This window comes from Coloeus monedula, assembly GCF_965178545.1.
Source record: "Coloeus monedula genome assembly, chromosome: 15".
NCBI lineage: Eukaryota > Metazoa > Chordata > Aves > Passeriformes > Corvidae > Coloeus > Coloeus monedula.
The window spans coordinates 3,824,114-4,400,829 of NC_138795.1; the positions used below are offsets into that span (position 1 = coordinate 3,824,114).

At 43.5% G+C, this 576,716-nt stretch overlaps 8 protein-coding genes across 12 annotated transcripts; 6 read left to right on the plus strand and 2 right to left on the minus strand.

Moving 5' to 3' along the window:
- Nucleotides 1–8,293: 8,293 nt before the first annotated feature.
- On the minus strand, nt 8,294–13,190 carry LOC309578662 (pancreatic secretory trypsin inhibitor-like; the record flags this gene model as incomplete). The annotated part of the gene is made up of 4 exons (XM_082291426.1): nt 8,294–8,369; nt 10,973–11,085; nt 11,661–11,695; nt 13,136–13,190. The coding sequence occupies 4 exons, from the start codon at nt 13,188–13,190 to the stop codon at nt 8,294–8,296; spliced, it is 279 nt and encodes a 92-aa protein (XP_082147552.1).
- Nucleotides 13,191–71,400: 58,210 nt separating this feature from the next.
- LOC309578476 (ovoinhibitor-like) lies at nt 71,401–82,010 on the plus strand (the record flags this gene model as incomplete). The annotated part of the gene is made up of 16 exons (XM_082291146.1): nt 71,401–71,455; nt 72,232–72,251; nt 73,060–73,196; nt 73,379–73,439; nt 73,927–74,060; nt 74,502–74,559; nt 75,550–75,686; nt 76,089–76,149; nt 76,912–77,048; nt 77,496–77,556; nt 78,922–79,055; nt 79,134–79,194; nt 80,486–80,622; nt 80,971–81,031; nt 81,391–81,506; nt 81,965–82,010. 16 exons carry the CDS (start codon nt 71,401–71,403, stop codon nt 82,008–82,010), a joined length of 1,416 nt encoding a protein of 471 aa, XP_082147272.1.
- A 12,274-nt stretch (nt 82,011–94,284) lies between these two features.
- LOC309578615 (ovomucoid-like) lies at nt 94,285–99,391 on the plus strand (the record flags this gene model as incomplete). The annotated part of the gene is made up of 8 exons (XM_082291369.1): nt 94,285–94,339; nt 95,232–95,251; nt 96,035–96,171; nt 96,682–96,739; nt 97,013–97,149; nt 97,695–97,755; nt 98,751–98,860; nt 99,346–99,391. The coding sequence occupies 8 exons, from the start codon at nt 94,285–94,287 to the stop codon at nt 99,389–99,391; spliced, it is 624 nt and encodes a 207-aa protein (XP_082147495.1).
- A 9,553-nt stretch (nt 99,392–108,944) lies between these two features.
- LOC309578663 (double-headed protease inhibitor, submandibular gland-like) lies at nt 108,945–112,916 on the plus strand (the record flags this gene model as incomplete). The annotated part of the gene is made up of 8 exons (XM_082291427.1): nt 108,945–109,002; nt 109,483–109,505; nt 110,035–110,162; nt 110,418–110,463; nt 111,351–111,478; nt 111,612–111,660; nt 112,267–112,388; nt 112,871–112,916. The coding sequence occupies 8 exons, from the start codon at nt 108,945–108,947 to the stop codon at nt 112,914–112,916; spliced, it is 600 nt and encodes a 199-aa protein (XP_082147553.1).
- Nucleotides 112,917–116,247: 3,331 nt separating this feature from the next.
- Nucleotides 116,248–120,301, plus strand: LOC309578727 (serine protease inhibitor Kazal-type 6-like; the record flags this gene model as incomplete). Its single annotated transcript, XM_082291543.1, has 4 exons — nt 116,248–116,305; nt 118,384–118,415; nt 119,388–119,500; nt 120,256–120,301. 4 exons carry the CDS (start codon nt 116,248–116,250, stop codon nt 120,299–120,301), a joined length of 249 nt encoding a protein of 82 aa, XP_082147669.1.
- Nucleotides 120,302–133,442: 13,141 nt separating this feature from the next.
- Nucleotides 133,443–146,402, minus strand: UBLCP1 (ubiquitin like domain containing CTD phosphatase 1). 4 transcript variants are annotated; one of them, XM_082291383.1, is made up of 11 exons: nt 146,352–146,402; nt 143,805–143,998; nt 142,867–142,958; nt 142,370–142,455; nt 142,166–142,281; nt 140,992–141,090; nt 139,991–140,028; nt 137,780–137,878; nt 137,212–137,328; nt 135,733–135,860; nt 133,443–134,462 (listed from the first exon to the last, which is right to left on the minus strand). In XM_082291383.1, exons 2-11 carry the CDS (start codon nt 143,956–143,958, stop codon nt 134,435–134,437), a joined length of 957 nt encoding a protein of 318 aa, XP_082147509.1. In that variant the 5' UTR covers nt 143,959–143,998; nt 146,352–146,402; the 3' UTR covers nt 133,443–134,434. The 4 variants fall into 4 exon arrangements, with proteins under 4 accessions (XP_082147509.1, XP_082147508.1, XP_082147510.1 ...); XM_082291382.1 differs by having other exon boundaries at nt 146,294–146,389; XM_082291384.1 differs by lacking the exon at nt 146,352–146,402 and adding an exon at nt 145,461–145,515.
- A 7,150-nt stretch (nt 146,403–153,552) lies between these two features.
- RNF145 (ring finger protein 145) lies at nt 153,553–200,493 on the plus strand. Of its 2 annotated transcripts, none has more exons than XM_082291346.1 (11): nt 153,553–153,758; nt 162,854–163,067; nt 171,737–171,845; nt 180,840–180,931; nt 185,788–186,023; nt 189,505–189,680; nt 193,224–193,364; nt 194,427–194,609; nt 196,223–196,370; nt 197,053–197,409; nt 198,915–200,493. In XM_082291346.1, exons 2-11 carry the CDS (start codon nt 162,884–162,886, stop codon nt 199,341–199,343), a joined length of 2,055 nt encoding a protein of 684 aa, XP_082147472.1. In that variant the 5' UTR covers nt 153,553–153,758; nt 162,854–162,883; the 3' UTR covers nt 199,344–200,493. The 2 variants fall into 2 exon arrangements, with proteins under 2 accessions (XP_082147472.1, XP_082147473.1); XM_082291347.1 differs by lacking the exon at nt 153,553–153,758 and adding an exon at nt 154,267–154,345.
- A 16,309-nt stretch (nt 200,494–216,802) lies between these two features.
- EBF1 (EBF transcription factor 1) lies at nt 216,803–484,160 on the plus strand (the record flags this gene model as incomplete). The annotated part of the gene is made up of 16 exons (XM_082291500.1): nt 216,803–216,936; nt 218,295–218,451; nt 218,768–218,831; nt 219,060–219,115; nt 228,123–228,196; nt 235,013–235,081; nt 387,079–387,160; nt 394,962–395,103; nt 417,445–417,575; nt 425,241–425,367; nt 455,957–456,045; nt 474,580–474,645; nt 475,229–475,406; nt 476,867–477,046; nt 479,187–479,381; nt 483,891–484,160. 16 exons carry the CDS (start codon nt 216,803–216,805, stop codon nt 483,920–483,922), a joined length of 1,776 nt encoding a protein of 591 aa, XP_082147626.1. The 3' UTR covers nt 483,923–484,160.
- Between the last annotated feature and the right edge of the window lie 92,556 nt (nt 484,161–576,716).

Genomic DNA, 576,716 nt, shown 5'->3' on the forward strand with positions numbered 1-576,716 from the left:
GAGGAAGAGAAAATTACATTTTATGTACCTCCTGCCGCTTCCTGTTACATCTCCCCTCCTGGATTTCCAGTGGCAGGTGTTTGTGCAGGATCCCATCTCCAGGCTGGGAGTGAGTTACTCAGTGCCAGGTTTTCACAGGAATATCTCCTCTCGATGTGGGTAATGCCCAATTAGGCACATTGCCAGGCTACAAGTTTGCAATGATATTTTTAATTTTCCTCTGAGGTTCCTGTTTGGGCTCTGGCCTTATCTTTTCTGAAGCAAAACAGCTTGTGTGGCTACTCTTTGTGCCCCCATCTGATTTGTGGCTTTTTTTCTCATGGTGAAGCCAAATGTGTCCAAGGCAAGCGGGGACATGGAGTGGCACTGACCCTTCTGTGCAGAGCACACGTGTCAGGCTGGTGACCTGGAGTCAAGGGTGTGTTTGAAGGCTTCTCCAAACTCAAACCCTTCGAACAGCAGCAGCACCGAGGGAGCGTGGAAGGTGGTGCAGTGACCCTGCAGGTGTACGACAGCAGGTTTGCTGGGTTCCCTGGGGATAATATGACAAAGGTGCTGTTTTCCAGTTTCCACCTTGGTAAGGAGCTTCCTGGCCATTGTATATATGGGTCAGGGTTTTGGATGAGGACACCTTCATGGCTTTCAGAATTGCAGCCACACTGTCTCCAGCTGCGACCCTTGAAGACTCAGCTCTGGAGCTCATTTCCTTTGCCTCAATTTCAGTGGGTCATTCCAGCAGTGTTTTGCACAAGCAAGTAAGAATTATGGGCTTAAAATAGGCACTAGACCCTGAAAGTGGTGAACTGTGGCTCGTGGAGGCTGTACATACCATGCCCCAATGAACAGGAACTCGTTTGCATGGGAAAGGGCTCCTGCCGTGGGGACTGGTTACTGAGGGTGACTTTGCTCTCATGGGCCTTATTTCTGAGAGCGGCTGTTCAATTATGCAACTTTAAATATATGTTTCCTTGTCCAGATGTCCTATTTAGGCCAAAACCTTCATTTTGCCCATAAGAGAGCTGGAAAAGCCTGGACCTGCCTTTGAAGTCAATTAGCTGCCTCTAAGGCAGGATTTGTCTTCAAAAGGAGTTGGATCAGGATAGTGAGCATGTCAGAGCTGGAACCAGAAGATGTTTGTCTGCCCCAGTGCCTACAGAGGTGAAGAGAACTTTTCTTAATTGCTTTTTGGGAAGTTATTTGTAACCAGATAGTCCCTTTCCTTTGCCAAGAGCTTGGGGTTATTTGTGGCTCTGGACTAAAACGGAACAGCAAAAACAATGGTGCACTCATTATGACCAAACCAGTTTATACTTAATATTTCAGTTTTTCCTCAGAAAGACCTTGGCCTTGAACTCTGTCTTAGTTTATATGCTCTACTTGTCTCTCTCGCACTGCCAGGCAAACGGGAAAGCTCAGGCATGGTAGTGATTGTTTCTGAGCACCAAAATGAGAAGATCCCATTGAATGGGAGAAGCTGAGCTCAGGGCACGGGGGTCGTCAGTGGCCAGAGAAGGGTTGGAGGGCAGAACTCTGGTGTTCTGTCCCACACTGGTTTGATTTAAAACACTGTAGCTGAGTCTGCATGGTTCCTGGAACCTTCCAGACAGGATGAATGTGTGTGCTGTTCCCTAAAACAGCCCATCCACACTGGCAGGGCAAGACCCCCACTCCCCTCTTGCACTGTGTGGGTTCTGCTGTCAGGTGCAGGAGAGGAGCTCCTGGTGCAGATGTTTTTCTTCCCCGCTGTGTTGCCACTGGCTGGCAGCGATGCAGGTGCAGTGTCCTGAACCAGCCAGGAATGCCAGCAGAGGCCAGGAGAGTCACCACCTTGGAACTATGCACTGAACAATCCCTTTGGTTATCAAATTCCTGTGTGCTTGTGACCAGGAATGGGGTGAGGAAAGAGAGAGAACTCCTGCCCAAGTCCTGGGGCATCCAGAAACATTTCCAGCCCAGTAGCAGCTGCAGCTGTGCTGGTGCAGCTCCCTGTGGTGCCTTGCTGGGGCCGGATCCAGAGCTCTGCCATATCCACAGGTATTGGCACACTGAGCCAGGTGCTGGTGCCATCTCACTGCCATGTGCAATAACTCATTCCCTGCCTTTGGACTAGCACGTGGCCATCAGTGGAAGGGCTGTGGGATGTCTTTCTCTGCCCCAGCCATGCCTTGCCTAATGCTTTAGTCCTGCCTTGGCTCCTTCCCCACCGTGTTTTAGCCCCTGATGTGCCTGACTTGAGGGATCCTGGCTTTTGCTTTCAGGTCCTGGAGTTAAACACCATCTGCACCTGTGAGGGCATTAGTGGGGGGGACAGTGCCCCAGGGAGTGTGATAGGGCGTGTAGGGAGGCTGCTGCTTCCCTTCTCCTTATGGATAATGACTTCAGAAAACAGGGCTGACAGGGGGTCTCTGATTAATGCATCAGATCTCGGTCCATGAGAGCGATGCCACCTGCAAGCTGGACACTTGCACTGACCTAATGTCTTTGTGGCTTCAAGCCACGTTATACCATCTGCCAGCAAAGGAGAGCTTCCCAGCACCCCACCACGCAGGTGTGGGGGTGGATCACCACCTAAATCCATGCCAGGGTGTGCCAGGAAGGATCCAACCTTCTCTCAGGGGCCAGCAGCCCATTTGGGTTAAACCACACACGTGATTTTCTATTTGTGAAATCCTTTTGCTGCTAGAAAAGCGCTGAAGTTATTGGAAAAAGTCTGCAATCCAGCCCTGCTGAGCCATGCTACAACAGGTTATTGTTCTGGCATAGGTGAAGGGCAGGACCTTTGCCTGAGAGCTTTCCAGGGGCTGTGCTGCTTAGCTGGAAGGAAGCAGAACTACTCAGCATTGAGTCCACCTGCAGTGCTAATGCCGACTGCAGCGCCGGGAGGTCTCCAACAGCGTGCAGAGCGCAAGGAATCCAGCTTCATGTGCCAGCACCACACAGAGCTGGCACTTCCAGCCCCTCCTGTCCTTGCTCTAAGTGGAGTGTGCCTGATGAAAGATAAAGGCCAGAAAAGTAGTGTTGAAACATTGGCAGGGCTGCTTTGCTGTCTGCGGAACACTTTGGATGCTCCCGATTCCTGGAAGCTTACTGTCTTTTGATAGAGAGAAATACAAACTCTTACTGTCATCTGCCTTCTCTGTAACAGCTCAGAGACATTAGAAAGCAAAAGCTGAGATCTCACTTCAAATGTGCAGCTCCAGTGGTGGCTATTTGTGCCATGTCTGTGGTTATCAGGGTGGTTTCAGCTCACCACTGACAAGTGTCCACTCTCTTATTTAGCAGTGATCCTGCTCCAGCCCCACTAAGCCCTGGGAACAGCCTCTCTCTGTCGGTGCAGAGCCACTTCCAGCTCATTCCCATACATTTGCCAAGTACAGCTTTTCCCTACGTAGCCTGAGCTGTGGTTTAGATGAAAGGAAATTTGCAGTTTAAAAGCATCCTTCCATTTCAGTCAGACTTCTCCTTTGCAGAGCATTACCAGTCATTTCCCACTTGGGTGGAACCAATTGGCATTTCCTTCGGTGGCCTCAAGCTTGGCAGCGTGACCCTCTGCCACAGCGGTGCTGCTATGCTGGGCTGGCAGCTGCCTCTCCACCATGACAAAACTGTTTGCATTTGCTGGCACTGCTGACATCTCTCGTTGAGGCTGTCACAACAGCAGCAGCTGAAGTGGCTGTGTACCCATCAAGGAGAGCAGGCTCTGGATCTCTGCCCTGCCCTGGGCACAGGAACACCTCTGTCTGCATCCTTTGCCAAAGGCCAGATCTGGGAGATGGCATGTGGAAGCATCATAGCACACAGGAGCCTTTCCAGCAGCAGATGGGTTCCCATGGGGTGTCTGCAAAGGGGAGCTCTCCTTGCCAGCCCACAAAATCGGGTTTAATTCATCTCCCCCAAAACAAATCTCCTAGAATTGAACACGGCTCATGGAAAGTGCCCTCCGGCAGCTGCAGCAAATCTGAGGAAGGCTCTGCTTATTTCCAGACTGGAAAAACAAATCTGATGTTGAAAACGTGGCTAAAATAGAAGCCTTCTTAGCAGGGGAATGTTGGGGAAGGCTGCAGTGGGCAAAGGTGGTACCAAAGCTGCCTCTTCCAAACAGGCCTGAATACATGAATATTTTGCAACTACCAAAAATTCAGGCCTTCTTCTCAGCTTGGGTCTTGCATTTCACTGAAGTCCCTCAGTCCAGTTCTAAACCTGAATTCACAGTATGCTACCATGACATCATGAAGTCAAATGCCACTGGCAATGGAAATAGATATTGCCTCCCAGGTGGGAGCTTCAGGAAAGTGTTCCAGAAGGTGGAGGGGGAAGGGCCTCCCCAGCTGAATTTTCCAAGAATTTTTACTGGCAGAAAAGTCTAAGTTTAAAGAAATATGTTTTCCTGATCTGAAAATGCTCCCCTGGGCCTTCTGTCCTTAGCTGTTGTGTTTTCATCACTCTTGTGAAATTCCTGAGACTTGGCAGTACTCAGAGCTGCTTTGGAGGCACTGAGATGCAACCCTGCTTTAAAAAGTTTCCACCCAAAAAGCAAATCCTGGTGAAGGATTGCAGGAGAGATGCCCCTGGATGGCAGGAAGAGGGAGATGAAGGGAAGCACTGCCAGCTTCCAAACCACCTGCTCCTCCCGTGGATGTGCTGGTGCCCCCAGGGGAGGCAGGCTGGAAGCTGGCCAGGGCTGGGCCCTGTGGGTATATCCTGCTTTTTCTGGAGCCCTGGCTGTTGTAACCACCGAGGTTATTCTTGGAATTTCCCCTCTTTGTCATTAAAATAGTTTTTATTCCGAGCAGTGTGGCACTGGGGCAGGAATTGTGGCACTGGGGCAGGAATTGCGTTGCTTTGTGCCTCAGCTTCCTTGGGGCTATAAATGCTGAGCCCTTTGTACCATCCTCTGGGATTCTCCTCACCCACCGTGTGCTCTTGGCCTTCCCATTTTTGCCCTGGCTAAGCCCTCTGGGAGCAGCCAGAAGAGAAGGAGGAGGGAGGCAGATGGCTGAGCCCTTCCTCTCATTTGGCAAATCCTGTTTTTCCCTAGCTGCATAATTCAAAATGTGTTCAGGGCACTCCCAAACACACGGCCAGAAGCAGTGCCCTGGGAAGGGGCCTGAAGGGCTGCAGCTACTTAGACAAAGGAAACAAGGATTGAAGCCATTACTCCTGTCACTCTCCCTTTTGCCCTGTCCCTGCCAGCTCACCAGCACTGGAAACAGCATCATGGAGACACAGGGAAGCAAGCTGGTATCTGGCAGGACAGCTCCAGGCTCTGCTGGGATCAGATGGCAGAGGAGCAGCTTGGATGAAGCGTTCCCCTCCTCGGCTTCAGGGAAGAACTTTTATGGGGGCAGAAGACTGGCTTTTGAGGATGAGTCTAAACTTTGCACCTGCACCTCAGATTTGCCCTTGTTCAAGCCAAAATTATATGGACAGGAACCATTCCCTTCTGGAAACTTGCTACTGGTTGTGCCTGATGTGCCCCCGCTGTGCAGAAACACAGAGCGGCCCCTGACCTGCTGCTTCCCATAATCTCCAGGCCGATACGGACCTTGCTGTGAAACGGATGTGGCTGACATTTAGCAGGAATGCCAGCTCTCATCAGAACAGTGCCTGGGGAGACGCAGGCTGCGCTCAGCCGTGCGGCTGACGAGACCTGCTGCTTTGCAGGCTCGGTCAGCACCTCACTTCATCAAAGAAACGCTCTTGGCTAACACTGGGTGATGTTTCCCAGAAATGGCATGGGCAGGAAAGATGTTTTGCTTGGCATAAACTGGTCTCAGCACACTTTTCAGTGTTCTACTGGGTAGAAGGAACCAGCTGGGATGAGTTTGGGGCTAAGGTGGGTTTAGCCATGCCACAAAGTCCAAGAGCAGTGAATGAATGGTGTAGGATCAGTCTCCCCTCCTGCCAGCCTCACTTGCAGAGATCTCTCTGGATAAAAGCTATGCTCTGTTTCTTATGATGCAGCAGAATCAGCAATATCCCAGCTGTGGGAGGCATGCTTCCAGGATCCCCTGTGTGCAAAGATGTCAAGGCAATTCACAGTCCCAAGCCTACTTGGGACTACCACCTTTAGTGCATTAATATTACATGTGGGCAAAGTGAGTCGTTTTTCATCTCTCCCTCGACTGCAGGCACTCGCTGGCAGATCTGAGAAGAGGAGTTGTGCTTCCCCCCCTCCAGCTGCATCTGGCTGCACTTGAAATTTCAAACGAGCACTGGAGCTCTCTCAGCTGGTTCATGCGTATTTTTTTTGGTGTTTGTTTCAGCCACTTTTTCATACAGGGAACTCATCTTTTCACCCACAGTGAAGTTCAGGATTTGCTAAGGACAAAGCATTGGGTTTGCCCCAAATACAAACTGTTATTTGCTGAAGGGCTATGAATCACAGGGAACCCCATGAGGGTTCGACCCCCAACTCCAAATGCTCCATCCCAGGCTGCTTTGGGCTGACTGACGACAGCCCTTTGGCACAAGCAGGGGAGTGCCCAGCTCTCCAGGGAGCAGCTGGCAGTGCTGTGCCAGTGCCAGGCAGACACAGACACATCCCTCCAGCGCAGGGCGCACCCGCCGGGGCCACTCTCGTCCTTGCAGCCCCCTGGGCGGAGCATCCCCGCAAACAAGCCCGTGGGTCCCGGGACGCGAGGGACACGGACGTGGCGAGGCCGAGCGCCTCGGCTACCGCACCTCAGCGGCTTCCAGCCTCCCGGCAGGGCTGGCAGGAGCAGCACCGCCCGCCCGCTGCGCGCCCGCGGGGCCAGCGCCGCTCCCCGCCCGCCCGGCCGCGCAGCCCCCCCAGCTGCGCGATCCAGCTGCGCGATCCAGCTGCGGGGTCCAGCTGCGGGCTCGGCTCCGGCAGCGGCCCCGGCTGTGGCGGAGCAACAGCGGCCTCCAGTGCCGAAAGCTCCTCCCGCTCTCCATCCGCGCTCCGCGTCCTGCCCGCGCCGCGCGGAACCGCGGAACCACAGAATGGGCGGCTTGGCAGCGACCTTTAAAGGGCATCTGCTCCCATCCCCCTGCCGTGAGCAGGGACATCTTCAACCAGACCAGGTTGCTCAGAGCTCCCTCCAGCCTGAACTTGAATGTTTCCGGGGTTGGGGTATCCACAGCTTCTCTGGGCAACGAACTCCGGTGTCTCACCACCTTCACTGTAAAAAATGTCTTCCTAATATTTAACCTAACACTGCCCTCTCTCAATTTGAAGCCATCCCCCCTTGTCCTGTCACTCCAAGCCCCTGTAAAATGTCTCTCTTGGAGCCTCTTTAGGCACTGGAAGGGGCTCTAAGGTCTCCCAGGAGCTTTCTCTTCTCCAGGCTGAACATTCCCAGCTCTCATCCTGTCTCCATAGCAGAGATGATCCAGCCCTTGGAGTGTCTTCATGGCTTCCTCTGGACTTCCTCCAACAGGTCCAAGTTTTTCTTTTGTCAGGGACCCCAGAGCTGGGTGCAGCACTGCAGGAGGTTCTCAGCAGAGCAGAGGGGCCAAATCCCCTCCCTCGCCCTGCTGCCCACACTGCTTTGGATGCAACCCAGGACAAGGCTGGTTTCTGGGCTGTGAGTGCACATTGCTGGCTCGTCCAGCCTCTCATCCACCAGCACCTTCAAGTCCTTCTTGGAAAGGCATCTCCCATCCTGCCAGACCACAGCCCTCAAGCCAGGTTGTCAGTGCCAGCAGCAAAGCTCACCAAGGACAGTAGAAGGAATAAAAAGAATTTTGCCTGGAAAAATGGAGTCTTTTTGGTTTTCTGAGGCATTGGGTAGCTGTGACCTGCAGGACAAATGTGAGGCTGGTGACTCTTGGTGCGCAGGGATCATGTGATGGGGCACTGGCATATGGACAAGGCTGGAGACAGGTCAGCATGGAGATGACTTGTAGGGCTCTTTGTCCTGGCAAAGGCTCTGGAGCAAGGCCTTTAGTGTCCTGTATTTAACAAATGCAATTTCAAGCCATGAGAATGATAAAAACCTCGTATTGCTTGAATATCGGAACTTTAGGAAAGGAAAACAAAATTCTTGATGCAAAAAAAGACCCTCCTTGTTGTGCCAGAGCCTGGCTCTCCCCTTGGGCACGTCCCAGCCTTGTCCCTGGGGCTCTGTCAGTAATTTGCTCACAGCTCTTTACAGGCATCACCAGAACAAACCATACTTTTCAGGAAGGTGCTTTAAGTGTCGGGGAAAGGGGGATTGCTGTGTGTGTAAGAAATCCCAGCACAAGACATGGCGATGCTTCCATTTTATTGGGGGTTTGAGCGGGTGAGGGGACAGCTTTGTGCTCTCATCTCTGGAACGGCTGCGCCTCAGTTCAGAGAGGAGCTGGCGCGGGAAGTTTGGCACATTCCTCTGTTCTTGATGCGCACGTGGCTGCTTCTTTGCCTGGAAGAGAGGATAAAATTGCTGGGGGGCTGCCTTCAGGTCCCTGAGACACAGCAGAGCCTGGCTCAGAGGACAAAAGCAAAAATAAAAACGGAAAATACTGCTTAAATCATCATCTAAGTGTTATTCACAGCAATCAAGGCCACATATTCTTGACAGGGAGTTCAGGGTTACCATGGACATGTGTTAATTAATTCCAATGAGCTCAAGAGTGCTTTCTGACACCTCCTGGCAGGATAATTCACCTCCGTGCTGCAGGACAGCACTGAGACACCTCTAATGCCTGTCTGACTGCAGACAATAAAGGTTATGAATTTGTTTTGTAGGTTTTTAGAGACAAAAGCCTGCCACTGTGTCTCACTTGGGTTCAGCCTGCTCCCAGCCTCCCCTTCTGATTGCTTCTGCAGCAAAAGTGAGAGAAATATTAAAAAGGTACCAAGGTACCTTAAAAAACTATTTTCTTTTTTTTTTGCTCAGTAGTGGACCTGATTACTCTGAATTGTTCCATTTTCACGCGGAATCATGATGTTCTTCTCTTTGGAAAGACAGATCCATTTCTCAGGTGCGTAGGGAAATGCTGGTAAAGTGATTTGCGTTTTGCAAAAAGCGTTTTGCATGCTGGTCACAGTGAAGTGACCAAAGGTGACAGGTGAGACGCTGCTGCCGCAGGGACCTGCCAGATGCTCTCTGTAGTTATTCCCAGACTCCCTGCAGGCTTCCAGCTCTTGTCAGACCAGTTGCACACACAAAACTGCAAATGGCACTTCATCCTGCCTCTCGGCTGACTTTTCCCCATGGACCAAGGCTTTATAGATGAAGACGCCCCATTTATCTCTGCCCCAAGACATTTGGCACCAGGCAGCTTCAGAGTCCTGGTGCCCGGCCCAGATGGCCCTGGCCAGGAGACTAAATGGCTGTTCCTAACCTCAGAATTCCTTCACTTGGGAACAGAACAGGGGAGCTGCAAGGCTCGGGGCTCTGACCCACAGGAGCAGCTGCTTGGAGCTTGCACAAATGGGAATTCTAAGAGCTCTGGGAATGCAGTGCCTGTCAACACAAGGTGGGTGCAGCACCGTCTTCTCATCCATCCCATCTGTCCTCTGACTCCTGGCCGGCTCTGAACACACCACCAGCTCAGTCTTTCTCTTTTTGGTACCCCAGTTTCCCTTCTTGTGATCACTGGATTCTCCCATCCCTCCGAAGCTGCTCTCTGCGCTGGGGAGATGCAGCATCCTGGATACCACTTCGCACAGCTGACCGTGGAGCCTTTCTCGCTCACTTTACCCCGCTCTTGGTCTGTGGCCAAAGCCCTAATAATGTTGTGTCTGATGAACCTCCCACCCCCATCTGTTGCACAATGCAGGGACAGCTGGTGCTGGGCTGCTGGCTTCCAGCAGGGTCATTACCACCCTGCCAGGCCGTGCTGGGTCATTAACTGTGGTGCCTTTGCTGAGGAGAACCCACTCAGCCTCCCTCTGCCTGACTGCATCATACTCAGCCTTGAAAGGTAAACCAGCATTTGAACAGGCCAGCAGCAGAATATGTGGCAGCAGCCTGGGTTAATGAAGCAAAAAGGGGACAACCCAGCTGACAATATTTATCCAGGCTCTTTTTTTTTCCCCTGGTGATCTGGATTCTGTTCCTTGCTCCTGCAGAGTTAGCAGGGAGGCAATGCTCCTGAAAGCAGAATTTGACTCCGCAAGCCCACTCATCCAGAGACAGAAAAGCTGGACTTTGAACTTCACAAATGTCTCTGCTGGTGGCAGATGGGCCTGTGAGCCTGATCACCAAAAATCCCTGCCTACACCATGTGAAGTCAAGGGTGAAGCTCCCTTAGCCCTGCAGACTGGGACATCTGGCTCCAGATAAGACTCAATCTTCCCAACAGAGATTTTTGAACCACTTAATAGCATTGAGTTGGAAGTAATTCCTTCACTTGTCTGACACAGAGTGCTTCCAATGTATAAATATACTTTAAATTACCTAGGGCCCAAGCCATATGAAATGCATCGAGCCTTGTCAGAGACACCCTTAGCATTTGGACCTGGCTTTCTGCTAGAACAGAGCAATCTGGCACCAGCACAGATTAAATATAAAGCTCATTCTTAAAAATACCCAGAGCAAATTGTATCCTTTCATATGCAGAGAAGACAGAAAGCAGAGCTCAGCTATAAATTCCTGGGGTGAAAAAACATAGTTTTTTCCTCAGCCACCACATATCTGAGGTCATCTGGAAAAATATCCTTCAGCCCGTGTGCTAGATCTGGGCAGACTTCGAGGACTTTGCCATTTGTCTGAGATCCTGGATGCCCGCCAGCTCTCGCTGCTGCTTGGCAGCTGCAGGTACGGGGAGGTTTTGCTTGTGGGCAGCGTGTGTGCTGCGAGCCACACACAATGGGCCCATTCCTCAGCTGGAGGCCACATGCTCAGAGCAGCGGGCGCAGCATCTGTGCGGGAGGCCAGATCCGTGCCAGATGTGCTGGGCTCACTGCCCACGCTCCACCCAGCTGCATGCAAGCAGCTTTCTTTCTAGGAAATCCCAGATATGTGTAGTGGCCCTCATCTGTGTGGCATTTAGACTTGCAGCAGGTCCAGATACTCACAGGTTGTGAAGGCACAACAGGCACTCGTTGCTGTACAGGACGTCATCGGTGCCACAGATGGGGTCAAATTCCCTTGTACACCCTCTTCTTAGGTTGAAATTCTCACAAGCTGCCTGGAGACACAAAAGGGTGATTTTGAAAATGTTAAACCTGTTCTCAATTTACCAAAGGAGCTTTGTTTTCACAGAGAGGTGCACGTTTTGTCTGTCTTGATAACCCATCCTCAGAGCTCCGCTGTGAGTGCTCAGAAACACTGGGACCGTCTACCACCATGTGCCTTGGCCAGCTGAACTCCACCTGGCACTGCTGCACACCCTTAGGAGTAACAGTAGAGAGTAAATAGTGCTCCATGGGCACTGGCTGAGCATGTTCTTCCCAGTTTTTATTTTTATGCCACAGCAATACCTGTCCTCACACTTGCAAGCCAGAGACTAAGGGGATTTCTGACCTTCTTGGCAGGTAACAGCAATGTTTAGCTTTTTAGGAACTTTTTCTTCACTCTTTGGGGGAAATGCAGTGGAAACCCAGCACCATCACTGGGGTTTTGCTGTGGCACAGCTGGAGAAAGGGGGTTTCCAGGCATTTTTGGGCTGCCAGCGCACTCTACTCCACTGTATTTAGCAATGGTGTCTCCTTCTGTACAGGTTAGTGCTGTCTCACTTGTGCCACACAAAACGGGAGACTTCACCTCTGTTCCTGGAGCTGCATCCATCTTGGCGTTTCCTAGAGAAAGAGGAGAGAGATAGAGAGAGAAGACACCTTAGCACCCATCACTCGGGCTGGTTTCAAGGGGAACAGAATAAAGACAGTTTAGGCTGAAGACTGTATGTCTTCACTCAAACACCTTCGTCCCAGAAAACAATTTCTTTCCTTGGATCTCCCACATTTCTCAGCTGGACCCCTCCCTGCTGGGTCATCCTCTTTCCCCTGGCAGAAACACTGTAATGGTGCAAGGCCCTGCCAAGGCAAAATGCATTTCTAGAGACGTCACCTGCCAGCTGTCAGGGAGCAAAGGCGGCTTTTGTCATGTCTTACCACGTGTCCATGAGTAACTGAGAAACTCCTGCTGACACTGGGCAGGTGCTGGAGTAAATCCAGGGCAATTTTTCTACTGTTCCTCGGTTTGTACCGCAAGCAAGCAGAGCAAAAGGCGAGTTGCTGAAGGTCTCTACTAGAAGGAGACCCTGAGGTCTCATATCAAAGCTGGTGGGATCAAGCCATGATTTTGATGGGCTTGCCCATGGAGAAGCTGGCCCTGAGCTGGCAGCTGGGATCACATGGGTGGAACACGTGATGGGTGTGTTTTGAAAAACAACCTGAATGTTTTTTGGCAAAAGGCGGAACTGAGAAGAAGATCCTGGGTTGCTTATAAATCCAGAAGTCATCTACATGGAGGATTTATACTACATCTCTGTTAACAACCAGCATGGCCCAGGAGCAGTGAAAGGTTTTGGTGCTGAGGAGCTGGTAGCCGCACCATTTAATATTACAAGGATTTTATTTTGGACTAGCATGGGTCTAGACCCAGCAGCTGCAGCTGACTATGTGCTCAATTCACTTGAAATGAGCCCAGATTTTGTGCTCAGACAGCGCTGCAATGGCAGCCTCTGTGCGGTAAACAGGATGACAGAGGACCTGCTTCAGAAGCACCCTCCTGTTTGGAATGAGCCCACTAAAGCAGGACCTGAGGAGCAGCAACAGCTCATGTTCTCATCCCTCTGCACCATATGGGATTTTGAAAACACAGTTGGCTTAAACATTGGCTTTGGTAGTGAGAGCTGCATTTTCCCTTGCATAGATTCATTTCCTGTCTTCTTGGATTTGCTTTTTTAAAACCAGAATAGCACCTATTCACTCTGAAAGGATCACACTGTCCTAGAAATCACCAGTTACAGGACAAATCCTACCCCTGAAGAAAGAGCGTCAGCCCAGCAGGTCTCTTCATTTTTGGGAGCAGGTGCACCCTTTCAAAGCCTTTGTTTTAGGTTTGCTCACAGGCAAGCCCAGGTTTAATGCACATTGGCCATTGCAGCATTCCCTGCCCAGGGCCACAGCAAGGTCCCAGCACCAGCTGGTCTCTTCCCACACTCACCTTCCCTGTGGCAGACCCAGGAGCTTTAGCAAGGAGAGGAAATGTTGCACTAAGCAAAATGTTGGACTCACCTTGGTAGAAGCAGAGCGCCAGGGAGAGGAGCAGGAAGACACCAGCTACCTTCATGGTCAAGGTGATGCTTTATAGAGCACAGCAGAGAGAAACCGGGACACTCCTCAGTGTCTCAGAGATCCTGTCTCTGGCAGTCTGCTGGGACATTTATACCTTTCCCCATTCTTGGCATCACACCACCCAGCCAGCTCCACCCTGCAGTCCTGTGGTGACAACATTCAAAGTACAGGGACAACACCAGGTGGCAACTGGCTCATTGGTGGGCGCAAGGATGAAAGCCTCTCCCAAGCCAATGGAGGTAACAATCCTTATCTCCAGCGAGGACTGGGGCCCTGTCCCAGGTGTGGGGGACAGCTCTGGGTCTGCACTCCAAGCAGTGATAGAGCAACTTTGTACAAGGAAGCAAGATTGGAGAAATGGGCAGGACAGCAGGGGAAATACAATTAGCAGCAGGGTGGCTTTGATTAATGACCCTGCTGCTGCCACTCTCAGGGTGCAGCTGTCTGATGAAGCCACCTCTGGGTGAAGATGGCTTTGATCCACACACACCTTTCCAGATGAGATCCACAGAGCAGAGCTGGGCTGTTGCAGCTCCCCTTCCCTCCCTGGGCAGGCAGGAATGGGAGCAAGGACTGCTCCTGGAGAGCAGAGCTTGGCTGTGCCTTGGGCTCGCTCGTGGCTGCATATTCAGTGCTGCTATTTTGACTGCGCATCTCTGATTGCAGACAGCAGCCGAAATGAGCCGCTGGGTCGGACGCTGCTCCCTTCCCCTCTCCCTGCCTGCAGTTGGGAGCAAACCCTGGGGATTTCCTGCAGTTACACCACCAATGGTGCATTGCAGAGAGTGGATCAGTCCCTTGGGGATTAGAAGGATTAATTAATGTTTCTAAAGCACTTTGATATCTCAGCCATAAATCACTGGAGAAGTGCAAAGCAAATTATTACTAATGGGGGCTTATGACTCAAAGACAGATTTTTAATTAGCTGAACAGGAAAAAGTCAATGCCAAGAGCAATTCAAGGAGCTGTTTGAGAGGGAGAAATCTCAGCTGCTCCACTGTCCAAGGTATACCCCATTCCCAACGTGCCTCTGGAGGGTGCTTCCCCCTGCTGTAAACAGCTCTTGTGATTTTGTTTCAGTGGTTATGGGGAGACTCCTCCTTCTTGACTGGGTTTGCCTCTGCTCTTCCTGGGCTGACCTGCAACATGAGGCAGCAAGAACTGCACCTAGTGGCATCTGTTATTTTAGTAACTCAGAGAGTAAAGCTGGCTTTGGGTATGACCTGCTCAGCAGCTCTCAGGAGGTGGGCTGGGTGTTAGTGGACCTTTGAGCACAGACAACAATCCTTTAGCGTGCCTGGGACAGTGGTTCAGGTGGTGTTATCGCCCTCTGAGGAGCAAGGGAGGGAGGGATGATAATTTTTTATAGCTGAAAGAGGTCTGTCTCAGACCAACACTGTCCCCTGTTACTTGCCAGGTCTACAGTGTGAGTAGAACCTCTAAGTGCCAATAGGTGTTTTGGGCTCACTTCCCAAAGCTAGAAGGGGACTCAGCAAGGGCATTGGTGGTCACAGACCAGGGCAGCTGGGGAGAAGATTTTCCTCTTCCATCTAACACATGTAAATAGCGCAGTGCTGAAAAAAGTTCATCTGATTACCCATGTTTGGGATGTGACCACTCCTGGTAAAACACATTTTTCAGTTTAGAGATCCTTGCTGTAGCCAGGAAATGTGATAATTTGGATTGTCCAGCAACAGAAAAGTTTTTCCTCAGATTCCTTGGCATCCAGGCACATTTCCAAACTTGAGCTTGATGGGTAAATCCTCAGTGTTTATGCTCTGCAGGTGGCAACTGTTGGCTGCTGGGGCATTTCAAGTGTGTATAACGCCATGGTTTTCTCCTTCCTCCAGAAGTCAGAGGCATCAAAGCACAGGCAGGCTGCTGACCTTCCCCTGCCTCCTGGACACTTCTCTCTTCATCCTCTTACTGCTTAGGCTCCTGATAGCTTTGCACTGGCTGATTTTCATGTTCCCAACTGCTCCCAGAGCTGGATGAGATTAAGTACTTCGCTGCTGAAGAAGGTTGAAGAAACTCCAGATTATGCAGTGCAATGGACTGAATTTAATTATTCCGCAACAAATTGAGCCAAACCAACAGACTCAAGGGCAGTTGCCTCTGCCAAAAGAAGATTCCAGCACAGGCTGCAGCTGAACAGCAGGCACACTTGGGTTTTAATGCAGTTTCTCTGTTAGCAAATGCTCTTCCTTTCCAAGCATCTCCACTGACAGCTGTGTCTTTATGAGACGCCTTCAAAAACAGGGATTTCAGGGCTCCTCTCTCCTGATTGACAACAATTCAATATCCTTCAGGAAAATCAAACAGAAATGCTTGGGGCTCATTTGACTGGGGAGGAATGAAAAAGAGCTGCGAACTGCTACTGCACTGGGTGCTCCTGGTACCGTTGTCGTCAGTGTGGGCTTTCTCAGGATGTGTCACCTTGTCAGAGCAGCGTGTTCCTCCAAACACATCAGCTGGAGGAGTAGAGAGAAATGAGTCAGGCGGCTCTGCCAGCCGTGCTGTGTGACTTGCTGAGCCTGTCATGGAGAAATGGAGGGGACAGGCGGGTCCCAAAGCAGGTGCTGGCATGGGATGGCGTCCCCTTGGCCGCCTTGTTGGGTGGTGGCCACCACACATGGTGTAGGACACAAGATCTCTGCAGCTGCTGGTGGTGTCTTCTCCTGGCTGCTGGAAGCAGGTGGAGATGGAATTGATGCTACATGAGGAATGTGGGGAAGGGGCAGTGGGTAAGAAGGCAAGTTGAACTGCCAGGTCTGCCTCCAGGTAGACCAGCAGGAAAAGGTGATTCTCCTTCTGCAGGATGAATTTCTGCATCATCTTTTGGCCAAATCTGAGTGCTTTCAAGTTACATTCCTTTCAGCACTAAAGTGTTACAAAGGAATAAAAAATTACATTGCAGGGGAATTAAAAATCTGGAAAGCTACCTATTTCCCTGTGATGGTCCCTTCATAACAGGCTGGAGGATCACTTGCTGTAACCAGGGCTGGATATTGTTTTTTTGTGGAGACTTGATGTACAAAAAGAAAGGCACCAGTGCCCCCAGGAAACTGCAACAGAGTCACCAGTCAAAAGCATTCAAAGATTACAAACCAGACCCAGATGATCATGAGTCACAACTTAGAAGCCACAAATGGTTCTTAAGCCTCTTCCAAATAATGGCGTTTCCCAACAAGCCCATTTGGGGTGGTTCACATTTTCCAGCCTTTCCTTGAACCAGAGAGAGAACGGGCTGGAGCAGCAGCGGAGCTCCTTGTGCAGTCCCAACCCCTTTCACCAAGGAATGACTGTATGGCCAAGACCTGCACCATGACCCTGTGCTGGTGGCATCCCTGAGCCTTGGTCCCTTGGTGGAGGCTGTGGGGCTCTTCCTTGGGATTCATGAAGGGCAGGCACCAGAGGCTCCTCAGGGCTCAGGATCTCAGCAAGGCAGGTGGGAACTTTGCTCCTGCCCTGCAATGGGTGGGATGAGTGAAATTTGGAGAAAGGCTGATGCAAATGTGAAACCTAGAGGTGTCACAAAAAACAGTTCCCAAGATGCTCAAAGCTCTCTTGGGTCCAAAATGCTGCTTGTGTTGGATTTAAAAGCTAAAAATGTCTAAAGCTCTGTTACCTGCCAGGCCTGGATCTTGCAGGTGTAGCCAAGACGTTGCCCATGGTATCCAAGGTGGTTTTGAAAGGTACATGAGACAGACCAAGCCCTTTTGCATCAGCAAGGTGAGGGTGATGTGCAGTGATCAGCTGCTCCTCTGTCCAGGGAATACTGCTCAAACGCTGATTTTTCCTGCAGGAAAAAACCTCCAAAACTGTAATTTGGTTGGTAGTGATTTTTGTCTTGGATTCTTTCCCATTAACGCTGAGAAAGCTATTCTGTTGCTCTGGGTGCCTGGAAGATATTGAACATTCTGACAGTTTAGGAAAAGGGATCCTGTGAGTAGCTGCTGAGAAAGCATCACATATTTTCTCCAGCTGCAAGAGAATCTCTGGAGCCCAGGACAGCATATCAATTTGTTTTCTCTTCTGTTCTGGAAATCTTGGACTTGGGACCTCTGGTTTCTGGGGAGGGGGCTGGGCATAGCTAAAGGATAACATTAGCAAATCATCATTTCTACTTTTACTAAAGCTTCTGTTTGTTATCCTTCAGCAAGGGCAGAGTGTCCATGAGAGAGACCTTTGGAAATCTGCAGGCATCGGCAGCTTTGCCTGAGAATGGGTATTGCTGACAGCAGTGTCTAAAGACAAAGACATCACATAAATCATAGCTTGTTGGGTTGTTCAGAAGAGACTGTACCTGGATGCCAATCAAATGCTTCCTGAGGAGGATGAATGTGCTGGGGACAGGCTGTGTGTTTGTAAGGATTACTGGCTGACATTGGCTGGGGTGGAATTCCCAGCCTGGCATGGAAGTTCCCAGCCCAGCTCCTGGCCTGTTTGCCTCTGCTCTCCCACTGCTGCAGTGACACCAAACCCCATGGGCTCAGTGTGTGGAAACCTTTCCCACCTATGGCTTACTGGTGGTACATGCCTGCTGGGAACCCCTCTGGACTGTGGTCAGCTCTGGTGACCTTGGGGCTCTTCCCTTCGCAAGTGGGACCCTGGGTCAGTGCAGGGGGTGCCAGCTGCTGGCAAAGACTTTCCTCCCTTGCTTGCCTGATCTCTTGTGCCCCTCTCCTTGGCTCTCTTGCAGGATCTCCTGTTTCATCTTCCCCAACACATGGGATATAGAGGCAGTGAGAGCACATGGAGTGGATCCTCCAGGAACTGAAACACGGAGCTCTGCTTTTCTTGCTTTCCCTGGCATTACCGGAGAAAAAAAGATCATTTTTCCCACTCCTACAGAAAATGCCAAAAGCAAAGTATTCCTTCATAAAATTGCTTCTTTATTAAATCCTATCTGCCTCCCGCCTCCACATCCGACTGCCCCTGCGGCAGCCGGAGAGATCCAGGGCAGAGTGATTAAGCGCTGCGGCTGATAATTGGGCAAACATAGATTTCAATCTCCTCCAGAAAATCACTCCCCCTTTCTCCAACTCGAAGCAGCACCCTGTGCCCACTCCCTCTTTCACAGAGCTTAACAAGATGGGAAGCATATGGTCCCCATCCTTTCAGGGTCACAGACTCAGGGGGGATAATCTGGTCTAATCTGTCCTTCTGCTCAGCTCAGGCAGCTCTGTCCCTGCTCCCAAGGACCACATGTCCCTTGTCCAGGGCTGGATCTTGCTCTGAAGAGTGTGTGAGGTAACTTAAATGAGCCACTCTTGATAGGGATCCTGGATCTCTAGTGCCTGGTCCTATTTGGATGAAAGATCCTTTCTGCCTGCAGTTCTTGTCCATTGAGAAGGGAAACTGTGGCTGTCCCATCCATGGAAGTGTTCATGGCCAGGTTGGACAGGGTTTGGAGTAGCCTGGTCTAGTGGAAGGTGTCCCTGCCCATGGCAGGGGGGTGGACTGGATGGTCTTTAGGGCCCCTTCCAACTCAAACCATTCTGCGATTCTCTGACCGTTGCCTTTTCCCTCAGGTGAGTTTCAAGTGATGATATCTGAGAACTGGCTCTTTAGAAAGTTGGCTGAAGTCCAGGTGAGCTCTGGGTGCATTGTCCTGGCTGCAGAGCTGGCGTGAGGAGGTGAAGGATTGGCAGGGCATGGCGAGAAGGCAGAGCCAGAGCCCTCCTGGACCTAAACATCAAAAGAATGGCAGATGGCAGAGACAAGCTGCAGGAAGGGTTATCCCAATGGGATAGTAGGAAAAAAACATTCACCATGAGGGTGGACAGACACTGCTGCTGAACCAAAAAAGACTGTGGAGTCTTTATCCTTGCAGAGGTTCATAACGTGGCTGAACAAACCGATATTTTCCACAGAAACTGTCGGAAACCAGCAGAGAAGCAACAGCCCCTCCGTGGTCCTTGGCTAACCCAATGTCTCCAGGACTAGGAGATTTTTTTAGTAGAGGTCTGAAATGCAGGATATTTTCACTTTTTTCCCTAATTTCTTGAAAGCAATTTGTCAAAGTTTTTGTCAAGCTTTTGTAATATTTTCCATCCCTTTGTAAGCCAGTTGATCAACAAAACCAAATATACTGCAAATGACTTTCATCACAACCCCAGAAATATTTGGCATTTCTAGCTGCTCCTGTGAGTTCTGCTGGCAGCACTAATGGCTATTGATACATGATTCGCTCCCAGAACTGGCCCAGAAATAGGAAAAAGAGTATTATACTTCTGATTTCAACAAAATATATGGCTAGAGGATGCTGAAACTCTTTGGTTCATCTCACTGTGTGATTTTGGACAAATAGAGGAGATGAGGTTTTTCCAGTAGAGAGCTCTCGGCCTGCTTAGCTCCATAGGAAAAAAATGCCTATTAAAAATAATTAGAAAGGTGAGGATACGAAGAGAAAATGAATGGAAATGATGAAATAAGGCTTTAATTTCTGATAACATTTCTTCTTCTTGTGATCTATAGGGAGATTTTAAAATGACCCGTGGGCTTTTTCACAGACTGACAGAAAAGAGATTTTGGGAGGAAACAGAAAACAAGTAGCAGACATGAGCTGGAGCTGGGGATAACATTGCTGGACTCTGATTCTGAGCATAATGCTCAGCAGAGATGGGAAACACTGAGCTTGTTTCCAGAGATGGTTTTTCCTTGGAGCCGTGCTATTACAAGGTGCTGTGAGATCCACATTATTTCAGAAGTCCATTCATAAATGTGCACTTCATTCTTGGCCAGCTCTTTCCCTACCAGCATCTCGTGCTACTGCTGGTTGCTTTAGCCTCAACAAAAGTGTGCTTGTTAATCGCTGGTATCCGCTCCTCGCTTGGGAAAATCAACACTCCCTGACCCCATCTGTGCGTCAGCATGTTGTACACCTGTCCAAGTACAATCTCCCCAAAGCTGATAAATGATGGCCAAACATTGCTGATAAACTTTAGCTAACAGCTATTGACCCCTGGGTCGGGCTGAGATTAGATACAGCCCAATTAACACTTGCTCCTTCTCCTAATGACTCCTCAGGCTCAGAGGCAGAGGCTGAAGTTTTCCTGTGGCTAAAACAGGGGCACTGGGATATTTGGATGGCTGATGGCTGAGGTTTATTGTCCCCACAAAACTGCTGTGTTTTGAGTGCCAAGAGCTGCTCCCAGGACACAGATAGAGGATGTTGAGGGGAGGATGCTGGGTATAAGAGCATCAGCACCTGCAGCCCTGCCATGAAAAGCGACACTGCGGGAATTGTTGGCAGTTCTCTGTGCTTTCAGCCTCGGTCAATGGCCTTGATTAAAGAAGGAGTTTGTCTTTGATTTAGGGAGCCTTTGAACATAGTGGCTAAACATTTCTTTTCCATCAAGGGTTCCCTTTGATTTCTGCATGTAGTCAGCTCCCTACATCCCTCGGTGAGTTTTGCACTTGAATTGCTTCCCTAATAAATGGGACATTATTTTTGATGCCTTGTACATTTCCAGCCTGGCTGTGAAAGCGAGGTGCTTTGCAGTGAAGGCACTGTCTTCAGCCCATCAGGGATATGAGAAGCAGTCCCTTTGCTCTGGGAACAGAGATGAAAAAATCCCGTGCTGAACCTCCCTTTCCCCAAGCAGCTTTTAAATTGGGTTTTCTCCTTCTACATGAGGAAGTGGCTGCCAAAGCCCATGGCTGCTGCCTGCAGTATGCTTTTCCTTCTTATCCTTATTCATCCCTGCCAAGATCCTCTTTTCTTCATTCCTCCCCCTTTTCTGAGCTTCTGGAAGCCCCTGGCTCACAGTTTCAAGCCCCACTTACCAAGAAACTTGGTTTTCCAGTTTAAAAACAGCCGAGGTTCTCATGTTATGCTGTGGTTTCTGTAGGAAATACTCGGGGATGTTGCATCTTGTATTTTTCCCTCTGTGTATTTTGGAAGAAGGAATCCAGCCTGCTTCCAAGCTCAAGGCAGCCTCGCAGTGCCTGCACTTGGGGCATCTCTCTTCCAGTGCTGAGGGGTTTGCCAGGAGCAGATGGTGAGGGGTGTGCTGGAGGCAGTTGATGCTGCTGCATCTGCCTGTTTAGCTGAGGCATCCCTGAGCTTTGTGCTTTGCTGTTCCTCTGCTCAGGATGAACTGCAGGGCTGCCGGTGGCCAGGTCCTGCTCTCCCTAAGGATCCTCCAGGACTACATGGAGGGTGATCAGACACTCCTGGCAAGGGGCTGGACAGCCCTGAGTGCAGCTCCCTGTGGAGCATGGGAGGGAGGGGGCACAAGTGCCCTTGTCCCTGAGCCCAAATACCTCTCTGTGTGCTGTCACCCTTGCCGTGTCAGCCTCTTGACCAGCTGGGGCCTCAGACCCAGAGACCTGTCCCAGGTCATCTCCATCAAGGTGCCGACATCGATCAGGCACAAATGCAGCTGACACAAGTGCCTTTTACTCCAGGAACTGCAGTTCCACCTGCTGGGTCTCATTTTTGCCTTTTGCGCCCTGCTGACATTCACATCCTTTCACTGGATCTGGCATTTCGGTGATTAGGAGCAGCCTTTGTCACTGGATCCGGGCTCTGCCATTCCCAGGATCCTATAAATTCAGCTTTCAGCCATACAGAGCCCTGGGAGCCTTATGGATGTGGAACAAAGATGCATAAATGATAATTAAAACCTCTACAGAAACATTCAGTTATGGCCAGAAGCATAAGTCATAAATAATTATCACGATGGCCAGCTTTGCATTATGATGATGTATTATTATTACTAGAACTAATGTTATGAGACTGAGAAAATCAGCACTGGACTGAGGAAGTAAAACACTTGGAGGAGGTCTCTGGGCTCTTCCTGAGAACAGGGCAATGGACTAAATGACCCTATGCTTTCAGGGATATTGCTTTTATGCTGTTCCATTATATCAATATTTAAATGGGGCGTTAAAACATTGATGACACATAAGAGCTTTACTGCCTGTGCATTATTGGGATGTAGGTCTTGCTCTGTCTGGAGCTTCAGGGTTGCCCACACACGTGGACCCAAGGAGCCTGTGGTGTTTTACCACATTAATGCACTTAACATCACCTCTTTGTTTTCCCTGATGAAAAGCATGGGAAGCACTTTCAAACAAAATTGTTGTCTGACATTCCTCAGATTTCCAATGGTGAGTGTGGGGCTGGGCCCCCCTTCCCCCCAGTCAGGACCCTGGAGGGAGCCAGGAACCAGGTGACAGACCCCCTGCTCTCCTTCACAGCTGGGCTCAGCCTCATCGACACCAGGGTCTCCCAGAGAGCCCTTCCCACAGCCCCAGCACCACCGGCGAGGGTAACCTCGTGCCAGGTGTCACAGCATCTCCCTGTTATCACCCCAGTTCCCAGGAGCTGGGAGTGCATGAGGAGCTCTGCTCCTGCTTTAGCCCATTCTCTCTCTTGGGTTCAGAAGGCGGCTGGAAAATGCGAGCCACTCCAAACGAGCCTGGTAAGTGACATTATTTTGGAGAGGCTTAAGAACCATTTGTGGTTTCTAAGCTGTGATTCATGATCATCTGGGTCTGGTTTGTGATCTTTGAATGCTTTTGACTGGTGACTCTGTTGCAATTTCCCAGGGGCACTGGTGGAGCTTGTTGCTTCTTGCCACTCTCTGGACTTCAAAACACTCAAGGCTCTGACAAAAGTAAATCCTAGCTCTCTTCTGAGGGCTCAGGCAGCTTTCTGCCATGCAGACCCCACCCCGGCTGGAGAGGAATTGCAGGCACCAACCTCAGTGTGTCCCACGATCCCTTCCAATCCCATTTTCCATTTTGCTTGGTGGCTGCTGCACGCAGCATCCTCCTCTTGGGAAGAGCCCACAGCCCCCAGCTGCTGCTGCTTGGCCCCTCCATGGACAGGAGCCCCGGGTGAACCCACCCCATTTGTCCAGTACTTCACTCACAGGTGGCACAGCAGGGAGAGGGCACTGATGGGCCAGCATTGGAATTGGGAAGCTCCAGCTCCCACTGAGCCGTGTAGAGCCCCTTGCCTGGTTCTGTAGGAAATACTCAGCAAATACTCAGCCAGAGGCCCCTAGTTCCTACTTGGGGATTATGTATGGACTGGTGAATTCAGCAAGTCATGGGACCAGTGGCTGAAAGGAGCCTCTGGCACAGTGGGGGAGGCTTGTCACTCGAGGGACATGTGCTTAGGATGTGGGTCACGTTTCCACTTCTTAGAGAAGAAATTTGAATAAAAGATTCAGTGCTCCCCCCACCTCCGGAAGCTGCTAAAGGCTGTTAATGTTAAAAGCCCTCAATTAGGAAGAACACTAAGGATCTACACAGGAAGACAGAAAGCTGCTCTGTAGCTAAAATAACTTCTGTGAGGTGCTGTGATAACAGAGTGAGACCGGAGGATAAATTGCCAGAGTGACAGTGCCTTCCTGCCTTCAAGGATGGTCCCTGCTGTGGGAAGGGTCAGGGCTCTGCCAGGGAGTGGGAATATCCCAGTGTGCCGGTAACTGGGACTGATCCTCTTGGCACAACCTCCTTGCACAGCAGGGTCAGGCTGTCAGGAGCAAATCCTACAGAGAAGGCAAACTAAAGGGAACTTCAGCATCACATCCAAGTGCTCTACTCTTTCCCACACATGCTGGGAAACTGGGTTGGTTTTTTTTATACAGGCATGGAAAAAGAGACTGACTTTGGGGTGGTTCATTCAAACCCCATAACTGGTGTTCAGGGGAAGTTGAGCTCTTCCAGGTGCAAAGAGTGGCACTGAGCAGGAGCAGGCTGGAAGGGAATTGGCTCCATCTGGGCCAAATTCTGGTCAGAGGAGGTGGGGAGGAGGAGGGGAGGGCTTTCAGGAAGGAAACCAATTTTTCTCTTTGGAAATAAAAAGCTTCTGGCATCACCTGCTGCTTATCTTGTTGTAGTGACATGTAGTTTCTTTCCAGGACTAAAGAGCACAACCCTGACTCCAATAGGAGCTTAATTGCTATTAATCCTGTTAATTAAATTTGGTTCTCCTGTGCCACTTTAGCACTCTGACTGAAGGAGGGAAATTGAAAATGAGGAGACTGGGAAACGAGCTCAGCTGACCTAAGGCATGTGACTCCTCCTGATATCATAAATATGTGCCCCCTCCACACTTAGGGAGAGGCAGATAGTAGTGGGATTGCTTTGGGAAGGATTTTGGGTGCTGTGCCAGGAAGAAAGGGATCCTGGTGTAATTGGTTTTGAGGGCTCTGCAGGCTGAATGTGAGTTCTTAAATTAAGTTGATTTTCAGGTAATAATGAGGCTTGGGGTAGTAGGGGACTAAGTATACTCTCAGGGATTGCCCTGCTTTTGTAGGGCTTTATTTGAAATAATGTGTGATCTATGCTAGTTTATTGGGTTTCAAAACTGTGTGGGTGGGGGGGATGTCAACAAAGTTTATTTTTTTTCTAGATGGTCCCTATCCAGGGTGGCCCTTTCTCAGATGGCTCAGGGGCACAAGCTTTCATGTCAGAGCTGTCTGCTCCTGGGCAGGCAGGAGTTTGTTGTGTGCCAGGTTTTTGGGTAGCCCTGCTGTGCTGGTACCTGCAGGGGTTTCTGTGCTCACCAACAACTCCCCCATCAGGAGAGCCAGAGTGGGCTCTTGAGGAACAGGTCACTTTGTTCTTATTTGGGTTTGTTGTATTCTCTTTAAGGAAAGATTTTTGAGATGGGACTTTTTAGGCAGTGAGTTTCATTCCCTCCTATTTGTGTGGATTTTTTCTCTAACTTGAACTTTGTTTTGTAAACTGGTTTAAGTATCTGTCTTAGTGAATCCTTGGGACTTTCACTTCTCTTTCCATGACAAAGGTTAATGTACTCTGGGTCAAGATCTTGGTGGCCAGTTAATGGAAAAGCAAATTTAGGCTTGAAAAGGGCTTGGCAAGTAGATTTCCTGGGTTGGGGGATTCCACCTTCCAATGACTTTTAACAAAAAGAAGAGCAATTTAAAGGCTTATAAGTTTGAGAACCTGATAAAGAATCCACCCATCTGTTAAGAACCTTTTTGTGGTAAATGTTAAGGGTCTGCTGAGTCCCTGAGGGCCTAAAGTCCTGCTGAGTTTGGTGGTTTTGCTTCATATTTTGTTTCTGGTCTGAGCCAAGCTGCAAAGGTTGCCTGGAGGAGTTCAGAGGAGTTTTGTGAGGTTGTTGCATCACTGTGGGGTCAAGGTAAACCCCATAACTGTTATTTAAGGTATTTTGGGTTTGTGGGTGTGTCGTGCGATTGCAGTATACAAATGCACATCTAATCATGGTGTTTGAATAGGGTGGGGTGTTGTCCCTGCCCAGTTCCAGGGTGTTTCTAAGCAGCTTGGGCTCTTCTCCATGCCCCAAAAAGGTGGTGAGAGGTTCAGGAGTGGAAGAGACGATGTCAGTGCTCAAGAAGGATACACAAAACCAGCGTTTTCAGTTGAGGAGGAAGACAAAGCACAGTCAGAAGTTGTTTCTCGCCATATCCCAGTGCTGGTGTCTGCCTTTGCTTTCTTTCTTTGGTGAACAATATTGGCACATGGTGTTAAATCCCGTGATATGCTGAAGATCACGGATGAACAGTGGGTCATCCAGCAGCTCCGTGTCTGTCCCACCCAACCACATGGAGAGGGGGAATGGCCTGATGAGTGGGCAAAAATGTTATGCGGAAAAGTGGCTGCTTTTCGGGGTCTGGCTTGCACGGGGGCTGTAATTGATGAGCTGGGAGTTGGCTTGGGGACCCCGGTGGGAGGGATGGGACGGGGACCAGGTGACAGCAGGTGGCACTGTCTGCTGTGAGCCAGCCCCGCGCTGCCCCTGCTCCTTGGGGCTCACCTGGGGCAGCCACAGCTCTGCTTCCCGTCCCTGGGGCCCGTTTGCAGCCCGTGCTGGAGGTGCAGATGGGACACCCCCTGCGGAGGTGGGCAAATCTCCCTTTTTAAGGTGCTACTGTGACTTGAGGTCTGTGCTTAGCAATAAATTCAAGGCATGTTCTGAATACCTGTTTAAAGCAGTACACATAGTGATTCTTGATGCTAAGAAAAGCCTTCCCTCGGGATGGTACTTCTATTCCAGATCCAGCAAGGCTTCTACCCCCGCTGCCTCTAATAACTGCAGTTAGAGAATTGCATTTCATCTGCCTGAAATTCTCCTGCCACTTAAGCGAGATGATGGACTGATTTCAGCTCTTTCCAGTATTGATCTGGCATTGCAGAGCTTTGTTTAAAGGTTGCCCCTTTCCATCCAAAAGGCTTTGGGAGTCCTACGTCTTCACAGGGTTTAGCGAACAGTTTGGAACCTCGGGGTGAGTGGTAATGAGTAATTGCCAGCAGCTAGTGCTGAGCCACAGCCATTGGAAATGATGAGAAAAACGAACCGCTGCTTCCCTGCAATTGTGGGTTTTCCCTGCCACGGGGCAGCGGAGGAGCAGGAGTCCCACCCTGGGTCAGCGGTGTTGCAAAAGCAGAGAAACTTTCACTCACATGCTCTGAGGAACCCTGGGGACAGAAATTGCTGCTGAAGTGAAAGGGAGCTGGGAGCAACATCCCAGCCCTGCCTGGCCCGTCCCACGGCGTCACTCCCGCGGCTCAGGCAGTCCCTTCTCCCCAGCCAGCGGTGACATTCCTGAAAAGGTTGTAATAAGTGCAGCCATCACTGATGGTGGGCTCTGGTGTGCAACCCCTGTGCACCCCACTCTCCCTCTGCACAGCCTCCTGTCTCAGGGCTGTTGGGATCAGGGGCTTCCTTCCCCTCTCCTGAGCGTTCCTGGATGATGGGGGAGGGAGGACTGCTCATGGGCTCATGTCTTTAACAAATAAATAGGCATTTCAGGTGCTAAAACACTTTTTTTTTTTTTTTTTTTTTTTTTTTTTTTTTTTTTGCTGGTTATACCTCAGAGGTACATGATGGACCTGGTGAATGTGGGAGCTGTGCTCTTTGCTGGCAGTGTTCGAGTGAATCCTGATTGATGTAGAGGATGGCTGAGGGGGTATAGGAGAAGGTTTCATGAAGGATGTCTGGACTTCAGGTGGCTCTCTTGAAAGCTGTTTATTGCATAGGTGAAGTTACAGCATTTCAGGGAGTGGGTATCCAGAGCCAGCCCTACAGCTGCCAGCTCCAGCTGTAGGCATACCTGAAGCCACTTTCTGTTCAAGTTACAAAGCATTTTATACTTTTCTTTGCAGAGTATCTTAATACATAACAACCAATAAGCACCATACACAATACCTTTACATTTGCCTATAGCCTATCATAACTACTACCATCACCATATTATAGTCATTATTATCCAATCACAAGAGTAAGTAAGTTACAATTTAAGCTTACAGTGGAAAATTCTCAGACCTTTCTTCTTCTTGCTACATCAACATTTCTTGTTTGCTTGCCATATCTCTCTTTTTGGTAAAGACATGTTTTCTATTTACTTATGCTCTTCTTGAGACTTATTTACTTGGTGAAAAACATGTCTTTGTTTGTAGTCACATACCTTTGTCCTATTCCTAAAAATCTCCTTCCAACTCATCTCCAACCTTTGCCTTCTCAGTTACTCAGCGATCACTGTTTCAGCGAAACATCTTTCACTCTATATCAAAACTTGCTTTCATTTCTATCTCATCCCCAGTTTCTACATTCAGAGATCCTTCTGCCAAGCCTACATACCTGTGAAACTTTCTTACCAAACTTTCATCTTCCCCAACAAGGGGGAGCATCACTCCTGGTGACATGTCCCACCCTGAGCGAGCTGCCACCATGCTGGTGTGACACCTGCTGACTTCCTGCAGTTTCCCAGTTGAAGGCCAGCTCCCTTTCCAGCTCCCTGTTGGTAACAATGCCTCAGAGGTTTGTAGGGTTCCCTAAACCAAGCTTTGCCTGAGCTGGAGGAAATAAGTATGATTTAAAGTGCAGGATGAGCTGGGATGTTCCGCCCCAGTTTTCAGCAGAAGCTAAGCACTGCCAGTAGCTCATGCTATGTTCTGGCTGTCTGTCTACCTGTGGTCACATCAAAGTTTGTCCCCTTACTCTGGAACTATCCATGCTGAGCTCTGTTTTTTATTGCAAGTTGTAGGACTTTTCCTGGCTTATTAAAAACACTTACTCTGTGTGTGTGCCCCTGGCTTTCCAGCTGGTCCTGGTTGCTGTGTCAGTGGCCTCCTCAGTCTTGCTTATCTCAGATCATTTTCCTTCCAGGTCATTGACTGATGATGAACAGAAAAGGCTCAGAAAGCCAAGTTATAGGGGGCATGGAGAAAAACAAAGTTGCTTGGTTTAGGTGCTGTGATTCCTGCAGCATTTCCTGTGTCCAGGCTCACCTGTCCCTTCCTCTGATGGCCCCAGCCTGGGGCTGGGAGTCAAGTGCAGACAGCCTTGGGAGAGGCACTTAACTCTCTCCTTCTCATTGATGGGGAAACAGATAAAAATAAAGATGCTCACCTCCTTCGGAGGGCAGTGAGAGGATTAATTGGTTAATGTTTGTGAAGTGCTTTGAAGTTGAAATAGGGCAGATTGGTGCTAACCTGGATTGCAAAAGCTCTGATGTGTCATGTGGTGGTAAAAGCTGTGCTGAGGAGGCCTTGGAAGTCTTAAACTCACCATCCTTCAGGTGTCAAGCATCTCACAGGCTGATCTGGTCAAAACCAGGGATTAGGGACAATGGCAATTGCAACAGAGACCTTCCCCCCTCCCCACTAGTCCTGGCCTGGCCTGCAGCCCTACTCACAGGGATGGAGTGGTGGGGTATGGACCAGCTCTCGCTGGCAGCATTGCATCCTGCCAGGCCCTGGGACAGAGCTGTGTGGCAAGAAGGGCTGGCACGTTTTGTATGGAGTGAAATCTGGTTCCGGGTTCAGCGCTGGGGAAACCAGGGTTGAGGGGGGTTGAGCAAGACAGGCTTCTCCCGGGGAGGAGCACGAGAACCAGCGCACCCAAAGCAAGAATGTGTTTGGTGACCTGGGTCTAAGCCACGGCGGGTGGGGGCGGCTGTGCTGGAGCTGTGTTTAGCCTGGGTGTGTGTCCACCCACTGGTGGTTGCTCAACAGGCTCGAGGAGGAGGAGGAGGCCATGCTCACTTGGCTGCTTGTGGTGCCTGATGGGGGATGAGCCTGGTGAGAATTCCTAGCTGCTATGGGATGGCCCAGGGAACATTGAGCTTCCATGGGCTGGCCAATGCTCTGGGTTTGGGGCAGAACACTTCTGGGGTGTGTGTTAAGACAAGCTCTCTGCATTGTCCATGTACTGCAGGGCATCCACAGTGGAGGAAGGAGTAAAAATCCACTTTCTCTCTTCCTGGAGTAGTGGACAGAACAAGGCTTTGTCCTGCAGTATAAGCAGTGACAGAACCCATCCAGTGCTGTCCTGAATGAGACCAGACTTGAAACTTTCCTTCTGGAAGGGCAGATCACGTGCAGGCGGGTCAGCATTCACCTGCCACCTCTTGTGGACCCTGTGGTCTACCCCCCAATGGCACAAAGTTGCTGGGGGACTGCTGGGTGTAGAACTGTGCAAGTCAGGTCTCTGTCATCCCATTTCTCTGCTGTTCATGGTCCCTAGCAAGCAGACCACCTCCACACTCCTCCTGGCTTGATGCCACTCATGATTCAGGGAGAACTGGAGGTGGTGCTGGCCTCTGGGTGAGTAAGGTTGTGGTGGTAGCAAATGTAGAGGCTGAGTGAGCAGTGAGCTGTGGGTGAGCCTGGCTCCAGACCAGCAGCAGGAGCCGTGCCTGGAATGGGTTGGTCACTTGTGTGCATCCACATTGGTTTCAGCAAAGACTCTCAGAGAAAGGCATCCCCCTTCTCTGGACCTCCTGGGCCTGGCTTTCCCAAGGTTTGGGGCCAGCATGTGCTGCTGGGATGGGTGAGCTCATAAATCTCCAACGGGCACTTGGAACAAAGCAAGGGAGGAGCAGCCCCAGAGCCACCTGGCCCTGTGGCAGCCAGAGCTGAGGTGCAGCCCTGCAGTGACCTGTGGGCAGCCAGGCCCTCCTGCAGCAGCCTGGGCTTTGGCAGGCAGATCAAGGGATTTGAGTGGGAGGGGATGAACAGCCTCCTGGGGAGGAGCTGCCTGTCAGGGAAGGCTGGGGGGGCAAGGTGGAGTCTGGAGGAGGGTGCAGGTATCTTTCACTTTCATTGGCTCCTCCTGGGACTTCGAGCCAAGAGGCAGCACTGCAGGCAGCACCTGGTCCCTCCAGGGAGCCTCCTGTTGTCCCTTCCTGCCTGGAAGAGCAGGTGGGACTGCTCTGCCTGTGCTTGGTGGTTACCTGTGGCAGCTCTGCCCCGTTCCTTTTCCCTGGGAAGGACCAAACTGCTGCTGCAACCTTATCATCCAAATGCCTCCGAGTGGGGAAGAGCCTGGGGACCTGTTTTACAAGGGTCAAACAGATGTAAATAGCTTTTCTACAAAGATTTCTGCTCCATTTCCCCCATCCCAAATGCTCTAACAGCCCCTGAGGAGGTTTCTCTTTGCTTTGGTTACTGTACCCCGCTGACTGCTCGGCCCACACAGCCAGTTTTGGGCTCTCCAAGGTTTCTTGAAGAAAGCAGCCAAATGTTTGTTTTGTGGACACCCTCATAATGCATATGGGTTTTCCAAGGAGCAGCCAAAGGCAGGGGGGAGGGAGGAACCAAGAGGAACTCTTCATCTGGGTTGACTCATGCATCTTGCTTCAGCTGGGTTTATTATTCATCATGTACCCATTACTGCCTGGGGCCTGCTTAGCTCCATGCTCAAGAAAGGGGTTTTTTTCCTGCTTAAACCACATCACTGAAGTGCTGCTGAGCACTTGTTTGCTGTTGTCATAAGTGCCTTCACTCCAAAGCTCTGGGACAAAGCAGGAGATAACTAACTTCTTCCTCCTTTTCTGTGGAAAAGGGGTTTGTTCCTGGACAGCCCTACCCCACCCAACCTGAGGAAGCCTTGCTTCCAGCAGGAAAACTGTCATGCCAAGTTAAATGCCATGCAAATATGATGGTTTCATTTGTGGCTTTCTGTAACAACAGCTGCAAGCAAAGGGTGGGATGGGGAAGTTGAATTTTGCCTGCAAGTCCTCTTGTCCTGAGCATTGGTTGGATGCAGGATGATTAAAAGCAAAACTAATCTTGTTTGAAAATGAGGCTTTCCCATGGAATGAGAGCTCTGCTTCCCAGTGCTGCTTTCTTCTGTAAGTGTGCTCATTTGTGTGGGCACTGAGTTCCCTCTGTGGGCCCAGACCCACCTTCTGTGGAGGCCCATGGTGCCAGGGACAGCAGTGCTGTCCAAGGACATGCTGCCATTAGGGCAGGCCCACTAAGCCTACTTAGAGAAAATCACCAGAACCACTCCTGGGGCTTTATTTTTGGTGTTGGAAGGTCCTGTGTAAGAAAAATCCAGTGATGATGTGCTAGACCTGGGAGAGGTGGACCTTCTGAGATGATGCTCTTAGAGAGGGTGGGCGGGGGGAGAAAGGAGTTGAGGTCTCCAGGGAAGCAGTGACACCTGATCTGCTGTTGTGAAGCTGAATTATTAGAGTTCTGCTTTTTGGCCTGGGAATTCCTATTGTACTGAAAGCTTCCTGTTACAGAAATCATGACTAACAAAGAGAGATGAAACTCTCAGCTGCAGCCAGGTGAAATGGCAGTGCATTGTGAGCTCTCCCAAACCTTGAGCTGTTATCATGGAGCTCAGCAGATGAGTGTGAAAAGATGATGGGGACACTGAACTGAATCCCAGCCTCAGCTTCAGGGAAAGCAAAGAGCATCTTACCTTAACCACTGGCTTGTTTGGTGCCAAGTGGCAAATCTCTCCTTTCTCTGTACCCCAGATGATAAAAACCAGACACTGCTCCAGGTCAGCTCCTTCAGGCTATGGCAAAAGTGGTTCAGTTGGTGTAAAGCCTCGGGGAATTGATGACTGGATACCCATATGCCACATCTTTGTGTGCCCTAATGGAAGGGCAGCACTGGGGCCTCTGGATGCAGTTTGGTGGGAAGCTGAGCAGGCAGCACCTCCCCAGCCAGATGTTATTGTGGCAGGGGTGGCTTAATTCCCAAGGTAAGTCCTAAACCAGAAGGAAGACAGTGACAAAACCATGCTTTGGGGGGTGTGAGATGCTGGGCTAGGACAGAGCAGCCTGCTGACAAACGACAAGCTGCTTGTTTCTTGCCCCTGAAGTCCTTATCCCCTGCTTGCTGAGTGTGCCCTGTTGTCTACAACACAAATGACCTAGTTTGAATGGACTACTTAAATCTTTGAGCTATGCTGATGTAACAGAACATCAAAAAAAAGAGAAATCTTAGACCATGCAAAGCATCTTTTCAATTAGGTTCGCTTAATTTGTGGAGTGCTGGGGTTAAAAGTGAAAAATGAAACTCACGATAGAGAAGCCAAGTTCACGGATGTCCTGAAGTTATTCAAGTGTCTTGAGAGTTCTTTATTCAGGGCAGGAGCAAGACTTTCCCACATCCCTTTGTTTCTTTTAAGTTTTTTGTGCTTTTGAGAGCTGTCTTTAGTTTTAGCTTATTAATCCTGTTTCCTGCAGTGGTGCCACGGGGAGCCACTGCCGCTGGCGTGACGAGCTCTCGGTCTAATTTGAAACAAGATGTAACAAGGGAACACAACCCGGAGTGGGAGGCAGAGGGTGTAATGAGATCCAGGTTTGATAGCCTCTGTGTTGCACAACATGGTGTGCTTGGGCACCTTGTTTGCAAACTTGTGTCCCTTTTGTAAGTTTTGGGGAACTACATCGACCTGAAGGTCAAGATCAATACGTGGAGAGTTAAGTGTTGGTTCCAACTGTGCCTGAACTATTGATTTTAACTTTTAAAACATTCTCACAAGTGATTGAAGAGGTAGTAATTTTGGAGATGGATTGACCCGGTAGAGGTGTGGGTTTTTTTAACACAAATGTTTCAGTGGTGCTGCCTGTGGAGAAAAGTTACAAAAAAGTAAAGAACTTCAGAGAGTGCTGGTGCTGTTGAAGCAGCAACACCATATGATGCAAAACTGAGCAAGAGCAGCCAAAGTAGGGAACAACAGCTCTGGGGAAATTTAAAGGTGAGGAGGGCAATGCACTGGTTTTAATGGGAACATGGGGAGTTATTAAAGGAAGGATGAGGGATCAGCAAGGATGGAGCTCATCAGCTGCCTTTAAAATGTGGGATGTGGGAAAACTGGGGGAAATGTGCTGGCATCTATCCCAGGCTGCACTGATTTATTTTTAAATGAGGAATCTATCATTGTGAGATGTAAAGGCATACAGCAGCTGTTCTCTGTGCAGGGATGTGAAAGTCCCTGGACATCCTGGGAGCCAAGTGAAAGTGAATCTTCCCTTTCTCACTCCCTATTCCTCCAGAGTAAAAGTTGATCAGCCCCTCCCTGCCAAAAGTGAAGTGCCGAGTATTTCCCCTTGATTTATTCCTTTTGTGATTAGCTTCCCTCTGCCCTTGCAGCTTGATCTTGCAGGTTCAAAATGTCTGCAATTCCCCTGGTGCTGGGGATTTGGCATTGGGATTTGGTGACTCATGTAGTTCCTCAGCCCAAGGCAGGCAGCCAAAGGACCTTGTAAACTTGGCCTGTGTTAATCTGGGAGCCGGGGTGGCTTTGGGTTCCCCTGTTACATGAGCTTCTTTGAGCTTCTTCAACTCACAAAGCATCTAAAGGTAGAAGTGAAACTGCAGGGGGACGAGGAGGACTAAAGGATCCTTTGTTAGAAGAATTGGCACAGGGAGATGTGATGGGCTTTGGGGTCAGATCTGAGTATTTCTTCTTAACCTTGGTATAAGAGCAAGGCTGGAGCTCAGACAAAAGCAGAGTGTGTGGTTGTTGGTTGGCTGCAGAGAGAAGGGGGTTTGTGGGGAGGAGAGACCATTGCTGGCTCTGCTTTGGCTCCTGAGGGCTGATCCATCAGCAGCTCCTGTGGATGTCAGGGTTCAGCTCTCCCAGGCATCAGGCAAAGGGATTATTTCTACCACACATAAAAAGATTGCAGAGTTTGGCATCTGCTTTGAGGTTCTCACTGCCAGGCTTAGTAAAAAGGCTTAGGAGTGCTCAAACCAGAGAAATAAATCTGCTGCACCTCTTATCAAAAATAATGGACAGTAGGCTTCAAAGGAAGAGGAAAAATCTTTGTTTTGTAGCCTACTTATGTGTCTGGCCTGACAGACTCTCGCCCTTTGCACCTGTGTAAGAGTCTGTGTGGAAAATAAATAGAGCTGATATGTCTAGGAATAGATTTGGCGAGTGGGTGGGACACCTCGGATGCTGGGGAGGCTCTTCAAAGAGGAAAGGCTGTCTCCACCTGAGCTGCTGCCGAGGGGCAGGGCTGCGGCTCACCAGGATTGCACGTGGCTGCCCGAGGGGGATTTTTGTGGGGCAATCGTGGTAATTAGCAAGCACAAGTTTTTCCACGTACCAAACATTGTCGAGGGCAGTAATTCAGCCCTGCGCTTGTTATTGTAGTGAGTGTTGGGCAGGAGTGTCCTGGGAATTTGTTGCATCCCAAGTCGGGGGAGCCCATCAAAGTGTCCTCTGGTTGCTGATGTTGGCTTGCCACCCTGAAACAAAGGGCTGATGAAATAGTGTTAGCCAAGCTGGTTGCTAATGAGGGCAAAAGAACATCTGGAGTCAGGTTTTGTTTATAGCTCTTTGTTTTGTCATTGTTAGGGAGACAGAAGAGGAAGTGTCATTCATAGTATAAATCATTACATCCAAACAAAGGGCTGACATCTGGGTGTGATTTTGGATTTCATGTCCTTGGAATCTCCTGAGGTTTAAAGCCCAAAATTTTAGCCTAAGATGTTGGCAATCCACCCTGTGTTCAAAAGATTAATGTCACTTCAGGACAGGGACAAAGAGGAAGTCTAGAACTCCAGACTAGAGCTGGCATGTGCTGAGACCTGAGAGTGTTCACTTCAACTCTGAGAGCTGGCACCAGCTTGGAATAACTTGGAATAACCCGGTACCTGGGTCCATGGTTGGCTGTGGATGTTCAGGGGAACAAACAAGGCAAGCACAAAGTAGATCTTCCTGTGATAAAGTTTCATGTGGTTTAGAGACTTGTCAGCCAGAGGCGGCATCTCCATCATCATGTTTAATAGCCACTGATGGACCTGTCCGTGAATTTGTTTAATTGACTTTTGACTCTCTTGATGTGTTTGGCATCCACAACATCCTGGGGCGATGAGTTCCACAATACAATTACATCTTATGGGGAGGGGAAAAAAAACCAACTTCCCTTTGTTTGTTTAAACCTACTATATGATAATTTATTTAGTATCCCTTAATTCTAATGCTGTGAGTAATCCTGAACGGCAACTACTCTTTATTTTCTGTGGATTCCTCCTGAGTTTTGTGGACTGTCATGACCATATTCCCTCTACAGCCTGTTTTCCACCATGGGAGTTGGTGTGAGTTTAGACAAAAGCCCTTCCCATTTCTGCTCCTCTCTGTGGCCAAGAGAGGTGTTCCCTGTGCCCTGTCTACCTCTCTAAATCCCTGTTATGATGATGATGAGGAAGGCCACAGTGCCACAACTGTGCAGCTGGGCAGACCCAGTAATCATATAACAGCATGATAGAAATAATTTGTTTTATCCTCTCCATGTTTCCTAACAGTTCCTATCAGGTGCTAAACCTTCCTGATTGCTGCTCAGCAATGATGTGACATTTATTTGCGACCTTAGCCACAGAACTCCTTAATACATCCTGACAGGGATGGTTACTGTGGAGCTGTAATGTGCAGGTAGAGCATAGCAAGCTTTTCTCCTCTCTCTCTGTTTTTCAGCACTGAAGTCTGTCTGCCACTGTCTTGTCCAGCCACTGTGTCCTGAGTGACTTGGGGTTTTCTCTCAGTTGACTTGAAGCTTTGAACTCTCTCGAATCATTCAATTTGTCCCTTTGCTAATTGCCTTTTCATAGTCATTTAAAAAAGCTGAGCTGCAGAGATGCCTGTCAGGTCTCACCTCCACTGGGAGAGCTGACCTCTTATTAATGTTTCCATTTTTAACTCAAAGAAACTCTTCCTTTATGTGATGGCACCTTACATTCTCGAAACTCTTTCATTAGAAAGAGAAGTTCATCGTGTCAAGCAGTGCCATCGCTTGCCTACACTCTGGGGAACTCAGATGGACTGAGGCGGCAGGACTTGTCTCCCAAAAACCTGAGATGAGTCTTGCCCAGGCTATCACTTCTCTCTGTGTGCTTTGCTACTCTGTTCATATGAGCTTTCCTCCCTTTCCCCCCAAAGTGCACTATGGAGCTTGAGCTGGGTGACTGCACATTTCAGCACCATCAGTGCTGCTGAGGGGGGAATTTAATCCCTGACTGTGGCTCTGTGTTATCAGGATTTATCAGCTTATTGTGAATAAGTTAATTTAGCTTTTCTACTCTGCTGTTTTCTTCCTTGGAGGCTCCCTTAGCCCTGTGATCAAGGACTCTTCGATGTGTTTTGTTATTAGTGCTGTGGCTTGGAAAATTCTTCTCAGTCTTTGGAGTATTTTGGCACAGTTGCAGACTTTAGATTTTAGTCTTGGTTTTTACCTTTTCGCTATTTGGATGGTGCTTCTCCTTAGTCTCATTTTACTGTTAATTGTCTCACTTCAAGCACACTAGCTTTTATTCTGGTTTTTTTTTTTTTCCCTTAAGCAATACACGTTTACTCTAATGACTTCTTCAAATGGTCTTCCCACTCCTGGGTGTGTTTTTCCTGAAGGGCTTTTCCTTTTTAATTTTCTTTGAACAAGTGCCTGTGTGTTTAGGTAGCTCCCTCTTCAAGCTTAACTTAGAGTAGCAGGTTTGCAAGGCTGCCCTCAAGATTTGTCAGTTTTAAGGTGCAAAGAGCCCCTGGCCATACACTTGAAATCAAACCTGCTGGTTCCTGGGTGCTGCTCAGGATGTGCTGAAGAGGCTCTTGTGTCAGAGGTCATAAATTGCTGCTGGAGGGAACAGTAACTTTCCATTTTAAAAGTAGACGTGTTCCCTCCTGTCAGTGATCCCATCTGCACAGGGAGATGTCCATCTCCTGTTTGTGTTTGTCTCTGCTCATATCCATCGGAGCCTCACTCACCTCCCTTAAGCTTTTGCTGTTGTTGCCCTGTTCTGGAAGGGTGGAGGATGGAATAACTCTAATGCTGTAATGTCTGAGCATGGGACTGCAGTCCTAGGGCATTTGTTGATACAGTTATCTTGGCTGAGCTCTTTGATAAGCTCTCCTTAATGCTCAGCTCCTCCACCTGCACAGCCTACTCTCATTCTTGTTCGATTTGTACCCATTCATTACCATGTTCTGCTGCTTATCTTCCCCCCCACCAGGTTTCCAAGGTGCTGGTTATGTTAATAGCCCCATCTGAAACCAGGGCACTGCTGTTCACTCCCCTGGCCTTTCAGAGTTGCCTGGATAGAAATGCACACATGGTGTTCTGTCCTGTTCCCTCTCTGCAGCCCTGACTGGGCTGTCAGCTGGGCCTGCAGCCTGCTGTTTCCTCCCTGACTGTTTTTGGCTTCTATCCTATCCTTTTCTTCAAGGATACTAAATTTTCATGACTTCTCCACTGGAGACTGCATTTTCCCAAGCCACATGTCTTGTCAAACTGTTGGCTTTCCCACAATATTTAGTTTAAAAGACCTTCTTAATGTGCCAGTAGCGTTGGTCTGTTTCCATCTGGATTTAATATTTGTATCTTTACTGTATAGGTCCTACCTATTCAAGCCTGTCCTAAGGGTACTGCACTCTGCACCTTGGGGTGACCCTGGATTTCACTACAGGGCACTTGGGAAAGCATTTCTGAGCATTTTACTGAGCTGATCCTGGCCTTTAGCTGAACCTTGCCTTCAAGGTTGTTGTCTCCATCCTGCATTGGTGGTGACCCTATAGACCTCACCATGAGTTGTTCCCCAGCTCAGGGAAGCGAGAGGTGAGAGATCACCTCATCAGCATCCAGCACACAATCGATGTTTTGCTCTTCAGTTATCTGTTCCCATTGCACTGAATGGGATGATCATCTGGAAAAGGCCTTTGGATGCTTACTAAATAGGGAAAGACTGAGTAAATAATCCCTTGGACAGTGCCATGATCATGTGTGAATACTTAGACTTTTCTCTTTTTATATGATTTTTGCACCTTTTCAAGGGTGTTGCATTTTGAGGGGTCCCACAAATCTCCAAGGAGAAGCTGCAGGGTTGTCTTTTAGTCCTGACCAGGACTTAACTGTTTGTCCTATTGCTCAGTGGAAGGTGAATTCATGTCCTGTTACTTAGGGATTCAAAATCCTCTCCATTACATTCTCGACACAAATTCAGGATCCCTTGTGTAAGAATGTGCTGTCAGTTCTGGGTAATTCCATTAAATCATGTAGTCTAAGCATCCCACACAAGGCTGAAACATAGCCCCATGGAACGAAAGTGTTTATTTTTGTGTGTGTCTGGGATGTTGCAGTGATTTGCAGTCGTTGTTGCAGGGATTTGCATCGTTTAAGTGAGGTATTTGAGGTTTAAGTGAAATGTGGAATATAGAAAAGCTGAAGAATGAAGCAAAACATCCTAACTAACTCCCCTCAAGTCTTTGGGTTTTCTGGTAATTTTTTTTTTTTTTCTGGAACTGATAATGATCAGAAAGTGAATCTTAGCACTACTATAACCATGGTGCAGTGTATATGTGTTCACTGAGGAGAAAATAATAGAACAGACGTTGCCCAGGCTTTTTTGTAAGTATGAGAGACTTATTATTTTTTTGTTGTTCATTAAATCTCCAGGCTGAAGATATGCTAATTATCTTAGATGTCAGTCTAATCTCCAAGAGGGCATCTTCAAAAGCATGTGGGAAAAAGCTTAGGGCACATGAATATGGTATTCTTTGATTCATTATTTGATGCCATACCTTGAAAATAAAGAATAAATTCCATTTAACTCCTTGCTTTTGTAAACCTGGTGATGAGCACAGCACTTAGGGTGGGTTTTAAAGCTGCAACCATAGGATTCTTTGGAATTAGTTCTTGTTTTGCTCAGAGCAGTGGTTTGTGGGGTTTTTGTTGTTGTTGGTTTTTTTTTTTTTTTTTTTTTAACCTCCTCTTTTAGCTTGTTTATTTCTTTGGTGCTGCCCAGGGAAGGTGCAATTCCTTAAAAGATAACCCAACCAAATTTCAGGAAGTGTATTATTACACAGCTGATGGAAACTGTTTTTCTTTGTCGCTGCTCACAAACCATGGAACTGCTGTCCAGAGATTCCCAGACTCAGTTTTGGAGCAGAAAGCCACTGGGTAAAATGGTCTTGGCACAACATTCAGGCTAGACTTAAAATTTGTGGGTGACATGGGGTGCCCTGGGCAGACCCAGGTACTGTTAAATGGTCACCCCTTGTTTCCAGCCTGGCATCACTTCTGGATCCTGTTATTCCTCTGCCAGATGGAGGAGCCCATTAGCTGTGATAGGCCAATCAAACAGCTCCTAATTGATCTAGTGATGTGGTTACTGGTGATGACAAGCAGATGAACTTGATGACCCAGGAGGTCCTTTCCACTTCTGTGCTCCGTGGAGGCAGAGCAGTGCTAATGCCAGAGTGAATCACGGGTGTTTCTGTCCTGCATCTTTGGAAGCAGGCTCCGTGGCATCTCCAGCTGTGCTTGGCAAGGCAAAGTGTGACCCCTAAAGTCAGCACTCCAGCCAACAGCACATGGACCAGACATGATGAATGCAAGACAAAAATAGCATTTGGGCACTGAGTATTGTTTACTGTGTCTAATCCTTGGCCAGTGACAGGAGGACAGACCAGGACGGGCAGTGACTCAGCCAAGGATGAACCTGTGCAGTGAAGGCAGCTGGATGGTTGGACAGGCAGCAGCAGGGAGCAAGTGAATGTGCAAGAGATTTGGAAAAGAAAAGGGCTCTGCAATGCAGGAGACCAACCCTGCTACAAGCAAGGACTGAAGGAAATGAAGGGGCAATTCCTGAGGCAAAAGCTCAGTCTCTGCTCCTCAGCCCCAGGGCTCTGTCACCAGCTCAGTGCTGCAAAGGGGAGGTCTCTCTCTCTCTTTTCTCTCTCTTTTTTTTTTTTTTTTTTTTTTTTTCTTTTTTGGTTCTTGCTGTCTGTGGGGCGTGCTCACATTTGTACAGATGTGCTCACGTGCAACAGCTGGTGTGTGTCATCCTCAGCTCCCTAAAAAGCTGCAAATACAAGCTTTATGCAAATTTCCTGATTCCTATTCAGAAAGCTCAGTTCCTGCAGCTGAAATGTTGGATTTCGGCTTTATTTTCAGTTGGGAAACAAAGGGTGAATGCAATCCCATCCCTGGAAGAGACCACAGGCTGGCAGATCCCAATGGTCCACCAGGAAAGACTATTTTGTGGTTCTTGTAACATTATGGGCAAACACTTGGAATATGTTCAGCCAAAACATCAGATGTTTTGGGACAAGGTGAACATCAAAAGGGGCTGGGCACCTCTGCTGCCTGTTTGAAATTTTATGGGTTTGGCTCTTCTGCCAGGCACTGATTGGTGGTGAAAAGGGCTGGATCACGATCTAGATGTTCCTTAAAAGATTTGAAATAGCACTGATTCAGGACTTTCCTGTCCTTGTTTCAGATCTGTGATGCTGCTGCCTGCCACGTGTCACTGCTGGTAGACACATTGATTCCCACTGTGGTCATCAGTCATTTGTTAGCAGAACTCCACCATTTTCCTGGTGATCCAGCTGCCATGGGAAATGGGATGTTTATTGGGTGGATATGGGTGCACAGGCTACTGTGCTGTGGGAAATGATTTTTAAATGCAAGCAACAAGCCCCAGGTAGTTAAATGTAGCAAGGTAAACCTTGGGACTTCCCAGGGCGAGCACATTCCTGCTGCAGGGGTAAGAGCTCTGTGTCACAAGTGTCATGTTTGTGTGCAGGGGAAGCTGTCCTGGCTGGAATCTGTCATGGTGTCTTTGTGCTGCTGCCAGAAAGGGCCTGGCAAGCACTCCCTCCTGAGCACAGGGATTATTGGTTCAGCAGTGAGTGTATCAGCTGAAAACCAGGTACAAAGCTGCAGGAATTTGGTGACTGCAGACGTGTCCTCTGGAGCGTTTGACCCCAGCACAGAGGAGCAGACCCCAGGTTCATGTTTGTGTGAAACCTGGGTTTTCGTGTGCAAGTGAGGGCTGAATGGAGATGCTTTCTTTAAGTGCATTAGACCTCAAGTGATTCCCCAAAATAGTGATGCATTTCTGGTGATTTGTCTCTGCAGCATCAAGGGCTGTGCCATTATCTTTGATAAGGCTGAGCTGTTCCTTCAGCAGCCGGAGTGATGCTATTGAATGTACTGATGCTCTTTAACAAAATGCCTCCCTTTCACAAAAAAATGTGTTTAAAGCTTTTTACATCTTGTGTAAAGGAACAGCTCTCCTCTTTCCCAGGTACTGCTGCATTACCAGCGCACTGGGGAAAGGCTGTACAGTGACTGAAAAGTGATAGTTTTGGGTGCCTTGTCCAGATTCTGCAACTTTCAAATTGTAAGTAGGGTGTTTGGACCAAATGCAAGTATTTATTAGTTCTATGATCTCCCCTAAATTCGGGGGATATGGAAGGAGAAACAGAAGATCACAGAATTGTTTGGGTTGGAGGGGACTTTAAATATAATCCAGGTTCACCCCCTGCCATGGGCTGGGACACCACCCACCAGACCAGGTTGCTCCAAGTCCTGTCCAACCTGGCCTTAGAGACTTCCAGGGATGGGGCAGCCACAGCTTCTCTGGGTAACCTGTGCCAGTGTCTTGCCATGCTTACAGTGAAATTTCTTCCTAATATCCAACCTAAACCTACCCTCTTTCAGTTTAAAGCCATTCCTCCCCTGTCCTATCACTGCGTGCCCTTGTAAAAAGTCCCTCTCCAGCTTTCTTGTAGCCCTGCTTTAGGAAAATCTAATTTATGGAAATGCCATAGTTCTCATGCAAACATATTCAGCTTTCAGTTGTCGTTTTCCTGTGTGAAAAGTTGATTGTTTTCTTTGGGAGCTCTCCCTCTTGGCTGGCGGTTCCAGTCACAATCCACAGCAGCAGATGCCTCAAGTGACGACGCTGTGGTTTTCTATCACATACAGTTACTGAAATGCCTCATTCTCAGCTGCCTTCCACAGGGCAGGGAAATTCGGGATCTCATCTCGCTGTGGGCTCTTCTGGAGGACTGGCTGGAGCTTTGGGGGATGCCATGGGTGGCTCAAGGCACCTGCTACGGGTCTGGCTGTGGGATCGGGCAGAGATCAGAGTTTCACAGCGCAATTAGGAGAGCGGGGCGTGGTGATACTTTAATCTGAGAGCAACCACCACCCACACGGGGTATGTTTTTGGCCTCCTGCTGTCACTGCAGCCGTGGGTACTGGCACTTAGGCCGCCACACCCCTCGGCCAATTCCGGCACTATGGAGCCTTTGCTGCTGATAAAACATAAATAATAATTTCGCAGAGGGAAAAACACTGTTCTCGTGGCTTGCTGTTCAGGTGGGGGTGGGTGGGCATGAGGGTTGTTGGGGGGCATGGAAGGGCTCAGCCCTCACTGAGGGGGGCAGGTTGTTGGTACCACTCACTGGAGCAGCACTTAGAGGGTCCAGTGGCTGCACAGGATGGGACAGAGTTACACAAGTGCAACCCTCAGTGCTCTCCAGGCACTCCCCTCACTGTCCACAGGAAAATGATCTCAGGACAAATTTTTCTTCCTCTGTTGAAATTCTGCTGTTTCAGTAGCCTAGTGACAGTCATTGTTTTTCATTTCCATGTGTAAGTTGAATCCAGAGTCAGAAAAATTTCTTCTTTGTTCCCAAACAATAGGGCTGTGTTGTTTTGCATGATGACTCCGGCTTTTCAGCCGGTGTGTTGAGCTTTGCTTTTTGCTGTGGTCCCCGCCTGGTGCTCAGCAGAGGCTAGAGAGTACCCACAGTGAATCCTGGCAGTTGTGCAACACTACACACGAAGTAAAACTCCTTTCTAACCCCTGCAGGCGATCAGTTTACACCCTGAATGACGAGATTTTGATTACCCTTATCTAAACTACAAATACTGTTAAGGGAGGTGAAATCAGCTGGCTCTGGGAAGGACTATCACAGCACAGATCTTGGTGGCCTTTGGAGGCTCCAAGTGCTTGGCAGCTCCAGGGGATGTCATGGTGCTTTGCCATGGGAAGTCCTTTCAGTGTGCAGATGTTACTTGCTGAAGCCTTGTAGATCAAAACCCAGCTCCTGCCATCTCCAGCCTCACAATTTTCAATGAGCAAAAACCGCCCAGGAGAGTGTTGACAGTAGGAATGGCAGCTGCTTCCTCAGAGTCAGCAGGGAGAGCCTGTTGCTCTGGTGCTGGATCTCCCTGTGAATGCAGAGACCAGTTCCAGCCTCCCCAGCCCCACATGGCATCAGTTACAGCTTGGGGAGCAGCTCTGCTCTCCCAGCGAGCCTGGTTTCCCAGGGCAGCTTTATTCTTCTGTGAACAAAAGTTGTTGAGCTGCAGGGAAGCTCCTGGCTGGAAGGTGTGTCCTTTCCACAGCCAGACTGAGGGCTGGAATGAGACTGGATTGTGTGTTGAACACTCAGATGCATCTCTCCTCTGGGTTCCTCTGTCTTATATTTCACATCTAGAAGAAAAGTACATTTAAAAAAAATTCAATGCAGCTTTAAGCCAGAGCTGCAAGCACTCCTCAGCTTGATTGGAGGGAAGGAGAATTGATAATCAGTTCTCAAGGTCAGGAGAGATCAATAGGACCAGTTAGTCTGGTGTGCTGTTCAAACCAGACCCCAGACACAGCAGTGATTCCTGAACCAGGCCTGCCTGGAAGATAGCAGAGTTGTTTTGCCTCGTGGTAGGATCTCTCACACCGCAGGGATGAGCTCCAGCATAAGGCTGGGGATGAATAGACTGAATTAGGTGTGACCCAGAGGATAATGCAGCCTTCTGCATCTTAATGTATCCATCTGTGAAATGCAAATAATGATAGGGGAACCCTGCAGGGATTCATTAGTCCTTTGAAGATGGCATGTGTTACATGCTATTATTGTGATCTTCCGAAGTTGGCCTCATCCCTGCCTTTTGGACCTACACCTCTCACTGTTGCTCACTTCCTGATTTATTTCCCCCTCCTCCCTGGTACTGTCAAGCCAAATCAGCAGTGGCAAAGGGCTGTCCAGGCCAGTCAGCCACATGTCATGGTGGCTCACGGCCTGGCAAGGGTTGCAAAGGTGAGGCTCCTGCTCTGGTTCAAGCACAGGGGGCTGGAAGTTGCTGCCATGGCATTGCAGGTGTGACAAGGACACCCAGGAGCTTTCTGTGCTGGAGGATGTATGAGGAGCATGTGGTCAGTCCATAACCCAAGATGCCTATTCTGACTTTCAGATCAGAGCTAAAAAGGTGGATTTGGGTGGGAAGGGAATCCTGGTGACAAGGAAGGGTGTGACTCATGAGGCACTCACTCCAGAGGAGGTTGCAGCAGATGCTGGATTTAGGGGAAATTCTCAAATGATCTCAGTGCACAGAGGTTTGCAAAGCAATTATTCCAAAACTAAGTTTATCTGCTTTGTCTCCTTTTGGTAGAGTAAGTTAACTTGACACAGATTTTTCTTTTTTTTTTTTTTTGAGTGTGTTTTATTCTTCAGTAAGGACTTGCTGTGCTCTGGACGTGCTTCTGAAGTGCTTTTTACTGAGGCTTCGTGGATGCATAGCACTCACTGTGCACCTGACTCTCTGAGGGCGATGAAACTGGGAAATTCCTATCATTCCTGTCCTGGCCTCAAGCAATTCCTCCTCCTTGGTGAGCTGCCAGAGATGGAGCAGTGCTCCAGGATGCTGGGAGTTAACACCTGCAGCATTTTCAGGGATGCAGCCAGGAGTTGTGACCATCCAGCAGCTGGGCTGCACACCCAACACCATGCTGGGAGCTCAGCAGCCTCTGGGGAAGGATTTTTCACTGTGTCAGGCTGCTGGAGCTCTGCTTTGGGCTCAGGAAGCCTGTCCTGGCTGGAGGGAAGGGACTGTGGTGGCCTTGAGTACCTGCAGTGACAGTGGGATGTCAGGATGACCAAGACTTGTTTCCCTGGAGGTTCTGGGCAGCTCCACCTGGGGGCTGCAGCAGCTGAGGGTACAAATGGGAGCTCTGGGACATGTGGCTATTACAGCCCAGAAACTCGAACTCACTCCCATCAGTTTGGGGATCACTGGATTCTTGGCTCATCAGCACCTGGATTTTGGTCTTGGAAGGGCAGGCAGAGCTTTGTCCAGCATCATAAACCTTGTTCTTGCATGGGCAGTGTGGATGAGGTACCTCCTAAGCTCTGCTGAGATGGGTGAGACTCGTAGCTCCTCCTGCAGCAGAGTCTAGTCCAGAGTGGGTGCACAAATGAGTATCTTGGGCAGGAAACCATCCTGTGTCTCTGAAGTCCCTCTTTTTGGAATGCCTCACTCTGGACATATAAGAGGGTAGGTTTGGGTTGGATATTAGGAAGAAAGTCTTCTCTCTAAGGGTGGTGAGGCCCTGGCACAGGGTGCCCAGAGAAGCTGTGGCTGCCCCATCCTTGGAAGTGTTCAAGACCATGTTGGATGGGGCTTGAAGCAACCTGGGATAGTGGAAGGTGTCCCTGCCCATGGCTGGGGGTGGAATGAGATGGGCTTTAAAGTCCCTTCCAACCCAAACCAATCTGCAATTCTATGAACTCATGGAAGTTGAAGAGCTCTGGATTCAGCTTTGGCTGTGAAACAAAACACCATTTACTCTGTGCTTCCTTTGTTAAATATGCCACACAACTGTCTCTTCCCTTTTCCCCTAAGGATCTCTGGCTTGGAGAGGGACATAGTGGTCGGCTGGAAAAGAAAGCAGTTTCAGTGTTTTTTAGAAATTAGGTATTGAGCAGTGGTGCTGATGGGGTTCCTCAGAAGAGGAGAGATGGTGGGAGGTAAAAATTGCATCAATCACGACAGAAAAGTACATCTGTGGTGGGAATATTGGCATGTCTGTAGTTTTATGAGGGCAAACAGTGATGTGAAAGAGACTGGCACTGCTTCCAGGGAAAAAGAGGGTGAAACATGGGCTACAGATCCTTATCAGGCCTTTTTGTCCCACTGTGTGGTGGCTTTGGAGGCCTGACCCAAAGCACTGCCTTGCTCTGGGGTGACAATGGGACAACACAGCTCATGTCCTCAAGCATTTAGGGCAACTTCAGAGCTGCTTGGGCTGGAGGCTGGCATTCAAACCGTGAAGAGCTACCAAAGCACAGATGGTTTAACAAAACCCACAAACCCAAGCAACCAAAAAAAATCCCCAAGCAAGCCCTCCCTCCACCGCCTTCAAAAAAATAATCCCAAACCAAACAACACCCCCACCATCACCATCCCAACCAATTATGCTGCCAGGAGGCTTTTCCCTGGTAAAAATATCCCTAAGTGATGTTAAACCCATTAGGAAGGAGGTGATCCTGCCTGCAACACAGTGCCCTGTCACTAATGGGAAGAAAAACAACTTCCTGAGTGGACAAGGCATCTCAATTATTTTTCTGTCTGTAGATATATTTCCGTGCTGTGAAGGAATGAATTATGGAAACATCCGAAAAGGGGAGAATGGCCATAGGAAAAGGAGTGTGATGTCCATCACTAATTGGGGTATGAATCATTTGGCTGCTTATTGGACTCCCTTCCCATTCTCCTCAGGTCCCTGGGGAGGGAAAAGGTGAATGGCTGCTGTGGCTGTGTCCTGCCTGCCACAGTGCTGGCCCAGCTTGCTGGCTGTAGGATTTTTGTCCCAACCTTTTGGGTTTTCAGCTGCCTAGGGGTTCCCTAAATTTCATGTTATGCTTCTATTTTCTCCTGCATTTTCCTAGTTACTCCTTCATGATTATTTTTATCCTGATTCCTGTTTTCATAGCAGAATGTGGTGAAAAATAGACCCAGTGAGAGCTGTCCTACCAGGCACAGCATCATTATATGCTGTTTACTTTCCCCAGTCTTTTAAGTGAGACATGAACAAAAGATACCTTTGCAATATCTCTTCAGCCCTCAGCTGCTTTTCTCAGTGGCATTTTCCTCTCCAGGTGTTTGGCGTAGATTTTAAAATTAAGATTAGCTGGGTGCTGTGCTAAAAATATATTGATAAAGCATCAGGATCATCTCTCTTCCAGATCCAATCCTATGGGATATAAATTCCTATGGAAATTAATGGGCTGTCTGGATTGCAGTGCAGGATTGAGACTTCATGGTGTAGATGGATCAATATGATGAAAATCGATCAATACAGGCAATCAAGTGAGTCAGGCAAGGTTTATGCTTAATACACTCCTGCTGTCATCCCTCATTGTGCCCAGGTTTGTGTAACTCAAGCACACACAAGCAAATCCTCCGAACCATATGGTTCTGCTGGGTCCTCTCCATCCCTTCACATTTCCTGCCATTGCTGGGTTCTTTTAGGAGATTGTGGTTGTGCAGTAGAAATTAGGCTGGGAATCATTTTTATTTTTCTCCCCTCTAGAGTTTTGTTGCTGAGCATGGAGCTGGTTTTGGCATCAAGGTGTGTTTGGGACATTCTGAACTTCTCCCATGTGTTGGTGTGGGTATAAGTGGTGGACAGGGGGCTGCAGTGGTGGGAAAGTGGGAGAGATGGGGTGGTCACAGGGCCAGTGTGGGATCAGGACTTGTCTCTCCCTCTCCTTTTCCTTGTCACCCTGCACTGCCAGGCTGGGAGCTGCTCTCACCTGGCCAGTCTGACTTGATCTGGCGCCCAGTCTGCTTCCTTCAGGAACAGGGCAGTCAGCTAGCTGCCTTAAATCAGGGAATTGCTTCATTTCTCTGTAGGAATAGAACTTTTGGAGGAAAAGAAAATTTTAACAACAAACCCCTTTTTAAAAATGCACTTCCCCTTCCCAAACCCTCCCACCTCATGGCTGACTCATGGGCAGACACTTCAGTAACAAATAACATCTTTTGGTTTTGTCCTTCAGATAGGTTTCCAAGCTCTAACCACTTTTAAACTACCATACTCTTTTTTGTTGCTTTTTCTCTTCCGATTCTCCTAAGGATTTACTGACACATGCTCTGTCAGCTTAGTTTTCCTCTCTTCCTGTTGGCCTCCCCTCCAATTCCACACCCAAATACGCATACAGAAATTATCTCATGATTCAGGACAATACATGGCTCTTCAGATCTGCCATGAACCATCTGCATTGTCCTTGGGCAGTTTGCTACTGTATTGCAAACTGTCCACTGTGAACCTGCACATGATTTTGTTTGGAGTTGAAAAAGAAATGTTAGGGATGACCACACTCAAAATTAGGGCTGTACTGGCTTGGATTTGGCTCCAGTTGTGAACACAAACAACTGTTCTGATCTGAGAAACGTGTGGCAGCAATTTATTACAAGGATTTATACTGAGCTCTGCTGGCCTGTCTGGCCAGACACATATGTTATGCAGAGCTATGTTTTCTTCCTCATCTTTTCAGATGGTGCTGATCTGCCTCTCTGCACAACACAGCCTGTGCTCAAGCCCCTCATTGCTCTGGTTTGCTTGACGGACTCATTTATCCACCCCTTTCAAACCTTGCAAATGACTTTTCTCTCCAAATTCTTCTTGTTTCACTGGAGACAAGGCACACAGCTTCTTCCCACGTAAATCACATTCCAAAACTTTGATGTCATCTTTATTTTCCTCTCTCGAGACTCCTGAGAAACCCTGTGCAGGATGATTACTTTCATCTTATCTCTTATTTGGGAAAGACCAGAGCAGGGCTGCTTGGCTGGACCCTTTGGCATCAATAACAATACACCTCAAAGAGCAGCATCTGTAATGGTCTGCCAGGTCCCACCTGGGCTGAGAAAAGGTTTCCACTAATAACACTGCAACTCTTTTTTTTCTGAAGACAAAAGGGAGAAACTGGGAAAGGATGAGAATTTGGCTGTGTGGTTTTATCATTAGCATAGGTGCTATGAGAACTGTAGCATCAAACCCAAAGAATTTCAACAAAGCCTCAAACTGATGTTTTTCAACCTTTCCTGAATGTTTACTCTTTAGGTTCATACTGAGGTGCTTTAATAAAAGCAGACTGACTTCCAGAGGTCTGAGTGACCTGGCCTTCCTGTTTTCTCTTCTGCAGACAAGTTATTAGAATAAAAGCTCTTTCAGCTATTTTGTTGAGATATGGAAGGGTATTTGTGGTGTGATGGCTGGAGTCCTGCTGTCTTATGGAACCATGCTGAAGATGGCAAGAATCCCTCTGCCTGTGCGGGGGATCTGAAGTGATCTATTTATAATTTTCTTACCTTGACAAAATGCAGGGAGTGACTCAAATATGTCTCATCCTTATGGAAATTAATTGTGTTAATGGGATCATTAGAATTTAGAGTAGTGTCAACAAACCGGTTTTTGCAGCTAATGATGGTTCTTGGGCAGGTTACATCATAAGGAAGGCGGAGAACCTGGACATCTATATATATGTGATCAGCCCTGAGCCCCTTCTTTGGGTTTCATTGAGCAATGCTCTAGTAGAGTCAACGTAGGCAAACAGCTGCCACCACCCTCACCATGAAAATAGAAGGTGCCTCGGTGGTCCTTGCTCTGGCATTTTTCTGCTTCTTCTCAGGTTAGTAACTTGTGATGGTCTCCGTGCTGGAATCTGGGACTGGCAGAGGATGCAGCCTGGGAGTGCCCATAAAGACAGAGAGAGGATTAGAGAGCCCTTGTATTTTTAAGATGCATAGGGGTATAGCAGAAGACCACCAATTTTTTTGCTATACTACATGTATTGGTTTGATATAACATGTCTTGTTAACCGCTTTTTCTTTTTCGTGTGGAAATAGTGAAGTTTTATTGGTAGATAAAAGCATCTACTTTTACTAGAATTAGCAGTTTAAGAACAAACGAAAAAGCCAAACCCCCATTTTTCTAAGTGGGAGAATACCAATTTCCAGCTAGACTGAATTCTTCCATAAAAAGCCCAACTTTGAACAGAAATGTAATACAATTTTTTTGTAAATTCAGAAAAATGGTAATGTCTTGTCAACACTTGCTAAGGAAGGCATTTTCACATGGCTGCAGTAATTTGGCTACAATAGATAGACTTCAGCAGGAGCTGCGTTTGAAGCAATGGTCTTTCAATTATCTGCCTGTTTCTATTGAAAAAGAGCTAATGGAAGATTTCTTGACAGTTCCTTGCAATGCCACTGATGGTACAAAAGAGGATGAACCATATTATACCATCTTTAAGTGGCTTAGTAAAAAGAAACGGCTGTCAGCTACTCACCTGCTGACTCATTATTAATTTGATAATTTGTGTGAAGTACTGCAAATGGAATGGGCCTTGAAAAGGAATTTGTCATTTTGGACAAACAATGTGATATGGCCTAGCTCTGGTATCCCAATTTTAAGTGATGGTGAAGAATGCCAAAAATGTATGTGTGGGTTTGATGCAACTACCAAGCCAGGGGGTGTAGAATAATGGAGAAACAGCTACTGAACCATCCTTGGAACCAGGATTTTAAGCCTGAGAAAAGAAATGTAGTAAAGGAGGGCACAAAGACACAAAAAAATGGATGTTATTTTGCATTTGAATGACAAAAAGTGCAATGTTCCAGAAAGGACTGGGCATTAGAGACTGTCTATCAGTGTGAAATAATGCATTGGATTAGCTTTTATCAAGAGGTATTTGGGTGGATTAGGACACTGCATCAAGTATTTTAATTAAATGCTTTTGCTTTAAAATTTCCCTTCAAAGATTTTTTGTATGGTTTCATTGTTGGTTTTTCTGTCGCAGATGTTGCCAGTCAAGCTTCGATTAAGGCGAGTCCAACCTTTTCTATTCTGATTCTCCCTTTGTTTTGCCAACTTACACTGCTTAATGCATGCTCTGAGCAAAGTCCATTTAGATGCACTATACTTAGATATTATAATGCTTTTTCAGTGGTGGAAAAAGCAGTGAATCTCTCCATATTTAAAAACAACACTTAGGTAATACAGCAATGGCTCCAGTTGACAGTGTGTGTTTGGTGCATGATGCTCTGATCATATCCAAACAGCTCTGGGCTGGAAGTCTCATGAAATGATGTTAGAAATGGCATGAATTACATTTTTAATGATATTTTAGAATATAGCTTCTGATCCAGCAGAAACCCCTGCTTCCGATAATTCCTGAGTTTCATAATTAAAAGAATTAAGGCAAGTCCTTTGAGTCTCAGAAAATAATTTGATTCAATGACTTAGAAGTCAGTTCCATTCATGTTTTAATCAAGCAAGCTTGTCTCCTTGGTAAAGATCCTTTCGGGAAACACAGGAGCCAAAAATAACTAAACGGTTCATTGCTTCTCCCTGGTCTGCATCTCAGCTACCCAGCAGAAGATGCAAGGGGCTGCTGCAACATTGCACAATATTACTGCTCTGCTTCCTGAGAGGGTTGTGCTTTTCTGTGCTTGTCTTGCACATGAATCACTTTTCAGTCGCTCTGGCCCGTTCATTCCTCTTGCATCCCTCTGGCACTTGCAGGGCTTTATTTTCTGCTCTTGGCTAACTTTATAACGTGCAGTCGTCCTCTGTAGTGGGTAGCAATTTGCAGCTGTATGTAAATTAAATGTGTTCCCTAAATATATATTCCTTTCCCCATGATTAATGGTTCTTGCAATGGGTTTTGAACTTTCTCATTGCCTTTTCTGCTTCGGGAGCCTCGAGCAGGGCTCTGGGCGCAGCCTGTGCCACGTGTAGTGTATGGGCAGGAGGAGTGTGGTTTGTGTGAGCAAACTGGTGCTGTTGAGAGCCTGCAGCACACCCATAAAAGATTCAGTGTGAACAAACAGTTCTCAGGATCTTGCTGGGAGCCTCCACTGATTGCCCTCCTCTGTGCTTTTCAGAACGAATGCAGGAAAATTTGGTCACTTCTGCGCAGTGGGAAGTATTCCTGTCCCATCACCAAGGAGGTCTTCAGCAGCCCAAATAACAAAGGAGACCTCAACAAGTGCATGATGTGCCAAAGGCTGCTGTGAGTATCAGCTGCCTGCTGGCTCCAGTGGCAGCCCTGCCCACCCACAGCATAGGTCCTCTCCTCCCACAGCAGGGAGCCAGCTCTCAGGAGGCTCCGTGCTATAAAGTTGTTGCTCCTGGCCAACCAGACCAGTTTGTAGTTCTTCAGCAAACCTGTGAACCCAGTAGCTCTCTCCAGCTCATCACATGTTGGGGATTCACCACGGAGTGTGAGGAACAAATGCAGAGTGAAAATTTACACAGTTGAGCTTCTTGTTTCTGTGGATGGTGTTTCTTAGGATGGAGAGAGCTGCATATTAGGCAGGGAGAAAGGATGGCACAATGTCCCCAGTGCAGAGATGTTAAACACCCTGGGCATGTGTCAGGGAGCTGAGCCCTGGTGCTGATCTGCGCTGCTGCCTTGTGCAATGGGGAGGTGGGGTTGGCGGGACTGGCCTTTAATCACCCTCTATTTTGGCTTTGTGTCTGAGCACTGCACGCTGCCCTGTCACTCACACCTCCCTTTCTTGCAGGGAAAGAGACTCAAAAAACAAAGGGAGTGGTGGAGAGGCGGACAGGAAGGTGAACTCCTTGGGAAAGGTGAGGTGAAACATCTGTGCCGAAGCCAGTTTTATTGGTGATGGCATCGCGTCTGCTGCCTCTGACCCGCTGCCCAGGGCGCTTCCTCATCTGCAGCGTGGGAAAGGGCCCTGCAAGGGGAGCAGGGCAAACATGCCCAGCCTTGGGAAGAGTGTGAGGCTTTGTGCTATCCACCAGCATAAAAGAAACCAAAATTCCTGGCGGCTCCTCCCAGGCAATCACGGCACCTCCGGTGTGTGCCTGACCCCGAGCCCTGGCTGAGGAGGATGCCTGCCTGTTTATAAGGCACACCATTGGCATCTGGCAAATATTTAATAGCAAGGTTGGCGCATGTGAGCTCTGACTAGGGCAGGGTGTGGGAACAGGCTGGCTCTAATTGTCCCTTGTTTATCTTGTTGATGCACCTGGCTAGTTTCTTTTACCCACAGCTGTTTTTCTAGATAGCAGGTCTTTATGTGGAGGGAGCTGTCCTTTTAGCCTTGGGTTTTTATTCTAGATGGGAGTGAATTGGTTTCCATCAGATAATGTTGGTTGTGGTGATTGATTTATTTATTTTTTACATCTGGTTAAGCAGGGTAGCTTTCTGGCTCTTGTGTGCGTGCACAAATTAAAGGCTTTGTAAGGCATAGCTGTCCTAAGGGACATCTTTTTTTTAAGACATCTGACTTGCCAAAGTATGGTCCTGAAGGCAGGACAGTTTTACAGCATCAGGAAGAGACCTACACTGAATTTCTTTGTTAAGCCATAGATTTTCTGTCTGGCTTTTGGCAAGTAATTTTCTAGGCTTGACTTCCCCATCTGCAGAGCTAGGATAAGCTATCAAGCCATCTCCTCTACATGGTGTGAGAGGAAAAATGTCTTGCAGATCACATGGCAGATAAGGTTGTAAGTACTGCATAAATGGGCCTAAAGACTTCACGTGTTCCATGTGTTTCTTGCGCTGCAGACTTGCCCTGAAAGTTATGGGAAAACTGTTCAGAGGAAAGTAAAGGCCAGGCTGAAATGCTTAAGCAGGCTTTGCTACAAAAGCCTTTTGTGAAATAAAGTGCTTTGGTTCAATTAACATGTACCATCATGTTAAGTGGAAGGTAAAAACACCCACCTCTTACTCTCGTGTACCTGGGGATAGGAGGTGTTCAAGGATTATATTTTGTTTAGGCCTGCAGCTTCATTCTTTTACTGTGCATGGGTTTTAAATTTCTTAGCAGTACGTTCTCTCATGAGAGATGGGAAAACTGACTTTCTCATCTGAAATTCACTGAAACTGTGGATTTTATACTCAGAACAGAGCTTAGGTCCTTCGGGCAGGATCTTGCACGTGTTATCTATTAGAAATACCAACAAGGCTGCCCTGGATGCAAAAGACAGATCTGCTCATCTAAACATACAGATTTCTTTGTTTTATGCTGCATGTTTTGGTTTTCCACCGAGTTACGCCTCAAGGAAGCAAAATAACATTTGAAAAGTAATTCGTTGGGTGGATAATCCTTTGTGGATTTGTGGGAGATGCGTCTCTCCGTCAGCATATCCGTGTCAACCCATGCTTTTGGCATTTGCACAGGATGAGTGTCGGGAGTTTCGGGATCTGTTCAACAGAGGGAAACTTTCCTGCACCAGGGAGAACGACCCTGTCCGGGATGCCTCTGGGAAGAAGCACAGCAATAAGTGCATCATGTGTGCAGAGAAGTTGTGAGTAAAGGAAAGGAGCGTGGGATTGCTCGCACCAGCGCTGGGGAAACCTCTCCTCCCTGGAGCACCCTGGTATTCACTTTCTCATCTTCTTCTCTTCCAGCAAAAGGGAGAATGAGCGGAAGTTATCTAAAAACAGACAAGGAAAAGATAAGGTGAGATTAAAGTATTAGGCAGGTCAATATAGGACTTTATTGGATTTTCACCCAAGACAGAGAAAGGCAATGTTATTCTACTCAGTTGCTCTTTCTCCTCTGACTTAATTTAGAGATCCACTTTCCTTACCCTCCTTATTTCTTATTCATGCTCTTGAGTCCCTCAAGTGAACAGCTTGTGCCTGAATATTATGGTCTGCCCTGCTGACCTGTGGATCTAAGGACAGGCAAATCCTGACAAAGCAGGAAGCCAGGTGTGCTGTGCTATCCCGAATTTCGGCTCACGGGTGGAGAGGTCAATTCTGCTGAGGCTGCTAATTAGGTGGAAAAGAAAAATCTGTGAAAGGCCCTAAATCTGAGCTCTGCACAGCATAAGAGATCATTGTGTTCTGGGAGATGTCAGCCCTGCACGATCTCCGGGCCTGTGGCTCAGTTTTAGCTTTTTTTTGTTGGAAACTTTGTTCTCATGGAGCTGTGATTTGCCACCTTCTCCCTGGCACGCTGCAGCCACCATGTTGCTGTGCACTGATGCTTTGCTGGCAAAAGCAGCCCTGTAAAAGGGAAAATAGTTGCTTTCCACCAATTTCCTCTTGATTCCTGCTATGGTAGGGGATGTTGAGGCCCCCTTAAGCCTCAGTCTTGGGGATAATCCTGTTTTAGTGCTTTTTCTAATGACTTTGGCACCAAAAAATAGATGTGTAAGTGAAATTTGCTGATGGCAAAGCTGGGAGGCAGTATCAGCAGAGGAGGATCAGCAGATCACTCAAGACTAATTGGATAGTGCTGAGGCCTGGAGTAATAGAAACAAGATAAAATGTAATGGCAGTAGCAAGATCACACAGTCAGTGATTAACAAGAATTCTTACTCACTGGCTAGAAGTGACAAAGGATAAGAAAGCCCTGCATTTATTAGCGGGTCAGGGATGTGACAGGCCGTGAAAAAGGCAAATGCACGACTTGGATGTACTCAGTGAGATTTTTGCAGTGGAGGTCAGGCCTGAATAGGGCTCCAGAAATGCTGGGTCAAAGAGAAAATGTTTGAGAGAAGCTCTTAGTGGAAGGAAGATCTGTCTGCAGAGAACTGGGCCGCTGGGCTGGTCCCAGGGAATAAGGCACAGAGGGGCTGGGAGAGCTTTCCTGGGCTTGTTGGGAAGGGAAAGCATGGCCTGAGCTGTGCAGGGTTGTGAGCACACGCTGGTGGTGGGGAGAAGCAGTGAGGCTTGTGGGGAGCCCCTCTGGAGTGGATGCAACGCTTCTTTCTGGTGGGACAATGCTTCATGGCTGTTGGCACAGCAGCAGAGGCTTGTCCAGGGCCAGATCATCTCTGCTATCCCTGCCTGGCGTGGTCCTAGGGAAATGTGGGGCTTTGTACTCAGATTGGTTTTCCAGCATTGCCCTCGTGGGAAAGCTGAGGAGCTGGAGGCTGAGGTGCCCTGGATGGGATGCAGGACAACAGTGGGGAAGCCTCCCCTTGGCAGCGGGGATGAGGTGGTGTAAACTTCTGAGCAAAGCAAAGGGTAAGGCCAGTGACCTGCCAAAGGCCTTCATGCAAGCTAGCAGGACTGCACAAAATGGGCAGAAAATTGCAAGCACTAAAATCTGTTTTTAAGAAGAAAAGGGTAAGTGGAAGTCACTTCCCTGTCCTTTGTACTTGCTGATTGGAGCTGCCTATTGCAGTGTGTGAAACAGTTGAAATTAGGGGGACTGAATGTTTCCATCCATGTTACATAACAGGCTCAGGTTAACATAGTTTCTGTACAGCAGTTTTGAACAAGGAACAAATTAATCATCCACTCTCCAAACAACCTTCCTGTGCTTGTGGACTATTGAGTATGTTTGCATTGTGCTTTTATGTTTTAACTGCTGCTTCTTGATTGACACGTCCCAAAGTTTGGCTGGTTTGGAGGATCCTACGGGCTTTGTAAAGAAAATTATCTTGAGCTGCAATCTGGGAAAAGGCTGTAGCTGTGTGTTAAGGATGTTGGGAGAAAAGGGAGTGACTTCCTTACCTTATCGGTCACATCACTGGCATGCTTTGGATGGCCCAACCAGGAGAATAATAATTAGTGGGACCATACTAGAAAACTCCCAACACACGTGCTGTGCAGGCAGAAGGACCCGGAATTTTTCTGACTCACCCCTCTGTTTATATGCTAAGTGGCTGGTACTGCACATCCTCTTCTCTCACCCCCACCCAGACTCTCCTGTGATGCATTTGTGATAGTTCCATGCTTTTCTGGCAGGAAACCCCAGGTTTCTAAGGATCCGATCAATAAGGCAAGGAGGACAGAGTGCCCTAACCCTGCCCTCCTTCCACAGGATGACTGCAGCGAGTTTCGCTCCCAGTTTGAAGCTGGTGGCCGCCTGTCCTGCACGAGGGAGAACGCCCCTGTCCGGGATGCCTCTGGCAAGCAGCACACCAACAAATGTCTCATGTGTGCTGAGAAGTTGTGAGTACCCCTTCCTCTGAGCAGCGACAGCAAAGAGGGAAATCTCTGGCTGCAAAAGTGCAGCTTCTGCCTGTGAAGCTGCACCTGGGCAATGCTTGGGAGAGTCCTGACTCCCAGTGGCCCTCTAAGAGATGCTCTGGCAGTGGGGTTTCTCTTTGCGCTTCCCTGTCAGCACTAAGGGCCCAGGGGCAGGTGAGAAGCAGTGTGGAGTAGAGGAGGAGAAGCAAAGTTGACAGAGCAGCCCCTTTCCCAGGGGACTGTCAGGCATGGGCAGCTCCTGAGGAGTTTCCCACACGTGTACTTTGCCTTCCAGATGCTCTCTCTCTACTCCCATAGAGCATATGCAGAAGCAGCCCTGATATGAAAGCAGCCACCTGGATCCAGGATGTAGCATACAGTGGGAATGGTGAGGAGAAAGGGAGAAGACTTAGGGGTGGGAATTAGGAACAGGACCCCCAGGAACAGGGACTGTGGATGGGGAGGTGGTACCTAGTGGCAGGGCACTGGCTTACAGGGCAGCCCTGGGTGCTGGTGGCACTCACACTACCATAGCACTCCATTTTTTCTCCTCTTCCCTTCTTCCAGTAAAAAAGAAGCTCAAGCTCAAAGAGGGGGTGGAACTGTCCAGCGCAACAAATTGCCCCCTTCAGAGAGGACATACCAGGTGAGATGGAGCTCGGAGCCTGTGATGAACTCAGAAAGGGTCTGGTGAGAGTCTGTGGGGTCTGGATGGCCAGGGACTGCCTGTGGTCAGCCTGGGGTGATCAAGGTGCTTAGGATTCTGTGGCCAACTAATGATGGAGGAGAGGGTGGTTGGACCTGGGTGTGAGCATACAAACTGGACTCATTTGGGCCTGACGGAACAGCCCTTCTCACTTTCCCAGTGATGTGATGCTATATGAGAGACAAAGGGCAGGTTCAGACTCCCCACAATCCTCTAAGCCCTTGGATGATAACATTTGGTGGGCATGGGGTGCATCAAACCTGTTACTTTAAGAACAGCCCTGTCATTCTTTGGGTCTGGGAGGATGAGGGGGAGGGCAGGAGCTGCTTTAGCTTTGCTGCTTCTCTACTTGCCTAAAAATTGTTGTTGAGTGTGTTCTGGCCCTTTTGCAGAAGAACTGTGGTGGTTCACGGCAGGGTGTAAACGAGAGGCGTCCCTTCTCAGGCAGAGGGTGAGTTCAGCAGCACCTGGGGTGGCAGCCTGTCCCCACAGGCACTTCCAGCCCTGGCACTGGTTTCTGCCCCCTTCCATGTATGTGTATTTTTTAGGGGTGGTTAGGAGATTAATAGGAACAAGAATGGTTTGACAGCACAGGAGCAGCATGGTCTGGGATGGAGCAGTGAATGTTTGGTGCTTGCTACAGCACTTCCCACTGGCTGAGCTGATGATGGGGAAGAGACACATAGTGGGGCATGTTTCTTGTGAAGCCCTTGCTCCTTTTTGGCCTTGATGTTGAGTGTATGAAGCACCAGCGATTGCTGTGCTCAGAATCCATCTCGGGACACTTTGTCCAGCAAAACCTGTCTCCTGGCAGTGCACACGTGTGTGCCTGGCCCTGGCTCAAAGGCAGTGCCTGGTGCACCCTGTGCTTTCTGGGCACTGGTCAGGCAGGTGCTGTTTGTTTTGTAGCTGTTGGCTCTGAGCAGGACTCAGCTGCTGCTTTTTCTTGAGCACACTGAGATTTCTTGCTCTTGACTGGTACAATTCCTTCATGTCCCCCTTCCATCAAGTGCTGCCAGCAGACAAAGGGGTGCAGAGCCCTGGGGTGGTGGTGCACTCAGACTGAACACAGGGTAAAGCTGTGTCCTGCTCTTGGCTCCCTCCCTTTTAGCATGTGGCTGGGGGGGCTTCTCACCCTCTCCTATCTGGTGGGTGGGTGGATGCCATGGTGCAAACAGCCCCCCAAGAGCTGTGGGGGTTTGCAGGGAGGGTGGGTTTGCCCTCTGCTCCCCGTGTTTGGGAAGAGTTGGTGATGAACTGTATCTCTGCTCTCTCTGCCAGCCCACAAGGTCAGCGTGGCAAAAACTGCAACCAATCACCCGGCCGCAAGTCACAGAGCAGAGACACCGCTGAGGACCCGATGGTAAATCCACCTCCTGCCGGCAGAAATGAGGACCTCTCCCATGGGGTGCTCCTCTGCTGGTGCTGCACCACCCCTGCTCCTTTGCCTGCAGCTGGTCCCATTCTTGCTGTTACCCTGAAGCTTTTCACTTGGCCCCATGTCCCTGGAAGGGTTTGAATGAGTGAAAGTATCTGTAGCCTGCTGCAAGCCCCTGTATCACCTGGCACTGAAGCAGAGGGAAGGGCTTGGCTCCTTGTGGAAACCCCCCACCTGTGGGGGGGTGTGGGTCTTGAGCTCAGGTTGGAATCCTGCCCCACATGTGGCCAAAATGGGGTGAGGAGTGCTCCCCCCCCCCATGCTGAGAAGGTGCTGAGAATAAAGGCTGTGGTCAGAGCAGGGTGGTGGAGCTGACCAGGGAATGAGGATAAGTTTGGCAGAAGGAAGGAGTGCTAAAGGGGGAAACACTGAGTGGTAGATGACAACTGTGTAAGGAATAATGTAGGAGGAAGGTGGGGGTGTCTGCTCTCCCTTCTCATGAGAAGAAAATGGAATTGTTCCAACAGAGCTAAAAGTGGAAAATGTGAACTAATAAGAGAAAATAAGTTATCGTAAAAAGGGTGACTAAACTGTGGATCTCACTATCACAGGGTGTTGTCTAGAGGTAGGATGGTTAAAAAAAAATACCTGATGTTTTAATTCCTCCAGCATTTTCGTACAGTAATTTAAATAGCATTTTGGAAGAGATAGGAAACATGTTTCTATGGGTTTGGAGGGATCTTACTACCAACTGTCTTAACTCTCTCTGGAGCCTCTGCCACTGACCAGTTTTAGAAGAGGGATATTTGAGTTAAAAACCCAATAGATAGTTCAGGTACAGCAATTTTGATGCATTCCAGAGGAAGCATTAAGTGTAATAAGGCCAGTCTGCTTCAGGGCTTAGTGGTATTTACTGGTAGCACTGGAGGGGCAGTGATGCCGACGAGCCTGACAGACCAGAGGTGATTCAGGGAGCAGATCTGCTCCTCTCCTCTTTCCAGGGCCACCTGTGGGTTTTGTCACAGACAATTCCCAGAGCCAAAGGAAAGGTGGCACTGGCTGCTGGCACCTGCGATGTGCGGGGCTGCTGGTGGGGTGGCCTCCTGCCCTGGGCTGTGGTGCAGGCAGCAATGTCTGGTGCGTAGGAAGGCATCCAGCAGAGGATTGCAAAGGTCAGCATTGTCTGCTCTCACGTCACTGATGATTACCCCGGTGAGGGAGGAAGCAGCACATTATGGAAATTAGCAAGTGACGTTTAACCAGCAGGTGCTATCACAGCACGCCAGCATCACCAAAACCTCCCCCTGTGCTGCGCGGCATGAAATCCTCCTTCCCTGGGGTGCTTCCTGCCCCGTAGGGCTGTTGATAAGCCATCATTTGTGTGCTAAATGCTGCATCTCCAGGTGGAAGGGGAAGTGGAATGTTCTCTCAGTCCCATCGCACCATTTGCAGCCGTTGCAACACATTTTGTAGCACCTGGAGTGGGGTTGGGAGCCCATTAGTCACTTCTTTGTCTTTGTCTTTTTTGGGATCCCGGAGCTACGGTGGGGCTGAGGAAGGGGCTGTGCGTGCCAGGGAACAGGCTGTGCTATCCCTGACCTCTGCTGTCGGAAATCTGCTATGACCGTGCAAACACCCGCTCCGCTCTGCTCGCAGGGTGCGAGAGGCTTTTTAGGATCCCTAAAGGTTCTGTCAGTGCATCCCGGCTGTGCCACGTGTGGTTTGTAGGGAAAACTGTGCCTAAATGTTCCCGTTGCCATGCTCGAGAGGAAGCAGGAGGGCACCCCTCATTATTCATAGCTGCTCGTGTCTCTCGGCGCGGTGGGCGTCAGGAGCGCTGCGTGTCGCACCGCCCGCGGGCAGCGCCAGGCTGCTCCAGGCGTTCTTCCTCCGTTCTGGCCCATGGGTTTCATCTCAATCCCTGGAGATAAAATGGTATCGACGTACTCATATGGAAGACTAGGTATGGGTGGAAGATGATTTTTGTCTTGTGGATACACTTTGAGAGAAATAAACCTTGCCCTGGACCGTAGTGTTGGGGTGGATCAGATGAGAGGGGCATGAGGGCTCTGTATCCAAAGGTTGGCTGACTGGTCCAACAAGAGACATGATCGATCTCCAAGCCTGGCTGGAGGTGTGGTGGATGTGATACAGGACAGAGGGGCCCCATGCAAGGCTTGGTTTGTGAGCACTTTCAAGTCACATAAAGGAGGGTCTTGCCAGTGAACCGGCATCAAATGTGATTTTTTTCTCTCTTCAGCTGGACTGTGATCGAATTCTGCATGGGGTAAAGGGTGGAAGGATTTTCTGCAGCGAATCCTCACAACCAGTCTGTGGCACTGATGGGAAAACATACAAAAATGAATGTGACTTGTGTTCAGCTGCCATGTGAGTAGGCGGAGAGATTTCAGTAATACAGGGCCATCCACCATTCCCGAGTGTCTTTTGCAGAACAGTGTTTGTTTTGATACATCATGACTCACTATCAAGTGTGTCCTTGGTGCTTTGCTGTTAAGCAAACATAGATCAAAATGCCTGAGATTAATCTGATGACAGCTAATTAAGATACACAAGTTGCCAGGGTCCCCTATTCCCTCTCCACCCAATCATGAGATTATTTGGGGAGTAACAAATGCCATCGCATTGGAAGTAGCATCAAAGCATTAAGGAGCCCACAGAGGACTGTCATGCCGGCAGCTGGGAGCTGTGGCATTGCAAGTGAATAATAAGCAATGTCTTGTCCTCCCTTTGCAGGAGAGCTTCAAACTTCATCACGGTAAACTATCGAGGCGAGTGCCAAGAGCCTGCCCCTGAAGTGGTAAGCGGCAAACCACAGCTGGGCTGCCAAACATCAATCTCTCCCTTTCCCCTGGTGGAAATTCCCCGTTGGCACTGTCTCAGCTGGTGGTGACCCGATCCAGGCAGCCACAATAGGGAGTGAGGAATGAGGCGTGGCTGGCAGTCAGCAGCTGCCCGCTGTGCCCTCCAGCAGGAGCTGGGCATCCACACCGTGATCCCGCTGGCAGGTTAACAGAGTTAGCTTGTTCCTTCAACTAGCAGTGGGCTAATTAAAGGCATGCTCTGCAGCTGCTCTTCAGCCACATTGGTTGGGAGGGAAGAGAGGTATTGAAGCCCCTATTTCTATTTTGGTTTTTTTTCCTGGAGTGGAATGTTGCCAAGATGTGGAGAAAAGAAAGTGTCTCTTGGCTGTGTGTAGCATCCCACTTCACTCCAAGTGTTTGCTGAGGAGCCAGCCTGGCCCCTGCACCTGTGACAGAATCATTAGAGCCTCAGGAATGGATGCTCATGGTCCAGGTGTTTAAATACAGGTTGAGACTTGGATTTAATACATAACCTGGGCATAGTCTCCATGCTTTGCCTAGGCTGTGTGATAGGAGTGTGATGTGTCTGGGAAAACAGCTGACTTTCTTCCCGGGACTTTGATGGAGCTAGAAAGACCAGAATTGTATAAACCATAAAGGGCTTGTTCCCTAAATAAAATCCAGGGAGATGGATGGGAAATGAAGATTATTCACTAGGTGGTATACTTTCGGGAAAGGTTTTGAGCCTTGACATCTTGTGCAATCACATAGCAGATGAGTTAAATATTTCTCAGCTGTGCTTTGTCTTTCTACCAGTGGAAGCTGGACAGCCTCCAGCTCTTGGATTTGCAGCCAGTGTCTCCCAGTTTGTGACTCTGTGCACAGGATGTCCAGTGGCACGTGGGGAGGATTGTCCTCATTGACATGAACTCTTGAGAAACTGAATCTTCATCCCCAGGGAAATAGATTGGTTCCCACTCTAAACCAATACAGAATCCAAATATTGAACCTACCAAAGAGATTTCTGGGAAATTTTGGATGGGAACATTGGCTTCTGAGTGTGGATGCGGTATCTGTGTGTTTGTAGCCACAGAGTGCTGTGGGGTATGAGAGCACCATCATGCCATAGTATCATTCCATGCCTTCCTCTGCTCAGTACCAGGATACCAGCAGATCCCCAAAACACACTAAACATCCTGGCTCCTTTCCCTGTCTTCTCTAAAACAGCAGAGTGCTCTAAACTTTGCTTAAAGTTGGAGAAATTGCAGTGCAGAGAGAAATAATTTTGCCTGTGATGGTACTGGGGGCCTTTGTGCCTCAGTCTTCAGGGAGATGGAGCTGCTGTTGGCCCGTGGGTACAGGGAGATGAGGCACTATGTGAGTCTGGTAGTGACTGTGTCCAAGACAGAATGAGAATGGATACACCATGGCAACTGAAAAATAGAGAGGATTCCCACAAATCTCTGCCTGGTCTGGAATTCCTTACTGCTTCGTGTTTCACCGAGCTGTTACAGCTCTTGAGCCCTTGCAATAAGAGGGGGATGCCATTTACTGAAAGAGCGCTTGTAGCTGTGTTAAGTATTCCAAGGAGAGATGGATGCAATTAAAAGTTAAGGTGATAAGCTTTTTTTTTCTTGATGCAAGAAAAGCCAAACAAAAGCCCCCCCTCCCCCCTGCACAATGATTTATTCTTTATGTTTATTATGTCACCTGAAGAATCAGGCTGGAAATTTATGGCAGTTTATAAACAATGTACAAAGCAATGTTATTTTCGGCACTGAAATTCATACTCCCTTGCAGTATAATTAATTTTTCTCACTGCTGAAGATTCAGGCACTCAATATATGCTACTAAAACCTGGAGGAAAGCAGCTCCAGCAGTGCTTTTGGCATCAGAAATGGGTTTAGAGAGTTCCAATGTGCAGAATGTGAAATGCTTTGGAGGAAGATAAGAAATTGTTACCCAAAAATTGTAGTATTTCCTTGAGTTGTATTTTTAAATTATCCATGGAGAGTGCAGGGTTGCCTGTGAAAATGTGTGTTAAAGCTGCCTCATCCCTTTGCAGCCCAGTGCCTGCATCCACTCCTGCCTGCAAAGCTCCAGCTGGATTTCCAGGTGTTTCTGGCAGCTCTGGTGACCTGATGGCCATCAGGGAAGGATGCTTGTGGGAAGGGTTGGGAGCAGTGTCGTTTGAGAGAGATCTGACACTAAAGGGTGTATCTGGGTATGGCTGGGGTGCAAAACCTTGCTGCAGAGAGAGCCTGTCCCCACTGGCCAGTGTTGGGTCTCACCACCTTTCCTGGGAGGTCCCTGCCATAACTGAATTGCTTTGATCCTGTTCTGCTTTACTGATGACAAATATAGGTCGGCATCCTGGGTTTAGATACTTTTTTTTGGTAAGTTAACTGGCTGGTAGGTCCTGCAGGGCTATGTCACGTGGATGAATTGATTGTGGGTCTTTCCAACGCATTTGACTTTTCATGCCGCATATCTTGCAGTTCCTTTACTTGTTCAAAGGTTTTTCCCACTAATCACCTGGGCAGTAGTCACCAGCCTGCCCACCCTGGTCAATAGATCAGGGGGAAAAAAGGGTTTATCTTGTTTCTCCTTTTTTTTTTTTTTTTTTTAAACCTGTTTCTCAACAAACAGATAACTCCCAGGTTTGCAATGGGCAAGTCCCAGTTTCCTTACAATGCGCTCTGTTTTGCCACGCTACTTTTAAATGCAGTGAAAGGAGGGAAAGAAGAAAAGCAGGACCTTTCCCAGATTAGAAAATAGGTGTGGAAAGCAGCTAGCTGGAGGTTGAAATTAGTCTTGTTTTCCTCAGCTGGCAGTGCCCCAGCCTGCCTGCCCTTGTGCCAGATGCTGCTGCAGTTGTCTTACGTGGCAGTGAGCTGGCCTGAGGGGCTGTCACAGCAATACCAGGGTCACACAGCAGTGCTCAAGCTTGGGAATGGGCTTATTTTTTTGCTCTTCCTTTCCAGGAGTAGTGGAATTCAGACTGCCAGCAAACACCAGGGATCAGCTGTGACCAAAGGTACAGAGAGAGAGGCAGTGACTTAGCCCTGCTTGGCCAGCCTGTCCTTTGGGGTTGTGTTTCACAAGGGCTGGAGTGTCCCACCTTGCTCAGACAAGCGGCAGGGCTGGGACAGAGGGTTCTGCAGACTTTTCCTCTCATTGTGACCCTGGGATAGTGGGGCTGAGCCTGTGGGGACTTGCAGTAGTGGGCTCTGCCCACTCCTTTCCTCCACCTCTGTTTTTTCAGCCAAGCTGTCCCTGCAGAGCAGGGACGATGCTGGCAGAGCTGTCCCACATCCCAGCGAGGCAGGAATGGCCCAGAGCCCTTGCAGAGCATGGGAACATCACAGCTTTAAGGTTTCCCCGTGGTCCTTTCAGGTGCCTTTGCCTTCTGGGACTACAGTAATAAACAGTCTGACCTCTGTCTCTGCAGAGCAAGTAAAGGAAGAGTCGATGTCGAGCATCAGGGGAGCTGCCGAGTCCTCAGGAGTGCCAGAGCTGCCTTCATCCCCTTCTGCAGCAAACGGGGCCCGTCCTTGCTCAGGTGGAGGGCGAAAGGCTGTGGGGACTCAGTGGTGTCTTCCCAGATCTGCCCCGTGCATGTGGCTGCAGTCGCTGCCGCCTCGCTGTGTCTTAACGTGCTTCTCCAATAAAGATAACTCCTCAGCTTCATGTCACTTGTCCTCACTCAGCCTCAGGGGAGGGACACACGAGTCTCCACTCTGGCCTTGCACCACGTGCTCCTTAGGCAGTGAGCACCCTGAGGTGCATCAGATGCTGTAAATATCTGGTGAAGATGTTGGACCCAAGGGGGCAGAGTATGGTCTGGGGTTTTGTGAGGAGGGGTCAGGTTCTCTCTGGCTCATTATGGGATCTTGGGTCAATCACTTCACTTGCCCTATCAGCCCTTTTCTCCTGCCTGTAAAACAAACATTAAAACATACTTACCTACCTCAGAGGGTTGTTGGAGATTTGTTTGGTTTACATTTGGAAATCTACAGAGAAAAATTGCTTTTAAAGCACCCAGTGTCTTGAGCTGGCGCTTTAGATGATGCACTAAGTGTTCTCTTCCAGGCTTCTTATGTGAGGCACTGGGAAATCCAGACCACAGTTTGGAGTAATGCTGGGATGTAGATATGTGTTGAGTGGTCATGTTAGAAGATGCACTGAGCCCAGAAAGGTCTCTGGGCTTTGGAGGTGTGAATTTGGCCAGTATCTCTTGCTGTGAGAGGGCAGAAGCAGAGATGGCACCCTCAAGGCAGCACAGGAAGCTCAGCCATTGTAGTGGCCCGTGGACCACCGGCTGCTGGGTCACCCTCTGCCTTGGCCTGAACTTCCCTGTAGGCTCAAGTTGATGCCTGTCTCAGGAATCATGTCCTGAGAAGGAGAGAAGGGCCCTTCCTTTGGGGTTCTGGTGCTGGGGCAGATGGAGAAGTGAGAAGTTCCATGGTATGGAATGGCTTAAGCTTTTTTAGGAAAAGTGTTGTTGTTTTGAGGTGTAACTGACCTACAGATAGTTTCAGAATATAAATGAATTAGAATCATGTTCAGATAAAGCCAGGCCTCTGAGCCAAGGTTAGCCCTGTTTTTTTGGGGTCAGTGGATCTGCAGATGGGGTAGGGTTTGCAGAACAGGAGACACTGATGGTGAGTTAACAGAAATCTGCTGTGGTTTGCACGTACTTCCTGTACTTTCTTTTATAGCTGATACTTAAAGCAAATAGGTTCTTTATTTGTATAAACTTTATTGCAGGACATTTCCAGAAGACCTTGAATGAACATTTGCAGTGTTTGAGTCCATTTGAGCTGTGACCTGATCTGTAAGCAATTTTCTCTTGCAGATAAGGCTGAAGTGGCTTTCAGATTTTGACAGGATTTTACCTCATACCAATTAATTTCACTCCCACCAAAGATGTAGAATTCTTTCAATAGTTATCAAATCCTCTTTTTCTACTGCAGTTAATGAGAATTGATTTTTAAACTCTCAAAATGCTTACGCATGCATCATGTTTTATTGCAGCTGATAATAACAAAACCTGATTTTATTATGAGTAAACTCTGCCCTAAGTGGTTGTTAATAGTTTGTATGCTTATTTCTAACGTGAGCAAACACCATGATTTAGAAATAAATTATGACTGCCTCTTTCTGCATGAAAAATCCCCTCACCAAGTAAGAGTCATGTAGGGTGAGAGTCACCAGTGTGGGGCTGGTTAGCTGTTTTGGGGGATGCAGAGTTTGAGCTGAGATGAAACAAGTACACCCTCGAATGTTATTTATGCAGCCTGAGAGTGAGGAATGTCAGACAGTAAAAATGTTCTCTGATGATGTCTGCTCACTGATTCCAGCTAACATCATGTGCAGGGACATCTACATGATTTCATAAAAGCAGTGCACAATTTGTGGCTTAAAATAAATTCTTGCAAATGAAAATCAGTGCACTTGAAAGATACTATGATTTGTAGTGATTTTAAGTATTTAAGTTTTCAAATAATGACCCCTAAAACTTTCATTAACTGTGCTTGAAAAGCAATAAACTGATGAAGACTGCCCCAGTAGCCTCTTCTGTCAGTGTTTGAGCACCTTCTAAATTTCTCCTGCTGCCAGCAGAAATTATCAACCACAAAAATTGCAGCTGGTGATAAGGGATCGTTAATCAGATTCCAAGCCCATCTGCTGAGGAGGCACAGGACAGGGACTTGCTAAAGCTGCCTGTGCTGCTGTTAGCAGCAGTGCTGGCTCCATCCTGCTCCCAGCAGCCTGCCTGCTCGCTCTGCTCTTGCTTTCAACCTCCTTTTGCAGGTTATTCTGAGGGCTGGCTGGTGAGGAATGTCCCTAGTGGCACAGCAGAGCTCTGGAGGGGATGCCATATGTTGTTACTCCTGGGGAGAAGGAGGCAAAGGCTGATGAGGTGCTGGAGATTCACCATTTTTTTCTTTTATGTTTGCTCTTGGTTGCCCTTTGTGTTGCCCTTTAAAATGGTAATGAGGCCAAGCCAGTCCTCTGTGAAACTGGAAAGGTACCAGTGCTCTGGGGACGCTTCGGTTTGCTGTAAATTACACTTTATTAACGGTGTTGCTTGCCAATAACCACAGACCCCATGTGGTTCATTGCAGTTCCTGAGGTTTTGCAGAACTGGCATTATGAAGTGACCCTTTGGTCTCCAGCTTTTCAATGTGATTGGGTTTTGAGCTAAAATGCCCTCTGCAGGGACCTTAAGTGTTTCAGTATTTTTTTTTCATAGAAGGTGTCAGGAATGTATGAAACTCTTCAGAGCATACAAGTGCTGCTCTTGGTAGAGAGTGAGGACTGTTGATTCTGGCAGATACCTCAGCAGACTTTGAACTCCCTGTGGTGTTTTTCAGTCCTCTGTCCATTTGAAGCCTGGGAGCTCTGCCTGGCATCTCCCAGCTTCTCTTCAGCCACACCGAGGGAGAGCCCTGGCACGGCCCCATGGTGTCCTCTGCCCCAGGGCACCTCTTGCAGGCTGCCACAGCTGACAGTGCTGGAAATCTTGCAGTTTAGGGGCATTTGTTCCTTTAAGAACTTGGTGAATTGTGACATGGAGAGCTTGATGCTGTTTGTGCAGGGAAGCCCCTCTGGCTCTGCTGCAGAGCTCTCTTTTCTGGCTCTCCCTACATCCCTGTGATGCTCAGCCCCAACACACAATTTCTGCATAGGGGTACCTGGGGATTTCAGTGTTATTTGTCTTGATTATCACAATTTCTGCTCCGTGGCCCATCTGCTTTCACCTTGGGGATTCATGAATGGGCCTCTCTCTTTCCTCTCTTTAGGGCTTCTGTTTGGCATCTGTTAGAACATCTGTCTTTCCCTGCAAGGCTCTCCCTACTACAGGGAGCTCCCTACTACAGGGAGCTTTCTGCTCTATTCTGCTGCAAGATCTCTCCTGCTGCCCAGCTCTTCCTCTGGAACTGCAACACAAAAACTTCCAATGCTTTCCTCTGCGTGCAGGTATGAGCAGCTCCACTCAAGTCATTCACTAAAAACAAGATGCAGCTGCTTGCAAGTTAGAAATCCAGACCCTTGATGCAGAAGGTCCCAAAAGAAATACCTTAGTGCTGGGTTAATAACCACCATCCCTGTGGTGTGAGGGTGGGAAGCATAGAAAATTTCTCCATATATTTCTGAAAAACAGATGAGTTAGCTTTGTTGCCTTCTTGCCTCCAAGGGGTTGCTTCCTTTCTTGGCCTTTTTCAGTGAAATTCTGCAGAGATGGAGACAGATGATTCACAGCTGGGACCAGAGGTAACCTGGAGAGGCAGTGGAAGAAAGGGGTGGAGTGCTCATGTCCAGGGCTGCTCAGCCAGGTGGGATTTGCAGCAAAGGAAAATAAACAGGCAGACGTCAAGACAACATCACTGCAAGTGGGAATTGCACAAGCAGAAAGGTGTAAACACAACCAAAGGTCTCCCTGTCTGGCGTGGGTGGAATGTGCTGCACCTGCTTCTCTGCTCCTGAAAGGCTCTGTTCTGAGGGACAAGTTCCTGGTGGAAAAAGCTTTGCTGAACAACTCTGTGTGAAGCAGGAGGGTCACAGCATGGATCTTCATTGTGCACAGGACAGGAGCCCAAATCTGAGCTCTGTGGGCCTCGGCTGACACAGGCAACAGCAGGCATGTGCTGTAGCTGCAGTGTTTTCTAAACCCTAGTTCCTTCTCTAGATCCTTGACAGGTGTTTGCTCTCCTGTCCCTTTACTCTGTCTCCTATTTCAAACTGCTTCCCAAGTTTAATAGCTTGGTTGGAAGAGAATTACTTTGCTCTTGACAGAACATGCTGAGTGAATCCACTTTAACTGCAGATTTGGTTTGCAAATAATATCTCCTTCCCGATAGGGTTCAGGTGTCATCGCTGTGGACATTGGCAGGAATTTGCTTGACCATGACAGCTTTTACAGAGCCTGGCAATTAAGTTGTCAGGAATCATTTTCCACTGCCAGGAAGCATTAATGGATCCTGGCCTTGGCTGGAATAAGCCCTGAGAGATGGATATTGTAATCGGTGTGAGAAGGGGTCCTCGTAGCCGAGGTCTGCATCGATCCAAAGGTCTGGAGTCCTTGACACTTGGTGGAACTGAGATAAGGCAAAGGTCAGGAAACATAGGGCAGAACATCAGGGGCAAGGAATGAAAATGAGGAATATGAATAGGGAGATGATCCCTTGTGTTCCTCACGTAGCAGGAAACGTTGGCATTTGGAGAGGCTTCAGTTTTGCAGATGCACACTGCAAACTACTAATATTAGCAGAGCTCCTGGATATGAAAGCAAATATTTTTCCAGTAGGTAATCCCTAAAATTGCATTATTGTGGATTTGCTTTTCAAGTGAGAAAGATGTTGGAAATGTCCTTCTCTTAGAAAATAAAGCTGTGATGATTCAATGCAAGCTCGCTCTGTTTAAATTATGTCAAAAATAGATTGTCAAGCAAGGATTTTGATTACTAAATACAGAATTTGAAAGATTAAAAGTTAGTGAGTGATTTGGAGAATTTAGGATCCCAACAGAGAAGTCTACAATTGAGATTAATCCAAAGAATTGCCAAAAATCTCCTTACATAAAGGACAAAAAAAGCGTTCAGGGCTAATCTAAGTGCCATTACCTGAATAGTGGGCAAACGTTAAGGAGATATTTGAAGAACACTAAAGATACAAAGCATAAAGAGATAACATACACAGTGAATTTTCAGGAAGCAAACCGTGCGTGGGCTAATACCAATCTTTGCAAAGTTGGCTGACTTCCTAGGTAAAGGAAGTACAGTACATCTAGTCTGTGCAGACATTAAAGGCATTTGGCCTGCTGCCCTGGGGGTTGGTGTCACTTGTGCTTATTATGGTGGGTCAGGGCTTGGCCATGGAGGAGGTGGAAGCAGATGAGCAGAAGGTGCCATGGGAGTTATCAGTGAACAGCCAGAAAGATGGATTTTTAGGACCAAACTTAGTATTTTTGCTCCTTGCTGTATTACAGGAAAAGTTGGCATGCGGAGCAGAGCACTGCTGGGTTTTTGAAACAGAAGAAGAGCAGGTTTCCTCCTGCAGAGCACAGGGTGACCTTCTGGGCTGAAATACAGCAGTGAGGAGTACAAAATCATGCTCTGAGGCTAAATAATGGGGGATTTGGATATCAGTTGACAGCTCAGTCGAAAATTATAGATGAGGAGAAAGTCCTAATTGCATTTTGGTAGGCACAGGGGAGATGTGAGCCTACGATGTGCTGCAGCCGTGCGAGGGGCAGCCCAGGGCTGGGCAGAGTGTGCGGGAGGAGAGGGGTCCTGGCACGGTCCCCACTCCCTCGAGCCACCTGAAATCCCCTTCCTGGCACACACACTGGTATCAATCATTAGCCAGACATCCAGAGCCGGGTAAACACGTTTTTGGCTTCGAATGGTGATGACAGGCTGGGAGCATTACCTAATGAGGTGGGACCACTTGATAGCGTGGTGCGCTATATATTCCTGCTCCTCCCTGCAATCTTCCTCTCCCGCACAGAGAGCAGGCAGGCTGCACTGGAGGGGTGTTCCTGGCTGCCATGAAGCTGACAGGAGGTTTTGTGAGGGCAGCTCTTGCCCTTTGCTGCTGTTTGGGTGAGTATTTCCTGGGGTACTGCAAAGATCGATCTGGCTGAATCAGAGTTGAGTTTTCATTTCAGTAAAAGCCTTTGGGTCTTGCAACATGGAGGAGAATCTCGTTCCATGAAGAAATAGCCTTCCTGAGAGAGCACAGCAAAGAAATTAGGTTTCAAGTTTGAGGTTTCAGCAAACATCATACAACTGCTACCTTCTTGGTTTGTAGGAGCAGTTCTAGGGCAGGATAGGGGCTTGCACATGGTAATCCTGTGCATAAAGGCAAAACAAAACTGTAAGAAATGGCATCACTGCCCATGTGAGCAAGATGAATGCAAACTTTAACCTCTAGGATTGCACTGGGAGTTTACTGTGCTCTCCTGGCAGCTGAGAATGATGTACTTGGAGATGGACAGTGCTGGTGGCGATAATTATCTTGAACATGCATGTCCAAACTTTTGAAAGTCAAATATAAAAGTCTCTTAGAAGAGGTTAAAATCCAGGACTATGGAATTGAAAGTATCTGTATCGCTTACCTGTAACATTTTAGAGGTGGATAAACATATGTGCTCTCACATGTTTTATCTCCTCTCAGAAATGCAATAAAACTATTTAGTAACTTTTAGTACATCCTATGGCCATTTACTGGAATAATGTAAAACTCCATATTTTCTGAAAAAAAATGAATTGATGTTGACTAATTACCAAATTTTACTCATTCCATGAAAATATTTACGTATGTGTTCTCTGCATGTCAGTAATTAATTTTTTTTTCCGTCACAATTTTTTTCTTTCAGGTACTGCCTTTGGAGTTCAGGTGAGCTAAAGATCTATTTATTATGTTCTATTCAGGCTTCTGGTAAGGTAGAAACAGTATGTAGCTACTTGAGAAGCACATGGGTTAAATCTTGTGAAATCTTTGCTGTTAAAATAATATTTGCCAGTGCATGGTTGAATGATGTCCCCAGTTTCACAAGAAAGTAAAAGATCCCCATTTTTTGCAATATTTTTGGTTCATTAAATGAAATGAAAAAGCAAGAAGTAATTGTACACTCTTATTATATTAACTCTTAGACATAATTTAGTTACTCCCAGCCAAAGGCAGCAGTTTGCCTCCTCTTGAGGAAACCTGTCTTAGGAAGACACACTAAAAAGCATCGAACACTGTGACTCTGATAATTGCTTCCATACAGCAAGACCCAGAGAACTGTGTTCCTTGCATATATTTCTACACCTATATCACAGAGAGAAAACCAGCAGGGCCTGAGCCATGGATTTGTCTGCAGGTTCCTCCCACGCAGCTCCGAGCCTCCCGTAACTCACCAGAGTGCAGCACGATCTGCAAGGATCCACTGCGGAGCCGAGGGGCTCCCAATTACCGCCGCCTTCATTAGGCACTGTCTCACCCACAGCCATCCTGCCTCCCTGGACCCCGGCAGGAGTGCATAATCAGAAACTTCTGTAGGGAAGATTCCCTCCTCCTGACTGCCTGAGCAGATTCCCAATAATGCCTCTAATTTGCCTCCCAGCAGGAGCTGCAGGCACGGAGGTGGTGGGAGGATGCTGGGGGGGTTTCATTCAGTGAGGGAGCCAAAATCTGGGCTGATTCTGGGCTGCCTTCACAGCTTGATTGCAGCCAGTACTCCAGTGGCATTACCAAGGATGGGAGGTCTTGGGTAGCTTGCCCAAGGAACTTGCAACCTGTCTGTGGCACTGACGGCAACACGTACAGCAACGACTGTGGGATCTGCCTCCACAACGTGTGAGTATTGCTGGGAACCCCGCAGAGGCCTCAGGGCACGGGGTGCCAGGCAGGGGTGGCAGCTTTGTTCTCCAAGGGTGGCCTGGGCAGAGGAGAATGTGCCTTTGCAGCTGGGTGCCAGCACCACCAGCCTTGAGGTGATGCTGTTCCATGATCCCTGACAGAGGTCTGCTTTCTTCCAGGGAGCACAGCGCCAGCGTGGAGAAGGAACACGATGGAGAATGCGACCCAAAACCTATCGTGGTAAGACAAAGTCTGCAATGGGGACAGTTCAAACACTGTGCAGAAAGAGGACAGAATGTGCACAGCTGGTCTGCACAACCCAAAAGGAAATAAAATCTGATGATAACCAAAGCTAGGAGGATTTTTATGGGTTATCTCATACCATGTCTGTTATTTTCTACCTCAGACTTCTAGCCTCTCTAATTGGGAATAAAACACAAATAATACGTTGGCTGAAGGTTGGATCTCACCACCTGGATAGCTCCAGCAGGATCTTATGAAGGACCTCACAAAACCCAAATCACAGTCCTTCTTAACATACTATTTTTTTCCATTGGGAGAGAATTCCCACAGAATTTCTGGTGTCTACTTTTGACAGTGAAATTAGTTTGATGCTGGATTTGTCCCCAAAGTCTGAGGGAGAGTAAAAAGACTATGTAACAGTGTTATAACTTTATATCAAAAATGTGGTTTGTTTTTTTTTTCTCTATTCCTGCTATTTTTACAGGTTGATTGCAGTAATTACCGAAGAGCTGTAGTAGACGATCATGTCGTAGTAGCGTGCCCAAGGATATTTAAACCAGTCTGTGGCTCAGATAGCTTCACTTATAACAACGACTGTGGGATCTGCGCCTACAACGCGTAAGTCTTGTGCATGGAATGTCCTTCTGGACAGTCAGCAAGTTGAGGGTCTCAGAAGTGCTTCTGTAAAATACCAGTTTTAAGGCAGGTGTCCCTGTAGGTCTTCTTGCTGCTGGCTGCTTGTGGTTCTTCAGCCAGCTTGAGTTCTCTTCCCCATTTTTTTGTCTGTGCTCGTGAAGGGAATCACAAAAAGAACCAGAGCAGAGCCCAGAACAGATCAAATGTTGCTTGTAACACCTAATTACTCCTGTCACTTAATTCCCATGGGAGATGGGAATACTGTTCGTTAGCAGCTGCCATCTGCAGGGCACATTCAGAGAATTCAAGCAGTTGTAATGTCCCACAGGGAGGGTGGGACCCTACTTTGTTGTACCAGTACCTGCAGTGTCATGGGGAAAGTTATTCTCAATGCTCCCTAACCAAAGCTTTTCTTCCTTTCAGAGAACACGACACCAATGTTACCAAAATACATGAGGGGCCCTGCAAGGAATCTGTCGCTGTAAGTGCAATAGAAGTCAAAAATCCACCTCTTAGGGCTGCTAATAAAATCCTAAGGACCTTGCAGACTTCCCTAGAAAGCTGCAAGAGGTCCACAGGACAAGGTGTATGAGGGTCCCAGTCCATTATTTGCTTTTCTGCATGGTGGGGGTGGATTTGGCCTCCTCCCTGCTCCAGAGAGAAGGTCACCCCATGCTTACCACACCAAACTGAGGAAAAAGGAAGGAGGTGGATATGGGATGAGGAGCTGACTTGTGTCCCCAGGAGAAGGTGGAGGGGCACAAGATTTCTCTTGCCAACATGCTGTGCAGGTCGGCAGTTTTCTCTCTGGAGACCACAAACGTTCCCACCCTCAGCAGCAGGGATTCAAAACTCCCATGCTGGTTGTGTTCACAGATGTAGTGAGACTCATAAGAGCACTAACCATAAATATTTATAGAGCATAGTTTATTGTATCTTTGTCTGAGGCCAACAGTCTGATGCCTCAGAAAGAGAAGCTTCTGTATTTCAGCACTAAAATTCTGGATGCAGGAAGTCCTTTCTCCACCTGATAGATAACAATTCTTTCCTATCCTTTCAAATCCTGTGATGAACTACAGGGGATCTGAAGTAAGAAGTAATCACAGAGCTGGTAAAGTTTGGAGAAAACCAGCACAAACCAAATCAATATTATTCAGATTTACAGCTTTTGAAAAGTGTTTCTTACCAAATTCAAGATTTTTTTTTTTTTAAATGAGACTAGGCCCAAATTTTTGTACATGTTTTTCTGCCTGAAGGTTCCCTTCTCCTAAATAGTTCTTTTCCTTGACTCCTGGAGAAGTAGGAAAATATTCAAAAATTTCATTTCTGATTGGAAATTTTGCTTCAGTGTATCAGGCCTTTGTCCTGTTGCAGAAACATTGGAGGCTGAGGCACAGAACAAAAAGGTTTTGAATCAACTTTTCTTGCATAGCAAGGGCTCCACCAGAGCTATTTGTCCTTATTTTGCCAGGTTGACTGCACCAGGTACCGAACACAAACCACTAAAGACGGCAAAACATTGGTAGCCTGTCCAAGGGACCTGAATCCAGTTTGCGGCACAGATGGCAACACATACGACAACGAGTGCGCGATCTGTGCCCACAACGTGTGAGTGCCATACCCAGAGAGCTCCTTCTGAGTGCCCAGCCATGATGGGCACTCCTGAGACCTGTCCTGCTGCATTTCTGCTCCTGCCTGTTTCTTCAAGTCTCTTAGAAATGGGATGGTTTTGGATTTACCTTGAGTTTCTTTCTGGTGCCTTCTGTGTGCTCATGAAGAGTCATAAGGCACCTCCTTGCATGAGTCTGTGGGCTGGGCAGAGGAAGGAACAATTCAGAATATTGCTTTAAATTGCATGTTATGAGAAGATGGGATGAGCTTTTTAATGAGTAAAGTAGCCAATCTGAACACTTTCTATAGAGTCTGAAGCCATGGTTCGCTTCATTTTGCACATGACTGTGCCCAAGAGGTTAAGCATTTATTTTATTGTTTCCCTCTTCTTTGTTCCAGGGAACAAAGGACCCATGTTGGCAAAAGGCACAGTGGACAGTGCAGACAGAAGACTGCCGAGGTAAGCGTTCAACATAAGGCTTACTACTCGTAGCTGCATCAACTGAAGGGTTCCCTGAGGTGACATCTACTCTGAAAATGAGCTGGCCTCAAGCCTGGCTTTCTCCACATGTCTTTAAGTCCTGTCAGCTCCTTGTGTCGAGGATGCCTACAAATCCCACCTGTCCTGAGGCAGGTGTCCTCTGGGCCCTCCCTGCCCAAGAGCCCTGGCAAACGGGTTGGATGAGAGCTATGCACAGAGCTCTCATGATGAATTCACACCTACGGCAGTCTTTGGGGTGGGGACATATTCTGAAATGTGGAGCACACCTGAAGTTTTGATCAGAGTGTGTCAGCTGAGAAGTCCCAGAGCTGCTGTGTAGGACATGCTAACACACAAATGTGGAAGTTGTTCAGATTGGGCTTTGATCTTCCTTTGATGATGCCCTTCAAATGCAAAGTCCAAGTCCTTTCACTGCACAATTAAAAAGGGGCTATGTTTTAAATTTTTCTTCTTTTCTGACGTATCTTGTAGTTGGGATTGACCAAGGTGCTTAATCCAGGGATTTGGCACCTCACACACTGTGTAGTGCTGTGCAGCTCCCCCTGTATGTGAGAGGGTTCAGGCAGAGCTGACTCAGCCTGGTTTTGCAAGAACTGAGTCCTAGCACTGGTGTGTTGTCTCAGCATCCCAGCATTAGAGACATGGCAGGAGGTTATGATGGAATTTTTTTTGTTGGAGAACAAGATCTTCCTCGGGTTTGATGCTGCTGCTTTTTTGTAGCTCGATTGCAGTAAATTCCCGGCCAGAAAGGTGAAGGGTGGCAAAGACCTGGTCCGCTGCCCCAGGATCCTGCTCCCAGTGTGTGGCACAGATGGGTTCACTTATGACAACGACTGCAGCATCTGTGCCCACAACGTGTAAGTATTGTACACAGGACTCTCTTCTGGAGTGGCAAGCCAGGGGTAATGCTCCAGATGGCTTTTCTTTTGGTACTCACAAATCTGTGTTCCTCTTTCAACCTCCTGAAGCCCTTGTCACCTGGATTTTGTTCCCTGATGCTCTTTTTGCTCCTTGGGGGAGCTGTGGGAGAGCCAGCTCTCAGTCTGAGCGCTCTGTGAGAGCTGTGATATATGGGCAGGGGAAAGAGTGAATGGAGCTGTTATATAGCACACAGTGGGGAGACCTGATGGGTCTGTTACCACTTAGAATTCCACTTTCTAATGATGGGGAGGAGCTGGTTCATCAGGCAATCAGGTGCCTCCTTTACCATATATATTGGCTCTGGGTTTGGTTTGTTTTCTGTTGCATTTGGAGGTCCCAGGGCTCAGGTGGTGAACATGCTAACCCCAACCTCTCCCTTTCAGACAACACGGGACTGATGTTAAGAAAAGCCATGATGGAAGATGCAAGGCAGAAAGCACTCCTGTAAGTGTTCTTTTAGCTCTAAAATAAGCACCATCTACTTTCTCTGCAACCTCCAGGAAGACTCTGGCTGAGCTCAGTGCATCCAGGCATGGGGGAGAGTGATGCACAGGGTTCATGCTGATGCTTTGCTTCTCCTCAGCTGCTCACAGCTGCCAATGTGCTGTACAGGAGGGCAAGAGAAGATAGGGACAGGCTGGGCCTTGAGAAACAAAATGTCCCAGTACTGCCAATCTCTGAACAGAAATCATCAGAGGCAGCCCAAGAACCATGCAGCCCATTTTAGCACAGTAGGAGAGGAGGCAGAAGGCTGTGTCAGATATCTGTGTATTTATTCAGTGCTAGGATTTCCATTGCACTGGACAGGCAGGTTAAAAAATTCCTTGTACTCTGGTCAGCCAGGACAAATCTGCTCTCAGGTATGTGTACAGAAATAGCTTTATTATCCTGCACAGTATATGTGCTGATAATATCTTAACGCATTTATTCTGCTTATGCAGAGCAGCTCTGAAGCACCAAAAATAATTTCATGCATCCTGAGGGACTCAATATATTTTCTGTAGAAAAGGCACGTTGTTAAAATGTGGTCTTTGCTTTAATTTGTTCTTGGACCACGTGGGAAATATGGATAATAAGAGACACTGCACTGGGGAGACTGCAAAATGACAGTGAAGTGTCAGTGATGCTTGGCTAATGTAGACTGATTTCCAATAGGTGTTTGTCTATTGATCCTCAAATATTTAAACTATTAGATTCTATATATTGTAAATATTTTTGCAACAGAAGCTGGTGAAACAGTTCTTGCTGCTCTTGGATATGCTGAAACAGTCTCGGATATAGTAAACTATCTCAAGCTGCACTTAATGTCAAATATTTTCAGATTCCTCAGGCTGAGTTAGGGGATGTTTAGTTTAGACATCAGGAAAAAAAAAATCTTCTGTGAAAGTCTTGTCAGTAGTTGGAATAGTCTCACCAGAGAATTGGTGGAATCAGTATTCCTTGGAAGTGCTCAAAAGGCACGTGGATGTGGCCCTTGGGGGACATGGTTTGGTGGTGAACACGGTGGTTCTGGGTTAACAGTTGGACTCGATGATTTTAGAGGTCTTTCCCAATCTTTATGATTTTATGAATGCCTGATTTAAACTTGTATATGTTCTACTCTTGAAAATGATATTTTTTGCCAGTTGTTCCTTTCTTCCCTCTGCTAGCAGAAAATACCAAACTACAATTACATAATTAATTTCTAATGCAAGTCTAAACTTTAAAAACCCTCTGATTTTCCCCTGCCAAAGGCCTTTAAAAATCTAGAGGATCAGAGTGGGCAGACTGTAGATGGGACACAACAGCATTGCTGTTTTACCTCCCCAGGTTGACTGCAGCACGTACCTGAGCGGTACCAAAGCCGGCGAGGCCATCGGAGCCTGTCCCTTCATCCTGCGCGAGATCTGCGGGACAGACGGTGTCACCTACAGCAACGACTGTGCCCTGTGTGCCCACAACATGTGAGCCCTGCAGGTCACCCCCCTGAGAACCCCACAGAGTTATTTGTTGAGCATTTTTAACTCTGCTTCCTCTTCCAGGGAATACGGAACCCAGGTTGCCAAGAAGCACGATGGAAGGTGCATAGAAGAAGCTCACCAAGTAAGTGAAACCTGAAGGAAGAGTTTGAGGAGGTGCCAACTGCACAACCTGAGCAAATGCTGGGTGGTTTGGGTGGTGCAGCCTCCACGGGGGTCACACTTGTGCTGCCCTTCCTTCTGTGGGTGAATGCCACCCTCCCATCAGCAGGAACATTGTGCACTTCCTGCATGCACTCAGGAAAAGAAAGAGGAGAGGACAGGTGAGGATTGAGTTATGAGACAGGCAGAATAAATGGTTTAAGGCTTTGCACAGAGAATCCTTTTCCCACAGCACTCTGCAGGAACTTAGCAGAATGTTTTGGCAATATGGGCAGGGGATGCAGAGAGCCCAGGGAACCCTGTGCCTTCTCGATGCTTGTGTTTTACAAAAGGATGTTCTGCAAAGAATAGAAAGTTGCCTGTGTTTTGAATGCTGATACCTAAGGTATCAAGGGATTCAAACCCACCTCTGGTTTTGGTTTTGTGTTGTTTTTTTTTTTTGTAAATGCAATGTAACCTAATATATACCAACATGAATCTTGTAAAAATACCAGATTAACTATATTTGGCCAGCTCTAAACCATTTACTCTCACTGGGGAATAGAAGAACAAAGCCACCTCATTAGCATGTGTTTGAAAGAGTCAACATCCCGAGTCAGATATTTCATTTCTATACAAACAAACTATGAAATGTCATTCCTTTGTTTCCTGAGTACGCTCTGTGCTCAGGCTGGGTGAGATACATAAATCAGGAAAGAAGAGTTCACACTGGAGAAACTGGGAGTGCTAAAACACAAGGCCAGCTCCTCAGCTGACGTAAATCAGCTTCCACTGCTGTCAGTCCTGCTGGCAGGTTTCAGCGCTCGGAACCGTCCCATTGCAACAAAAGACCTGTCAGCACATCTCCCCTCCATTCTTGTGGGCCATGAAAAACACCTTGGTCACAGTCAGCCCCCTTGGAGGGAGTGCATAAATTGTGCCATTTTGATTTACAGATTATTTCTGAGCTGCCTTTTGTAATATCCTGGTGGGTTCAGTAAGGTATAGGGGCAGCGTGATAAATGCAGAGCTCAATGAGTAATGTCTACCTTCCAGCCTTGATTCAGTCTTCTCCAGGGAAGGCTGTGAAAGGAAATTGCTAGTTTTCCATGAAGAAAGACTTAATATATAACCGTAATTTGTCATCTGGCAGATCCTTTTAGGGTCTGGTGTAGGCAGATTTAGGCAGTGGCATAAGCAGGGGGGTAGTGTTGGGGCTCCCTTGCACGGAGTAGAGCCCATGGCACAGCTTTTGCTGTCCTTGATTTCCCCAGCTGAACTGCAGCCAGTACCCCACGTCCACGCTGAAGGATGGCAGGGAGCTGATGGCCTGCACCATGATCTACGACCCCGTGTGCGGCACCGACGGTGTCACCTACGCCAGCGAGTGCACCCTGTGTGCCCACAACCTGTAAGTGCTCGTCTTCCTCCCTGGGGGATTCAGAGTTTGGCTCTGTGGGAGCCAAGTAATCTGCAAGGGCTCTCTCTGAAACCTTGCACTGAAGGGGTTTTGTCAGTCTGCCCCCGTTTTCCTGCTCGCCTTGGTTGGTGTTTGACACGGGCGTTCAACCCCACAGAAGAGGTGCATCAACTGGGCACAGTGTCTGGTCTCTAAGGGCATGTGTGTGTCAGTGCTGGGCAGGTGGTGCTGAGCTGGGTGATCTGGAAATCTCTGTGACTCCATGGGAGTGAGGATTGCTCTTGATCTGAGGCTGCAACAGGGAAGGTTGTGGTTAATAACAATCTCTCCTCCCTCCAGGGAGCATCGGACCAACCTTGGCAAGAGAAAGAACGGACTCTGTGAAGAGGATATTACAAGAGTGAGTGGGAAGGGATGGGAATAAAGAGTGAATTTCAGTGTCTGTTATGCACATGGGGGGACTGCCTTCTGCTCTGGGCTACAAACTGGGGAATGGTGGTGTTGACACCTGAGGAGATCCCTTGGGAATTTCACACTGCTCATAAAACAGCCAACATGCATCCCACTGCTCTGTAATAAAGCAGGAAAAGACAGTGGCAGTGAGCAGGAACAGTACAAGATCACATCTGCCATCAGGAGGACACTCGGTTATGATGATGTTACAGCCAGTTTCATTTCTCAGTGGTGTGTCTTTCCTTGTGCTGGGGGGTCACAGTTTGCTCTCTGCCTGAGAGATTCGTATCTATTTCCTGTGTGCAGGCCCTTTGCAAGGATTTCAAAGAAGTCTCTCCTATCTGCACCATGGAATATATGCCCCACTGTGGCTCTGATGGCAAAACCTACAGCAACAGATGTGCTTTCTGCAACGCCTACCTGTACGTATAGGAGTGAAACCTTTCCTTTCCTGAACAATTCCCGTGCCTGCTGTGAATGCAGGGCTCTCTCATAATTCCTTTTTGTCTGACTGCTTGTGGCACATACTGGACATTTCTAGATTTTTTGCATTGTAAGGGAAAATGAGAAGTGCCCATTTCTGTGATCTGTACTTGGCTTCCTGTTTGTGAACTTTAGAAGTACTTCATTGATTTTCACCAGCACTCAATCTGTTCCACAAGCTCACAAGGGCGTGTGGAAATTACTTCACTGAACCAACTGGATTGTAGCAAATGAATGAAAACATTCATCTTTCCTTAAATGAGAATAATGAAAGGGGGTATTTGGGTTTTTGAGACTGTTCTTTATCTCCAGTCAACCCTAAGCCAACGCTCGGGCCAGTGAAATGAGGAAAGGGGCGTCAGCCACGTCTAATTCTCCTCTCTCCTTTTCTCACCAGGGAAAGCAGGACTACTCTCAACATCATGAGCTTGACTGAATGCTAAGTCTGTTCTGGACTCCAGCCCAGGAAGACAAACTCCCTTCCATGTGACTTCCCATGGGCTGACCTTCCCTAGTAACATCCCTTCAGTCTGCCTTGTTTCCTTAGCTCCTGAAACACTTGTTCAATAAACTGACTTGGCAACATTTCTCTGTCCCAATGCCACATCTCTTCCCTTTTGCCCCATCTCCTCCCTGTCATGGTACTTCAAGTAGGGGATGTCTGTTTTTCTATTGATGTTCTCCACTACCCAAAATTTCCCTGCCATGTGTCAGTGCCATCCCTGCACTGGTGAGGGCCTGGGCTCCCCTTGGAGCTCTCAGCTCCTTTCCTTAGCCCTCAGTCTTCTTATCAGTGTTAATCTTATCAAACCATGATATCTCTGTATGACCTGATCGCAGACTCCCTCTTTACAGTCAGTGCAAGGAGACATTTACCTCCAGAGCATGGCCCACCTCCTCCATGGGGAAACGCCAAGGATGTAGGTGGTGATTTACTCTCAAGGAGAGCACTTTTTTGTTTGGGTTAGAAAGGGAAATTGGCTGTCTGGGCAAGAGGTGCCCTGTCCTCATTCCCACTGCCTGTGGCAGAGACAGCAGCTGCTGCCAGGAAAGGGGATCCCAGCCTGCCTTCACTGAATTTGTCCACAATGTCAAGTACTGTTTTATGGTGTAAACTACAGGAGGGGAATCTTGAGCTCCATTCAGCCATTCAGGGTCACAGACAACAGAAGTGTCCACTCATGCAATATCTTAATTTATTAATGCAACAGAATATCTCCAGGACTCGTGGGCAGCGATCACCCCTGAGGTGAGAGCAGCCCTGGTGCATCACTGAGCTGCTTTCTAAAGTCATTCAGGAAGGAAAAAGATGCAGAGGTTCACTTGTGACCAGTTTTAACCAAATATATAACAAGCCATAGGAAAACAATTCTGCCTGAGAGTCATTTTGCCTACCTTTTTGAGGCCAAAGACTCAGGACCTGGTGGTATATTTATTGTCATTTTGGTGGTCTGCAAGGATGGCAGGGAGGCAGGGGGACCTCGGGGCTGCCCTTCATCTGTTGGCTGTACCAGTGCCACTACCTCCACACGAGGTCACCAAAGCTATTGCAAGTCTAATATTTCAGGGATTCTTCTGGGCTACAGTTAGTGCCTCCCTGGTTCAATGTCCCATTGTAGTTCACCAGAGAATAACACAATTATTTGGATCAGTTTGGAAAGTCACTCTTTGAATTGTCAGGCTAGAAGAATAGGCTGAAGGCAAATGTTCCTGACTTGGAGATATTGGGGGTATTGTACCAGGGAATGAGGCCATAGTACCTCTGTGCCATTAGTGTCCATTTTCAAGATGATTTGTAACTAACAATGGCTTATTGTGCTTTTCTTGGGTCTGTGTCCTAAAGTAAACGTCCTTTTGGTTTATATAACCTTTTTGCCACTTTCTGCTCAGGTGTTTTTGCAGAACATGCTGTTTTACTCTTGTTTAAGTGTTACTTGGTTATCCTCAGGGATAAGACCTGAATAATTTTTTTTCTTGTGGACTTTGGCAGCCTTTCACTTGGGCTGTGCTCTGACTGCTGGCTTTTGCAAGCCTTTGCAGTAAAGCTGTCAAGAGCCAACTCAATGGCATTATCTTGGCACAGCCAAAGCCTCCTGTGTGGAGCTCATTGTCTGATGACACCAAAGGCAAACAAGAATTCAAGGAAGCACGAAGTTGAGATTGTCAGAGCCATCCAGGGAAGCAGCCAAAGGGGTTAGAGGACAGAAGTTTCCATGCAGCACTCACCAGTAGGTTTCATGCAGGAGTACATAATGGAATAAATCACTGAAACTGGGCCAGGAAATGGGAAAATCCTGACATTGGAGTTTAAATATCCCCCAGGCTCAGGGGGTGTTTTATGAAGCAATATAACTATAAAAATAGGGCAGTCTTCTCAGGGACAGTGTGGTTTTCTGTCCCTTGGAGTTGTTTTTCAGCTGTTCCGTGGTACTCACTGAGTGTGTGTTACTTAGATGATTTCTTTCTGCTTTGTGTTGGAAATGGCCTCAAGTTGCATCAAGGGAGCTTTAGATCAGCTATTAGGAAAAATTTATTCGTGGAAAGGGTTGTCAAGCACTGGAGGAGGCTGCTTAGGGAAGTGGTTGAGTCACGGACCCTAGAGGGATTTAAAAGATGTGTAGATGTGGTGCCTCAGGACATGGTTCAGTGGTGGCCTTGGCAGTGGTAATGTTTGGACTTGATGATCTTAAAGGTCTTCTCCAAACGAAACCATTCTGTGATGGGGAGGCAATGATCAGGCAAAGACAAGTAGATTCAAGAGGGAAGATTGAATTTTCGTGGCTTAGGAGAGAGGTAGAACAATACCAGGTTTCAAGTGCCAATAAGAGGCTTGAAAGGTGGTTTCAAGGCACAGTGGACTGAGCTGGGTGACTACTTGGGCATAAATAGAGGAATGGCTGGAGACATGGATGGATAGAGGTTTCTGTGGTGGGAAACAGCGAGAGATCACAGAATAGTTAAAGTTGGAAGGGACCACTGAAGGTCATCTAGTCCAACCTCCTTGATCAAGAAGAGTCCCCAATCACCTTATGAGCTCAGTGCTTGCCAAACTGCAAATATCCTCAGTAGTCATCTCTGTGTAGGCGACAGTTGCTTTGGTGCTGCTCAGCCTGCTGCTCCATCCCTGCTCAGGTGCGTGATGCTGCAGAGCCCTGGGGCTTTCTTACTCACCTTGAGTTGCCTGAGCAGCTACAAAATCATCAAGTTTGCCTCAAAAACCATTCCGCAGTCATGCTATGAAAGCTTGGTTCTTAACCTGGAAAGAGGCACTGAAAGGCTCAGATGCAAGCACGGACTTAGTCCTGCTTCACTGGACTCTTATTTCTGCACTCTTGCCATGAACAGAAGAGGCCTTATATCCTCAGTCAAGGATGCAGCCAAGGGAGAAATGACTTTGCAGTGCCTGCTGTGGCTGCAACAGGAGGCATCTCAAATGTAGTGCTGAAATGCAGCTGGTGCCACTGCAGACGCTGCCTCGCAGCTCAGCCCTCGGCTCCGAGGAGCGGGGCCGGAGCTGCCAAGGCTGGACCGACTTTGACGTGTTTCACACTGATGACGATCCAGCCTCAGGATCTGTGACCTGTAAATGTACCAGAACATATCACAGAGGCAGTGTTTTAAAAATATAAATGTCCTCTCTCTTTCCTTGTTTGTCTGACTTATCTTTATAGCGTTATCAATGTTTTCTGAGCCTACAGTCATTTTTCTTGCAACACAAAGAGGGGGAAGAATGAGGCGAATCATTTAAATTTTGATTGAGAAGTGGAATGTAGAAAACAATACTTACTCTTTCCATACTGAGCTGGGAATTTTTTTTCACCTTTTATCAGCACTCACCCATCTGAAACACGAAAAATAAAAACCCACAACTTTTCCTTGAGTGTGGCTGTACCTAAACTTCATTCAAACACTATCAAAAAAATCAGTGCCTTTCAAAATTATGTCTGCTGATAATTTTCCTTGGTTTTGCTATTTTTTTAATGTACTGGATTTGTTAGTGAGGCATGTGGATGGGCTCAGACACTCTGTCACTCTCTTGAAGGATGCTGGAGAGTGACAAGGCTCATCCCACTGATTTTTAAATATTCATTTCAGAAGAATATTTAAATGATTTTTAAAGCATTTTTATAACCATATGTTCCTCAAAAAAAAAAAAAAAAATTCCAGAAATAATTATTCAAATTTATTGTATCAGTTGCACCATCCTATTTAACTGACAGTTGGCAAAGAAAATAGTTTGGGAACTTAAAAAATTTCCTTGGGCCTCTGTGTTTAAAGAAATATATAGCCCTGGTATGCACCCATTTGATCCATCAATATGTTCACACTCAGACATGTTCATTCTCTTGCTGTAATTTAATGTTTGATACAGTTTTATTTGATTCTTTGCCATGCCCTGGGCTCTGGTTGCGTGCTCTCCGCGGATCAACGAGTAGAGAGGCAAAAAGCAGAGAGCAGCAGTGGAAGGAGCCTGTCTCCAGCTGGCAGACATCCACACAGCCCAGGAGGGGTTTCCAGATTTTCACCAGCTGAGGTGAGGCCCCATGATTTTAAACATAACGTGAAACTGCGAAGAATGAGTGTTCATACAGTGTGCTGCTTCCTGCCTATTTTTCATGCGTAGAAGTAAAGCATTAATTTTGTTCAAGCCCCCTGAAGGATGAGGAATGTTTGGATGTATTGCTTTGAGCTCTTTCTTGCTGTTCCCCTTAAAGCTGGGCTGCAGCCTGTGCCCCAGGGCCATTGCTGAGGATGGCCAGTCAGGGCCCCCTGACCAAGTGCTGGAGCAGATCTGTGGCACAGATGGTTCCACTTACACCAGTGAATGTGGGATCTGTGCCTATAAAGTGTCATTCCGATGGAAAGAACATGCTTTCTGAGTGACAGTTCCCTAGCCCCTGGCCTCTCCCTGTGCTTTTCCAATTTATCCTCCTTTTCTCCCTCTCCACTTGCTATTTGTGCTTGCGGGTAAATCATGAAGATTTAGCAGAGAAAAGAAAATAGCTGAAGAAAGTATCTGGAGTGGAAATTCAAATGATGCAGCACATTCAGATGGCAGAGGTTTGTTGACTGATAGGTTTATAATAGTCAGAGACAGTAAAACCACTTCATTGTTGGTGGTTAACTCAGATGAACTCTCCTTCACTTGCATCAGTTGGGATTTTTATGTACATTCCCAGCACTTGTGTCCCTTTGGGAAAATGGTCACACTGAGTCCCTAATGGCAGACTTTCCCTTGCTCAGAGAACGTGGGGCACTCAGGGCCTTGGGAACAGCAGCCACCCCAGTGACTAAGAAGGAAGGCAAATGAAGAAGCAGCCTGAACTCCCATTGCTGTCTGTGGCAGCATCCCAACCAGTGTCAGCCCAATGCTGAGCAGGCAGTGCACGATTGGACGTAAGTGATGCATATACCTTCTGCTGATATTTTATTTGGCAGGGATTTAACACAGGCTTTCTAATATTGCTGTTCTCCACAGGCTGCATTCCAAAGTAGAAAGAGAAGGATGGCAAAATGATGCAAAATATGAGACAAGTAGCAGAAATATTTCTTTGCTATGGAAGCATTCACAAACAACCTCCACTGACAGCAGCAGGAAAGTGCAGAATAACCCATTTCAAGACCAGAAGAGGAGGCAGGAGGCACACAAAGCCTTTGCAGAGATCAGTGCATTCAGCTCTCCTGAGATAAGAATGTTTTGTCAGGTTGCAAATGGGGCAGTGCCCAAACCGGGGGACGTAGGGGTCCTGTGATCATGTATAATATAGCAGTTGTCATGCATGTATAACATAATAAGTAAATAACTGGGTTACTTTGCTACTGCAATAGTTCAAAGATGGTAGAATTCCTGCTGCCTACCTCACTTTTACTGTAAAATGGTAAAATCTTGTAATTTGGCATCGTGTTCCTTTCTGTCAGCACCAACTGTGCTTCACCCATGCCCAGATGCAAAGAATCAGCCAGTGGTCTCATTAAAGCTCAGCTCTGCAGAATAAATGAAATTGTTGCCCTTTCTTTTGATGTTAATAATGAAGATGTGTTCAGTGGTTATGATGCTAATAATCCCTCAGCTATAGAAATTCTTCCCATCCAGTCTATCCTCTCCCAGCCATGTGTTCAAGCTATAGCACCATGATATATCCTGCCTCTCGCCCTCTGCTCCCTGCTGTTCCCACCAGGAAGAGCAGGGAATTTTCATTCTCAGCCTATTGCACCTCTCTCTTGTTGCTGTTTTATTTACAAAATCATTCTTAAAAACCCAACCCTCATTCATCCCATATCCCACGCGTTCCTGGTTTTATTCCTATACAGGAAAGCACGCACCTTCGCTTGTCTTTTCCAAACATTGCTCTTCCTGTGCATTTTTGCTGGTTTGTTCGTTGATAAGGTGAGACCTGGGAGCATGTTTTGTCTGGTGCTCTGCTTGCTTCTGTTCTGCATCACCTCATCCTGTGGTGTCACGTGGAAAAAAAGGTTTGCATGGGGATGTGATACCCCAATCTTCCTTGGGGCACAGTGATGCCTGCAGGTTATGGTGGCACTCCTGGTTGCTTCCTCCAATATGGGATTTGTGCACGGGCACATACTTCTGAAATGTTTATCTAACTTAAACCCCCCTTTACAACAAGTCCTCTGCTACATGTCACTATCTGTGTATAAACTTCTTCACCCCTGGTTCCCCCAAGCTGGCAGAGCCTCAGCTTGCATGAAGCAAATCCCAGATCCAGACCCAAAGGGCTGTGGAGTTACAGACTTATGGATGATTGCAGAGCTGGTGCTGGTCCAAAAGCCCTGAGTCCAAGGCTTTGGCCATTTACCCAAGGAAATTTTTCCTTGGTTACCTACTGCTCCATGTAGAGCTCAGGAAAGTCCACTCCTTCTGGGCTCTGATCAAGAGCATGAAAGGAAACTAACTAATTTACAGCCAGACCTGCCCGAATCCCCAAATTGTGTGTTACTTACCAAGAGGAAGGAGATGTAAACATTGAAGGTTAATTACCCTCTTGTCAAGAACACTTTGTGATCTATAGACATATCTGTCAATCTTACAGAGCAGAACTGAGGGGAGTGAGCACTGGAGGCATGTCCCTATGATAAATTAATGAGACTTGGCAGCTCACTGTGAAGAGATGATCCCTGTGCTTCATGTGAGACAATAACCTGGCTCCCCAGCCAGCCTGGCCACAGATTCTGTGCTGCAGTCACATCCGGGATGGTTTTGCCTCTGTAAACAAACTCTGCAATGCAGCTGTCCAAGGATCAAACGATCTTCCTTGAGGCCTTCACTTTCCTCTGTGCTGCTCAACATGCAGCAATTGTTCATCCCAGCCACACCAGATCACTTTTCCCAGCCCTGCCTGTCAGTCAGTTAAAATATCTTACTTCTGCCTCTCAGCCTCTCTCGGCAGTGCCACTCCTTGGTGGGTCACGGAGCTGCCTGAAATCCGAGGGACACAGCCACAGTCCCCCTGCTGTGTGCTATTCTGGTGATGTGAGTGCTGCTACATGACTGGTAGTTTGAGAATGTGTTCAGCTATTCCCCTGGTTTATATAACCTCAAAGCAATTTGCTTTCATAGCTGAACATGCTTATTCGTTCTATTTTAACTGTGCGTTGAACTATAAATAATGTCTCATTGCAGATAAAAATCTATTGAATTTTACCTTTTTTTTTTCTACCTTTGGAAGATTTTTCTCCTGAGCTCAGCTCCTGAAGGAGACTTTCCCAGCCCTAGCAGTGAAGTTGTCTGACTTTGTCCTGCCGGGCAGCCATGAATGGTGTCAATCCTGGGTCAGCTGCCACTTCCCGGCAGCCAGCTCCTTGTCGTTCCTGCTTGGGCTGTGGCAAAGATGAGACGAGTGCTCAGTGATGCAGAGCTGAGATCACTGAAGTGTTAGGGAAACTGATTAAACCAATGATTTCCTGTTCCTCTGATCAGCTGCAGGTTAATACCCCTGTGTTACCTCCAGCTCACCTTCCCTGCAGTACGTTCACTTCAAAGAGCAATAACCTGGGTCAGTGTCCAGCCAAATTGTGTTGTTTGCTGCCTCCTTTTTCTGATGTTCATTGTAGCATTTTCCTGCTGTCTCATGAGTAACTCCTGCCTTCTGCAATGGAGCCCAGACCTGTTGTCCTTATCATCCAGAAACTTCTCAGAGCTGGAGCACAGCATGAGCTGGGGAGGTGAGGAGTGGAGGGGTGTCCTCAGAGCTGCTGCTGCTGCTGAGACCCACATCTGGTCCAGGCTGCAGCACAGTCAGGAAGTGGATGATGTTTTGGCAGCTGATTTTCTGTGGTGCAGATAACTTTTCTGGAGATTTGAATGCTGATGCTCCTCTAGGGAAGGGTTGTGGTGGCAAAGTGCTGGGCTCCTGCAGAAGTGAGGAGACTTTAATATCATTGAGAGCTAATAATGTCCTACAATTTGGATGGTTTAGCATGTGGGTTTGTTTTAACAAAGATTACAATCCACTCTTTCTGTTGTGCATAGTACTGGTCATCCCTTGTAAAAACATTCTGGGAGCTCTTTGTAAAGCTTACTTGTGACCCTTTAGTATAACGGCTGTAGGAAAATTCTGAGAAGACTCTCCTGGGCCATAGAGAAATATTGTGGTCTTTTTATTAATAACAACTACTTATAGGAGAGAGAATTATATAAGTACAATATAAGTAAAATAACTCAGGTTGTAAGAGCTCTCCAGAGGTCTCTGGCTCAAACCTTGCTCAAAGGAAGGCCAAAGTGAAAGGCAGGTCAGAGTGCCCAAGGCCTTTCTTTCTCAGCTGGGTTTTCAATAGCACTGAGGAAGGACATGCATGGCCTCTCTGCTTTCTGTGCTTGATCATCATCATGGCAAGGAACAACTCCTCACATTCGTACAGAATTTAATCCTTTTGCCATAACAGCTTAGAGAAGCCTCTGGCTCTCCCTTATCTCTAACCCCATCAGGAGCTGCAGATAGCAGTGTGATCCCAGCAGCCATCTATTCTCCAGGGTGAAGAAGCCCAGCTCCTCTAGGTTTCCTGGAATGCCCTGTGCCCCTGGGCAGCCTGCCTGCCTCTGTTGGACTTGCTCCTGTGTGTCAACATCTGCCCTTGTAGTGGGGCCAACACATTTAATTCATTGCATAAGTAATGTGAAACCATGTTAGCCTTCACCTGCAGGGTACAAAGTTCTGCACACGGTCTTATTAGTTCAGGAAAACACTGGCATTACCTGGATCAAGCTCTATTCAATAAGTTCATAAACACATGGATACATTTTGATACTGAGATGTTTTAGTCATATCAGTGGCTTTGTTTGCTTTATTGCTCAGTTCAAATGAGGCCTTCAGGCACCGGGTAAGAGGCAGAGCTTCCATTTGTGTTGCATTGGTTTCTCCAGGCATGTGGCTCAGTGCAAATAATTATTGGCCACACTGTGGCCAAAAGAAAGCCAGAGATGAAAACTGCAGCCTGAATTGTGTCTAGCAGGCATTTTGGAGTGATTAGAGTCATTTCATGGAAGAGCTAAAACTAATCGTTATTTCCCAGTTTAACAGCAGTTATTTGTTAATTAAAAATGTGACAAACCCCAGGAGTGTTTAGAAAAGTGTATTAAATGATTTGCCATTCATTTATCAATGTGTTATTTATGCTGAGAAGTAGCATATCTGCTAAGAAAATTTTCCAGCCTCAGTTTTGATTCTTCCAGAGAATATGAAATCGATACTGAGGAAAACCAGTAATGGGAAATGTAAAACAAGAAATTACACAAGTAAGTGAGAGAGGATGTTGTATAATGGCCAAATCCTGCCCTGGTGTCAGCACACAGACCTTATGGTGCTCAGGACTGTAACAGGCAGCACCCTGAGATGTGGCACTGCCTTTGCTTATCTGCAGATTACAAAATCATAGAATTTTTGGAGATGGAAGAGACCTTAAAAATCATTTTGGTCCAACCCCTCTGCCACAGGCAGAGACATCTTCCGCTGTGGCTTCAGGCACCGTCCAGCCAGGCCTTGGGCACTTCCAGGGATGGAGCAGCCACAGCTTCTCTGGGAAATTTGTGCCAGGACCTCACACTAAAAAATTTCTCCCTAATATTTAATCTAAACCTACCCTCCTTCTGCTTTAAGCCTTTCCATTCCCCCTTGTCCTATCACTCCAAGCTCTTGTCCAAGTCCATCTCCAGCTCTCTTGTAGGATCTCTGCCCTGCTGCTGCACACAGAGGATTTTCCTTTAGCCAAATGGTTGTTAGCCATATGCTGCATCTGAGTTTGCAGATTAAAAGACCATAATGAAGTGGATTACAGCAGATCAGTGGCAGGATTGCAGACCAAATCCTCTTTCTAACTGTTCTTCCAGAAGTAGCTAAGGACTGAGCAACCTGTCCCACAGCATGAGCTTAGCCAGCTGTGGGATTTTTCCATGCTGTTATCAGAGGCAGGATAATCTGGAGCTGTAACCCAGGGTGGGGAGGCTGTGGGTGCTGAATGGCTGGAGGCTGTGCAAGTGTCTGAAACCTGGGGATTTCTGGGTGTCACTTTTGTGGCTTGCCTGGGGGGTACCTGAGTGGCTCAGGTGTTCCCCAGTCACCATTTTATTGTTGCAGACTTGAGTCTCCCTGAAGTGTCTGTAGGTGAGAGAGAGAAGGAATGGATCTGCTGGACATCAGACAGGCATTGTGGTAGTCAGGGAAAATCTGGGTTGCCGGGGTCCAGTGCCAGACCCAGTGCTGAACCCAGCAGTTGAAGTGGAAAAGTTTTTCTCTGGTGTAACACATGCCAGACTTTGGTGAGAAGGTGCTTTCCACTCATCAGGGGAGGTTGGTCCTGCCCAAAGGACATCACTGTCTGGGGCAGGGAGCAGCATGTGGCACCAGGCAGGAGGAAACCTGTCAAAAGATGCCAGGTTGGGGCTGGGAAGGCTGGTGAGGATGGTCTGGAGAGATCTTGGCTGGAGGAGGCAGTGGCAAAGTTCATATTTAACCCAGAAAGGTGTAGCCCCCTCCAACTCTGCAGAGCCTGCACAGGCAAAAAGCAGCAGCTGTGACATGTGGGGAGCAGCTTCAGTAATTACACCTGCACATGCTCAGGGAAAAGTGTCTGGCTTCCAGAAATGCTGTTCCACAAGACACATCAGGGCAATATATCCTGAAGATGTGCCAGATCTGTCTGAAATATTCATACATGCTCCCTGTAATTTATAGAAACAATCACAGCAGCATAATTATTTCGATGCTTCTCCCTGTGAAGAATCTCATCTCTTGTAGGTAAAAATGTGACCTCCATACCCACACAGCCATGCTGTGGCCTTCTGGATGTGCCAGGAGAAGTGAGTCCATGCACTATGCAATATATCCATTCAAGGATCAAAATATACCCTTTAGACTACTGTGGTGGATCAGACAACAGCACATTTGCTTGGGGTGAATTTCGATGATTTCAGGTGAATTTCGATGATTTCTGATGAATTTCATTTGTCTAATGGTGGTGCCTTTTTTGTTAAAGGCAGCACCTGTAAAGCAGCACCTTTTGCTCTGCAGCTCCCACAGTTCTGAAGTCTACCCTAAGGACAATGCTTAGCTCCCACGACCCCCCAAAAATCCCCCAAGTATTCTTGCCCTTTTGAACCTGTGAAAGGGATGAGAAACAGGTTACAGGCAGAACCCACTCCTGCAAAATTACAGCTACTAAAAGAGCAGAGGTGCAGACCTGCTCCTAGGCAGGAGCAATTTGGGGATGGCACAAAGGCTGGTGGTGTGAGACAGACAGGGAAATGGGGACAGATTCTATATTTTAAGTATCATTTTCTAAAATATCTGCGAGAGGAAAGGACCTACTGTACTTTCAGGCATAGCTGGTGCAATGTAAATAGGTTCCCAAACCTTCAGAGTCTTTTGTTCCTCAGGCGGCTTGGCGGAACACTCTGAATCCGTGTGTTTAACTGGGACTGCGTCTGTAAATAAGTGCTCCCTGTTGCTAAGGTTCAAGTGACATTTTTAGTGGCATTTGACAGATTTTTAACCTGCTTTCAAGTCTTCTACTGAGCCCTTCTATACCCAGGCAGTGAAACTGTCAGGAAGCCTTGGCTTTAATCAAACAGGTGCTAAATACTTTTGGATTCACAGGTTAGACACAGTCCTGCCAGACCTGCCTGACAAAGCTTAACTGGTGCTGCTGGTGGCAAAGCCACACCTGACCTGTGTTTGTACCCGGAGGTGATTATCTGGGAATCTGGGGAGAAAACCCACCCAAAACCAGAAAGGAAAGCAGAGACTCAGCCTGGTCTGCAGACAGGATGGTTCTGCATCCTGCCTAAGCTGCTCCATTATGGGGAATGTTGCTCTGCAAGAGACAAATGAGGAATCAGCTGTTTACACCCCTCAGTATTTTGTGCTCCTTACATTTCCACCAGAATCCCAAAGAGGTTTCTTTTGTCCAAAATGCTGTTTGTTTGCTTTTGACCACTCAGAACTTGTGATACTTGTCTTGATCTATTAGCCAGGTGTCCAGCCAAAATCAATTGCCTAGCAGACGCAGACCATTACCTGAAAAGTCAAGACCTCCATAAATATTATCGGCCTCATTGTGCTGGTGACAGATTCTGCAGGTTGTTTTATGTTACAGTTGAACAGTTTAGACATTGCATTTGTATATATTTGCAGCCAGCCCTGCAGGGACCATCTCGTGAGCAGTGTGGGAGCAGGCAGCCTGCAGACTCCAGACACCTCCACCATGACCACAGCAGGGCTTTTGGTGCTCCTCTCCTCCGCACTTTGCTGCATCCCAGGTGAGTGACTCTCCAGGTGCCCACAGAGGCTCCGTGTCTGAGTCCTGGCTGTCTTTAAAAGGATAAGACAGAGGCTTCAAAGAGAGAAAATTGATAGTTTGTCATAAATATAAGTGACAGCAAGTGGAGTTCTGTGCTGGCAGCTCGTGCTGTTACACTTTGTAGGCTGATGTTCTAACACCATTACACTGCTTAGACTTGTACCATTACAGCAAATGGATGAACACTTGAAATAAGGCCATAAGAAGGGGGTCAGACCTCCAGTAACTAGTAAGGAAAATATTGTAAGTGCACAAGCAAATTCTTTGCAAGACCCTGGCAAATTTCCTGCAATGCTCTTTCTGCTAATGGAACAGCAAGAGATGAAAACAAGCCAGAGTCTGATGTTCTCACCACATATTCGCAACTGATGAAATTACAAAGCCAAAGACATTTTTTTCACATTTGGCTTCTTTAAAATGCATATTTCTGACAACAGGTGCTGTATGTATTTGCTTATCCTGTAGGCGACTGTTTGCATTTGTCTGTGTTGATTCAGGTGTATTTTCAGATTTGTAACAGCAGTGCTTTAGGGTCAAAACGGATATGTAAGAAGATAAGGAAGAAAAAGCTCTTTTGTTTTCGAGTAATAAGCCTACCTATCTCAGAAAATAAAAATAACAGAGCTATTCAAAAAGGTGTTTCATCACAGCCAGCAATAAGCAATGCTGATATACTTATCAACACACAGAAAAAAAACCCTTACACAGTTTATTTAGTTCAAAAAACAATCACTGGAAATCATTCATCTTGGTCCTGCACACAGGAATTTTACATCCATATTTCCAGCTTTAATTGAGGTCTTGTTATATTGGCTTTGGCTCATACTTTCTGCCTCTCTTTTCTTTTCCAGATAGTGCCTTTGGGATTGAGGTGAGTGGAAGATTTCTTTCTGTCACTTTTCTCAAGTATGTGGCCTGGTAAAGACATAACCAAAGGAATGGGAAAAACCTCCAGCCTGTAGATGCTCAGCTGTTTTTCACCTAAGTGTGCCACTCATGTAACTGTAATCAGATTCTACAGTGTGAAACACTAAATTATACTGCTCTTGGCTCTACATCTATGCTGTATGTTAATAATGTTTTAGCAGTAGTGGTACAAAGTTTTTGGATTAATTAATTTTTCAGCAACTTTAATTGGTCTAAGCTTTAAGCTGGAAATACATAAGTGGTTCTAAACTATAGCAATAGGCTGTGCTATCAGAGCCTACCTAAGGGCAACCTACTGAAAGACTAAAATACCATGAGCTGCTCCAGCTTCCACACACCAGGTGGTTAGTCTTGGTCCTCTGAAAAAAACGTGATCAGTGTATTAAAAATGAAAAAGTAAAAACAGAAGTGCACTGGAGGGGCCACAAGAATAGAAGAACTAGGGACCAATGGAGAGTCTTTATAAAATGATGCCAAGAGAGCAAGAGAGAGCCCCACTGAATTACCCCATCTGAGGGGCTGTGTGGTTAAGGCTCTCTCTTCCTCCTCCTCTTCTGCTGTGTGTGGACATCTCTGGAGGAAGGATTCACCAGTTACCAGATGGACCCACAGCAGAAGCCTGTGCTGTGGCAGTGAGAAGTGGTTGTACCTGGCCAGTGTCCCACGCAAAATGAGAGTTGTGAACGTAACAGGTCTTCTCACCCTATTGCTGTGATTCCTGTGGCAGGTGGACTGCAGTACATATCCCAACACCACAAATGAGGAGGGCAAAGAGGTGCTGGTCTGCAGCGAGGCCGTCAACCCCATCTGCGGTTCTGATGGAGTCACCTACGGCAACGAGTGCCTGCTCTGTGCCTACAACGTGTGAGTGCTGCATGGGGACTGCATGGGGACCTCAGGCAGCACAGCTCAGAGCTCCTGGCAGCACCACTGCTCACCAATCAGTGATCTGTCACATGTCACCTGTGTCAATTCCTTCAAAATGAGCTTGGGTATCACAGCACAGCGCTCAGGCAGCGCTTTAGACACCATGTCTTTCTTTTGCTTGTGTAATTTATTGAGCTTTTCTTTCAAGGATCAGCCTCCTTTCTGCTCAAGGATCAGCCAAGTGATGGCTCTGAGAGCACATCTCATCACAGCAAAAGGATGGAGATGCTCTGCTCAGAGCTGCCCAAAATGGTTCTAAAGCTTACCAGGGTTTTACATCCCTCCAGCCACTCAGCTGGTTAGAGAGGGCGGCACTACCTTCTCAAATATATACATAAAAAGGCCTGACTGAGAAAGAACCAGTTTTCCCTTGTATTGATTCTAGCACCATTCGATGTAGCAAGGTATCTTTGCTGAACTTCCTAACATTTGTCTTTGCCTCTGCAGAGAATATGGAACCAATGTCAGCAAAGACCACGATGGAGAATGCAAGGAAGCTGCTCCTGTAAGTTAAACCAAGGGCAAGACAAGGGGTGTGTCCTGCTTCTGAGTGGCCAAAGGTGCTTATTGAAATAATTCAAACCCTAAACAAGAGTACAGATGAGCTGTCAGAATCTCACACAGGTCATCTCCAAGTGAGCTGTCATCATGATTACTCACAGAAAAGCTTTTTTCCTGCTGTGGTGGTGTCCTGCATGACCAGGCAGACACACTCACCAGACCTACTCGTGTGCTGTAAGCAAGGCCTTCACCAGTGCTTTGTTTGTTCCCTCACCAGGTGGACTGCAGCAGGTACCCCAACACAACCAGTGAGGAGGGCAAAGTGGTGCTGCTCTGCAACAAAGACCTCAGCCCTGTCTGTGGGACTGACTGGGTCACCTACGACAACGAGTGCCGGCTCTGTGCCCGGAACATGTGAGTACTGAGCACAGGGACCAGGGGTCAGTGCTCCTGGAACTGCTCTTTTGAGTAGCAGGACTTCTACTGAGACCTTGTCTGTGAGGTGCTTGGACTTTGACCCTCCACTTTTCCTCCTGACTAAACCTTGTTTTCCTCTGTAATTAGAAGGAAAGCCGTGCCTTTGATCTAGACAGAGAAGTAGAGGGCTGGGTGGGGATCTCACACAGGGCAGGATGCTTCTTTCAGCTGAGTTAAAAGGGTCTGTGTGGCAGATGCTGCCATGCAGAGGACAACAGCTAACCTAAGGGACATTGACATTGTCACACAGCCTGTCTCCTCATCCATCCTGACCCCTGTCCCTCACATCTTGCTATAAACCAGTGCTCTGGCAGGCAGTGACACCACCTGAGCTGGTGCCTGGAGCCATGTGGATACAACCTAAGCTGAATGTCTCCTGTATCCCATACATGCTGAGGGATGCTCAGCATTCCTGGGTGATGGGGTTCCAGCAGAACAGGTTGCTTGTTGAGCTCCCTAATGCAGGTCTCTTCCCTTCCCAGAGAGGCTGGAAGCAGTGTTGGCAAGAAGAGTGATGGTGAATGTAAGAAGGAAATTGTTACAGTAAGTGAATTGGGTGATCAGGGGCTGGGTTTTGGTCCTGCTGCTGTCAGGGGAAGCACTGCCAGTGTCTGCAGCAGCCCCCAGACCAGCAGTGTCCTGCAGAAGTGAAGCAGCTGCTGTGCTGCAGCACAGGGCGGATTTTGCTTTCTCTACAGGTAATAAATGTTACTCATGAGAATGCCAGGAAAGGAGCAGGTGCCTGCTCAGGAAAGGCTCAGTAAAAGAGTAGCAGAAATAATCCACCAGGGCAGAAGTATGAATGAGAGCAGAGAATGGCTTTTGGGGTAAGGCCAATGGTCCATCAAGCCCGTGACAACTTGGTGCAGAGCCTGCTGTTGGCAGGGGCTGTGAGCATTGTGTGGGAGAGGGTGAGAGTAGAGAATGTAGAGAAGAGTGATTTCTACTCTTCCAGCCTCCAGCTGTTTTCAGGTGGAGGACCTCAGCTAGGTGTGATTTCTGTGTAGTCAGTAAGCCTTGAAATTGCTCAGCCTCTTCCAGCACCCAGACACATTTTTGCCCTACAATGCTCCTCCGCAAGCACAGCACCCATTGCTCCAGGAAACAGAATCTAACTCTTGCAGTATCTAGCTACATGCTGATCTTCCAGTTTTAAGACTCCAGGAGGGATACTGGACCCTTATAGAGGATCAACACTACATTTCTCCAGACACCAGTGTTTTCCCATTTAATTTCCTGGCCAGCTTAGGAACACAGAGCACGGCACCTTCACCGAGTGAACTGCTGCTGCTTGGAAATGCTGGGACTGGGTTATGATATACATCTCTTCAAACAGGAAATTATGATCTATTTTTATATTATTAAATTCTCCTGGCATAGGAGAAACTGGCACCTCAGTTTATATCAGATGTGCAAGGAAGTTAATTACTTTCAGTAAGATTGGTATCATTAGCACTGCATCTCTAGCTCAGGGTTCAAGCCCTTGTGCTACTGACTCCTTCACATCAGACTCTTTTATTTTTGTTTACTCTTTGCAGGTTGACTGCAGTGACTACCCCAAACCTGTCTGCACACTTGACTACATGCCTCTCTGTGGCTCTGACAACAAAACATACAGCAATAAGTGTAACTTCTGCAACGCAGTCGTGTATGTACAAATTTGGGTGACTTTTGTGTTATCATTTGCCTCCTGTGGGCACAAGTTTGCACAGTTGCTGCTTTTTTGTTTGCTGGACACTGTTGATTAGGGATTTGCATTTTAGGAGGGAACACCAGCCACTGTGCCATTCATTTATTTTTTTAATTAGATCATAAAAAGATCTATGGCTGCTTTGTTAGTGTGAATGGTTCAAAGATCATTTAACCTTAATGGAATTTTTCTTGCGTGTTGCAAAGGAAATGACTTTTGAAAGTCCGCTATAGTTTCACCACAGATATTTTCAATCTTAAGAATGGGTTAAATTGTTTCACTCATCTCTTAATAATCAAAGAGCAAATGGGATTATGAGTCTGCAAGTTCCTTGGCTCTGGGGCAGGATCCCATCTGACACCATCCCTAGGAGCCATCAAAAAGACAGATTATAGCAGGCAGAACTCTGAGTTTAATTCATTCTTTCCTCTCCTTGCTTTCAGGGACAGCAATGGGACTATCACTTTAAGCCATTTTGGAAGATGCTGAGTATCAGTGCCGAGAGAATTCACCACAGTATCCCCACTGGCAAATCCCAGCTAAAGATCTCACCTCAGTTCATCTCACCCTCTGGGGAACTCAGCTCACTCCTGATTTTCTTTCTCAATAAACTAAATCAGCAACATTTCCCTGTCTTCTTTCATGTGTTGTCTCATGAAACATTTTCTTGTGATTTGTTGAATGATGATGCCAGGCAGAATAGGTTACGTGCTCAAAGCTCTGGGATAGAACAAGAACAACGTCTTGCTTCCCTCCCTCTCAAAAGGCAGAAAAATTAAATACAGATGCTCAAACCCCAGAGCTGTGTGTCTTTGCACATAAATGACAGTGGCCCTGCACTAGTGCTCAAATCCTTCAAATGTTTGACATTGTAGAGAGCAGAACCGGTGACACAGGAGGGTCTCTCCTAAGGTATTCCTGGTGCATTTTCCTTGTCAGTGAGACCTGGTCACACCTTGGTGTCGGTGCCCAGAGCTGATGCCCGGCTCTGTCCTCACCTGAAGTGTTGCTCTCTCAAGGGCACTCAGCTGGCAAACCCCGTATTTCTCAAACATGTGCATTGTCCCTGTCTATTTGTCTAAGTCCTCCAACTGACTTATTACCAGATTTTTCTCATCTTGGAGTCATCCTTTAACACCTTGAAGTGTTTTTAGATAAATGCCTTCCTAGGTGTGGTGCCTACTCCTGCCTACTTGTGTTCTCTCAGTCTTCAATTACACAATGCTCTTTGCCAGCCCAAGGAGTATTTCAGCAGTGTTTCAAAATCCAAGGACAAAGCATCCTTCTGTTTCTTGAGAGTGTGACCTGTCATTGGCGTATTGTGCATGAAATTTATTTGGCTTTTGTCTTCTGTTTGAGTATTGAAATGGGGTTTTTTTTGATCCACACAAGAGAAGCATAAATAAATTGGGCTTATCCCTTCTAAAATGTAATATCTCCCACATGCATTTCTTCTGGGAATCAAAGGGAGAGGGGTGCCCATTCTCCTTGATGGAGGTTGTCCCAAAAAGCAATGCTTTGGTGGTAAAACAAAGAATTGATGTAGAGATGGGTAGATGGATGAAGCAGTGATTTCCAGATTGGGTTCAACTTTTCTAGGATCCACACTAGGGTCTCAAATCATTCTGTCATCATCATACTAAAAGTCTATTACTGCAAAGCTAATGGCTTTTAGGGGAAATAAAAATTGTAAATTTTCTTTGCATAATCCCATAAAAGATTCTCCATCCCTTGTCATTTCCAAGGACTCCTTTCAGTGTCTGGAATGCCCTCTTGCTTGCCTTCCTGGTTCATTGCTTTCCTGCTTTCACTACAACTTAGTGATGTTTTACTTGGGTGAAGCACAAAAATAAAAGGAGGGCCTTTCTGCTATGGAAGCATTTCATTCAAAGTTTTTCTCGTGAAAAAGCACTGCACAAAAATAGGCACTGATAGGTGCACACAGAGAAAACCTGACAGCAGTTTGTGCAGTCGCTCTTTTGCCTGCAGGAATTTTCCGTGGTCCTTCAGAAGGAAACTGTCACATATTTCACTTAAAATAACGACGCAGAGGGTGTATCTAACACATCTAAACTTCTTGTGACTCCCGTTGATGAAGAAACATCCTTCTTGGCTTACAGCACAGCTTACCTCTATTGAGATTGCCACGGAGACAAAAGGCTGGAAATGTTGCTGCAGGATAAGGGTGGATAAGGCAAATATGAACATGCACAAACACACCCTCCCTGTGGAGCGGGCGCACATATAAGTGTGGTTGTCACCTGAGGACAGAGTACAGGTTGTGTTTCCTGAGCAAAAGCCAAGCTCTGCTGCTCACAGCCGCTCCAGCCACCATGAAGACCACGGGGGTGTTGCTGCTGCTCTCTCTGGCCCTTTTCTGCATCTCAGGTGAGTGACTCCGCTGCCTCCTGCTCTGCCTCGGAGTAAGCACTGGCTGTCTTCAGAACCACAAAAAAACATCCTCAGACTGGAAAGAGCTTCGTTCTGCAAGGACTTATTTACTCCTAGAAAGATAGTGTTGAAAAGACTTGACATCAGAGACTATCACTTATGGGGTAATATTTTAGCAACAGAACTGAGTGGGTAAGAGCAACTGTGGGAACAGCTCTACTCTCAGCTCTAGTTTATGCATAATGAAAGAAGTGACATGTACGTGGTGTAACCCGGAGACAACCAGTATTTAACCTCTGAAATGTTGCAGAAACACAAATAATTTTACTGAATGAAAATGAACATTTCTTGTAGTCATCCCAAACTGAGGTGCAGTTTGAGAGCCTGAACTGCTGTAGAAGCTTTATAAATTCACCTCTCACTAAATACTTTTTGTATTTAAGAATAATAGTGGCAATGCATGTAAGATGCTGCCTCTGTGTACTTGTCAGCTTTATGTCCCTGTTTACCTCAATAATGCACTTCGCTTTGAGTACATGTCCTGCTCCATCTTTTGAACCATGGAAAATGTTTTTCTCTTTTTCGTTTTGCACACCTTTTTCCATTTTGTCTGTAACTCTCATTAAAAAAAAAATGCTACAGAATCAGCACACAGCATGGCACAACATTTTGCCTGAAATTCCTTTTGTCTAAGAATAATTTGCTAACACACAGGGAGTCGGAAGTTATGTATTCAGGGCTTGCATTCACAGATTTTAACAGAATCCATGAATTGCATTTGTAACGTATTTCCTTTTTTCTTCTTTTTTTTTAGTTCCAGCTACTGATGCGCTGCAGGTAAGGGAGAGATTTTTCTGTTCTCCCTCCTTTCTATCCTTAAAGCAGTTTCTGTATAAATCTTTACTAATCACATTGTGATCGAGCCTTTCGAAATCCTGAGACACCCAGCTGCCTGAGCAATATTTGCCGCAGATATTATTGGGTGAAATTGCCGTTTTCATCTGGTGATAGGTTCAACAAGTAGGGCAGTATTCAGTTCATGTCCAAGTTGTTGTCAAAGTTCCTGCAGCATCATTTACAGTGGTTACACAGGCTCTGCTTGGCTGGGGGCAATGCTCCACTGCATCCTGCCCTGTCCCTGGGCTTTTCCTCAGCATCTGCTTGTGGACAGTAAGGGGGGAGATCAAGGGGGGGTGTGGGACCTCCTAATGTCACCTTTCTCACCCAGCTTTGGTTGAGAGCTCTTTTTTTTTTTGAGTACAGGCTGCATCCGTCTACTGCAGGAACCAGAAGACACTCAGGAATTTTTGTACCATGGAGTATGTCCCACACTGTGGGTCTGATGGTGTCACTTACCCCAACAAATGCATGTTCTGCAATGCATTCCTGTACGTATGGAATAAATCTCTTCACCTACTAAGTGGTGAATTAACTTAGCTTAAACTGGCTAATCAGTCTTGGAGATTGGTTGGAGAAGTAAAGTTCTTGTATTTTGTTTAATTGTTCTCTCACTGGGGAGGTTAATTTTTTTTTATTGGGGGAGTTTTTTGGGAACTCCTTTCTTTCAGATATAAAGAGAGAACATAGCATTCTCCATTTCCCTCTTAAGTGATTTGAAGAAGATCTTTCTCCCAGCAAACAAAGTCTGTTTCCTACAGACTATTTGGTCTTTTAAATGAAGAATTTTTCTTGTCTTTGTATGTCAATAATAAAAGGAAATATGTGGAATAGAGTTTAGAGGTCCCTCCGTGGTGTAGAGGGACAGACCAACAGTAAAAGCCCAGATGTTCTATCTCTGACATACTGATTTCTTTCTCTGCAGGAGAAGCCGTGGAGGTCTTAGCTTGAGGTCCGTTAGTGCATGTTAAGTTCTCGGCAGGATTCAGCTGAGAAAGAGGATCCCTCCCTGGCAATGCTCCCCGTGGCAGATGACTTCCTAAACCCTTGGCCTGACCCTTAAAAACTTGTCAATCCTGAAACCTCTGCTTAATAAAAAAAAAGTCCCAGCATTTATGTCTTGCTTTAGTCTCATTCTGGTTTTACCTAATATGTTGGATGATTATATCACTGCAACAATCCCGGGGTGTGGGAATTAATGGGCAAATTGTAGGGAGAGGGAGAACAGTGCTATGATCTACAAAAATATCAACCCCAACCACAAAGGCAATGGGCAGCTTTTGTGGGCATCTGTCTTCATCCAGCTTTCCAAAAGAGAACCAGGGGCTGGAGGTGCATCCAGGTGCTCCTGTCCGTGTACTGCTCTGAGGGTATCTCAGACAGACACTCTCTGCCTGGGTGAGAGAAACTGCCTCCCTCCCCAGCTGCTGCTGTCAAACACCTGCAGCCTCACCCAGCGTTACTCTTTGTAGCCTGGCGGCACAAAGAGACCCAGGGCAAACCTCGACATTCCCATAATTAGAGACAGTCCCAAGATTGTTGTAATTGGGGTGCTCTGGGCGCTGTTCTGCTGTACAGAAGGGGTCTTGCTGGCACCATGAGCTGCTCATCCCTGTTTAAGTCTCCAGGGTTATCCCCAATTTCTTACACCTACAGGAGAATGTGTGAAGAAGGTCACATTCCAAGCTGCCTCTGCTTCGCAAGCAGCGTTGAAAACCAGCCTCTAGATCAGAGAAGGCCTTTTGCAATCTGCTTTGCTCTCCAAAGAAATGACACATGATGTTTTCTCTGGGCAGGTAGATCCCTGTCTGCCCACGTTGGTTCATTGCTGAGGGACATTGCAGAAAACCAGTGGGCAGCCAGTGCTAACAGAGCTGATGTCCAGGTCATGCTCACAATCACTGCCACAGCCTGTCTGGGCACCTCACCCATCACTTAGCTGCTGGTTGAAGGTAATTACGTCAACTGTCGCTTGTAGAGGATCCTTTGAGATTCTCCGGCCTCTGGAAATCTCGGCTGATGAAAGGAAGGGCTCAGAGTCATAGTGTTAATTTATAATTCATTAACAGCGAGGCGCTGCCAGTGCCGCGTGCTGTAGAGGCAGCAGTCTCACAGTCAAATAGTTAATGATCTTAAGTGACAATGTGTCACTTCCCAGAGACTGGAGAGAGCAGCTCTCTAAAAGGAGACAATTTATTTCCAAAAGACATGACTCTCTGCAACCATTTAGTGCCAAGTCCCTTCCCGGGGCTGGAACGTCCCTCCTGTGAGAGGGAGGTCTGTGTGCAGGAAGGCTTTTCAGTGTCAGTTGTGATTTCTGAGGACCAGGATAAATTGAGGCTCTGGGAGTCGGTGCTGGGGGTGTGGAGCACATTCAGGCTCCTTCTTCTCCCCCTCTGCTGAGTGTGGGAGTCGGGATAAGTGAATGCCAGATCCAGCAGTTATTTTTTTTTTTCCTGGGCAGCAGCAGAGAGGATGAGGACAGCCCTCAGGAACCACGATGCCTTGGAGACAGGCAGAGCTCCCGACTGTGCTGGAGATCCCTGTGATCCTCGGGGAGCCTCTTCCAGGGGCATGTCTCCTAAACGGGAAAATCCTGCAGGCAATTAGGGGGAAACTGTGAGTAGAAATGATAAATCCTCTGTGATGCAGAGTGAGCAGGATTGCTCAGGAGTGACCAAGGGCAGAGCAGGACCCCAGTGGAACCCCCAGCCTCCCACCCCAGCAGCTCATCCTGGATGCTCCTTAGCATGGAGAGGAGGAGAGTTCTCCTTTATGAGCACCTTGTTGGAAATAATTTTTTTTATTGCTTCTCAATAAAATCCTGCCACAACAGCACAAATCCTCTCACCATTACTAATCTAACTCTCCCTCCAGGAAATTCAAGGCAGGAAACGTTGTCTGCATGCCAAGGTATTTTATGGTACAATTCTTTAAGCAGTACCTCGGCACTTTATGTCATTATCTGATGTTTTGGATTTAGGAAATGCCATTCAATTACCCCACAACCTGATTAACACATTGCATACACTTATTTTGTTCTGCTTTATTTTATATCATTCCTTCTATTTTTGTGCATTGTTCTACTTGTTGCTGGCCAAAATATACCTCAGGCCAGTCTAGACCTTTCTGTTAATGCAGTTTCTCCCTCTGGCTTCGTTCAGCATAAATGGTTTGTTACTGCGGTCTTTCTTGATGTGGAGAAAAATAAAATTATATCTGAAAAGTGAATTAATTGCAGGTGTTTTGCGGGGCTGGCTATGTCACAGCTATTGCAGTGAGGCAGAGCTGAGATTCAGCGAGGGTTTGGGATCCTCAGCCTTATGCTATTAGCATGCAGCTCCCAGACAGTCAAATTATTCCAGACACCCTTGCCCGCGATATCATCTATGCTTAAAAGACTGGAGATATGCAGGCAGCAATCAGATAGCTGAACTACAAGGAGAAATAATAGGAGAATGGGGCTTAGAGCAGGGGCTTTGCCGGCTGTAAATTGAATTTCTGTTCTCATAGAAGATCCAGCTCTGCCCCCGTGTGCAGAGGTCTGGGAACAGCAGCTTGGCTGGAAGCTCCTGCAGTTGTTCCACATCCCCAGCGAACCGCAGAGAAACGCGGTTTGCGTCGGTTCCTCCTCCAGCACGGAGCCCCTTTGTTCTCCATCACCCTGTGACAGCAGCAGACCTGAGCAAGGACAATGACACCGCTGCTGGCATGACAACACGGCTTGCATGCGCACATCCACCTTCTTATTTAATAATAATATAATAATAAAAGAGCATCGTTGCTCTTTGTAGCCAGATGAAGCCTGTGGCAAGTTTTAAACCAATGCACGGAGCATCAATGAAGAATTTTTTAGGTTGTGGTAGGCTGTGGGCTTACTTGAGATGGGGAGTCTCAAGAGCAGAGGAAAAGCTTCCCAGGAAATTATCACTTCTATGGGAAGAAATACTGCTGGATTAGAAACTGTCTAGAATTTCCAGAGTTATTGGAAATTTACCTTAATATGAGAGGAGCCATCATATGATGACCAACATTTATCCCATTCATGTGGCCACAACCTTCCTGAATATTTGCCCTCTAAGCACCTGAAATAGAAGGAAGCATTTTATTTAGGAGTTTTATTTAATCTTTTGTATGGATCTCATATCTGTAGAAACATTTAAATAATCCCAAAGTCAATTTATTGAGCCCTCCATCATGACACTCCTGAATCTCAGAATCACGGGATAGTTTGGGTTGGAAGTGATCTGTGGAGATCACCCAGTCCAGCCCCCCTGCCAAGGCAGGGACACCGGGAGCAGGCGACACAGGAACGTGGCCAGGTGGGTTTGGAATGACTCCAGACAGGGAGACTCCATGACCTCCCTGGGCAGCTGTTCCAGGTCTCTGCAACTCTCAGTGGAAAGAAGTTTCTCCTCATGTTGAGGTGGAACTTGTGTTTTAGTTTCTGGCCACTGCTCCTTGTGCTGTCACTGGGCACCACTGAGAAGAGTCTGGCACCATCACACTCATCACAGAGGGGTTTGGGCAGGTGGGTTCACTTTGCCCTTCCCGTTCACAACAGGTGTATGACATTTCCCAAGGCTCACTGTCGTGGGAACTGTTGTTTTTCACTGCTCCTAATGCCTGTTTTCAGTCCATCTGCTTCCCTGTGATTACTCCTGTCCCATTCCCTCTGTTTCCTACTAATGGGGCTCCTTGTGCAATCCCCTGTCACACCTGTCCCAGCAGCTCTCGTGCCCTGCCCTGGATACTGCTCTTTGTCTCCCATCCCTTCTCCCAGACCCTGCAGCGAGGGTCCTTCTCTGTATCTCTTTTTCTCCCTGATGCCCCATGAAGTGGCAGGGGCTGCTGGGGGAGAAGAGCTGCTTTTGGAGCAGTCCTGGATGGCCACCAAGACTCTCAGGGGCAGCATGTGGGGCAGAGGGGATCTCCCCGTGGATCTACCTAATGACAGGGCAGGTGTTGGCCCAACATGAGAGCGATGCCGCTCCCTGGCAGACACCTGCCAGCCACAACAACAAGGAGGCTTCAGCCTGGCAGGAAACACAACAGGAGAAGCAGCACAGTTTCTGCTAATGGGGATCTCAGATCTGGAGGTGGGTTTGGAGGAGTTTGGGTCGCAGGGCTGAAGAGGAGACAGACTCTGCTCCTGGAGCCCCCCCAGCCACACGGCTGGCCAGCACCACCTCCACTGGTGGCTGGTGTGAGTTCTGAGGAAGCTTTGTTTTCAGACTTTGGCATTCCTGCCCCTGGAGATTAATCAGTATTAATGCTTCCACGACTACCGCTTCCTTTCCAAATGTGCTCACAATCAGTTCAAGGAATCTTAAAGTCAACTCACTCAGGATGCTAAGAATGCGACAGAAACAACTTTCAAAGGAACCCTTCAACTTGTGATATTTGTGAAAGAGATCCAAATAGCATTATTCATTTATTTTTCAGGAAAATGATTTCATTGATACAAACAGGCCAAATCCCACAAGCTCCATACTGTGACTACAGTTCCCTTACACTTTCAGCTACATTTTTGTGATTTATCTGCTCGTGCCAAGTGTTGAACATCTCCCAGGATAATAAGAAAACCAATTCTAATTTTCTATTTAAAACTCAGGCTGCCTTTAAGCCACATGTATGAATCAAGCTTCTTCTGAAGCACAAACAAGTTCCATCCGTCACTTCCTTCCGTGACTACCTTAAATCAAAAATTTATTATTTTATGCAATATCCCTTATTTGTTTTTCCGTACACCTGCGATAGAGTTGAGCCACTTAGCAGAGCCTAGCACATTATTTATCACTTATCTTCCCTAAAACATGACTTTCAGCTGACACTCTAAATTTAATGCCATATAATTGAGGGAGAAGGGGGAAGCCTAACAGCTCCCCTTCTGTTTGCAGTTACTGGAATTTTTTCTGGAATGCCTTTGGTATTAACAAGCCCATTTCACCTGCACAGAATACCAGTTGCTTGCCACTTATAGGAAACATTATCCCAGTACTGATTTAAGGCTACTTATTCTCGTAAGTTCTTAATCAGACTCATGCTCATTGCCAACAGATGAATAACTCTTGCTCCTACACAGAAATGTCTTATAAACTTCTGGGGTTTTTTGTAATGCTTTTCTCCTGAGATGACTTTCTGTTGGCGAGAAATCCAGTGTACCAGGAAATTAAAAGGAAGAGTGTGGAGAGATTCACTGAGGCTTCAGCATCTTTAAAGTACACTGATGCCTGCCAGACCCCAGATCTGATGTCAGTAAAAGCTTAGATTGTCCCATGCTGCTGTCCCCCAACTCTGCTGTACCATGAAATTCTCCTGGAGCCCAATTCCTGTCTAGCCCAGTTCCTCTCTAGATATGGTGAGCACAAGTCAAACACTTCCAACAAACGGGCTCTTTTTTCCCTTCCCCAACTTCCATATGCCATTTCACAACATCCACTATTGAGACAGTGCTCCTGTTTGGAAAGTACAAATCACTCATTGTACAGCAAGGCGCCTTTGTTAACAAGCTGGGTGTAGCTCACATTTTTGTTTAATTCTTCTGGGCATCTCTCTAACAAACAAGTACTCTTTGGAGCTCAACTCAGTAATCGATACAATTTTATTAGTTTACAGAGCAAATAATTACCTCCTGGTGATGACTTCACAAGGTCAAGGAGATGCATATATATACTGGGGAAGGAGAAGGCTGAGAACCATCCACCCTCCGGCAACCGACCCACACGGAGCAGCCGTTACCATCACCACCGACATGAAGATGGCCAACTGTGCTGCCCTTCTGGGGCTGGTCCTTCTCGGCTGCCTTTCTGGTAAGGCATTTTTGGGCATTTTTGTTACATTCTATGCTGGTCTAGACCTCCTGATCCTTTGCCTGCCTCTGGGCATCCTGAAGGAGAGTGCAGCCTGTTGGGGATGTGATGGTTTAGGAATACGCGGGCTCTCTTTTCAATGAACTTCACCCGTGTGCAGATAAACACATGGGATCTATGCTTTAAGCTTTTGAGCCTTAGTGGGGATTATAGTGCTGAAAAAGGATAAGATTTTGGGTCCTATTTCTTGCTTAGTGAGTCAAAATTTCTGGTTTCACAAATAAGTGATTTTTTTTTTAAATCTTGGTTTATCACTTCACATTTACTTGGAGTAGATGAAACATTTGGGAAGATAATTGCTTAAGGTGTATTTGGTCACTCTGTAGGGAAATTTATGATTCCAAAGGAATTTCAGTGAAGGACATCACACAATTTTATATTTTTATAATTATAATTTTATAATTTCTGTTTTTATTGTAGATCTTGCTGTTGCTCAAAGACGGGTGAGTAGTAGATCTTCTTTGTCATTTAGTCTTGATTTCTAAGTCTAGATGAATAATTCATACTCATATTCCAAGGAAGGCTTGAGGGAAAAAAAAAAAAGGATGAATAACAAAGAAGTGCCCCTAAGTGCACCTCTTTTCCCCAACATAAGAAAATACCTTTGTCAGAGAGAGATAATTTAGCACGGTGATGATTAAAAAGACAGTGATTAATAATGTAGAGTGCGAGTCAGCACGGCACAGAGTGCCAGCAGAAAATCTATATGACTTTTGAATATCTGCCTAAATATCTTCCCTGTCTTGATTCCCCAAGGAATGATCATTTTTGCCTGTAATTCTTGCCAAAAGTACTTTAAGCCTTAACAGCAGAGAGGTGCTTTCGTATGCAGTAAGAAACACAACATGTTTTTTCTCCGCCATGGAAGAGCCATAGAGATTCCTCAGAGCAGCCTCCCAGTGCAGCAAAAACATGATTAGGGCAAGAACACCCTTCTCTCTGTTTGGAGACATTCCGAGTCCTCTTTCCCAGGCCTCCTGCGGCGCATACCTGCTGTCTGGAAAAACCACGAACATCGCCTGTCCCCGCAACTACAACCCGGTCTGTGGCACCAATGGCCGCACCTACCCCAACGAGTGCTCCCTCTGCAAGGACTTCCTGTGAGTAGAAGGTCCCCTGATCACCACAGTGCCAGTTCAAGCAGCAGGCAGAAGCCCTTGGGGTTGTGACTAATCATGGGGCGGACTAGATTTTTCTTAAGTTTCTGTCTTCCCTAATGCCCGGGATTTTCTGTGTCAAAGCTCCAGAATCTGATTAATTACTGGGGTTTTACGGGTGGAGAGACTTAATGATTGAGATGACTACATGGCATGAAAAGATTAATCCTTGCTTTCCTTCTCCCTCTCTCCCTCTAGCCGCAACCGTGCTCTTGACAAGAAACACGACGGAAGATGTGTTAGGGTACGGTCAGAGATCGGTTCCTTCTGCTGATCTGAGCAGCGGTGGGGGATAGCCAGACACAAACCTTGCCTAGGATTCGTTCTGTACTGAATCCACTTAATTGCTAACTCTCAGAAGTGGAGTGAAAATGAAGAATTTCAGATTTGCAGGAATTTAATTTGCATTTTGTTTGAACTGCTAGAATCAGCGAGTTTTAAAATGCAAAATATCTTCTGTATAACACCAGGCTTTAGAATGGAAACTTTTGATTTCAAGAGTGTTTCGTTCAGTGTTATGAAAACACTTCTCTTTAGATTTAGACTTAGAGGCTTGTTGTAGCTAAGAAATTCCCAGAAGTTTGGATTTCAACAAAATTATAATTTTGTGACAGAAAACACTGATTCTCTCAGAATGCTCATCATGAAGTTAAGTTAAAGTTAGTATCAATATATGGAGCTACCATGAAGTGGCAAATAATGTCTATTTTTAGTTTAAAGAAACACTCTGACTGTGTGATTTCACATAATACGACAACTTCCATTTCAATACACTCAGAGTAATTGCAGGAGCAGCGAGCCGAGTGTGAACTCCATTTTTGAAAGGTGCTGGCACCTCACAGCAGAAGTTGCTGCTGCGTAAGGTATTTTAGGCAAAGATCCTTCACGGTGGCATTCAGGGGGAAAATCCCCAAGATGACAGGGATGAAGCCCACCTCAGGACAGATGTTGATGCTGTACCCACAGGCAGGATTTATCTGTTCTCCCCCAAACCCACCACGCTGTGGCTGGAAGCCCCTTTCATCTTGCAGCTCTGGGAAGAGGGGGAGATGTCTCTTGCACCACACTCCATTACATGGGGCTGATGCAAAGGGGAGCAGAGATTCAAATGCTGCTCTGTGGCTGTTTCAGGTCGACTGTACCGGTTTCCTGAGGCCTGGCAGTGGTTACAATATCCCCTGCACCATGGAGTACTCCCCCATCTGCGGCACCAACGGCATCACCTACAGGAACAAGTGCCAGTTCTGTAATGCTGTGGCGTAAGTGAAGGGCCTGGGTCAGGGGAGGCTTTCTGGATCAGTACTGCTCTTTTTGGTATTTGGAGCATAACGGGGCAGTTTGACTCACGAAGCAGCTGCACTGTGCTCATTCATTCTCATTTTCCCCCCAAAGGAGCGGCCTGGAAGTGGACCTGCAGAACTATGGACAGTGCTACACACAGGTAAAGCCAGAGATCTGCACTCTTAACTGCTGCTACATTTTGCAACACAAGTTCATGACTAAATAATAGAAACGCCTGCACTGTCCTGGTGCATTTGGCCTGGAAATAGGACTTGAGGAAAATAGTTATGCCAGGGTCAACAGGTATGGAACCAAATCCATGGCTCATGTATCTGGTCCCCTCTCTGACCTGGGAACAGCAGGCAGAGGGTGCTGAGACCTTCATTTGCTGTGAAGCTGAATGAGCAAGGGATGCAGCATCATTGATACAGGAGCACTATTAGCAGCAGTGATTCCCTAGGTGGGAGAACTTAGTGCACTGGGGCTTGTGACCACCCCCTTTCTGTCTACTTGCCTTTGCTTGCATGGCAATTTCACTACTTATAATAAAATTTATTAGATTTTTTTTTGCCTCTGCCATCTCCCTACTTCAGGCTGTTCCAGGCAAGCACATTCTCTGAGTCTGCAGAATTGCTGGAACAACAGCGCCCTGCTCCCGAAAAGTGCTTTTGTGCTTTGCCATATCACAAATATTAAATAAACATAAAGCACTTAGGTAGGAAACTACAGGGAAGAAAAGCTTTAAACCCTATTTTTGCTCCGTTAGCAAACGATTGACTGCAACCAGCAGAAGGGCAGCAACCTCATCTGCACCTCCGAGTACAACCCCATCTGCGGCTCCGACGGCAGAACTTACGGAAACAAGTGCCAGTTCTGCAACGCTGTCTCGTAAGTACAGAGCTCACTGTGTGGCCATGAGACCAGAGGAGCTGGAGCTCACATGCAGCTGTGGCAGCTGGTGTGGAAGCCCAGAGCTCCTGTTAGCTCCCATCCCTACCCCATGTTCCTCTCCCAAAGCTCACTCCTCTGCCACCCCCCAGGCGCTGCAGATCTTAAGCCTGAGTGAATCTTCTCCTCCTCCCCTTGCAATTAAAAGCAGATCCCCGCTTGCAGGCTCATAGCATTGCTGACTGCCTCCCTGTCAGGGTGATTGAAAGTGTGACCGTAGGAGGTGTCCAAAATTATGGGGTTTGTCCCAAATCTCTTCAATGTATGAAAGCATGTCACTCAGGGAATCTGAAAAGAGGTGGAACATTAAGTGGAGTACTTTATGGCTTGGAGAGCACAAGGGCACTTGGCTTACTTGGGTGAAGTTAGGCTATGAAAATGAGATCCATGTCTCTAATTTTGGTCTCCCTCTCTCTCTTCAGACGCAACGGTGGAGCTCTGTTCTTCAGGCACCTGGGTGAATGCTAAGCGCTGGAGCTGGTCCCTTCAACATGGCATTTCCCTCACAAATTCTTCAATCAAACATGCTCTTCCTTGCTCCTTCAATTGTTATGCATCAGTCTCTGCTTTGATTGATCAATAAATTAAATGCAGCCACAATCTTTGTCATGGAATGGTTTTTGATTTTGGTTTTGTTTTCCAGGCAGGGGTAATGGTCTTCAGGCTTTTGGATACTTATTTGTCAGGCAGGAGAAGTGGTGAAATAAACCACAATGAAGAGAAAAACACCAGCCCAAGCCCTCACAAGACAATGTCGTTCTGTAGCCAACCATCAGAAAATGCTATAAAATAGTGCAACTGTCCTAATTTTGAAGTCTTGCAGAGTGTAAATGGATTTGTCTTTGTCACAGCACTGGAACTTGGAGGAACTGGACCTTTTAGGGACCTTGGCCTGGGGAAGTGTGAAGGGTGGCTCTGATCATCTCTACCTGGTCACACCTGGGCAAGGGGAAGGTCTGGTGGTGCGTTATAAAAAGGAGGCTTATGGCAAAGGGAGGAGGTATCTCATAGGGAAGAAAATTAGGAACTGCTGCTTCCTTGAAGGGTGTGTCCATCGAGACTGTGCCCATCAGCAGAAAATTGCAGCAAGCTATGCAAGGCTGTAATGAGCCTAATGAGAACCTGAGGAGAAATTAGACTGGGCTCAGGCTTTCAGCTTCTTGGGGAAGAGATCTGAAAAGCTGTACTGGGGGTATTTGAGGCAGAAGTAAGGCAGAGAACCCTTCAAGAAAAGGCCTTGGGTTTTCTAACTCCAGGAAAGAAGGGCCGGAAGATATTCTGGCAGCTCAAACATGCTTCCTATCTTAGGAAAAAAGGTGTGAAGATAACATCTTTGTGGGAGCCTGAAGCATGCACTGCAGGAACAATGACATATATGACTGCTCATGATGATGTGCCATCTTTTTGGGTGAGTCAAGGAGTTAATATGCAAACAGCACAAGCAAAAAAAGTCCTAAATGCCATGGCTCACACACTCCCTTCCTCATCCTTTCTCCACCTCCCATTCTCTTGTTATGTAAAAGAACACCTGCTGCTAAGGCTGATATTTAGGACAAAATCTGTGACTTTCAAGACACTTCTTTCGGTCTTGTTTCCTGAAGTAGATAATTTCTTGACCAAGGATTTTGTAGGTGCTTCCCACCAGAAGATAAGAGGCTTGTCTTTCCCCAGCACAGAGAGTGGTGCTTTGTCATAGGAAGAGGGATGAAAATCCTTATTTTCAGGGTTTTTTTTTGGTGCTAGTACAGGTAATATAAATCACATCATACCTTTGTGCCTGCTCCTAAGAAAAGACAAATTGGAGTGTCATGAGAGTCCTCACTAGTTACCTGCTTGTGTGACTGAAAAAATAGTTATGGAACAGTAAAAGTAGCCAGTGAATGTGTTTGGCTATAATTTCTTGTTGGACAAGAGTTTTATAGAGTGGCCACAGACTAGTGGAGTTCTGGCCATAGCAGAAAATTGTCTTTGATGGCAAGGTCTTCTGGTGAGCCTCCTCTGCAGCAGTAGCTCATGCCTGAGGAGCTCAGAAGGCTTTGGAAAAGCCCAAAGAAGAGCTGCTCACCTGCAGCAAAATGGGGGGCAAATGGTGATTATGTGGCTGTGTCCCAGCTGCCTCATAAGTCTCTAGCAAGGACTCTTAGAAGATGGAAAGGTTTGTAGCATTTAAGTCTAAAGATGGCCCAGCACAGATTAAGACTGCCCAGCCACCCCTTAGGCTGCACAACAAGGTCCACATGCCCTTCTTCTATCAGGAGGATGGAATTCTCCCACCTTTGGCACCAAGTCGACTGTTCAGGTGTCATAAAGAAGTGCAAATGGGCAATAACAATAATCACCTGGTTGGTAATTTAGCCTTGCCCTCTGCTCAGCCCGTAAGGGGTTGCTCCTTGCCTGGTGTTTGGTGAGGCTGGAGCCAGCCAGTTGAGCTGCAGGAACCGAAACGTTGGGGCAGATAAGGGACTGAGGCATCGAGGCTGTGGTCGTGAGCAGTGACGTCTGAAACCAGAAAAGGCAAACAAGGAGTGCTGCGAGTGGCAGAACTGAGCGTGGCTGGGAACGGCGCTGTGGCTGACGGGTTTGATAACTAAATTACACGAGAGGCTGCGTCGTGAGATCACCCTTAATAGACAGCCCAGGATTCGCCTGTCAGTCACGGTTTCTCTGCGACTGTGTGGATTTTAAGATGTCTGGCAAGCTGCAAACTGAAATGCTTCCCCAGATGTAGAGCACCCGTAGCATTGCTCTGCTGCAGGAACTCTCTCCCTTGTTGGCTGGGGATGCTGGTAGAATCTTTTCTCTGTTGCTAGAAAAATGTATAAAAATGTGATCGTTATTTTAATTTTTTTTTTTTCCACTCCTGTGTAAAATTTGGCTGGAACTAGTTGTGTATTCCAAATTCACTGGGAGAACTAAAACCCAGATATATCTACACACATTCCTCTCTTAAGCCTTGTCTCCTTAGGAAAACATACTAAAATTCAAGCTTATTCTTGTCTGGAGAGGTGTTTGGCGAATGGTGCAGCTGAACACAAATCCTTGCACAGCCTCAGCTGGAAATAGAGCTTGGGTCTGCCAATTTCCCATCAAATTCCCTTCACTGCCACTTGCAGCGGGAGCAGAGCCCTAACATATGTTTGTGAATGTGAAGAACTGGGAAAACATTGACAGCTAGAGTTTAAATAGTTCAGGGAGGAGACTCAGCAGTCCTATCTGGGACTGTGCACACAGCGGGGAGAGCATGTCACAGCCCAGCGCTTCTCCACCCCAACTCCACAAATTTAGAACCATCCTCAAAAATAGCCAGGGAACAACGTTTAATTGGTTTCACAGACAACACATTCTCATGCTGGGATTTATTTCGTAACGTCTAGTGAGTGTCATCACGCTGCACTCAGAGCCTCGGTGCTGGCATTCAGAGAGGACCCAGAGAATGAAAATTACCAGCTTCCCTGATGAATCACTGCTTTGAAAATTCAGCCTTGTGAGAATCCTGTGACTATTAAAAAAAAAAAAAATTAATTATATTACAAGCATGTCTATCACTCATATAATTATCCCTTTCTAGGTTTGATGTGGACAGGGCAGCATTCCTTAAAGCACCATAAACCGGCCAAGACCAATAATGGCTTTAGAAATCAAGTGGAGAAGTTCTCACAATTAAGGTGGGGAATGAGGACAGCTACGGCCAGGCACATAAATACACAGAAGGGCAGCTCTGTGTGCACTCTGTGGGCTCTGGGACTGAGACAACACCTCCTGCTTCGACCTTGGCTTGGACTAAAGAGCTCCTTGCAGCATGAGGGCTACAGGTGCCTTAGTGCTTCTCAGCCTCCTGCTGCTCTCTTTCTTCCTGGGTAAGTGATCTTTTCCCTAGCCTAGAAAAGAAAAACAAACACCAAAACCTCTCCTGACAACAGATTTTGGAAAGTTTTGATCACCGGTTGACAGGCTTGAAGATAAAGCTGAGCAGGTAGAAAATATCTGCAGGACTTGCTCACTCATGTGACATATTTCCGCTCCTCGTGTGCCTCTGCAGTGGATAAAGCAGTGGAGGTGTCACTGGGAGACAGAGCGAGCAAATTTTGAGCATTTCTTCAGCAAATATACAAAAGCAGAGTGTAATTAGGAATTTTTGGTACAAATGTTCACTGGAGAGTTGTGCTGAACCAGTTAGAGAAGAAACTCACTCACCTCCGGGTCATCTGCTCTTGTTTTGATCCTGAGCATCTTGGTATTTGGTGTTTTCCTTGGAGATGTGGAGACATAATTAGATGAAAGTTTCAGCTTTCGTTGATGTTGCAGAGAAAAGCTTGAAAATTAAATTCAAATGTCCTCAAGGAGTCAGAACAAAGAGGGCAAATTAAAAGGATCCAGCAACTGTTTATCTGGAGATTTACACATCTCTGTGATGATGTGGGGAAGCTGAGTGATGATTTTTGAACCTATAGAGCATGTCAGTGTTATCACTTGCTTGAGTCCAGCTGACCCAGCTCTGCAAGGTGTGTGGCAACAATTATTGAAGAATATGTGGAACAAGAATTATTTATACTTGTTTTTCTGTGAATAATTTGAATAAAGAAGTCACTTGAGAAAATGGCAAGCTGTGCACGGAGAAGAGGTGAATTGCTTTGTACACATTATTCATTATGAAATATTCATCTGTCTCTAATTGAGTCTTAATTGGGACTGGGTTCCATCAGAAGGCTGATGCTTCCTTCCAAGGCTGGGCAGAATAGCAGCAAACTCTGTGATCTCCTTCAAAATAAACAGTTGTCAAGAGGCGTCATCACAAATTCTCTGTAGCTGCATGTAATGTTTATAAAAAATATTTAACGAGCTGTTTTGTAAATAATATGCAGATAGCCATACCAGTGCCTTCATCATTAAGGCAGCCTAGCCAAACCTGAGGACAGGGTAAATGTGCCAGCACCAGGAAAACACACCAAAGGACAACAGAAATAGCAAAAGAAGTGGGAAGGGTTGATGGATGAGGATTGAGCTGACTGAGGGTTGGGTGGGATTTCCACTGGGGAGGGATGAGTGTGGGACAAGGTCCTTCCACCTCCTGCCCAGAGCCACCTGAGCAGAACCACGGCTGGGAGTGACCACGCTGACCAGCAGGTGCAGCCTCACAAGTGCTGCGTGTTTGTCCCACACTGCTGTGACCCAGATTCTGCAAATCTGCCTTCAACCCACCCTGGAGTGCCAGGCTCCCCCTTAGACACATGACAGGGTCGCCCCGTTTCACAGCTCTGACTCAACCTACACGCCTGCCTGCCGGCTTTGCCAGGAAGAAACATGAAGAGCACGGACTGGTTAGCTCCAAGTCCAGAGCCTGTGGCTACAGAGGGGATTTTTGTGCTGGTTCTGACTGGCGCTGTCTGTTCTGCTCTCTATCACCCCATGATGTCTCTGTATCTCACCCGGGCTGAGCCTGTCCTGGGTGGGTCTCTGGGCTGTGCTGAGCATGGCTGTGAACCCAAGCGTGGGATCTCCTTCTCTGTGGTCCACTCCTGTCAGCAGCACCAGCCACTTCCATTGTTCAGAGGTGCAGGAGCCTAAAAGCCTTAAAAGCCAATATAGGTTTAAAATCTCTGGGAGCACGGTTCCACATCCGATATGGCAGCTTTCTTCCCCGGGCGTGGCTGCCTTCCAGCAGATTGGTTTATGTGTCTGAGGTGTAGTTAGCAGCTGAATGAATGATTACATGGTATTTTAGTAACATTTTTCAAAATAGGAAAATACTGAAAAGCAATTCAGATAAAGTATTTCCTGCCCCTTCTTCCCCTGCAAGGGGTGACGGAGTAGGAAAAATTTGGAGTATGTTTCAGTGTGGTTTGCATAAAGGGTTTGTGAATTTAACTCAGACTTTATCAGAAGGTAATGCTGACGTGTAAAATCTGTCTGGTTTTTATTTGTTTTTTTGTTTTAGTTCCAGATGTAGCAGGTCAAGAGATCGAAGAGGTTAGTGCTGCTGTTTCTGCTTGCTGAATCTGCATTTAATAGAATCACGGAACCATTACTGTTGGAAAAGACCTCCAAGATCATCAAGTCCGACCTTTGACTGATCACCACCTTGTCAACTAAACCATAGCACTGAGTGCCACATCCAGTCATGGCACTTCACTTTGGAGGAATGTTTTTATAACCAAAATCTTGGTGCTGGGTAAAGAGTTTTTAATGTCTGCTGGGAGCAGGTGGGTCCTTCCAAGGATTCCCAGTGCTGGGGAGTTCACTGCTACCTGGGGGTTGTTATGTGTGGCCACGTTAGCAGGTAGAGCAGGGAAACAGATTTTTGGTTAAGCAAATGCTTCCCGTGGTTAGGTCTGGGGTGCTTGCACAAGGGGTGTTTATGTGCTGCACCACTTTTGACTTGGCTTCACTTGTCCAATCTTCTCATAAAGCAAATGTGTTATTGAGTGTTCTATTCCCCCAAATTTAGTTCATCACTGGGACTTGTAGAGTGACAAAATACCTGTACACTTCCTGGGCATCATTTTTCATTCTCCAGGGAATTCCCCTATGGTTTTCCCCTCCTTCCCCTGGGAAAGCTGGAGCTCAGCAAGCGCCATGCTGAGTGCAGGGTTTCGCAACACGCTTGAAGTCATGCAGCAGGGAGGTAGCTCAGCTCCAAGTGCCTGACAGAGCATCAGTGCTGACTCTTCTCGTGCATGCCTAGGCTAATCCACTCCTGTTGTTGGGAGATCAGGACTTCTCCCAGGTGACTACAATTTCCCTCCTCAAACATGGGGCCAAAAATCCCCTGAAACGCTGCTTCTGCTCATTTTTGAGAGGGCTTTTTCTGTCAGAAAATAGGCAGTGTCAGCACTTGTTGGACGAAGCATTACGTTAATGACCTTGTGTCCAATCTGGAAAGCGAAACAAAGAATATGGGGATCCTGAAAAGTTGGGTTTTTTTTATTATTCCTTGTGCAGATTTGTAGAGAGTTCGTAAACAGAAGCGTGTACTGCACGAGGGAGTCCAACCCTCACTGCGGCACGGATGGCGTCACGTACGGGAACAAGTGTGCCTTCTGCAAGGCAGTGCTGTAAGTGACACAGGGGATTGGAATAGCAAGGTTTGCCTTCATTTTCACGGATCTAATGATGTTCTTCATGGAGGGGAGGGCCTGTATCCAGGGCTGTTTGGGCCAGCCTCTGAACCGTGCCAAGCGGAATGTTCCCTCCTTGGGGCAGAGCTGTGTGACTACGAGTTAATTTTAATTCTTTTCTGGGCGTTGCAGGCTGCTGGTTGCCATGCTGAGAGGCAGCACAGGGCCTGGGAGGCAAGTGCATCCTGCCTGTACCTTCCTCACACACTAAATTGATGCACAATTCCCACTGTGTGCCACAGGCTGCAGCTCTCACTGCCCACACTCCTGGGTACTGAGAAGTGCCTGGAGGAATGTGGGAGCTGAGCCATGCCAAGTTATTCCTGAAAAGTCTGAATGAGCTTTGTGGAACAAGACACAAGATCTCAGAGGAAGAACAGGATGTCTCTCCTTTCCCTGAGCTCTGTCACCTTTTAAAGGAGATGCAATAGGAGCCATCCCTGATGGGTGGAATGTGCTTGCAAAACATTTTTGCCTTAGCAATCCTTACATTTAGTGTGCAGCCAAGGCTGCCTTATCCTAGGGGGAATCAGAGAAGAATGAGGAGAAGAGAAAATGGCTGGAGGTTCCATGTGAGGTACCAGGGACGTACACCGTCATGAGTCAGGCCCGTTGGGATGGATGGGCTCTGTCCCACACTGCTGTGTCTGTCATTTGCTGCTTGGTCTAAGTCTGTCTCCCTCCTCTTACAGGAGAAGTGGAGGGAAAATAAGATTGAAGCACCTGGGGAAATGCTGAGTCCTCCCTGTGACCGAGCAGCAGGAGCTGAGCCGTCGTCGGCAGCGGCCACGGACACGGGAGCAGCCCGTCCTCCCTCTGCTGTCTCTGCTCAATAAAATAAAACTCAGCACGATTCCTTGGCTGGTTTCTTTTTTCTGTAATACCCAGAAAAACGCTTTGATCCAGCCGTGCTGGAGCCTGATGCATGGCTTTGCTCTCCTGTGCTGTTGCATCACCCTCCTCCTGGGAAGAAAGGCGATTCCCACGGCTCCTGTGGGCTGTGTCCTCCTGTCCCTACCAGTCACAGCTCCTCTGTCCCATCCTGCCTGGCAAATTGGCACATGCTGGGCAGCCAAAAACTGCTCCCGCTCGTGGGCTCCTGCCTGACTCTGCCCATCCCAGGGGGTGGGTGACAGCGGGAGCCTCGTTTCCCTTCCCAACCTCCATAGCCGTGTTCCTTCTCTCTCAGGGGTTATTGTGGGAGGGTGACAGGAGAGCTGATGAACAGCGTGACTGCAGATGCCTCATCTCCTTTGGAAAGCAGAGACAAGCAAGCTGAGGGTAGGGAATATTGCTCCATTTAAGCCTGCACCCAGAAGATGGCAGGTGGAGGCTGGTTTTAGGCAGAAGCTGCAAGGCTTTTTCCTTCTTCTCTCTAAGAGAACGCTTTGTCTTGAAAACTGTGAACTCACCAGCATTAGTTTCCTGCTGCCAAGTGGCTTCTCATGCTAATAAAATTATATTTAGAAGAGTGCCAGATTGTATAAATTGTCAATAATTAAAAAAAAAAAAAAATCATGGGAGCAGAAGAGCTGTGGGCTTACTCTCCCCTTCTCTAGGATAAATTCTCTCTGAATCATACACAGACCTTGATTTCCCAGGCACACGTTTGCATTTATTTACAATTTTTAATACACATAGGCTTTATTCCTTTCTTCACTTTTCACACTGCTGCCTTCTCTCTTCTTCACTCTGGCTGACAAATCCATCTTTGTGCAAACACAAGAAAAGTAATTTTACAGTCTCTCCCCTTTCACTGTGCAAAACTGTCACAGGGAAATACTTGTGGCATCCTCTTGTTAAAACATTGGTGGTAGAGCAATGGGACAGCAGCTCCTTCATGTTAAACACAACTTCAAAAGGGAGCTTTAGATTTTATCACAAGCCTCAGGGGTCAACATCTTTTGCAAGCACCTAAATGCTGAGCATCTAAACCTCTGGACCTTGTTTGGACAGAGTTTGAGTGTTTGCCTCTCCTGCCACAATCCCCACTTTGAACTCAGCTGGGGCACAATGCCTAAAAAGAGAGGCCTCAGCACACCTAATACCAGCTTCTCCTCTGGTAATCCACATAACCCAATTCTGGCAAATCCTTTGTCATTTGGTAACTTCCCAGGCAGGCAGCCAGTGGTTGAGCTGCACAGGCAAAGCTTTGTGTTGGAGCTGGTTTGGAGCTTCTCTCGGACCAGCTGCCTTTGATCCTGATGTTTTTCCCATCCCAGCCTACAGGATTCTTGCAAAATCTGCCACCTTTTATTTGAAGCAGGCCAAGCCTCTCTGTGGCCCTTGGTTGGTTTTAAATTCAGGTGTTATGTTACTAAACTCGACAGCAGGAGTCCCAGAGCACGGGTGGGATTGAAGGGAGCAAGATGCACAAGTGGTCATGAAGAACACCTTGGGAAAGTGCCTTTCCTCATCAATCCTCCAGCTTGGAGCAGGATGACCTCCACAACTTCTCCTACCTTAGTTGTCCTGTGATAATCCTGTTACATTGTGTGGCTCTGGACCAGAACCATGTTCAGAGGACAGGAGCAAAAGGACACCATTTTTAAGATGGAAAACAATATTTTAATGAGAGAAGGGCAATGAGGCATCTTTAAGCCTGAGATGGCCCTCAGTGACTCTGAAATTCTCACAGCATATTGCCGTGTCTAATCCTTTTTAATCTGGAGGCTGAGATAACACGGACAGATCACAAGAGAACAGAACTTGTTCACTGTTTAATAACCATCCTGTATTTTGCTTGTCAAAGAAAACAGCAAATAAAATCACTCCATACCTCACAGACCCGACTACTATCTCCTCCACCTGTGCCAGGGAAGTGGAGAGTGGGAGTAATATGCTTTGAGGAAATTATTTCCCTCACTTGGGGAAACTTCCCAAAATGTTGTCCCCAGGAGAGGCCAAGAGAGGCAGCGCTCCAGCAAAAGCCACTTTTGTGATCCATCCTTCCAGCTGAGCAGGCACATGGCTCCAGTGAACTGGGATGAAAGGGATGCTTTGCTGGTGCCAGGTCTGTTCACTCTTGGTTTTGGAATGCTGGATTCACCTTCCCAGTGGGGCTGATGGATCTCTGGGACAGGGCAGCAGTGGCCACAGGCTGTCCAGCCTGAGCTCCCATCTGTGTCTGGCTGCCTCTCCAGAAACACACACCAAAACAGAAGTCAAACCTTCAGCCACTGTTTTTGCTTGATTTTCTTCCTAAACCTTTTAAGTTGTGTTGGGTTTGGGTTGTTTTGTTGAGTTTTGGGTTTTTTTTGACAGCTTTGAAAGGTGAGTGAGTCATGATACATCTGAGATCTCAGATAACACGAGCATCTTCACAGCTCTTTCTCTCCCTGGGGAGGAAGGGGCAGAGGATGGAGTGGGAGCTGCCCCTTGCAGTGGAATGAGGGCCAGGTGCTCCCCACATCTCACTCAGTCCCACACCAGTTAAAAAACAATAAGGATTAAATCTGTGCATGGTCTGACTGCAAGGAAGCAATTGCTCACAGCTGAGCACCTGCCTGTGACCAAGCCATGCCCATGGCAAGGGAAGGATGTTATTTCCCTCTCACAGCTTCACTCTGTTGGTGATGCAGCTGATCCTTTACTGTGTCCAGGCTCTTGGCCCATTTAACTTGTGAGCTCAACTGCTTCCTCCTCCTCCCCCAGCACAGGCACGTGTCACTGTCGAAACTCACTTGAATCCTTTGCCCTACTTTTTTCCCTTGACATTCGCAGCATTTGACAAGGCTTTTCAAGCTGCCATGGGATGATCCAAGGGTGGTGGTGCTGACTGCAGGGTTCCCACAACCCGGCTGGGGAGGAAGCTCCGGACTTGGTTATCATTCCGGTTCACCCTCTTTTCCCCAAGGGAAGCAGGCTGGATCAGCTTGGAAGGGACTTTGGTCCAACCTCTTGCTCATGGCAGGGTTAGTGTTGAGATCTTATCAGCTTGCTCAGGGCTTCACCCAATTTAGCACTGAAAGCCCACAAAGGTGGATGTGCAACCTCCTTGGGCTGTCTGTCCCAGGGTCTGGTTGTCACTCTGGTAAAGAAATTTTCCCTTGTATCCAATTTCAACGTCTTTTCTTTCAACTGTCTCATCTCTAAACCATGTACCACCATGAAGAGTTTGAATCCATCTGCTCAGGAACTGCTTTTTAACTGGTCATTGCTCTTATGTCCCCCTGAAATCTTCTTCTCACCAGGCTCTGCCTCCTCTCACTTAGCAAATGCTCCAGCCCCCAACTCTCTTGGTGGTTTATCACTTCAATTTTCCAATGCCTTTCTTTTTTTGGGGAGGGGCCCAAAAATTAATAGTGGAGGGGATTCTGAGCCATGGGGACAGGGAGAAGGATTGTTCAGGGAGCAGGGGGCAGAGCTGTGGGAGTGTTTCAGGGCACTGAAAAGATGTAGATGGTGACATTTGCGGGGAGCAGCAGGAGGATGTCAGAGTGTATTGGGTCCCTGATGGATTAGAGAACAGCTGAGCCTGCCCTGGGGTGAAAGGGCTCCCAGATGCTGGGAATCAGCCAACAGTTCCCTCCATCCCTGTCACAGCTGAAGGGCTTAAATAGGAGCCCAGGGGAAGGATTTGTCTGTTTTCATGGACTACAGAGCAAAGAGAAGGTGAGGAGTTTGCTTAGTGGTGTGAGTGTTGGTGTTTGTCTTTTGGGAGTTGGTGGGGGTTTTGTTGGTTTATTGCTTGCTTTTGTGGGTGGGTTGTTTGGTTTTTTTCCCCCTGAAATAAACAGTGTAGTTTAGGAGCTTCTCGCAGGAGCAGCTGCAGTAATTGTGCCTGGTGTAGGTGTCTTATAAGAAACTCTAAAAACAATGGGAAAGGCTTAGAAAATGTGGAAGACAAGGATTGCCCCAATACAGAAAGGAAGATGGGGGAGGAATAAGATTTACCCCTACAGAAATGCAGGTGTCACAGGAAGAGCTGCTTGTTTCAAATCTCCAAATGAGGTGGTGCTCCAAGGCACCTCTTTGCCTTTGTCACTCACGGGGCAATGAGGGACAAGGACTTCAAGAAGGCCAGCTCCTCAGGATTCTGGAGACAGCAGGGCTTTGGCAGAGCTTCAATCAGGAGTTGAAGGATAAGGTCAAAACCGAGCTTCTGCCGGGCCAGAGGGATGCCCTTCCCCTTTTGAAGCAAAAATTGCTGAGTTAATTGAGAGTGAACAGAAATGTTGCTGTCGTGGCAGGGGCTGGCTTTCCCAAGGAATGAGGTGCCTTTCTTTGGCAGGGTGATTTTGGGGAGTCACCTGTGATAAAGCCATTACTGCCTGGGAGCTGATGTAAATGCATCCTCCGTTTCTAGACATCCCCTAAATCCTTATGCACAGTTACACCAGGCCAGCGGGGGCTCCGATTTTGTCTGATTGTGGTGATGACCCATTAGAAAGGAGGCAGGAGAGGCTGCAGAAGGTCACCTGCGCCCTTGCCCTGTCCCCGCAGGGCCGTCCCTGCCCGGGGGATGCGCCGTTCCCGGGCACTGGGCTCCCTCTGGTGACCGCCGGGAGCCGGGACCGGGCTCTGGTCCTTCTGGGTTGGCTCGTTTTGGAGAGGAGCCCTAAAGCCGTCTCTTTGTGCCGACCTTTGGGAGAAAGTCAGCCCTGCGAAAATGAGTAAAATACAATTTTAGTGTTCCTAGGGCTCTGCTCGGGCAGGATCCATCACATGCCATCAAAAAAGCTCAGGCACAGGGTGCAGTGTCCTTCATATAACGGGTAAAAGGTGATGACTTTCTTGGCCTGAGAGAACTCAGTCCCTTCTCTTCCCACAGGGCATTGCTCATCTCTCCTGCAGACCCTGGAGGAAGAAGTATGGGGCCAGAGAAACGCAGCTGGGGTGAGCTGGCTTTGTATCTCTGTGATTTGGGGAATGCTTTTTGGTTACTCTGCCAGGTGCAAATACTGAGATTTAACATCAGTGCTGGTACTCAGAGCGTGACGCATTTGCTGCACTTGTCACTGAACTCATCTGAGGCTTGGACTCTGCCTCCGTGAAAGATTTCCCCCCCCTGAGAAAGGAGACACAGCCAGCGGCTGCTCCTGTATCCAACAGCTGCGGGACGGCGCAGCCGCAGCATCCATGCAACCCCTGCACCCCAGCAGGGTCTCAGAGGACCTTCTGCTACGGAGGGGGTGCTGCTCTTTGCTGCTGTGCCTCGCCGGCATTTCCAGGTCCTGCACAATCCCTTGGAATGGTCCAGGCCTTGGCGTGGGCAGGGTGCAGTACTGCCGATGGACACTGGATGCTGCCACAGACCGGGAGCTTTCATCCCCTCTCTCCAGTGTAGTTCTGGCACCAGGCTGTGATCCGTGAAATGTTGGGTTGTTTTGTTTTCTTTTTCTCGTAAAGCCGCAGCTCCTGGGCTGCGGTCATTAGGTGAGACCTAAACTGCTACCTCCCGAAATAGATGTATATATTTGTATATGCGTTTATACAGTTTAAGCCGTTCTAATATGAGGTCAAATCATGATTCAAGAAGAAGGCTGAGAAAACTCGGGGACAGAAAAGCAAACTTGTTTGAAAAATCAGCCTAATGTTGTATGGTAGGGGGCAAACAATTCCAGTGGACCAAACCCCAGGCCCTGTTTTGTTTGCAGCTCTGATTAGTCCTGGGACACATCCTGCAAATGTTGTGCTGGCAGCTCCAGGAGTCTGGCAGATGTCAGATATAGAGACAGCTCTCTGATCCTCCTTGCCAAGCTCTGATAACATCCCTTACTCCTGCTTTCACAGGGCTCTTCTCCTCCAGCTACTCCAGTTGTGCCAGGGTGTGCTGGTCAAACACCCAGCTTTGCCCAGTCAAACCTCACCTCCCCTGGAAAGCAGCTCCACGCTGTTGAGACAGGAGGAGGACAAGGTGTAATTAGAGCTGAGCCTTAACCCCTGCCCTTAGCAAATGGATGGGCCTTGGCTGATGGTGCTTTGTTCATGAGAATGCTTTGTTCATGAGGATGAAGTGAAATGCACCTGAGCTTCCCTGCTGTGCCATGGCTTTGTTGCTGCATGGATGCTGGCAAGGTGATGGAAATATGAGAACCACACTTTCCCTGTGGGGATTAATGTTTAGAATGAGAGAATGGTCGGGTTGGGGACTGGTACAGGATCAACGGGAGGATGTCTGGGGTAAAGGAGCAGCCTCATGGTAGAGCTGTGCCAGCAAGCAGGAAAACTGGGATCTTGGGGCAGTGGGAGGCTCTTTCTGCCCTCATGGGCAGTGCTGGCCCCAAAGGGGTTTCTTGAATTTTCTGTGTCATGGGTAGGCCAAGCTGAGTGCACTCAGCACTGAGCCTGGGAATCAAAACGAGCAAAAACTTTCCTTAAGATCAGCCTGAGTGGTTCTGTGGCTGTGGCTTTTCTCCAGCAATAGAAGGTCTCTGACATGAGGTGTGGGGATGAAAGCAGAGAGAGGGTGGCTGTGGGGGGAGTGGGGTGTCCAGGGTACTCTGCTTTGGGACACAGTGTGGGTATGGAGCTCTCAGCCCAGGGGCTGGGGGGAGGCAGGAGGGCAGCACCTGCAGATTCCCTGCCAGCCTTGCCCTGTTGATGTTGAGGCACACCTGTGCTGTCTTGAGAAAATCCTGTTGTACCCGTGTCTTGTGATTTAGGAACAGGGAAGCAGCACTGATCCAGGGATTAGGAATGGTTTCGGTGAGCACACCTGCTGCTAGGTCCTTGTAGGGCTGGGGAGTGTTTGACACTGGCTGCAGGACACCCTGCCCGTGCTGTGCCTGCCAGGTGAGATCAGGTCACTCCGTGCTGTCTCCTGCCCCTGTAAAGCTGCTGCAATCCAGCCATCACCTCCTAATTGGCTCTGGCAGGAGCTTTAGCTGAAAAGCTCCTGTCTGGTTTCCTTCCAGACCTTAGAACAGTGCTTGTCCCATGCCTGTCCCAAGGCTTCTGCTCACCTTTCTGGAAAGGCAATGCAGGAGGGGGGTGTAAAATTCATCTGATTCTTGTGAAAGATGGACCAGTGCTGGAAACTGTGCCCTTGAGTCTCCATTTGCCCTGCTTACTGCCTGAATAGTCTGACAGCTTAGTAATGCTGCTGCTCTTTGGCTTGATTCAAGTTTCTTTGGAGAAAATACTGTGACTTACTTTCCTTCTCCAGTTTCTGGAATTGTGCCCTGTATTTGACTGAGTCAGGCACAGTGGATCTGTAATTACCTGTGGTGCCTACATTTCCATTAAGGGATTTTTATATGTTAATCTCACAAGATTTAGTGCTCATTTTAGGGTTTTCATCTTGCCGGCCGCCCATAACCTCTTAGTGTGAAGTGCTGGGTTAACTGCAGGGCCAGCAGAGATGCAGGCAGGCATTTCGCCCTAATGCACCCTTATCCCTGATCCCAGCACCCAGCTGAGGCTCCTGGACCAGCAGGGAACTGTGGGGCTCTTGGCATGTGCACTTCAACACACCTTTCCAAGCATCAGAGGGTGATGAATAGCTCTGCATCAGTGATCCAAGTTTAAACAGACACCGATTTTGTAGCATCTCTCAGTTTAAAACCAGACAAATTGTCATAAACTTGGTCAGGGATTGCTGGGCTGAGTAAAGGACAAGCCATGAACTCATTTATCAGTGACAACAGTGTCATCTCAGCTCCATAAAACTGAATGTTATATGATTTACTAGTTGCAGAACTAAATCTACCTAAATTGACTCAGCTGTGGTCTATCTAAAGTAATTGTTTTATCAATGGGTCGTTTGATTTTTATTTTTTTTTTTAGTGAACCAACCAAACCAATCATATTAAGGAAAAAAAATCCACTGTTGCTTACTTAAATTCTTAAAATTTAGGGCTACTTGAAAGTGGAAATGCACATACAAAACACAATATCTTGATTCTGTTTAAAGAACTCAGAAATTTCAATTATTTGCCTGCTTTCTTCTAGCTGCAGCTACTCACTAAATCCAAACCAAAGTAGCTTAACAGCTTCTGAATGTGTTTATCTCAACTAATTTACTATTTGTGGGAGTGGGGATATTGCCTAGGTGTAATTACAAACCCTCTATAGCTGAAGCTCAGAATTTCCTTCAAGTGTTAGACAACAATTATTTTGATTTTAATTTAGTACCATTTGTTATAGGAAAAGATTTTGCAACATACCTGTTCTGTCTAGTCACAGCTGTAAGGGATTAATCAGATTTTAAAAAATCCCACATCACTTTATCAATTTCATCTCTGAGGCAGTTTAATACACTTAAATTTTCCTAAAATGTGCTCATTTTGGTCCTGATTCAAGAAATATCCATCATTAGGACAGCAGAGGGACCCAAAAGTGCATCAGTTGCAGTTTAAGTGTCTGCTTGAAATTCTGCTCATGTTCCCCTACTAAACTGAGGCAGCTCTCACTGCTCACAAATGTCACACACACCCCTGTATGTCATGAAATGTGAACTGAATGTAGAAAATTGGATAAACAATCATAAGTTTTGCAAAATACAAATCTAGAGCCACCTGATCTTGCCCCAGGAACCAGGGTATCTTAGAAAGTTTTACTAGAATTTGTTAAATTTACAATATTCTTACTGTGCCACCATTTGTTTTTCTAGTATGACCCAAACTTGGGGGGAAAACACCTGAGGGATAAAGTTGGGTGTTCACCAATGGAGGTCTTGGCTTGTAGCTCATCAATCATGTACAAAGCTCCTCCAGCCCCTGAGTCATTCCCATGCCACAGCACAGTGCCTGCCATGGAGCAGAAACAGAGATTGAAAGATACAACACAGCCACACCAAGAAAGTTTTAAGAAGTGAAAGAAAAAAAATCATAGAGCATTGAAAAAACAAAGCTGGGAAGGAGGTTTCTACCTACAGTAAAACTATGAGAACATGCTCAGAAGCAGAACTCTTGAACGAGCTCAGCTTTGACACCCATTTTTTTATTCATCTGTGGATGTTTGAAACAATCTAAACAAGTTTATTGACCAGCCTGTGAACCATCATTCATGCCCAGCTGTCTGGCCCTGGGGTCTGTGCTCCGGAAGGAGCATGACAGATCCAACTCAGAATCCAGGGGTTGATCTTGCAGCAAGTAGAACAGACTGGAGATGAAAAGCCCAATCGTATCTGAAGGCTGAGAAGTTTGACTCAGGAATTTATAGTGAACTATGACTTCTTTGATGCCCTGGTCCTGAGTTTGACTTGCTTTGCTCTCAAGAGCAGCACAAATAGTGAAGAACAAGGCTCCCACTGTTGAATACCAAATGCTTTAACACCACAGATATTTTGTACTAAAAATCTGATGCAATCTCAGTGTTTCAAAACACCGAGGTCAAAGTCTTCTGGGGTGTTGCAGGGGGAGGAGGGGACATCACTCAGCAGCAGTGACTGAGCAGGCTCTGCTCCAGGTCACCCAGTCCCCTTCCACGCAGGAGCTGCAGCCAAACCTGGCCCCTGCTGTGATAAATGATAAAAGCTGCTCTTTTCTGATATATAAAACACCTTGACAAATGGTGGGGTGTGAGCAGACTGGGTGTGCAATTCCAACGAGGCAGTTTTAAGAAGAAAAAAAAAAAAAAAAAACAACAAAAACTTTCAAGGGGTGTTAATGATGCACTTTTTGCTGTGCCCAGCACCCTGGCCACAGTGCTCTGAGCATTATGCAATCTGAGAACAAGCTCCTTTTGACTTGTACACATTCTTAACAGAAAATGAATTGGTGGGAAAACTATTTGCTAGGAGAGACATAGAAATTAACGGCATGGCATTGTATGTGACTGTGTGTGGCAAGGACACAGGCCAAGCTCAGCACGGACTCCTGAGAGCTAAACGAGCAACCAAGTGCTCAAAGCAGCATCAAAGGATCTCCAGAAATGAGCAAACTTCCTAAATAAGCACAAATAATGAAGCTCGGGGCTGTATGAGAAAGCTCATCAGTATATAAATAGTTCATTTTGAAGTTCTCTGTTATAAAACACCATCAGAAAAGGGCTGATGAGTGAATAGAGGTTGAGGCCTTGTGTGATTATCAGTGATCTAAAGGAAAATGGGGGATGATGGAGATGGGCTGGGAGATACAGGTCTAAAGTGGTGTGGTGCAGCAGATAAAGCCAGGAGAGTCAAACTTGGCACTGTGAGTCCTCAGAGCCATTTTTCACTATTTTTAGGAAAACCCATCCAGAGCTGTTCACCTCCCATCACGAGGCTGTTCTTGTTGAATCTTTGAGGCTGCTCGTATCTAAATCACGTCCTCGCTCGTGCAGAGCCCATTCAAAGCACAGATGTCAGCACCAGTCCCTGGTAACAAGATATTGCCAATATTGCTCGCACAAGAAACTTGTAACGCCTGCAAGATGTCCCTTGTCTTCTCCAGGACAGAGCAGTATTTTTATCTTCTAGTCCTGTGATTCTCTTTGTCAACATTTTCTTTTCACTGAAATTTTTCTCTGTCAATCCCCCAGCCAAAGCACCTCATCAGGCACCCTCCATTGGGTGCAGCAATTGCTAATATCCACTAGGACCTGCCACAGCTGCTGCAGGGACAACAGCGCAATGTCCAAGGATTCTGCCTCTTCATCCAGCATTTCTTGTTTTAAGCAGCTTTAATGAATTGGGAAAACTGTGTACTAATTTCTTTACCCTCTGAAATACAGGTTTTGCCTTTGTCTTATTGGGAGCAAGTATTCAGCACTTCTCACATCAGTCTTAAATACATCCTGAACAGACAGAGTGGAAAATTGTCTTAAACCCTTTGGCATCCACTTGCTGTCAGTTGAATGTCAAGTCAGGAATAAAAATTGGCAACTAGCTGTAGATTTCACAGTCATGCAGCAGGATTTGTGGAGCTGAATTTGCAGTTCAGTTCCTGGCTTCAGCTGTCACTCCATGTACCTCCAGTGATGAGCATTCATGCCACAGCGAGCCATTGGAGTTGTCAGATATCCAGGGCTTACTGAAATAACTTCATTTGGAAATGGACTGTCTCTTCTGGTCTGAATAATCAGACAGAACAACATACAAAATGTTTGACGTGTACTGGGAGCCTGGGACAGTCTCTGACACATGAAAATATTTGGAATAGCTCAGACTCCATTTAATGCTTCTCCAGAGTTTTGCAGAACGGTAAATTATGAGCTCTGTAATTAAGCTGTATGCTCCCTCTCTTTAATTATGCTTTAATACCATCTCTTTTAATAGAACTAATGAAAGCCATTGATCAAATACTTCTCAGGCACCTCAATATAATCTAAAAGGAAAGTAAATGTTAGCAGGGAACAAACCTTTAAAGCTTCATGTCCATAGTTTTTCTCCAGGCTTAACTATATTTTGGAAATACAAGTAGGTCAAAACTGCCTTCCCTATTGAAGAGGAGAAACAAAAATCAGTACAGGTGTTTTCCTCTGCATTTATGAGCAATAAATAGGTTGTTTTGGGGCTAAGCAGAAACTACCCATTTATCCTTGCAGTTATTCTGGTAGTTTGGCACAGTCACATGGTAGGTATAGCCCAGAGCAGTCCTGTAGTGCAGTGAGGAGCTGCTCCATGTGACCCACTCCCATCTTCCTGAGCACCTCCAATTCTTTTATTACAGGTTATTAGACCTTCCCATTCCCTTTAGAATCCTATTCCCTTTAGCTCCTGCCTGTGGGCTTTTCCATGAAGATGCTGAACTCTTTTCTGAACCTGCTGATGCCACTTGCCTCCACAACAAACCATGGCAACAAAATCCAGATTTCTTCCTGCTGGTTTTACCATTTTTAACCCACTCTCCTACCAGTAACCCCTGATTCTTGTGCTGTGTCATTTGAACATCAGGCTTGTGCTTGCCTTATCCACAGCTTCATGACTTTAAAAATCTCAGCCATGTCTCAGCCAAATAAATCCCAGCAGCATTTTTAGAAGATAACCAAATCAAACTGCAAGACTAGTCTTCAAATAGAAAATATGGTAAGGCAAATGATATTAGTCATGAAAGACATAATAACTTGTCAGCAACAGCTCTGTGTTACCATCACATTGAGATTGCACTCAAATGTTCCAGCTCAGCTTATAAAATATTTGAGAGTGCACATCTCCTTCAGATCAGTGAGTACTCTCAAATTCTGAGACACACAAAATCCCTGCGTCACTGAAATAAAATCAAGATTGATTTTTTAAAATGTTCCTTGTATAAAGCAAAAGAATTGCTCATTCACTGTAACCTTCTGTTTGTAGGCCAACTTTGAGCAACAAAATACAGGCACATGTTTAAGTTCATTCCCTTGGTTTGGTTTTCTCTCTGCCCGGCACAAACTCCACAGCTGATTTAACTGCAATGCCTTGACTTTGTTCCACTGTCCAAAGTCAAAGGAATTCCAGTGCACCATACACCAGCCCAGCATTCCATGATTGCTGCTGCAGCTTTTCCAGGAAAGGATCACTGTTCTAAGCTCAGGGATTCTCCCTGTGCTGTCTGTACAGGAGTCAGGCAGCTCCTCGATCACAAATCAGCTCTAGGAGACAAAACTGCAGATCTTCACACTCCATACTTACCTAAACCACCAATTTTATGCATCAGTTTTCCGATTTGCTCATTTCAAAGGAAGCTGGGGTTGGCACTAAAGCACACAGAGCCCTGGACAAAGACCTGGATATTTTCTGACAGGTCACTGAGCCAGAGCCTCACGTGCTTGTCCCAGCAGCTCATTTGTGCCTGCTGTCCTGACAGCCTGACATGTGCTGTCAAGGCTCCTTTCCTGGCCAGCCTGGTGCTGCACCACTTCCCTAATCCACAGAGACACATAACCAGGCTCTGACACGAGTCACAGTCAACTCCTGACGCTAACCCAGTGTCTCTGGAATCCAAACAAACCCTCCAAAAACCCCTTAAATTAATATTATCAATGGTTCCTCTGTTATGCAAGCTAAATATTGAAGGCAGCACAGGACACAAAGTATGAAAAAAGTATTTATTATTTACACAACTGCTATAGTTCCTTAAGAACAATATATACCATTTTTTATTTGAAAGGGTCAGTCTTCTTTCAAATCCATGAACTGCATAATGCACGAGTGTTGGAAATGCCAAACAGCAGTCACATCACACTTCTATAGTGCAGGCATAAGCAGCGCAAGTAAATGATATTTTAAGAACATTATGGCTGAATATTGTATTTAAACACAGTGTTTGCACTTTGACAAGATTTAGCTAGAAGAGAACAAGGGTTTTGTTCATGCTTTGTTAGGAATGTGACTTTCCCATCTGAGGTTAAACCCTTTATCTGACATATGGGGATTTTTCAGGCAGGCTGCTTTTCACTGACCAAGTAACAGTGGGTTTCTCTCCCTCCAACTTCAATCTCTTGTTTTCCAGTAAACACTGCTTTATAGTACAAGTTCACACACTGGGGTAAACTGGCCACAGAGGTGGTACTTTCCCATCTTACTGTCTTGCACAGAGAAACACTGACATACTAATACATACCAAACTTAGACAACTTGTAATTTATAGACTTAAATAGTGGAATAGGAGAGGGAGACTGTTTCTAAAGATGGAGGGAATAGAGGACTTACACAATTCATACACTGCCAAGGTTGGCTTTTTAATCAACTTTTTTGGTCTAAATATTTTTTTTTCTAGTCTCAGAATGGTTTTGGTCTTTGATGGTTATGGTTGTACTTCAGCAGCAAAGGAGAGGAAAGTATTTTGAGAAGTAACACCAGAACTGAATGCAAGAAAAAGCAACTGACTTGTTTCTCCCACTTTGAGCTTATTGCTGTGATCTTTTAAAAAACCCACAACCAACCAACTGGAAGACCAAGTTTAGCAGTCGTTCTGGCATTGGGTCCAGTGTCCAGCACTATTATACTCTAGCACAAAAGCAAGGAAAAGTCCAATGATCTTAGTGATGTTCCCTTCAATTCAGTGCCACACAGTTTTATTAGTGTTATTGTCCTTGCTTCTTTGAAAGATACCTGAAAGAAACAAAAGTACAGTTTTTCACCAAGTAAGAGGTGGGCACAAATATACCTGGGAGCTTAAGACCAAAGTGTGACTCTGCTTTCTTTTCTCCCCAACAATCCTCCTACTGATAACCAACAATTGGAAATGCTATCAATAACACTTGTGATTTTTATTTGACTTCAACATCTTTCAATTCCATGATAGGTTATCTTGTGGTAATTCAAAGTCATGTTTTAGTTAGACTCTATCAGGCTTTTTAAACAAAAGGCAGGAAGGAAATGGAAACCTGTCTCATTCTAAGAGGATGGAAAATTACATCAGCTGGAAAAGTGGCTTTTATATCCTTTAAGATAAAAAGGTCCATTAGTAATGGCACTCCTTCAAATAAATTCAGGGCTTTAATGAACTGATCCAGCATAACCTGAAAAGAACAGCCCTGCAGCAGCTTCTCTGGAGAATGTGAGTGACTCTGAACTGCTTGTATTCTGATCTCACAGCTCTCTCAGCACCAGAGCTGGAGCAATCTGGCTACGTGGTGTGACAGTGAAGGCTTTGCAAATACTCTAAGAATCCAACCAATTTCACTGATGGTGTGAAATATCCAGTGAATCTCACTGCTTTTAAGGTTTACCATTTCACTTTCTGTTCTAATAAGAAAAATGAAATTGTATCAAGCCTGTAAGGCTCCTTTTTTAAGCACCAAAGGAGTGGCTTTCCCACAGCTTTTCTTCACATGCATCAAAGCTTCAGGCTGTTGCATAAAACCATTAAGAAGGATTTTGCTTGAGCAGTTGGAAAATTCTTGTTCATAAGACAGTAACTTGGAGCTGATGAATCCTGCAATACCACCCAACCTGGATGGTGCCTGAGAACCACACTAACACCACCCTGAAGGAACTACCAGAAAAGCTGCTTCATAACAAAGGAGTTGGGATGTGAAGCCATAACCTCACTTTGCAGGGGTGGAAAGAGAGAGATTTCCAGGGACCAGGTCCCTTCAACATTCTTTTCCTTTTAGGAGGCACAATTGCATAATGTGCAGTGCTGAATGCTGGAGAAGCGTGAAAACACAGACACGTTCTGCCAAAATCTTATCATTTTAGGGAAGCTGCCCCAACACCACAACCCTATTAAAATTCTCCTCAAACTAAAGGACCTTTATAACTGTAACTGACACCAGAGTTAATCAGTTCCATTGTTGCTGGTGTTTGTAGAGACAACCTTAAACAAAATACAGGAGTCAGGGATAGAAAGAAGCAAGAATTTTGACTTTGTTCTTACCTTTCCCAATGTTTGTGATTCAGCTCCAAAAAGTCATCTAACTTTGCTATTTCTTTGAGGTATTGGGTGAGCTTTAGAAGCTCCTTGTCTTTATCCCGATTTAAATGTGCTTTCATGAAAGGCCTTATCTATACAAAATAAATAAACTGGGTATAACCATTTGCTCACAGAAAGAAAAAATGCTTTAGATTCTATATCATTTACCACCTGACTGAAATATATTTTCAATACTACGACAAGTTATAACTTTTCACAGGTAAGAGGAAGAAAAGCCTTTCCCAGTAGTGGTCAGATCCAATCTGTCCTGTTCATGCAAACTGGACTGAGAGGTTTTTGCCTTGCACCAAGTTTCTTTTCTCATGTACTTCAGACAGAAGTTCTTCTTCCCCTCCCAGACAGACTGATAAAATGATCTGGAATGGACTGCCACATTTTCTAATATGGTTTCAGAGAGATTTTTGCAGGAGGGGTTTTCAGCTCAGCATTCTGAGTTGTGTGGCATCGTTGGAACCAGATGCTTTCTTTCAACAAAAAGCCCTTGACTACAACCAGAGCTGTTGTGAAAAGAGATGTTAGAAGAAGCAAAGCTTATCTGACAACTGCTTTAAGCTTGGAATGCATTATACCTGGGCCTTGTTTTAGTGATTCAATGCTCTTGTCTGCAGTTGTTAACAACACTTTGACAAACACTTTTCCAATCTGAGCTAGAGGGACCTCTCTGGATAATCCCCTCCCAGCAAGAGCTTTGCTATTCCTGATTCTCCCTCCAATTAAGATCATCTTGTTAGATCTCATCAGTTGCTATCCTCTTCACACCATGGATACTTTCAAAGAGATATCATCTTGGATTTCTGCATTTGAAAACATCTTTTTCTTTTTTAGAGAGATTTGTGTAAGTTCTTTTAGTACCACACAGCTCTACCATGGTATATATGTAGAAATTTATGTTGCATTCTTCTTACCCAGAACCAGCAGTAATTTTTTAACAGAGCACATGCTGGTTGACAGTTGTATAAAATGAAATATTTGCTGGTGTGCATTCAAAATGGCTCAAGTGACTAATTACTTCTCACAACAGAATATTTGTGATTATCCTGTCATACTATCATGAAGTACAGCCACTTGTTATTTCACTTATTTTTGAATATGACCACTGTGGAGATTGAACATCACATATTTCAATGGTGCCTGTCAGCAATGCCCAGCTTGATTACAGCTTGCAGGTATAACTTAAGCAGAAATAACAATTTCATTGATTTTGATAATCTCTTAAATGCTCACTTAATAGTGACACAAGGTTTATTTAATACAACTATTAAGGAAATACTAAGCCAGACAAATGGCACTGTAAATTAAAAAATGTAGTAAAATATGCATCTCTGCTAGTTAAGAATAGTCTTTATGCTACAGCAAAGAAGTAGGAGAAAGTACTACTTGAAGTATCAAGTAGCAATAAATGAAAATTCCAGCTTACATTACCTTGAGTCCATTCTGTGGGTTCATAAGGAAGTTTCGGCCAATATCATCAAACATAATAGTATTTTTTTTGCTGTAATACTCTGAAAACTTTCCCCAGATAACACCAAGAGGCTTCACCTGCAAATACAACACAATACAAGGTATCTGAGGTAAATCAGATCATATGCAGAAGATGAAAATATCATCTATAGGAACCTGAGTCTAAACTTGAATGCACACTTCTATATTCTTTTGCTTTATCATTAGCAGGTAGTTTGGCTTTAACAAAGGAAGAGATGTGAAATAATGTAACAGAAATACCCCCCACACTGAGGAAAACCTTTCTGTTGGTACCAAGTTTTCTAGCAACTGTTACCTACTGTTTGATTTGAAAGCTGTGACATCTAAACATACCACTCAAAACACTAATAGAGACTTTCAGTAGAGAAAAAAAAATCCCTGGTTCCAAGATTCTTGCAGTTTTCTTGCATGAAAACTCCAGAACAACTTTTTTTGTTGAATATTTTAAAGTGGTGTGATAAAATGCCAGCTGAATGTAGGAAAAGATAGGAGAAAACCAGGCACTTACATCTATTAGTCCTCTCCGAGGAGTGTGCACTGTTATCATGGCAGCACTGTCCAGCATGAAAGTTATCTTGTAGTTTGCATTGGTACTCACCCCAAGCTCCTGCATCACAAAGATTTATTATTACAGCTTCTAATAAGGACAGTTTTACTGCTGAACAACTGGAGCCACAATTATAGTACATTGTTTGTCACGGGATGAGCTGTGGAGGTTTACCAGAGACACGCTAAAAATAGATACCTGGGGAAATTTAGATTTGTTACACAATGAGGATCATAAAAGTGCACATAGGGATTTATTTTTAGTGTTTAGTATCAGGAACTTAGCAGCTGATGCCAGCAGAAAATCAAAACAACTTTGCAGAGAAGGCAAAATACAGAGGGGTTTTGCTCATACCTTCATGCACAGCAAGTTCTACACACTCAACTTTACAGCAATTGTGTACTGGCTGCTTTTTGCTCCTCACAGTGATGTGCACAAATCACAGCCCAATCCAAGATGGAATATCCAGGAACAGCTCACTGTCACTGTTCCCTCCTGCACATGCCCAAGACAGCAAACATTGGAGTCAATTTGGACCTTTAAGATTTGGTAACTCCTGAAATACTCTAGGGAAAACAACCTTTTTAGAAATAAAAAACTTTGTCTAGATAAGAGAGCATCATTTCCATTTCAAATCCTTTCCAAAGCTGAAAAGTACCAGTAAAATCTGCTGACATGGTACAACACAGATATTGCTGACAATTTCTGGTGTGTGAAACAGCAGCAATATGCAAAGCTACGTAACAGGGAGAAAATACTTGCAGTAGCTCTCTTGCAACTATCCAGCCACACTTAACTGATTTGCTTTTCTATAAAGAAGGGGATCTTGCAAATGAAATGCTCTACCTACCTGGGTCAGTATCCTGTTACACTGACAGAACCAGCTGTTCTAGATTGTTTGAATCCCAGGGATAAAAAGGTGGTAAACCAGAGATTAAGTTTGCTTGTCTGATACTCCCTTCTTTTTAATCCTGTTCCTGCTTTGTAGTTTAAAACAGAAACTTTAATGCCAACTATAGCTGGAATCACTGCTCCCTGACCAAAAGTGAAACTCTTGGAGGGAAGGACCCCTGGTGCCATCATCAGTTTAAGGAGAAACAGAAAGTGGCACCTAGTGGCAGGAATCTCAATGGATCAGGATCCAGGAGGAGGGCTGGAAAAGTAACCTAGAAATGCAGAAAGGTGACCAGCACAGGGGAAAGAGCCCATTTTGAACAATGGTTTTCCACAAGATTGAGTCCTAACACTTACTCTGACAACATAATATAAACATGTGACACTGCCAGAAGAATGCAATGTTTGCAAGGCTCAACACTGACTTTACTTCCACTAACTAACTTCATTTCATAGTTCTGATTAAAGGCTCTCATTTCTGAGAGGCATTTTTGTTTAGAAAAAGTTGTAGCAATTAATTATTTTGAGGAAGAGAACACTGGAAAAATGTGCTTTGCTCTGTGAAAACCTGAAAAAATTGTGCCTAATAAAAGCTTAAATTTGGAAAGGTTTTTCCTGGAACAGAAATAATCTTTGATTTATGAACATAAAGAACCCCCAAGCCACCAACCAAACACACAGCAATTCTTAGTAAGCTCATTAGATTTACAGCTAAGCCTGACTGTAAATATGTTTACCACGAGGTCAGCTGTTCAAAACTGGCTTCCTGCCTGATTCCAGTAGGGAAGAAACCAGAAAGTGAAAGAGCTCTTATGGGATGTTTAATAAGGCAGAGGAAGCAACAGAATCCCCCAGCTGCAAGAAGTAAAGATAAATATGAAAAGAGTTTCCTCTTGATAACCTACTCCAGCATGTCACATCTGTCTGTTAGTTTAAAAAAAATCACATTTAAAGACTAAAGCTCTATAATTAGAGGTAAGATGAAAGCAACTGTGCAGGGCTGCGTGACAAATCCAAGTTTCAGCAGGTACTGACTTGTGTTTAGTTCTGCTAAATTTAGCACCTACTGCTGATAGTTTGTGTGGAATTCTAAAATTAGATTTAATCTAGTTTTGTGATAAAGATAATTTAAAGTGACTATGGAAATTGAAACAACTCAGGTTATGATTCATACAACCTCCTCAGTTTCTAACCTGCTCTACAATGCTGAGCATGAGCCCAACTGCATGAAGGGTTACCCAGATCAGAAACAAATTACATGTTTTCAGAACAACTTACTTTCATTTTGGCTTCAATCCACTTCATATTAGTAGCAGCTGAAACAAAAGGGAGAAAACAGAAAGAATACTTTATCAAAATAAGTCATTGGCAGGCAAAAAAAAAAAGAAATAACCCAAGAACTTGTTCACTTAATACGTCAAATTTTTACACGAAATTTAATTTTAGAAAGATCCACCCTTGTTGCAGCTTTTAGGCCCACTGCCTTAAGGAAAGTCTTCCTTCATGGAAGACTGTTTTTGTTTGGAAAAGCTTACTTTTCAAATTAACAACTAGATGAAGCACTGCAAACAGTTAAACCATTTTCTAGATCAGCTGTTACTGAAGTACAGCCTGCAGGACCATAACAGTGGGATACACCTGGCTTGAGGAACCACACTGCCTGTGCAGGATTTCCTCCCGGAAGCAATGACAGGGATACATAAAATCTGGAAAGGACCAAGTGTCAACATTGTCTACTGATCTAAGAATATGTAGACACATTGGCTACAAAAATGACATTTGGTAATACAATTTTAATATGGTTTGAGCCTTGCACTGGCTAAAGTCTGTTCTCCAGCTGTTGGACAGGAACTGAACTATAAGGCAAAGGACCAACTACCCCTGCAGACAGGAGAGTTTGGTTCATTTGGCAGTTCACTATGCGTTGTCTGGACTGACATTATTTGTAAAAATCCCTATGAAACATTGTTCTAATGTTGATTATACAGTTCCGTTCCTTCAAGCACTTCTTTGTACAAAGTAACACTCAGTAAAGTGATGCTGAGCTTCATCCTGTGACTAGACACATTCTTGTGAGCAGTATGTGGTGCTTTTTCACATAAGAATCAGTATTTTTCTAAAATATCTCTAATAATTGTCTGAATTACAGCCAAACAGTTCTGTATTGTTTTAGATCTTGTGATTCACACTAAAAAAGCAATATAAAAACCTCCCACCAGGAGTCCCTGCTCTGGATGACAATTTAAAATAAACTCTCAGGTACTGAGTACAATACTTACACCAAATTACAATATCATAGTCCTCATATGCAGAAGTCAGGAATTCATGGAGGTATGGCCTCATCAGCTCTACCCCAGTTTCAGCACATGACCTGTGGTCTTAAAAAGAATATAAGAGAGAAGCAATTCAGTATTAAAGTATTAGCTATTAAAGTCCAGTCTGATTTTCCTTTCTATCCAGAGACCCAAGGAGTTTAATGAGGGAGGAGGCATTTTAGGATAATGAATGAATTGATATCAAGCTCCCGTTCCCATTTTAAAGGGGGAAAGACAAAGCAGAGGGAATATTTATCTGTTGGTCTTTACATGTACTTGAGGTAATGTTAGCAATAATTAAATCAGAGATCTCTGGGTATCAGTATCTTTGAAGAGTCAGGACAAATAGTTCATCTGTGCACTTAGCAAATTTGTAATTGGTCAGATAAGAAAGAGATTCCTTCAAACCCAGTCCAGTTAACTGTGTGAACATATATTAAGATGATTTCAGAGATGCACACATTCCCTGTTCCAATTCCAAAACTGCTGCCAAAATCTGCCAGCAGAAGACCTCTCCGTAAAAATTTTTAACTCAGAAATAGGCTGAACTTTGATGTCAGATTGGAAACAAATCTCATTGAAAAGGAAAGCTAAGGGAAAGGTATAAGGGAAGCTATTATTTACTGCTGACAGTCACGCTGTCATGACACACCTACAAGCCAGAAAGGTAAGTAAGAAGGAAAATCCTGGCTTTCAGAAAAAACCAGCTTGACAGAATTTTCAAGTAAAACATGTTTTTGTGAATGTTTAGTAATGATATGTAACTAAAATTTGAAGCTGTTCTCCCACGCCTCCCAAAAGTAGAGTCAATCAGGTACAGAATTGGATCATTATTTGACAGTATCTTGCCCTGCCACTGTGATGGCCAAGATACAAGTTGTCAAGGGAAAGACTATCAGGACAGAAGACTAAATTGCTGATTTTTTATGTCTTTTTGCAGCAATTAAATAGTTGCTGCACTAAAATCAACAGCATGCAATATTTTAAAATGCTTTTTAAAATGTGAGCTGAAGACAAAAAATCATATAAAGCAGAAGTTATGTTGTACAACACAGCAAAGCAAAAATCAAGAAACCTGATCTGGCAAATAAATTGAGGTCTTACACAAACAAAAACCGTAAGTTGCATAAAAACTCACCAAATAATGTGTAATCAACATCTAGCACCAGCAGCTTTTTCCCTTCTCTAGGAGGATTCAGAATCTCCACTTTGTATTCTTTAACTCTACGGGAAATTTTTAGTAGGTTTTCTTCCCTGATGTAAAAATGCAAAAAGTTTAAGTTAATTAAAATGTACACTCTGCAGTCAATAACAAACTGTTTTAATGGCTTGAACTCCTAACCTATTTTCTACTTCCACAACTTCCTCTTCAATATCAAAGTCATTGACCACATCATCGTTATCTGGAGGTGGCCCAAGGACATCTTCCTAGAAGAATAAAAATAATAAAAGATAATAAGGATCACAGAAGGAAAATAACAATGGGTATCAAGTTTCTGTTACTGCACATTACAGGGCAGGAAGACTATTTAACCAAAATTACTTCACTTTACTAGTGGAAAGAATTATTAAAGTATACTGATGATTGTTCAGATTTGAGAAGTCAGTATCACAATAATAGGTTTGTACTTCAAGTGCAGAACAAGACAGGAATTTCATGAATACATTGCTCTCAGTTCTGCAGCAAAGCTTACTCTACATAGAAAAATAAATGCAAACAGAAATCTATTGTACTATCATTTTCCAAATGATGAGTGGAATATTCAAAATTCAAAATCACAATTAGAAGACACAAAGTATTTTTTGCTGTTTAAGCTAACAAACAAGAAAATTATTTACCAAACTCTCCTCACGAGTGCCCATCATCATAATCTTAGTATTTGGTTTCAACTTGAGGGCTCCAAGCTTAACATCATCATCTGCAGGTTTGCCTATAATGAAAGCAATTTTATTTTTATTGGGCTAGAGAGATTTCAGAAAAATTTCAATACATTCCATACTTAATTGAAATAACCTCCTTGTAAAACACCAGACACCCCAAGCTGTGTTATCACCATCTTCCATATAAAGTGTCTCGGTTTTGGCTGGGATTGAGTTAATTTTATTCCTAGTAGCTGGTGCAGTGCTGTGTTTGGATTTAGTACGAGAATAACGTTGGTGGCACACCAATGGTTTAGTTGGTGCCAAGCAGTGCTTACTCTAAATCAAGGACTTTTCAGTTCCTGTGCTCTGACGGTGAGCAGGTGCACAAGGAGCTGGGGGAAGTGGGCAAAGGGATGTTCCATGCCACAGAACCTCATGGCCAGTGTGGAAACAGGGGGGAATTGGCTGGGAAACACCGACTGCTGCTCAGGGACTGGATGGGCATCGGTGAGTGGGTGGTGAGCAACTGGATTGTGGCACTGGTTTCTCTTGGGTTTTATGTCTCTCTCTCCTCTTTTCATTATTATTATTATTATAATCAGTATTATATTGTATTTTATAATCTTCCAACCATTGAACTCTTCTTATCTCAACCCATGAGGTTTACTTTTTTCCCCCCAGTTCTCCTCCCCACCAGGACTGGGCAGTGTAAACCACTAAAAAATGACCAGGTAGATATATTAATAATAAACAATATCCAGTGATGTATGAAGTGTCTGTATTCACATTCACTCCAGAGCTAGAACTGGGAGGAGGATGTCCTGTTAGTGCACACACCCTGCCTAGGATTAGGGGGTATTTGCCCTTAAATATCTCAGGCACATCCCCAGCAAACAGCAAGTAAGGACAATTACCCTTCATTTTAAGCCCAAGCAGTTTTTGACGCTCTGGTAACACTCCAGTAAGGCCTTTCAGAGACTGTTTCAGGTCCAACACTGTGTCTTCTTCTGACAGCGAGGTTATTGTGTACTCCTGTCCACCCCATTTTATTATGAGAGAGAGAGACATCCTTGAAGCATATGTTCAGTATTGCTGTCTGAAAAATATGCTGCGGGAGGCAAACACAAAGATCATGTAAGGACGAAAGATGAGAACTGCTCTTTCCAGAAGACAAACCGCAACATCTACTTAAAGCGTTCTTGATTTTTTATTATATTGGACATCAAAGAGCTGTTTGTTTCCCCTGAGCAGATGAGAAATGTGTTGAGAAAGTGCTGAAACAAAGGGAGAAAGAACAGTGTTAAAACTGGGGCTCCGAGTTCCACTTTGATGTTTTTAGCAATGTCACATTCACATCTGCTGTGTGTTCTGGGCAGGTACAGCCTGTGCACTGCACACTCGAGCAGAGCACTGCAGCACCACAAAAGCCATTGCAAAGCTCAGAAATGTCCTCTGCAATACTTATGCAACCAAACCAGCCATGGGTGCCTTTACAGATGTAATAACAAAACAGCAAATATGAAATCCCTAACATATAGAAGGCCATAAAAATAGTTCTGAGCCCAAGAGTCCATTTTTGGCAGTGGATTTCTCTAATCCCTTCCACTGTGCAATACCTGCAGTAATACAGACCCCCAGTCACATCTCACTGTAGCAATATCAAAGCAGGAATTTGAAAACAAAGCCAAAACACACACCCACACAATGAAATTACACCCTAAGAAATGCACTTTCATTGCAGTGCTGACAAAGTAACCATAATTATACTATCTTTAATTTACACAGCATCATTTATACAAATTGTATTTAACAGTTTAGTCCTACATTGAACACAGCAGAAAAACAAGATTTTTAGCTTAATGCAAAAGGAAAAACATGTTTTTTGTCTGCTAGGGCTTGGAAACAGAATCAAGGAAATAGGTATGAAAAGGCTGCTACAGACCGTCAGGAGATGCAGAGAAGGCCTCTGCACCACTGATGGTGAACTGTCCTCAAAAGACTGACATTCAAAGAGAGAGCAGATCTGTGAAAAATCTAGGGTTATCAACCTTCAAGGAATGCAGGTCTGGCAATTTAAAAAAATCTCAGAAGCCAAAACTCTGATTCTTCTTCCTCTCTACCTTTGTATTCTCACTGGTTACCCACACTCAGACAAAATACTTTCTCTTTTACACGGTAAAGGCTCTTGGGAACAAACCTGTAATTGCTCAGGCATAGCCACTAAGCTCAGAGCAGATGAGAATTAGTCTACATACAACCTCCTTGCTGAGGACACTACAAGCCTCACCCTCCACACTGTTGCCTAGGAGCCCTGAAAACAAACTGAAAACTGGTATTACTGGGAAATGAATTTTTTCCCCCCAAATATTGTCAAATCAGTTAGGGACCTTGTATGACGCGGTGAAAAAGACCCATGAAAAAGGGGTCTTAGAAGCACTAAGAAATTCTACTGAGGCTAGGGCTGCATGGTGTGGAGCACTATTGATACACAGCGTCGTTATCATAAATTATTCCTGTCCATAATTCTTCAGAGTAAGTTAGAAAGAAGAGTTTATTGCCTGTTTCCTTACCTGTACTATACACCTCAAATCGTTCTGCAAGGACATGCACACGGCAAGAACTGTAAGAAAACTTCTCCAGTCTCTGTCCAGTGCTAAATTGAAAAGATCATCCCTCCAAAGCTGAGCATTTGACCAACCCTCAGTCCTTAGAGATCTACAGCCCTGTCATGACAAATGCTATCGGAAACAAGACACTTTTATCCCATGCCAAAACGCTACAGAGTCCGAATCAAGAAAAATGGGAAAATGGTTTAGGAGCAGAAAAAGACACAGGGATTTCCAAGGGTTCTACCATCGAGGCTGGGTGCTGTGCAGAACTGACGCTCATACAGCTTCCTTTGCTTAATTACATCTTCAGAGCCTTCACAAGACCCTTGGGCCACCAAGACCCAACGGGTTGGAAGGCCACGAGTCAGAGAAAGCATTCAAGTTGTGCTGTTAAAATGCAGCATTACATCATTTTCCTTGGACGATTCAGAAGAGAGGCACCCATATCTTTAACTTCCACTAAGCAACATAAACATCAACCCCCCCTTAAAACGCCCGAAGTGCCCGATGAGCGCACGGGGCCGCACTTTCCACAGCACCGTAACAGGTGTGGGACGGGGTTTGGGGCCGGGCAGCCGCTCGCTGTCAGCACGACGGTGTGGGACGGGGGTTCTCCCCCGCCGAGGCTGCCCCGGCAGCGGCACGGCCCGACCGGGAGCGCCCGCTCGCTGCTGCGGCGGCCGCGGGGCTGCGGAGCCGCTCCCGCGCCGCGGGGACACCGGCCCGGCCGCGACACCCGCCCGCCCCCGGCGCCCAGCCCGGCCCGGCCTCCCCCCGGCCCCCGGCGCACCCACCGGGCTGTGCGGGGCCGCCGATCCGCCCCCGCCCTGGCAGCGCGGAGCGGGCGCTCACCCCGGCAGCGGGACCGGCTCCGTCCCGGCTCCGCCGCGCAGGAAGCGGAACTGGCGCGCGGCGGAAGCGGGAGGCGCCCGGATGTGCGCGGGGCCGGGCCCCGAGGGAAGCGGCGGCTCCGAGCGGGGCCCGGGCAGCGCGGAGCCGGGGCGGGGGCGTGCTGCGGGCCGTGCCCCGGGAGGGCAGAACGGGAGCTCCGCGGGGCTGCTCCCGGCGGGGTCACGCAGGAAACCGGGAGGGAACTCCACGGCACCGCGGAGCTCGCGGCCCCTCAGCGCCGGCCTGAGGCCGAGCTGCGCCGCGGCCCCGGGGAGGCCGGAGAGGCGAGTTGCACGGGCAGGTGCTGCCATGAGTGTCTCGTTTCCGCTGTCAGCTGTGAAAGCAGGTTGTTCTGGACCCAAGGGTCCCGCCTGAGGCCCCACCTGCAGAGCTGCTTCCAGCCCTGGGGTTCCAGCACAGGAAGGACGTGGAACTGCTGGAGCGAGTCCAGAGGAAGCACCAAGATGATCAGAGGGATGGAGCAGCTCTGCTGTGAGGAAAGGCGGGGAGAATTGGGATTGTTCAGCCTGGGGAAGGGAAGGTTTCAGGGTCACCTAATTGCAGCCTTCAGTACCTGAAGGGAGACCACAAGAGGGCTGGAGAGACACTCTGTACATTGGCCTAGAGTGACAGGACAAGGGGGATTGCCTTCAAGCTGAAAGAGAGGAGGTTTAGATGGGATATTAGGAAGAAATTGTTCCCTGTGAGGGTGGTGAGGTCCTGGAACAGGTTTCCCAGAGAAGCTGTGGCTGCCCTGTCCCTGGAAGTGTTCAAGGCCAGGTTGAATGGAACTCTCAGCAACCTGGTCCAGGGGAAGGTGTCTTCCCACATCTGGGGGTTTGGAAGGAAATGACCCTTAAGGGGACTTATGACCCAAACCATTCTGTGATTCTATGACTCAAAACTCTCTTTGCTCCTAAAGCTGACTCTTCCCAGGCACATTGTTGTGTCTGTTGACACTTCTCGACTACTGTTGTGATTCTTGGGAACTGCCTTCAGCTGCAGTGGTTCTGTGCTTGGGCAACAGATGTAGAAGGAAAAAATAGACTTTGCCACGAAATGGCCTTTTTTACTCAGTGGTTCCGCTTTGCAGAAATAGTTTAAAGGGAAGAACATTATTCTGTGGTAAAGTGTGGTTTCTTACATGAAATCACGTGAAGGTGACAGAGACTATGGTTGTGCTTGGTATCAGTAGAGACGGTGTTAAATTTGAGGAAGGAAGTGAAGGTTTCAGTCCTCCATTACTTTAAGTCTTGCAGTGTTGAGAGGTTAGGTAATTTTTTCCCTGTTTAATTTGGTAATAAGTAGGGAAGGGAACAAAAGAGCAGAGAGCAGAGGTAAACAACTATACACCGAGTAAAAGTGTCTTCAGAATGGCTGCTGGAACTTGCAGAAGACATTCCAACTCTAAGGGAATCTCAGTGGAGAAGGGCAGTATAAGCAAAAACTGTGTAAAAGCCTGATCTCTTTCCTGAGAGGATATTAAGTTAATGTATTTCCTGCCTGGATATGTACTTTCAGTTTGTTCTGTATTCAAGTTTTAGTGTAAAAACACCACTTTGGTTTCTAGAAGAGTGGTACAAATGGGAGACCACTGTAACGACTGTTGTTGTGAAGTTTAGTTTCTGACTGCACCTAAATCCACGTAAAACCAGTCACTCTGCTTGTACCCCAGTCACCAAGGGTTTGTTTTTTGCTTGAATGACACACAGTTGTCCTCTGCACAGAGGCAGCATGTTACAGTAGTGCTGGAAAGCTTCCAATGCTGCAACTGGTAATTAAAGTCACGCCCTGTCATGAAAATATGCACCCTCCAGACCTGCTTAAAATTCAGGCAACAAAAATGACATCTAGTGTGATCACCTCGGTAGTTGCAATTTTGTTAAAAATACTTTTTGTTCTTTTCTGGTTGGCCTATAAAAAGCTCTCTTGAAAAGGAGGGCAGTAGGGTTTTGGGTTTTGTTGGTTTTTTTCCTGCTTGAGGAGTAATATGAAAAAGTGTAAGTTTACATATAATTTCTGGTCTGATGCTGGTGTTTTGGTATCCTCAAAAGATGCTCTGACAACATTCATGTGGTGCAGATAAATACATCATTTTACTTAGCTGTGAAACACATGGTGGTGCTCAATCCTAATGTTACTAAATGCAAAGTGGCAAACGAATTTGGCTAAAACCGTATAATTACCATTCAAAGTCCAAACAGCACAGTCTTTATACTGAGGAAAGTGTTTTGTGGTGGGACTCTGGGTTTGCACTGTGGTAAATTAGCAGGGCAAGGAGGAAGGAAGAGCAGTGGGGCAATTTGAAAGCAAATGCACGTTCCCTTTCACCTTGATATGCACTGCTACATCCTGGGATGCTCCAGGGTGAAATAAAGGAAGTGGCTGCATGTCAGATTGATGCCTGCTGGCTCCCTTCCCGTGCCTCATGTTCACATCACGCATTTCTGAGCCTTTTGTGCAATATGCTCCTGTGCATAAGCACTGAAGCCCAGGAGCTCATCTCCTACGTTGTTCATGCTGCATATAAGAGAGCAAAATTCCCTCTAGCAGCTCTGGGAGATGCTGGGTAAGAGTCCTTTGAAATTATCATTTAAAGTCGAAAACCCTGTGGAAAGCTCAAAAGGTTGCTTTGAGAATTAAGAGATTAGATGACATCTCCGTGATAGAAGGAGTTGGAAAGCAAAAGGCAATGACACTGCAGGGCTGAGAGATGCTAAATATTTGTTTATTCAGTGACTTTAATGGGGGAGAGTAGGTGCAGATGTTAATGTGCTGCAGACTATGAAGGGCCCAACAGCACAGATTTCAAGGTCTTAAATGTTTGTTTTGGGGTTTTTTGTTTCCAAATTGTTTTTTGATTCAGAAAACTCACTTGAAAATGCACCAGCCTTTCTACCCCACTTCTAAACTGAATCCACATTCGGAAAAAATCTAGAACAGAGCCCATATTCTCCACTAAAAATAGAAGAATCCTTAAAATACATTTTTGTGCTGGTGTATTTTACTATTAGTCTGTTTTATGCTTTTTCCTTTCCCCTCACGCCTCTTTTTACGATTTCCTACAATACTTTATTGCTTTTTCCCAGCCCCTTTTTCTCTGTTTTACAATTTGTTCTAAGCAGGTCGTAGAAGATGTCTGAGAATGTCAAACTCTGCAGGTCTGATACCATCCAAGTATTTGCAGCCTGATAGAGCCCTGTGTTCAGCCTCTTGCCCTGCTCATCACCAGTGACTGCAGCAGAGCAGCCAGCGGGGTGTGCTGGACACTGCCATCCCTGTGCCCCAGAAATGCAGCATTTGAGTGCTCCCTGTGATTCTGAGTCACTGTGACTCCGGGCACAACTCCGAGCGCTGCATTCCCAGAGTTCAGTAATGCTTTAGGAGCTGCCAGCTCGGCTCCTGGTTGAAGTGAAGCATATTTTCAGGTTATCACTAATACAGTCTCTGTCTCAGCTGCTTTATCAGTAAAGGGGAGGTTAGAATATTATTTGTGTGGTTTCCTTACAGGAGTTTTTTCAGGATTATTTAGTGAATGTTGGCACTGCAAGATGCTATAAATACCAGAGGCTTGTTCCCGTGTACGATATGATCTTCCACCTCCTGAATGCAACTGTTATTCTTCTGCCACTATTCAGCCCAATGATTTTTATTTTATTTACTTCGATTCTTTGTATTCTAGATTATGCCCCACTGGCAAGGGATCTTGGGAAAGAACTGTGATGCTTTTGTTCACTGAACAAAACCTGATTCATCCCTGTCCTTACATCACCACACAGCTCTCCAGCTTCCCAACACAGAGATTGCTCTGGCTTTCCTTTAGGTATGTTGAAAATCACAGCAGCTGTTAAGAGAGCACATAATGCTCTCCAGCATTATGAGAGGGGAAAGATATATGTAATCATATGAGAGATTTAATTATCAGTGGTACTGCAGGAGTGGTTTTCTGAAGAGAGCAAAAACAAATAGGAAATTGAGAAACCATCTGAATTCTACAAAGAGCTCTGAAAAGCAGCAAGAATGAGAGGAAAAATGAGGAGATGATGAGAAGCTAAGTGATGGGGAGAAATTTAGGAAATAGGGTCACAGATAGTGAAAACCAGGAATTTTTGAGTTGGGATTATGGAGTGAGAGTAGTTAAATCGGAGATAAATGCACTTACTGTTGCCACTGCCCAGTAATGCTCCCAATTTCTGTTTCTGGGTATGGGTTTCTGCAGGAATTTAATTAAAGTTTATTTGTTCCTTTGTTTAGTGAATGAGATAAAATTGCAAGAAGGGAACACAAAGGCTTTGGGGGCTGGCTGCCATCAGTATTAAACACATGAGGTACCAAATTAGGTTTCACAGGCAATCTTAATTTTTGCATTATTTAACTTTTGTCTGACTTGATGCAATATAACCTATTCATTAAGACATTCCTTTGCTTTTACATATGCATGTATGAATATTTGTTGAAACTATGGTTTATAAAAAGCTTCAAATAAAACTGCCCATGTTATTGTCCACCTTATGCATGCAGTGTCCTTCCACATCAGCATATTTTGCTGCTCTTTGAGAATTCTTGTGAGGGATTTTCTTTGTAAGCAGTTTGGGGTGCTGGCGTGTGTCCATCTGCATGGACAAATCAAGCTTCCACATTATCTGAACTCTGAGAAGGTCTTTTCAAAGTTTTAATGAGATGTCACCATAGCAGTGCCCTTCAGTCCTCAGTTGCTGATCACTGAAATTCTGGAATCCAAAGGCTTTTGTTGATAATGAGAGATGAATAATCACTGAGTTCAGAATTCTCAGCCATGCAGTGTCAGATGCAGGAGAGGCTTTCAAGATTCTGGAGAAATGAAGCAGAAAGTTGAGGTGCTTTTAAAAAACCATGCCTGACAAGACAGCCGTAATGCCACATACCTGATCTCATTAGAAAACCTTTTCTTTTGTGAAGTAACACATTTTCAGAGTTAAATGCTGAGAGAGGATAGAATGAAATAAATGTGGGGTTCAGTTCCTACTGTTTGCTTGCAAACTGAAGCAAGAACTTTACAATACTTTCACGATATAATTACTTCTAAAATAATAATAATGGATATTTCCATTCCAACTCTTACAAATATGTGTTGCTCTCTACAGCTGTGAATATGTATTTGTCTCTCTCTGCTCCTTCCTGTCTTTTCTCTCCCAAGCAGCACTGCAGAGAGGTAGGACTTCGAGACCCCAACTTCAGTCAGCACTGAACCAAGCCCACAAAGAAAAGGAAAGAAGTGACTCACGATATTTTTTTCCCATGTATGGCATGAGTAGACAAGCAGCCCCTAGAAATGGAGCTGAAATTCTTACGCCTTATATGACAGCCGGTTTATATTCCCTGTGATAAGAAGTGGGGTACTGGCAAGTGTGGAACAGGGATGCAGTTGTGAGTGGGCTGAGCCAGAAAAATGGGGTGGCTGGAGACTGGTGAAGCTGTTTTCCCATATTCTCTGCAGTTTGGAGCAGTGTTTACCCCAGGTACAACAAAAGGATTAGGTGATAGTGGCATGATTAATAAACAGATACGTAACACAAGAGCTGCAAACACTTGTGATGCAGGGACCTGTTAAATGACAAAAAGAGGAAAGCAACTGCTAAGAGGAGACACTGAGCAGGTCAGAGAAGCCCTGTGCAGAAGGGGCTCTGTGAACCTCCTGAGCCTGACCAGAGCATGGAGTGCTTATGAGTAATAATCACATGGGGATGTCCTTTGCTTGGCTGGGCCTGCAGGTTTGTTCTTTTTAGAGAGAAGAATTACGGAACTTAGAAATCCTTGCATGAACTGATGGCTTCAAACTAAATATTCTTCAATTAAAAAGTCTGTTATTTTTATTTAAATTGTATTAAAATCTGAAGCTTATGAAAAATGGTCCTGGGCTGCTCCATGGTACCTGAAAAAGTTTGGGAGACTCCTGTCAGTTGTGCCATTTGATCTCCTTCCTGCTGCATTCTGGAGTGACTGGAGTTGAGAAGACTGGCCCAGTGTGAACACCAAATGCACCACCTGAGGATGGACATGTTCAAACTACCTTTTTTCTTCTGGTGTTTTGAACACTTTCAGGTACTCAAAGTAATTTTGCAAAGCACAATGCGGACAGACGCCCAAATCCCTTATTTTAATATCTCTGCTTCACAGAGTTAGACACTATGTTGAGGTATTGTTAATACCTACGTCTGTGAATGCTCCAGTTCTCATTAGAGATGGAAGGAAAAAAGCAATTATTAAGTTGGCCAGCCCAACCCTTGTGAACTACAGGATTTTCCAGTTCAGTGTATTCCCTCATTCCTCACCACAGCAAAGGTTTTTTTTTCATGTTCCAGACAATGTGGCTTTGTACTTTTTTTTAAGTACTAAGGTAAAAAACATTACTTCCTTTGTGTCATAATTTTTCCGTAGCATTTAGGAATGTGTTCTAGGGCTTGGCCATGCAACCCTTAAGACGATGAGTAAATATTGGTGAGACTTTTCATTCAAGGGCTGTGAGCTAAAAAGTATGAAACTATACTGTGCTGGGCTGCGCTGTGAGGGAGCAGCCCCTGGGTCAGGTCTCCAGCTGAAAAATGACAGTGCAGTAATACAGAGTATCTGGTGCTTTTCTGGTTGAACTCACAACGAAGGTGACTGGAAGTTCTGCAGTACAACACTGGAAAAAACAGAGTCAGCCTTAGTATTCGAAAGTAATACGGCACTTCGTGTTCCACAAGGCCACTAAGGAGTATTATTAAAATAGCAGGGCTGCCTTTTAAACATCTGCTCAGACACTACCTCAAATTTTGCTGACCGACTTTTCTGAGTCATCTTCCCGACCCGCAGCTGCCCTGGCAAGTCCGCACGTCCCGAGAGGACCCAAACCGCCGCGCTCCCATCGGAATTTAAACCCCAACCTCTGCCTTTTCGGGGCTGTGGGCGGGCGAAAGGCTCCCGGCGTTATAGACAGAGCCCGCTCCCGCCGGGGAGCGCTCTCCATCCCAATTCCTGCCGCTTTCCACCGAAAACGCTGCCCCACTCCCTCCACCCTCGCCCCGAACCTGCCCGGGGGGGGGGCGGAGGAGCCGCTCCGCGGGCGGGGCGGTGCCGCGGGCGGGGCGCGCGCATGCGCGGAGCGGGGCGGCGCGCGCGCGCAGGCAGCGGGGCCATGGCCGCCCGTCCGCGGGGCCGCGGGGTGTCGGCGGCGCCCTGAGGCGGCGCGGCGCGGCCATGGTGCCTCGAGGAGCCGCTCTGCCGCCTGGCATCGAACCGCCGCCGCCGTCGGTGTGAGAAGCGCGGAGCCTCCGCCGCGCCACCGGGGAGCAAGAGGAGGAGAAGAAGGAGGAGGAGGAGGCGGCGGCGGCGACCCCGCGGGTTCAGGTGATTCCCGCACGCGCCACCTGAGGCACACGCGCGCGTCCCCGCGGCGTCCCCCGCCCGCCGCTCCCGCGCCCCTCCGCGCCCCCGCCGCTCCAGCGCGTATCCGCGCCGGTGCCGGGGCTCCCCGGCCTTCCCTGCGCGCAGCCCCCCCGCCGCTCCTCCCCGCCCTCCGCCCCCCTTCCCCTCCCCGCGCCCCTCCTCCGCCGGCGCCGGGAGCCGCCGGGGTTACTGGAGTTCAGCGGGGCCGGGCAGGATGCGCGGGGCGGTCCGCGGCGCCGGCGGTGAGCGCGGGAGTTGCGCTGGGCAGGGAATAAGTGTCCTGTTGGGGAGCGGGGTAGCGGGGGCTCGCGGTCCGCACGGCCGGCGCCTGCCCGTGCTGGCCCCGGGGATGAGCTGCGGGCTGCTGCAGCCCTGACAGAGCCACTCTCTTGGCCGGGGGCTGCCCGTCCTGCCCGGGGTCGGGCTGTGCCCTCCGGTGCCCGCAGCCGGCTGTGCATCCCCCGGCCCGGTGCCGTCACGGCTGAGACACGGAGCGGAGCCGGGCACCTCTCCTGGAGACGGGCCCTGGAGCATATGGTCATGCTTATGTAAGGAGCAGCCTGCCCGTGGCGTGGAGAACAGGGCTCTTGCCATCTTCCCTACTTATGTCATGTCAGTCGGTTTTATGAGACCTTCTGTAGCCTTTTAAAATAAGGTTTGTGATGAGAATTTTCATTTTTCTTCTGTGCTCGGGAGTAGTTCTGTGTACCAAGTACACTTGTGACAGATGGAGCTCTTAGAGGGATTCTTACCTTCTGGTTGTGCTGCCTTTTTGGGGGTGTGTGTGTGGGACCTGGTGCATAATTAATGTGATTGGGGGAATAAAGTGAAATAAATGTGAATTTTTTTTGTGTGTAATGCATGCAAGTATCAGCAAATGAAGGAGAATATTAGAAACTATGGGCAAAATATACCAAAGAAAAGCAAGATTTGTGTAATATGTTTGACTCATAAATATTAGCCATTTGTGATCTCATTCAGAATACTTTTTTTTTTGAAATCCGTAGGTGTTGCGGTATTCATTTCTTATGCAGTTTTTAATACAAGAGTTTCTGTTAACTTGTGTTCCAGTCTTGGATACTTTTATATATATTTCGGTTAGGGTTTGTAATGTGTCCGTAGAGATAAAACTTGGGAGGAGAGGAAGGAAATAATTACTAATTACTTTTTGATCAGTCTTGTAGGTTAATGAAGATAGATTTAAATATGGAAAAAATTATTTTGTTTAGGTGGGCGCTCTAAGCTATTGCACCCCCTGACTTTGGTTTATCTGTAACCTTGGCTTTTTTTTTTTGCCGGTTATTTTAAATAGGAGGGGGGAAATGTGCATGAGAAACTGTATCTTTTTTGTTTCTAGTTATCTTTAATAACTCTGGTAATCAGCTCTGGTTTTCGAGTCATAGTATCACTAAAGGAGTTAATTAACAGCTAAACTCATTAGCATTAGGAAATGGTTGTCTTCGCGACCACCATTACATGGAAGGATCATCAAAAATCTTACAGAGCAATATAAAACTACTGCTCATCAAAAACAAGGCTTCACTTTCTTTAAGTCAGTCTTGAGGGGCTACTGATGTTCGAGCCACTCGATTCTGACGGAGACATGAACTGAGCATACTGGGGAATTCCTTCCTTTGGGAGAGGATGGGAAGAGATCGGTATCTCCGTCCGGTTCGGCAGCTGGAGCCCTTGGTGCAGATGCAGAAAGGCGCATCATGCCAGGGAGCTCTGAGCGAATGGGTGTGTCCTGGCATGCTCTGAGCCTGCTTGGTGTTCGGTGTTGCACTCGCACAAACCTTCTCCGACCTGCTTGCTAAACTTGGGTCGGTTTCCTCCTCTTCAAACAGTGCAGATGGTTCCTCTTCCCCTCTTCTGGAACCCATGTGGTGATTTACTCTTCTGAAGCCATTTTTAGCTCCAAATACACCTGGCAGTGTTTGATGTGGTTAGAGTGGACAGTTCACCATCATTTTGCTTTTTAAGTGTATATTCAAGTCCAATGCTTGGTGTGATTCAGGCATTAGTGTTTCCCATTTCCCTGCCCTCATTTCAGAGAGGCCTTGCTGCTCTGTAATTAGTCTCGTATTTGGGAGGAACACTCAGAAGTGGGTACTTCATCTTGAGGAGTTTTTCTGGAAGAATTCTTTGGTTGCGTATCTTGCGTTTGAGCATGTTTTAAAGGGAACTTTTTTGGGTATTTCCACCATGCGTTTGATATTTCTGTCAGGCGAGTCTGGTGCTGCAGGAAGCTGAGCTGCCTATTTCACAGGCCTGGAGCTTTGTTTACACGATTCAGAAAACAGATAAGGCAGCAGCAGCGATGGAAACTTTATCAGTGCTGACCTAGAGAAATCCTGAAAGTCTTATTTTCTATTTTAACTTCTTACCAGTCTGGTAACTAGTTATTGGCATTGCCGGTTCTAAACATAGGCTGTGTCTGAAATGGCTAAAAACTGTCTGAGCAACTGTGAAGGATGAGATACATTTCATACATTTTGGTCGCAGGGTTTTTTTTTTTTTTGTGAGGTTGATGGGGCATGGCAGCTTTGCCTGTGTGCCTGGTGTTCCTGTGATCCTGCTCTCTGGGGTGGGATGTCACTGCATCATCTCAGGCTCTCATTAATGCTCGGTGTGCAGGTCCTCTGGGTATTCTCTCCTCTGCAGAGGCGCTTTGGGATTGCTGCCCAGATTTTCTCAGAATGTGCTGATACAAATGTGCTTAGGCAGGCTTGTAGGTGTGGGCTTGCAAACACGGCTGTGATGGCAAAAAAAAGTGCTGAATAACTGGTTAATATACAAACCTGTCGAGAAACAGGGGAGCCAGAAAGGACCTCGGAGCAGTTCAGTTTGTTGAGTCAGTCTAGATTTTCTTCTGAAGATTTTAATTAAAGATATTATTAATTGTATTTTAATTTTAATGAATTAGCTTACTGTCTTTCAGGTGCCCAACTAAGCTGCAATCTCAAAACCAAGCAGCCCCTCTTAGTGTGACTGGATTAGAACTGATTGTGTGCAGGCAGAGCATGGATCCCATAGGAATCCACAGAAGGAAGCATTTTGCTGCATACCTGGTGGATTTGTTAACCTTTGTTAACATGTGTTAGTCCCTGAGTTCAGTTCTTTTGTCTTACCTGTTCATTATGAAAAATAAAAGCCACAGGATGTTTTACAGGCTGCCTATAAATAATATAATGCACTTGCTATATAATTGAGAGTGGGCTGAAACTGTTCATAGTGTATAAATGTACTAGAGAAATAAATCTTTAAAGAAAACTTAATCTTCACAGCTCTGTGATATGTATCTTCATTTCTTGGATTGGTTTTATTTCCCCTCATATAAAACTTGCTAGAATTAATGAAAGTTGGAAATGTAGATTTTTTTTTAAATTTTATTCAACTACCCTTCCATTGTTGCTTTTGTCCATTTTAAATATGCCTTTAATGTGAATTCATGTTCACTGAAGTCCCTGTGAACAGAGAAGAGTTTGACCTAATTTATTTTGCAGTAACATTTGCTTTTGCAAAATACGTGCTGTATTTGTTTGGGATGGTTAACCTTAGCTCTGCCACAGTTCACAACTGAATGAGTCTTGGAGGAGTCGGAATGTAGGAATTACTCAGTTTTCTAGGCAGAAATACCGGTTCTCCAGGCACACCACTGCAGCAGCTGTATAGCAATCCATACTGTTAGACCAGATGGGAAAAAGGGGAAAAAAATAAGGAGAAAAAAGATGTTGTTTGTTCTTGTTAACTGCTTACACAGCAAGATCGAGCTGTCTGTTTGCTGACTGACTCTCTCTGAACCTTTAAATTGAAGGCTAAATACTCTCTAGTTATCATTTCAAATTTCTGAACTGCTCCAGTGATCTAGAAGCACTGAGCATTACTGGGAGCAGTGACTGGCTGCCAGTGATGGTGTTGCTGTGCACGTCTGCAGTGTTCCAGGGCTTTATTCCTGCTCTTGGTATCTCGCTGGATCTGGCCTTCTCAGCAGAAATCTTTGATTGCTGTCCTTGTTAGCCAGTTTAAATTGTATGGGAGCAAGACAGTCTTTTCCTTTCCTTGTCACTGTCTGCCAGGGAAAGAGCCCTTTTGATGGATTGGTGACTCACGTACTCTGAGTTCTGGGTTTGGTTTTTTCTTCCCTACAGAAATCACACAGGGAGATTCTTTTCTCAGTGCATATTTGATCAACCTTTTCGTCCTGTTCCTTCCCTTTGCTTCTCTTTGTTCTCTCCCTCCCAAACTGATGATATAAAGATCTGAGTCTTTGAAGAATGGGATTCTTCTGTAATTAAAATTCTTTTTGCTCCCCAAATCAGGACAGGTGTAAAGAAGGGAGTGAGTTGGTATAACCCAGCTGATGGGTCTAATTTTAGTTGTTGAACTGTGACACTGAACTTTTCTATAGCTACAGATAGGAGTTGTATATTTTGTATTCTGTTTGGGTTTATTTTTAAATTTTTTTTTCCTCCTCTAAGTCTGTCTAGCAGAGTTTCCCTCACAGAAAAACAAAAGGTTTTCCTGGTGATATTTTTAGTTTCAGAATGTATTACTGAAAAATAATCTAATGTGGAAACTAAACTGCAGACCAGAATGTGCTTGTTAACGGATGTATCCAGAGTAACTAGAATTTCATAGATGTGAGGAGCAGAAGTTGAAACTGTCTCTTTTGGATTTTAGTCAATCTTGCCAAGTATTTTAGGTTGTGATGCTGTAGCAGAATGAGCATCTTGTTCACAGATGTGAGACTGAATGATGCAGGATCAAGTCTGGTTTTAAGGTTCTGATCTTGCCTGGAATTGCCTTCTCTTTCTATAGTGAATTTTGGTGGCAGTAATCTTGGAATAACTTATATTTGCAGATACTCCAGTTTATTTCTGTAACTATTAAGTAACTTTATTATTAATGCTTACCTAAATGTACAAACTCTTCTCTGTTAGTGTAATTTTGTACCTGTTTGGATAAATGGATGTAGATTTTTGTGGCCTCTTGTACTGCTTTACCAGGGCATATTTGCTGCCTGTGATGTGATAGAGTTATATTTATGTTGGTTCAGAAGCAACAGGTACATGGGTTTAAGTGGCAGAATTCACAGCTTCAGCTGAAATGGCAAAATTTTATGTTGTGGCAAAACTTCAGAAAGAAAATTCTGTGAAAGGGAAAATGTGTGTTATCTGTGAGAGGTTGCGTGCTATGTGATCACACTCAAGATGGTCTGTTCTGCTGCTGGAATGAGCTGGGACAAACTTGAAGGAGTCTTTTTGTCTCTTTTTCTTTTTTTTAATTGATTTTTGCCAACTCTGCTGTCTTCTTTAGGGCTAACCAAGCTTTTTACAAAATGGGTGTGCCAGGTGAAGGAGGGGTTTTTGAAATATAATTGTTATGGATTGTTCATTTTTATGTTCCATGAACAATCAGTTATAATGGGAATTTTTTAAAAGGTTGTTTTGGCCAAATGGCACAGCTTAAGATGTGAAATCTGAAGTTCTTGGTCTTGGCTTTTGCTGGGATTGAGTTAATTTTAGTAGCTGGTGCAGTGCTGTGTTTTGGATTTAGTACGAGAATAACGTTGGTGGCACAGCAATGGTTTAGTTGGTGCCAAGCAGTGCTTACTCTAAATCAAGGACTTTTCAGTTCCTGTGCTCTGACGGTGAGCAAGTGCACAAGGAGCTGGGGGAAGTGGGCAAAGGGATGTTCCATGCCACAGAACCTCATGGCCAGTGTGGAAACAGGGGGGAATTGGCTGGGAAACACCGACTGCTGCTCAGGGACTGGATGGGCATCGGTGAGTGGGTGGTGAGCAACTGGATTGTGGCACTGGTTTCTCTTGGGTTTTCAGTCCTCTCTTTGTCTGGTTTTTTTTTGTTGTTATCTGCCTTTCACCACTGTTATTATCATTATCAGTATTCTATCTTATTTTATTTATTAAAGTGCTCTTATTTCAACGAAAGGTTTTTACCTTTTTTTCAGTTTTCCTTTCCGTGCTACTGGGAGGGGTGATGGTGAGCGAGTGGCTGTGTGATGTTAACTCCCAGCTGGGGTTAAACCATGACAATCTTCCTGAGACTGTTCCTTTTCTTACTCTAATTTGGAACAGGGAGATGTTTGAAATCATGGGAAAAAAATTTTGAAACGCAAACAAATGGTTCCCCAGTCCATTTTTTGGCTTTGTACAACAAATGACCTATTTTTTTTTTCTAATGCCTGAGCATGCAGCAACTCTTGTCATCATCATTTATCTAAACGTTTTAATGTTGTGGTTGTTTTTTTGTTTGTTTTTACACCAATCAAAATAATGTATTGTGAGAGCTCTTTACAATATAATGAGCTTAGAGCAATGGACTTTGCTTGCCTCTATTTCGTTCTGTCAGAACTTGGCAGCCATTACAACTGAGGCTTTATTTAACACATCCGCATTTCTAGTGGAGTTAATTTTAAAGGGTTTCTTATTAGTATGGGGTGTTTTTGTCAGTCAGGGACAGAAGATGCTGTGGATTTGCTGTGGCTGCTCCTCACAGGACTTCTGTTGCGACATGATGTGCTTTTCAAAGTTAGTTTTGCTTTTGTTTTAGCAGCATTTGAAATTTAATTGTTCTCTTAGATAATCTAAATGCTGCACTTTTTAGTTTGCTATGTCTCAAGTATGTGTGTGTGAGTTTGGGAGGTAGAATTTTTCAGCTTAATTTGGATGTGCTGACTCTCAAGTTAACTTTCAGTATTAAGAGAAGTTGTCCGTGGAATTCTGCTTTTGGAGTAATTAAGGAAAGCGAAAGTTCAAGTGAAAGTTACCTTCTTGTCATACACGTTTGGTTGTTGTTGATGACTGAAAAAGGTTTGACAGTTTTGAGAATGTAATTTGGTATCAGGCACTTGTTGTCACTTTGCGTGGCTGTTTTTATGACAGAATGAAAACCTGTCAGTCCCTGCTCATCCCTATCCCCACATCCTGATCTACTTGGAGAAGGAACGTAGTGAAAAACCAGGAGGCAGCCTAACTTCAGAGTTTTAATTAAATTTATGAACTTTACAAACCCATAGATTTTTGAAAATTCTGGGACATTTAAAATATTTTGATACGAATTACTTAAGCTGGTATTTTTTGTAACTCTGAATACAATCTGTGCAACCCCTGACTTCTGTTTGTACAATACCATCCCTTTAAACTCAGGGGTTTTTTCACACAAAATGTTGAATGCTCTGATTCTGTAGTAGCTGCTTGGGTGGTAGTTTTGGTTGTTCATTCTAAATATTTGTAGTCTTCTGGCCGACCTTTTAATTTGGTTTGGGCAGCTCTGTGAAATTCTGGTGTTGTGTGGGCTGCCTGATGCGGTTGGAAGGTGCTTCCTATGTGAGGGGAACGATGTGCTCCCCTTGGGGTTTGTAGAGCTGTTGCAAGAGCTCTGTAAAAAAATGCCAGCATATACATAACTTGAAAAATCAGACTGTGGGCTAGACAATGGCAAGCAACAGCCTTGTGACCTGTGGTTTATTGAGCCACATCTCAGTTTTGATGTGTCCTGACTTCTTGAGCTGAAGTAATTTTATGTCATCGTGCCTTGAGAAGTGTGAGTGTGGCTGAAGGTGTGACATGAACAGTTTGCAGTGTCATCTAGGCCATGGCAACACAAATAAAACCTCACACAAGGCTTGTGTGTAGGTGAGAGGTCTTGGGGTTTTTTTGTTATTTGGGTTGGGTTTTTTTTCTTAATATATATTTGCATGGTTTCACTTCATGCTGGACTTCTGTGTTGGCTTGAGATATAAAACTTGCACAGCTGCAAAAACTTCTATAACTTACACAAGGACAATATGAATAAAGTCCTGTAAAACTTTATAAAATAAAGTTTTTATTTTAAGATTTAAATAAATTTTAAAATTTTAAAATAAAGTGCAGTTCAAGTGCAGGTTTTTCCATTTTTTTGCTCAGGGTGCAGTTCTTTTCAATTGTCCCCCTAATAATTGGGATTGGGAGCCTTTTCTTAAATCTGACCTCATCGGGGGGCTGATTGTGCTGCAGGTGATTTTACTTTGAGTGGCTTCTTGTGGATAAAAACTTGCTGGATCATCCCCATCTTCAACTGCAGTTCTCTAATGCAGCCTACAGTGAATCACGTTCAAGGGATGGGCAGGTGGTGAATGGTAAAACCAGCACATTTTATTTAGGAACAACTGTCAGTCTTAGCTGACAGGATGTCAAACTGATCCTTTTGTTCTTTAAAATGGTTCTGTTAATGACTTTTGAGATGCTGTTGTGGACCAGCTGTTTTTAAAAAAAAAGGGCCCTTCATTGTTATGCATCATCCGTCTTATCTGATGGCAAACTCCAAAACTGAATTACCTTCTAGTATTCAGGAGTGAGGATATGGTCTTTTGTTTGAATGATTCCTTGTGAATTACATGGAAATGAGTAGAATAGTTGTACTATTGGTCCTAATCTTCAAAACACACAGCTCTCAAATTCCATAAATAGATACATTTGTAGGGGTTAATGAAGTCTGTAAATGATTTTTTTAAAGCTCAGGTATTTGAAAATTATTTATTGCAATTTGCATTAAGGAAGTGAATCCCAAATATTTAAAGAACTGTCTTAATTGGTGATTATTTAATTTGAGAGGTGTAGAAATAGTGCTAAGCTAAATGGATGTAGTGTCTGAACTTCGTTGGTGTTTGGTTTCTAAAGCTTACAGAGTATTTGCATTCTAATGCAGATCATGTAAATGTTTGTGTAGTACCTACTACACTGGGGTCTTTCGGCTGAGATCTTGGATGCTAAATGAGTGTAAATAAGAACGGTGCACACCCTTGGACCATTTTCATGTCATTAACCTGCCCTCCCCCCATTTTACAGTGTCACCATGGAAAAACTGCTAGCAAATTGACCTTTATATAGCCAAAATAGAAGCTGTCCTGTCTGGATTTGAGTTTAACTCAGTTGATTCATTCAGTCGTTTGTGGCCACACAGGAAGCCCCATTCATATGATCACAAAGCCTAATGGCTGTTTGTACAGTGGGATTGATCTGATTACTCTTCTCTCTCTTGTGCTATTTACAGTCTGCTGCCAATTCACAGAAAGGGAAGAGAATGGCTGCAAAGGAGAAGTTGGAGGCAGTATTAAACGTGGCCCTAAGGGTCCCCAGCATCATGCTGTTGGATGTCTTGTACAGATGGGATGTCAGCTCATTCTTCCAGCAGATCCAAAGAAGTAGCCTGCACAACAACCCTCTCTTCCAGTACAAGTACTTGGCCCTTAATATGCATTATGTGGGTAAGTATGGATCTCTTCAAGAGAAAACACTACTCGACTAAATATCCTTTGGCTTGCTAAAAGAATTTTAGGAATTTGGTAATGGCATGTTAATACATTGATTCCAAAGAATAACACGATAATGCATTCATTACAGCTCTGCCTAAGGGACAGTTTATGTTAACAGCAAAGAAATCCTACCCAGGGTTTTTACTGATTGTTGTTATTCAGCCTTTACAAGTAAACCTGGTGTTTGGAAACACAATTGATGTCCTGAAGGAGGAACACAGTGACTTTGGCCCGTGTCTGACTGATGATGAAGCAGCTGTGAAATGTGGTGCAGACAAGAAGTATAGAAACTTAACATTAAACAAGAGACTAGGGAAAAGGTGGCTGGGTTTGGACTAACCATAGCACCAGAAGTTTAGTTTTCATTGCTGCACAGATTTGGCTCTTCAGTTTACACCCTTATGAACCATCTCTGTGCTGTGAGTGGATTCGAGCAGGTAACCAGTCCTTGTGTTGCAGATAAATGGACAAAATTACTAACTCAGCTCAGGCAGCTGAGGTGTGAACCTTGGCCTGCAAGTCTAGCTCTGGAATGCTAGATGTCTGTTTTTAGGAGATGAAAGGCTTGGTGTTCTGGGACCTGCTCTCCAGGTGAGAATGTGATTCATCTGCACATGGGGTAAATTAGGGATTGGATTCAGGCTGTTGAGGTTGATCTCTTGCAAGCATCTGCCTGAGCACTGCCTAGCTTGGAGAGAAAGAGCTAGCATATAATTTTCCCACTCTGTAGCATTTCTTCCTTGTAGATGCTTTTGGAAGATAAAGATGCACTGCAGTCAGCTAAAGGAAACACACTTTACTTAAGTAGTTAGAAAACTGTTTTTGATGGAGCATGTCCTGACTTTAATCCTGACTGCATAAATGTTGGCATAAGGCTTCCCTTTTTTAAATGTATTAAATGTCTGTTGTCTGGAAATCATTTACTGCACTAAAAATGAGCGCAGCTTTCTTTGTTATGGCTCCACAATACTCGTGCTGGGATAACAATGTACTTGCAGTACAAAACATTGGTGTCACAGTTCCCCTTTCCTTTGTCTGTGGGAGAGGACATGCTTGCTGCTGGTGAATGTGACACAGGATGGTGGTGGCCAGTACCTACAGCTGGCCTTCTCATGCATTTGTGTGCACACACAAAGCTTTTAGGAATGACTTTATCAGATCAGGTTCTAATGCAGAACTAACAGTTGTGGAGTAGGTTTTTGAGATGGCAGTGGGTAATTTCCAGCTGTGGCAAAGCCCCTCTTTATAGACATTTGATAATCTTGTCGGTGCTGAAGTGTGTTGGGATACACCAATAAAAAGTGCTACAGAGAGGGTGGGTATTGTTACCAAAGAATTTCCCACCTGGATGCTATTTTGGTACTAAACCAGTGGAATCTGACTTTGTGCTCCTCGTACAAGGGGTGCTTTTGTGCTGGTGCACAATCACTCAGCAGTTCTTGTACTTCTTGCTTTTATGACATTGATTGTATGCACTTTTATTTCTCCAACTCGTAGTTGCTAAGCAAGAAGAGCTTCTAAATTGTCAAACAAGTTGCTCGTTTTAAAAGATTTTCAGGCAATTTTTAGTGAGAAAACATTGCTAGTACTTTGCAAATAAAGTTGCTGTGTTTTATTTCTTTGGTTGTTGGGGGTTTTTTAAGTTGTGTCAGGGTAAAGCTGGGCTAAATCAATTTACATGCCTCCATGACATTTTATATAGATTTAGTTGCGTCACTTTACAGTTTAACATTAATTAAGATGATGTATAAAAATATATAAATTGGATTTGTAAGGAAAACAAAATCCTTTTCCACCAGTCTGTGGAGTTAAGCTTCTTTGAAGATACATAGGGGGAAATTAACTGCCAGCATATAATTTAAACAACAATTCACTGTGGATGTGTTTCAACATACTAATCTGCTTTATTTAGGAAAAAAATCCTCTGTCATATTTGCAGTTAGGAAACACTGTCAGCAAATTCAGTGGCAGCTTTGCAATATCAATCAATCACTGAATTTCTTCTACAAGACAGTATCTTGTAGTGCTATATATAGTGCTATATAAGTGCTTCCAGCAGCTGAGGAAATTGGGTGCATCTATCTTGGGCAGATGCTCAAGGAACAATTTGATTAGAGAGCCCTAAAAATTAATAAACTCTACCAGTCTTCATCTGGTGAACCGTTTCCTGGAACTAAGGACACAGTGCTGGAAATTTGCTCAGAACTGGGAGTTACCAGGAGTGTCTTTTCTGTTTAAATGTACAAGTGAAATGATGTGTGTTCCAGTGTGACTCCCGTTCCAGTTAGCAATACTGAGAGTGTAATAAAAGCTTCTGAAATGCAGTTTGTTCTTTGAAACAACTTTTCCTTTTCGTATCTTTCCATGAAACAGCCTTTATCTGCTTGAGCAAAGGAAAATACTCAATCCTGATAACCACTCAACCACAAGTTCACCTGCATGAAATTTAACTAAATAGCACAGAGCAATGCAAACAGCAGAGATAAATTTCTGGTTAGAATTGGTGAAACCTCTGTGTAGGGTAGATTAGCACTTACTGCCAGACTTCTCTGTTTTCTTCTGCACTGCAGAGGAGCTCTGAGAAAGCAGGCACTTCTTTTTATGTTCTTTTGATGAAGAAGGTGGAAAACAGTCGAAACCACGTAATTTCCTCCTGTGAAGAAGGGCAAAACAATGCTGTTTGTTCTAACTGGTAAATACTCTGAGCTAGATGGAAAGAGTCATGAGCTTAGTCTATAATCAGAGTCAGGCTTGGAATTTAAGTCACTGTCATGGGTGAGGCGCAGAATTGCACTAAATACAGGGTTTTCTTACTCAAAAGTAAAAATAGAGCAGTTTTCTATCTTAAACTATATCCTTTGTCATTACGAAAAATAAAAAGAAATTTTCAGGGGGAAAAAAAAGTATTTAAATATTTGGAATAGGTGAAAGGTGTGTCATCTTTCACAACCCTGTTTGTAATGACAGTTTCTTGAACTGTGTGGTTAATATTTTAATCTCTTGGTCATATCACTTCCTAGGTGTGAGCTGCTTGTTACGAATGCTGCTTTTATGAGGGGGGCTTGAGGGAGGAGAAACCTACTGGACTTCCTGCCCTTGTGTGCTGATTGCATGCTTTGGTCTGCCCACTTTTCTTTAAGCTCTTGTGCTTTACGTAGAAGATCTTTTATTTAGATGTCTATTTTTTTGTGTTGCCTTTTAAGAGGAAAGATACTGTACTCTGGTACAAACACAGTAAGAAATGCCAAGTGAAGCTTCAGTGTGAGAAGAAATGAGTTGGTTCGTTACAGAAACAAATTTCCTAAAATTTTGAGAAAAAGATGCATGATTTAAATGTGTAAATACAGTTAATGCATATAAAAATGAGGTCCTGCTTAGATTCAGCATCTCTGGCTCTGCAGCCCCATGTCTTCTGTCTCTCTCCTGCGAGCAGCACTTAGATAAATGGGTAGTAGAACTATTTTCTGAGTGTTACTATTTAATTTTAAACTGTAGCTATTTTTAATCAAGTGCAATTTGATGACATGGACTTGGTCTGTATTCCTTAAAATAATTATTTGTAACGTCTTCTCATTCTCTTTTTGGATAAAATGCAGTGTATGCTGCAGTTGGTAGGACACAGGAGGAGGTAGAGTGAGTGCCATGCTCAAAATCCAGCACACCCTTTTTTCATTTTCTGACTCAAGGCTACTGCTCCCTTCGTGTTGTAGGCTTTTACTAAGCAGCTTTCTCAGCATATGGATACTTTCAGGTAACTTTTCTGTATAAAGCTGGTGTCTGTTTTTGGAAACCCACATCACCACTTTTTCTTTTTAAATAAAAGGAACCACTAACCGCCTTTTTGAAAGGAGGTGCTTAAAATTTTTAATTCTGAGTACCACTCTCATGACAGAATGGCAGCTTGTCGTGATGATTTAGAAAGAGCCTCTGAATCACATGGCAGAACTAGAATCAAAAGTCCATTTTATTTGTTCAGATAATACTGCAAATCTCCGTAAAGAACTCAGTTTCTTGGATTATTTATACTTAGAGTGCCCAATCTGTTATGCATTTAAAAATTCAAGAAACAGCTGTTGATGGCAGTACCCCAGCAATGAATAAATTGTTTTGTTGGCATTATTTTCACAGAGATGTGCAGATGTTGATAACAGGATTTCTGATCTCTGTTCACAGTGGTCCTGTGCAATGACTGAATAAATACCACTTTCCTTATGTGCAAGTATGTTTAGATGTGTGCTTTCTCAGTTTTGAACTAATTTTCCAGCATTTTCTGGAGGGCCGGTATATAAAAGTATATTTTTTAAAAACTATCCACTCTTGAGATAGATGATTTAGACTTTGACAATTAATGAAATCTCTGTGTAAATTGCAGTGTGACCAGTCTGGTGATTGCTTATCCTGAGAATTAGACACACTGAAAATAAAGGTGCCAGTTGTTTCTGTAATACTTCTGCCATCTCAAATGCAGGCTTTCAGAAGCGTGTCCTGTTTTATTGATACTTGCATGTTGTGGCCAGGTACTGTCTGAATAAACTGAAATGAGGGCAGTCAAGGATTTGGCTGGAGTGACTAACTCGGAGTGCACTGATCCCTCTTTGAGGCAGGAGAGTTGGGTGTTGGGATGGAGTCTGTGGCTCATGACTTGCTGCTTCCCAGCAAGTTGCTTTGCAAGTCACAGACCCTTTACCCTTACAGGACATGGGAAAATGGAAAAGTAGGGCCCCCTAAGTTGATTTCCTGGTAGAAGCCAAGCAATTGTGCTCTTACTTTCTGGCACTCCAAGAGTTGGTGTGGCCTTATTAAGAAATGTTATGAACTCTTTGATGTGCAAAGTTCTCAGTTTTAGAGTAAACACGCAGGAAACTGTGAGTAATAATACAAAATGGACACAAGGGATCTGTAATCATGCAAATGAGCACTAAAGTGCTCCATAAAGAGGACGAGTTGTGACTTTGATCGTGTTCCAGAAGCCTCCATTGTGTGCAGTCAATAAACCTCAGACACCTGAGTCGGCAAAGAGGTAATTCTGGTGAGAGAAGCTGGGAACACCTTGGTGGTGCACAAGTGGAGAGATTGCTGAAAGGCAGTCTGTGAGCTGCTGCTCTCTGAACAATGAGCATTGCACAGCCAGAGGTTTTCATTGAGCTGAATCAGCAGGTTGTAAATGAGGTCATGAACTGGTTAATATGTGTGTTCTTGTCTAGCAGCGTTCAACTTCGCTTTTCTGCTCACTATGATTTTCACAGTTTCTTTTCTCCAGTGGGGCCTAAATCTGCACCATCTTGCCTGAGAGGCAGTAGAAGTTCTCTGTTTCCTTGTGCTCCTGAATAGGAGCTGATTGGGGGATTTGTGTATTTTTAAGGTTGGCAGAATGAGTCTTCTGTAATGCTCCTTACAGCTGGGAGCATAAAGGTGCAAGTCTCTTTCTTGGTGTTGCAGCACTAGGGCACTATGACTGTATTCAGGGAAGATTATTCTGTCTTTTCTTTATCTTTTTTGTTTGTTTATTTGTTTTTAACATATGTTAGAACCATTCCTTTACTGGGGCAGGAATTGGCCTTCCCTGAGCCTGCTGCTTGCTTTATACAGAAATGCACGTGGTGAGTCAAAAGGGACAATGCACCAAGTCCCAAGAGCAAAAATAGCATGGCCTGAATCGAGGGAGGGGAGTGCTCACTGCTGACACAGAGCTCAGAAACTCCATTTGGATGGAAGTGAGTGTTAGTTATTGTTAACCCCTGCTCAGAGGTTACCCAGTAAGATGACTGTTCCTCAAACTGTAAGTTCTTGTGTGGGGACTCTTCTCCGAAGGGATGTATGTTCTCAGCATCATGTTTTCTTCTGGCAGAGGAGGTGCAAATGAAAACAGAATGTAATGATTTAGATGAGAAAGCTACTGCGAGAAATTTCATTTCCTGGTCTTTTTTTTTTTTTTTTTTAAGTGGAATCTTATTTATACCATACACTAATTACATCATTTGTCTGCATGAGAACAAAGGGAATAGAATATTATTGCAAATATGTCTTAATTTGAGCTTATCTTCCTTTTTTTCTGCAGATGGGTTGGTAAAGAATTAAGTGGCTTTTTTTTTTTTTTTTTTATTTGGCAGAGGCTTTGTTGATAAAAATGAGGTTGGTACCACTTTGGGAATAGGGCCTCTGCAGCAAAAATGCAAATATTGCAGTATGAAGTGTGTTGAAATCTCCCTCTTACCAAGTCACAAGAGGAAATTGTAAATAAGAGTGAATGGGAACTACTTTAAATGTCTATTGCTCTCCCCCTCTTCAAAGTATAACAATTAAACCAAATGGCTGCTTCAAAGTGAACATTTACATTCCAGCCCGAACTCATGAGCAGTGGAGTTCATTGCTGAAGTTTCTGCAGTAACCTTGGCTGTCTTGTGCTGCTTCCCTGCAGTTCTGAGCATCTGTGCAGTGTGAAGGCCTGCCTGCTGGTTAGAAGGCACAGTGACAGTACTTTCTAAATCTTTTAATTTAGCCTTTTATTTTTTTTCCACTCCTTCATTGTATCCTGAAGGATCCTAAGTATTTTGATTGAAGTTGTGATCCTGTACAGAAGAAGAATGAATTTCAGTGATATCTAAAATCCTTCCATCATCTTTGTTAGAGGGTAGTTACTGCCCTCTAAAATATGTTACTTTTACAGAAATGATCCTACCATTGCTCAGGTACATCATCACGTGGCCAAGGAGCAGACTTTCTTGTGATAAAGTAAAGATGACAGAGCTTAAATACAGATGCAGTGAACAGGTATTCTAAGACTACTGATAGGGTAATAGAGGAATAAAAGACTGCATAATAAACTCCATTTAGTTCTCTACCTGAAGGTGAGTCACAGGCTAGTGAGAAGGAAAGTTTTGGAGAGATTTGACTCACGTGCTGGAATGATAAATGGTTGTGGGTTGTTTCTCAGGGAGAATTGTCCCTCAGGAAGGAATCCAGGGAAAGGGGTGAATGCAGCAGAGATGAGGTGTAAGAATGTCTGCAGAGGGTTTGAGAGCTCGAGCTGGCTCATGAGGCTGTGGTGTGGTGCAAGGTAATTGAATGTCTTCATAGAGACTGCTGAGGAGTTCCTGCCTTTGTCATTTGTGTGTTTGGTAGAAGGAAGGTGGTGAACAGAGAATAGGAATTCCATAAAATACAGGTGTTTGTGAAGAAAACTGATAGTGTAGAACATCTGATGTGCTGTGCAAGTCATTCTGTGTGAAACAGTCGCTAGAAGGAAACTGATGGAGTGCTGTATTTCAGGCCCCTTTAAAAAAGCTCACAATAAAAATGATTCTGTTCTCCAGGCTGAATAGCCCCAGCTCCCCCAGCCTGTCCTCCCGGGGGCGGTGCTCCAGCCCTCTGGTCAAAGTGATACTGCCCAGAATTACTGACACTTGATTTTAGTAAAAGAATCTATTGATTATTTTAGCCTTTTAAAAAGCACATCCTGAGACAAATGTGCAACTTGTCACATCCACTTCATAAAGATAACTGAAACATTATCTTTAATGCTAAATACATAAATGATATACTGGTATCTTAAAAAGGTAAGCAAATAGGCTTTGTCTGTCTATCATTGATCCTATCATCTGTCTTATCTGAATTGATCTCTCTCTGCTTGGCATCCTGTGGGTCTGGTGCCTTTTCTAGGAGGATCTTGCAAGATACCTTTTTGAAGACCAAACTGTTGGTAGAATTTTACAGAGGTGGCTTATTGAACATGGCAGATATTAAGCAGCCATTAAATACTTCTACACAAATACTGACTCTGAAATAGTATCTTTTTCAAATATTGGAACATGCTGTGTTCCCAAGCTGTTTAATAGTACCTGGTTGTGCCACTGCTTATGAGTGCTTAATCTAGAGTTGCATTATTAAATATATTTAAAAAGCTCAAAATATAAGTTAACTCAGCTGAAAAGACTGTGCCTCATGTTGCTGAATAGATGTATGAAACTTCAATTGTGACATGACTGGTGTGGCTGTTAGGGTCAGGATAAGTTCTTCTGTAGCATTTTGTTCTTAGCTTCAGGGGAGTTGTTGGCTGTTGCTGGGCTGTTTTCCTAAATGGATTTCAGTGCCAGGCACTTGAGCTGACCTTCAGAAAGAGCCCAAGTGCACTGCAGTGATGGAGAGAGAGCCTGGAAATAAATATTAGTAAGGGCACTGTGTACTGGGTTTTTGACCTGCAGCCTGTCTGGAAAGGAGTATGGACATGTACAGCCCAGTTATGAGGTGGACTTCAAAGTACTGCTTTATTTGGGTATCTGAGTGAGATCCTTATGAAAATAAGGATCAGTGTTCTGCTTGTTGGAGAGGCTGCTGAGCAGCCAGGCCCTGGTCTTGAAGAGTAAAGCTGGATGTGCATTGGGTCATTTTCAACAGCCTCACTAAATGCTTATGAGACATGCATTTAAATGCTGCTGGGATAAGTATCTACAAATCCTAGGCTGTGTCAGGTCCTGTCCTTGATTTATGCAACCCTGATAGCTGGAGTGTGCTTTAATATGGAGTACAGCCTATGTGTCCCCATTTTAAATTCTGAACATGCCAAGTGTTATTTTAATTTGGTGTTGGATAGTATTTTTTTAAATATCAACTTTTTGTTACAGGTTACATCTTAAGTGTTGTGCTCCTAACTTTACCAAGGCAACACCTGGTTCAGCTTTACCTGTACTTTTTGACTGCACTGCTGCTTTATGCTGGGCACCAAATTTCCAGGTAAGAATAAATGGATTAATTTTGTCAGCTTGGTTTGGAAATTAGAAAAATAACTGTTATTTTGTTAATATCTTCTGTAAGTGGTTTTGTGAATGCCTTTTTTTTTATGTCAGACACCTAAATATATCTTGCTGTTCTTTGTCTTTGGAAAAGTTTACAGAATTAAATATGCAGTCAAGTAGTTCTTTTAAGTTATTGAAAGTAGAGCAAGAATTTTGAGCTACTTGTCTGGGGAGTGTAATGTCCCCTAATCTAAGGAGAGAAAGCACTTACCACAAGACTAAATGTGGCCTCTGATGCAGTGGCTCAGCTAAAAAGCTTTCAGCACTGGGGTGTTTTACACAGCATACAGGATGTTACTTTTACTTTCCTGGCACCTTGGGTGAGAGAGCAAATAGGGATCTGGATCCAGTAAAAGCAAAGTAGTAGTGGAATTTATTCTTAAAATATATTACACAAATTTAAATGTACAATGGAAGCAGGTGTTTTGGATCTAAAATGCAGAGCGAGAGGCTGGAGAACTGAGTCAAACAAGACAAAATCAACCATCTTTGTTTGGTCCCCGCTACATCTGTTGAAAGCCATTGTAAACTTTCATACTGACACGATGTTTAATTGGAACCAAAGACACTGCCATCACATTGAAGGCTTTGTACAGGAAGTTTTGAAAACATGGATTTGAGCCTGACTTATTTTGGTGCCTGCTGATGAGAAACATTTAAAAATGTGCTTTCAATTGATTTAATGGAAGCGATAGTTTTGTTATTTCTGCATCAAAATTGTTGTTCCAGAGCATTTGCTGGAATGTCTTTCTTGATATGTTGCAGTTCAGGGGAGTGTTAATGAAGGTTTTGTGATGACTTGACATGTCGCTGTTGTGGCTGTCAGAGTTGCAGTTAGTGATTTCCTGAAAAGGATGAGTGTACAAGAGAGGAGTTATAGCCTCTTCTTGCCTCAGTAGGAAGGAAAAAAGTGTTTATTTGTCATTCCTCAGGGGAGTCCTCAGTTGTTATAGATGGAGTTTGTGGGTGTTTCTTACAGGATTAAAGGCTTATTTATTAGAAAAGGCAACCTAAACATTATTTAAGAACTTGTGTTTAAATAATAAAGCTGGTAACAAATGCCCATCAGACACAGGGCTTTGGTCCAGAACATTTACAGCTGGAGGTGGTTATGCCACTCCAGGTCTTTAAATTTTTTAAAAGAAAGGGAGATGTTATGAATTTAGTTGATACGTTGAGGTATAGCACTGTGATTGTTTTGAATACCTTGTTTGTGTTTCTATGTAATAGGAATTCTGACTTCTGGTCTTTCTGAGGTTTGAGACTTTATAGGCTTCATTGTAACATGTTCAGTACCTATTGCTTGGACTGTTAGGTGTGTTCCTAACTAAGCTTTCTCTCTTTGGTGCTCCTGGAGTGAGTTAATAAAGACTTTAATTAAGTCTTGCATCAACTAGCACAAAAAATATATTTAATTAAAAGATGTCATGGATTCAAATAGTCCAGCAGTGTTCCCAAGGTATTTTGCAAGGCAAAAAGCTGACACTTCTTAGTGAGCTTACCCATTCCCTAGACATAAGGCTGATTTGGTGTGGAAGGAAGCACAGTGCAGGGGGCTCTCAGCTGAAGCCTTTGTACAATCAGGGAATCATATGTGGGGAGTGACACTTGAATTAGCCTTACAAAAGAATTTTTGAATCCCTTTAGTTTTCATATTGAAAACAGTAAAGTGTGACAGACATATCTGTTGGCAGAGCCGTTCCTCTTTTTGCCAAAGCTATCCAGTTCCAACTGATGTTTCTATTTAGCAGCCTGATCATAACATGACATACAGTAGTCACATGTGCAAACTGTTCTTCAGTGTTTTTTGTTAGTAATTCTGCTTAGAGCTGAAAACTTCCATGGACTTGGTTGCATGCACTACCAGTTGGGATGCTATTTAAGACCGATGAAGAGGTCTTATATTGAGGCCAGTTTGGTTAGTGCAAATTATAGAACAAGACCAGAATCATCTGGCACTTGTGACTCTGCAGTGTCCTGGAAATTCTGAGCTGTTGAAAGACTTCAGCTTTCAGTGCTTTTTTTCCACCCCAGAAATAGCTTGTAGTTCATCTTCGAGTCTGGGAATAAGATCATCTGAATTTTATAGTTAAGCTCTGACTTCAGACTTGCAGGTTTATATGACCTTGACAAGTCACTTAATTTCTTAAATGTTTGTTTCCTTGCCTACAGAACTGAGAGTTACCTTAATGTGTAGAGATGGTTTAGGTGACATTTGTGAGTACTTGGAGCATCCCAGAAGATTCTACATTTGTATGTAGCATGCTAACCTGGCAATTTGGGTGGAAATAACATACCATCTGTTTATGGAAAAAAGAGAAGTTAGCTTAAAAACCCAAAATCCAATTTAATGAAATTTCTTTGCCTTACGTTTCCTGCAGCAGTCTCCAATTTCAGGAAAAATTAGTTTAATAAGTGAGTGGCACAGCAATAGGAACAGCTTGAGCTGGGTGCCTCCAGCCAGGGACCCAAAGCACACAAATCCCTGGTGTTTGTACCCTTACAGTCAATGCACCTGTCCCTCATCCACTCTTCATGTGCTTTGCACACACCCCTTGGTCCATTGGTGGGTTTTGGTCTGGGAGCTTCTTGTTCCCTGTTGGATTCTTTCTCTGTCTCCAGGTGGGTGTTGGCAGCTTTTATCTGGCTGGGTTGCAGCTTCTGCTGAGTTGTGGCCTCCTTATCTTCAGTTCACACTGGTCTCAGGGCCCCCCTTCATGTAACGGAGCAGAAGTTCAAGATATGTTTGACTTTTCTAGGTGGGACCTTGGAGCTGGTGAGAGTTTGGAGCTCGTGGCTTAAAACTCCAGCAGCTTTAGTTACTTTTGCTAAGCAAAGCCACTCAGATGGAAGAGTACAGTTAAAAGGATGCAGCGAACTAAACTTCATTTACAACAATCCTGCTTTTTTTATTAAGCATCCCTGCTGGGATGTCAGAAGGAACTCATGAAGTCTTTCAATAAGAAGGAAGGAACTCACGAAGTCTTTAAATACAACTCTTAGTCTCACATACAGTGTTATTACAAGCAACAGGCACAATGTAAACAGAGCAAACAAGGTCACCACTGCATGGATATCTGAATATAGATTCCTGTTGCTGTTGGTGACCACCCAAAGAGAGGAATTTTCCACCATCAGTGTTGTGCCTCCCTCTTCACTCTTTCCGTGACATGACACATCTCTTTTGCGCTGAATGGTGACTAGAATTTTTGTCCATTGTTTTGGACATATTCCAGCAGTTGATATGGGTCATCAGGTTTTAGTAGCTTCTTCACCAGTGCAGGATTCATTCTGATGGGGATAGGTAGTAAATTTTAGCTTAAGTATAATTGGACTGTAACCATTGATTGGACGTAATAGGAGCTGAATAATTAAAATTGCATCCCACTGTGTTTCCACAGTTAGAAGTAATGGAGTGATTATTTGTCCCTACAGTGATGTTATTTACAAACAAAAGATTACAAAGAGTTCTTACACAAACACATCCCTTTCCAACATAGGCAAGTACAGTTTCAGGGGTATCTTTGGAATGTATTTCAAGTGACAGGCATTTTGTTCAGTGTCAAAACAAATGTGTTGAGCTTTGATGGTTTTACTTTCACAAATAAATCTCTGTTGTTCTCCTACAACATGGCCATCAACATTCTGCCATTTGATATTGTTTTGTTGGGCCCATACTCAGCTCTAGTGGATAGAGAACAGTTGCATCATGAGTCAGTCCTAACACAGGGATTGGGTCTGTGGTGTATTCTGATGTGGTACATATTGTTCAGACAAAAGCTGTGGCCTTATTACTCTGGGGTTATATGGGAAATTGGCTGGTTACCACCACAGCTGGAATTCTTTCTCAAAATCAATCATATTATCCCAATTTTTTTTTTTTTTGAATTTCAATGTGTAAGATACAGCCTTCCCCTTCTCTTATGATTGTGGCTGCCGTAGATTGTATCTACAGTCATGCTTGAAATCAGCTAAAAAGCCAGTGCTGATTTCAGAAATCTGTGGGATCAACTCCTCCCTTACTGGTAGAGGGGTAGTAACTAAGCTCATTGTGCTGGGCAGTAAGACAGTGGTTGGTATTGAGTTAATTTTGTTCACAGGTCACATTAACATAGATTCTGTTTATTTGAAATCCAGATGTCCAATCACACACAGCAGCTGGAATTGAATGTTAAACAAGAGTAGCACTGGGGCAATCAACTTTGGTCTTGCTGGTTCTCTTTATTAAAGCTGGATCATGAGCTGTATCCAATAAACAACAAAAAATGTGAGCTCTTTCTTTGGGTTTTACAGAGGTTTGGTCACCCAGCCCCTAACAATCTATGTGAATTAGCTCCTCTTTAGTCTTGTTAACTTCATACCACACTGAATTGTTCATTGATTTTGTACTTAGCCATGCAGCTGTGGTCATCTGGGTTAACAGCACCAAGAGTGGTGAGTGAGCTGTCCCGCTTCATCTCTTCAGAGTATCAGTTCTTCATAGTGCCATCATTCATTAGCTGGCTGGTTACTCACCCCTCATTTGACATGAGACTGGTGTATCCAATTTTCTTTTCCTAAAACAGTAATGCATTTGTCCAGGGCTTTTATCCTCTAAGCAGTGTCATAAATAAGTGAGTCTTAATTGATTGAAAGTTCCATGTAGTGGCCAAATTTCCCGGGGCCCCCACCAGCTGTCCTAGTAATATATGGCCATTCCTCCTGGCACAAGGCCACTGTGTGCTTTTTAGATAATTGAACTGTACCATAAATCTATTCCCAATTTTGCAATACCTTGGCCAAGGGCATCCCCTTTTCTACGCCAAGTTTGTTCTGTTTTACCAGAAAGAATAAAGAAAAAGCAGCAAAAAAGACTGTCAGGGAGACCCTCCTGTGGAGTCATGAGGTTCAGAGAGCAGTGTAGGTGCAGCTGGATCCGATCTTAGTCTCAGATTTGGCCAACAGTTTGTATCCAAAGGATTATATTTCCCATTGCTATGAGGGACTCGAACCCCGTTTTTTTGTGTGGAACATGAATCCCCTTTCTCTGTGCACGTGACACTGATCAGGCTGTGCAGCCCTAAGTGAGCTGCAGTAGGGGAGGGACTCGAACCCACTGCAGGACTTCCTCCAAATCTGCTTGGGGAATTTTAACACTCACCCTTCAGTGCCTCCTGCTCCAGAGGTTACCTGGTGAACTCACCCGATGCCAACACTTTGATATCTGGAGATGACAAGTTGTGAAAGTGGTCTGAGATCCTGTCTGGTTTCCTGCAGCAGAGTTTCCAATTCCAAGAAAAATTAGTTTAATAATGGAGTGGCACAGCAATAGGAGCAGCTTGAGCTGGTTGCCTCCAGCCAGGGACCCAGAACACACAAATCCCTGGTGTTTGTACCCTTACAGTCAATGCACCATTTCTTCACACACACCCCTTGGTCCAGTGGTGGGTGGTCCAGGGTCTTCTTGTTCCCTGTTGGATTCTTTCTCTGTCTCCAGGTGGGTGATAGCTGCTTTTATCTAGGTTGCAGCTTCTGCTGTGAGCCAGAGTTCACACTGGTCTCAGGGCCCCCCTTCATGTAACGGAGCAGAAGTTCAAGATAAGTTCAGCTTTCCTAGGTGGGAGCTTGCAGCTTGTGGCTGAAGACTCCAGCAGCTTCAGCTACTCATGCTAAGGAAAACTACTCAGACAAAAGAATGCAGTTTAAAAGAATTCAGCGAACTAAATTAATTTACCACAGTCCTGCTGCTCCTGAAAGAAAGGTGGATGCTGGTTTTGTTTTACATGTAGTAGCACAAATGTTTTGCTTAAAAGGATTACATTTCTTTTACCCATTTCCAGCAAAAAGCAACTTGGGAAAATAAGTGGTGCAGTTATGCAGAACAGAAGTGATGCAATTAAACACACTCTTAATGGTAAAACTGGAGTCTACATCATTATCTTACTTCATGTTTTGCAGTTTTATTATGATTATGTCCCAAGTGTGTTGAGCCTCGCAGAGCTTAAAATGAGAAGGGAGGGAGCAGGAGACTGAATTATTTCTTACGGATAAACTTAAAATACACTTAATTTTAAGGTTGTCTGTAGACATTAGAAACCTAGGAGAGTGTGTTTGATGTTGGCAGTGGAGATTAATCAGCCAAACTAAATGTCAGCAATATGAGTCAGTTAGGTCAGATAACCACTGTGCCTTATGTGAGTCAATTAGGAAGCGTATTTTTAGTAATGGAAGAAGTTTTTGTATTTCAGTAACAAAAAAATGATCACATGTGACACTCTGTATCCCTTTACCTTTGTAGGGCAATTTAGTCATGGCTGTCCATGGGTACCTGTTAACAGGCCAGCAGTTGGATTAAATGAGGCTGGGAATGCATCTACAGGATGAGCAGCAGGCAGTCTGATCTAAGCTTTTTTCCTTAAATCCTAATTTTCCAAAGTAATGTAGTTTCAGTCATTTCATTAACTAGTAAATAATGATTCTGGCATTCTTGTTTTCTTACATTGCTGCAGTAAAGTGAACAATCCTCAAATGTGAAAGCTGCAGATTAATACAGCTTTAATTGATCAAAATTGAGTGCAGGCACTTGCTTTTTTCAGCATCTTGTATGGCACTGCAGCTGTTCGAGGCATCTTCTGATTGGTGTCTGTGCCAAAAGATCCTTGTGTTTGTACTGGTAATAAGAGAATCATTGCTTTCACTTTCCTCATTCAGACATCATATACAAATACTGTTTAAAAAATTTAGGAGATCTTAAAACATTGCTTCTTGAAGCTGGTGGGCCTAAAACTCAATTATAATTGAGAGTTACTTAGAGAATTCAGCCAAGTGCAGACCTCTGTGCAGATGACTGAATCAGACAACAGCAAGAAATGTAGCTCAAAGAAATTTGGGTCATCTCCAAGCACGTTTTGGTGTTGAAGAAGCAACTGTAAGTGCAGCTTTGTTCGTGTTTCTTAGTTAAATTGTGTAAGGTCATCTTGCTGTACTTGGTATCCTGGATGATTTTGTAACCTGTTTCCTAACAAATATAGAAGAAACTTGATGTCTTCACTGCTTTCCTTCCAGCAGCTTAGGGATAGCCAGTGTTTTCACCCAAAATTAGAGGATGGAGCATGATTTTGCTAAGAAAAAAAGCCATCTTCAGCATTTTGCAAGTGCTGTTATTTTTTTTCTTCCTCTTTTGTAACGGATGGATTATCCTGTTTGTGTTGTTGATGCTTTCAGAAAGTGCTTTCTGCTGGTCCATATGATGTAAATAAATAAAAAAAATACCCTTTGCCCCAAGGATTACAACCTTATGGATTTTGGAAGGTGGAAAAAAAGCGCTTGTGCTTAGCTATACCTGGAGAACAAGGGGAAGATTTCTGTCTAGAATTGTTGTTTTAGATATCTTTTCAGTCCTAACGTGGTTTTAATTTTAAGTTGCAGTCTAAAGAACCCATTTCAACATACCTCACATACACTATGACACTTGAAAAGCTGCTCTGAGTAGGCAGCGTTGTCGGCTATGAAGAACAGGCTTTGAGGTGTTTGTTTTAGTACTTTCAGATTTATGTCTTGAATTCCAGGGATTTTTTTGCAAGTGAAAATGGGAATATCTTTGCTTGGGGTAGCAAGCTAATCCTAGGAGCAGGGTGTATTTCCACATTTCTGGGAAGAAGTGAATGGTCCCAATAGTACTAAGTTGCATCTATTTCTACACTGAAATAAAAAGAGCAATTCTTGTATTGGCTGTGGTTTCTGGTTCTGTTTGCTATGCTTTGTCTGCATCTGTTCCCAGCAAGTTTGGTTTGCCTCACTGATAAAAATAAACACAGAATAACTGAATTGCCCCTTGAGCAAACAGACTCTGCGAGCTCCATGCAGGATCAGATCAAGTGTGTGTGTCTGGTGTTCCTGGGATGTGATGCAGGTAGATGTGAATGGCTGGACGGGATCAGCCAGAAACAAGCACAGGGTTTTTGTGCTGCTGATGCCAGAGCTGGTGGTGTCCTAACGAGGCTGCAGCTGCCCTGGAGTGGAACAGGAAGCGTCGCAGGGCATGGCAGAAACACGGGTCTGCATGTGGAAGGTCAGGAGTATTGCCTGCTGGCTGATGGCAGGGGATTAAGGAGCCGCTGCAGAATTCCTGCTGTGAAAGTGTGAAATACCTGCTCTTAGTGTGAGCTTCATATTTGAGTTCTGTTGATGTGTTAACCTACTCGAGGGCAGAGCCAATGGATGACCCTCAACAGCAGAAAACTTCATAGGGTCCGCAGGTTCTTACCTTTCACTTTGGTTGCCAGAGCCCACCCTCCCAGCCCACCTTTTCTGAGGGGAATTACAGGTCTCCAGGCTCTCTTACTGTGTCTGTCAATAGTGTTTTATCAGTTTGTGGGTATCTGGTAGGATAGAACTAAACTTTTAAATAGTGTTGGACAGAAGGGTGATGTAGCAACTCTGTTCCTGACTAGTCCATGACTATTGCTTTTCCTTCATACCTATTTTTTAATTGAATGCAAAGAACTTCTTAAGTGCAAAATACTGTAAGCATTAAATTGGAAGATCTCTGTCAAGCTCTCAAGTTTTTTTTTCACATGTTGATGGTAGGAAAAGAAATTATTGTTAGGAAGAAAAACACTTAATAAGGATACTTAAAAATGGAATGGTGCTTAAGAGGCTTTGTCAATAAGCAGTTTGAGGCCACGCTCTGAAGAACAGCTCAGATGTCCCAAAGGATTTTTACAGCTCTGCCAGTGAGTCTAATTACAGATAATTCTGCTCTCGCTTAAGTCATGCCTCAGTTAGAGCCTTCCATCAGTGCGGCTGCTGGAACAGTAGTGCTAATACTGCTTTTTGCAATTTTACTTAATTGGCTATGACATACACTGAAGTTACATATATGTGGAATGAATAAATTGCTTCTTGTCTGAATCAGATGGGTCATAATAGTTTGTGGGTTTGTGTTTTTTAGGGATTATGTGAGGAGTGAATTGGAGTCAGGCTATGAAGGACCAATGTACTTGGAGCCTCTCTCTATGAACCGTTTCATGACTGCTTTAGTAGGTAAGTGCTTTAAATAATTGAGAGGAGAGATTCTAATTCTCTTCATTGAAACCTGTGCATGTTTTACCTCTTGGTTTCAAATCTCTTTTATTACTTTAATTTGTTGTGATTCTTATTAATATGCAAGAGGCATGGGAGGATAGCTGCATCCTGCCTGGCTTTTTCTGTGCCACTGATTTACCAATACTCCATACTTGCAGCTCTGAAATATTTTCCAGGTCTGTTTGTTATGCTCTGCTTTTGTTATTCTCAGACTTGCAGTCTGATTCAGAACAACTGGAGTGCCTATAATAACCTTTATGTGGAAAGTACTGTAGAAATTTCAATAGTAACATGCATTTGTAGTGTTTTTGTCAGTTCAGGTGTTGCACACATTAATTCTTTATTGGCTTTATAGCTGAACACTGTAATTCTCTTACAAAATCTGGTGAAATACACTGGCGGGTGTATGCATGGGACTACAGGCTACTATTTTTTTACAGAGCCCTGAGGATATTTTAATTAAAGAGTTAAGGAATAACAAGTCAAACACATTTAAGTTGTTTGATTAATAGCAGAGATGACTTCCCTACCTAAAAATCCCAAATAAATCACAAAGAATTGGACTTCCCAGAGTGTTTCCTTACCCTTTGAACTCTGACTGGAAGAGAATAAATTCAGTGTTGAGGTTGCTACACCAAACCATATGTTCTCCTGAGAGGATACTAGAATACACCCACCCACCCCATGTGTATTTTAAAATGAAGCCCGAGACAAGCTTGGAAGAAAAATCTTCCTTAATTCCTTTCACTAAGGTCTATGGTTTTCATCAGATTATTGACAGATTTAGTCAGCCATGTACTGTTGGCAAAACTCAGTTGTTTTCTGCTTGCTTGCAGCTGCTACTGGCAGATAAAAATGGGTTTACTAGTTTACAGTATGTTAGGTCTGACAGCATTTACACATCTCCTGTTTGCTTGCATCCTTACTTTCAAATGTGGCATTTGTCTTTGATTTTAATATTTTTAATAGAAGTAACATTAGTAATTTTCAAGGAAATATTATTTAGGTATCACTTCTTCTCTCTTCAAGATGTCTAGATCTATTTTTCTGTCTTGTCAAATCACACCAAATTACAACTAAAGCTTTTGGCGTGTTTTTTATGAGAAAATGTTTGTAATTAGTCCTGTGAATCACTCCCAGGTGCAATGCAGGGTTCCATGGTAAAGCAGAATCCCTCAGAGAGCTTCACAAAGCAGCAGGCAGGCCTGGGCAGGAAGGGATCGAGAGGCATTGTGTCATTCAGTAACACTTAAAAACTAACCTGACAGTCAAACCCAGCATGCTGCATCCAGGTTTTGATAGGGATTAAAAACAAGTGAGAAAAAGATAATGGTTTTATCCAGTACAGTTTTGGATTGTAGCAGGTACACTAAAGTGTCCCCTTCTTGTAATTGTGTTTCAGAAATAGGTGCTTGTGACTGTACTAGCAAATATGTATGTGTTAACATACTTAATATCCCCATTCTTCATTTTCCTTATTCTCTTAAAGCCAACTTGAAAGTGTAATTTTGGTCTCGATGACAAGCAGTCATCTTTGGGGAAGACTTGTGAAAGTGGTCTGTGAGGCTTGACAGTGTTTTGTATAAATATGAAATGTTTTCTCAGATTTATTGTATACAAGGGTGTTTATTCGGTAGAGTCTCAGGAATGCACAGCACTGAGTGGTGTCATCTTCACAGCAAAATGAATGTACAGGTGCTTTGTTCCATCTTTTTCTCTCACATTCTGACAGGGTGTTGTGCTGCAGCACTGCTGACAAAGGCTCCAAAGCAGGTGCATAAGGGAATGGAATAATGGTGCTACTGGTACAGCTCTGGTTCCTAAAGTTCTGCTCAGAATTAATAGAATGATGTACAGAATCAGTTGGTTCACAAATGTAACCTTTCTTAATGCTTTTGTTCATGAATACTTTCTGAATGGGATCTCACAGTTTCTTCCCCTGCATTTAACTCAGTCTGATGTCTGTTGTCTGGGGATAATAATATGTTCCTAAGTGCTGGATGGGAAGAAATAAATGTCTTTAGAGATGGCCCCTTGGATGAGTGAGCCACTTTGGGAGCATGTCAGCTGTGAACTTTCCAAAGCTGCTGTGTGGTTTTTCAAGTGATGCTACCATGAAGACTTGCTTATTCTTATGGCACAGTAATGGGGTTCTGTATTAACTTGAGGATACCTTGTTTCTGAGTAACAGTCACTGATGTAGTAGCCAGGGAGTTTGTTAACATCAGCTTTCTAAAATTGTGAATGAAATAAAGATGCTTTGCTACTTCAAGTGGCTTGTACAGTGGCTGTGCCATGTCAGCTTTCTTGTTGAACATTTCCCATTAGCTTATGAGCTGAGAGGCTCTGGCTATCTGTCAGCAATGTATTTGTGGAGGTTTCGGGAAGGAAAAAGAATGGGCAGGAAGTTCACACAATGGATTTCTTCCTTATTGCCTCATTCCCTAGCAGAGGAACCTGGTTGGAGTGTTCCAGGCGTGTTTCAGCTGTTGCTTTCTTTAGCTGTGTCTGTCGGTTTTCAGGCCACAGCATTTCAGTTTACAGGGTGCAAACATTCACCTGGATTTGATAGTCTTAGCAGATAGCTAGAGTGTTAAAATCTATGATTTGATATGAGCTGCAGGCTACTTTCTCTGGCTATCCTGCTGTGTGATGTTGATGACTGACGCTGTACAGCCCCACCTGAGATAAATTGTGGTTTACTGCAGAGAGAGATTGGCTGTCCTGAACTAAGGTGCTGCTACCCCAGTTTAGACTGGGAAACACCATCACTCAAAGCTCCATTGTAGATATTCATGCCTTTCCTGCAGGGGTTGAGAAATGACAAAGTGCACATTTCAGGGAGGAGATTGGAGCCTCCAGAGAAAGTGCTCCATGTATTTCCTTTGATGGTGTTTACAATTCTTCCCGTGACAAGTAACTTTGGATCACTGTTTAAGTTAAAAGGGTGGGAGGGCCAGAGTTGAGCAGGGATGAGCAGCATACTCCACATGTGGCTGTTGGAGGAAAGCAGGTTCTGCTGTTTACTGAGATTGAACTCATAGAGGCTCTAATTTGTGACCAGAGAGCTCCAGAGTCATCCCAGAGAGCACTGGATTGTTTAATGTGATGCTGTCGCAGTACTTGATTTCAGTTGACGACACTCTTATTAAATGCTGAAGAACACATTGGATGCTGGTGTTTGTGTCCCTTTGTGTGTGAAGCTGAGTTGCCTTAGTTACCATGAGTTGCAGAAATCCTCGCAAGCTGCCTGCCAGGCTCCTGAATATGACAGCACAGCAGTGTGCTGGTGGTGTCTTAAATAGGGTTGTAGCAACTTGCGTGTGGGCAGAGAACAACAAAGCAGAGGGAGAATGCTTCAGAGCTGGAGTCTGCTGAACGTCTAAAGAGATGAGTAGAGTAACTTTCTCTGAGGCTCAGAAGACCCAGTATGCTGATAGTGTCTTGCTGAGAGCAAGGGTGCTTGTTCTGCAGACATCTGCTAATTCAGAAATACATCTATCAGATTGACAGTAGGAATTTAACTTGAAAGGGGACAGCGTGAAGGAGGGAGAACTTTGTATGCTTAAGTAGTAGAGATTAGAGATCGCTTTCAGCTCAGTTGCAGTTATTTTGAAAGCAGAAGTCCTTCCCTAGGTAGGGAAGCTTGGCAGAATGAAAGCAAAATCCTGGTACTGCTGTTTCTCCTCTTGCAGCTTCCCTCCCCAGCCCATCCAGAAGGGCTTACAAGGTCAGTGAGCTTATGTGAGCACATGGAGTTTGTGCTGACCTAGAGATGTTCCTGGCCTTGCTCTGGTTCCTCTGTTCTCCTAAGGCCTGATCCTGGTTTTGGGGAGAGTTACAAAGTGCAAGCAGTGTGGAGGTGGTTCCGAAACAGGGCATTAGCACTTGAATTTAATACCACGTATTGTGGTGGTCAGATATAAATTAACATAGATGATGAACAAGGGTCTGTTTTCAAATAATATGCCATGAATTCCTTCCTTACTGCAAAATGATGACTGAGGATTGTTCTTACTCAGGCAATGTGCATTTTGCCCCATTCAGTTTCCTCTGGGATCAGGGGTTCAACTTCAGTGTCTCTGATGGGAGCAGTTACACTGGAGTGGTCTTAGTGCTTTAGAAATACCACCCTCCAAATCTGTGGGTGTGTGTGGGAGACCTGCTCATGCTTGTGTCCCTACCAGCTATTAAAGAGAATTTAGTTGTTAATTATCTGTCACTTGCAAGCTTCAGTGATCATTCTGAGCAACTGCCTCAGGGCGTTATGAAATTATTGAAGTCTCAGCTGCTGACCTGGCTGTTCTCCTGTTGCTGTTCTTGGCCAGTAATTCCTCTTGACAGTGTAAATATTGTTGCTTTAAAGGCCTTTTGAGACCTCTGGTTGCTTTTTTGTGTAGGTCAGGATGAAATAGTGTAGCTGGGCTTCAGAAAAGCTGCTGTGTGTACAGATACTGATGGGATTTCAGCTGAGCTGGGGGTCGTGAGGAAAAAGAGGGCTGGCTTGTTGGGTTATCCTCTGTATGATTTATTCCCGGGGCTTTATTAATCTGATTCTGCACGTGTTTTGGGTTTACAGCTCACTAATCTGGGAAGTGAAAGCATTCACTGTGCGCACTGTGGAAAGGGTAACTTTAGTGACCCAGCAAAAGACACGGAGAGGAGCCTGGTTTCGTAACAGAGATGTCCTAGTTAGAACCGTCATAATATGCTGGATGTTGATAACGGTGTTCTGGAAAGATAACGTATTAAAATACGCTTTTTCCTGAAGGGGATAATCAGCTTGATTCTGAACTGCTGTGTCGCGTTTCCAGGGCAGCTGGTGGTGTGCACGCTCTGCTCCTGCGTCATGAAGACCAAGCAGATCTGGCTGTTCTCCGCGCACATGCTCCCTCTGCTGGCACGGCTCTGCCTCGTCCCGCTCGAGACCATCGTCATCATCAACAAATTCGCCATGATTTTCACCGGCTTGGAAGTTCTCTACTTCCTGGCGTCAAATCTGCTGGTGCCCTATAACTTGGCGAAATCTGCGTACAGAGAGCTTGTCCAGGTAAGACGGTGAAGGTAGCAATTCTGTTTTCTGAGCCTTTTGTGCAGGAAAGAAGTAAAAAAAACCACTTTAGCTGTCTTCTGTGCACCTGTGTTTGTGTGTTAACTCATCCTTTCTTAGCCAACCAAATGAGCTCCTATCCATAGCATCTTCTTTGTGTAATTTATGATAGCTTTGGATGGGTGAGCAGTTAAGACATGAGCCTGAATTATGCTGCTGGCCAGCTGAGCATGTCCACTTTGCTTGGACTTTGCTTACTCTTTCCCAAATCCAGGCTAAAAGACAAGATTGTGTCAGAATGGAATTTATTTGCAGCCTTACTGAGTGAGGAAGGTAATCCTTGTTCATTCATTGTAGTAGTTGTTTCGTTTCAAGTAATGCCTTCTGTATGAAAGTGTTTGTAAATTACAGAAGTGTTAAATTGGGAGTGATACTGAAGCTGATTTTGACTGTAATAATCACTGACTTAGTGATTTGTAACTTGCACAGTGGTTTGAAAAGTCTGTGGTATTTTCTTTAGAGAGCAACATTACTGAGACCTCAAACAAGAAGACTGATCTGATGTGTCCTTTTTCTTAATCTGATCTATGTTTAGTTGAAAAGATACTTTCTCAGTGGTACAGAAACATCACATCTCCTGGTTTTTTATATAAAATATATATGTACAAGCATCCTTCTATATTTCACTATAAAAAGATTGATTCTTGCTTGGCTTTTGATGGAACCACTGTTTTAGCTCTTGCCACTGGCTGGATTTTTTTTCAAACCAAGCCGCTGGGGTTTTTTTTGCCTTCTGCTCTTCAGTCCAGAAGCAGTCTGAAAACTAACTTGCTAAGCTCTTTAAAAACCTTCTTTAAAGCTCTTGTTTGCTGTCATATCTGTCATAGACAAACAAAAACTTGGCAGCAGGAGGTGTCTCCTGTGCCAAGGTCTCAGCCTGTCATGTTGATCATTGGTGTCTGGTTATTTATTTTGTATGTAGTTGGTCTTTAGAGCAGGATTATCCTTCTGTGTTTGTACAGCACCTAGCATGGTCTGACCCCATCCATGGAATCATAGATTTGTTTAGGTTGGAAAAGAACTCTGAGATCGTCAAGTCCAGCCACTAAAACATGACCCCTTAGTGCCACATCTATATATCTTTTAAATCCCTCCAAGGATGGTGACTCCACCACTGCCCTGGGCAGCCTCTTCCAATGCCAGACCACCCTCTCAGTGAAGAATTTTTTCCTAAAGTCCAATCAAAACTTCCCCTGGCTTGTAGATTTGACAATTAAAAACTAATTTAGGAGCTAACTGGCAAAGCTTCAATATCCTGTTTTCCAGTGAGAATAGAAATGTCATGCTTACTGTGCATGAGTGGTACATTTGGGGTAAAACAGTTGCATGTCAGTACAGCTCAAAAGCTTTGCAAAAGGCTGGAAGTAGCACTTCCACGTTCCATGTGCATGAAGGGATGCACAGTTTGGCTCTCTGAAGTCAAATTCAGATTAGATGTGGATTGGAGACCCGTATCTGTTTTATATTAGACACTTAGGTTTAAACAACTTCACCATCTTACAAATGTTTTAATTGCAAATACATTCCAGGTTTAGGGGAAAAAATAGTTTTTTCTTGCTCATTTTTTGTTTGTCAGAATTGAGTTCTAAATATTGCTGTTAACCAACTCTCCTCCTCATCTTTAGAGCTGCTTGTCTCCTCCCTGCTCCGTCCAGTATTTCAAATCTTTCCATGCCAGGCTGTATTACAGTAATCATGAGGAAGTATTCCTTGTATTCCTGGCCTTTGGACACTGATCATACTCTTTTTCCTGGCTTTTTATACAGAGGGCATAAAGGTTTTTTCCCTTGGGAATACAGAAAAAATGGCAGAAAATTTGTAATGCGGCACTGGCTGTATAAGAGTGTTGGATGCTGCTTTTCTAAATGCATGTAATAGAGTTGCAATGAATAGTTGTGAGTGGTTTTCACATTGTACTGGCAAACCCCAGGATTTTTGTATTTTAGGAACTTGCTGCTCTGTGCTTGTATTCCTGAAACAGCAGAAAAAACATTGGCTCATGGTGTGTTCATGTAAGTGGTTGCAACTCTGCTACAAATCAAGCCTAGATGGGTATTCCAGAGGAGGAGATTGCCTTTCCAGCTGGAATATTTTCCTGCTTCTGTTTCCATTGCTATAATTCTGAGCAGTTGTTGGTTTTCAGTGTTGTCCTGGTGTTTGTGAGTTTACTGCTGTTTCAGGCTGGATTTGACTGTGGGTTTGATATCAGTGTCAAAACCTAGTGAATATTGGGATGTTAAACACCAGGAGTGTTTCCTGAGACCTCTAACAGGTGGACCATGGCAGCTTTTCATGTCTGTGTGTATGTTAGACTGTGCCCAATGGTATAATTTAAAAGCAGGCTCAGAACCTTGGCTACCTGTTTGCAGCAGAAGATGCCAGAAATACCTCACGGTTATGAATCTACATTATGAGCGTACCATGACCCTTTCCCGATGTGGTGGAGCACTCTGCCAGGAGCTGCACAGGATTGCCTGCTTTGGTCCCAGGCCAGGGGAGTCTCCTGAGGGCAGGTGCACCTCCTTGACAAGTCTGTGAGCAAAGCAGGAGCTTGGCACTGTGTCCCTGCCAGCAGCATATTGCTTGTCCATCAGCCCCGGTACTGCAGCAGGTCCTGTGAGTGTCATATCCCTCATGCTTGTCAGCTTTTTTAGCATTTGCTAAGATTTCCTTGCCATGATGGCTTCTGTATCATTGTGGGAAGCAGGTGATGAGGAATTAGTAGTTATGAGTGGTTTTCTTTTGACCTAAGTCCAGCTATATGAAGTTGCAGCTTCTTGGAAATGATTAACTTAGTCTTTGCAATACAAAAGAAGTACTTCGAGCTTCAGAGTCTTCCAATAAAAGTCTTAAGCATGAATTTCAAAACACTTGGTGGATTAGGTATGTGATCCTTTTGAGGTACTTAAGCATAAAATGTGTGAGGTATTAAGATTTTCCTTAGAAACAGGTCAGCAAAGTAGATTTACTACTTTTTTTTTAACGGTGACTCATTTCAGTGTTCTAATGTGTGCAGTGGCTCGGCAGTAGCTATAGAGAAAACAACGTAAGTGTGACTTCAACTGGGTGAAGAGGGTCTGAGGGGGTTGGCATGACCTAGAGCCACGTGTCCTCACCCCTCTGGCTGTGAGTGGGCTGCAGGGAGCAGCTCCAAGCCAGGTGTTTGTAGGAAGGGACATTGAGCTGGTCTGAGAGTGCTGCTGGAGTCAGGCACTACCCCCTGCTGCCAGACAGACTCACTGCTGAACCTGAGCTCTGCCTTTGTCAAAGTAGTTTGATGTACATCCTCTCTTCCTGTGGGATGGCTGATGTCATGTGGATTATCCTTGGCTTCCTTGTGACTGTTTTGGTGACTTTCCTTTTGTTATCAAACCCCAGGTGATGTGACTCAATAACAAATTGCCTTTTTGTGTCTTCCCAGGTGGTGGAGGTGTACGGGCTCCTGGCACTGGGAATGTCTCTGTGGAACCAGCTGGTGGTCCCAGTGCTTTTCATGGTGTTTTGGCTCGTCTTATTTGCTCTTCAGATCTATTCCTATTTCAGTACACGGGACCAGCCTGCCTCCAGAGAGAGGCTTCTCTTCCTCTTCTTGACCAGGTAATTCAGGAGCCTGCAGATAGTTGGTTTTCTGTTGGAACTGTCTTCTGAAATTAGTATCTGTGCACTTTTAGAGATCAGATGTGTATATTGGCTTTATTGCACTTGGATACCAAACAAATACTTGTCCTTATTGCAGGGACCATGCATATAAACCCTGTTAAGCTTGTCCTACAAAGGCATGGATCCCATTCAGAGCAGACAACATTAATAGAACTGTGGGAGAGCTCACAAAGAAAGCAACATATTCCTCTGAGGAAGGAGTAGCCATAATTAGAGCTTTGGTCCAGAAGTTGTTTTCAGGATAAATATCGGGTTTGTATGAGACACTTCAGCTGAAGTTCAGTCCAACTGATATCTTATTCATGATTATGTTGCTTTCTGAGCCTTGGATATCTTGCTTCATCAGTTTGGTGTGGGACACATTCTTGAGTTTACCCAAGAAGCCAAAGCAGCCAACTCCCAAAGCAACTTTTTAACCCACGTGGTTAATGTGGTAGAGATGTAAAGACCAGAAAGAAACCAGATTTGTAAAAGCTTTCTAAAACATATAAAGTTGTATAGACCACAAAGTTTTATAAAGTTCAAAGGTTGTAAGGTAAAAGGATAGAGGTCTGTGTTAGTGCTGTTACTGAAAGGCAGCATTTGAGGGATTCTCCTGGCTGGAACATACGTGCCTTTTTCAGCTGTTTGTACATAAAAGGGGAGCAGGAATGCAGGGCAGAGAGGAGCTGGGGGTGCTGCAGAAGCTGGGTTAGGCAGATTAGGTAGAGTACCATAGTGGGATGGGGAAAAGAGGGGTAATGGTTGTCTAAACACAGCCAGCTAGCACATGACAGAGTCCTTAGGGATCATTAGTTCTGCTGTTTGATTAGTAACTTCTTCATCACTACAGTTTTCCAATCAGACTTTCCAGTTGCTGGGCTTCTTCTTGCTTTGCTGTGTGTATGGTGCCACTGTGTAAGCTGTCAAAATTAATTATCATTAAGGAGCTATGAAAAGGATTTTTACTGCATATAGTATTAAAATTGCTTATGGTGTCACCCTGCATTATACAGAAGCACTGGCTGTGTTACCTGCTTGTTAACTAAACCACTGGGGTCTGAAATTTTTCTTCCTGTTCATTTCTTTTGCAATTTTAGTTTTGTTACAGTAGAGTACTGCACTTAGAAGAGGTGGGAGAAGCAGCCCTTTTCCTTGAAGTTGAGTTTATTCCTACACCAAATTGCTATACTTCTCCTGTTTGTGGCAAAACAGGGACAAAGCAGTGATTCATCTTAGAAACACAAACTCTAATGGTACCACTAACAGCCTCTGACCCCTAGGAGAGAGCTGAAGTACCTTGTCAGGTCAGGTAATAACATAGTGCTTGCTGTTCAACAAAGTGGAAGAAAAAATGTGCTCTTCCATGAAAGTGAGTGAATTCTGCATCTGTGCCCTTTAAGTGAATGATTGCTTAAAACAGTGAGTCTGGAGTTCAGGTGGGGGCAATTGGGGTGTACACAACTTCCATGAGAAGGTCAGAGTGGCTGTGCTGGGTCAGACCAAATCCTGATGGAGCCTGGGATCCAGTTCCCAGCAGTGGCTGCAGGTGGGTTCCTGGAAGGACACCCACCCATTGTATGACAAACAGGATGCTTCCTAGGACTCATCCAATCCCATAGCCAACTTCTTCTGTCAGGCTGCATTAGCTGGATGTAGCTAATGAGTATTTCAGTAACCCTCAAAAAACTCTTCCATCAGTTTGTGCTTTCTGCCCTCAAACTCAAGTACACTTCTTCCATTTGGAAGATCCTGAGGCAAGGAGTTTTCACAGCTCAGCCTCTTTATAATGAAAAATCCATTTTGATTGCTTGAATCAATATAGTTTCATTCAGTGCCCCTCAGGGAGGGGAGACAGGGAAATCAAGTTTTCTTTAAAACTGAGAGTAGCCTAAGTCTGTTCTTCCCAGACTGGGAAGCTCTCGTTTGATATTTGCTGTTTAAAACTATTCTGTGCCTTTCATTTTTCTTGTTGTTCCTCTCAAAATCTTTTTCATGGGTTTGTAACTGCTGTGATTTTTGAGAAGCCATGAGGAGTTCAGCTCTTTGGGAGAATTTATAAACTTGTGCTTGACACATAAACATCATAAAGCTCCCCAGGCATCTCTTGAGCTCATGAGCTCCTCTGGGACTCCTGCACAGTAGATCAAGTTTAAGAAGAGTCCTAACATTACTCTGACAAAAAAAAGCAGAAAAACCAGGATTCTTGATTTCTGATAATTTATTTTGAAGAAAAACTTAAGAGTTCCTCAAATATCATACATAAATAACTGCTTTAAGTACTGTGCTTCTCACTATCTTGATTACCAGGAACATCCAGAAGTATTTTCCCTGGCTTGGTGAACGGGCAGAATTTGAAGGCTTACCAGAAGTACTGTAAATAGTATGTGTAAACACATCAACATTTTCTGCTGTGAATTGCTTTCAAAGGCTATTTCAGGTTTAAGTAGTCACTAAAAGAGACAAAGTAAATGTCTCTTGGATGAGCATTGTTTATTTTTGAAGCATGTGCTTCCTCGAAACTTTTGTCAGAGCACTGGACTGCTTCACTCATCACTCAGTTAATTAGCAGGACATGGTTTTGACCATGGCAATTTCTCTCTCAAGACTACTGTCCTGAGGAACAAATGAAGATTTTTTTTTTTTTTAAGTGAATGTGTCAGTGTATTACTTTGGGTTATGCATATGAATATTTCCAGATGTGTAGTGCGTGGCTGACAGCTGGTTCTTTACCTGGCATTGACAGTGCTGTGTTTCAGAACCTGAAGCACATTCTGGGGCTTGGGCTTCTCCAAATATCACAGTGCTAGGACCACTAGAAGAGCAGCCTGAACGAGGGTGATGCAGCTGTCAAATGAAGTCTGGGGTCTCAATCTCTGGGACTTCACTGCTGTAGAAAGAGAGGAAGAAACCTGCTGAAAGGGATCCTTTGCTGTCTTATTCTGCTGCTTCAGGCTCAGCCGTTCCAAAGACAGGCGATGCCCACCTGACCCTGATGGAGATGCTGACAAAAAGCCCCAGTCTCCCAACAGGCTTTATCAGTCTGATGTTGGTGTGCATTATTATGGATAGGAGGGGAACATGCCTTAGTGAATCCATCTCCTTTAACTGGATGTTTGAGGTGCTGGGTGAAATTCCAGTGGGTGACTTCAGTGCGTGGAGGCTCTGGGCTCGCCTGTGGCTCCGAGCCCCAGCGGCAGCAGGACAGTGCCACCACGTGGCCCAGCGCCGAGGGCACTGCAGGGATGTCACAGCACAGCCCTGGCTCCAAGGGGGAGCTCTGTGAACTTTCCTCTTGGAAAAAAGTAATAAAATCCATCTCATCTTTTTATTTTATTGGAGGACTTAATGGCGGTGTGGAACTTCAATATTTTCATTAAACCAGTCCGACTTTGCTTTCAAACCAACTTGCACAGCTAACAGCACAAGCGGAGAGCCCATCACATTGCTTTTAACTGATCAACCTTTTCTCTGTGTTTCTTTTCCTCTCTCTCCTGCCAGTATTGCCGAATGCTGTAGCACTCCTTACTCACTGCTGGGATTGGTCTTCACCGTCTCTTTTGTTGCTTTGGGAGTTCTGACTCTCTGCAAGTTTTACTTGCAGGGTTACCGAGCGTTCATGAACGATCCTGCTATGAACAGGTAAGTGCCTTGTTGTGCCTAGGGTCTGAAAAGAAACAGATAAAAAGGGGATTTATATGAAAATATAGGGGTGGCATTGCAGTTTTTTGACTTTTGACAGGCTTTTTGTATGCCAGTCTGTGTGTGTATTGAGAAGATTTGAGGTGAAAATACTTGTCACAGACTCCTTGGTAGATGGTTCATTTCTGCACAAATTCAGGGCTGTTACTTGGGATTTACAATTGCTTTTATTTTCATGAGTCACTGAAAAATTTTCACATGATTGCATAATATAAACAATTCATATTTTCATTTCCTCATCTCCCTTCTAATCATGTATGAAACATTACTAATCTGTGAGGTTTAAAACATAGCATTTTTGGATGGATTTGGAAGTATGGATTGCTTGTAAATTGTTATGGGAAGTAGCCATAATGCCTTTTCTCAGGCTTGTCCCAACTTGTCTGACATGAAATTGGGATCCTGACACTGCCTTTCCTGTGACTCCAGCCCGTAACTCTATAGAGAGTTGAGACCATTTGCAAAAGAATGTTTTACATTTTGGATTCCAAGATGTGGAGGCAAAAAGGGAATAAATACATTGGGGCTGCCTAAGAGTAGTCTATGTAAAAACATCTTTTGGTGAAGTGTGTACTTCATCAAATAGTTGTGCTCTGAATGGTGATCCTCAGTGGGACTGAAGTCACTCTGAGGTTCCAAGACAGAAAGAAGTGGACAGCTGTATGTGGTGTAGGTACAGGGGGAATAAACTGAAAAATGGCAAAATTGGTGATTTGCCTAAACTGGGTCCTTAAAATGCTTTGTGCTGGGTGGTGTGTGAGCTGGATGTAGCCCAAGTGCTGCTTGTCAGGAGCAAAATCTGCTGGTTCCTAAGCCCAGCACTTCAGCATTTCTGAAAACATCCCTCCCTGGTTAAAGCCTTACAGAGACAACAGTGAAACCTAAAACCAGTGACATGTGAAAGGTTGTGACAGAAGCAGACAGCTTATTTCCTGGTGTTTCTAGATGAACCAGCATTGACACAGAGATGTGATTGGTTTTTTTGACTGTGTTGATCTGCAGGGGGATGACTGAAGGAGTCACGCTCCTGATCCTGGCTGTGCAGACAGGTTTGATTGAGCTCCAAGTTGTGCATCGGGCGTTCCTGCTCAGTATTATTCTTTTCATTGTGGTGGCATCCATCCTTCAGTCCATGCTGGAAATTGCTGATCCCATTGTCTTGGCATTGGGAGCCTCAAGGGACAAGTAAGAGACTGGTTTCCTAAACTGAAAGTTACTCAATGCTCTTTTAGGAGGTGATAAACTAGTAATTGATGGCTTTTAGTGGCTTGTAAAGTTGCCTTGTTTTTTTTCTGTATGCAGATTTCTTTTCTAGTCAAAGTTCTCTAGTTTTGTGGTTCCAGTTAAGCAAATCCAGGACTATGCTGTCCCCACCCACACTCCATTGTGTGGATTTGCAGAATGTTTTTTCTTAACCTCCTCTGCAGCTGGGTGAGTTTCCCTCTAAAGCACAGCTACTGAGGGTGGGAAGTTTCTAGGAGTGACCTTGTGTTAGATATTGTGAAACCTATTTTTTTGGTGAGGCTGTGATCCCAAAATGATACGGTTTACTGGCACAAAATAAGAGGTGAAAGGTTTGCCTTAGTGTCCCACAATCCCATTGTGTGGGATTGTTCAGTTTCATTTGTGTTTTGAAGAGCTGTATTGGTGGTATGTGGTGTTCTTGTATTAATCTGTTTTTATCTTTGTCAGTTGCGTTTGTCTTTTCCCTTTCTGTAACCTGTGAGTGAAGAAATGAACAGTGAAGGTTTGTTTATGTGTAGAGTTTGTTTAGCTTAGAGGCTACTTGTAGCCAGTGTGTTCTGCCTGCAGCAAGTTAACTTCCAAGATGGAAACAAAGGGAAAAGGAGTAGAGCCAGGATAGGAGCATCTGCCCAGCTTAAACAAGCAGACTGTGGTGACAGTGAGTTTTAACCTTCTGCCAAATCTCCCAGGCACTTCCAAATCACTGAGAAACAGGGTAAATTCCATTTCAGCTCTCCCTCCCTCTCACCCACAGACACAGAACTGCAGACCTCAGAGTCATTCTGATGTTTCTTCAGCCTGTACTGAATTAATCAGTTTGTGCTGCTGTCCTGTGCCCCCAAATACTTTGACTTTTTCTGTACCTCATTTCCAGTGCTAAGTGAGGTTAAAATACAACCTGAGGAGCAAGTAGAGGTAGTATAGTAAATTACTGGAGATATTCTGAAAGCCTTCACAAATGGGTGGCTGTGAAAAGATTGATGGTGTGTTTAAGTTGGGGAGGAGATTAGGAAGAAGTAGATGATAGGAGCAGAGTAGGGACTGGCAGAGATAAATGTTCAAGTCCTGCTGCATTTCTTCTTTTGTGATCTCTGAATTGGGGAATATTCTTGTAAAGGCAGCAGGGTTAAATCTGGTGATGAAAGGAAGTAGCTTTGCCCCACATATATTAGCTGAAGATGAAGAAGAGTTGCAAGAATTATTTAATTTGGAGACCTCTGTTTGGTTAGAAAAGTGTCCAAACAGTTACACATTTAATAATTTATTTTAGTGGACTTCTGTCTGTAACAATCAGTATCTCAAGTACTTATTTTGCCCATAATTTTTGTCTTTCTATTGGAAACAGCAAAGGTGAGATGAGAGGGAGCTTTCCACAGTTGTAGGCATGCGTGCAAGCTGGGAATGAGACTGTGCCCAAGTAAAATAGAAACTCCTTTCAACAAGCTAAAGCCTTGAGCAAGCATCTAATGTACCTACATCCAGCAGTCATTCTATTCTTATTCTGACACTCAAATCTGACTTGAAAAATAAAAACCTATTGTGTTGTTTTGCAGGAGTCTGTGGAAGCACTTCCGAGCAGTCAGCCTCTGTCTGTTCTTACTCGTGTTCCCCGCGTACATGGCCTACATGATTTGTCAGTTTTTCCACATGGATTTCTGGCTGTTGATCATTATCTCCAGCAGTATTCTAACCTCTCTTCAGGTAAGGACATCAGCCCTGTGAAGCCCTGCATTAACTGTGATTCTGTTACTCTGAGGGGGAAAATACATGATGAGAAAAGGACAGGGATGAGAGAAGGGCAGAATTACAAGGGGTGATAAAAAAATCTCTTTCTTTGTCCTGTATCTGAGGCTAAAGAGCTCCTGGGTGGGCTGAGAACAGAGGTGAGTGGAAGTCTATTTCAAATTATAAAGCCAAGGCTTTATAAGGCTTTTGAGGGTGTAACTATCATAGTAAAAAGGTTTTTTCCCAGAGTACTCATTTATGTGCCATTACTTAGCTATAACCCTTTGAAAGCAATTTGATGTTCAAAACACAGTAGTGTAAGTAGAGGAAATGTTTTATACTATAAGTATTTGTTATTACTTGGGCTTTTTATTACTAAATTTCTTAAATTGCCCCTTATAATGCTCAGCACTCTTGTTTAATCAACTCAGCTCAGGAAGGTGCAGAAAGGGAAGTATTTGGGAACAAGCTTAAATGCTTTGCAAGAAAGAGCAATTTTTATTTGTCTTGAAGTTCAGCAACAATTTTACTGCTTTGGGGCTTGCCCTCTGTCCAGTTTGGGAGCGTTGTGTGGGCAGAGCTCGATGGCCGGCATTGGGTGACTCAAGCTCCAGTTCAGAACTGGAAGCTGAGCTCATGGTCTTGCACTGTGTTACAGGTGCTTGGGACACTCTTCATTTACGTTCTGTTCATGGTGGAGGAGTTCAGAAAAGAGCCAGTGGAAAACATGGATGATGTGATCTATTACGTGAACGGCACGTACCGGCTGCTGGAGTTCCTGGTGGCTCTGTGCGTGGTGGCCTATGGCGTCTCAGAAACCATCTTTGGAGAGTGGACTGTCATGGGCTCCGTCATCATCTTCATCCACTCCTACTACAACGTGTGGCTGCGGGCCCAGCTGGGCTGGAAGAGTTTCCTCCTTCGCAGAGACGCTGTGAATAAGATAAAATCTCTGCCCGTGGCCACGAAGGAGCAGCTGGAGCAGCACAATGACATCTGTGCCATCTGCTACCAGGTAGGAATGGGAGGGTTGAAGGATTGGCTTGAGTTGAAGTACCCCCAGACTGAGTTCAGTCTTCAGCTAGTAAAATAAGTGACTTGAATTATGTAATGAATAATACCGTGCTCAGTGAGTTACTGGAATTACCCAGTTTTCTGCTTTGTGCAAACTGATTTGGAGTGCTGTCACCCAGACAGTTCTTAGGAATGAAGGGCTTGGATGTGCTTAAACTGCCTTTTTTTTTTTTTTTTTTTCTCTCCAGTTACACAGCAAACTCTGTCCTTAAGCTGCTTGGACACCTCTCGTGTTTGGGTTGAGCTGGTCTCAGTACTAGCAGCAAATGTGCCCTTTCTTCATTACTGGAGGATTTTGTTAGTGAAAGACAACATGTTCTCTGTAGCTGATTTGTTATTATTCTGTAGAAGCAGCTCAGTCTCTACAGACACTGCTACTTCATGTGCAGTGTCATTTTTGTAGCAGAAACCTAATTATCAAAAGGTTAAGGGTCTTGCTAACATAAGCCAGCAGATGTAAGGACCTTAGATATTAATGCTGAAAATAATATCTTTGTCACACTTCTAGCTCCAAAGTCTCTTACTCTTGAACAGAAATGTAGTTATGTGTGACAGTGAAAGAATCACTCTAAGATTAGTAGTGTGCAGTTAAGAGTGGGATTGGATTGGCTCCAAACTTGATGCAAATTCTTTAAAGAGTAAAACTGCCAGATTGAATGACAGTGTTCAAAACACCAGACTAGTATTATGTGGCAGAGTTCACGGTGTCACTTCATTTCTGGTGGTGTTCCATGTTGTATCTGTCATTATGCTGTTTTGACTTGCACAGTTGTTTCTTGAGCCAACCAGTTCTGTGATTCTCATCCTGCAAAAGGTCATGTTTAATAATATCTTACAGACAAAGGGGTTTTGCCTCATTTTTAATGCCTGTAATAAAGAAAGCAACACCTGGCCTGTATTTGAATTGTGTGTGGATCAGAGAATCATTAAGGTTGGAAAAGACCTCCAAGATAGAGTCCAACCAGTGGCTGATCCCCATGGCACTGAGTGCCACATCCAGGCCTTCCTTGGACACCTCCAGGGATGGTGACTCCACCACCTCCCTTCCAATGCCTGACAACCTTTTCTGTGAAGAAATTCTTACTGATACCCAAGACAAACCTCCCTGCCACAGCTTGAGGCCATTTCCTCTTGTCCTGTCGCTTGTTCCTTGGGAGAAGAGACTCAGCCGCCCCCGGCTGCCCCCTCCTGTTCAGGGAGTTGTGGAGAGCCAGAAGGTCCCCCCTGAACCTCCTTTTCTCCAGGCTGAGCCCCTTTCCCATCCCCCTCAGCTGCCCCTCATATGAAACATTGTGGATGTGAAGGAAGGAACATTCTCTTCCTTGCCTGTGGACTGCTTCTGTCTCTTCCATGCCTGGTGAACCCATTAGATGTGCGAGGTGAAAGGAGAGGAATGGGGTTACAAATAATAATACCTTTCCTTTTTTTTTTGTGTGTGTCTTTCAGGATATGAAAACTGCTGTAATCACACCATGTAGCCATTTTTTTCATGCGGGTTGTCTTAAGAAATGGCTGTACGTGCAAGAAACCTGCCCTCTGTGTCACTGCCAACTGAAGAGCCCTTCACAGCTCCCAGGACTGGGACCTGAGCCAGTGCAGCAGCCAAATCCTAGTGCAGAGCAAAACACCAGGCCTGGAGATGCAGCTGAGCCTGGTGCTGAATGTGACCACAGGCCGAGTGTGAAGGCCAGCCCGAGCAGGGGCCACGATGGACACGACAGCCCCGAGGCCTCTGCCCACCCGGGGGGGTCTCACAGCATGGACAGTGACATGAGCCCCTGTGAGGCCAGCCAGGGAGCAGCCTGTGCTGCAGAACTCATTGGAGCCCCAGAGGGGTGCCCTGCTCGGGATCTGAGGGTTTGTGTCCAGCTCTGAGGCTACAGAGGATGATGCGGGAACAAACACATTTCAGAGATCCACGTTCGACTCAGAAGAAAACCAATCCTTCCACAGCTGTGAAAGAAGTGTAGCTATTAATGCTGGTCAAAATGTAATCTCCCATGCTGATTTTTATGGGCTGCTTGGTAGTGGTAACTCCAGTGAGATGTAGTAGAAATGACTCCAGAAGCTCTCTGAACTGTGGGCATAGGAAGGATGTCTGGGAATAAATAGCAGTAAAAGAGTGTTTTCAAGATGTAGGCGAGGGCTGAGAGGAGCGAGAGGTCTGTGAGAGGTTGTGGCCAGAGGGACAGGAGGCTGGCTAGGTTTTGGTCAGAGAGAGGAGTTGCATAGAGCCATGTCCCGGGGTCCTGAGGGGCGTTAGGGGCCGCGAGCTGCCGCTCTCTGACGGATGGGCAGCTTTGGTTGCTGACATTTTTTATTGGTGCGTAAGCAAAAATCAAAGATGTAACAGCAGTGATTGTACCAGGAGATGGAAGCACTCTTAATACGTCGTGTGTATGCTTTGGGTGTTCTTGGGGCAGTTGCATTTGAATTCATGTAATCTATAGTGACTCTTGACTTTTATGACGGAGTCGTCAATATTTTGATGTATATGAAACTTTTGCTAATAATGGGCACAGTGTGGGCTGCATGAAGTAAACTAAAGCTCTCATGAACACTTGGACCTCTGCAGGAGGAAAGTGGGATGAGTTTTAGGGCACGGATAGAGGCCTTGCAGGACTGTGCTGTGTAATGTTTAACCCTTGCAGCTGAATTAAAACAGTATTAAACTCTGGCGATATTTGCACTTTGGGAATGAGTACATTATCGTGTATGATCAGACTCCGCAAATGCCACTTTTAAAAGCTGTTAATAGGTTTGCACCTTTTTTTCTTTGACAAGGACATGTCCATACTTAAATTTTTACATTCATCATGGCTTCAAGTAGAACAAGGGACTGGGGTGGGGAAATAGGTGGGAGTAGGGGGCAGGCAATTTTTTTATGTGAATTTTGATATGAAGAGAAATTAGTCACTTATTTATACGATAGGCTTGACTCAAGTGTTTTTCAAAGTCGGTATTCCTAATGTGAAATGTGATACTATTTTATTTTTAGTAGTAAATTTGGATGTAGACTGACAGACATAGCTGAATGTCTTAATAAATTACATTTGAAGATTTTTACACCTGGTTATGTGATTCTTGCACTGAAATTCCATGAGTTAAGTACGTGTTAAGAGGCTCTTTCATAGTAATAGCCCTCTGTTCCCCCTGGAGATGAGTGAAACTCCCTGTGCCTGTGTTCTCCCCCATTTCCATTTCAGTGCTGTGTGTCCCAGTGGCACCTCCTGCTCTCCCCTGTTCTTGCCACCAGATCTTGGCCTATGCAGAACACAAAGGCACATTTGCTCCTGGAGGCTGCGACTGCTGCTACTGATCCCCAAACAAACCCCAAATCTCTTTCCTTCCCCCCAACAGGATGGGAACATCAGTTGCACCATCCATTGATTCTGTATCTCAATTTTGTTTTCTTGTCTATTAATCAGAAATTTGGATTTATCACGTGCTTTCACTGATCATCCCAAAACTTTTATTAACAGCTTGGTGTGTTTGGGGAGGGGGAAAAAAAGTTGAGAATATTTTTCTTGAACTCTTCTCTCCTGTCAAACCATGGTCTGGGTCCTGCTCTTGCATGCCTGCATTTCTGTGGAATTGAATCTTGCTCAAAAGGATGTTTTGTCCATGCCCAAGCTTTCAATCTACATAATTTAGGCTGTTTCCATTCTTGCCACACTTAAAACGTCTGTGGGTGAGGATTTTCTGGGCAGGACTGTTACAGAATGCTCCTTAGTATGCTGGGAAAAGGCTCTCCCTCAATTCACAGAATGTGTGTTTGCAGCATACTCTTCTAAACTCTGCTTGCTGTCCCTGGATGTGGAAAAATAATCCCGTAAATTTATGAAACAAGTGATGGGAAACTTGGGATGGGATCCCCTCACTTTCCATGGCAGGGAGCAAGTGTTACCCCAAGTGACTGGGAACAGCCAGGCTTGGTCAGCCTTGGGGAGGGAGGCTGGAGGGCTCTGTTGGCCATGTGGGTATCTCAGGTGGCCCCAGGGAAGGGAGGGAAAAGAACTCCCCTGTGGGATCACCTGAGGGCAGTCGGGCAGGAAGGAACTGCAGGAGCCACTCCTATCCCACACTGTCACATCATTTTCATAAATGCCGGCAGTGGTGTGGAAAAAATAACAAACGCCAAGGTTTGCTTTCACTGCTGATGCCAAGGAGCTGTACCTCAGCCTGGCTGATCTCTTGGCCATGGATCTTTTCATTTATAACCTAAATTATTCATGGCTAATTGGTACTGCCAAAGCTGTAGGAAAGGACTGTGGATTTACAGCAACGTGGGTGAGTGCGCCTGGAGACTGCTCGGTGGGAATCAACAGGCCAGCAGCAGGTTCAACAAACAACTGCCTGCCAGGATGACAGGATGGAAACGTGGATGTGGCACTGGAAGGGAGCCTGACAGACCAGGAAGGTATGTGATTTTTTAGGAAAAATGATGCTGTGGTATTCCCACTGGAGTGCCCCAAAAGTGGCTGTTCTGTGCTGGAGAAGGTGCTCCAACACATGGAGGCTCAGGGAGTCCTGCAGCCTGCAAAGAGGGGCTGAGAACAGCTCTGATGCACTTCCTACTGAAAAAATGATACTTCAGAGGGAAACGAGAGGAAGAGGAGCAGAGAGAGGCTTGCAGAGTTCACAGGAACAGGGCTTGAAAGATGGAAGTTACCTCCATGAGGTGCCAACACCTTTATAAAGAGTTGTAAGGGCAAAGTGAGGTGGAGCATGTCCAGTGCCGCAGGGTGGATGAGGCACAGCAAACTGGTTGGTAAAATCTGGACTAGAAAACTTGAGGGATGTGGTGAGTGTGTTCATTTTTGCTTCACTTTTGGGTTTTGGCGACTCAGAAATGCTGGCAGGATACCATTTTCTGAAAACAAGGGACAGCTAGCTCTAGGAGGAACTTAAAAATGCGCCTGCAAGAATGGGGGTGGGTGGAAATAAATACTGATAAGCCAAGGAGGCCATATCTTGTGGGTCAGGAAGTTGAGGGATGAAGTGAGAATTGCCAAAACCGAAGCCAGCTTGGATCTTGCAGAAGAAATTAACTTGAACAGGAGAAAAAGGGAAGGCTGCTCTGGAGGAGCAGGGAGGGTAGGAATGAAACGACCTGTCTGTCTCAGTGCTCTGCAGAGCATCTGGGTGAACACTCCTGACCTCTGTGCCCTGTCTGGTGCAGAACTCCCTCTTGGGCACTGCTTTGAGTTGATTTTCTTTGCAGCTGTACATGAGTAAATGGGGAAAAAAATGCTTTTGAAGTGTTTATGATCAGGGTGTAACTGTAGGCTGAGGCCTGACATCGTTTTCATGTGGACTCATGATGGTGGTGTGATTGATGAACATTTGGACTCGAAAAGATGCTTCCAGCTAGGTGATATAATGGGAACAGTTGGGAATTTTATGGCTGGTTGGTTTTTTGTTGGAAATAGGAGCGCTGATCACATGGTGTGGTGGTGTGTGTCTAGTCAGTCCTATCAGGTGTCCCAGCTCTGGGCTCAGGGAAATAAATGGATTTACACAAGGTGAGATGACTCCATGAGGAGAGAAACAAGTCTGTGGTGAGGGGTTTGATTTGAAAGCCTCGCCTTGAGCTGCATTGCTCTCAGCTCCTTTGGTTTTTGGCAGTTTTGCAGCAGAGGAATCTATTTCCTTCCTTGTTCCTAGTGAAACACTTCGTTTTATGCCAAGGCTGAGAGTTCTTGAAAAACGCAAGGTTTTCCAGCATGGGAAAATCTCTTAATTTGGAGTCCCCTATTTCCTGATTAAATTAAATTTCTGAGTTGCCTCAATCGTTTTCCAATATAGACAAAAATAACTGGGCTTAAACTGTCTGAACGTTTGAGAACAAACTTTTGCATTTTTCCTAACTGGCAGGGACAGGCAAAGAGCTTGAATCCAGTTGGTTCAAAATACAAGAATAATGATATCAGTGTGTAGCGCTCCTCCCCCCTCCCCCCCGTTTTTGGGGAGAACTGGCTGTTTGAAGAACTTCATGTTGTTGGGAAGCATTCAGAATGAAATGAACCAGTTTGGGGTGGATATGATGTCCCTGGAAGTTTTTTGTGTCAGGGCAGGAGGCCTCCCTGGTTTGGAGCCTGCAGGATGGTGCAGAGTGCTGGGTTGGAAGGTCTCAAGAAGGAACAATCCATGGCCCTCTGCAGGTTTGTGCTGCTCCCAGGAGGGCTGTGGAGGTGACCAGGGATTGGTGCTGGCTTTCTTTCTCCTGCGTGTTAAATTTGTATGAAGAGGCCTTTAATTTTTCAGTCTCTGCAGTGCCTGGAGCTGTTGTGTGTGGTTGCTCATTCTGAGTCTTGCCTGTGATGTCGCCCCCAAAAATATTTGTGGGAAAGATTGACAAATACATTTCCCCACTAATCTCTTTGGCTTTGCTGGCATGAAGCTGTCAGTAAATGCAACCTCGAACTCCATTTTTCTTTGTGTTACAGTGCTGAGTGAGGCAGGATTGCTGATCCCCATTTTTGTGATGTGTGTGTGCAGCCACATTAAAGATCCCAGTTCACAGCCCCACACACCAAAGATACCAGTTTTCTTGCTGGCCATACCTATTTCTTTTAATTATGGCTATTTTACCTACTGGATCCTGCTAGAGACCCAGGCTAGAGGTGTGGTGGCTTCTCTCCTTGGTGCAGTTCAGCCGTGCCTGGGACCGCTGAGTGTCGGCGTGGAGAGCCTGGCTAAGGAAATTCCATCCTTTTTCATAAAGGAAGTTATGACCCAGCTGATAAACCACGCAGCAAACACATTCTGTGGCTCGAAGGTATTGGTTATTCTCTTGAAAACAAACACTTCTAGAGAAAAAATTTGCCTGCTAGACTTGGTGAGCTCTCTACAACTCCCTCAGAAGCCCACAGGTCACTTTCCAGAGGATTCTGTCTTCTTTTCCCTGGCAGAGAAGACCAGGATGAAGATGACAGAGTAAGGAAAAGGGAGGTTGGGAAGGGGAGAAACAGGGGCTGGGTGCTGGCAGCTCATTAAACAATGCTCAGAGAACATCATGACACACACAAAGCTAGAGGTGACCATCCTGGTTAAAGAGAGAAGTCGTAGTAGAAAATTTTAAATACATAACCAATCCAAATTAAAAAAAAAAAAAAAAAAGGAGAAAAAGATTTCTTTGTGTTACAAGTAATTAGACGCAAATTTCCCCAGTAGCTGCCATTTCCTGGAGGCTTACAATCCACATCCTTAAATAAATCTGGTAGCTGAAACACTCTCAGCCAATAGCACAGCCAAAGACCAGACGAGCTGCAGAATTTTGCAGCAACAGATGTGAAAAGCCCAAGACTGCGATGTGGATAAATTACTTCATTCCTAGGAATTCTAAAATGTAAAACTGACTTAATTGGATCAAAATAATCAATTGAATAGGTATCTGGTATTTATAAATGAAATGATATACAGTTTCTTAATTGACCATAGTCTGAGTTTTCTTTAAATTGATTGTTCGCTTCTAGCTTGGGGAAAAAATGCCAGCTGGAATGCAGAGGGATTAAGTTTTATTTATTTTCCTTGCTAAGAGCCACATTGTGCAATTTAAAAGGAAATGTCCTTGAAAGATGGGTTCCTTTGTAAACTGTTTCAGCCCTTGTTTGTTTTCAGATGGAAATTAATTTCTCAAAGCCCCTCCGTGTTAGAAAGTACGTGTTGATAAGTAAAGAAAAAAAGAAAAACTGTAACCTGCTAAAATACATCTTGTTTTTGAGATAAAAATCTTTGCATGGATGTGGTCGAGTTTGGGGTACAGCTGATCTGGTCAAAGGCTGGTAATGATCTCCACTGGCACAGGTGGAGGGAAACAATCCGTGGGGGAGAACCTCAAACACATTGGTGGAGTATTGCTATAATTCTTCACTGCGCTTCAATGTGCTTCAATACTGATTTCAAGTGAGTTGTCAGCTCCTCGCTGAGCTCGGTGGGTGCAGTTGGGGTGTCTGGGCTGTGCCTGTCCCTGTGTCCAGCTGTCACATGTGCCAGGGAGGTTTCACTGGCACTGTCAGAAACATTTTCACCAAAAAATGGGCCTCTTCTCCCCAGCCTTGTTCTCAACAGGAAACAGCAGTGTAATTCTCCTGGGGTTTTATCAGCTGGGTCTGTCTGTGCACGGATGGGTCTGGAGCTGTCTGTCCCCTCTGGTTTTGGACACAAATGTGCTCTGTATCCAGCTGTGCTTTGGGGGAGTGGGTAGTGCTGCCTGGGGCGGGTTCTTGCTCCTCTGATGTTGTTCTCTCCCAGTCTGAGACCAAACTTTTCTCTGGGCATCACTTCTGAGGATCCAACTCCCAAACACCTGTCCTAAAGATGTTTGCACCAACATCTGGATGAAGTCACACCCCCTGCAACAGAACTCCCTCTTTCCTGGGAGCCCGGGGTCGCTTTCCAGAGGGCTGGATCTTCTCTGCGACGACAGAGATGAGCAGGAGGAAGAGGCTGGAGCCGGGAGGAGGAGATGGGTGGGAGCCGGTGCCGGCGGCTGCCACGGCGGGGCAGTGCGGGACCGGCACCGGGAGCTCCGGCAGCGGTTCGGCCGATTCAAACAGTGCCGGGAGCTGTACAGGGTAAAGAACAGTATATTTATTATTATTATTTTTATTATTATTATTATTTTATTATTGCTACTACTATGGCTACGGCTGCTACTATTACTATTATTACTATTATTGTTATTCTTCACCATCAAAATCGTGAGCAGAGCTGCTCCAGCGCGTTCTGTGTTTCTGATGTGCTGCCGAGTTTGCTGGAAGATTGGGATTTATATGCACAGGGAGTCAGAAATCTGCTTTGACACTGGTACTTTTCTTTCAGCTTGAAAGGCATTTTTTCCTCCCCTTTCCTAAAAACCAGCACAGCTGACTCTGCTCTTGGTGGCAAAGCTCTTAGGGGCCACAAAGGCAATTCCTTCCTTTGGAGATTCCCACAGATAACAACGACAGAAATAATTTCATTTGGGTCAGGATTGCTGCTCAGGATAACCCAGGGGTATTCTGAGAATTGCTTGGATTCTCGTGAAATCCCACGGGATGCCAGTCAACACTGTCCAGCCTCAATTATGGGGTCAGATATTTTTCCCTCTTCCCTTTGCAGAGGATTTTAAAACTGGGGATGTGCAAACCCAGGCCACTGTCACATACTCTGATGGGAGGCTGCTCTGCAGCTCCTTGAATACAGTATCTTTTGCCTTCTTGCATAAATATTTTAATTGCTAATTTGCTGGTCTCATTTAACACAGATTTGGCATTTTTCATTTGAATTTATACTTGTTAAAATTGACAATTTGCTTGGCTACCTATGTTAATAATTTAAAGGGAAAGCTCATTATTAAATTATTATGGGTAATTATTTTGTAACTAGTGTGGAAATTGTCATTTCTGCAGCCTTAAAAAATCCTGGAAGGAGCATATGTGGATCAACACGGATCAAATCCCAGGAAGCATAAAGATGAACAGAAATAGAGTCTTATGTAGAATTGTGATATAGATGGGGGAAAATACTAAAATTAAGGAATTCTTTTCTCTACTTGCAGCTACAAAGGTTTGGAGGCTGCTGATTTTGGTGTGTCGGTGCTGAGCTTTACTGGGTAGAAAAACACTCCTGCTCTGACCCTGCAAACGCTGCTGGGGAGCTTTTATTTTTTCCCGACTTCCCATCCCCAGAGGTGTTTGTGCTGCAGCCTCTGCTCCTGTGTTTTTGCAGGTACTGCACACCCGCCCCTGGCCCCAGCGGCCTCCTCCGTCACTTACACTTGGCAGAGTGTGTTGTGCTTCATCGTGACAGTCATCAGAGGTGTAATTCCCGTAAAAAGGATGTTTTGAGGTGCCAGGTGTGTTCCTGATGTAAATGACGCCGTCGTGCCCCCTCCAGCATTCCCCAGTTTCTCAGAATCCGGCCGGTGGTCCCTGCAGCTGGAATTAGCCCGTAGCAGAACTGCGGAGAACAATGAGGCAGAGCGGAATCCCCTCCCCGCTCCCACCAGATGGCCCTCACGCTTTTCCCTTTTCCCTCCAAACCGCTGGGAAACGCTCTGCGAGCACAAGGGATGCGAGGCTTTCCCGTGGCCTTATCCCGGGATCGGGCAGCCTGGGCTCCGGGATGGTGCTGGGGCAGACACCCCCCCGTTTCTCAGTCCCCCCTCTTTTCCTGCAGCTCCGGGCTGAAGCCTGAAGGAGAAGCACTGAGAGACTTCAGGAGGTGCAGAGCAGGTTCTGCAAGTGGTGCTGAGCTGGACCTGGCACATGTGTGCTACAGACACGTCCCAAATGTGCACCTGGGCTCTGTTTGAGGAGGGCTGGGCTCTGCAGGGCACCGGCTGTGCCTTGCTCAGACGTCAGCCTTTGCCTCTCAGCAGTTGCCAAATTCTGCCAGCGATGCTTTTACACTTTTTGAGAGCGAGGGACAGCTTGGAAAGCACTGGATCAAGCAATAATTTCTTTTTCTGTTGATCTTGGGGAAAAAAAAAAGACATTTAAAAAAGACATTTACTAACCCGTTACCTTGATATTTGAGTTTCAACTTTATGATGGTGTTATAATATCGAGAAATTCAAATAGGACTTCTCAGCTTGCAAAATCGTGAATTCATGAGTTTTGGCACTAGTATCAGCCAGCTCTTGATCTTGGATTTCCCGATGTTTGCATCTCCCCCCTCATGCCAGGATCATTGTCCCTCTGAGAACAATCCCGGATCTGGCTCTCCCATCCCGAGCTGTTGTGGGAGTATTTCAGTGCATTAAGCAGTAGATTTGTTTATGCACAGAAAGGTGCTGCCCAGCCCTCACTGCTCTAAGCTTTTCCATCTGCGTGGCCCCATCCTGACCTTGATCTACTGTAGGGCTGTGGAGGGGCTTGTTCACGCTCCAGCCTCGCTGGCTTTTCTATCGAGATTAGCTTTAAGGGGCCCAGGCTGTTGAAGGGTTTTCCTACTGATAAATGGATTGAGACCCATATTTTAATCTCACGTCATCAAACATTCATCAGATACTGCTGGTCATTACCGACAGAGCCAGGTTTGAACTCGTGACCTCGCAGTAAAAGGTCCCATTAGCAATTTCCTTAAACTGTCAAGTCATTGCGTGACACAAATGAAATGCGACGGGATTGTTTTTCTTCCACAGGTAAAGGCAGTGGGCTTCTGCCTAATTTTTATTTACTAATGGCTGTGTCACCAAAACACTCTGGTAGAGTCTTTGTGCTCTCATATATGAAATATGAAGAGATATGGAGATGGGGTACAGTGCCCTGTCCCACAGTCCATGTCACCTGTCCCATGAACTGGAGAGCTCCAGTGGCAAATCCCATCCTCAGTGCCAGGCACAGCACACACCCCCGGTGCCAGGACAGATACAGACTGTGCCTGTGCTGCTCTCTGTAAGCAATAAAGGCAGAGACTGACAGGCATTTAGGAAAGCTTCTCTGGCTCACATCACACTGCACTGTTCTTTTACCAGCAATTTTTCTATCCAAGTTCTTCCTCTCTTTGCAGAATCATTTGAAGAAATAATGTGTGAGGGGGGGAAAAAATTACCTCTGGCAGTCGTGTTATAATGGCTCTGGTGCTGACAGCCCTTTGGGAACAGTGGCAGCAGCAGGGTAAGTATATATGACATCTTTGTAGTGATAAAGAAACAAATAAATGTTCCCATTAACACTCCATCAGGTCAACAGCTATTCCAGACCAACACGGTGTTAGAGGAACCGGCTTGATTCATATCAACTAAGACACACTCCTCTTGCAGCATATTTTTTGGAAGGCACATAAACCAGAGGTCCTGCTCTGGCCAGGTGGAGTCATTAAAGAATCAGTGAACTTTTTACAAGTTGCTTGAAATACCCTGGCTGGAATCCAGCTCCAGTGTTGCTGCTGTGTCTGTTTAACAGTTCCTTCATCGCGCCATGACAATGACTCTGTTTCAGTGCTGCAGGAAGTGATTTCTCCATACATCGTTTGTAACGCATTTGGGGAGGCTTCTGAACGCTTCCTAAGCCCTGCAGTGAGATCAGTGCGATGTGAGCCTCGCCGTAAGAGCCTGCTCGGGAAGCGGGAGCAGCATTTGTGTGTCATCCATAATGGATGTGTGTGCATATGGAACAAACACACGTGCATGCAGATGCCTGCTCAGACAGGCTGCCCCTTTCCTGGGCAAAGTCAGCAGGAGCTGAGCTTCACTAAGGCTACGATGTCTCACTCCCCACATGAGTGTTAGTGAACAGCAACTTCCCAAAAATTTCCGTGTGTAAGAATGTTTATATGTGCTTTACCTCTGCTAAAATGCAGATCTTAAAACAGGTACACACTTTCTAACTAACACAAAATAAAGCCTGAGTTCCCGATGAGTTTCCTTCCTTCCCATGTAACCAGCACTGCCCAGTTGTCCCTTTACCAGAACTTTTCTTTTTCACACAGGTTGGATACATGAGGAAAAACCAGGTGCATGTCTTTGGTCTGCCTCAAGTGACACAGATCCTGGACAAAGATGGAAACAAAGAAATCCCCTGATCTGGATCAACAAAGCTGGGACTTGAAGTTCAAGTTGCCCAAAGCTCTGGAAAGTCACTATAAACGTGGGTGTCTCTCTGTATCTTAAACTCCATTGCAGCCACAGCACTCTTATGCTGTGTTCTGGTAAAATCTCACTGCCCTGCCTGTGGCTCCAGGCAAAATTCTGAGCCAGATGATGAACTTAGTTCTGCTTCTGCTGAAGTCATAGGGACCTTCTGATGTTAACAAGAATGCCAGAGGAAACAGGTTTCAAAATGGTCAGCACAAAAAGAACAGCCAAATCCTGAACAATCCAGTCCTAGACATGGAAATCTGCACATGGAAACTTGCAACTCATGAAGTACTGAATATCCAATTCCCCAACTGGGAAATTGCCTGGGATTTTGGAGGGCAGCCTTCAAAAGAGCTTGTGCACCTTTAAGTAGAAATCCCAAGATGCAAAGTCCTCAGTGTTTATCAAAGTGTTTAAAAGGAGATATAGATTCCAGAGCCACTTAAATACTTCTGATAATATTCAGTCTTGATTCAGCAAAGCGTGTGACAACTTTAGAAGGTATTTAAATCCATTCCATGTAATATGCTTAAACTCATCCTCTCAGAGGGAGGGAGTGCCTGCCTCTGGATTTCTTCCTTCACTCTTCAATGGGAGACAAGTACTTACCTCTCCCTGAAGCCAATAGCAGCTGATTAGATGTTTAATGCTTTGCTGAACTCACAATGTAAAAATCATAGCAGGGTTTTGTGTGATAAAATAACTGTAATCCGGCCAGTGGCTGCCAGCACAAACAAATAAATACAGCCTAGACTTAAATGGATGACAAGCATGTGTGAGTACTGCAGGGAACCAAAATCTTGCTCAGGGCCCCATCCAGCCTGGCCTTGAACCCTCCCAGGGATTCGGCATCCACAACTTCTCTGCACCCTCCGTGCTCAGAATCGCATTTGCTGTCAGACCTGGGAACGGGCACGGGGGTCTCCCGGTGCCGGGATGCCCGGGGTGGGGAGTTGTGGGAGCCGCTTTTCTACCCCGGGCATGTTTTCCTCGGGATTGCCCCCCCTCGGGACCGCTCCCACGGACCGCCGTTGTCCCGGGATGTTCCACCAGCCCCCGGGATCAACTCCCCGGGATCTCCCCACCTCGGCATAGTCGGTCCCCACCGGCATCTCGCCTCCTCCCCGCCCCGGGGATCGCCCTCCCGGGGTCACCTTTTCCCCGAGACCGACGCCCCCCCGGGATCGCCTCCCCATGGGATCCTCCTCCCCCGGGATCGTCTCTCTCCCGTGATGTTCTCCCCGCCGGATCTCGACCCCCGGGATCACCTCCCATCGGGATAGTCACCCCAGGGACCGCCTCCCCGGGACCCCTCCCCGAGACCCTCCCCGGGACCCCTCCCGGGACCCCTCCCCGAGATCCTCCCTGGGACCCCTCCCCGGGACCCCTCCCCGAGTCCCTCCCCGGGACCCCTTCCCGGGATCCCTTCCCGAGTCCCCTCCCCGGGTTCCCGCCCCCGTTCCGGGCCCTTCCCGCCCCCGTTCCCGGCCGTTCCCGCGGGGGCGGTTCCCGGCGCGGCCGCCAGGTGGCGCTGTGGGCACGCGGCGTGGCCGCCCCGGCACCGCCCCCCCCGGTCTCGGTTCCGCCGCGGGGGCACCGGGGGGACCCGCCCCCATCCCCCCCATTCCCCCCATCCCCCCCATTCCCCCCATCCCCCCCATCCCCCCCATCCCCCGGCAGCGCAGTTGGGGTTCTCTCCCTGTCCCCCTCCGTGCAGCCCCGTGGGGGGATGGCCCCGAGGTATTTTCACAGCTCTGCTCGCCCCCCATCCCCGGGCAGTTGCCATAGGGGGCTTCTGTCTTGGGTAGTAATGGAGGGGCTGAGCTTGGGGGGCCGCATCGTCCCGTCGTCCCTCTGAGGAGTTCGCTCGGCTGGACTCTCGCTGCTGCCTGACATCCCCCCGCCCCCCAGGCACCCCGAGGGGGGTTCCCACTTTACCCCGGCCCCGACCTGCGGGGGAGCCCCGACACCCCATCCTAGCCAGGGGCAGCCCAGGAGTCCCCCAAGAGAGGCAGGAGGAGGAAAGCTCCTGGATGGAACCTTTCCATCTGGGTTGCCTGCTACTGCTTCTTCATGGTAGCAGGGGTGCAAGTGGGGTGCTGTCACCATCACGCTGTGGACAGGTCCTCTGCTCGTCCCAGAGGCATCCAGGCTCTATCCTCCTGAACACGACAGTCAGAGTATTTTATCCCAATTCCCAGTTTTCTGAGCTTTTTTCTCCTCTCCCCTCCAGGAGCTAGGCAGGTAGGATGAACAAAACACCCCAGGCAGCTGAACAGTGTCATCACCTGCCAAGACAGACATTGGATTTATCTGTGGATGGAAAGTCTTTGGATCGGCACAAGAGCCTGTAAGGAAAATACTTACGAAAAGCATTTTAATTGGGGAGGACATGAGCGAACTGCTCCCAAACCCTCGGAAAAGTGCAGGTATGTGCTCAGCACCTGAGTGCTCTGCTTTCAGTCCCACCTTGAGAGGAGAGGCTGCTTTTCCCTTTCCCCCCATTGTCACGGGTCCGTTGTTCCTCCGCCTTCTCCAGAGAAGGGCAGGAAGGAGCGTGGTCCCTTTGGGGGGGCCTCACCCAGCTGCAAAGGTCAGGGATGAGGGAGCAGAAGGCTTTTCTCTCAGAAATTCCCACTTCCAACTACTTCTTCCTTCCCTTGGGGTCTGGGCAGAGGGAAGCGAGGCCTGACTGTCCCCACTGTGCTGGGAGCCCCAGGGCAAGAGAGGAGGGACTGGAGGCAGGAGGAGGGCGTTGTCCTGGATAAACTCCAGGTCAGAGGCGAGAGGGGCCTTGGGCCCACTTGGAAACGGTGTCAAGGCAGAGGAGGGGCCTTTCCCTATGTAAGAGAGACTCCTGTGCTCTGGGACCTCTGTCTCCTGCCTCACAGGGTTTATGTTTGTCCTCTGGAGTGAGGCCACCTTCCATGGCCCCCTTGTTCAAAGGCCTCAAAACCACTTGTTCCCCAGGAACCCTGTTTTTTCCTGCATAGGACAAGCAAGCCAGGGCCAGCCTTTTCCTCCCCTGCTTCCATCCCTGCTGTCTGTCATGACCAGGAACACTGTGACCATGTCCCAGTCCTGTCTGTGAGCTGCCTGCGCTGCACAGTCTCAGCTCCTGGCTTTGTGTTGCTGGGCAAAATCCACAGCTCAACCCTGCGGCTCTCGCTCACTTTGGGAGCTTCCTCACCCCTGGGACCAAATCACAGCCTGCAAGTCTGTGTGTGTTTTATTCTGTCTTGAACATAGAGAGCATTTAACTCGGGCTTGCAGGGAAACCTCACTGCAGCGCGCCCCAGTTTGCTTCTGCAGCAGAAGAGTGAAGTGCCGAGTCCCAGCACTGAGGGTTCCCCCGTGGCAGGCTGCAGTGTCCTCCAGCTCCGTTTGCCATGCTGAGGAAAGGATGGACACAGCTTTCCACAGGAATATGCTCCAGCCTCATAACGGGCCTGGCAGTGATCCGTGTGCTGCTGGAGTCGGAGTGGGCTGGTGCCGGTCCAGAGAGAGGACCCAGGGAGGGAGCAGAGAGTGAGTGCTGAAAGTGACTGGGAGTTCTGTAAAATCAAAGCCCCTGTACTCCAGGGTTGGCCTCTGTGGGGTGGATGGAGCACAGAACTCTCCTTGCCTGCTGCCAGCTCTTTTTCTTTTTCCCTTTTTTTTCCTTTTTTTTTTTGCAAAGTCCTGACTTTCTCACCCCCTCCCTGTTTCCCTTCTGCTTTTCTTTCACACTCCTCCTGTGGGGGTCGAGCCAGTGTTTAACTCTTTCGTCCTTATGGCAATTTTTCAGTGGCTTTGAGACTGTCCCTAAGCCCCAGGTGGGGCATCTCCCCCAGCCTTCGGGCAAAGCCTCCCGGAGCTCCCTGTGTGATGAGCACAGAGGCACAAGTCTTGTATAAGGAGGAAAACAGTGGAGAACTTGTCGCTGTTACTGTCATGGCTGGCTGTCCCCTGCCCGGTGGAGGTGCCCTCAGACTGCTGCTGGGATGCTGTTCCCTTCAGCATCCTGGAAAAGGCATGGAAACGGTCCCCTGATCCCCTGAACAGATTTGAAGGGTGAAATCTGCCAACTGCTCAGTATATTGATTCAAATACATTATTCCTCCCTGGGCAGATCCCTGCCCTGGGAAAGGAGCAATCAGTGCAGGTGCAAATAGCTTTTAATTGCAGAATGTATCTCACCATGGAGGCATTTAGGCTGGATATGATACAACTGATGCAGCAGCAGCCAGAGGAAGCCCAATAAGCTGGAGCTCTGCAGGAGCCAAACTGCTCCTATGCTGTACCTATGGTGTAAATATTCATGTATGGCTGTGTGTCCGTGTTCTTCCACATCTCCCTGGGATATGACACAGTAGCATCATGTCAAGATTCAAATGGCATCTTCAGGGAATGTGGAAAATTGCTGTCTGTGACAGTTCCTATGTGAGGACGCAGAATGCTGGGGATGTGGATGTTTTGTGTGTGGACTCGCCTAAAGCCAAGGATCGGGTGCAGTTTCTCAGTGCCAGCGAGGCACTGGCAGCGGGCTCTGTGCCTGCTTTGGACTCAGAGCTCTCTTCCCGAGGCTTAGCTGTGGGTTTGGGAGGCTGTACCACACAAAGTGATGTACGTGTGGCTGCGAGAGGGTCCTCTATAATTGTCGGACTGCCGTGGGGTGTCTCTGGAGCTGTACAGTGGTGCTGATAGACTGGATTGGCTGCTCTCCGGGCCCTTAGCTGGGCTCCCGGTTGGGGGATGCAGCCCGGTGGGCTCCGCTGCCCTTCGCGGGGCTCTGCACCCCTGGGAGGAGCGGACAGCAGCCGCCTGCGCCTCCATCTCCCGGGGCAGCATCTCCCGCACCTCTGATCGGGGAGCGGGGGCATAGAGGGACACGGCAGCAATTCAGAGATAGCCCAGACACTTCAGAGGTTACCCTCCCCAAAGCCTCCGCGGTCTGACATCGCTCGGCTTGCCGGGATGCGCAGGGTTTTGTTTCATTATATGTGCAAAAATGGGCAAGCCTGCGTTTGGGGAGGCATAACCCAGGCCGCCGGCACAGAGAGCTCCTTCCACGGCAAGAGCCCGTGCGAGAGACGAGACGGGAGCGGCTCGGCCACGGAGCGACTTTGGGGAGGGGAAGGATGGAGTGTGATGCGGGGACAGCGGCGGGTCGGGGAGCCCGCGGAGAGATGCGGGACTGCGCCCGCTCCGCCGCCGCTCCGCCGGCCCTACTCTTCCCTAGCGAGGACAGGAATTGGTTTAATTATTATTATTATTTTTATTATTTTCCCTGGGAAAACAAAAATCGGACTTCCTAGGAAAAGGAAAAAAGAACTTCCACCGCGAACTGTCCTGTTCGGAAATCGCGTGCTTGTGCCGCCAAGCAGCGCACGCTGCTGAGGAGCGGGACAGGAGCCGGGGCGAGCGGCGGGGCTTCGGCGGGGGTTCGCGGCGGGGGAGTTGCCCCACACGCCTTTCCAGCGGGGGACAGTCCCGGGCTCGGGTACCGGGCACGGCCGGCGGGCGCGGGGCATCCCCGGCTTTGGGCAGTCGGCGTGGGCAGCCTGGCGCTGGCAGCGGATCCCCGGGGCAGCGGGGAGGGCTCGGCCACCCCCACACTTGGCGGTGCCCGCTGCGGGCTGTGCGGGAGCACGGCGCCTTCCTGGCGAGGGCCGGCCGCGGGCGCCGGGGGGTCGGTGCGGGGAGCGGGGAAGCCCCTCCGGGGCCGGTGCCCGTGTGCCCCGCGGTGCTCCCGGGCAGCGCTGCCGAACAAAGGCGCGGCCGAGCTGCGCCGGGCCCGCCCCGGGCGCTCCGGGGCAACTTTCCCCCGGGCCGGCCGCGCCGGGGGCGGGGATATGCTAACGAGGGGGCGTGGCCCCGCCCCCCTCGGCGGCGTCTCGCTGGCGCCCATTGGCGGAGGCGGCGCAGGGGCGGGGCGATGACGCGATGCAAATGAGGGGGCGTGCCCTCGGCGGCCCCGCCCCCCGCCCGCCGGGGCTGCGGGGCTCGTGTTCGGCGGCGGGGACAGTCAAAGTGGCTCCCATAGGGAGAGACGGCGAGTCCGCCCGGCGCTGCGGGAGAGGGAGGGGGCACGGGGAGCCCCAGGGTCTCCCTCCGGCCGTCCGTCCGCGCCGCCGCCGCGGGTGCGCCCCTCTCGCTCCCTTCCCGGCGTGCGCCCGGCTCCGGCAACTCGCTTCCTGCGCGGCTGGAGGAGGGAGGAGAGCAGCGGAGAGCGCTTCGGCTGGGAGAGGAGAGAAGAAAGAGGGAGAAAAGAAAGAAAGAAAAGAGAGAGGGGAGAAGGGGGGGGGACTTGCCTCTCTTGTCACTGGAAAATGACACTTGATGTAGCAGAGCCTGCCGCAGCTCCCGTTCGTCCTATTGTTTCTTAAACTGCCATCTGAGATTTTTTTTTTTTTTTTTTTTTTGCCTGCTGCCATCCGAGGGGTGTCTTCATACAAAAGGGACTTCAAGTACTCCTCCGGCTTGCGAGCGCTGCAACCAGCCCCCAGCACCCCGCCAGCCTCTCCAAGCACCCAAACAAACTGCACACGCAGCAAACAGCAGCAACAAAACCGGGCTCTGATTGCCTCTGGATTTTTTTTTTTTTTTTAATGTGTGTGCCTGTGTTTGCTTTCTCCGACTTGCTTTGATTCCAGCGATCAGCTGCAGAGAGAGAAAAAAGAGAGAAAGAAAGAAAAAACCTCACATATAACAGTCCGCCTGGCGATTTTATCACTTTTTAAAATTTTGAATAAAGAAGGAAGATTTGCGCTGTTGTTTCTGATTCATGTTTGGGATTCAGGAAAGCATCCAGCGGAGTGGGAGCAGCATGAAGGAAGAGCCCCTCGGCGCGGGGATGAACGCGGTGCGGACGTGGATGCAGGGAGCCGGCGTCCTGGACGCCAGCACGGCCGCTCAGAGGTAGGCAGGCTCCGCGCCCGCTCCGCGCCCGCGCCCCGCTCCGCGCCCCGGGGCGCTCCCCGCCCGCAGCGCTGCTCCCCGCCGGCAGCGCCTTTTCCCCCGCGCCAACAAAAACCCGGCTCTGGAGCTCTGCTACCAGCAGTGAGTTTCGCGTAGATGTCGCCAGTTAAATATTTATCCCCATTGTCCCGTAGGAATGACTTTTTATTAAATAATGATAACAACAATAAAGGAAGTGGCGAGTTTCGCTAGGTACGGATAGGTAGGTTTCATCTCTCTGGCTCCTTGTGTTCGCTCGGAGGAAGGAGTTTTCAAAACTATGTCTGCTGTTGATTTAGTCTTAAGATCTTCAAATGACACTTTCCTCCTCCGAAAAGCAGCGGGTTGTGCACGGATGTATCCAAAATATATTTATCTACCGCGCTTTCCTATTCTCGTCAGAATCAGCAGCTCCCCTCCTTCTCCTCCGATAAGTAGGGAGTTTGCAAAGCGTGCTCCAGGAGAAATTTTATTTGAAGTCCCTTTGTAAAACCATTGCCACTTATTTTAGATTTTTAAAAAGAAATCCCTCCAAATATAAGATGGATTTGGCGAAGCTTCGCCCAGCCTCGTTTTCTCTCTTATTTCTCCTTTTTCCCATCCTCTTCCCCGCGATAAAAAAAAACCAAAAAACAACCCCAAACACGAACCAAACCCTGATGCTGGATTTGCAGCTTGAGCCCTGGAGCCGGCATCATTCGGCATCAGTTTAATGTTGACATCTCCCGGTGTCTCCCACCTCGCCCCGCACCCCTCCCTTTGGAGCCCTCTAAGGAAGGGAAAGTTTCTGCAGGGACAACCCTGAAATATTTGAAGTTGTCTCCTGGGCTCGGTGTTTACCCACCGCTCCGGCGCGGGAGGAAAGGCTCGCAGGACTGAGGCTGCAAGATAAGGCACATGGGCGCTGGGGTGACAGCTCCGAGCCGAGTTTGAGAAGTGGCAGGACCGATGCTGCTCCGCGGGGCAACGCGCCGGCGGCGCTGAGTGCGGCTTCCCCCGCCATGCAGGGCCGGCTGCGAGCGGGCACGGCCCCCGGGGAGGGCTGGTGGGTACCGGGGCCGGGCTGGGGGGGCTGTTGGGGAGGCTTCGGGCTCGCCGCAGGATGGGATGGGGTCGGGGCTCTGCGGGGTTCGGAGCTTGAGTCTTTCTTCGTGCCCGGAGGGAAAAGCCCCGGGGCTACTCGGAGGAGGGAGGGATGCTCTGCCCCGGGGGGGCCCAGCCGCGTCCCGGCGGGGGAAGGCACGGGCCCGGGAGGCGGCTGGGGGGACGTGAGGCCGCGTCGTCGGAGCTGCCGCTAACCCGCGTGTCTCTGGTCCCAGCGGAGTGGGTCTGGCCCGGGCTCACTTCGAGAAGCAGCCGCCTTCCAACCTGAGGAAGTCCAACTTTTTCCACTTCGTTCTGGCTCTGTACGACCGGCAGGGGCAGCCCGTGGAGATCGAGCGCACCGCCTTCGTGGGCTTCGTGGAGAAGGAGAAGGTGAGTACCCTGGCGTCCCATGGGGACTCGGCCGCCTCTCCGGGGCCCTCCCCACTCCGCTCCCCCGGGGCCGCGACACCGATTCGTCCCGGGAGCCACGGCAGCCTCCCGGGCGCCTCAGTCTTCCCCTGTCCCGGAGGGCAGACGGGGAGGGGGTGTCCCCTGTTCCCTCGCTATGTCCAGGGCTGAGGGACGGGAAGAAGGCTGAGGGCTGCCCCATCCAGCCCCGGGGACACCCGGCGTGCGAGTGATGGAGAAGCTTTATTGACACAGTTTTCCTTTTCCCTCCGGCCTCCCGTGTCCTCTTTGACTTCAGGAAGCCAACAGCGAAAAGACCAACAACGGGATCCACTACCGCTTGCAGCTGCTCTACAGCAATGGTAAGGGCTGGGAGCCCCCGGTGTCGGCCCTGTCGCCCCCCGCCGCCTCCGCGGCTGCAGAGCCCAGCAGCGCCCGGGCAGCGGCCGCCCCGGTTCCCCTCCGCTCCCTGCGCTCGGTGCCGGGGCGCTGCCGGGACACGGGCGGCCCCCGCAGGCCCGAGCCCTCGGGCGAGTCTCGGCGCGCTGCCGCCGGCCGGCCCCGCTCCTCACTCCTCTGCCTTGTTTCAGGGATCAGGACGGAGCAGGATTTCTACGTCCGACTCATCGACTCCATGACCAAGCAGGTGGGTGCTGCGGGGCGGCCGCCGAGCAGGGGGGTGGCAGCCGTCGGGGCGGCCCCGGGAGGCGAAACCCGCCCCCGTGGCGGAGCCGCTCTGCCCGGCGGGGAAGGGACGGGGCCACCGCTCCGCTCCGGGCACCGACCGGGCTGCGGGGCGGCGAGGGGGGTCCCCGCGGGACCCTGCCTGCTGCCGGGCTGCGGGAGAAAAATACAGGCTACTCTTCAGCCCTCCCATTCAGGGCTGCGGATGGTTTTGCCGCTTAATTAATAAGAATTAACCTCCGGCCTCCGGCCGCCCCCGAGCGCCGCCAGCACAAGGCGCTGCCCCGGCGCGGGGCTCTGTCGGTCCGTCCGCTCCTGGCGCTGCCGCCGGCTCCGCTGGCTAAAGGAGGAGCGCTTGTATCGCGACACGTTTGCATGTCGGAATAGCCCCCAGAACCGCAGCGCGGGCAGCGGCGAGCTCGGTGTTGGACTCGGGGAGGGCAGCAGGGCTTGTCAGTGGATTAATCCTCATTTTAAGCCTGTTCTTTAGCCTCCCAAACAGAGTAATAACGTGCGTGCCTACCTGTAAAAAATACTTTTCTGTTTAAAACCAGTATTTTTGTAAAGGGTCTATCTGAGCAAATCGGTTCTCTCTCCCCTTTTTTTTCTCGCTCCTTTTTTTAATTGTTACCCTGGCCTTTTTTCTGCTCCTGTCAGAATATTTTTCTCTTAGAATATGTTTCTTTTAAATAGTTAGGAACGATTTTGAGCCTTTTCATCCTTAAAATATGTTTCTTCCCCTCCTAATCTGTTTTACTTGTTAAAGAATATTCTTAAATTTTATTTAAGAAAAACATTAAGGGGTTTTTTTTTTGTACCGCTAGGAAACGTCAGTCCCTGTATGTTGTCTGCAGGGACAAAACTCTTGGCTTGTATTTGGGTTTCTTTTCTACAGCAAAACATAAAGCTCTAAGGGCTGAGTTTGTTTTACAAAACTCTCTTTGATGGTCCCAAAACATCTTTTCCTGCTATTGAAGACTGTCTTTCAACAGCAAAAAAAAAAAAAAAAAAAAAAAAAAAAAAAAAAAAAGGAAAGAAAAGAAAAAAAGGAACTTGGGTGAATTTTACTACACAATCCACTGTGCATCTGAGCTCTGTTATACTGTACACTTCCAAACAGAGCCCATTCCCTGTAGGAATTAAAACAGCAGCTACATACCCTTCTTCATAAAAAATCCTGGAAAGCGTTTGTTGTCATTCCCTGGTTTTCAGGCACAAATCGGTTCGTTTGTGTTAAAAGTAACAAAATCTTCCTGATATATGAACTCTTTTTAGTCCTTTTGGAGCTTGCGTATTTCAGTGGAGATCGTGTGAGAGAGTCTATCAATAAATATTATCTTTAAATAGCTTTCCTATCGTTACGGAAATGCAGAAGCCTCTGCTCATAATCCTGTTGAAAGCAGAGCCCTGAACTCATGGAGAGCAGTGGATTCAAAATAATTTTCTTAACAAAGGCATCTTGCATATGAAGAGTTCATCCTAAGGCACTGTTTGACCTCTTGGTCTCTCATTATTATCAAGTCATCAGAGCGTCTTTGGAGAGAAAGGGGAAAAAAACCCCCGAGATACAGTTTATTTGTAAAACCTACCATGTAGCTTTAAAGAACGTTCACAATGAAGAAGGAGGAGAAAAAAAAAATCTATCTGATTTCAGGAAGTCTTAGAAAAACAAAGTTAGTGCAAATTACAGATTTTGGGAAAAGTGCAGTGGGGTTGAGAAGCGAGGATTTAAGAACAAAAGCTCTCTGAGCTTGGGTTAGAAAACGGGGAGCGAAAGGCTGTTTTAGACGCAAACATGTTTGTTTACATATTAATTTCATGTCTGTAGTTTCTTTAGGCATGACTATAATTGCTTATGAAAAATAGGGCATTATCATGTCAAAACTGTGGCATGTGCTGCTCTGAATTTTTTCGGGGGCCAGACACTAAATTCTCCTTCTTCTCCTTTTTTAATTCTTTCTTTTCAAAAGTGAAATTATTTCAGAGTTGGGATCGCGCTGGTTACTGAATGCTTATTAGGAAGTGAAGTACAACACATGACAGAAGCTCACCCAAATGTTGAATATATCATTTATATTTTATGACAGTGAATTATATAGAAGATTCTCAAGTAACTTTCAAATCATCAAACTGTAATTAAATATTGCAAAGACTGTCTGAAAATTCTTTAATTTTTAATGAAAGTTAAATATATATTGTCAGTCTACTTGAAGGTGTAGTATTTTAATGCACGACGCTGAGAACAAATTGGATAATGAAATGATTACTTTTAAATGAAACTGTTGCAGAAGCGTACACGTTTCAGCTGGCAAGTATCTGCTCAGTCCTCACACACGCACATTCACACACTCGATAATTGTGAATTCCCAGACTGAAATTGCAGCTACTCTGAGGTTTCTGGGGGCAAATTAAAAATCCCACAGAAGCAAAGCTTGAATGAGTTAGGTTCCCCAGATCATACAGGAAAGTATCTGTGGCTTTTTTTTTTAGCGTATTTTTTTATTATTATTATTTTTTAACGGGGACACATCAGATTTAAATATATTCTCTTTGTCTCACAGTTACAAATTGCAAGGTTTTGTACAGTGGCGGATTATTAAGTTAGGTAAGATAAAATAAAAGCCCTTCCGCAAATCAGACCTGGATTTCTTTACATAGGATTGCTGCTCAGAGATTTAATGGGAATGTCCCATTAGCAGCCTGCGTTATACCATAGGTAGGCAGGGCTTGGCTGTGCTGGGGGCTGTGTACGTACTAAAGAGGAGATGTGAGTGTTCCTGCTCTGCCTAAGTCAGGGATTTGTTTGTGTGGCTGTGCCCAGCTAAGAAACTCATAGCAAGAGCCCTGTCCTGGGTGGAACAGAGGGATCTCCGTGTCCTGGTGCGTGCGTGTTTCTCTGTCAGCTGAGGAGCAGGATGGGAAGTGGGGCTGGAGAGTGGCACTACTGAAGCAGCCAAGAGTTGTGCTGTGAGCTGCATCCCAGGGCAGAGCTGGTCTGTGGGATGAGCTGTGCACGCACTGCCCCAAACAGGAGCTTGGGCTGCACATGCACTCCTTGGGAACCTGGGCTGGGGGACTTCCAAACGGGAAACCCAGCCGGGATTGGTCTCAGAGTGCATCATTTTGAGTTGTGCTTGGGGTATCGCACTTGGCCTTTGGTGGTGGTCCCGCAGAAGCGCTGGGGGAAATGGGAATTACGTGGCTTTTGGGGGTCTCGCTAAGTTTCCAAAATGTGTTCCCATCACTTAAAAATTGTAAATGCTACTCACAAATCATTCCCGTGGCAGGGAAGTTCTTTCCAGTTCGGGTAACAACATTCGGTGTCAATAATGGCTTAATTAAATTTTCTTTTATGTTGTATTGGCACCTCATTTTATGTCAGGATCATATTCCTAATGTGCTCAAAACCCTGTAGAACCCCAAACTTTTTAGCTGTTGCTTTCCGTAAAGCAGCAGCTCCTCCTGCAGAAGATCCGCTTCTAACAATGATGCATTTTGAAATTGTCTGCAAAATGTGAAATATGTCTGCTCTAATAAAACTGGAGTTTTTAAATCCAAGTCAAAGGATTTTAATATGTTTATGGAGAAGGGATGCCTTCTATTTCTTTGGCTGTATTTTCATAAAGCTGAGATATTTCACTATTAGGAAAGATGGAGGAAATAAATCTGAAATACTTGTTCCCCACCCATTTTTCCTTCAGCCATTCTCATCCATAAGATATAACGGATGCTAATAAGGCTCAGGCATCTTAAAAATCATAAGTTTTACTCGATGGCTATTGTCTATTGCTGAGAGCACTCATGAGTCAAAAATCCTTCCTTCAGACTTAAACCTTGTTTATATTTTGCTTTTTTTTTTTTCAGAGCTATAACTCTGGATGCAAATGGTTTTTCTGTTGACTTGTCTGTCATTCTCTGATGTTTGCAGATATTTGATCAGCTCTATTCTGTGCATGGCATGGCCCTTCTCTGGCAGCTACGGGCATGGGAAAAAAAAATGTTATCAATAAGTTCAGAGGAGCCTCAGCAGACTCGGAGAAATTTCACACAAACATAAAACAAAACCTAACCCCTGTGACGGGGAAAGTTTACACTGTGCCAGATTTTAGCAGCTTTCTTGTGCCTTTGGTGAGATGTCAGAAGCGCAGGTGATTTTAATTTTCTTGTACAGAGAGGAATGGAGAAGTTTGGAATTTGCATGCATGATCAGGACCTGTGTTTGGGAAAATGTAAACTCATCACAGTGGAAAATGTGTTGTTTGGAGTCTGAGGGTGAAAACAAAGCTGAGGATTTTGGAGAGACTGCCTGAGCCAGATGGCCTGGTGCATTCCCAGTCTGGCAGCCCAACTGCTCCCTCCTGTATAATATACAGCCATTTGTTCTGGGATATTTACGCTAGAGCTGTTTCCATGTGAATGTTTGAAAACCATTAAAAATGAACATATTAGGAGAGATAAATTTATTTAATTTGTGTGAATACATCGATAAGCAGGCTGTGAATCAAAGGCAGAGGGAGACTGGATAAAATAATTAGATGCTTCTGAATTGTGTGTTGAGAGGCAGAGCAAGAACTCCCTGTCCTCGCCCCGGGACCAGCTCCGCGCTGCTTGTCCGGGATAAACCTCCCTGGGCTGAGTCGAGGTTTTGCCTGGGGAAGGGGTAAAACCTCGGGTAACTGAGGGTTAAGGATTCAAAGCCAAATAAATATAATTCACAGTATTTTCTCTGTAGATATGTAGTGGATACAAGCCTAATCTTCTCTGGGTGAAATTCTGGCCCATCTGAAGTCAATTGCAAAGCGCCTATTGAATTCGGTGAGGCCAGGATTTTATTTTCTCCCTGTGTGTACGGCTGTAAACGTCATTCCAAATCATTTCAGTTCTGTTTTGGAAAAGACCCTAATTTTAATGAGTTTTCCCTTCTCTTTTATTTCTGTAAGGGAGATACTTTGTTTTTCGAGGCAGATGGAATCTGAAAGCAAGTGGATTTAGATGCACGTTGGTGATTTCTCTCCTTCTCGTACTCTTTTAAAATCAAGGCCATGACATAACTGAGTAATATAATGACCATGATCTCATTCCTTCAAGATTGTTTTTCGTCCAGTTCTGAAAGCAGGATTGCTTGACTGGCAAACTGACACCACGATTCTGCCCTCACTAGTACCAGCATAAATCTGGATTTATTCAGGAATGGTTAAGGACAAAATCTCTCTCTGTATTTTTCCAGCTTGTTTGTCAACTCTTTTATTGCTTTATCCTACCACGTCTATTGGGGAAAAAGTAGATTAAATGAGAGCTGTAGCCTTGACTTTTATATTAGCCCCCTTTCTTTCTATTTTTTTTTTTTATTATGTTTTTTTTTATAATGAAGTCCATCGCTGAAAAGTTTGGGCGAATTTTTGGATGTACTTGACTGCGACGTGCTCAATGTAGTAAATTTTATTTGCTGTTAACCAGTGAATTGAATTAGATTTAACTTTTTATGCAGCTTCATTTAAATGGAAGTGAGAAAGTCTTATATTTTTGACACTAATTTTTCGGGGCCTGATTTTGAAGTCCGTTTGTGCATGAGTGATTGTTACTCACTGGGACTTCTTGTAGGAAGGTTACTTGGGTGAGTAACAGCTGGCAAAATGGAAGGTGAATTTTCTGGGGAAATGTTTAAGTTGTTTGGGAGAAGAAATGCTATTTTCGAGTGCTTATGAAACATCACCGAGTTAAATCAACATGAAGTAAACAAAAAGAAAAAAACCCAAAGTCTATAATTTTGCATTTCCTTTGCCGGTGTTTTGTTGTGCAACTCTGATGTGTATCTGCGGGCTTATTTTTAGCTCTGCTGTGGTCTAAGTTTATGCACTGTAACTTTCACTTTGTCTCTCATTAATGTGATCCCTATTTGACAAAATCACGACGACGTTAGTGCGACAGGGAGCCCCGACGCAATCATCCCCTTTCAAAAACTGTACTTAAAACCCCCATAATTTATTAAAAAAAATCAAGATATTTTTGTTAAAAAGAGTAGCTTTTCAAATCCGAGAGTTAAACATTTTCACAACAGTAACATAGTAGATCCTTCCTGTAAAAATACTTCTGGCAGCTCTAACGATCTGAAACTTTAGCAGTTCCTGTTTCCTTTTTGAAACTAATTGTAGAATTAATGCTTCAGAGCGGTGTGGTTTGCGAGGCGGTCGAGTATCTGTAGGGCTCTTGGGCAGCCATTCATGGGGGCAAACAGTTGGCGCTTCACACCAGTAAATTGGGACACAGGAGCGGGGAGACGGGGATGAGCTGCTCAGAAATGAAGCCAGTGCATCCTCCTGCTTCCCAGAATTTCCTAGAAATTCCTGCAGGAATAGGGTAGGTGAGAGGAGCTGCGTTTAACACGGAGAAAACAAAATGCGCACGGGTGCAACTTCGATAATTGAATGCAAATAAAGTGAGAAGCAAATCTTTAACATGGAGGGAGGCAGAAGAATGTCATGCACGCAAAGAAGGGATCACTGATGCTAAACACAACAGACAAGGTGATTATGTACCACAGTGTTGACTCTGCCCGTTCATTATTGCTATTTAGTTGAGTTATTTAAGCGGGTACCTGGAGGTTAAGTAAGCACAGCAGTAGGAAGGGGAGAGGAGGAGATAGGGCAGGAGGAAAAAGGAAAGTAAATGTTGTGTTCTGGTTTGTCATTTCTAGCATTTCCTTGGCTCCACGGGCGACAAGCTAACCCATCCTGGGTAAATTTATTTTAATATTTGAAAGTGTAAGAAGAATGAGCTGGGACCAGCAGCCTTCTCTCGTCTCCTGTTACGCTGTGATTGTCTGGAGGTGTCAGGGGGCTGGAGGTGTTTGTCCCCACTAAAGGCCTCAGGGGTAGATCTGTTCTTTCCCCTCCTGCTCTGCGTTCTCAGAGGGAGATTATTTTTTAACTGTTGATGTAGTCCAAGAGGTACCATGAGCTTCCTCCTTGCCTGGCCTGTCCCACTGCTAGGTGGACCCTGCTAACCTGATCTGGGGTTTTCTGGAGTCTTTGCAATGTCCCCGCTGACTGACCCCACCAGGTGTCAGCCGGTTACTTCAGTTTTCTACCTTTGCCTGGAAGAAGCTTCTCCCCATCTTCCCTTTTAATGCTGGGAATGGGGCTCTTCTGAATTTGTCCACCTCCTGCTGTATGTAACACATGTAATTCCATTTTCCAACGCCTCTTGCAAACCATCTGTACCTCTCTTGGGCACTGATGTGGAAGTAGCTCAAGGTGGGGGTCCCAGTCTGGGATCAGGGGGTTGCTGGTATCTGTACTGGGGGGACTTTCCATGCATCCCCTTTATCCCAGTGCTGAGTTCACAGCTGTTGTGCCTTACTGATGGAAATGAGGGGCAGAAGTCAGGTGAGACTCTGGGCCCATTAGTGGCAATTAGTTGCAGCCTCTGTTTTATCAGCTATAAAACCCCAGCTCAGGGGCTCTCAGGTTTTAGGGGAAGGCACATAACAAAAATAAAGTTAAAAAGTTAAAACTAGCAAAGGTAACATAGGCCAATTCCCAAAATTATTTATGGAATTATTAAGTAATTTTATAATACATAATATTATTATTATTATTGCATGTTGCCATTTAAATTGTGTAAGAGTCAGCTCATGCTTCTTCAGCATTGTGGGTCTTGAGGTTTGTGCTCCTTCTGGAGGTACAATACCTCTTACCCTTGGTGGGTTACATTTGTAAGGACTGGAAAAGCAGTTCATTTTATATTAAGGTAACTTCTTTTTCTGTCAGTATTTTCCATGCTTCCATTTCAAATTAATCTCATTCCTTAAAATGTCTTACATCCATAGAGCACACTTCTTAAATTTCAGTCTCTATTTTATTGTTAACTTTAGGGAGACCCATCTTAGATGTCATTTTACCTGCTGAGTTTTTTTCCCCAATTTCTTCTTTTAAAGCCTGTGTTTTAGAGGCTAAAAAGGTCACACCGAGCTCAAGGGTAGCACTGTTGCTTAGATGCAGGGGTGGTCATCCCTCCAAGGCTGGGGCTCCGATCCCAGCTCTGGAGTGGCACCCTAAAAGGTTTAGAAACCTTTAGTGCCAGCAAAAGATGCTGTTGCAAAGGAAACTTCACTCTTGTTCTGCTGCTGGGGGGCTGGTGCCTGGGAGCAGGGGTGGCTGGAAAACACGACTCTGTTGGGCTGAGATGGAAACCCTGTCCTGCAGGGGCTGTGAGCACTAACCCAGTTCATGTGTAACGCCGATCCCTCGCTGCTGGTGCTGCTGGTGGGAGCAAATGTAGGCTCCTCTTGAAATGTGAACACACTGCCTTTCCACAGTTTTAGCTTAAAGGATTCTCCCTGTGCTGTCTCAGAGTCAAATTTCTTAAGTCGGTTGATCCTCTGTTTGTTTTGGTCTCCTCTGCTCTGGTAGGGCCTTCTCCTCACTTATTTATATCCCTGTAACTCCAGAGGTGCTCTCTGGAAAATGCTGGATCAGGAGGTTCAAGGGAAGAATCAGGCCCAGGCCCTTTCTCAGGAGCTACCAGGAAAATGCCTGGGCTGTGCAGCTTTTGTAATTAAAAATGCATGAGCTCTCTCTTTTCTTTTTTTTTAATGAATAGGACCCAAAGTATACCAAGCCTTGCTGGTTTTCTTTTTTCTTTCTTTCTTTTTTTTCCCCCCCTTCCTTTTAATGCTATTAGGTTTATATTTTATTCTGAATTGAAAAGAAAATTGTGGTTGTCTTGACTACTAAAAAAACCCATCCTACACACTGCTGGAGAGATGTGCAACAGAGAGGAGGGAATTTAGCTGTACTCAGCTGGTGTTGTTTTTCAGCTGCAGGTCTTGGAGCAGGTTTGGTGGAGATGCCAGGTCTCTTTAGTCTGAGCTGTGGCTTGCAACTTGCTAGGCCTTTGCTTACCATGATGTGTTTTGATTTTCTCCATACTCAACTTTATGCACAACTAAAAACGTGTTTTATTTCTAGGCGATAGTATATGAAGGCCAAGACAAGAACCCAGAAATGTGCCGAGTTCTGCTCACGCATGAAATAATGTGCAGGTAAGAAATACCCCTCTTCCAGTTAATTAGTGATGGGAAGATGAATCTGTCTCCCAAAATCTAGGTTGAACCTACAGCTATATTCGGACTTAAATTTATCTTTCTTGCATTAAACAATCCCAAAACAACACAGTTTGGTGTGTGTGTAATTAGCAGCAAGGTCTCAGTCGTCACACTAGTTTTCAATTATTTATAAAGAGTTATTCTTAACAGAACGCTGCTGGTTTTCATTTAGACACTGTAGCCCGCAAAAGGTCTCCTCACCGAAATTAACAGTCTATTATAGTCTTGTAGCAACCAACGTCTCTGCCCCCAATTCCCAACAAAAACTCCTCAGCAAGATGACAAAATAGTATTTTTTTTTTTTCCTGGGTGTGCATTAAGGAGTGAGGTCAGGGGGTTCTTTTGCCCTGGTTGCTGCTCACGTGGGGTCCCCGCTTGGCCGGAGTGGAGCAGCTGATGCTCCTCCGTGCAAAAGATGTCGTCTTCTGGATTTTCTTTAAACTTCCCCATGCAGATTGGGCTCTGCCCTGTGCTCTCTTGCCCTGCCTGGGGTTGGTGACTTTAATTCAGTCAAATATCTTCTTCCCCAAACTTCTGCAGCTGCTTCCTTCTCTGTTCTGGCTGGTTGAAATAGGTGAAGCCTCTTCTACTTCCTTTTTGCCACAGACCCCTTCGCCACCTCAGAGAGCTTGACCTCTCAGTCTCATTAGAGTTAGTGGGTGTTTTTTGCATGTCTGAAAAAATCATTTGTTACATGTTATTCGATGGCAGAAAATAATTCCCTGGTGGAAGACAAGGCGTTCTTGCATAAGCTTATTGTTACAATCAGTTGTTTTAAGACTGTAAAAATGCCATTGCATGCGTTGTAACTTTTACAAAACACATTTACTAAAAAGGAGTAACTTGAGGGTAAAAACTAGTACCCACTTCTAAAAGAATGAACTTGGATGAGGGTTTCCTGGCAGGGGACAGTATTTGACAAAATACTCTGATGGAAACTTCTCTGTTGGTTAATTTTTTTTTTTTTAAATTCTTGGGACGTGCATGTTTTGTCCTCCACTGACAGCTCCTCCTGATAAAACTCTGCTGGGGGGTAACACCCTGTGATGAAGGCAGAGAAGGAGTTGCTCTCCTTGCTCTGCCAGCTTGGGTGAAACCCTGCACAGCACCCCCCCTCAAATTCTTCCTTGCAGCAGGATTTTGGGGGATTTCGTTTTCATGTCATGTTTTTCTAGGCTGCTTCCTTCAGTGGGTTTGGCTTCTTCCAGGAAACCAAAGACAACCCATTGCAGCTCCAGAACAATCAGCAGCTCAGTGTCTCCAAGAGGTGCCTGAGCCTCTGCTGCCATTGGGAGCCTTGTTGCTTTGCTGAGGACTCCAGGCCACTTCTGCCTTTCCAAATGGAATCCCAGTCATGCTGACAACTTGTAATTGCCCTAAAATTCATTGGCCCAATTAGCACGACTTTCACACTGGATACCTAGCTAGGAACAATTCATGGAAATATTAAAGGAGGCCCTGACCTGATAAGACTCAAGTGCCTTTTACTTTTCTCCTGTAACAGACCAGTAAAACAGTGGGACTGGGCACATGCGTAAAATTAAGCACATGTTCAAGTGCCTGCAGTGTCAGGGTCTGAATCTGCCATTAGTCTTGGGTGATGTGTCCTGATCCTTAACCAGCAAGGTTTGGTGGTAGGAATAACTCACTGAGCCAGAATCAACTACTTTAATGAAATAATTTTCTTACAGGTAGTTCAGGAACCTAAAGTGTAAGAAGCAAATTAAAACTTTATATAGTGGGCTGAGTTTTAACCAGAAGACCAAATGCCCGCATCACAGATTTACAGCTGTTCAATATACTTTGACTGAGACAAAATTATTTCTGTTCTGGGAATGTGGAAAGATGTGCAGTTGTTCCCTTTATTAAAGCACTTTGCACTTTCTTTGTTCCTAAAATTCACTGGCTCGGGAGCTTTATTCTTCTCCTCCGATTTATTTACTGCTAGTCCTTGCTTTGTGTTTCATGGCCGTAAGGTGGAGGGGTAGAAGAAACCCAAACTGACTGTAGTAGGCAAATGTTGTGTTCCTGACAGGGTGGGGGAGACATATTCAAATTTCTTACAGCTCATATTAGATATTCCCCATTTCCTTTGCTGCCCATACGTGTGTAAGAGGGTGCTGTTTGTTTACCAGGCCGCTTGACCCTATTGCACAAATCTGTCATCTATTGTGCTGCTAACACGCTTTTAAATTGCAAATCTGATGCTCTTTAGGGGTCTAGAAGGGGGAAAAATTCTCTCTCCACACCATTCTGTTTCTCTTGATTTCTTGCCTGTTGTAAGTGGAAGTTGGGATGTGCTGAATTTGCACCAGGGGTGCAAATGCAGCCTCAATTATAAGCATAAAATTAGAGTCTGTTCCCCATTAATCAGCCCAGCTAATTGCTATGCACTACCATTAGCCATATGGTGTGAAAGACAGCTTGCTCTCCCTAAGATGAAATTTCTTCATTTCAGACATGAAATAGTGAGGGCTCTGTATTTTAAAATAGCTTGTTTTAGATATTTAATTTCTAAACAACTTTCAGCAGTGCTTTCTATCAAGGCTAACTGCACAATAAAACTTTGCATTTATGTGACAAAGCTGGGTATTTATAGTGTACTACAGCTACAGCACGGAGGAGACAAAGAATTCAAATGTATAAGAGAGTCCTGGCTGGTAGGAGAGTGAAGCTGAGGTTTGCTTCAGGTAGCTGTTTATTTCAGAGGATTTCATTGTGTTTTGTCAGATATAAAAATCTACACGGTTGGTGAAAATGTTAATAGCTGGGGAGAATTCACAACCTCAGTGGAATTTATTAGTATTGTAGACAGCATGGGGAGGGACATCTATAGTTAATATTGCCTCAACAATTTCCATTATGAAACCTTCAGTGGCTTACAGCTTTGCCAAACTTAAACTGTTCTGGCTGAAATATCCTTTGCAGGGTGTCGGCCTCAGGCTGACTTTCTTTGGAAAGTTTCAGCTAAAATGGTTCAGTGATTTCTGAGAATGAGGTTGGAGTAAAAGATGGGTTTTGTCTGTGTAAAATAAGATCTTACAGCTGTTTTGGTGAGGGGGTCCTGCACCTCCACGCTCCAGGGTGAGGAGCCAGTTTGGGGCAGAGGTTGTCCTGATGGCATCACTGCTGGAAGGGATCCCACCTCGCTGGGACCTTGTGCAAAATCTCCCACCCAGCCTCTCTGGCGACTTGTTCGGGCCTGGCAGCCGATGGTCGGAAAGTTGCCTCGGCACTGGCCACGTGCCACGGGCCCCTAATTCCTCATTGTTCATTGTCCCCGGGATACACAAAGCAGGGCTCCTGCACAGGGCACGCGCTGGCCACCGCGCCAGGAAGGGGGGATGGCAAGGGAGGGTTCGGGGTGCCAGACATTGGGGTGAGGAGGCTCATCCTGTGGGCCCGGGCAGTGAGAGTAGAGATCCTCCAGCACATGGAAGGGAAGAGGAGGAGGATGATGGGGAGCAAGAAGGCAGGAGGTCTCCCCAGAGGGTTGTGGTGAGGAGAAAGGCAGCAGTAAAAGCTGGGGGTGGTGGTGGCCTGTGGAGGAGCAGGATGGGGACAGTGAGGGGCTCAGGAACGAGCCATGAGGATGACAACAGCAGTAGGGTGCTCAGAGATGGGGTGCAGGTGCTGGAAATGATGGGAGGCTGCATACTATCAAGGACTACTTGTTTTATAAACAAGCAAGCCCCCCCCCCAAAAAATCAATTTTTGTAGGCTTTTCCTGTTGGCCAACATGGCGTTGTGTCTGAGCTGTGGCTCCTGGCCCCACCTGGGGAGAGGTGTCGTGGAAGAACAGCAAAGACAAGTCCTCGTCCTCCTGGCTGCAAGGAACTGGCATTCCCTGCTCTTGCACAGAGCCTTGCTGGGAGCTGGAGGGTTTCTGAGTGGTTTGGAGAAGCTCCTGGGAATTTAAAAATTCTTTCAGGGAAAGGAGAAAGGGTGCTGAATATTTAGGAACTTATTTCCAAGTGCTAAGTAGGCACTAAAAGCCAAAGCTTTTGAGGGAAATTGAATTAAAAGCACTTTTAACCAGGTCTGAAACTCAAGATCTGCATGATGTTTTAATTCTCCTCACAGAAAGACTAGAGTGAAGAGGCCTCCAATTCTGCTGTTGTGGGGGGGGGGGAGGGACACTAAAGGCAGACTAAAATTTAAAATATAATTCTCTAGATCACGAAGGAACATTCAGGGCCTCCTTTCATGCCAGAGAGCCACCAGATGGTGGGATGTACCAGCCATGCAGCCCCTCCACATCACCCTCAGATGGTGGTCAAGAGTGAGGTGTCCTACTGTCACTTGGAACTATTGGGGTGTGCTTTTGGGAAGGTCAAAATTAAGGGGTCACCTGAGGAGCAGTGAAGAGGTTGCCCTGCTCTCGAAGCTGGGTTGTCCCCACTGGTCAGTGCCTGACTCCATCCCACTCATGGCAGGAGGTGAGACCGAGGTGTCCCTGTCCCCAGGTCCCTGTGGCTGCCTCCCCCTCTGGGTTAATGCCCCGGGAAGGTGCCAGCCTCTGAGCCTGGTGATGTGTGGATGGTGCTATCTGCCCATCTCGTGCTGGGAGCCTGGGAACCTTTGCCTGCCTAAGTGTGGCAATTTCTGTCCCTCCAGTCTGCTGGGAGAATGTCAGGACTAGCCCTGATTCGCTTCAGTCACAAGAACTGCATTGTCTTAACTTGTGCCAACTCTGTTTCTAATTACATTTTAATCATTTAAAAATGATTAGCAGTTTTTATTGCCTTGTTTGTGGGTAAATTTTCTCACCCCACACATTCTAGCTGCACTCCAATGACAAGTCCTTTTATAGGCAAAAAAGCCCCCAAACGTCCCCATGACTATTTACCTACAGCATATTTTATTCCTTCCTAAATTTTAATACTTTCAGGGTGCCAAGGCTCTGGCATTTTCTGGTGGATCAATTGTGGTATTGTGCTGTAAAATTAAGCAGTTTTTTTTGGCAATCCCAAACAATGTAGCTTCCACCGAAATGAAGATACTGCACATGTGTTAACTGTGAAAAGTTTCAGCCCTGAATAGTTGCCTTGAAGCTTTTTGCGGTGAAAAGAATTATGTATTTTCCTCTCTTTGAAAACAAAATTATTATTTTTTTTTTAAAGCCATGTTTAAACAGGCTGTTTTTGTAAAAGGCCCCTTTTTTGTTATCTTTAGTGTGGTTAGTTGCTTTATTGCTAATCTTGGTGGGTAACTGTATATTATTCACTCTATTGTTCAGCAACACAAGAGAACCTTTGTCATACTCCCAACAGGGCTATTTATATAGCGTGGCACTTCTGAAGGCTTCTTCCTGCCCTGATGTTCTTCCACCTTCTGGGGAAAGGAAAATAGTTCATCTGAGAGGGAGGGTGAGCAGTGGTCCCTCCCGATAGCTGCTGAAATCCAGGCGAGATGCAGGTCCCTGGGATGCCGCTGGGAACAAACTTAGTGGTTTCCAAAGATTTGGTTGGTTGTGGTTGAGGTTGACCAGAAAGTTTATTGAACAGGGACGTGTGCTCAGGTCTGGCCAGGGAGAGCAGTCGGGGTGGTCCTCACTGCCTGACACTTGGTGCCCTCATGGGATAGCGTCCCTGCAGTCCTGAAGCTGCCCAGGCTTTGTCCAGCAGGTCCTTGGGGACCAAGAAGGACTTGGGAAAGTCAGGAGCTTATTTATTTATTCCTTGAAGTCTTGACTTCAGTGGGGGATTTTCTGTTAAGGGACATCAACAAACAGGAGCTTTCCTTGTGAGATGGGGGTTTCCTCCCTGGGGTGAGTGGGTGGGTGAAATCTAAAGGCTTTGCTGACCTTTGTGGTTGTGATTTAGTCTCTTGGGTTTAGATGGGCTGGTGGGAAGAGCAGGGCATCTCCCTGCCACAGCTCCAGAGGCACCAGGAGGGATTCCCACCTTGAACAAGAACACGTACCTTGCCTATGAACTCACCTGCAATATATTTATGCCTCCTTACGGAAAACAACCCCTGACAAGGAATCATCAAAAACCAACAATTTGACTTCTCTTAGGAAACAATGAGCCACCTTAGTTCAAAAAGAATCCCAGCCTTGAGGTCAGCCATGGAGCAGTGCTTTGGGAGACGGAGCTTATGTTTCACATGCCTGCTTTGTATCTGACCTGACGCAGGGCACCAGCCTCCAGAGCAGAGCTCTCCATGGCATTAGTGATCATTAACATGCTCGGAAAACTTGGGGAAACAGGCGCGCTCGAGCATAAAAAGCTGCTGCTGGTGCTTGCATTTTAGCTCCCCCATTAACACCAGTGTTTCTTACAGGGAGAATAATTGCGCCTTCGGAGTTTGGGGGAAGGTTTGCCAGTAGCTGGGAATTGTGTGGAAGCAGGAATATCTTGTGGATGTGTAACACAAGCGTTAAGCAAATGTAAAAACCAGGCTCAGCAGGGAAAAATCTGCCTTATTTTGTGTGCCAGCGTCTGTGGGACAACTGTTAAACCCCGCGGAAAAGAGGCTACAAATAGGCAGCTCTCCCTGTTTCGGGCGATCCTTGAATTATTATTTGTGAAAGGGGCAAAACCCCTTCTCTTTTTATATTTTCTGTTGCTAACCAGCTGTGCAAGAAGTTAAACATTGTAATTAACCCATATGTGACCCAGTACATTTGACTGATTTGCAGGCAGGGCCGGCAGGGTAACTCGAGCCGGCAATTTGAACCCACCATGTTCGTAATGATGATTTTACAGTGTAATGGTCGCACTAAATCCTTTCGCTTTTGCTCTGTAGCCGCTGTTGTGACAAGAAAAGCTGTGGCAACAGAAATGAGACTCCATCAGATCCAGTGATAATTGACAGGTAAGGACTGCTATTGTTTCCTTCCATTTTTTTTTCCTTCCTCCCTCTCCTCATTATAATGAAACACCTGCCCTGTGTTGCTAATGGGGAAGAATTAGGAGGATATACGGATGAAATTTTGTTTTTTTGATACAGAATTAGTTGTGCTTTGCAGTTGTGATTGCCTTGGAAGGGCCATATGTGGGATAACGTAGGGATACTGGAGCGCCCTGCTCTGTGGAGGGCTCCAGCTCTTGTAACTGATTCATGTGCATAAAGAGGAGATTTTTCTTTCTGACTTTCTGTGACTCAATTCACATGCTATGCCAGGGAAGCTTCAGGAATAAAATAATAATAGTTTGTGATTTATGAAATGTGGTTGGGTGCTTATAAATATTTAACTTTTATTTGAAAAATGTTTGAATCATTATCACTTAGCTACTGTAGTTCTGTTGGACGCAATCCATCTACATTTTAAGGCTTTTATTTATGCATAAAAACAGTTAAGAAAATAGATCTGCAATGTAAGGTTTTTCCCCTCCTCTTATTTTCTCTGGTTGGAATACAATTTTGACTGTATTGTCAGTTGATTCATTAATTTTTGCCTGTCTTAATTATTGTGTTTTTAAACAGATCCATATTGTTAATCTGACATCACTGAGTAAATCATTGTAGTACAATACATCTATTCCAGTTGTTCTGAGCCATGTGTAGTTTCTGTTGCTTGCAAATGATGCAAAATGGTAGCCAAAGAGCCATTTTTACATTTTAATTGTCCAAATGTGTTGTCCAAAGCCGTGTGGGATAGCCAGAGTATTGTGCAGCATTACTCTAGTGGAGTTAAATGGCTACGAAGCACCAAAAGTGTCTGTCAGGGCTGGGGAGAGCAACACCCTGTGAACAGAGGGACCCCAAATGGAGCTACCCAAACACACAGGGGTGAGGGCACAGAGCATGTGCCTCTCCTTGCATTGCTGTCTGAGTTATGTTTGCTGTATGAACTTTAAAGTATTTTCCATGCCAGAGCATCCATTTTATGAAAGGAGGTGGGGAGGGTTTGAGATGTTGGGGGCCCCACACGGAGAGCAGTCCAGAGCCTTGTGCTCATCCCAGCTCCCAATTCTTGGATGGGTTGGGTAGGAAAGTGCATATATTGGATGCTTATAGCATGTGTTTTGATTAGCTGTAATAAGTAATCCTGAGAATGTTTAAATCTCAGAAGATATCCCTACCTATTTTTAACTAGGCATATTTTCATCTTCTTTGAGCACCAGGTAGCACCAGAGAAAGTGTGTGTGTGGGGGGAAAGCCCCACAGTGAAACCTGTACGGAGCTGTGTTTTATAAGCATGCTGCAGAGCTGAACACTATAAACATGGTGTTAGAGTGGCATTTTGAGCGACATGAAAGCTACAAAATTCACATGAATTTTTCATTGTACTGGAAAGTGAGATGTTAGGATGCTAATGGCAGGTTTACAGAAATATTTTGTTTAACTATCTAGTATGCAAAACTGCCAGTTGCAAATCATTTTAAATTTTGAAAGCCAGAGATGCTGTCTGTTACATGCTTCCTGCAAAATGAGGAAAATAGGTACAGGAAAAAACCAGCTTTAGGTTCCTAGCAGTGATCCATTCCTCAGTCTATACATGAATTGATGCAATAGTTACCAATTTTGAAGTTTCTTCTTAAAATGCAAGCTAAACACAACTCAAAGCTGATAATGCAAACCCTGCCTTGCCACCTGCACTGAATCACACTTCGCTTGTGAATGGGTTAAGCTTTTAAGTTCTTTGCTTGGTTTTAAATTGTGACTTTGATACAGAAGGTTGATATGACTGTGGTTTGAATAACACTTGATTTTGACCTGTTCCTGTGGGTTGCAATGGCATAAGAAATTTGACTCAGCAGTACTGTAATTAGCCCTCCCCCTGTTTTTGAAACAGGATTGTGTTACCTGGATTGCATTAGTGTGGCTTCTATTGTTGCCGCTTCACATCTGTCCCAGTAGGGTACTTAAAACCTTTTCTTGGCCGGGGCTAGTTCAAACAATTTAGGCCAAGCAAGTATGTGCTTTATACAGTTAGTGGCTTTAGTGATGTTTCTAGTGACATTTATCCTATTCGTTTTTCTTGTCCCCTTTGGTTTGGAAAGGATGAAGTGATTTATACGGAGCCTTTTTACCTTAAAATGAGTCCTTTATAATCGTTCTATGATTAAAATGCCTGCACAAGTCAGGCCATGTGTTTGGTTGTGCTCCATTGTCACTTCTCCATGCACACAGTTTTTAACTATTATGTCAATTGATATGCAAAGCCATATTTAGTTATTTTTATTTGCATTGAGCTTAGAGAATTCATTTACCATTTGGGCTAAAGCACTCCCTCATGCCTGGTGCTCTGATCAAGTCTTTGCCTATGGATTTAATCTAACTCTTGCATCAAATCCTGTGAATCCACAGACTCTGACCTAACATAGAGTTTAACACAGAATCTATCCATGGGATTTTTGACATATGTACTTACATGGAAATGCTATCCTCCTCTGACAAGTCAGAATACTATCTTGGATTGATTAATTCTCTTTGATGAGGCTGGAGAGACTCGGGATAGAGAGGGCTCTGGCTTTGTGGTGGTTTGGTGAACTTGGAGAAGAGGCTGTTGGGCAACTTCAAAGTTACATGTGTTGTATTCTTCTTCAAACCCTGGATAGATGTGAAATCAAATTGTATATTTCTCTTTAATGAAAATGTGGGTTTAAGAAAGAAAGTCCATAGCTGTGTTTGAAATAGGATATGACTTTGTTTATAAAATTGTTTTATACTTTGTTCTGTTATAGTATCAGCAGATACAGCAGTGCAAGTGACCTAAAGAAATTTATACTTATATAAAATAGTGATTTAAATTTTCTCTGGAGAACAAAATAAATCTATTATGATTACAGAGCAGTTATCCCAAGGAAGTTTCTTGGAAACCTCTGTGTGTCTGTATCATCTTCTTAGCATAGCCTGTATATTTTATCACTAATCCAGTTACGTGTGTTGAGATGAAGATCTGATGAACAGGAACTCATTTTAAAAGGGGTATTATTGTCACAATACAAATGCACAATTCCTCCTATGAGTGCAGTGGCAGGGCTGTATTGTAATCACACTTAAAGAAAACACAGAGCACTTCCTGTTATTAAATTAAATTCTAGGTTGATTTAACTTTCAAATTGTAACTCGTATTTGAATTTAAAAGGTTCGCAATAAAATTCCTGTGAAGAAGTTGAATAAATTGTAGTTTTATTACCACTCTGGATATCCTGGTGTCCTAACCTTTTTCCTTACAGTTATCTTAGTTCAATAAATAAAACCTCATTAGACTATTCCCATTTCAACGAGTTTATTAAATTTTACAGGAGTAATTAGCATAAGCTGTGCTAATTTTTCTGGAAGACTAATGAGAGAGCTTCCTAATTAGGTTTGCTTTGTAAGAATCAGAAAAGATGATAATGACAAAAGTCACATAGGGGAGAAAGTGGGGCTTTATGTTATTCCTTGGTTCAGGAAAAAGGCTCCTCTCTTGGCACTCTGTTCCAAACTTTTAAACCCAATTTACCATTGTCAGGACTGATATTTAATGGTGTTACCAGTGCCTGCTGGGGCTTTTTTACCTTTTATGGCTGCATCCAGTAAATAGGAGTCCTACTGACTGATAAAATAGGAATAACCGCTGCAATCCCAAATATAGTGGCAGAAAATATATATACCATATATATCCTATATATCCTGCTTGAGATGTTGTATGGAAAAAGGGCTGAAAACAGGCAGTTGCTGGCTCATCCCAAACTTTGCTTCTTCCCACAGGGCTTGAGCAGGCTGATGGCAGTGACCTGGAATTGGCTTTGCTAATATTTACCAATATAGGCAGGGCCTGTAGTGAGAATCTGGCCGCTGTCTATACTGTGGATTAATAATCTTTAGGTGAGGTAGAAGCCAAGGGGCTTTGTGCTGGAGCTCCCCTGGGAGGAGCTGTGTGTCCTGTGGGGGTGGGACACCATGGGGATGGCCAGGGCTTCTTCTGGCCCTGCTCTGATAATACACTGAAAGTCTTCATGTGGCATTTTGGGTGCAATTTGGGAGCAATGAGGAGGTTTGTGCCTTTCCAGCTCTTGTCCATGGAGCAGAGGTGGGGACTCTTGGACTGGAGGTTGTGATATTTCCTATACCTTATTAGATGACACCAAAGTACATTCTAATACATGACCTCCTACCAGTGTCTGAAAGGCCTCTGTGCTTCCAATATGTGCAGGACATTTGTCTGGGCTCTCTGTAACCTGTGCCCAGTGCACCCAGCCAACTCACCTACAGATGGGTTTGAAATCTTTCAGCCTGTAACCTGAAAAGTTTTATGTTTGTGGGTAGGATTTCACTGTGCAATGACATGAAAAGTCATTACCTCTGTTTTACCACTTCACAAGTCATCATGTAGTGGATTGTGTTTTACAGGCCTGATCATCTTTTCATCCTAAATACAGGCAGGTGGAAAAGTGACTGGGAGGACTGTATCACACTCCCTGCATCCTCCCCACAAACTGCTGAGGTAGATGTGGCAAATAATGTGTTTTGCAGTAGCTTTCCATGTCTGGAGGGAGGGGGATGGAGATGCAGGCAGAACCTGCCCTCCAGGAGAGGTTCTGGCAAGGGGACAAGGTGGGTTTTGCTTGGGAGGGAACTGCTGAGGGATGCTTTGCTGCAGGGGGTGGGGTCAGTGCTGCAGCTGATCCCCACCAACCTCCAGGGATGTGGGCTTGTCATAGCACTGGTGTCACAGCAAAGTGGCAGGAGATGCCAGGTGCTCTGGCAGTGGCCTCTTGGCAGGAGTGCCAATTCCTGCCCTGTTCTGGTCATATCCTTGTCCTGCTGGCCATATTGGTACCAGAACCTGGCTGTGTGGAGTCGGGGAAAGCTCTGTCTGCTGGTGTCCTGCTCACCCCAGGGATGGGGCTGTGGGAGCCTGGGGGTCCCATCACTGCTGGGTCCTTGGGTGGGTTTTCCACACAGAAGGAGCAGGAGGGCAGGCATAGAGCACTCTGATAGGCATCCAGACCTAGGTGCAAAATGTCCCTGGGCCTGAATATTTGGCTGGAATTTTGTGTTGGAAAGTGCCCCTGTCATTGCTGTGCCCCTTCCAGAGCCAGATGGGAGTTATTGATCCATCAGGGAGGGAGTCAGAGGAGCAGAAGCTGGGTGACAGAGATGTCTCCCAGGCTGTCTTTTAATGCTGTGCTGCCTAAACCCCCTGGGGCCTCTAAGCAGGGTGTTCAGAGACAGAAATTGGCCTTGAGCACTTCATGTGAGCTCTGGGAGCCTGTGAACCCACACATTTCTGAGAGGGGAGGGACCCAAACACACATCCTCCAGGATTTGGTTGTGATTGATGCAGCTGAGAAGCATTACCCAGAACATTTCCCACATGACTTAGGCAACCAAAGGCATTTTGAGCTGTTGTGAGATAAATGGGAGACTCTGATCACTAGATGCTTCTCACACTGAGATTCAGGCTTGAATGCTTGTCCCTCTACGGGTGCTCCTCATGCATGTGGTGTCAGTCTTCTTTCTGGTGATGAAATCACTGGAGCTGGGGGTAACTTTGCTAGGATTCTTGCAAAAATCTCTTGGTCTCAGCCTGTTGGGGTTGGCACATATTACTGCTGCTTATAAATTCCTTTATTTTGCTCTTGGGGCTGAATGAACTCGGTCAGGGTCAAACCAGCTTCTGCTTATTGTTTGTTTGATTTCTCTTCTCTCTGCCTCCAAGTATAAGAATTTTTGTATGCTCTTACAAGTATTATGCAAAACCTTAATTTGGTCTGAGCTTCACTCAGAAGGTTTGTGAGTTTCTCAGCAAACCTGCCCTGAGTTTTCAGTTTGTTATTAAATCCCAAACCAGGCAAGTCTTATGTGGTTTTGGGTTTCACTGCAAACATTTTACACTGCTCTAATAGTTACTTGCTTCTCTCAGTGATGCCTTTTGAATCCACAGCAAGTGTTTGGGGCTTTTGTTAACTGTGATCTTATGCTCGATTATTACTATTTAATATCATTGGTGATGTAGCAGAGGCTTCTATTGCAAAGCAGGCTCATTGTGCTGAATGCTCTGTGATTTCTAAGTAGGGAGATGATCCCATTTCTGAAGAGAAATGGTGCTCCTGATGCAGAGTAAAAATTGAGATTTTTCTATTGAGACTAAAAAGCTTGTGTTGAATGTCCTGGGGATGAGGGGAACTGAAGACAAGATTACTGCTTTTGGCATTTGACTGTTAGTGCTCATCCATAGCCATGGGCTTGGCCAGTTGTGACTTGAGTGCACACATGGGATGTGCTGGACCTGCAGCTCCGAGGCCCCAAGGTCAGCGTGTCTGTGCCAGGAAGTCCCTTGGGCTCTTCCTGAAAATCTCAGTCCTGCTCAACAAGGGTTAACAGCTTTAAGAGACTTCACTGGTTTGTTTTAGTCCTCAAAGTCCATCCTGAAGACCCCGTGGATTTTCTTGTGCAAAGGAATCTGAGACCTCATGGATTACTCTGCTGCGCTGTTCCAGTGGCAGGATTTGGGTATTTGAGGTTGGAGGTGCTTTAAAAAGTTTGGTGCAGTGACCTCCTGCAGCACCAGGAAAGCTCCGGTGCTCTGGTCCCAGTAGGAGCCCAGGGCTTGGCAGGGTGATCCATCCCTTTGTTTTTTGTCACAAAACTTCAAATGTGCTCTTCATACCTATTGATTTCTTAATATGAACTCCTACTTCAAAGCATGTCCTGCAGCAGGGAGGATGTGCTGGGCACAGTGGGCTCCCTGGCTCCATGCAGATCAGTGCCAGCTCTTTTCTCTCAAGAGTGGGGATTTTTTTGGGGAACCCCCCCCCATATGTCTATATATATATATATGTATATGTACACAGAGTTTCTGGAGTGGATAAATTTCCTCTTCCATCTTAACACCTGATTTATTTCCATATTTGCTGTCGCAGTGGGAATGCATACATGAATAAGAGCAATGGGGAAATGTATTTGCAAAGATCATCCTCAGTTTTAATGCAGATTAGCTAAAATTCTTCTGAACATGAAAAATGGATCTCAGCTCTATCCCAGCGTTTACTGGATAAAAACACAACTCAAGCTTTATTCTGCAGGAGCTGAGGTGTGTGAGTAGTTTTCTTCATGTGAGTTTTCATAAATGTTTGCATGGTACAGCCATCAAAATGTATTCTTATAAGTAATTGGCCACACTTATTAAAATAACTATGTTAAATTCACAGGCACTTCTGCCTGCTGGAAGTATTTAATTTTAATATAACGTCTAACTAATAAAGTTAAAAGAGAGTAAGAATGACTTGTAGGTTACTGTGCAAATCAGGACTAAGTTTCTAGAAATGGTTTTAACACCATCCTTGAAAGGCAGCATGTCTCTGTAGTAGCAGTGGGAAATGCTGGTATGATTTTTCCTCTTTCTCTGTAACAGCGTGATGTTTTTTTCTGTAACAGTTCTGGAAAAGTACAGAAAAGCCATACAAAGTTCCCAGTGTGTCACATTAGCAACTTTGCATAGGTAGTTTGTGATCAGAATATATTACTGTATCAACTGCATGTTTACTTCTTTTGCTAAGGACAGTATTTTAGAGGGTTTTTTTCTTTTTAAAGTGGAATGAATAAGTTTCTACCCACTTTTTGAAAATGGTGTCTGGAAATAGGAAATGTGAATTCAAATTTTTGGTTGTTGTTAATATGTGAATTATATGAAATTAGTTATTAAAAGGCTTTATATCAAGTCACTGAAATTATATACTGGACTGTAGTAAGGTGACCCAGATATAGAGCCTTTCAGAGCAATCATTGAAATGCTATGAACAGTGCTGTTTTGTCTTTGGTTTCTTGCTGCCTCTAAAGGTGTAGGCAGATGAAGATAACTTGAAAAAGAGCTATTTCTCCAATTACAAGCTTTTGTCCAAGAGCAAAGAAAGATTTTTAGACTAACAGCATTCACTATAACAAAATTAAATTCCCTTCATCTGACAAGAAGTGGAGTCTGGCAATAGTTTGGGATTTTTTGTTGGGGCTGGAGCAGCAGCTGCCCTCTGTGCCCCCTGGTTTTCCCAGACAGGGGGTGACCCGAAGTGGGGGGAGAGAGAGGTGGGGAGGGTAGGAGGGCAATGGGTGCTGTCCCCTTCCTTTGGGGACATAATTTCCCCTTCCCAGGGCTCCGGGGAGGGCCGAGGGAGCAGCATCCCACTGCCACCCTCCCTTCCCTGCCCCCGCCGTGCCAGGAGGCCCGGCCAAATCTTTTTGGGTTTGTAACAACACGTCCAATCTGGCATTCCACAACTACGGCATCTCGCTAACGGGCTGAGGCACCAGAGTTCAGTAATGTAATAGAAAAAGTAATGGTGTTAGCTAACACATCCTTAATAAGATATTGTCTGCTGCTCTGCCATATGCTACCGAGCAGGCTTTCCCTCTGTGGGGCTTTTGAGTTCTCTCAATAAGATTATTTCAAATACTCTAATCCTGAATCATTGACATGAATACAAAAGCCTAGTGACATCTAATAGATGCCTCTTAGCTTTGCTTTTCCTCTTGTTCCTTTCCTTTTTCTTCCCTTTTTACCTGACAAAAAGCTTACAGACACTTGGGCTCTGTCTCTCGGTACCAGCATGTGGGTCCCCTCATGAAATATAAAGGAGGAAAAAGGGCTGACATAGGGCTGATAAGCCACAGAGCAAAGGACTATAGAATTAAAAGTAAATGCCAGTAAATCCTACCCTGTACACTCAGTTGTTCTTTTATTGTTTTCTTTAATTCTTCCAGTGACATGCTGGGCTAGAAAGAGATGAAAAATGGGGCTACCAAAAAAAGAAAGAAGGTGATGCTACAATGCCAGGGTCTTGCAGGCTTGCTTGATTCTTGGGTTTTCTTAGTGCTCCTCTCACCTTGACTTTCTAATCAGAGTTGCAAACATTCAGCTAAACACATAATTCAATTAGCTGAATGTTTAGGTCATTTTTTTCAAAGATTAATTAAAAAGAAAAGAAGACACCCTCGAGTGACATGATTGTGACCCTGGAACCGATTGATTTTATGTAACTGAATGTTAGAAAGACTTAATATTCCAATGTGAGTGTCTAGCAATCAAAAACGATCTCCCTCTTAGTGTTGTCTCCATGACTGTCAGAGGCAGAAAATCATTTTCTGTTCATCTCCTTTTGGACTTTGACAAACTCTTCGTCCGTTGATTCCAAAATCTGCCTTTGGAAAAAGTTACTGGTGCAGGATACAGCCAGTGTCTACAATGGGTTAAAAATAAGCTATTTAAAACACAATACTTTTCCTTCATTTTTTTCCATGGTTCTGCAGGGAGACTCTCAGGCACTCCTGACCAGCATACCCATCAGCTTCCACCCAGCTGAGTCAGGTGTCCTCTGTAAACTCCCTCAATATAATCCTTCAGTTGGATTTTTTGGCATCTGCATCACTACATAACCATTGGCTGACTTCCCAGATGTTAAGTCACTTTGATAAGTGGATGTTAAAAACCACTTTACCTAGTTCAAATTTTGTAGAAAGATGACACAAGGAGAGGAGAAATGTGTTCTATATTCATTATAAAGTTCTTCTCTCTGGAAGAAGAATAAAATTAGCCACACTCAGAGCTATTAAGATCTGATGGTCGCTTCTCCTCCCAGCTGCTCCAGGTGCCTCTGCATCTCCAGCACAGTCCTGCAGGAGCTGGGATTTAGCTGCAGAGAGGAGCCCACCCCCTGGAATATCTTTCTGGGGATTTTACAGGCAGGAGAAGGAAAGGACCTGCAGCTCAGATCAGGATTTACCCCTTTTTAAAGAAAAATGAAGAAATTCGGCTGCGTTACAAAGGAGTGCCCTGGAGTTTTGGGTGATGTGGGGTGGAATTTGTTTCTTATGTTGGGGTTTATGTATTAAAAGCAGATCTGTAAAGCTTTTTTTCTTATCTCTGAGTCTTCCAGTTGGTACCATGGTCTGGTGTTACTGGGCCCTGTTGAACTCTGAGGCTGCTGAGTGAGGGATGCACAGTGGAAGAGTCTCTGCCCTATGGAGCTCTTTAGGCAAGACAATCCCTAGGCTTTTTTTTTTTTTTAAAGCACAGTGAGCTCCATAATAGCTCTGGCATTCTGAAAAATGGAATAAACTGTACCGGGGTGTAGGAGGAAAACTTCTCTCTGAACCCCACTACGTGTACATAAATTGTCATCTGTCATGTACCACGTGGCAGGAGAGAGGAACTTTCCTTTTTTTTTTCCTGAAGGATTGCCCTACTGTGACAATGGTAACTCAATTTGTCAGAAACTACAAGAACATTAATACATCATGCCCTAATGTTTCATTAGTACATTAATACTTTTGAAGTCATCGGAATTTCCCTAATAAATGTCTTCAAAGTTGGCTGGCCATTCATAAATTTGAGTTTTCAGCATTATAATTGTAATTGAGATACCTATTTTCCCTGATTAATCCTTGGAGTTTGTGTGTAACAATCAGCCTTGCTGACAAGCGCACTTGAAAGAATAACACGCTGTTAGTTTAATATTTGTGTGATTGCAGAGTGGCATGATTCGGAGGGGAAAAGAAAAAATAGGGAGACTATTCTCGGAGAAACAAAAGAGAATTTTGGGAATGCTTTTTGCCATGGTAACCCAGTTATTGCTCATTAATCTGTCACCTGTGAAACGAGTTCCAGACTCCGACACTCCACAGCTCAGTAGCATCCCGGGGGTCGCGGTACCTGCGGCTGCCCCCGGCTCCGCCAGCGCTGGGCGGCTTCTCCCCACCACCAAATCCCATCATGTGCCTGGATGGGCCTCAAAGAGGGCGACTCCCTCCCTGCCTGGGCCACCTGGGCTGCCTGGCCCTGCCACCCCCAAAGTAGCTCTCCGGGGAGATGGGGAGCCGGCCCGTGGGCGCCGCTGCACTGGCTTTAGGGGCCGCCTGTATCTCCAGAAGGAAGGAAGTTTTTTTCCTTCATTTCCAAGATAAGGTGTCATTCATGAGAGCAGCGTGCTGAACTAATCAGGTTAATTGAGAGGCCCTGAATAGCTCTCATTGAGCGGATCCCTCCTTCCTGCTCAAGGCAGATAGTGCAGACAGAGAGATTGCAAGTGCTTTAAACTCTTTCTCTCCATCTCTGAATTTCACACCCATTTCAGGATGATGAGGGTCAGAGCAGATGTGTGACACAGGGGTTGTACAATTTAGCTTTGCTGGGAGCAAGCTTTAATTTTTGTTGTTTGGGTTTTGGTGTGGCTTTTTTTCCCTTTTAATCATCATCATTGTGATTATTTTTCAGTGAGGCCAGTGCTTCCCATCTCTCCTGATGCCAGGGACACCCTGCTGATTTACACCAGCTGGAGCGGTGTAAATTACTCCACTGTTTTGGAAAGATGCAGAGGACATTTGGAAAGATGTAGAAGACTAATGCAGTCGTGTGATTGGCTCTAGATTGACCTGCTCCTGAGTGTTGTTAATATTAAAATTATTTCAGACCTAACTCATGGCAGGGCTGCAGGAAACATTAATTTTAAAAAGATGTTTTCAGTGTTTGAAGCAGATAGCAGCGGGGTTTATTGCTTTTATGGTATCATTTCCCTTTAAACTCTTCTAATCGAAGTGGCTGTACGTAATTTTATTCAAGTTTACCAGAATGCGAAAGCATTTCCCTCTGGATACTCTTGCCAAATTAGGAACAGCCAGGCTCCAAACCTCACTCTAATCTTCCTACTTGCCACAGTCTATTACATTTTCTTTGCAAATATTGTAACTGTTAGGGTGAAGAAGAGAGAATTTTCAGGAAAATAAATTCCCCAAAAGTAGCATGTGTCCCCCCACTTCTCCAAGCTTAGTTTAATTTAAACACAAGCTAAACATGAGCATCGTTGTCCCTGTTGGCCCCCTCCTCTCCCCACCTCCCCCCTCCCCGCTTCTTTTCCTTGGAAGTTTCAGGAATGACTTTAATTATCTCTACAATCAAATTCTCACTGCTGTCCCTGTGAAAGCGTGTAGTCATGGATTGCTGGGATTATTTTCTTTAGCACTTGGGGATAGAGAAACTGGTTGTTTGGAAATGAGAACCAGCTGGGTTCTCAGAGCCGGCGTTTGGAGGGAGCCACTTTGCACAGAAACCCCAGTGCTGAGCAGAGCCTGAGCTCAGCCCCCAAACTGCCCCTGCTGCCTGGGCCACGAGGGATTATGACATTATCAGGGCTGGGGTGGGTTTTTTTGTTTGTTTATCTCATTAATATGCATCTCCAGGGTGGCTGCTGCCAGGGCTGGCCTGAACTCCTCCCCAAAGTTTCTGGAGGTAGAGGTGCACCCTTGCAATCCCCTTCCTAGCTTCACCTGCCTAAAACAGAGAAAATAAAATTAATTAGTAGAAATCAAGCCAAATAACTATATCAGACACAAGTCTGATGTCAGGCAAGCGGGTTAAGGGAGATTCGTGCAACAAAGGGAAGAGCAGAGATAACTTCTGCTATCTTAACATCTTTTGTTGCCCTAGAAGACGAGTTGCAGGGGTGATGTTCTTCCTTCCAGCTTGGAGAAATTAGTTATTTGTCATACCTTATTAATCTGTTTTAATGCCAAATTCAATTTAAAATTAGGACCATACTTGTAGACAGAAATTATATGAGCTATGCTTTTAGCTGAGTATTTTGTCATAGGGAAAGGCACAGAAATCTTCTTCATTTAGTTATAAGGATGTAAATTTGGAGATATTCCATTGGCTTTAAGGCAGCTGCTTCATAGTTCTGTCTCTTTAAGAGGGAAGTATTCATTCTTTGGATACAAGGATTTGTTTCTAGGGTTTATTTACATTTTAAGATGTCAATATAAAATACATGTAAATGTATATTTTCCCCTTACAAGGTTCTCTCACACTCCCGCACACTTGTGTTTCTCTACACACAGTTGTTAGGGTGGTTTCCAGTTTAAATTGTGACTTCTCAATGTTTGAAATGCAATAGTGACTAAATTGGTAGCTTAAGTAAAAAGAAAAGAAATCTTTCTGCTTCTTTTAAAAAAGTTCATTGCAAAGAACATGACTGATCACTGAGCTTTGAACAGCTGCTTATAAATGATTTGATTTCTTTAGTTCATAGAATACAATGACTTTGACTCTATTAATGTCCCTTTTAACACAACTAAATTATTTTTTGAAAGATGAAACCATTTAGCTCTGAACGTATTTAGATCATACCACGACCTAAAATCTCTCATAAATGTTATATACATTTTCACACATGGATTTGTATTTTTGGTGGGTTTGGTTTTGTTTTTTTCTTTTTTTTTTTTTTAATCTGGATTTTCTGTTTGTTTTCTTTTAAATGTAATTTTATTTTTTCCCCCCAACTAATAACTGCTGCATTTCCAGTCACTCAAATTTGGACAGAATTTTACTTCCTGTTTCAAAGGTCATGGAAAGCTGACCTCAACAGCAGTGTTGAGGCTGCTGAATTATTCATATCATTGACTTTGTGTCAGCTTCCACATTTGTGCAGAGGGATGTTTTATTCATTTATCTCATTTAGGGACCTGCTCTGCACCTGTTTCTACCATTAAGTACCCTGTAATTTGCATTTGATGCTAATTTAGTTTCATATCAGCCTGGTCCCCTCTTGTTAATTTAATTTTCTAAGACCCTTTTCATTACAGTAGAAATGTTTCCCTCTTTAAAGCAAACATCTATACAAGTAATTGTATAAACTGCCTTTTAAATAATATCTTTTAGAAGATTCCATCGTTTAATTCCTTAATTCCTATAATTAGCCATGGTTTGATTAATGTTTCAAAGGGTTAAATTAAAATGCAGAATTACTCAAATGCATACTTGAATAATTTTCCCTCTGCTGATAACAGTTTCTGCATTGCTGCTTTTATTCTCCTCGTGATTCTGAATATTACATGTACTAACAAGCACTAATTTTCCTTATGTAGTGATTTTCCTATGCTGAGCAATAGCAGGTTTTAATTTACAATTGTTGGAAACTCCACACTGCCAGTGGGATACTTAATTTTTTTTTTTTTTTCCCTTCTGATCGATTATAAACAGTTGAGGAGAAATGCTGTGGCTGAGCTGCTCTGGGTTCCTTTCCAGACTGTAAGAAACTTAGAGATCCTTTATTTTGCCAACAAGCATCGCTGCTGTGTTCTCACAAACAGCGTGATTAGCGCTGATGGCTGCAGAGAATCATTTGGAAATATTTACAACCATCATGCATTTGTTTGTGGAGGTGAAAATTTGCATCTGCTGTGATCCTACAGGGCAAAAATGCTCCGGGGTTGTCACCCCCAGGCACACTGATGCGTGTTCAGTGCAGGAATATGGCACTGGGGTAAATAAATGACCAGAGGGGCTGTAGTGGGGAATCAAGTCCCTTCTCTCCCCTGCGGGTTTATTTAGAACAAGGCTGGATAATTGCAGTGGGGTGGGCGCTGTGCCGGGGGAGGGACACCCCCTCCCCTCCATCTCCAGCCAGGGGAAAGTGGAGATGTTGATTCAGAGCTTCCAGAGGTACAAACCCCCCATTCCTTGGTGGCTGTCGGGGAGGGCACAGGGAGATCAGCAGAAACAGGGGCTGGGAGCGCTGGGCAGCTGGGCTTCATTACCCAGCAAAACAGCCCAGGCTAATTCCTCTCTCTGTTTACGGTGGGGAGGGGGAATCGGGGCATCAATCCCACGGGGCTGTCTCCCCAAATTCTTCCGTGCCCTCCTGAGAACAGGAGAGATTTGGTGTTTGGCTCTGTGTTGATGCTCCAGCCCGTTGCTGCAGTGCCGTGTGTGGCAGGAAAGATGCAAGTCCTGCATAGGGCATCAGCTTTGCATCAGCTTTTGTTTTGCCCCAGCAGAAGGTGAAACTCCTCCTCTTCCTCCAATTCCCCCTGAAGTCACGATGAGTTTGGGAAGAGGTGCCTGTGGGTTTGGGATGAAATGAGGCTGCTCTGCCTCTGGAGTCCTGCTCTCAGGTAGTGCCCAGGGCTGCTCCAGGGGCTGAGTTTGGCTGTGATGATCCCAAAAGTGTGTCTTATGTTGCACAACATTCCACTTAGGTAGATGAGCCTGAGACTTGGGCTCTGGAGCTGCTAATAGCACAAGGATTTAATATTTAAAAACTGAGTTGAAACAAAACCTCTGTTTTTGTGGTTTTTTTTTACTCTTTCTGGTTGCAAGGATGTCTCACAGGCTCTGTTTGTGCTAGCAGAGCCCCCAGACCTGGTGTCAGGGGTCCAAAGTTTGTGTCAGGGGTGCCTCCCTGAGCATTCCCAGTTACAGGAGTACCAGGGCTGAGGGGTGGTTGGACCCGAGTACCTGCAAGCCTCATCTTTCCCATCAGCCCACAAATTCAGATATTCATAATAGCTCCCCCTTTATTTTGTCATATACTCACAATAAAAGCCTCAGAGCTGGGCATTTCCTGAGTATTAATGACCAGCTGGGGTTAATGGCCCTTGCTTGTGCCTTGAGCCATCAACTCCTCCCGACTGGTCATTAATTCCCAGGAAAAGCCCTCTGTGGAGGTCATTATTGCCTAATTATCTCCATACACTTTAATGCCAGTTTTGACAATGTACAGTCTCATACTTTGAGTTATAGGTACTTTATAATTCATTAAATAGCTTATCATTAAAACTGCAGATGATCTTGATTATTATTTATTAATGTTTTCCCTTTGATTTTTTTTTTTTAAATCTGATGCTCCCGTTTCTGGAGGGAGGAAGGAAGGGACAAAGGTAGATGGGGTATGGCTCCAATGTCAAAAACTGTCACACAGCAGCTCTCCCTGTCTGGAGGGGTCTTCCCTGGCTTTGAGAAGTCCCAAAGGCATCTGCCAGTGGGTCCCAGACCTCGGTTCAGAGCTCACCTTGCTCAGCCCTTAGCAGAGACTTGGGGAGCAGTGGGATGGCCACCTCTGCTGGAGCTCTGTGTGCTGGCCCTGGAAGCATTGGCAGGATCTGGCCCACAGTTTTGGCAGTCCTTGACTCATTTTTCTCTTCACCCTGGTCCAGATTCAGTCAGGGTTTGCTTTGGGAGCCCTTTCTCACCTCAGTGAGGCTCACAGGGTGAGCTCTGTTGGGGTTCAGGGCTTGGCCCTTTCCCCAGCAGCATCAGGTGCACGATGTGTTTGAGCACAGTGAAGTGGGGTGGGAAATAAGTGGGACAGGTTCAAGCCAAACAAGGGGACTTTAATTTCTGCTTTTTAATAAGACTGTGCATCTCCTCCTCCTGGGAGCAGCTTCTCTTCTTGTCACTCAGGTGTGCTGTGCGTGGCGTGACAGAGCTGCAGGTGCAGAGGCTCAGTGCTCTGCCTGTGTGTGCTGGGAAAGTGCCATACTCAGCCCAGCTCGGGCTCCTCGCTGGAATCACGGCCTGTGGAAATGGCCAGAGGAGCACTGACACTGATTCTAGGGGAATTTACTGTCTTATTTGCCCCAAATGCCCCAATCCTGCAACCTTGTCTAGGTCTTCATTTTCCACTTTTTCTCCCCTGGCTTTACAAGTGAAATCTCTGGATAATAGAAAGATAAACCTTTGTGTCTGTGGTTTCTGTGAGGTTTTGCTGTGCAGGAGCCCTGATGAGCACCAAGGGGGGCTGTGACCTTGCTTGGGGGAGCGCTTCTGGACCAGCTTGGGGGCCACAATGCTGCCCTGTGCTCAGGGCAGATTGCAGTGGCAGCAGATCTGTTAGCCAGAAAACCTTTGAGGGTGTTTGCTCCCTGTACTCAGTCATTACTTGTGTTTTAGTTGGTCTTGCCTGACAGCATCAAGTTGTTTCAACAATAATAATAATAATGCAGTTTTGGAGCTGTTTTCTCCATTACCTGCATCTCTGTTGGTTTTGTGTTTGCTGGAGGAAAAGTTGTATGTGGATGTGAAAATACCGGCCCCATTGAGCCATGCCATCGCCTTTGGAGGAGGCCAAATTTCACCCACTGTATTTACTTTTCTACCTCTGAGCTGTGTTTGTTTACAAAACCTTCTTCTGAACTGCTGTAAACCTCCCAGCCGAGCTGCCTTCTTGTCCCAGTTTGCTCTGGCCTTCTCCAGAAACCAGTCCGTTTTGATTAAAATCATAATGTCATTTGAAAGCAGGGAAGCAAACCAACCCAAAGCCTTGTGCAAAGTTTAAAAGTAGCAAGTTGCTGCCGAGAGGGAAAAAAAAAAAAAAAAACAAACCCAACCAAACCCCTTAAAATTCAGACTCAACGGGTCTCCTGTTAGTGCTGTCAGGGAAGTCCAAGGGCTTGAGGCTGATGAAGAGTTACATGCTGAAAAAAAAAAAAAGGAAAAAAAAAAAAAAAGAAAAGAGGGCAAAAGGGAGCAGTGTTATTTACTTATTTATTTAAGAGCCTAAAAGATTTATGGTAAAGCTAATTTAGGAGCGCGCTCGGCTCTGCATCCCGGCTGTGCGAGAGCGGCGGAGCGCGGGCAGCGGGAGGCTCCGGGGCCGGCTCCCCCCGGCCGCTCTCAGAGCTGCCTTTGTCGGGGCCGTGAATCGGGGCTCACATCGGGGGCTCGGCGCTGCGGGGCCGGGCCCGTGGCCGGGACCCCCGGGCGGGACAGCGGCGGCTCCGCGGGGCCGCCCGGGAGCGCTCGGGACGGGCCGGGGGGCGCTGCGAGCTCTCCCCTTCCTGCCGCCTCCGCTTTCTTTCTCTCTCCTTTTTCTTTCTCCTTCTCTTCACCCCGCCTTCCTTATCGTCCCCCTCTTTTTTCTCTCTCTTTTCGCTTTTCTTTTTCACTAATATTTCAGTTTTCTTCTTCTATTTTCTTTCTCGTCTCTTCTCGTTTCTTGTCTCTCCCCTTTTTTATTCTGTCTTCTATATTCTCTCCACTCTCCTGTTTTCTCCCTCGTCTTCCCATTCTCTTACTCTTTTTTCTCTTATTTCACCCTTCCCCTTTTCTCATTCCCCCTTTACCTTTTTCCTTTTGCTTCTTCAATTCCTTTCCCCTCTTCCCTATTCCCCTTTCCTTTCTCCTTCTTCTCTTCTTATCCTTGCCTTTTCCTTTATTTTTCCTTCTCTTCTACTTTTTCCTTTCACTTATTTCCTTTTTTATTATTTTTCTTTCACTTTCTTCTCTCTCTCACTTTTCTCTCTCCCTCTCTTCTTTCTCCCTCTCTAATTGCTCCCTTGCTAAAAGCCAAAGGCAGAATTACAAATGCAGCCTTGGCATTGTGGTTTGCAGGATTCTTCAGGGATGTTTTCTTCTGCACAGTATGTTCTGTATCTTCTTTTTGAATCATCTCTGTGAAAGAGAAAATATTCCTTCTCTGTTCTGAGCACAGAAGCATGGTAGAATTATGAAGTGTAAGGAACGTTCTTCCCTTTCTCAGCATCCATATAATTACTGTCAAGCCAAACCAAAAAGCCTCAGGCTTAGAGATCACTAGAGTAAAGTTACATTTCGCAAGACAAAAACTGAACTCAGTGTTCAAAAGAAAAAAAAAACAAACTGGTGACCAATTCTGTGTCAAAGACTAAAAGCAGGCATGACATTTTGCTGGGATAAAGAGAGGCACTCAGGTTTGTTACCATATGGAATATAAATTAGTTTTATTTATATTTATTTGTTCCCTCCTGCCTTGCAAGAAGCAAAATGAGCTATTAAAAGTCTTGATATGTTTATTTTTCAAAAAGAACTAATAGCACGAATGAAGAAAACATTGGAGAGGGGAATAGATGTGCTGCATAGTGACAACGTTGCCTTTTTTAAAGTTCTAATTCCGGGGTGGGAGCACGGGAGCTGTGTTGGATGGGAAATGTATTCACGCAATGAAAGGCTGCATTTGAATGCAGCTTTTTTTTTTTTTTTGTTTACATTTTCAGCAAAACCAAGATGACACAGCTGGGCATGTTCAAAGCGAAATAAAAATAGGAGTGAATAAATAAATAGTAGTAAAGAATAGTAGTAAATAAAAATGAAACCGAGCGAGCGCCGTGCCGAGGCTTGCGGAAGGCGCCCTCTGCCTCGGTGGTGCTGGTCTGGGATGGTGCTGCCAGCCTGGGAAGGTGCTGCCAGCTGATGCCCAGGGATGGAGGTTGGGTGGTGCAGGGAAGAAGAGGCTGGTGGGGCAGTGGCAGAGCTGGGCTCCTCTGGAACAAGTTTTTCCTGTGCTGCCATGGCTTAGCCCTGCCCGGGCAGCCTCATGCCGTGAGCTGAGTATTCTCTTGCGTGTTTTGGGGTGCAATGTTGCGTTGAGAAAGGGAAATTTTTACTGCCTGTCCCAATGCCACGTTGAACCTTCCTGCCTGCAGGCAGAGGAAGAGGAGGGGGTGGGAAAAGCAGGGAGGCTGCTGGGGGGCTGGGAGCTGTAAGAGAAGAGGCTGGGAGACCTGGAAGTGGCAGGCAGACAGAGATAGATAGCAATTAGGATCTAGAAGCAGGCTGGGAGATAAGGAGTCACCGAAGATTTACTGTATGTATATGGACAGAAAGAAAGAGCGAGTACATTGGGAGCAGGGAGGGAGGTGTGTACGCACAGTAAATCTCTGGTGATGCCGTATCTCTGGCAGCTCCTGCATCCTAATTGCTCTTTCCTTGGCTGCTTTCTGGCCTCCAGCCACTTTCTCTCCATTTCCCTTCCTACCTCCACTGCCACCTCCGTGAGGCAGCGTTCAGCCTCCATAGGGCTGCGAAGGGCGCTGCTGCCCTGGCGTGGCTGGAGAGGTTTTCCCGAGCCTGCTGGGACTTGTGCTCTGCTTTCCAGGGCCTCCAGTGAACCCTGGCGAGCAGAGAGGAGCTGTAAATGCTGTGGGTTTGCTCCTTGTTTCTGGACTTTGGGGCACAGCTGGGTGACCTGCACAGCTCAGCTGCCCTTGGGTGCTTTCCCTGCCCACAGTAGGAACCCTTTGTGCCAGCTGCCCAGGAGCCAGGGCATTGGGTTTTCAATGGGGGAATTCAAGATGTGTTTGTGAATGTCACCATGGGCATCAAGGGCAGCCCGGAGCTCCAGCCTGTGCTCGCCAGGACAGCAAATGATCTCTGCAGTCTCAAGAGAGTTTGGGCACTGCCACCACTCTTAAATTTAGTTTTAGGATCCTGTTCTTCACCCAGGAAGAACCTGGAAATGTCTGAATCTTTGGGAAGGTCTTTCCTCACCTTGTCAACATTCGTACATGCACATGTAGTTTCCCGTGTGTTTTTTCTTGGGTCAAATTCTATTTGCTTCAGGAACAGGAGTAGCCCCAAGGACCTTCTCACAAGCTGGATTTATCCTGAGGTCAGGAAAATGGTGGGATCTGCAGTATTGCACTGAACCTTGCATCCCTTTAACTTTTGAGGATTTTTTTCTCTGGCAGATAGGAATAAATGCCTCTTTGAAGCACAATATCATATTCTGTCATGCATGTTAGAGATCACCTCCTGATTTGTTCAAACTCATACCAGTAATGCTTAATTAGGAGAGTTTTATAACAAGTAAATATTTTCTTAAATGCATAATTGATTGTGGAGGGAAGGAAGAACTGCAGGAATGGAAATCATACATCATTTCATTATTAATGGCAATGTCTAAATAAAATGCAGACCTTGTCATATTTAATGGATGGCTGAGTCCATTCTGCTTTAAAACGCAAACTGCCTTTTTTTTTTTTTAAAGGTGCCTGCATAATTTCAGCCAGTTTAGGTGGAATTTAAGATTTTCATAACGTGTTTGAGGGATTTAAAGTTTGTATGACCTAAACTAAGTTGTCTCAGAGCAAACCAATAAGGAAATGATCTTGGCATAGGTTTGAAAGTTAATGTTCTCTTAAATTTTTTGCCCCCCCGAATAAATTAATTTAGGGATTTTCTTACAAACTGCATAACACCTAATGAAGGTTTTATATTTTTATTGTATATAAAAGTGAAGCTGGTGGAGCTCTGCAGATTTACACTCACTGCAGCTGTGGTGATTAGTGTTACCAAAAGGCCAATTCTGATTCTTGCCCATTTAATAGGAGTACTGTGAGTGTTGCTGGGTGATGCTGAGGTCTGCACAGGATTTGTGCAGCACAATTCAGCCTGCCCTGGAGAGCCTGGGACCAGACAAAAGATACAAGGGAGATTTGGTGTCTGAGCACATCATGGATTTAAGCATTAGAGAGGCGAGCAGGGGATGGGTTATGAAATGAAGACCAGATCTGCTGCTTGCCCAGTCCCTCAGCTTCTGGCTTCAGCGGGACAGGGGGCCCTTGGGGCTGTGTTGTGTTTGCCTCCACATGAACAAGCCTGGAGGGGCTTTGTTTGTGTGACAGTCTGGATTGCAGAGCAAAGCTGGTTCACTGGACAATGGACTGAGGTGGGATGGGTGCAGGTCTCTGTGTCCTGGGTGTGTGGAGAAAGGTTTCCAGAGGTGGCTGCAGATTGGGGCACTTTTTGTGCCTTAAGGACCTGATCCATCAGGGCAGCACTGGGAGCTGCCTTCAGCAGAGCTTCCAGACTTTGCCTCTATGCCTTACAAAGCTGGAGAAATTTGTCATATTATCTGCTGTGCGAGTGCCAGGAACAGCCACATGTTCCCATGACAGGTACAGGTGCCAGACACGGCACAGGCCAATTTTCTTCTGGCAGGATCACTCAGACTGTATAATGGCAGAGCCAGGGCAGGAATGGATCCCTGTCTGGGAAGTGCCAGTGATGCTGACTGTCCCTGCTGGGGACCTGTGCCCGTGGTTCAGGTGACACCCAGCACCCAGTCTGGGGTCCTGACAGCGATGGTGGGATGGCTGGAAGAGGAGAGAGGGTGACTACAGGTGAAATGCAATGGTGAGAGGGAGAATGACTGAACTTGAAGCATCTTGGCAGCCCTGGGCACATGCTACAGCTGGTGCTTGCAGAAGGATGTCAGGGATTTTGTTCCCTGGCGTTCGGCAGAGCTGTTGTGTCTTCCTTGCCCAGCACAGACCACAGAGGCCTTTAGATCTGAGCTGTGGAGAACTCCTGCTCTTCTCATCTCTAAATCTTTAAAATATTGCAAATAGTTCATTTGTTTTAAAGCTTTAAACTCAAGCCTTTGATGTTGCTTTTAGGAAGTTAAATAATAAAGCACAGTGTTCTCCGAATGAGGGCTTTTGTCAGAAAACCTTGCTTTACAATGAAAAGAAGGAAAACATAAATAAATGATACTCAAATATTTATAAAGGCATTCAGCAGATCAAAATGTTTCATTCTGCCTTTATATTGTTACTTCGTGTCTCCCCATCTGAGATTATTTTTTGTTTAAACCACGCAGTGCAGAATGTATTTTGCTTCTTATATCATTAATTTGCAGCGTTTTGCTGAGTCCTTTCTCACAGGGGCATCAACAGGGCATTCAAGGCATAGGTATGTAAATATAGGAAGGTTATTGCTGTGGCTGCCAGTTCTGTGCCTCCCTGCCATGGGTGAGCTCCAAGCAGGAGAAACGAGGCTGCTCCCATGATAACATTAATTGTCCACAGGCTGACTGAGCCCTGTCTTTGTGCATTTCTATTTCAGCAGTGTGCATGTGAGAGAAGCCTCTCCCCCTAACATGTATGAGGTGCCACTGCCTCCTCCTGCCCAGGGAATATGGGGTTCCCTGCTCCTGTCAGGCACAAATCCCCGTCTCCAGCGCCAATGACAGGAATGCATCCTGAGCCCATTGCTGTGGGCAGGGGGATCGGTGGCCTCCTGTCTGCTTTTCCCCACCCCATCCCTCTGGATTGATGGTGTAAGTAGGGCAAACTGCTCTTTATCCAAGGAAGGGGGTCTCTAGAGGCAGAGATTTCAGGAGCACTTTAGAACTCATGTTTGGTTTGCTGGTTTCTTCCCCCCAAATAAATAGTTGGCATCACTTCTGCCAGCATCTGAGCTCCTTCAGGTCCTTGTCTCTCCACATTGCCCATGAATTGTGCTGCCATCAGTGAGGTCTGGTCATGGTGTCATTGCCCCGAGGAGAATCCTTTCATTCTGTCAGGAGGATCTTGGCCAGGTCCTTGAAACTCTGTTATGGTATCAATATGTGCTGCTAAACAGGAGAGGGAGAGGTTTTGGCATGTTGAGCCTGCACTGGGGTTTCTATGTGCAAAGTGTCCTTTGGAAAAACACAGCCAAGTAGTAAACCCAATGAATTTTAACAGAAAATCCAGAGTCATTGTTCATTTCCAATTTGCCTGGCTGGGAGCAGCGTCCTGTGATTGTCTCTGGGGACCTGGAAGAGGTTTTCAGATGTGGTTCTGAATCCATAGCATTCATTGCTTTTTGTGGCTCATCTGACCTCTCTCAGTTTTTTTTTTTCCTTCTTTAAATATAAATAAGGTTTATTTATTTGTTTAAGTATTAGCCAAGTTCTGTATTGTAGGTTAGTAAAAAACCCCACAATCAGTCCTTGCTATTGAGCAACGTTAATACCTCTAAGACCTAAGCCTGAGTGAGTTGTAGCTTTTGTTCCTGGAAACTCAAGGATTCCTGGGATTCTCACTGGACAATGAGATTATCTATTTTTCTGTGGCTTTGAATTTAACATATTAATTTTCTGCTGCTTGTTGTTTAATCATCCACAGTTGAAATGCAAACACAGAAGAAATCCTGTTGTTAAAGAGAATTTGAAATGGATTAGAGAACTCTTGGCAAACTATGGAACCCGTTAAAGTTGTGTTACGTCTGTACTTCCGTATTTTGATTTTCACTGTGGATGAAGAGAAAACGTAAATTGTCCCAACACATTTGGCAGTTGGAGAAACTGTTCTGAACCTTCCTATTCATCACTGGCAGGGAATGCTGTCCTGAATTTCCAGAGCAGCATCAAGGTTCTTGGATTTGGGGTACCTAGTTTTGAGTTTTGTCAGGCTGCCATCCGAGGGTCGTGCAGAGTGTCCTCAGCAGTGCCTGTGATAAGAGATGCGGTCAGAGGGACTTTACATGGAAAGTATTGTCTGAGAACATTTCTTTTGCAAAAATATGTGTAAAACTGATGCCTTGTGCTGTTATGTGGCTGTCGTGGAATTTGCAGTGGCCCTGGGCAGGGAGGGGAAAGCTTGGCAGGACACAGGTCTCTGTTCCTGGCCAGCAGCCTCCAGGGTAGAGGCCACCCAAGGGAAGATGGAGAGGGTGGGAAGGAGAAAAGGGCTCCCACTGTGGAGTGATGGCAAAGCAGCTTGTCCTGCTGGCTCCAAAGGGGGTGACACTGTGCTGTCCCTATGGGATGTGCCTACCCGATGCTCTCAGGAGGACTTTGCCCTGTGGCATTTCCTGCGGAGGGGAGGACTGGCAGTTGCTGTTTCCTAAGGAATTCCCTTGTTTCATGGTCTCTTCATCCCTGGCCTCAAGCTGCTGCTTTTAGCAGCTGGTTCTGTAAGGGCACCTGCCCTGCCTGGCACCCTGGGGGCTGCCCTGTGGGTCTGCACACGAGGGGGATCTCGGTGTGTCCATCTGTCCATCTATGCAGTGCTGTGGGGCTCTGCAATGCAGGGATTTAATCTGTTGGCTTTGCAGTCACGAGACTTGTAAAGCCCCAGAACCCATGTGAGCATGACAGGGACTTGCCTGGTGCCTTCTCACGGAGCCAGTGGGTGGGCAAACATCCATCTTTCCTGGGAGCATCAATCCATCCTGGGAGCCTCTGTCCACCTCCCGAGTGTCCTGGGTCAGCGCTGTGGCTCTGTGTCCTCTCACATTACAGGGCCCTCTCTATGGCTTTCTTGGCCTGCTACAATACAAATAAATAATCATAACAAAAGCCCATGTGCCTCCTTGGGAAAATAACAGTTTTCACATGCAGATACTCAGGAAGTTAAAATTGGCAGCTCTGACTAGTCCTGCTGATTTGTCCACACATTTATTCTGATATGATGCTTAAATGGAATCAGCTTTTGGCTCTGGCACTCGCAAAAGGCAGCTTTCCTACCCCCAGTCTCAGCACAAGAGGAGCGGGGATGGGAAATAAGGTCTGTTTCTAAATGAGTGGGAGAAAAATCAGGTATGTGACTCCTCTAATTCAGACAAGACTGTCTCTCATTGTTTGCCAGTTCAACTACAGCTTCAGTACATGGGAAAAATTTCTCTTCCAATTACACAGCAGTTTTGTGGTGGCTGAGTGCTATAAATGGGACTGCTTTGCAGCCAAAGATATCTCATTCATAAATCCCACTGTTCCACTCTATAATTTTTCTCTTTTGGATAGATCAGTATTCTGTGGTCATATCAACCACAATCATGCAAGCAAAAATGAGTAGTTAAATATTGTGACAGTCCTATAAGTCTTCTTAAGGCGCTGTGCATAACACAGTTATTCAAAAGTGTCACTTGGTGCATGGAAGGGAATTGACCCTTTACTAATATTTCCAGTAAAAGCTCTTGATTAAAAAAAAAAAAAAAAACCTGCTGAAGATAATCTGGGCTGGTTGGACAATTTATAAATTTTACTCTAAGTGCCAATATTTTGACACCCATGTATACAGGCAGAGCCGTACAGAGATACACACAGATCCATTTGGGCTATAAAAATGCAGATGTGGTATACACTCACTCATATGTTATCCTTTGTACTGGGTTTGTGTGGTGAGATGGGGCTGGTAGCAGGGGGGTTACAGGGGTGGCTCCTGTGAGAAGCTGCCAGAAGCTTCCCCTGTGTCTGACAGAGCCAAGGCCAGAGCCTCTGAGATGAACCCACTGCTGGCCAAAGCTGAGCCCAGCAGAGATGGTGGTGGCACCTCTGGGATAAGAGAGGAAGGTGAAAAAAGCCCTGTGCAATTGCAGCCTGGAGAGAGGAGTGAGAATGTGAGAGAAGGACAGCCCTGCAGATGCCCAGGGTGGTGGAGAAGGAGGGAGAGGACATGGTGCAGGTGCTAGAGCAGAGATTCCCCTGCAGCCTGTAGAGGTCCCTGGTGGAGCAGGGGGATGCCCAAGGAGCCCAAGGAGGCTGTGACCCTGTGGGAATCCCACACTGGAGCAAGTTCCTGGCAGGATCTGTGGACCCATGGAGAGAGGAGCCCAAGGTGGAGAATGTTTGCTGGCAGGACCTGTGACCCCACACGGGACACACTGGAGCAGCCTGTTCTGGAGGACTGCACCCCATGGGAAGGGATCCACACTGGAGCAGCTTGCAGAGAACTCCACGGGAGCAGCCCATGGAAAGGACTCACACCAGGGAAGTTCCTGGAGGACTGTTTCCCATGGGAGGGACCCCCCACACTGGAGCAGGGGAGTGTGAGGGGTCCTCCCCTGAGGAGGAAGGAGCAGCAGAGAGGACGTGACGAAGGGACTGCAGCCCCCATTCCCTGTCCTCCTGTGTTGCTGGAGGTAGAGAAAATTGGGAGTGAATCTGCGCCTAGGAAAAAGTGAGGAAGGTGTTTTAAGGGGTTCCAAGATTTGGTTTTATTTCTAACTACCCTACTCTTTTTTGATTGGCAATAAATTAAGCTGATTTCCCCAAGCTGAGTCTGTTTTGCCTGTGACAGTAATTGCTGAGGGATCTCCCCCTGTCCTTTTCTTGACCCATGAGCCTTTCATTACATTTTCTCCCCAAATCTGGCTGAGGAGAGGAGGGATAGAGCAGCTTTAGTGGGCACCCAGGCTCAACCCACCACATCCTTATAGGTTCACTTACTTTCTACAGATTATGTTTATGAATTTAACATGACTCTCCCTATCTATTTGCTTTCCCTGGGAACACCTCTACTCAGAAAGCTAAAAAATGAAATACACATCTAAGGAAATGTTCCCATAAAAGAAATAACTCCCCGATACCAGCGCTCTGCGCTCCCACACCCATTAGCATTCAGAGCAGCAGCTACTTCACAGAGAGCCTGTAGAAGAGACCCAGGACTTCCAGCACTCCCACAGACCCCGTGTCACCCGCTCAGCTGGTGTAAATTGGGCACTTCAGGGGGAATGGCGGAGCTGAGCTGATTTGCATGAGATGAGACTGGGACTGGCACTGAAATCTGGGGGGACTGAGCAAAGGCTCGCCCTCACGAGTACACACGTGCTGGTGCACATCTTCACACGTGTCCTTATGTGCTGGAAGAATGAGGTACACGGATGCAATTGAATACCTATACCTATATTTTTTTTTCTAAGCCTCCTGCTGATCAAAAATGCGCAGAATGGTACTTTTGTTTGCACAACACCCGTAATGGATTTTTCTCCTCCCACTGGTATCTTCTACTTTCCCCTTTTTTTGAAATAAACTTAAGCAGAGCTGTCTGTCTAAAGTACATATTCACACCAAGAGGTCTAGTTATCCCATAATAAGCACGTGTAACTCCCATTAGTGTCAATGAGAACTTCACATGCATATCAAAGGGGAGAATAGATTCATATGCTGTGAGCAGGAGCTGAAATTCAGATTTATAGTTCATGTTGTGTTTAATGGATAAATTCTTTGGCAGAGAGCTAAAAACTGTGAGGTGTTTATAACATTCCAGGTTCCCTTCCTTTTTAGTTAAAAGCAATAGCAGAACAAAAAATGTAACTACAGTTCTGTTGTATTAAAAATGTACATATTTACAGCGAGGACTTTTTTTCCCTTGCTCTTCTGATTTTTCTGTAATGGCTTTCCTGTTTTTAAAAACTCACAGATAGTGACCTCCAGGGTCTCCGAGGGCTGGACGCACTTGTGTGGCCAGAGACCAAACTAAAATGAAAGATTAAAGCAATTCTGAAAGATTTCCTGATAGGCCTCTGCCAGCGCTATTTCAGAAAAAAAGTCCCCTGTCATCTGGCCCTCAGCCATTTCCTGGCCACCTCCGTGGGTGTGGAGTGGGGAGGCATTTCAGAGCTGCTCTTGGAGTTTTTGTGGAAATCTTTATTAAATATTTAACCCCTCTACTTTTTTTTCCTCTGCCCCTAATTCAGCTGTACGGCAAGGAGAGCAGTTTTTCTAAAGGCATCCAGATGCTCTGGTGCCTGATAACGTGGCTTTTGGGTAGGATGAGCCTTTATAGCACAGATGTGTTTCATCGGTGGTATGGGGCATCCTTTGTGTGTGTGGGGCGACAGAGGGATGGGCCGAATATGCAGAAATTTTGGCTGGAGGAGGGATGCAAGCTTGGAGCAGGATTGCAGCCTGTAAGGTGTGTCAGGACAGAGGGATGTGGGACCCTCAGCTGCCTCAAACCTACCCTGACGTTCCCGCTGCTCCGATAAAGGCGAGTCTCATCCCTCCGTCAGCCACCTTTGGGCTGGATGACTCAATTCTGGCATTTCCCTGCACAACCAGCTGTGTTTCTCCCTTTTTGCCCACTCTGAAGGAATCACAGCGCTGGGGACATGGGAGTTCCACTGGTTTTGTGGTTATGGGCAGTGGTATCCAAGCTTTTCTCACCGTGGCAGCGTGTCCCAGCAGTGTGGTGGGCAGTGACCTCGCAGGGGGACAAGGAGTCCCCAAGCTCCTGCCGTGTTCCCACCCCTGGAAAGTCTGTGCTTTGGAATCCACACTGTTGTATTTGAGGTAGCTGCCCATGGAGACAGAGATTTTTAGGGTTTTTTGGCAAATAGCTGGATAAACAGCCACTTTCCTGGTGTTTGAATTGTTGCAAAGAAGTGGCCACTAAGGAATGGCAGGATGGTCACTGCTGGCCACCAGCTGGGCAAGCAAAGGATTCATCTTTAAATAACTCCTGTTTCAGCCTCTTTCCCACTTGGAAATAATGCTCTTCTGCATTCCAGCATTACCCAGGATTAGGTATTAAGAAACACAATCAGAGTTAAACCTTTGGAAAAGGGTTCCTAAGGTGAATTTTGGGGCAGGGGTAAGAGGTAAGCAGAGACCAAGGGCTGCCCAGCCCCAAGCTGTGCCACAGTTTGCCCCTTGGGCCAAGAAGATGCTCATCCAGGTCCCAGGGCAGAGGGGCAGTTTCAGCCTGCAGTGTGCTGATAAAGCCAGTTCACTGCCTCCATGGAGGAAACATACATTTTCTCCACTATTTTAATTAGGTTTTAAGTGGAATCAGCGGCATAAAGTTGTTTTAAAAAATTGCATAACAGAAACCACAGCTGATCTTTAAAAACTCTTTTTCGGAGGGAAATGGTGATTATAAATAAGAAGGCAGTTTTATAGCTCAATTACTTTAGTAACTTGATTTAACAGCTTGTTTTTTAAATCTACACCAAACCTAAGATAAAGGATTGATAATGTAATATGTAGAATACATTCAGCATAAAAACTGCAAGTCCTACATCATAGCATTGGAAGAGAAACATAAATGCATGCCGAAGCCTACAGTGGTTTTATTTTAACTAGTATAATATAACAACATGACATGCTGTGAAAAATAAATAACTTTTGGAAATGCATTTTCCAGGAATGAAAGTAATATTGAAAAATGACTGAAGTAATCACTTTTGTATGGATTCTGAGAGCCAAAGAGACAAAAAGAATAATTCAGAACTCAATGCAGTGTTATACAAAAGCATAAAAGGGTTTTATAAAATACCCTGCTCGAGCCTGGGCTGTGTATCTGCTTACGGTCAGATGTGGTGAACTTTGAGTGGTCCCTTTTTCTGTGAATAGTCTTATTAAAAGTGATGTATCCTGCTATGCATGCAGGCTTTATTCAGCCTAGAAGTGACAGAATATGACCTGTAGACAGAGCACACGAGCTTCTGGACTCCTACTAAATGCCATTTTTGCTTTGATTATCATTGTTTGGTGTGGAACAGATCAGCTACAGTGGAAATCTAATCTGGTTCCCATTAGCCTCAATGGAAACAGCATCATGTCTTCACTTTTTCTGGGGGGATTGATTTCTTCCTGAGAAATCTCTCCTTATGTTATTTGCATGTGACTTCCTATTACATTTTTTAGCACGTATTCGTAACCAGATGGGATGCAATGCTTGCAAGTCTTTGAGTATTTACCTGCTGTTTAATCCTTTTTGGTATTGGAACAGTAATGGAATCGGATTTAGGAATTTTGGGGCCTAAATCTTCTCTCAACTCTGCCCCTGGAAATTGGGAATGAATTTCCTAGGACCAGGGGAATTGGTTATATGTGATATAGAGAGTATTCAAAGGGGTGCAACTGCTGCTTACTCTTCTGGATGGTGTTGAAAAAGTAAAGAGATTTGTACTTTGGGTAGGATGCCTCCTGTGGGGCCCTCCATGGGATTGAAGTACTCACGTCTCCAGTTAAAGGCACAGAAAATCGTGTTTTTATCCCTTGTGCTTGCAGCTGGAATAAATATCTGCTCTTGCAGCAGCTTTTCTGTGTCCTGCCTGTTTTTTGGAAAAGGAGGTGATGCATCATTTTCAAAGCCTGTTGATGATGTATATAAAGGGGATGTGAGTTGAGGTATTAAGAAATGCTTGTTGGGCAAGGAAGATGCTTTCCTTTGCATGGAATCTGGGCAAGTGGTGACAGAGAGCTGACACCTTGGTGGCCACGGCTGCTTGAGAGCTCCTGATCCACAGCACCACCAAAAGGATCTATGCTGAACCCTTTGGGTGGTGCCAAGGAAGAGCCCACAGGCATTAGATCTAAAATTATCTTCTCCTTCATTACCTTGAATCTTTGCAAACTCCCACTGGGATCAGGCAGGGCTTTGTCAGGCACAGCACACAGGAGAGGTGCCTATAGAGTTAAATGTCCAGAAAAAAGTGCTTTATGTGGCTTTATATTAGTTTTAATTTCCTGGTGGAAAATGCTGTTAATCTCTAGTGTTCTCCCTTGCACTGTGTAAAACAGGATATTTTACCTATAGCAATATTAACTCACTTTTATTGAGGAGCTCTTATTTTTGGTGCAAAACAGTGACTTGAGCATTGTATAAAGTTGGTAGCCGTGTGCCAGGGCAGGTATGAATAGGAGTGATTCAGTGTCTGGGGTACACTTAGGACATTCTTTGCATCCTGTTAATTATGTTAGTTTTGGGATGGACTTGAAAACCCTGTGCTGTGGAAAAAAATGGTGTTTTGAAGCTAGAACAAAGGGGTCTGTTAGGTTTGCCTTCCTCGGGCCTACAGAGGGGTATTTAGACGGAAGAACCCTGTCACTTTTCTCCCACCATGTTACTGTATGTGTAAAACTGTGTTCAGGCAAGAGGGGGTTAATTCAATAAAATAAATATAAAATACTCTCCAGGCTGTTGGACAGAGCTGGAAGGGGTCAGAGGTTGCTGAGCTGCTTCACTAGCACACTAATCGATTTGCTGTCAAGGTAGTGGTGCTGGGGTTTCAAGTAAGAGAAGAATTGAGTGCCGCTCGGGCCCAATTTCCATAATTGCTCACTGCCTTTAGTGTACAACCTTTTATGAAACACAAAAAATATATCACTGAATTGTATTGATTAGCCATTGGTCTGAATAATTCACTTAGTATTTATTACCTGACCCTCAGAGGTTAAATAAATCCACTATCTAACTTTGGCTTGTGAGAAATATTACTTATTCATTGAAATGTGGACTGATTATTACACAATGGGAGTATATCTTTGTTGTTCCGTTTATCTCCTCCTGGAAAACTTAGTCCTTGCTGCATCTTAATTGCAACGAGTTAAAACAAATATTTATGGATAGTGAAGAGCATTTTCCAAAATAAACACCAATGAATATGTACTAGCAGAGATTTGGTTTTTTTGGTGAAAGTTTTTTTTTTTCCCCCCTCACCCTGTTGTTCGGGTCACATTTCAGGGTCAAAATTCAAAATCCTCCAAAGTGAGCTTTTATGTGTGATGGTGAAATATATTCATATGGAAAGTTTTCACTGCAAGCATCAAGTCTGCATAGCAGCTTTATTGCTTGTGATGGGATCTAAGTCCATTTTTATAGCACTATTTTTGGATAGCTCCTGAAGGCCATAAATCTTCCTATCATATTAAACACCCTCTGATAATTAAATTCTCAAAGAAAACAGAAACCTTTCCTAACAAGGAAAGATAAAATTTAAGCCAGTCAACCATGGACAGCTCACTGTCATTACAATAAAAATGATTTCACATCACCTTCAAATGTTTTGGACATAATCTTCAGGGCACTTTATGGCTTTGTCAAACATTAAGGTAATAATCAATTATTTATCAGAGGATGGTATTTACATATCGCTTTTAGCATAGCTAAACAGTCCTCCTTTTGTTGATGAGCTGATATACCTCAAACACAATAGCACAGCTCTTAAATTTAACTATATACTCATTTACCATAAGATCTAGTCATCTAGATAAAATTGTTCAGTAGCTTGAAGTATTCCCTCCAAAAAAGATTTCCTAACTTTGTGTAAAGTCTTTCCTCAGTTTCCGGCCTGCATCCTCCAGCATCCCAAAGTATTGTTTTTGAAGTTTGATGGAATTTGTGTTAGGTCAAGAGGAGGAAACTATGTGAAGCTTTTTTTCCCCCCCCCTTTTTTTTTTTTTTTAAATGAAATGTAAAGGAAAAACCTAATGTGGTCTCGGTGCTACCTTGTGTTTGTTGATAGCTGTGTGTGTCTGTATCCAGGATCTGGGCTTACAGTTAGTGGGAGCTCAAAACCCGTGTTGGTGGTGTTATAATACTGAACCTCTTTTCCTGTATCACATAATGGAAGGAAAAGTCTGTCAGAAAATAATGGGGATATAATATGTACAAGATCCTCTAACATTTACCCAGGTGGCCAACTTCCTGAGCCCTGAGCACGGCGTGACAGCCAGAGGATTTCAGTGTTCCAGACTCCTCACTCAGGGATCTGACAGCGAGTCCCGGACCGTGCCTGGGGTCTGCAGTGCTGGGAAAGGGGCAGTGCCACGGGATGTGGGGGCACCCGGGCACGGAGTCCCACCTGGAGTGAGGCACGGCCGCTGGGGAGAGATAATTTTGCATCCATGTGGACGTTCAGTTTATAACCTTCTTGCTAAAGTGCTGCGTGCAATGAACTGCCAGGAAGTCAATTTGTCTGCCTGGCGGGCAGGGGTGGCTCGAGCTCGGTCTCAGGGAGTGCAGAACTGGGATTTTAGTGGGCTGGCTGTCCATGAGGGCTCAGCAGCAACCACCAAGTCCTGTTGGGCTGTTCAGTTCAGCGAAACTTCAGTAATGCTTGCTCAGGAACACTTTGCAGGAGCTCAGCATGTGGGTGAAGCTGGGAGAGGGATGGAGCAGCTGGAAGTGCTGATGGGGCTTTCAAAGTGGCTGCTAGAGGTGGGAATATCCTGACAGACATTCATCCCTATCTTCAGGTGCCTAAATGCCTGCATAAGTCTGGCCTTTGGCTAAGCTTGAGGCGTACAAATTCTGCTGGATATGTTTAAGTGACTGCTTTACACCCAGTTTGTATTAAAGGGGTTTATTCCTCAAAGGGATGCCTTAATGCATTTTTCCTCTGTTAAGTGATGTCATTTTGATATTGCCCTTAGTGATAGAAGGGCTATGAAATTCATCTTTCTGTCTCTGATAAGAAAAGACAAATTGACTTCTTGTGCTACCATTCCTTTTTTTCAGGTAAAAACTTTGTAGCTGGGATGCACAAATGAGTAGGAAAACAACTTGTAAAAGTTTGTGATGGCATCTCCGGGTAATTCTGCTGTGGGTGTTGAAAGAAATATGCTAGTTGAACAGTCACATTGGGAAAGCTACTTATACAAATAACATTTTAAAGCAAGCTAATGTCATAATAATGTCCATAATAGCAGGCAAACAATCTATTAGTAAGAGGATCCTAAACCAGCAGCCCTGTCCTCTGAAGAAAAGAGGTTTACATTTCAACTGAAGCCCCAGTTCTGTTCACTCTAGGAACTCTCTGACCCTCGTGCTCATCACTGTTTCCAAAGTGGTGATGTCCTGGTCCTGGCTGAGGGCTCTGTGCTCTGCAGTCACTCATCCTCATCTAAGCTGGGTGTAAAACTCTACGAAGATGTATAATGTTTTGTCAGTTTATATTAAAACTGGTGCTTCTTTTTGATTTTGCTGTCTTTCTCTGGAGAGGAACGAACAAGAAAAGCAAAAATGGAACAGAAAAGCCTCCTGGCAGTCGAGGATGAACAAGGCTGGTCCCTGCTCCCAGTTACATTTTAGGAAGGGGTGCAGGGAATCTGAATTTCTTCCAGTGCTGCTCCACTCCTAGCAAAACCAACCAAACATCCAAAAAAACCCATCCCCAACTGTCTCCCCTCTCCCTGAGAGCTGCTCCTGCGGAGGGAGCCTGTCCTTCCAGCGGAGCTGAGTGGGGCATGGGGTGGCAGGGCTGAGAGGGACACTCCTGCCTTCCCACAGGGAGATCCTTTCCATTTCCCACGTCCCAGGAGGCCCTTGATGGGATGAGGTGAGGGAGGGGAGGCACCACACACGCCGGGTGTGCAGATCCTGAAGCTGCTCTGCCCCGATGGGGTCGTGCATCCCTCGGTGGTTTCACGGGTGATTCCTTTGGCCCGTGTCAGTCACAGTGCTGCTCACCCCAGAGAGATTCCAGAAGCAGACATGGCCATTCACAGCCTTAATCCAAGGAAAAGGGAGGGGAATCCATCTCCTTCCCCGTCTCTCCTCCCTCTCGTACGCTTTAATGCGTCCTGAAATGTACATTCTCTTTTCCTTTCAGGTTGCACTGGACGTAACATCTGAAAAGCTCTGTCAAAACAACTGACATGGGGGGAGAAAGTAATTGTCTTGATATGGGATGGTTATCTAGACCTTAAGCAGCAGCACAGAGAGGGTTATTTTGTTTGCAATTTAACTAGAAGTGCCCAAGATTTCCCAACTGTTCTATTTTTGCAAATGTAAAAGTTTCATAAAAGGGTCAGATTTAGGCCCTTGTGTGGGAAACAACTGATACTGCCAGCAACAGGGCAAGATCACTGCTGTGTTGTGGTTTAAATGTCTTATTGCATTCCAGGCATTGCTGAACTGTATATAGAATGGATGACTTTAAATCTCTAGGACTTTGTGTGAATTAGTAACCTTTTGATTTTGTTTTAACATTTATATATTATTTTTAACTCTAGATGTTTGTGACTTCTACCCTCCCCCCAGTAAATAGTCAGCTTATAACACAGGAAATTATCAGGGCGGTTACAAACAGCTCTAAGGAACAGAGTCCACTTTTCTTTCTCTTTTTGGATTCCTATCTTTTTAACAGTCTCATCTGGATGGTTTTGGCTCCAAACTAGAAGCAAATGGAAAGCAGGGAATTGCCATCAGTACAGAAAATATATGGATTTCATGTGCAGTAATGATGTATCTCAGCAGAGTTAGTAAAACTAGAGATGTCACATTCACAGCTGGTTAACATTTTACACTTGAAGTCCTCATAACATTTGTATATGTTTCAACACTTCTTTTTTTTTTCAACTTGGGACCATCTGTATTTCTCATATGTGACACTGACTGGGAAGCACAAACTTTCACAGAACCAGCAAATGACTAGTTAGCTCTACCAGATGTCTGTCTCTTCCCACTTTATCACTTGAGATGCTATTAAATTGAAATTGGGTGGGGGAAACAGTGGACTTCTGAACTAAAACACGTTCCCCAAAGAAGTTTTAAGTGAAAAATTTGGCTCCCAGGGTCTTTGTTGCATTTAGAATAACAATAATAAGGATGATGGATTTGTACAAAAGGAAGACTTTTTTAATTTTAAAATAGATAATCATAGACTAAACTAAGCAGGTATTACATCTGCAAGAAAGGCTGTTAAAATCTCTTCTCCTAAATTTCAATTTGTCCTCCATGTATTCCTTTGCTCAGCTGTATAGATCTCATTGTGCTTTACTTTTCAATTTAGCAAAAGTTTCTAAAAATTTCTAATGCTTGCAAAGGATAAATGCATGGAAAATGCACCCTTTTTCCTGCTGTGTAGGTCTGATTAGGAAAAAACTGTAACAGTAGTAACAGCAGTAACCGATGTTCTCATTGCATCTCTTCTGAGCAGTCCTGCCCTGATGATTTGTTTCCCCTCCTTCAGCTGCTGTTGAGCTCTGCAGCACTTCAGGTGTTTTGCAGGACTGTTTTTACCACAGCCTTTTGCATTTGAGCAACTCACAATGGATTTTATTGCAGAGTCAAACTCCACAGGCTGGGGGAAGGTTCCAGCAGACCCGCTCATGAGGATAAACAACAGCTTGGTTCTGTACAGTGCAGTGTGATGGGTGTCCCCTGAAGTCAGAGACCTAAATTAATTACATTTAATCAAGCCATACTGAACAACTGAGCTAGACACCTCAACCTTATCACGCTATGGCTTTAATGTCCTACGTACACTCAGAGCTGAGGTTCAGGGGATGGATGTGACCATGGCATTCTGGCCCTTTGCTGGGAAAATCAAAGATCCCTTGAAATGGAAGGTCCGTGGGTATGCCATTAAAAAGTGATACATAATGCTTGAAAAGAATATCACAAAGTTGTTTCAAATCACATTACTGGGAGCTTTCATTAAAGGGGAAACTTACTCTTATTCTAAGGTGTACATTGTCAGTAACTAAAGTTAGCAGGAATCTGATTCCATTTTTTACATTCAGACAGACCTGTAGAGACATATTAAGTAGAAAATCCAGAGAAAAGGAGAACCACCTATAGGAAATCTTGCAGGGTTCAGACAAGGGCAGTTTCATGTGACCTCGTAGATTGGATATAAAAAGGCTGCTATTAGTTCCATGTCAGTTCTTATAGCAAATGTTACAGAGTAATGGAGGGTGTTAAGCTGTCAAGTACTAGCAAGGGTTAATAAGGTTAAAGAAGAAGTAAAAGCAGGCCAACAATAAAAAGGAAAAAACCCCATGGAAAAATATGCCCTAATAAATAAAGGATGGCATATCATGGGGGAAACTAAAGTCATAACTTGGGAGCAAAGCAGTTGGAGAAATTGGAAGCAGGATAATACAATGTGGTTTCTTTTGTGCTGGTGCTATGGCTAACTCCAGGCAGTGCAGGATGCTGCAGGGCAGGAGTGAATCCCCTATTTCCCACAGATATTTGGAAAAAAAAAATTGTAGCTGAGTCCGCTAAATGTTCTAAATATAAAAAATGGAGGGATGCAAATGAGTGAATAAATGCATACAGAGAGTGAGTAATTAAATAAGAGAATCCCAGGAACAGGAGCAAAGCACCTGAAGTTAAATATGAGCCATGTTTTGACATTGTCCTCTGAGATGATTTGAGCTTTGGTGCTTTCTTGAAGCTGAATTCCAAAGTAATTCACATCTCTGAAAGATAGGAAAAGATAGAACTTGAAGCTCTTATGACATGTTATTATTTCTAGGACTTGCTGGCATTTCTCTTAATTTTAGCCTGCTAGGACATTATTAAGGAAGGAGTTTTAAAACTTTTTTTCTTCCTTAGGAGTATTTTACCTGCTTTATCTATCAGGCCTGAGTTTTGCAGCTCCTTACATGCACACTGTCCTTTATCTTCAGGCACAGTTTCTGTGAGCTCGGTTATTCCAAGGTGATCAGTATTGCCTTGTCTAAAGTTAAGGCTGAAGCAGCATTTGCAGGTGAGAGCTACTGGACTGCAAAAAATGCTTAGCTGTGATCTCAGTGGGTATTTTGATTTTATTAAAATTGCTGGCAGGTCTCATGAGCTGCTCTTGGGGTGATCCAGCTTTTTATTGCAAGTGCAGTCAGCAAGTTGCGCCTTCAATTGGTGAGGTTCACGGATTTGGCTTTTTTGTTTATAACCAAAAAGGAGCTTGAGAGCAGATTATTTTGCCTTTCTAAGTATTGTACCTCAACATTTTTAGTTGCAGCTCCACCTGTCTTGTGAGGGAAAAATATTAGTCCAAAGGACTATCCTATATAAACAAAATATTTTTTTGTTTATAGCCAAGTGCTAACCAAGCTAAACTTTGCACGTTTTGCTTTTGCCTTTCCCTGTTCTCTTTTCTCATCAGTGTGCCTGCAAAAGTACACAAATAATTTCTGAAACCCCTCTGCCAGTCCTGTTGCCGTCACTTGCAGACCATCAGCAGGCAGACATCAGGTTGAGAAACATGAGGAAAAGATGTAATGAGTCCTGACATGGCTTTTAGGCTGCTGGCTTTGCCAGCAGCAGGCAATGCTGGATCTCATCTGCTGTTTGCTGAGACCACGAGGCTGCAGAGAGCCCAGGTTGTCCCCACCCATGGCCATCTCCCTGCCAGGGGTGGGAGTCTTGCAGAATTATGGGTGGTTTTGCTGCTGTAGGAAAATATTGTCCCCATCCCAAAATACTTCGTACAACTATCCCCTTCCTTTTGCCCAGGGAGATTGGTTCAGTGGGAGGGAGAGGAAAGAATAAGGAAAAGATTGTGTTTATTTCCTCCACCAAGCAGCCTGAGGATCTGCCTCATTCCAAGACATCTGATTAATTGCTCAGTCGAGGGAGCGCTGGAAAACGTTTACATCATTTATCAGTTTGGAGGAGGAAAGTGAAAACAAAAAATACGTTTGTTTTTATCTGCTCCCCTTCTCTCCCTGTTCCATCTGTCCTCTCATCCTCTGTTCCTCCCCTCCTCAGAGCAGGAAGGGAAGGATAACAGAGCAGGGAGCTGTGGTGGAGGGCAGCCCTCAGCACATTGGCTTCCCAAACCCAATTACAGGACTCATTGTTAATTTGCACCAGAAAATTGGAACATTTCAGCAAAATGGAAAATTTTCTGTTAAGATTGTTCTTTTCTATCCAAAACATTCTCTTCCAGAAAGCTATTTAGACGAATAAAATTCTAGTTATTTCAGTCCTGGAAAACATAGCTGGAGGTTGAGGTTGGAGCTCCAAGCTGGCCGGTGCCTCCTGGACCTCTTACAGAAGTTGCACATCTCTCTGGGAGCTGCTCTATAGGGTACTTGGAGAGGAGCAACATGTTTGTTTTTAATGATGCTGCTAGTTTTCACTATAAATTTGAGCAAAGTGGGCGGTATTGGAACCAGCTGCTGGAATTTTTTTTTTTGTTTGTTTGGTTTCATGAGAAAAATGGAAACGTACTGCAATAAATTAAACAATATACATATTTTTACATCGTGCTGTCTCTGAGCATTGAGCTGCTAGGAAATTACAGAAGCTGAGGGCAGCATTAGGCCCTGTATTCATTTCACATACACTGAAGTAAAGCGACAAATGTTTCAGAGTAACTGGATTTCCTTTTAAAGTGACACTTTATTTGTGTTTGAAAAATGTAATGAGCCTTCACTAGGAGATTTTTTTTCTGCCTGTGTTCCTTCTTTAATGACCTGTGCTTACAAAATAAGCTAAGTAAAAATAATAACAAAAAAAAGAAGCAAAGAGAAAAAACCCCCAAATCCATTCGGTCAACTTTTCCTTTCATTAACTGGAGAGCAGCAATGCTTTTAGATGGGGAAATAAAACGCAGAGCCTTGTAGCTTCCCACTAATTCTTTAGCCCATCCTTAATTAGTGTTTTACAGCTAATCCTCATCACATATCCTAAAGAGTTTCCCTTGAGCTGGTTCCCCACGAGTTTCATTGCACGCGGAGTCCTCGGGAGTGGCGCTGGGAACGGCCGCGGCGCGGAGCCCGAGCTGCTGCTCCTAATTGTTGCTCACTGAAGCTCGCCCCAGCTCGTTACCCCCGGGCCTGACTCCCCTCCATATGCCTGGTGTCAAATTTGGGAAAGCAGCTGGTCACTCAGGGCTCATCCTGCGGGGAGTGCTGGGAGCCGGGGAGCGGCGCCGGTCGCTGGAGCGTCTTTTGCTGCCGGTTCTGCCGCCTTTAATTGAGCAGCGTGACAACCCCAGCCAGAGCTATCAAAGTAGAGCCTTTGAGGAGGTTAGCAAGTTTTTGAGGAAAAAAACTTTGTTGTAAGTGTAATATGCAGATCAGAACCTTTCAGCATTGCTATATCTGCCTTGTGCTGCACCCAACGGAGACAAAGCTGAGGAAAAGGCCCTTTTTAAAGTCAGTGATACTCTGGTGAGTGCCCTCAGGATGGGTTGGCTTGGAATTTAACTAAAGACACTAATTTTAATGCCCTCAGTGTATAAAATACAAGTATTTTACAACTAGCAGCAGTAACAGGAATGGCCTAGACCTTTCCCAGTATCCATAATTGAAAAGCACTGTAAGGTCATTTAAAATTTCAATGCAGGATGGAAGTGTTGTAGGAATCACACACGTGGCGTTAGGAATTAATGCCCCAACTGTGAGCAGCTGCTATGCAGGGTTTTTTTGTCAACACTGCAGTACTTCAAGAATATCTCAATTGTTTGTGACAATTTAGGCCTAATGTTGTGGATTTTTTCATAAAATATTAGTAATAGTTGGCAGAGGGGCTGGGAATTAGCATTCGATTAAAGCCATCTTGGACATAAATGCTATTGGGTGGCCCCTCACCTTGCCTTTCAGCACAAGTTTATTTTGCATTCAAATAACCAGTGTGGAAGTGATGGGCTTCTAGGTTTCAAATGATTTTCAGTAATTAAACAAAGAAGGACGACTTGCTGCAGTGCACCCTGTCCCAGCTTTGTGAGGACATTTTCCACCTTTCTACCTCTGTCAGGCCAGCAGGTACCGGCTGAGCAAGGCCATGGGGGCACAGTAGATCTTGATGCCTTTCAGGCATCGTCGTTGGCTCTGGTGCAGAAATCAATCTGCTGGGAGCTCCTTGTGCTGCAGATGGAAATGAGAGTCTCAATTTCAATTTACTAAGCAAGAAAGTTGCACGGGAGGGGATTGGTTAGGAAGGGAAAATCAGAATTCCTCAGCATGGCCTTCGAGCCAGGAGATGCTGTGTGCTGAGCCAGGAATAGCTCTGGCACCAGCCGGGGGGGGCTGCCAGAAACTTTGTTGTCTGTCCGTCTACAACATGCAGCAGGTCAGAATTAAAAGAGTGAATTGGAAGGAGGGAGAAAGAGGACAAGTTCAGGGGTTGTTTCTCATTGTTTTCTGTTCTTGGGCAGTTGGTTAGGTTATTTTTCTTGTGCCACTGGATCCCGTTCTAATTATTATTATAATTTTTTTGTATGGCACACCAAATATTTTTTCTAAGCCTGTGACAAAAGTGTCAGCATAAAGTAGGACCAGAGTTCTGCCAGACGTGGTAAATGATACTCAGTGATCAGAACTGAACAGCAAAGCAGAATCTGTATCAGAGGGAATACCCACAAAACAAGGGAGGAATGCACACATTAATGAGCCCGATATAAAACATTTTTAAGGCATTTGTATAGTTGCTATAGAAACACCTTGGCCTTCACTCTTGCTAATTAGTTGGATTTTGCACATTTTATATTTGAAAATGCAAATTGGATTTCATAAATTATTACTTATTTTTCATTTATATTTACAGTAGTGTTATCCAGATACATGCAGGAAGTCTGAGATATTAATTAGTTATATAACACAAATAAACGTGACATTTATGGTCACAGGACATCTCTTGTTTTAAATATTCGTCTGGTAAATGCTTGGAGGAATTGTGCAAAGATTAATGCTTTTGTAGGTAAATATAAATGAATGGGACCTAATGAGTTTTTAATAAAGTGCATTTTTTGAGCAGTAGAACTATAAAGATTTTGGTCAAAGGAATGCAAGCTTGTCACTAAGGGGTTATGCAGGGCTAAGTATATTGCTTGGATTTTTCTTGTCTTCACCCCTGACAAAGGTATGAGTGCAATGAGGTCCCACAGATGAGGTGGAGCATGAAATGATGCTGTAAAGCCACGTATGTAGTCCTGTCTGCTTTACTTTCTCAAGTCTTGTTTGAAGTGTTGTGCCAATCAATGCACCTTTCCCATGTTGTGTGCAGTTGTCCAGGAAATACTCCAAATTCTTCCAGCATACACACAGTGCCCTTCTCTCAACTTTTCCTGTAGTAAATACCCTGTTTGAGTTAGGTGGTGAGGGCTAAGCTGAGGAACAGGCTGCAAAGATCAGGCTGTGTCTCTGCAAGTGTGTACAGATCTCCCTATTCACTGTGGATATGTGTTTGGAGGCACTGAAAATTCGATTCTTCTTGTCCTTATTTGATCTGTGGTTTTAATAACCAAGCAAAAGCCTTTTTGTGTTGCTGGTCCAGTGGATTTTCTATTGCACTTCACTAATTTTACTGCAGTGTCTTAGCGATAAGCAAAAATGTCCTGTTTTCCTTCATCTGTAATTCAATGTTAATATGTACTTTTCCACGTGCGGGATGCTAAATAGTTTTAGGAAGGCACTTGAATAAAAATCTGAAAAATGTGGCCTGCTCATATGTTATCTTGTTAATCAGTGACTTCCGTAGGTGCATGTGTTCTGGACAGCACTCACCACAGTTTATATCGGTTTATTAGCTGAGAATAGGAAGAGCTTGTTCGAATCCAGCCCCTTTAAACCATATAAATAAAATACTAAACAGATTTACTTTATGTGTTGCAATGAAAGGAACAAAAGTTTGGAAAAGGCTGCTTTTCTCCTTTGGAAATTGAAAGTGAAGTGAGCAGGGAACACTTGCACACCAAGTCCAGAGTGGGAATGCCGCGGCCAGCAGCTATCGGAGCGCCGCAGACAATGCTAATGGAACAGCTCCCAGGTCGGAAAACATTTTTGTTGGCTATTTGATACTCGAAATGCCAGCAGACAGCCAATCTGAAAAGGGAAAAAATTACATTCCTGATATGTTACATTGTGTTAAATTGGATTCTGTTGTCATGCCATGTACTGCTGTGTCATTTCATGTATTGACTTTTAACTGGCTGGAACCGTGTCGTTCTTGGAGATTGCAACCTGACAAAATCCAACCTGTGTTATTGAATGAGCAGCCGCTATTTCTCTTCTGGGGTTCTGGAAAGCAGAGGAGGAATTCTCTCCTAAGCATTTACAGAGTGAGGCCTATGAATATGGAGCACATTTTTATGCTGATTACTGTCTTTCCTGCCAAACCAAAGAACTGTGCCTGTGAAAGTGAGGTGGGCAGAGAGCTGCTCATACAGAGGACCAGACCTTGAAAAGTTAAATGATATGGAGGAGAGGGGACTGGGTTTCTGCTGAATGTTCCACAGGGCTGAATAAAACTGGGTGTGAGCTGTGAAAATTTTTGCCCCATATTCTTCTCGCAGCAGCTTTTGCTGCCACTCAGCATTCGTCTGGTAGGGAGGATAGTACCTGAATAGATCATGTGCACCCCAAAGTGTGGTGTTGATCACTCTGATGGGTGGCTGAGCATCTACTGAGGCAGCTGGCTCAGCTTCCTGAGGCTTGAGGAGTGGGCTAAAATGGGGAGAATAATTTGATCCCTTGTAGTGAGCTCCCAATTAAGTGTCACTGCCTAGGAATAACAATAAGGCCATCAGAAATGCTCAGGTAGACCATGACACATTTTAACTCCTCAATGCCAGCAAAAAATAGAAATAACTTTATTTATTTATATAAATAAAGGTTCAGTAACTTCTGTATAACTGAGGTAGGAGAAAATATTTGCAGAAGTGGGACTCAGCCCTCTGTGAGCAATGTGCGTGAAATGTGGTAATGCTGAATGTAAACACAAAAAGAGTTAAAACATGAAATTTAAGGCACAGTTCAGTGAAAAGTCAAGGAGGACAGTGTGCACCCGTTCTAAGCTCGACACATGGGCCACTTTGCCAGGACGTTGCTGCACTGGTAATTATCTCTGGAGCAGACAAGCTGTTCCCTGTAGCAGGGCTGGTATTTCGGCTCCAAACTGGGAGAAGGGGCAAATGGACAGTTCTTATTTTGTTGTTTTCTTTTTATGGACATCACCTCTTCTGCTCTCCAAGTCCTAAAAATGTTTTTGGTTTTTTTGGGATGGATTAAGCAAACATTGTTGGTTTGTTGTTTTTTTTTCTGTTTCTCCCCCAATACTTATTTGTAGAAGAAGGGCAGGAGACAAAATGAAGTAAAATGAAGAAGTTTTGCTTTCCAATTTCTTTGCCAAAATGGAGGTAATGAAATCAGTAACCCTCTTGGGATTTCTCTCTGTCCCTCACTCAAATTTTTGGTATTTGTGACATTTGCTCCTCATATGAGGAAATGCTCCTAAAAAGTCCCGCACTGCAAATGTCAATAAACAAAGCAATAAAAGAAGGCGGGATTGGTAACAAAAAGTCATTGTTTTTTGGTATGTGGTGAACAACAGCAGCACGAACCTCTCAAAATAGACTCCATCCTCCAGGACGAGGCCCCCATCCCGCTCCTGCAGAGGATAAATGAAACACCGAGCCATTTGCTGGTCCCCAACCCCACCAAAGCAAACAAGCCCTTGAATTCAGGGCTGTCATCAGCACCGGGAAGGCCCTTGCAGGATCACAAAACAAATCGAGCAGTGGAGGGTTTCCGGGCAGGCAGCTAACAAAAATATACTATCAGAGGATGCAGTCCACTGAGCTCTGCGTCCGACCCAGCAGTGGGCTGCAAACCTGGGCTTCCGCTGCTCCGCTTCACCCCACATCTGGAGGGGCTGTGACCATCAGCCTCGGACCGTTTTAGAAATCAGATACTCGGGGTATCAGGAAGTTGATTCGACTTCCACTTCCTTAGCAAAACACGCATTAATATTTAAGGTTTTCTTTTATAAAGCCGTGTTCTGTCTCGAGCACAGGGTGAAAATTATGCGCTGGGAAAATTCGCTGGGATGGAGCTGGAGCGTTCAGTGAGCCTGGGCCGTTTTCTAAAAAGCTTGGGCTAATTGAATCCTGCTGGTTTGTTAGTGCTTTTTGACAGCTTTATATAAGTACTAAATAATATTTACAAAAAAATGGAAAAATATGTCCTCACAGGCATACACACACCTACAAAAAGGAGGAAAAAAAAATCTATAAAACATTTCCACACTCAGAAAAGAAATCATGTTTATTGTACTCAGTTCTGCACTGTGTTCAGCATCTTTCTTCAATTAGATGGCCAGATGACACAGATCTTCCTGCTACTTTCAGTAAGCACAAGCTTTACTATCAAGGTTGGACTTTTTGCTTTTCCTTTCTTGAAAGACAATTTCCCTTTAAAAAAAACCCCCATATTTTATTGTAACAGATTAATAGGGTGCCACAAAACTGATAACGCAATCTTGAATGCTGTGTGGAATTCCACTTCTAATCCAAAAGTCTCATTTTTCATACATTAAAAATTGTTTTTTGCTTATGAAAGGTCCTTTTTTCCCCCCCCTTTTAAATGTTGCTGGGATAAAAAACCAAACAGAAAAACATTTCTTTAAGGGCTTTACTGATTCTGTGTGAAGAATCTATTTTTTGGAATAAACAGCCTGTATATGTTAATGTTGGTTATCTGAAGTTTCATGGTCAACAGATGTTCAGTGAAATAATATGCAAAGGTTTAAATTCAGACGCTGAATGTTCTTTCATGGAAAGTTTACCTTGTGGATCCAGACATCTTGTCTTTTTAGAAAACACTAAATCCCTTTTCCCCCTTTTTAATCAGAAATTAATGTAAATGTGCCCAATATACTCCTGTACACCAATATTTAAAACAACAAGCACAACTTTTGACAGCTCTTTACCCATGTGCTCCCATCTGCGGGTAAAACACAACACTCAAACCTCTGTCTCTCCCCAAAAATTGGACTTAGGCAAATAGCCGAGACTTAAACTCAACAAACTCGGTCTCTGCAGGGCTGATGGTAAAAGAGCATTCCAGAGCCTGGAGTCATGTATCAGCCATGGCCTGTTTCCCATCCCGGCTCGCTCGGAGCTGGGAACAATTAACAAGAGGGCCACAGCTGATCCCGAATGATGGGCTGACAGATTGGGAGTGAAAGTGATCTCCAAGGTGCTTAGCCTCAAACCAGCCTTAGGGATCTCTGGCAGAGATTTGCAGGGATGCGGGGGGAGGGACCGGGGCTGTGGCACCAGCTGCCGGGGCTGGGCTCCGGAGGCTCGGGATTCTGGGAGTGGTGCAGGAGTGCCAGCCCTGGGGTCACATCCCGAGCGAGAGGGACCGAGGATTTGGTTTGTGGCAGCCATGGCTCTTCTCTTCCAGGTGGTCTCAAATTAATCTTGGAAAAAGGGATTTTGTTGGTATTTAGGGCATTTAATTAATAAGCTGCCAGAGAGGGAAAACAGATTTGAAAGTTGGCACGGCTTTCTTGCAATACAAGCTGGATTACTGTCCCCCTTTAGCTCATGTTTAGCCACTCTAATTGTTGCCTGCTCCTCTTGGTGTGAGGAATCTGGATCACAAAAGCTTTGCTTTCAGCATCCATCTGTCTGCCCATCCTCGGAGACAGGGACCTTCTCAGCGTTTCGTTTTATCAGCCTTGGCTTATCTGAATCTGGCGTGTGCTGCAGCGGGAGGGGCTGGGACAGGCTCAGACAAGGTGTGTGGGTGGTTCAACACCAGCAGAGCTCCCCAGCACAGCAGCCACTGCAGATCCCTCCTGGAGCATCTCTGTGCAAGGACTGCAAATAGTCACTGTACCAGCTCCCAGTCCCTCAGCTGAGGCCCATCAGCCACAAACAAGGGGCAGTTGGCAGTGCTTAAAATTTATAATTTTTTCCCATGGGAAGCAGCTGACATGCAAACCTACCTACAGAGCCTGGGCTTGCTGCTGCTGCTCTACCTGGATGCTGAACTGGGCTTTTAATTGGTTTCCCCAGCCTGTTTTCCAAGTGTAATAACTGGGTTTGGGTCCTGAGCAGGTGTGTGTTGTTATTGTTAGGGACATCGCTGTGATTTTCCGAGGAGGCTGAAGGGGTGAGGTGCCCAGGTCCTTTGAAGTGTCAGCCTCAGCCCATTGTGCTCCCAAGCTGTAAATCAGTAACTGATAAAATAGTGCCTGTGTGTGTGTGTGACCCCTCGTGTGTGTCCCTGTGAGCAGGCTGAATCTTTAATGCAAGGGAGAGGAAGGGGCTTTCTGCAGGTGAATATAAAAGAAATGTTGAGGTTCTTTGGAGGTGGCATCCTGGAGATAGTTATATGGGAAAAGTCAGACACAGCCTAGGGGTGCATCTTTATTTTATTTATTTGTTCATTTGGCCTGGAGCTGGACTCATTGTATGATTGCAGCTGCTGTAAAACTTATGTAGGGGCCGCTACTGCAAAGTAGGACTTGAGTGCCTTTTTGTGAATTCTCAAGGCGTTCAGAGAACAATTTAATAAATAGACTGAGAAAGCCATCACTTCTTAGGTTTCTAAAATAATATCTTTCCCTATCATTTTTCTCTTAACTGTTTTCTATTAAAATTTTTTGAGAGTGAAGTTAGGGGCATTGAATAATTTCAATTTTAAAAGATGGGAGGCATTTTAATAGATAAAGTGATGGTTCTGGAGTGGTTTGTGCATTATAGAATCTGCTTTTTCTTTAAATCTGATGCTTATGCCCTCACTGTGAAATGTTTAAATGAGTGAATCTTTGCTGGGAGAGGACAAGAGATGAGACAGGAGATGGACTTGTCACTTTGGAGATGTCAGCTAATTCCTGCTCTAGTTTTTCTGCTAGGCTTCAGGTGACTGCCCCTTGGTTTTCCTGAGAAAAACTCAGCATTTTGGATGCCAAGTTCTTTTGAAAAGGGGAAGAACTGAAAGTATTGAGAATTGCTGAAGGCTTGAGGTAGCTGTCATGCCTGAGCACTTGGAAACCTGTCCTTGCATTTGTCCCTCCATCCAGGGTGATCTCCTGGAGCGAGACAACTCCAGCTGCTTTCCAAAGAAGTTGGGTCTTGTGGCCAGGTCCCCATCTCTGTCCTTCAGCCCCTTGCACAGGTGCACAGGCAGTGACTTGTGCCTCAATCAGTTTTATCCTCACAAACCAGGACTGCTATGGTTAAAAGTTTAAACCAACATGAAATACTTGGTTCCCAGCTGTGTTCAGATTGCATGAATGTTACATCCTTACTTAATGAAGTAAACTTTTTTTTGTTGCTAAAACTGGGATTTTCTTTTTTTCCCCACTGAAGTGTATTTTCCTCTTTAAGGTACGAATGTTTCCTTTTATGCTCCTTCTGCTTTTTTTTTTTCCTCTAGGTAATCCCTTGGGTACCCATGCAATGGCTATTTGGTCATTCAGGGGGAAAAATACATTTAACAAATGCTTTTCTGACCCATATCTTGCTTTGAGATGTGCAGAAGATGAATAGCCCTAACACATTCTGCTCTCTTCCTTGGACAAAGCTACCCAAATTTCACAGACAGAATGTATGTTTTCCATGAGGCAAAGTTGCAAACTGCATTTTCATCCAGACTATTGATGTTATTTTTGAGGTGTTGTAACTATGGGCATGGAACAGTGCAATCTGTTCTTAACAGAATGCAAAATGCCCCTTTAAATTATAAATACTCAGCATGAAAAGTTCTGTCACATTTCTTAAGAGCCTGCTGACGAATAGGTTTGTGCTGGGAAATGGCTTCCTAAGCATGTTTGGTTGTGTGTGTGTCTTTCTGTCTGAAAATGGGGATATTTTATTTCAGAAAGATTCCCAAGAGATCTCTGTGTGTCTCATGCAACAAACCCCTGCTCATTGTTGATTTGTGGGATGATGAGTCCAGCGCCACTTTATGGCATTGATGGGATCATATTTAGTGGCCTCTTTGCTTGGGTTTTATATTTACGTGGAAACTGTATCAGCACCCATCACTTCAGAGCCTTTTACACTCCAAAACTAAAATACACTTGATAAAAACAATATTGATCCTATGCCATGTGCAGAGATTTCTCCATGGCACTGGAGTCTGAAGAGCTGTAGCTTTGCAGAGATACACAAAGTCTGTCAGAAATCTGCATTCACCGCTCCTTTTTCCCGGGTATTAAAAAGTAAGGAAGAGCTCAACTTGGATAATTTTTTTTCGTCATTAATTTACAATGAGAATGTGATTATGCTTTAATTGATGAGCTCTCCTGTGAAATCTCATGGCATAGATAATAAAGCTAACAGGTATTGTCCTGACCTGGGGAAAGAAAAGACTTTCCCTCTGTATAACCACAGTGCTAATGATGCTTAATAGAGAACATCATTTCATCTTTTTCTTTTCATTTTTTAGTTCTGCTCCATCACTCACTGAGGACCACAATGTCAGCAAATGTGTACAGCTTCATATATTTTTCAAGATATGCTTGCTACCTGTGTGATAGGCCTCATTTTATGCCCCATGTTAGGCCCTCTTTTAATCTGGGGCTGATTTTTTCCCTGGCTCTGGATTATCTTGGAGCAGGAACTTCTGTGATGCTGGGATTTGGTGATTATTGTTCTTGACATTTTTCGCTGTGGAAAAAGAAGAAAACTTCCTTGTGACTGCATTTTGCTGTTCCAGGTATATGCACCACACAGCATCTTTACTATCTACTGATACCCTTTCTGAGGTTAATCTATTGTAAAATTAGATTGTAAAAATGGACACAGTTTCCACATTTATATTCCAGCACTGAAGGACTCGTGGAATAATTCAAACACTGCACAATTCCTTTTGCAGAAATCACTGCAAAATTCATTTGTAAGTGTAAACCATGGAAATTAGCATGGATTCTTCCTCAGTTCAATTCATCTTTCAGAGGTTGTTACCCTTCCCAATCTGATTGCCTTAAGAACACAGATTGTCTTCTCTTGATGGTGAAACTGCTTTAATCCCCTTTCCAAAGGTCAACTAATCTCCAGTCTTAAGTGCAATAGATGCAAATACAGTTCTCTTGCCATGTTCCTTCTAATTTAATTCTCTCCTAAGCTTTCATGTATAAACCTAGTAATGGATCAAGTTTGGAAGGGGTCAAAAGGTTTCTGTTCCAGTAAAATTTAAATTGACATCGCATACTGATAATGGTTTGCTCTACTTTGCTATAAACACCAGCTACTACTCTACTGGGATATCATTTTGTGCAAGAAGACAGTGGTCCAAACAGCAGCAGAATGTCTTCTTTGTTCGGTTGCAGAAGTTGATGACTGCAACCTGTGATACAAGAGAACCAAAAATGCATATTTTTTAATTCACAGTTGTTGTGCAGCATCTTTGACCAACTTGTTTAATTCCATCACCCCTAATTGCATTTATAATGAAAAAAAATGATGCAGGTTGCACAGAAATACAAAATTAGCAATTAATTACCTGCCCATTGCTGAGACATAAATAAAGACAGAAAAAATTGATTCTTTTTTAATTACTAGAAAAAAAGGCTCAGTATTAACAAAATGTACATAGCTGCTTTTCTTTTTTGGTCTTTGGTGTAGAACCCCCCCATTTTTAAAAGCCAGTGAATAAACACAGTCCAGCATCTGACTGACTGCAGACAGAGGAATGGCAAGTGAATTCTGCAATATTGGCAGGGCTGTTTTCATGGGTGGAACAAGCCCGTGACGTCTCACGGAGCTGGATCACTCTTTGCTGTTAAACTGGAGAAAGGGCTGGTGTGTTATCAGCGAGGGACACTTACAGGATTTGATTGATAAATTTACTGCTCTTGTGGATTACCTCGTCCTTTTGTGCAGGACTGGCAGAGTGTCAGGACTGGGTCTTGACAGACACCAGAACATGTGTCCCTCCTAATTTACAGTGAGGACCAGGGAGCCAGGACGTCGTCAGACACCAGCCCACCCTGACATGGAGTGGAAGGCCTGGATTTTGTTGGATGGCACTTTTTCCTCCTCCAAGACAGCCTTTCCTATAACTGCTCTCCATGATCTCATGATGCACTGAAAGCGCTCCGTGATCATTAACGGAGCACGCGGAGGGGCACAGCAATAAAAGATGGGGCTATTGATCAGCTTGTCTTTTAAAACAAATGGTTGTACAGAGCTTATAGCTTCATGCAAGGAACTTAAAATAATTTTTGTTCTAACCCTGTAAGAGTTTCTGGGCTGCCTTTTTCCTGCAGGGAAGCATGGAAGGTGTATTGGTGTTGCAGCTATACCAGTCCCTGGTTGTGCTGGTGGGCTGCCCACGCTCTCTAGAAAACCCTAATTGAGTATTTTTGAAACAAAACACTGCAGGGTATTGGACTCTAGCCCAGTGATAATTTGGGTGTGCGTTTTTCACTACAGCAGGTAAGGGCAGATGATAAACAAGGCATTACATACTTGAAGGGTATTTTAATTTTCAGGGTACCGCAGGACAGAGGCAGTGGTGGGAGGGAAACTGCTGGGAGGCTCTGGTTCCCCTGCTCTGCCCTCCCAGGTGTGCTCCCACTACTGGAGCAGGGAGCTTGCTGGAGCAAGGACTGCACAGTTCTGCTCTTTGTTCCCTGGCTGCCTGAGGTAAATGCCTGGGGAACTTCAGTGAGTATCTTTCGTTAGGTTTGCAAAAAGGGAAAGAAAAAAAAAGGGGGAGAAGAGAAAGAGAGGAGCAATCCAAATGTGCCCTTCCAGCCTGAAATAGCTCGCCACAGGTTTGAAATCAATTTCCCACAATGGTAAGAATTAAAAAGCCACAGAAGCCGACCTGTACATTTGTGCTGTATGAGGATTGCTGATACACAGCAGAGCTGTCATTTTAGGAGGAAATCATCCATCATGTGCCTGCTAGTCCCCAATAATCACCTTCTATTACAGTCAGATTGAATCTTCAATCAGTGGCATAATGCCAGTTTTTCCACAGTTCTCAGTTTCCTGTTCTTTACAGAGGTATTCAAAATAATTTGCTGTTCAACTCTACAAATGTAGCACTTGTGGAGAATATTATTATTGTTAGCATGTTGCTTCTAAAGCAAATCCGTGCTGAAGCATAATTTGCTGAATTAATCATTGGTCACCCATTGAATTCCTCTCCCTGATTTTCCCCCCACACCCAGTTAGGATTTTGTAATCGTTGGTGTTGTTGTTGTTGCTGTTGTGTTTTGTCCACACTGATGCAATGTACAATTTGAAAAAGATGTTGAGCAATGACCCTTTTGCTGATGATAAAAGCAATGACCTGGTTAGGAAGACTCCATCAAGCAGAAAGCCAAGGGTGCCTGCACAAGGAGAACTCACAGGGGTAAAATGACCAGTGAAAGTGGAAAATGTTAAAGAGTTTAGGATGAGTTTTATGGCATCTCCCTCTCTTTTAATTTTTGGTGGAATGCAGCAAAGACAAGGAGGTTGTCCAAGTCTCAAAGACTGCTGAGCAGACATCACTAGAAGTGTTTTGGGCTCAACAGAACTTACCCATCTTTTAAATACTTTAATGTATGTGAATTTTCACATCTCTTTCCCCCCTTCTCCCCAGTGTGAATTAAGATGCAGCCTTGTACTAAATTGAATCTCTGCCTATCTTTTGCCGTGTTTGTGATTGCCTCTGCTTTTCACATGTCATTTTAGTCTTCACCAAATAGATTTCTTTTAGCTTTTTGTGCAAAATTGAAGTACTGTATTAAAGCAGAAGCCTTTAGGGCATACCGTTGGGTTTTTTTCCTTTTGGAAAATAAATAATAGTAAAATTTAATTACTGTACCTACTACTTAAGTAAAGTTTTGGTTCCTCAATCCAAAGTCCAATTTCCTACTTTGTGGTTAAAGCTCCGGTATGTTTTGTGGGCAGTGTACTGTTACATGCCTGAATTCAGCAAAGGAAAATAGGAAATAATTCACTCTGGCTTGAAAAGGGTGGGGATTTCTTTGTTTCTTTTTATATTTATTCAGGAAAAGCTGACAATCGTCCCACATTAATGAACAACACCATCAATCAAAGTGCTGACAATGAGCGGAAAAGCGAGGTAGATGTCAGACTGACGGCATATTGCTTTTTTCAGCGAGGCCAGGGCTGTTTATAGCACTTTTCACTGGCAAAACTCTGGCTGCAGCTCGACAGGAATAGAAAGCAGAATCAGAAACTGTGTGGAGAAAGTGGCTCCTGTGCTTTGTAATTTGAAATTAGCATTGAAATCCAGTCACTACCAAGTTATTTTCATGGGTTTGCTTTACAAGGTGGCAGAGTTTTTCCTAGTGAAGAGATGGTGAACCTTGCTGCAGTAGACAAGAGACAGCTCAGCCAAGGGCTGCAGCACCTTGTGAGTAGAGCAGAGATAAAAACATAACATGGATTATAATCCAGCCTCTCCCTGGAGTCCCCTGCTCTGTGAAAGCAGCAAACCCTCCCTGTGGGTACCTTTTCTTGCCTTTCTTTTCTTTCTGGGCCATTTGCTTGCAGCAAGAAGAAGCTGCCAGGTTCCCTCTCCTGCTGACCAGTCATGTGCTCAACAGGGCTGCTGGTACCAGTTTTCTGGCCTGCTTGGCTGTGTGAGAAGGATGATGAGCCACCCAGCTGCTGGAGGATGGAGGGCTGTGAATGCCCAAAGCTGCGTGGCTACACGTCACAGGACCTGGACCTCCGTGGAAACAAAAGTTCTGACATAGCAGAAAAAGAGTATTTTGTCCAGCCTGTCAACTCTTCTTCATCCTCACTTGCTCTTTCTGGAAGACATGGATTCCATCCATCATGTCTTAAAATACCCACCTAAATGCTTATTTGAGGACTCTCCCTCTTTTATTCAGGATCTGTAGTTTAAAACACGTGTATCCATTCCCCCTCTCCTCCCTTCCCAGCTGAACCAAGGCCAACTTTTGCTGAAACCCTTGGCCTGACACAGCATCCTGTAACTCCTCTGTGCTGTCAGGACTGTGTTACTCCCCACAGCAGCAGCAGCAGCAGCAGTGCAGTGAATCGTTTCTTTAAAGCCTTTTCAGGAACAAATGTGTTGTTGGAAACCACTTGAGTCACTGCCCCAGTGCACGGGCAAGTCATTTCCCCTCCCTGAGCCACCATTGCAGCCCTCGCCCCCCATTTGTCTGGTCGCTATAAACTGTAAGATCATCAGGGCAGGGCTCTGACTCTCACAGAGATGCACACAAGTATGAAAGCAAGATAAAGCCAGGGACTTCTGGCTCAAAAAATGGGGGAGGGAATGGTGAACACAAACCCCAGGAATGTTTTGGTCATTTCAGCTTTGAGAATTTAATAAGAAAACAGTTTTTCCTATTTCTCTGCTGATGTGTGGGAAAACTTTTATTAAACTTTTTTCATATTTGAAACATCTGAGTGTTTTGAGTTTCCCTTAATTGTCTCTTTCCCACCCTCACTCAGCACAGAGAAAGAGGAGGAAAATGGGGAAAAATGATTAAACTGAAAAATAATGTCGGAGGGCGTTAGAACTTAAATGTTTCCTTTTAATGCTTTGGAACTTTCCAAAGATGAGGAAGTCATGAAAGGTTGGAGCAGCAATTAAAAACAAATTATAAAAAAAAAAAAAAAGAAAGAATCCCATACAAGGATTTCATAGTAGGTTCTGAAGCTTCAGGAGCTTTAAATAGGAGATTTTTACAGCTGTTTCCCTTCCTCTGCTTTTTCAGTGGAAGAGCATAACAGAACCTCGTGGTAGGAGGTGCCTTCCGTGACCAGAGACAATCCCAGCAGGATTGGCACGGGCCAGATGGGAGGGTTTTAGCCCCACCTCTCTCTGTAACTAAATGCTGTGGGTCTCAGGTGCGCACTCTGATCTCCTCTGCCACGGCAGGGGATCATCTTGGGTTGTTTTTAGGACTATGGAACACAGCAGATTTGTGTGTAAACAGAAAGGGCTGATCCTGTGTCAGGAAGAGCCTCCCAACACAGGTTCCTGTCAGTCAGCCTTGAAAAACAGCCTGAAGAGCTGTTGTGCCATGTCTGGCACAACCCTGTCTGGGTCCTGAGGGGGCTGGGTTAATCCCCCTCCTCTGCTACAGTGTCCTGGGCACATCCCTGCATGGTCTCTGCCACCCCCAGGAACGTGGTGGTGCCACAGCTCTCCAGGGTGGGGTTAAAGGCTGGGACATTTGGGGTGATTGGGTGCTCAGGCAGTGCAGGAACAGAGAGCTGGGAAAGTGTCAGTCTGGAAATCACATGAACCATCTCAGACAGGGGGAAGCAACACAAAGAGCAGGATGTCCATTAAACTTGTAGCTTAATCTTGTCCCTTTACTCCTGTTTTTATTGCTATAAATAGGAATCCTTAGGCAGACTTCACACCCTGTACTCCTGGGGACAATCCCCATCAGAGTCTCTCATTTCTTGTAGCAGCCTTCAGTGGCCCACGGGAGAGAGTCTGAAGCAGGGAGTGGTATTTGTGAAGGTTATGGTGTGCAGGGTGCTCCGTGGGAGACACAGTGCACCAGCTCTGGCCTTTTCTGGGTGTCCCTGGAATGCATTTCCCACCACACAGCCTCTTCTGGCTGCTTGTGACCTCCCAGCAGCAGCACGCATGATTCAGCCCAGTGCAAATCTGTGTGGTATTTGCCTTTCCTGAGACACATAACTTTCTTTTTAATGCTGTCCAGAGGCATCTGCCTCTGTGCAGCCCTGCAGATCACCTTCAGGAGCCTCGCTCCTTCCCTTTCCTGAGACTCTGTGCTGCTTGAGCAGGGCCAGCTGCAGGTACCAGTTTATAAACGTGTGGAAGAGGTGATACTCCAGGAGGATGGATGTACAAACAAGATGTCTTGTGCAAGGAAAAGCTCATAGTGGGGTAGAAGTGGGTGGAAACACTGTCTCTGTGGAGCTGAGGGAAACAGCCGCCCTCACATCTCCTTCATCATCTGAAACAAATGAAAACCGGGCTGATAAAATCCGTGATGCTGTTCCCAGCTGTTTCATTGTAAGGAATGTTTCCTTACGTGGAAAGTAACTCAAAACTAGAGATGTGATTGCTGCAAAATGTAACAGTATCCAGCAAAAATTACAGCTACTCGATGAAATATATATTTTCTCGGCATCAGCATAAAAGAAAGAACATTCTCATCCAGAAATGGTATGTAAATAAATAAACTCTAATTGGTTTGACAATGCCCCCTTTCCTGGCAGTGCCAAGAAAACTAGCATTGTAATTACACAGTTCTGGGCAGACATGTGGTTTCCATTAAGAAAGACTTGTGATTGACTGAGTTCATGAGGCATGTCAGGAAAAACACATCAATGTCTTTATAACATGAAAAAATAGATCCAAATTTACTTCCAACTCCATGAGAAATGTACATTTGTAGATGCTCTTGAACACAGTATGATGAATGGAAAAAAGGCAAGTCACTATCAGGAAAATTTGCCAAATTCATTCTAAAATATAACCTTAGGCAACTAAATGCACTTATTTCTTTTTGTAAGGAGAGTTTCTTGCACTTTTGGCGGGCATTTCAAATGTTCCTAACTTTTTTTCCCCAGTTGTTTCTGTTCAGCAGTGTAGTAATCGAAAATGTTTCCAATGAAAATGAAAACGATATTCAAAGTCTCCCACATTTTGTTTTACCTACATCACGCAAGAGTACTTAGAGCTAGGACTCAAGCTTTAAGACTAAAAAACCTGCATGCAGGATTTTTTTTTTCCTTCTGTGAAAAAGGAAAACTGTCTAGTTAGGTAAGGGAAAATTTTATCTAAAAGGATTTTAAACTAAAATTCTAATGACTCATTTTAATCACTTAAAGTGACTAAAATGTTGGATAGTTTATTTTCTGCCTTAGCATAAATACTTTTAAAATGACAAACATTTTAGGATGCTGCCAAATACTGTCATCTCTTGGCAACCTTAACATTTTATGCTAGATGTATTTTTCTTGACAACAAAACAATTCTGTCTGTTTCTCCTCTTCCCCCTCCTGAAAGACAGCAGTGGCAAATACAGGGTGTTTTTAAAATGGATTATATCTGTTATGATTTCTTCTATATATAAATACAGATTTAAAATCCACTGAGTAAAGAAAAAACCCCCAACATTTGTGGTCACTGACTGTGCACTTTTACAATTGTGTTAAATAATAACATTTCTTTCTTGACCCCTCCCAACATAAATTGAAAGAAAAATCTTAATTCTGTGACAAGAAACATTACTTTTATGGCTGGGTCACAGCACAGTGAATGTATCTGTCCTGCTGTGACTCACTGCTCTGCCACAGGCTCCTGGCATGGACATGGGCAAGTCATTTAAATTGTTTTGTGTCTCCACCTCATTGTTGTGAGGTTAAAATCCACTAATCACTGTGAAGTGCTTGCTTGGCTCAGCAGGGAGGGTCAGACAAGTACCTAGAAATATATGCCAAATCTAGCAAGGGATTTGGATTGTGCAGTGTGGCTACAAAGTGGTTTAATACTTTCTAAACTTTAAAAAAATATTTTTAATGCATTTAAAAATCCTGTTGAAGTCACAGCAAAGACTATTCTGTTGAGGTAACACTACACAATGGTAACAAGTAAAAAAATGGTTTAAATTATTAAAATGGTACAGGAATGGGAGCTGGGCCATATATACACAAGTTTCTTAAATTATTAGAAAGATTGAGATCAAGCTTTAGAACATTTAGAAACTTCATGGGGCAAAATTACTTGTAGAAAACCAAGTGCAAATCTTTTGGCTTGGGAGGAAGAGCACCCTGTCACTTACAAACACCTTTGGAGCTTGGTCAGAATGGCAATGGGCTTCTTTAGCTTATTTCTCACTTCCCAGAGATAATTTGGAAGTGTGGTTTATTTAGATCATTCTCACCCCAAAAAGCCCACAGACTGGACAAAAGGCCTTCTCAGATGTCTTTTGGCCAACTAGTCCATGCTATTAAATTTGCTCACAGCAGAGAACCCTATCTTGCACAATTAGCTTTTTCTATGCATGTTAAGGAACAACAATCTTAATTTTTAAATAGGTCCTCAACAACAAACTTCTCAGAAAGAGAAATTATAGACTTTTTTCAAATGATCACACCCCCTAAAAATCTGTGTTCACTTTTTGGCTGTTCCTTTTGTATGCGTGTATCAATAACTGCTTATGTAAATAAGCTTTTAGGTAGTGTGCTTGGGAAATAACATTTTTCAGGCGAGGTATGCAAATTTTGGAGATCCACAGTTGGATTTCTGGTAATGGTAGTGAATTTTTAAATCATGGCAATCTGCACAGAATACCTAAATGCATTTATATTGGATCACATCAACCTAAGAGGCATTGAAGGAGCATCTCTACTCACTTAATTCCTTGGAATAGGCTCTAGAGTGTTATGAAGTGTGTGGTCAACGTGAAAGTAGCTTGGAAAAATCCCCATCCTCACGCTGCCAGCTGAGCTTTCTCAAAGGGGAAGAATAGCACATGGGGGCCCAGAGGAGATGGGGAGGCTTTGAGCACTCACCGATTGCAGCACCAGTTCTCTTCATCAGAATGCGATGAGCAGTTTCTGGAACCATTGCATGTTTTATTAAAAATGCTTTTTATAGAAAGAATATCTTGCTCATAGTTTCTCCTGGTGCAGTTTCATTATGCTGTGCTTTCCTGCTCTGTGTAGTGCTGGTATTACTGATCGGCCCTATTAGCACGGTTGCAAAAGAACAATCGTGTCTCTGTAAAACCTTGGTGCAGCAGTTAAAAATAAACCTCCCAGACTGATTACAAAATCAGTACCATGCTGATGGCAAGAGAAATGCTCCCTTTGCTAGCTGCCTGTTTATGTTTTGCTGTGAGTCTGGTGCCTTGGTTTTCGAGTCAGAAGGATGTCAGGACATTGGACTCTGCTGAGGCAGCCTGCAGTCGGGATGGGTAGTCCAGAAAGCCTAAAGCTACTTGTTTTCTCCTTAAAAAATCTCAGGTTAACATAATGATTCTGGGTGAAGGGGCTGGTTTAATCATCCAATTTTCTAGGTTCAAGGTAAACCTTTGGCACTGAGATTTGGTGTCTGGGACTGATCACAAGCACAGCTGAGCACCGTGTTCCAGCGAGCATCCAGTGCACAAATTATTCCACTGAAGTCAAGGGAGGGTAAGATAGGCAATGAGAGTTTTTGCTGAAACTCCATGAAGGTGGCCTGCTTAGTGCTCTTGTCATTGATTGTTACACGCTCAGGAGACTTTATGATACAATGGAGAGGTTTTTGGTGAATATAAAATTTGTTTAGGTTTGCTTGTGGAGTGCCAGGAAAGATTGAGGTGAAACCTGTCATATTGGTGTCTGTTGGGAGTGCTGGAGGTGATACAAGGTCCCACCTGTTAACCAGGGGGTCGATGGTGCTGTAGCACAATATATAAGAATATTAGGGAATCTTCTACCCATAATCAAGCAGAGCTGTGGGTGTGACTGTGCTTGGGAAAAGTGTATTGGATTGGATATCTAGCTTGGATATCTAGCTTTGAGCATTTGCTCTGTGTTCAGGAAGTTTGTGACATGTTGGTGGCAACAACAGAGCCAGAGCCTTTTCCATCTTCTTGCCTTGTCTGTGACCGAAGCCACGCCTCGTGGACAGAGGCAGAGGAAAGGGGGATTGCCAGCATGAAATCTATGCACAAAATGGGGGATAACTCCTAATTACCGGCAAGAATCCATCAATCCTTGTTCTTACTCTAAGTTTCACAGGGCTTTGGGGAGACTTGGCCACCTTGGAGTCACTGCTGTGGGAAGCAGTGCATCCCTTCGGAGTTCCTTCACATAAAAATGTGTGGAGCAGTGTTGAGCTGATCCAGGATTTCCCCCCTGAGGAGCTGTGGGGGGCGGTTTTGATGCCAGACAGCTGTGTGGCTGCTGATCCAGCTGCACTGCATTTAGGGAGAGGAAATTCAGGAGTCACTACCACGGGGGCAGGCTTTTAGTAGCATCAGATGTTTGGGGCTGAGCTTCTCCCAGCCCTGCTTTACCAGGCAGCTACACCTCCTCTATCCATCTGTTCCCAGCTCCAGAGGTGATGGATAACATGCTGAACACCCTCTTTGTGAGTAACCTAATACCAGAGTCACAAAAATATGAGGATCTTTCTGCTCTGTAGGAACCTGCTTTTCCATTGCTTTGAAAGGAAAGTTAAGCATCTAAACTGAAGTTTAGGGATATAAATGCGCTCATGGATCTTGGATTGAAGCGAGTCACTTAGGCAGGTTTGAATATGATATCTGTAATATATCACTTTGCTCCTTGTTTAAATATTTATGGGGAAGGCTTGGGGCGAGGCAAGGGGGGGTGATAAGGCTGGGTGTAAAGGGAGAGAGGACATCAGGCTCTCTCTGATGTCACTGCAGATGAGTCATTTCTCCACATTAAGGCTAATCTTACAGGGGCTTATGAGCCTTACCAAGTTAAAAAGAACACTTTGAAAATATTTTTAAAGCCTTTAAAGTGCCTGGGCATGTTCAGGAGAAAGCTTTTGTTTTTTGGTTACTATTTGGCAGAGAACTGGACACTGCAGGTTTTCATTTGTTGGTTGTACCTCCAGAAGCCAAAATTCTCTTATGAGAATATTTGACATCTGGTCAAATGAGGAGGGTTCAGGGAGTTTAAGCTGCAGCAAAACCCTATTTTGGGGCAGATAAGAACCCCCTAAGTTTAAAGGAGAAAAACTCCATATTTGCATGATCTGAGATTCTCTGTACACGATTCCTTTGGATCATCCAACAAGGTTCACCTTGGTAGGAGTCTCAGTTCTCCCACCCATGTCCTGGATGGCAGGTGCTGCTCCATGTTGCAGAAACCTGGTCATGACATGTGCCTTCAAAGGGCACTGAAGATGGGTAATCTTCACACTTGCTGCTTAATTACGTCAGCTTCATCCCATTACTCCCCATCCGTGCAGTTGGAATCTCTCACTGATATTGGAATCAGATGCTTGCTGGGATGGCCTTGGAGCAGCTGAGGTTGTAGTGCAAGATAGTCTTAATAGGAATATGCAGTCAATTATACTCTCAGGAAGGCCAATAAATGATTGTACCTTTTCAGAAAGCGCATTTGTATACACAAAAACTCCTCGTGTTTCCTTTTGGTTCCTTTTCTTTTCACCCTTTTAAAAAATCTTTCAATTTCCAGGAAACATAACCAAGTGGGAGACAAAGCTTTTTCAGTGAAAATGCCAAATAGAGTGCTTGTTTCATTTAAATTCCTGCCTTGAAAAGCAATAATCTCACATTTAGAAAAAATTACAGTGGAGGATGGAGAGTAATGAAAATGCAGAGCTGAGGTCTATTTGTCCCATCTGAGGTAAAGCAGGGTTATGGAAAACCTTCTAATGAGGTGAATATGTTCTAATGCACATTTGATTTTTTTTTTTTTTTTTTTAATACTCAAGCTAGTTCTGCAGACTGCTTTAAAATGTTGAATTAAGATGTGATTGTTTTCTGCCTGTTGGACTTTCCCTTCCAGCTCCAGAATGCCTTAACCTGCCCCTTTTATTGTACTCTGAGCGACATTTTAAAGTGCCAATGTCATGCCATAGCCCATCCCAAAATACATACATATTTTTGGCATGCTCAGGTGGACCTAAAAGTGAGGTAACAAATGTGCTTGTGTAGGCTGTGCGCAGGCTGTGAGGCTACAGAATAGAAATAATGCAGTATTTAATATGGAAATAGTGATGCATTTGCAGGTAGTATTTGACTTTGTTATTTTCTGAGGGGATCTGGGGGCATTGTGATGCCTCTAACACATGTATATTCTAACAGTAATGCTTGCTGCAGTGATAATCTCCTGTACCAAAACAAATAACACATATTGGAATATGGAATTCAAAATTTTTATGATTGTTAGGCAAAGTGATTTTTAAATTAGTTTTTAATGAGTTCTAATATTTTAATACAACACAAATTTTCACGTTAGAGGTGCTTTATAGATTTGCTTTTTTTTTGTTTGTTTTAGACAATGGGATACAATATTACTTGGTGGGATAACATTTAATTAAAATATACTAATTTATGTATTTGTTTATTAGTCTTATCCCTAAAGCAGCAAAAAAATCTGCGTAATTTTTATGAAAAATGTAAATGAGGACTTTGGCATCACTAATAAAGTGGAATTAGCATACATTTAAAAAGTGGCTTGTTTCACTTTAATAACATTTATAGCAATCATTTTTAAAGTGCAGCTTTGACTGGGAGCACAGTGAGTTTGCCCTGAGGCAGTGGAGGGGGCTTCTCTTTCCCTGGGCCAGATTTGAGGCTGTGTTTTCTCATCCTGTTCAGTCTGGTGGGACACTCCTGATGTGCCCCTTGGTTTGCCACACCCTGGTGCTGCTTCAGGTGTTGGTGGCTGGGGGGATGTGCCAGTGGGAGTCTGGTTCCTTCAGGATGAAGGCGTCTCCAACGTTGGCTTTGGCTGAGGCAGGATCAGACTGCTCTGGGAATAACCTTTCATTTTTCTAATTTCCTTTTTAGCTTTATTAGGTTTTACCTGATGAGGTCTTGTCAAAAAAGAAAAGTTTCCTCTTATTACTTTCAGCACATGAAAAGTTGCAAGGCAAAAGCCCCGTTGGTCCCGAGACGGACAAAATTTCCATCGAAGTTTATAGGAATTTTGTCTGAGAAATGGCTGTTCAGATCAGGCCTCAGGATTTTATCCTGTGATCTAATGCATCATTGCAAGATGAGCAGGGTTGGTGGCAACCTGCTAATGAGACTGGTTGTGTTTGAGTTTCTTTGTTGTTTTAATCCCAAGTAAGACTTCTGTAAGATCCTGTAACTTTCTGTGGGCTCTCTCTGTAGTGTTGAGGGCCTGTGGTCAGCTAGGTCAGCTCTAGTAAGCCACAGTCGTGGCCATCAGTGAGGCTGGACACAGAGAGAGGGGCCAGCTGGGCTGGCAGTGAGGAAGGCTTGGTGTTTTGGGCTTGTTTGGGAGTATTTGTATGCCTTTATTGGAAAGAAAAAAGCAACGTCCCCTCCCTCTCCTCTCTGTTTCTCATCTCTCTTAGTTTGCTTATAATAATAAAACTGAATACAGGAAGGTAAATAGCTCCAGAAAGGTTTTGGGAGGGCAGTGCCAAGCATTCATTTCTATGGCTGTAGTACAAATAGCCTGAAAGCTGGTGCTCTGGTGAGGCAGTCTCGTGGAGGGTGGCACAGGGATATGGGGAATGGGAGCACCTTCCATCTCCCTGTGTCCCCAGCACCAAGACCCCTCCTCAGTGCCCAGCGTGAGGGCTCCTTGGCCCCCTGCCCCTTTGTGTGAAACATAAAGGATTGTCTTCAATTCTCCTTTGTTTAAACCTCCCAAGGGGTTGAGATGCCCCTGAGGATTCCATTTCCCTGATCCCACACCTTCTTCCCTGTGGAAAATACCTCCAAATGCAGCCCAGCCCCTTCCCCTCCATCGTCCCCTCCTCTTTCCCACTGTTACTTATTTGGGTTCACACTTCAAGTCCTTTGCAGGCAGCCTGTGTGGGGCTGTTTGTTAACAACCTGTCAAGGAACATACGGGTTTGGGGAAAAATACGGAGTTTTTCACACAAGCTGCTCGGGCCAGTGAAGCAGCAGGAGCTGGGGGCCAGCTCTGCTCTGGGAGGCTGGCAGGACTTTTGAGGCTAGAGAAGGAAGGCTAAGGGCATCAGGAGAGTCTGGAGCCACCAGGAAGGAATGGCAGAGGCCACTGAGGGATGGCAGAATCCCTGGAACGTGCTTGGGAATGTGGGCATGTGCCTTTGTGCAAAGTTTTCCCTTCCCTTGCTGGGTGCAGAGAAAGGGGGACTGGTTTGCTGCCCATCCAGAGGAAATTTGCAGGAAACAACGGTGGTTGTTGTTATTGTTGTTTTCTCTTTCTCCCTCTCAATTTTTTTTTTTTTTGGTCAATTATCCACGTCACTGAAATGTTTTAATGAGGAAATCCTGACTGCAGGAAGGTCAGGAGATGAAAAGCAGAGCTGATTTTAAAAATAACGCCCAGTTTTACTGTGCGGCCAACTCCCAATGCGTTCTTGAGATGAAAGGGAAAGAAAAGCTTCACAGTATTTAAGCAATAAAAGTACTACAAGGAAAAGCTCTTTCATAGTCTTTGGCTGGCATGGTGGGGTGGTACGAGGTATGGGGGAAAAACAACTTCTTCAAAGCAGCGCAGGATGTAGAAAGTCCCTCACACAGGATCTATATTCACTGAATAGGTGTCTGTAGGTGTGACCTCATATCACATATAGGTATGAGCAGATGTAGGGCCTGATTCTTCAGGCATTTTATGCAAATGAGAAACTTTTCTCATGAACAGTTGAGACGATCATAAATTGGACTGATTAAGCACATGGTTAAATCTGAGCAGGATTTAGTTCACGTACTTATTCCAATATTCCTATATTCCATCAGTGTAAAAACAAATTACCCTAATGTGACATTAATATCTATTTGCTACCATCTGGGATCTTTTAAAATGGTATTTAATTTCTTAATATTCTGAGACTTTTTTCCTTAAAAATTTCATGTATCATTAAAAAAAAAGTCTAGTCTAAGTCACAAATGCATCCTTTTTCTCATGTATATTTGATACCAGGCTCCAGTCTAATCTGATAAAGTGCACTTTGCCTGTGGTGTCTTACAATAAGCTGGCTGCATTAGTGCCGGGAAAAATCAATACCGATTTATAATTTACCATCGCAAAAACCTATCACTTTTTATGACCCTCCATCCTGGCTCATTAATATTACATTAAAACACACACACACCCCCCGCTGCAACAGGGTGAAATTGTAAGCTTGTCAGGTTTATAGTCATAAAGAAAGCTTTAATTGGTCTTAATTTGGGAATTCAGCATTAGGTTTTGTTTATTTGTGTGATGAATATTTTTTAAAAACCTTTCCTTACTTTTGGCGGATTTCTAAAATGCATCCTGGTAATGCACCGATTTCTCAGCCAACATCTCCTTACAGTTTTCTTTTTCTTTTTTCTTTTTGTTTTTTTCTGCTTGAAGATATGGTTTTCAAATAAAGCCTCTCTCTCTAAAATTTCAGCCAGGTTAGATAAATCACTCGGAGGCCTTCCTTGTTTGGGATTTGCACTCTCGATGGAGGTGATAAAATATGCTGGGGCCTATCCATGGTTAACAGTTATGATTCTAATTGTGGTTCGATTTTTGTTTGTTTGCTTTTCATCAGGGTTCTGCAAGACTGTTTTGGGGCAAAATATGTAAATGGAATCCCTCTATGCTATATTGCTTATTTCTCTCTAGTAAAATGCCTTTGTTTCCTGAGCTGGCAAGAGCAAAGGGATCAGTTGAATGTTGTTGGCCCAATCCTGAAGGATACAAATGTCTCACTGCAGTTTACAGAGCACCAGCATCTCCAGCTGATGTCAGTGGGCCTAATAATTTCCTTTCTTCACTGAGCACAGATGATGACAAGAACTATGAAGTGTAGAACCAATTGTGAATTCAGTTTCTTTCTTACATATTTTAAAAACTAAGTTAAAAAATCAAAACAAACCAAAACAATACTTCACCCCCTGCAATGAAAATTAAAACAGTTTCATACTCATATGTTTTTAGACTCTAGAAGTCCTTATATCTAAATTCTTTCCAGATAATGTCAAAAATAATGATGTCAGTGTTTATATTGGCAGCGGAAAGGTGCTCTTTATTTATTTCATACTATTCCCAGAGAGTTTCCAGGGATTTTATTATTTTTTTTTTTTCTTCTAGTTAATATTGTGGAGATTCTACCCTAACAAGATGCATGTGCTTTCTTCCTGCATAAAAGGTTAAGGAATACATAGGTAAATGGTGTGTTAACACAGAAGTTTAGGGGGGGAAAAAAAAAAAAAAAAATTAAATAAATAAAAACCCCGGGAAATTCAGTGTGTTCTCAAGTGTGCAGTGGATCCACACCATGCAGCAAGTACATGTCGTGATTGGGTTTTTAAGAGACGTTCGCCTCCCCACTGACTGACAGGGCCTATTGATTTTTTAGGTTTCTGCCGTCATCAGTTTTCAGCCTCACAGCGGCCATATGTCGAGGTCAGGGCGCGCGGGGGCTCGGGCAGGCAGCCCTCGCCACAGCCAAAAGTGAAGGGCCGCTGAAAGAAAATCAATCATGTCATAAGTGGGAAGCATCAAAAATTTTCCCCCTGTATGGCCAGGGCCCATCAGGCTGTCTCCACTCCCAGTGAAGGTTAGGCATCTGTCAAGCCAGGCTAGGTGAAAAGTATTAGAAATGCCAGTTAACCCGTGGTACGGCTGAGCGGAGCCGCGCCGCCTTTGTCTGCCCGGGGAATATGACAAGGTTAGCGCTTGCACTTAATTTTTGAGACAGAGGAGCTCCGTCTGCTCCCCTGGTTGATCTGCAGGATGTGCTGGAGTGGTCCAAGTTTTGGTGAGTGATGGTGATGATGCCTTTTCCTGGTCTTAAAATCAAGAGTCATACACGGTTAGAAGGGGAAAAGGGATTTTACCTTGGTATTTATTTTAAGGATCCTTGGGTGCACACGTCCAGGTCATATGCATTGAGATGCACCCCGCCAAGTGAGTCCCCAAAGATCGGGTATAACATTATAGGTGTTACTAATTAGCAGATCTATCACAGATTCCCCAATGAGAGGCTCGAGTGAGCCCCACTCCCCAAGGAGCCTTCCCCATGATGGTTCTATCTTGGTTTACAGAATGTGTTCTGGAGAGGACCTTGGGCTCTGGGGCACACTGATCCCTGGGTACGAAGCTTCTGAGATGTTGAGTCTCTCAGCTTGACAAACAAGTCCAAGAATGTAGGCAAAAAGCACCAGGAATACAGAAGTTGTAAAAAGGTATAACACGGGTATAAAAGAAAAGGCAAAAATCTTCATGGCATCAGTGAAAGGTGCTGTGTGCTCAGGTGGGTCTAAAACTCACCAGCTCACATGGATGTGGTGCTTCCTTTGGGAAGTCAGCACAGGCTGTTCATAAGTTCCCCAAATGTGCTTCTGAAATAAAGCAGCGCCACAGGAACGTGCCTTTTTGAGTAGAATGCATAAGTTTTCAATGCTTTGGGTTGTTTGAGTTGTTTTCCCCATCAATGATGAAATTATTTGCTCCTGCCCTGTGCAGATCTGGATGTCGTTTGACTCTTGTTTCAGAATATCTTCACTGGGTTGACAGCAAATATTTCCATTGTTCTACTAATTGGGGAAAATCTATTTCATGCACTCTGTGAAAGTATACTGCTGTGCTGTATGATTTTAATCTTTCTCCTCCTGTTCCATTTAAAATCCATACAATTAGATTGTGCAATTATGCTAAATAATCGATCTTCTGTATCTCGTTTGCCACTTACATGATGCCTCTTGCAGAGAGGAAAACATATCTGAGTATGTCCACTAAATTTGAAATACTGATTTGGTAATACACTGGGATATTTAAGATTATGTTGGCCATCTTTCAAGCTTTCTGGTTGCCGATCATGTGCCCTGACGAATATTGCAGTAGGCTATGGATAATAGAGTGTGTGTGGATTTATTGTTAAGCAATTAGGCAAAAAGAGAAAACAAATTTATCAGGACAAGAATGGGGGCTTAGCCTCTTTAATTTTTTTCCCCTTAATTCTAGATAAAGGACAGTGCTACTGTCAGTGAAGGCAAATTTACTCATTTACTTTTGAAAAAAGCCCCCAAACATGTATTTTTCTATACTTGAAGCTGATTTGTATCCCATCTCCATGTGTAGGTCTCGTTGACTTAGCTGAATAGAAATACCTGTTCCTTGAGTGATGCTGCCCTTTAAAGCTCCTGAGGGTGCTCTTCCTGGGAGGTTTTTCAGAGGGGTAGAGCAGGAGCAGAAGTCACTCCAAAGCTTGTCCTGTGTGCAGCAGATGATCCCAAGGAGATGCTGGGATGGGATCTCGGATTTAGACTCCAAGCTGGGCTGCAGCTCGCTGCTTGAACGTTGCCTTTTGCTGCCTGACCTGAGCTGTATACTTCCTAATAAATATTTTAGCTCTCTACACTCCAGTGATTACGCTCTCCATTGAATACAGATAAAAAGACAAAATGTTTCTTTAATCAGTACTGTGATGTGAGACCGTTAAGGTAATAGTGCTTGAAACTATTAGAATCTTGAAGATATTGACTGGCTTGCTTTTGGCATTGCAATTATAATTGTATTTTTGGGCTGTGTTATATGGTTTTATAGTAGTTATTCTAACACAGAAGGCTCTCCTGCCCTGTCTGAACTGTAGGGAGATACATAGTGGGAGGAATTTTGCAGTCCAGAGCTGCAGGTGCAGCTAGCAGATGACCTAATTGGGACTGATATAATTTGGTTTAAGAGTGTGCAAGGAAATCCAGGTCATCCCTCTGGAATCCACGGTGAATAAGCGTAGACAGATTTGAGGGGAAAAAACTGTTTGAAGCATTCCTCAAAGCATATTTTAAGCTCTTGAAGTGTTATGGGGAAGACTGGTGACAAAAGTTATCCAGTGTGAGTTTAAGGCAGATTGGCTGCAAATGGCCACAGAAGTCTCCTCTCCCCAGATGTGTATCCCCCATTCCCTGAGGAGTGAGGGCCTCCAGGTGTAGAGCTCTCCCAGCTTCACCCACTAACACCAGTTATCCTGACCTGTAGATGTAGGGAATTGCAGTCCAAAGAGAACACAGGTGATGCAGTCTGGGCTTCTGCTTGGCACCCACTGGGGAAAATCACCCCTTCGTTGCTACATCCTGTAACAGACCACCAGAGCCTCTCTGGGGATGACAAGCTGGACTCCTCCTGTGAGCACATTTTCACTGACTCCAGCAGGGTCATTTCTACCAGTGTAGACTTCCTTCTCACCTGTGGCAATGCACGAACATCAAAAGAGGATCAGACACAGAAATTCTTAATGCAGTGAGTTACGGATATCTAACTCAGAAGGTATTGTACATTGCATAAAAAAAGTTCAAGAACTGTCTTGTCTTTCTCTCTAAATCTCTTTTAGACATAGATGAAAATGATTTAAATGTGTTGTGTTGGGCATTTTTTTGGTTAAACTAGTATCAGCAGACACTGATTTGATGATGTATTTACATGACTCAGGACAAACCCTGTTTGCTGGCTTTTAGTTGGTACTTATTTTCAATTAGTAAGGAAAAATAAGCAAGGATGGCAGCTAACATTTTAGAATTGACCTAGAGTTGGTTCAGAGGCTGAGCCTCTGCTCTAGTCACAGACAATTGTGGGCACTTTCCACCTGCAGCTCAAGAATTACCTCAGTGTGGCCGAGCAGTGGAGTTTTGCATGGTGCAGGCCAGCACCTCCTGGGAATTTTGATTTCTGACTTTTCTAACAGAGCAAAGCTGGTTTTGCCACTGAAAGGCTGCATTGAATGAGGTCTGTTTCAAGTAGAGTCTGATACACCTGTACCTAAATAGTTGGCTCATGGTCCCAGAGTATCATTCCAGGTACAGTATTTTCTTTTCAAGTGAGAATTAAAGTGCTGGGATAACAAAAATCAAAAGTAATGCCTCAGAGTCATCTGGTAGCTCTGACTGTGGCTCCTGGAAATGGTAATGTGTGTGTATGTGCTGGTGTGCTTGTGCACACGTGTAGAACTTGCTATTTGCTGCAGGTGGTTTTGTGCAGGCACAGCTGGTTGTTCATTGAGGGTCTTTATCCCCTTCCTAGTTCTCTCCTGAGGGTTTGCCTTGGAAGATGGGCTGGTTCATGTCTCTGGCACTGCATGCTGAGGCACCATGGAAGTGTTATAATTGTTCTTCATCAGCTGGAGGATGTTTCTGAAGAGTGAGAACCAGACCCTTCCCCTGACATGGATGGGCTGCCTTGGCTCTCCATCCACCTGGTGTGGCTCTGAGGCGGCTTCTGATGGTTTTGCTTGGGCACAGGTGGGATACTGGCCATGTTGCTTCACTCTGGTCATTCCCATTTCTCCTCTCACATCATTTATCTGCAGTCAGGACCAGTGTATGGGCTGGGTTTGCCTGATGGGCACTCAGAAGCAGACTCTGTGAACAGCCCATGCTGTTGAACTCCAGGATGCTACTGTAGAAGCATTTCCAGTATTTACCCGGGGTTGCTGTCAGCTCTGCAGCTCCTGCTCACCCAGATCAATGTTTCCTTTCTTTCACTTTATTTCCTTCAGAGCTGGCACATTGTAACGCTGCAGTCTGTGGGAGCAGTGCTTTCCCTTGAGCTGAGAAATACTTTCTCCCCGCAATTCCCTGGAAATTCTAGACATCCCCCTCTCTGCATCTGCTACCATGGCTGTGGCTCTTCTGTGCCTCAGCATCTCAGTTGTGTGGGCAGTGTTCCTTCCCCTTGTCTCCCTCTTCCATTTCCTTTCCTCCTTCCACTTCTACTGCCTTTTTTTTTTTTTTTCCCTCTTTCTCATTCTTGTCTGAAAAACATTGCCGCTGTATGTGCATGTTCCAGACTTCATTTCAGCCCTATTAAAACAATAAATCCTGATAGTTCCATAGAAGCTGTTCAAGATCTCTTGGGCCAAGAAAAAAAAATCCTTTTTAACAAAAAAAGTCCCTGAATACAGATTTCTAAAGTACATTTCACAACCATTATGGTCTTCTGGGTAAATAATTTTCATTTAAAAAAAAAATCTTTATAACACATATTTTAGAAGTGTTTTAAATATGATTTTTCTTATAGTAGACCATGATGGGTTCTAAAGAGCCATTATGGTTTATCAGGGAAATCATATGCTTCTTAAAAAAACTGTCTTTTAAATACTCGTTCTTGAATTGTTGCAACTGTGATGCATTTCTAGCTTAGGGGATTTTCTTTTTTCCTGGGCTATTTTCCCCCCCTAATATAAAAGAAATGAACATTTTCATATGCCTGTCTCTTTTTAAAACAGAATGTGGTAGTCTGGCTTAAATGATACACAGATTGGACGCTCCACCTTTAGTGTGCAATGTGATTTTCTAAAACCATCCACTCTTTTTTTGAAACGGCCCTGTCACATTCCATGACATTAACTACCTTGCAAGGGCTTGGTACAGCAGTGATGCCATAGGCAACATCTCCTGATAAGTTTTGGCATTCACTGAGTGGAATAGGCTGAGTAGGGACTTCTCTGCATTGACAAATTATTCCCTCATAAGACAGGGTGTGGAGATCCCCCATAACTTTTTCCAGAGTTTGGATGTTTGCCTGGGGGGCTCTTCCAGCAGTTCCTTGGTGTATGCAGACCATGTTATTCTTGTACTCTGAAATCCAGGAAGATTCAGGGAATGACTGGAGGGTGCCTCTTCTCCAGCAGCCTGTTGTGAAGATCAAAGCAGGAATGGATATGTGTTCTGGCTAAACCAGAAAATGTGGTTTGACTGCAGATTCTAGGTGTTGCTTTCATTAGAGTCAGTGTGTCAGGGGAGGGACTGAGATGAGCTGAGGGGAAATGCTCCCAGGCAGTGGGGAGAGGAGGAAACTCCTTCCAAGGACTGTGTGAGATGTCCTCAATTATGCAGAGACCTTCAGGGAAGCCACTTCCCTCCCAGTCCTCCCCATTCCCCTGTGTGAGCACTGTGGTTTAGACAGGGTTTTCTGGAGAGTCAGACCTGGATCTCTGTATGACCATTTTCTTTCCTCCATCAGCTGACTGAGATTACGAGGTAACCCAGTGTCTCACCAGCCCTCTTGAATCTGTGTCACATCTTCACTACCTATTTTAGTGAGCAAACAAAGGGAAAGGATCAAAGGAACTGTCAGTTTGGAACAAGTCCTTGCAGCGCTGGAGAGAAGGGGTGGTAACGTTTCCGAATTTTGATGGAATGAAGTGGAATTGGCAAAGAACTTGGAGAAAGTGAAAATATTTGTACTATGGTCACACTTGGGAGCCCAGATGAGCACTGAGGTCCTAGTGTGGCAGATGCTTTCCAAGCAGAGAGCAGATGCTGCAGGTGTCCTGGCACTGGTGACTGCTGCATCTTCTCTGGTGCCATAACGAGGACTGCAAAGTGTAAGATCAAAACATGAAAAAATACAGAGAAACCCCATAATCCATACAAGAATAACTCATGGGAAAACCACATTACCTTAGTTTACAAGCAACTGTCTGTGAAATGAGATGATTGCCCATTATGTAATAGATCTGTGCAATAAAGCTAAGGTATGTGCATTTGAAGTTAATAAATGGACTTACTGCAGACTGAGATGTTGATGGTATAATTGATAATTGGGTTAAGGGAGAGCTGTTCTGAGAAGAGAACTAGTTTTTTTACTGTTTTTTTTTTTTTCAAAGATGTTGGATATTTGTAAAACTACAGAATATTATTCTTTCCAAATGCAAGTGTTGGCAGGGCTGAAAAGAGCTGATGGGTGATAACTAAGGATGCAGGCACCAAAATACTAGAACAGACTACAAAGGTTTAATTAAAAATTAGATACAGTTTTTCAAACAGTGTAGAAGAAATCACAAAAGAACAGAAAAAACATCTGACATAATGTAAGAGAAGCATGTGTGCAAGTTACTTGAACTAACTGCTGTCAGCTTCAAAAGGACCTGTTTACAGCCATTTGGGAAACATTAGGAGGAGGATGATGCAGGCTCTGAGTTTTTTTGGAATTAGAAAGGAGTTTACAAAATGAAATCCTGTAAAATTGTAGATATAGCAACCAGTGCAAGGCTGGAACTGTCAGTTTGTTTTGGAAAGTTAAACTGAACTGTTGTGCAGCACAGTGAGTAACTTTGAAATAATCAACTGTTGAGGTGGATTTCCAGGTAAGTTAACATCAGATGAATGAATGAATGAATGGCTTATTTATTTCAGTAGGTTCCTTTGACAGATTTGGTCAGGGGTGAAGAGCTCAAACTTTGACTTTCATATTGGTCAGCTGAAAATTCAGTCTATGTTGCCAGGTGCTTAATTTGGAGACAATGGCTTTGGTGGTGCTATCTGAGGATTCTTTGGGGATCCTGGTAGAGCTGTGGAGCTGCAGAGAAGCTGCAGTAATGTGTGAGCCAGTGTTTCTGTGGGCACACAGGAAATTGAAAAGAAGGCACAGTGTGGTAAGGAACACTCAAAGGCGACTCTCGTGGTAGGTGGGCATGGGCAGAGAAAGCATCTGGCAAACTTCCTACAGCAACAGCCACAGCATTTGCTCTGTGGTCCAGCACCCTGACCTCATCTTGGCATCAACCCAATGCCAACCAGAGTGAGCAGGAGGCTGTTGAGTCTGGCTTTAGACTCACAAACAAAGCCTGGTAGCATTTTCCAGGCAGTGGAGGGGAAGGAGCTGGGTATGGCAGCAGATTTCCTCTGCAGAAGGGTCAATTTGACTGTGTTCCCCACTGAACATCATGAAACCAGTTATGCTGAGCGGGGTTTGTTTCAGCCCATGCCAGCTCCGTTCCCTGGAGCTGTGGGAGTCATTTTAACTGGTATCAGGGGGTGTAAAGGATGGGGAATGTCATCTCTGTGGTGCCATCTGTGATCAGTAGCAGGAGCACTTCTCATGGTTTGTTCTTGGACCCCAAAATGCCTTCCACCGGGAATGGGCAACCTGGATTTCACTGGCTGCATTCTCCCTTCCCATGGGACCCTTCTGAGGGAGGCGACAGTCCAACCATGAAGCTTTTTATGTACCTGACAGAGTTTCCATCACCCCAACCCATCTGGGAAATGCTCGTGGAAGTCACTTCCTAAAACACTGCTCGCGTCATCGGCAGCGACCGCGGCAGCTGAAATGCAGAGCAGCCACACTCCAAAGGGCTTTTTATAAGCTACTCCTGCCTCTGCAGACTAACCTATCACAATAAAACGTAAGGCAGGTAATTAATAATTGTGCCAGTGACCTTGAAAATTAATATTGTTTGTTATTCCTGTAAACAAACTGAGTTTCCTTTCCTTATTATATTTTGTATGGTAATTTGGCATAAACACTCCTTTTCACATAATTTCCCCAGTTGACTTTTGTCTCCTTGGTAATTTCCGGCTTTAATAAAGAAAACCTAATTAAGAAGGAGCTGTTGATTGGTTTGCTAGTGTAATTAACACAGGTGATGCTAATGAGTTTCAATGAAACCAATAGTTTATAGGGAAAAATAAAGAGTTGTGCTGCATATGGTGTGAGTGATATCTGCACTTTGGGAAGATATTATTGTGATTTTCGAGCCTCATGTGAGTGGTTTGTGAACATGGGCGGGGGAGATAAAATGTTTTATAAGATTCATTAGTGGTGTTAGACCAAGTTGAATAAGCTTCATGGCTTGGGTATATTAAAAATCAGGTTTTTTTCGGACCCCATTAATAGCATGGAAGGTTTTATCTTCCTGTGGGAAGGAAGAAATGTTAACTTTCTCTGTGTTGTCTGTGGTAAAGCTGCAGTACAACTGCTGCAGTGTGTGTTGGGTCCTGGCTTGGGGGGGCTGAGCAGGTCACCAGCCTCCTGAGGGTTGGGGGGGTCTGAGGGGAACCTCACTGCCCCTCTTATCTCCCTACACAAAATAGAAAAGGCTGGGGACAAGGCTGTGCAAGGAGCCTTTTTCTGATTTCCTTGTTGTCACCTCAGGCAGTTTCTCTCAAATATTTTTTTTTCCTCCTGACAACGAGGGCAGGATTTTGCCCCACGTATTTAAGTCAATGCAGAATGTGTTATCTTATAGCGTGGGCAAGTAGGATATTCTGAATTTCTGCAAAAGATACAAATGCTGCAATATCATGCTGCTGCTGTTTCTGTGTGGCAGTTTCTTCAGGAGAAGATGTTTACTTATGTAATAACATTGACAACATTTTGTAGTTGGGCAATGTTTCCAAGAGGCATTTGTTGATCCCTAATTTACATAGCTTTTTGTTCTGCAAGGTGAAATGGAGTTATGTTTTATATTCCAAAGGTATGCTCTTTTGTTCATTCCTGCCCTGCCTTTACATCTCCCTTTTATTTGGCTTGCCTTTTTTCCCCCCTCTTTTTCTTTTCATTTTCCTCTCATTTTTCACCATGATGTAGTTAATTCTTTTTTTCAGCTCATGCTACACTTTGTCTTGTCTATTGCTATGTGACAGAAAAGCCAGAGACATTCCATGTCTGGCAGTACACCTCCAGGGACATCTTTTGAACTCTCATAATTTGTATTTATTGCCACCCACTTTGTAAGTTCACAGTTTAATTTGCCAGCAGTGGCAGTGTTAGGCCGACACAGTAAAACAAGATAACGTTAAAATGTCAGAACGAGAGGGGGCATGAATGATGCATTACTCACTGCTAGAACTTGCACTTGTCATGCCTTTCCACCAAAGTGATGTTAACTACCTTTTGAGAGCCTTATCTGACTGGTATTACTCAGAAATAGGATCATTAGTTCACTGCTCTGATTAGAAGGTTGCTATGGTTGATTAACTCTTCTGGAACTGGGATCACGGTGGGAACATAACATGAATCACACTGGATTATGCATCTAGAACTAATTTTATAATTATTTTTTGCATTTTTATAGTTGTTTACATATGTATTTCCTTAATTCACTAGTGGGCTGACAGGAGTGAGAGCAGAGGGAAAAAATGGAGCACATTTTAATGGAAGCATTCAAGGTAGATTTCAGTTGAGCTGTTTCTCCTTCAGCACAGTGTGCTAACGGTGACCTATTATGCAAATTGGAATAAAATCAGGAAAAACTGCAATTTGATGTGGTTTCTAGAGTTGCACAGATAGTGTTAGTTAAAGCCTCAGCAAAGAGTGATAGCCACAATCAGATCCTTGTGGCAGATGCAGAGAATGCATTTGCTGCAGAAAAGCCAGCCAGGGTGAGCATAGGGAAATATCTGTAAGAGGAATACCTGTAAGAGGAATGTCACAAGGACCATCTGAGGGTTGAGGCTGCTCTTCCTAAGTGATTCTGAAGTGCTGCCTTGTGAACGATTCCCCAGATTTGCAAAACGAGCAGAAATTAATGCACTGAAGGAAAAAAAATTAAATCATAATAAAAACATTTTGCCACAGCAATATTCTCATAACCAATGTAGGAGTTTACTTCTGAATGTTCTTTTTGCTCCTTCACTGTAGGGATTCCTTGGCCATTATGACTCCTGATACCATAATGGACAACAAACATTACTGTTATGCTAAAAAAAAGAATATCCTTGTGATGTGGGCATTAGCAAAGGTGCATTAGTAAGAATAATGTCTCCTAGCCCAGCAGATACCTGGTTACAAGACAGCTCTTTATAATTTCAGTGCTTCCTTCTCTATGTAAAGAGTTCTCTGCATCAGCCTATCTCGAGCAGGCAATTTCAGATGGAGTTCAGGCAATACACCTGAACACCTGACTGAAATACCAAATCCTCTGCTGGCTTTATGCAAAATGGCTCTTATCCAGTTGTCTCCGTAGTCAAGGAGAGCTGGATCAGATCCTAAGAGAGGAAGGGCCAAGAAGGATACAATTTAATTGAGTGAGTAGCATGACTGATTCCTACAGTTACACATCTGAGTAAATCAAGGAGGCTTTGGACAGCAATTAGCTGAAAAATGTGATTTGAAAAATACAATCACGCTGTTGACAGTGACTTTGGAGGGTAGATTTTGGCTGCTGAGGAAGTGATTTTGCTTTCATGATAAGAAATAAAGATTCCTTTGTAGCAGAAACATGTTTCAATGGACTTCAGACATCTTGAGGCAGAATTTAGTTGCCTTCTGCTGTAGACTGTGTGTGGGCACATTAGGGGTAAGTCCAAATTTTATATCCCTTACTCAGTTCATCCTCAGACAGTGATGAAAGAATTACTCAGACTTTGGTTGTGACTTCATGGGGACTGTTTACCAGAGGACAGTGCTCAGAAATGGATCAGGGTTGGCAGTTAACTTTTTCATAGAGAAGAATCCACCACTATCCTTTTCTTGCTGGGTTTAAAATACAGCCTTGGCCTGAACTGGGAGTTGCTGGTTCTTTTTTGGCTGCATCAAAATCAGTCACAGTGTAAATCAATGTTGTGTGTCTGCAAAGGAGCTGCTGTTCTGCAGGGTTTGTCTTACTAACACAAGCGTGAGAGATGGAAAAGCAGATGAAACTTCTACCTATTGCCAACTAGAAAGCCACAATTAAGGGGTGGTGCAGCCCATATTTTTAAGTGTTGTACTTAGAGTAGGGATGGAGGATGGCCCTGGCTCATAATTCTGGCACTACTAGTTTGAAGGTATTATTAGAAGCCTTTTCACTCCATTTGAGCAGGAGTATTTACACCAGCTTTATTTGCATGCAATTGAGCCCATATAATGCAGTTTGAAAGTATTTTTTGTCTTTATTCTTTTTTTCCTATAAATAAATACAATAGGTTCTATTTGGCTTTAAAAATATCCAGTCTGCCTTTTGGAAATGGTGAAGTTGGCATGATCTGAAAAGACCTCTATTATTATTAAAATTAAATGAATTTCTGAATGACAGTCTCACATTTCAGATGTGTTTTAAATAAGTGTTGAGAAAAGGCTGTAAGGGCAGAGCTGATCTGTTAGGCTGACAAGGCAGACCTGAAACTTTTTCTCATCATGACAGAAGGTTTTTCAGGGACCAGAAGATCTCTCTCTACCCTTGCAAAACAATTATTGCACCTGAATTACCACACTGCTCTGCAGCCCCTCTCTACCAGCTGCCTCTTGCTGCACTTTCTGCATCGCCCAAGAATTCTTATGTCTTGAGTCATACGGAAAATGAAAGAGAACAAAAAAGAAAGTATCACCACTTTTTGCCTACCTTTTTTTGCTGTGAGCCAAGGCTTTTGCAGCACCATTAGGATGTAGATTATCATATTTAAAACCTGTGATGACACCATTGTACCCATCTGAATGATTAATCTGCTCATTAAAAGAGTGCCGATGGGCTAGTCTAATTGGAACATGGATCTTCTTAAAGGACGTTGCAGGGTCGGGAATAGGAAATATTACTCATAACATAAAGTAGGGATTAATTATGCTACTAAATACTACTGTGTGAAATTTACATATGGGTCTGGTCATTGGTGAGGGGTTAGGAAAAGTGTAAGCATCCCATTTTTATAGCCTTAAAAATGTAGGTGGTGCGTTCGTGGCAAATCTTAACCCCTTGTTATTTCAGAGGCAAGATGTGCTTGGATGCCATGGGAGGGGCAGGAACACAGCTTCAGATCAATTAATCACCACGGCTTGAACTGAAACCTTTTCCCATGTGCAAGTTGGAGCAGCACCTGATGCAGTTGCAGTTAGATGGTTTCTAACTGTGGCTTCCTGTGAAATGCAGCCCTTCACCTGCTCTCTCAGAAGGCAATGAGCACAGTGGTCTCCACATGGAGCCACTCTGGAACTGCGTGGGCTCTGGTTCCAGTCTCAGCTTGGAAGTGGGACTAATCATTTACTTACAGGAAACAGGCATTGTTGCTCTGGTCTGTGATGGCAAATTTTGCCTGTTTTTGAGTAGTTCTTGGCAACACGCAGACTTGCTCAGTTGCATGGGTGGCTTTTCCTGAGTGTTTCTGTCTCCCCATGGCTGCTGTTGGGAAGCTGCTTTAGCTGGACTGGAAAAGGCAACTGTGGAGTTTTGCTATTCCTGAACTATCCTAGGCCAGTGTATCACCCTGTTCACGGTCAGCAATCTCTCACAGCAGTGGCAGCCTTCATGCTCTTTCTGAATTAGCAGATGTCTTTATCCTAGAGTTGCACTGCCAAGGTGATTTTAATACCAGTCTGGGCAGAGATTTAGGAATCAATGGAGTTTGGATAGGTTGCAAATGGGGAAAAGAAAAAGAGTATTGTGGATGAAACCTCTGTTCTTTCAAGCCTACCTGAGGTATTTTAATGGATTATGTCCCCTCTGAAGTAATGATGTGCTGTTTTCTTGAGCTTTTACAGGAGAGATGAAACCAATTCTCCAAAGAAGTCTGTATTTAAGCTAGGAATCTTTTCTACATCCCATATCTCCTAACTCCCTGGGCAATTCCCTATCCACTAGATTTTCCTCTCTGGATATTAGTCAACACTGCAGACAGTCCTTTGGAAATTTTTTTCCAAGTTGTTGTTTCTTAAATCTCATAGGATCATTCTCCCTCTAATATGTGAATATATAATAAGGACTTAATATGCATCTGAAGAAAGGGAGGCAAACCAAAATGGTTTGTTTCCTTAGTGAAAAGGCCCTTGAATTGAAGTTGAGGAACTAATTCCTCTGAATTTAGATCTGAGCCACATCATAACATCCTAAACATTGACAGAATTTTTTGTATTTCCCATTAGTGAAAGCATGATAGAATTCTTTTTGCCCTTGCCAATTTTAACCATGATACTCAATGTTCTGCAAGAGTTAAAGATCTAGAAAACCTTTGCTTAGAGGGGAAATTTCAATGCAATTCAAAGGGTCTACTCAGTGTGTTGGGTAGGAGATCTGGATGTATGTAGTTATAAGCACCTCTGTGTAATTCATCACCTCTATATCTGGCACTGAATAAACATCCAATATACATAAAACAATATTCTCAAGGATGAAACTCAGGATGACTTTCCCAGTTTTATGGCTGGAGGAAATGAAGCATGGCAGGGCAGGGCTCAAATCCCTTGTACGAGGTTACAGATGAGCCTGTGGCAAAGCTGTGGAAAGTGACTCTGGCTATCAAGCATCTGTGCATATTTGGTGAGCTGCCTTCCCTCTCCAGAGCCACATGAGCATTTAAGTGTTTTGTTGGATAGGGGCCTAGATGCTTTTAGGGTTTGTTTTGAAAGCTGTTGTTTATTTTAAAGCACTTTCCCCAGCTAATTTACAGGTCTCTTCTTGAGGTCTGCTATGGCAACTCCTACCTTATGGAAAGGGCTTCTGTATATTATGAGATGCTGGAGGACCTTTGGGATCCACTTTCTGATAAAAGCTCTTGAGGACGGAGCAGAGGAATGGGCCACTTGTCAATGAGCACAGGCAGCCTATCCCCTAAAACACTCCTTGCCCATACCCAGATCCTCCAGGGGCTGGTTCTGCCCAAAGATACAGATCCTGGAGCAGGGATCCAGCCAGCTCACCAGATGGCCAGGAGTCACTGAGCATGTTTGTGGTGCAGAGCCTCCAAAGTCTCTGGCAGCCTGCCAGTGGATATACATACATATATATATATATATATATATATAGCAATTTACTTAGGGGATGGAGACAGGGGAATACCAAACTGCTTATTGGCCATCAGAGTGGGAGCTGTTAAAAAGTATTGGATCCATAATTGCATTTGGCCTCCCCAGTGACTAAGGCTGAAATCTCTGTGGAAGCTGTTTTCAGTTTTTAATTTTTTTTCTTCAAGAGCCATTAGAAGAAAAATATGATAGTTTTTCTTTAAAAATAGAGTCTGCTGGGATGTTGTAAGTGATCGTTGGCAGAGAAATCCTTGTATGCCAGGATTCTTCTGTAAGTAATGAGATCACTTGGATCAGCATGAGCAAATGGGATAATCCACTTCTATAGCAAGTGAAAGCTCTGACACAAAGCATGAGTGAGCTTGTGAAGCATGTCACTGTATGTTTAGCCTCTGTGCCTATAATAACCTTGTACTTGCTTCCTAATAGTTGTAAAGAATACAGTAATGCTAAAAGCAAGTGTGGCTGACACATTTGTCAGTGTTTCAGTGAACCCTGATGCTATATGTCATTGATTTGTGGCTACGGACAAAGAAACTTTTTTCTTCTTTTCCCATGTCTGCCTGCCTTGCTTTCTGATTTTCTATATTATATATTTTTTTTATTTTAATAATGACTGTGTGAGATAGAGGCTGCATTTATTGATGGGCTATGTTGTTGACAATGTTGTTTACTTATTTGGAATGACGCCGCCCCTCAAGCTGCTACAAGCTTATCAAATCACTTTAACTAACTCCCATGTTACCATCAACATTGGTCCAAATCTGTCACAACTGGCAACCTTCAGAGTTTGTTTGAAAAGATGGTTAACAGTGTTGAGTGTTGTCAGAGTTGCGAGGCATGAGCAAATAAGATCATTGCTCAGGGTGTATTGTTAGATAGATCACATAGGGCACGGATTGAATTCTTGGAATGTTTTACTATCAATTATACTACTCCCATGTGCTTTTGGGTTTTCAGGAAAATGGGTTTCACAACTTTCTGAATGGAAAGATGTGTACGTGGATAACAGAAATAACTCACGCGTTTTCGAGTATAAACGAAGATCTCCAGTTTTTCAGCACTGTGAAGACAAAAGTCTCAGTGCAGAAAAGGGATAAAGCTAGGGATAAAATAAGTTAGGCTAGGGTTAAATAAAAAATAGTGTATCCTTGTCAAGAACCCAATTTAAAGCAAAAAGTTTAACCCCCATACTGCACTGAACCGAGACAAAATAGCTTCCATGGCCTTTGTGTGACGTGGAAGGTGAACATAGAGCATCTTCTGTGATATTGCCCTCTTTGGCTTACAAAGTGTATTAAGTTACGTGAATGGGGAAAGTTTTGAAACAGGCCTTAGAGTTTGACATAATATCTCTCAGTTGGAACCGGTGCTTATTACAGTGAATACCTTTTTTTTTCCCCTCCTTTTTTTTTTCATGTCCATGAAAGCGATTGGGTGACTGTTAGCGAAGCCGTGATATTGGCAGTCTGTGCCTTGACCTGGGATCTGATACTCTTCCCAGGGGTTCTAGCTTAGGAATGCTTACAGCAGCAATGCTGCTAATCACAAACGAGGAGGCAAAACACCACTGCCTTTTGTCTCGATGTTAATCAAAAAGTAGTCTGGAGGGCTGCGTGGACTGCCTTGTCCCAGAATGGTGGGGAAGTCATCTGTCGTGGCATTAAAAATGTTGGCAACATGAAGGTGATCTGAACTCTGTGTGATGTAGCCATCATCCCGTAGCTGATCTCTGAATTTAAAGGTGTGGCAAAGCAATCGGCGCCACAAATTAGAGTCATCCGATTTGCATAGATTAACGAGGGAAGGTCGTAGCCTGGTGACAGGTCAGGGGTGCCCCCAGGGATTTGAAGAAAAACTTTGATTCTTCCTTTTTTTCCTTTCCATGAAGTAATCGTGCTGTTCTATTGTAAAAGGAGCTCTGTTACTTATAAAGGAAAGCTTGTCATTTAAATTCATCCAAGTTAGGACACCACTGAGCACTGTCAGATGTCAATCACAATACAGCAGGGAAATGTTTTTCAACAGATTTTTACCTTCATTTTTCCATAACACAGAGCAGTGGCATAAAGGGGGTCTCTGAATGTACTTCTTAAGGTTAGATTTTATTTCTTTTCATCTGCAAAGGACTGTTTTTGAAGGTATGTAGTAAAGAACCATGGTCATTTCTGTGACAGGGAGGGAGGAGAGTGAGGTGAATGTTGTTTATAATATCTTTTCCATTTGGGAGATGTTAGTGGAAGGTTTTTTGTGTGTGCTGAGGCCGACATTCTTTCTCACTGGAACTGTTGATTGTGTCTCCTCGGCAGAAGTTGCTTTGAAATATTTTGGCTGGAGACTTGGGATCTGTTCTTTTCACCAAACCTTTTTCACCTCTGTGCTGCTGTCCTACATTTTTGTCCAAGCCTCGTGGAGATTGAATGTTCGCCCTACCTGACATCTGCTCAGGAATGAGCTTTTGTACTCTGGCCAGTTCTGGCAGAAGCATCCATTTGATGCCCTTGTCATCAGCTTCACAGAGAAGCTGGGGCCTGCGTGACTTTTAGCACTGAGCTCCAGTTCCCTGGTGGTGCATGGGTCTGATGGATTTGTGAGCAGAGGACTTAAGAGATGGGAACAGAGTGATTGCTGCTTCTTGCACTCTTCACTTTTGCATACTCTCAGTAAGTTTATTTCGATCTGGCTTTTCTGCATATCTGTAATCACACAAAATCACAACAATACTTGCCGAGGGAAATTTCTCTTTGGGCTGCCACATGCTCTAAAAATTGTTATCATGGTTTGCTAAGCCTGCTGTTCCTTAAGATCCTGGTTTGTCTGATGGCCACTGTGTAGATCAGGGCTTTTTCTCTTGGAAGTGACATAAGACCACGCTGGCATCTGCCCCCAGGAATGAGAGAGGAGGACTGTGTCCATACGGCTCCCAGTCATGTTAAGCAAAGAACAGATGCTGGACTTGTGAGCAGCTTGGTGGCTGAAGACCAACTCCAGGGGAGCTCCTGGCAGCTCCTGGGGCCGGCGGTGCCAGTGGGCGTCACTGCTGTCAGTCAGTGGCACTTTCTGCAGCGCTCCACCATTCACTGGTGGCACTTTCTGCTCCAGGAGTCCCTAAGAGAAACCCTTTCCTGGTAAGGAGTAAATAGAGATACACTTAGATGTAACCTGTTGCTTAAAATATTATCACAAGCATATATGGGTTTTTTAAAAATTAGCCCCCCCTTTTTTTTTTTTTTTTAACCCAGCTGATTCCTCCTGGATCCTGCCTGAGTCCTTTTTTTCTTTTTTGGCCTTGAGTAAACCTGTGTGATTATTTAGGTATGGGAGGATTTTAGGCTTGCAAGGCTTGGAATCAACCATGCATTGATCTAAACATTTACTGAGTTAGCAGGCAGTTGGACACAGAATACCCTGAGAAAATGATGTTTAATCATGTGGAAAATTTTGCCATTTGCATCAGCACAATGATACATAGATAAGTGTGCTTTCAGTTCCTCAAACAAGCTCAATGCTGTAACTAAATGCTTTATGAAGTTGAACATCATATTGTACACAACTTCACTCTAAAGCCATTACAAAAAAACCACTGTGAAAATCCCCTATTATGCAAAAAGGTGCATGCAGTATTTCCTGAGTAAAATGAGATACAGTAAGAGGTATAACTTTATGGCTATTTTAAAATTTTTTTCTCCATTAGCTTTTTGTTTACAGAAATTAGGTGAAGTACCCAAGCATAAATCTGCTTGGAAATGAAACAGCACTTGGAATCAATATATGTAAACAGGGATCTTAAGTTTAAACAGGTGAGTGGTCTCCTATGCTCATGAGGTATGTCTTAATTATTGTGTGCCCAACATTACAATTCAAGCCCTGTTATCCAGACCAGTGCAATTCAAGCTCTTTTGCAACTTTTTGTGGTGGGCTGATAGCTTTTAATGTATTTTATTTCAGGGACCAACTTCTAAAAGAAAAGTTTATGAAAAGATGAAGAATCATATTTGCATGCCATAATGGTAGCTTGGGAGGACTGGGAAGAGATTTGTTTTTCCAGAGTATCTTTGTAGGGACAAATTCTGCTCCATGGAGAAAACCTGCTTTGACACTGTCAAAGAAAAGTGCTGTCTCTATTAAAATAATAGTGTTGAATCAGTGTTAGGAAGAGTAGCATTGAGTCATAAAAACTAATTATCACTGTTCAAAACATTCTCAAATACACTTAAGTGGAGGTTTGTTGCATAAACATACAATTAAAGAAGGAATTTGTGATGGATGCAGGGATCTGCGCGGACAGACTCCGTGTTTACTGGTGCAGTTAACAGATGGGTAGGCCAACTGATTCACAGATGTGCAGCTTATAAATATAAACTAACGTCTTACTACTGATGTATATCTGCAAGTGGCAACAAATTACTTTCTCTTTAGCTCTTGGCTGTATAGTGGGGTAGATTTTAATAATAAAGCAACCGTCATTAGAGCCGGTGACGAATGAGCAACAAAAATACACTGCACTTGCTCAGACTTGGGGTTCACTGCTGCAAAGTGCTAGCAGGATTAGTTTTTAACATTTTTTGGGTTTTTGTTTGATTTTTTTTTTTTTTTTCAGGAAATGTACAAATCTTGTGTTCTGAAGCACATCTCAGATATTTTAACTCGTGCATTCTGAATAGCCCTAATAAGGACTACATCAGTTTTTGTCTTTGGGTTCCTTTGAGGGGATGAGAGCAGAGGAACAGGAAAGGAAAGTGGAATCTTTTTGTGTTCCAAAATAAAATTTTTCTTTTAGTTAATAATTCCCAAGTCATCTCCAAACCAATGCACTGATGAAAATACAGAGTTAAGGAAAGGGAGGAGTTGCATTCCATTGTTATATTTGCTCTTTAAATAATTCAGTTGCAAAAAAATCTGAAGCCTGTTTTAGCAGTAATTAATTATTCATTAATGACATGCTAATTGCATGGTACCTTTGAATATTTAACAAAATGCAAAAACAAGCACTGTCGTAGTGTTTTTAATGTAGGAAGAGAATTTTTTACTATATTACCTCTTTTGTGGAAAAAAATAGACCTCTTTTTCGATGGACTAGGGAAAGTCATAGTAGTGGCCTACTTTCTATTCACTATCTTCAGTCACTCTTTGTACAGTGGAATATAATGTCCTTATCTAGACTTAACAATTGACAGGGTGGCAATCCCTTGACTTTTGTCCAAATGATTTCTCAACAAAAATGGGTTAATTATCGCTCTCCGTAGCTTTTTGAATAACAAAAGGCCACGGTTCCTTTTCTTCTTTTCTTTCCTATTTACTGTATGGAAGCCTTTGAAATGCGATAGTTTAATCGGTGACACCTTCTAACCGGGGGATTTCTGAGTGCTGGAGCTCTCTGCAATGAGCTCATATTGCTGTGTGTGAACATTACCATGATTAGGAGATATGACCTTTATTATGCCAAAGCCACCCTGGACTTTAAGGATGAAAATAAAACCTCTCCAAACCACTCCATGCACTGAAGTAGGTTTGGATTGTTTCACCTCATAAAAGCCTAGCAGTGTGCTAACAATGCCCTTTTAATACACAGACTCGCTGAGCTACACTCTCTTGACCAGCTTGTTAAAAATATTAATTGTTAGCTACAACTTGCAACAGTTCTCTGCCGAGTGTGTTTAAGTGAGCCAGATTAGGACTTTTCAAGTCTTTCTCTCAGTTTGAGAACTAGTTTAGAGATTCCTGTGATTATGCAATAGGCTTTAATAACCTGGCTGGATATTTCCCTTCAAGTGTTTTGTTTTGTTGTGGGTTCAAGGGTGTAAAATGTAAGGCAAATAATCAACAGAATTTAGAGACACTGTCCTTGATATTGCTCTACTCTCTAATTCCTCAGCGGGAAGATAAGTGACACAGCCACTACTCTAATTTGCATCCTATAGCCTAGATTTTGTTCTCCTTTCTAATTAGTTGGTAACTCCCATTAACGTTAATAGTACTTACAAATATGCATCAGTGAGAGAATAGATCCCAGTAAATCTGAGCATTATTAGGGCAATACAAAATTAGCATGTAGTATACTTCAAGCTCATGCTTAATTTTATAGCTTGGCTGGCTATAAAGGAGTAGAAATGCATTCAGTGACAAGATGAGGGAAAAGCAGGAGTACTTAACTAGAAGAAATAGGAATGTTCATGCATCCCACATGTGATTGTCTTCCCCAGTACTCCTTCAATTGAAATAATGTAATTGTTTCAGAACTGGCTCAGGTCTCTCTCCCTCTTTGTTCTGCTGCTTAGAGCAGAATTCTTCTGGTATTCTTCTGTAGCAAAACTTGTAACTGCAGACGGGCTGGCCTTAGATTATGTAAATCTGACTCTGAACTTGCTTTTTGTACTCCTGTTATGGAGAAGTAGAGGCTGGGCGGACTCTTCTCAGATGTTCTTTTGCATTTGTGAGATTGAATCCAATGGCAGAGAAGTAATATAATTACTTGGGTATTCTTCATTTAGTCTTCTGGGTGAAGCCTTTGCCCTGTGCATGCCTGAAAGCATATGGATTAAAAAGTCAGGAGATTTATGGCAAAGAGATGGGGCGGAAAGTTTGGTTGTATTTGGGAATTTTGACAGGTACCATGGGTACCACCTGCAGCATCTGCTCTCCAGTTGGGGTGACGTGATTCTATGAAACATTAACCTGAGATCCAGACCTTGCAAGATGTCTTTGCACAGCTCCTGTTGCCTGGTGTGAAGGACTGGCCCCTTATTTCAGTGCACAATAGAGGCATTAAACCCCAAAACACTCCTCATAACATAGAAGTAAGACACAGAGATTTAATTTGAAAATAACTGAAAATTTACCTACCTGTGAAGCTCTTCATGCAAAAGCATCAGAGGAAGGGCCATTATCTTGTCTGGGATCTGCTTGCTGCAAGGCATGAACCATTCATGGAGTAACAAATTACAATCAGGTCTCTGGATTCTCCACCTGGGATGGAATATAGAGCCGCTCAAAGGGACATGCTCAAACGTGTTTTGGGGAGTAGTTTCCTGTTCTTTATTTTTTAATTAGAGATGCCTAATTTTGGCTGCAGAAAACCAGCTCCTGTGTCACATTTCTTCACCCTGTGGTTAGTGGTCAGAATGTTAGCATAGTGCATATAAAACATGTTGGAAATTTATGCAGATGAATTAGGGTCATGGTAGAGAGAGCATGGATGCATTATCCCAGACAAAGTATTCCCAGTCTGCCCTCTTGTTATTATTTATTATTTGACATCACCAAAGATACAATTTCTATGCTGTTTGGGCACTTCACAATGCAGATAAAAGATACGATCACTGCTCAAGATGGAGGAGAACAAATTAATTTCAGACATGACAAAGTGAGAAGGGTGCATGAGGGGGAGAGGAATAAGTGTTAGAGGAAGTCTGAAGCCTGGGCATGGCATGAAGGAAGAGTGGGGTTTTTAACATGGAATATCGTGCAGGGCAGAACTGGGGATAGTGTGGAGGGCAGCAGTGTCCTTTAGGGCCAGTGAAGGACGGTTCTTGTTGCTGATACGCCGTGGCAGGAGCAGAGGGGTGGACTAATGGCACGTACTGGTCAGTGCTACTGCTGTGATGCATCACAAAGATTCCCACAGCCAAACCCAGGCTTGCGGGAAGTGCAATTCCCTCAGTCCCTGCACTCCCCCCGATGCTGGGTCGGGCCTTGTGCTCAAGGAGTGTCATTGTCACAGAGTTATTTTGGACACAAATGGGGGTGGTGCCCTTCTTTGCCAGGAATGAGCCCCACATGGGGGTGAATTGCCCTCGTGTTGCTGTGTCAGCCCTGCTCTGTTGCTCCCACCCACTTCTGGTTTCTGAATGAATTACTCCCATGTGTAATTTACAATGATGTGCTGCTTTGGAGCTACTCTGGTCACCCAACAGAATGTTTCTACTGCCAGCTCAAAGGTTTAAGGCCATGGAGTGTTTTGGTTGCACAGGGGCAAAGGAAAAGAGAACTTGGTCAACTTTACCTTGTAAGGACAATTGTTGCAAATGTGACTTTTATACCAAATGGCAATTAAATGCCAGGTTTGGCTTCCTGACTGCAATTAGTGTTTGGATTATAAATTCATATTTGAGGGACTCTTTGGCATTAAATATACTAAATTAAGTGAGGGGAAGGAGTAGAAAATGAGGGGGGGAAAAGGTCCTGTTGAAACATAGTCAGACATGACATTTCCTTATGTCGATAACCATCAAGGACTTTGCTTCTCCATCCATAAAGACAAGAATGCCACCTGTCAATCAAAGGGAGAGTCACAACAAAAGATCAAGAAAGAATGAAACATAAAAGTCTTCTTCCTTTGGAAAAACACTGTCGACTTTTTTTTTTTTTTCCTTCCGATAATATTTATAGTGTGAACACAAGGTATATATAGGTGGTAGTTTATATTACAATGCTTCATTTCCTTTTAAAATTGTGTTCACCCAGAAGGAGAAATTATACAAATAAGGCATTTCAAGCTACTAAAGCATGACCTGTAATTGTAAGAACTATTTTAAAATGCTAGGTTCTTACTTTTGGTGCCCTCTGTCAGAGAGATCACCTTTTGTCTGTCTTGAATGTTCAGTTTAAAATAAAATCTACTTTTTGTTCAAGCACAAAGAAGGTGTTTGGTTGTAGTGTTACAGATCCTTATTTATAAAAAACCGTTTCTATTCCTTATAGTTCAGAAAAAAATAGGGAACTGTTATTTAATATCAGAAGAGTCTTCTGCAAGCTTTCCCTGTTTGTAAAACCACCTTATTATGGACTGTTTGCACAGTGCATTTGGAGTCTGAGGTGTGGAGATTAGTAACACAGCTGCATAAGGAGATAATCAATAGAACCTATTAATATATTTTTTCTTTGCCTTACATATAGTAAGGTTATTATGAGTGGAAATTGTGGAGCATGGTTTTAAGTGCAACAGAGATCTTAAAGTTAGAAAAAATTAATAGGAATAAAACATGTATACTGAATGCATAATAACATGTGCTTCATATTTGAAAACTTTTCCTGTGTAGAGTATTTTGAATTTTGTGTGTTACCATCCTTTAATAATCAGATGAAATCCTATATTCCTGGCCTATGGACTGGCTTTTCCAACATGGAAACCAAACACAAGAGAGGGATGAACAGCATCTTGTCTACGAAGCTTCAGCTTTGCATGTCAGCCCAGTGCTGATAATGGCAAAATAATGTCCAACGATGTAACTTTTACAGTTCAGTAAAAATCTCCTGGTAGTTTGTGAATACATGCAAATGGCATCCTGTCTTTTGCAAGCTGAGATCACATGGCAGGAAGCTGAGAGAAAATAAATCGTGAAAGTGAAGAACAGGAAATCAAGACATGAAGCAATTAAATGGGAGCCAGCCATGCACTTGTGTGGCCTGGGACTGGATCGTGACATTGTCTGGATGGGTGGGTCTGGGCAGCCAAAAAGACTCACCAGCCATGCCTGGTACCACAGTCTTTTGAAAGCTGTGTATTTTTGAACCTATCTCTGATACTGTAGGCTTCTGGGAGTGGGGTCATAAGAGTTTCTACAGGAATTGGGGAATTGTTGGTTCCAGAGGTCCTTGGGAAGCTGAACCCAGCTGTAAGGGTTCAGTAGTGCTGACTGAAAACCAAGAATTCCAGTCTGCAAAAAATGTGAAGCTTTCCCATTTAACTTTCTAGTCTTTGCAGTATCTAAGATCAAGGATTTGAGTCCAGGTTTCAAATATTTTGCACTAGAGTCCTCAATCCAGTAGGTCTCTTAGAGTCTTCTTTTTTGCTTTAAAGTTCCACTTTCTGTTGAAGGTGCACAAACATTTTGTAGAAATATTCATGAGAAGGGACACCACAGAGAAATTTTCATGTGTAAAATGTGCTGCTGAAAACCTATCACTGATCACTTGAGACTCTGTCCCTGACCTTCATTTTGAGTATCTGGAGCGTGTTGAATGAGTGCTGGCAGTCACCTGACTTCAGCAGGACTGTGGTTCAACTGTGAGGCAACTCTGTGCCCTGTCTGGGTCTCTGTGTCCATAGCACAGATATTTTCTATGTGTATGTTAGAATAAAACCTCAACACTCAGTTTTCCTATGGGCAAGGAGAGGGGTGGCAGCAGAATGCTTCTACAGGTCTTTAATCTTGAGGACTGGGGGACAAGAAGTGTAGGCTACATCTTCCCACAGCTGGGATGTGGGCAGTGTCCATCCTGAGAGCAAGGCTGCAGGATGTGTCAGCTCTGCAGTGCTGCACAACCACTGAACTGCAGTCAGAGCTGATAAGGGTAAACATATTGCAGTGTTTCTCTGAGAACTTGTCTGTGCAGCTCCACCATTGCCTAAGAGTTCATGTATTGATTCCACCAATCTTATGAAACTGCTGCTTTATGGTTGTGTTTTATTTTTTTAATTGTAAAAGAAGCCTAAAAATTCAATGATTATCACCAGAAAATAACTGCATGCCTATGAGTCGGTGGCTTATCTGGTACTTCATCTTTTTTTTCCCTTGAATGTCATTGAGAATTTTTGTCACTTTTCTCTTATCTCCCTCTAATTTGGCCATATTTCTTGTCTAATCTTGCTCTCTGGAAAACACAGTGCTGTAGATGCATCCCCACCAGTGCCATTTGATCATCACAAGTCACCTTTGTACATCTGGCTCCAACTCACTGATCATTTTGCAGCCATGTCACATGTTTAATTTGCTGTCCACTGGCCGTACAGTGATCTTATGGCATCTCAGAAGTTTTCTGGAAGTCATCACATTGACAGTCATTCCGGGTAGGGACGTCTGGGTGCACACATGCATCAACTGCCCTTCAGAAATGTCATTATACCTCACATCTGGGATGTATTTACTGGCTGCTATCAAGTGCTGCCACAGAAAGCCTCTAGTTACTTCTATCCTGATGTGTGATTATCTTTGTGGCATTTGCTTTTCCCCATCCACCTCAGTGTTGTCATTTGGAATTGTTGCTAATGCAAATCAGGTACTTTTCAGGAGGGTACGGGGATAGATTGGCACGGAATGAGTGCTGAGAGTTCATATTGAGCCTCTTCCCATGGTTGTCATCATCTCTTGTGTTACAGCACATGATTTAAGGTTGCATTTGAGATTGCTACTGGTCAGATATAAGCTAAGGAAAGAACAGAACCAGAATTGGTGGTCTTTGTCTGATTTTTGCCGCAGAGGTGGATCCACTCGCATGAGCACAGTGATATGCTGGAAGTCAGCTACAAATGACTAAACTCCTGCCTTTGAAAATGTGGTTTGGACACCCCAGTGACGCTGCTTCTAGTGGTGCTTTCCTTCCTGTAGTGACTAAACAGAGCGTCATTTTTCTCAGAGAATCTGAATGTGCCTGTAATCACATGGGAAAAAAAAAACCCCATAGGGCATTTTCTTGGTCCACGTCTCGTGTTTGCATTCAGGCTGAAATCCTGTCTCCCCAATAACCCACAGTTATTTTGTGTGTGGGCGAGGAGCCTAACCAGGGTGAAGGCACCTCTATGCTGCACAGCAATGCTTTCCTCCTTTCTCAGTAGAGCAGAGGCAGGGCTGGAGGGAACTTAGCCCTTCAGAGACAGTGAAACTCTCTTGAGTGTTTGTGGATGTCAACCGTACCTTTGCCTCCACCAGGTTTTGTGCCATGTGAGAGGGATCCCTTCTCAGACTTTACCTGAGAGGTAAATGACTTTAATACAATAAAAAAATTTACATCACGGAGTTTTAAAAACACTTTAGTGACTTGGAGATGTCCTTGAAACATATCTGTGAAGAACATTGTTCTCATTGCTGAAGTGGAGCAGCTGAGCACCTGTTACGAGGAAGGGCATTGTTTGGACTGAGCAGGCACCAAAGGGTTTGCCTGAAGTATTTAATCTTGTCCTCTGTTCAGGAGTCTGGGTCTTTCCCCTTTGCAAAGGTTCTCTACCTTGAAGGCTGGGCTCATCAACAATGTTTATGGCAGGGAGGCCATGTGTGTTTGTGGAGGTAGAGAAAGTTGCTGAGAGCCATAAGGCTGCTGATGGTCACTACAGAGATTCTTTCTCAAAGTCCTGGTTTGCCAGAATAACTTCTTTTACAAAGTTTCTTTGGGCCTCAGTTTCTTATCAGTAAAAAGGGAAGAGTAGCTCTTCTTTACTCCTTCCAATCCATTAAAATTGTCTGGGCTTGTGTGAAAATTTTTAACACTGCAGGAAGAGGTGAGTACATCCTTCAGCTTTCCAGAAATATGTCAGAACTCAGATATAAAGGTATGTGCTCCCCTGAGAATCCTTCAGTCTGTAGAGGACAGATAAAGATGGGATGTCCTCTCCCACTTGGAAGACTGACACCAGAACCAGCTGCTTAAATGAGTGTAGGACAGCACAGCTCCAAGCTTCAATCACTGAAAGGAGACATCATTTTGTGAAGCTGGTAGAAACCTTCTGAAGATGCAAACTGTTAGCTTCTACACACAGCTCCTCCCCAGCCCTTTGTACTAGTTGGAATGAAATTTTATGTCAATTTTTGTATTTCTAGAGAAGCTAGGCTTTTGGATGAGAAGGTGCCTGTGATTTCAGACAAAATATAGATCCTCAAGTGGCTAATCTGCAGAAAGAAACTAATGCCTGCTTTAAAAAGCTACAATTTAGGCAACCCAACCTATTGACCTTCTAACTTTGGACTGCCAAGACTGCTTGCTCAGTACATCTGTTTTTCTATGGTTTTGCCTGTAATTATGTTGTCCTCTGCAGTTACGATAGTGGTTTATCCTGCTTTGGAAATGTTATGTTTTGAGGTTAACTTTCCCAGGGGGTATGTTTCTTTCTTTCTTTTTTCCTTTTCTTCTTTTTGTCAAAGCAAACAAAGCACAAAACCCCACTCGGGATACAGGAGTCAGGAAGAAACCTATTAGAAAGAGTTAAAGCACCTTGTGCTGCGGGGACGCGTCTGTCAATGGGAAGTACTGTATAATGGGGTTACTTGAAAATGGCAAATAGTCCTGCATCTTATTGAATGAAAAAGGACAAATGTCACAGAGCTTGATGGAAAAATAAAGATAAGGTTAGGGGTCATGTGACCCAGACGTGTCCCCTGCTGTCCACATGAAGGGCGGCTCTCCCTGCATCTTGCTGCAATTCCTGCTTTTTGCTCAGTGTGGACAAAATGATGATTTATGGCTCCTGCCGGGTGGATGGGTGGGTGAGTTCGCAGGCGATTTCTAATTCCCTGCTCCTGACTGTAAAGCAAAAATTCTTTTCATGTCTTATCCAGGCATCACAGCTTGTTTGTGGTGCCACTGTAACTATTATTTGTAAAAAATCACTTTGGGAACAGTTTATTTCTCATTAAAGGTCCAGCTCTGCCCCATTGAAATTGATAGGAGTTTTGCCATTGACTTCAAGGAGGAAGGATGAGACACTTTTATCTCTAGTACATTCTGATGTGTCCCTGCAGCGTTAGCAACTGCAAGGGGTGACAACTGGGAGAAGTGAGTGGCTTTGCACTGTAAAACACAATTCATATTCCCAGGGTGAGGCATCTCTTTGCAATATCATGTCAGGGAATGCTGTGTTCTTTGGGTTCTCTGGAGGCTGGACCGACAAATCCAAACAGTCCTGACCACTTTTGTCATGGACCAAAGGACAAGGTGAATTTGGTAGCTTTACATTGTTTAAGTTGGAGAGCATTCTACCTCCAGCCAGATGGAAAGTCATGCAGGATTGGGCCAGGTGTTTAAAATGGGATCTGACTAAGACCAAAGCTTTGAAAGGCAGCTCTAAATTTGAACTGTAAGTAAAGATTTCCAGTATTAAGTCCGCATATGCCATGTTGTATTTCACTTAGCAGTTGAGCAGTGTCCAAAGGCTATTTATGGGAAACACTGGACTTTTGCCACTGAAAAATATTTGTGGTGCTTTGGCGTTCTGAATAACTTGTAGTTTTTTTGGTTTTGCCTCATCTGACTTTTTAAAAAAATTACTGGAAAGAAACTGAGGTTTTGAAAATTAATTTGATGTAAACAAATTATTGCCTCTATTCTTCAGGGAAGAAAAGGGAGACTTTTCCCATAGAGCTTATTTCTCTAGTTTTTTAGTTTCATGTTATTCTAAATAAGGAAAACTTCAAAATCTCAGAACTGTAGTAGTTTAAAAAAATACAATGAAAATGTGAACTATATTTTTACGCTCCTTAGTGTTCACATGTACCTAGTTCCTTATTTTTTTAGCATACAAGGGCAGAAAAGCAACATTTTGACGTTCTTAATCATATGAGTGAAATTTTGGGGTTGAAGTGGGTTGCCAGGAAGTACTGTGGGCTGCATGTTAAGCTGTATGTTCTGAGTTAAGCTCAATGTCTGTGTCTTTAACCTACTGCAAGGTGTCAGGAGAGTTGAACCCCATTTAAATCTGCTTATTGCTCCCTTAATATGTTCAGATTTGTACTTCAGAGTCAGCTTCTGTTTTGAACATAGTTCTGTAAATTGAATTTAATATTAGTATTATTATTTTTTGAATTCTAGAATGTATTTGTCAAGGAATCAAACAATATGAGGATTGATCAGAGCAGGTGCTACATTGATACAAACATTGTCTCTCCAACAAGGCCTGTCTTGTCCCAGACATTTAGGATCCTTTGTGAATTTTTAGCCCCTGCTCATGCCAAATCTATAGACATGAATATATCTCTTCATTAGCTCTGCTTACAGGATCTCTGGGTTTTGTGTGTTTGTAGGAGCCATATCTTACAAAACATCTCTAAGGTTTTTTTCCTGTGCAAATGTGGGGCCAAGCAAAGGTTTTTTCTATGTGGCCAAATCCCCAGTGAGGAACAGAGCAGCCGAGACTCATAAATGCTCATAACTGCTCCTGATTCAGATTTGAAGAGTGTGTTTTCCGTCTAGTTCAGATGGTCTAAGAGATGACAACCTCTCCTTAAAAAACATGTCTTACCTTACTATATTTTCAGCCTATCATGATTTCTTTGATTTTTAAAATCTTGGTATTCTTCATATCACTACTCTACAGCTTCTTTTCAAACTGGAAATTATTCATTCAAACTGTTTGATTAGGACTAGCAAAATAGGCTACAGCCAAGAGAATTTCGAGATGCACTTGTGAATGGGTTGGCAGCTCTAAAAGCAGGGCTCCAATCATCACACCCAAGCAGGTTACTCACAGCTAGCTATTGCTAAACAAAAAGCCCCTTACAACTACAGCTCATGCTACATTTCCTTTTCAAGGGATAGTTTTAGATGCAAATTCATTTACAGAGGTAGATGAAATGAAATGTGCAACAGACACACCTAACTCGCATTTTGTATCTCTAACATTCAAAACTACAATGCTTATGGTAATGAATTTTATCTATTACAAGGGAAAACAATCACCTTTGATGACATTATAGAATAAACACATTTAACAGCATGCTGAATTGCTGAAGTATCATTTTCAACGACCTCATTAGTGTCACTTAATTAAAACTTCCTGCTCTTGACTTTGATGCTGGTGCAGGCAAAAACACAGAGGGAATTGAACAAACAACAAAAAAGGGAGGGGTATATTCTAGTGATAAATAGCAGTAGTTGCTAATGAAACCAAATTATGTACCTTTTTCCTGCAACTCCGATAAAATAATATGAAACACACAGCAACTTTGCATCAAACAAATTAATCAGCCGTCAGCAGATTCGCCTGATAATAATCTCCTGCCCTTATTGATAATTTAAGGAAAAAAAGTTGGTTTTTTTCTGTACACAATCATTAGGTTGGTGATAATTAAAGCTTCAGCTTCAGAAATGCCATAATAACTGTTAATTAGCAGGATGCTATTTTCAACATAATTTGCTAATTAGGGAGGGAGCTTATATAGTGTACGTTCCTAATTATGAAAGGGTCTTGTGCTGTAGACTCATGTGACTGGAGTATAAATGACACCATTATGGGGGTCCTGGCAAATTTTAATTATTATTTTACAGTATATTTTACTCAGAAATATTTAGCCAATGCAGAAATATAAGCATGCAGAATAACTGCTTTCCCTCCAAATCCTATTCCCTGCACTGGCACATTTTGCCTATCAAATGTAAGATGCCAAATATTTTGTTGGATAAACTCCACTAATTTCAATAAAATTAAGCTGGCAGCAAATTTAGCTCAATATATTTCTTTCTTGTGGTTAGAGGACAGAGGCCAAATATTGCACTGATTGTTGTGTTCTGATGTTCTAATTTCAGGGCAGAAATTGGGTACCTGCTGTTTCTGTTTCTGTCTCAAACTCAGTTTTTAGTATATGACAACAACAACACCCACCCTTTCTATCACCATTTAACTAAGGTGCTTGAGGGCCAGGCAAGTCTTTTTTTTTTTATTGAAAAGAAACAAAATACAATATATTTTATGAACTAGAATTTGGTTGAATACATTATTTAAAGAGACAGAACTGCTAGTATATGAAAAAGAGTGCTAAGGTACAAGGCATATATAGCCTTAAAACTAAACCCATGTTTAGTTTTGGGACTCAGGCTCATAAATGTTTCATATCTGTTTGTGTTTTGATCTGTACCTACAGTTCTAATTTTATATATACATATTTTCCATATCTGTATACACACATATATACATAAACCATATATACATGCATTTCTACTTTAAGTACATATATAATTTTTTAATTTATTGTTGCGCCAGTAGAAAAGCAAAATGCCACTGTCACCCACTGATACATACTCTTACTTCCTAAATCGTAATAGTTGATTCCTTTGAACTGTTTTACCTTGTTTCGAATAAAACTATATTTCTCTTTCCCTTTAAAAGAAATGAAAACTTAATTCAATAATAAATGAGCTCCAGCTCGGCATAAGAGTCACTTAACTTAAATCTTTTTGTAGAGGTTCCCACTTAAGCAGCTTGAAAGACAGTAAATCACGTTGGGGAACGGACATCCCAGCTTCATTGCCACGCTGTGGAGCGCTGAATTAATGGCCACCTCTTTAGAATGTATGGATGTGCCTCCCAGCTGCTGGGCCTGACAGTGTTATAGCTCAATTAATGTGATTTTGATGTAATTGCAGATAGGGAACATAGCGCCTAAAAATTATATTTTGCCATAAGAATTATATTTTATCATCCAGATGTGGGGATGAATATGTTAAGTAATGGGGTTTCTTTCTATTTTTTATTTTCTGGTAACTTATTTAACAGAGAATTATGTGGTTTATTTGCTGCTAGTGGCAACTGCTTGAAGGTCTTGATAGGAAGCAAAACATTGTTCTGGTCTGCTGTGGCAAGTGCCACTGATTTTGTGAGATGTTGTGCTCATGAGATGCTGTAGGAATGTCTCCTTGCCTTAGAACAAGCAGGTAGATGTGGAGGGTGGTTTTGTTCCACGGATTTGCAAGGATTAATTACTGGGATTCTGCAGCATTCACTTGTTGACCACAACTAGTCTTTGCTTCTCTTTGAATCACTTAAAAGGAAGACAGGGAAGTACTTGAGATTATTTCTTAAAGCATTCATGGCAAAGAAATGGAGGAGGAAGATGCAGAAAGGGTTAGTGTGATGAGGTTATGTGGGACAAAGCTTTTTAGACTGCGAGCCCTGTGGGGCAGAGGTTATCTTTGCTGTGCCCAGACAGGAAGGTTACAGGAAGTCACAGGGATAAGTGATAGTTGATTCCTGGATCTCTCTATTGCTCTGGAGGTAGAGAAAAGGTAAAGTGAATTTGTAATCACAGAAATCTGGTTTGGTTTTGTTTGGTTTTTTTTTTAGCATTCATTCATTTAAAAAAAACATTTACTTATTAAAATAAAACAAACAACAAACCAACACATAAACACATTTGCATTAAGGAGATAGAGCACACAGAATAAACACAGGAATGGGTAAAAGCTAGACTGACTGACAGGCATTATAACAGATTTACAAAAGTAAATGATAATACAATTCAGGCTTTAGCCTTCAGGTGAGTTCTGAGCTGATCAGTAATGCTCCTGCTGCTTGGTTATGAAGGCTGCTCTAGATGCACGTCACCTTCTCTGACCTCAGTAAAATAACTATAAAGATCTCCTTATCCTTTTGTTACAAAGTGAAATAACACAGACTCAGACAGGTATGAAAACTAATGGAAGCTGACCTGTTGGGTGTTTCCTCCTTTTCCATAGTTCCTCTGCTATTCGGTTTACTTGCAATTTCCAATGGTGTCATTAGCGTTGTACTTGAGGGCAGCCCTGGTACTTTGCGTCTCAGGCACTGTTCACACATCAGTGTGTGGGGATTTGCAGAGCACCTACAATTTGTTGTCAGTAACTGTTGTGACTGTAAATCCCCGGGCTCTGATCAGCCACTCTGATGCCTCAGCTCCTATAGGCGCCAGGACTTTGATTTCTTGTGATGTCTACAGCAAATACCTTGAAAGGGATGGCTTCTCATCCACCTCAGCAAAGACAAATCCCCTGATGTACCCTTGAAACATGATTTTCAAGGTACTTAACCACCTAGTGCTTTCAGAAGGTTTCATTTTAGATGGGTTCTCTGTTTAATACAAGTAGAGACTTAGAGTGTGTCTGATATTGCACCGAGCTTTCATGGGAGATGGACCAAGCCTTCATTTTTCGGTTTCTTGGTGTGCTGCGTTCACATGCTGTAGTGGGATTTTAAAAATGTATTTTTGAGGGAAAAAAAATGGATTTTTGGGGAGGAATAAAAAAGCACATAAAAGGAACGTGATTGTGAAACCTTAGAAGCTGGCGAGGAGTCAAACGGCAAATCCCAAAGCCTCGTTTCATATGTGCACTCTTAAGCTGACTGGATTGCAACTCGCCTAGGTCCTTTTACTTTCTAATTTGCCCACTGTAAATTAACATGGAGAAAACCTGCCCGCTCACACCCCAACCCCTGGGCAACTTTTAATGGATGGTGCCCGGTTTTCAATGCATTTATTAAGAGATTAACAATAACGTGGCAATATTTTACTTCATTAACTCTGCCACCTCGTGTTATCAGCCTTGGGCCTCGTACCGCCAGGTACCCCGAGGCCTCATGGCTGAACGTGTGGGAGAAAGCCTGTGAGGGAGTTGGTGCCCGCCCATCTTTGTGGTGTTTCCCCACGGGGGTAATAAAAATTAGATTTTTGGAGGGGAAAGATAAAAATTAGGGGGTTTCGGGTGACAAAAAAATGAGGGTTTTTTTGGGAAGATCCGGGGTGGGCGCAGTGCGTGGCGGCGGCCGCCAGGTGGCAGCGCCGCGCGGGCCGGCGCCGCGCGTGCCCCATTGGCCGCGGCGCCATGTTGTAGCGGCCCGTCGGAGCTGCCGGCCCGCTCCTGCCTGGGTTTGTGCCCCTTTCCCTCCTGGCTTATGCAGTTTAATCCCCTGGAAGCGAACACAAACATCCAGCAGAGCCCACAGCCCAAGGCGGGGCCGAGGGAAGCTGCCTGGCACAGGGTGCAGGCAGGACTGGCAGCCAATGCACCCCGGTGTGCCATCACCTGTTGTGGATGGATGCACTCAAAAGTCAATTCATAAAATTCCTCACTTGGGCGAGCACAGATGATGCAGAGGGGAGGTATCAGGTGTAAACCACAACAGTGGTGTGCTGCTGGCGTTGAGTTTCAGAACCTGGCTGGGTTGTTTAGAAAAAAATAAAAGCTTGCACAACTGCTGTGAAATGTGTCAGGTTGTCCTTGGCTGGGCTGTCCTGGCAAGTGGGGATGAGTAACCAAGGTAGAATGTACCTGCCAAGGTGCTGTTGTCACCTGAGCATCCTCAGCTGGCTCGATCCATGGCTTTTTTGGTTATAATTTTGTTGGCTGAACACATGGAGTTGCCATGTTGGAACCACAAGTTGGATCCAGCAGGAGCGCTTTCTTTGGGGCTTTTCCTCGCTGTTGCACTCTGAAAACAGCAGAGAGATTTCATGTTGTGTTAACGCTGTGAGTAAAGAAATTGATCCCAGTAGAGTTTAGTAGTGTGAGCCATGGCCATAAATCAAATCAGGGCACACGACTTCAGATGCGATACTCCAACAGACCATGTTGTCCTTTTCCCTTCCCATTTTTTAAGTGTAAAAAAAGGTGGTACGAGAAGGTTTGAGATTTCGCTTAGTTTAGCTTGGTTTAGCCCAGAGAGGAAAGCAGCGTGTGAGAACTAAACTCTATTATTTAAGGACTTGTGCTGCCATTTCTGTGACAACAGCAACAACGACAAAATGATTGTTTACTTTCCATTCCTCCTACCACAGACTTTTAAAAATTCTGAGTTTGCTCAAATCTGGTTGGATTTTCTTCTGCCAGTTCTTAGGAGTGAGAAAAAAAGGCATGACATGTTTTAACCTAAGGCTGTTTTGAGACAGTGGTAACTCACAGAAAATAGTCTCGCATGAACTCTGCTTAAGCCTAGATTACACGTGGTGCTTCCAGTTACACTGTGGGCTCTTCTAGATGAAATATTTAAACCGACAAAAGCCAGAAAATGGCCATTTCAAAAGTTTTCATTTCCGAGCTATTAGCAATTTGCATAGGATGACAGGAAAAAAAATGATACCTATCATGAAAACAAAACTAGGTCGTCTCCAGAGACTTTGATACATTTAATGATTTACTCAGCTGGAGGTTTTCTCTTTTTCTCCACCACTTTCCATTGGCACATGCCACCCAACTTCACATTTCTCAACCTTCTGCTCTGACTGGTTGTTGTACCTAGTGTAATATTGATGCCTTAGGTTTCAGGCATCAATATATGTATGCAAATCATTTTAGAACTTTAGTAATTTTCATAGTTCCTTCAATTCCTTTCTGTTTCAAGAGCAATATTTTAGCCTGAGCCTTTTGTTAAGGGACACTGGAGTGCATATTTGTTGTTGTGTGATAATATTTGTCATTATTATACCTCTTGTGTGGGATATATTTAGAAGGCCAAACTAGGGGCTCTGTATCTGTTTCCATAATAACTGAAGAGGTGATCCATTTTCTGTAAAAGTGGTTCGAAGTGTTTTTTTGACAGGGAACTGGATGAAAACTTGTTTTTTGGGGGAATTCCAGCAAAGAGTTGATTGTGACCTCTGATGCTCTGTAGTGTCAAGGACAGATGGGAAGATGGTATGAATCAATATATGTCAACTGCACAGATGGTACAGTCATGCCGTGTCCATATCCTGATCTCCTATCCCTTTGAAACAGAAATTAATAATCCCTTCATTATAGGCAATAGCTGCCAACCAGCTGAAAGATCAGACTGTGACTTGGGGTGAAATTCTCTGCAAGGTTTCTGTGCAGCAAGGAAGCTTGACTGAATGTTGATTTTTAAAAAGTGGCCTTGGGTTTTGTATTGACCTGTCTTTGGGCGTAGAGGGACCCTAAATGTAGCAGGGGGGTGAGGGCAGGCAGCTGTGAAGAATGTGGGGAACAGCACCAGCCACGGAGCACCAGTGCAGGGGGAGATTTGGGGCATGGAAGCACGTGGGGAAAAACATTAGAGAAACCCCCCTTCTGCCCCCAGAGGGATGCTCAGGCCTGAGGAGAGTTGCTGTGCCCTGTGCAGGTGTATAAGATGATAGTGACACTTCACTTTTGGAAATAAAATCTGGGAAACTTGGGACATTTGTATGATAACTAGATCTTCTCTGAAAGATGTTAGTAGTGCTATTGCAATTTCATTGTGTTTTTCTAAAAGGCCCTGCTTTTGTAGACATGGGGTCACTAGAGAATTGCAGTTAATTACTGCTTATGCCTGTCTGTTTTTAAAGCTTGTAATCCCCACAGCTATGGAGAAAACCAACCAGCTAACAAAACAAAAAAAAAAAAAATCAGGACTACTCTTTAGGCTCAGACAGGCAGGAGATAACTAAGCCCTAAATTTCTGAAGTTTCCACTTGTCTTCTGACTTGAGTACAGTCCAGCAATAGCATTGGTTGGGGATGTACTGGATGACAGTGTCTGGGATGCAGAACCCAAATGAATGAGCTGAGGTGGCTCCTTGCACGCTTGGAGAATTCCTGACGTGTAAGTTTTCTATGTTGTACTGTCCAGAGAGTATTAGTTTGTTCTTGTCTTTGCTTTTAGTAGGAAACAAGGCCTGATATTAAAGGCCACAGTTTGAAGGAGAATATGTAATATAATCAGCTACTGCAGCCCACCAAAACGAGTATTGGCACGCCTGCACAGGCTTCACTGGTAATGATGAATTCAGTATTCACCACATGGACTAATTAATGCACTAGAACATCTCCCAGTGCAATTTGCAAGTCACAGATTGCATTAGGTGATACAAATGACTCATTTGTGAACCTGAAGGATGACCTTTGGCAGGACTAACTTCTGACCTCAGAAATATTAAAGAAAGGTTATTTCACCTTGCCATTGTCTCCAAATGCCAAAATAGCCCAATTAAAAACCTTGACATGGAACCATAGGAGCAGATGCGAGTCCTAAAGGGCATTAATTATTTTCAGTGTCAGCTGGTTGTATAACTGAGGCCAAATGAGAGTTTGGAAAGCTATTAAGCCCCTGTCTTACATGGATTGGGTCTAAGGTTTGAATTGAAAATAGTGTGTGGTTTGCATGTGGGTAAGAAACACTGAGTAGAAGGGCAGGTTGTCCCAGTGAGAGGTGTGAGCTACCTTCCTATACATTGGATGATCTTTAAAAATGTACCCTTACAGTAATAAGAATCCATCCCAGCTTCAATATTTATGAAATAATCATTAGTCACCATGCTGCGAGGTCGAAATCCTGTGCATATGTTCAGCATTGTTTCCTTGTGTGCTGTTCTCACCCTCCCTCCCTGGCCACTGATCTTGTTGTGTGTGTGCTTTTTTTCCAAATGCAGTGACAGATGAAGATATTGCACCAAAACTAAGTTCCCATATGGCTAATTTCTACATTTGTTTTAACAACACACAGATTTAAAACAAATGAAAACACAAAGACTTGAGTAATCTTGGCGTTCTTTCCAGTGCTCTGTAATTTCTTCCTCCAGGTGGGCTTTTATTGACACATACTGAAATGCCTTGATGTGTCTTAAAAAAGAAACTAGTCAGACCATAATTCACTCAAAGATTTTCATTTGTTTGAGGCAAAGCCTTGTATAACACTCACCCTCTTCCAACCCTCCCTTCCTAACCTCAACCGCTTAAAAATAATTCATTTTCTTAGCTCAGCAAATTGAAAAAAAATTATATATTTAAGGAGCATGAATAAATAAGCTTGTTATTTACATCCATATCCAGAAGGGTTTATTCCACTAAAATCTGCATTGGAGTTATTTTTTAATTTATTTTCTATTTCCTCTTGCCATGGTTGCTTCAGCATTAGTCACCAAGAAGAGCAAATGATAATGGTTTTTGGATGCCATGATAATAGGAGTAAGATAAGAATAGATAGGTTTTATTCAATTGAATGGTTGCTGATATCACCCAAGGGAAGGACTTCCAAATTTCGGTTATTTTCCCAACAGATATTTTTTCTCACCTGCTGGGAATTGCCCTTTGCCTTCATAATTCTGAAGCTCTGCCAGGGGAGTATAATATTTATGTTTCCCATTCACATGACAGAGAATTAAATGGAGGCATTTTTCTGTCCAACGTCTTGGTATGTCCTTCAGCTGCCTCTCCAGTGTTGTTGCTTGTTATTTAGTGGATGGTTCAGTCTTACCCCACTACAGAACAGGAACAGTGTTACTTGAAACTCTTCTGTGTTGTGTGAATGAATGAAATAAGAGATTTCACCAGAACTTTTAGCTGTGCTTTAACTGAAGTGTTTCCTCAGTAAGATAGGTCATTATCACTCCTATGAAATCCTAAAGAATTCACTGTCATGATATGTAGAAACAGATACCACAAATTCAGAACAGGAGATTTTCCCAATTGTTTTTTTTTGCCTATATTTATTTATCCTGGTTGAACCTTTACATGTCCAGATGGATGTTGCGAGTTGATCTCGTGCTTTTAGAATAGTAGATTTCTGGGGTAAAGGGAAGTACAGTCTCATGGTCTATTCACAGGGCTTCTTAACTTTGCTGTTTGCACTGTAGAATTAATCTTTCTGTAGTCATATGGTGAGTTAGAGGCATCTTACTGCCACACTTACCCTGTTCCTAAATTGGAGTAATAACACTCCTAAAATGGTTGCTGGATTCTTAAAGGACATCTCTTAAGAAAATTGGGGCAAATGTTTGTGGAAGTTGAAAGATAGTGAGAAGGGGCATGACAGAATGGCACATAATTTCCACATTCTATTAATGAGCGAAATCAGGACATAAACATAACCTTTCTTATGTTTGTGTGTGACTGATAATGTAGTGTTTTCTTAAGCAGGTCTTCTGTTGTTTTACTGCTTGCAGAAGATGCTTTTTCATAGCCACGGTGAAAGCAGCAAGAAAAAAACACAGTAGTTGAAAAGGGCAGTGAAGGAAAAAGCAGAGATACAAAAAAAAAAAAAGGTATAGCTTTGTTAAAATAAGTTTGTTCCATGAGCAGTGAAACTAATGAAACGAAACCCTGTTTTTCCCCAGATTTGTATTGTTTCCTGTGCTCCTTTATCACAATAACTCCATTCATCATGTCTGCTTGTCACCATAATGCTCTTTGATCACTGACATAACCTTTACAGCCCTCACTCCAATATTCTCAGTACTTTCCTATGAACCTGAGTTCCGCTGCAAACATCCAGTGCTGTCCTGCCTTCCTTTAGAACTGTCCCTTAACTGTGATCCTTGGATCCTGTGCTCCCTTCCACTTGGGCTGCACAAGGATGCATTTGCTGCTTGACTGGCTGAGTTGTACCTGTCTTCCCTTTTGTGGCTGAACTTCTTTTTTCTCCCAAGGGATTTTCATGAAAATATCAAAACTTTACTTTTTGTGAGACTTACATAGAGAATTGACAAAGGGTTAAAACTATTAGGGGGAGAGACTCATGAGCAGACAATGTGGTCCCGCAGATCCTGGTTTCCTTAGGAAATGAGACTAAAAAAAAGGCCTGATTGCCTCAGGGGAAGAAGACCGGAAACTGCCCCACTGGCCAATTATGGCATTGTTTTCTTGTAATGTGGTTTATTTGCCATACTGATGAGTACTGTACGAAGATCTGAACTCAGAAGTGTTTGGGTGTCTCTGATGCTGCTGCTCAGTGTTGCAGTAACTACATTTTCTTGTGGAAACAAGCTAAAATGGCAACGTAGGAATATAGGGCAGGGTTAGTGAAGTGAACTAATTTCTGGCTTTGCAAATTCTAATAATGTCTACCTATAGCAACACACCTGTGGTTTGGAGTATTTCAGTTCCAAAAAGCGTTTTCCAGATGCTTGCACTTTTGACAAATGTTGCGTCCTGTGTTGAAATGTTCTGCTAATTAGGCAAGATGTGAACATTATCAGAATGTTTGATTTAAAAATGAGATATTGTGTCTGTGAATGCTTACATCCTACTCAAAGTTGTGCCCTTCCTATAGGTAGTGCCGGTGGTTTGGTGCTCAGAGTCTGAACCTGAAATTCAGCAGAGATTTGGTCCCTGGGTTGCAGAAGTGTCTTTCAATGATTAGTTGAAAATCTGGTTTGAGTTCTCAGTGCTCTAATGGTTTAAAAACCTTGCTCATACACCCTGGCTTTTGTTATATAATAGCAGGCTTTTCCAAACGATCTCCCGGCATCCCCTGGCTCTGTGCCTGTGCTCAGCCAAAGGGAGGCTCGTTCAGCAGGCGATTTTACCATTTTCAACTTGTTGTTTGCAAAATTTAAAAGGCCGGATTGCATTGGATTCCATTTATACTGTGTGGGTGTATCCAGGATGTGCTTTATCAGGATGTTTGGAAACAGATCTTACTCTGAAGTTGCATTCAGAATTGTTCTGTTGGTTGTGTGATGGCGATGTGGAATAATTGCATGCACTAAATGCCATGTGCAAAGTATAAAATACGACGTAGTTTCATAAGAGAGGTGAATGGTGTGTATGGAGTCAAGCATGGTTTTAGAGGAATGTCTTTATAAGAAGACAGACTGAGTGGCAAAGAAAAAAATACCTTCTAATTTCACCATATTCCATTTCGTGGCAGGATACCATATCCAATGGAACTTTTCATTCAAAAACTAAACTGATTTGGGAAACTTAATATCCTCAGACATTGCCATGGATTTGATATTTTTACTAAGGTTCACGTATATTACTCACATTTGGGCTCATTAGGTAGATTATCAGAATTGCAGCCTCTGTGTGCTGATGGCTGTACTGATTTAAAATGCCATTACTGGCAACTTTTGCATTGGATTACATCCTCCCTGACCCCCGAAGTTAATGGAATTACAGAGGGAGTGGTGTATTAGCCCAGAGGTTTGGCCTACAGTCATCTTTCCCATTTGTGGCAGAATGGCATTGTCAGGGAACACGTGGGTTGAGGGAAATGGTGAGCTCAGAGTTGGGGCTTTTCTTGGGTGTATAGTGGCTGGTTTTCAAAATTGCTTTTCTTATATGACTGAAACTGATACATTAACATTCTCCTGTTTTCAATTAGCAAAAGCTCATTTTGAAAAAATATTGCTGGCCAGTTGCATGGTAGATGATAGGAAGAAAAAAGCATGGAAAACCAGGTGTAATGAGTGCCAGTTTTTAACCAATGGAAATACAACCTAAAATAGTGGCTGTGGTATGTTATATAAACTGTGTTCCACCTGGCTTGCATTGTCCCTTTCTTACATTTATGGTGTGAACATTTTTTCCCTCTCTGGAAGCAGCTGGGAAGTGTAAATTTCAGGTTTAAGTAGGTGTGTGTTGTTGCCTGTGGATCTTTTTTTTTCCTTTTTTTTTTCTTCTATGAGAGTGCGTAATGGTACGACTGCATTTTGGAGAAGGCTATCATGACCAATCCAGTCCTTACCACCCCACTGCACTGTCCCTTTAAATAAAGCATGCAGAGTTCACTTTCTGAAGTTCATTAGCTTGTGTTATCAATAATTTAGGATAATATTCCAGTGGTGCCTAAGTGCCTGGACCACCTTATTTTCCCTGTCAGCTTTCTCATACCCTAGCAGTCCAGTGAACTTGATAAGTGTCCCATCATCCTGTTAATCAAATTACTTATGAACCAAAATTGACAGTTTTCATTAATTATAAAGGATTATTCTAATTGCAATTCAAATTTATTCATTTAGAACAGACGGCATTCAGTAATATTTCAGGAAATTTGCATATTAAATGGAGAGGGTCGTCCATTAAGTATGGTAATGTATGCATATTTCCTTATTTTTAACTTCTGGGCCATATGCACTGCTGCTACTTCAGCAGGTGAAAAACCAGAACGTGCTTAATTTGTTCAACAAACACAGGGGCCATCGCACATCTTTTGGCACTAACCACCATTGTCCTTCTTCCTTTTTATTCCTCCCTCTCTCACTCCCAAAATAACTTGTATCCTTCGAAGAAACTTCTTATAAGCCTGTTTTTAAATAAATATGTCATTTTTAAAATTTATATTTTTTAAATGGTAGGCACAGCTGGTTGGGGTTGATTGAAATGTTTTGCCATCGAAGCTGTGTTCATTAATTTCTTCAAGATGCTGAAGCAGGCATTAAGGATGCCTGCTGGAGTCCTTCCCAGTGTCATGTGGAACAGCGAGGGGGCTAATCGTCAGCCTTGTAACATCAACTGGTTACCCCCCTCGTGCGAGATGAACCTTTCCCCTCCAGTGAAAAATGAACCTGTCTCAGACAAAAGCACAAACTATGCATGCAATGAGACAATGTCATTATTCAAACCTATATAAGGCTCTGCTCCCACATCATTAAGAATCATATCTTCATGATATTAATAAGCACCTACCTTAAATCTGTTGCTAAAGTTACACACAGGTATATTTATATCTGTCCCTTTATTGATGGTGTTCTAGATTGGGGATGGGAAGGCTGGGGCACAGGATACTCACATGATTGACTTTCAAACTGGTAAACTGCTTCTGCACTTAATGTGAAAACTGTGTTGTCATGCATCACATGATCCAGCTAGCAGTGGGTTAGTTAACATACCCAGAAATTATTGCCATCTTGCCTTAATGGTTTTAGTAAAACATCTGTCAACTCATTCATCTTTAAAAAAAAAAAAAAAAAAAACCCAAACAAAAAAACTTTTCTTGGAAAAATACGTTACTAATTTAACATTTTTTTTAAGCAGGTTTCTTTAATTTTCTAGAGTGAAATGAAACTCTTTGCTGTTTCTATTTGCAAATATTTTATTTTTGTTGGATTCATTTGCTCCCGGCTGTTTATGTATCATGTTAAATAATTTTTTAAACTGTCATAGTGATTGAAAGTTGCTCAGAATAGCAGTGTGCAAATTACAATTGTGTTTTTTTGAGCAGGAAGTGAAATTCAAATGAAAGGAATGTGTTCTGCAAATGTTAATTATCTTGTGTTGCCCTTCTTCTGCACTTCTAAGTGGAGTCAGGAAAAGCACCACGTAGCAGTGTTTGTTGAGCACTTCTAGAACAAAGTTTAAAGCACATGCTTAAATACTTCGCTGCACTGGGATCACGGACAGGAAATGAAAATAGTATTGAGAAACTATTAACTTTGATTTTCTACATGAACTCTGAAACTCACAAGGGGGTGTATTGTCTAAAGAGTTCTTTATTAGTGGTGAGGTATCTGACAGAGGTATTTTCAGGGGTAAGGGGGGTTCTGGATAGAAAGAGACATGGAAAAAATCCTGCAACTTATTTAAGACCTTTCAAGCTATGAATGCAGTGTATGAACTTGACTCCTTGATTCTGGAGAATTTTGGCCATTCTTGAGTGTTGGCCAGTTGCCTTTTGTGAGACTTAGGTTTCTTTAAACAAATCTCAGATTTTGTTGCCACCTCTTCTTGCCCTGAATTTTCTATAGCACAGGGAGGAAGCATCTTCAGCTTTGAGATGAGAATTTCTGGAAGAGTGTTCTGAAACAAAGTGTCTTGAACTCAGGGGTAGAGGTTATTCTTTATAATGTGTACACGGGCCAGTGCTTCACCATATGGGAAAACTATATGGCCCGTTCATTTTTCCTGATTTTTGTGTGGCTGTTGTGCACTCCTTGGTAGAGGCCACGCCTTCCCTGGGTTCATCTTACCCGTGTATGGCAAGTTCAGCGTGGAAGGGGCACAGTTTGTACACAGGGCAGCTTCGCTGCAGGAACAGCAATTGCAGGGTGTTGGTCCTGGTGAACTTAGACCTGGGCATGAGCTGTTTGTCTGTCCCAGAGCCTCTGATTGCAACATTGACAGTCTTGGCCTTACCCACAGTTCTCTAAGCCAAATGCTCCTGATCACTTCATGTCAGGCCTGATTTGCCTTTTCTACATGGACAAAGGACATGGCATCAGCATTGTGCAACTCTCATCTCTGCTCGAGTTTTGTGCTTGCTGGGTCTTTCTTGGGTTAAGTGCAATTTCCTGGCTGTATAGGTGTGTGTAAAAATACCCAGGGGAAAAAAAAAAAGTCTTTAGACTGGCATGACAAATTGCTATTGACAGAAAAAACTTAAAAATGTAGTAGACTTCTTCGAAGTTCTCAATTAATCTAAAAATTATTGAAAAACCCTATCCCTGATTATCATTTGTGAAACTTCAACTGAATTGTCATCATTGTTGACAGTTGACTGTTTGCAAATAACAGATCCGTTAAAAATATTCCCTTCCTGTTTGTATTCTGATTTCACTCTTTGATATTTGCTAATGTATTCACAATTATTAGAACTTAATTTAATTGAAAGTCTGCAGGCCTGGGAAGCACACAATTCTAACATTTGTCCTCTGGCTGGCAGTCTTTTCTCTGCATGTACAAGACATTTGTAAATTGTCTCTGGTCTTTACACTTTCCAGCCCAGAGGTGGATTTCCATATTCACTCAGGAAAAATAAAAAAATTGTATCTGAAGTGTGCAGTAACCTCGAGGCACTGTGGACCTCTTGTGTTATTTTCATGCATTCTTCTCTTCATCCCCTGCTTCTCTTCATGTATATGCTCTTTTTTGTTTGCATGGCATGTATATAAAACTTGTGCAAGTAGCAGAGGTAGGTATCCTGCTACAAGTATAGCAAGAAGCATGGACTAAGTCAGGAAAATTTGGCATTCATGTTGTTTCATTTTCTCAGAGAATAAACATCTTGTATGCCGCAAACATCTGTGTTTAGGGGTCAAACTTTTCATAATTTTTTTAAAGTTACATGGGGTTTTTTTAAAAGTCAAAATATATAAAATTTAATTGTAATGAAAAGGATTTTTCCAATTAGCTGTATTTAGGCAACCACAATCTGCCCCTCAGAACTTCCAGGATTCACAGGCTATGCCACAAGCTGGTTTAGACTTTTCATTAAAAGAGCAGATGTTTACTGAAAGAAATACGTCAACCTTTGCTGATGTATACCCCTTCCAGAAGCCAGGTTTTTGGCCCTGCAACCAAGATTACATCTTATTCTGTACACCTCATAGAGACCAGAAACACTCTTGATACTCCCCTTTTGGTGCAGTAGACTTCTGCATTATATATGTCCCTGTGTGCATCTCGTGAGCAGAGCCTTCAGGGGAAGAGGGGCTGTGTCCATGCCGAGTGGTGCATATAAGTTGTGATATTAGCAGAGTGTCAGGAGAGGTGCAAATTATGATAGGGCTCACAACTCTTCTGGCATGTTGGAATTTTAGAAGAGCTCAGTTATGTACAAAAACAATACATGAAGCTGGTGAAAATCTGTTTGAGCCTCATTTTTTCATAAGAATTAAGAGTTTCTCTGATTAGTGTCTGAAAAAACCCCCCTTGTGTGTGCTCAGCTTTTGGTTTTCTATACATTATAAAAGGGGCATTAAATGAACAGGTCTTGAGAAAACAATTTGGATTCTCAGATGAGGGACAGGACCTTGCTCACACTCATACACCTGTGCACATGACATGTGAGAAGATCCATGACCATTTGTTCTAAGAAATATTTAAAGATATGGGAAAATTACCAGGTACTTCTGAGATTAGTCAGAAAGTACATATTAATACATTTTTTATTATGAAAAGGAAATCATACTTAAATAAAATATATGGTTTTGAAAAAATCATATCTGCCTTGGTGATTAAACATATGTATCTTTACTCCTCTGATTTTATCAAGGTAGTTGAAGCTCACATGACTTTTGAGACTGCTGTTAGGAGCAGAGACAGCAAGTTTTTCCTTTTGCTTTTGCCTTTCTTCCTCTTTTCGTCCTGCCCCTCCTTCTTCTCTTTTCATTTCTCTTCTCTTTCATTTTCTTTTGGGGTTAATTATTGTCACATAGGTTGTGTGCAAAACACACATCTGAGCAAAATATGTGTGGGGGTAATATTTTGAGTCTTTACTCTTTTATACTTATGACATAGTAAATTCTGTGTTCCTAATTCAGACCTTGAATCTATATAGTCTTACATATTATTGACATCAATGTGTATGAAACTGAAAAAAAGGTTACAGAAATCACATACATGTGCATGTGCTTCCTTCAAATATTCTGCCAAACCAAAGCTCTGATTGTGGGATTTGTGAGGAAAATCCTTGCTTACCTGTGTGGCAATCTGATTATTTTCTGGAGCTTAGGCTGTTTGTGCCTATTTTTAGCATGAAGCATCAGAACTGATTTTATGAGTCAGTAAAATTAGCCAACCCTTTTTAAAATCTCGGGTTAGGGCTTTGTGTTGTTTTGTGGGCACACGGACATTTGTTGATGAAATGATTTTGCTGCTTCTGTCATTGTCGAAGATTTTGGTGAAGAAGACTCATGTGGTGTGAGGTTACTGGATGGGGTCTCTGGAGAGTCCTGTGCTCAGGCATCGATTTCTAAGGCATTTTTGGAGAAGCCATTTTGCATCTCTCAGTTCTGACTCCTAATGCCTCACATGTGGGCTGTGTCTCTCTTCATCCTCCACCCTGACTATCTCTGTTTAGACAAGAATTGTCTGTTTGTGTTTTTGCGTGACACTGAGATTTTATTGTTGCTTATAGTGACTGTAGGTTCTCCAATATCACCCTTAGCAGGATCAGCCCCACCTGAGGCACAACTCCTTGGCTGTTGCCTTGGTGCAACAGAGCAGGTGACACATTAGAGGGCACAACTTTTTGGGTACGTTTAAATGTTCAGTGTCATGTATGACAAGAAGCATCATGTTTCACTCTGTCGTTTGGTTTGCTGCTACTGATGAGTTTTCTTTCCTAATGTGGCATAATATTAATGTTTCTGCCTGACAACTTCCAAGCCTGGGGGTCAGAGCTCATGTTTCAGCACACGAGACACCCAGCTATAAATCTTTTTAAATAATACAGAAGGCAAGATGGGGTCACTGCAGAAAAAGCCAGCCAGTCTGAACGGAGTGGCATTGATGCATGGAAGAAAGTGTGTGGATTTGGTTGGCATCGCATAGGCACCGTTTGGAAGTTTTTCTTACAGAAAAAATGTTTTTCTGCTGAAACATTTCTAGTCTTAATTCTAGTCTGTTACAAAGTTTATTAAGTCAGCTTGACTGTGCCTTTGTTATTGTTTTTTTTGTGTGTCCACAATACTGCAAGAATGGTATAGGCTATGCATGCACGTATAATGGGCACTGTATGTAATTGCTGTGAGCTGATAGAAAGTAATTGATTACTGGCAGCTGAAAATAAATTCATTAAGTAACTGCATGTTGTGGTTTTAATAGGAAAATCTAAAGGGAAAAATCTGCATCCATTGTATTAGTAAATATGGCAAAAGCTAATCCTGTACAGTGTCTGAAGATGCAAAACTGTCAGAGATTGGATCTTCTGTTTGTGCAGCCATTTCAGGATTTGCACCATGGAATGACATTGGATCTGTATTTTTCTCACTTCTCACTACTTGTATTTATGCTGCTTCTTATCTTTGCAAGATGGATGTAATACATTCCTGTCCTTAATATCATCTGAGCAGCACATGGCAGGTTTTGCTACTTTAGATATTTGCTTATAGGATCCACACAAGATTATTGTGGACCAAGCAAGTCATAAAACCACCAATGCACTTTTAAATTTTTGTTTTTCAGACAGTGGCTTTATGATTGTATATTCTCTAAGTTAAATGGAAATTATTGGTTCCTCTTGTAGTTGTAATAACAATAAAAATAACTATCTTGTCATGGCATTATTGCCGTTATTCATGGCATATTCCATGTGTATGGAACACGAGGAAAAAACAGAACCTCGTTCTTTAAGAGAAGTCACTGCATTGGGTGCCGAGGATGTCATGGAGGTTCTGGCTTTTGTCCTCTCTTAAGGAAAGCTGTAGTACTTAGAATTAATGAGTGAGTTGTGGGGGTTTTCCAGACAAATGGCAATTAAAACTTACAGGATGAAACTGCCTGTTCTGCTCCTATATGCACACACATCATTGAATTTAATGCCCCTTCTTTGAGTGTGCTTTTGTCTTTTGTATATTTCTTCAAGTGACTGGGTGCAGAAGTCAATCTTTTAGGTTTAGCTGACAGTGCTCCATAGAAAACACCCTGCAGTATCCGTTGTTTTGTTGTCTAGATGACCATCAGCCCACCTGTGCCTTTTCCTGATGGGTGCAACAAACACCAGGTAACTGCCACCTTTAAAAAGTCTTTAATGAAGAGAAATGCATTGACAGGAGGAGACAGCTTCTGAGGCAGCATGGTGGTAAGAACATAGTGGCCTACAGGACTATGTCCTTTTTATAAAAGGGGAACTAGGATGGAGCACAAAGATAAATCTATTTAGACCGATAGCTTTAGTTAATTATTACTGTAATCAGTTTTGGGTAGCGGGTAAGGAGAGGTGGTACTCTGTCATCTTCAAATGTGGCTAAGGAAAGTGTGACATCCTAATTTTGGGACAAATCAACAAGAGCTGTCAAGCTGCAATACAGGAGAGGAGAATAGTAGACATCATTTGGTAATTCTTGCTCTATTGGCCGGGGATCCGAAAGAAGGATCGCTCAGGCAGCTACAAAAAGTAGGTGCTGTGGATAAAAGGGAATCCAAACCATATCTTTGTTCAGAAACTCTAAAGCACTTAGATTTATTTTAATGTATTTTCCCCCATCATTTCTTGCCTCTCCTCTTTATTTTTCATGGGAGGTGACTGCCTCATCAGGGGCAGGCCCTCAGGTTGGTTGTTAGTAGTTTGGGTCTTGACCCTGTGATCTTCTCCTGTGTGGAATGCTGTATGTCCCAGCAGCATTCCAGAAAAAAAAGCAGATGGGGAATTCCATGTTGGTACATGGATGCATTTTGGATAACAAGGGGATGCCGAGCTCTGGCCTTTGCTTTGGATTTTTGGTCCCTTTCTAGTTAATCTCTTGCTTAGAATATAAATTACAATAGTTTGGCATGTAAAATAAATATGTGCATAATCCTTTGCATTGAAAACAACCCTTAAAACCTAGGTATTATTATAATGATCAGCTCTTGGTCTAACATATTTCTGAAGATGAAATGCGAAACTTTCATAAAAGCAGCTCTTTTCCCCCTTACCCCATTTGTTCAAATTAATTAACATTATGACAATGCTTTTTTTTCTGCCTACGCACTTAATAACCTCTGGAGAATAGATTAGTCTAATATTATTTGCTTACAAAGATCAGTTTTGATAGGATTTTAAGTGCAAACACTCCTGCTTGTAATCAACAATTCCTGCTACTCCGAATTTTTGCATCTTCAAGTAAAACATCTATTACACAGGCCACCTGTGGTGATAAGTGAATCTTGTCTGTGAAATTATTTTAAACTCTCAATTCACTAAAAATGTGTATTTATTCTCTGCATTTGTAAGCTGCACACATCATTCCTCCTTTCCCCATACTTGGTTGCTCTGTAATATCAAATTACTTTTAAACCACTTGTGTATAAAATGTCTGCTTTAGAAAAAGAGGTTCATAATTGGAAGTTGCCTTTTTGTATTTCCTCTTCTCTATCTCTTTTTTTTTTTCCCCCGTTCCCGTACAGCACTTTTATGTATTTCATAGTGCAGGTGGTGGTAAACACCAGGCAGGTGTAGAGCTCCCAGGATACATTGTAGGTGGGATAGTGAAGATCTCACTTAGAGCTTGGTCTGAAATGAAGCATGAAAAGAGTTTTTGGTGGGGGGAGGTGGTGTTTAGAGATATGGCTACTGAAAAGTAAAACACCATAATCTTCAGTGACATGGCAAATCTGGATGCCATGGGTATTAAACTGCATTTCTGCTAGGGTGGGAGCGGCTCTTTGGCAGGAGGTGCAGTCAGTGGTGCTCCTGCGTGCTGCTGTTTTGGGGAGTGGGGGTGTGGCAAATCATCCTTCTGAAGTGTGCAGGCTCTGTGCTCAGCCTGTGCCCTGCCCCTCTGGAGCCAGCTCTTGTTGGCTGGGCTGGCAGGACAAAGCCTTTACAGCAAGAGGTGCTGCCTGAGCTAAGAATTTTGGTTGGGAAAACCTGACCATTGTGGGAATGTAGAAGAGAGGTTAGCAGAGAGTCTCTATTTGGTTATCTCTGAGGACTTGCCTCCCTGTTATCCCCAGCTGCTGGAAAGGCTTGATCCAAACATCCCCTCTGGTCTTGCTGTTCTGTCAGTGTTCATGTGCTGGTGGTGGGTGCTGAAAGATGACAATTGCTGTGTGCAGGCAGCCCTCCAGAAGGCCAATGTCTGTGTGGCAGTGGCCTGGCCTATTCCAGTACCAAGTGAAAAAAATGGGTTTATAGTTGTTTAATAAAGCAGGAGACAAATGTTGCCCCTGTGCAGAGAGGCTGAATTACGTACTTCATGAACCAAATTAGTATCACAATGGTCTGCTTTGTTCAAGAGGTGATATGCATTTACGGGCCCATTTTTCAGCAAGATAAATATGACATACGCCAAGTCTTCCCTGAAGTAAATAGTGTAAATAATAAAAGACTCTGCCAAGGAAAGCTGAGAAATGACTTAATCCTCACCCATTTATACTGTAATGCCAAAATGCCACTGACCAAATTGTAGAACAAACTGCCCATTTAATCAGCTTTCTCTAATGTTACAGAGCACGTTGTCTTCCTTTCTAACGATTCTCAGTATTCTTTCGTTTGGTTATTAAGCCTTTGAATTTAAGCATTTATCCACACTGAACTATTTCATACCAATGGAGTACTGCTTTATTTCTAAGTGTTTTTTGACTATTAGCTTTCTTTGGGGGGTTAAAAATGTGATTTATTTTATCCTTTAATTTATTAAAGGAGGTGTTTTAACTTAGATACTATTTTTCCTTATTTTTATTTCTGCTTTGTTAAATCCTTTTCTTCTTTCTCTGGCACCCAGGGCCTGCCAGCCTGGACAGAAATGATTAAAAGACTGTGTAAACATGTAGGATGGGATTTTCAAAAGTGTTCAATATTGCCCTAGCTGGGGAGCATTGCCATTGAACAGTTGTGTGAATGCTGAGTGCTTTTGAAAATCCCACTCTTAAAGTATCAGTGTTTTAACAGAGAACCTCCTTTGACACGGTTGCTCATCACAGGGCACACTCTGCATGTGTGACATCTTCAGTTACTGACAGTCAAGCCTATAACAATGAGACGTGGTCTTTGTTGGAACCCCACTGTGGTTTGCTTTTAAAATAGTCTAATAAGGGGATTGGAAAGCTGAATGTGGGGAACTTTAGATGGCAATTTGGGATTTAATCGGGAGAAGGGTGATTGCCTTTGGTTTCCAGACACTAACTTTTGTGGCTTGAGTTAAGCTTTAGAGGTTGGGGAAAGACAGCCACGAGAAGGCAGCCAGCTCTTTTTAGGATTGGAGCATGAGCTCTGACCAGAATAGGAATAATTTGCTTCCCAGGAAGAGTTGTAATTTAAACTATGTCCAGAAAAAATCAGAAATACCTCAGAAAACTGTTTGCTCATATGCAGTGGAAATGCTATTATTGATAAGAATTTACCTGACTGAAGAATTGGATTTGTAATCATATCAAAGTGTTAATATAACCCACACCTCTCAACTAATCCATTATTTTCTTGAAAACATCTCAACATGCACTTACAGGGCTCTGGAGAGGCCCAGTGCCAGCTGACAAAGACAGCTCAGTTCACAGGGGTGATTTAGTCACAATAGAACGGCCCCAATCTCTGTGTGTGCCAGTGAGGACCACACACAGGAGCAAGAAAAAGATGTGCTTGCTCCTAATGTCTTGTGGTGTCAATGAACAGAAGTGATAGGGAGGTCAGGGGTGGTATAAATCTCTATAAGAACAGAAATGGGCTTAGTCATGGATCAGATCAAGAAGAAAACAAACCAGTCCTTCAGTACCCATAAGTGTAAAAAAGCCCCAAACCTGAGTTTGGGGATGGCTTGTCTTAAATGGGTTCTGTTTCTGGCCTTTGGAAAGGAAGGAAAGGCCATTTGCAATATCAACGTGTGCTGAGCTGAGGGCTCAATGCTGCTGTGAGGCGAATGGTGTTCTCAGCTCAGCATCTGATTGCTGAGAGCTTCTCCTGTGAAGAGTGGTTTATTTATTTAATTCTTTTTCTTAAATTGAATTTTTTTTCCTGTAGACGGAAGTAAATGGAAATAAGAACTTATGATATACCAGCAGAACAAGCAGTCTTAATAGATGCTTATGGTATGGAAATTTCCCTCTGAATCCTCTTATCTTCTGTTTGTAAACAGGGATGAACATGGTTCTGTGCAAACATTCACAGTAGGTGCCCTCTGACAACTTCACAATTTTCCTAACTGATGAATAAATCCCTGTTCCACCTGGTATAATTCAAGAATGTAAATTTTGCTTGTTATTGTAGATAACAAGCTTGTGCTGGGGAAAACGTGATTAAGTGCAGTCCTTTCCCTGGAAAGCTTTTACCTTAGTTCCATGTTCCTACACTGGGATCCTTATACTGATGCAGAAGAATTCCAGTTTGAATGCAGTATCACAGTGCTGGATCGGGGCCCAGGACCTGCAAGGCAAGGCCAGGTGTGGGAAAAAAAAGAAAAAATAAAAAAAAGGGAATTCTCTTGTGGCCTCAGTTTTGTGTTCACACCTTTCCTTAAAAATTTGGTCTGCAGTCTGGGGGATCCAGGAACAGTGGAGCAACATGCTATTCCCCCTCTCCTACTTCAGAAGCCCTGCTTTGTGTCACAATAATACAGATGAGGGATGCTTCATGCTGTAAGGTGTCTGGAAAAAGGGCAAAGTGCTTGTGTTTAATTTGTACCTTCAGTGTTCTGTCTAAGAACACTGTAACAATCAGTGCTGGTAGTTGCAATTGGATTTTCATCAGTGAGGAAACATCTGTAGCACTGAGGGTGATAGGTTCTATGTTGTCTCTGGGCTGAGAAGTAGGAGAAATTCTGTAAATGCTGCCCAGGTGCGGGTGCTTTTACCTGCAGGGCAGGCATTAGGACCTCATGGTAAACAACAAATTTCCAGTGAGTTTTGTATTGGTAGTATTTGCACAAAATATTTGTTGGATGTGGAGTACTCGTTTGTGTTAAAATAGTTCTGTGATGCAGAGTGTCTGCTTGTGCTCCTGGGAGCAAACCCTGCTCAGTGCATGCACAACCAAATCCATGGATTTGGCCTGAGATCTCTGCAGTGGGGTAGTTGTGGGGAGAGCTGTTCTAAACCAGAAAGCTGAGGTGCAGAATGTGCACTTTGCCTACAGGAGCTTTGTCGTGTGAATACAGAAATTACCATGATTTCAGTGGCCTTGGATTTGCTTGAATTTCAGTGGAATCGGCTAGAACCCAGGGTATATATAGATTTTTCTGAGATCTTTCCTCAACAAACAGAGCTCTTTCATTTGATACAATGAAAAAAAAATATATTTTTTCGCGCACACAGATGTACAGACAAGCTCATTTATATGCAGATTTTTAGGAATACAGCCTAAGAAAACTTTTCTGCATCATCTTTCCTCTTTCTTTCTCACTGTATCTCTTAGGGAATTTGTACGACTGTTTCATTCCACCACAAACCCCAATAAATTAAACAAGCCCCCCTGAAAAGACAGAGACAACATAAAACATCTGTACATTATTTTTCTGGAAATCCAAATGTGATCATCAACATAAAATGTTAATAAGTTTCATAGCCATATTTTGGTCATTTTCCTAATTCTACATCCAGATATCCTTAAGACTATTCATAATTAACATCTTTTCTTGGTTTTTGTTCTGGGGTTTTTTTTTTTTTTTTTGGTAGTGACACATGCCTCCAATCACAGGAGATGTGTTAGCAGAACTCTGAAGGACACACAATGTCTGTAACATTTCTCAGATAATATTGTCATATCCTTGGAGCAGCAGACCCATTTTGAAACAGTAATTTGGTCCCTAAAGAGCTCTTTAGCCTCTGCCTTGCCTGCCCACCCTGGCCAAGCTGTCGAAGAGAGCAGCCCAAGATAGATGGTCTGGATTTGTGTAGAGTAATTTAAAGCATCCTGCTTTTTTTTTTTTCCTGCTTCGTTTTCTTTCCTCGTGGAGAACTTACTTGGGAATATACTTTATCTGCAGTATTGCTTGCTTATACAGGCATACACGGCTCCTTCATTTTTTTGTTTTGTCTTACTCTTACTAAAACCTTTATTAGAATGCAGATGAACCCTGACCTCAGCCAAGGATTAAGTGAACAGATTCTTTAAGTAATAAATCTAAAGGCATATTACAAGCAAGAAAAACGGATTTCCCTTGTGTTTTTGGATTTATAAGTGCCAGAGGCTAAACAACTTACAAGGGCTCTAAGATTGCTCCTTTTTTCTAACCTGGGACATGTTCTAATATTGTGACATAGCGAAGAATTAAGCTGGCTTACTAAGTAGAAAACATGTAGAGTAATTGAAAATGCATCATACAGACAGGAATGCTCAATGCAACAATGTCCTGTTACAAAGATTACACTGATTTATAGGGGATGTCTTAACTCCTAATCCCAGGGACACAAGATCACATTGACCATGTATTCTTTCATAAGCAGCAAAATAAAAAAGGTGGTTAATAATATATATGCTAGAGATGGAAAATGAGGGAGAGGGGGCTGGGGAAGCGTTGACTTTCACATTAGAATTTAGCAGTGCCAATATTTTCATGAGGTTTTTGTGTTTGTCTTGTTAGGGAAATGCAGCTATTTTGTGTTTTGTAGCTGAGAGAAGTAACCAAATGGAGCAAGAATGAATTAGGGCTAAATATTGTTTGGTATAAGCTGTTCTGAAGAGCTCAGAGAGGAAATGGCTGGGGTGGGGGAGGGAGGAAAGGTCACATGGACTGTGGCTGTAAAGCAGGGTGTGGAAACAGCTGGAGCCGAATCACCCTGTCTTGAAATTAAAAGAGAAGATGGTGAAAACAGTTATTTTCTTTTGACCGTCCAGAGGGGAAGACTTGAGGGAGAACAATGGTGCTGCTTTGCAGAGCTAACGTCACCCATGGTGACCTCACCCCACACAAGTTCAAGGACCTCTTCTTCCCCATTAACCATGTGCAAAATAATCACACGTACTCTTTCCTGATCTGTTCATTTTCTCCAAGCTGTTGGTTTGTGCTCTGATCAGTCTTTTGTCTTCTCGTTCGGTAACACCTCTCCGAAGGTCTGCTGGGAACTGGAAGAGCTGTTTCTCCTTGGAGTCATCCTCTTTCCTTCCTGCTTCTAATTCTCCGCTGTAGTTTGGGTTGCTTCATCAAGTTCGTGTTGTCAGCTGATTCAGCTTTGCCAAGAGAACACAAATCTGTTAATTTCAGTCTTACCTTCTCCTCTAGGCTGAAATTTTCTACCTGTCGTGTCCCTTGTGTTTCCCAGGTTGCCAAATATCCTCCTTTCACGTTTTCCTCAGTCACTGGTTCAAGTAATAAGGATTTGGTTCTCAAATTGGTAGGGACAATTCTTACGTCACTAAGTGAGCAGAAGGAGGTGCAAAGCTTTTTGGTGGAGTTTGCCAGGGTTTGAAACAAAAGTTTGTGGAATTTTGTCCTATTTAGCTCAACAGTTAACTCAATCCCTAAAGATGGCGTCATGACTGGCAGTGTTGTTTATGTTTTGCTGCTTGTCGTTGGAAAAGAAGCTTCAGATTTCAATTCACACAACTTCAAGCCATCTCCTCTGCTTTCCTACTTGCGACCAGCTTTGCTGCATCTTCTCCTGGTACAAATACTTTCTTCCTGTGCCAAAACCCCTGGCCTGTGAGGAATGGAAAATTTATGGACAGCATGAAATACATGGAACTTCAGTGGCAAAGCAATTGACAGAACCTTTTGTGTTACAAGTATTAAAATCCTTGCTACGTTTTCAGTTTTATCTGAGATTTTTGGGGGTGCTTTCTTTGGTGGTGCACAGATTCCCCTGCCACCTTCTGACTTTGTTACATCACGCTAAAGCTTGGTGTGAGAGAAAATTAGAGAGATTAATTTCTGAGCATTGACATTATGCAAAGAATTTATTTTGAAGTGCAGGATACTTGGATAGTTGTGTTATCTGACTAGAGAGGCCAGAATGCTACATTGAACATTTATAAATTTGGGGAAAAAATTACAATACTTGAAGATGCATAATAGGGAGACATTTGAGTAACAGGAATTCTTAACGCTTCAGTTTAATGCCTGCAAAAATATATGGCCCATTCAGGGAGGGTCCTGTGGGTTTTGTCCCCATCTTGTGGCTGTCCAGATGTGGCATTTATAAATCTTTTGAGTCAAGGTGTGCAAGGTCTGCTGTCAGCCAAAGAGGAATTATTTGTGCATGCTCCTGTTTAATCGATACACTAAGCATAAAAAAGGCAGTAGAAATAAACAAGAGAATTAAAAGTCTAGTAAGGAAACCTAAAGGCTGTGAAGTGGCAGCTAAGACTGCAGAATGAACTAGGGGGAAGTTTTGAAATTTTATAAGCACAACTGGTAAAGGAACTTTCTGTATAGAAAATCCCCCAAAGCCCCCACAGTCAGAAATATTTCACATCCAAAAGAAGACACTTTTAAGGAGGAAGCAGGATCCTCTGATAGACAAGGAATTTCTTGACAGAAGACCAAGAGTTTGCTATAAAGTATTCAAAGGTTTCTTTGCCCCTTGCAGTTGACAAAAGAAAATCCTGGAGAGATGCCATTGACTGATAGCTTCTACTGTACATATAGTAACAAAAATAGGAAGGACTTTTGCGAGTCATGGAAAGAGTAGGTGAGGCTTTGGACAAGTTAAATGGTGTCCCTTAAGTCTGAAAGGTAGAAAATGCTGTGAAGTTGCTCATTTATCACAGTCCAGGAAAAGGAGCTCCAGGTGGCTGCACCCTGCAAGCTCTGAAATCTGCAGCAGGGAAATGCTCACAATGGTCTTCATGGGGAAAAAATGAAAACTGAGTTGGAGTTTGGAGAAAGGAGAGGGACACATTAGGGGACAGCTATGAATCTCACTGCAAGGCTCTGGAGCAGACCAAAGACCTGTAGCTCAGAGCCAGTACCTGGATGCTGTTCCCTATTTGCTTCAGGTGAGATGGTATCAGTTCAAAAAGCACAAGCAAATAAAGGAGCACCACTTACTGTATTACAGGAGGGAAATGGAAAGTAACCAAGATGTGTAAATCCCTTGCCCAATAAACTCTGGGCTCCGGGGACTATGAAACTACATTTTGCAAAAACTTGTCTTCTGTGGACCTACCCTTCACTCAACATTTTCTCTTAATTGGTGATTTTATAATGCCCATAATGAGATTTTGGAAATACTGTATTTGGTTGGGTTTGTTGTTTTACTTGGCTTATTAAAATTTCTAGCGGTTAGAATCAGTTTTGAGCGAAGGAGCACATTTTAAGAAAACATTTTATTCTTCTGATTCTTAGAAAATGAAATCTTACAGAAACAAATCCAAAAATAAATAATACGGAGTTGTGTGAACAAAACATTTACCAATGTGATTCCTCCAGCTTCTGCCTTTTCACTTCCAAGCATCTTAGTCAGAAGAACACAAACAAGTGAAGGAAGTTGGTATATTTGGGGGTTGGGGATGGGTTAAGAGGTGGGAAGAGGAACAGTCAGGATTGTGGAAGAATATATGAGAAGAGATTGTAGAGACTAGAAATCTTTAGGATGAAAGATGAGTGAAAGAAGGATAGGATCGAGACAATGAAATTATCAAAAGGAATATGGAATGAATGTTCACAATTCCCAATACAAGAAGTAAAAATGTCCCTGTTAAATGGTCAGATAGCAGGTTTAACACAAACAAAGGAAGTACTTTTTCACACAATGCATAATTAAATTGTGGAACCCATTGCAACAGGATGTTGTGGAGGTCAGAACTGTAAATGAGTTCAAAGAGAGACATGTTCAAGGAGGATAGAGCTGACAAAGCCTGTTAAATATGAGGGCTCAGATACAATCTCTGGATTTGGAGAGCCATGAAACTTTCATTGCTGGAAGCTGGGAGAGTACAGTTGGATACACTTTCCATGTTCCTATTTTCTCCTTTCATGCAGCTTGTACTGGCCACTGCTGAGACTTGGCTCAGTGTCTGCCTGTATGGAAGACATTACAGGTATTGTACTTTGGAAGACACTCCATTTGCCTTTGGAATGAGTTTGTTCCAGATCTGAAATCTTTTTGTCTCCTTGGGACTGTGTTTCTGTCAAGTTGGGAGTGTGACAACCCAAGGTGCTCCAACACTACTTCCCTCCAGAATAATGAGATTGAGTAAGAAATGAGAAGATTTTTAAATACAGCAGTACTGGTTTCTCTGTATTTGGAGTCCTGTATTGTGAGTATAGGGTTCACTTTGTAGTTTATGAATTTTCCTATATGAAAACCAGAAATCAACTTCCACTAAAAACTAGCATGATAAAATCCTCATAAAAATCAGAGGTAAAGGAGCTGTTATTGTGAGAATTTCAGTAATGCAAGTCAGGATTAGAGTAATACTTTGTATGGGTGTTGGAGACAAATGGGGAGCCAGGGCAGGCTCAAATTACTCTTCCTAAGTCAGCTCATGAAAACTGTTCAGTATCAGTGAACTGTTCCTGTGAGGAGATGGGTCCCAAAATGCACAGTGTGCCAGCTGGGATTGAATGGTGGTACACAAACAGGTACACAGATAGGCATGTTGTTATTACTTGATTGTGAAGTGGCTTTAGCAAAAGTCAGGATCCTAAATAACAATTTCTATACAGAGTAGAATCCAATCCCTGTTCTCAGACATCCTCACTGTACATAAGTAGCCAAAGACGGGCAACAGCAGGGAAGGGAGAACAAGGAGGCACAACAGGATAAAGTGATTAGCCCAAACTCACACAAAAGATCAGTGGCAAAGCCAAAAAACAAGCCCAGGGTTTCTGGGGCAGAGCTGATGGGATCATATGCTGCACAAATCCATTACAGGGAGATGTAGTAGCTTTGTGGTCTGAGCTGTAAGTTCAATGTTCATCCACTCCAAAAATATAATGTATGGAGAGTTGAGTGTATTTTAAGGGTTGTTCCTTTATCCTCACAGCAACTGGAAAGGATGGCAGCCTGCCCTGAAATAGTAACTATCAATATATGATGCCTTTTGCAGCTTTCCTTCCTGATCAAATAAATAATTTGTAAGGTTTTGATGACAAAAGGATGTATCCTCTGCTCAGCTATCACCTGCCAGCACTACTCTGTGCAATCTGATTTAGAGATTTAAGCATAGAAATCGTCCTTTCTGCTGTTTCCCCTGGAAACAGGGAGTGCAGCGGAGAGGTTAATCATTTGGGTTTGCAATTCAGAGTCGTCAAAATCCAAAATAATTCCCCGTCTTCTGAGTTTTAAAAGATGCTGCTAGACTTCAAACTTTCAAAGGCAGTGGTGTTGCTTGCTCCCTGATACTGTTTAAAAATAAGTAATTTAGACAATGGTATATACCCAGAAGGCTTTACATTAGAGTGAAGCTCCCTTTGCTTTGCTGTGGTACAGTCATGCATGGGAGAGAGCAGAAATAACCCGGAGCTTCCCCTTGGGTTTGTGGAATATTCTGTATAGCAATAGCTGTGCCAGCTTCCCAGTATAGGGAATATATCCCAGTAAAAGTGAAGGAGATTGAAATGGGAACTGAGGCATGAGTTCTGGAGGAGAGGAGTCCTGGCCAGCCCAGTGCCCCCGTACTGGGGGCTGCTGTCAGCCCTTTGTGGGGTGGGTAGGTACAGCACAGTCCCTGTTTGCAGGGACACGGGAAACCTGGGCCAGGCAGTGGCACTCTGTGCCCACCCCACTCTCTGCAGTGACCTCATCACAAAGGGTCTGCTGCCTACCAGGGTGAAGTGGGAAGAGGAGAAGAACAGGGAGCAAGGGAGGGAGATTGGAAGCTGGGGAGGAAACTGTGGTGAGTGGCAGAGGAGAAAATTCACTGGTTTCACAGAGTTAATGAATCATGGGGTGCTGGAGTATCTTCTTCCCATATGAGCTGCAGCTGAAGCTCACACTACACGGGGTGGTTTGCATGTTCTTCATTGAGAATAATCACCTTCACCTTGTGCACCATGCAGAGTGTGTCCTTGGAGCCTAAGGCTAGGAAATATTCTGTATCTCTCTGCTTTTCTACCAGCCTATTGCAACATCTGCTGTACATGATGTGCAAGGGCATGAACTGGCAGTATCCAGGCATGAGGATAAGTCACAGCTTTAGTTCAACTTCTCTGTGCCTTGGCTGTGTGGGATTAAGTAAAGCCAATCATGAAGTACTGGTGCTGCATGCTACATTTCCTGCTTGAAAAAGCTCTTGAAAAAAATCTTTAAAACAATGATAAAACCAGAGGGTTAAGAGGGGGCGAAAAAAAAAAAAAGCCTTTCTCTGATGTCTTGGCCATTGGGGTCAAAACCCAGTAGGCTGAACTGGAGACATTATAATTTCCATTATTAGGCATCTGAGGCAACCATGACTATAAGCACATTTTCCTGGGCTTTCAGTAGTGTTCAAATATATTTTAATGTTTCCTGCAGGAAAATAGGGGTAATTGCTGTCACTGTACTCTGGGGGCTAACATTCTCAAAAGATATAACTAGTCACTGCGGAGGGGTTGTACCTGAAATGAATTTGACCCATAATATATTGCAAAAATACTGTATGCATCTTGGGATCTCAGCACTCTGCATGCTTTGGGGGTGGGTCAATTAAAAGGCTATAATTTAGGATCTTCATGAAAGTCTTTGGGAATAGGGAAGCCTGAATTCTGTAATGAAAATCCATAAGGTTATTTTCACTGTATTGGTGCATTTGTGTCTCTAGTCTGTATAGAGATAAAAACATATTATCTGATTTGTGTGAAAGGTCTAAAAGTTAGATAAAAATATGCACATAAACAGTGTGTGCACAGACATGTACACGGAGGGAGACCATCCATGTGCATATGTGCATGCACCCCCTGCCCCCCACACCTCTGTGTTAATGAGCTTTTCCTCTGGAGAGGACAAGTCGAAGGGAGCCAGTCCTTCCAGCCAAAAAAATCAATTGCTTCTTCATGAATTATTGAGATGTTTGCCATCAGTTTCTTTACAAAAAAAAAAAAATCCAGTCATTGTTCGATGTTTCCTCCCCCAGCACACCCTTTGCTTTTACTTGTGATACCATATGAAGGTACAAATTCTCAGATATTAAAAGTTTTCATTCTTTTAATGACATAAATATTGCAGTATTTGGGTATCTTTTTCTTCTCTACAGTTCTAGCTGTATTTGTGCACATAGACACTTCTCACAGGTAGTATCTGCCATCCTCCTCCCAGCACTTGGCTAAGGAAGGGACCCTGCAATTAAAAAAAGAAAAGAATCATATCAGAAATACTAATATTTCCTCTCTGCCAAGTGCAGTATTGATGTGCTGAAGCTCAGACACTGAATCAGGGCTCTTACGTGGGACTGAGACACCACTAAATGAAGACTTTTGCCTCCTGTGTAAGTAGAGAGATTAATGGTGTTAAGTGAAAGCCAAGCCTGCTGAAATGTTACCTTCCTTATGGTGCTTTGAATTTCCCTTATTTTTGATAAATGAACCAATCTGGCAATAAAATCCTTGCACAGTAGGTTAATAATGTCATAGCTGTACTGCAAAATAGTAATGTTTGTTCTGTCTCTTTGCAAACAATAATCCTTTGAAGCCTGATGAATCTATTTTCACCAACTTGTCTGATCACCGGTACACAGAGCTTCCCCTTTGAAAATACAGCTTAGAAGATATTTAAAACCCAGGAGACAATAGGCTAAGGAAGAGGGACAGTGGTTTAAAAGGCAGAAATTGGGTGAACTCCTCTTTTGCGCTTTACTTTCTTCTCCATGTCTCCTTTAATAGTTTTGTAAGCATTTTAAGAAAGATCTCCTTGCTGCTTTTTCTGGCCACAGACTGCTGCCCCATGTGTTTGCTGCAACATTCAGTTATCACTTACAAAAGTAGCTTTTCCCCTCAGTCACTTGTGAGAAGAACTGGAAAGGCAGGGGCTGAGTGTAATCAGAAACTTTGCTTGCTAAATGAGGTCTGAGATTGAGCTGTCTTTGGAGGGCAGCTTTCTCATGGTGACACTGGTTTTGTTCTTGTGCCCTGTGAGGAACTTTTATTTATATTTATGTGGAGTTTACCATATTTATGTATCAACCAGAATATCTGGGCACAGTGAACTAATTGCCACAGGAGTTTTTGTTGCAGCTTTACAAGACACTTTAAATGTGGACACATCTGAATATACTGGCTTTGTATACTTGCTCATGGGGGGGTTTAGGAGGTAAAAAGAAACTGCAGAGGCTGTGAGAACAAGCAAGTTAATCAAGTAAAATGGGAAGTGAGCTGTGCAGGCAGCAGCAAATCGTCTGCCCAGAGAGCACTTGTCACTGTTCATATTCAGCGAGGAGCTCTTGGCACTTCTCTCAGCAAACAGAGGTGTCACAGCAGTCTTCAAAATTCCTGTCACCTGACCTTGCGGAGGGCTAACCCTCCTCATTGCACTGAAACACAGACCTGTGTTGCACAGTGGCCACACACCCACTTCCCATTTAAACTCTGATAGCAGGGAGGGGATGGTAGGAAAGAAACTGGGCAGTCGTGCAGCAGGGCAGTAGGGTCCTTTCTTAAACATCCTCCTAGGCCTGTGTATCTCCTGCTGTCAGACTTTTCCTCCATCCTTTCTGCTATCTCCTGAAAGATCAGCATCCTAAGGACTTGCATGAGTAAAGGAGGTGGTCACCACACAAGGAGTAAAAACCTGCACCGTGCATTTTGTGTCATCAACCACTTTGTTCTGTGCTGAATTTGGCTGCTCACTGCCCATCTCAGCAGACCACAGAACTCTAAAGGGTCTGTTTCACCAACAGAAAGACCAGCTTGATCGAAGCGAGTAATTCAGTTGTCTCCAGTGCTCATAAGTGCATCAGGATGTGAGCAGCAGTGGATTTGGTGCTGTAAGGAGCATAATGGACTGGCAGCTACTGGGAAAGGAAAGGAATCCTGAAAACCAAAGTCTCCCATCAAATGGTTAGCAAAGAGCCAATTGTTCTATTTACAAGAGCTCTCCTGCCTGGAGGAGAGGGAAAGAAAAAAAAAAAAAAAAAAAAAGTATCAAGACAAGCATTTCCTCCCTGTAATGATAAGGAGCTGTTGCCTGCAGCATTCAGACTACACGGTTTCACAGATGTTTTAAAAAAACCCCAGCCAACAGTCTCGCTCTACCTTAACTAGAGCAGCAGCAGCATTGTCTGTCAGTCTTTGTACAAAGCAGAGTGGAAATATTGCCCTCCTGTTTCTTTAAGTCCCAGGGACTTAGTAAAATTAACACTAAATGTTTTAAAAGAAACCCTATCAAAAATCACTGATGATTTCAAGTTATTATTGAGCATGGGTGTCTGAGTAGGTTGGGGCAGTGCACATAAACTTGACAAACAGGGTACTTTAGTGCTGCCTGCCCAGATCCACATAATAGGGCAATGAAGCTTTTATTCATTCAAAGAAAGGTTGAGTTTGATTGGCAGGTCAGCCTGCCTGAACACCACAGTCTCTTTTCCCTAACACTTCACTGCTATCAATTACAGTTTTGAATGTGAATTGTTTCTAATGTAAAATAATGCCAAACTCTGCCTCTAACCTCAGGCCAGAAAGCTCTCCTGTGGTTTTTTTTTTTATTCATATTCACTGACAGCCTGAGGAATCTATTTCTGCTTTGTATTTCCTCAGTCTCTCACCAAAGTGCTGCCATCAGAAGCCAGATTCATGCACAGCACATTATTTTCATTGTATTAATGATATCATTGGTGAGCAAAATTAAATAGAATGATTTGTCCCCCCTTCCCCCTTTGGTGCCACAGTAGTAATGTTTGTTTTTTTAAACATGCAGGATCAGAGACCTAATTCATAATAAAGTTATAATCCGTTACAAGCAAGCATGACTCTGAAATTGCTTGATTTTTATCTGGCAGTTGACTTAGATCTGTTTGCAAAACTTGCCGGGTTGAAGCAAATGCAGATCTTATTTAAATCAGGTGATTTGCTTCAGCTGCCATCTGTTGGCCGGTTCATTATTATGATTCTGTGGTTACAGTAGTTACCTGTCTTCATTTATTTCAGTAAAACAGAAATTACATTTAGTAAATAGTGGGGTGTTATGCAATGTCTCTTTACCCCAGGGAACTGGGTTTACGTGTACACATGTGTAACTTTAACACAAAATCTTTTTTCTGTGCCGGATGACCATTTATGCTGCAAGATGCATTTCCTGTTCTTTGTGACAGACCTCAAAAATGAGTTCCTCTTCTAACTTATAAAAATGCCACGTGTGTCACGTTATGGAAGGTTAGAAAGGCCTTACAGGATGGTGTTTTTAATGGGCTCCCAGAGTGGGATATGTGGTTTAGGACCCTCTGAACGGTGGAGTCTCTTGTAGGGACTTGTTTTGTAGAATTGGATGCTGTTATTCTTTTTTTCTGCTCCTTCATATGATTCGTGTTCCCTTACTGAGGACTCAACTGTGTCTGTTTATCCAGTTTAATAAAAGCTTCTGTTCCAACTGAATTTCCATTTCACTGCTGTTTACCTGATTTTCACCAGGATTTTCCCTCTCTCGTGTTCGTGGCTTGTCTCTCCCTCTCTGTTATGGAGCCCATGTAGCACTGTGTGCACTCTGCCTCCAGTGACATCACTTCAGGCTTTCTCCCATCACATCCATTATTATCTTGATGGGGATATACAGGAAAGACCTACCTTTGCTCTTTCATCTCTCTTGAGACAGCCACTCTGCAGAGTAACCTAGAAACAAGCCATCCCTTTTGGATGTAATTGCTTAAAAAAATACCAGTTTCAGGATGAAGCAGTGCTCGAGATAACAGGTTTTTTTTAATCAAATATATCCTTACATGGTTTTAGCATCTATTTATGATGTGATATTTTACTCACAGTTTGTGGTGGAAAAGGATCTCTTACTTTAGAAAAATAAGTGGATAAAAATGTTATATGATACTTTGTATGACATAGCTGGAGACCCCTCGTGCTTCTGGAGGTGTTTTGATTTCCTTGTGGGCTCTTTCCTGCTATCTGAGATTTCTCCATTAGCTCCAAGGATAGGGGGGGCTGAGAATTTGAAACAGGAAAACCTGAAGTCTGGGGTTTTTTTCCTGTTATCAAGTTTCACGTGCCCATGGTGTATATCACAGTGTCCAGCAGAATGTCTGAGGAAATTAGAGATTTCTCACCATATTGTGTATTTCTGTTATGCCTTACGTTAGGTGATTTTAGGTACGATTTCTAGTTTTTCATAGTATGTTGTTCTTTTATTTTGATTTCAGATGAGAATAAATGTCAAAATTTCAGACTTCTAATTCAGACAAAAATTCCAAATTTTGACCGTTTTGACATTCAGCAAAACTCAGAATAGGCTTGTTAGCCTATTCTCGGTTGATTGGCAGTTTTTATAGCCACTTTGCCTTTTGGGCAGTGGAGGTAAAGTGGCACATGGTCTGATTTCTGTGTTACACCAGTTTTAGAGCAGAGTAACTCCACATTTTGCATAGGGAGTTCCTGATTTACAAGCTCAGTCTAACAGACCACTTTCACAGCAAACACGTTATATATTTTTGGTGCAAATAAATGTGTGCTCCTCAGTAACTGCTTTGTGAGGCTTAGACCTTTGGAGTCTGAGTGCAGAGTGTGTGGAAAGGAAGCTATGAGAGATGCCACCTACTCCAACTCATCCTCCACTTTGCAAACAAACATGGCACAAACACATTGTAAATAAAGATGACTTCAGACACAGCTCTTTTCATGGGTGAATGAGTTACACTGGGCGTTTTACTGGCAAGCAAAATGTTCCCTGGATTCCACGTTTGAATACTTGATCTGTTAGCATTGCTGGAGTCTTTCATTCCTGTGTATTGATTTAAAGCCTCTACTGCAAACAAGCCCTCAGCTCGCTGGAAGGCAGCGTTTGGGGGAGATGCTGCTGCCCAGCAGCAGAGCCTGGGGTTGCTGCAGTCGGGGTTGTGTTCTCCATGGCTCCAGGACAGTGTTTGTGGAGCATCTCACTCAGCCAGCAGTCCCCAGAAACCATCACTTCTGGCAATTTGGCAGTGCCTGTGCTCTCGGGGCTGTAGCAACGCATTGGCATTACCCAGCCTGATGAGGAGGATCATGTTCACCTTCACTGGAGTATGAAGTGGTTAAGGCTGTAATTCAAGAAAGCAATTGAGCATTTAATGTAAATCCATCATTGTTCTGCACATGCTGAAGCATGTGTTAAACTTTGACTTTAATGAGACTTGACCCAGGGTTTGAAGGCCTATATGTACTTAAGATCAGCTGATATCATGAAGACTGTTTAGCTGAACTTCATGCACAATATGGATGTTGTGGTTTAATATCAGATGAAACAAATCCTAATGAGAAAGTTTTTTGGCAGATCAGTCCTTTGACTTTTTTTTCATGAAGTCTGTTGCAATTCATAATGCATCCTTTTTTCCTTTTCTTTTAGAAAGAACACATGAAGAGTTGAATAATGTAGCTTATAATTTTATGAGGCACAAAAAGTTTTGAACAGTCAGCAGAATCCTTCCTCAGTTGTTTGGAAGCTTAAAGGGTTTAGAAAGTTCTTCCTGAGAGATAAATAAGCTGTCAATTCATGATGAAGAAAATCAAACTTGTGCTGTTGATTTTGGCTGTGGTATTTGCAAAAGTATGAGAGAAATTTTTGCAGTTGTAGAGCACGCCATGTGTTAGCGTTTAGCTTTCCAATGCCACATTGTGCTTCTGATAGCATTTCTAAAAGGTAAACAGAAATGTCAAAATAATGAAAATAAAAGATTAACCATTCCAATTTTTGAGAGTTAGAAATCAAATCTGTGTTGCAAATTAATAGAAAGCCAGATCAAGTTTCAAAAGCTGCCTATTGCACCATTGCCTGGCTTTTTCTTTCCTCCCTTCTTCTGAAGGCCTTTTTCAGACTTCACCAGATTTAGATTGTGAAATGTCTAAACAGAGGTTCTAAACAGAAACCTAGGAGGTATAGAAAGTATTCCAAGAGCAAATTAGTTTACTTAGTTCATGACTTTAATACACCCTTGCAATTAGCAGAGTATTTCCTTTGGACTGTGGTCTCAAGGTATGTGTTTCTGTTCGTGATATTTTTTTTTATTTGCTGCCTTTAAATGAGAAAAACCAAACTCCACAGTTCTGCCTTGCTGGGTCCATATGTACCAGGAATTTGATCATGTTTGAGTCACAGTCTAACTCACAATTCAGCATCTCCAAAGGCATGGGAAGGTGAGAGAAAAAAGGCTGTGTTAGGATCTGGTTGCAAACAAAGCAGAATTAGGATGTAAAACCTGCTTGCCAAACCTCTCCTTGATCCACCACTTTCTCATGGGATGTGAGAGGGATGTGTCTTTTTCCATGTGTTGTCTTCTCCTGGAGAAAATACACCTTTTTGGCTGAGTAAAATATTAAACCCATGGTGATAAACATTGCTGAAGGCACCAATCCCTTTGGAGCTGCATCTTCCCCTACAGATATCCTAAATCATTCCAGCTCCTGGACGCTGTGTCTCTCTGCCATCTCCCCACTTCCATCAACTAAATTCACGTTCTTCTCACTGCAAAACCTTCTAGAAACAGCTTCAGTTTTACCTGAATCTTCCTGAGCCGCCAGCATGGTCATCTCTTCCCTCCCTGGAAAACAACTGCAACCCACCTCGGAGCTGCCAAACTGGCACCCACAATTGCAGTGTCTTGACCCAGCATGACACAACCCCTCTCCCTCAGATACTGATCCTGCCCACAAACCCCCCACAATGGCAGCTTGACCCTGGCTGACACAATTGCCCCTTGTGTTTGCCAAACCCACAAAATTATAGGGGTCGTGCAGGAAAAGGCCGTGAGGTGGGTGAGTTCGTGCTCTCTGTGCTGTCTGTGACACTGTGACCCTATTCATGGGCACATCCTTGCAGGAGGACCCGGCAGCCTGTCTGCAAGGCATTGCTTTAAATTGTAGCCTTAAAAGAGCCTTTTTTAGATGCAAATGAAAGACCCAATAAGAGCTTAAGAAATAAAAAAAAGCACAAAAATGTATTAAGATTACTAAGAAACATCTGATGCTGCCTCCTTAGTCCTATAGTTTTTCTGCATTCAGTCTTAATCTTAATTTCTCATGCATGCACGTAGACTGCCGTGCACCCAAAACCAGTCTCATCATTTATATTTGCACATGAGAAATCTTCAAGCTATCAAAGATGTGTTTATATTTGGCACAGAAGAGCTATCTGATGGTCACTCAGGTTCCAGCCCAGTTTCTTTTAATAGCTGGTGGTGTTTTAACTTTGTATTCCAGTTCTACCAGTGGGAGAATGGGAGAAATTATACATCCTCATTTCAAGGAGGTGATCTGTGGACTAATCAGACAGCGTTTATAACACATATGTTCTAAAATGTAAATTCATATAAACAAAAGTATGTATATTTATGTATACTGTATTTATATATAGTATAAAGATACCTAGAGCATGTACGTGTGCCCATCCATGTGTCTATGTACATGATAGACACGTAAAAGATTATTTTATTATTTTTTTTTCTGGCGTGTTATTAATTTGCTCATGTGCCACTGAGTGCCCTGGCTTTGGAGCAGAGTTTGGGGATCTCTGCTCCCAGATGTGTTTCTCTGCAGGCCCCCTGGCTGTGTGCTGGGGCAGGATGCAGCAGTGCTCTGCTCCTTACAGGGAGGTTTTCTTTGGGCTTGCTAATACAGGGAAATTTACTGGCATAATTATACCGGTATAATTATGCTGGAGTAGTTATACTGCTGTAACTCCCCTGTGAGTGCTCTTGTGCTGCAATAATAGTGCCCATATGGGGAGTTACACCAGTATTCCTCTACTGGAAAATATCTCCATGTAGGCAAGTCCTTCTTTAGGGGCAGATATTGCAGACCAAGGTGCTGCACAGCCCCTGCAGGCCCTCGTTTTGTACCTCATGGTAGGCTTTTGGCAGCCACGTTTTTGTGCATAGAAAAAAGTTGTTTAGAATTCCTACCAGAATCTTTGAGAGGAAACAAACATTCTCTTTCACCAATATAACATTTTTTTCTTCTACAGTCCCTTTATTTATTTTTTAATATCTCTTAATATCTAAAAATACTGATGTAACTTCTGACTTTTGGGTTCAGGAATTTTCTTTTTAGATGTACTGAGGATCAGATATAAGCCATGTCTGGAAGCAATACTTGGCCAACAGCTGAGTGTGTGTGTATGTGTGTGTGTTCATCTATCCATGATTCATTCTGAGGGCTGTTTTAGCCTTCATAAAATATTCATGCTGGTTGTGCATGGTTCTATAATTGCCATCTCAGGCCTTGAATTATTTATAGGTTGTACTGTTCACATAGTCTCATTTACTGATAGAACAGATAACACTATACAAGAAGATCCCAAACACTCTAATGCCTGTTACTTTGCATTAAGTAGAGGAATTATATTACTGTAGGTGTAAAATGCTGGCCTTTTTCTCCTCTCGCTTTAATATATCATTTTTGTATTTATAATATGCTAATTGTTGAGATGCTGTTAAGCCTTATAATTCCTGCCGAGTTTTGCGGAAATCAAGATGTGGTTGAAATGATTTAGCTCTTGATCCCAAAATGATTGTTCTAAATCCACCCCCCTCCCTTCCCCTGGTGTTAACACTCAGGGTAATTTATTGAAGTGATGTATGAGTACACATGCATACCTGAGCTCCTTTGTTTTACACTATTGATCAGTTTGTGTATCTTAACTGCTACAAACATTCAGAGGTCCAGCTAATGCAGGCATTCACTAAGTGTATTTTCAAGTTCATTGTACTCAATTAAGTGCTGACTATGAATTCATCATGAAAAGTGATCTTATTTCCATCAAATTTCCTATTCATCTCTTCTGTGATTAATTCTGTCAGCTTTTCTGACCTACTTCTGACTTTATTTTTTTACTGATTATGTGGAATTGCATCAGTTTAGCTTGGACATGCGATGCACTTGGAGTTCTCCTTGCCTGCTCAGTTTTTGGCTAATTTTCTTTCTGAACCAGGTGCTAATTCTATGTGGAAAATGCAGCTGAGATAGGTTTCATTTTAATTTTTTTTTAATAGTTCTGCATTTCTATTTGAAAGAAATAATTCTTGGAGTAGAAATTCATTTACTAACAGAGCCATGCACTGGAATATTTCCCTTCTTTACCAAAAACTCTTGCATGTTTTTGTGAAGTCACTTATTTTCTTCCCCTCTGAAAGGAGAATATTGGCATTTCCTTAACTGGCTTGATGACTGTAGGGACTAAGTACATAAAGAGGATAAACTGTGTCCTTGCTAGAGTAAGGAAATGCAGTAGGAACACATGGGAAGGGAAGGCTGCTGAGGTCTGTGGTGGCACTGGAGTGGCCCAGGATCCCACAGAGCATACCCAGCCAGGGTCTCTCTCGAGAGCTGCTGCTGGGTGGGAAGAAGAGCTGGTTAAAGTCCTTCATTTCAGTGCAGCTCATCCTGTTGCTCACACAGGGATATGAGGAAGGATGTTCTTCCAGCTGAGTTTCTGTTTCCCTCAGGGAGCCAGTTCTCAATCTCCAGCACCAGCCTCTGCTCCAGCTGACAGGCTGGGGATGCTCCTGTCCTCCTGGGCCACCGCTGTGTTCCCAGCAGGGATCAAAGGAGATCCTCACCCTGGAATTCAGGCTTGATTCTGCCTCCAGTGCCAGAGGATTGAGTCTGCTATTGGTGGTGCTTTACTCCCTTGTCTTTCCAGAGGTCTGAGGGGTCCCTGATGTTTTGGGAGGGAGGAGCCAGACAGGTGTGGTGCAAGAAGGAAGAGGTGGTTGGTGGCTTAGCAGTGATTCAGGTGTAGCATCAGCTGCTCAGGGGAAGTCTGGGGGCTGCAGGTGGCAGAAGAGGTGAAGATGGAACGTTTACCTCTGTCAAAGCAAAGTGTGGCTGAAGGCAGCTCTAGAATGAAGCCAGAAAAAAAAATAGAGCAAAAAGAAATGTTTCAGCAAAACAAACCATTTTGGTGAACAATAAATTCTTGAGAAAATATGTCTCTGCCTGAGCCCTTATTTTTCTTTATAATAAATCATTATAAAATAAACCTTGCGACATTCACCGTTCTGTACAATGGGCTGAATTGAAAAGAGCTGTGTTCTTTTCTGTATGATTTTGTGAGCCCTGAGGGTCCCTCAGAGAAGGAAACAATGTTATTGTCATGCAGATTTCTCTCCTTTTCTTCAAGATTTCAGAGTTTCCATGAATCCCTTGCAACAAGGTAGTTCTACTTCTTCCCATGTTTTTAAAGCTTTCTCCAGCAGTGCCTGTGTGGTGGCTTTTTTGCAATCTCTACCCTTCTTGTGGAGTTTTAGAAGTTTTTAGAGCTAAGTGTGGCTGCTGTGGCATGCAGACAGTACCAAGCTTTCATGTTGGCACTTAGCTTACTTTTTACTTGTTTTGCCCATTGACCTTAATGTGTATGTAAGGGAAAAAAAAATACCCAAACCAAATTATCAAGATTGTTCTTATCTGTCATGTGTTTTGTGGTAGTACCTGGAGACCTCTGGTAGGTCAGATTTCTATACGAGTCATATCATGCTGCCCCACAAAATTTTTGTCTGGAAGGACTAAAGATGATAAATGAATGACAGGGAGGAGAATGGGTTTTAAAAAACCCAGGTGCTGGGGGTGCTGTACAGATGACATTATTTGATTGTGGTGATGCTGTTTATTTGAGCTGCACTGCTCTAATAATTTTGTTTTGGTCAGGAATAGTGGTCTCAACTTCTGCTTGCATAGGTGTTGTCACAGAGTTACGTGAAGGGCGGGTTTGCACCATATAATTTCTGGTTTAGGTGCTAGAAATACAATATTGCTTTTAGAGAAAATAACACACGTTTTATTAGTCAATTACTAAATACATTTTCTGTAGTGGAACTGTTAAAATATGTGGTCCTGGGTTTTCAGAGTCTTTGTGACCTTTAACATTTTGCAAATGATGGGCTGTGGGGACACCCAAGGCGTCATTGAGCCTTAACTGGTGAACTGGCCTTTGCTGTCGTGGCTGACCTCAGACTGTACACCCAAATAGTTTCCTTCAACAAGAAGTAGTGTGTAGCGTTCAGGAGCAGCGATGCTTAAGCCTTTCCACAGAATTTTACCATCTCTATTGCTCTAAAGGTATGAAGTGCCAAAAAAATCCCACACACGACCTAGAAAAACAAATCGATAAGTGTGGTTCTTTCACTGATACAGCCTATACAGGATAATTTTCTTAGAGACATTTAAAGTCTATGAAATCCTACATCTTTTCCCCTTTCTATATCAGAAGTCTTTAAAAATATCTGAGATTTTTTTTTTTGTGCCAACAGTACATGAGAGAATCCTAGATGTGTGTGACACCTTTTAGAAAGTGTCTTTGTCTTTATCTATCCGTACAGCACCTGTGTGCTAGAGAAGTGTCATGATCCCTATTTTAAAGATGGGAAAAGAAGACAGAGAGATTTAAAGGTAGATTTTTAAAGGTGTTTTGACTTCTAAAGATGCAGTAAAATGTACAGTAGGACTTTTAAGAGGGCTTAATTGCATCTTTAGCAGCCTGAAAGCGACTTGGCGGCTTCTAAAGTATACCAAGCACAGAAAGGAATGTAGGTCTTCTGTGTCCTGCTCTGGTACTGTAACCATTGGGTGGCCTTTCCAGGGTGGATTGATTTTGGAAAATAAGTGTGACTTTCTGCTGCACTGCTCTTCAGGATTGCTGCTTCAGTAGGACATGGAAGCATTGAGTCATGACTGCTGAGATTAAGCAAAGAGCTTTCACTTACGAATTTTCTCAAGATGATGTTTTGTCACACTAGAGGTTTTTGTCTAAGAATTTTTTTTGTGCTGGCAGACCTTCAGACATGATCCTTTCCCACAAATCTTCCTTTTTTACAGACTGTCATTTCCCAACAGAGGCAAAAAAAGCATCCAGAGAATTCTGTCAGATCTGTCTCTCCCAAGCTGGCTGTGGGCTCATCACCAGTGCATTACTGTGTGTATTCCAGGATGCCTTTTTCATAAGGAATGTGTTGCTGTAATGGGATACAACACTGTAAAGAGACCATAAGGGCAAAACTGGCATTACCATCAGAAAAGCTTTGTTATGAAACTAAAACAGGGGGCCTAGTTTGTGCTTTGGTAAGAATTAGCTTTCCAAGGGGTGAGGAGCTCAACTCTCAGAGGTCCCTTCCTTATCTGTCTTCTTCTTCTGCTGCTAACAAACCTGTTGAGCTTAAAAGTTGGTTCCAGTGACAGCTTCACTCCTGGCCACAGTGTGCATTTGCAACATGCAGTTTTATTACTGCACATAGTACTTAATGCAGTTGTATGTAGATCCAGATGTCTTTCATCAATCCTGAACCTGCCACAGCTGTAACCAAAGTAACCAAAAAGATGTCAATACTTTCCCTGTTGCTTTCCAATGCTTACAGTTTTTTCGACAAAATTGAAAGAAGGGTTTTAAAAAGTACATGTATATCACGTGTACATTTTTCATGTACTCTGTTACTTTAAGTTATGCTTTATTCATATTGTTTAAAAAAAATCAGTTTTGCTCAAGAAGTAGTAAAGAAAGTATTGGTGCCGTGCCAGTCGTCTGCAGTTTAGCATCACATTCTGCAATACAACTCTGTGGTGTTTCATTTCTGTTTCAAGCTGTGGTTGGCTGTGGAAGCACTAAGAATGGAGATATTACAGGTGTTCAGACTAACTGTAAATCAAACCCAAGATTTGGCCCCACCTATATGTTGTGTTGTTATAAACAATAGTATCTATAAACTTGGTTGGTTTAAAGTGGTGTGAGTGAAATTGTAACGTGATACACACAGGAGATGTGTTTTTGATAAGCTTGCCGAAGAGTTGTTTATACATCCCTATAACACTGTGTGGTAACTTGTGTTCATCTCTGTATGTGTCTGACTAGTTACAATGTGTGCTGATAAAATTCAATGGCTGGACTGAAAAATATTTAATACATTAAAATGCATGAAATATACCTGTAACAGGTACCTAATTCTGTATATTCTATGCTATTCCCACACCCACTGTGGGTGTGCACACACGTGCCCATGTGTAGCTGTGGTCCCCAGGGTGCAGTTTATAGTTTGGAGAGAAATCATCCTCCATCATTCGTCACTGCTGAGCTGCAGCAGAGCAGGCCAGCACATCATTTGTTAACAGCGACAAAGCCGCGCTCATAAACGCCGACATGTTACATTAATTTATAGGCACTGAGTGACTTATTAAATGTGACGTGTGAAATATAACAGGGCCCGGTATGGATGATTAGGTTTTGGGCTTTGAATTGTTGACAAGGCAGGGGTAATGAATTGCGGGACACAAGCTAGTGTGTTTCCCCCTCATTAGTCAGTATTAGCTGCATTAATAGTAATAATTGGATATATTCATCATTTAAAATGTTTTAATAAATGTTTGGACAGCACCTGATCTAGGCTGTCAAATATTAGACTGGAAGGTTTGTGATGGGAAAAAAATTATGCCGTTCCTTCTGCAGAGATTTATACAGCCTAAGGGGTGCCATTTGCCAACGTCCTTTAAGAGGTAATGGGTGGGAGAGAGTTTGGGAGCAGACAGTGCAACAAGAGAGAAACCAGCCTCTCTTGCATTTCAGGAAGACATTTTCAGTTTATTCTAAAGACTCCTTGGTCCCAAGCTCGGGTCTCCAAGATGAGGTCTGAACTGGTTATTTCTGGTCAGATGCCAGCCTCAGATTAGAACTTCACAAAAGGTGTGCGTGTTCCCATCTGAGTTTGTTTCACTCTTTCACGACTGCAGACTGAATGTTGCTCAGGGCTCAGGAACTTTCCAATTTGGGGTTTTGGCTTGGAGTTGCCATTACCTTGAGCTATTAACATGTTTAAAATTCCAGAAAATTTTCTGCCTGGACACCTTGAAAGCATAATTCTCTGTGGGATGAAGGCAGGGCATTAATGTGGGTGTTCTGCCAGCTCTGCTTCCATTCTTGGTTTCTTTATCTCAAATGCGTTATTGTCTACAATTTGATACAAAAATTCATCTGATAAAAGAAAAAGAATACCCTTTTTTTTCCTTAATTATTTTGTGATCTTTAGAAGTGGAATTTTAAAAATAAAGTAAAACTCTTACCAAGGAATACAGACTGTATCTGTCTCTTGCTTTAAAAGTGACATGTAGGTGAACATTAGAATGTGCCATCTAAATGACTAGATGGAGGTCAAGAAGACCATGTCCAGTTGCAAAAAATAATTAAAAAAAAAAATCTCAATTTAAAACTTGAGATATCACATCACCCGTTATGTAATGAAACCCATTTTTTAAAAGCAACCTTCAGGATATACAAAAGCAACAGCGCATGGAGTTAATGGCACTGCATCACTAGACTGACAATTTTTTATTTTCAAAGAAGAGTCCTCTAAGGAAAAGCCTCACTAGTGTGGGAAGCAGCGTTTGGTGGCTCAGTGGGAGGTGTGCTTCCCTTTCAGATGCTGCTGAAGAGGTGTCACACTGGGGTGTGCCACGTTGCTGCCTTTCAGGAGAGACACAAAGTCAGGTGTCTGACCACCTGTAGTCATAACAAGTCCCAAGACGCTTTCTGCAAGGATGAAAGTGCTCTCCTCAGTGTCCTTGCTAGTTCCAGGTAGCTGCTTCTACTGAGCATTGGGAATCTTTAAGATGAAGGGATCTTCATGCTCTCTTAAACACAGTGAGCCAAACCTGCCTCTTTAGATCCATGAACTTTGTGTGAAAAGTTGGTGGCGGCCTCAGAAGGTGCCAAGGGTAAAGCTGGCTGTAGTCAGGCAGTGCTGCAGCTCCAGGGTGGCAGAAAGGTTTCACTGCAGGGGCAGGAGCAGTGCAGCCACTTTGTGCTTGTTGCAGTTGTTCTGCACAGTGAAAGAAGCCTTTGCAAGTAGAAACTTGGTCATTGCGTTGTAATCAGAATGATCCCTACTTCCCAACTTGGAGTAATATTATTTCATTGAATAGACTTAAAGTCACATGCAATTTATATGTGATAGTGTACATTTAACTGTAGTTTGAATCAAGCCCTGAGCATTATACTGTCAGGGTTTTCTGTTGGTGGTTATTGTTGACAAGTTGATGTAAGGGTATTTTAGCGTGTTGTCTAACACATGTCTGCTGATAAGTTTGTCATTGGCACTGCACAGAATTCCTTCAAAGTGGCTCTTAATTTTTATTTGGAGATAAGTGGAGATGTAAAACTTAGAATCATAGAACCATTGAAGTTGGAAAAGACATCTAAGATCATCAAGTCCAACCTTTGACTGAACACCACTCAATGCCACATCCAGTCATTCCTTGGACACCTCCAGGGTTGGGACCTCCACCACATCCCTGGGCAGCTCTTTCCAAATCTTTGCCACCCTTGCAGTGAAGAAATTCTTCCTGATGTCCAGCACAATTGCTCTCAAAAGAAGTACGATAGAACATAAAATAGAGTTAAAAAGTTGTTAAGAGTTGTTCAGCTGCAAGTACTTCCTAGTCCATTGAATTGTAACTTCCATTGGTGAGATGTAGATGAACAACAACTTTTACCTTTCTGCCCTGGCTGCTTGGCAAGGTTTCTTAACTGTGCACTGGGAAGCTTCTCTCCATCACTGGTGCTGTCCTCTGCAGTGACACAGAAAAGTCATAATTCTGAAGTACTCGTATAGTACTTTGTAGACCCTCATGCTCTGTGTTTTGTGGGTGTAAATCCTACTGATCACAGGTATCACCTCTGCTTTCACAACGAGGGGCATCTGGGTGACACAGCCAGACATCCAGAAACACAGGGAAGATCCCAAGTCTTGTGTGTGTTTTCACACCTATGGAAGTTGTCTGTAGCTGTTCCCTGCTCCCCTCTGTCAGGTATTTAATGCTGTGCCTCTGCCCTTACAATGCTTTTGGTCTGTTGAACTCTCTCAAAAGATGCTGTTTTTTGTTGTTCCAACCAACAAAGTACACAGTGCCATGAGCATGATTTATTTTATAAATGTCTTATAAATGCTCATGCTTATAAAGACTCATGTCTTTGCCTTGCTCCAGTTCTAAGTTGTCACCAGCATCCTGATCTGAATTCCACTTCAGTTTTGGGATTTTGTCTTTTGGCTTGGGTACCCTTACTGGGTGGTGGGCTTCAAGGGCAGGAGAAAATATTCTTGTTAGCTGGATCACCTTTCCCAACTGGTGCAAGAGATAACTTTGCAGCTACAGCCTACAATGCCTTTCCCACATCTCTCTGACACAGAAGAGGACATCAGCAAACGTTTTTTTCCTACGTATTCAAGGCTCATTGCTTTAAGAGAAGATCTGAAGCACTTAATCCAAAACTTGTAATATAAGCAGATATGATTGGATTCTACATGTCTCCTGCAGAGGTTAATTAAGCTCTTTCAATGTCATGTTAAAGGTAGCAGACATATGCAATATTTATTGATGACATCTCCAGAATTACATATAGGGTGATCCTCTTCGCCAGCACATCAGAAACTCTTTTGCCCTTCCTCTTTCAGTCTTTCCCCTCTTGTGGTAAATCCCAATGAATTTTACAGTGTCTAGGTTGCTTGCCCCCACACACACAAATCTGCAGCGTTTCATACTTAGAGTCAGTTCCTGATCCCCTTCAAGTACCCCTGGCATATCTTCTCTTGTTGAACCACTGCACGCACAGCTCAAAGTGCCTCCGCCTTTCCACAGAACAGCCTCTTGCTTCCTTCCAGCTCCCAAAATAGCCACTACACTCTGGATCCTGTGCTCACTGCCAGAGCTCCCTGCTGCAAAGGAAACGAGGGCTTTATTCTCTTAAATCTCATCAAACAATGGGAACCCCTGGATGGAATGTCCAGCTTGTGGGCAGGAGCTGAAGGCAGCACTTGACTTTTTTCCACAACATTTTTGCATTTGATCTTGTCTTGTGTAAATACAAATGTACATTTGCATATATATATTTTTTTTCTGGACAGCTAATTCTAGACTCACCCCTGCTAGTTTATTGAAAAGATTCCTTTTAGTAGTTGTTTTTTTTCTTTATTTAAGAGAACCATAAAAGTGTAAAATCACATCTCCCAGCAGCATCTCTGTCCGATTGTCCTTTGTCAGTGACTGACTGGGTTCTCAGATCAGTTTAGTTTTTAATTTATTAAAAGTTAGCTTTTAATAACTTAAAATTATTAAGTTATTGTGATTTTCTTTCCTCCCCCACTTAAGGTCCTTCACTGCTGCTACTTTATTTGAAGCAAACATTTAATTTGTTATTTGAGGCGTAAGTTGTCTTAGGAGGGGATATAATCAATCCCTCTCCATATTACACTTCCCAAATACTTCTCTGTAGTTACTGAGGTGGGTCGGGTGAGGTAAGTTCCACCCAGGACTGTGTGAACAGGAGATTTACAGGCTTGTTTTTAAGTTGTCCATTGCTGTTGCAGTTCTCTGGAGGATTTAGTGATGCAGAAGCTGAGGCTGGGGTGTCATCCCAGCAGTAAATCCCACAGTCTTGCAAAGTAGATCTTGCTGGTAGTGATCTCGAGGCACTGGAGCAGCTGCAGCCAGGAACCCCTGAGTTTGCCCAGAGTCAGCATCTCATGAGCACACAGCACTGTGAGAAGTTTGTCTTGCATTTCTCTGGAAACTCCTTGGATGGTGTATTTTTAATGTTTTTGAGACATGAATTTACTCAATAATCACTTTCTTCATCTCTTATGTTCTTCTGACTCTTTATTGTTATGGGTTATGTTACATTACCATGGGTTAATGTAAATAAGAGATCTAAAAGCATCTTGGTTGTTTCTCTCTTCAGGCCACCAATCCTACACATAAATCTGGTCAAAAATAATTTCCATGTCAGTCTAAGCAGACCACCTGCCCTTTCTTTTTTTTTTTTTTAACATAAAGCATCTTCCACTTTAAAAAAGTCTTGAGAGCAAAGTGAAGCAGATTCTGAACCAGGTCTCAGGAGGTTTCACCATGGTAAGATCATGTCTACACCAGGTGTAAATGTTCGAGGATGCATCTATTCAGATGGGGTTTGAGTAGCACTTCATCTTCTCCTTGTGCAGAAATTTTTCTCAGCACTTCAGAGGCTCAGACGTGTCCTTTAAATGGTCTCAGCCTCTGGGTTTTGCAGATTTGGGTGATGGCACTGGTGTGTCAGTGTTATTTAAAGGTGTTCTTGGGGTCAGGTTATTTGAGGAATCATTAATTATTGTATGTGCAGGCAGATTGCACACAGTTTTACATGCAGGTGATTTACATGCTCCTGGTCCAGGGAAAGGAGGGAAATGTGTTTCCCACACATGAAATATTTACCATGTGAATCTTTATAACTTTCTCAGTAAGCTGGTGAAAGAAATATGTCATCAGCACCCCCAGCTCAAGGTGACATGTTTTAGGGCCCTCTGTTTGGTGTGAGAAAAGCAGCTTCAGAGGGCTGGATTAGCCCTGCTCTCCAACATGCCCCGACTTTGATACCACTGCTGCTTTTTGGTGCCCATGCTAAAGTTACAGGAGTTTACCTTGAGGAAGCAGGGAACCAAATGCTGATATCATATTGCAATAACAGCACTGCTGTTATCTGTCAGCACTTACACTGAACAGAGGCTCTTTTAGCTAAAGTATGACTCTGGCAGGGCTGCTAATTCACTGGCATTGTGTGAACTATGGCAGACCACAGGGCTGGTTTGTAGTTTTTTCCAGTGACTGAAGTCTAATGTCTTCAGTAAAAATTAAAAATAGTTAACCCACTTTTATGGCCTAATATTTGAGGGGTGAAACAGGAGTGAATTGGGGAAAGACTGAAGGGAAAAGTGGTTAAACTGAACCAAATTAATTGAATTTTATTATTACTATTTTGCTATTTATAATGGTTGTCATCAACCAAAAATACCCTATGTGTCCTGTGTACACAGATGGCATAAACTCCTTCCAACTTTTTTTTTGTTTGTGATAGAAAGGCAGCTGGAGTTCACATGTAATAAAAATTTTAGATACTGGAGCTGGGCACAAGTCAGGAGATGTAGGAAAATTCAGATTTTCACTACTTTAAGGGAAAAAAAATATTAAAAAGTCAGACCTGGGGGCAAAATTAAATTACAGAAAACTGAGCATTCAAACCTGCCTCTGGACTATTCTTAATTCTGTTCTGTGATGTTGTTTTTCAGTGGTGTTATCTTCTTCTTTTCTTATTAAAAGTCTGGGAAAAGAAACCAAAACAGTCTCTCTGGGATTTTAACTCACTCATGGGAGAAAACGCCAAACGCACTTTCCCAAACTACTCTAAATTTCTGTGATGCATTATAACTCAGTATCACGGAGCTAGAGAAGTCCAGAAGATGCAAGATGAAAAATTGATATGCTGTGCTTCGCTGTGCAGAACACCCAGACCGGAGAAAAAGTGACTGGGAGCACTTGCTGAAGCGAGCAATGAGTAATTTAAGGCTGGTTTGGGCAGTCCTGCCTTCTGATTTGGTGATTATGTGGGTGCCTCCTCAGCTATTTGCTGCTCTGAGCTGAATATTTACTGTGTTGATAACAGCAAGCCCTGGTGGTGCTGGGAGCTCCGGCAGCCACAGCAAGTTCACAAAAATAACTTTATTATTACTATTCTTATTATTATTATGTTTCTGTTATTATGGCACTGCCTGAAGAATTTTAGTCAACAGGCTCTGACTGCTAGAGGTTTATTCTCTGCATCACTTTGCTTTTCTTGGACCTTTCCTGCAGTTCAGGAGGAAGATATATATTTTCTAATAAAGTAAATAATTTTTCATGCTTTTAATTTTGGTGTTTGTTTGTTTTGTAAACCAGTGAATTGCTTAGCATCCCATAAATGCAAAATGCATGTCTGATTTGGCTTCCATTTTCAATCAGTAAGAGCATTGAATCCAGAGAGAACAGATTTGGGATTTTTTTTCTTTTCTTAATTAGGATGTTTGACAACTCAAGAGGTTATGTTTAGAAGAGAGTTAGTTGGCTGTATCTGGTGCTTAATTTCTATTCTGCAGAATAAATTTCCTGTTGTAAAAGTGCCACAAAAGGTAGCTACTGCTGTTTATTGACTAAAGAGCTGAGTAAAATCCAGCTGTGAACATGTGGGTAATAGGAGGTTTTCCCCATGCCTATATTTGATTTCCATGCTCAGCCTCATGTTGGTAAATATCAGTGTAAGTCTCAATTATTCTTTTGTGAATAAGGTACCTGACATGATCAGGGAGTTGTATATGAAAAAGTCTTCAGGGAAAAAAAAAAACCAACCAAAAAACAATCTTCAAGTAAAGTTTTAAAATGTTGGAAAAATCAAGAAATTGTTATTCAGAATAAAAAAAGCTTTATTTTAGCCTAAGTTTTTCAAAGTTTGGAATTTTCCATTTTAAAATACAAGTTTTGATAGTCAACTTGAAAAGGGAAAACAATTCACTTTGTCCTTCTGAAGTTTCTACAGGGCCATTTCATAAATCATGGAATCACAGAATCATAGAAAGTTTTGGGCTGGAAGGGATCTTAAAGCTCAACTTATTCCACCCCCTGCTAAGGACAGGGACACCTTTCACTATCCCAGGTTGCTCCAAGCTTTGTTCACCTTGGCCTTGGACACTTCCAGGGATGGGGCAGCCACAGCTTCTCTGGGCACCCTGTGCCAGGTCCTCACCACCCTCACAGGGAACAATTTTTTTCTAGTATCTAATCTAAACCTACTTTCTCTACCTTTTGATTATTTACTTTTCCAAATGAAATTTCATTCCCTCTATATTTTCATTTTAGTGGCAAATTTCTAAGTAGATCTTCTTACCAGGAGTTGCAGGAGAAGTTAGAGATAGAGAAAGAGAGAAGTGTGTGAAAAGTGCCAGAAAAACCCTGCAGAAGCAAACAAAGCAGTGGCAGGGAATGCAATGACTTCTGGACTCACCCTTGTACTGGCTTTGGTACCTCTTGATATGCCAAGTTTTCACCAGAGCTAAAATACCCATCAGAGGTTGTTTTAGACAACTGTTTTTGTAGCATCACCAGGCTGACAGCAGAGCTGGGCCTGCGATGTGCTCAAGTATGTGAGTAGTACCTTTGTCTCCATCAGTACTGCTTGTGTATTTAAATTTATGCACATATTTAGTACTCTGCTGAATTGGTGTGCCATACAGAATGGGCATGCAATCCTTTTATCTGATAGAAAGTTGCTAATTATTGCCCTGGCCCTTGTGTTTCGGTTTTACTAATTTTACAAACCCACATATACTTACTGCTGTGTTTCATCCAGGAGTCTGAAGTTTCCCTTTTTCTATCAAATGTGTTTATACCACAGAAAAGGTGTGTTTTGTCAGTTTTTTTTGCCCTAGCCAGGTCTGAGCAGTATAACCAGCACTCACTCTCTGGATAGCCACTGGTCTGGCTGACCTTGGCACCATGACAGCTGTCATATTTTCACACGGAGGAACTGTTCTTGAACAACTTCTCCAATGTATCAGGAACAAACAAGCTTTTCTTCAGCATCAGGAATGCAGCAGGTCTTCTTTCCAACTATTTTTTCCTCCTTCCACAGACATATTTATTGTGGCAATGGCAAGAAAATCCTACTGCTAAGCCTTCGTGTTTGAGTTCCTTTAAATTTCCTTCAGGGGAGTGACAGAAGAGCCAACGTAGATCATTTCAGAGCTTGCTTTCTTTAATTTAACTCTTCAGCTATTTTTAATAAACATGAGTATTAATTTGTAGTGGCAAGAAAAGCAGGGAGGCAAAATCCTCTTACATCTTCATTACTCGGATTTCCATTTCTGCCATGTGTTTAATTTAAATCCCTGTGGTAGTGGCAAAGAGCAGGATGCTGCTGGGGAGGGTGTTGCACAAACCCAAAGGATTTGGTGTGTGATGGACATTAAGGCCAGCAGGGAGTGGCAGGGAGCATTTTAAACAAGTGAAGTGACCTCCAAGTGGTTGTGTGCTCACCAAATCCATCAGGGGAACAAGGGGAGTTAGAGGATGGAAGGGGCAGGAGCAAGGACAGAGCTGGTTTCAGGTGTTGGAAGGAGCAGTAGGAACCAGGCCTGGAGTAGAGTTTCTCCCTAGCAGAGAGCAGAGGATAATGGTGAGAGCACAGTGCTACTGGTACCACCAACTTTTTGGAATTTCAGCAGTTTTGTTAAAAAAAACCCCCAACAACATCTCCAAAAAGGAATTTCTATTGAATTGTGAGAAAAGAAGAGAGCATTCCCAGAAGGGCCAATAACATATTTTTTTTAGGGCTTTTTCCTGGCAGACAGAAATTCATGTTAGTTTGGGGCCTGATTCAGCCCAGGGGTTTGTATTTAAGCTGAGGGTGTATTTCTACACTGGACCTTGCAGTTACTCAGGGATTTGTAGTAGTACATGCATGGCATGGATTAACTGCTCAGCAACTTCACTCCTTCAGCAGTTTTTGCAGTCTGCTCTGAGCTGCATCTTAGGACACCTAAATATAATCTAAAATTAACTGGTTTTCCCTAAAACTTCCCTTCCTTACACTCCAACCATGTGTCTGTGGGATGATGGGCGATGCATGGAATTCTCTGGTTTAATACCAATGTGAGTCAGTAAATCCAAGTGCTTTGTAAAAAGTTTGTGTTTCTGGACCGGAGCTGACTCGCACGGAGCAGGATTGTGTTTCTGTGCTCCACATGCACAAACGCTCTTCACACCAGGGATGGTAGTAGCCAGGAAGGGAGTCAGAAACTATGTTTTGGTTGATTCATGCAAAAAAACCCCCCAAACCCTTCAATGGTAGCAATAAGTATAATTGATGATTGAGTCCTATGTGGCAGAAGAGTGGGTATTCAGCAGTCACATAAGTTTGGAGAGAGAGTTGAAGATTTTATTGATTTTATTTATCCTGTGTTTTACACATTTTTTTCATCTTGGAAATGAATTTCAGACCCCAGTAATGAGTATTAATGCTATATATCCTCTGTGGCTAGCATTAATGGTACCCAGTCCTGCCAAATGCGAGGAAAGTTAGAACTGAAAAAAACCAACCCACTGTGAAGAAGTTCGATGTGAACAAATGGGGATGGAGGTTTATGCTTACAAAGAGCTCGGCTCTATTGGCACTTTTCCTGGACCAGTCCTGTCAATCCAAATCTGAAATATTTGCAGAGCGAAGTGTTGCTAATGAGGAACGCTGGCAGGACCAGGCTTGAGATGATGAAGGCACCTGAACAAGCAGTTTAAAGCAGGAACCAAGAGCCTGGGCTGAGCCCCATGAATCAAACTGCTCTGCTCTACCCTTGTTTTAATCTGTTCTCATCCTCCTTCCTGCCAAGGTGGGGGTTCTGTCAGCTGGGGTGTGTGCTGCCAGCCCAGGAGCCGCTCAGCTCTTGTCGGGATGAGTGTGGGAAGCTTCGTGTGGCCAGGGGGACTCCAGCCCTGGTGTGTTCCAAAACAAAGTGCAGCTCTATAGTTTGTTTTGTCTTTCAGTGGAATTAAAATACGGCGCTTGGCAGAATGTGTTCTGTAAACTGGTGACTTTTTTTGCTTAAAATGCAGTGAGGGAACTTGGCTGTGTAAGCTTTGCGTTCCTCTGAAAATGCTGTTATTTTTGCAAGTTAATTTTTTTCTGGAGTTGGTTTAATTCAAAGGAAGTTTTGTTTGCTTGCTTGCTTGCCTGAGGTGTTTTGGTAGGTTTAAACAGATGAGCTTCATTTCTTCTGCAGTTTATTTTGGTGAAACTTCTGTAGCCTTTGGGGGTTATAGCACAGTGCAAATGGAGTTAGACTGCAAAACTTTGGCATTTTGCAGACCCCAAAAACCAACTCTTGTATTTCAGAGTGATTGTTCAAGCCTTTGAGTTGACATGAGCTCAGGCTTTGTAAGGGGAGGGAAGGCTCAGTGTTTCTCCAGAGAACTTCACCAAGAGCTTTCCATCTTTTTGGGAGGCTCTTGAATCAGCCCACCACCCTCATCGCCCATCGCTCGTGTGCTGTGTAAAGCCAGAATGGGAATTTTTGGCTGTCTTTAGCTATTCCACATCCCAGCTCCCCTCAGGGCCGGGGTGTTGCTCTGGGGCTGTGGCAGACCGGGTGGGCATCTGCTGGACTCGGCCCTTGGCGAAGCTGCCAAAATCCCGCAGTAGGCCCCGGGCAGCGCCAGCTTCTCCCCAAAGAGTGAGTGGCTCTGAGAGGTTTTGCCACATAAGGGCTTGTTTGAGGCTGTAGGCACCAGCTGACAGGGATGTCTTTGCCTCCCAACAGATGGCCAGGCTTTTTATTTCAGCGAGCAATCTCGTCTGGAGGGGTGGTCTCCGAATCCTGCCAGCGATTCACGAGACAGGGCCAGCTTAGGGCAAGAGGGATCTGATGTCTGTGCCCTTCATAGCTCATGAGCTAAATGACGAGCTGTTGACAGGAAAGCCATCATCTGAAGTGTAAGATCCTGAACTCTCCCCACTTTTCGTTTTTCTTTGGCGGAATTAATGCCCTATTTGCTTGTCTCTCAAAATCCATTCTGGCACGAGTACAAACCCTTGCCTGGTGGCAAGCAGTTGTCTGGATCCGAGATGCCAAGATTTGTGCTGACAGCTCCTTCTACACAATCTGAGTCAGGCTGTCACAGCTGGCCATTAGCGGCTTAAAAAGACATGCACGTACAACAAATAGCAGCACCTTTCCATTATTGAATATCAGAACCTGCTTGATTGAGAAATGCAATGACTTGCACTGCTCTTTACTTTAAATGAACACTGTCTCCAAACCCCTGTTCTCCTGCAGTGGCTGTTTATTTTATGTTGATAGCTTGCTCTTATTTAGGAGCTCAGGTCTAGAAGAGACTTCTTGGACAAGGAGATCTAGTCCTGGATAATCCCAAGCATCATGATAATCCTCCTCATTACACTGCATTTCTTTAATGAAAACAGTCCCTCATAGTTTCGTTTTGTCGTTGCAGCCATTTACCTTGTATGATTTTCTTGATGTGGAAGAACAAGCAGCAAAATTTGCCTTGTTGAGGGGCAGCACCACAACTAGAGCAGGGTAAAGAATGCTGCTCATCAAAAAGGGATTTTCTGAAGCTGTTTACCCTGCAGTGTTGCCTTACCTGGTGACAGTCTGTGCAAATTCTGCTGACCTAGTGTTCAGTTTGGGTGCTAAAAGAGGGCTGCTTGCAAAAGTTACCATTCAGATTTAAAGTAAAACAGGATCAGACTGTTCCCCACCCCACTCCTGTATATGGGAACAGGGCAGAGGAACTGCTTAGTCACTGATGGTTATTGCATATGTAATGCTGCCCTGTCTGGTTACACTGGGCTTTAAACTTGCTGTAGGATTAAACTTTGCACGGCTGAGCTTTAGTAGACCTTAGTCTGTAGTTTATTTTGGACAAAAGGCTGATAAACTTTGGCTTTCAGGGAGGAAGCCTGGAATCTGAGACCCACTATTATTCACTGACTTGTCTTTATGAGTTTACAGTCCACTGATGCATAACACTGAAGGAAATATTTTCAGTGAAATGTTTGCTTTTTTCTTTGGCTTTATAAAAGGCAATGTCTTTTCTTAGAGATATATGTCAGGGTTATATAGCTACTTCAGTGACCTGTGCATGGTCAGGAAATAGGCTGCATCAAAAATATTTCATTTTTCCATGAAGTCATTCTTTTGACCAAGACTTCCCCCCTTCTTCTTTCAGGGATCTGGGCTCCACTAACCACTGTTTGAGCATCAATTTTATACACAAACTGGATTTATTCCTGTGAGGGAGATTTCAACTCTGTGGAACATTTTCAGTATTTTTGTATTAAAACAAAACTCGTGGGTGACAGAGAACTTGTAAAAAAAACCCATTTATGCACAAGGGAATTTTCACATCTGGCATTTTTCTGTCCCTTTTTTGCTGTGCTGAAAGACGTGTCTCTTCCTCATTGCTCTGGTTGGCGCAGCAAGCCTGGCGTGACAGAGGGACTGATCCTGCAAACTTTAATGGCTCTGACACAACAGATCTATGAAATCAGTGTTTGAAGTTTCAGGGTGTGCTTGCCTGTTTTGCTAGATTGGGCCTATTCAAGCTCCACTCTCTCTTTGGATGGGGAGGGGGGTGATTTGTCTGAGTTGGGAATACTGATGTAAATAAGTCTATGTTGGACCAAATGTGCAGATGTCATATTTATACATACTACACCCTATTTATAAGACATTAATATCTGTTTCTCTTTCTCCACAGGTTCTTCTTGAAATTTTTCCTCAAATGTAACCAAAATTGCCTAAAAAATGCAGGAAACCCTCGAGACATGCGTCGATTCCAGGTCAGTCGGACACGCTTCCTCCTTTAAAAATCAGCAGCTGTTAGGGACAGAAGTACTTTGACCCAAACTAACCTAGTAATTCACTGGGAGATGCTAAAAACATAAGGTCACAAAATATTGCCTGAGGACTTCTTGTCACAGCAGAATTGGCAGGAAGTAGTTGGGTTTTCTTGCTCTGGAAGAGAGCACTCTTGAAGATAATGTCATCTCCACCGGAAGGAAAAGCATGAAAAGGAAAAATCAGAATGAGCTCACTGTTGTTTTCAGTTATGGGGCTCCCCTGCTCTGAGATAATCCTCTCTGCGTGGGGAACTGTTCCTTTTCATGCAGACACAGAGTGAGCACCTTGTTTATTGGCTGGGGCACAGGAAGGTGTAAGAGCAGTTAATAAAATCAGACTCGTGGCTACAGTTGTTACTCCTGAGCAGTGGTAAAGACTCATAAATGTGCATTGATGGGGTGAAGAGACCATTGGGTGTATTTGTCTTGGGATGTTTTGGGCTGGTATTTCCCCACTGTTGTAGCTTGTGGCATTGAGGCTTGGGAGCTGAAATATCAACACAGCTTCAGATGGCCAAGGACATTGTTTTTATGCTCCACCTATGTCATGACTCATTTTGGGATGAAGAACATCGCTGTCCCTTGGGAAGGTGGTCTGTACATGCACTTCCCCAGTGCTGGCAGCAGAGTGAATTGGTGGCAATGCTGAGAAGTAGTTGCTCCAACCCTTTTATTGAAGACATGGTCCTTTGACTGTGGCAATAATGCTTTACCTGAGAATGTGCTGAATAAAAATATGGGGTAGAGAGTCAAAGGACCTTCTCTTTTGGTGGGAGGAGTGAATATAGGCCAGGGAGGCGACATGGAGAATCTGTCAGTGGGGCTTTGTCTCAGGGTTCTGAGGAAGAAACAAGAGATTTGCCCCATAGACCACATGAATCTCTGGAGAAAGATAACGCCAAAATATATCTGCTTTCTGTAGTTACTCATGATCTTGTTTGCTTCTTTTCCAGCATTGTTGCACTTCAATAAAAGTGTTGAATGGTATCTAAGTGACAACATTATTTATATGTAGAATGTCTTTGGTTGAACTGCTTAATTGCAGCAATGCTGGAAGGCAGAAGGGTGCTATTTGCCTCTGAGCAGAGAAGTGCAGAAGTGAGGAGATGTGGCCACAGGGATTAAGTTAATCAGTGTAAAAGCTAGCATTAGCAAGGCAGAGCCCTTGGCTTCTCACCCCACACTTCTCCCTCTGTCACGTTTCTCCTGTGATTGGAGAGGGCATTATCACGGAAAGAGAAGGTGGGAAAAGGACTCTCACCAGCACGGGGATTTAGTCTGAGCAGTCACCCCTGGGGCCTGTCAGAGCTTGCTTCACAACATGTTCACTCTGCTGGGGCTGTGCTCGCCCAGGCTCGAGGCTGATTTTCATATGGAAATGCCTGTGCGTGTTCCCTCAGAACAGCAATCAGGAGCTGTGTCGGCGGGGAGGTAGGACATAGGAAAGGTTGTTGATCTCTTGACTTGTAAAGACATTCTGTCATACAAACCCAGCTTCACAGCAGTTGAGCTTTCCATGTGTAAACAGAGACTGCTTAATTACACAGGTCATGTCAATTAGCGTGACCTCAGCATTTTCAAGAAATTAATCACTTTCAGCCGAATGAACCACTCCTACTCTCATACAGGGTAGCATTGAAGCTCGCAGCGTTCTCTTCGGTGCCCAGGCTTATTGTTTTACAATAGCTGCTTTTGTTTCTTCCCTTTTCTTTTTTAAAATTTTGAACTTGTTGGTCTTTTAGCAATAGACTTCTTAAAATAAAACAGCTGGGCTCTACGGAGTCCAAGCTTCATTTATCATTTCTTAGGGTGAAAAGGACCAAGTGTACATGTAGTATCTCAATGATATGGTGCTCCTGGGTGTTTGAGGCAGTGTTGTGTAGGAACCAAGTGAAATCTATGCCCCTGTGTTTGCTATCAGCTGCCTTTGAATTGTTGCCAGTGACTTAAAAGGTCTCCAGTGGTGATGTCAAAGTTCTGGTTAAAAACCATAAGAATAAGGTATTTCCAGATACTTTTAAATGGTACCATACTCAGTTTACACATACACAGATGGAAACATTCCCTTCCTTCATTCCCCTACTTGTGCTGGACTTTGAAGCTGCCAAAAGATATGTCCAACTTTTGGTCTGTCATTCATCAGTCCCTAAAAGTTGCTGGAAGTTCTTAGAACACAGATTGTGGTTTTGATGGGAGAATCAGTGAAGGGTCAAGGACATGAGTCTTGCACTATCTAAGGACCAGCCCTGTGGAAAATCTCCTTTCTTAGTAGATTTTAGAGTTGGTGTGGGGTTTTTTTTCCTACAACAGGGAATTTTCTGATTATTATCTGTTACAAGAGCTCTTAAGAAAGTACAGGGAGGAGGCAGCGTGTGTGTTGATTCCGGCGACCTGTGTGTGAAACTTCATTCAGGCTCACAATCAAAAATTAATTAAGAAGTTTTATCCTGAACTTTGCTTGCCAATGTAGGAGTGTGATAAGTCTAATATAAAAGCTGTTGTGGGCCTGGAAGGAAATAAATGTCTCTGCATGTCTGAGATGTCCAGGCATGTGACAACTGGAGCAGTGTGGAGTGCCAGCAGAGCGTGTGTGCTGGAGCAGTGCTGGCCCTGGCTGTGTTGGTTGTGTCTCTATTAGCACAAGGGGACAGTCAGGGAGGAGAAGTCAAGTGCTGCACAGCACTTCAGCTGTGCTTCACACTCCTTGCTTGTCCTTGAGAAAATCATTTCATCTCAATGTTTCATCAGCCCAATTGCACAAAGCATTAGTGCTGTTGTGTATTATCACCTTTGCCCAACGTTGCCTTTTTATTCCAGAAACCCCACAGAGCAGATGCTCAGTTTGGTTTTGAATTCTTCATCACAGCAAGTCGTCATTCTTGATAGGATGGGCTGTAGTGCCCCAATTAGTGGTAATAATAATACTACTACTCTGAGTAGATGGTGTCATGAGTGAACTCTCCCCTGATTTGATCTTTCAGAACTAAAAACTCATTCATACACCCTAAACAGTTTTGTATGTTATTGTAATTAATGAAACCCAGGTGCCCTAGCTATCTTGTTGTTCTTGTTTTAGCACAACTGCTTGTAAACTGACACATGTCAAGTTTTAATTTAGAGGAAACTTTTCAGGCTGTGTCACTGAATAAAACCCCAAACATTCACTTATTATGAAAACCTTGAAAGTCACTTAGAGATTGCCATGCTGTTTGATTCTGTTACCACAGCCTCTCCTACAGCAGAGGCTGCTCATTTGCCTCCATGGGATGCTGCCACTCATGTTTGAATTGAAGCCACTTGTGTCTTATTGCAAATTTGCATAAGAGACAGAGATGATGCTTCATGAATCCCAGATAATGGAATTTGGACATGCAAGGCTCCATCCCCAGAGAAGGGAAAGGCAAAAAAAAAAAAAGACTGAAAAATAGCAGTGAGAGCTGTGGCCCAATTCAACAAGGTAATTAAGTGCCCGGCCTGTCCTTGAGCACGTGAGAAAAATGACTGAATGTATTATACTTATGTGCTCTTACTTAGGCACCTTTTGAAGTGTCTTGTTAAATGGAGAGCGATTTTTAGTTACTAGAATAAAGAAGTCAACACATGGTAGGAAGAGGTCACCAAGTGGTGATGAAAATAAAGATGTGCTTGAGCCATTTATAGCTTTCAGGAGAGTGGCAAGCACTGGAGTTACATATTTAACACTTAGGACACACTTCAAACCTGGAAATCATCCTACCCAGATTTTCTCTGCCTTTGCCACTGGGTGTTGGGGACATTGCAAAAATATCAGATCGCTCACTATACACTGGAGAAAATTGAAAGCACAAGGAACATGGTATGTCTTAATCAGTGAGCAAAGCTTAATGGGCTGTGGTTAAAAATGAGGAGTTGTGCAATGCTTAATTTTGATATATTAGGTGAGGTACTATACCAAATAAACAGGCCGAGTGCTAAACGTGCATAAATAGCTTGATCTCCAGGCTCCTGGTCTCTGAATATTAAAAAAAAAAATCTAAGCTCCAAAGTATTCACAAACTGAACCATTTAATGGCAGGCAGAATAATCCACAGAGCTGGGATACGTTACTGCATTCGATAGTGCCAACTTCATTGAAGAAAGTTGTAAACCCATGCGTTTCTTTCATACCTCTGTCTCCCCTGGTGTTGATACAGGATTTAAATTCAAAATCTATGAAGGGCTAAAGCTAAAGCTCAAAATCATTTTCCGTGTTTGCCTGTCTCAAATTAAAACTGTGTTTTGTTGACAAAATTTGGAAAGGTTTGAGATTTGGCAGACCTGGTTGTCCCTGTGCTTACATTAATGTGTCACCACCTCATTAATCATTTATTAAACTGCAGTGTGCCTTTCCCTCTTGCTACAGTCTGTGTTTTAGGATGCCTTGGTGCCCATTCCACATATACTCTGGCTCTCCCCTCCCCCTAATTTTATGATTTCTCCACAAATTAGTTTTAGCATGTGCTTTAACTTGAACATATCCCAGTTGTTTCAAAATCAAAATGAGGGGAGTGTAGTATTTTTTTAGATTAAAAAATATGAGTAGAACTTGTAAGTATGTAAGTGCTCTGTAGCAATCCAAGTAGGTAACTGTGGCACACAATATTCGAGGTGCATTTTTTCACTGTTAATAATTAGAGACATTAATATTTCCTTAGTGCAGTGTGTGTTCAGTGTTCCTCTATTAATGAGAATTTTAATTTAAAGAATTGAGCAGTAAGAGCGTGTTGCTTCTTACAGGTGCACTATGAATAATCATTTTTTTTTCAAACAGACACATAAGAGGGGTTTTTTTTCTGCGTTTCCTGAGACTGGAAGCAGTTTCTCTTGGGGATTCCATTTATAGTTTCTGCTGCTAACGACACCAAAGAACCACACCACTGAGGTCTCTTCACAGTAAATCAAACTGTTCAGGAGGGAGGTAGGAAGACATTGTTAAGTAATTCAAAATACTATTGCATCAACAGTTTTGAAAACATGAGGAGGGGAAAATTAAATGTCATTTAACTCACATAAAACCTCACCAGGATTTTTCCTCAAGTTCTTACCTAGAAAGTTGCATGTATAGCAACAGCTATGTAGATACAGGATTTTCACAGGTTTGAGAACTACCTTACTGTTACTACTCTTGACTCATTATTGTTCTATTTTTGAACATTTCTAAAAATGTTCAAAAGTTTTGGTTTCAGTGTAGAATTGATCAGCTTCAGCAGGAAATCTGTGTGTACCTATAGGGTTTTGGAATTGGGGAAAATATTTTATCTTGTAGCCATTGTTATTAATTGCAATTTTTAAATTTTCATACGCATCTAATCAGAGCCTTAGAAGAAGACAAGGAGCTGGCATAAATCATGGAGCTATGACAGGCAATGCCAAGGGTTTGGCTCAAAATCCCACTTGCAAAGAATTTACAATGGTTGCAAGTGCACAAATAAGATTGCAAACCCCAAGCCACTTACTATAAGATCATATTTTATTGAAAATATCATAAACTTATTCTATCCCTCAGGAATTCAATGGATAAATTACTTTTGAAATCCCTTTTGGAATTTTATATATAGGGCTTGGGTTTTTTTCTCTCCTTAGTTTGATTTCAGAAGACCTTATCTGTAGTATTTGATGCTTTCTTTTTCCCAAATTTCCATCTGTAGGAGCTCTTGAATAATTTATTCTGTATTTTAATATCTTTCACTTAAAACATGCACAAAAATCTATTGCTTGGAATGCCATTCTGAGGGATGGGGTTAGGATCTTTTAGGTGTAAACTTTTCTCTTTTGTATTCCTCTTTTTCAAGACAAAGACTTCAGGATCGGCTCTAGGCAGTTTAGTGTCTTTGCTTACTTTTTGAGTATTTTAATTGGGGGCCAGAAATAGAAAATTTTTCCTTTCACTTTTTTTTTTTTCCCTAGCTCCAATTCAAGTGATGAAATTGAATAGTTGTAAGTGATCCTTTAAGTGTCCCCATTTGACCAACTTTGAGAGGCAGCAGCTTCCTGAGAGAGTTGAAGCAATGTTTGCCAATCCTTGTAAAGCATTTCACCTCTTCAGAGGCTAAAGCCTCTCAAAACCAAGAACAATTAAAGCGAGAGCCTTTCAGAGTGACTGGGGAATTCAGCAAAATAAATCAGAAATCCTCTGCCTTGGCTCTGGAGGCTTGCCTCATTATAAGAGCAGATCTATTAGCCCCCTTGCCATTGTCTTTCATTTCTCAAGTGAGGTGATTCTAATTAAATTAATCTGCATGTCAATCTATCGGTGATCAATCAAAAGGGCTGAGGTCCCCCTTTGCGGCACTGTGCTTGCGGCTGACAGGGGCTGATAATGGAGGAAGAAATAAACTGTCGAGCAAAGTTAATTAGTCAACATAATAGGTGGATTAAACAGGAGCTGCTGATTGCTGTTTCACATGTCGAAGCATGAGGTGGGAGCTGAAACTGCAATTAACAGACAATTATTATATTTGGTTGTAAGAGGTCGCATGAATAAACATATCTCTGTGGGTTTCAGTCTTTAATCCCTTTCCCTGTTTAATGTAAGGAGAAGTGTAGGTCATTTCTTCTTATTGTTTTAGTCAAAGTTCTTGGAGGCGACGCGTGCTCCTGGCAAACCGGCAGCCAGCTGAAGGCCAAATCTTTGGCTGGGTAAAACCCTGGGAATGCCATTCTTTTGTTGGGAAAAGGCTGTGGGAGGGGTGGCTGAAAGAAAGCCAGGCAGGCTGTGAGACTGCTTGGTCTGAATGGGGTAAGAGGAGATGTGGTGTGATGAGCTCACAGCTCTGCAAAGGACTTGTTTCTCTGTGATATTTTGTGGCTTATGTGCCCTGTGCCTGGACAGGGATTTCCTTTAGGAGCCTCAGGGTTGAGGAGTCCCTCTGGACACCTCGGAACAGCTGGGTCTTCTGCTCTGGACCCATTATTTACCTGTTTGTCCCTGCTGGGCTGGCTCCTCTCCCATCCTTGGCAGCTCTGGGGAGCAGAAGTGTCGGATCCTGCCTCCAGCGCAGTCCTGCTGTGTCTCCCTCACTTTGCCTCAAACCAAATCCCAGGTGTTGACATTGAGATAAGTTGAGAAATACAAATAATTCTAACACCGGATGAATAGGGTTGTGTTCTCCAGATCAAGACCCCACTGTCAAGCGTGTGTGTGTACACAAACATGCCTATACGTACTCCTTAAGACAGAGCTCGGAAGAAATCTGGGCAAGTCCAACAACCTGCAGTGAATGTGCTGAGGGGAGAGCAGCAGAGAAGGGTGGGGGCGAGGCAGGCAACAACTCTCGTTACAACTTCACAAAATACACTTTTGTTTTCTTTTATTCTGAATTGATTCTCATTTGCAATGTCAACATCTCTATCTACTTCAGCGTGGAAACTGAAGGATAATTTAGGGTAAAACACAGCTGCCCTTGTATATAGGGGAAAAAAGACTTAATAAAGATCCTCTTGTTAAAATGATGGTTAACAGTGTGCCGTCTGCCACACAGCTACAAACTCTGCAATTTGACTTAAAACTACATCAAAAGCTTTCGATGCCAAAGACCCACTCATCAATAGCATCTCTTGTTGGATTTGTACAGCATAAGCACCAGTTATTATGCGAAATAGCTTCACAATTTTCTACAGCTCCCAGCTGTTATTTATTTAACTGAGTTTATTACACTCCTCACTTCTTAAAAAACGCATGGATATATCCAAATTTTCCTCCATTTTGCTCTTGTACTTGCAGGTCGTGGTGTCTACAACAGTCAACGTTGATGGCCATGTGTTGGCAGTGTCGGACAATATGTTTGTGCACAACAATTCCAAGCATGGGCGGAGAGCTCGAAGACTCGATCCCTCGGAAGGTACGCCTTCTTATCTGGAACATGGTAGGCAAATCATTTTCATTGGTTGGCATTGCTACTTTAAATGTGGATTTATTTGGTTTCTGTCTCTGGCTGCTGGTTTCAAAATTGTCCTGGAAGCGTTTATACCTCTGGGGCCAGGTATTTGAAAGGGACTGGCCTCCAGACCACAGGGGAGAATTTTCAAGTAGGCCTGCTCTAAATGTAGTGAAATGACAAACAAGTAAGCAAACGTGGGTGCAGAGGTTGTCCTGTGTCTCAGTGAAGTGTGGTGATTTCTTTTTTTTCATGTTGGTTGCATCTATTAAGCACCCAAAATTGAAGTCCGATCTTTTTTCCAGACTGCCCTGATTTTTGACTGTGCATCTAAAGGATGTTGCATATTTTCTGACGTGCTCAGCACCCAAGTTTTGGATTGCATTTCTTCTATCTATAGGGTGTGGAGCTCTCTAGGAGATTCATCTGTTCCTTTGAATTGCCCTAAATGAAAGCAGAGCCCTTTTGGAAATCCATCTGCTTACTCAAGCCATGGATGAATGTTCTTTTCTGGCTCCAACTGTGCCAGCTGAGGACGTTGCTTTTCCCACAGCTGTTTGTCTCCCCTCCCTGCTCCAGGCTATTCTTCGCCATGGACATGCCAGCTAGGATGGTTGTGTGCTTGCTCCCTGGTCTCCTCCAGGCCGATGAAGTTCATTTGAATTAAACCATTTAAATAATCACTCTTTGCCAATACAGCTTGTTGCTGAAATGATTGAAGGAGAAATGGTGCAAGGCAGTTTGGCTTTTCTGAAAGGACAGTAAACTCCAGCAAGGGTGGGATGGGGGCACGTGGCTGGAAGCAGCCTGGGGACAGTAATCTCTTCTGTAAGGTCAGCTGGTCCTGGAAGGGAACATCTGCTGGTGACTGTAGGTGCTTAAAATGGGAGTTGTTGAGTGCAAATGTACTTTGAAAAATCTGGATTTGATTAATGTTTTGTTTTGCTCTTTGTCCTCAAAGTTGATGACTACTGCTGAAAAACAAAACAAAAACAGAGGGCATTTCACTCCCCTCTCCCTGTTCCAGCTTGGCAGAATAGCTCTTTGTCTTCAAAGCTGTTTGTAATCCTAAATTCAATAGGTGCTTGCTCCCTCTAAGAGATGTGTACCCTCAGCTCCCATTGAAGTAGCTGAGTGTAGAAGGCACCAGTCCTTTATGCTGGTTTGTTTCACAAATATTTGCCAAGGATCTGATGAATAATTAAATAGATTTTTTCCAAAGAGTTTGAAGAAACCAGATAAAATTTTCCCTGGGAAAGCAAATGCCACTCAGAAAAATGTTAACTAGATATGTTAAAAGAAATTATTAATGCTGAGAAGTGGGAAAATGTGTGGGTTTCTACTGCTCAGTGAATTCCTGTGGAAATACTTTTCTATTCTGTTTATGCTTTCAGGCATCAGTCCTGCAAGCACTTATGCATATATTTAAGATTATGCTCACATATGGTCCTGTTGGGATCAATGAGGCTTCTTGTGTCAGAGAAGCTGAGGGTATTGATAAGTGTTTGCAGAATCGGGTCTGTAGTTCACACTTACTAACCTAAAATTCTTAGCTCAGCAGCGTTTCTCATTATATAAACATAACTTACATCTGTATTTATTTAGCTCTAACTTTTTATGTAGGCTATGAGCCATTTTCAGCCATAATTCATACTATAGAATGTTTTTTTCATCCTGCCAACAACCTAATTTAATAAACAAACCACTGTCATAATTTTTACTGAAATTTATAAGGAATGTATGAACTCTGTCTTTATTAATTAGAAGAAGGCATTACAAAAGGAAACTTCTTTCTGTTCAGCTTTGTAATCTTTCCATTAAGTCTAGTCTTAAAAAAACAATCCTGTTATTTTTCTTATATTCCTACTAAAGTAGTTGCCATATTTTATTTTTTTTTCTTTTTTTCCCCATTGCAGGCTTCTCAGTGCATGCTTTTGGTCGAGGCAATACTTAATTTCTCTTACATAAATGCCCTTATTCTCATGCATGGTGGTGTCTCATTTTACCACAGCTGTCATTCCCACTCCTATAACCTGAGGGATTCTGTTGGCAAAAAGCAACAAAAAAAGATAACTGCTTACGTAGCTGCACACACCTGAGTTACTGTGCTGATACTAAAAGTCAACATCTGCAAAATATCTCCGTGTGTACATTTTGTGGGGAAGGTGATTTTTCTAATCTACTTTCTCAGGCACCTCTCAAGCAACCTCATAAAGCAACTGCTAGTAAATTCTTACTTTTGAATAACAACCTTCACACTACAAAATTGTTCTCTTCCCAAAGGCTTGGTGGAGCCTTTCTTTTTAACCTAAATCCTTCTGTCTTGCTCTCCAGGAATTCTCTGCACATGTGAGCCCAACAAACAAGAAAAATAATTTAAAAATCCAGTAACTGTTGTGATGTTATTAGGTATCTAAAACACTTAACTAAATAAATAAAAAGGAAAGGAAAAAGCTTAATGCTATTGAATTTTGGACAAGACCCACTGGAACAGATGACAATTTCCTCCACCGAAATTAATTTTTGCTTTCAGTTTGAGTCACAAAATGTATTATTTTTCTTCAGTTTTTGGAATTTTTATTTTGGATAAAAAAAGAGGCAGTTTGTTTGCCTCTCATCTTCCCAGCTTTTCTGCCTCCCTTAGGGGAAGGACAGATTGACCTGACCAGTATCCATAAGCAAGGAGATGGGAAGTGAACATAGTCATGGTTTGTCCCTGGTTCGTTGCTCTGGTGAGCAACTGCTCATCATAGGGTTTTAAAATCTTGGATCTAATTATAACATACTCTTGACCAAATGTATTCCTGTGGACTTTTCCAGATGTTTAACTTCTTAACACAAATATCTGATGGCAATAGAGATGAATGCCTGACTGTGAGGGTTGGGGAAAAGGGAAACAGCTTGTAGCAAGGTGTGCTGGTTGTTGAGTTTACTTAGACAATATCCAGCTTATTTTTCCTTACAAGCTTGTGTTTGCTGCTCTGAAACATGGAGTTGCAGTTTATGTGACACCTAAAAGACACTTTGGGTGCCAAAAAGCTGGAAAGAAAGCTGTGCCTCCTGAGCCACTCAGGAGCCTGGTGTCTCCACATTTGGGTTTCACCATCTCATTAGCAGGTAGCCTGGATTATTTTTGGGACATCCAACACACCTCTATTTTTATCTTGCTTGTCAGACTTTTCACTCAGTAAAGTGAAAGTTCCTTTTTGTAACTCCTTTCTCTGAATATAACCAGGACCCCAGATCATGGTTTCATATCCACACGCTGCCCCCTTGATACCAGTGGGTTAAGCAGCTCATCTTTCAAATAAATATATCTATCTTTTAAAAGTAATAGCTGGCAGAGGCCAATTATTATTCCATCCATCTCTGTGTGGTATAAATAGGGTAAGCCACAGTAATCTGTGGTTTTCAATAATTATCACTTTTTCATTCACAAATAGTTGGATCCTCACTGGTTTTATATTTATGGTAAACCAGAAAGCCGGTGTGGTTGACCTTTCCAAATTATATATATATATAGCAAGATGTATAGTCGAGAGCCAACAGGCCCCAGTCAGTAGGATGTATTTCTGCTTGTAGTTCATCCCAGGGTGTCAATTTTAAAAGCAAAATCTTTCCAATGAAATTTAAGTGATGAACTTATAGAATGGGAGAGTTCTGGCAGGACTTGTAACAACTCTTTTCGAATTTACCAGCAATAAATCCACTGCTGCAAAGTTTCCAGTTAAAACTCTTATATCATTGCAAAGTAAAAAATCTTTTTTCTCCCCAAATCTTTTGAATGTCTTTACAAGAATGTAAAGCCAATTGCAGCATCAGTTTCTCTATTATTTTTCCTCACTGGCAGAATGCAATGCCCTCGAAAAATGATAGTCCCTGAGACCCTGTCAGTTTGCATGCTCTAACACTTTATTATCTAATGATCTAATATGCAACAAGGCAAAGAGGGGGTGCTTATCACCCTGACAGGATGCCTAAGAGAAGTGACTAAATTACTTTATGTACCATTAGCACTAGCTGCCACGGTGAACTCACTGCGAGCATTTATGCAAATATTCCTGAATACATTCAAGTGGCCTTGTCAGGAAGACGACTGACAAGCAGCTTAAATGCTGGGGTTTTTAAAGGGACAGTTTTATTTCTTTTTTCTTTTCCTTCCTCCTCCATAGGAAAGCACTGAAGAATTAGGTGACGGTGAGGTTTGCTGACGATTTGGTTCTGAGTCAGCTCAACAGCAGCAGCAGATGAAAGATGCAGGGTAGAAATAGACCCAAATGATAAGGAGTGATGACAGGGTTTGCAGGTGGAAGTGGAGATAACCATGATTCCAAAGCAATGCCCTGCTGTTATTTGAAGATGAAATATACATAAATCTGTGTGTATATATATCTAAAATAGGTCATTATGTAGCAAAACCATTACTAGTGGTTGCCTTAAACTGGAGAGGATAGTGGATGGCTGGATTATTTGATCACTCTATTGTGGTACCTGAGACAGTCAAGCTTTTACAATGTTGTTTTAGCTCATGACAGCAATGAGTGACTCCAACCATTTGTCTGCAGGTGCAAAACTTCCCACAGGAAATAAAAAGTAGTAGTGGCTGTGCCTCAGCTGGACATGACAGGTAGATCCTCTTGTCAGCAGTGGGGCATTTAAAGAGCTTTTCTTGCCAATCCTGCCCATCCCAGGCCATCTGAGAGCTCTCGGTGACTGCACAATCACAGATTTTCCACTGAGTCCTCAGATTTGAAAGCAAAAATGATTTCTAGGCTGTTCCTTAATGAATTAGGTATTTTCTGTTTAGATTATTAAAAATGGAAAAATTTCCCCCCACCTTGTAAACTATTTGGAGAGCATAATATATAAAATAAAGCTTTGAGACTGACTGCCCTTAGGTCTCATTTCTAGTCTGACTGTAACAGAATTGTTGAGCACAGACATTGAATACTGTGAATTTAGTTGCATGTGGTGGGTGATTCCTGAAAGAGACTCAGAAATCTGACCTAGTGACCTCCTTCTTGTGCCCTAAGTGGCTTTGGCACAACTTTAACCACTAAATTTTGGGCAGTGTGTAGAGTTGTGACGGGGATGCACCTATCAGCACCATTTTAACCATTTTAACACTGAATTCCATGGTGGTGCCTATCTCTGGCTGATGAAATTGTTACTCCAAGACAGAATACTGACTGAAGCAAAAATTTTAGCAAGTTGAGACAGGTTAATCTTCAAAACTTTGTACATTTTACCCTTAGTTGGTATAGGTTCAGGTTATTCATCAAAGTTAGGGACTACTGCATTAAAACACTAGCTGGGTTTAAACAAAGAAACATTAAAGTTTGACTTGTTTCCTCCATGGGTGGAAGCACCTGTTATGGTTTAGTGCTGAGCTTAATAATGTTTTTGTGATTATATGAAAAATATAAACACACACACTTTTTCTGCATCATATCATTCCATATAGAGAAATGCAGTGGGCTTGATTTATTATTTAGAAGGGAAATATTGAAAAAAAATATTGGGATTCTACCACTCTACTTGAGGGGATCTTGTATGTTATTCTGAGTTATGTCTGCTTTCTAATTTATTTTCTATGAAGGAAGAATACCTTGGGTTGTTGGACATCTCTATGCATACACAGGGGAAAAAAATGTGACTTTCAGAACATTGCACAACATGGATAGTAATAACAGTAAGTGAGCCTTGATATACTGAAGGATTGCAAAACTTCGAGCTGGAAATAATTTTCTTTATTTTTGCCAAGTTGTCTTTTTCATATCGGTTCCTTCATAAATGCAGTGACTCATAAATTCAGGCAATTTTTAACATAATGGCTTGTTATGTGTTCTTGGAGCTTGACCTCACTGAGTGTGTAATATTAACCTTTTTGCTACCCTGTGGACTTACTCTGTTCCACAAAATGAGGGAATGATTTGGGCTGGAAGGGACCTCTGGAGATCATCCAGTCCAACCCCCTGCTAGAGCAGGTTCACCTGGAGCAGGTCACACACCATCCCATCCAGTCAGGTTTTGAATATCTCCAGAGACTCCACAACCTCTCTGGGCAGCCTGGTCCAGTGCTCTGTCACCCTCAAAACAAATTTTTTTCTCATAATCAGATGGAACTTCTAAAACAAGTGAGAACACCAGGACTGGATTAGTTCAGAATGTGGACTTGGGTAGAGTTAGAGCATCTGTCCCTCTGAAGAACAAAACATGGCCAGAGAGTTAAGATGCTTTACTTGAGAGAATTGATAGATAAAGACTCATGATGATCCCAACAAGGTTTAAACTCTGGGAAGCACTGAAGTAAGTTTCCAGTACTGTGGCAAGTTCTCAGTGGGTTGCAAATATTGAGTAAGGATGTGATATTTTCCCAAAAAATGTATGCCAGGCCAGGGAGAGTCTAAGGTTTGAGTAATTCCTCACATTGGAATTGCTGGGTGAGGTTCTCTGGTGGGTGCTATGCAGAATTGTCAGGCTGGGTGATCAAAATGGTCTTTTCAGGAGTGAAATCTTGGGATTTGTCAGATCAGCAAAACATGGCAGAGCTAGGATTTGCACAAACGGACTTAACTAAATTGTGCCGCACTTAATTTTGCTGATGTCTTTCTTTTTTAATCTTCACCAGAGCAGAGTCGCTGTTTGCAGGCCCAGATCCCTTATTCCTCCTTGGATGTTACTGAGAGTTGCACAAGAGCTGGGTGGGTGGGTAGGTGGAGCTGCCCTTCTCACAGCCAGTCACGCCAAACGAAAAGCAGAAAATCTTTTGTTTCTGTTTGTCTGGGTCATAAATCATCCATTATGGAGAGGTACTCAAAAGCTTGGAATATCTGCCTGCAGCAATTCTGATCTTTCAAAATTTATTTTTAGTCTGAGGCTAAATGAAAACAAGATTTAAATGACAAAGATGGGTTTTTAATGGTTGGTTTAGGCGAGGAGATTCCAGAATTCCAGTTCTGCCATTAGAACGTAGCTATTGCATGAAGTTGAAGGTTGGAGTTTGTGGGGGTTTTTTTGCTTTTAAACATTATTGTGTAACCTATTTGTGCTAACACTTCTGCAGGAGACTTAGGAGATATCATTTGAGGTATTCTAGTCATTAATGAAGTGATTGCTGTTGCATAATATCCATGGAAATACTTCTGGAAAAGTCAAGTTTGGGTACCCCAATTACCACTTTTAGAAAGGATTCCTGCTTCGCTGTTGCTTATCAGGGATTTAGGGTCATGTTTAATTGAGAAAGGAAAACTGGGAATGGGAAACACCTCTGTTTAAAAAAGATAAGATGTATCAGTTTCTACCCACAAGCAGCTGCCCTTTATGTTTTTCAAATAAATAAATAAATAAAATACCCCCAAACAGCTGCTCCCCCAGAATATCTAAGTGACATCAAGCTCTGATGTGTTGTTACCCTCTATTGTTATGAGGATGCAATGAATTCATGGAAAAATAGTACCTGGATGAAGATAGAGAGCATTTTGTGAATTTCCCTGAGGAACTTTCAGAATTGCACTCCCAAAATTGCAAAAAGAAGAAAACAAGGAGAAGACTGCAATTGAATTTTGATACAGATTTGCACATAAAAAACTGTTTTGTTACAGCAGACCCATAAGGGAGGAAAGTTCAGATGGAAATTCTCCAACCACCATAAGAATTGACTCTTATTTGGAGAGTTTGACCAGCCATTTGCTGGAGGTCTGAGGTTTCTCTCCAGACCTCAGAGGAGCTGAAATAGTCATGCAAGTAAAAAAAAGCTTAGCTCCCCTGTTTGATAGAAACTTCACAGGTACCAGGAGAACATTCAGCAGACTCAAATAGGAAATGAATATTCATGGCTAACGAGTATTCATTACATTTCAATTTGCTTTGCTGGCCACCATGTCACAAATACAATGGCATCATAGGGGAGAAGAATGACTTTAGGATTGTAGAAATATTTGAGAGATACTGCACTATGGCAGTGAAGTTTTGCCATTTTGGCATTGATTTTCCAACCTTCCAAAATGGGCACAGAGGAAATGACAACACATTGTGTTATTGTAGTATGTTTAATATTATTTCTGAACAAATTCCTCTAACTTAGCTTCTTCATTATAGGATGGCTTTTTTGGTGTTATGTTGGGAAAATATTTTTTTTTCACTCTGTTGCCCTGCTGGTTTGGGCAGAGTATGAAGGAAAATAATTTTGTGAATTGGGGTTTGGAAGTTGAAGGCCAAGAATTAGTGTTTTTTTTTTTTTTTAGAATTCATCTGGATGTTACAAAATGTCATGATTATCAAAGAATGGTGTTCACAGCCATTTGCAGGTATTTGGACACTTCCAAATGTTTCATGTTGAGCACCTCAGTATTGAAATATCCCAGAGAAATCAGTAGTTATGAAAGGTCTTTGCTCCCACGAAACTTATGTCCAAAGCTGTGAATCATCTCAGTGATAACAGTCTCAAGATTAAAGTTTTGTTTAGGTGAAAATTTTCCACAAAACTGTTATTTAGAATATTCAGTTTAGAAAACTTCACAAATAATGAACTCATCTTGTCACTGAACTGAGAGAGGATTGGTGTGAGCATTCAAGTCTCTGTCTGCCGACTGTTTCCTCAGAAAAATGAGTATTTGACAAAGCTCCTCCACATCCAAGGAAATGAGTTAATAGCATAAACCAGAATACTGATGCAGAAAATGGAGCCCACCAGGGTGGGATGTTTGGAGTGGTTATTCTGATCTGGTTTGCTATTTGAAAGCTACTAATGTTTAGTAGTAAAAAATAAAAATAAGCTACTAATAATTAATAGTGGAATGAAGAAAGGCTTTGTGTTTGGCCCAAATCCAGAGTACAAGATTTTTGGGAGTGTATGGCATTGCAAAAAGTGTGCTTTCATTAAAGCCAGTAGTACAACTTCATAAAGTGGTTTTTAAAATCTTAGCCCAAACTGTTTGCTGAGCATAACCAGAAAGCTTTGTGTGTCACAATTAGTCCTTTCTGCTTTCCACCTTCATTCCATGAATTTATAGTTCTCTTTGTGACAAAACAAATCCTTAGCGTGAAAATGACTGTAATATAAGCAGTGCTGGTTTATGACCTCACTGAGCAAAGCGAAAGGGCTTCGGAAGTTTATTAAAAAGATCAAGAATAAAGTTTTATGAAAACCTTGTCAGAAATTCAGCAGTTTAAACTTAATTCTCAGAAGTAATTCAAACATTTAGATGTGCAAGACACAATGGCCACAGCGAAACGCTTAACGAGGTGCTGCCCTTCATGATGTGAATGTTTAGGATTTTCTGAACTTCTGATCCATTTTTTGTGAGGGAAGTGGTCACCCAAGAACCAAGGTATCCCTATTTGGAGATTCTTGGACCTAAAGCCAAACTCTCAAAGCACCAAGGTGCCTAAAGCTGCAGGTCGGTGTTTAGTGGGATTCTTAAAACTCTGGCGACAGAATTTCTATGCCTGTCTGCCAGGTGCTCTGAAAATTCCATTAGTTGCTTACTGCAACCACTGAATTGGTGGATGCTCCCAAAAATCTGGTCCCAAGTACTGCAGGAACCTGTGTGCTGTTTGGTGTACTACTGTTGAAGTGCCTGTTAGCACTGGGAGTGTAAGGCAGTTCAGAATTAATTATGTTTGGTTAATACCATATCATTATGGTTTTGTAGCAGCTTTCTCAGAGGTTCTGCATCTATCCCATGAAAAAGCAAAGTGCTTTTCCCACAGAGGTCCCTTCTGTGTTGTGAAATGGCACCAGAGTGCTGGATCTCTCCCCTGCTGCTGGTGGCTGAACAGACAGCTCATGTTGCTGTTTCCTGAAAAGCCAGCTTGCATATGGAATTCATAGGTTTGGTGTTACCTGATCCATGCCCAGAGGGAAGGCTAGCACTCGGAGCAAATTCTGCCTGACCACAGCACTGCTCGTCTTTCCAGCTGCAGCATTATGCAGTTCATGGGTTGGGTTTGAAGTCACAGCACTTTCCTGCAAGATGTTCAGGTGAGAGCATCACTCAACTCCGTGGGATCTTTGAGGAGAGCAAGAGGGGAGGAAAGAAATACTTCTGACCATGTTTGGCTCTCTGAGACACTGAAAGGTAAAGCTACTGTGATTAGGGGCCCTTTGGGGAAAATTACTCTTCCTGGGATTGCGACCCTGAAGGTGATGGTGAGTGCTGCCTCCTCCTCCAGCCCTGAGCCTGAGCAGAGGTGCCTGCACAAAAGCCCAGAGTCAGGTCCCTGCTCAGTATCAGCTGCCAAATATTTTTTATGAGGTTGCTTCTGGCTGCTCCCTACCTATGATATTGTCTTGCCGAGATCCCTTGGTACTTTCCTGAGCCAGCACGGAACTCCCTGGGTCTCCAGGCTTCCAGAGGTGTCTTCCCATTTCTGCTTATTGTACAGCAGAAAGAGGACCCTAATTTAGGCAGACTTACTCACCCAGCCAGAGCTGGAGTCTGACATTTGACAGGCTGCAATGCCTGAGGTAGGTGGTCTGAATGCGGCCCTAAATAAATAAATAAAAACCTAGCATGACTTTATCAGAGACATTGAAAGAACAACTTCTCTAAGCATTTGTAGGCTCGAGTCCAAAGTATTCACTCAGATTTTCAGCGTGCTGGTTTTATGTGGTGTCATTGCTGGACAGATACTATGAACTATAAATATAATTTTATGCTTATGTTTTTGCAAGTAAAGCCTAAATGGCTGTGAGGGGGTGCCTGACCCTGCACTTGGAGCAGCACAAAGAACAGAGGAAGGAACAGTCTGAAAGACACAGCACAGCAGAGACAAGGGGGTCTCAGTCTGTGCAATGCACTCGTGGCTGCTGCTTGAAATGCAGTGCAGGTTATGTCGCCTCCACCACTGTCCCACTGCCATCACAAACAAGGGCTGAGGATTATATTGCATTGCTGAATCTACTAACAATAATAAAAAGATTATTATTACTATTATTATTCATTATCTAATAATAATATAACAATAATAATTAATTTGCATATCCACCATTTCCATCCTAGCTCTTCATTAGTTCACAGTGTATTTCTGGCCAGGACAGAAATTTAGTTAAACCTTCTGATCACTGGGATGCTTTTCCTGCAGGAGAGCCAGATTCCCTACCTTTCCCCTTGGCCCAGGGCCTGGAAACCCGAGGCCGTGCATCAGACCTTGGTCCCTCTGTTGGCAGCTCTACATAACCTGTCACAGAGACAGCCCGAGCACAATTTTTGCACATGATGAATATGGATCTTTGCTGCATCTGGCAGGCTGCAACAATGAGTGCAGGAGACTGTCATTAATAGATAATAAAAGCAGAAAGAAACATTAATGGGAATAAGCTTTTCTTTTACTGGGAGTGATTATTACTTTTTTGTTCTTGGGCTGTGACTAGATTGAGCTGCAAAGAGCAGCTACCAGTGCTGTGTGCACGCATGTGTTTTGTTGCTGGCTGTTTTATAATCTGAAATATTTAACCATGACATCTTCAAAGTGTGACTGTGTCATACATCCTCATACACTAATAGATTTCAAAGATGAAGAGCCTTGCTGCTTTATGTTTAGTCATGCCTTCATCTATAAATTTATGGCAGTATTATGGTTTAATGAATTGAACAAGTCCCAGAACAACAACAAAAATGCTTTTTTGTTTGAATTTAGATATAGCGCACTTTGTTCTTCAAACGAGTAATAAAACCAGTATGTTTAGTGGTAAATGTGGGGGTAACTTCGTCTCACATTACTAATCAAGCACTCAGGGAGCTGTGTGTGCACATGTATGTGTGTGTGTGTGTGGGGTACACGGGCGATTTCGGTCGTGGTGTTGAACATAGGCTGAGCATTCATATTCCGATAGCGATAGGCAAACCTCCCAGAGCAGATGGAGCAGAGTTCAGCACAAAGGTTTAATCCTATCAGGATGATTCCTGTATGGCCATCTGGATAATCCGGTGCACAAATTCAGTGCCTGTTAAAAGTACAACGTAGGCCAAGATTAGCGTCACAGATTTTCCACCAGACTTGTTCATATTTGACTTTATGATTCTCAGACTCCAGAAAATTGCATTAGAGAGCCTGTGATTTGTGAGAAAAATCAGATGAGGAATAAGAACTCTTAGGGTACTTGAATTTCCCTTGAAGAAACTGGATTACAGGCACTCCCTGTCCCTGGCAGAACTGCTTTGTGTTTCTGCATGGGTTGTTCTTGTTTCTGAAAGACGATTACTGCGAGCTCTCTGTTGTGGGCAGACTTTCTCAATTCTGCTGAGCAAAGAGACCCCAGCTAAAAATTAGTATTACTTGGATCTTGTTTTTATCAGGAAAATAAATTCGTTGTTTGCTGTAGTATCCATCTCAGGTGGATTTCTGATTGTTGCGCTGTGTAATGTAGTGGGGAGGGGTTAATTTGAGGGATGTGGGGTTCTGTTTTTTCCTTTGTGATAGTGAAAGATGTAATAAAAATGTAGTTGATACTAGTATTTAGTTTGGCAGTGAGAATTTAGACATAGATTGAACTCTGTGTTTCATCTAGAATAGTTTCTGTATATCACTGATTAAACCTTATGGTGTGGTGTGGCCATAATGTACCAGTGGATGCTGGAGCATCAAGGCTCAGCCCTGTTGTGCTCTGGATGCTCTTACACCTTACACAGGATTTTATCTGGTCCTGTGTTCTGACTCTAGGGAGATTTACTATGAGGGATTTACTGTTTTGTTAAGTTACTGATGGAAAATGAAAGTGAGAAAACAGGACCAGGGTTGGTGGTAAAACAAACCAAGAATTTGGAAATTGCACCCGCCTGCCCTTCTGTTAGGTTGGGTTCAGCAAAGCAATAAAGCAGAGGGTTAACATTTAGCAAATATAGAATTCTTTGTTGGATCACGAAGGACCAGTCAGTTAAATTAAGTATATTTTGGAGTATGCAAGCTATGCAGTGATGTTTGTTTTGACAAACTTTTAGGGCTGATTTATAGTACACATTTTGGGCTTCCATTCGCAAGGTTGTCTCCATCCTCACCCAGAAATTGCATCAGGACAACTATTTTTAAACTTGAGTGCACTTAACCAGATGCAGTCTCCTTTCTGGACATGCCTATTGTTTTTAAAATAGTCATAGTGACTTAGCTGGGCTCCATAACTTCATCAGGGAAGTTGATAGTGGAAAGCCATTGAAATTGAAATGGGACAGGCAGATAGGATTTTTTTTTTCACTGTTTTATTAACAGAACTTTTAGAGCACAAACTCAGATACAACAATCCCATCCTTGTGTCACACCTCAGTCCCCTACATGGTGTTTGTTGCCTTTGCCCATCACACACTGTTCCTGCACCTTTGCAAGTGACACCATGGGGTGGAGGAAGGAGTAAAGGAATAGAGGTGCAATAATTTGGGCTAAAGCACTGCTGAATGCTAAAGCATTTATCTCGTTTGGAGGTCAAAATGTATCCGTGCATCCCTGGGGTAGCAGAGCAGTCACTGCTTTGGTGGTGGGGTCTGAGCAAATGTATCCCCAGTTGTGGAGCTGGAGGTGCTGCCAATATTTGAAAGGCCCTGTGCAATATTCTTGGATGTCTGATCCAGTGTGTGCATCCCTGTGCACCTGAGCTGCTCAAGAGCACAGGGAGTGCAGAAGCTGAGGGGCTGCACTAGTTTAGGCAGGGAGCAACGTTTGACCAAAGCCACCCACAGCAGTTTCTTCATGCTGACTTAAAATGAAAGCCCTGCAATTCTGCAGAAAAAAATAAAGAATGTAAAAATTGTAGCTTAAAGCCTGTGCAAAATTTCCTAGGAATGAAAAAATCAGAGCAGCACATCAAAAAATTCACAATAAAGTTGTTAGGCATCTTGAAATATGTATATTTAGCGAGAGTGCAGATATATATTTCAAGAATAATAATACATGTATTGTTTATATATATATATATATTAATGTTTAGGCTGAACTTAATTTAACATAATTTTAAGTGGGTTTGCAACATTGCATTTTTCTTGGGGAATTTATTATTTGCCAAACAAAGATGGCAGACCTCTCTTTGGAGGCCAAGTTTTACTGACTTGCAGGGAGATATTAAGGACTCTGACTGTTTTATTAATTTTTGGAAAGCAGGAGGTAGGTCCTAAAGTAAAACAAAAAAGTAACCCAAATAAGCAAAGAAACTCCCAGAACTTCCTCTGTGATGTGAAAGGATTTATGAGAATGAATGAAAATACATTTCTTGCAATCATACAGAGATAACTAAATTATTATTTTATGGAAATGTTGTAAATAAAATAAGGAGCAGATTTTTGTTGTAACAGGTCTCTCATTATTCTGGATTGCCTCCTTTTTCCATGCAGTCATTTTTCAGGCACTGATCAGCAACTGAGAGCTTTGGAAATCATTAAGAAAAGAGAAACAGAGAGAACTCCATGAAATGTAACTTTGCTAGCTGAGGCATCAGGATAACAGAGAAACACTGGTTTAAGTATTGATTGTAGGTGGAGTATTATCCCAGGTAATTTACATTTTCATTTCCCATTAAGGGGAACCGAGCATCCAAAATGTTCAGCAGAAAATCAAAGCCAAGACCTTTAATTTCACTACTGGAAAACAGAAATAAAGGCAACCTTCCCTTCCCTTCCCTTCCCTTCCCTTCCCTTCCCTTCCCTTCCCTTCCCTTCCCTTCCCTTCCCTTCCCTTCCCTTCCCTTCCCTTCCCTTCCCTTCCCTTCCCTTCCCTTCCCTTCCCTTCCCTTCCCTTCCCTTCCCTTCCCTTCCCTTCCCTTCCCTTCCCTTCCCTTCCCTTCCCTTCCCTTCCCTTCCCTTCCCTTCCCTTCCCTTCCCTTCCCTTCCCTTCCCTTCCCTTCCCTTCCCTTCCCTTCCCTTCCCTTCCCTTCCCTTCCCTTCCCTTCCCTTCCCTTCCCTTCCCTTCCCTTCCCTTCCCTTCCCTTCCCTTCCCTTCCCCCAACCTGGAGGGATTGCACGGTGCGTGTATTTTTGGTTCAGTGATTTCACCCAGTGCAGATGTCATGAAGGGCCGGGAGGAGGTTGCCATTTTTGGCAGGGTGCTGTAATCTTTAAGGCTTGCATATGCTAACCCCCAAAAATCGAGGTGCCGTGAAGGAGAGGGCTGCGGAAGGGGGAGCAGGGCATCACATCCTCGTGCCTGTGTTGCACAAAGCTGCATGAGTTATCTGCTCGAGAGGGAAACCTCTGCTACCCTGTTTCCTGCACAGCAGCTGCTCATTGTCCGCAGAGAATGGGAGACAGAGCCGGCTTGATACGCAAAAGGAAAGCAGGAAGATCATCACTTCACCGAGATAAGCAGCAAACACATTGTTTAGCTCAAGAGTGAAGATTTAATGCTCCAGTAAAATATATAAAAGCTCTGCCACATTCTCTTTCCCTGAAGTGTCCATGACTAACCCTTTGGGCTGGTCCTGAGGACTTTTCCCCATCCAGGCTGGTTTCATAAACTTCAGCTGCTTTCAGCTGCTTGTGCTGGATGCAGCTCCAGCAATAGCCCACAGCCATTCCCTGGGCAGACAGAATTTTTGGGGTTCACCCTCTCAGCACGCTCAGAGCAGTGAGCAGATTGACAATTCCTGCTTCTCAGGAATGAGGGTATTATTTAGGGGAAAACAAAACCATCCAAACCCCAAACAATCTCCCCCTCAATGAAACAGGCCAGCTCAACTCCTTAAAAAATATTTGGCTCATTCTTTCAAATTGGAAAAAAATCCCAGAATTATTACTGAGTCCTGAGGCCAAGGTGTTGGCATTGCTGTGTTGGCTGTGCTGCTGCTGGTCCTCGTGTGAGGCTGGATGGGCCCTGCCCTGCACTGGGGGGTCCACACGTGACCCAAGGCTGTTTTGAAATGGGAAGCCCCAGTTCTGTATCCACTGCCCAGATCTTGGGAGCTTTTCACAGGACACTGCCCAACTACCTTAAAAAATCGAGTTACTTATCCTGCAACTTCTTCAGCAGGGTTTTTAATCATTTATTTGAGTGGTTTGTTGAATCACAACTCCAATAAGTCATGGTTTTGAGTGCTTAAAACTGATTTGTGAAAAATCAGTAGTTTAGCGAAAGCATTTAATGGGTTGCAGGATCAGACCCATAAACTGTGGGGTTAATCTGTGGCTCATTTATTTATTTAGCCCGGAATTAGGTTTTACCCAGGGAAAAAAAAGGGGAAAATTAAATTAAATTCCAGATATTTTCAGTACTTCCTCTAAGATGAGACATAAATTCCCTGTTCCTCTTAATTCCCAGTTTTAACTGCCTTTATGCAAGTGTCCTTGCGTGTCACAATACTCTTAGAGAAAGAAAAATAAAAACGTGTGCCCTATCATTTAAACTCCTGTTGTGATGCAGCAACTGTTGTCAAGAGCCTCATCTATGGAATAATAGAAGATGAAACCACACTTCATGATAAAAACTGCAGGCGAGGTCATTCTTACAGTCACCAGCACAAACTGGATATTAATCATAGAGCAAATACATTTCAGAAGCTAAATAAGAGCAGTCCCAGAGCCCTGCTGATAGCTGTGCATCCCACTAATTCACCTCAGTGAACATTTACCTCTAAGCTCAATTAACCCTTATTCCAAGGCCACCCATAAACTTTGTGGTAAATATGTTTTTTTTTCCCTCTGGCCTCTGTTTTCTATCAGTGGAACAGATCATTTCTGTTGGAGGATAAAAAGCTATCTCTGTTTAGAAATGCAGGTCCCTAATTAAGAGTATGAAATGTCCAGTGTGTGGTTGTGAGGAGCTGGAGTTGGTAGATTATTGATTCTGTAAATTCAGATGCTCCTGAGGGCATCTGTTATTGCTTCTGTCATCAGGTGTTGTTTGAGGCAGGTAGAAATGCTCAGGAGGCAGGTGGGTGGTGGTGTGGGGGAGAGGAATTTCCTACTGCAATTGCCTGCACACTAAGTTAGTTGTTAGACGTGTACAAGAAGTTAAGAGGAGACTTTAATGCTGTTGTTTAGTTATTATTATTATTGTTATTAGTATTATTAGTACTGTTATTATTCTCCCTGCCAAGCATTGTTCAGAGGCAAATTGGAAATGTGGTAATTAGGCCCTGACTGGTAGTGTAGTACTTGTGTCCTGAGCCAAAGTTCAACGCCCTGAAATGAAATTTAAACCAATTAATCTGTTAGATTTTTATCGCTTGTCCGTGTTTTCTCAGCAATTCCCTCAGCACGTGGCCTTTGATCAACTCTCATACAAAAGCTAAAATGTGTGCCTGCTGCTAGCAAGATGGGGCTGACATTAACATGGCACTCATAAAACAATCAGAGCAGTGAAGCCCTCAAACAGACAGGGCAGAGTAATATTTAATAAAAGCGCACACATAATCTTCAGAATTAGCATTTTGTGCCTTGCAGTACCTTTGGGAGAAGAGCTTTTATTTGTGGAGTGATCATTATTATAACAAAGAAGAGCTACCTAATAATTTCCACTTTAACTCTGCAATATGCCATGAGCATTTCTGAACCATTATGCTAAACTGTGGCGGGGTAATCATTTTATTGTCACAGTTTGAGGGAAGAAAAATCCCCTGTATATCAGTAGCTGTGAGGTGTGGGAACACAGGAACACACCGACACATGCAGCACACAACAAAAAACTTTTCCTATTTTGCTCCCCATCTGCTGGAGTTGGTACCTGCCATCCTTTGTATGGGAGGTGATAAGATTTTAATAATGTGTACTCTGAGAAAAAGATGAAGATTTCATAAGAGCGTTGTTTCCCTCGGAGTCATTAGGGCTTTGCTCATAAATCCTTAACATTTATCAATAGAGACCTTAGCTTTGAAGTCAGTGGCAGATTTCCCATTGGCCTCCATAAGTTTGGGAATGCAATGCCTGCCTCTGACATCTCTATCTGTGAGCTTGGACTGCAGGAGCAGCACGATGGGACTTGTCAGAGGTGGGCACTGATTTGCCCTGATATTATGCAAAGAAGGAGAGCAGCTCATTAAGGCTCAGAACCATTAGGTTGTTTGAGCCAGTGGAGGATGTGGCCACATCACCTTCAGTGAGGAGCTGCAAGGTCCTGCTGCAGCTGGAGGGGGATGTTTGGTTTTTCCTCAGCCCAACTGTTCTGAAAAAACACGAGTGTGACATGCTCACACCAAAGAGCGTGAAAATCCTGTCTGACAGCTGGCTACCAAACTCTTTAGGTTCTTGCTGTAGTTGGCTTCCCCTTGTTCATTCAACAACAACAACAGAAAAATTCATATATGTAGGAATGAGCAATTATTCTTTCTTTTGTTATAATTCTTCCCTGGACTTAAAGTCTGTTCATGTCATCAGTCAGGGACACTTCACTGCCCTGATGAGGACTGGTCTAAAGTCCTTCACTGTATTTTGTTACCAGAGAAGCTTCAGATTTTGACTAAAAACTCTTCTTCTACAGAAAAAGATGAATTTTAAGTAACTTTTTTTTCTATTTGTTTTAGAAACACCATTTCAGAAATGATGCTTTGGGGTTACAGAAGGGCATGAGAAGTGATAATATTTTGAAACAAAACATCTTGTTTTTCTTGGAGGTATTGAAAAGTGTTATAATTCCAGATAGAGATTCTGGAAATTTGCATTCTGGGGGAAAAAAAAAAAAAAAAATAAAATTCTATATTTTGGTTTGTCTTCTGACCAAAACAAAATGTAGAAAAATCAAGGCCTCCAGTGAAAAGATTATTCTGCCTAGCTCTGTTTTCCCAGGGTTGCACAGAAGTAAACACCTTCCAGACAGTGCTTTGAAAGTTGCCAAGTGATTAAGAGCAGAAGTATGAAGAGCTGAGGGCCTGAGCTGGCCAGACATTTGTACCAGGGGCATAAATAGAGCTGAGGTCATTGCCTTGCCCCCCTCCCAGTGTTACCTGTGGTGATGCTGCAAACGGGACCCGACTCCATCCTCCTTGGTGCTCCAAGCAAAGAGCCTGGGAAGGGCAAAGCTTTAGACAGACCAATGTCCTGAATGACACTGGTTGTTGCAAATATGTCATAGTACAAACATGTTTTGTGCCCTCAAAAACAGGTAACAGTCTGGATGCCTCCCTCAGCACGTCTTCCTTGGGATGCAGCCTTTCAGGGCCACTTCCCTGGCTGGGCAGCACCTCCTGCAGCCCTTCCAATCTTTACGGGCACTTGCACTTTAAAACAAGAGAAGCTGTGTGGGGAAAGCTGGGGAGTCCCTCTGGTTTTTGTGACCTGGGAAAAGAATGCCCTGAAGTCTTTTGGGAATGCACAGTGCTCTCACTCCATCTCAGGCTGTGCTTTCAAAGGGCACCATCCTGCCCTGCTTATTAAACCACCAAGTCCTGACTTTTTATCCTCAGAGGAGATGTCCTGGGCTATTGCCAGCAGTTTTGATGAGGCACTGATTCAGCACAATTTCTACATATTTAAATAAAATGACACATGCTAACAGTGGCTTTGCAGGTGAGAGTGTCCCAGTGAAGAGCTCACAGCCCCAGTTCAGCACAGAGCCCTGAGTGTCTGCCTCAGTCCCCCTGGCTGCCGTGGATGGGACTTGGCACGTGTTTGGTGTGAAGTAAATACAGGTATAAAATATCGGACTCAAATACATGTGGCAGCACAGGGCAGCACCTTGAATGCAACGTAGGGGCCACAGAGAACATCACAACATAAATAGCAAGAACTTTTCTGTGGGGTCCTGTAACTGCCCAACAGTATCTTGCATTCATTGTAAAGATTACTTGAATCTATAATTTTCAATTGTAGAATCATTTATGTTGGAAAAAACCTCAAAGATCGAGTCCAACTGTAAACCCAGCACTGCCAAGCCCACCACTAAACCATGTCCCCAAGTGCCACATCTACATGGCTTTTAAATCCCTCCGGGGATGGTGACTCAACCACTTCCCTGGGCAGCCTCTTCCAGTGCTTGACAACCCTTTCAGCAAAGCCTGCATATGTTTTCTGTTAATGGCTTATGGTCTCAAATAGTTTTTATTCACTGGTATTTAGGAAAAAAATGTTGCTTGTAGTCTTTAAGAAAAGTAGCTCGTTCTCTGACACATGGGAAACTGATTATCTCTGGGTTTTATTGTGGGGGGTTTGTGTCCACAATCAACTGGGAATACTGGAAAGGGTGTAATTTGGAAGTGATTTTAATTTTTATTTATGAAAAAGTTCGATTCTGTGAAAGGGCTAGATGGAATTTTGAAAAGCTGCTTTCACTGTAAATCTGTTGCTGTGAGCTTGGCTGAAGGGAAAGCATTTGCTTTTGGACATCACAGCGGTTTTTATGCACAGTTTTATGCAAGTAACTTGAATCCAAATTAAACATATTGAAGTTACTTCTGTGTGCGCGCTACGTTTTCGTGACGGTAATGTCAGGATGTTTCTTTTGTTAGCTCATGTAAAAGTTAATGGCTGTGCTCTGCCAAGTTTGGAGTAGGGTAATGATTTTTTTTCTGCCTGTTTGTGTTTTTCCCTGGAGCTGGCATCCCCAGCAGCTTAAGTAGTGGAAAAGTTTGTGCCTGACAACCTTTTGTAGGTATGGCTGGGGTCTGTTTGCTCCCCATCCATGCCTGCCACCAGCAGTGGTGTGAGTCTGGGGCAGTGCTCACAGAAACTGAGCTGCTGAGGGTGACTCAACTGCTCCCTTTCCAGCTCCCTCCTGCTTCCCAGCTCCCCACCTGCCCACCCTGCCCAGGGGCTGGGGGGAAGGAGCTTCCCAGCAGCCACACTGACTCCTGCAATTAGCTCCAACCAACCAGAACTTCACTAAGGAGTCATAAAGATGCATGGGGTCTCTTTAACACTTTATGTCTGGAGCATTTTGAATTAGGCTTCTGTGAATGAATTAATTTTCTGTCTTTACAATTAGCAGAATTTAGGACAGGGGCTGTGCCTCATTAAGTAACTCATGACACTGCCACATAGAGTGGCAAGGGTGTTATCCTGGATGGTGCTAACACATGGGTGGCTTTAATATCCCTGTCTTCCTAGTAAATCCTTACCTGAGGAAGTGCCTGAGTGCTCTTCCTTGAGTACATCATCAAATACTCAAAGTTACAAACCAAATTAACAGCTTAATCAGCCTTTCCATCAAGTAGCAGTTCACAGCCAAATGCCAGCAACCCTGAAAGGGGGCAGTGGCTGCCCTTCCTGAGTTTGCAGTGCAGCCTCTTCCCTCTGGGTTCATATCTACAGGAAAGAATTGTTCTTTCCAACTCCGAGGTTGGCTGGTGGAGTTATGCTGCTCCTTGAACCTGTTTTTCATGAGTAATGAAATTGTTGAGGTTCCTTCTTTATTAAAATGTTCTCTAATGTTGTCTAATGCCATATTCTCACCTGATGCTGTATCAGCAAGGAAAAGTTGGTGGCATTTTGGGTGAAGTTTCTTCTTTCCGTCAACCGATGTGACCACCCTGAGCCTCCACAGCAGAGAGTTACCCAGGGCTTTTTGCCTAATTCAGGTTATTTTTACAGTAATGTTATTTCTGTTGCTTCAGCACAGTTAAATTCTGAGGTGCTGCAGAAGAGGAGAATCAATATGTGAATGTTTATACTGCCCCAGCCCACCAATATTTGAGCTGCTTCTGCTTACATAGTCTTAAACCAGAAGTTCTTGGTCCAAGATTTGAGCAGCACTTGAGTTTTCAACATCCTCTCAGAGGCTCTGAGTAGATACAATGCCAAGAAAGTGGCTGTGAGACTCCATGGATATGGCAAAACGTGTTGCACACATATCTTGTTTTTCCTGTAGATGCAATACAACTGGAATGACTGGATGGCAGCTGTGGGTTTTGCTTGTGGGGTGTTGGTTTTTTTTCGCAGTAGCCAAAGCATTAATCAGAGCAGGATAGTTTAATACTGAACAACCTGGGTCTGATTGCAGAATAGTTAAAGAAATGCTGAGGGTTACACCCTTTTTTATTTTGCCAATATTTTCCATAATATTTATGGGAGTTTCCTTGGTGAGTTTGGGTTCTGATGGATAATAAAGCAAGCTTACTGGAGATTGTTTTATTAACGCAGGTCTTTCACATTTCATATACAATAAAAAAAGGGATGTGTCCTGGTTTCCAATTGGTCTCTGCCCATCATGCTGTGATTTGTTTTGTTCACGTAGGATTAAAAAAATATTTTTTTTCAATGCAGATAATAAAACCAAACAGAAATTAATTGAGGAAAAAAATGCTTCCAAATATAGAGTTTGAGGTCGTGCATATGTACTAGAAAGAGCGTGATTGCTGAAATCTTTGTGTTAGTAAGGGGGGATAGGAAAGCTTTTATTTTATTTTTCTCATATCTTCTGTCATTAAAATCCAGTTCTAACAGCCGAATACTTCTCTTTTTCATGTGTGTTGAAAAGCAGCTACACCATGTATCAAAGCCATCAGTCCAAGTGAAGGATGGACTACGGGAGGTGCCACTGTCATCATCATAGGAGACAATTTCTTTGATGGGTTACAGGTCATATTCGGCACCATGCTGGTTTGGAGTGAGGTAGGTGTTGTCTGAACGCTAATGTCTAATAGCTTTGTCTCCTTGTAGCCAGCCTGTCCTTTCTCTGTGCCACATGCTAAATCAGCAACAAATGTTGAGACACGAATCCTTGCCTCACTCAGTTTTATGAAAATAATTAGTCAAACTTACCTGTGGCAGGAATGCATTATAGCCAGGGGAATTTGCATCTCCTCTCGCTGGCTCAGAATTTAGCTCAGTGGGTTTTATTCCAAGGAAAGGGGAGGATAAATGCCTGTGTGAATAATTCTGCGTTTAGCACTGCAATAGCTAAGGGCCCACAGGAAACAAGCGTTTAGGTGATCCCGCTTTCCAGGGAAACTGGCTGCTGGTAGCTGCACCTCAATGAGGTGGAGATTGCAGAAATTCAGCACCTCTGAATAACATATCCCTAAAGTCTGGATACTTAGCATAAGTATCATTTTCATAGCAGCAACCAAATGCACCGTGTTGTATCTTGCAGTGGACTCCTCATACCAAGCAGGCGCCCCTGTAGTTTCACAGGAACCCTTTCGTTATTTCTTATCCATTTTTCTGCTGTTGTTATTCCTCCCAGCTCCTTAAAACCTGTCTTTTCCCAGCACATAATTAATCATGGAGCCTGATATTCCCCAAAAACCTGTGGAAAGTTAAAACCCAGGCAGCATCGCCCCCATGGCCATGGCCAGGGTTGTAGAAGCCATGGCAGAGTTCCCCACTGGCACAGGGAGGCAGCTCCAGGGAAAGGAACATTTTGAACTTAGGGTTTTCCAAAAACATTTTGGGGGTTTAATAAGAAATTGTCATTTTCATTATTTTAATACTGAAAAAAGCCCCAACCTCCCTGAAATATCTGTGCAACGCTTCCCCATGGCGAGAGGATCTCCTTTACCTTATATCCTGTAAATATTAAATAAACACTGTAGCCTAATTTATATCCACCACATTCCCCCTACTGATTCCACTGCACATATGGCAGCATTTTTTCCATGTGAAGAGTATTCTCTAATGTCCTTCACTGTTCTCTCTCTCTCTCTCTCTCTCTCTCATCCTTCCACTTGAGGACAAGTGTGGATGAAAGGGCATTCCAGAAAAGGAGAGATAGTAAATGAGCCCTATTCTGAAGCCCTTATGTGATCATGAAAGTGCCCCCTGGGCCCAGTGTAAGCATTTTGTGTGTTAGTATTGAAGCCATTATGGCTGCAGACGTTTTACAGGGAAAGGTGAAGGGGCTGGGAGGAAAGTGCTCTGATTTTGGTGCTGCAGAATTGGATCTTTCATTATAAATCTTGATTCTATTTATTAGTGGAAGCCATTAATTTTCAATTTCTAATGTCAGGAGACTTGAGTGCTGGTGAAAACGTTGTTGCTGATGGTTGCAGGGCCTTGTCATGAAATTAATAATATTAGAGGGGGTCCAGACCGAAGCCAGTCTGCTGCTGCTGGGAATTCTGCAATGGGCTGCAAGCTGGTGTTGAGGAAAACTCTTTCACTGTCTCTCCCTTACAGAATTGCTTCTCATTTCATAACCTATGAGAGCAGTCAAAAATCATATAGGAGAAAAGAACATTCTTTCTAAAAGAAGGAGACAAACATGGTAAACAAGTGCAGAAATGCATGAGCTGTCTGAGTGATCCCTAAATAATAGTGATCTATAAATAATTCAAATTACACATACGAGCCACCTATGAAGTACAAAATAAGTTCTTTCATTTGCCTTCCCATTTCTAAAAATGTCTAGAGCGTTTTCAGTACCCAAGAAGAATATTTTTGTTTTACTTTAATAGAGTATAAAATTGAACTGTCAATCCTCTGAATTTGAGTCCATTTCAAAACTGGAGCAGGCTCATCCTGAGTTGCCAGTAAGGCCCAGTTATGAGCAAACTTGGCTGAGTTATTTTGTCATTGAATTCTGGACGAATTTTAAAGTTCATCCTGTTGTTTCATGGATCCAAAGAAAACATCATTTTAACTGGGCTGCAGAAAATCCCAAACAAAACCAGATAGGCAGAGACTAAAGAAAAAGAGTGAGTCTTGCAGAGCATTTTCATGTGGATTTTTCTAGCTTCAGTTTCAGCTCTAATTGCAGGTGGTTTGGGGGATAAAGTCTAATATTGAAATTAAGCATCATTTTGCTACAGACTTTGCATGGGACCTTGGGCAAATCGTATAATCTACTTAAAGTTCAATTCCCTTTCTCTAAAACAGTAATAAGATTAGTCACCTTCTTTGGAGAGGTGCTGTGAAGATAATTATCGTAAAGGTCCTATATTACTCAGACTTTATTATAGCAAAATCCATGTAAATACCTGAGCTGCATGGATATTTAAAATATAAATCCTACCCCGGTTCAGAAGTAAAGTTAAAAGACAAAAAAAAAAAAAAGTTCCTTTTAAGAGTGAATTTGTTGCTGTCAAAAAGCATGTTATAAATAATTTGAAATGTAAATAATATATTTTTAATTTATTTTACATGTATTAAAGTTTTGTAATTGAAATATTTATATGCTTGAAATGGAGTTGACTGTGTTAAAAAAAGGAGGTTTAAAATGGTTTCTGAAACACGTATTTATTATTTAAACATATATTTTAGCTGTAAACACTCTAACATAATTGCAACCTTTCTCAGCCAGGGAGAACTAAATAAAAACTTAATTTGTCACATTAATTTTGTGCAGAAATGCAGATACCCTAAGCCAGTAGGTTCAATTAATCCTTACCTCCCATATCACTTTATAAAAATGACTTTAAAAGCCCTTGGTATTTTTAGAATAAAACAGAATGGGCCATCTAATGCCTTTTTTTCCAAGGGGCTTTCGTAACCGACAAACAAACAGCGCTGGTCTATCGGGTGCACATGCTGGATGTGCTCAGACAACTCCCAGCAAACATTCTGTGTGCCAGACAGGCTCTGCTGGCAGTGCACACACACACACAGCTGGAATTTGTGGGGTTTCACCCAGGTTCTGTGTCCCTGCGTGGTCGCAAATATTCCAAATCAGCGCTGCTGATAAGAACCCTCGGTTGTTTCTCTCTCCTGTTGGGGTGCTGAGACTCTGAGAGTCGACTTTCAGGGCAAATACATGATTGTGAAGACAAAATTAGTTTCTTATAAATATTCCACCATATTTGCTTAAAATGAACTATTTCTTCAAACACTTTCCTGCCAAGAACATTCCTGCAGCTGTACAGAGTCAGCTGGAAACAACTTCTTTTTCTTTTATATTAAGAAAAGATGAAGCACTCAAACATCTTTTTCTTTTTCTTTTTTTTTTGTTTGTTTTTTTGGTTTTTTTTTTTACGTTTGTACAGCACAAAAACAGAGGGTGATTTTTTGGTTTGGTGGTTTGTTGTTTTTTTGCTTTTTTTTTTTATTGCTGCTGCTGCTGAATCAAATTCTGTGACACAGTTTTTTATTTTGCTTTTTATGTTTGTTATTGATTTTGGAAGTCTCTGTTTTTGAATGCTTATTTTGGAGCTCTGACTCATTTTTAAAAAATGAGTAGGCACCCTCTTTTTGCAAACCAAGGCTTATTAAACAGCATCTGGATGCCCAGAATTGAGGCATACAAAGTTATTGGTCATTTTTTAAAATATAGGTACCTTAAGGGTTCTGTTCTCACTGAAAGCTGTCATTACCTTCAGCTGGTGGGATTTTTCTTCATTCCTGTCCTAATGGTCCTCTTCACACAGAGTCAAAGTCAAATTTATGACTGATTGTCACCATTTCCCTAACCACAAACCAGAGCTCAAGCATGCAAAAATAAACTAGTGACTCAGATTAATGACATCTCCTTATAAAATGTCACTTTTAAAAAAAGAAAGTAACCTGGCACTCTGAAGAGTGTGAAATGATGCTGTATCACACAAGAATGCCTAGAATATATTAGCAAACCACAGAAAGAGGCTTGTTGTACACACTCAGCCCAAATGTGTTTTGGATTTTGAAGGCCAGGCACCGCCCACTATTCTGAAGATCCCTAATTCAGGTTTTAGTGCAACCCACTGCATGTCCCAGCTGACATGTAAGAATTTACATCAAACAGCAAATGCAGTTGCTAAGTATCAGGCCAATTCACTTGAAAACCCCTTGGGAGAAAGGTCCAGTTACTAATTTTATGTCCTGCTCCATTTCTCAATTTGCTAAATGCTGGAATGGAGGAGGAAGATGGATCTGGGATTTTGGCTGGTGGGTTCACGTCCAAATCACAGGCTAATGTCTTGCTCAAGATTTACATTTAAAAAATTTATTCAGAAGGGCAAATAACTCCTATTTAGGAATTCTTGGTTCCTGGCATGTATGGTTGTTTTGATGTCTGTCATCTACCAAGAGTTCCCAGCTGAGGTGAGGACACACTGGCCCTGCTGGGTCACACAGGGAGCTCATCTCCCTCAGTGTCTTGTGTTTGTCACTGGGCGAGGACAGATGCCTAAAAACAACAGGGTCATCATGTCGTGATGCTTCCCCAAAACGCTTTACCCGTCTCCAGATACTCAGGGCTCAGAGGCATCCAGAAGTGGTGTCTTTACTTTTAATATCCCTGGATGGTAATAGCTGAACTGTTCCAGATGCTTTGCATGTAAAGATGAGGCAGATTACACCTTGAAGAAGGTACAGGCTATGTTGGTGTAAAGGAAAAAACATCCAGGGAAAGGTGGAGTGGGTTCCCAACATTAGGCCCCAGGCTGACAGTGTTGACAGGAAAGCATCCCACAATCCTGGAGTTATGGAAGGCAGGGGCAGATCTGCTTTTGCTGTGGGTGGGCTTGGAATGCCCAGACAAGTGCAGCACCAGTTGGGTCATTTGGATTGCAAACCAATCTGGACAATTTGGAGAGCTGGTCCCAGTCCATAGTGCAGATCCTGGCAGCGCTGCGGAACCAGAATTTGAGACCAAAGGTGGGAGGTTTTGATGTGCAAAGGAACATTGCTTGTCCCTTAAAGCCAATCTTCTGATATGAGAGCAATGTAGGGAACTCCTGGTGCATAACCAAGCTGGCCAGGAGACCTGAAAGCTGACCCTGAGCAAAGGCCCCCCTGTCTCAGCACTGAATCTCTGCCAGTGGTCAATGATAGATGTGACGGAGAAATAGCAAAAGGAAAAGGCCCATGGATTCTCCTGGTATACCTCCCAAGCTTTAGTTGTAGGGAAGAGAGGAATAAAATACATCCTGAGCGTCCTAAACCATAGGACTTCAGACATAATGTTCACCCTTTGGGAATGTGTGGGCGACATTATTGTATATTTGTGGTTTTAAACACAGTTAAACTTATTTACTTCAGAGCACAAAGGAAAACCAAACTGTTTGTGGAGAATAAACCAGGAAACTTGCTTAACTCTCCCCAGCTCTCTGTAACAATGGACCATAAATAGGTCAGACATTTCTTGGGAAACAGGGAAGATGAGTATTGGAAAATGCCACAAATTATATTTAAAGAACATTAAAGTGGTGACAGACCAGTAAATGCTGGGAAATTCAAAGATCCAACCAGAAGCTGCCTGTACAGAATGGGGGTGAGGGATGCAAGGCTCATGCTGATGTAGTAAGATGAGCGTGTTAACCTTTACTACTAAAATCCTTGGCTGTTTCTACAAATATTTTCTCCCAAAAATGTCATAATTTTTTTCTCATCTTGCCATTCCACCCAGTTAACCAGAACCACTCGAGGATGGGATTTATCTCAGTTATGTTTGGCTGCCTACAGTTGAGCAAGTAGTCTAAACTTGTCGTGTTGGTTCAGTGGGGAAGGGTCAAAGCTTCCAGAGAGTGGCTCATCCCAATGTGAGAAGTGTCTGAAGCACTAGAAATCAATTGCTGCTTGGCACTGCCTTCGGCCTCTGCTGCCTTTTGAGGGTGTGCAGAGAATTGGCCTGGACTTTTAGACTTTGGTCAGCTCAATTGTAAGACAACTCGTTTTAAGTAAAAGCATTCTTTGGAAGTTTGGGATTTGGTTTTGGGTTTTGTTTTACTCCTGTTAATTTTTTTTTTTTTTCCAATTGATAGAGTGAGCAATTTAGAAAAAAGGGCAGGTTTCTTTTAAAAGTAAGTTTCTAAACCACACGATTCCAAAGCAGAGCCTGAAAACATACTTTTGTAGCTCCCAAACAAGAAGACATCAACCCCTACATGATAATTTCTAAAATGACATGTGGCTTCTGACTTCTGTGGATCTGAATAGCTTTTGGAGCAGTTGATGCTGGTAGTTTTGGTTTTAACGTTCAACTTGATTTAATATTAATTTTCTTATTTTAAATATGGAGAGCTCCCTACTGTGTGTGCCATTTCCCTCTGTAGCACAGATGGCTCTCAGACAGATATTACTCTCCTTCTGTGCTCTTTTTTTAGTCCTGTGCCCTAAACAAAGAACTGGATGAAAGTCTGGGTTTTTTTGCTAGGACCTTACTACAATGCTGAAACATTTGGTTCCTAGTAAAAATAAGAATAAAATAAGCTTTTTATTATATAAAAAAATCTGTTGAAATTTATTCCTCAATCCAGGACATGATTTAACCAAGAGCATAGAGCAGTTGTCTGCATGGGGTGCTCACGCTTTGCTCACTGTCAAGCCAGGTTATGGTCTTGGTTTTATTTGCCTCTCTAGAGGTGTGTTAATGTGCCACAGCCAGAGAAGGATTATCCATGTGCCAGAGCGGTATCTTGGTTGTTGGACACAATCATGTCACCTTTTCTATGGACCTCCTTTTACTGTTTTTTTCTGAGGGAGTGTGAGTGAGAAGAGGACATTTTGGTGATGGGGAGGACAGTGCTGTAGTTTCTGAGAGCAGCAGAGATTTGAGATAATCTGCTATGAATTAGTGAACTCCTAGATGGCTCTGCTAATAATTTCAGGGACCACATTTTAAGAATCCTGAAAGAGCAAAAGTGGTCTAGAGCCTGGAAAGTGCAGCACTGACCCACCCCAACCTTTGTCCCAAGATGATCAGAATCCCCAGCCAAAATAAAAAGAAAGTTAAGTTTATCTACTTATTTCTGTGTAAATCTGCACCTGAAGAAGCCCTCTCAGACATGTGCCAGTCATTGCAGTGAAAGCAGACTGGAAGTGATGGTTAGATGGTTTTATTTGCTACATCTTTTTTGAGTGCTCTCATAATTTTCAAGGAAAGATCCAGCATCCTTTAGAAGCCAAGCTTTGCATTTGCATGAATCAGTTAGACCTCCACAAAATGAAAAGAAAATTAAAGCAGCAGCACATGGTGCTTTTCCAACGTACAGATATCAGGTGGGGACTGGAGTATTTAAAACCCTGGGCTTGTGCTGTGCCATGTTCACACGTGTAACCACGCGTCATTTATGAATCTGTTGTGTTGGGCACTGTCATGACCCCAGAATTCATCCAAGCAAACGTGGGAATCCTGCTGCTGTAAGCTGGAGTTATTGCCTTAAACCAGGGCTGATGCTTGCACAAGGAAGCGATTGCCTGCCATGTATGAAAACAGGAATAATGTTGTTACAAGAATGCTTGTAAATATTGTAGTCACTGGCTTTTGTGTGGGTTACATCAAGATTGTATTCAAACACTGACAGGTTAATTACATGTTTCAAAGCTTGTTTACTGTGATCTGAGAGGAAAGTGTTATTAAAGAAGTGTTCAGCATCTAACAGTGCTTTTTTTCTCTTTCTTCTCCCTTCCCAATGTTTTCTCTAGCTGATTACTCCGCATGCCATCCGTGTACAGACGCCTCCCCGACATATCCCAGGGGTTGTAGAAGTTACATTGTCTTACAAGTCTAAGCAGTTTTGCAAGGGAACGCCTGGAAGATTCATTTACACAGGTATGGATGCTTTAGATGAAAGGAGGAGAAATAGGGCAGGCAATACATCACACTTATTAAGGCTTCTGCTTTCGTCATTAAAAGCTGTGCTGTATCTTATTGTTTTGGCTGAGGATGTCAGTGAAGGGACCAGTTTGAGGTTGGAGTCAGAACTGGGTAACTGTAGGGATGAATCTGAAAACAGCAGTGTGGGATTTTTGTTTGGCTGGTCGTCCTCACAATGGGACATCTCTTTACCCAGGAGGGGGGAGGAAGGAGGGAAACAGATACTGCAGTACTTAAACAAAAGAGAGGAAGAGTGCAAGCACAAGGAGCCAGACACACAAAGCTGCCTTGAGAAGGATCCTTCTAAACATCTCCATCTCAGTTGTCCAGCAAGTCTTGCAAGGGTTCAAAGCAGCAGCCTGTTTGCCAGCCCATCTCACCATAACTCACTTGTCTCTGACTTCCAGGGAGCTCAAGTAGCTCTCAGCCCAGCCAGTGCTGCAGACACAGTGACTTGCAGGTGCTTTGGGGTGGTCTCCACACTGGACACCACTAAGTAGAGTGATTTAGCCTCAAGAATTACTAACAAAAAAACCACACTGGGACTTTGCAGGTGCTGTCAGTGTCAAACCATTCTCAGTAGTTATAGGAATGGCCTGGGAAATAAATCAAGTAGCAGCTTAACTTTTTAGAAGGGATATGTGTCATTGATTCCTTGGAATGTGTGTGTGCTGCAGGAATTAACAGCTTTGCCCTGGTTTTGATGTGCTTTTAATGCACTTGTTCACATCTACAGCCAGGACTATGCTGGAACTGTTTGCCTGAACTGTGGTTCAGCACAACCCAGTGCAATTCATTTCCTCATCCTTGATTGCCCCTGGAACTTTAAGATATATCATAAATACTTGTGACTGAGGCATTCTGAATTCCACTGGGCACATACATTGCTCCAGCTCTCAATGTACACCCAGGGACTTGAGGCAGAGGAGAGAATTCTGTGCTCCAGCTGGGCAGGAAAGCTCTTATTTGAATTTTGTTAACACTAAGGAAGTTGAACAAAGGTGCCTTATAAAGCTTTCTTGTCTTTTTCGAATACCCTCTCTCCCAGTTGGGATTATGCACTGGGTTTCTTTACACTGGCTCTTACAATGTTCACATGTTGCCCTGCTGGCCAAGCAGCAGGCACTTGTGGAGGCTTTGTGTGTTTATTTGTGAGCATTATGTTTTCAGCAATGTGTGGGAAGTCCATATACTGGATGATAACTCACCATATCAGAAAAGTTATTTAGAGTTTGAATGTGTTGGAACAAAAGGAAAAGCAAAGGTCAGATTGATGGCTAGTGCAAATTGATGGTGTGAACCATCACTGGAGTGGGTTGCCCAGAGCTTTGGACTGTTTGAGATGAATCCTTTCCCTCCTCTCTTTCTTGCAGGAAGTTGTGCTGTCCTGCTTGTTGTCACCTCACTGGGGTGGCTGCCCCTGGGGCTGGTGAAATGGCAGGTGTGAATGTGGAAGGAAGAAAAAAGGGGGAAACCTGCTCTCCTTAACTTTGCAAAGAAATTTTTGATGACTTCTTTAAGTGTAAAAATGGCTTGAACCCATTTTGGGGTTGCTTTTCAGATCATCATTAATTAGCTTTTCCAGTAAAAAGGAGGGCAGCAATTTAGCTTGTCTGCCCAGAAGCAGATGGCTGAATGTGGAAATAAAGTGTCCCAGTAGGGTGAGTGTTTCCATGTATGCATTTACAGGTTGGTGTTTAAAACACAGTATTTTTCATTGGATAAATGGAAGTTATGAAGTACTAAATAATAATGATAAAAAATTATAAAATCAAAGGTGAGCCAGTCCATGGACAATTCTCTCACTTATGCAGTTACTTACAGAGTTACAATAGATACAGAAAAGCTGTGGTGACTGAACTCTTACCTCACACAATTTGCATTTTCCTTTTAGAGCCAGCCTGAACTTAAATGTAGCTTTTTAAAAAGGACTAAATGAAACTAAAATAAAAACAGTTAATGCATCCTGACCTTCAGAAGTGCCTTCCAGCCCTTTAAACAAAATGCAGGTTCAGTACACGCCTGCCGATTAGTTTTAGTTAATTGAAAATTATAGGATTGACCCAAGAGGAAAATTTTGTTTGCACTCCAATCACTTTTACAAATTAAGGAAAATTACCACAATTTTGTTTAGCTAAGGTTTCACACTGAGTTCACGAAATTAGCTCAGCCATCCCAACAAAGTCAGCACTTTGTTAGTGAGCACTAGAAAAAAACTAATAGTCTATGGTGTGTACAAACGAAGCATAGAAAAAGCTATGATGCTTTAGAGAACTAGGCCAAGTGGTTTTAATTAGGATTATTGGTTCATTGTAAGTTTTGAAGAACAATCAAACTAGCAGATTAGCTGTTTCTTTTAAAGCTAGAATTTCTTGTCATTCATTTTTCCCATGAGAACTTGTTTTAACTCCCACATAGCACTATTTTTTTTTCCTTTTTTTTTTTCTCCTTCTTTTTTTTTTAACAAGGCCTGCAGGAAATGGACCAATTGGAAGTTGGGATACAGTAACATTCCCCAGCATCACTCCAGCCGATGGGAGTTTTTCACAATGTTCTTCAGTGAACTCAGTGTTCTGGAACATATTACAAAACCACAGAGGCCAAATGTTTTCTCAGAGGAGTTTGGCCTCTGTTTTTGGCCGAAAACATTTCAGCATCACTTGCTGCTTATTTACCCTGCTATTAAGAACAAGAAAAGGGGAGAGCAGAAAAAGGAGGGGGGGAAAAGCAAAAGAGAGTGTCAGAGAGAGAGAGAACAAGACCTGGGGTTTGTGGGCGGTGCAGGAGTTGATCAAGCGTAGTTTCCTTTCTGGTGAGAATGTCCCTGCTCGTTAATGGTCCCATTTTGTGGTCAGGTCTCATTTAGAAGAAATTATTTTTAATCAGTGTTCAACAAAATATCCCCTCAAGCCACCTGGTTGTAAACTGTTTTTTTCTTACTGTTAAGTAGTTAAGTTCTCAGAAGAAAATACCCAGTGACCCATTAATTTTAGCCTTTTTTTCCTCTTTAACTGCAAATAACTTAGTAACATGATCTCTAAGCAGTCCATGTGCCATCTAGAAATCAAGGTCACATATATACAGAGAAATCCTGGCTTTTGTGAGTATTTCTGAAAGAAATTAACCAGTGTCAACCCCATGCTTACAAGAAAACATCAGTTTTTTATTTTCCATCTGCAAAGCGAGCCATTAGCATGCACTTAGAGAGCAATTATTTCTTCGATTTTAAGCTTTGACATTCCTGAGAGAACATTATTAGAAATACAGAAGTCTGAACACACTTTGAATGTGTGTTCATTTTGAAATAATATTAAACATCCATATTGCACATAGAAATACCCAAACTTGCTGTGGCACTCTTCATCTCTGTTTCTTCTGGCATTGGAGAGCATTGGATGAATTAAGCTTTGTGTCACAACTTGGAAGTCAGGTATGTATCACTAGCATTATTTTAGGACTGGAGAAACTGAGATAAAGGCAGAGATTGGAGATACAAATCCATAGGTAGTTTAGCAAGGTGTCTCAGGGCACCTTGATATATATATGGTTGAATTAAATTGGAGAATTGTCACAAATTTGTGATATGCAGATAGGCCTTTGAGATTTTCTTTGGGTTTGTTTTAATTTAAAAAAAATGGGTGTACCATGGACAACATGAATTTCACAGATGACTTTTGCGGTGGTACTAAACTGCAAGATCTGAGTGGGGCTGCACGACTGTAAGTGAGATGAGAATTTATCTCACTGCATATTGGAAAGGACATCTGGAGGGTCCATAAAAATGCATTATGCTATGTCTTCTACCACCTGCTCAGTTTAAGATTTTGTGCTTTTGTTCCCAAAGCAGAGCAAAAGACTTCATAGGGGCCAGAAGTACAGAGCTGTGTCACTGAGGCTGTGTGCAACACAGGTTAATTCAGATTCTTGGCTGAGCAGTACCCCAAACACTGCTCCTTGTTTTGGAAGTAGGTTACATGGTTGGATACAGGTTGGAATTTAGGGACCATTTTAATTTGCATTAGGCTTGCAGGGAAGCTGTGGGCTGAACCCTTTGTGTGCTCACAGGGCACCAAGAGGAACAGGCAAGTCCCCCGTGGGCCATCTGGGGTTTGTTACGAGCTGTGGGGTGGGATGTGTCTCCAGAAGTGCTGCTAATGGGAATGGCTGGCTGGAGGGTGAGTGTGGGCACACAGGGCTTGTTGTGCACTGGCAATAACCCGGATGCTGAGCCCTGATCCTCCAGGATAACTGTGACAAAGGCTGAGTAGGACAGAGTGGACACTGCCTGGGCTGACCAGCGTTTGTGTTATGCCATTGGGCCACTGTGTGTGGAGAGATGTGGAAATCCTGGTGCTGTGAAGGTCAGGATATTCACAGAATTTCTGGGAAACTGCGTCTGTCTCTGAAATGTCACAGGGCTTCTCAGGGAACTTTTCACTCCCCTATTTGCTACAAAGAAGAAATAGCCTCATGTGGAAAAATCTTCTGAAAAACATTTGAGTCTGTGTACAAACAGGAAGGGCCTTGCAGATCACAGATGATTTGGGTAACATTTCCAAAAGTCTCTGTTTTAGGTGACTTCATTTTCAGATTTTTAATTTTAGGTGGTTTTATTTACAGAAGCACAGGAGTAGTTGTCTTCTGAGAATCATTTTCTTTTCATTTTTTTAAGTCAAATGCCTTCAAGAGTAAGAGACTGAAAACTACCTGTCACCATCTAAAACTTCAATCCATGGTCCTGGAAGCAGAGGTTGGAGTCATGTACAGAGATCTGGTTAGAACTGGAACCACTTAAAAACTGATCTTGAGCCCCTTAAGTTTCCAACCTGGTAAACTTCAGCAATTTCCTTTGCTAGGAAAATTTCCTCTTTTCAAGAAAGCACCAATAACTATGCAAAGTTCAAAAGATACATAATCAATGAAACAATCAGTTTTCAGAATGGAGAGTTCTGGAGTTTGTAGACTAAAAAAAAACAATTTAAAAAAGAAAAAAAAGGAAGGAAAAAGAAGTGGTGATAAGAGATTGGCTGTCAGAGGTTCCTGTAGCCTCAGTGGAGCCTTTCTTGATCCCTGTAGACTGGAGTTTCACCCTTACACCATCTAACCTTGGCCATAGCTGTGTGGCTGTTAGTTCCTGAGAAATGTTAAAATCTAGTGGCAGTTATTCTCAAAATCAGTAATCCACAACCTCATTAGTTTTACAATGCCTCATGTGTGTTTATTATTAAATCATGAGCACTTCAATAACTGATTAGTATAAATCAGGAGAGAAGGCCACCATCAACAGAACAATAAAAATAAAAGAAAAAATCCAGCATCTCTGATGCTGTATCAGGTTTTATACTGATGTGTTTATAAAATTCTTCACCCTCAAAGATATGAGGATCATTAAGCTGAAATGAAATACAGAGCACATCACTTCTCCAGAAGAGTGACCACCTATGAGATCTGATAGCTAGCAAATGAATGCTGTTCGTTTTTAACAGCAGTTTTTATCTGCCTTTCACTAGTAAATATTAATAGCAGTGGCAGAATAAAAAGTATCAAATGTCTTGAAGTTAAATAGTCACAAGGTGCTGCAGAACAGAACAAAATCCTTCAAAACAAAGAAATATATAAAGTTTAAAATAAGAGCTGTTCATTCTTGAAAGCAGAAGAGCCTTGTGCTGCAGGTTACCCTGGGCTTTGGATGCTCCATAGAAAACCTGTTCTTGATCTCAGAGAGGCTCAGGGGAGGAGAGATAGCAAATCCTTACTCTAGAGCTCAATCAAGTAAGGATGAATGAAATCAAGCCTTTTTAAATGTAAACTTTTACTGGGGAATTTAATTAATGTCTCTGGAAACAAGCAAAAAAAATCCTTAGAACAACTGTTTTAAAAATATCCTAATGCAGATTTCACTGGGTTCCCCCTTTATCTCACTGTGCCAAGTGTTCCTTCCCTGGTGGACCTTGCCATGGGGACTCCAGAGGTGTTTGCCACAGTCACTGAAGAACTCATGGCACTACTGCTGTGTCCAGGAAACTGCAGGGAAAACAAGGCTGGGATTGGTGCAGGCTCTCCCTCCAAACCCCCTCATCAGTGATGTGATCTGAGTGTTAGCTGCCCTTGAGGAGAAAAGTTGCTCTCAGGAAATCTCTGTTTGAGTTTAAGCTTGAACCTGGCCCTTTGTGTGTTCCAGTCAGTCACCTGCCCTTCCTGGAAACTTTTAGGGGAAAAACAAAAGGCTGCAATTGTTTTGGAACAAGATTTTCTAGATGAAATAAGTTCAGTTTTCATCATTTTGGTGGTGGTTTGGGGGGTTAATGTTGTTACCAAAATATTTGTTTTGAAGCTTGTGAGGACATGCCCAGTGGAGTGAAATATGGATGGTTATCAGGGTGGAATATTAAGAATATTAGGGTGGTTTGGTTTGGTTTGCAGAAAGTCAGGGAAGGAAGCTGGGAGGAATCCTAATTGATTGCAGGGAGGAGATGGTGGAGGTAAACTGGAAAATCACTAGTCTTTGCTAATGGGAACACAGAACCCTCATATGTTTGGTATTTCTTAAATGCTGGTAACACCATAGCACACTGCAACAAACAATTACTAAAAGTGTGCAGGGTACCTGTTGGACAGCTTCAAAATGAAAGCAATTACAGCAACCGTCAGAATAAAGCTGGCTGGGAAGAAAACATATTATTTTGCATATTTTATGTATACACTTTCCAAGAAATATGACCTTTATTTTCTAGTTAGAGGGAAGTGCAATCAGACTCTACACAGCAAAGGGTAGCTGGATCATTAAAAAGAATATTTTCTCTGATATTAGAAGTCTAAATGGGCACTAGTCCTTATTCACAACCTTGGCTGTTTCTGTCTGCCCTGAGTTAATAAGTGATAAGGCCAAAAGAGAAATAAATCACTGACGTCTCTGTCCAAAGAAAACATATTGACTACAGCCAAGCAAATAACAGCCCATAACCAATGGTCCCATTCATCATTCATGTAATAGGGATATAAAGTATTTTCTACCTATGAAACCATGGAGTAGGAGAAAGCCTGATAAGCCCCCAATCTAAACTATGAGATTTGATTATTAAAGGACATGAACTGTTTGTCACATACCTTTAATCTTTAAGATGTGTTGCCATTTCTGAACTATAAATTTGTGGTAAAGGATTAGAAAGCTATTAACAATAAAGGTATAAAATAGACTTTATAAGGATTCCTGCAATTGTCATGCAACCTTGTAGACCCTTGGAACCTTAACCTATTGAATATGATATAACGTTATTATCTGACCTTCAGAGCCAATAAACCATTTTTTTGCTTTTCAAGTTCCAGACTTCATGATAAATTAACCCTCTGGATTCACAAAATAAGCCTTGTAAATTCTTTTCTTTATCCCCACCCCAGTACCTTTAAATTTTCATACCCTTGCTTCAAAACTCTTATTCCAGACTGAAATTGTTAATCTTTTTTTATTCTCCTTTTAGCTCATGTCACTTGATGAGATATTATTCCCTCTTTAAAAAAAAAATGGCCAATAAAACAGGGAGCTGAGATGAATTTCTAAGTCTGCATTGTACTTTTGTTTCTACAGGGGGCTTCACTGCCTTGTTTCTTAATGTGTGTGTGTCCAGGTTAGACAAACACCACAGAAATGGGCAGTTTAGAGTGGCAGCAGAGGCTGTACTGATCACTTTAATGCATTTTGATGCTGTTCCCTGCAAAGAGGGACAAGGCACTGTCTCTTTGCTGGTCCAGAAAGCAGAATCCCCGACTACTTGTTGCCACTGACACGTTTAATAGACTGGGAATTCTGGCTTCCTCGTGGAGATGTATGTACCTAACTCATCCTTCCTGCTCTTCTTGTGGGGTGCAGCATGCTTTGGTTTCTGCTGGAAGGGTGAGCAGGATTTGCTGTGGTTGAAGAGTGGCCAAGCCATGGCCAGGCTCTCAGAGGTGCCCATGGCACACTGGCTCTGGAGAGGGAGGCAGAACCTGAATTCAGCGCACAGCTGCCTGAGGCACATTCTCACACAGCACAGCCTGCCAAATAGTCTCCTTAAGATGTGCTTAATTCTTTGAGGTGCTCGTTAGTGAGGGCCCATTTTGCTGAGGCATTTTGTTTCACAAGTGCCCGGCTCTGGGATGTGCAGCATCGTTCCCCAGAGGCAGGACTTGGGCAGCCTCGTTCCTTGTGCTTGTACCAGCATCCCTACACAGCCAGTAGTGCTTATCTAGCCTGGTTAGAGCTTCTGACAGCAGTGACTACAGAGAAGATGTGTCTCAATATTGCCCATGTCTACAGATTCAGGCTTTTTTTGTTAATATATAGATAAAAGGAAAATCTTGTACTTGTAGCCTTTCATCTCAGTGGATGCAAGAGCAATTTATTGCATGGAGTGTGAAGTTCTTTGTACTTTTCTGCTATCTAGCAAGAACTCACACAGACTCTTCTGCTTAGTTATGAAGATATCAAGTGCATAAGTGATGTGGTCTGCCCTGGTGACTGGATAGAGATGCTGGAAACAGTTTAATCACAGTTTGACAAAGCTCAGTCCTGGCAGCTTCTCAGGCTGGCCCAAAACTCTGCAGAGTTGCCTCCTGGCACAGGTTACAGCGTCCATCCTTACTTTATTTAAAGTTATTTTGAGTACTTTTGTATGAAACTTTGCAGTGTAGACGTGCCCTGTAGGCTGCAGAGCTGCTGTGTTGGTGACACCACAGGAGCCAACTTGGAAAGGAGTTATAACCATGGTGTTTTAAATGATGTGAGACGTGGCAGTGGGCCACATTTATTTCATGATAATGGCTGGCTAATGTCTTTGAGAAAGCAGAATTTCCTTGAAGATTCAATCTGCACAAAAGTTTCAGCAATCTCAACAAGCTTCCCCAGGACCTCCTGGCAGGTCACTGTCATCACCCAGCTGCTGCTGTTGCTAAGGGAAAACACTGTGGTGCTAATACTGCTTTTTGTTTTTTAATTAAAAAAAAAAAAAATCTCAAGCTTGATTGTTTAAGGTCTGTGTATAACTGTATAACCTTCACTGAAAGGAGTTTTGCCATTGGATCTTGCCCCTAGTCTGTAGTGAGCAGTTAATTAAGAAGAATAAAACCATCATGAGTTAATCCTGCCAAGCCAAGCATATGCAGATGTTTTATTCCACAAGGTAGGACAGAAGTTGTTTGATATATTAGAACACCAACATGTTAGCATGATGTAAATTAGGCTGTGCTTTTGCAGCTATTCTGCATGAACTTCTTCCATTCCACACCAAACTTAGACTGCAAAGGACCAGGGAGTTCATAGCAGTTTACACCAGAGATAGGTGTGAGCCATCCAGGCAGTATCACAACAAAGAGCCTGGATTTGGACAGTTGCCCTTGAAGAGCTGCAGTTGGCACTGTTTGCCCTAAGGTATTTGCATGGCCATACCCATTGTTATTTCATCTCTCAGTGTCTTCTTTAACTTCTGTCCTCTCCCTTCCTTCCCAAAAATGATTTTTCTTCTTTTTCCTGTTGCCATAAATTGTGGTTAACCTCTTTGCTTGAAGAGTTGTGGACTCAAACTGCTGTTGGATAGCACCAGGTGTCAGCATTGGTGGTTAAAAAGAGGAAAGCCCACACCCAGCAGACAGAGAGTTAATAAAAACCATCCAAATCACACACAAACACAAATCTAAAACAACCCAACCAAAAAAACACAGAGAGAAACCCTACACAAGCAACTAAATATGGTATTTTTTTAAGACCCCGTGGGACAGAAAATGCACATGGCATTTAAAATGTTGTAACAGCCATCCAGTAAAAATACACGTTTGTTAAAACAGAAACTGGTGCCAGACTCCCCATTTTAAATCTGAAAATTACAGGGCAAAACTGGGATACTTATCAATAATTGTGAAATTCGATGTTCCTTTTTAGAACTGCAGCATCTTCGTGGTGGGTTTTATCCCTTTTCAACATGACAAGGCCCTCTTATACGTTATAAAAATGTACTGAACCCTGTGGAGCTCTGGGCTGATACCCCCTGGACTGTCTTAGATATCATCTTAGATGTGGGGGAATCATCAGGAAACTTCTCTCTGTCCTCTGCCTGCACATGAGCTCTGAACAAGTGCTCCAATAAGCACATGTTTGGCTGGAGCTGGATGAGGAGCATTTCACCCTCAGTGCCCCACGTGCCAGGTGCTGTATAGGAAAGTTACTATTACCCCAAATGCTGCAAACCCTGATAGTTTCTGAAATACATCCACTCCTTGTCGCCTTTTTCTTTCGTTCTGCTTTTATTCTCCTACCTTATACCCAATTCCCAGCTTTCAGTGGGATACTTTCCATAGAAGACTACAGCTCATCAAATAAAAATACGTAGTTTGTGTGCTCAGGCAGTCCCAGCAGCGAGCTTATACTTGTAAAAATGAAAAGCAAGATTTTGCTGCCAGAAGTAACCATGAGTTCATGCTGAAAGGCCACTTCTACAAGGGAATTTTTTTTTCCAAATGTAGATTTCTGATTATTTTCACCACTCCAAAAAGAATTCTCCCTAAAGTTCACATGCATGTTGTGCACAGCTACTAGAAATAGTCATTACATTGCTGTTCCAAAAAAACAGGTCTTCAACTGGCCATCATACTGGAAAACAATAGTATATTTTTCTACAGGTTTTTAATTTTGAAGTACTTTTTGTTCCCTGAAATCTTGCATTGAGCTGTGCCTGTCAGTTCTTCAAAAGGATGAGACTGAGGCATGCCTCACCTATTTGCCTGAGATTGGATTTTCCCTGGGTGTTTCTGTCAGCTTGGGGGCTGTTATTGATAGAGGAGCTCTCTGGGCAGTGCACAGGTCTGGCTGGCCAGAGATAGGAACAAGAACCTGCACCAGGTATCTTTTGTTCTAGAATGAAGGATTTAGTTCAAATTTCCCAAAGACAAGGCCAGTCTGCACATCCTTTCTTCACCAAAACTGTTCATCCTTGCATTGCTTGCAAGTTCTGTTAAAAAGACAAATGAACCTCCTTTAAATTGGGGCCTAAGGGAAAGGATGGAAATGACCCCCCTCCCCTCTCCAATTTCCCCCATTAGACTTTTTTTCACAGATGTTCATGCTGATTAGAGCTGGGAAATAAGGGTATTTCTGTGGACCATGAATATTCATTTGTTTTTTGGCAATGAATTTCCTTCAGTTTCCCTGTAGTGTTTTGCTCCCCGTGAATGTTTGAACAAGTGAGTGTGGTGAAACAATCCCTCCTGAGAAAAACTCAGGAGTGTGCTGTGGAAAGTGAATTTTCCATGGTGTATATGTCTTTGTCTGGACAAAAGGAAGTAAAACTCAGTGTTGGTAAGAAATAGAACTCAAAATCAGCAAAGACACAGGTGAGGTGATGCCCTTGCTGAACAAACGCTATAAATGGAGAATTTAAACAAAAAATTTGTAACAATCCACTCTGCAATTATCTATCTACAAGGATAAGGTTGGTCAGAAAAACTATTTGACAAATATTTTAATTTAGCAGAATAATTGGAGAAAAATATCTCTTTGGAGAGTTACTGCCTGGGAATAGTTTGTTGTGAATTATTTGCCCCACTGTAGTCCTGATGCCCAGATCCAAAGAAACTGCTGGCCTTGCTCCTTGAGGGCTCTGTGATGCCTAATTAGACCAAGTGGATATCAGCAGAAAACTGTACAAATTATAGCAGAAAATCCTAGGGATTTTTTTTATTTTTGCTTTTAAAAATTTTAAAGTGTTATAAAACATTGAATGGAGATTACTGTACCTCCTACTGCTCGATCTTGTAATCGTGCAGTAAATGTGAGGATAGACATTGCAGCTGAAGCATAGGGAAGAGCCAGGGTCCTGCACTGCAGTCCATGAGCAGCCAGGCCAGGCAGACTGCATGCAGGAATTTGGCAGAATTCCTCCAGCTTCGGTGGGAATCTGCATTTTCCTTTCAAATTGTACCATTTCAGTACTTGGGATCACCCCAAATTGTCATTATTTTCGGTGTAGCAACTTAATACTTACCCAGCGTGTTCTGTGGAATAATGTACACAATTTTACAATAACTATGTAATTAACTCACTTTGCTACTCCCCTCTCCAGGGAAACTCATGCTTCTATTAATGCTATTAGGAAGGTCCTATGCACAGAACAAAGAAAGTGGTGCAGCAGATGAGTTAACATGATTTGATTTGCAGATGCTTTAAACACTTAGCAGGAGACAGCTACGAAAGCTAATTAAATCACTCTAAGGTGCACAGGATTATCTGCTTTGTAAGAAACAATTTCAGTGAATTATGGTCGCCCTTTAGCTGAGGGGAAGTAAAAAGCATATTTGTTTGGAATTAAATTTCCCACGCAAAGTGCCCATCAGGCCTCTCCTTCCCTGTATTTCTAAAATAGTCTTCTTTTGCAGCCAGTATTTTCTAGGAACCTGGATTTTCATTTTGTAAGCGTGGTGCTGCTTCCAACTTTCTTACGTAAAAATTTTCCTACTTAGCTATTGATTAGGATCTGCCTTTAAGCAGTGTCTGGAGTAAAAAATTGTGTTGGTACATTCACTACCTCTCAGATACTGCATCTTATTTAGTGTACCGGAATTCCCAGTTTAAAGTAATCACAAAATTTATGGAGAAACGGATAAAAAAGGTTGTAAAATATCGATTTGGGGAAAATAATAACACAACTCATCTATAATAAGAAGAAAAATGAAGCAATAATTCAGGTGTATTGAACGGGTTGCTGCTGGAAGTATTGATCTGGTGCTTTAGTGTGCAACATCGCACCTAACACTGCAATGAAAGAACAGCCCTGCATTCCCCTGCTCATTATTTCCCAGACACTATTGCCTTGTTACACAGATCCCACAGAGCCTGGAGTGCCAGCAGGGAAAGAGAGGAACCCCCCAAATAACCACAAACCTGTAATATCTTAATGTCACAACAGCCCCCTGGAACAACACGCAGACATTGTGCTCCCGTGCTCCTTTTCAGGCGACCCTGGAGTTTGGCTTTGCTTGTTTTGCTCTTTGCTGTGTCTCATATTGCCCATGGGCTGTATAAATGGTTCCTCTGTGCTGCCTCTTGATAGCACATAATCAGCAATGGTGTCATTGAGGAAACATGCTTCCCTTAAATATTGACTTTCAGGATCCTCGTATAAAATTTCCCTGTCTTGTTGCAGCGTTTCCTTACTGTGGTAATAAGCAAAAGTTGAAAATAGGACAGCAAAGGTCAGTGGAATTTTAAAATAAGCACCCCGACATTTCCACAGCATTAAACTCCATCATGCAACATTGCATTTCTGTTTATCTGCTGACATCTGCAAAGGTACCACACTTGATTGTTTGGCATAAATAATTTAGCAGTGAGAGTTTTATAATGAGCACACCTAAGATTTACCTATGTGAAAACAAAGAAATAATTAAGGAGAAATTGTGTGAGGTAAAAAACCAGTGTCCTCCTTTAAGAGCATTTTAGCTCTTGTGAAGGCAAAGGTGCATCCTGCTCTGTGAGGAAGCTGTGCTGTATGTGCTGCAAACTTACTGCATCCCATGATCTTTATCTAGAAATAGGAGCCAGACCAGATGAGCAAGTTCTGAACAGATCAGGCCTCCTGCAAATTTCAGCCAACATTGATCTGGAGGATTTGCTCTGGATCCTCAGTGTTGTTGGGCTCCCAAGGTTTGTCCTTTTTCCCCCCCTTTAATCCATACAGAGAGGGGGTCAGAGTGAGGCAGACACTTCTGTTCAAGGAATGGGGGGAAGGGAGGAAAAATGAAAGGAAGAAAATAATCTGTGGCTGTTGCAGAGGCCAAAGGAAATTGCTTTCTGTGAACTGCAGGGCCCTGCAGTAAGAGTTGACCCGTCGATAGAGAAGCAGCAGGGGTTGCAGTGGCCGTGGTGCCTCTCCAGAGTTCTCCCTCCATCCCTGTGTGCTTTCCCTGCCCAAGGAGGGCTGAGGGATGTGCTGTGGCCGCAGCCCTGGCAGGTTTCAGATCCTTTCATTTGCATGCTCTCAGGTCTACGCTGGCTCAGGAAGCAGAAAACGTGCAATTGTTTTTGTAACCTAAATAACATTTCTGGTTTAGAAGCCCCAGGGGAAAAATCCTTGTCAGGCTGGCAGGCTGAGCTGGCATGATGATAAATGACTGAGGTGTGTGTTCTGACTCTGCGGGGACACGTGGGGTGAAGAAAACCCTCTTCTCTTGCACTCTTTGCATCTCCAGTCAGGAAGGGACTATTGCAATCTGCAACTATTCCATGCTGTTGCCTCTGGAAAGAGGTAGGACCAGGTCCTTCCATTCACTGGAAGAATTATATTCTTGTGAGTTAAGTTGTTGGGGCTGTGCCTTAAAGCATCTTTTTAAGGCACTGGCAATGCCTGTGGGGTTTTTCTGCCTTTGGCGATTCCAGCCATAGGACAGACAGAAAATGTGTGTTAGATCTAACACAGGAAACAACCATGGCATGGGGTGTCAGCAGAGCAGTTGAACTGTTTCATCAGCTCACATGTGTGTTTTTAGAAAACAGTTTGAGGTTTACGGTTATTGGCCAATGAAAGTTTTCTTGCAGAAAAGAAATTCCTAGGGATTTGTAATAAAGTCTAAAGCTGCATGAAATTCATCACCGATATTTTCTCAAATTTCTACAGTAATTCCCTAATAACTTTTGTCCCTTTAGATTTCACAAATTTGATATTTTGAATTCTTATGGAAGATGGGTTTTTTCCCCCCTGAAGTGCTACTTGCAGTGCCAGAATTTTTTTTCTTAGGGAAATTGATTTTTTCACATACACTCTCATAATGAAAATTCCTTTTTCACTAAAATTCATTAAATATGTGTCTCTTTTGTTTATTTCCTACCTTTTTTCCATAAGGTTTGCATATTTTTAGATATTTTAAAGAAAACTGATAAAGGCTTCATATTTACATATATTACTACCTAATTTTCACTCTATTTTTTGTTTAAAAAGGTATAAATCAATTGATATCCTTTAAGATTCAAGAGCATCCTTACATAGAAGCATCCAAACAACTTGGAAGTCAAGGAAACTCTTTAGGTTACTCAGGTGCTCGATTAAGTTAGGAATCTAATTGTCAACCACTGCACATTTTCACGGGGCTATTCTAAGATTCAGTCCTTACATTAAGTCTTGACTGCCTGACTAGTGGATTTTCCATCTTGTGTTTTAATCTCCAGCACCCCATCTCATAGCTGTGCTGGCCAAGAGGTTTGGTTGGACTTGGGTCACCTCCCTGTTCATCCTGAGCTAATCCCACTCCCTTCTCTGCTGGCAGCACTGGCAGGATCCCCTCAACCTTTGCTTGGTGCTGCCCTTACCTACTCCAGAGCATCTTCCCTCTAAAAACCTCTCTTGGACCATTGCTGCTGAAGGAAATCTGGGTCACCTTTAATATGATTTAAGGTCCTAATATGTGTAATGTAGTTGTAGGTGTGGGTACTGTGGGTAAAGCCACACACGGATTTGAGCCCCGTGTACCTCTTGGGCAAAATCAATATTATCTCTGTCTTCTCTTGGCTTTCATTTCTGCTCTTGTTTTGTTAGTTCAGTGTAAGTATTTATCCAGGCCTTTGTAACATGGTCTGAGCAGGGCTGCTTTGCACAGCACTCGGGCAGCTGCTGGTGCCTTCTGAGGGAGCAGGATTTTATGTACGCAGCGTTTGCTTGTTAGAGGCTTTCCTGGAACACGTGTCTGCAGCCTGAGTTCTTCTAAGCTCCAGTCTGGTAAAACAGAGGGGAGAAAGGCTAGAGCAGGTATTATCTTGTTAAATTGCTCAGAGCTTATTTAGATAAAGAATCACTCATTGCTTTTCTTAGTACATTGTACAGCTGCTTTTTTTTTTTTTCCTCAGTCATCTTTTTTACATTTTGTACTTTGTTATTCTGATGATGCTGAAAGACAAAGAAATAAGCTCCTCTCCCTAATTCACTCCAAAGAACGTACCATCTCTTTCTATTTCTTGTTAAAACCCAATTGTGTGCAATTTGTAGGAAATTGAAACCACATTTTTCACTTAACTTTCCAAAATTAAAATTTATGAGGAAAAAGAAGCAATAAAGCAGTTACAATCTGGTCATCTATTATTATCTCTGTGGTTGGAGTAGTTCCACATTTGAAGAAAGTGACACCAAAAGTTTATCAAGCCTGTATGTATCAGTAATTTCACTTCTCTTATTATTTCAAACCACAAGAACTGCTGAAGTTAGTATTATGCACTTGGAAATTATTTTGGTGAAAAAAGACTTGGGTGATCTATGAAAACAAAGCTTTTCTTCTAACTGAGAAGCACAGAGCAATATTCATCTTCCTTGCTCATTCATTTTAGAATATTGAGGTTAAAATAAATTTAACAAATTGTGCTCCTTAAGCTGATTTAACAGAACTTGTTGTGAAAAAGCTTAATTTTTCTCTAGATCTATTTCTATGTATGTGTTTCCCATTATTCTTCTGCTTTTGCTTTTGCATTTCCCCTCTGCTCTGAGAACAATGGGAATGACAGTCCAACGCCAGGAATCCCGACTGCTCCAGCTCTAGAATGTTAGTGGCACTTGCTTTAGTTTTCTCATTTTGCCTTTTTTGTCTCTGAATTAAAATCAAGCCAAATGATGGATGCCCATTACAATCAATTGTTTCAGACAAGCCACCAAAAGTATTGTAGGATTCATTTACATTTAATCAAATTACACTTTATTTGCAATTCAGGGAAATGAGAACTCTGCAGTAAATCAAATATTTCCTCTCCAAGGGCCCCATTCAGCAGAAAATATCCACAATCTTCCAAGCTGGTGCCTCAATGTATGTAGCAAATCTTCCAGTGGGAGGAGAGCTTGTGCCAACAAACCATCTATTGCAGTCTCTTTTCAATATTTTTAGGGTTGTGGACTCCTAAATATTTTCCAGTGCAAATGCAGACGTTTGAACAATGAATTGTGCAGTGGCTTTAAACCAGCTGACAACAGACTTGCACCTCTCTCAGTTCCGTTTCATGGGCCACCAAGAAACAGTTGCAGGACTTCTGGGGTCCTGGAGTTTTGTACACCACAGGTTGGAAAATATTGCTTTTCCTCTGTGCAACCTGTTAGGAAATGGGAAGTTAATGACAGTTGCTGAATGTCATTTTGGGTTACATGTCTCCAAAAGCTTTCATGATGACTGGGAATAAATTAAGAATACAAATACATTTTAAAAAAAACCTTCAAATAGAATAAATTCTACTTGAAGGCAATAGTACAGGGATGGGCAGATACTAATTTTTACTCGTTAGTGCCTTTTGAAGTTGAAATGCTTTATGTGCTTGGAATGGGAGGTTATCATTGACTCACATCTCCTTTCCTCTGCAGTTTACTACTAAAAATTACGCCCAACAGGCGACTCTTTTACCCTTGCCCAGCACAGCACAGAGAAAGAAATCTTGAATTTTGTTCCTTATGATTATTTACAGATTTAGTTCACTAAAACTTGGCTGACTGCAGCACCTCAATGTCTCCTGATGCTTTCAGACAGTTCAAACTGCAGGTCCAAGCACTGGTGAGCAGCAGGTTTTCTTCCAGTGGCAGAAAACCCTGTTTTGAGTCTCAGACTTCCTTTGTAATTTTGACCCTGTTACTTAAAGTCAGAATTTTAATTGCATTTAGAGTCCTGAAAGTTCATTTAGGTGCCTGCTGGGATTTTTAAATAGGCATAGGTACCTAAATTTTACGGTTTTGTGGCTGTTTGTTCCCCAGCTCTGAAACTGAGAAATAATTCAGGACTGCTATAAATTACAGGGAATGTATGATGCCAAATAATGTGCAAAGAGCTGTTATACCGAGGCAAAAACCACTGCATAGGTTCACAACAAAAAGGGTGACTTCATTCTTGCTGCTGGAAATACATCTTCTTTGCTGGGGAAATGTCCTGAAACTTAAGGTCTCCACAGCCATAATCTGATTAAAGTACAGAGCTAAAAAAATTCTGACCAGATCATGTAATGTGTTCCTTAATCCAGTGAGATTTGAAAGCCTAAGAAATAATAAATAATGATTTGCATGCTTAGTAGTTGAATGTGATAAAAGTCAACCCTGAGTACTTTTTCAAGAGTACTTGAAACCAAATTCTGCCATCTGACACTTATGCCAGAGTTCAGTGGGTCAGTTTAGCTCATGGTGAATGGTGCCTGTAGAATAATATGGGATTTCACAGTATAAGAAGCTTTAAAGCAGAGTTGGATTAGTCCCACCTCTCCCTTTCCAATTATTTAATTTCAGAATATTTGAATGTTAAGAAAAAGTTTTTTTTTTCTAGTTTTGTTCGAGGTGCCCAGGAGATGGTGTATTTAGTTTCCTTTTATTTGTGTTTCAGTACTTCATGTTTTACTTTATACTTGTGATAAACTACTGCAATAGTAGTTTTTGAAGGGCACTCTGTTGTGCTGCTGGTGTGGGGGGAATTGCAGAAGGAAAGGGAACAAAAGGAAATGACAGGTAGAGCAGGTGAATCCCATGGGAATTTTTTTGCTTTTCTTTTGCTCACTCACTTTTCTTTTGTGCAACAAGCAAAGTTTGGAAGAAAAAGGTGACATTGCATTTCCCTTTGCTATTTTGAGAAAGCCTCAACCAGTTTGTGTGTCCTAGACTTAAATATCATTACTGTGTCCCCTCCAGCTTTGGCTTTGGTGAGCAAGGATCCATCTGCTCCAGCAAGATGCACAAAACCTTGTCAGTGTCCATTTGTTACTCAATCAGCTGCAATTGAGATTTATTTCAATAACTGCTTTTACCACTGAATGTGTATCATGCTCAGGTAGGGAGGAGACCACACAGAACGTAGAAATCAAAGCCAAGAGAGTGAGAAAACCCCACTGGTGGGATTCTTCTCACACCTCTAAGGTGTGGTCAGCCCCCTGGCCGTGCCCAGGCTCTGCAGGGATGGACACAGCTGCCTATGGACATACATGGGCTGTCCAGCATCAACACAGGGCTTGCAGTGCAAAACCAAGATGATTTTTTCTGAAGCCCAAGATATTGGACATTTTTGCAATCCCATCCCTTTCCCTGTGTGCACCTCCATGAGGGAAACTGTGCTGACAGAGAGGATGGGCTTGGCATGCACAGGGGCCATGTTGTAGGAGGGAAAATCTTCCCTGGAGCTGGGATACACTGCCCAGGAGAGCAGGAATCGGAGATGCCCCAGGGCAGTTGTGATGAAGCTGGTTTGGAGCAGGAGCATCAGTGCATCCTCTGTGCACACTAATTAACTGTGGCAGCCAGGTGCTTAATCCTTCACACACCCAGGACCTCCGTGGGTTTGTCTGTTTAAGCTCACTCTTGCATAGTGCTGATGGACCCAGAAGTGTATTTATATCATTGCTTACTGCCTGGAAAGCTGCAAATCAGTTCCTGATAAATATGCCACTTCCAGCGAGATTAATGCTAAATTCCTCCTTTTAGAGCAGCAATTTGCAAATTGCTAAATTAGATTTTAGCATTCGAATACTCTTTTTTCATGTCACACTTGCAGCATCTTTGTTTTTATCACCTGATGATACTGTTTGTGTCGGTATTGAACTTTGAGGCATATTAATACAATACACATAGATTTTGGTGGCAATTTTTTATGACAACAGTTCTTATGAAATCTACTAGAAAAAAAAATGTGTGCAGAATAATGTAATCCATTACAGTGGAGTTTGCTTTTGTTTTGAATTGGATGGAAAGCAGGTATTTGTTTTATACAAGAGAAAATGGCAATACTATGCCACTCGGAAGGTATTCTATTGATAACTTTGGAGCTGAGATCTGAATTTTCCTATAGGCTGCCAATAATATCTAGAAAATTAGGAAATAAGTACAAGTGCATGATTTTAAACCTATGTGATGGTATCTGGTTATCCATCATAACTTTACATCTTTCACTCTATTTACTGATCACTTCAAAATCTTTAATCTGTTTATTCCACCTCTGTGTTAATTAGGGAAATTTTAATATTTCCAATTTAGGAAAAAATAATCCAATAACACTTAAAATATTTTCTTAATCCTGTTAAAAGGAAGGTGGTTAGTTCTGGTGAGCCCTGCTGGAGTGCAGAAAGGTTTCAGCCACCCCAGAACAGTGTTGAGCACAGGGATGTGGTTACTGCTCTGGGGTGCCATCAACCAGCTCAGATGTTTTGATGCGTATCCCAAACTTCAGTGACCACCGAACCGAAGTTCATTCCTGCTGTAAATGAAATATTGGGAGTGTTTCATAACAGGACAGTGAGTTTCAGGCTGGTTCCTCACTTCCTTACCTTTACAGCTTCTTTTTGAGATATCAGCTTTGTAGGCAAATGCATGTAACCTTGGATAGTTCAATTTCCACACTTACTTTCACTGGTTTACCGAGTGCATTCTAGATGGTAAATTGTGAGGGTGGAAGAGCGGCAGGATGAGAAGGGAGGGATAGAAGCAATTATTTTTGCTTCCTCTTCCCTTCTGCCTGTGAGGCTCTGGATTCCAGACCAGTGATCTCTCTGTAGGCACGTTCGAGGATACTTAGCTCGTGTTTGGGGACAGAGCTGCGGGATTTGTTGATCCCTCTGTAACTGACCAGCAAGGTGATCTAATACCAATAATTTAGCAAAAGCCAGCTCAGCCCCAGAGCTCTCATTTTGTCAGGAGCACCAGCCCCTGACAGTGTTTGCTCATCACCTGCAGCACATCCCCTCCTTTGCTGAGCCTCAGGCAGGCAGGGACCCGGCAGAGCTGTCCATGGGGCACTAATGGTTTGAGGGTGTGAAGATGGTTAACTGAGCTGTGCATTCAATTAAGATGAGTTTCTCAGTTAACAGGCACCCTGGGAAGAAATGAGTTACTTTCATTTCTGGGATTATGAGCACTTAATGGAGAAGACATTTCAGAATTCTGCCTGTGCTGCATGAGATAACCCTAAAATGCAGCACGGATTTTCAGCTTACTCCTCTAGCAAAAAAAAAATAGCAACAAAACCTTGCCAGGTGAGAAGGAGAAATTGATGCTCGTGTGAGTTCTCTTAGAGTCAGGCTCACGGAGCTAAATGTAAAGTGGCATTGCATGCAAAGTTGGATTTTACTTTATGCTTTTCTTAAGGACTATCCCTTTGCTTGTGACTTGCCTATTTAAAATTATAATTCAAAAATGTAACTTAAATAATATTTATGATATTCTTTCTGTAAAACTTACAATGTGAGCAGAACATCTGAGAGATGGATGGCTCTGACTAGAGCTGGAGGCTTGGCCATCTGATGTGTATAGGCAGAAGACTAGCTAAACTTCAGCCAGTGTCAGTGTAGTTTCAGAAAATTTGCCAGAATGGTTCTGCTTTTAACTGGTTCAGGATCTTGGACAAAGTAAATTTAGGATGAGTTTGTGCTGAACCTAAATGAATAATAAGCACATTCAGGAGAAAAAAGGAAAACATAAATATTTCACACCAGTTTTGCACTGACATTGCTGAGAAACGGGGAGGAGGTTTGTGGGGATGATGCTTTGGTTTTGGGACTTCCCTTTGTATTGCAGCTTCCATGAAGAATAGGTGGTATCTTTTCTTGGGTACAATCAGTGCAGTGAGAAATAACTTGGAAATTTTATTTGCTCCTTCTGATAGGAAAAGGAGAGGATATTTTGCTTCCAGTCCTGTATTGGTCAGGATCCTTGCAGTCACTTCAGAGGGAGGAGGGAAATGAATAAGAATTATCCTTCTGAGCCTACTGTACCTTGGTGTTTGGTAGATGCTTCATGCCATATTACTCCTTGCTTGTTTACTGACCTCCTCAGCAACTCACCTTGGTTAATGAATTAGTTTCGGTTAAATTACTTTCACATTTGGATAATTTTATTTTTACCAGCACCCAGTACTCCATTTGATTAAATTAAATCAAGCATGTAGTCAATCACCTTTCTGCCAAGAAAAGAGACAAAAGAATAAGAAAAGTCATTGCTGTGGTTTTCCATAATTTTTAAGTTACCTAGGAAAGGAATTGAGAGGGTGTTAGTTTGGTCCTGGGGTAGGGCTGGTTGGTGCATGTAAGGCAAAAGCAATGCTGCATCTTTAAACAAGCTTAGGTTTCTTTAACTACTGAGCCTAACTCTGAGATCTCCCCTGCTGGGAGCCATAAGTTGCTTGTAGGCTTGTTCTAGAGAGTAATAAGTATTGTTGTTTAGCAATTGTGTTGTTGAAATTCAGCTCCACTATGTCTGACAGTATTTATCTAAAATACTTTCCCTGGTGCGTGCTCAAGTTCCAGTAAACCGTGTCTTATTGTGCGACCTTTTCATTTTCCAGTGAAAAGGGATCAGCTCGTCAGATAAAAGCTACAAGCTGAAGTACAGGAAAAATGCGTGCTCAGAAAATCCGAGCATGATTGAAAACAAGATGTGTTAAATCAATGCAGTTTATCGCCTGCCTATTCCTGGCAATTGCTGTTCTAAGCTCATTCTGAGCACACACTAGATGATAAAAGTATAGTGTCACAGTGCTCACTGGGGTGTGAGGGCAGGGAACATGTTTATCAGACAGGCTGGTATGATTTTTTTTTTTTTTTTTACCCTTGATAACAGTTATTGTCAAAATTTTTGCAGAAAAAAACCCCCCAAAGCCTGAACAATTATGGAAGCAGGTAGATACATCTGCTGCTGCAATCAGAGACTATTGAAAGCTCTCAAATTATACATTTTATTTAAATGTACAAACTAGAAAACAACAAACTCAATTGTTTTAATTTTAAACAATTTGCTGCATCATCCAGGGTATAGCCAAAATGGTCCTTTTTCTTTTGGGTGAAGCCTCACTGCAATTTCATGTAGACAAGTCAAAGCTAATATTTAGAAATAAAGGTGTTTGGAAACTATTATTTTCCCAGGGGATTTAAAATTAGTTATGGAGAGGGATTAAAGACCTAAATTAAACCTCACAGCAGGTTAGCCCTTTCCAAGAGCACCACACCTATAATATTCATTACAGCTAGGCATAATTCATCTCATTTTTATGATTCAGCTCTACTTGTATTTCCCTGTGAATCTCATTTTCAGAGATTTTGGAAGTGAGCACTGGTGTTTTTCCAATTTTCTCTCTTGAAGATTCTTTTTTGCTCTGACCATAGTGCACTTGCATGTCAGAAGTCTGCAATTCTGAGAAACAGCCAAATTTAGGCTAAGATGCTTCTGATAGGAATTCACACAGGACACCGAGTTTTTCATTTATGCATCCCCTGGTGATAATTATTTTTTTTAATAATCTGAAGAGATGATGAGAAATAACAAGGTTAACAGTGTGAGAGGCATTATTCAAAAGGAAGTATTTCTGCATACCAACAAGTTTCAGCAGTGATTTTCAATACTGTCTACCTCAAAGGAGTTTGTGAAAGGTGAAAAAAGGAAAAAACTTCCTGTATGTTATCCAAAATTATCCCTATGACAATTTTAAAGATGTCTGCACCTACATTGTGGAATTTGTGAAGTGCATGCAAAGGGAAAAAATGTTGAAAATATGCAGAATACAGAATGAAAGGAAAGGTTACATGAGGTGACAGTTTAGCATCTCCCACACTCTGTATGGTACATCTCTGCATCTGTTCCTGAGCCAACAGTTTAAAAATAAATGCAGTGTCTTTATTTTTAAAATGTTTTAAAATAGGTCTAAATATAGATCTTATAACTAACCTTATGCAGCCATTATTTTAAATCTTGGCTTGGATGCATTTCTGTGCTTGTGTTTATGTGTGCACATATATATATTTATTTATTTGAATGAAGGGACAACCCATTGAGAACCAGCCATTTTCAGTAAATTTTTTGCTGCATGCTCACATGCACTGCCAGAATATGTCTGAAAAACTGAAAAATATTCAGATGTAAATGCTGTTCTTCCCCTTTTTATAATGACTGCCAAAGATGCATCAATTAACCTGGACGGCCAGACGAAGTAACCAACATGCATTAATTTCCCTCTGGCCCTGTGTATGCACATCCCCAGTGAATTCTACCAGCCTGTTGTGAAATTGGGATGTTTAAATTCCAGTGCCTGAAACTGGACTCTGTTTCAGACTCCCTTAAGGCCAAATCTTCCCCATTAGACAGGAGGTCAGTGCAGTCAGAGGAAGAAGAAACTGTGAAGCTCACAAATTGTTTGACTTTTTTTTTTCCCCCAAGCCAGGTTGCTAAGAGTGAACTTTCAGAGTTGATGTGTTTGGAGAAAGCAACACATGATTCCTGCTAGACAGATCTCATAATTGCATTCTGTAACTTCCATAAAAAATTGGGGCTCAACACATGCATTCCTTGCATCTTCAGCACCTCCATCTCTGGCTGCAGACAGTGAGCTGGGTTGGAAGGGAATTGCTCCTCTGATTCTAAGTTGCAGGAAAAAAATTGTTTTCAGGAAGAAAATATCACGCTGTCTGTCATGTTTGTAATAACACTGATGAACACAGTGGAGCTGCCTCAAACACTGGCCTATTGCATCTTTAGTTCAAGTAAAGAGCAGTCACTAGGGAAACTGGGGAGATCTCTATCTTCAGTTTATCACTTGACTCACCTCTGCATTTTCCTCGCTGCTTGGCGCGTGCACGTGGTGTCTGTTGGGGCATTACATGGCAATAAAATGTAGGAATTACAGTTTGGATAACTCTATTTCTAATTTTCAAAAAATGACATAATGCCACGGTTTGATTTTAGAAGTGGAAACTCAGTGCACAGGGGCATGTTTAAGTACCAAGACCAGAAAACTGAGGAAATTCTGGGTTAGCACTGGAAGGGCCTTTCTAGCCCAGACCTTTCTGTGCAGGCTCTCGCTGTCCCACCCACTTCCGTTTTCCATTGCTTGTGGGAATAAACACTCCAGGGAAAGTCAGTGGAAAGAAAACTTTAGAAAAAGCAAGACAAATTCACAACAACAACAACAACCAATAGCTCAAATGCTTGCATGTTTTCATTTAAGGAGCTTTAATTAGCAAAGGAAAAGTCTTTGCAGGGAGATTTGCAGAACAGACTTTTTCTCATTTGATGATGGGGTTTTGAAGTTTTTTTTTCTCTCTGTAGAGCAGGCAGAGAGAGGCCACTGTGCATAAGAGTTGGGTTTGGTGTCAGAATGTTGCTTTATAACACCATTCACTAGCACTGCTGTGCTGCAGGGCCTTAGTGAGGCATTTTAGTACGTGGAGCTTGACATTATTATGGTCTGTCCTGTCCTATTCCCCATCTTCTGCAGTCAATGTTTTATTTTGTTAGGGTCAGGGGCTTGCAGCAGAAGTCTTTTGTGGCTGTGAGATGTTGAAACACAAACCTTTGTGTGTCTTGGCCACAGTCACCTTCTATTTATAGTCTGATGAAGTTTCTCTAATTGGACAGGAAAAAAAACCCCAAACAACTGTTTTGAAGACCCCAAAACCCCACCTCTTTGACACTGCAGTTCAGAACCTGTCACAAGCTGTCTAATTTTGTTGTAGAGCCAAATTTACAAAATGAATTTGTGAAGAGACAGAGGAAGAGTCTAAAAAATCTTCCTCCATTCCACTGTTTCAGCGACTCCCTGGTTCACCACAGGAGCAAACACTGTGGGATGTTTAATTCCCATGTACAGCCTTTCCCTGAGTGTTTCACTTAAAACAATCAAGACCAGATTTCTCATCTGAGATAGGGACGGTCAGACCTGTGGACCTGAGGCAAATTTTTTTGTAGCCTTCAGGCTTTTATTTTTGGTTATTTGAGCCCTCAGAGTCCCTTGCCTCTCCTTGCAGCCTTTTCCACTGGAAAAGCATATGGGAAGTTCAGAGGTCTAAGTGCTGCTTTCTCATTGGTTTTGGGTCAAACAGAATGAAAAAGAAACAAGGACTGAAAAATAAAAGGAGTAAATGAAACCATGAATGCATGGGAAACAAATTAACTGGATATGTTTTACATTCTGAAATATTTCCATAATGCTTCTATGTAGTGTGTGTTTATTTTTCTTTGAATAATAATGTTAAAATGTGTCTAATTTAATTACTCTGCATTTGCTGAATGAGTTTTCCTTGGTGAAGGGCTCTCCTACACTACCCCAAGGTACGAATTCCATATGATATTTGAACAGGTCCTTTTAATTGCTGATATTAAGTGTCGATCATTCTGCTGTAAGTTGGCAGCATGGCCAGAGAAACAAATTTCTCTCTCAGATACATCAGACAGTCATTCAATTAACAACCAAAGCTTTATTGACACAGTAGGAATTCATTATGTGAAATATTAAAAAAAGTCCTCCACTGACTAGTTAAAAAAAAAAATATATAATTTTAAAGATGGTGGATTATCTGCATGTGGTTATTAAAATTATTTGTGCAGAATTTGAAATTATGGTTATGATGGAAACATTTTTTCTCAAAGGCATAAGCAGCATTTTTGTTGAAAAATAAGTTGGATTTTGAAAAGATGAATATAATGTACACATCCTATTTCCATAGACATTGTGCATTTTCTTGATTAAAAGCCTTAGATTTTATGAGTTATGGCTTTAGACTTGCTGCATAAAGAGCTTCATGGCTTATTCTGTTGGAGTCTAATTCGAAAGAAAGTTCTTCCTCAAGGGTTTAAGAAGTAATTCATAAAATGGTAAGAATAATAAATATTGTGCCTCAACTCAGACACTAGGATAGATAGACAGATTTTGTACACCTGGGTGTAATTTTAGTTAATTCACACAAGAGACAGGCTGAAAGTTTATTGTTTGGAAGAAGAAAAATGGTTTAAATCTTGTATTTGCAAAAATGATTATATTAGCTTAAATGAAAATGCTACTCTATTAATGGCTTCAATAAGCTTTGCATTTGGAAAAGTATTTTAATAAAAAGTTACCTGAAGTTTACTGCAACTTAAAATATGTAAGTGAGGGAAAAGTACTTACCTTGATTTATATGTCTTTTGGAGGTGTAATTATTGGCTTTTTACTCACCTATGTAAAACAATGTACTTTTGTAAATGGATTTCTGGCCACTTTACTCCTTTTTTTTCTTTCCACATAAAAAATAAGCACTGTCAATCAAAGAATTTTAAGGTTTATTTCCTCTTTAGAAATGATTGATAGCCTTTTAGATTTACAAGTTGACAAGTTAAAGGGTTCTATTGGTATAATTATGTACTAAATTCACAGTCTTTCAATTTAAATGTCCTTTTAAAACCACAAGATTATCATACCTGTATTTTGAAAAGTGGGCCAGTCAGTTTGGGTTGGTATACAAATTGCTTCCATTAGCCTTGGGACCTATTTGAATTTCGTACAGTTTTTTAAAGTTAGCAGTACTTTCAATAGTACTTTTAAAATATAAGGTAATGGGAATGCATTTTAAGTACCGTGTGCGTTAGCTTGTTTTTCATGTATGGATGTCAAGAACACAAATAGAGAGTTTGTATTTCTAATTGATTCTTTTTTTCCAATCATGGAAAGAAAACTGTTATTTGAATTAGAGGACTGGGAGATGCCTTATTGTGGATAGACTTCAATGGCAGAGACCAATCACATGTTCTGGGGCAGAGGAAAACCTTGCAGGGAGATGGTGTCTGACCTTGTATCAGCTCTTCTGCAGTGCTTGGAGATGTGAATATCCCCTTTTCTTTGGAGTTTTTCCACCTCCTGACACACAAGTGGTCTGGCTTTAATGCTGAAGGTGGGGTTAAATACGTGAACAGATCTCTTTCACTGAGAGATGATTAATTACATTGGGGGTGTAAATGAAAAAGGGCTGGAGGGCTGATAGTGTCCAATATGTGGTCAAGATGCCCAGGCACCTAAAGATCTCTTTATTTTTTTTTTTTTAATTTTATCTAAGATTGAAAGGTTGAAGGGTTGTAGACTAATGAGTGGTATATGATAACAGCACTTTAGGACCCAATCCTGCAGATTGCTGTGTGCATCCTCTCCCCACCACTAAAGTAAAGCTGAAGCTCTTTGAGGCAGAAAGTTTTCACTATCTCTCACAGTGTGCTTGATGCCTTGTGAGATTGGACCATAAAATTAACATTTTTTTTTGGCCATTTAGTTCAGAAAATACTCAGAGGAAATACTCTGTGGATTTCAAATGTGTTGAACGTGTAGGAAGATATGAGAAAATGACTGCTAACTCTGGGGGGATTTCAGAACTGGCCTCCATTTGTAATACTGCAGAATTTAGTAACTACTTTCCCAAAGGATCTAAAGGGAAAATGGCCATAAACTAGACTGAATTAGAGGAGAAACACATTTGACAGAACCACACTAAAATCTTTGAACATATTTGCAAAAGAAATGTAAATTTGAACTGTAGGGGGTTTTTTTTTAATCTTCTCAGAGAACAGCTATTTTTCATAATAAATATAAATAGAAGTAAATTAATTTATTTGAAGAAGGTTTAAACTAAGCAGCCTTGTAAGTAAACTCAGGGGTAGTGAAACCAGGGGGTTCTAAACCAAGGTACTGTGATATTTTCTGCAAAACTACACAACAGAGAGGTCAGCATGGGCCAGGGTGGGAAAGGAAATGTGGGAAAGAAAAGGCCCCACCATCCCAAAATCAAAAAGGGCTCAAGAAGGGGAAAAGCCTTATTCTCACTCCTTCCATATAATGACCTGAATATAAATAAAAGGTCACATTCAGATATTCCTGATGAAAGGAAATGCCTGGAAAAACTCCAAAGAAGCAAGGAGAGTAGAGGGATGTCATGACCTCCAGGATATATAAAAAGCTCTAAAAGTAAAATCCTGATGGATTTCTAGTCTGGTTACCATAATACTGTAAGACTGATTTCAGGATATGATCAGAGGACTCCTTTCTGATATTAGAGGGATGTTGAGGTCCTGATGGAGCCTGTGCCTCTCCATCCAGTCCCCATCAGCCACACATGTGTGTTTCACCATGTTGGGTAGGTCTGGATCCCCCCAACACCACCTTCCTCTACCTCAGTCTGCATCAGCATTGCTGGATTTGCTTATGGAGATGGGATGTGCCAGGAGGAGATAAAAATCTGACCCTTTGGTTGCCAGCTGGACAATATGCTGTAGAAATTGGTTAGAAAATAACAATTATTTAAAGGGATTGTTTTGTGGGCTTGTTATGGAATGCCAATTAATTGCAAACAAGCCAGGGATTAGATATTGGTTTCATGAAAATGTGAAGATCTTTAACATTAGGAGTATGGAATTATGTCCTCTTCCCTTAAAACATGGAAATACAGACAGGTTATGGCATGTTAAGGCTGGGAGATGGAGTTTGATGCTAAATCTATTTGCAATATTCAAATATCATCATTCTAGCCACATAATAAAGTTCATTATAAGACCCTGATAAAGATGTATGATATATTTGCAAATTAGTAAGCAAATTTTGTGCGAGAAATATATTTTTTTGATTTAATGAGCTAAGACAAGATAAGAAAAACTTTAAAGTGACTCAAAAATGAAAAAAATATGTTTTTTCCTCCACAAAAGAAAAAAAAAAGGCTGAATATATAAAAATACACATTGGAATTGATTTTTTTCCCCCCCATTTAACTCAAAAAATTTGAACAAATTGCTGTGGAATATTTCCACGTCTCTATTGGCATGGGAGAGTCAAGATGGGCTGTTGTTTAGAGATGCTCGAGAATACTTGACTGTTCCAGTTCACCAAAGCACTTAGGAAATTCTAAGCACATGTTGAAGTCTCACTAACATCTGAGTTTTAAAGTGATCATATGACTGGAAATATAGCTAGAAGGTCATTCAGCACAGTCCCCTGTAATTATAGGCAATCATATAAAAAACATAATATGCTCAAATTTGCTTTGCTGAAAGCAAATGGGTGTAAGTATGTGCTTACAGATAAGCATGTGCTTAAAGGCTTGACACAATCAGAGCTTCCATTAATGCAGAGAGACCAGCATTTTCATGAAGATTTAAGTGTTCCACTTTCACCATTTCTCACCTCCATTTTATCGGACAAGGACTAGGGAAAGATGAACTAAAAACATTGATGTATTCTTTTTTTTTTTATTATTTAGTCTTATTAGTGGATCAGTTTAGTGCTGATTGGAGCCCAAGCTGCTGAAGTCAGTGTTGATGAGTAAAAAATAAAACCTTTGCCAAGACAAATGCCTGTATTTCAGAACAAAAATTATTTGTGAGCATTGCACATGGAGCAAATTAAATGTATAATGAAATTTGGAGCAAGAAAGACACTGGAATACTTACTACTTTTGGTTTCCAATTACCTTCCTCATAGTATAAAAAACCCAACCTGAAACATGGGGTGTGAAGTATTTATCAAATTGGTTTCACTGTGGCTTTCAGAGATAATAATTGCTTCCGCTTTGGAAGATGAATGCAACATCCCCAAATGTTCCAGCAGCTTCGCTGGAGGAGCTGAAGTGGGAAGGCTTGGATTGAAGTCAAAGGACCAATCCCAAGCAGTGTTTGAACCAGGATTTCAGGCACTGCTGGGTCCAGCCAAAGGGGATTTTGCCGTGGTCCTGCCGGGGTCTCGCGGTGCCTTTCCCGTTGTCACCTGAGCCCATTGCTGTGCCTTTGTCACATCACGCTGTTGTTTGTTGTTGTTTCAGCTCTGAACGAACCCACCATTGACTATGGTTTCCAAAGGTTACAGAAGGTTATCCCCCGGCACCCTGGTGACCCCGAACGCTTGCCAAAGGTCAGCACAAAGTTTATTGTTTTATTAAATATGGTAAAGATGGTTACTGCATGTTTTTGTCTGAAAGTGCAAGGCTCTGTAAATGTGATGGTCCTGGTTTGGTACCCAACCCAGATAAGCTGAAACAGACCCATGACCAAGGAAGCCCAATCAGCAACTCCCACTGGAGCCTTAGGAGAATTCTGCTGTCCTCTCAGTCACAGCCAGCTCAAACAGCTCTTGCCTTTCTTAAATGTGAATCATTCTCTGTGTTCTAAAATACTTAACAATGAACATCTTTTTTGGTTACCATTTTGGGACCTGAGCAGTGTTTTCATAGAATAATGATGCTTTTTGGTTTTGGTATCAGTAGCACTTGCCAGCATAATTTTGAGAACTTCACCATTGATAAAATCGAGTTAATTGGATGTGAGTCCATTGCTGCTGCATCATGTATTGGTTTAAGATAATAATGATTATATACTGTTTTATTTCAGGATTGCTGATATAATTACAGCATTGTGTACTGAAGTGATGTTCCCATGAAAATTAGTGAGGGTTTTTGTTGATTTCTGTCAAGTAAAAGCTGGGGGAAAGACAGCATTGTTCAGACAGGCTTCTTGTACTGGGAAAACCCTGGGATTGCACTCAGATCTGTTCTTTCTACCTTGCAAGAATGTGCAGTGACTTTTGTGATATGCTGGAGAAAGAGATGGGGGATTTAAGTGTTGCTCATGTCCACAGGAACTCTGAGCAATAGTGGTGGGCTGGAGTCACTGTCTGTGGCCAGCTGCCACCACGTGTTTTGTCTGCTGTTACTGAGTGAGCTGGGGAGTCAGAACACTCCCTATGGAAAAGAAAATGTGAATTTGCAATCCTGAGACACAGACAAATGAATTGTTCACTTAATGTACCTCCAGTATAGCCTTTATGACTGGGCAATACTTGTGACCTTTCTTCTGTAGCTCCCTGAGCTGTCCAAAGGCTTTCATCAGAGATTGTTGTAGGCTTCGATTAGTTGCATTTCTAAAGTGTTTGAAAGGTGAGAAGATTTCCTAAACACTGGAACTTAATTTGTTTAATTCCTTGAAAGAAATAAAATTCAGTGTGTGACTTTTTTTACAGGTTTATTCAGTCCTTTATCTTGCCTAGGAAGGCTGCAGGTTGTGGTTTTAGGGTCGCTGATGTGTTGTCCTTCCCTCTTACCATCAGAGAAACATGCTGTCCTGGAGAGTTACACTTACCATTGGCTCTGTTCATCCTCTGCAAGCTGTCCTTTTCCCTAACATTTGGACAGACTTGCAGCAGGACACAGCTTTCATGGCTTGTCAAGTTTCACTCCAGAGGTGCAACCCTTTCCAAAGGAAGAGAGCATCCTTCTGTAGGGGCATTTATTTTTTTTAATCTCTATCCTGCCTCTGCTGCCAAATGTGCTTCTGGAGAAAAACAGTTTCTCAGAAAAGAAGAAGCCAGCCTTCACTATGCACCAGGCATTTGGAAGGCCCCAAAAAAATGCTGCACAAAACTTCCCTAAACCCAACATTCCAGCCGACTAGGAGATGGCCATGGATTCTATTTAAAGCAGGAAATTAAAGTAAAATAAGACTGGGAAATTCCAAATTGGGTCATGTGGCCAGGGATTGTGGTGCATCACCAACTTCCATAGGAACTGGGCTCCTTTTTGACACCTGAGGCACCGAGGGGGTCCCCAGCAGTACCCCTTTGTGCTGGTGTGGGAAAGTGGGAATGCAGCCTCCAGGCTGAGCACCCTCCACTTTCCCATTTTGACTGAGACTGGTACCACATATTCCTGCTGCATGTCATGGGACATAAAAGCAGGCAGAAGAAAGCTTCTCCTAGCTCCATATCCTGACTCCAAAATTTAGCAGGTATTTATGGATAAGGTATGAGACTGAGAGTTAGCACTGAGTCATCTGTTCCCTCCTATACCCTCTTGGCTTCATGTGCTTCTTTGAAGTACCTTTTGAACCAGTTTCTCAGACCTTTAAATCAAGGGAAATTGTGGCTATGTATGCAGAGGTAAGATGTTATGACGTAAAAAAAAGGTTACTTCTTAAGGGTGGGACAAACTCAGTGAAGAAACTGGTAACACTGGGCAAGCTTAGAGGGAAACAAGATGAAGACAGGACCTTTTTTTCTGTCTTTGGGTAATTCCTCCTGTGCAAGCTTGAAGGTTGGACCTCAAGTTCAAGTCTCATTAATATGCCATGCACAGAGGCTGAATGCAGCAGGGGTTGGCACATGTCGACTTCTGTATTTGAGGCAGTGATGGTTCAATTCCCAGCATCGCTTGCTGGCTCCAGGATCATCATCAAGGACGCTGTGAGCCTCTGTGCTGGTGAGCACTGCACAGTGCTCTTCCCCATGTCATTAAACCAGGAAGGGCTTTGGCACTTTTCCACTACAGACAATTCTCAGTGGCTACTTAGAGGAGTGTTGGAAGCCATATGGCTCCCACAGTGGAACCACGGGCAGAAAGGGCAAATGTTCGAGAGAAACAGCAGAGAGGAGAGCAGTGCTCAGAGCTTTCAAAATCCTTCCCTCCATTTTCCCCGTTGTCCTCACAGGGAATCATCACTTTCTATTAATGAAAAAGCTTGTGCCTTTGTATTAAATAAATAAAACAGATCCTATTTCTCTAATTGCTGCTAGGGTTCGTGGCCATTATTCCATTGAAATATTGCTGGTGAATTAGAGATCTTTCCAGAAGTAGAAATGGTTATAATTTTTGCGTTCATAAGGGCATGCTGCCCTTCCCATGGACCATCAAGAGCATTCTGCTCTGTGACTTATCCCTGCAGTCAAGGAGAATTGTTGAGGCCATCGAGTGTGTGTTAGCACATGCTCTGCCCTCCAGGGTGGAGGAGTTAGCAGCATTTCTAAAACCACTGAGGCTGTTTGAGAAGCTTGATCTCCACAAGTTTAGAACCAGTACTTTCAGAAGTGCTCAAAATTTATGCTCAGGATGAATTTTTTTAAATGTTCCAACTATCTCCTGGAAGAAGGCAAAGGAAGAAGCCAAATTTTAAAAAATAATTTCTCCTTTTCAGTGCTTCGTTAGCCAAATTCCAGTAGAGAATGCCCTCCCACAGTGAAGAGAATGGGAGCACCTGGGAACTAGGGTCTTTGGACTGCGAGATTGACAGCTGATGTGCTTAAAGTAGAAATGCAGTATATAGTTTCTGGAGAAAAGAGTGGGAGCTAATGTTGGCAGCTGAACTATGAAGCCAGCTTGAACCAGAATCCTGCTCCTTCCTTGTGCAGAGCAGGTCAAGGAAGGCAGCCAGTGGAGGGAGATGTGCATGTCTGTACAGACACCCCCATGCCCACAAGCACCAGGAGCAGTGACAAGGTGTGGTGGGATTAGCACCCAAAGCTTGTAGTGAGATCAAGTACCAGGAGTGTGCTGGGCAGTGTAGCCTGTCCTTTCTAATACAGACAGGAGGCAGATCAGAGGAAACAAGAGATCTCTGTGGAGAAGTGAAAATGTGATGCTAAGGTTGAGAAATGGTGTCATTGTCCTGCAGGAGCAGTCTGTAGAGAGCCTGTGTGGAGCTGGGAACAGCCCTGCACATGTGTGTGCCCCATTTCCATCTCGTGTGTTTGCACACAGGCACACAAATGCACTCGTGTTGTTGGTTCCTGTGCACGTAAACTGCAGTGGAGATCACTGAAGAGTTCAGATCACAACAACATGTTGAGTCTATTAAGGCTCATTCATGTAACTACCCTGCAATCCTTAAAATAAATCCCTGGCAGACACGTTGCAATTCTGCAATTTTGTTAAAACTCCACAGCTAGAGCTGTAAAACAGCTTCAACTGTGAGCTAGATTTGAAACACATCCATCCTAAATGATTTAATAACAACAATTCCTCTTTATATGCAATTTCCTAGATTTTATTTGCCATTTTCACCACTCCTACAACTCATCGCTTGTATTTAGATTAAGCAGAAGATTGTTCACTCTGTATTTGAGAAGCGAGTCATTGCATCAACCCCCTCTGTGATCTGATGTCCTCTCCCTCCCAGTCTGTTCCTTCAGGGTTCTCTAGGAGACCCCTTATCCCTCCTGAAAGGGACCTTTACTTCTGGTTTCTCTTCATGTAGATGAAAGTGAAGCTTCTCTCTCTAGTGCACAGGGGCCTCCCTGCTGTGCTGAGAGCACAGGTAACCTGAATCCTCCTTCCCTTCAGCTCCTTTTCTCTGGTCAGTCATTAAACCCCCCCAAGACATAGCCCACCTCCTCATTTAGGCCACTAATAGAAGACATGTGGTTATTAGGAATCAGAGGCTGGCAAAAGCAGTTGTCTTTTTCTGTATGGAATCCCACAGATCTGCCCTTTATCCATCGTGACATGGGTAGTGTTTATATTGCAAATAAGGGTTGTCTCTAAACGTGGGTGGTTGGCCCAGGCTTGCTAGCAGAGGTTAAAATAGCAATGAAGACAATGAAGCTCAGGTTTGCTGCTTCAGACAGACCCAATGGAAATTCCAGAAAGGATTGCCATCTGCTAACACAACATATACTGTGTTTTAACCTAGGTTAGTAATTTTCAGCTAAGAAAGCACCATTTCTTTTTTTCCCCACCCAGTGTAAAAAGAGAATCAGAAAACTTTTATACTAAGTGTGGGCAGGAAAGGGGAGCATGTAAAGAGGAGCTCTTAGAGTTCATCTGTACAGCAAGGAGGTCATGGGATGTGCTTGGAGGTTTCTACGTTCTACTGTAAAATTTACAGAAATGTGAGATCAGAGTTAAGGTTGGTATTGAACCCTCAACAGTTGGGGTTTTTTAAGTTTCCTAACAATTTGAGCCCTTAGTTGGCTGAGGAGCTCGTTTAGGTTGCTGAGGTCTGATATTTTGTTTATCCTATGGAAAATATTCAGCGAGAGAGCATCAAAACTTTTGAGATGGCGAGGTACCTGTGAAAGCATCACCTTTATGGGGTGGTGGATGTCAGAGGGGTGTCTGGGAATATGCAGAGAGTCTGAAAGGAGAGAGCAAAGGGACAGACTGCTCGCTGAAGGGCAGAGCCAGCACACAGGGCTGGCAAGGAGCCCTTTCCTTTCTGAAGGTCAGCAGTATGCACACACATTTCAGTGAGCTTTCTTTATAACTGGGTCAGCATTTACTCAGCAAATGATTAGAGCAGATGGTGTAATTTAGAATCTATGACAAAACTTTTAATAGATCAGGGCTAACATGATGACAAGGAGCTCTGTGCCATTCTCCACTCCCACTTTCTGCTTTGCCTTGGGGTAAAAATCATGCCTGGGATTGGATCTTCTAGTCTGCACATTCCATCTGAGCCACTCAAACCACTTGTTTGAACATCCTGTAGGAGGGATCCCCACATTTCTCTGTTCCTGTATCCTCATCCTGGTTGGTTTTAAATACAACAATTAACTGAGGATGGCAGGAAGACACCAAACAGGTAAACACAGTCCCTTCGAGGAGCAGGTTTTGAAGGAAAAAGCCACAGTTTGAAGAAAGTAACAAGAGCTGCATTTGTGTATTTTGCTCCATGGAGCTGAAAATATCTAGTAAATTGATCCCGTGGGAGTAATAAATACACATTACTTTATCTTGTACTTCATGTCCTATACCCCTGAGCCTTGATAGAACAACACCACTTAATAGACTTAAAAAAAGAGTAATTACAGTCATTGGTTGTGTGATATTTCAGCCCTTCCAGCCCTGCCTGACCTTCTAATTTAGCTCACCGTGTCTAACTAATGCATTTATATTCATCTTTTATGAAGCATGTGTAGTACAAAATTGACTTTGCAGCCTTTAGCAAGCTGTCTTACCAGGTTTAGGATCCGGTTAGTACAGCGTACTGTATAGCATATGTACATTTACAGCAGAATTTTGCATGCATATGGTTCTGATAATCTATTATTTTTTATCCTTGTGGAAATAAAATAAAAAAAATTTTTTTCCATTTCATCCTCCCCTCCCCTTTTTTAAAGCTTTTATTCATTGCGGCATTATTTACAGCTAAACATGCGGGCAGAAAGATGCAAGCATTTTTAAAATGATTACCACTAATGTTTCTACTTGTCAGAAGTGCTTAAATTTTCCTGCACTTTGTCTAAAAACTTAGCACTTTTACCTTTTAAGAATTACAAATTTCTAAGATCTTACCAAGCTGATTTACAAACACGGCTGACAGTTTATGATGAATGATGTTGCAAAATGTGCAATATGTTTCTCTGTCATTTCTATGCATGTATATATTAGGAGGAAGATTAAGAAGAGAGAGAACCCCCCTCTGAAAGAAACCCTTGAGTTAGAGAGCACACACACAAATCTCTCTCCTGTGTTTCCTCATAACTTCCTGCTCACTTCACTCATCCAGTGGAGCACAATTGTTCTCTGTGCATTTTCTCCCACCATATGGTATCCTCATTACCATACACTAAGGGTCCATATGGGGAACTTGTGAAGTGAACTGTATTCATTTTAGCTGCCAGATGAGCAGCCTTTTGCTTTGCAAGCTTAGCTTAAGTCATCTGCTGTCTTTATGTTGTTATGGCAACACAGCACCAATAAAAAATTCTAATCTACTGTAAGTGTCTGGGATCACAGTATTTTAAATGCTCCCCGTAACTGTCCTCCGAGTGAGGAGCTTGTTCTCTCCGTGGGACAAAGGGTTATTGTCAACTCCAGCAGGTGGCAGTAAAGAAATTGTTTCTTTTTTTCTTTAACCTTTCATAAAAATATCTATTTTTCCATTTCCCCCATATCCACTCACCTCAGAAAGTCATAGAATTACACAACACAGTCAGTCCTTTACATACCGAGGATTTCTGATGCTCAGGTAGGAACTGCAGGTGATACTCTTAGGTTACAGCTCAAATATTAAAGAGACCAAAGAATGGAACTGTGGAGGCAGCTCATGCACTTTATTGACAGAGATCCAGGCTCAAGTACCACTTCACCAGGACTCTGATGCCTCCATAGCCACACAGCTATGTTCAGTTTTGGAGCTGTTTTCTAGCTTCTAGCTACATTTCCAAACTCCTGAATCAAACACAAAGCTAATTAAGAATATGTTATATTAATGGAAATAGGCAGCAGCATCCTTAAATATAAATCATTTTCACCTCTGCAGGCCACATGATACGTTGCATCTCTGTCTCTCTGTCTGCATCGAAAGTGAACGTTTGTAGTCTCAGTTCATCAGTTCACATTAGCCTCATGCTGAATATTTAAACACAGAACAATTTGAACACACCATGAAGAGAGACAGTGACTGCACTTTCACTTGGAACAGCAAGAGCTCATCTAATAATAATTTAGTAAATCAGCCATTTAGTGGCTCAGTTGTATACTGTATTGTGCCAAGTAATATTCAGTTCAACTGTATGCTGGTGAAATGGAAATTCAGACTCCAGTCATGTGTCGCTTTTTTTGTGCAATGGAGAGATGAAGTGGAAAACCACCCTCCCAACAGACTGTTTGAATGTAGTGATTTATCAAAAATAGAGCAAAGTGACAATATAAGCAGGATTTGGTTGTACGGGGTACAATCTATTCTAATTAGGCTTTTATTATTGTGGTTTATCCTGTGCAGATTATTTGATAATTCAGGATTTGCACTTACCTCTTCAGTTTGTTTTATATATGGGCAGAGAGCAGATCTATGTAGTTACAGCCTAGTTACAGTCCTTTAAAGCCCAGTCCTCTGGGAACCCTGGTGAGCCCTTTATAGCCTTATTTTGAGCCCTGGCTCTCAGGGAACACAGGAACAATGGGGAAACACAGCTGCTACCATGGGTGTTACTTCATAGCATGAAAGCAATATCAGATTGATTCCTTTTCCCTTCTTAAGGCTATCAGGGTTTGCAGGGAGTGGTTATATCTTAGACTAACTGATATAGCTGGAATAAAACAGGCTTTTGGGTGCCCGTCCTTGCTTCCTGTGTGCTGACTGTACCTTTTCTCGCCTGTATCGGTGTCTCTAATAAAAGTTATTACCTCACCCTACAAAACTTCCCTTGGTTGTAACCATAGACCACTGTAACTTCAGCCAAGCAGCTACACCTCAAGGCTGTCTCTGATGAAGATGGGGGAGCGAGTGTGTTTTCCTAGAAAGTGTGTTGTGAAGTTTAATTTGCTCCCATTAAAGTGGTGCTTTGAGATCTCTGAATGCGGGGCATTGCTGAAGTGTGAAGTAATGTCTATAATCTCACCTAGAGTTTCCATTTCTGGCCTAGTTTTAGGTGTTATGTGGTGATGTAAAATATGATTGCCGTGTATTTCTCACAACACAGCCCAATTGAGTAGCAGAAAAAGCATCCTCCAAACCATCATGATGCCATTTAGCAGAGAGTGCTGGAAGCAATAGGATGCCTCTTGTCGTAATTCTTCTAAGAAATACAGAGCCTCACAATCTATACCCAGCTGCTGACGCTAGAAAACGCAAGCATTTTGGTAAAATGAATCAAGCAGTAATGTTTCTTTTATGAGATCCCCTCCCAGGAAGAGAAGGTTTGGCACCATTTGGAGATCAGGCTCAGTGATCTGTCATAGCAAAGGCAGCTGTCCTGGAGTGTCTCCCAGGTCACCCGATCGAACTGGTGGCTCTTACAACTGTATTATTGCTTATGGAACAGTAATTGAGGCACCATGGTTAAAAATTACCTGGTCTAATAGGCAGTGAACAATTTGCACTCAATACAATTATAAGCCAAATCATTCATTTCATAACACTTGGACTAATTTATTTGTTGACCTTTTAATATCCATAGCTCTTCAGTAGTATTAACTGCAACTCGGACAAAATCTCTTGTTCATTTTACATTCATTGATTTTTTTTTTTTTTTCCATCGAGGCAATAACAGTTGTTTGAGTACAACCTTTTCTTTCTGCTGTAAAAGTCAATCATGTAACTTATGGTGATATAACTCAACTGGACTGGAATGTCCTCTAAGTACAATAGCACAATCTCAACCTACTTGTACAGACACGGAAATGCGTTTTGGATTTATTTTAAAGAACATTTTGGAATACATTTGTGACTACAGATAACAAATGATACGTTTGCTGAGAGGAGAATGAAAACAAGACACAGAAGCATTTTTTAAAGCAGAGCCACATATATTTAACACATTTTTTGTTGATATATTATGGGCAGCCCAAGATACAGAAATTGTGAAGTTCATTGGTTTTGTTCTTTAGGATGACCTAAGTGTCTCCACTGATAATGCTGGATTCATAATCCATCTGGACATAGCATCTTGAAGTCCAAACATTTGACAGAATAGAGATGCTTAATTTTCACAAATGTGAGCTTCAGACAAATAAAATGTGTTTTAAAGTATTTTTAATAAACATAATTATAAACATATCATAATTATAAACATATCATAAATAATCATAATTTGATAATCTGGATTTTCTTTCATTATTCAGCTGTAAACTAGTGCGAGAGCTAAGAGGTTTGGTTGATCAAAAAAGCTACTGAAATACTGATATATTTTGAAAAGTCAGTATTTTGAAGCAATTCTATAAACTATATTGGTGTAGTGACAATGGCAACACTTTTCCCTCAACAGTGAAAAAGGAGCCCTAGATTGTGTAAAATGCTGTGCCTGCTTTTACTTTGTGGAGTTGTACACAGAAATATAGTGTTACCTCTGTGAAATGTTGGATGAATTTCTAAAATTCATGGTTATTCAACATTTATTCTTCCTTTGGATAATTTCAGCTGAATTATAGGACTGTAAATTAAAAATAACAATATGAAAAATGAAATATCTTTTATTTCTGATAAGAAAGTTGAAACTTTTTAAGAATATCTGTTAGGAGCCACTTTGTTAAAGTTGTCTTTCTGAGCCAAAGCCTCTTTGTCCAATAAAATACTGTGAGTCTTTTGAACACATAATTATAAAAAGTGGTTGTTACATTTGGTATTTTATGCTTCCCTAGAAATTACCACTTGTATCTGCACCTAATCTATGGTCTGTCTTTTCATTTCAATTGGGTCTGAAGTGGTCCTTGGCTGTAATGAGAATGCCCCTTTCAAGAGACTTCTTTTAATTATGCCAATGATAAAATGTAAGTGAAAGTAGTCATTTGTAGGGGTTATGACTGAGCAGTGTTTTAGCTGTAATACTAAAACCCACCAACATTATTCCAGTCTCTATTTCAACATTTTTATGCATCTGCTCTCCACAGAACGGAGTGGAATATTATTGTAGGTCAGAATTTCAATGTGTCTTATTTTTCAGTTTCCTCCTGCTATTAAAAGTAACCTGAACACTCGATTTCTAACTGCTCATGCTTCCCACCTGAAGCATCCAATCCAGAAAAGTGACAGTTTCACAGATCTTAATGATAGGCTGGGTTTTTCTGTCTGGTTTGGTTTAGTTTGTTGGGGGCTTTTTTTCTCCTTCATTAAAAGCAAGCATGGGTGGGTCTTTAATGTCATTGAACACTTGTGTTTGGTTTCTTTTATAGAAAAGAGCTAATTAGACATATTTAGATTTTGAAATAGGTAAATGCATAAGACAAACTGTGAAAATAAAATGGACAAAGCACATATCTACAATTTACACTTCAATTGCTACACAACTCCTCTGATTTACCTCAGCAGGATTTTTGCCATGCATTACCAAGCATATTCCTCTATAGATTTAAATGTAGCCAAGTGAATTTTGCCAGCCAATACAGTCTAGTTTGACCTAATGTGAGATCAATTTAAAAGTGTTAGGACTTGACCTGTGTTTGGAAAGTCTTTGTGTATACAAATCATAGAAAATAGATATCAGCCTGTCCATTTGCCAAGGAAAGCTCTTCACTCTTACAAATACATAATTTGATATCTGCATTGTGCCATGCACAAAATCACAAGCCACAGGTAATCGTTTTTAGTCGCTAGTATTCCAGGGAATTTTTCTAATGGACACAATGATACAATCCATAGAATAAAGCTTCTAAAACAGCCTGTGCAGTATCTTGGAATGACAGTGTCAGAATTTAGTGCCTCTGTTCATTTTTCCAAATTCTTTGAAAGTTTACCTAAGGCCAGACCTTCAAATCATTCAAAACATTCTTCTTCTTCCATAAGAGAATGTTGACGATTTCCGAAAAATATATGGGTTTAAAATAGTCAGAAAATTTTGAGCAATAACTCTTCTTTTTCCCCCCATTTTTTCTCTTTTTTTCCCAAGAAATAGGAATGTTAATACTAGCAAGAGCAACTATCAGGAAATCTTACATATGCAAAACCAAAAAAAACCCCCCAAACCTAAATCTCCATAGTCTCAATAATGAACCTCTGCTTTAAAGTACTGTAGGTGCTCATACAACTGGTTTGCAGTAAATTTTCAAAAATAAATGCCTGAAGTTCCTATCCAAGATTGCCATGGGGTTGAAGGTATTGGAGGCACATAAGGAAAATTTAGAGGGAACTTTTGAAGTCAGGTAGAAGAGAAGAGTCTAATGTTGTCATTTGCTTGCTCATGTGGATAAATCAGGAATAATCCTTTTGTAGCCTGGATAGATGGGAATAGTGTGAGTCACTGTAACCCGGTGGGATGGAGGGATTTCCATAAAGGAAGTTGGTGAAGGATTTTTTGTTAGTCATTAAATTATGTGGACTTACCCATTTGTGCTCTATTTTATATCTAATTAGATTGTCTTCTGGTGATTCACTGAATATGACAAATGGACCATTGCATGACAGATGGGATGGCATGAAAGAAGTGTGTGCAGGAGAACTGGTCCTTACACACTACAGATCTTTCAGGTTTTTGTACAGCATGGAAAATGTGTTTCCTCTCCTGATCTCGCTTTTTCAGACCAAGGGGATCTGTCATTAGACCCTCACAGTGTGAACCTGCAGGACAATCTGTGGGAAATGCTGTAGGAGAGGCCAGAGAATTGGTTCCTGAGGGGACAGGTTTGTGAGTCCCACATATGACTGATGCCTGCCAGCTCTCAGCTGATGTGCTGTAGGTTGTGAACAGATATAAGGGTACAATGCTGTAATAACTACCAGCCCTGCACTGGGTGCATGAAAAGTAGATTGGCCTCATGAGGTAAGATTTGACAGCTCTGAAGGGTTCCTGCACGTGGCTGTAAATGCCTTTTTCTGGTAAACTGTGAGGGGTTGGGGGCAACACATGCTATAAACATACTTAAAAGAAGCAAAGTTCTACAGCTATCAGAGGGACTTGGGTGGGAGTCATGACACCACTGTTGTCCCTAAAGTCCCTAAAGGAGATGATTTGGGGCCTGGCAGAGTGATTTTAGTCCTGCATATCTGCTCTCACATGCCCACTCTTCCTTCACTTAGAGACCCAACATTAGCAGAGAAGTCCAGAGCTTTTAGCAACAGAACCCTCCAAATTGCTTTCCAGGTGCCTCAGTTCATGATAATATGGTGGGAGCATCCAGACTCTCAAATGACAGTTTATTCAAAGAGTTATTCCAAACCAATAATATTAATGGTGGTTTATTCCATGCCACCCTGTATCTAGATGAAGTACACATCTGTGTTAGCTACTAATTCTGTTGTTATTATGTGCCCATCATTTATGGAAATGGAGACCACCAGCATGAGTGATGTGGATTAAAAAAAGGAGGTGGATATTTTTTTTAGTGTTTAACTACACCATATTTCCAGGAGGTTAATGGGTGTAAGATGGGAGACTTGCAAGGACAGACTTTCAGGTGATCATCATAATTTTCTTCCTTCTTTTGTCAGCAGCATTTGCAAAGACTGTTTGACAGGGTGTGTTTTCCCTAAATGCATTTATCACCTTTGTGGTTAAGAGGAGTTTTAATCATTGATTCTCAATGTTTATGGCTAAATGCCTGCTCCCATTTGCACTTCAGCATTTGTTCTTTCTGCTGCCTCATAGAGGCTTCCTATATTTTATTTATAAGGTTGGCTCATTGTGGAGCAGGTGGTAAGGTTATGCATGACTGTTTTTAGTGCTGAAAATTTAGGCTGTGATTTTCAGTTTGGGTGGAGGCTGATGAGGCTACAGTGGCTTGGAAAGACCAAGGTTCTAGCTCGCAATGCAGACTTGTTTTCTGGAAGTTGTCATTGAAATTCAGTGGCAGGAATTCAGTGCACTTCCACCTTGTAGGCAGTGCTAAGCTGAAGCTTTTCTTTTTGCCCCTCAAGTGAGATATATTGTCTTTCTCTCCCATTTTGCCTTCTTGTGTTTGTGGTATCTATATGGTATTCATTTCTTTGGTATGATTCAATCATAATATATGGAAACAATTCAGTTGTTTGTTTGCTGGAAAAGTTTTCAACTTTGTGTGAGTACAGGTATCTTTTTAGAGAAATGGCCTCGTTATTTTATACTTCCCATTAGGCTGGCATGGCTCCCTCAGTTTTACAGTAAATGGAGGATCTTTACATTTTGAATGGTGTTTATGAGTATTTATAAAGCTGTAATTGCTGAAAATGATACAATAATGCAGTGCTCAGTGTTGATGTGGAGAGATGGGATGTTCTGGACAGGCTGAAGCTCTTGTGTACCAAGCTCAATGTCTGGCATTTTAGATCTTTGGCATCCTTCTAAATGTCTCTCTTGGTTTTGCCTTTATATTTGAAAGACGTGTTCACAATTTTATCTTTTAAAATATAATGCATATGCAAATTTCAAGTATAAGTTTAAAACTTACTTCTAACCCATGTCCTTAACTATCATATTTATAATTTCACCAATTGAAAACCAAAGGGAAAGCTTGAGCACAAATTGCTGTGATTTTGACTAGAAATTTCAGAATGTGACCTTTCCAAGGTGAAGAAGTGAACGGGAGTCTGAGGCTGAGCATTTTGAGTCTGCAGAGGAGCTTTTTTGTTGCAAGTAGCCATGAGAGTAGGAAGTTAGAAGGCAGAGGCAGGAGGTCAGACATAAGAGTCAAGGAAGTATGAATGACATCATCATCCCTAAGTACCCTCTCAGAAGATGAATGAGCTCTCTCTTGTATTACAATGCTAAAGAGCATTAGAAGGTGATATGATATCCAGACAACACATAAGATAAATGCCTCAGAGGATGCTGGAACAGCTTTCCCCCCACGCCCTCCACGAGTTCATAAATCCTTTGGTGGTCTCAATAATACAGTATGTGGCTGATGAGTGTTATATATTGTGGTCAGCTTCTTCTTGACAAAATTCATTTCGATTTAACGAGTACCTTGAACATTATCTAATTTAGTTACTTTATCTGAACAACTCAGTGTAACTCTATATACGCTTTATCTCACCAGACTCACAGTCCTTTTGGGACACAGAGTGGATTTTTTTTTCATGAGTTTCTGAATAAAAAGTAAGCAGATGTTGCAAGAAGAAATAGCCCATCTCTTTTAAAGCTAACATAGGATGTGTTTGTCATGATAAATCTTGACACAAAGTGTTTTCATCATGACAAAACTTGAAATGCAAGTTTCGTGTTCTTAATGAAATCCTTCTGAAGAGAATGCAGGCCTCCAACAAAACACACAAAGGTGCTGTAGTGTTCAAGGTACACTCAGAATTGGATTTGGTTTGAATTTCAGTCTTTGTGCTTCAAAAGCATAGTTATTCCAGTATGATTTGTAATATCTTTTCTACAGTAATTTTGGGATATGCAAAGTTGCAGTAGATTTTGCTACTCACCCCCTTTTTTGTGTATGTAGACACCCCTTATTATCTTCAGAAGGAAAATTTGATCAAAATATTTAATTGTGAGCCTGTTTCAAAAATTACTAAAACTAAAAATCCCTCAGTAGAAAATCAGCTTCAGTTTGGAGTAAAAATGGACTCTGGAGTTTTGGTGTGTAGCTTCATGGAGTGCAGAGTTCTGATGTATCATATTTAAGGACTAAAGTAATCTTTCTTTTTCTCAATATTTGCTCAATTGTTATTTTTAGAGAAATAAAATTATTCTCCTTTGAAACGAACTGCAAAAAAAGACGACCCTCACTTAGGTCTAGCTAAATGCTGCAAAGTCCTTTATTCTAAACCAAAAGCTGTCAGACTTTTAGCATTAACAGAAAAGTGGATCTTCTTTGACAAATGCCCCCATAAATTAGATATTAACTTTAGTCAAACTCTGTCTCTCTCAGGAAATATTTCCACTTGCATATTCAATTGGAAGGACCTTACATGATGCCCACTTACTGCTATGAAAATCTAGGCTTCGGAGATGAAGGCAAAGAAAAATTTTTGTGAACAAAAGAATATCTGGAGTAACAGACCTTGAGTTTATGCAGAGATTTCTTTTTATGGAATGTGAGTTTTACTCACTTTTTGCTCTGTCTGCTGCTCTGTCCACCTCTCTATCTGTTCATCTGTTACCATCACAGTGGTAACGTGCAGTATCAATTGGATTTTAAAAGACATAGATCTCTTATACTAGCTGTCCTTTTTTATAATACCTTTTACAAATTTAATCAATGCATTTTAATATACAATATAGTTTAAGTGCAATATACGATAAATATTCAAGCTTCATCTTAAACATGCTCTAGCCTTTAAATTGTTAAAACTGCAGTGCCCTTTCAATCTACTTACATAATGTCATAAAATATACATTTCAAGGTAAATGAAGTCAGCTACTTCAATTTAGTCCCTCAAACTGGTAGTAAATGAGAGGTTAACACTATGGTGCCAAACCCATTATTGAGTAAATTTAGCACCTTGGACAGCTCTGTAAAATCTTTATTGCTTTCCTGACCTGCTCGTCATGTTCTGTCTATGTGTTCAGTGGCTCTCAGCTCTGATTGAAAGGCAATATATTAGATCCCGAACACAAACATGCTCGGGGGCTGCTTCACTGTGAGCGTAATGACATGGAGGTGAGAACAATTTTCTGGTCACCGCAATCCAAGCACCTTGCAAGGTCTGCTGCTCTAACTTATAGAGGACTTCGGGGGCTCCTTTGTACGTGGAGCAGCTTCTATCGTAATTTAGGCAGAGCTGCAAAGGGTTTAAGATGCATTCAGAAAACAAGAAGTTAATGTCTTGAGCCTGTCTTTAGCAGCATTTTATCGTGTATTTTTAAAGCTGGTTTGTGTCTATAAGAAGTACTGTCAGCTCAGGAGTAGAAGATACCACTATTTGACACAGGAGGGTTTTTCTGTGTACCAGCTACTTTGTATGATCTGAAAACATCATAAACAATAAATGCTTTTATTGCGTGAAAATATTGTTAGAGAAAGTATGAAACTCAAATTTACAGACTCTGATAATGTTGAAAAAAAAAAAGCATTGACTAGCTAAGGAAATTGAATGCTACTTGTCAAGAATGTTTCAATAAAGCATCATGACAATTAGTTTTATTTACATGCAATATGATATGGCATCAAAGAACTTCCAGTGTTTAAGAACTGAAATATATTTGATATTAGGTAGAGCAGCTGTAAGATTCTATGTAATTACCTCATTTTTTAACATGGTTTTCAATCTCTTTTTAGATGCACTCTAAGGTTTTTAGCTCAGCATTATATAAATAACTATGATTAGTCAGGTAGAGCAGAAAAGACTATTTAAAGTTTCTTTTTTTTTAGTAATTTGGCATAATGACAGCTTAGGTTAACAATATACCAAAGCAGTTTGTGGGCTCTGTATCACATTCTAATTTTCCATCAGTGAAATATATACTGCAAACAATTTCTACTGAAGTGTAATAAATCCTAGTTTGCAAAGTCAAACACCTGTGCAGTAATTTTCCATCTAAAATCAAGGAATGAAAAAGAGAACATTTTTTCAGTAATGTCTCTGTCCTTCTCTAGTTTGTATCTTCAATATGAGGTAAAAAGGGCACCTCAGTGTTGTGACGAACAAGGATTGTTTGTACCCGGATGCTGTTTGTGTCTGTCTGTCTGTCTGTGATTATACTGCTCACTTCTGTGGTCAAAAAGCAAAAAAAAAACCCACCCCAACCAACAATCGCAGCGGAAAACCAACCCCCATCTTAAAAATCAAGCAAACAAACAAACCAAACAAAACCCACCAACAGAAAGAGGCTGTAGCAACTTAACTCCTCAGAATCTGCTTCAAATGTAGTGATTTAAAAATCCATCAATTATGTATTACATCTCACTTCATATGTGGAAAATAATTTAAATGTGTGTTCTGAGACAGGGGTGTGTACAGCAGAAGGCAAGCCTAAATGTTTACTGGGAGAAGAAAAATCCTCCATCTCATTTTTGAATTTAGGACATTATATATGTCATAAGTAGTTACTGCAGTATGACAACTATTTTATCTTATATTATAGAGGATTTAAAATTGAAAAAAATGCTAATATGCATCTAAAAGCTTGTCATTTGAAGAGTTGTTCAAGGATTTTTGAAGAGGTTATGGTGACAGCAAAATGAATGCAATTATATCTCTATTTTCTGATCAGAGTCTACAGTATATGAAAATTGAGCATTACTGTTTCTTTTTGGTATAAAATATGGCTATTGTGTAAAATATTTTAAGTTTAAAAGTTTAACTTTGTAGAAAACTGTAAAATCCTTAGAACTGGTACTATTTTTGTAAGCTACCTACAGAAATATGCCATGTTGAATAGCATCATGTTAGAATATTAGAGCAGTACTTAGGAACTACAAAAATACGTTGTTTTACTCAAAGGATGTTCTTGGCCGGTTTTGATTGGGCATTTGGGAATCTGCTTTGAAAGATGCCTTGAAATAATAAGGAAAAAAAATTCTTCTGGGTTAATACTGCAATGCATTTTTATATTTTCTATCAGGGTTATCATCAGGACGCTGTAAAATGTAAGAACACAGGAAATGCTATTGTTACTTGAATGCCAGTATAAAATACCCTGAGAGATATTAAATGAAAAGGAACAAATAAGAAAATGGAGGGGAAAAAAAAATGCCCAAAATGGAGAACTGAATCTCAGACTATTTTAAAGTCTGCTGTCCATGCAGGGAATTTTTCCAGGAAACACTGCATGGTCCTGGGCCCTCCTCTCACACGCTGCATGTGTTTTTCTCTTGGGCATCATTTCATGTACATGGATCCTGCTCTGACCCCTTGTACCAGGACACAAACTGAAGAAGTCAAAGGGTTACATTACCAGTAGCACAGGACTGATTGGGTATCTTCTGAATGTGGTCTGCTGGGTAAGGTCACAATTCCTGCAGCACGCAATTAAGAATAAAATAAACACATTGAAGGGATTCATAACATGCTCTGAATGACATTGATTGCAGTAATCTAGTAAATGACCTCGGGATTGTATTCTGCAATAAACCCATGAGTGGTTTATAGTGCAGATGGTAGAGACAATTGAGTGATGTATTTTATTTTGCAGCACCAATGATTCTCACCTTTTGACTTGATTAAGTGTGTGTGTGAATAGGATGAACCAGTGATTTAACACCATTCAGTGGCTGCTGAGAGTTGTTACAATTAAGGTTTACCTGGTGGGAGTAAAAGAAGGAAAAAACACTACAAAACACAGTGCACCTAATAGAAGAGAATAAAAGATTCTAATATTTGTTTTCCCCACAAGGAGTTTATTGAACTCAGAAGAATGCTTCTGTTTTTATATTGACAGGAAGTAATACTTAAGAGGGCTGCTGATTTAGTAGAAGCACTCTATGGTATGCCACATAATAACCAGGTAAATGCATTCTACTTCAGCAATTCTATAACATGGCTATTTCTTACATGTACAGCTGGACCAGGGGCTAAAAGGATGTGATACTACAGTGGGAGACACGAATAAATGTAGAGGGTGATGCCATATCTGGGGTGGGGTTTAGTTTGCTTGTTTCCTTTTTTAAAGGGTGTGAATTTAGTGTTTGTAAAAGCACCATGGAGGCATTTCCCCACTTTCACCAGATCCTATATAATATGGGCAATGTTGTGCATTATGACTTGCCACCAGTGATTTTTCCATCTTCCCCTAAAGAGAGCTCTAAGGTGGAGCAAGTCCAGGCTCCAGCCCCATCCTTCCAGTTGGTCTTTTTATACAAAGTGTGGCCGCTGGGACTGAGACTTCCAACTCTCTTACCACAGATGTCAGGATTTATCAGGAAGGCAGCAGCTCCTACAAGCATTAGCTCTCTGTCAGCCAGCTGGTTCAGAAAGAAAACCTTTAGCCTTTGGACAGGGAACTGTTTCATTTGAGGCTGTAAGAAGAGGTTTGTCAGAGTCTCATTGGTAACTCTTCTATTTTTTTTTTCCCCCTACTTATCCCGTAGGAAATAATCCTGAAAAGAGCTGCAGACATCGCCGAAGCACTCTACAGCGTCCCCCGCAACCACAACCAGCTCCCCGCCCTCGCCAACACCTCCGTCCACGCGGGAATGATGGGAGTCAATTCCTTCAGTGGCCAGCTCGCTGTCAATGTCTCCGAAGCCTCCCAAGCCACCAACCAGGGTCAGGAGAAGACTCATCTTCCTCTCTCTATGGATCTTTTCTGATAGAAGTCAGGGGGGCGCTCAGGGCAGTGGCAGAGGGATGGCTCAGGGCTGGGAGCAGGGCTGGGCAGCCCATCCCACACCCTTGGATGACGCAGGATGGGGCTGCCCTAACTCAGGAAAAGCACTTCTGCATGTCTCTAACTAGCTTTTCATTCTGCCCAGAGCAACACTTGTATTTGTGTCTAAATCCCACTAATTTTAGTCGGCTTCAGCATGTACTTAATGTTAAGTACTTGCATATATATTTTCCTGAGCATGGATGATCTCTCAGTCTGGGCCTTGTGTAGCATTTCTTTATAACACAAAATTATCCCTTGAATGTTTATCTACTTCATTTGGGTTTGTTTTGCAAGAGATTTGTTTTGTGTTTTTTTCGGAGTTTGAGACCTTCATATATTTTACAAGCAAAGATAGAAATGTTTACAAAGACATTTTCGGAGCTTGTCTAATTTTTAAAATAAAGTGGTTTTCCCTTTGTATAAAATCAGTATTGGTTTAATTCCCACAGTTAAAAATAAAAAATAGGTGAAGAACATTTTTATAAAAGCCCTTTGCATTTTGCCCTCTCCTTTGCTCAGCTCTATGCATTCTCCAAATTAAAAATACACTTTAATGAGAAAGTGTTAGGACAAGGCTGTTTCTAGAATAGCAGACAAAAACTTTTTGCATTACACTAAAAAAAAAAAAAAAAATTACATTCAGATTGAATTCTTTTATGCTGTGTATTAGGAAGAAAAATTGGCAATTTTTCTTCTAGGAGTGAAAATGTATTTTTGTATTTCTGTGCTTCTAGAAACAAATCTTTCTTTATGAATATTTGGATATGAGTTTCCTAAAATGCCATTTCAGAATTAGGTAGAGATTCAAATTTTAACTTGCTGTCAAATTTGATGCTCATTTCCCACCAACATAACGATCAGACCAAGGCAGAAGGACAAAGGATATCCCACAAGCTGGAGAAATGCACTACATTTCCTGAAGTGTGCAGTGAGCATCTGAGATGTGTTAAATGACAGCGACATCAGAAAAGAGTTAACAACAATCACGTGCTTTTAACATACCTTGAGTGGGGCTGGACTCCTCACTCTGAAAATGTAGGTCATGTTTACTTCATTTCCTACAAGCAGCGCTTTCAGAGTGAGCGTTCATCTAACACCCAGCGGTGGTCTTTGCTCCAGGGCATCCATGGGTTGCCTGGGGAGCTCTGGAGGCTCCAGCCTCCCTCCTCCACCTTTGTGCTCGCTCCAGCAGCGACCTGGGCAGGGAGGTGTCCCAATTTGGGTCCCTGGTGGTCCTGGAGGGGTCAATCCCATCCCTCCCTGTGCTCCCTGGCTGGACTGAGCTCCCCCTTGGTTTGTGTAGGAAACTGTTGTGGGGCTAATTCCAGTTTCTGACTGTGTTCCCTCCCCACACAAGGTTTCACTCGCAACTCCAGCAGTGTGTCACCTCATGGCTACGTGCCAAGCACCACCCCGCAGCAGACAAACTACAACTCTGTCACAACAAGCATGAATGGCTATGGGAATGCTGGAATGTCAAATTTAGGCGGTTCTCCAACCTTCCTGAATGGATCTGCTGCCAATTCTCCCTATGCCAGTGAGTATTTTATGTATTTTCTGTATGTTGCACATTTTTATTAGAAGGAGGCAGTAGATTTTCTGTGATGCTCAATATTTATTTTCTGTTTTGAGCACTTGAAATAGAATTTGGTCTTTTCTCTACTCTCCAAAGCACGGACCTTTGATGCACTTTGAATACCTTAGTGTTGCCAGAAATTCTCTTCTCTCTTTTAGTATTATTATTATTATTTTTTTTTTTTATTATTATTTGGGAGTCTTATTAAGAGCTTGCAAAGCATAATGTCTGTCATGATTTAGTCTGATAGTTTCATAACTTCCCTTATACTCTGTAAATAAGAAACACTGTCCTCAACTTCTGAGCAAATAATATGTTCATAACTTTAAAAAGATTATGAATTACTACTGGGCCTAAGCTTGATTGTTTATATTCCACTTGCTTTTTAAGTAGCATTACTTTGACTTCACTGAGTCAGTAAAATATGATTCTGTGTTTTAGTGTCAGTACAGTGAATGCCACAGAAATGTAAGTCATACAAATCATACATTCCATGGCGTGAAGAGCTGCTGGTCTACAGTCCCAGTCATGGAAATATTTATGTGCAGGACTAACTTTCTGCATTTTGATATTAAAGGTTTAGTAAGCTGTTTAAATATAAATACGTTTCTATTGGTAAAGGCCTATGAACCTATTCTGCAGCTGCTCGCTCAACTCAGTAATCCCTGGTCACATGAGAAAATTAAATGAGCAGGACCTGCCCAATTCCTCTGACATTGCTCATGAGGCATAAAGGATTCCACTGACATCTGTAGAAAGCTGACAGCAGAATCAGGATGGAAGGTCTGGACATATAAATAGATTTATAGGCTGGGACTGTAGCATGGACAGGACAAACCAACTGCTGAAGGTACCAAGGTTTACACAGCAAATCTGAAGTTAATGGTGTAACAGCAGTAATGAATTATTTTGAATTGAAACAGAATCAAAAAGGGGATAGGAACTCTGAATAAAATACTTAACTCCAAGGCTTCTTATCTGCTGCAAATTTAGAACAAATTATTTACCCACACAACTAGTACTTATAACCTGGGAATTGCTAACCGGTGATTATTTTTGTACTCTAATAATAATGTAACATGTAATGTTACAAAGTACCTTACTTATTAAGTTGGATTTACTGTCACAGAATCTGCACACTCTGAATTCATAATATAACATGATTGATGAGACATCTCCTCTTGGAAGCAGATGCCAGTAATTCATTTAAAATACTGTAGCAGTGTATTATTTCATATTTATGAACGAAGTCCTCTTTAGAATAGCACTTCACTTCCTAGCCCTGGTTCTCTATTCTATTTATATTTTGGGAGGTTTTCTTGGTAGATCTGTCATTCTGCTAATGTCTAATCCATTGAATCAGAAAATGCTTCAATCATGACCTGAAAATTAAAAGGTGGCATTCTTAATTAAATCAATAAACTAATTGCTGTATAGTAGCAATTCAATTTAGGTGCTTTGATTGCTCTCCCTTAGCAAGTACTTCCAGACACAGAGTGACTTCAGACTAAGATTGTATCTGTCAGACTGTGAAACTTTGAACGTTTAATTTCCATTAATTGATTTCCTCAGTGTTAACAAATATGATATCAGATTCTCAAATAAGAACTTAAATAGGGTGATTTTTATCTACATAAATGCAAATAAAATAATAATTCAAAGCCCAGATGATCAGAATTTTACTCTATAATACGTAATTATTCACAGCCCACTTGTATGTCTAAGCAGTTTCTAAACAGGACAAAGAATGGAAGTATGGGATGTCACTTTTGGTCCTTTTTTTTTTTATTGTTGGATAAGAGGGGAAACTGGCAGTGCTTTCTGAATATTATAGTTAGCTTTACTGTCGTGAAAAGAAATTTGCTTAAAAGCTTGATGGTAAATACATGAACCAAAGATATTTGTTGTACCATATAATAAAATAAGGGTTTAAGGATATCTGTGTTTAAAGACTGAACTTCCCATGTAGCACATCTGCATTTTAAACACTCAGTTCAGCCCTAAAAAACTGGAGAGCATCCAAGAATAATTCTCTTGCTCCTGAAGCCTGTTATTATTGAGTACTAAGGAATGCCTTTTTGGGGGTCTTTCTTCTCTCTAGTTGTGCCATCAAGTCCAACAATGGCCTCCTCCACTAGCCTCCCCTCCAACTGTAGCAGCTCCTCTGGGATTTTCTCCTTCTCACCAGCCAACATGGTCTCAGCGGTGAAACAGAAGAGTGCGTTTGCGCCTGTCGTGAGACCCCAAACCTCCCCACCTCCCACCTGCACCAGCACCAATGGCAATAGCCTGCAAGGTAGGTGGAACCAAGGCTGCAGGAGGTGGCTGCTCCCAACTGTGAGCTCACGGTGCCTCATGAGGCTCGAAGCGACACCGAGTTGTCCCAGGGGAGCGAAGGCAGTGGGGGATCCCCGGTGGGCTCTGTCCTGAAGTTTCCTCCTGTAAATCGTATCTGGACTCCATCCCCAGCCCACCTTGTACCCTGCAGGTGTTTGGCAACCACCCTATCTCTAACTCAACTAATACTGCTGAATTGAGAGGCTGTGTCTGTTAAAGCACAGACCTACTGTTTTGATAAACACAAGTAATATTTCAGCTTACTAATACCGTCCTTTTTCTTTCTTTCCTCTCTTATTCCCTGTTGTCGTCCTTTATCAGACCAGTCTTTTGTGGACTCTAGCAAGTACTCCACTGCAGGGTCTCTCCAGGGGCTGGCCTTCTCCTGAAGTACGTCACTCAATCTTCCCTTCCTTTTTGTCCTTTGTCATAGTACACTTGTGCAGAAATCCTACTGAGAGCAAATAGACCGTTACAGAGCTTGGCACAAACCTTCCCTTTCATAAATAGGAGATGCATTACAAACTAACAGCAGTGTTTTCCACTTTAACTCACACCAGGGCAAACATTAGTTTCCACTGATTAATGTACTCCGGTGCCAATTAATTCCAGAAATGGCACAGGGCCTTTTGGAAAGCCTATTGAACTGCTGGTATCAAGGTACTGCTGCTTTTCTGCATCCCTTCCCCTCTCATTGCAAGCATTAGTATCTAAATCTGTTTGAAGGGGTGATGCAGGCGAGGCAGTGACAGACAAAAGCTTGTCAAACTGAGGGTGCTGCAAAGCCCAGCACTGCCCTTCTCATTGTTTGGCTCAGTCTGTTTTACAACACGGTGCCTAAACCTCCCCATGTGTTTCCCTCACTGCACATCAGTGTGCTGAGAGAGGTATTTTCATGCTTACTTAGATCCAGGGGTTTCCTTAAGCTGATGCAGCCAGCTGCCTCCAGCTGCCAGAGGTGAGAAAGATTTCATGGTGTGCATTGTGCTTCCCCCAGACCTGAGATTTGTTTCCTTTCCACGAGCCTGTGCAAATTACCCAAAGAGCATCGAGTGGGGAATAAAATCCATCCTTTTTTAAGCCAGGTTCAGAAGAAGTGCAGAGCAGGATGGTTGCACAAACTCCACGTCACTCCTCAATCTCTGGAAAGAGGAACACTGGGCTTGATGACAAAATACTGATAGCACCATTAACAGCCAAAAAAATCTGTATGCAAGCAGAATGGAAGGAATTCATTCATAAAAGCTTGGATCTATTGTGCCTGAAGGAAAGCATTGTCCTCAGTGCATGTTACCCTGGTGAACTGGGAGGAGGAATCCTTCAAGGTGCACACACACACACAGAGAAACTGTGCAGAAGCTGTAGATTTACTAGGAACTAATAAGCAGAACTTGGGTACCTTCAGTTAGGGCTTCATTATAAATACAAACTGTGTCAGGAGTAAGACAAAACAAAATTTTCAGGTGAACTGCAGCATTTAGGAGGTTCATTTTTGAACATTTAAAAGAATTGGCAGTGCTGACATGCTTCAAGTTTTAAAAGCAACAGCTAAAAATATTTCCCATCAGAAAGAAAAAAAGAAAAAAAAAAACGCAAACTTTTGAACACGTTAATGTTTTTTTCCTCTCTTCACCTTGTCCCATCTTCTTGTTGTGGATGGAGAGAAAAAATGAGTAACAGGAGAAAGCTTTTTCAGGCACTCTTTCTCCTTTCACAAGACACAGAATTCTCAGGTTCTGTGTAGTTAGGAAAAGCAATTATGGAATGAGCCGAGAGCACCGGACACAACTGGAGCTGATTGCCTCCTCATTATGTCACATCCACATCTGTAATGCCCAGAAACCACACAGATCTGAGCGTTTCCTCTAATTTTTATTTAGCAATTCAGTTTTCATAATAAGAATGAGACACCAAGAGATGGTTCATTTCTAGGTCATCACTGAACTAGTGGGTGAGTTAAAGACACACAGCCTTTGGTCCTTCTGACACCACCTGAGGCTTGTAATAATCACTCAGAGATGCACTGCCTGTTGTGCCTTAATGCTTAAATAAACAACCATGTATAAGGAGGCTGTCTTATCTCTCTTGGGCTTCTGGATACATCAGAAAGCAATCAAGCTTTCCTTACGTAGCTTAGATATCAGCAGAACTCACTAAAACAGCAGCCAGGCTTATCTGTTGTTCTCTTTGCCATGCAATTTTGTAAAACCCCAAATACATTATTTTTGTAATTTGCTTGCAGCAAATACAAATTAGTATATGATAGAAGAAATAAAGGCCATTGGTGGGAGCTTTTCTATTCTCTGCCCTCCCTTTTTGGAGGTGGTGTGATCTCATACCTACACTGTTTCCCACTGATATCTCTGTTTTCAGGATCAATAACAGGCTACAGCTGAGAGAATTTGCATGACTAGATGCAGCACTTATGGAATAAAAGTGGAGTGATATAAATGAAGGCTTGGAAAGAATGGAAATATCAAAGCTTTTAGGCAGAAAAGATATCATTTGCCTTGTAATTTAATTCAGAATTTCAGAGCTCTTCAAAAACAATAATGCTTTGAAAAAATGACCTAAGATCTGCCTCTGTGCCATTTGTTTCCCACAGCAAAAAGTGCATGGCTGATCTGTAACCACAGGGAAATGTCTAAATCATGAAGGGAGGAATTGCAATTATCTCACCTTTTTTGGGCTCCTACCCAGGGTAGACAGCTGTCCTGTCCCAAGGGACACAATTCTTGACGACTTATCGGTGAAATTGATTTTCCTCTGATGAATCTTTCGGATTGAGAATTTTTTGCTGGAATAGTATCTTTACATTTTCTGAAGAAGGGATACTTTCTCTAAAGCAAAGCAACACCTTGTCCTAAAGTGTCCTCTATGCTTCTCATTTAAGTGTCTTCCTGTAGGACTTAAAGCAACTTAACTCACTGTTCTATCCCTTTTATCCTCACTCTCAGCTCCTTGAAGAACCCTTATGTGGGGGGACACATTCAGTACAGTGATTCCACATGACAAATTCCAGTAATTGAAATGCTGTTGCAGTGTGCCACCTCTGAGGGTGGACTGCTGCAAACATGTTGGATGTGTTTTGCATTCTCTCCTTCTCCTCTCATTTTATTTCATTTAATCAGTGCAGTTTACTCGAGCTGTTCTCCCCTTGCTGATTAGAGTTGTAATTCTTGCACATATGGTGGTGTTTGTGGAGAAAACATTTCCCTCCTCTCCCCCTCCAACCCCAAATCTGTGAGTCTTTTACTTTGGCTCTGTTCTTATCAAATAATTGCAGCTGTAATTAAAGCACAATGAATCAGCACCAGTCACGGGGTTGAGTCCTTCCTTAAGAAATTACATGTCCAGATGTCTGGAATGGCAGGCAGCTCCAGTGTTTAAATCATGTGCCCGGGAAGTGCCACCAACCTGAAGGCGAATCTGTTTTCTACCTCTTGGCAAATAACTGTACAACTGGCACTTTAGAGACACATTCTTTTTACAGTTTCCATCATAAACTTCCATGACTACCCCTGTAATGATGTGCTTGCTCACAGTGTGTCACCTGGACACTTGGGATGTCTGATCTGTGTCCCCTGTAAATAGAGAGAGATCGAGCTGGAGGTCACCTTATGTGCAAAACTGTAGCTGTTGACTTTTAATAAATGTCTCCCTGCTAAGAGAGGTGGTGGTTTCATAAAAAGTGAGGTAGGAAGCTTAATAAAGAAATGCTGATGATTCAACTCAGCCGGCAAAAGAGAAAACATCCTAAATTAAAATTCACCTACGACTCACTTGATGGAGTTGGTGGTGTCTGCTACAAGTGGAATAACAAAGATGCTGGTCTGCTAAGCCACGAGTTAAACACATATTTCAATTTGAAAATTGGATTTGAGAGTTTAAATCCTTTTCTGAGCACCTGGAAATGCATACGTGAGTCCCAGGGATGAACACTGAGCTTTGGGAGGACTGGCACAGGGGAGTGACCCACGCCAGAGTGCTGCTGCAAGGGACAGCCCTCCAGGGCCATGCCAGTGGTGGCCTGTGGGACTCCAGCTGTTTTCCCAAATGTGGTGCCAGTTCCTGCTTTGCTTTTAAAAGAGTAACAGAATGTGTGGCAACGGTTGGGTCGAGTCAAAGCCTCCTGAGCGTTTTGGGAATTTGAAATGAAAAGCAGAAAAATAAGTTGGGGCCTGATACTGATACTAAGGAGGGACAATTTTTCTACAGAAAACCAGTAAATTCAGTGAAGTCACTTGCAATTTGAATCACTTTTCAGTTAGAAGGAAACTTGCCATTTTTATTGTGTACATAGCTGTCTCTTATGAGTGATACTTATATATGAATTTAACTCAAAGTACATCTGACTACATTGCTAGTAAATGTTTAAAGCTCTGAGGATTTTAAAAGTTGCTTGATAATGCAGAAAATTAACTTTTTCCCTCTCTCTCTCTCTCTCCCTTCCCTTTCCTTCCAACAGCTATATCTGGCATGATTGTTCCCCCCATGTGAAAGAATTGCCTTGAAGAATTTTATTAATGAAGAGGTTGAATTCTGCTTCAGAGAGAATCTGATACAAGTCCCAGAGTGGAACTTTTTACTCAGGCCTTTTTAAAAATAAAAAAGAAATAAAGAAGGATCTTACAATAACTGCAGATTTTTAAACAAAACAAAAATCACCATCCTTGCAAATACTGAAATTAACAATCCACAATTGCAAGGTGTTGATTCAAGTTGTCCATCCCAAATACCTGGGAGATATATTTATTGTATGTTGATAAAAAATCCACTTTTTTTTTTGGGCGGGGGGTGGGGGCTTGCTTTTATTTCCTTCTGGTTTTTTGTGTTTTTTTTAAGGCTTGATTTAACTCAACACCATTTGTCTTTTATAAATCATACAATTACACAAGGGACACTAGAGATGGAACTCCACATTTTTAATTTATGAATTTTTTTTCTTTTTCAAGCTGTGTAAAGGAAAATGAAGTGGTGTCATTTACATACAAGTCTGTATGGGACAGAATAGAAGTGCCAGTTAGTTTTTCGTAGAAGAATTATGGCCATTTAATTAAGGGTCGGCTCATATATGTTGCTTATCCAGTGGTGACTTGCTGATATGACGCATTTTTAATGTTCTAATTAAATAGATATCACTCCCTAGAAAGCTGATATTTTTGGATTATGAGGGTGGGGTGAGGGGTGGGATCAGTAACCTCTGCCTTTAATACCAGGCTGAAAAATTGTGTAAATAATACACCAAGAAAAGTTCATCAGAGAACACCAGGTTGGAAGGGGAGTTAAGGTCCAACCTTTCTTGACAAAAAAGCTGGTGGAAGGGCAGGTAAGGATGGAAATATCAAATCTGACTCCTCTGGAAGTGCAAACCCAGTGCCTGTAGATGCAATGCCAGACTTGCAGAAGAGGAGAGCACGGCACTCTCTCTTTGGGTGATGACATCTCAGACCCCTCCAAACGAGCAGCCTTCCCAAGCCCAGCCTCAGCTCAGCTGTGCCCTTTGGCTCTGGCACGGGGGGCACAGCCTCAGGCTGGGTTTGCACCCTCCCCACCCCGAGGCTCTCCTGGCCGAGGCTCCCACTGGCATCGTTCCTGTATCAGTCGACCCTCCCAGTTGGTACCACGCTCTATCCAGGACAGGGAACTGCTTTTGAGTAGTGAAACATGAGTTTGGGGGTGGGGGTGGGGCTCTTAGGAAGGTTTCAAATCCAAACCATAGCTTCTGTTTTACGAAAAAATTTTGCTATCATTATCTGGGAAGTGTTCTTACAAACTATTAGTCAAAGAGGCAGCAAAGCTCCGAAGATGCATTACCTGATATTTTTTCTTTGCTGTTGTGTTTTGTATGTAGTTATAAATACTGTAGATTTTTTGTGATTTTTTGCCAAAGTTGTTGTTCTATTTATACATTTTAATGTCTTAAGACAGTTTTTCAATATCACAAAAAAAAAAAAAAAAAAAAGAATTTTACTGCATATTTTGCAAAAAGAGCTCACTACCTTTAGCTTGCACATACTTGCAAATTAATTAAAGAAAAAAAAAGCTTTTTGTTTCTGTTTTTTGTTTGTTTGTTTTACGGGGGATTTTGTAAAATATCCATATAAATAATGTATTTATCTTTGGAATTTGTACATTGCTTTTTGTCCCCTACAAGTTTATTTTATTGTGTATGTTTGCTATGTGAAAAGTGCTGATTTGTTTGGTCATTCACCGTTGTATTAGCTGTTTAAATGTGATTTTAATACATTTCATTTATAGGGTTGTTTTTTTTAGTATTGTTTAAAACCATGCTTCCATTTTTTTTTTAATTTCCACCCAAAAGCCATTGTCTATTTTTGTATTATTTGTAAGTTAAGAAGTTTTTTCCAATATATGGCAAAAAGTAGCATATTATTCTTGTAGCATTTAGTTATGTAGATTTTAAAAAAAAATGTATCCTTTGCTTTTGAGGCTTAACAAAAACTAATGCTGTTTTACTCTATTAATATGCATGGGATTTCTCCTCTTTGGAGTGACGCATTTTTGTGCATTAAATATGGGGAGAAACTTCATAGAACTCAATGAAAATACTTTCTTTCTTAAGTCTGCTTGTATATTTCTCTGTCTTTCACATAAATATAAACCAGCAGATTGGATGCCTTAACAATGCAAATCATAATCATTTCACTTGTACATTGTACTGTGCACCAGAACTGTCAATCATCACTAACATTCTAAGAAAAAAAAAAAGGAATTGAAAAGCACAAAAGAACTGTTTTGTTACCTTAAAACAATATAACTTTTTTCTAGTCGAGCAAGAAATCATTTACAACGATGCTGCAACTGTGCATGCTTCCTGTATGAATTTTGCAATGGTTTTCACTAGAATGTCACAGTGTGATCTTTGGGGGGAAGGGAAAGAAAAACAGGATTTTTTTTTTTTTTTTTTTCATGGTGAGAAAATAAAAGAAGAGAAAACTGGAAAAATGTGAGAGAGATCAGTTTATTGCTTCTCTGTATTCCAAGCGATTATTCTAATTCACATAATGAGCAACAGCACGACAATGTAATCAAATTTAAAGCCATATTTTGTCCAGTGACACCGTCGATTTCTCTTGTAGAGCTCCACTCAGTCCTAGTGATTCTGACACCACTTTAGCCACATTTGTAGTCTCTATTCCAGTGTCCAAAGAGCCTTTGACAATGTGCATAATTCCGTTTTGTTGCAGCTATTTATCATGGTCTGATGAATGGGAATTTATCAAAAATCTCCCCCGCACCACCCTTTGTCTTTTACAAAGTAAAAGATGCAGCTGTTTACAGAATATGGCTTTAAGTGGAAACATTCAGATTTCAGTTTTAACAAGGTGAAGCTTCACAATGACTGGATTGCATAAAGTAATGCCTATTTCCTCACAGTTGTACTAGGATGCAGCTAAAATGAAGTCATCTCTGAAACTACTAACCTTTCACCTTCTTATCTAAATCTTTTTGAATAGACACACACACTGTACAGTTCTATTGTTAGAGAAACTAACTACTGTAGAGATTGTTATAATTTTTTTGCAGAAATTCAAGCTGTAAAAACTTTTCAACTTTCACAATATTTAATTAAAGTTACTTCCTGTCTGTGAATACAGCTCCTAGTTGTGTGTTTATTTTTCTGCTTCTGCTAGTCTGTAGATGAGAAAAAAATAAAATATAGAAGCCAGAGGCTCCTGAAATTAAGGAGAGACTGAAATTCATGAAATTACACAGTGAATCGTGGTGAATGCTGGTGCACTGAAACACCTTTTCCTCTGTCTCCAATGGATTTCAAAGGATCCTCACTCAGAATGCTGAAGTTTATCCTGTTAATCTTATTGTTTCCATTTTTTAAATCTATTGTTTGCCAGAAGGGCCAACCTATTTATTCTAGTGGATTTCAGGGGCATATTTGGCTTTAGATACTCAGCTGCAAGAGCTGTCTCTCTCAAAACACAGTGATCATGGAGCACCAGGCACATCCTACCCTGTACCAGACATCCAGGGAGACAGGAATTTTCATCTCAGCATTATTTAAGTCACTGGCAGCACATCCAGGTGTCCAGTGACCTGTTCAAGGCCAGCTCCAAGAACTGCATCTACCTGTGCTGAGCTCCTTGCCCATGAAGGAGGCTCCCATAAAGGGTTTCCATTCTTCTACCCTTCCTAAAAGACAAATCCATCAGCTGCTAAATGGTTCTAGGCATTCTGTTTCACTCTGTACCCCTCTGGCAGGAGAGGACCAGGAGGAATTTTACCTCTGGCCTATGGAGGGCTGACACACTGGCACTTAATTTCTCTGTCATACAAAAGATCTTTAAGCATCAGACCTAATTCAAGGCTCCAAGGAAGGAATAGGGATGCTGGGTGTTTTAGTTTAAATTAAAATTTACTTTAAAAAAATGAAGTTATTAAAACATAAGCAGCTGGAAGGGGCTCCTTGCAATGTTAAGTGTTGGGTATCTCTTTAATGTTAACAGATCCTCTCCAGTAGTTGTTAGAGAAAGGAGAGATGTTGGCAAAGTCAGACCCTGAATGTGTTTATTCTGTCAGCACAAGAGATCTGTTTTTTCAGCCTGAGATAATTCTCCTGGTTCTCTTTCAAATGGTGTGAATATTGGCAGCTCTCACTGCAGCCGAGGGCTCTGTGAGTGCTCAGCTCACTACAAAGATGTTGGGTCAGTGTATCTGAAAAGCAGGCTGAGGGATTAAATTCAGAATGTAGTATAACCTGTAACAGGTGCAGCAGAGCAAGAGCTCTGCTTCAGCCTTTTGGATCCAGTGACAATGGATTTGTTTGAAATTTAAATTCAGCCACATTTAAAAAGAAGGGGGGGTTAGGATGGCAGGAGGCTGCTGAGCTCAGATGTTGAAGAGTCTGCTGGCCAGCCCCAGTGGTGTTCTGACAGGCCAACCTGAGCTCACCTGGGTGTCAGAGCTGTAACAGAGGGCAAACAGCTTTTCTGATGCCAGAAGAAAACCCTCTAAAGCCCAAAGCATGAGGACCAGGTGCAGGGAGCACATCCAGGTGTGGCTGAGTGAGACACGTGGCCCACGATGGGTCCTGTGCCCAGAGGGAGGGGAGTGTCGTTTTTCATCACCCAGGGAAATGTGGCTTAAGGTGTATAACGATGTGACTTATTCCTGCCCCCTAATCTAGTGGCTTCTTTCATTTTTTTAGCCACTGTAGTAGTCATTTTGACTGAATGGTCTGCCCCTGGCAGTGGGATTGGTTGTAATTTTGTGTGGGCATGTCTCTAATACTTTATTAGTTTAAGGAAACCTCGGCAAGATGAGGTGCCTTCACTGTTAGTTTCCGTGCCTTGTCTGTGTGTCTGCCTATTCCCTTCAGAGTCTCTCCAGGCTCTTGCCACAGCTGTGCTGTGTAATCATTTATGTAACTCCGCTTAGCACCACAGCCCCTGTATCTTCTGTCATTGCATGGGGCAGCTGAAGACACATTTGATGTTATTCACTCGATTTCCTGAGCTCCTTCCTGTTTACTGCCCCTTGCTCCCTGTCCTCTTGCAAATATTCACATTGTGCTGCTGTGCTACAGACGGGTTGGAGCCTCCCACAGAGTCCCTGGCCCCCAGCTCAGCTCCAGACTCCTTCAATTCCACAGGACAGAAGTTTTGGGAAGTGCTTTAGCAAAAACCACATTCCCCATCTACAGAAACATTACAGAAGCATCACTTGCTACTCGCTTCTCCCTTCACAAACACAATTATCATTGTACTAATAAAAATGTGCACACACTAAGGGTGAACGTTTCGAGTCCGCTAAATACAATAAGGTCACATCTCAGAGATGCTGAGCAGCAGCCTCACACTGAGTTCCCTGAGACTCTTGGTCAGCTGGTCACTGCCTCCTTGTCCACCCACCCATTGTAGTCACTCCTTCCTGTCATGTGCCACCTCCTGCCTGCCCCCAGCACCATTGTCTCAATGGCACAATGACTGATTTGGGCCCCATTTGACATCTCTGTTTCCTCTACTTCCCAGCAGGTGCTGGCTCTGGCATCCCTTTTGCCCAGCATCTAAGGCTGATATTTCAGTAGTGGAGGTCAGCTCAATACTTTAAATAAATAAATGATAGTTCCAACTCCACAGCCCTCTTCACTTTTCCTCCCCTTGCTGCCCTTGAGGATAGAGCTAGACCAGAGCTTATGGCACTGCTCCAACATGATTGGCAGGCCATGAGAAAAAGCACACATCTTGGGAAACTTAAATAAAGTAATTCCAGGACACAAATGCCAATGACTACCCAGGTCACAGCCTAACAGCAGGGACTGCAGTTCTAGGTGGCTTTTTTTTGTGTGGGCCCACAACAGGAATAGCAAGTACGGTGACCTAACACATATTTTCACCCTTATTTTCAAGGAAAATCCCAAACTTCATCACTAATGTGGATGCACATTTGAAGAACTCAATGGAAAAAAACCTACTTGGATGATCACTTAACCCTTTCCCGAAACATCTAATAAATTCTCTTCAATATGTGCCCATCGAACAAAACCCTGTTTTGTATAAGTGAATGAAACTGTTCCCTTTTTTTTCGTTAAATAATATGAATCCCTAATTTTCCCACATTTATCCATGTCAAAATGTATCTTGTACAGTAAACCCTTACAAAAGTTTCAGTAGGTTTGCAAGAGAGTCTCACCATGCCTGGCAGCTCTTGGTCAAGTGCATGGAAAAGGGAAGGACTGATGATGTTGTAGCTCTGTGCAAGCTCTCAAGGGGCTCAGTAATCTGGTTGAGAATAACTCAGGATAAAATCACCACCGAGGATGCCTCTGTGGCTCCCTGTAGGGGCGCAGCAGCTCAGACCAGACCTTGGCACAGGAGGCACAAAAGTGCAGCCACGTTTGTGCCCCTGTGCGTGTTCAGGTAGGAAACTGTGAGAGTTGTGGGAAGCAAGGCCCGAGGTGACCCTGGTCATAAAAATTGACTTTTCTGCAGGGTCTAGAGGGAAACAGAGCACAAACATTTCACTTCCACTGACTGCCAGACCCACACTGTGTCCCCAAGCTTTGCAGGGTCCTGCCCATGGCCCGCTGCTTCCCTGCCCACCACCCCTGCCAGGGAGAGCTCTGCCTTCTGCCTTTTTCCATGGAACTTTGCTCACATTGCTCACCAAGCCTGCCCCAGGCACTGCCTCGCTCCCCCACCTTGCCACCATTAACTTTGCCTTCAACCTCTGCTGCATCATTGCCTTCTCCTGAGGGTTCCCTATTTATATAGAGGGGAAAATGCTGTTGCTGGGACTGGAAATATTTTGTTACCTTTTTCTGCTTAAGTGCGAGGCATTTTTATCTGTGATCTCTGGAGACTTATGCTACAGTGGGACTGATTTTATCCACTTACTCAATGCACTTTAGTTCAATAATGATTACAGAACTTCTACATAATATATTAGGTATAGCTGATTTCCCAGGGTTTGTAGCCCTCCATCTCCCCAAGCATTTAAAAAGGAATCTCTTTGTGATAGGGATGTTATGAATGATACACTACTCGACAGTCATGATGTAAAAGTAATAGCAGCAGTGGGCCAGGAAGGCAGAGGCAGGCACTCGGCTGGAAAATGCCAGAGCTTGTGGATAATGCAAGCCAGGAGCGATGACTTGCTTTGTTCATTTTATCACTGCTCCTTAGTGCATCAGCAGCACTAAGTGCTGGTTCAGGCAACACAAGCCAGATTCCCAAACTCTCTCTCCATCACCTTAACACAGTCTGAGTGTTTTGGCAATTCACTGGCTCCACCGCAGCTCTGGGTTGACCTGGTCTCTCTTTCTCACTCACCCTCTTTTTGTTTTTAACTACAAGTTGAGCTTTACGGCTTGCTCAGCTGTGGGTTTAGCAGCCACATCTGGACCTGTCTCAGCCAGCACTCATGCCAGCCTGAGGTGCCTGAGGGATTGCAGGAAGCTTGTACATTTGTTTCCTTCGACAGCAGAAGTGTTTTTGGTCACGGCCTCCTGCTCACCTGAGGTTACACCGTGTGCCCTGACATGTGAGACCTGGTCCTCAGCTCTCCTCAGCCTGAGAGGCTTTCCATGCATATTTCCCCCACCACAGAGATTGCAGGGCTTCTCCATCTTCTACCTGTGTGCTCTCCACCTGCCCTCCCTGGCCTGGCTGCTCAGCACCCTGATGGCAGAGGGCATCCAACTCCTCCCCATAAAGCTCAATCCTGGCTCATTCAAAGCCTATTCATTCATCCCAGGGCATTTTCCACACTGGACCGACCACCTTGAACCACCTTGCTCATCTCACTGTCATCAACCTCCCCAGTCAGTGGTGATGGTGCTCTTTTTTTCTTTTCTTTTCTTTTTAAATAAAAGCCCTGTTTTAATCCATTTTCTGATAATATCTTCATTTCAGTAACACTTTTTGGCACCGAGTTCCACAGGTTCATTGCTGTAGCTTCTCATTGTGCAGTGGGGCTGCTGCAGACCTGAGGGGATGGGGACAGGGATGGCTGGGAATGCTCCTGCCCCTCACCCAGAGGAGCAGCCCAGGGCAGCTCCCATCACTGCCACAGCCCCTGACTGACATCAGGACACGGCACCAGGAAAGTTGCTACCAGCTCACAGCTGTTTCAACAGTTTTAATCACAGGGCGAGCTGCAAGATAAATAAATAAATAAAGCCTATGAAGTGACAAAACAAATGGCCTGGTATCGGAGACAGATTTGAAGCTTCTGGCTGCCTTCACAGGAGAGCAGCCTGTGAGCTCTCACCATCCCCCCCTCCCCCAAATAATTAATTTATCACTTAGCAGTGCTGTGGCTCTGCAGAAGGCGCTTGGAGATGGCATTTGAAGGTGAACTCCAGCCCTCTGGAGGGGCCCGTGGGGCTGGGGAAAGAGACAGCCAAGTGCTGGAGCCTACAGGTGATCGCAGGGGGATTTATATCAACCTGCTCGAGCTACCATGAGCCAGCACGAGCTATTTTGTTCTGCCATCACAAATCACTGTTATGCCCTTTCTGCCTTAAACACTATGGATCAGCTATAACAACACTTGATATTTATTTTATTTCAACTATCACTCTGATTTGTCAGGTGTATTTTTTATGCACAGCAGGTGTACCCTAATGGGGTTAGGGAATAAACAGCCAATTGATGGGCTTACACACCCATTAGCTAATGGATTACTAAGCAAAAGGGACTGTGTTTAACCCCACTGCACTTAGCCCACTGCTAGGAGGAATGTTAAAGACTATAAGCTAACACTCAAATGTCTCTTTGTGGACCCAGGGGAAGAGAGCTCAAACTTTAATGCATCGCTTTTGATAGGCAGGTGAATGAATGTGGCTATCATTATGCAATCACACAGCTGTGGAACTATTTATCAGCCACACAGCGTGCCCCGTGAACCCTGTGTGCTCCTGTCCCACTGCACTGCCAGCCTGTCCCTGTGCTGCACAGGGAGGGTTAAGCAGGATGAATTCTCCCCAGACAGGTGCTTCCCACATCCCACTTGCACAGCACGTGCAGAAAACACAGAGATGCCACTGGGACCCCAGCACCACCCAGCACTACACACCTTGTTCTGCCCTTTTTTTTGTGCAAAGGCCTTGTGTCAACACCAGCTTTAATCAGTTATTTCAAGATAGATGTGCCTCGTTAGCATCAGAACAATGCAATTACTTCCCCTCCTCCCCTCTCTCCAAATCCTGGGGTTTTATTGGCCTATTAATGGTTTGATTTGTTGTTGGTAGAAACAAGAAGGATTCCAACTCATTGATCATATTATCCTACAGATATCCAGCAGAATAAATAAGTGGGATAATAAACCCCAAACCATCCGCTCAAAGGTTACATTTTCTCAATCCCTCAGTGTTCTGCATCATAGTTTATGTTCCCTTTCAACCACAAATACACCGTTCAGTGCAGTATATGACAGTTAAAAAAGGTCTGTAATGTTAAAGGTTATATTTGCAATCTTTTGCCATCTTTCTCACATGGAAACAAGTCAAGCTGATCCTGCTGTCCACAAATGCAATAAGGAACAACCCTCTGACACAGGTGGTATAATCAAAAGCCAATTCAAAAGGAGCCTTCTGTAAATATCAACTGGATCCAGGCATATGCATGCTTGGCTTGAAGCACCAGAAGAGTCCTGCTGACTTCAATGGGGTGGCTCCTGCGTTTGAAGAGAAATAGGTGCATGTGTGATGGAGAGGTGAAGGTCGAGGAATAAAAAACCAAGAGAGAATAGAGTTTTGTGTCGTTTTTCTCTGAGCAGTGACACAAAACCTCACAGCCAGGGGGAAGCTCAGGTCCTTTCACACTCCTTTGTGGCTGCCTGTTCCTGGGGTGCTTTCAGGTGTCCCTTGCATTTAGCTCTGGAGCTTGTTGGGGTTGTGGGGCTGCCCAGACGGTGTCCTGGGCGATGTGGGGTGCCTGTGGCAGACAGAGGGGATGTGGCACTGCTTGTGCCACTGGTCTCTCTGGGCTTTGCCTTGTTGCCAGTTCCTTCCTGGACAAGGAAAGTGCTTCAGGCACCTGGCAGACCAGCAGCTGGACTCTTCATCTGGGTTAAAAACACTGCTGCAGAAACTGCCACTGGTACAGAGGCAAAGACAGGAGACACTGGGACTTCAACGTGATCAAAATGACAACGCAGGTCCCTCCCTATTCTAGGGAGTAGTGGTCAAGCAGAAATCTGCTGATGCCCACTGGAAGGTGAACTGCTCTGTTACCAACTCCAAATGAAGCTCGACAAATATGGAGAGGTTCAGGTGAGGTATGGATACAACTTTAGCTCTAGGTTGTAGACTCTGCCTTGGAGACAAATTAATTTATGTTGGAACTCATCAGCATCAGTCTAAAAGGCTGCAGCAGCACAGCAACAAGCTTGTTAATTACTAAGCAATTATTTTACTCGACTTTTAGACCAAGGGGATACCCAAAATATCTGCATCTGCTTCATTTTGAGTTCTTATTGTTCCTTCTATGCTGTAGCTGAGGTTATTTTGCAGCAGCTGTCAGTCATAGCAGTAACAACTTCCACAGCAGCAGCAGCAGCTTCCATTTGGCAAGCTCACTGCACAGAAAGTGCTGTGATGGAGTGAAAAGGGTTTCTTTCTTAATATCATCTTCCCCTAGGATAGACTATTTTGCCCTCTCCAGCAGAACACGCTTGGATCACACTGCAGAGCTTCTGACTGCTGCTTTTAAAAAGGTATATCTGTTTGTTTCTATCAACACATTTCAGCTCCTCTGGCATGCTGTCTCTGCAGCTCTAATAGAGACACTTCACATGTAATAGGGTCACACGGTGATCCTCACGTTCAATTCCATTCTATCACCATGTTAAATTGAAACAATGTGTGTGCATCAGATTTCTGCAGTGCAGGGAAGCTGCAGCATCTACAAGTTTTGTGGTATGATGAAACTAATGATTTGAATTTTATTTTCTTGGTACCACAGTCAGCTGGTAAACTCTTGAAAATGCGCCTTACCTCATTTTCTCTCTGTCTCTTTACCTCTCAAGAGCTTTCACCAACAGATCTACTTTCATGCTGAAAAAAAAGTAATTCTATCAGTAATTTATGGAAATTAGAAAACTGATTAGCATAAAGCTTCTACTTGTGATAGTGGGGTTACAAAAGTGGGTTGATAGGTAAAAATGATCTCCTTAGTGATAATTAACTTTGATCTCTTAAATAACTGTTAACTTTCATAAAGAAGGAGAGTACAAATGACATTTGCATCATGGCAACTGTAAAAAGGCAGAAGATAACTTTCATTGGAGATTACATGATAAGCTCTGTTCTCATAGAAAATATACTCGTTTCAAAGCAAAATGATGTGAATTGTCAAGGACTGTTGGGTTTGTTCTTATATCCTGTGCTACCCTGAGTGCACTGAGACGTTGCATATGCTTGTGTGAGCAGCTCTGTCCAGCCATGTAAATGATATGTATTTATCTACAAGGAAATGACAATGCATGCTCTGCTTAGCACTTCTACGAGACCATTCATCCAAGGACTCCCAAGTCCTTTATAAACATTAATTCATTCTGACTACTATGTGACTGTGAAGAAAGTAAATATTAGTCTTATTGTGATATTATTGGGAAATGGAGAGACACAGCAGCTAAGAGACTCACTCAAGGTCAGTAGATTATAGCTCCAGTGCTGAGCCTCTGGGTGCGTGTGCAGGGATGGCCTCCAGGCACAGCACTGGGTGTCAGAGCTGCACTCCCTGAACTTTGCTCCTGTGCTGTTTTGAAAGTTCTCCCATCAATATTTGTTTTTGAACCATTTCACGGTGCCTGTTTGGGGCAGGACAGTCTTACCACCTCTGTTTTACCAAGGAGAAACTGAGGCAAAGTAGGAAAAAAAAAAAATCTGAAGTACTTACTAGACATGAACATCCAGTTTGAGAAATCAAGAGCCCAGCAGTTTTAACCAGAGGACTCCCCCAACCTGCAGTTCCAAGCTTGAGCCAAAAGATAAGCAGTTGTATTGAGTTTTATGAACTTTATTAGAAACAAAGTCTTCAAAACTGAGGCACAAAATCCCACTTGAATTTAACATGCAAGCAAAGGAGAATTTTTGAAGCCCAGTGTACCAGTAGTTTTAAGTCCTCTCAAAATGGACCTCGACAAGATTTACATGTTACTGGGGTTAAGATAAAGAAAGTGTAAACCAGAAGCTATAAAGGGAGTATCAAGAAATGCAAAATTAAAACAATATCTTAAAATATAAATCCTTAAAGCTGTGCGGCCTCTGAATTTTTCTATTCATGGAAATCATCTTAGAACCTTTCTTGCACCCTTAAAGCTCCTGGCACACTGACTTGTTGCAAAGAAACCACGGAAACATCTCAATATCTTTCTTCACTGGCTCCTCCAGACACCTAGTATGCCGGCCACTCTCTGAATCATTTTATTCTGTCATCTCTCTGCCTTTGATATGCATGAAGTTAAAGGGAAATGGCAGTCTCCTAATTTCTATTTCCACCCAATGTCATGGGAGAAAGGAAGGGAAAAAAAGTCACTTTTTTTAATGCAGCTTTTAAAATAGAAAAGCAAAAAAAAAAAATTTTACAGCACTTAATAGGCCTCCCTTGCAATTTAAAAACTGATTTTCAGAAGCTCATATATTCAAATCTCCAAAGTCTATTTGAAGGCACATCTGAAGGTGCACCCTGCAACCTGTGTGTAGCAAACTCTTTTGAATCTTGTCCTTGAAACAAAAATTAGTGCCCCATGGGAGCTCAGCAGTGTAGACAACCACTAACTGCAGAATGACTGAAAGCAGAGCTGCGAGTCCTTGCAGCTGGGAGGGAGAAGGGGATGAGAGAGCGAGGCAAGATGAGAAAAGCCTTCAGGAGCCATTTGGGAGACACTCACTGGGAAGAAGAAAGAAAGACATGCACTAAAAACAACAGAAACACAGGTGGAAATGGCCTACTGGGAAATCAGGCTGTCAACAAACAAAAGCCGAAGGCCAGAAAGCAGTTTCAGTAGCAGCCCCTGCTAACAGGGCTTCAGTGTTCAGTAAATAAATTAGCAGCAGGTTTGACTGTTTGGAAATTAGTAGTGACATGATGAAAGCAGCAAATGACTTGCTTTTATCTGGAGTGGAAGCACTAAACTTCCAAAGAAGTCCTTGCCTGTATTAGGAGAAGCAGAGATGCTTATATCAGCTTAGACTTGAACAACAATAATATCAGAAAAGTTCCATTTCATTTACCAAAGGCTCAGAACTTCGTTTGTAGCTGATGAAACCTGTGTCCCTCTTGGCTGCTTCTGACAGCATCTCTCCTTTGAATAGTTTATCATTTAGGAGGTAAAATAACACAGGTTAGGTAGATAGACAGACAGACAGATACCTGAATGTTTAAAAAAGAAGATGTAGAGTTGGGACATTGCATCAACTCTTCAATTATTGCAAACTGGAAAAACTCCTTTGGGAGAAACTCCAGTGATTTACTTCTGTGAGAATCTGATTCTGTTTAATTAAATGGGAGCTAAATGAGGGGCTGAATAGTAAACACTTCAGCACGTGCTTAAACATTCAGCAAGTGCCAAAGTCCTATTGATTCCATTGAGATATAATTTGCTTAAGCACTCCTCCCCTGTAAGGGCTCTGACTGAACCAGGCCTCAGTTACTGGAGCTGAATGTTTATCGTGTCAGAGGCATTAAGAAGGGGCTCTTTTCCCACATCCTCATCGCTTAGGAAGATAGTTGGATAAGGAGTATTTGCTCCAAAGTGAGCAAATATTTACGTAAGCTGTGCTGAGTGCGCTTGATAAGGTGACAGGTCCAGGAGGAAGTTGGCACTCGCAGTGCACAGCAGGGATGTTCTGGGCACTCCTTTGATCTGGTGGATCCATTCCACTGTCCCAATGTGTGTGGGTCCACAAAAACTTGAAATAGGAACTTTGTCCCTAGCACTGACAAACCTGGTATAGCTCACTGCCTTTGACAAGGGGAAACAGGCACTGATGTGTCTGTAGTCCACCAGTTTGGGAGCTGGGACTGGTATGTGGTAGTGCCATGAAATGCTTCTTGGAGGCAATAAGACAGGGGGCAATGGACACAAATTGGAACAATGGAATGAATATCAAATACAAGTAAGGCTGGGGGGTTTTACCATGAAAATGGGCAGGCTGCCCAAAGAGCTTGTGTACCCACACCACTGGAGGTGCTCAAGACTTCACTGGACACAGCCCTGAACAATCTGATCTAATAGAACTTGTTTTGAGCCAGGGCTTGGACCAGATGACCTTCCATCCTAAATTATCTCATGATTCTATAGAAACAAAACCTGACAGAAATGGCCAAGATTATGTTGAACCACATAGCAGCTGGCACAGCTTTGTGAAAGGAAACTCAGGCCCAATTATACTGTGAAATTAATTAATTAAGGCAGACATAACATAGTTGGATTTTTAGTAAATTGTTAGGTTTTTTCTACCCACAAACTCAATAGGAAAGCTGGAGTTGCATAGCCTGCATAATAACACAATAAGGTAGACAAAAATCTATCCAACAGCTAGGAGCCAATGACTTATCATCAATGGCTTTATGTCAAAAGAGAGAGAAGTATCAATTGGTCTCCCACAGGGATTGATACCAGAGCCAGTATTAATCAATATACTCATTAACAGCCCAGAGAAGAATGTAAATTCAACAGCCACTGGACCTGGAGAAGATTCAAAGGAATGGTGGGGATGTGGCAAAGGAGGTAGATGGCACATGAGAAATAGGACTGTAGTCAAATGATGTGTAGATTTCTTCAGATGAAGGAGCAACTTTTCATATTTATTCATTCAGGGAAGAATTTTACAGAATATCACTATAAAATATGGCGGGAATAGTACCTAAACCCATCCCTTCTCAAGGATCCCAGGTTAACCAACTGCTTATTTCTCACACCAAAGGATGAGGCAAGGTATGAGTTCTGATCCATTAAAAGACCTGCAAGACCATGTGTTAAATTACCACTTAATAATTTGCTTGGTGTCAGGTGTGAAATATGTAGCCAAATGTCACAAGATATTTTGATTAAAAGAGATTAGGAGTCACTAAAATTCTGTGATAGACTGGATTCAATCCTAACCTATGTGCTTCACACTGACTTGATTAGAGATTGAAATATTTAAGTGTGTGGCAGATGAAAACTGCACCAATGATGATAATGGAACAAGATTTGACTTCTTGTGGTCTTGTATGGGAGGTGATACATGTAATGCTTCTTCTTCCTCGTCTACTCAAACCCTCCTAATTTCCTGCATCTTCTCAACGCTTAGTCCTGGGGTTTTGATGTGTGCACCTCTCTCTATATGCATGTATATATAAATTTGCTCAAAGATCATGTTGGTGGAGGTGTGAGCGAGCTGACCCAGTTGATAGATATTAAACCCAAACGAGTTGCCATATTCATCTAAAATGTCTCCTGGATCACACAGGTCAGAGCATTTCCCTTCACGGGTATCTCAGTTTTTGGTTTTTAGAGAATATAGTAAGAATTTATTCCACATTTCAAGCCCTCATTTGTTGGAGAATGCATGGTCTCCCTTGCCCAAATGTTGATAGTTGGTTTATATATTCTCAATCTGAATTGGCTGTTGTAGCTGGCTTGTATCAGAATTTTTTTCCCTTCACATAGCTAGCCAGTGTTACCCTTTAACTCCATAATGCATGATAACTATCATTTTTATAAAATATGCTTATAAACCAGGAACTTCTATTACTCTCATTTAAACCCATGAAAACTCCCATGGACGTTAGTGCAAGCAGGACCTGATATTTATTCATCGAAAGCTGGAACCGTGTGATGGAAAATAAGAAATCTTTTAAGCCACAGTTCTTAAGGGTATGTTGTGTGGTGTTTACTGTTCAACACATCAGAGCCTCATGGCCATATTAGTTGTATGAATGGGATAAGATTACTTGGGCAATTTTCCTCTACATTAGAAACAAATCACAGCTAAACCTCTGCTGGCTCCATACATTTTAAATTCCCATTTTCTCTCACTAGAACAGAAAAATAAATACATAGATAGCTGACCAAACTTAGGAAGTGTTCAAAGCAATCAAGTGCAAATTCTCTCCTGTTAAAATGTGAACGAAACAGAAAACCTTTGACTGAGAGGCAACTTCAGAGATAAGTAGTTAGATAGATGCTATAGACAACAAGACACAAACAAATTAAATCTATTCCACTGAAACAGTGATATAATTTCCCTCCAGAGACTAAGACTGACAAAATAAACAAAGAAATAACATGTTTCTTAAGTTGTGAAATGTGACAGTCAATGGCAGATAGCAAAACAAAACTAAACAGTGCTACAAGTTCTTAGCACAAACATGCTGTTCAGAGACAATGCAGCTCTACATTTTTTGGCATGAACCTCCTAATAATCATAGTTTTTCACACTTCTCTCCTCTGAGGTTTTACATCCTCTTTCCAGTATGGTTTTCCAGTTTAAGAAACACACTCTGTTTATTTTGAGGGACAGACTGATGGTGGAAATTAGCACATCTGGGAAAGGCAGAGCTGTTGGTCTGGGGCTATAATGACACCTCTGAAGGCCCAACAATGTGCAGGGGCGTGCTTCACTTTGGCTTCACAAGACCTTGCTAAATGTTGAGCACAGTCTGCAGAGCTTTGAAGGCCCATTGGTGCCTTCATTTGAGGGCACATCTGAAGGACATCATTGTTCAACTTTAAGTGTTATAGATCTGGGGTCAAAGAAGGGAGGCTTGGTCCACCAGCAGTTTGGTCTTCAGGAAATTCTGCCAACTGGATTTTCAGGCTTTTCACAATGGCAGAAACCTTTGTAAGGTTTCAGGGCAGTTCTGAGACTCCAGAGTCAGGAATTGTGCCACTTCACAAGTCCAAAAGAAGTATCCTCAAAAAGACAGAGTAAGAGAAACCTCAGGCACTACTGAGATGGCCATACTATAAAAGCAAGCTCTAAAGATAGAAGCAGAGGCATGAACTTGCCAAAGTGCAGTACGACGCTAATTTTCATGTTACTCATAGCAATCATTTTTCCATGAACGATCTGTGTATGTCACAAATATCTCATTTATTCCCCATCCTTCTTATGCACATAATAATCCTTTCACTTTATTTTAGTTGATAGTTTGCCTTTAAAATGTCAGGTCTTTTCCCCTCTAAGTCGCAAATTGCTTTTGTACCTAAAAGTTTGTTATGGAAAAGATCTTAGCTCAGAGCCACATGAGGGAAAATGGATCCTTTCACCCCAGCTGATAGTCAGAAACCAGTCTAGGTCTCCAACTTCCATCTCTTAGTTACTGAGGATGGGATTAATCTCCAGGAGTCTAACTTTAAATATCTGATTTAAACAGTTTCCTTCCTCTTTGCAAGAGCAGTTCCAATGGGCACCTCACCTGGCAAGTGGTCCCCAACACTTTTATTTCAGCCTAAATGAGTTGCCAAGATCCCCCAGGAGGATCCTGTCACACAAGAATAACTCCTGACTCATAGTACTGGACCATGTCTCCTCTCACTACTACTTGAAGAAGAATCTGGTCTCTGAATGCCCAAAACCACAAAATTGCCTGTTATTCTGAAGAAGGTATTTTGGACATAAAAAGAAATATAGAACATAAAATTTTGAAGCAATGTAGGAACCACCAGGCTGGTGGAAGGGAGGTGAGTGAAGCCAGCTGGTTCATTGCATTTTGTGGGTGAGTGGTGACCCAAGATACGTTTGAAGAGCCAAAGATGGGCTGTGGAGCAGTGTGAAAGATGTTGCGAGTTTTCAATCAAAAGTTTTATGATAAAGCTGCATGGTGGTCTCTGGAAAATTAAGAGGTTTGAAAGCGATGGAGCTTTCTCCAGATTTTTGGGGCCGTGGCAGTGCCAGTCAGGTGAGCTATCAAAGAACACTCTGTTTTCATGGTCCTCCAGAGAGAGGCTCCTGCCCACAAGAGTGTAAAACACAGAACATGAAACACAACAGCCACTCAGAAAATCCCATTCTGGACTCATTTTTCAATGTGCTGAGTCCAGGTGCCTTCCATGAACTTTGGTGGCAATTTGAGTTGATGGCATTCTGGGATCCCCTGCCTTTCAGGGCTGTTCCTTCTGCCACTGAAGAGCACCCACTGTACATTTAAACCAGACTCTGAGTGCGTTCTGCAGCCTATTTCTGTGTTAAGTAGTAATTCTGAACTACATAATGCCACATTTCTCTCCAGCCCTCATCTGATAACAATAACAAGCTCTGTATCTTAGACACTTGCACATTTATGTTGGCACTATTGGAAATACTAACGCGAGCTTGAATCTCTTCTGTGTTCTCAAAGACCAGCAAACACCATTCATTTCTTACAGATTAGTTTCAACCTAACAAGTGTTTTGTTGAGCCCCAAAGAATATTTCATTTATTTAGATAATGCTGATTGCTCACTTATGAGCAGCAACTCATTCAGTAAAAAACAGACTGTTATAGCTCAGTATTTTTTAAAAGAATGAGGGGGAAAAAACCTCAAACAGCAACTTGAGGGTTCTATTTAGTGCTCGAAAGACAGCACGTCATTATGATAAGCAGCTCTATTGCTGTGAATAATGGAGAAGGGTTAGTCACACAATGGTACAGATACACTTAGAATAAATATTTAAAGGCATGTTTTGCAAAGCTGGAGCATGTTCTAACCCTCCCATCTAAGGACTCAGTGCCATCACAGCACGGGGTATGTATTGCATCAGTATGCCAGGAGCAGCCATGCAGAAGGGCTTTTGCAGAGTACATGAGATTTATGCAGTAAGATGGGGAGAATTATTCCCTGCTTGAAGCAGACAAGAGGCTGTTCTGTATTGCCACAATCCCACCACTTCCTGAAAGGACACGTCCTCCTCTCTCCACGCCTCCAGCCTGCCCACACGCTCACCTTTTGGGTCAGGTATGCAAAGCTCATGCCGAGAGCGTGGCATGAAGCCAGGCTGTGGTGTGCCAGGGGCAGGCATGTTTCCCTCTGGGGAGAAATGCTCAGCCAAGCTGGAGGGGAAGATTCGGTGAGAGGAGAAAAAGAGGCATTTGCTGCACTTTCTCTGCTCCAGCAACTCCTGTGCCAGATGTATTGGTCATGGGCCAGTCAGCTGCACTGAGCTGATGGGGCCGAGCAGCCAGAGAGGAGCTGCTGGGAGAGTGGGGCTGCCAGCACTGCAAAGATGAAGAATGTTATGGGCTCCAAAGGCCTGTTAGCCCCCAGTAAATCTGTCTGGCATTTACCCCTTCCTTCTGCATCTTGAGTTTCCTCTTGCTGGAGGCTTGGGTACTCAGCTACAATAACAGCATGATGGGCTCCTAGAAAATACAAACGTTTTCCACAGAAGCTTTATTACAATGGCACTTAACGATCCATAAGATTTAGTAAACACACAAACTCATTTTGTATGAAAAAATGGAACTGAAAATTGGACTCAAACGGAAACCTCAAAGGGAAATTTATTTATGAGTGAGGAAAGCATGGGTGCAAAGAAGAGGACCTGGACTAGCATACAACTGGGAACAGAGAGTGATCACAAAGGAAAGGAAAGAGAATTAAAAGCATAATTGAGAAAAACAGAACTTAAAAAAGAACAGTGAGAGAGCCTATCCTATTTTCTGCAAGGTCTAGTCTTTTAAAGGGTGGCATTACTACTGCTAGCACAAGGAATAGGTTTCCTCTGAGATAGAAAAACATTTGGATATTTTTTTCCCTTTTTATTAATCATCAGTGGTGTGGGGAGGGGGAAACCCCCTGAGAATTCAATGACAGGGAAAAAAAATGGTTTGTGAAGTCAGACTCAGTTTGCGTACCTAAAAAGCAATATGATTGATTTGCAAAAACCTCTAGCTTCACAAAGTTCTTCCATCTCTAATGAGAACTAACAGCATTTTTGTCCAGCTTCCCTGCAAAATATTGTTCTAGTGCTGAATCCATCAACAAAAATGGCTAAGCATTAGCTTTCTTAATGGCCTCTGGTTTCACTTGCCAGCAGCTGCAGATGGAGCAGGGTAAGCAGGGCTGGGGCTGCATTGTGCTGCTCTGCTGCAGATCTTAGCTGCAATTTGCTGGTTTAGAAGCAAGCCTGAATTGTGGCTCTTTAGTACATTCTGAACACAACTCTCCTTTAAAATGTGTTTCTAGCTCTGGGAAGGCACAAGAGCCTAATGCTGGCAAGTAGGTAATTCATGTAAATTGTTACATGAGCGAATTTCGTGGTGAAGTAGAATAAACAAAGGAAGGAAAAAGTAAAGGAGGAGGCTATGGTAAGCGGCTTCATAATGACAGCAGAAGTTGTGAATTTTTTTTGTTCCTTTTTATCTCTCTTTGTCCTTTGAGTGTGTGATTGCAAAAGACCCTCACCTCTACCTGCTTGCAAGAAAATACGACCTTCTCCCTCTCTCCCTGGCTGCCAGAGCACCTACACAGCACTCAAGAGGTATCTCAACACAAAAGTCTCAGTGAGGAACCTAAACAGGCTGCAATGTCTGCATTTGTTATGTTCTGTGCTGCACCTTCCTGGTCATCAGCCTCCTTGTCCACACATCCTCTCACCATCTCTTTGAAGGGAAGTGGGATTCAGCTCTACTCAGCTCCCAGCCAAGCTTCCAGGTGAATTTATTATTTCCATAACTTTTAACCCCAGAAGAAGCAGCTAGAAGTAGTCTGGCAAAAGAACCCTGGTTTTGCAAGGTTTTTCTGCTCTACTTTGAAAACTCCTGAGATTAAGACTCTTTAGATAAAGCTTGAAGAAGAAACAAAAGCCCGGGGACTGATCTGAATTTAGGTGAACTTCTGGGACATTGTGAAATCTGCATGTTCAGTCACAGCCCCAATAATTTTCCATTTAACTGTGGGCTAAATAAACTTGACTTCCCCTCACTATCCACTGGACTCCTTTTTTTTCCCCAAAACTACATATTTTGAAAGGGACTTCTGAGCAGCTGAGACCAACAGGATGAATTTAATCTGAGAGCAAGGAACAGTAATTCTAATATCTGCTAGTAAACATAGAGATTACTAAATATCCCTCAAGAGCAAATATCTAAACATCCTTCTTTCACCTTTATCAAGATTTCAGAACAATAAATAATAGTAACTTCAGTTAACAGAATTTGTTACCTGATTATTATGAGAGAAAAGTGTTTTAGTAAAGAAACTTTTCACGCACTCAACAACTTCTGGATTATGAAACAAAATAGGGGGGAGAGAAATATATTTGAAATGTCAATTATGGATGGTTCACTGTAGTGCCAGCCCTTTTAGAGGCACTCATGTTTCACAGTCTGCATTACTCTGCTCAGATATTTTTGCACTCCTTGAAGAACCTCACACTGATGCAGTCACAAAAAGCCACCTTTCAGCAGCGAAGGACCCTAGAAAGCAATGAGATTGTAAGAAACAAAAGTGGATTTATGCAACAGACATGAGACATACAGCAATTGGCACTGTGTCTGTGTTACACAAATAAAAGACAATGGTCAATACAAGATAATAGTTCCCAACCATTATAGAACTGAACTTCATGCAAAACATATTGCGTTCATGGGGAGCCTAAACTGAACGACACATCTAAGAAAGTTTTGTTGTGCCAGAGAGGATTTAGGAATTTGCAGCACGTTGGCATGGCTATCACTGGGATATGATGGAAAGGATTTGGCATCGCCCATGGGGGTGGGTACTGTGTATTCTCCAAACAGATGCTGCTCCAGTGAATCTCATACCTGTGACACCAATAGCACCACTGTGCCTTTGACACGAGCTTTTGAACTCCTCTAACACCAAACAATTAATCAAGGAGAAGAATACGTACATATTTCCACATTTCTGCAACTAAAATATGCAGATATGTTTGTAGCTTGTCATACTAAGTCAAAAGTGAAGTATGTTTTCAACACTCAGCAGAACAACATCATTAACCAAAAGCTGTACCGAAGTTTGAAAATGCATATAAAAGAGTTGACAATTGTTGAAAAAGCAATTGAAAGCAAAAATCCAAGAAACAATTTATTGGTAATCAAAGAGAGCATTATTATACTATCACTGACATCTCCTGCACTAAACTTGTTTCTCTAGCAGTTATGACACACCAAACTTAATATACTAATATTGCTTTCATTATTAGATGACTACATTGAAGTCTTGACAACACAGTGTGGGATGCACCTCAACAACAAAATATTGCATTTTGGTATCTTACACTTCATATAAAATGTGCAGATCATTTCAATGTCATATCTGTTGGCTTTTATTTTTTCAAGTTAAATCCCTGAAGAATTTTTTTTCTGATGAACATACTTTTGTACCTGTTGTCTGTGTAAATCCACATTGGTAAAAATAGTATCTGTTCTAGAGAAAGAACTCTACATGCCCACAAAGTTTTAGAACAGATAGGAATAGGAGGTAAAACTTGTTCATTCGTTATTTGAAGTGTTCCTTCTCGGCCCCCAATTGTTAAATATCGAACTGAAGGAGTTCCTGAAACATTGGTAAGAAGATGAAAATCATTCCCTAATTTACAGTGAATTGTGCTAAAATCCACGTTGATAGACAGTTTGCTGTAGACCTTCATAGTTGCTGAAATGTATGCCTAGTGGTTGGTACCTATCAAAAGGAAAATTAGAATAAATGAATATTTAAATATTTAAATTTTCTATGATATGTTTGAAGTGCATTTTCAAAGCATTACCATCAGATTTGAGAAACCAGGGCTCAATTGGTTACAAACTCCATGCTGAAGAGTTTCACAGGCTCCCTGCTCCCCACCTTCCACTCGTTAGCAATCGGAGCAGCTTTTCTGGGCCACGGAGTGACTGTAACCAAATCCAGCCTGCACTGGCCCTTCTCCCTGGGCTTCTGAGCATCCCCTTTGGCTGACCTTTGGCAGCCACGGTGGAGAGGAGACAAAGGGAAGCAGTCCTGGGTTGTACAGAAGAAAGGGGACACTGAATAAGCCGCATTGCTTTCTCCAGAGGGCTGAACATCAGAGACGTGTGCACGAGTCATTGCTTTCTTTAATAAAGATATAATTTTTGTAGAGTCAACTAAATTTATTGACAAGTGTGTATGTCTCATATTGTTTGTGCGTGTTCTCCATATCCACTCATACATATGAGGTGGTGTCTCAGTTTAAAGGGAATGGTACATTGAATTAAAAGGCCCTCTGCAACCACACGGGAGCGGCTCTGTTCTGTGAAACAAAACTAAACAAGGTGTGCTCATGATCTGGCATCCTGAGCATGGCAGAGTCTAAACATGCACCTAAGTTTAACTGTTTCTTAATAGCATGATAAATTAGATTAGCTGCCACAAAGTCCCCTTAGGCTCCATGAAAAAAAAGAAAAAAGGAAAGGAAAGGAAAGGAAAGGAAAGGAAAGGAAAGGAAAGGAAAGGAAAGGAAAGGAAAGGAAAGGAAAGGAAAGGAAAGGAAAGGAAAGGAAAGGAAAGGAAAGGAAAGGAAAGGAAAGGAAAGGAAAGGAAAGGAAAGGAAAGGAAAGGAAAGGAAAGGAAAGGAAAGGAAAGGAAAGGAAAGGAAAGGAAAGGAAAGGAAAGGAAAGGAAAGGTAGTCATCAGCAAAGGGAAGGAATCCAATTTTACACTGAATACTTTTCACTGCTTATCTTACAAAATTATTATTATTATTTACCTTCTTAAGTACTTGTACTCAACAGGATGATGTGTGCAGATTGTGAGAATGCCAAACATTCTCCAAAAACTGATGAGTAAGCAAAAAAGGAGCTGCTCTTTAAACCCTTCACAGTTTGTAGCCACATTTACATAACATTAAATAAGTCAACAAAGGCATCATTAGCTCCCATTAAAATATGAGCGAAGAAATTTAAACGAACAGGAGAAGCTAATTGGTAAGTAATGTTGTGTATCAAAAATTATGACTATAAGATTCCAAAGTTAATGAGAAGCCCTACAATTGTGTTTACTAAATGTTTAAAAATTAAATTAAAGGTGAACATGGAGAGCCAGAAAAGTTTTCTTGCTGTTGTTTGGGCTGAGTGAGAACTGTGAAGGTTGATGGTGCTCCTTCACATAGTCTGAGAATCTCTGGAGTTACCAGCTCATCACTTGACCCCTGTCCATCAGGCAGATGAGGCCTCTTGTTGCCCAAAACCACAATTTTCCAATGAAACAGCCACTGTGGTGCTGTTATGTTTGTATGGTGCCATACAAAAAGATCAGTGATAAGCATACTCTGGGTCTGCTCCTGCAGGTGTAGAAAGCCGATTAAACCACCCATCCATCTTGTCTCACTTGCCCCTTGAGCCTGCCCAGGTGTTTCAGGGGAGGTCACAAAAGTGGCCGTTCACTGTGCAGTCAGAAGGGAACCTATTTCTGCTGCCAGAGCTGGGGCTGACCCTCCCTGCACCAGCTCTGCCATCGTCACATCCACCACTTGGCCAACAGGAGCAAAGTCCTTCTCTGCTGCTCCTGGTCATGTCCATGGAACAGTCAGGACTCTTCTACCCTTTTCTGAGCTGCAGACCACCATCAGCTCACATGTACTGACCACAGTTGCCTTTCACCAGTCTTTAGCCCGTGAATCTCCATTGTTTACTGGCTACAAGTTGAAAACCACACCTGAGTTTTCTTTTATCTCTATCCCTACTAAAATCGTCTTCAATTGCTGCATTTCAGCTGTGCTCTGCTCCCTTCCAAAAGATAGAAACCACTGAGTGGAGATACAATCCTGCAGTGCCATTAATGAGCATAATTACAGTGCCACATTACACTGTCCCTCTTGCTAATTGGTCATTCATTTGCCATTGCCCATGAAATCACAGGTGTTATTGCCTCCTGATGCTTATCTGAGTTTGCCACGTAGCACCAATTCCCTTCTGCTTCATTTCTCAGTCCAGTGGGATCAGTGTGTGTTTAAAAGGGGAGGACAGGACTATCTCATGTTCTATCTCATATGCCCAGATGTGTGGAAATGGGTTTCAGTAACACCACGCAATTAGATTGGTATCATATTCTCAAGCTGATACAAATGCACCCATTGATCCTCTCCTGCAGGGAAGTTATGGAGATGCTGGCTGAATGAGTCTAGAAATAATAGGGGATTTAAAATCCAACAGTAATTACAATAGTAATTGTGTTGTTTTAAGTGGATGTGCTTGCATGTTCGGCAGTAAGGGAAGTTTTGAGGGAAATAAGAACCTCATCATGTTGGAATGCAACTAATTGTTCAAGTATATTAATGCAACCTTATAAAACTTGTGAGACAAAGCTGACATTCACCCACTCTGGACAGCAGCTTGCTACAAACTGGCTTTAACCAACTGCTACGACTTCTATGAGCACATGAACGAGTTAAACCCCTGAACTGATGTGACAGAATTTTTGGTTCACTGAAAGACAGAAAAGTCTTGCAGAAATCCCATGTTAGTTCATAGATTTACAGTGACAGAGTTTTCTCTGCCATCTTGAAATCTCTCTTGATTTATTGCCCTTTCCACCAGTTTACATTCATCCAATCAAGGAACAAAAACAAAATGGGGGCATCAGTAAAAAAGCAGGTACCAAGCATTATGTATGCATCAAGGATGTGTACAAGAAAAATTGTTCACAAGCACTATGTCATCCTGAATCAGGAAAGTGCTTCAGTAAGAGATTAACTCAAAGCATGTGCTCGTTTACCACAGTGGGGACTCAAGTACATGCTCAAATTCAGCACTTTTTTATGTGCTCCTCAAGTAGGGATAATTTCCTGATATAGGAAATACATGCTGATCTTTCTCCCTTAGGATAATTGAAAAACATTCATGTAAATTCCAGTTTGTTTCAGATACAGGAAAAAAAGCAAACTGAAGCTCAGCTAACTTTCCTCTCTCTAGTTCACCAGAAAACCTGCCCTGGTCAATGGCCAAAAAAAGGTTTTCCTTCATATTCTATTATGAACAGCCTAATGTAATTTCCAACTTGGCTCTGGCAGAAGTAGGGTAAGAACGGGGCTGGACCAGAGTCCTCCAGATGTCCCTTCCAACCTCAGTGATTCCCTGATTTTGCTCTGTGTTGGAGACCCTACACACCATGACTCCTTAAGTCACAACTGAACTCATTTCAGAAAATCATGGTAAGGAGTAAGATGATAAATACATTAACACATAAATAAATACGACTTTGTTTGGATGAGAACTGGATATGGGACAGCATAACAAAGAGGAGGGAAAGTAACTTTTACATTGCCCAGCTGCTCTTAAAATAATATACAGAAACTCTGTGAAACATTTCATGGTTTATTAAATGAAATTTTGTTTGCAACTGGTGAGCTAGGAAAATAAACCTCCATGTTTGTTTTCATTTTACTTTTCCTTGGTTTGTCCAGATCTTCACAGCCTTGTGTGCCAGCATTGTCCTCTGGGGCTCATTAAACAGTCCAGTGTTTGCTACTCTGATTGTCCAGGGAAATCAGCAACAGATTGCCATTAACCCCATGAGGGTGAGAGCTAGAAATTCTTGATGTGTTCCCAGCTGTGGGCAATAAGATCCACTGGAGTCATTGGAGCCCAAGGGTTAATTTTATCTCTCCTATAGCTGCTGTCAGACCCCCAGTAAAACAGTGTGTGACCACTATGGGGGACTGACCACTTAATACAGCAGTACCTGCCAAAATTGGCTTAAGACTGAGCGAGATCAAGGGGCAGGAAAATACTGTTTTATCTAAAGTATGTTGTATTACTGGTGTTTACTTTCAATTCTCTCCTGGGTTAAATGCTTTTTCTTAGTAAGATGGTCTTGCTTCTTATAGACTCATCTCCACAAGAGAAAGTGAGTCATCTGAAGATGATGTCTTTCTATTTGTTCACATTAAGTTATGAATTGTTGCAGATGGCGTTAGCAGAGACTGTGTCAAGGATATTTTTTGACCTAAAGATGTGCTTGCGCTTCATTATTGCTGCTGTTGATTCAAGCTTATAAGAAAAGCAACAAAAAAATTGGTTCTCTACCCAAAGCACACAGAAATATGGTGTCAGCAACTGCCACAGTCCTGGCACTCAGCTCATGGGACTGAGCCATGGGGTTACGTGTTTCTCCCAGGGAGTCGTAGTTTCTGTGTCCAGCATTGACTAGCAAGGTGTTGGCAGCAGAGGAAGTCACACAGCAGTGAAGCAGAGCACAGGATATTTCTGCTTTACCCAGCCTGAATGAACAGGGGGACAGCACTGGCAGCTGTGCCCAAAGCTGGCTCCATGGTCAATGGGCAGCTTCACCCAAGCTCACCATCCCTCGGGAGGGCTGGCTCAAGAGCACTGCCTGCCCTCGCCAGCCACTGTCCTGGGTCGAGGTGTCCTCCTGCCCCAGCTGGCACATCTTGGCTCTCCTGGGAGGCCCTTGGCTGTGCAGGAACAGAGAAGGCTGTGGGAAGGGGTGCTTTGGGTGGAAACATCTGGGATGTTGCCATCAGCATCCAGCTTTGCTCCGTACAGTGCCATGCAAAATCACCGGTGACAACACTGAGCCCCCAGGAGCCAGGGGCTGATTTTACATATCAGATTTCTCTGGAGTTTTTCAAAACCCTTATTTTGGGACAGTCACTGCCATAGACTTCCATCCTCATGGACTCTTGGGTTCACACTGAGACAAGGCCTGGGCAAACAACCCTCTGACGGCACAAATCAGGGACAGAGCTGGGCTGGGCCGGCTCTGCCTGTGCCAACTCAGTGGGCAGCTCTGCTTTTTTGTTCAACTGCTCTTTCCTTTCCTCACATCTTCTCTGTTAACACTTGCCAGACTCTCAGGCTCTGTGAAATCACAGTCCTTTCCAGGCCTGGTCATTCTTTGAGACCTGTACCTGGGAAGTGCTGCAGAAATGTAAAGCATCCCTATGGATGACCTTATCACTGGGAAAGGAATCTTAAATCCGATCTATTTGTGTGACTCCTGGAGAGCCACTGCTGCATTATTCATGACAGTCTCCTCTTCTTCAGAAGGCTAATATTACTTCCCTCCTCCCCTCCACCCCCATACAGCATTCATAATATGAATTTTATATTCTGAACTAAACCACACAGTCCTTTGTAGTGGTCAGTAATAGGATTCCTACCCATACTTAGCAGAGTCCACATCAGAGAGAGCACAATCAGCCACCCCAGGAGAAGAGTTCCCAAGATCTCCTCTTACAAGGCATTGTAAAAGTTATAAATAGATTACTCTCTCTCCCTTTGTACCTTCTGGCCCTTTTCCTACACCAAGGGAACATATTTGTCACTCGGACACACAATACGCACTTAGATGTTTGACATCCCTGCCCTCCTCAGATGGGCCATACGGAATTTTTCGACGAGATAGAAAATGTGAGATGTTTGGGATGTGGTTACAAGTTTGAGAGCGGTTAAAAGAATGTTAAGAAGAATTAGCCATGGCAGCTTACTTGGTAGTTTGTTATGGCTCCCATTTTCTAATACATCATATTCTTTTATTCCCCTAATTACTTTTTTTGTGTGAAAGACAATTCCCAGGGAACGAGCACTTCATTTCTTTGAACCACTGCCAACAATATGCACCACAATTGCTGAAAGCAAAAGAGAGGATCTGGCATATCTATTAGAGCTTTGCAAAGACATACTTTTTTTTCCACTCTTTTTAACCTTGGCTTTCCCTTAATACCAGCATTGAATAAATGAATTACATTTCCTATTTTCCTTCCTTTCCTCACAACTTCTATTTCTGTTTTCAGATTGCTGTTTCTCCTTTTTATTTTTTTCTAAAAGTCAAGTCTTGATGGGTAATTATTACATCTCATGCATCTTCTGTCCCAGTCTTCTGTTGAAAAATATCAAGAAGAAAGAAGAAAGAAAGAAGAACACAAGTCTAAATTAACAACCTACTTTGTAGAAAGTGATTTTAAAGGCATTAGTACAGCACTGCTTCCACCTCACTCCACATCTGCAGTGTCCTTCTATACATCCTTTAGCACAAGCTGAATTAGCTCACCTTGAGATGAATGAAAGCCTTTATTCAAAGGGAAACAACACCCAAATCTTCACTGAGCTCTAACATTTCTCTTCCATCTTCGTACCTATAGCAGTGATACGAGCCAGCATGCCCACTTTCAAAACACGGGAATTTTGGACATTTATCTCTGGCTCCTCATTAGCAAGACAGACACTTCCATCCATCAGCAGGAATGGATAATGAGTGCTAATGAAGTACTTTAAAAAGAAACAGCTTCCAGAAGGGAGGCTGAACATCTTGGTTTGAGTTTTCTGCCCATTTTTACCTACTTGGAACTTGGATGTCCGCAGGTGTTCTTGGTAGAAAATGGACAGCATCTGCAGGCATCAGGGATTCCCCAATTCCCTGTGAATATATCTGGGATTCTGGATATTGAAGTGGATGATACATGACCTTGATCCAATCTCTTAAGTACTATCTGTTCCTTGGGCACAACCAGAAAAGATGATCCTAATTATTTCCTAGAATTAGAGAGTTTCCAGGAGTTATTTTACTGAAAATAAGGGAAGTGAGCTGCCTGTTGATCACATATGATTAACTAATCATTTAGCTAATACTCATTTTTCCAGGCAGACAAGCTGCAGTCCCACAAGAATTTTGCTTGTGGAAGTCCCACTGGGCAGAAAGGAATCAAGTGAAAAACATTCAAATAAAGGGCTGTGCTCCAACAGGAGGAAACTATTCCAGCTGAAATCTTACCCAGGAACTTGAGGGGGTAGCCGTGTGGGAACTCTCATCACAATCTCAAACCAGCAGCTACTGGGGAAAATGGGAGCTACTGTTTACTCAGAATGAGGGAGATCTTTGTGCCCGCAGTCACGTACTGAAAAATCTCCTGAGCTGTTAGTTGATCTCACAGCATCCTGATGCTCAAGGAGATGGGGGAAGGGGAGGGAGCTGGGCAGCTTTTTGCTCAGTATTGGTTCAACACAGTGGTAAGCGAAAAAGTCATCATATCCTATGTATTTCTGGTATTTCAGAGATCTCATTTATGTATTTTGAATAAACAACCTGGAGATGGACTTGTTCCTATGTTTACCTCATGCCTAACTTTGCCATCTACCTTTGCCCACTCTGCCTGCCTGAAGTAGATCAGTAAGAATATTTATCCATAAACTATTTTCCCTGCAACTAAGTACACTTGGATAGATATCAATAGTTGTGTTTTACAACATTCAAAACAGAAACTATCACGATTTCTGTATTTCTTTCTTCTCCTCCTTCTCATAGCCTCAACAAGAGCCAAGTACTGAAAGTTTGGCACTCAATTTGCAATGCAAATTAACTAACATGATAATTACTTGATTTGTGCACACAAACACTATTTGTTCAGTCACATTCTATTGTTTGAGCACTAAATGATGAGCACACCGATTCAGTAGCTGGATGGAGACTTCCTGGAAAATGAAGTCCTTAAATTCAATTGCTGTTGGCACAAACAGCAAAACAAAGCAACACAAACAACAATCTCTATGACTCTGGTGAGTATAAAGTGATACAAATCACTGCTCCTAGTCATGTTTTAGCAGAAATTCAACAGAATGCCCTGCTCCCTCTTCCTTGATGCTGGGAACTAGATCCAACATAACCCTCAAAATAGCCCATCATTCTTTGCAGATTTGTGCTTTGCTATTTTTGGATCTTGGGGCTATTTCGAAAAAGTCAGAACTGCTGGCGCCAATTCAGCCACTCTTTCAACAAATGTTTTCTTCTCCACCACAATATATATGCTGTGCATCTCTCTCACAGCAAACCCAAGTCCCAGGGACGTGTGTCAAAACACTGGAGAAATCCCAGACTCTGCAGCGAGGTCCCTGCCAATCTCATCCAGGGGGATACTGAGCAGCCCAGTGGCTGCAGCAAATTCTGCCAGCTGGTCAGAATCTCTCCTTGGTCTTCTGCCAGCTGAGGCATGGCAGAAACTGGTTGCTCCCCCCTGACACTTTTAATTTCAGGTTCAGAGGCAGGGTGGGGAATGGTGTCCTCATAACCCATCCCTGCTCCCAGGTGAGGTCTCAGCAATTCTTCATCAGGCTGAGTCTGCTCCTCTTGGGCTGGGTGAGCAGTGTAAAAAGCCCTGGGACCACATCTACAGACAGGCTTTTAATTTTAATTACTGAGAGAAGAGGTCTAATAGGAACCTATCCTCATGCTGTAGAAAAGTGGTTTGGAAGTATTGGGGACTCACAAAATTTAAAAGCAGGAAGGCAAAAGAGGATAAGAATTTTCTCAGTAGAGAGAAAAATATATCACCTTAGTGTGCTTGCGTTAGTACTTTATTTCAGGATTGAGTTGTATGTCTTTAATTCATGTAGTGAAGTATTTTACTCATCTTTTTTTATATGGATGAATTAAATTATTTTTGGCAAAAGATATAAAATATGCTGGATAGCTTTGCACTGTTCTAACATACGTTATTGCAATAATTCAGGCATTATAAAAAATGTTGTTAATACTATGGTATTGTCCTACTTACTACCAATTTAGTAAATTGTTCCAGAAATAGATTTTTTTTTTTGGAAAGTCTTTAAATAAGATGCCAAAAATGTGCATCTTTCATGGGATATAGTCTTCAAGAAAATATATACCCATCTGAAATAGCCCAAGGACATTCTAAGTCCATTGTTTGCCCATGTAAAATGTTTCCTTTTTATTAGCATGGGTTTTTCCTTATCCCTCTTCATAAAAGAGAGAGAGAGAAAAGGGGGAAAAAATGATACAGGGCTCATTTCAAAATCCATGAAAGTTGGATACTCCCAAAATTCCAACAAGATTACAGAGAAATCTCATCTGGTAAATATTACGTTCTGTTTTTGTCTTTGCTTAAGCTTTTACACAACTTGACAGCTTGTGGTATTGTGCCACATTTCAAAGTTAACGTTTACAAACATCTGGCTTGGGTTCAACATTCCTCTCCATATGGACCACAATGTCTCCAGCCTACACTGTTAGCCTGTGCAGAGTGAGGTAGAAAACCAGAGTTTTCCTAGAAAATTATGGAAACTTCAACAAGCAAGCTCACTTTCATGATTCATTGAAAACAGCCTTGATTTTAATGCATCTTCATTTTAAAAAACAGCTTGTGCAGCCTTTTGTGGACATTAAAATTGGGTGGGAATTATTTTTTTTTCATCCGTGAAGATAGTCACTGTTTTAGAAAAACAGTTGTATCCTGAGCTGAGATGAAAGTCCAATATGACAATTGCTGTGAGTGGGAGACACAGCACAGGCCAAGTGAAACATTTTCTGTCAAATACTTTAAAAACGTTTAATTCAATTATGACTATTTTTGTAGGCATTGAGTGGCTTTTTTCCCAAAAAAAGTTAGAAAAAAGAAATTAATTTGGAAAATATTAAAAGGAAGCATTTGGATAAATCTGGAACATTTCAAAAACTATCTAGTGATGAAAACTTTGCTAAGCTAACCCTCTTTCCAACAAGAAAACAGCAGTTTCAGTAAATCCACATTCCTGACAATGCAGCTGTGACAATTTCACCGAAGGTTTTTGAATGTGGGTGTAATATGAAAGCACACTAATGGAAATATGTTTATTTCCCATAAACTTGGTGTCTCTTAAGCTTTGGATCAATAGATGAATTTTTCTTACCGGCTCACTGAAACAGCTACAATTCAATACATACCCAAGGCCATTTGTGTGGCTCTAGAATTTGAGTGTCTCACTGTCTTTGCCATGATCTGAGGAGTGTAAGGGCTGTTATCTCCTTTTTGTCAAGGGCAACTGAGGCACACAAATACGTATTTTTCTTTGGGTCATACAGGAAGCTTCTGACCCAGCAGAAAATACCAGCTGGATTTCCAGATATCTGAACCAGAGCCACTGGTGTAGAAAGGAGTGTGCCCAGTTTGCTCTCATCCATGAGAACTCACTAATGAAAGGTCTAGATTGGTATTTTGTTTTTTTGTTGTTTTTTTTTTTAAATGAAGTTCTCCAAAATTTCTAATTTGAAAATTTGTGGAAGGGCTGAGGACGTTCAAAAACTCTCTAGGTGAGCTGACAGGTAGCCAGGAGCCTGGCAAAACAATTTAGTCTCCACTAAATTATGATACATCCTATTTTAATTGCATTTTTTTCAGTATAGTCTTTCTTCTCCAAGGGATGGTGCCAGATTACCAGCTGTGGAGTGAAGATCTCCAAACGTTTGACCTCCATCCTGACTTATAAGACAGCAATAGGTGTTGGATGAAAGGCACACATGTGGAGGAGATTGTTAAGTGGCCAGTAAACAAGATTTGGGTTTCAGATTCTCTGGCTTGGGAAATCTCTAGACTGCAGACTGCTGGAAAAGATCACTGTATACACACCCTGTTTCTTGAATTACACATTTCTTTAAAGGATGGAGCCGGGATTAACAGGGAACTGAGACCTGAAATTCCAGGTTTTATTCTCATGCCTTTTACAAGTGCACTGTATGATCATTACAAAATTCCTTAACCTCTCAGAGCCTGTTTGCCATCTTCTAGAATGGGATATTTTGACTTTAAACTTCAGAGGATTAACCTTTGTAAAATAATTTTACAGGCTTTGATAAAATTTGACATTACAAAAAAAAGGCAAAAATAATAAAAAAAAATGCTTCCTTGCAAATTCAGCAGCATGCCTGTGCTGTCTGGGCACACAGATAGGGTTTGGGACGAGAGTTATATGTACTGTGGAAATAGTCATTCTTTATTCATTTTAAAAGGTCAACACAGCTTGCCAGCATATCACTGCTGCAGCTGTTGCAGAGCTTGTTATGGCATTAGGCTGACTCGGAATGATTTCCTTCCAAAGCCTTCTGGCACTGAGCACAGCCCGGCTGCACCCGGAGCGAGGAAACCATTCCTGGTGCTGCCGATGGCAACAGAGCCAGGGATCTGTTGGATTGGGAGCTGGAGATGGAGGGGGTGAGGAGGAGGAGGAGGAAGGAGCCCCTGCCATGGGTGAGCTGGCAGCACGAGTTCCACCCCAAACCCCACACACGATGGGCTGCGACGCCTGCTGCTGATTCGGGTGTGTGCGAGCGCTGCCTGTGGGAAATCTTCTGAGTCCTTCTGAGCTAACAACCCTGATTTCTGATGGGAATGATCACAACAACTTCCATGCTGTGCAGCCCTTGGCACAGCGCAAATGTGGGGCTTGGGGCTGCTGATAGACAGGGAGCTGTTCTTTCTTTCTGCCTTTTATTTCTTTTTTTTATTTTGATCTATGGGTGGAACCCCCATAATTGTCAGAGGGAATTTCATACACCCTCTGATGACAGATTGAATCCTTGCAAGAATGTATCATTAGAACAAAAACACGCACAAAAAATTTGGTCTTCTAACATTTCAAATAAGACTAAAGAGGAACCTCCCTAGAAGGTCTTTCTGAGCCATTGTTTTAGTGACATTACTCTGTCTCAATCTCTCGAGAGTGAGGAAAGAATATCTTCTCCAAAGGAGATTCTGCAGGCAAAACAACCCATGAGCTGTCCCAGAGAGACCTTCCTGAATGGTCTATTGTTCGAGCTCTCCCCATATGCAGATCTCCTGTCTGGAAAAGCATCTGCAGCTTCAGACAGCACCTCTGTGCATCACGTCTGCTCTCTCATTTCTGGCTTCTTCAATGGGATGTGCAAAATCTACTGCAGTCCAGACCCTGTCTCCAAATCTGAGGTTTTAAGTGAAGAAAGCACCATTGAGATTATCCAAACTGTTATCCAGGCTCATGTCCTGCATTGCACATCCCACAGTTTGCAGCCAGTGATCCAGGCATCTCAACCAGGAAACAAGGGCTGCAGTGACAGCATGTCTTGGAAAGCCTCAATGGGCAAGACGAACCCAACACAATGTAAATTCAGCTCTCTAGAAGTCAACTCTCTGGTCTAGATTACTCCTTAAGTTTCCTGCAGCGGTCTGTGGAGAAAAGCAGGTGCTTCTGCAATGATTTCAGTGCATCTCAGATTAGCTGTACTGACTCTGGTGGTCTGTCTCACCACTAACCTTTTTGGGATACTGGATGACTACTTTAGCATGAACGCAATTTTTTAAATGGCTAAAACAAGACCAGAGTCTCCCACATCTCGTGGGAGCAGGTTTTAGTGGTTGGTCACCCTTGCTGGCAATATTTCATATCTGATATCCACAACAAAATTCCCTTCACTGGGGTTTATATCATATCTTTTGTGAAAAAATTAGGTTATCTCTGGTGTCAGAAGAAAGGAGTTACACGGCTACTGTTTAAAACTCCAGTAAGTGCAAAGGATCCAGGGTTTAAGCCCAGATTAGCTGGCCCTGTAGCTTCACTTGGATCTTCATGTTTGCTATACAAACGCTTCCATTTTTGCTCCTTTATTATCTTGACACAAGATATATAATTGATACACAAGAGCAAACTCCAGCAGCAGCCTCCCCACTGCAATGAGTGACATGAAGCAGGATCTCAGCAGACATTCCACAGACCCACAGGCAGAGAGAATTTGAAGCAAATCTTTCTACAACAACCTTAATTACACATAAGAGCCACATAAACAATGCATAGCACACCTATCTACGTGTATTGCAGCTAACCATTAGGAGGCTGGCTGTGACAAACTGTGTCTTCACATAGATCATTTGTAATGAAAATTTCCTTTCAGCCATGAAGACCTCTGAGGTCATGCAAATGTTCCTAAATAGCTAGATAGGGTTACATGTGCTTGTGTGGATGTGTTTCAGAGGAGAGGGGACCAGTAATTCATGGCCACTCTCTGAGTGCCATATTTGCTTCAGATTTAAGAGATGAGCACTACATGTGTAAGTGCCTGTTCATAGAATTCCCTTAACTGGGAAGCCTTTAGTGCAAGTACTGTATGTCTTGTATTTAATGCAATGACACCAGGAGATCCTCTCAAATTCTCTCAGTAGAGAAATGGTTTTATTTTTACTGTGATGATCTGTACAACTGGTGTGCACAGTATTAAGCCTTTCTGATGGGAGGCCTGCTGCCTCTATCACCATCAGAGCCCATCAGCCAGGCTGGGATGAGTGGTACAGACTCACTCAGTGCCAGTGAAAGCTGGGAGGGGATGGTTGATAAATTCACAGCAGCTGAGAAGAAACCTATTTTGAAAAGAGAGAAGCAAGTCCCAGACCCTTAAAGCGTGGCCAGGGCTGCTGGAAGACAAGCAAAGGAGGCTGCACCCAGCCATGAAAGTGCTGTCCTGCCATGGAAAAGCTCCACTTTTTGCCCTCACATGTCTGTAGCCAGCTGCTTGCTCCACTCTGCAGGGCACTGCCATTTACCAGAAGACTTCTCTGTTTGCCATGAGTGTCACGTGCCTGAGGGATGGACTGTTTGCACTAAATACCAAGAGGCTGCCCTTCATAAAAATGAACAAACACTTTCTAATCTACAGAGGGGGAGATTCACAGGAGATTCCACTGAGCAATTTGTGAAGAGTGAGACACGCTCAACGTAGATTCTTTGTAATGAGGAGCAGTTTTCAGAGAAAATGTAAAGAACTATGCCTGCAATGCAATTGCAGGTATCTATTTATTCCTGGAGTGTGGGGGCGCAAAGCAGGTATAATATCTTAGGATTGCATTGGAACTAAAGGTCTGGGTTTGCCACGATTCCTCCCACACATGGCACCTCACTCTGCTGGTGTCGACTTGGAAAGCAGTCTGCCTCAGCCAGAGATGGGGAGCCAGACTCCCCAGCGAGGCTAAAAACAAGTGTCTCAGCCTGATTGCTTCCCGAATGGCACAGGCTGCTCTTAAAAATCTTCTTTGCTTAAAGCGTCATGCAGCCCCCGATTGTGTCTGTGCTCGTGTTTCAGCCTGGTGCAGCAGGGAGGCCTCAAAGTGAATCCTTTGCTCATCACCACCTACCCTGCACTGCTTTCAATCACTGAGGGGTTCCTCCACACCGGTGAGATCTGATTTGGAGATGCCCCAGTCCAGGGGAATGCCAAATGTCCCTCAACTTCTTGTGGAACATTAAGTCTGGATCAGTGCCTGGTCCTTCAGATCCCTTCACACCAGATGTGATGTGATGACACCTAATCCAGCCAAATCTAACCCAGAGTGAAACCCCTGATTCTCAAAGACTGGAGATGAAGGGGCGTCACCAACAGCTGTTTTGACTACTCATCCCTCTAATTGTACAGAATTAATTATTAATATAGAAAGAATCTATGCATGCCCTGACACTGGTATAGGGAGAGGCTGGTCACTCCCTTTCCCCTTGAGTCCCACTCTGAATGACTTTTAAATGTTCTCATAATATCTTGTTTTAATTTTTGAGATTGGCTGTAGAAAATCATCCAGAGCCCTGATTTTGGGTTATGTCCTTTGCCAGCTTTGTGCCAGCAAACCTGCCAATTGTCCCCATCGTAAGTAAGTCATTTCCACTCACTGTGGCCAGTTCAGCAGCTTAGTCTCGTGCTTAACAAAAAAACAGTGGGGGAAGTGGATCCAAAACACAGCAACATCCAGTCTCCAACACTCCCTTTCCATTTGTCCTCTCTAAGCAGGAAAGTGTGAAGGACACACAGTTGGAGATGCTCATTTTGATGCCCAAGGTCAGCCTTAGCATGGAGATGACTCTTTTCTCACCCTCTGGTGCATTATTTTAAAATCTAGCAAACACCCAGAAGTAGAAGGCAAAGGCAAGACCTATTCTGCAGGAGTCCAGAGCTGGCATCTCCCAGCACCTAAGTGCCAGCTGCCAGATAATTTTGTTTTTATTAGGTTGACAGCTACACATGGGTGGGTGCCAACTTTTGTTCATTATATTTCATATTTTATAGCTTTGGTTTGGGTTTGGAAAGCTGTCGGCATTTGGAACGACAGCAGCCCCTGCCCCTGAGGGACAGTCAAGGCTTTTTTTTCCCCTTCCCTTTTTAACTTCTCTCTCTTCTGTGACAGCTGCACTTTCTACTGGTGCTCGTTGGCTGCGCTCCCCTCTGCCTCCCCAGGGCTCTGCTCCTCTCTCGCAGCCCCGTGTTTAAGTCACATCACGAGCAATGTTTAGCTTCGCCGCAAGAACTCCACGGCAAACAACTCCAACTCCAACAGATTGGAAAAGCAGCATTCTGATAACCCCTCTGTGCATGACATTGCAGCCCCACCGAGCTGTCCTTCCGAGCGCCCTGGTAGCTGACCCGTGCAGCAGATAGGGATCAGCCCACGGAGCTTGTTCTGCTCCACAATGGGGCAGCTTCAAAGGAAATAGATGAGTTTCAGCCACTTGGCCAACTGTGTCATTCAAAGCTGCGGTGGGGACGCCTCACAAAGGGTCAGTCTCTGCCAGCCCCTGCCAGCACTGATAGGCTGCAGCGGATTTGTAAAGGAATAAAGGGTCCTCACGTTACCTGGGGATTTCTTTCAGCCGGGGAACCCTTTAGTGGTGATTGATTTTGCCATTTGACTGTGTAAACCTGCCCAGTGGAGCTCGGGACCGTGACTGTTTCTAAGTGTCGGACATCAATTGGGAAAGAAACATTAGCTTGCAGATTTTGTTTGCATTTCTGGTTTTTAACTGACAATTGCTTATTTTTGAGTAAAAAACCATTTTTAAACTAATGTGGACTTCACCCTTTATAAGGACTTTCCAAAGATAAACTTTATTCTTTACCAACAATCTGTTTGGGAATACTTTGCTCTAAATTTCTTATGTGAGAACCAAACTTTTAACAGATGTATAAGAGAAAAATCTTCGACTAATAGTACTATTTAAAAAAAAAAAAATTCAGTATAACTACTGTCTCGTGATCCTGCATTTAGAAATTGGATGACCCTTCATATCACAGTCTGTGAAACTTTATTTATTCTTCAAATATGTTTCACGACTACCTGACTAAAAGGAGGAGGGGAAAAAAATCATGTTAAAAGTGGCAGAGAATAAATAATGAAACATTCTCCAGTCCAGCTCCATTTAGATTCTCCATTTACTGCCAAGGAATGCTGTCCTAGAGCATGCACTGAAGAAATCTGCAGCTGTCAGGCCAGTTTCTCCAATCCAGCATGTTCCATGTTCTTTCAAACTAAAACATTTTTGTGACTGTCAGTGAGGGGACTGCAGATTTCGACAGAGAAATCAACATCATCCATGGGCTGTGACCCTTATTTGTTGGTCAGATATGCAGAATCACATTACCGTGGTTTGTGAACTAGAAATCTGACAAGAGCAATTTGACTCTTGTATTTACATTTCTGGTAGTTTCATCTTGTCATTTGTGGTTTTCTTCAAATTAGAAAACAATTAAATGAAGACTCTGGCAAAGAAGTGGAGCCAGATGTAACAGTTTCTCTTTACTCTTTGTTAATAGCAGCAGCAGCAATGTAATTTAATTCTGTCAGCTCTTCAGCTGCTCAGCAGCTGAGGAGATATGTGAAGGAAGAAAAGGATCATTCTCTTAAGATGTTGGATCAGCATCCAATACTTTATCTGCCAAAAGAGAAGAGGGAAACCCTTGAACCACGATTCTGCAGGGAATCTGGGAGCATCACCCAAACCACTCCAACTGATACTCTTTGGAGAGGGGAGAGTTATGAGCTTAAATTACATTATCCCAAAAGTGAGCAAATAAGGCTCATTTTATCAAATAAATAAAATATATATACCAGAAAAATGTATGGCAAAAAAGGGTACTCCTTTATATTGCTGAAATGTTCATTCACAGGCAGCACTGTCATTACTAAGTCAGTTACAGTCCTTGAGAAAAGATATTTATTTTCACATGTGCCTCAGATATGTGATTTTTCCATGCCAGGCGCACAAAACGGTAACGGATCATTTTCTACCTGCTGTAGCAGAAACTTTGTCCCCCACCTGTACAGAACTGCCTGACCACAAATCTGAAATCAGGAGACAAAGCTTTCCTTAGGACAGAGCTCCCAGTGCAAGAGTGACACAATACTGAGAAACCTTCCCAGCCTGCAACCAGTTCCCTTTTTCCCTCATGGCTGGGGACAGGTGACACAGACAGAAAAACACTTGGGTAGCTGACCCTCAGTTTCTGTGAGAACTCTGTGTGTTTCCTATCGTCTGAAAACCAGGAATAACAGCATTACCCAGAAAAGTGATGACATCAAATGTTGACAGGCTGTATTTAATAATACACCAATGATAGAGTGAAATATCTTTATCACTACACAAGTATGCAAATTTGTAATTCTTCCTGGTATTCTGCAAGATATAACAATAGGTTATTGCGGCATTTGAGGGAGGGGAGGGAGTTGCCTAATATCAGAGATTTAAAACCTGCAAACCCGACTGAGAATTAATCTGAAAGGAAACTGGGTTAAAACATTCTCATCACTACTGTTCCATACCACAGGCTCCTGCCCCATGAGGGCACTGCTGATTCTACATTTGTCACACTTGGGTGTCATCCCTGGGGTGGGGATGGGTGTGAAATTTAGGGACTGGAGGAGACGAAAAAGTAATAACTTAGAACAATAGAAAAAAAAAAGTTCAAATATTACGTAGCATTAAAAACCAAATCAATTAACAAATCTCCACAGGACAAGTCTGAGATGCCTGTACGCAGCGGGATGTTCTATTTTCTGTAACTATCAGTGACCATGGAAGGCTTACAGAAGACAGAGCAATTCTTTATGGGACTTGCCTTTTATTCTCACTGTACAAAGAGGCAACACCATTTATTCATCTCATGAGAACAGAAACCAGGTGCCTATTTGCTGGAAGAAGTAGGGTTGCAGGATCTGACACTGCATTCTAGCACTGCCAAGGTCCCCAGCCTTATGAAGCTGCTTTCTGCAAGGTGTGTAGTGTCATCCTTCCCCCAGCCACAGGCTGGATGCAGCTGCCTCTGGGAATGGCTGGCTGTATTTTAAAAATGGGCAAAAAGAATGAATTTTTAATACAGTTTCGCACTTGAGCTCCAGAAGCGAAGATCAAAGGGCAATCTAAACACTACCCTCAGGTATAGAGGCACTCCTTCCATTGAAGTCACCAAAGAATTTGGTCCAGATCATGTTACTTTTCCTTAGACTAATTAATTTTTACTGACTAATCAGTACACCACATTGCAGGTTTGAACTAAATGCTCCAGTTTCGTTTGGTGTGTGTTTTTTTGGAAGAGAATTTGCTTGAAATAGTCATATCCTAAATGGTACTTATTAGCAACATGAATAAAAAGACCAAAAACCTTGCAGCACTCATGTTAACCTTAAACTACAAACTCTTCTGTCTCTGGGATTCCCTTTCCTCTCCACAGAAGTGCTGAACTCCCTTTAGTCTCGCACACCAGTGCCAGCTGCCTAGAAAACTTTTTAATTAACGTATATTTTTGTGCTGGAGGAAAAAACATGGGTTGTGATGATCACCCTCTTAAAGAAGATTATAATCCCAGCAGCAAAACAAGCTGCTTGTCTAGATCAATGAAAATGCTGTACATGGAGACTGAGTCTGGGGCCTCAAAGCTGCAACCTGGGCTGCAGAATTTGTGGTGATGCTGTAATACAACAGCACCAGAAGCAGTAAAGTCATGGTTTAAAGACTCTGGTCTGATCTCCTGTTGTTCCTGTTTTGATCAGATGTCATCAAAGTAGAAAGAAGATGCTCCTACATCTCCGATGGCTGGTCCTGGTAGATTTTTCTGAACGTCTGCAACTGCATTTGTTTATCCCTGGGACTCCTGCCAAGCTGGAACCAGTAGCCAGGTAAGCTCACTGGTGCCCTGTTTTCACCAACACTTTGCTGCACTTATTTGTCCAAATGGAAAGTGTTTCTCAGAAACTAATCCAGGCATAAAAACAAACACGACCCCTTCCTCAGCCCCCTTCCCGGACAGCTATAACAGACTTCATAGGAAACTTATGATTGCTTTTCAAATTAAACTTGCAAGAATACAACTGCTGAGCTGTTGTGGGTGTCATTCCCCCCGATATTTTGTGCAAAAGAGTTCTAGCATCAGACAGAGGTAAGCTTTTTCCACTGTCCTCTTCAGATCCAAGAGCACAGTCCAGGTAACGTGTACTTGAGATGATCTTATTATCCACATCAGGAAAGTGCCTACAAAACTTTCATGGAATTGCTTAAAATCAAGCATCAGAAAAAGGAATACAACATCTACCATGGTTTGGATTAGAGTCTCTTCACCTACATCCTATGTTGGGTTTTATAGTTCCTTGGTGTTAAATGTACACACAATAAAATAAAATTCAGGTGGCAGCTCTGGTTCACTTTTTGTCTGGCCAGCTGCAAGGCAATACATACAAGTGACTTCAGGAAAACTTTGCTTATAAAATAAAACAAATTATCCATGTGTTTTTCTGTCTTTGCATTCAAAACCCCAGTAGATTTTATCCATTAATGGATGAGAAATTAGAAGAAAGCCCTACAATTTAACCTGAAGCATGTGCTTGGAAATACTTGGAAACTCAGCACTTACAATTCACAGAAATAATGCACAGAGGAATATTTCTGCTTAAAACCAAGACCCCAGTTAAGTGTTTTCAAGAACAACATCATTGTCTCCATGAAGATAACCGAGTCCTCATTATTTACAGTCCCTGAAATATTCAAGATTGCTGGTGTGGGGGCGAGCAGGAGAAGGTTGTTATTTGCTTGTGATTTTATTTTCAAGAAGGGAAAGCACTTTTTCTAAAAAAGAGATTATGAAGGACACTTTCCAATAGGTTTGGGTTTTTTACTACCTTTTTTTCTATTTTTAGCATTACTTTTTTTAAAAAGTGCCTTTGGAATCCAGCTACAAACTTTTTTTTACTTCAGAGCTTTGCCACTTCTTTATTTCCACAGAAAATTATTGTAGGGTTGCTCATATGGGCAAGGTTTTGTTTCAATTAGCAGTAAACTTCCAGGAATCCTGGACAAAAAAGTCTGTTTTGCTTAAGCTAGGGAAGCAATTCCTCTTACTTTCCACTGCAGTGATTTCTGCTTTGGACCTGCAATTTGTTATATCATAGTGGGAGAAAATTGCAGAGCTCAACCTTCCTGCAGCTCTGCCAAACTTCACCATGTTACTGAGAACCTGGCAAACCTTTCCTTTTCCCTTTCAGCATCCCTCTCCTTTTCCCACTCACCAGCCACCCTTTAAACACTGCTTGTGAGGGATGCTTGACCCTAGAACTGAAGGCATTTCCAGCTGACCTGGAGTTTAAGGAAACCACGTAATACAAATGAAAAAAAAAACCCCATAACCCTTCGGTTTTGACAACCTAACTCAAAGAATATGAAACCCTTGCAAGACAAAAGGTATGAGAAGGTCTCTGCAGCCACTGGTTCCCATTGATAAATCCCTATTATCTTACCAGCTGGGAGACAGTCCTCATGCCACGTCTTCCCCTTTCCATCACTGTTGCATAATACAGCTTCATTTCATTTCTGAAAGAACTTTGTTTACCAAGAGGAAAAGCAAAAAGAATATGTTTTGTCACCTCTATGCTAAACCTATTGTCTCCTTCCTAAAAGCAATCATCTTTAGATATTAAAATGGCACGATCTGGGTATTGCATAGCATTTCTTTTAATCTGCCTGCATTGCCAATTCAGTTCACAGATTGAATTCATTCTCCTTTGAAAAGCTTACATTGTTGAGTCAGAACTTTCCTAAGAAATAGCATTTGCTCACATCAGCCCTGCTGATGTGAGGCAAGGACAAAGTCAAGAACAGAGGAGGGACTGTGCTTTGTAAGGGAGACTGGGGAATCAGAGGCTGCAGCTCGTTAGGGCGTATTTTGGAACAATGCAGGTTAAAAAGCAGAGATATACTAAAGTTGGTTTTTTTTTTCCTTTCCAGTCATGAAATAAAAGCAGCAAGAAGGGTGCAGAGCATAAGCCACACTTAAACACTGGCATGGATAATGCACTCCACCAGAAAAGGGGAACAAATATGTCAGAAATTTTCCCAGCTCTTGTCCTAATCTCTTTGCTGCTGGTCCATATTCTGCTTTTCAGATTACCTCTGAAAGGGGCAACTGCTAAACTCCCATCCCTAAATGCAAGAATTTTGGGAGTTTTGAGGTTTTCATACAACTCAAACCTTGTGAGTCAGTACAAAACATCATCCCACTCTACAGGCAAGGAAAGCATCCCTTGAATTGGCTCTTCAGTTCAATTCCTGTCAATGTTCCAGACCCTGAGAGCATGAGATGTCTGTATGTGTGTGTCCACATCCAGCCAGCTGAGCTTTCTGTGTTGCACAGAATCACTGAGCCCACTGACCAAACCCTATCTTCTTTGTTGGGTTCTTTATTTTGGGTGCACAGAGTAAACCAACACAACATCATGCACAACATCTCCTTCCAAATCTCCCCTGAGACAGGTGACCCCTTCCCCTGGCTTTATTTCTGCCTGCAGTTTGGCAAACAGAATTTCCCCTGTGATACAGTTCCAGCTCCACATTAGAGCCTTGCTGGGGAAGCACGGTGCAAGGGCAATGGCACTGGAGTGCTTGAAGGGAGCAATTCAGAGACATCATTCTCTATCAGTGCAGGCCACTAATACCAGCGTGAAAGCTGTCATGGATCACCCACCTAACCCTAGAGAAGGTGTTCACAAAGGCACATTTTTAATTTTGCACACCGTAGCATCATGCAGGGCTCACAAAGCAGCAGAGCTGCACCTCTAATTCTTATGTGTATTCCCAGACAAATGATGCAGCTTTCTTTATGACATCAATTTATTTTTCACTTTGCAATTACGTAAAAGCAGCAATAACATGGGAAGAGAGATGATGTGACGGATCCTAGTGCTGAATTATTCATTGCCCTTCATCTGCTGACTTCACATCAGACAGCTCCCAATGCACCTCGCATAAATCACAGTGGATCTTTTCTTGCCACAGCCACTCTAAGATCCTCTCGTGTGCTTTTTCACCTAAACACCGCAGCATAATGGTCTTCTTTGAAGGAGGGGACGTGCATACATTGATTGGGAAGGAGGTCTGTGTCCTGCAGTCATTGATGTTTGGTGAGGAAGAGGAGTAATGTAATGCACTGGAAAAGATCCATCAGATACATGGGCTTTATATAGAAAAGAAGTTATTTTGTATACATAAAATATAAGTCTAATGGTATGGTGAGGATTATAAGCATATAATTTTGTATACCTAATGTTCAGTATCTGATAAGATGTATTACCTCCCAGAGCTCAGACAGCAATACTATAAGACATTTGGGGAGAATAGAGGAATTAATTTCATAGTCTCTATTTTCTATTTGTTTATTTATTTATTTATTTCCTGTACGCTAGCACTTGATGGGATGAACTTCAATTGCACTTTGGGGCAAAGTGATCAGAGTTTGCTGCGTCACAGAACACCTGCAATAAAAATTGTAAACTGCAAAGGAGTGTGTTGATGAACATTCAAAAAGAATTTGGTGCATGCCACGCACTAGACTGGTGTCCACACCAGTGAAGGGTTAATCCATGTGCTTCATTCCTACTTTCCAGGCCCTTGGGCTGGGTAATCACTGCTGACTATGACCTCTTGAGGGATTTGGATTTTTACTACCCTGCCCTCACAGGGTCTATTGCAGTGGGAACTCTTCTCACATTCTCTGTAAAAGCTATCCCCTGCACTATGGTGAGCAGTAAAACCAACATTCTCAAGTAATTTCCATCTTTCACTAGCCAATCCCCTCAATCAACATATTCTTTAAAGGATGGTTTGACAAGCTGTTATTTTATCTTGCTGCAAACAAACACAGATTAACATCCTCCTTCCTCCCCGTTTTCCCTCAAGCTACTTCTGAGACCTTCCCAGATCACAAGGATTTCAGGAACAAACCTGAATGACTGTGTCAGAACAAACTGTGGTGCCTCAGCTGAGCTGTGGCAACCATCACTGTGTGAGCTCTTAGGGCAGCTCAAGGTGTTACAGCTGCCCTAAGAGCCCGGTGTGGAAGGCGTTGAGCTGAGCTGACACCCCGGCAGTCACAGCAGCTCAGCTGACATGCAACAATACATTAAGTCAGTTTAATGTCTCCAAGGCTTAGGTTCCTCTTTTAATTCATGTACTACCTTATGTCGTAGCCTAGAGAACTGCCTACAGCAAAGATCAGCTTTCAGCCACATGGGCAGTTCTGTTCTCTACGCTGCACCACAGCTTTTCTGTCCGCCTGCTCCAGTGGTTCTCCTTGTTGACAGAACATTTGCCTCTCTGAAGCTTTGTAGTGGAATTTATTTCCTTTTATCAGTATTTGTTTGTAATGTGGCAACTCTGCTCTGTCAGCCCTAAAGAAGAACAGACTAAAAAGAGGGTCCCTGCATGGAAGAACTTAGTAATGCTCTTGCTTATTTTAATTTGTCTGGCTGTGCCAGGAGCAGGAGGATGTAGAAACAACAGGATATCAAAAAACAAGAGGAAAAGCAGTGAATCCTCAATAGGAGCTTTGCTGTCACAGACTAACTAATTTTCAGGACAGCTGGGGACAAGCATAGAAAACAAGGCCTGTTTTACCATATATTTGGTATATATATTATGATTTAATAGCTCATATATGACCAGAAAAAGTGATATCTCATAAATATATATGAAGAATATACGCAACATCAAATCAACTGTCGATATTAGCCCATCTTTTCTCTTGATTTTTTTTTTTTGAATAGCAGAAACTGAGATTCAGAGCAAAGAAGGGACCTGGGGAGAAGGAGGATATAGCAAACCTAGAACAAGGTTCCAGGTCTCTCAAGTCCTAGCCCAAGGCATAAACTAAGTGGGAATATTCATGTACATAAGCATTTGCAGAATCAGGGCCTGCAACTGCAGTCCAACTTGGATGTAATCCAGCTTGGATGTAATTTAATTTACTCATGAGATCTCAGTTAAAAAATGCTGGTTTCATGAAAATATAGCATTACTATTGATTTTTTTTTTAAGCTGTAAATTGGGCAAATACAGACGTAAATGCAAACCACAAAATACTTGAACAGATGCACAAAGGACAACCAGTCACCAGACTAAAATCATTGGAAAGTTGCTTCCCCCACCCCTTTCTTTCTTTTTCTGTATTTTATTAACATTTAGAAAAGAAGAAAATATGTATTTCTGACCTCTTTGTTAAAAATATCACAAGATTCGTTAAAGGAAATATTTGGAAACCTCAAAACCCTTCTCCATTTCAGTGAATACCTGAAATCTAATGCCTCTGATTAAGCAGAAAAGGGATGAACTGTTATGTGAAGCTGACAACAACAATTGTGAGCCGAAGAATGGCAAGTTCATTGCAAGTAGCTGGTACTGATTTCATGCAAAGGATTAGAGAGATGCAGAAGGGGGGGGAGGCAAGCTGAAGTTTGTTTATAGACAAAGAGTCAGTGGGGGGGGTGCAGGCAGCTCCCAGGAATTTCTGGGCTCCTGAAGACAGGGAGAGAGATGGGGTTTCTGCTCTTTCAAGGCAACTTTGTCAGAAAAATGCTTCAAACTTGGCTGTTTACCATCAAACACTAATATCCAAAGTGTAAGCTACTCTCATGGATGGCATGGGGATTTTTTGGCTGCTCAGAAGCACTGAGTGCAGAAAGGTCCCCTCCCTCTCATTACAGAATTGCAGCCATAAAGAAATAAAACGGACTCTTCATTAAAATGTTTCTGTGTAGAATTTCTCTTTCTTGCTCAACCAAACTACAAAAAATCCAAAATTATGGTTTCAAAACCAGAAAGCTGTTCCATTTCTTCTAACAACCCAAAATTTCCTCCCAAAAGTATAACTATTGCTTCTGGGAAATTCTGATTAACTGAATAGCTATTTTTTCATTAAAACCAGTTTTAATGCAGAATTATTTAACCATTCCTAAAATGTACACTTTTACAAATCAAATATATATTGCATCTAGGAACCAAAATATTAATTTGGAAACTTGACCTACTTAACCAGGCTTAGAAAATAAGTTGGCTTTGTTCCTTAAAATATTTGTATTGACTTTTTCATTTTAAAATATTAAAACATAGCATATTTTAGTGCTGTAGATAGTAAAATGGTACAGCTACTATCAGTTTGAATGGACAGCACTGAAAGAATGCCATCTGCTAAAACCAAAATGTTTCCTTGAATGATTGAAAGGTATTGATCAATAAATACATGGATGTTATTGATGCTGCTCTCAGCACGTGCTGAGGGATCCTCTTTGAACTGAGCACAGGTTTATTCTGTAATCAGCTTTTATTTTTCAAACTTTCATCTTTGCAAGAAAAAACCAGGAGTGTAAGGATACCTCTAAAACAAAGCAAGAGGGGTGCTGCAGAGCACAGACCCGGGTTACAGCCCTGTCAAGACATCTTCCCTCTGCTTCCCTCTCTGGTGCTCCTTGAGGCACGGCCACCTGTATAATCTAAAAATCACTCCTATTGCCTTAGCCTCTTAATATCAATAAATCTCTTTCTCCCTTCCCTTTACACCCCCTCCCTCTCTTTCCCTGCACTATATTTATATCTGGGAGGCTGCATTTGAGCACTTGGAGATGATGTTTCCTGTGGAAACCTTTGAATTATTTCAACAATTTCACAGCATGTTGCTTTTCTCTCCTGTTCCTCGCTGCCTTGTTCTGGTGATTGGTACTAACAGTAATAGGAAAAATGGTAAAGAAAACAATGCCAAGACCGGCTCTGCCAGAGGAATCCTAACGCAGCACAGAGATCTGATTTCAATTACATCTGCTAAGGGAGAGCAATCCTGCAGCAGGGGATGGATCCTCTGCTGGAGTCAGTCCCTTTGGGCCGGGGCTCCTGCCCGCAGTAGGCAGCAGGATGTGCCCACAGACCCCCATTCCCCTTCCAAACCCCTCATTCCAGTCCTGTAAACAGCAACAGATTGTTCGCTGGAGTCCACTTTGCATAAATGCTGCCAACAAACCACGCTGTGTCTAAACTCTCTGAATATTTTTAATGTGGATTCCAGGAGCCAAGTGTGCTCACACACAGCTTTTAGAAGAAATACCCAACTTCTCTGTATGAAGATAACTAATTGTGAGCCCCAATCCTTACCCAAAGAAAAAGTTTTTGTGCTGGGTTGTTTGGTTTGGGTTTGGTTTTTTTTTTTTTTACTCCTCTGAATGGAGACTATGATTTCCTGCTTTCTTTTAAATTTTTAATATTGCACTTTTTAAAACTTTCAAACTATTGATTCTTTTGCTGTAAATCCAGAGTCTCCTATGAAAGGTAATGAAGTGAGAGGCAGAATTAAGAGTGCCCAGATGTGTTGTAGCTTATAAGAGCAGTTTACAAGGAAAATGCAAAACTGCCAGCAGACCAGCGACGGGTTAGCTGTCTATATAAATATATTGTGCAGGAAACAAACCGCCAAGCCTGGCTTCTGGACTTTGGTCTGGGGCATTAAAGCTCAGCTGCTACTACCTGTGCTGACAAAATGAGAATATACTATTTTTATGATGGTCCAGAGCAGTTTATGCCAATCTTTAGCAAGGAAACTGTGGTTGCTCCTTAAAGCATAGGAAAGGCTCCTAATCACACAGAGTGGCTGGCTTGGACCTGGCAGGGTAAGGAATCAGACATGCATGTCCAGCCTGCTGTTAATCCTGTTCTCCATGGGTTTGCAGCCCCTTCTTCTCTCTCCTTACTGCTGTTTTGGGGCACTAGGCCCCTGGACAGATGAATTTGAATCCCTGCAAAAAATCTGCTGCTAAATGGAATTCTTATTTTCCAAGCTTTGCTGCTAATTTCACAAAGCAACTTCTTGTATAAGTACAATCCTCCATAGGTTGTGTTGGAAGGACCAGGCACTCATTCACACATGTTATTAGGTTGCAACAGAAAGAGTCTGAAATATATGCAACAGAAATATACATAGTCCCAGCTTTCCCTTAAATTAAATTTCCTATCCTATTCCTCATGTGGGTATGGTCATTTTTAATTTAAATTTGTTAGAAATGGACATTAATTTTAAGATGATTTCATAAATCCCATGCCAATGTTATAAAGCAAGCATGTAAATATGTCAGTTTGCAGAAAGCCAGGCTTTAAAAAAAATATGAAAGAGCATAACACTGCTGACATTCCCATCATACGCTGAAATTTCTGTCCAAAGCTGCTTTCTATCTCAGTGGCAAGGAACCATTTCTGAACAGCACAGATAAACAGATATGCAGAACCTCTGGGGTGTCGCTTGGCAGCGTTGGCCGCGCTCTGGCTGCTCCTGCTCCGCAGCTGTCCCACAGGAGGGGGTCCAACTCCCACTCTTCCCGTGGGACGGGGCTGCCTTGCCCACAAGATCACCCACCTCTGAGCCACTGCAGACCACTTCTCCCTCCTTTCAGACTTTACAGCTGCACATCCCTTGCAGCCCCAGGCAGGAAAGCAGAGACAGAGCAAGCGGGGCCGCTGTGTCCATCTGCCTGCAGGTGTGGGGCTGCCTGGTGCAGCGTCCCCTCCAGAGCTTTGCCCAGCCATGGTTTAAGTCTTTAAGGTAACAGTGGGGGGATAAGATAACAGTTCTGTGGGGGAACTTCCACACACTCCTGGAGTGCTCTGTTGCCAGAGGGTGTGCAAGTGATGGGAAATGGGGCTGGACACACCAGGCAGCTCCGTGAGCCTCTGCTGTACAGAGTGAAGCGGGGGGAGAGCTTTGCTACAGGAAGCAGGCATCATATTCAAGGCACGTTGTTCTGCCACTGCAGAAAGAAGCTCTCTGTAGGCTGGTCTGAGGGCATTCAGTGCTTATACCCTCTCTGCTCGGGCAGGTCAGGGGGTGGGGAGCCCACTTGCAGCACAGTAACCTCTGTGGGGGTGTGAGTGCCGGAACCTGCTCCAGCCTTCCCCATCCTCTGCTGCCATGGGCAGTGCTTGGAGACAGCAGGGAAAAGAGGCACCACAATACTTCTCCTTTAAAACTTAGAAGAGGCTGAGCTCATCTAGAGAGAGCCCTTCCACTGTCCAGCTTTGGCTCCCTTATTTACAGAGCAACATTTATTCCTATTGCCCTCCTCCCTGTTACTATTTATAATATAGGGAAGCGTTCTTCATACAAAATGTCAGGGAAAAGTTTTCCTGGGCTGCTCAGCCCCTTGCACAAGGGCTGCTTTGTGTCCCTTGCTCAGGGCTTGCCATTTGGGGAAGCTGTAGGTCTGTGAGAAACAACAAAAATTTACAGGAGAATGTGCTTAACATTTTGTTGCAGCCTTTGAAAGCCTTTACGAGAAGCAAAGTATTTGGAGCAGATAACCCAGCCATGCATAGACCCGGCTGGGATTTCTATCAACATATTACTCTAATTTTCTCCTTTCCTATTGATCTGCAGGGTACCACCTCTTCAAACCCCAGACAAATTGATCCTCTGAGTAACATCTGTGCACACTATTAATCTTTTTCACACATTTGATGTTCCACATTACTGGACACAGGACACACACTATGACTCAAATGTTAATCAACTAATACCTGAAAATTAGGCTTGTGTCTACTGTATAAACATTGACAGACTATCCATCACCTGCCTGAGTGAATAAATGAATTTTGCCTTTGTTGCATGCACAGTAGCACTCTGGGGCCTGGAATATTTGCTGGGCTTGGAGGACATCACACAGCGAGGCCAACGTGGAGCCACTGCCGGGCAGCCACCTGTGCAGGATGGGGCACAGACAAGGGAGGGGGACAGCCAACCCCCACCTACCCCAACAGACCAAGCAGCTCCCAATTACAGCAAGAGGCTTCCTCAGTGTGTTTTGGAGCAAAAAAAAAGGATGGAAATCCATTGGACAGATGGGCTAAAGCCGCTCCATTCATGTCCCAGGCTACCATCCAACTCGGGTCCCAGAAAGAAAATGGAAATATTGAAAGCATCATATGAACCATACCTGGTTTTACTGCACATTAGGTGACTTCTGGATATTTGCCTCGGCTGAAAAAGGCCCAGAACTTGCACCACCACTACCAAACCCCATTTCACCTTTTCCTGACATGCACTAGGCACTGTTTGCAATGCAAAACCCTGGACATGGCTCTGTCTTTTTTTTTTTTTTCTTTTTCTCCCCTCTGTAACCACCGAAACAGATGGTTATTTCTTCCTAGGAGTTGGTAGAGCAATCTGATTGCAGTGTCTGATTGTGATCATTGCTGACTCTGACACCCTCCTGGCAGGCTCCTCTCTTCTGTTACGCCAACTTCTATTTAACAAAAAAGGAAGGGGGAGCAGAGGACAGGCACAGCTGAAAAACGCCAAGTTTGGGTCCCTGCTTGGGCCAGGCTGCAGCAGATCAATGCCCCCACCCTTGACACATGAAAAGGGCCAGAAAGATTCTGGCTGAGTTTAATAAAAGGCAGTTGAGGCTTTGCTGCAGCATTGTCGCTGGGTAGGACAAAACTGCTCAAATCATCTTCGTTCTGATTTTTTTCTTTTTTAAGTGGCTTTCTTGGAAGAAGAAATTCATCCAGGGAGGGTCTCTTGTGACAACTTCCTGAAAGCATCTAAAAAATCCGGAAAATTAAATGTATGAGGTTATTTGGCAACTAAAAAGTGAAACATTGTATCTACAGAAATTAAGCTATTGGGTTTTGATGGATGCCTGAAAGCTTTGAGAGCAAAATACCAATGAAAAAACAACCTTTGCTAGTAACAAAAATAATTTCCTCCTCACCAGGAGAGATTAATTCTCTTACATTCTGCTCTCAGGCTGGAATTCTTCATGCTCCATCTTTTTCTAATAGTAATTTTTTTACTTTTTCTCTTTTTTTTTTTTTGCAAAGCAGGGCAGAGGCTGCACAATAAAGGGGAAAGCAGTCAGGCTGACAGGGTCCACACTGGGTAAGGCTTGGTGGAAGAGCAGGCTGGGCTCCGTAGGTCAATCAACATAGCTGCTAACCAGGTGAAAGAGTTGCATCTCTATTTCAGATCACTCTAATTTCACGAATTCTTGGATGGAGCCACTCTGGAGCTGCCAATCTCCCTCCTGACTGCAAGAACCATGACATACCCGTGTCTTCAACACAAGTACCTCAGGTTAAAAAATGAAGGTGAGAGGAATGGTTTTCTATACTTGCTGCCTTCTCACTGACCCTCCCCACGCAAGTGCTTCCCTTCCTACACTTTGTCTCCCACTTTGGCATGTTCAGTCTTCACTGACGCCTCCAACCAATATGGGAATACAAAGAATGACAAAATAAAAACATCTGAGCAGCAGGTAAAGAATAACAGCAATATTAAAAAGCCTAAAAAACTCACCAGTGAAGAATACAAGACACTTTCACTTATGTATTTATACTGACACCACCCCCCTACAAAATCGGATATTGCATCTAAAATGGCTCCATGAAGACACTATAGGTGTTACAAGTTCAAGCTCTTAGAAGTCCAGAGAATTCACACTCCAGATCAGCTTGAGTTGGACATGAGGGACATCAAGGGAGCGTTTAATGGAGGTATTTCCATGCATTTACTTCATGAGAAACCAAAGCTTATGTATTTCAGAAAAAACTAATTTTTCCATGAATTATGTCTCAAGCTCTGAAACACTGCATCTAAAACAGCTCTGCAGGAGCCTCACCTGGTTATCTGCTACCTGTTCTGTGCTGGGTCAGACCACTCTGCACTTGTGCTTTGGTCAGCCTTCTGGAAGAGGACACATGTGGAGTTGAGCCGCTCAAAGTGGGCACTGAACTGTTTTTACCCCCTCTAATCCAGGGAATGCTGTCCTATTTTGGTGGTGGTATGGAGGGATAATAGCTACATCATCCATTTTTTTAAAAGAAAACATTTGGCAGATGAAAAATCTCTGCATGAGTAGACAAAGGTGCTGCACTGAGGTGCAGAGAGGAACCAAGAACCAGCCCTGTGCACAGTGCTTTTTGTTAGCAAGGAATAACCAATTGAACTTGCTCAATACTAGTTATCAAAATTCTCTCCACTGCACCAAATACCAACAGGATGGGCTTAACTCTCCCCAAGCTTCAGCTGGGGAGTCAAAGGATTCCACTGAGAAGCCAAGCATATGAAAACTAGGCAATATCAGCTTTATGCCTGTATTCCTCACAGCCCCTCATGCGTGCTGATCTGCATCAGGGTTGATTATAAACAAAGCGGGAAAACTTTCTTTAAAATCTCCTTAATTGCCTGCACCTCCCCTCCATGCATCCCAGAGAAGAGTTCCTGGCATCAGCTGACGCGGGAGGCGAACCATGAAAAAACAGGTTTCGCTCAAAGTAATTCCATTAGGGCCTGAAATGACTGGGTGAAACATGAGTAGGGGAAATCATCGAGAAACCCAGCAGCTGGGCTCCATGACATCACTTGCAGGAATCAAAGGGAACGAGCCTCTAAGTTATGCAGAAAAAAACCTGGTTTTGTTTGTCTGCTTACAGAAGTACAGTTTGCTTTCCGAATGACAAAAAAAGGAAAAAAACACCAAAAAGCTTTGAAAAATTTGGTCCTGATATTTTGCTCTTTTAGGGAAATTGTTTTGCATTTATCAAAGCTGACAAGGAAACAAAATGCCTGAAATCCTTTCTGTTTGCTGTGCATGGAGACGAATCATTGCAGAAGCAATAGTACCACATGCTGCCAACAAAAATACAGTAGTGCACGAGCTAAAAAGTTATGAAAAAAGGGGGGTGCAGTGGTTAACATCTATATTATTGCTGCTTTCATTTGTTTGCATGTCTTGACCTTATTGGAGAGCTTATCAGGAACTAGTTCCACACAGACATCATGTTTATTGTCAAGGGATATCAAACAAATGACAAATAACTGCTTTTAGAATTCAAAGAGCAGAAAAATAGCACAAGCCAGGATATTTACTGCCTCGTGTTTAACTCACTCAGTTGTGTCTCTACCCCAAGATGTGCTTGAATACTTTAGCCATGGCCCAGAAGACAAATCAGAAATCAAAAGATTATGGACTGACAAAGCTCCTTCTAGTTCCTTCATGCTCAGTAGCACGGGTGTGTCAGGAGATTGTTTCAAGGTAGTGCACTCAACTATTTAACGAAAAATAATTTCCTAAATAAGACCATTCCTTACCCTGGAGGAGTAAAAAGCCATTTTTGATGGGTTCCTTTTTTCATAAAAAACAGAGAAGAGCTATAAAGTCAGAGAGCTGGGATGGGATTCAAGCAGCTGGAGCCATCACCTGGGCTCCCCCTTCATAATGAAAAAGAGAACAGCATCTCCTGGAGCAACCAAACCATCTCCACATTGTAACCAAAACGCACCTCAGAAAGGTGACATTACCACCTTCAGGAGGGGTGAGCTCCCTCTGGATTATGCATAGTCCAGACAACTGCAGTAGACATTTTTTGGCAAAAACTACAAGAAATTACTGCTGCCTTCAGTGTCTCTGTAACACAGAGGACCTGCACCCGTAGTGGTCCTCGTTCCATGATTTCACTCCAGATGGACTGTCCATCCCCACCTTGCTTTGCAGCCCGCCCAGACTCGTGTCCCTGGTTTCTGTTTCCTGGTTTGGTTCCTGCCTCACACTGTGCCACCCTTATTCCAGTTTACAAGACTACAGCCTCGAACATGTTATCATAAAAAATTGTCCACTGTAAAGATTTCCTCATAAAAATCCCAGCTCTGTTCACAAATAAATTAAGAATGTGCTTAAACCCCAGTGAAAGCACTGGAACATAAGCATGTGCTGAAAGCCTTTCCTGAACAGGGGCCTATCACCTCCCTCTTCCTAAAACCTATTTCGGTTGAGCTCATATTTCTTGTTGGCAAGAACTTAAAAACAAAATGAAGGAAAAAACCTTTCCCATAAAAGTTGAACTTAATAGACCACTCCAGCATCCTTAATTGCAATATTTTTGTGTATTGATGCAAATAATTATTAATGGACCATTTTAAGGAAAAGGTTATTTTTTGTATCAAAAATACACCAAAAAATGAGTTAGCACTGTTGTACAGCATAATGCTTTACAAAGTTAATCAACCTAGATAGTTGGAATGTGGGAGAGTGTTTTGTTTCCAAGTGGAAAATGATTACAATATCCAGGGGGTTGTTGTCTTGCCAACTGCCTTTTAATCAACTCATTTTTTTACATGGAATGAAGGCCACGAAACATCTGAAAACTGCAAGCAACCTCTTCACTCAAAAAAAACCCAAACAAAACCAAAAACCAAAAACCAAGGCAGATTTTATTTTTTTTTAAGTGGGTGAAGGAATCCACTGATGTAATAAATGTATCCATGTATTCCAAGTATAACTTGGAGCCAGTTGAGTTATAAACTCCTTAAGATCAAGGTTCATCATAAAACTGGGCCCTACCTTTATTTTGGTAATACTAGCGGTTGCCACTAGAATTCCTGAACCCCTTCTTCACACCATCTGGAATGCATACATGAGCAAGTTTATGATGAAAAATATACTGTGCACTAGAGCTGGGCTTTTTTAGGGTAAAAGCAACTACAAAGGCAGTCATGTGCAGGGATTGTACATTTATTTTATTACAAGAGCCAATGTGTTCCTTTCCTTTTGGTCTAACCAGGACGGAGGCAGATCATAGAAGGAAACTTTGCAAATGGATATGGTGGTAGGTGTTCAGGTTTGTTCTGGAAATGAGAAGGACACACCTAATATCTTTATCTACTTAACCCTGTCACTGTTTAATTCATTATATAAAATTTCAGTCTGGGTCAGCTGTTATGTCCAAGGTTGGCCTATGGCAGGTTTTATGTCATATGTCACCCTGGTACCTCAGAATTCATCACTTCCATTACAGTAATATTGGAACAACTGGTAGCAAAATTCCCCTTGGTGACTTCCCTGCTGCAGCTGAAAAGTGCTAAACTCTGATCACCTTAAAAGTTTGCTCACAAATGCCATAATCCAGCTCCTAATCTGTGTGCATTTCCACACTATGTGTTGTTTTACTCTGGGTAATTTTTTAGGGGGGTCTTTTGTTTTGTTGTGGGGTTTTTAGCAACAATAATGTGAGAACTACCTTTTTTCTTTCACTCTTTCAGATTTTCAGCCTGAGTTTACTAACTCTTGTTATGACCAAAATGAACAAAATAAAATAAAACCTAAATTTAAGATTAGGGCTCCATTTCAGGAAAATCCTTTCGTGCTTCACTGAAAGAGGATGTGCCATTTTTAGCCAAGTCAGTGTCCAGACATCATGTGTTGTTCTGCCCCTTGAATGAAGGAAAGGTGAATCAAGCATGTGTTTTATATCAGGTACACGCCCGAGCTCCTTCTTAAACAATGATGCAGTTAAGCCCATGCTGAAGTCTTGGCTTAGGGCTGTTAAAGGCCACTTTTCCCTCCTTCAGCTGAGAAAGATAATCAAGGCACAAATGAGCCTTTCCAGCAGGAACATCCACTTTATCATTTCCTAGACCAGTGCACAAGTATCATCTTTCTGATTTAGTGAAACAGAGGAGGGACACTCTCAGTTTGCAGGGCCAGATCCCATGAAGAAAGGCTCTTGTAACAGCACAAGAATGCTGTGAGCTTCACAAATAAGCACTCCCATGATAAGAGCACCAGACGCTCAGCTGCCTGTGCAGCCTTCCCTTCTCCCCGGCAGAGACATCTCTGTCTCTCTCTCAAGCCTCATTCAAGGCCCTCCCCATCACTAAGGTGCACCAGGGAGGTTAAACAACTGATGCCACAGACAAATGTGTGCTGCACACAGGGAATCCACTGCTTCTATTGCTCTTCCCTCATTACTGGGTACCACAGATTTCCCTTCCGTCTTACTCAGAGTTCTCTGCTATGAATCTGACACAAACATTTCACGAACATGAATCACATGATATAAATTCTAAAATAAATTCTAAAAATGCCTCGGACACCACCAGGCCAGGCGGGCTCCTGGCATCCCCAAAGCGCCCGGCTCTGAATTCCCTGCAGCTCTCCCATCCCCACCGGTCACTGGCTCCTATTGAGGGCAGCCCAGCTCCTGGCTGCTCCGCACAGGAAATCTTTCCCAACAGCAGTCCTGTTTTCAACAGTAACTGCCAAAGCCGAGCCAAGGCCAAGCACAAAAAGCCCAGTTTACCAGATGAATTCCCACAAAACACAAGTGACGCTATTCAGGATCTCATAAGCGGTAGGTCAGGGAATAAGGTGTTAGGACTCCTAAAGTTTAGCAGGAGGGAGCTGCTTGTCCCCTGGCCATAGGCTGCCTGCAGTACTGCAGGGCTAATTGCTGCACATTCCTCAGCCATGATGTCACTGGATGCTAACTCTTTTGCTCCTGTGGATGGAGGGAACTTGGGGTGTGTCTTCGAGACACCCAAAAATACATGTGCTGACCCTTAAAAAAAAAAAAAAAACCAACAAAAAAATCTTTTACCATATACCTAGCAGAGCCAAACTAAATGAAGCTGAGGTCTCTGTCCAGCATTTGGAAGCCAGTTAAAATAGGAAATCAGTGTTTCTCTAAATACGCAGAGTATATTACCTTAGTCATAAAATTGGGGACTTTCAAATCTAATTTGTTCAGCACTAGCGCTGTTGAAGGCTGGGAAGTGTTCCAGAGGAAATCACCTCCACGCAAACAGAGATTAGCAGCTCCCCATTGCAGACATATGGAAATGATTGCCTATAATCTCCGGTAATTGTGGCTGTATTACATTCAAATCCTGTTTTCAATTTTCTTAAACTTCTAGACTGATTGTGTTATTAAATCATGCTGGCTGATGTGTTTAATAAGGACCTATTAAATGTTTATAAAATTAGGGAAATAAATACGGGCTTTTAGTCAGATTGTGTGATGGATCTGGTAACCTATTGTTAAAAGTAGTGCTGGTAAAAATGTGTCTAAAAAAAATAGACTTAAAGGCTCCCTTTAAAATAAGAAACCCAGTATTCAATACAGACTATATCCAAAATGATCTTTGCAGATGTTTGGAGGGAAAAGAGGAGCTAAATTAGAAAGATCTCACTGAGCTATGGGAAGAAGCCCTCCCGGCACAGGGTGAGGCATCCCGGTTTCAGGCTGTGCCAGGAGGGCACAGAGCCAGCCCATGAGTGGCCATGGTGGGTCAGGGTGGCTTCCTTGGCACCTGGATGGCTCCAGCACCAGCACTGGAGCTGTTGGAGCAGTGTGGGACCAGCTGAGGCCATGCACTGTTCTGGTCACCTCAGAGTGCCCAGCCCTGCGATGGATGGGCAAGAACCTCCCGTGGCCCCACTCTCCCTTCACTGCCACCAACAATCTCCTTAAATAAATTAAGAGCTCCAAGGGACCATGACAGAAAATTGAGCAAGGCAGAAATTACTTTTTTTTAAATCCAGGCATGTGTGTCTGACACAGAAGAGAAGCTAAAGTATCGCTCCATGCCTCCTCCTCCCACCACCCTTCTGCCCCTTTCCTACACCAGAGACAAAGCCCTTTTCTCACAATTAATCACCACGAATATCTCCTTGCAAGCCCAGTGTTGCTTTTTGGAGGCAATCTTTGGTTTTTAAGAGCTACCTCTGGGCTTTCTTCATTCCCAACTCCCAACTATTTTACAATAGCTCTCACCTGGCTGTGGACATGCACACATCTAACTTGCTTTAACCACTGTACACATGCTAAAGTAATTTTGTGCTCTGTCTTAAGGGCAAACATGAACCTGTTTTCTCCAGCAAATTAATCTTTTATTTTATTCTTTTTGGAGGGAGGGGAGTGTAGAATAAGGGGGATTATAAATTAATTAATTATTGAGTTTTTCAGCATAAAATGCACCGCATCATTATCTTTGCATAAACACACCATCTTTTAAAAAATATAACTAGCCCATAACATCGCTGTTACAGAATATGATCAAGTAATGAGGAACTTGCATGGTTCACATTAGAGACTTTGAAAGGTTTGAAGAGAATTGGATATAAGGTTAATATTTGGCAGAGCCTTGTAAATAGCCTGATTGTTATTTTATATTGGCTGAAGTATAAAAATCTGTGTTGCGTGCCAGCAAAAGCTGAGTGGTGTGGCCAGGTAGTTACATGGCTCTGTTGTTCGCCTGCTTCATGTAGGAATGTTCTTATTCTCAGTAGGTTATTTTTTGTGTGTCTGCTTATACTCAGCTAAAATAGAGCAAGGACCCAGCACGGCAATTATTTTTACTAAATTTTGTTGGTCTGCCCTCAGGGGACCTTCTCCCAGTTTAATTGTTGGAGGGATTGTTGCCTTCTGGGATTTTATTTCAAAATGTTCTTGTTAGAATTTGCTTTCTTAACAGAGTAAGGGCTTTTATTTTATAAAATTTAATCCCTTTCTTCAATGCACATAAAAATGCACAAAATGGTGTATCCTGAAATTAATAGAGGTGTTTCTTGTTGCACTGGTTTCTAAATTATTTGTCTAAAGATATGCTTAGAATTGATTGTATTACAGGGGTATAAATCTTCTCCCCCTCCCCCCCATGCAGGAGGTTTGGAAGTGAATTCAAGCAACTGAACTACATTTTATAAGTTAGGACAAACATGGGAGAGATCATTTGTCTCTAGCTGTACATGAAATAGCTTATAATAGTTGCAGCTGAGTACATGAAGTATATGTTGGAGCCCCTTTGATATAAAGCCCAGCACAGGCCTACAAAGATATTGCATTTATGCCTCTGACAGGATTCACCCATAAATAATAATAGGAGAAGAAATCCAAATTTATAAGCTGCTATTTCTGGGTTTATTTTTAATGTGACTGAATATTTGTCCCACTTCTCCAGCAGGCACTACATTAAGCAGAGCGTGGGCAATCTGGTTGGAATCAACTGAAAGAAAATAAATTCTGAAATGTCCCCTTGCTCAACCACGACTGGTCAGAGACATGGGACAAGCCTCACATGTGGACAAAATATCCTCCTGCCACATCATACAAAGCAACTGAGGAGCCACATAACCCATTTTTGCTGGTTTTAGATCAGTTGCAGTATTTGTTTGTTTGGGGCCAAGCTGTACCTTTTCTCAAACGTATGGTTCTTCCCCCATCGCCTTATATTATATTTACAGGCTATGAAACCTTTGTGGGCTAAAGCTCAGTTCGTGTGAATTGGCCTCCTCTGCTGAAACCAGCAGAGCAGTGCCAAGGTCCTACTCTCAGCCTCCCTGTGACAGCCTACCTGCTAATTTCTTTTGGAAAAAAGAGTGGATGCGGTCACACTGTGTTCCCCTGCTTCCTCCTTCTCTGCTGCTTTTTGCAGTTAACCCAGCATCTGTAATTAATCTGACAGTCACCGCCTCCTTCATCTTCTCCCCCTCTCCCCTCTGCACCCTTGGGGAGCTTTGGAAGCGTAGCAGAGCAAGCTAAACACACACATGCAGGTAGCTAAGTTCACCCTGGATGTCAAAGCACTGTTTTCCACCCAAAATAAAAACAGTGTGTGGACTGAAACTCTGAGAGGTAAACAAGGCCCTTGAGCCTCTAAAAGTAAACTTATCAATTAGGGCATTGGAAAAGCCTGGATGTCTGTTGTCAGCCCTAATACTAACGGTGTAGCTCACATACTGGGCTCATTAATGAATTAATTGTGAAGCAGGCTTGGAACCACCAGCCCAAATCTTTAAAATCCTCCACCTCAGGATGGAAAGCACAAACATCTGCCCCGTTGGCTCCACGCTTTGCAAGCCCTCACAGCGTTTGCAGCGAGTTTGAGAGGCCTCACATGGCAGTCCACATCACAGAGCCACCACATGTAATGCAACGTAATTTTTGCCAATTAGTTGTCTCTCTTCAGGAAAAGCCTGAGGCGGATGCAGCAGACACATCCCTAGAGAGCCTGGTCCGTCTAGGTAGGCTTGAGATCACTGGTGGATCAGTGAGACTCTGTCTGTGTGTGTGTGTATGTGTGTGTGTGTGTGTGTGTATAAAAAGCAGGAATGGGGAGAGCTCACAATACAGCCAGTCTTCAATATTCCCAGCTCTTACACAAGGAAAAAAAACCAGAAATTCTCATTATTATGCAGGATAAACAAAACTCAAATAGCAGCCGTTTAAAAATTTCTTCATATTTGACACCAAAAGTGGAAGAGAACCAATCAGAGGAGGTAAAGTTAAAAAAAAAAAAAAAAAAAAAATCTCAATTTTCCCCCACAAAATAGGAAAATACTCAGTTCAGCACTTTCACAAGCTCTTCATTGTTGCTGGTATCAGAGCAAATTCTGAGGTGTGACTTTTTTGTAAGATGGACATGGCAGCCAGGCCGAGTGAGAAGGGCAGGAGGCTGGGGACAGCCCGTGGGGCAGCAGCACCCTCAGCGTGGGCACCCTCACCCTGCCACATACCCGGGCACCCAAGGCAAACTGCTCCCCATCCTGTCCCAGTTCATGTGTCTGTAAGAAAAGCGTGGAACAAATCCCAGGGGATGGTTAGGTCCCAAAAGTGAACATCCACTCGATTCTTTGAACATAAAAACATCACTCCACCATCATTCAATCACAGTCACTTTCTGTTTCTCATACAAAATTTCTGTTATTTGCCCCAAATTTCAGTTGCTGAAGCTGCACGGGAGACTCTCACCACACAAAACCAGCAAAGTCGATGGCAATGTATCCTGAAATTGTGTCAGTGACAAAGTTTCCACAACATTTGGCCAACTGGATCATTGTGCCGGGACTAGAAAAGCCTCCTGTTGGCTCAGTGCTGCAGTGCTACCCCCTGCCTACCCTTACACGTGGTTCCTATTAGACAAATTAGAGGAGTGGGGAGAAGGAGGGAACAAGTGAAACAAGATAATCCATGGAGATCCCAACTAACAGATACTGGCCTAGCTCCTGTGGAAGCTCCACTGATTTCAAAGAGGAAGAAGTCTGGTAGATGGAGAGAACTGATGCATGACATGCTGATGGATTTGGATGGAGCTCGATGAAGTTGCCATTTGAGGAGGTCCTGGAGGACCACAAGACATCATCAAACAGGGTGTCCCTGGGAATAACATGCCTGGTGCCTATGCCTAAGTTAAAACCTGGCAGTTCATGCAGAAAGAACAACTAAATAGGAAGAAGAACAACACTCCCCTGGCAGGAGAAGTTGTGAAAGAGGCTTGTTTTCAGACTGGCTGACAACACACACACACAGAGAAAAATCTGGGGTTTAAGTCAATGCACTGGGTAGAATCAAGGCTGGGGACGAGATGGGGTATGTGTGTGAGTGTGGGAAGCAGTGGTATTTGGCATGGATGTCTCAAAAACTTGCTCAGGCTGTTTGGGGATGGTATGCAGTACTTTATTGCTTTGGCTCAGCTGTTCTATTGCACAAGTGACAGCTGAAGGCTCTGAAAGAGAGGGGAAGAATGGAAAAGTGAAAGGTGGGGAAGTTTCAAGTTTTATGTCACAGCAATGTCAGGCTAGAGAAGAGAGAGGCATGATGTAATAGGTGGGGGAGAGAGGGAGAAAAGAGGTTAATGGGGAACAGTAAAATTTCAAATGCAGTATTTTATTACAGTATTGAAACTGATGCTTACCGTTTAACAATAGAGCTGGCATGGAATAGCTTAGTGGTGTGAGCCAGCAGTGCCAGGAGGATTTATGATTTTTTTTTATTAATTTTAATATTGCAGAAGGAAAACCTCAGTCTTGTTTGGGTTGACAAGCCTCAAGCCTGGTAAATTGGAGTATGCTTGGAAATTCTGGCCACTGGAAATCTGCCTGTGCTCACTGTTCCAGGGGAGGGAGCCAGGGCTGTTGGGTATTTAATGGAGTCTGTTGTCTCCTGTAGAAGCAAAAGAGGAAAAATGACAGAGAAAGCAGAAGCAAAACTACCTTTGGTCAGCCATCGACTCCTGGGGAAGAGACTCCCACTGGAGGTGCCTCTTTGCAAGCAGGGAACCTTCTCCAGGCTGCCCCTAGCCCATCTTCAAATGCCAGAGATGCTGCCAGAAAAGCCTTGTGAGCCCAGACAGGGTGGAGCTGGGCTCTTTATGAATCTGGTTTGTGGCCCAGAGCGCTGTACAATAATAAGCAGCTTGTGTGGTCGTGGAAGGCTTTTCTGAGTCACAGACACAGAGATTGAAGTTGTTTCCTGTGCTGATGGTCAGCTCTGGGTCTGTACTCGTGTCAGTCCCATGTATGTCCATAGACCCCAGTGATGCTCCATGCCAGGGTGACTGTGGACAGGACTGCAGGGCAGGAAGGAACACTGAACAGGGAGAGCTGCAGAGGGGCTGGAAAAGCCCAAAGAGAGGGAAGAAGGCCAGTGTGTTGGGAACACAGGCTTGAAAACAGGCTCAGAAGCCTCCTGCATGTCCAGATTATTGTATGAGGTGAAAGAGATCGGGAAGGCAATCTTGGACCGTATATTTTCATCACCTGTCAGTCATAGTAAAGCCTCCAGGCATCATCCCACTGGCTCAGCCAGTCAGTACCCTGCACCCCCAGAAAGACCCCCACAAGAAAGTACTGACAGCCCCATTCTGCTGCATGCGAGGCAAGGGGGACAACTGTAAACAGGAGATCCTTAAAATTTAAGTAAGCAGAGATTCATTCAGTAAAGCACTTGAGGGATTAAGTTAAAATTCCCAGAAAAATTAATAATTATACACTACAAATTTGTGATACACAAAAAAAGTATCACTATTTATGTCCTATTACATAGCAGAAGGCACAAAGATGTATGCATTTCTTTTTCAGTGGGAAGATATTTTGCCAACATTTTCATGATCTAGGGGAATCCAAAGGAGGCAAAGCAGAAGGCTGCTCTCTCCTCGCCCTGCTCTTGCAGAGATGACACGATCCTGAGGTTAAAGTCCAGCTGGTTACCCTATCCCCAAAGTAACCAGCTCCTGAACACAACAAGACAACAGGGAAACTCTTTAGCTGCCTCTGCTGCATTGTGTTTTGATCTGTTTATAAATTAAAAAATAGACAAATAAATGAAAACATAAATCCCATGCCATCACAACCATTTTTTCTGGGGGGGAGTGAGGGAGGTTTTGGTTCAGTGGGGTGGCAGACAAATGCCCTGAGCTAATGTACTTGGTGAAGAGAAGGCAAATAAAACAGCCAGGAGAGATGAGTGGGACCTGAGCCACGTTCCAGAGGTGCCAGAGAGTTTCTCTGAGCCTCTGGCACAGGGATATCCGTGCACTGTGTGTACAGACAGGCAGATACAGGGGCAGATAGAGTCTGTAAGGGCTGGCAAGGGATTTGACTCTGAAAGGCTGTGCCTGCTTGCCATTAACAAAGCATTTCCCAGGTGCTCACTGGAAATTTAAATTCTGTAAGTTTTAAAATTTTATCTTTGCTGAACCAGCTGTCACCTTCCTCACGGATCTGTGCACACTCAGGAAGAGAAAGTGGCTCCTGGTCCCTCACAGGAGATGCCAGAGCCTTTTACCAGGGAGGAGTGACAGCCTGGAGCTCCTGCTCTGAGCCAGACTCAGCTCCTTGGCCTTCATTCAAGGGGTACATCCTGCCCTGAGGAAAGAGTGTCCTTGGGATGGCTTTGACTCTAGGGCAGTGCCACCTGAGGGGTACACATGAGACTCCGACCTCTGTCTGTCCGTCTGTCCTGGCGACACAAGCCACATGTCCCCTGACCCCTGCCCATCTCACACCTGAGTCCCAGGCTCCAGGTGAAGGGGGTGTTTTGCAGCAGTCCCAGAGCCCCAAGATCCCTCCTGTGCCATGGGCAGTGCTGTTCCTTCCCCACTGCCACGGCAGTGAGAGGTGACGTTCTGCAGAGCAGCTTGCCATTCTCCAGTTTCCCTTAGTGACCAAGCTACATATGTTCAGAAAACTGAATTTATGTCGGCGGCTTGTTGTTCCCAGCCAGAAGATTCAGTCTGATTTGTGTATAGCTCTGCATAAATTCCTCGTTAACCTTTACAACCATCTGGAGCAGGAGTCGCTCCTCATATCACAGCGGACTGTGGCAACGGCAGCGAGCGTAACCGAAAGCACCGGGCTTTACGAGGCTGTGCCAAGCACTGCCAGAGCTGCAGGAGGAGGGCAAGGGGAAAAAACACCTCTATGGGGTCCCCACCCAGCCCAACCCGAAGGGAAGCACAGCCCCGATCGATATCCAAGGCAGTGCCTTCCCCAGAGGCCAGGGGCTGTTGCTCCTCTCCCTTCTCTCTCCCCGTTTAGGAACAGGCAGCTGCTTAATGCGAGGCTGCTCAGCCTCCGACAGCAGCCACGCGCTTAATGCTTCAATTTCCACATTTTATTTTATATGTAATTTAAAGCCCATGGTGCCTTAATTGTAAAATAGGCCTTATTAAAATAATAGCTCGAGAAGCAGTGGGGTACCCTGCACGGCGGATTGAAGACTTCTATCTTAACTGCTGTTTACAAAGATTTAAAAGGGAGATACAACCGAAATAGAGCTGTAGAGGTGTTTCCAATGTGAGCGATGGACCAAAGACCACTGCATAATTAAGCCTCTTTCCTTTTCCTTCCCCTCACCCCACCATGTTATCGCTCGCTCTCTTTAGGTATCCAGAGCCACCCTTTGCTGCATTTATGATTGATGATGCAGTGCAGGTACTTCGGTACCAGTAAGCAGCGTGGGGTTTTGATTAATGATGTTGGTGGCATTCCCAGAAGACCAATGGCAAATAATATTGGTATCCAAAACCAACTAACACAACTGGGAAAACAGCAGGGTCCTATGAGTTCGGAGAAGTCCTTCTAGTCTAAAATCACCCTTCTGCTGTCCAAGCCCTCCTTTCTGGAAACAGCCTTGAGAGATGGAATGCACGATCACAAAGCTCAGAGCTGCCTATAAACTCCCTACATCTTGTCCCATGCAAGGGACAGTCTCAGTCCCAGTGTAGGTTAGGGCTCCCTCAGGGCTGCTTAGATTTATGTCTTGCTTCAGGTCTCTCAGGTAACGAACGAGCAGGATGTGACCAACCACTTTGTCACACCTGATCTTTGTGGAGGTCAAGAGCAGGCTGGCACAGCATCCTCAGGCAGGGGTGCTTGCTCTGCCCTGGGTACCCCCAGCCAGCCCTGCCCTGCCCAACTCTGCAGCTGAAGGAGCAGAGGGACCATGGGGTGACTTGCAACATCACAATCATCAGCACATAAAGTGCCCCTTGAGTCTGGCACGATAACTCCATTTTGTCCCCAGCTCTGTGTGTTCCAGACACATTGGGGCTCAGGGAGGGTGTTTTCCCCCACCTCCACTGTCTGTGTTGTACCCGCATCCTCTCGAGTCTGCAAGGCTTGGCAGGGTTTTGTTGCCTGCTCAAAGGGCATGTGCATTCTTCCCATCAGACTTCAGTCAGATGCTTCCCCTCTCCTAGACTGAAGGATGAAACAGGAGGCACAGTGCCCCGGGGTTTGCATGCTGTGGCTTCTGAAGCCTGTCTCGCTGCCAGCAGGAGCAGTCAGTGCTCATGCTGTAGAGCTGGGTGACTGCACTTCTCCTGCGCTCACAGCAGCCCTACTGACAGTTCTCCTGGTGATGAAAAGCCCTTAAAAAACAGACCAAAACCAAACAAAAAACAGCTGCAGCTCTGTGGATGTACTTCAGCAATATCAGCAGATTGATGCTAGGGAGGAGCAGTTGCTGCCTGGGATCAAAGGTCCCCTTGGCTCCAGGACTTTTGGGCATCTTCACCACCATGGACATTCCTAAGCTACCAATGAAGTGCTGGTTGGCTCGCTGGCTGGACCAGGCTGCCCATGATCCATGCCATGTGCACATCCCTGTGCTGTCTCCACTGGAGGCACAGAGGGCAGGCACCCTGCTCATCCCCTGGCCTTCCACTGGCACAGGACACTGCCTGCAGCACCCTGACATCTGCTGCAAGGGAGCTCAGGCACTCCTTATGCTGGAGCTGCTGGTGGGCAGCATCCCAAAGAGCTCAAACCATGCTGGGCTGCTGTTCCTGCTCTGAGCACACCCCAGCACCAGCACAGTCCAGGACCCTGTGCTTCCAAAGCCCTGGAGAAGATGGCAGGGGTTCCCACAGAGCCTGGGTTGTTTACAGGGACCTACACACTCCAGAAAAAATAGGAGCAGGGCCAGCCCTCAGCCTGCCAAGAAAAGCCCCATCTGGGGCACCAGGCACTGCCAGAAGCTGTCACCAGGAACAGGCAGCTCAATTACAGCTGCTTGCTCTGTGGCATAACAGGGGCTGGGGGATCTTCAGGCATGTGCCAAAGGTCCTGCTGCAGATCTGGGGATGGAGGTGACAGAGAGGCACATCTAACAGTGTAACATCCCAATGGCAGAGTGTGGTTTTTGGGTGCTGGGAGCACACAGGGCTCCACAGCCCCCTCTCTCCACCTGCACGCTGCCCACAAAACCCATTCCCCAAGGCCCACTTCCAGCTTTCCAAAGCCATCAGCAGATTCACACAGCTGCTGTTTAAAAATAAAATAAAAATAATAAAAAACCCACTGGAGAAATAGTTCCTTTTGGTTTTTTTCATCTTTTAACAGTAACATTTCCCCTCCCAGTACTCACACTGGCCAGAGGCCCATGGCTGGATTATTTAGTCTGACTCCTGAAGCAGGAACAGATTTACAATTCAAATTCTCATGAAACAGCAGGGTTAGAAACTTCACCAAACTTTATATTATTGGAAAGAAGAGGTTCCCAGAAATGGTCTGAGCTAACTGCCTTTAAAGCTGTGATATCTTTACTGTATAAAGAAACTCTTTTAGACGTGTTTAAAATGCATTAGTGCTTTTCTTCACCCTCTATCAACCCTGACAGAGAGCTAAGTCCACACAACTTTTAAGGAGAGACTTTAAGAACAGTCTGAATAATTTTTAAAATATAAGAAAAAAGTAATTTTTTTTAAATAAAACATGGGATGCATAGGCAGTATATGCTCAAAACAAAGGGCAAAGCCTCATCCTTTGCAGGGGTTGCAGATCAGACCTGGCTCTGTACTGAAAGTTAATCATGAGATACTTCAGACTCCCACCATTTCCAATCTACAGCAAGAGGAGCTGAAGTTTAACATCAGAAGCCAACAAATGCACACCTACATGTTATTTACTATATTTTTATTTATATAGTTACACAGTGATATATAAGCCAGGCAAGGGTCTTGGCAAAGGTTTGAAAAAGTAATTTCTTTCTTAGAATATAACATGATATTTATAGAAAGTTAAACATTTTCCAAATATATTTGACCTTATTAAAAAATCCTATTTTAGTGAATGTTTCAGATTTTATTAATATTTTTATCATCCTTATATCCCAATTCACTAATGAACCCTAATTTAGATTAGGCAATTCTTAAAGGGAAAACATGGGAAAATAAAGCAGAAACAGCAAATGAGTCCATTCTGAACTCTGCGAACTGAGAGCAGATTCTCATTTTTATCATCTTCCATAAAATGACTGTTTTGGGGCAAAGGAGGAGAAGAATGACTTTTCTTTGACCTTCTCTGGCCAAGTTTTACTGTAGAACAATATAGTGTCACTATAGTGTACCTGGGATCCAAAACAAGTGTGTCTGCCTTGCAATATCTCTGCAGGAATTATCAGTAATACTATATGTTCCAGTTTCAGATGGTTCTAATCAATCTTTTAGTATCTTACATGTCTGCCTATTAAGCTCGAGATGATCGCTTGGACCTGAACTCTCTCTTTCTTTGTAAAATCATCTTGAGTAATATTAAATCATGTTGTTGGAGGCCCGGAATTTCTGGGTTTCATCAACATTTGCCCTCATTTTTCACGTGGCAAAGTTAAGGAAATATCTGGTAACATTTTAATTCCACATTATTCAGTGTGGCTTGTATAGGTGTGGTGCAATCAAGTCCTACATAGGAAAGGCTGATTTGAAGTCCTGGCAGAGCGATTAGCTGATTCCCCAAAGATATGGATATAAATTTCTCCTAGGCACATCTGCCCTGTCTGCTTTTAATTTTGAAACACCAGCTTTAATTTAGAAACTGTACTGCAAGCTCTCCCTTTTGTGAAGGAGAATGACATAATTTGCTGAGCAAAAACCCAGAGCCAAGCTTTTTTGTCTTGAGTAATCAATGAGTAGTAACCAACAGGCAAATGTTCCTGCACTAATTCCCTGCCTTTGGAGGTTATTGCGCCATGTGGATCAGGGCTGAATGGTGGGGCTGGGCTGGGCATCCCCCCTCCTTCCCAGAGCTGCAGAGATCACCTCCTCTCACATTCTTGATCAGCTTCCCTGCAGCAACAGCAGCAGCGGATCACATGGAAAAGTAATATTAGGAAAGTATTTAATGTATTTATAGCTGTCTTTTAATGACATTTACCAGCTGGAAAGGAGGAGGCCTGCCAGCACCGGGTGATCAATCAGCTTTGAGGAACTCCAGCAAGTGCTCCCAAGACCACCAGCAAGCCTTGCTCCAGCCCTGGCTCCCTCTTCTCCCTTCGGCTGCAGATCCTTGGGGCAACTCAAGCTGACACTGTGTTTGCCTGGCCCTTATCACAGCAGGACCTTGAATTCTGCCCAGGGCTGAGGCTGCCACAGCGTACAAATAAATAGTGCTAATTCTTAGATCACAGCACAGAAATTTCTGTTTTACATCAACCAGGCAATCTGCAAGCATGGGACCCATTAGGAACACCCCATACAGTAAACTTAGTGTGCCAGTCAGTTGTTCCAGAGGACAAAAGGAGAGACTACTGAAGGCTGTGCTTGGCCACTGTTTGCAGCAGACCTTTGGGTCTCTCCTTACAACAAAATGTCATCACACAGAAGTTCTGGCTGTTGCAGGAGGAGTTACCTGTGCTTGGAAAATTGCAAAGATCAACCCATATGGAAAAGATCATGATTGAAAGGTCCAAGTAAAGCAATTTTCTGCTTCCCAAAAGATGTGGATATAAATAGAACAGTGCCTGAAAATGAGCAGGCAGAAATGAAATACAAATGCAAACAGAGAACAAGTCTTTTAGAACAAATAAAGGTTTTACTTTGTCCCCACACAGAGTGTCCCAGACCCATCAGCAATGCCAATTCTTTCTCTACCCTGCTGCCCCTGCCCTCACGACAGGTGAGTGAGGCTGGACCCAGTCACTTTGTGCAGAAAGGCTGAGCCCATTTTTCTGCCTAGGTTCAGGTTGCCCTGAAGAGTAATAATTGAGCAGAAGTGCAAGTTCCCATGACCGCGTTATCGCGGGGAAGCCGTGCCCACCGCCGCATCCTGAGCATCCACACACACTCCTGGGGAGTCCCAGGGGACACGCTCCAGAGCTGCTCTCTGAGCATCATGCCAACCTTTTGTTTTAACATCAAGAGGTCTTCAGCCGTCTTATCTGTTACTCTAATTGCTCTGACAAGCTGTGGATGTACACGTCATTTAATGAGTAAACCTATAAAATAATCATTTGCTGTCTGTGTGCTTGATGCTCAGAATCTGCTGAAATTTCATGTGGGGGGAAAAGCTCCACTAGGCTTGAAGAATGACTTCTTCACTTCCCCCTTTTGCTCTGAAAGGGAATTTTACAGCCACTGTAGGAATCCTTTTCTCTTAGACTTCATTTCTATCCCTCTTCCTCCCAGTACAAATCGTATCTAAAATATTGTGCCTTGTTTGTACTTGTTATGATTTGAAGTTTTGAGCTTAATTTCTTTCTTTTGATAACTGAAATGAAATTCAGATAGGAAATAAAGGGTTGCAAATACTCCCTGTTTACAAAAGAGGTAATGACAGTGAGAAGGCAGAAGACTACTTCACCATCTCTCTGCACTAATATTATTTAACAAAACCACAACAAAACAGAATCAACCCAAAACTCAACCAAAGTCCACTTCCCTCCCTATTCTGGAAATGGATGCACAGACCCTTAGAAAGGTTGATTTTCTTTGAAGGACCTGGCAGTGCAGTAGAGCTGTTGCCTTCTCACAAAGCTTTGCCTGTGGACAATTTCCTAATGGATTTTCAGAGTCCTCCGTTAGGATTCTTTTGCAGAATATTTGGACAATGCCTGTAGATAAAAGAAGCTAAAGTATCTTTTCCTATATGGTGGTATAAAGCTATCAAACAGTAGCTTTAGAATAAGGTTACGAGTTTTGTGCAAAAGGAGCTGCAGAAAGAAAAGAAGACTGAGTGGAAAGATTAATGTCTTAATGCAAGTGAGGAGAGCTGGAAGTGTGGGGTATTGTAGCAAATATCATTCCAGCTTTAGAATTCAGCACATGTTACAGAGAAGAAAAGAGGCTCCTGGAGAGAGTGAATGTCAACATAGCTTTTGGGGTCGGGCATTTTCCTTGTTCTTTAACTCAGACTAATAAACTTTCAGAAGTGCCAACGCGCTTCCACCACTGGTGCTCTGCTTCTTCTGCTCCACCTTCTGTAAGGAAATCTGCAACCAGTGGTTCACAAACAAACCCCATCAGGGCTTAAGGAGTCCTAGAGAAACCGGAGGATTCATTTCTCTGAGCTGCTGAAGCAACTCCAGAGGAAGCTTAAACGATAAATATGTAGAGATGACAATATGGGTAACGGGAGCAGCTACAATGGCATTATGCAAGGACTGTCATTTTCCCTGTGTTTGTACAGCGCCTACAACCAGGGGACCTGACCCAGCTGACTTCCTCTAGAAACTGCTGCAATCCAAATAACAAATAAAAATAATGGGATTAAATCTGAATACGTGATACAAGCCATCCTGCCGCAGGGCAAATACAACCCACCAGCTGCTGGAGGGGAAGGTAGAGAGGAAGACATTTTCCCCATAGGCAGGTCATCCTATGGCTGCTGTCCCTGAGGTTTCTTGGATCCTTCTCTGAAATGTCTTGTCTTGTACTCCTCACTGTGAGAGACAGGTTACTGAACTAGACGGACAGGCAATCTGATCCACCATGGCAATTCCTATGATCCCATAGAGAACCTATGAATAATTCAGATTTTCTGCAAAAAATCCCCCACACTTCATGAAAGTTAACTGGTGTCTCCAAGAGAAAAAAAACATACGCTGTCTTTATAACTGAGTCATCATCACTATTTATTTGTGTATTTGACAGTTTATGGGTGCCTCCCTGTTAAAACAAGATGTAATTAAAATTACAACTCATCTTTAAGAGATTGGAATGTCACAAAGGGCCCGGTCACAAAAAGCCTTAACCAGAATCTTTGGTGGGTCAGCGGTAAAAGAGAACCCTGACTTTTAGTGAACTTGCATGAAGTGTTAATGATTTCAGTCTCAGTTCACTTGGAGAATGTCCTCATCCCTGCAAAAGACACTTAGGGCTAGGCCCAGGCTGCAGAGGCAGCGGGAAGAATCAAAAAGGGGAGGACTCAGGGCAAACCTCTTCACTTGGGGTCCTTCCCTCTGGGACCTCAGTTTGGTCTGAGAAAATCCTTATGAGAGCCTCCCTGAGCCTGATCTAAGGGGTGGCCAGCTCTCAGGTGACCAGTAGCCTGTCCACACTGAGCAATGGAGGCTCCCAAGTGCCCGGTATTCCAGAGCACCGCCTGGCCTACCCTGATAATGGGTTTATTATAAGGCTTCTCATGTCAGAGCTACACTCACAGTCCCCTCTTCCCTTTGCTTCCCCACATATTCATGGAGGGAGGGAGCTGCTCAGTGCCTCTTGACCTCCTCTGCAACCTGTTATGTGATAGTTGCTCACATCAACAAGATCTTATTAAAATATCCAGAAAAAAGAATGGGGGGGGGGGGGATGTTTTAACTCCAAACAGAGAAATCTCTCTTCTAAGAAGTTAAGTCTTGAAACAATTCAAAAAGCTCAGAGTGTCTACTAGAATGAAACAGTGGCACTGGAGGACTTCTGAAAACGTGTCTCAAGGTCACAATTCTGAGCTAGTTTTGGAGAACTATGTCCAATATGTAATTTCCAGTCTCCAAAGCAAAAAGTGAATATTGTCACAATTTAATGACAGTACTTTGGTAAGGAGCAGGCTAAATACCTCTTGAGAAACAATAAGTATAAGAATTAACTGTAGGAAAATGCACAGGAAAATATAGAAAGAAAAACATTAAGTGTTTGATGGCCTTGAGGAATGGACACCTGCAAAGAAGGAATCTGGTCCATATAAAAGGATACCTTGTAAAGACAAATATTTGCCTCCAATATGCACATTTCTATGCAGACACAGGATTATTTGCACATACATACTCTATTTCTTTATTTGCAAGGAGCTGAAATTTGATATAAAGTCAGAATGTCGATGAAGAGAATAAGAAAAGCTAGTAAAGGCATTTAATGGAAAATGTCTACGTTGGAATAATGTAATTGGTCCCTGCAGATTATTGTAGGTTAGGGCAAAATGTTAGACAGTGACAAAGGAGGAAAAGGAATGAATACATGGGAATATTCCCCTTTTTCTCAAGTACAGCAACTTTCAGTCCAGGCAGAAGCAGGGGAGGCTGGTGCAAAGAGTTCCTGCCTCTTCTTGCAAGCAGGGAAGAAACTAAGAGCCAGAAATTTTAAAGGACTACTTAACTTTCCTCCTGCATTCAGAGGAGAGCAGGTGGGGATCTCGTTGCAGATCAGTGGGAATTTCACAGTGGTCCCAGGGGTGTTGCAGGAGCTCATATTATGGCCCTGTATCTTTGAGGGTGTACTGTAAAATAACACTTCACCCTCACTATGGCAGCCCCTTCAGAGCATTTCAGTCAGTATTTTACATCACCAAGCTTTACCTCAATGAGGCTGTTGGATATTTATTGCCATTTTCCTTCTTCAAGCCTGAAGAATCTGGCTTTATTTCACTCAAGATAGCGTCATTGACTTCGAGAGACTCAGAATCAAACTGTCTGCCTAAAGTTTCCAAACCAACATGCAAGAAGTGCGAAAATACAAGAGGAAAAAATACTTTGTAGACAAAGGCCCACAGGAGGAGGGGATGATGGCTTACACTCAGGGGTGACCCTGGTGAGTCTGTGCCTCCCAGGTGTGCAACACGTCAGTAGCACATATTCAAGACAGATGAAGAGCTTAGGAAGTATAGAAACATGGATTCAGATGTGTCAGCCAGAGTGTGTAAAAACAGCTGCTTAAAAATAATGTTTGGGGTTTGCCTGTATGCAATGACAGCAAAGGAATTCGATGTCAAAGTAGCCACATGTGTTGCTTTACTCCAAAGCATATTGTGCTCTGATCCTTAATTCTTATGATGCCTTCTTGAACTGCAAACCCATCCATACACATCTCTCCACACTACCCATAATAACACATGGATTTGCTGTGCTAACGACCCTGACATTGGGGCTGCCCTGCACAGAACATCCTGAAAGCCCTCAGGACAAATCCAACAGACAAACTGAAATCCTAGTGTGAAAAATGCTTGCGTTATTTTTAATATTGTCCAGTCCTTCCAGCCACACAATACTGATGTGTTGATCTGAAGCAGTGGGAGAGGGTCAAACACAACCCTCAATAACCATCACACCAACATGTGCAACCCAGGGAGTGCAGTTTAGGCAATTTCTGCTGCCTGGACTGCAAGCTCTTTGTGGATGCACCTTCTGCTGGGGCTCGTGAGAGACTGAACATACTGTCAGCAGTTAAATAATATATCCGTATCATCACCATATAAAAAATACAGCCAAAAATCTGTTCACCTGGAGACTTTGCTTCAATTGTCACTTGGATGCTCCTAATCACTTTCTGTCCAGCTGAGAATAAAGCTGAACCTTCCTCAGAGCTCTGTGCCTCTGTTTCCCCTCCCTTTGAATGTGCACCTTCTTGGACCCCTCACTCAGCAGAGAAGAGCTGGCTCTGATGCTCAGGGCTTCCAAGAGTGGGCCTTTCTCAGGTGGAATCTTGTTAAAACCATTAATAAATCAATTGCTGCTCAAAGTGCAGTTGGGGGACAGTGACTTTTTGGAAGCTGAAGAGGACCTTGGAGGGGTTGCTACAGTGCAGCTACTGAAAAGCAACATGAGCCAACAGAAAATAGGCTGATGGGCAACTCAGTCCAAGTGCATTCAAAATGGATCCATAGGGATGGAAAGTGGTCTCAGGCAGACTGTTAAATTGCTGGCTAAGGAAAAATAAATAATATACTTTTACTGTAGTTCGTGTAAAGACTGTAAGTTACAGGTGTTCTGATCTTCCTACTTTCGCAACTTGGTTCAATATTTAGCATATGCTTGTAGCATTTTTTTCCTAAGTCAATGGACTAAATCAACTGTTTTCTATGTAACATCACAGGCTGGAATGGAGGAGCTTGCTGCAGTGTTCCACTCTAGACAGCTACTTTTGTCTCTTTCCCTGTTTCTCGCTTAAGAAAACAGTAAAAAGAAAGGAAGAGTGGGAAAAAAGAACTGCACGAAAGAAAAAAAAGTAGATAAATGGAAAAGGAAATCTTAATAAGGTCCTTTTTTTCTCTTTTCCTATTTTTTTGGAGACTGCTGTATTAAATTAAAGTCATACATAGGTTTCAAAGAAAATCGTATGTCGGTGGAATGGTGAGCCCACCTGACAACGCATGCTAACAGAATTGTAAATGTAAAGGGTAATGCTTGTCACTTCCTGACAGCTCTAAATGGCCTTTTAGTTCAGTACGCAGAGCTGTCATAAAAAAACATAAAAATGCATATGCAGACAGCTGAAACTGCAATGCACATCATTATCTGCAAATGGTATAAGTATCCTGAACAAAGGGCCTTCCAGTTTAAGGACAAGCATAAGACATTTTTCTGCCTCTAGCCTTAAAACAAAGTGCTGTCAAGAAAACAAGATTCTCAGTGCCAGAACTGAGGATTTTCTGTCAATCAGCAAGGTGCTACATTTGTACATATTTTTCTGACCCCAAATATGAGAAGAGCATCCTTAACAGATGTGTATTTAACTTCTGGCAGATACATCTGTTTCTTCTGGGTTTTTTATTTTTTATATATTTTTTTTTCTCCCCCTCAAACACACTACTGAGCAGAACGGTTTTGTTGTGTACTTATTAGTTCCTTCTATCCTGGCTTTTCTTCCTTGTTTGGTTAAATCGTGGTGGTTTCACCATTAACGTGCCAAGATGTTGGAGAACTTTAGGGACTAATATTAACCTGGCATGGGAACCTCCCAAAAAAATGTTTCAAATCTGTTCAACAACCACTGTGCCAGTCTGGTGATGGTTTAAAAATTTTAAAAGTTGTAAGTTCATTTCTAGGGCAGTTTTAAAGCACTCAAAAAAGTAATCAGTGCTTAGCGAAGCCATTAATGTCCCCAAGGAGCATGAAGAATCAACCTGTCCCTGCACCACTCCACCAAGTGTTAGTGAAAATAAGAACCCTGGTGCAGTGTGAGCACAGTGGCTGCTCGCTGACCACTTGACTCTGATCTAGGCAGAACCCCAGCACTCCTGTATTCCCACATGTGCTGACATTTCTGCTCAGCACACCTTTCCAAATAAAGGCTGGGCACTGTAGATTACCTGATATGATTCAAGAGTCAGGAAGAAAAGGAACCAATGGTCCATGTTGAATGCTCTGCTCTGAGGGCAAACTGGCATGGGCAAGAATTCCCACCCCAAGCATTAGAGCTCACCTCATGAATGCATAAAAGGGCAACAAGAGAGCAGCTGAGATTCCTTCCTTTTTTTTCTTCCTGAACCTCTCATCCAAATCTCATCTTCATTGGCCCCACTCTTAAGAATCCACTTCACCAACCTATGAGCAACCCATAGTGACAGGACAAGGGGGAATGGCTTCAAAGAGAAAGTGGGTGGGTTTAGATTAGATATTAGGACAAAATTCTTCCCTATGAGCATGGTGAGGCCCTGGCACAGGCTGCCCAGAGAAGCTGTGGCTGCCACATGCCTGGAAGTGTCCAAGGCCAGGCTGGACGGGGCCCTGCACATGGCAGGGGGTGGAACTAGATCATCTTTAAAGTGCCTTCCAAGCCAGGCCATTCTATGATTCTGTGATTCTACCACTGAGACCTTCACTGATGGCTAAACCTTAATCATTAAACTGTATAAATCCCCTTTTTCTGTGGGTTGGTGCCTCCACCAGATTTTCAGCTTTTACTTGCATTGCTTTTCTTGCCCCTCTCGCAGCTCTGGGCTCAGGCAGCACTTTAGGATCTGTGCACGCAGCAAATAGAGTCTTCTGGCCTCTAACACAACCTTCAGTCCAGGATCTGGTGTGCACAACACATATTTGATCTCTTTCCTTGGTACCTTGAATTATCCACCAAATGACTCATTCCAGTGTTATCTGCTTGCAGCATAAACTATGGGAATACGAATCAAAGATATTTGGGGTTTCAGAGCTTCCGAGATCATGGAGGCAAAATATCTCGGTCCACAAGAAAAGTACAGGAATAAATGTCACATGGAAAAATTCCCTATTCATGTCATGGCTTATATTTACAAAGTGCTGTGTTTGAATCCGTAAATTTTCCAGCATGAAATTGCCCTGAACAGTTGCTTAATGGGATCTTAATTTTCCTTTAATTAATCACCTTTAGAATTTCTAGCTGTTTCTCCATTAAAATCCACATTTATCATATGTATAATCTTCATTCCTTTCTTCCAAAATTGCCCAAAGAAACTGTCAAAGGATAAGGCTGCAACCCTAAAAATTCACTTCTTTTGTATCTGCAGTAAGATGATAGGGGAATACACAGTCATCTTGGAAAAATACAGGTTTTGTCTGAGATTTTTAAAAAAGATTTCTGTCTGCCTCTGCCTTCCATGGTGCTGCTTGAGACATCTGAAGACATCTAAATCTGAAGCTTGGTTCCTGTCTCAGTAACTGATTCTAGCACAAGCTCAAGAAAAATTACATCTTAATACTCACTCAACAGTCTTGCTTCCAAAGCTGCCTCTACAGATGCCTAAATAACTGAAAACAACTCTGCAGCACATCCTCCCCAGAGTCTCAGCTTGCACATGGGCCTTTAAAAAAAAAAAAAAAAAAAGCTAAAGCTTTGCAGACTATGTGTAAAAGCCCCATCTGGTGATGCCCGACACAACAGTATGTTTGTACCTAATAGCAGTACACTTAAAAAATACACTGTGCATTATTGACACAAAAACACGGGGATCTGCATCTGCCTGCTAATCAATGCTGCTGGACAGCAGGAAAATGTTTTCAACCCCAATGGAGTCAGCTGATGAACCAGACTGCCTACAGGGGTGGGAGAGGAAGGAGAAATGAACAGCTGAAGTAAGTTTTGGTGTGGAGATTGGCACATTTTTGAGAGAGATGCACAACATGACAGTTTTACACCACCTCAAAACAAGAACATCACTGGTTTTCCTGCATGCCTGGCCTTAGGAAACGTGTCCTTTCCTGGTGGATGCCTGACCCAGCCCTTCTCTTTGAGCACAGCTTTTGTACTGCCATGTTTTAACAGAGACACCATCAACTGCAGCAGTGAGAATCCAGGACTAATACCTGCAGCTGAGCAACAGCAGCCGAAATACCCCAGTGTTTTATCCACAGTGATATTGAGCTGGATTTGAACACGCATCTTCCAGACAAAAGCTTCTATATCGCATTACCATGACCTGTGCCAGCCGGGCCTCCCTCTCAATCTGTTCCCTTTAAATTTACAAGGAAGGAAATAACAAGAAAGAAGGACACTCTTTTATTACATTTTTTCAAATAAAATGTCTGTGCTTTCCCTGGATGGTACCAGCCCGATTTATACAAGGTGAATTTGACCTTCAAGAGGCAGAACATCTGGGAATGACAATTAAAGCCATCTGCACCCAAGGCAAGCAGGTTGCTCGCTATCCACTCCGTTCTGTCGCCTTCAGAACATAGAGGAGGGGGGGTAATCTCAAGACAGTCATCCCTTTTTTATTGACTGTCTCCTGTGCTTTCAGAGATGTGAAAATACACGGAGCCTGACTGCACTCCTTCCCAAGGAGGCTCAGCGAGGATGCCATGAAAACTCCAGCAGTGTTCCTGAAGATTTGTGATCTGGGTTCTGTGGGGATGGTATTAGCCAGACCCAGATATTCCTTCATAATTATTCTGACCTCTCTACATCTCAACAGTGGTGACTTGGCTTGTCTGAAACAGGCTCTTGTGTCTCCTCTGTGTGGCTACATGGCTCATGCATTTTTTAATGGCCATCTGAGTCTAAGAGGAATCAAAGGAAAGGTCATTGAGCCCTCTGCTCTAGGAGATGATGATTTAAACTCCAGCTCTATTTAAGAAGACTGAAGATGTTGAAGATATATGAAAGATTGGTAAAAATCCAAACCACCATTTTCTGTAAGAATTTAGGGCAACTAGACATTCCCTAGAGCTTGTAAATCTTCTAATGTTTGCTGCAATAGAGTAACTTAGAACTCCCTATAACTCATTTTTGAGAGCTTGCTGTTAAATCAGATACTGTTGAGAACCATCACACTGATTATCACTGTCCCAGTTCTCACCTGTGCTCTTCTGATCCCTGGTACCATCTGATTCTCTGTTTCATACTTCGCTGGTGAGCTCTTTAGGACAGGAGGATTTTGTTACCGAAGCAACATTTTTGTGTCTGGCCCAAGATGCTAAAGCAATTCAGGTAAGAGAAGAAATTAAGGTACTACCTGTGTCCTGCAGATACCTGTACAGAAGGATCACACTCACTTTTGGTCAGGCAGTAATGTTAATGACTCATTTGGATAACTAGATATGTTTGTAATTTCAAAAGTAGAGGGAAAATATAGAAACAGAGGATGGGAAAAAACTCAGCTCAGAACTGGATTTTTTTCTGTGGCATTTGGAATGTTATTATTTTCATTTTCTCTTTGTATATTTTTTTTTCAGCCCAGTTAAGAGCTCCCTGTGTGCCACCTATCGGTCTGACCCACACTCAGCCCTTCTCCAGACAAAAACTGTGGTGGGAGAGTCGTGCAGGGTCAGAGGTTGGAGGCCAAAGATGCATATAGCAAAGCTGTCCAGAAAACAAGGAAAGGGAAAGGAAGTGGATTTTTCTAGGTAGGTTCAAGCCAACTGCAGCCCAAAAGGCCATCACACCCTCTGCCTCATACCACGGGTGTGGCTCAGATAAACCAGCAACATGAAATTACACCAGCAGAAAGACATGTCAGAAAATATTCTGCACCATGGATGACATATTCAAGTACGAAGCCTTTGGAGATTTAACCCTGCTTTCTTTGAGTGAGAAACCAGACACTTGAAGAATTAACCGAGATTATATTGACAGGCCTTGGTTCCACAACAATTCCCTTTGTATGTGCCCCATAAACATCTTTCTTTCCAGTGTCAGTCATACGTTCGTTTTCTACCACAATAATTCTTTGCTAAGACCCCATTCCCATCATAGAAAGAGGGAGAAAAAAAATGAGTGACACCTCAAACAATATTTGATAGTCTAACAACAATTTCTAACTTCAAAGACTATCTACATAAAAGTTGAAGACTTTTGCTACAAAAACCAAACCACTGGGAAATCATTTTCCATCTGACATCAATTCCCCAGCCACTAGAATGAAGGCTTTAACTAAAAGTATAACTTTTATTAGAGGTTCTTTAACATTTTAATCCATGCCGTGAGAAGGTATGTACAGACAGGTTATTTTGTGCCAAAATCCAAGAATGGGGTGTAAGAGGGAGAACCCCACAAAGCCAAGAGGGCTGGACTTTGTGGCCAGTTCAAACCACACTCAGACTGACTGTGGTTTAACAGGTTAGGGAGTATTCGATTAGCCCCAAATCTTTGTGGACAAAGAACCACAAGCAGTGCAACCAAGAACACTCCTAACCCCCAATATTATTGTCCTAAAGGATGGATTAATTTTTCAGAGCTGAATCATTAGAGCAAATCACTCCTAATGCACTGAACCACTGGAGGAATCAATGGATGCAGGTCTACAAATCATGTATTTGAGACTCAGTGCTGGCAAACAAAGATCTCTAAGGTTTGATGGTGGGGCATTTTCCCTTCCCAGAAACACTGGCTAAACCCCTCAAAGTCTTCTGTAACAGTCCTCTTTTTTTTTTTTTTTTTTTTTTTTTTTTTAAGCCCTGCTTTCATTTCTAGCTGAAGAGAAGATTGCATGTCTAAGACATCAAGTTGTGACCTTGCAGTGAATTAAATGGGTGAGCATGTTAAAAGGCTTGTAAATGTATCTGGACCTTTTTTTTCCTCACCATCTGTTTCATACTTGATATCTTGATAGATAGTTCAGCTTATTACCCACCACTAACGTCATCTCTCTGCTGAAGCCTTGTTATTTGAAATATGGGGTCTCTCCTTTGTATAGCAATGACTAAGAACATTGGAACCCACTTAAATTTGTTTTAAATGCATTAAATTGGTAACATCCAGTGTTGCTGCATACCAGTTTCTAAGTTACATAGTAAAAGTTTAAACGATTTAACCAATTTAATGTATGAACCAGGCACACTGTATGGCTGAGAGCAGCCAGGTTTTCCAGTGAAATGTTTGTCTGGTAGTTCACATTGTGCAGAGGTATGCAGATGCTTTTGCCAGGAGAAAGTGAAATAATTGATGCAGCTGAAAATGACCTTGATCTAGAAGTCATTACCTCATTCCCTGAAATATCTAAAAATACAATGACAGAAGCAAGGGCCTGAGTGACTACTGTGACTTTTACTTAGTTCTGAGTACCAGTGTGACATGGGTACATGCCAACAATAAATCATTTTCCTGGAACACACAACAGTAAGAAGTTGGGGTCATGTTTTCAAGCTGGCTTTTTTGCTTTTTCTTTTTGTGTCTGTTGGTTGTGTCTCTGCAGACTTTACATGACGTCCTCCTGTCTGCCTACATCTATTTTATAGATTAATGGTACCTGTAACTGCTCAGCTGAAAGGTGAAATAATGGCAAGGGTGATGAAACCACATGCTCCATGACATAGGAGGGTGACTCACGGGGTCAGGAATGAATTCCTGAGTTTCACCACTGGCACAGCCTCATTTTGCTACCAAAGCAGTGTACAAGATGGACACGTGTGACCACACACACCTGGAGATGCACAGAACTCCTCAAGGTCCATCAGGTTCATCAGCTTTCCAGGGAAAGGGGTGGATCTCCCCAGGCTGCCACAGGGCTGATTGCACCACGCCACAGCAGGGCTCTGGGCTGCCTTGAGTCGACTGACCCAGAGCCCAGCAGAGGCCAACAAAAGCTTTCTGATTGTCAGATTTTTGTCTGGGTTGCCAAGGTCACTTGTACCTGTTGGAGAAGCACTGAAGTGAGGGGCTGGCAGGATCAGACTCCCTCCCACGGTTTCCCACAGGAACAGGCCACCTTTTCTAAGGGGACAAGCAATTTCTGTAACCTCTGGTCTTCCCTGACACACCAAGAAAGGTGTCTTGTGCCTTAACAGTGCTACAAAACAACAGTTTCACACCCAAAGAGTGGGATCATGGTCATGCTTACAAACAACATTGTCCAAAGGACTTTCTGCACTTTCTCTTTGAACAGGAACACGCACAGAGGAGCTGGAAATACCCTGGCCCAAAGAACAGAGGGAAGGCATTTTAAACACAGTGAACTTAAAAGCTGTGCAACAAACATAACTGCAACCAAACACCACCTGCCTAGCATTAGGAGATTTGATTCATGCCGAAAAATGTCCCAGCAAATGGCGTTGATGCAGCCAGCTGTCACAAGCAAACCCCCCTGCATCTGAAGATGGGCTTCAGGAGGAGACCACGACTTGGGGGAGACCAAATGTCACGGTGATGACTTTGCCATGGAAAGCAGCTTCTTCAGAAGCAGTGCAACAATGAGAGCTAAAGCCAGGCTGCTGCTTGTGCAGTAAACACAGGTGCTGTTGTCTTAAGGAGTGGAAGCTGGGAAGTTCCGGGGGTTTTGGTGCAATTTCACCACCTGCAAGACAGCCCGTGGCTCTGGGAAACAATGTGCTCTCAGCACATCATGGTTTGGGCTTTTCATCTCTTTTTCATATCCTTCCTGTCTGGGGTCTGTCAGGACTTAGGCTGAGAAGGAAAATATCTGTAACAGCAGAGATGTAAAGCTTTCAGAGCTCTCATTCATGATCCAGAAATGTGTTTCCCCAAATTCAACAGTTAAATGCACAACAAGGTTTTACAAACTCTTACTTGTGTTACAAAAGATGGTTAAGTGTTGGCAGGATACCTACAAATCCTGTACATGATATGCAGTCTAACAGGATTTCTCTTAAGCTCTGCCTGGAATAATTTTCATTTAATTTCATGTAAACAGCATCTCTAGCAGTGGCAGCAGGACCTCACCAAAGAACCAGAGAGATTCTGTTTCCCAAACCAAACACACTCCAGATCTTCCAGCTCAAACTGAGGTCTGAGCACAGATCTGGGTTTACTCACCGAGGTCGGTTTGGAATCAAATTTTCTAATCAATTCTTCATTGTTTAAATCAATGCTGCTGATATAATGCATCAGAAACCTATCCCCTTGATGGAGGATTTTTAAAAGCTGTATTTTATGGCTATGTCATCACCAGGCATTTGTGGATTTAAAATATTTGTGAAATAGGATTTTCTGGTAAAATCTTGTGTGGTCCATTAAACATACAACACACAGCAAAGGAAATACTTGATTATGCTTACACACTCTTCTGTGTTTCACAGCTTTGCCACATGGTTATCAGTTCCTGAGATGGCTTCTGAAGTTTGCAGTTTTACTGTTCTGCCTCAGAGTTGACAAGTTACCTGTGACTGCATTAGCTTAGAGCCAGTCCCTGCAGATATTTTGTATTCTCCTGTGATATTACCATTAAAGCAAATTTCCCAGGAACTCCATTCAAATGCCTTAAGCACACTGCATGGAGGCATGCCTTTGCAGCACTCCCATATGTATACTATTTCCTTGTATACAAAGCACATGTGGAATCTGTAAGCATAACAAATGGGATCATTAACTGAAAAATTAATTATGCTCACACAAATCGTGTGAATTTGCACTATTAGTTCTACTAGAACTCAGCACAGTGCCTACATAATTGAATACTTCTCTTGAAATCTCTGTGTGGGAATCCAACACTGAGCTGGCAGCACCGAAAGTGTCATTTTTTTAAGGGTATGTATAAAAAATGAGGCTGTCCAGAGCACATGTATGAAGTGAGAGACACATTCCTGTGCTCTGTGCTGCGTTACAAAGCACAGCTCCTCAGTGTATGCCATTGTACCAAACCCAAACATTCCACAGGCATCAACTGCAATATGTACAACCCAGTGAAAAAAACACTTTGTAAGAGATAAAATAATTTTTAATTTAAAAATAATTTTATCTTTGTAAGATAAAATAATAACATTAACACTCCAAAGATATGAATATCTCTATTTCAGTGACAAAACGCTCCTGACATTTTCTTCCCCAGCTGACCCAGCCATTGACTCAGGAATTGGCCATTCCTTATGAGAAAAGTAAGTTGCATGCACTTGAATCAAAGTTCAGAATTTTTACCTACCTGGTATGCTGAACAATACAAAGGGACTGTGCCTTGAAGGTTGGGAATGAAAATAAAAACTTAGCTCACCTAATGCAGTTCCATAGGACAGCAACGAATCCCATCTTTGAAGTGATTAATAAATCCATCCAACAGCCAGTACACCACAAAATTCAAACCTCCAGGACCAAAATGTCCAGAATCTTAGCACAGCATAAGAAAGGAGCAGGAGACAGCCCAGACTACTGGACATACTCTACACAGAATACCAGCTTTTACTGCCATTTCCACAAATTCAAATCTGCTCAACAATATCCAGGATTAAACGTATATCACACTTTCTTTAGACAACATATTCCACTCAAAGAACCTTAACAGAACATTAAAAAACCACCTTTGCTCAACATCCCTCATAGAGAGACACACAGAAGCACAGAGAGGAAAACATACAGTGATTTACATCAAGAAACAAATACAAATAATGTAGTTTCTGGAAATTATGGGCATGAAAGAAGGAAACAAGCTTCCAACTTTCAGAGTACAATTCATTCTAACACAGTCACTGGTAGAAGTCACTGGGATAAGTGGTAAAATATTAATTTCTACATTCTCAAAATAAAAATTTGACTTTAAAATAATGTTCTGGTTGCTTTTTCATACAGTTTTCCCCTTAGAATGACAAATGTAAGAAAATCTACCACCCACACCAAAATAATGTTTGGCTGAGCTCTATTTTTGGTGCAAATATTTCTCTGTTGAGACAGCTCACTCATCTCCTCATAGGAGTCCTGGAAGCATTTTCTGGCTTTGCTACACTTTCACTGTGTCAGTAAATCACATAACATGTACACCACAAATTAACATCTGAAAAATTGGGAAAGTAATTCCTATTTTCAAAAGTTGTTGTGAAGCTCAGTTTAACCACTAATTATTCTGTTTCAAGTTACTGGAATTAAAGATGTTTACAGCTACACATGATCTTTGTAATCAGTAGTAGCTCAAAACTACACACGAGTAATGATCTCAAGCAGTTGAGTCCAATCTAAGTAAAGTAAGTGGAGCAGAGAGCAGATTCCCATGGGAATGAAGATTTTTGCTTTCAGAAGAAAGGAAATCCAAATCCTCATTTGCCCCCACTCCATAACAAACCCCACCCAGGTTCCACCTCTGCCAAAGCACACCCTGCCTGTATCATGCAACCATCCAGTAAAAGATTACACCACAACTCTGACAACGCAAACACAGACAGAAGTTTAAAATTGTTATTGGAATTACCTGGATTTACTGACACTGATGGGTTTAAATCCCCAGGAGATAGGTTGTATCATTAGCAGAGGGGGCGAGGAAGATAAAACAGAGGCAATTACTCAGTACTTCATAATAACCTGAGCTACAATTCCCTGAAGCACCTGTGTTTGCCTGGCATAACTCATAGGTCAGTGCTTTAGGTGGAAGATATGCACATATTTGCTTCTGCTCTCCTTGGAAAATTCTGCATTCCTGGGGATGTATGGAAGGAAGCAGTCACTGGCTACCTCTGAGCATCAGTAGTGCTGATGCAGAGAGCCCCCAAGCATGAAGTCAGGGTGTCCATTTCACACCCACAGAGTCTCACCAACAATGGGAAATCCACCCAGAGTCCCTCTGTTACCTCCAAATGAGTTCAGTTTCCCAATGTGAACAAAAAAACAGTCAGGAGAAGTCATTAGACACCTAAAATATGTAACTGACCTCAGAGGCTTGTCTCTCTAGGTTGCCACTATGATTAGCAAACAGGGATAAACTTATCTTTCAGTGAGCAATTTAGAGCAGGGATTGTGCTGAGGTGCTCTGAATTGTCTTCTTGCAGAGCTCTTCTGCACAGAGATAAGTCTCCTGACAGGTACCATAACCTGAAATCCTCTTCAAGAAAAAGAAAATAATAATAAAAGAAAATAAATTTACTTAATTTTCCTGCTCATGACCCTAGGATATGTGTGGAACAGGGTGGGTTGAGGGGCAGCCTTGTGATGACTGCAGGGTTCTTACCAAGACAAGTTCTCATAATCTTCAAGGAGGAAAAAAAAGGCTTTTTCCCTTTTGTGCCCAGACATGTGCAGGTCCTGGCATCTCTGCAGGCTCACGATAGAAGATCTATCTTATTCATGCTGCAAAAGATCTGGAACCTGACACTTCTCTTGGGCACTCAGTCCTAACTGGCAGGATTTGCCTCTGACACTCTCCTTTCAAGACAAGTGTCAGCAGGTGATGAACTCTGTATTCTTTCACTCCTGCAGCTTCAGAGCCTGGATCTCTGTTTCTGCAGAATTTATGAATGGTAAATGTCAAGCCCTTTGTTTTTTTCAGAGCTGTAGCTCCGGTGTCAGAAAAATAAAGGGAAGATGAACAATACTCTTCTTTCCTCCATCCTTTATTTTGCAAATTCTTACACAGGAGAAATAGAGGTGTATTTATTGATGTACAGTAAGCACAAAAATAATTTGCAGCAGGGAAGGCTCCAACGTGTCATTGTGGCATCCTCCTGGCTTTGTCTGCTGAGCTGGGTACATTGGTGCACCTGACAGCCACATGTGTGATATTGTAACCACACACCTTTCAGGGCTTAATGGTATTAGGTAACTATTGTTATGTTTTACTGTGATTTTAGTGATTTTGTTAATTAGTTCCACCTCATGAGGCAAAGGTCTCATAATAGCACTTTGCAGGATGTTCATTATCTGAGCAGATTGCTTTTTCAGGTCAGGGCATCTCTAGCAAGGGCTCTGTGGTCACTGTATAAGGATTATGGCAATGGAAGGGATGATGAAAATTGGACTCTAAGCCTGCCCTCTCAGTGAACTAAGAGCTCACACTGGTCTAACAAGACTGGACAAAGCTGAGATTTAGAAAAGTCTTGGCTAAAGCAAAGCAAATTATTGAGCATGAACTGTTTAGCCCTTGTGCCCGTTTCTGAATCACTCACATCTTGTTCTGCAGACTGACCCTGATAACAGCGTAATGCAAACATATTTCAACCAGGGTGACCTGTGAAGTATCTCCTTTCTCAACTCTGCCTTTGATTACCCCTCACACAGTCCCAGTTAAGAACACTCAGCTCCAAACACTCACCTACTGCTCAATTATTTCAATATCTAGGGCGAAAACCAACCTGATCATCACAGGCTTTCAACAGAGCAGAAGAACACCCTTAAAGGCTTGCCTGAGTCTGGATCACCTCATTACTGAACTTATACTGTACAGGTTTTTCCTTGCCTAGTGAATTTCTCACACTGTGAAAGACAGCACAGGAGCACCCAGTGTGCCACAGCCACATGCCACATCCCTCTGGGGCTCTCCTGTAGACTGGCCAGGGCCAAGGCCAGCCCAAAACCCCAATCCTCTTCTCTCCTCGCTCAACAATGGCTTGTCTGCTCCCTCAGCAGCTGTGAAGAAGACACAAAACCACCCCATTTGCATGGAAGAACAAGAAAGGAACAGATATGTGATCAGATTCTTCTGAACCAACACTTCTACTGGCACATCTTTTGCTGCCCCAAGAAGCTGCCACATGGCTTAAAAAGAAGTTGCTTACAAAATCACTAAGAGGCTGAAGACCTCATAACTGATCATAGCCACCATAGTTTGTGCACTTTCCTGGAGCCAATCAGACACCACCATCCCTGGACCAGGGCATCATGATGATAGAAACAATATCCCTTTTCCAAGCTCTCCTGAACAGCCCCTCCTAACAGAGAGGGATTCCTCAGGAAGCTCTGTACCTACTATGCACATGTTAATACCAGCTTAGGTTTCATTAGGGCTAATGCCATTATAGTGGATTCCAAATGAATTATTCATGATTGGCTCCTTCATTTAATGCCTTTGGCATTTGACTTATTTTCCACATTGCCTACAAAATGTCTGTGGTAGGAAAATGATCATAGGTGTCCTTGGCAGCTGGAGACTGAAAATGTAACTGTTGTGCTTTATATCTGATGAGGGGAGTTTAATATTTACTTTCAGGAGAGAAAGCCTTTTGCTCCCCACAACTGGTCTGCTTAAAATCAATACAAAATACTCTGGATGGGGGCTGATACACCTATCTGGGTTCTTCAAGGGAGATACATGATGTTACTTCAAAATGAAAGCAAATACCATCTCCATTACTCTACATCACAAGTACTGCCAGAGAAAATGTCTTATGTTCCCTAAAAAATCAGAAAAATTCAGAAAAATTCAATACTCCTGGAAGTCACTTCCTTTCTCTGGACCTCAGGCTGAAATTTCTGTAGCAAGGGACAGGATCCCATAATGCCTCATCTTTCTTCAAACCATGATTAAGTTTTCTAAGGAAGGAAACCCTTGGAGGGACTTGTGCTGTTGAAGTTAGTGGAACCTGAATTTAGTTGGAATCTGAAGCCACAGCACAGACACCAGAGCAGAGGTAATGAGGAACTTAGCCAGGCTGTCATCATCTCCTCCTGCTCTTAGCGCAGCTCATTGCATTTTTCCACTTGTGGTTCTCACACACTACTGTTGGAGGCTTTTCCCAAGCAAATAAACATTTTCCAGCCTGATACACAATATCATCCAGTTTTCTCTCCCCAAAGAGTTGAGCTTAAAAGAACTAAGCTCAATGTACTTGGCAATTGGAGACTCACAGATTTCTTATATGCCTAAAATAAGACTTTTTTTAGACTCTCCACACCTTAAAAAAATATATCTTTGTGTCTAACATGAATTAAAACCCTTGTTCCTCTCTCCATGCTCCAGGATGTGTCATCTTGTGCTCCCCGGGAGACACAGGCACAATACTGCAAAGGTTGGAGCAGGTCATGCCAAAGGTCCATCCAGCATCCTGTCTTTGGAAATGGATAGTAATAGGCATTCGAGAGAAAGCTTGTAAGAAGTGATGCAAGTATGAAATTCTCGATATCTTCTCCATTTCAAGCAATTTGTGGTTTAAGGACTTCCTGAGCTGTAGCCTACATCTGCGTCATCTCGTTTAATGGCCCTTCAGAGACCTTTGCTTCCATTCACTTGCTTGGTTGCTCCTTGAGCTGCAGATATCAACAACATCCTGTGGCAACGAGCGCCACAATTTAATTATGCATTGTGCAAAAAAGTAGATTCTGTTTGTTTACAGCCTCTTGCACAATCGTTTCATTTGGCACTGCTTAGAGTTATGAGAAATGGTTTATAATCATTCCCAACAATTATTTTTCCATATTACTGCTTATTTTAGATGGGCAATGGATAGACAATACTGGAAAGCACTGAAATTGCAAATTGGAAACAAATGTGCAAAGGTTTGCAAGAGAGATTAAACTCAGAGGGGGGAACTTACTTTGCATATATAGAAAAATATAAACAAACTATTAATATTGCCATACACATTTCTTAAAGCTGTATAAATGTGAGAAAATACTAATCACTTCTCTTTTTTTGTTCTAATGTTATCTTGGGCACACACAAAAAAAGTTGCTCCAGTCTTCAGTACTATTTTCATTGAAACAAATGTCCTTATACTACAAGACATTTTTATTGTACAAGTAGCAGTATTGGAAATCATGCTAATTAAAGTGGAGTTTCCTTCCTAACAGTTAAAGCATTCTCAGTTGCTTTTCTAACCAAACACCATACTGAAGTATTCATACTATTCCCTTGCTGTATCATGGCAATGTTATCTAAATAAAAAGGCAACAGTGAAACAGTTTTTAAGAGAGACCCACTGTATGATTACTAGCTGTTGGTGCTTGATGTAAAATATCTGACTTAGAAAAGCACTTTGGCATGTTTTTTGGACAAGCCTTATCAATAGCTGTAATGAGAAATGGCTAACAAAGGACTTTCTGTACAAACAGCAAATGAGATGCTTGCAGACAGAAGGGAATTTATTCTGAAGGGAAAGAATGAAGCCCAGTGTTCTCATTCATTGGCCCTTCACCTAAAGTTGTTTTATTGTTGTTCGTTGTGTCTTAAGTACCATGAAGAACAGCATATGCTGTTTACAAGGATGACCTGTTTCATCTGACTTTTGTTCCCCATAACCAAGCACCATTGTCATTATCAGATGGCAAAAGTAAACCAGTGATAAAACCCTGGCATTCATTTTCTGAAATAGTCTCTAAAAAAGCCAATTTGCCACATAAGTCAGAGCAGGAGGCACAGTATTACCAGGACATGTTTCGTTCCCAAAACAGTAACTCCAGTAAATGAATGCACAGGTATAAATAATTTCTTTGCTTAATTGTAACAAATGCAAGGATCTGGTTTTCACTTTTTAAAAAGCCTGCATGAGAAGGTTAGAAAAAGAAGTTAAGACTGATGTCAGAGCTGGAGCAGCAACCAGTGGGGGTGAGAGCTTCTTTATCTGGACGTAGTGAGACTGAGCTCAACTCACTGAGGACAGGCTGCTTCTTCCAGGCATGAGGCTCCCCTGGGGCTCCTGTTACTGCGCCTTCCCACATCACAGCCAAGCAGAGGTCCTCCAAAAATTCATATCCCATCTCAGGGAAACACAGAAGAAACAAGTAATTGAGTGTTTTGACTCAAAGTGCATTAACAGCCTCTGAGAGATTCCCATATTGTTCACCGGGCACCAAGGATCTGCTTTATCAAAGTGGCATAAAAAGTGTTTCTGCACTGGCCATGAAAGGTACCTGTGCATTTAATCCAGCACTGAGCTGAGCCTTGCTCCAGCTCTCTCCCCAGTGGCACTGGAAAAGTCTTCCTGTTTTAGTCCAGGGAACCTCATGCAAACCCCACCCTCTCTCAGTTACTAAATAATCTCAGTGGTCTGCACAGAGGCAGTTGCAGGAAGAAATGAACGGTACTGTAACATTATTGAGCTGCTTCTCACTTTCATTTCTGTGGGAAAAAGAAATAAGCAAGAGCCAGCAAAGACCCTGCTAAATCCACCCTCAAAGAGAGATGTGAAACCAATTAGCAGGCTGGCCCAGCACCCGTAAAGTCGCTGTCTACACCATGAAATGTTATAAAACAAAACAGAACACAAAAGAAAAAGGAAGAAAAAAAATCAAATCAATAAGGAACAGGCCATGCCAAACAATAAGCCTGCAGGTGCTTGCAAGGTGCAAATCCAATATGAATAGTGGCACTTTTAGAAAACCAGCTATGACCGAGATGAAACCGAGCAGAACAGAAATGCAGAAGCAAGTGAGGATACATTTTCAAAATATGTCAGGATTTATTCTGTTCTTAAAAGAACCAGACAGTTAATCCACCCCGTTGGCAGGTGCATGATAGTAGGTGATTCCTCGCAACAACCTCTATAACTATTCTCATTATATTATTCTCCAGATGGGGATAGCAGGGAAGGGAGCAGAGGCAGAGGATGGAGCTGGAGGCACCATTTGCTTTGTTTGCAGTGTAACTCACCAGGCAAAAACAAAGGGCCACTCAAACAGGATTTCTTGAGTGGGGATGACACACAGCAGCAGCTCCAGTGTCTCCATGGACACCAGCATTTGCAGTGCATCTTTGGGAATTACAGGTACCTCATTTTGGGGAGGGGGAAGGTGATGGCAGGCTTTGCTGCATTTGAGAAACGGCTGACTCAAGTAGGAAATGAGGTGGCCTGGCTTAAGGATGGAGGGTGCATTTCTCAAAGAATTTATAATTAGGAGATCAAAGTGTTGTTGTTTTCTTCTAAAGAATACACCCTCCTCTTCCCCCCCAAATTCAGTTTCCTGCAGAAGTTTCTAAGGAAAAAATAAAAGCAGGTTTTGTGGATTAAAATATTTCATTT

Bases quoted from the DNA above. Each gene is read 5' to 3' on its own strand.
- UBLCP1 (XM_082291383.1), bottom strand. From the start codon at position 143,958: ATGTCTCTCTCTCTCATAATAAAATGGGGTGGACAGGAGTACACAATA. The intron at 142,959-143,804 runs GTAATTGTCCTT...CTTTCATTATAG, and splicing joins GCTTGGGCTTAAAATGAAGG to GCAAACCTGCAGATGATGAT. The intron at 142,456-142,866 runs GTAAATAATTTT...TTATTCTTCTAG, and splicing joins GCACTCGTGAGGAGAGTTTG to GAAGATGTCCTTGGGCCACC.
- RNF145 (XM_082291346.1), top strand. From the start codon at position 162,884: ATGGCTGCAAAGGAGAAGTTGGAGGCAGTATTAAACGTGGCCCTAAGG. The intron at 186,024-189,504 runs GTAAGACGGTGA...GTGTCTTCCCAG, and splicing joins CGTACAGAGAGCTTGTCCAG to GTGGTGGAGGTGTACGGGCT. The intron at 189,681-193,223 runs GTAATTCAGGAG...CTCTCCTGCCAG, and splicing joins CTCTTCCTCTTCTTGACCAG to TATTGCCGAATGCTGTAGCA.